This window comes from Xiphias gladius, chromosome 2 (assembly GCF_016859285.1).
Source record: "Xiphias gladius isolate SHS-SW01 ecotype Sanya breed wild chromosome 2, ASM1685928v1, whole genome shotgun sequence".
Taxonomy (NCBI): domain Eukaryota; kingdom Metazoa; phylum Chordata; class Actinopteri; order Istiophoriformes; family Xiphiidae; genus Xiphias; species Xiphias gladius.
Window position 1 is genome coordinate 6556401 of NC_053401.1, and position 468216 is coordinate 7024616.

The 468216-nt window shown below is 41.4% G+C and overlaps 37 protein-coding genes and 5 non-coding genes across 77 annotated transcripts; 29 read left to right on the top strand and 13 right to left on the bottom strand.

Annotated features, from left to right (window-relative positions):
* The first annotated feature begins 1558 nt into the window (after window positions 1-1558).
* kmt2e (lysine (K)-specific methyltransferase 2E) lies at window positions 1559-31684 on the top strand. Of its 6 annotated transcripts, none has more exons than XM_040144020.1 (25): window positions 1559-1929; window positions 10972-11156; window positions 15586-15700; window positions 16664-16893; window positions 17086-17225; window positions 17773-17954; window positions 18063-18101; window positions 18205-18405; window positions 18600-18730; window positions 18964-19081; window positions 19230-19339; window positions 19479-19731; window positions 20798-20896; window positions 23040-23111; window positions 23713-23898; window positions 24213-24539; window positions 24788-25087; window positions 25453-25603; window positions 25801-26027; window positions 26120-26176; window positions 26529-27074; window positions 28009-28286; window positions 28519-28598; window positions 28702-28781; window positions 29385-31684. In XM_040144020.1, the coding sequence occupies exons 2-25, from the start codon at window positions 11086-11088 to the stop codon at window positions 30432-30434; spliced, it is 5043 nt and encodes a 1680-aa protein (XP_039999954.1). In that variant the 5' UTR covers window positions 1559-1929; window positions 10972-11085; the 3' UTR covers window positions 30435-31684. The 6 variants fall into 6 exon arrangements, with proteins under 6 accessions (XP_039999954.1, XP_039999963.1, XP_039999972.1 ...); XM_040144029.1 differs by having other exon boundaries at window positions 15589-15700; XM_040144038.1 differs by lacking the exon at window positions 23040-23111.
* Window positions 31685-36138: 4454 nt separating this feature from the next.
* lhfpl3 (LHFPL tetraspan subfamily member 3) lies at window positions 36139-75045 on the bottom strand. The gene is made up of 4 exons (XM_040149616.1): window positions 74610-75045; window positions 40177-40407; window positions 38018-38073; window positions 36139-36487 (listed from the first exon to the last, which is right to left on the bottom strand). The coding sequence occupies exons 1-3, from the start codon at window positions 75043-75045 to the stop codon at window positions 38051-38053; spliced, it is 690 nt and encodes a 229-aa protein (XP_040005550.1). The 3' UTR covers window positions 36139-36487; window positions 38018-38050.
* Window positions 75046-76468: 1423 nt separating this feature from the next.
* On the top strand, window positions 76469-87871 carry orc5 (origin recognition complex, subunit 5). Its single transcript, XM_040147655.1, has 15 exons — window positions 76469-76547; window positions 76794-76975; window positions 78912-79004; window positions 80542-80727; window positions 81099-81173; window positions 82398-82509; window positions 82818-82948; window positions 83089-83137; window positions 84683-84773; window positions 84924-84979; window positions 85255-85367; window positions 85691-85738; window positions 85831-85941; window positions 87350-87462; window positions 87581-87871. The coding sequence occupies exons 2-15, from the start codon at window positions 76862-76864 to the stop codon at window positions 87624-87626; spliced, it is 1338 nt and encodes a 445-aa protein (XP_040003589.1). The 5' UTR covers window positions 76469-76547; window positions 76794-76861; the 3' UTR covers window positions 87627-87871.
* A 2251-nt stretch (window positions 87872-90122) lies between these two features.
* On the bottom strand, window positions 90123-92872 carry guca1a (guanylate cyclase activator 1A). Its single transcript, XM_040149128.1, has 4 exons — window positions 92675-92872; window positions 91271-91420; window positions 91089-91182; window positions 90123-90250 (listed from the first exon to the last, which is right to left on the bottom strand). The coding sequence occupies exons 1-4, from the start codon at window positions 92870-92872 to the stop codon at window positions 90123-90125; spliced, it is 570 nt and encodes a 189-aa protein (XP_040005062.1).
* Window positions 92873-96081: 3209 nt separating this feature from the next.
* golgb1 (golgin B1) lies at window positions 96082-115325 on the top strand. Of its 4 annotated transcripts, none has more exons than XM_040141656.1 (20): window positions 96082-96189; window positions 97143-97221; window positions 97930-98121; window positions 98314-98427; window positions 98629-98796; window positions 98904-99026; window positions 99672-99785; window positions 100032-100734; window positions 100826-100902; window positions 102038-102098; window positions 103368-108465; window positions 108572-108983; window positions 109099-109332; window positions 109407-110243; window positions 110413-110606; window positions 110722-110881; window positions 111403-111503; window positions 111594-111665; window positions 112459-112549; window positions 112661-112798. In XM_040141656.1, the coding sequence occupies exons 2-20, from the start codon at window positions 97153-97155 to the stop codon at window positions 112796-112798; spliced, it is 8958 nt and encodes a 2985-aa protein (XP_039997590.1). In that variant the 5' UTR covers window positions 96082-96189; window positions 97143-97152. The 4 variants fall into 4 exon arrangements, with proteins under 4 accessions (XP_039997590.1, XP_039997618.1, XP_039997600.1 ...); XM_040141684.1 differs by having other exon boundaries at window positions 98632-98796; XM_040141666.1 differs by lacking the exon at window positions 96082-96189 and adding an exon at window positions 96592-96704.
* Window positions 115326-115728: 403 nt separating this feature from the next.
* hcls1 (hematopoietic cell-specific Lyn substrate 1) lies at window positions 115729-124645 on the top strand. Its single transcript, XM_040144076.1, has 16 exons — window positions 115729-116360; window positions 117207-117290; window positions 117402-117475; window positions 119363-119486; window positions 119645-119755; window positions 120230-120284; window positions 120398-120508; window positions 120596-120706; window positions 120797-120907; window positions 120992-121047; window positions 122008-122077; window positions 122218-122366; window positions 122460-122609; window positions 123069-123225; window positions 123303-123371; window positions 123464-124645. Exons 2-16 carry the CDS (start codon window positions 117207-117209, stop codon window positions 123598-123600), a joined length of 1569 nt encoding a protein of 522 aa, XP_040000010.1. The 5' UTR covers window positions 115729-116360; the 3' UTR covers window positions 123601-124645.
* On the bottom strand, window positions 124375-126531 carry llph (LLP homolog, long-term synaptic facilitation factor). Its single transcript, XM_040144113.1, has 3 exons — window positions 126401-126531; window positions 125242-125470; window positions 124375-124866 (listed from the first exon to the last, which is right to left on the bottom strand). Exons 2-3 carry the CDS (start codon window positions 125456-125458, stop codon window positions 124706-124708), a joined length of 378 nt encoding a protein of 125 aa, XP_040000047.1. The 5' UTR covers window positions 125459-125470; window positions 126401-126531; the 3' UTR covers window positions 124375-124705.
* A 271-nt stretch (window positions 126532-126802) lies between these two features.
* On the top strand, window positions 126803-128693 carry pex26 (peroxisomal biogenesis factor 26). Its single transcript, XM_040144103.1, has 5 exons — window positions 126803-126924; window positions 127010-127150; window positions 127893-128218; window positions 128320-128460; window positions 128567-128693. The coding sequence occupies exons 1-5, from the start codon at window positions 126803-126805 to the stop codon at window positions 128677-128679; spliced, it is 843 nt and encodes a 280-aa protein (XP_040000037.1). The 3' UTR covers window positions 128680-128693.
* Window positions 128694-128738: 45 nt separating this feature from the next.
* Window positions 128739-136216, top strand: usp18 (ubiquitin specific peptidase 18). The gene is made up of 10 exons (XM_040144089.1): window positions 128739-130130; window positions 130868-130964; window positions 131236-131378; window positions 131465-131544; window positions 131629-131763; window positions 132424-132519; window positions 132590-132751; window positions 132823-132954; window positions 133199-133242; window positions 134759-136216. Exons 1-10 carry the CDS (start codon window positions 130073-130075, stop codon window positions 134829-134831), a joined length of 1020 nt encoding a protein of 339 aa, XP_040000023.1. The 5' UTR covers window positions 128739-130072; the 3' UTR covers window positions 134832-136216.
* Window positions 136217-161727: 25511 nt separating this feature from the next.
* On the top strand, window positions 161728-174963 carry LOC120802400 (G1/S-specific cyclin-D2-like). Its single transcript, XM_040150167.1, has 5 exons — window positions 161728-161968; window positions 162925-163140; window positions 165938-166097; window positions 168971-169119; window positions 171948-174963. Exons 1-5 carry the CDS (start codon window positions 161774-161776, stop codon window positions 172110-172112), a joined length of 885 nt encoding a protein of 294 aa, XP_040006101.1. The 5' UTR covers window positions 161728-161773; the 3' UTR covers window positions 172113-174963.
* Window positions 174964-176247: 1284 nt separating this feature from the next.
* tigarb (TP53 induced glycolysis regulatory phosphatase b) lies at window positions 176248-181360 on the top strand. 4 transcript variants are annotated; one of them, XM_040150877.1, is made up of 6 exons: window positions 176248-176385; window positions 176678-176715; window positions 177667-177788; window positions 179306-179383; window positions 179492-179602; window positions 180449-181360. In XM_040150877.1, the coding sequence occupies exons 1-6, from the start codon at window positions 176282-176284 to the stop codon at window positions 180878-180880; spliced, it is 885 nt and encodes a 294-aa protein (XP_040006811.1). In that variant the 5' UTR covers window positions 176248-176281; the 3' UTR covers window positions 180881-181360. The 4 variants fall into 4 exon arrangements, with proteins under 4 accessions (XP_040006811.1, XP_040006830.1, XP_040006839.1 ...); XM_040150896.1 differs by having other exon boundaries at window positions 176249-176385; window positions 180476-181360; XM_040150905.1 differs by having other exon boundaries at window positions 176279-176385; window positions 179239-179383.
* Window positions 181361-185191: 3831 nt separating this feature from the next.
* fgf23 (fibroblast growth factor 23) lies at window positions 185192-187024 on the bottom strand. Its single transcript, XM_040150916.1, has 3 exons — window positions 186790-187024; window positions 186592-186695; window positions 185192-185812 (listed from the first exon to the last, which is right to left on the bottom strand). The coding sequence occupies exons 1-3, from the start codon at window positions 187022-187024 to the stop codon at window positions 185342-185344; spliced, it is 810 nt and encodes a 269-aa protein (XP_040006850.1). The 3' UTR covers window positions 185192-185341.
* A 4959-nt stretch (window positions 187025-191983) lies between these two features.
* LOC120802778 (fibroblast growth factor 6-like) lies at window positions 191984-195602 on the bottom strand. The gene is made up of 3 exons (XM_040150929.1): window positions 195260-195602; window positions 194650-194753; window positions 191984-192160 (listed from the first exon to the last, which is right to left on the bottom strand). Exons 1-3 carry the CDS (start codon window positions 195600-195602, stop codon window positions 191984-191986), a joined length of 624 nt encoding a protein of 207 aa, XP_040006863.1.
* Window positions 195603-215598: 19996 nt separating this feature from the next.
* Window positions 215599-220113, top strand: rad51ap1 (RAD51 associated protein 1). 5 transcript variants are annotated; one of them, XM_040147854.1, is made up of 9 exons: window positions 215599-215954; window positions 216055-216101; window positions 216936-217071; window positions 217323-217429; window positions 217515-217604; window positions 218588-218743; window positions 218816-218995; window positions 219092-219232; window positions 219342-220113. In XM_040147854.1, exons 1-9 carry the CDS (start codon window positions 215938-215940, stop codon window positions 219467-219469), a joined length of 1002 nt encoding a protein of 333 aa, XP_040003788.1. In that variant the 5' UTR covers window positions 215599-215937; the 3' UTR covers window positions 219470-220113. The 5 variants fall into 5 exon arrangements, with proteins under 5 accessions (XP_040003788.1, XP_040003797.1, XP_040003808.1 ...); XM_040147863.1 differs by having other exon boundaries at window positions 219095-219232; XM_040147874.1 differs by having other exon boundaries at window positions 218588-218713; window positions 218810-218995.
* Window positions 220114-223038: 2925 nt separating this feature from the next.
* On the top strand, window positions 223039-230618 carry LOC120804297 (probable polypeptide N-acetylgalactosaminyltransferase 8). 3 transcript variants are annotated; one of them, XM_040153670.1, is made up of 12 exons: window positions 223039-223141; window positions 223346-223650; window positions 223943-224186; window positions 225277-225443; window positions 225847-226030; window positions 226138-226335; window positions 227584-227698; window positions 228172-228357; window positions 228451-228588; window positions 229487-229582; window positions 229881-230048; window positions 230142-230618. In XM_040153670.1, the coding sequence occupies exons 2-12, from the start codon at window positions 223440-223442 to the stop codon at window positions 230286-230288; spliced, it is 1854 nt and encodes a 617-aa protein (XP_040009604.1). In that variant the 5' UTR covers window positions 223039-223141; window positions 223346-223439; the 3' UTR covers window positions 230289-230618. The 3 variants fall into 3 exon arrangements, with proteins under 3 accessions (XP_040009604.1, XP_040009612.1, XP_040009622.1); XM_040153678.1 differs by lacking the exon at window positions 223039-223141 and adding an exon at window positions 223174-223273 and having other exon boundaries at window positions 223426-223650; XM_040153688.1 differs by lacking the exon at window positions 223039-223141 and adding an exon at window positions 223261-223273 and having other exon boundaries at window positions 223536-223650.
* A 24-nt stretch (window positions 230619-230642) lies between these two features.
* Window positions 230643-236815, bottom strand: ada2b (adenosine deaminase 2b). Its single transcript, XM_040153701.1, has 9 exons — window positions 236515-236815; window positions 235321-235540; window positions 235015-235225; window positions 234709-234836; window positions 233291-233381; window positions 233059-233167; window positions 232775-232932; window positions 232478-232680; window positions 230643-231024 (listed from the first exon to the last, which is right to left on the bottom strand). Exons 1-9 carry the CDS (start codon window positions 236813-236815, stop codon window positions 230937-230939), a joined length of 1509 nt encoding a protein of 502 aa, XP_040009635.1. The 3' UTR covers window positions 230643-230936.
* A 727-nt stretch (window positions 236816-237542) lies between these two features.
* On the bottom strand, window positions 237543-246780 carry atp6v1e1b (ATPase H+ transporting V1 subunit E1b). The gene is made up of 10 exons (XM_040151653.1): window positions 246668-246780; window positions 246477-246539; window positions 245035-245100; window positions 242669-242778; window positions 242385-242451; window positions 242174-242263; window positions 241132-241200; window positions 240754-240848; window positions 240537-240624; window positions 237543-238299 (listed from the first exon to the last, which is right to left on the bottom strand). The coding sequence occupies exons 2-10, from the start codon at window positions 246507-246509 to the stop codon at window positions 238237-238239; spliced, it is 681 nt and encodes a 226-aa protein (XP_040007587.1). The 5' UTR covers window positions 246510-246539; window positions 246668-246780; the 3' UTR covers window positions 237543-238236.
* Window positions 246781-248352: 1572 nt separating this feature from the next.
* On the top strand, window positions 248353-254315 carry LOC120804280 (bcl-2-like protein 13). Of its 2 annotated transcripts, none has more exons than XM_040153646.1 (2): window positions 248353-248525; window positions 253091-254315. In XM_040153646.1, the coding sequence occupies exons 1-2, from the start codon at window positions 248412-248414 to the stop codon at window positions 253997-253999; spliced, it is 1023 nt and encodes a 340-aa protein (XP_040009580.1). In that variant the 5' UTR covers window positions 248353-248411; the 3' UTR covers window positions 254000-254315. The 2 variants fall into 2 exon arrangements, with proteins under 2 accessions (XP_040009580.1, XP_040009570.1); XM_040153636.1 differs by having other exon boundaries at window positions 248355-248525; window positions 253088-254315.
* A 5384-nt stretch (window positions 254316-259699) lies between these two features.
* spic (Spi-C transcription factor (Spi-1/PU.1 related)) lies at window positions 259700-261187 on the top strand. Its single transcript, XM_040151429.1, has 5 exons — window positions 259700-259744; window positions 259920-260007; window positions 260275-260396; window positions 260498-260603; window positions 260706-261187. Exons 1-5 carry the CDS (start codon window positions 259706-259708, stop codon window positions 261185-261187), a joined length of 837 nt encoding a protein of 278 aa, XP_040007363.1. The 5' UTR covers window positions 259700-259705.
* A 1275-nt stretch (window positions 261188-262462) lies between these two features.
* Window positions 262463-264185, top strand: spi2 (Spi-2 proto-oncogene). The gene is made up of 5 exons (XM_040152737.1): window positions 262463-262552; window positions 262924-263008; window positions 263087-263181; window positions 263345-263498; window positions 263869-264185. The coding sequence occupies exons 1-5, from the start codon at window positions 262463-262465 to the stop codon at window positions 264183-264185; spliced, it is 741 nt and encodes a 246-aa protein (XP_040008671.1).
* Window positions 264186-267828: 3643 nt separating this feature from the next.
* mybpc1 (myosin binding protein C1) lies at window positions 267829-300038 on the top strand. Its single transcript, XM_040147177.1, has 35 exons — window positions 267829-267850; window positions 272631-272657; window positions 274619-274690; window positions 276107-276322; window positions 277380-277427; window positions 280003-280044; window positions 280639-280680; window positions 281502-281612; window positions 282223-282371; window positions 282457-282574; window positions 282676-282724; window positions 283462-283518; window positions 284445-284453; window positions 286302-286468; window positions 286597-286729; window positions 288539-288547; window positions 288896-289020; window positions 289137-289242; window positions 289839-290005; window positions 290197-290362; window positions 290441-290547; window positions 290637-290773; window positions 291213-291372; window positions 291466-291570; window positions 291658-291846; window positions 292430-292564; window positions 293851-294018; window positions 294185-294273; window positions 294353-294548; window positions 294737-294876; window positions 294981-295140; window positions 295673-295809; window positions 296570-296756; window positions 298150-298188; window positions 299945-300038. The coding sequence occupies exons 1-34, from the start codon at window positions 267829-267831 to the stop codon at window positions 298167-298169; spliced, it is 3765 nt and encodes a 1254-aa protein (XP_040003111.1). The 3' UTR covers window positions 298170-298188; window positions 299945-300038.
* A 1433-nt stretch (window positions 300039-301471) lies between these two features.
* chpt1 (choline phosphotransferase 1) lies at window positions 301472-308193 on the top strand. Its single transcript, XM_040145314.1, has 8 exons — window positions 301472-301984; window positions 304283-304430; window positions 304618-304759; window positions 304855-304939; window positions 305439-305570; window positions 305682-305840; window positions 305973-306098; window positions 307751-308193. Exons 1-8 carry the CDS (start codon window positions 301745-301747, stop codon window positions 307865-307867), a joined length of 1149 nt encoding a protein of 382 aa, XP_040001248.1. The 5' UTR covers window positions 301472-301744; the 3' UTR covers window positions 307868-308193.
* Window positions 308194-309540: 1347 nt separating this feature from the next.
* Window positions 309541-330550, bottom strand: gnptab (N-acetylglucosamine-1-phosphate transferase subunits alpha and beta). The gene is made up of 21 exons (XM_040145304.1): window positions 330282-330550; window positions 329527-329612; window positions 328993-329112; window positions 328434-328484; window positions 326906-327108; window positions 324856-324920; window positions 324527-324661; window positions 318125-318286; window positions 317735-317914; window positions 317130-317300; window positions 316888-317011; window positions 316590-316805; window positions 315072-316150; window positions 314784-314983; window positions 314475-314694; window positions 314231-314344; window positions 314029-314114; window positions 313830-313928; window positions 313546-313713; window positions 312658-312748; window positions 309541-311423 (listed from the first exon to the last, which is right to left on the bottom strand). Exons 1-21 carry the CDS (start codon window positions 330441-330443, stop codon window positions 311352-311354), a joined length of 3804 nt encoding a protein of 1267 aa, XP_040001238.1. The 5' UTR covers window positions 330444-330550; the 3' UTR covers window positions 309541-311351.
* Window positions 330551-333320: 2770 nt separating this feature from the next.
* Window positions 333321-336041, top strand: dram1 (DNA-damage regulated autophagy modulator 1). Of its 4 annotated transcripts, none has more exons than XM_040142414.1 (7): window positions 333321-333650; window positions 334074-334141; window positions 334447-334589; window positions 334713-334997; window positions 335279-335350; window positions 335745-335837; window positions 335930-336041. In XM_040142414.1, the coding sequence occupies exons 1-7, from the start codon at window positions 333520-333522 to the stop codon at window positions 335972-335974; spliced, it is 837 nt and encodes a 278-aa protein (XP_039998348.1). In that variant the 5' UTR covers window positions 333321-333519; the 3' UTR covers window positions 335975-336041. The 4 variants fall into 4 exon arrangements, with proteins under 4 accessions (XP_039998348.1, XP_039998359.1, XP_039998357.1 ...); XM_040142425.1 differs by having other exon boundaries at window positions 334713-334890; window positions 335292-335350; XM_040142423.1 differs by lacking the exon at window positions 335279-335350.
* Window positions 336042-338239: 2198 nt separating this feature from the next.
* washc3 (WASH complex subunit 3) lies at window positions 338240-342674 on the bottom strand. Its single transcript, XM_040142443.1, has 7 exons — window positions 342418-342674; window positions 341066-341164; window positions 340887-340952; window positions 340643-340780; window positions 339816-339932; window positions 339669-339733; window positions 338240-339554 (listed from the first exon to the last, which is right to left on the bottom strand). Exons 1-7 carry the CDS (start codon window positions 342466-342468, stop codon window positions 339455-339457), a joined length of 636 nt encoding a protein of 211 aa, XP_039998377.1. The 5' UTR covers window positions 342469-342674; the 3' UTR covers window positions 338240-339454.
* LOC120798234 (zinc finger protein 180-like) lies at window positions 340783-348790 on the top strand. 3 transcript variants are annotated; one of them, XM_040142393.1, is made up of 11 exons: window positions 341812-341886; window positions 341975-342006; window positions 343467-343522; window positions 344043-344245; window positions 344334-344435; window positions 344536-344631; window positions 344709-344819; window positions 344918-345035; window positions 345718-346510; window positions 346628-346686; window positions 346781-348789. In XM_040142393.1, exons 3-11 carry the CDS (start codon window positions 343489-343491, stop codon window positions 348289-348291), a joined length of 3027 nt encoding a protein of 1008 aa, XP_039998327.1. In that variant the 5' UTR covers window positions 341812-341886; window positions 341975-342006; window positions 343467-343488; the 3' UTR covers window positions 348292-348789. The 3 variants fall into 3 exon arrangements, with proteins under 3 accessions (XP_039998319.1, XP_039998327.1, XP_039998335.1); XM_040142401.1 differs by having other exon boundaries at window positions 341975-342001; XM_040142385.1 differs by lacking the exons at window positions 341812-341886; window positions 341975-342006 and adding an exon at window positions 340783-340811 and having other exon boundaries at window positions 346781-348790.
* A 3008-nt stretch (window positions 348791-351798) lies between these two features.
* Window positions 351799-352889, top strand: LOC120797174 (tetraspanin-7-like). The gene has a single exon (XM_040140552.1). The coding sequence runs from the start codon at window positions 351801-351803 to the stop codon at window positions 352887-352889; it is 1089 nt and encodes a 362-aa protein (XP_039996486.1). The 5' UTR covers window positions 351799-351800.
* A 4129-nt stretch (window positions 352890-357018) lies between these two features.
* def6c (DEF6 guanine nucleotide exchange factor c) lies at window positions 357019-365972 on the top strand. 3 transcript variants are annotated; one of them, XM_040145589.1, is made up of 12 exons: window positions 357019-357190; window positions 359210-359350; window positions 361090-361272; window positions 361712-361942; window positions 362033-362179; window positions 362352-362460; window positions 362733-362953; window positions 363086-363193; window positions 363467-363633; window positions 364472-364676; window positions 364777-364867; window positions 365461-365972. In XM_040145589.1, exons 1-12 carry the CDS (start codon window positions 357095-357097, stop codon window positions 365670-365672), a joined length of 1911 nt encoding a protein of 636 aa, XP_040001523.1. In that variant the 5' UTR covers window positions 357019-357094; the 3' UTR covers window positions 365673-365972. The 3 variants fall into 3 exon arrangements, with proteins under 3 accessions (XP_040001523.1, XP_040001518.1, XP_040001533.1); XM_040145584.1 differs by having other exon boundaries at window positions 361712-362179; XM_040145599.1 differs by lacking the exons at window positions 357019-357190; window positions 359210-359350 and adding an exon at window positions 359976-360056 and having other exon boundaries at window positions 361712-362179.
* A 484-nt stretch (window positions 365973-366456) lies between these two features.
* mcat (malonyl CoA:ACP acyltransferase (mitochondrial)) lies at window positions 366457-370037 on the top strand. Its single transcript, XM_040145611.1, has 5 exons — window positions 366457-367105; window positions 368194-368281; window positions 368409-368626; window positions 368786-368923; window positions 369576-370037. The coding sequence occupies exons 1-5, from the start codon at window positions 366656-366658 to the stop codon at window positions 369846-369848; spliced, it is 1167 nt and encodes a 388-aa protein (XP_040001545.1). The 5' UTR covers window positions 366457-366655; the 3' UTR covers window positions 369849-370037.
* Window positions 370038-370039: 2 nt separating this feature from the next.
* Window positions 370040-373970, bottom strand: bik (BCL2 interacting killer). The gene is made up of 6 exons (XM_040145625.1): window positions 373878-373970; window positions 373761-373789; window positions 372538-372641; window positions 372113-372265; window positions 371918-372020; window positions 370040-370721 (listed from the first exon to the last, which is right to left on the bottom strand). Exons 3-6 carry the CDS (start codon window positions 372630-372632, stop codon window positions 370605-370607), a joined length of 468 nt encoding a protein of 155 aa, XP_040001559.1. The 5' UTR covers window positions 372633-372641; window positions 373761-373789; window positions 373878-373970; the 3' UTR covers window positions 370040-370604.
* A 1535-nt stretch (window positions 373971-375505) lies between these two features.
* ttll1 (tubulin tyrosine ligase-like family, member 1) lies at window positions 375506-385286 on the top strand. Its single transcript, XM_040153599.1, has 10 exons — window positions 375506-375773; window positions 375939-376062; window positions 376966-377174; window positions 377331-377511; window positions 377902-378039; window positions 378289-378397; window positions 378539-378682; window positions 379425-379511; window positions 380598-380761; window positions 384196-385286. Exons 2-10 carry the CDS (start codon window positions 375950-375952, stop codon window positions 384323-384325), a joined length of 1275 nt encoding a protein of 424 aa, XP_040009533.1. The 5' UTR covers window positions 375506-375773; window positions 375939-375949; the 3' UTR covers window positions 384326-385286.
* On the top strand, window positions 380858-380944 carry trnay-gua. The gene is given in 2 exon segments: window positions 380858-380894; window positions 380909-380944. It is a non-coding gene; the product is annotated as a tRNA-Tyr (tRNA).
* Window positions 381260-381346, top strand: trnay-gua. Its single transcript is given in 2 exon segments — window positions 381260-381296; window positions 381311-381346. It is a non-coding gene; the product is annotated as a tRNA-Tyr (tRNA).
* trnay-gua lies at window positions 381794-381881 on the top strand. Its single transcript is given in 2 exon segments — window positions 381794-381830; window positions 381846-381881. It is a non-coding gene; the product is annotated as a tRNA-Tyr (tRNA).
* Window positions 383214-383300, bottom strand: trnay-gua. Its single transcript is given in 2 exon segments — window positions 383214-383249; window positions 383264-383300. It is a non-coding gene; the product is annotated as a tRNA-Tyr (tRNA).
* On the bottom strand, window positions 383926-384013 carry trnay-gua. Its single transcript is given in 2 exon segments — window positions 383926-383961; window positions 383977-384013. It is a non-coding gene; the product is annotated as a tRNA-Tyr (tRNA).
* A 3135-nt stretch (window positions 385287-388421) lies between the features above and the next one.
* On the top strand, window positions 388422-409819 carry pacsin2 (protein kinase C and casein kinase substrate in neurons 2). 6 transcript variants are annotated; one of them, XM_040144173.1, is made up of 12 exons: window positions 388422-388569; window positions 396822-396913; window positions 397017-397173; window positions 397395-397630; window positions 399614-399766; window positions 399982-400157; window positions 400263-400383; window positions 401294-401341; window positions 402549-402679; window positions 405838-405972; window positions 407023-407204; window positions 407318-409819. In XM_040144173.1, exons 2-12 carry the CDS (start codon window positions 396857-396859, stop codon window positions 407428-407430), a joined length of 1509 nt encoding a protein of 502 aa, XP_040000107.1. In that variant the 5' UTR covers window positions 388422-388569; window positions 396822-396856; the 3' UTR covers window positions 407431-409819. The 6 variants fall into 6 exon arrangements, with proteins under 6 accessions (XP_040000107.1, XP_040000141.1, XP_040000133.1 ...); XM_040144189.1 differs by lacking the exon at window positions 388422-388569 and adding an exon at window positions 389787-389809; XM_040144179.1 differs by lacking the exon at window positions 388422-388569 and adding an exon at window positions 391693-392846.
* Window positions 409820-410179: 360 nt separating this feature from the next.
* arfgap3 (ADP-ribosylation factor GTPase activating protein 3) lies at window positions 410180-418639 on the top strand. 2 transcript variants are annotated; one of them, XR_005709202.1, is made up of 17 exons: window positions 410180-410355; window positions 411041-411159; window positions 411778-411850; window positions 411983-412114; window positions 412248-412328; window positions 412443-412539; window positions 412661-412720; window positions 412832-412878; window positions 413012-413163; window positions 413423-413554; window positions 413653-413778; window positions 413896-414048; window positions 414656-414782; window positions 415597-415684; window positions 415859-415983; window positions 416084-416582; window positions 416767-418639. XR_005709202.1 is itself a non-coding variant. In XM_040149669.1 (16 exons), exons 1-16 carry the CDS (start codon window positions 410287-410289, stop codon window positions 416099-416101), a joined length of 1599 nt encoding a protein of 532 aa, XP_040005603.1. In that variant the 5' UTR covers window positions 410180-410286; the 3' UTR covers window positions 416102-418639. The 2 variants fall into 2 exon arrangements, 1 of the variants encoding a protein (XP_040005603.1); XM_040149669.1 differs by having other exon boundaries at window positions 416084-418639.
* Window positions 418640-419645: 1006 nt separating this feature from the next.
* On the top strand, window positions 419646-422926 carry LOC120803813 (inhibitor of nuclear factor kappa-B kinase-interacting protein-like; the record flags this gene model as incomplete). Its single annotated transcript, XM_040152751.1, has 3 exons — window positions 419646-419692; window positions 419800-419917; window positions 421165-422926. Coding segments are annotated over 3 exons (1077 nt in total), but the record flags the coding sequence as incomplete, so codon positions are not given.
* On the top strand, window positions 422914-424637 carry LOC120803819 (inhibitor of nuclear factor kappa-B kinase-interacting protein-like). The gene is made up of 3 exons (XM_040152765.1): window positions 422914-422919; window positions 423003-423224; window positions 424071-424637. Exons 1-3 carry the CDS (start codon window positions 422914-422916, stop codon window positions 424635-424637), a joined length of 795 nt encoding a protein of 264 aa, XP_040008699.1.
* Window positions 424638-426322: 1685 nt separating this feature from the next.
* ckap4 (cytoskeleton associated protein 4) lies at window positions 426323-430169 on the bottom strand. Its single transcript, XM_040141154.1, has 2 exons — window positions 429676-430169; window positions 426323-427889 (listed from the first exon to the last, which is right to left on the bottom strand). The coding sequence occupies exons 1-2, from the start codon at window positions 429991-429993 to the stop codon at window positions 426672-426674; spliced, it is 1536 nt and encodes a 511-aa protein (XP_039997088.1). The 5' UTR covers window positions 429994-430169; the 3' UTR covers window positions 426323-426671.
* Window positions 430170-432104: 1935 nt separating this feature from the next.
* Window positions 432105-466048, top strand: uhrf1bp1l (UHRF1 binding protein 1-like). Of its 5 annotated transcripts, XM_040143981.1 has the most exons (24): window positions 432105-432565; window positions 442648-442810; window positions 445156-445194; window positions 447020-447111; window positions 448130-448319; window positions 448433-448573; window positions 449199-449366; window positions 450151-450331; window positions 450483-450566; window positions 450918-451079; window positions 451538-451653; window positions 451782-451923; window positions 452493-452686; window positions 452792-453538; window positions 454141-454841; window positions 455969-456052; window positions 456771-456919; window positions 457292-457449; window positions 457739-457889; window positions 459331-459372; window positions 462257-462516; window positions 462950-463058; window positions 463232-463389; window positions 463968-465174. In XM_040143981.1, exons 1-24 carry the CDS (start codon window positions 432522-432524, stop codon window positions 464094-464096), a joined length of 4404 nt encoding a protein of 1467 aa, XP_039999915.1. In that variant the 5' UTR covers window positions 432105-432521; the 3' UTR covers window positions 464097-465174. The 5 variants fall into 5 exon arrangements, with proteins under 5 accessions (XP_039999915.1, XP_039999907.1, XP_039999922.1 ...); XM_040143973.1 differs by lacking the exons at window positions 459331-459372; window positions 463968-465174 and adding an exon at window positions 465704-466048; XM_040143988.1 differs by lacking the exon at window positions 455969-456052.
* Window positions 466049-468216: the final 2168 nt, after the last annotated feature.

Below are 468216 nucleotides of genomic sequence, written 5' to 3' on the forward strand. Positions count from 1 at the left end.
TCGGCCCGATTTTTTCACCTCCGTCCTCCCCCAAGTTTATTTCAAACAACCTTGCTGCCCGTGCGCCAGCAGTTGCAGCGGTCCCGTACGAGTGCGCATGCGCGGGGGGATGCGGTTCAGGGTGGGGGGAGGGTCAATAGATGGAAACGATGAGAACATCCTCTCTACATATGATGTCAAAGGGATTTCTGCAGGCATATTTCTGGAGCGAGGACAGTCGCCACAACAATAAAGCTGTCGGGAAAATAAAATAATAGATTTTTTTCCCCCCCTTTTTTATTCCCCCAGTGTCAAACACGTCCTACGTTCAGCGACACTGTTTCAAATAAATCAAAAGGGCTGTACATTGCAACCACCACAGGCGATAAATAACCGGCATAAAACAGACACTCCACAATATAAATTATGCTTTACATTAGTTTTAAAATGCGTTTTTTTTTTTTTTAATCTCGTAACCTGAGCGTGAGTCTTCAATTAACATTTTTGTGGCGTTAATTTGTTTACCCCCCCCCCTTCATTCTGATGCTTGCGCTTGAGATTTTGGCTTCAAGTCCAGTGTGAACCGTACATTTTCAGTGTGTATGATTTCTTCAATGGTGTCAAACCCCCTTTCGGATATCTGCGGTTATGGTCTGTTTTCTTTGTCCAAGACTTAATCTTACTGGTCAGTGTTTCCTAGGCTATCCCTGCCCAACATCAGTTCAATATACAAAACGCTGCTCTTGTGTAAGGGGTTACATAACAATTTAGTTGCCTCCTACTGCGATGGGTAACGGATTTAGGTGCTCCTTTTCAGCCGTGTCTTTGGTAAAATAAAGAATTTTGGTTCAAACTAGCCAATTTTAGTTTTTTTTAAATTTAGGTGAGTGTCAGGTGCATTCTTATGTCAGTATTAATAAGCAATCTGGGCTGGCCTACTCAGGCAGACTTTTCATGTGTCCAATTTGTGGCAGAAGGTCTATATTTAGTTAATCAAAAGTATTGTAGAGGTTAAGTTTAATATAAACTGGCTACGTGGGTCCGCGTTGAGACGGAATACACATCAAGAGGGTGAGACTGCATCCCACCCCCATTCACCCTGAGAGGATGAAGAGGAAACAGAGGGGGAAACAACAGTTAGTTTAAACAAAAACCTTCTGATTAAAAAAAACAAAAACGTTCCCACAGCTGACTTCACTTTCATAAGATGATCATCAAGGTTGCACGGGCATTAGTGTGTGGGCTATGGATTGCACATTTGCTGCGATTCAGTTTGTTCGTCAATAAAAATCCTAAAGAAAATAACTTGAACCTGCGGTATTATGCCTTCGGCGCGTTGAATTATCACGTGTAAAATAATTAACGCACTAAAATCATTTTTCCCCCTCCTACTAATTATCCATTTTTCGGGAATGTCTCAATAGTTAAATCCAGAGGGTCACCGACAGAAATAGCGAAGACTTCAGGGATCGCAGTCACGAACGCGCATGTAAGCACGGCCACGGCGCCCCTGTGAAATCGGGCATGTAGCCCCGCAGTGTGTGGAGGCGGAGCTCGGGTTTAGTGATGGGGAGAGAGGGGGGCTCGTGGGGAGGAGGCGGAGTCTCGGTAGTCCTGGCAGGGCCGCCATTTTTGCAAAGGGAAAAGAGACTGGTCTGAGGGGATCTAATTTCTAAAAGTCGCCTTAGACTAAGGCACAGTTTTAACGGTTTCGAGTAGATTTCTACTCTAAATTTGGGTCCCCGCGTAGAACAAGAGGCAAAGGATTTTTCACAGGAAAGGACTCTTTAGAGGACACGTTTGAATACAAACATTTTAAAGCTTTGCTAGGGATCCGCAGTGTGTGGACAGAAGTATTGTTTTGGTTGTGGAAGCTGTGTGGAAAGCGACGGGGGTCTCACCCAGGTCCCCTTATTCGCTATTTAGATCTTCCAGAGTGGACATAAAACGGTAAGGAAACTGCATTAAGTTTTACTTGTAGAGTGAGCACAAATCCGACCTGGAAGGCTATTGTTGGCTTTAGTTAGCTGGCTAGGCGCATCATGCTGATGCTGGCTAACGTAGTTGTAGTATCAGCTGAGTTTAGCTTGCTAGCTAGTTGATCAACACCGTTAGTTCAGGATCTTTAGATGCTAAGTGCCTTATCGTTCACATGTACCTTAATCAAAAATTGACAACGGCTAACTAGATGACGTAAGTTTCTAATGTGAGTGTCAAGTTGGAAAGTGTAACGCAAAGAGACCACTTAGTAGCTAGCGCATGCTACTAGCTCAAATTAGCTTGACACAGACCGAACAGGGCTCTGACTTTTCGTTATAGTGTGGCAATACACGAGACGTCATACAAAGTTATCGGGTGAATATTGGTTTTAAGATTGTAGTGATCAATTTGCCACGTAATTTAAGCAGCATTTACGCTAATTACACATTAACGTTATTGGTAACGTAAAACGAAAACGTTGCAATTAGATTAATGTCTGTCCCATAGCCTAACGTCTAACATTTTCGCTAGAGCAGAGCTAGTCAACAACACTTAACATTACCAGCAGTGAACTTGTCCTCAAAAGTACGACATATAAATATTATTCGCACGTTGACTGACTATAACTAGAGCCAGAAGGAGACTCACTTGATGTTTAGTTTGACACAGTGACACTGCGGGCAATATTGCGCACGGTTTCGTCCGTTTTAGTGTAAATAATGTGACCACCTAAAATAACATTACCCGCTTTATTTCCAACTAGTCAATTTAATGTACATTAGCTAAGAGCCCTGCAACTGCAGCTGTTAACAAACGCACCAGTTCTTTTTGTAATGTTATGTTACCTGGATACTGTGTTAACACTGTAACCCAGTATGGAAACCGTAAATTTAGCATTAGTTACAAACTTGAATTTTTCGTTGTGGCTACCATTCTGCTCACCCAGAGCATGGGAAATTATTTCCGTTCAGCAAAATCTATACAATGCCACTGTTCAAAGCCAGAGAACAATGAGCTTTTACATGCATGTACAGATATATGAAGGTGTTAAGACTATCATGTCCAAGTCTACTCAACGCAAGACCAGCTGTTAAAATAACTTAAATGCTTAGCTACATTGCGCAGTAATCTCATAGTCTGTTGAGCTTTTATAGAATCGCAGCTATGGCAAGATGGATAAATAATAGATCCAATGTAAAGCTGCTGCTGCTGTTTTTTATATTCGCACTTATAGGTACGTTTCGCGATCACTTAATTTAGATTCAGGGTGTATTGGGTTCAAATGCTGCAAGCGTGGGGGAGGGGATGTTCCATTTGGGCATCTCGCCTCAGTCATACAATTTGTAACTCCATCTCGATTGGCAACTCTAGCCATGCTGAACTACATTGTCGCAATTGGTTGTTTTACCTGACCTGAAACAAATTACCATATGAATGTGCAATCGGCTTTGGTTTGCCCCGAGGAGTTCTCTCAACGCTGATGCTGTCGCTCTTTCCTGTCTGTGACGAGCCAAGCATTAATCCACTTCTTTCGTGTCGATGCTAGCTTACTCTGCTAACTTTAACCCTCTACGCATTATACCGTTAGCTTCTGTTGGTTACCGTTAGCTTTGTACGTACTTTCACGGTTATGTTGGTATTTATTCACGTCCTAAAATTGATACAGCCTCCGAGTGTCACTGTTACACGTTGCTGCAAAAGTCAGATTTAAGGCGCTTCGTGCTTCGGTTGTTTCACTGCTCCGAATACCATTAACATCTAGCCTGCTACATGTCGAGAGGCCATTGCTGGCCATAATTGCTAGCCGATTAGCTTACTGGCTCTGCTTTCGACGAATTCACAAAAAAACCCTAATGATAACAACACAGAGACTGTACCGACAGAGTGATACTTAGGGTAGGGTGTATGAAAGAGGCGATTGAATGCATTCTTGGGGATTTTCTTCCCATGGCGAGGCTCCCCTGGCTACACGATTGTCTCGCCGTCCTGAGAAAAGCGCTATGAAAATGGCGACAGCACCAGGGAGTTGTGGTAACATAATAGCAACGTTGTACCCTCCACACCCCTATCGGCAGGACTGACTGCAGCGCCGACATACTCACCGGGAAGCAACTACACAACACATGATTTTTATTTTAGTTGAGGTTTGGCATAATAGTAACGTTAAACAATCTAAACCATGCCACAGTAATACAGCGCATTTTGGTTTGTCATAGTGACAATCACTGTTGCTCTTATGCCTATTCCCAAAACGAATAACAAAGTAGCCCTGTAACGTGCGTCACGGCTTATGCTATTGCTTGTGTTTCGTGTTGTAATGTTGGATTTTGGGACATGAGGATTATTGTCAGAAAAAAATCTGATAATAATTACGTGCTATTGGGGAAAAAAAAACATTTAAGAGCCCGTTGGTATACTTTTTTGACAGCATGAAGCAAGTTTCGTTAAGGCACACAAACACAACTATTTATCAAAATAAATCTACGGAAGACTTACTCTTTAGCCACATATCATCTGCCTGGAATCATCTGTGCTAAGTTAACAGTATTATGTTGTTTGTCCCCCACTCCCATGGTTTGCCTTTTCTCTTTACTGTGTTTCTGTTAATCCCCTCTAGTGTGATAGAAAGACCGTCAGTGTTTTATTGAAAACGCTGGGGGGTTATGAGTAGGTTATTTATCAGTGATAATAATTAGTCATTTGAATTTAAGTATCAGTTAAATAAGATAGTTTGATGCTTGTGAGTGTGTATTTGAACACATTCAAATACACAAACCAGCTGGATATTTAATTTGCTTCACTTCGAGACTTGAATCACATATTAGATAACCCAGCTTTTGCGCTTAATGTTCATGGCAAATCAGTTTTATTAGACCCATAAAATCCTAGGGATATCTCAGTCGGTCTTTTGATCTGGTATTTATATTTTTCAAGGTAATATAATAGCCCACAGCACAACAGAACTTCTAATCACATACTCGTAAAAGAAACGTCACCCGGACCACACCAGTTCCTAATCGTCTAGACTTTCTCAGCTTAATCTCATATAATAGGATATGATTAAAACTGAAAGTTTATTAATACTGTAGCCCTTGAATGTACCCCACGCGGGCTCAACTTTACCAATTCGGTTGAGCCAGTTGGTCATTGGTCCCCTTAAGATGTATTCTAACTATAGTGGTGTTTATGATTAACACATTAAAAAATGAAAATCTGAAGGGTGTCCGGGTCAATGGTAGTTCCCAGTATAGCGCATTAACCCCATGAGCTTTCACAAAGTCCTGTGATAGTGTGGCACAACTGTCCTTTCCTCTACATCACCCCATGGGACAAACTTTGGCACTTTGTAGAACCCAAATGCCTGTTCATGACTATTGCCAAGAAGCATTTTTCTTTTCTTTTCCTCCTGATAATTTTTTTTTGTCAGTTGAGTGAAAAAAGAACATTTTCGAAGTTTCTGAAGCACACTGAAGCATTAGGTGCATATACCAAGGCTTCCCTAGTAAGCTTACATTACAGACCAGCAGCGATATATTAATAGCTGTATTAAAGGTGCTTGTTTGAGTAAAGCATATGGCGGTAGCAAGAGTAAAACATGACACAGGCCTTCAAACTCCTGCCTACCACGTGAAGTAAGGAGGCAAAAGAGGGTCAGATTCAAGACTTAGTGATGCTTTTTGATATGAATCTCACAAAGCACCTGAATGGTCTGTTTAGCTTCTGTCGGTTGAGGGTAAGGATCTTCGTAATGAATTTTGGCTGCCTGTGGATATGGTTCACATAATAGTAAGAGGCAAAGGGTCTTACAACTAGATGAATAATAGGGCCCTACTGTGCTTAATCGGTCTCTGCTACATAATACACAAAATCCCCAGCCATCGTGTTCTTCCTTGTAAAGGAGCAGAGGCCTCTGCCCTGATACCCTTTTTTTTTTCTTTTTTTTTTTCTTCTGTCTACATGATAATGGAGTTGACAGTGTTAAATACCTGACTGGCTGTATGTGTGCCTGGTTGCCTTGTGCAGCAAAGTGTGTGTTTGCTTGCTATGTTGACAGAGATGGTGACGGGAGGTGAGTCGCCACTCCCCCTCTGCCACAGGGACAGAGCACTCTGGTAATCAGGAGGGAGACATGACACTCTCAGATGACACACCTTTCCTCTCACCCTAACCCCTAGACAGACTCTCAAACATATATGATCAAAAAGCCTTTCAGTAGAGAGAGTAACACAATAAAGAGTTCAAAGCATAGGGTTTATTGGTGTATTAACATACTGATATGGCAGATGAAGGCCAGAGACTCTCCACTTTCTCTTTGACACTCTTCCTGTAAGAGCTACTTATGTTTTTGTGCTCTTCCCTGTCTCCAGACAATAAACTCTCATCTGTGAAACAGTAGCACTTCTTTGTAGGTGAAGTGTGAGTCTCTGTAGATACACACCTCACCTTGAGGTTGGAGGGTAAGCTGTGTGGCTGTGGTCTGGTCTCCTGTGATCTCAGTTGTGTGGTACCCAGACCCTGAGAGACCCAAAGACAAAGCTGCCTGGCTCTGGGGCACAACACAGTCACATGGCATCCCTGCTGGGATGAGAAGCCAGGGCTCAGGTGACCTGTTTTTGTGCTGCTAGCTGGGCCGTAACAGATCCTTCTCTAAACTAGCAAGCTGCCTCCCCGACAGGTGGCTGTAGGGCTGGGGCTGCAGCCTTACTACACCTCCCTTACCTTCATCCTGTTGCTGTGTCTGTTACAATAGGATTCATGGGTAGCAGCACAAGGCAGGATAGGCTGAATAAAGAGGGGATGTGCCATTGATGTTGGTGATGTAACGGCACTGCGGTCCAGGCGTGAAATTGATCATCAAACACTGCTGTAATGGGACCTGAGTAGCTCTTACTGTTTTGCCCTGTAGATGCTGAGTAGCCTCTCCCCATTTTCTCCGCTCACAAATGGACTCATGCATAGCTCACATTTTCGGTAACTGCACATTGCATTCCCCTAATGCTGCGATTAGCTGCCAACTGCATATGTGGCTGCTTGTCACTCTCTGTTACTCAGGACTGGTCTTTAAGTCCAGTGGACAAAATCACATCAGCCTTAACAAGCACAGTCACACAGATAAATATGCAGTGTGAAGTGAAATGGTTACTTTGGTGTAATGTACACCTGTTTAATCTACAAATGTTTAAAAGAACTCACCCTTGACCACATATTGCCTGGCTGGGATACTCTGCAAGGAGAGGCGAGCGGGAGAGATTGTGCCCCAGGGGTTCTCCTTGAACAGACATTACTCAGACTACAGGAGGGTTGCCCCAGCTTTGCTGCCAGACCCCGTTCCTACTGACTTTAACTCACTCACTTCCAGGATGTTTCGAACTGAGCACAGAGGATATTGTTTTGATTTTCATACTAAGTTCTTTTGCCTGTGATTATTTGTCTTGCATCTTATCACATAATACAATTTTTATAACACGGCAACCATTTAAAAGGTCTTAAAGCAGCAAAACAGCCCCAGGTGACAAGTACCAAGCCTGTTGTGACATGCTCTTAAATGACAGTTCCATGCCCAGGTTGAACTGAACATGTAACATAACCATGAAGACACTGTATATTTTCTTACTCTGGCTCTCCATAAGCCTGCTGCACTGCTAGCACTCAATCTTTATTGTTTACTAGTAGCTAGTAAAGGGACATGAACACTTTTAAGTGGGCTGGCATTTACAGTCCGATAAAGTATTGGTTTGCACACGCGACAACTCATTTCCTATTGTGGACACACAAATTGCTTGTGTGGATGCACACATCCATATCCCCCGCTGTATTGATGTATGACTTCACCTTCAGTGCTTGAGTCCACAGGGAGCGCTGGCAGCCATGGGCACACTGATTTATGAAGTACAGGGCAGATGCAATGTGTCCTACTGTGGGCATCATGAAAAAGAAGGCCAGGCCTACATTCCATCTGGGTCATACTTCCTGTGTTTATGACTGTATTTGTATGAGTTAGTTTTATCCATTTGTTTATGAGCTGAGTCATTGCAGCCGGCAATGAGGATGGTGTGAAGTCACATCAGCTTGACGGTGGGATTCAGTTGGAATCCCTCATTTTCTCTTGCTCCTCCTACTTATTGAAAAACATAATCTGCTGAGACTTGGCTGCAAAAACAAGAATGAAAACACTGTTACACATAGAGCAGTGGTAATAAACTGAGGAGTGAGGGGAGCTGTTGTCTGTGGCGGCATGGTTTGAGTGTGATGGTGTGGGTTTTCCCTCACTGACTTCAGTGCGGTTCTGTTAAAAGGATAGTTATTCCCCACACAATGACGTGACTGTGTTCCCTCGCTGAGGGAGGGAAGGAGGAGAAAGGAGAGACTGGGTTACGCTATGTGCTCCACTCCGCCACCCAGAGTCCACCCAGGTCTAGGCTGTGTAGCGTCACTATCAGACAGACCCCATGTACACCTCCCCCACCTCACTGCCCTCTGAAATGGAGGGGCTGTTGATGATTTCTAAAGCTCCCCACAGTGCAAGGAAATCTGTTCAGAGAGCACATGAAAGGTGAACAGTTTTAGAGGAAAGAGACATGCTGCAAACCTTAACCACTTCCATCCTGTGGCCCATTTTTAGTATTATCCCCTTTCGTTACATGTCTTCCTATGCCTATGTCCCTCTTCTACTCACCCTCCCATGTGCATGTTCCCTATTTTCCCCACCCCTTGCTCCTCTCATATGTTTCCATAACAGCGAAGGATTTGGCCAAAGGTGGCTTTAAATGGTCTTCCCAACCTCCCTGTTATTAGGAACTATGTCTGCGACACTCCCCTTCCCCTCAGCTCTGCGTTACTGTCTCAGGTTTATTTAGGAAGTGCACAGAGGAGGGAGAGAAATCCGGCTGGGCGGGGTGACTGGGCACAGGAAGGGGGGTTGTGTTTTTTCTTTTTTCCTTTCTTTGGCTGCGTTTCTCCAGGGTGATGGACAGCTCTTCTAGAGGAAGTAGGAGGAGCAGGCAGAGGCAGTCACAGCACAGCACAGCTCAGATTTAGTCAGGAATGCTGGTGTACTGTACTTGTTTTTCTTTTTTCCAGTCGCCTTTTGTCAGTCTTGACTGTGGCTGGCTGCAGCACAGTGCAAGTATGGTTGCACACTGCTCTGAGAACCTCCCTATAGACGAGTGTTTCACAAGTGTTTATGTGTGAACGGGAGCTTGTGTGTGCATTCCTTAGTAGTGACAGCAGGATTCCCTGGATGAAGTGGAGACAAAACTAGTGGAGAAGGGAATGGACAGACTGCTTTGGAGGGCAGCTATTTACCAGTGCTAAAACATACTGGGCCTCTCAGATAATACAGAGGAGGGGGGAGTTTGTCATTTCAATGTTTTTGGCAAACTGCCCTATCCTCGTTGAAAGAGAGTGTTCTGGTTACATCAGCTTCCATCATGAAATGCCTCTGTCTGTGATATATTCATGCTGTTTAAACCAGTCAGTGCGCACAGAATCAAACGAGAATTTGGAAAATGATCCCATCAGTAGCCCTGGCTGACACACAAACTCATAGGGGTCTTCTTCCTCCTATTAATTAGGCCTGGAGCTGACAGCTGTCATGTCTGTGAGCCTCTCACCAGTCCTGCTGGCTCAAATAGTGCAATTAGAATTACTAACTGAAATTACTGTAATGGCTGTTTTTAAATTTTGAAGAAATCGAATGGTACCTCATGTTACTATGAGTTTCCTTGACAGAAGCAGTGCAGTCAGGGTTCACAGCTGGTAATGAATGACATCTGTCCTGGAGAAAGACAGTATGTGTATGAAGACATTTGTGTGAGTGCTTCAGAGGAAATGCTTAGGCCAGAAGTGGCTGATACCTCATAGGCATGCAGAGACAGGTCTTGGTGTGATGGTGTTCCGTTGCTTGTAAAAATTGTGAGAAATATGCCTCTACTTGATACATTACATATCCCTGCTTTGCAACCCCTCTCCTCTACACCCTGAGCCGAGATCTGAGCCTTTGTTTGGCCCCAGTGTGCATGAGCAGGCGGAGGTGTGACCTCCAGCCTATTTTGTCTCGGCATCTGTCCCTCCCACTAATCCCGCTTATCAACAGAGCTCTCTGTATCAGGGGCAGCCACACTGACATATGCTCTCGTCTGGATTCACATCGGACACAAATACATGTCTTAATATTCCCATCAATAATATTTCCAGGGTATAATTTATTAATCCAACCAACCCCTACTTGGGGACCAAAAGGGCATTAAATTCATCGCCTGGCACCCAATGTAATCACTCATTGACGACTTGATCTTACAGCAGCTTTGTCCTCATGCACTGCTAGAAATGCTAACGGTAGAGATGACAAAAACATAAGCTTTCTAGATGCGAAAATACGGTGACGTACAATTACATTGTGAAAAATTTAGTGCATCTTTTCCCAGGATGAGAGTGCGTGTGAGTGCTTAGAATAGAGCAGTCCTCTTCAGGCGAAGGGAGAAAAATGGCCTCTGTGTGTTTTGTTCGGTGTACGTTTTCCTGCCTCCTTTCATGGCGGCTGGCTGCTCTGTGTTCTCTTGCTCCCCTTTGTGGGAGCTTTCTTACAGTGCAGCCCTCTGCATTCCTGACAGATCATGTGTAGAGGTCGCTTTAGCGCAGTTCACAGCAGCAGCTCAGGCTTCACCTTACAATATCGTATCCTCTTGCTTTTCATCAGTTAAAACCTCAGTGTTGTCAGAGGGGAAATTCCTGTCAAAACCTTCCCTGTCAAACACTCGGTCTGAAAGTATGAATCATGCCTTTAGGTTTACTGGAAATACCCCATTTTCACTATGATTTGTAATTTCTGGTTTGCTAGATACTGCAACCTTGAAAGTGCTTTGTTCTTGGAATGAATCAATTGACACATTGTTGAGGTGATCATCACCTTATGCTAGCAATGATGCTGTTAAACAATTCTAACTGATTTTCTTTGTTCTCTCCCACAATTGTCTGTCTACTTTTTCCTCTAATCTCCTACTACATGTTCAGGCCTTGTGGATGCACTTAGATGTCTGCAATGACTGCTGTGGCTGGCATGCCTCAGTGTTTTGGACTCCCATTCTCTGGACTCAGTAGGACAAGAACTGATCAGCAGAGAACGTCATGAGCATAGTCATCCCAGTAGGGGTGGACACAGCAGACACCTCATACCTGGACATGGCTGCGGGCTCAGAGTGAGTAACACTGACAAAAATACCAAGGCTTCACTGTTCACACCTTTTATGCCTCCTCACTTCCTCATTTCCTCCCTTCATTCATTTTTATGTATAATCTTTTGCCTTTGGCCTTGCTAAGACTTGATTCTCAGTTTCACTCTTCTTTTTTCTCTCTCATCTCTCCTAAAACCTTTCACCTTCTCCTTGCCCCTGTTCTCATCTCTCACCCCTGTTTGGTTTTGTTCACATGCACTTGACACTCTTATTTGATGTATTAGGATTTTCCCTGTACCCCTCTCCTTTTTATTAGTCCCAACATGCCCTTTATAGTGACTGAAGCAGCTCTATCATCTTATTCTTTTCTGTACGGCTTGTTTTCAATTATCTCTCTTTACATAGATCTCCTCTCCAACGCTTACGAAGTTAACGTCAATGGGAAAGGAATTTACAGTCCAAGGAAGCAGGGCCCCCCAAGGGTCTGCTCTAATGGACAGTTTTGTCTTGCCATTGATTATACATGTACTCAGCTATTGCCCATCACGTAGACATTCTCACTGTTGAGCTAACTACATATGCTCATATCAAACTGGCTATAAGCCCAGAATGTAGATAAATGTGTGCAGTTTATAAGACTAACTGTGTCAAGTATAAAGAATCAACATGATTTTCCTTGATCCTTTTGTAATTTTCTAGCTTGATGTTTGCACATGTATACACTGCCTTCAGTCAGTGAAGCAGCAATGGTGCATGGAACCATGGCAACAAACCTCCTATTGCCCCTCCTCTCTGTTTCCTATAGTCTTCTCAAGGACATTGCTGTGGCTTTTTCTGGTCAAATAAATGAAGCTAGAGGTTCTCGTATGACTAAAGAATAACACACGTCATCAACTTATGGAGGGGCTCCTGTCTTTTTAAAAGAGGGAGAGCCCTCCCCTCTGCCTTCATCAGAGCTGTTGCTGTTACAGCTTGTGTTGCCATGGTATCTGCACCTTGCTCCCCTCCTTCCCCTCTGCACTGCGCAGGGCCTGTTGCCATGGTCACTGGCCTGAGTGACAGGTGGTCCTCACATAGATATGGCATCTTTAATGGTCCCACCGCGTCCCCCTACCCCCCTCCTCCTCTCCAAAGAGCTCTGCTGCTACTGGGGGTAGCAGTAAGCCCCTTGCCTTGACTCTCACTCCCTCTTTGTCCGTCCACGCTCTGTGTCCGATCGCCTTCTGCAGATTTATTCAAAAGCAGATAACGAGCTTGAAAGGGGCTTCCACCTGCTGCTACGCAGGTCCTATCCAGACCAGAGGGACAGAGCTGCACTCGCACATAAACACACACACACACACACACACACACACACACACACACACACACACACAGCTCTTTGGAGTATTGTGAGTGCACCAGCCGAGTCTGGAATAGCGGGGCTGGCTACTCACCAGAGAAACAGCGTCACGTCCTTTCCACATCCCCCTGAAGTCTGCAGCAGCGTGACCAGCTGTTGGCTAATGCAGTGTGTGTGTCCACAGTGACACACAGAGCCTAGCGTGCGCGCTCACGCTGACAGAATACGTAGTGTTGCCATGGCAGCGGGCGAGAGCTCTTTGGGAGTGAAGGCGTTGCCTCTGGCTGTTCAGTGCTGCTCTTTTTCTCTCCTGCTGTTGATCTCTCCGTTCTCAATGCTCATCCACTCTGCCTGTTCACCCCCTCTCAGCAGGTGGTTGCATTTTAAATGACAATGTTCCTTGCTTAAATACCTAACATTTATGAGCTATAAATAGTACATACTTAGATACCACCTTAATTTAAACTTCATGTTCCAATAATTGCTTTTTCATTTCGCAGTCTTTCTCTACCTCATCATCTTCTTGTGTGTCTGACGCAGGCCATAGTTGTTTGTGTTGGAGCATGATCATGACTGTATGTCTGCAACCCTCCCACTTACGTGTACTCTGACTCTCTAGTCCCTCCTTTCCACTTCACAGGAGTGGAGACGTGAATGATACAAACCCTCCAGCTATGCACACATACATTCAGATCTGCTTCCTTCCTTCCCGCTTAACAGTCTGGATTATTTGTCTGTCTTCTGTCTTTGACTGTCACTGCCTCTGTGTTGTTTCTCCTTTCTGTCTCTGTCTCTCTCACTGATTCACTGGTAGGTCAAACGGAGAGTGGAAATGCCCAATTCCAATGAATTCTCTTTAACCTATAAAAAAAATTCCTCCTTTGGCCACTGAATGATACATGCCTGGGCCACAGCATAAATCTCTATATTATAAAGTGTAGACTTTGGTCTGGTTAATGATTAATTGAAGAAAGTTATTGAGCATACTGCCAACTCTCTCAAGAATGATTTTTAAATTTTCCCTCCACTTTTTAAGTCAGGCTCTTTCTGCACACTTAAACATATAGAAAAATGTGTCTGTGTGGCAGTTAATCTGTTGTGTACACACACACAAAAACACACACACACCTTATCCTGGGTCCGCCTCCAGACCTCATGCATGCACTTACGTTTTCACTTGCTTGAGCGGCAGTACACACAGGAAGTCTTGCACAGTGCTCTTACAGCATGCAACAAGAGCAAAAGGGCTGAGAAGGGCTCCCCGCAGGTAGCGTATCACCACTTAACCTCGGGACTTACTTAAAAAGAGTTGAGTTTAGATGAGGGAGGGAGGGAGGGAGGGAGGAAGGGAGGGAGGAAGGAAGGAAGGAAGGAAAAGGTGAGACAGAGGGAGTAATGTGCTATTTAAAATTTCAGTAATGTCATTAATACTTGCTCCAGCTACTTCGTTAATATCTATATCTCCAAATGAGGTTCGGTCTTTTCTCTGTACTTTGTTTCTGAAAAAGTGTTTCAAAATATGTCACTTATGGAGTCACAGTGTAAGCAAAGCTGAACAGTGTTGCATAGACAGAAATGCTGCATGGCCTGTTCAGAGTCCCTACAGTCTTTTAGTCTTTTGTACCTATCTTACTCAGTATACCTGAGAGGCTGTCCAGTTTGCTTAGTGAGCTTTTCTCCCAATGTTTTTTTTGCTTTTGTTCTCAGAAACTTGCTGGCAGTAGCCCTCATGGAGTTAGTTGGCATAAGTTGTACTTTTTTTTTTTGGTTTTATGTCTATAAAGTGTCTAGAGATAGAGCAGAGAAGGAAACAAGCTCATCAGCTGTCACATACACTCTTTGATGGTTTTGTTCATCTCTGACCTTGGAGCAATTTTCTAGACAAGACTGTGAAAAGAGGAGGATCAAGTGATGTTTTCGCATGATTGAACCATTAAGACATGGATATCTGACTATCGCGTGAATAGCTACCGCACTTTACCTTAAACTCTCTCCCTTTATCTCAAATGCATCTTGCTTGTCTTGTAGCGTTCAGTTTCTCCTCACATTTTCACCTCTTCCTTTTTTCGTCCCTGTTCATACCTGATTATCTTGTCTAGTACCATCCGTTTTGCCAGTTCCACTTCCCTCTTTCTCTAGAGCCTCCCCCTCAGCAACTGAAGAATAGACTAATCGTGTCATAAGTGTGGGTTGGTCTCAAACCGACAAACGGGCACTCTCCCCAGCTGCAATGTGATTCTGGGGAAAGTGGATTTACTGGTTTGGTATTAATAAACTTAAAAAAAAGATTGTGTGTTTGTTGTTTTGTGTGTATGAGAGGTAGCACATGTTTCTGATGATTGTCTGCAGCATTTCTCATCCGTAGGCTCTACTTGGGCAGCCCACCCAGGTAGATAAACTCACTCTGTTTCAACTTAAGTAAATCTTATATAAGAACACCTTATTTAACTTTTTCAAACAAATTTTTGACCACACACCTGTCTGAGTTGCGTGTGTTGCAGTAACTGATTCGGGACTAGAGGCTCCTCTGTGTGCAGCTGCCTAACTAGGGTCTACCGACTACCAGTCTGCCTGCATGTGAGGCGTTTATGGGACATCTGTAAATTGTAGCTGCAGAAAATAACCTGAGTGACATTCTCCCCCTCTTAAGTGCATGAGTCTCTGCATGCACATCGACCACACACCACAGCAGAGACACCGCTACAAGTAATTTCTCAACCTGTGGGAAACACTTGTCTCCCTTGTAGATATTTGGTTCAGGAGTAAAAACGTAATTTATTTTGACTTTTATTTCTGTTATTTTTTTTTTTCTAGCTCTCAGGCCTGAGTTGTCAGGCTAGGGTTTTACTGGATTTGCAGTAGCAGTTCTACTACCCCGGCCCAGCGACAAAGTGACTATCATTGCCATAGTATACCTCCACACTCCTTCTCTGGCCACTATACTTTTGTGTCACCGGCAGTAGCTACCCTGCTTCCCTGCTAAGCCCTCATGATGCACACACACTTCCTCACACTGTTGGAGGGGAACAATGCATGAGTTACTCTGTGTAACCTTGTTATCTGTTTTTCAGTATACAGTAATGTGTGTTCTTTGTTTGTGCTGTTGCCCAGCAGACCAGAATCGGTGGAGGCCAGCCCTGTGGTGGTGGAAAAGTCCAGCTACCCACACCAGATCTACAGCAGCAGTTCACACCATTCCCACAGTTACATTGGCCTGCCTTACGCTGTGAGTACACACACTCTGTTTCTTCTCACTCTCTAACAAATAATCGACATACCTTAACCCCCCCCGCTTCTGTTAATCATTGTGTGGCATGACTGGTTACCCTTTAGGCTGAAATAGAACATTGACCTGGACTATCTTCCTCAATCCTTTTTTTGTGGGTTTTTTTTTTTTTTTTTTCTAAATAGCTATTTTTAGACATTTTATGCCTTTATTTGATAGTGATAGTGGAGAGAGACAAGAAATGTGGGGAAAGAGAGTAGAGGAATGACATGAAGCTAACAGTCCGGCCAGCCGGGAATCAAACCAGGTACTTACTGCTCAGGGCATTTTCACCAATGTGGTATGCCACTGAACCCCTCAGCTATCGGGTCACACCTCTTTATCTTCTGTTATAGGAAAGTAGAACTGCATTAATCAGCAACTATTATTGTAATCATCATTTACTTCATTGTGTAAGCAAACATGCCAAACATTTTATGGGTCCAGCTTCTCAAATGTGAGAATTTGTTGCTTTTCCTTGTCTTACACTATAGTAAATTAAAATAATTATGGTCTTTGGATTGTTTGATTGTGAAAAAAATTAAATGAAATCAACTTTGGCTCTAGGAAATCGTGATGGATATTTTTTTAATACCGTTTTCTGTATAGACCAAACAATCAATTTAAAAAAAAAATGAAAATTATCTGCAAATTAGTCGATAATGAAAACAATCGTTAGTTGCAGTCCTGTGGGGAAATTGTTGTCCTTTCCCATATGCTTTATTTTATTTTTATCACCTGAGAATCAGTATTTAAATTACTTTGATGACCTCTCCTAGTTTTAAGTTTTATTCTTTTGATCATTATCCTCACAAATGGGAACATACTACACTTTTTGGTGATTTTTGCTTTGTGAATTATCACTCTACTAAAGTGTCATTTACATACACAACATCACCCTCATATCTTTCTTCCCTTCATCAGGACCATAACTATGGGGCGCGGCCCCCACCTACGCCGCCGGCCTCCCCTCCCCCCTCCATGTTGATTCGACAAGGAGAGGGAGGGTTGTTTGTTCCAGGGGGCCAGGACGAAGCATCCAGGGGCACCACGCTCAGCACCTCAGAAGATGGCAGCTACGGGGCTGACATCACCCGCTGCATCTGTGGCTTCACCCACGATGATGGCTACATGATCTGCTGTGACAAGTGCAGGTAAAGAGCCCAGTTGACAAAAGTAGTCACATGCCTTGACAAGTGTTTGCCTGTTTTTTTTTTTTTTTGATGATAATTAGTTGATGACTCAGACCTCTGTTCCTCCTGAGACTCATACTTGTTAGTAACATTGATGCAACTTCAAACAATGACTTAACCGTTTATTAAAAACATTTGCTATGATTTTCTCAGTGCCTGGCAGCATATAGACTGCATGGGCATCGACAGGCAGAACATTCCTGAGACCTACCTGTGTGAACGGTGCCAACCACGGCACCTGGATAGAGAGAGGGCCATCCTGCTGCAGACCAGGAAGCGAGAATGTTTGTCTGGTAAGCAAGACGACATAGACATATATGCCAGCCCTGGTCTCGGTAAAGAGTGTTTCAGACCCTCATGGTTTAAGAAGTCCAAACAAATTTATATCAACAAACTAAGTTGGTCAAACTACAGATAGCATGTATGCTGCCAAATACTACCAATGTTTGAGAGCTGCATTCCCCGGTGCAAGTTATGAGGTGTTAGAAGTTTTCTGTGAGAGGTTTTACTTAGATCTTTCAGTTCTGCTTTTACCAGTTTCCTTGCTGCAGTAAATGGCCAGCTTGTTAGTGAACAGACCAGGTTGTAGGCTGTGTCAGGGTACACCCTCCTCCAACTGCAGGCGTAGCCAGATTTTGTTCAGCCTGAGCCCGGGACACACTGACACCTGCTGGGCAAGTTGTAAACTGTCTTTCTAATCTGTGCTTTAACATGCCTTATTGTAATTTGGCTAGCTCCCTTTTTTTTTTTTGCCTGTATCAGCTGTAACTTTTCATAGCCTTGTATGTCACTTTCTTTGTTCTGTACTCCTTCCTAATCAGTACTTGTTTGCTTACTCAGATGGGGACACCAGTGCTACAGAGAGTGGAGATGAGGTGCCGCTAGAGCTGTACTCCACCTTCCAACACACACCTACCACCATCACCCTGACTACTGGGCGCCTTGGCAATAAACAGGCCGATAAAAAACGTAAAAAGAGTGGTGAAAAGGAGCCTCCAGCATCCTCTGCCCGCGCTAAGAAGGTCCGCTTTGACTCTTTAATTAATAATGGTACCACTAAGGGCACATTATATATTATATGCTTGAACTTCAATTAACATTAAAGTCTGAATTTCTTTATTCTATGACAGGCCTTCCGAGAGGGGTCCAGAAAGTCCTCCAGAGTAAAGGTAAATTCACACAAGCAGCACACAACAACTGTCTACAATGTCCTGTTGTAGTCCTTTGTCAAAACATGAGACATATGTACCAACAACTGTACTGTTATTTCAGGGTGCAGCTCCAGAGCAGGAGCCAACAGAGCACCCGTCTCTTTGGGAGAACAAGATCAAGACGTGGATGGAGCGTTATGAGGAGGCCAGCAGCAATCAGTACAGTGAGGACGTCCAGGTCCTGTTGCGTGTTAAAGAGCAAGGCGACGGCAAGAGCCTGGCCTACAACACGCATCCAGCCTCTTTCAAGCCACCTGTTGAGGTATAACCATGCGTGTATAGTCTGTACTGTATCTCAACTAAATGATGATGTCCAAACAGAGCCACCCTTTCAACCTCTAGTCCCAAAAGTATTCCGCCAGTCTATAAAACTAACATTCTCTTTGGATCATAGTGTAATTAAATATGTGGCAGATCAAGAGTCTGTACTCATTTCTGGCCGTCTCTCCCTTCCAGAGTCAAGTTCAGAAAAACAAGAAGATTCTAAAGGCGGTGCGAGACTTGGCCCCAGACTCCCTTATCATTGAGTACAGGGGAAAGTTCATGCTTCGACAGCAGTTCGAGGCCAATGGATACTTCTTCAAGAGGTCAGGATGCTAGCCACTAGTCATAAGGATTTCTCCTTGGATTTGTTTCCTATGAATTCAAATCGAATACTGCTGCATTTTTTTCATGCTGGTCAAACGAATAAACCAATATTAAGGCCTTTGGGAAAATTGTGATTGGCAGCTATGCTGTGTAGTTCATTACAGTGTGGTGTTTTTATGTGAATTATTACCTTTACCGCTCATGCATTAACCTCACTTATTTCCCTTTTTAGGCCATACCCATTTGTCTTATTTTATTCTAAATTTGACGGACTGGAGATGTGCGTGGACGCTCGCAGCTTTGGCAATGAAGCGCGCTTCATCCGTCGCTCCTGCACCCCCAATTCTGAAGTGAGGAGACGTTCTGAAAATTGAATGTTACCTGAATTTGACTGTTTTTCAATAACTTAAACATAGCTCTAATGCATATTTATGCCGTGTAACCTTCTTTGTTTATCATCCATTAGTTTCTACTAACGTTTTGCCAAACCTCCCTCAGGTGCGGCACGTCATTGAAGATGGCATGCTGCATTTATACATTTACTCATTGAGGCCTATCACCAAGGGCACAGAGATCACCATTGGCTTTGATTTTGACTATGGCAGCTGGTGAGTTATAAGGAGTAAACTGGGCATGTAGCCTGTAGAGTCACTGTAGTATGTCATGATCATTTTGTCTTCTAACTTCATACTTTGCTTTATCTTCCTCCTTTTCTTTTTCTTTCTCTTCTTCTCTTAATATGTGTAGTAAATACAAGGTGGATTGTGCGTGTGTAAGGGGGAACCAGGAGTGCCCAGTGCTCAAGCACAACCTAGAGCCCACAGAGAACCTGGGCTCTGGGGGCCGGCGCCGAGGGAGTCGCAAGGACAAGGAGACAGTCCGGGATGATCAGGGTCAGAACCAGAACATGGGTTTGGACGGCGAGGGGAAGGGCAAGAGTGTAGGCGATGGCAAACAGAGAAAACTTTCTCCTCTCCGCCTCTCCATCTCAAACAACCAGGCAAGATCACACTTTTATGATCGTTACACTAGATGCATCCAATCTCACCCTCTTTAACACTTTACTGCTCATATGTTTCATGGTTAGACTTTGTTTTTTATTTAAATACATTCACCCTTGTCGTCCATGCATGCAGTTTTGTTTTACATGTGTGAAATGGTCTGTGCATGTATTTTCCATTGTTTGTCTTTACTATACATCCTCTTCAGTTCCCTCTTTTTCCCATTATCCCTTTATGCATTCACTTTTTTTCCCTCCCGATAAATGATTTTGAAGACATTCAAATTTTACTGCACCAGACCCTTTTGTGCCACTTGTCTGGCAGTGATGTGTTGCAGTGTATTACTCTTTTGTGCAGATGTTTAACACAATCAGAGAACATCGTGTCTCTTGGATGTGTTAACTGCAACAGAATTTTTCAGTATCATCTGTCATCTGTTCCAAAATAGCAATTTTAACTTGCCATGACCAAGCCAAATTATTATAAGCAGGGTTAATTTAGAAGTTTGAATTCGGAGAAATCTTGTTTCTTTCAAAGTGTTGTTGGAAATGTGGTGTTTGATCATTTAGAAACCAGTCCATTGTGTCACAGGGCTTAATAGCTTGATCTAAGACTGGTTTAGACATCAAGAAATGTACGTCTTTTGCAGAGATGTGTCACAGCTGTATGGGAAGGGAAGATTAAATGTCCCAGGAAAGGATCTTAAATACATAAAAGGCAACGCTATAACAACCATACGCTCACTCCCAACACAGGGCTCAATATGTCAGCTGCCACAACGTCCATTCTGTAAGAGGGTCCTATTTTAAACCATCATTTCTAAACAGGCCACTGCGTGTAACCAAAGACAAGTTTGGAGCAGGTGTGTTTTGTCCACAGGCTGACCACTAAAGAAAAGGCAGAGTTACCCCCCCCCCGTATCTTTTCAGATTACTCCCCCCTGCCCCTCCCTCTCTCCCTCACCTCCCCTCTCCTCCACTCTTACCCATCTCCCTCTAGTCTGTAGTCAGACTGAATGATCAGTTATGATAAAGCGCCATACCCCGCTCTCCCCTCCTCTTACAGGATCCTGAGTTATATGAGGATCTAGAAGACAAAACCTCCGTTAGCAATGAAGTAGAGATGGAGTCAGAGGAGCAGATTGCAGAGAGGAGGAGGAAGATGGTAAGTGTGCCAAGCTAGGGGCTACAGCTTTTTTTTGCCATACAGCCATCCAGCAGAAAGAGCAAAAATAAAAATGTCCCCTGTTGCTCTGGGCGTGGACTTAACTATTTGTCTGCTAAGGGGGCTGTGGCTTGGATAGGAGCAGCTGTCTTCTACGTGTCTTCCTTAAACCTACCCTCCTCTTCATCACTCATCTACCGCTAGCACTCCCACCATTGTTAATGCCCCTGTTGCTTATTTGCTCAGTAATTTTTTTTCCTTGCTAATTTAGTTCTGACTTCCCTCTTCTTTCCTCTCACAATACTGAGGCTTTGTGCTTGTGTGTCATTACACAGTGACATTTATTTTCCTCATTTTTTTTTTTTTTTTTTTTTTTTTAAACATATGGGGAAATAAATAGGCCTCCAGTGCCACATGCTCGATTACACCACCATCTCCTGTCAGTGGGAACAAAACCACAATATTGTGTCATCATACATCCTGAAACTATCCCTCAGTGTGCATTACAGTTTGAGTTTAGCTCTCCACTCACCCTCAGTGCAGCCGCGAGTTTGAAATGGCCTATTACTGGTTCATTCACTTTCTCCCTGCCAAACAGCCTTATGTCCCTGAGCGATGTGATCAAACACCCACAGCCGAGCATGGTGCCCTATACTGACAAACACCTACAGACACACTCTCGAAATTACCCTGCAGTCAGCTCCATTTCACACGGTGAGCCCAAGGTGTAAAGTGCTGACTCATCTTTGGCCAACATACAGTTCCTCTAATGGCCAGTGAGGGATTGATAGTTGAAGGGAGGGAGGGGGATGCAGGGAGAGAGAGAGAGGAGGGGCTGCAGAGGATAAGGCCTTGTTGCCAGGGCCATATTGTCTTTGGGAGATCCAATAAGGTGTCTTCTATGGAATGTGGCCCAGGAGAGAGCTCCGCTGCTGGAGCAAAGAAGCATGCATTCACACACTGACAATCACAAGCATAGTAGATGCATGTGGGTGTTGTAAATCCATGCCACAACAAGGTGCGGGGGAGATAACATCAGTGTGTGTTGGCATGAAATTTTGCCTACTTAAACAGAAGCGCCTATTGGTTGAAAAGGCATATCCTAGCCGTTTGTGTAATTCCCCCTAACTGAATGTTTGGCTGTGTAGGCAATATTTTGGTTTACTAGTAGCATTTTTTGTTTAGTAATGGTTCAAATCTTTGTCCTGCTCTTACCTGGCTGGGAGACAAATTTCCCCTTGGGGACAATAAAGTGAAAGCTGAAGTTTTTTTTTTTGTAGGTGTATGGTTAAGAAGCTTGTATCGTAATAAACAAACTTACAGTGGTTATTATATGGCAGATGTGACCAGGAAACCTTTTGAGAATATATCCCTGTCCCAATTTAAGCCATCTTTAGACCATGCCCCAATTCTTTTTAACTTTCTTGCATGTCACATTGTGCAAGATTGTGGGCAAGATTTTATCTGTAAGACTAATCTGTATCCAATTATACGATATCAACTTGTCGTGTGTCCGATTGTGTGGTGAATCATTGCGCTACAATATAAATAGAAAAACAAAAACAAACTTGGCCATAGTTCTTTATGAGTCCCACAAACCTCCATAGTTTTGGTTTGTGTATTTGTGTGAATGTTTCACAGTGTGATCTAGCACCACTGTTTCGCATTGACGACCAAACATTTCATCATGTTCTCTCAGGACTGTCAACTTTCGTCTCAGACAGCCCAAAATTGCGCAGTTTAAAGGGGCTTCACGAAGCTTGTATTGCGATATAAACGCTGAGGGGTTATTTTAAGGATGGAAGCCTTTGAAGCGATATGGCATGTGTGAACTACAAAGGTGTAAAAACATCAGCTATTTGAGAAATACCCCTAACCTAGATGTCACTAGGAATAAGTTACCTCAATATTTGACAGTTTTGTCCTGTCACATTATGGTGTCATTAGGCATTCTTGAAGTAGCTCAGTAGTTGCCAGTGTCCTTTTATAGCAGGATATTACGTCCAACCTGCCCAACACCTGCAGTACCTGACATACCACCAGAAAGTTAGTCACTAGTCCAGATCTGTCCAGTGTTTGTGAAGCCTTGTTTAGGGGGGACATGTCTCTTCTAAACTGGGCTGTCTCTTTATTGAACATTCAGGCCAACCCAGCGGAGCAGTCCCATCTCCCTGTCGGGGCGGCTTCCAGCTGGAAGGGACTGAAACACAAGGAGGTAAACTTGACCCATACATAGCCAACCCCACTTCACCCATATACCAGCCTCCCCAACCCTAAATCTGAGAGGTGACTGACTTACAAGCGTACTAACTGTCCCGTCTTTACAGACACCAGTCTTCAGCCTGACCTATGCAGAAATACGTGTGTTGTCTCAGTATGTTTCGTGGTATGAATTTACTTTCAAACGGGTGTTCTGACCGAAGGTCGAGCTCTTTGATTTCGGTGGAGGTAGCCATGATTTCCATAAATGGAGCTGGGGAAAATTTGTGGCACAAATATACAAACAGGAACACTTTAGACATGATAAAGTACAACCTCTTGGTGGCCCAGTCACTTTTTGACACAACCACACATTTTCCTGCCGCTTCTGTCTGACCTTCTCTCCTTTTTTGTTTCTCTTATTGTGAAAGCGAGCGGTCACTTTGTCACTTGTCTTTGCACTCAGTTAGAAAGGCTTTCTCTGTGCAGCACACATTAACATGTTGTATCGCTACCTCTGGGGCGCTGTGGTTGAGTAGTACTCCATGGGCTAACGCTTGTGCTCCCTCTTCCTCCCCTTCCTCTTTTCTCCCAACCCCGTAACTAACCCTCTCCAGACACGAGAAGAGAGGAAGATGGAGGCTATCCTGCAAGCCTTTGCCCGCATGGAGAAGAGAGAGAAACGCAGGGAGCAGGCCCTGGAGCGAATCGGTAGTGTCAAGTCAGAGGTTGGGGGCCGCAGCGACATCAAGGAAGAGCCTCCAGCCACACCTGAGACAGCAGATTCCCCAGCTGTCATACAGGTGAGAGCACGGAGACACAAAAACCCTCTTGTGTGGTTGAAGCCGGGTCCCATTTTCAAAGTAGCTTGTGTTCTTCTAACCTTGGCTAAACTATGTATTCTTCCATGAATTGTTTATTTAATCAGACATTAAAAAAAAACATTGCATATGATTGACAACTGGCCAGATCAACAAAAATCAATGATCAGATTTTGATGAAATTAATTTACTTGCACTTTCAAACACAATTTGTGATTAGTAGGCAGAGGGACATGGGGCATGTTTAGCATTGCATTGTATTAATAAATATAAATATGCGACTATCTCTCTCATAGCCACTTCTGGAGGTGAAAGAGGAGCCAGGACTAAAGCCGGCAAAGGTCAAAGGCTCGAGAAACAGGAAAAGTTTCTCGAGAAACCGCACGCACATTGGCCAACAGCGCCGGCGAGCTCGCACCATCAGCGCTTGTTCTGACTTGCCCCCAGGCTCTCCAGCTGAGTCTGTGGAACCCCTGACCAATGAAGCCCCTGAAGGAGAAACCCCCAGCGCACCAGAACCGGAGGCCATCTCTTCCCAAGCACCAGACACCAGCCCTCCGCACAGCAGCTCACCTGCACCTGACAGAAACCGCACCGGGAGCAAGAACTTCAAAACTAAAAAGGTACAGTTATTGCTGCATGGGCAACAGCAACGTCACCATTACTGAGCAATTTTGTGGTTGTTGGACACCTATACTTGACTGTTTGGTATTTGTTTTGGGCTTAGTCTTATTTTATGGGTTTATAACCTTATTTTTTAAAATTGAGCTACTTGTAAACAAGGAGATTATTAATAGATCATTTATTTTGTCAAGTATACACATGTGATTGTCAGACAATTTGCTAAATCTTCTCAAACTCTTTTCAACAGCACTTTGTCAGTGAATGGGTGGGAGAGAAGCAGCAGGACCGTATTGCAGTGCGAACCCCAGAGCCGGCCCCAGAGAGACCACTGAGAATAAGCAGTGACCCTGAGGTGCTCGCCACACAGCTGAACGCTCTACCAGGTATGGCCTGCTCGCCGCAGGTTTACAGCACGCCCAAACACTACGTCCGCTTCTCGTCCCCATTCCTGGCGAACCGCAGCCCCACCACTCCTGGAGTCCCCACAGGAAGACGGCGATCCAGGGAACTGCCAGAAACGCCACCAACCACGGGCTCCTGCAAGAAGGTACGGAGTCCTGCTTTAGAAATGTTCCTATTTGGCTTTGAAACTCATAGAAAAATGTACATCTAGCCAGTTTTGGAAAGCCATGTGGATCAGAATTTGAAAAGATACATTTCTCCTTATTTTAACACTGCCTTAGAATTTCTTTCCACCGTGCTGTATATTCTTGTTTAGCTTTGTCTTTATGACTGGATCAGTCATTTCTTAAGTTTTCCAGTGTGCTAATCTCATTTGGTCGCCTGTAAAGTTGCCAATTGTAATGAAGAAAGAGCGACCAGTATCAAGAAGAGGGATAGGGCCTCCAGTATTTGGCTGCTGTTTTGTTGACATTTCTACTTGAGTTACTAAACCTCTTCTCTTTCTCACAGCGATGGTTGAAGCAGGCTCTAGAGGAGGAGGGCTCCACGAGCCCAGCCAGACGACCGAGCTTCTTCATGCCCAGTGAGGGCCCTCTCAGCCCCTCCATTAATGGAGACTCTGATAGTCCTCTACCCTACAATGGCACCTGCTCGCTACCTGGTAGGTCTTTTGTGAGAACTTCATAGCCAGCTCTAGGTCTGGTGCCACAAAATGAAACACATTTCAAACCAAAGACTGTAGCATTAATTTAATCAAAATTAGAAATGCAAAAATTGGAGATAAAATAGCAAGTCTTACAAAAGTCAGTATGCAAAAAGCACTTGGATAAAAACTCATTAAAAACAAACTTCTTTCAGAGTTGCCCACACCTTTGAAAAAGCGGCGGTTGAGTCCGTTAGATGCCTGTATGTCCGAGAGCTCGACACCCTACGGCTCTCCTTGTGCCACGCCCACCAGGGCAGACCAATCGGAGACACCTGCAACACCTGTCTTATTGGCTACCCCACCACGTCCCAGAACAGAGGAGTCAAGTACAGAGCCCTTGCCCAGCACCCCAACACAGACACTTAGTGCCCCTCAGGAGGTAAAGCTGTCTATATGAAAAAAAATCCCATGAACGTTGCAGCTGTGTGTACATGTGAACAGGAATGTTTAAGTGTGTTTTTGGTTTCACAGAGTGAATCTTCACTGGAGAGCTCACCAGAGGTCAGCCGGAAACCCAGTGTGCAAGAGGTGAGTAGCGTACACAGCAGGAAACATCGTTAAAAAAGAATTAGTGTTCAGTGAGTATTGGACACATTTGATCATGCTTGCAACTTGATTTGTATTTCTCATTTTCAGTTCATCAGTGGAGATAATAATTTGTGCTCCGTCTCATGATATGTTTAAATTTTGCAAATGACTGTTCTAGTCAATGTATTGAATTTGAGAAATTTGAAATTTCAGAAGTAGGTTAAATTTGGTTCTTTTGTCATGTGGACTGATTGTTAAGAGGGCAGTGACCTTACCCCCTGATCTTATTTTGGAGACATTGTAGGGTTTTACATGCATTTCCTTCATTAAGACTCCGTCCCTTCTTTCCTAGGCCGATCGCCCACCTTCGTTGGTCTCCTCTCCATGCATCAGGGCCCACAGCTCAGATGGACTCCCGACAGAAGCCAAGGTGTCTGTCCCAGAGAGTCCACAGCCTCCACCTGCGGAGTCTGTGGACTGCGGAGATGACAGGGCCGATGGTGGGGTTGTAGAAGGCAGTGTTGAGGCTTCCTCGTCTGCAGAAACATGTGCTTCCTCTTTTCCTGGCTGGATAAAAAGCCCAGATAGAGGCCCGACTGGACCAGCTGGCCTGAACTTCTCCCCAGTCAACTCAAACTTAAGGGACCTCACCCCCTCACACACCCTAGAGCCTCTGGCAGCTCCCTTCAGGTCTGAGGCTGCAGCTGGGACTGCAGCAGGGCCCACAGCAGGCACGGGGTCATTGGTTGGCTCTCAGGCACCCTTCAGCGAAGGCCAGGGGCAGCTCTTTTACACCTGCTCTGAGGAGGGAAGTTCACTCGGGTTCTCACGCTCACTGAACGGGGATGCCACCGGCGAGGTAGGAGGGTCAGCTCAGAACCCTCCACAGAAGAAAAAGGTAAATTTGCAGAGGCACTATAAATAACTTGTTGAAATGCCTTTCACTGCCATCATTTTTGAGCATTGCATATATATGTGTGTGTGTGTGTGTGTGTGTACGTATGTATGCATGTATCTGTATATGTACATATATGTATAAATGTGTATATGGAATTATTATTAATATTTTATGGTTGGCATTGTGAAAAATGGTCTGTGTAACTGTAAATAGTAGGATGATGCATCAAAGTAAAGTGTATATATCAAGATAGGATTATAAAAATAAGATAAAAGTTGAATCTCAGTTGCATTATTTGGCTTGCTAAATAGAAGAAAAAATTGGGATAAAAGTGAATTATATGCTGTGTACAAGAGCTGCAACGATTAGTTGATTAATCATCTGTTGATCAAAAGAAACTTAATCAGTAACTTTTTTTCTTGGTTGCATAAAAATTGAAGTCATTTTCTAAACAAAGATACTAAATGATGAAGTTAACGGGCTGTATACTTTGTCATATGTGTTAGTAAATTTAATAATATCAAACAATTTGAAGACGTGTAGAGTTTGAAGAGATAACAGGAAAATTCTACTTTTTTCCTGACGTTTCCTGACATTTCATAAACTTCACTACAATGTAAACAAAATTTCCGTGAGGGGAGAATCAATATGTGAGATGAATGAGAAAATGTTACAATCTTATTACACCACATAAAGTTATGTTCAGTAAATATGCCCGCTCTCATTAACAAGTGTACAGAAGCATCATTGTCCAGGCTTATGTTCTCTATCACATACTCTCTTGGCAATGTCGATTAGAAGACGATCTCGAGAGATGCATTGACTCACACTTATACTGCCCTTTATGTCGATTGTCCAAATGCTGCCCTCTAGGGGTTTGACGTAAGACTTGCCTTCTGTCCATAAATGACATCAAGTTTCTGCATCTTCCCAGGTTTCCCTGCTAGAATACAGGAAACGCCAACGAGAAGCTCGTCGCAGCGGCTCCAAGACGGAGTGCAGCTCTCCTGTTTCCACCGTGCCGCCTCTGACCGTGGACGCCTTCCCTGTTGCCCTAGAGACCACCAGTGAGCCTCCTCTACCCCCTACTCCCGCAGCTCTCTGCAACACCGCCATCGCCCCCACCACCACCACTATAAAGGACCCCCAAACAAATGAGGAGGCGGAGTCTGGTGGAGAGAAAGGAGAGAGGGAAGGAGGAGAAGGGCAGTGGTATGTGCTCTCAAAAGTACATTGAGTTTATGTCACATTAAGGACCATATATATTATCAAGTTGTTATCCAGGCCTATGTAATCTTTTTATATATACATTATTTGAGCGCTTTTGTTGAAGGAGAATACCTCTTTATACATCTAACTTATCTAGTTTATAGTAGTATATCCTGTATACTTAATGCGTCCCTACTGGAAATAAGATTGTAATGGTCCCGATATTTCCCTTCAGGACGTCGTCGACTTCTGTAGAGCAGGCCCGAGAACGGAGCTACCACAGAGCTCTGCTGCTCAGCAAAGATAAAGACACAGGTGTGAATAATGACACTGATTCCGACTCACCTGCATGAAGGGGTTTTTCCAGGCTTCCGTCATTCTTCCTTCTTTGTTATATTGTACTGTACTTTTCTTCTAGATGGTGAGACAGAGGGTGGCGATACACCTTCACTGAGAGATTGTCCTTCGCCAAGTCTTCAAAAGACCCCGACCCACACGGTGAGTATTCATTAGCCCCTGGCTTGTTGTTTGTTTAAAATTTATTTATGTACCAAAAGTTTGTTGTATTAGTGTTCCCTCCAGAACAAAAAAAAAAAATGAGGTAAAAAAAAAAAAGAAATTTCTGAATGCAACTTAACATTTTCAAATTATTTGTCCAACATCCAAAGATATCCAGTTTCCTATCATAGGAGACAAAGAAAAACAATCAAATATTTACATTTAAAAGAATGGAATCAGCGAATTCTTGGTGTTTTTTGCTTAAAAAATGAAGATTAGTCAGTTATCAAAAAAAGTTGCTGGTGTAATTTTCTGTGCTCAACTAAAAATGTCAACTCTAACTGCCTCTCATTTGTTTTGTTATTGTCTTTTATCTTTTTTATTGGTTGAAATAATGTTCTGTTTCTTGTGTCAAATTGTCTTAATATTTAATATTGATATTATACTTCATATTTGTAGTCATATTATGTGTCAGTCATCTGTTAAGCACTAACCTGCATGAAATTTGCTTTACAAACAACATTTTATTGATCGACATGATGGAGATCTGACTCATCTCAGCTGGTTATCAACAAGCGTCTGACTTTGCCTCTCTCCTCTCAGCCCTGCTCTCCCGGTCCTCTCGCCCAGCCTCCCGGTCGGTCAGCGAAGGAGGAAGACGGCGATGGTCAATCTCGGACGCCAAATCCAACAAGCCAGCCGCCGAGCAAGCCTGCAGGACTTAAGCCGGCTCCTCTGACCCCCACCAAGCTACATGCCACCCAATTGCCCTCCTCTCCGGTCCACTACCCTGGATCCTCACTCCTCCACTCTCCCAAGCCTCAGCCTCAGGGCTCGCCCTACCGCAGCCAGAGGGCACTGTTCTCTGCTCAGCCTCAAAACCAGCCGCAGCCCCAGGCTCAGACTGGCCCTGCTCCTTTCACCCAGTATAATTCACAGAGTGCTCCACCACCACCACCTCCTCCTCCACCAGCACCATCGACCTCCACAGCATATTTTCCCAGCCAGAGCCCCTCACCTGCTGGACCCTTCCCTGGGTTTAAACCTGCTGTCACGTCCCAATACCCTCCTGGTTCTCAGCCCCTGATGCAGACTCTTCCCCACAGCGTGCACTATCAGAGCTCAGCTGCTCCACCGCCGCCACCTCCTCCACCTCCGCACCCAATGCCTGGCCCCACCCTGCTGCACGTCAACCTGCAGCCTCCTCCCATCCAACAGCACCAGCTCATAATGACCACCGCCCCTCCTCCACCTCCTCCCCCACAGGGCCAGACCTCCCAACAGCAGCAGCAGCAGCAGCCTCCTAACGGCAGCACGCTGCTGTCACTCACCCCTCCTCCGCCGCCTCCACCTCCTCCCCCGGCACCATCAACCAACCCCCCGTTGCAGCCCCACCACTTTCAGAACTTAGGGGGGTTTCAGCCGGCATTGCTACACCCAGGCACCACTGCCAACCCTTCATTGCCCCAGTCTACGTACCCTCCACCCCTTCAGCAGACCGGACTGCCTCCACCTCCTCCTCCTCCTCCCCAACAGAGTCAACAAGGCCAGGCCCAGGCTGCCGCCTCCCAGATGCCTTCTGGGACTCGTGGAGCTCCTGCGTCATCGACGCCCTTCCACAACTCGGGGTACCTGAGCACAGGGTGGCACTGACCGCCCTCTCTGCTGTCGGCCCCCAGCAGCCCCTGAGAACTCAGCCTGAGAGGGGCATGTACAATAATCTGTAGATATGTTTTCTATGTACCTGAACACATGGCCAGTGGAAAAACAGCTGATTGCTGGGTAAAAGGGTACTTTTTAGGAAAAAAAACAACAAGGACAGAAAATTTTAGAAAAAGGACAGTGAAATAATCTTCACGACAAACTGTATAAAAATGAAGATGGACGATCTCCCCGGTGCTCATAGCCCTCTCTCTCTGGCCTCTTTTTGTTTTTATATATCCTTCCTGTGATAGAGAGGAAAAACTCTCTGTTCTGTGTCTTGTTTGGACTCCCGTTGTAAGACCCCGCACTTTGTTTATCAATGGACATTCCAGCCTATACCCCCCCTTTCCTCCTCCTCTTCCTCCTTTGTCAGTTATTCCTTTTACTTCCTCTTCTCTCTCGTCTGTTGTCGGCTCTCTACACCATTTATTTGTTTTAATCTAGTGGCTCATTATAGCAAAGAGAAAGCTTTTTGTATAGAGAAAAAAAACACAATTATTTTTTTTATTCCTCTGTCTAACAACAAATATCTGTTCACCGCTGCAGATTCAGAAAAGACCCATTTCTGGGAGCCTGCCTCACCGCCCTGGGAGGCTGCACTCGTGTGCGTGTGTGTTTGTGTGTGCGTGCGTGCGTGTGTGTGTGCGCGTGTGTATGTGTGTGTGACAGTGTATGAAGGTGTATGGCTGCTTAGAAGAGGAAAGTTTGTGTGTGTGTGTGTGTGTGTGTGTGTGTGTGAGAGAGAGAGTGTGTAACGAGTGCTTGTAGTCTTCTGAGGTAGACAGAAAGGTCTCGCCACAGGTAGGACATTAGCGGTTTATTTTTGAATATCAATGGTTATTTGTAGAAAGTGTAATTTAATGTATAGGTGTTTACTCCGGCTTTCACCAGGAACAGGTTGTAAATATTTGCTTCTTTTCTTTTCTATGCTTGTACAATTCGCTCCCATCCCATTTTGAATTATGGTTGTAAATATGAACGCTCTTCTTGGCAAAGCTGAATGTTTCTGTGACTGTAGCATTATTTTTATTTTATTTTTTCCCCCTCTGGACTCTTCAACTTTGTCTTTTTTATTATTTGTGTGTGTGAGTGTATGTTTGTGTGGAGGGGAGAGACTCACAGACACTGCACTGGTTGGCTATTTTCATGGTTCATTATAATAAATCACTGTAATGACAGTTTTATACCACTTGTGGTGACATGTGTCTCTGGGAAAATTTGTGCTTTTGTCTCCACTGCCAGCTTCTTTGACAAATAACCACTCGGCTTTCTGCCTTCAGGAGAGAAGACAGGAAACATCCAAGGCAAAAAGCTTGTTCAGGGCTGAATCTGTGGTCACAGCAAATTTGTCGTAGTAATCCAAACTACTCTTGTTTAATCTTTAGGACAGATGCACACGTCCATCCATAAATCCATAAAACAATAATCTGTGCAAAAAAAAAAGCCGAAAAATACCAGCACACTGCTATCTCCCAGTTGTTTTTGCTCACGGACATGACAGTACGAGGACGGAAGACCATTTGTGGTCGAAATGTTACGTCCATGTAGAATATTAGAAGAATTTGGAACGGGATCCCAGTCTGCAGATATTTCTTTCAGCATTTCTAGTTGTTATCTTCCCGAATTAATTGTAACGATCACCTTTTGGAAAGTTGGTTAATTGCATAAATAAATAGGGCAAGGATACATCAAAGTAAAGGGCATATAAACACGAACAGGAAAGAATAGGAGGAAGAATTTTAATTACATTGATGACGGTTGATACTGGAAAAACCTGAATTAGAAATATGTGAGGTACTCCAACGGTGTACATAACACAGTCAAGGTCGGAGCTTCAAATAACCACATTAAATCACCAACATTTGTCGGTTTCTGCTTCTCGGTTAAGAGGATTGTCTGATATTCTTTGTTTCATATCATTGCAAACTAAATATTTTTTTGGTTTTCAACTGTTGGTCAGACAAAAAAAAAAAATAAAAATTTGAAGACCAATAGAGTAATCAATAAAAAAAAAAAAAAAAAAATTTAGCCCCCACGTGTATATGACATTAGCATGTGACTCATTAGACACATGAGTCGCATTAGACATGTGACTCTAGGGATGGCAGTTTCTGGCAGGGAGCTAAATAATAACTTCAGCACACATTTACTCAGCTCACAGTACAGTTAAGAATGATGAAAGCTGCGCCTAGTCTGACAACATAGAGGTGAGCTTGATCGACTGAGTCCGTAATGTCCTAAAATGGCCGCCCTAAAGAGGAGACAGCGTGTACGGTGTGATTTAGGAGACAACGTGGCCTTTCCTCAGGCTAAACTCCTCTGCTTGACTAGTGGTTCTGATCTAAGAATAGCAAAGTCGTCTGTTCCTCCATCCAGTTTGTGTGTAATGAGTGTTACAGCCTCACGAGGCCACTAGAAGGGCTTTAAACTCTTAGCCCACTGAAAACAAAATTACTGCTCGATAACTCGTAACCTCATCCAACAAAGATACTATAACATAATTTGTCCTGTTACAGGTGTAAAGCCCCCTGTGGGCCCCCGGGATTCATGTGATTCACGCCCTTGATCCAGGAAGCCCGTGTGCATTTCCACCTTGGCCGGCGCTGGTGAATCCACTGGGTCCTTGGTGATTATGATGCCACTCCTGCCCTTCACTGTGTTTTTATAACAAGGACAGGCATCGCAACCAACGCTCACCATGTCAAGTATTTCTCTCATTTGTCAAGAGTTGCTCTGCCTCCAGGCTGCTCTTGAATTATTTTCCAAAACAGAATAATTAGGGGGCACATTTTCCTAGTAAGTTTAAAGTCTGAGTCGTGAACAGTTCGACAGAAGCAGCACATTGCTAAGAAAATCTGGGGTTTGCTACTTTTTTTATTACCACTCACATGATGTATTGCAGTGTGAAACGTACATATTTCCTTTCATTCCTATTTGCTCATCTGGACAGATCCATACAGAAAAGGTTCAACATTTTTGTTTTCGTCTGGTCTGGAGTTAGGAACAAAAAAAAAATACTACCTAGACCTTTGGGATCAGGATTGTGACTTGATGATAGAGCAGGAAGGTACAAAGAGTTCTTGTTATCTTTTCAGAGTAATGTTGTGTGTTTTAACTTGGTGCGACAAACACTCAGGACTCCTTCAGCTGAAACGTGGTAACGCCTAAAGTTAGAGATAGTGTCAAGAGGAGGCACGTTCACAAGGATAAAGTTGCTGTGTGACCCTCAAATCTATCCTACTTTATTTTAAAAGGAATAGTTAAACAGTTTGTGAAATACACATTAGCTTCCTGGTGGTGATATAGATTAAAAGCTTGATACAACTCTCTTATCTGTTCTTTATATCATTACACCTAATTTTGTCACCCATCAGATTTTGTTACTTGTTTGGCAATTTCAGCTTAATTGCCGCTGAAGTATTTTTTTTTTTTTTTTTTAATCATAATTTGTTGGATACTTTATTTTTGATAGCTGTTACCAAACAATTTGCCACCATACTATTCAGTTAGGGTCACAAGTTTCAGTAGCTGCGATTTAGGTGTAGGTTCTCTGATACTCTCATTGAATATCTGAATAGGGTCACAATTTTTTTTGTGAACAGCCATCAAAATGTGTGACTGTCTGTAAATACTATGGAGCGACCATTTTGCCAGTAGGCCTACCCATCAAAATAATGTATACTATAATGTGTACTATAATGTGACAGTCTCTGCACCAAGTTAAATTTAAGACTTTTTAATACCACACTAAATGCAATTTAATATGGTCACACTGACCAAAGTATGAAATGTATCCATGAAACCATTTGGGATGATATGGCCTATCAAGCAAGTGCACGAATTTATTGACATATCGCATTTGTTGCTATGTCCCAGCGGTATGTAATAATGATTCATCATAATGTAATTAATTAATAATTAAACAGGACCAGGACCTTTGATAAGCAGCAGAAAGTGGAAGGAAGGATTAACCACTTAGAAAATAACCTATTTATTTGAGGCCCACATATGAATTTTTACGTAACATCAGAGGTCTGGAGCAATGATATTGAACATTTTCCAGATAGTTTTGGCTAAAATCACATACAAAAACATTTCGTAAGCAGCGTTGCTGCCCACAGCAGGGTAGAGGAAATGTTTAAGACATTTGTGAATCAAATTCAAGACGTTTTAATACGTTTAACGACCCTTTTTTTTTTTTTTTTTGAGGAAGATGAAGTCAATGCTTTTGTATTCTTGTCAAGATCGGTAGATTTCCTGCCGTGTGATATCAAGGTCAAAGAATCCGATGGGTTACCGAATAGCTAACACCTGTTAGCTTAGATTAGCACAAAGACCAGAGAGCCTAGCACCCGCCACCAGCCCTGAAACTCACTAATTAACGAGTTATGTCTCGTTTGGTTAAACCGCAGAAAAAAACCGAAGTGTAAAAACGACACTTCGCCATTTTACGGGTGATTATTGGCTTGACTATTTCTCGTACACAACAAGTAGCAACTTGGCTAAATTCTGGTTGCCTGGCAACTGCTCAGCCAAGTCGTAGCCCGACACGTAAGAGGGCTTAACGGTCGTTTTTACACTTTTCCTTTTTTGTTTTTGTAGTGGTTAAACAAACTAGATATGTTAATTTATGAGCGTTAGAGCTGTCGGTATGTGTATTTATTTATTTGTTTGTTTCTTTGTAATTTGACAAAGTCAAGGTTAGCTGTTCCCTGCCTTTTTGATAGTTTAGGATAAGCTAACCGGCCTATAGTTAACTTATTTAACTGACATAAATAGGAGTGATTTCTTCCCATCTAGCTAATTAATTCTGCCAGGAAGCAAATGAGGGAGCTTACGAAAATGTCAAGTTTTTGCTTTTAAGGGGTCGATTTATTTTGTATTAACAGTTTCAGTGTAAGTGAGACTCAACTCTTTATGTTTGTTGTTAGTCTTTTAGCTATGAGACGGTGAAAAATGATAGAAAACAAAAAGATGCAACAGTACAGGAGTGAGACCTTTTCAGCCACATGTCCAGTTTAGCTTTTCTTATGCCCTTTTAGTAGTCCACAATACTGTCAGATTACAAGATAGGGTATGGCACACAATAATGATGGACCAATTTCAAAATGTACATTTCAAAGTCAAGACAAAGTACAGGGACATAATCAACATAGCTGTACACAGATTATAGACTTGATACAATTGATGTTTTCTCCTATTTAGTGCACTTTTATTTTTACTTTTTTTGCAAAGTTATCACCGGCAAAACCTCTAATTACTACCGCTTGATTCTATCACATCAAACATTAAATGATAACAAAACATTACTGTTCTTTAAGTTGTTTTTTTTTTTGTTGTTTTTTTTTTTTAATCCAGCCTAGAAATTGTCTTTGCTGACACCACTGTCCTTTTTAAATGGAAGGTCAAACAATGTTAAAGCCAGACTCCAGGGAGTTTGTTGACTTGATAAGAGCAAGTTAAGTCCGTTAAGTCCTTATTTGTGTCGGTCAAAGTCTGGCTAATTTGGTTTGATTTAATTCAATTTGAGCGGCTGCCACTCCATGGTGTTTGTCCAGCGAGTGTCCTGTAGGTGATTTACCACATGAAGAGTCTTTCTGATATTTTTTATTTATTTTTATTTTTTTTCACTCTTCCCACCCCTAGCTGAACCTGTGCACTGGCAGCCTTCCCCACATCCACATGGAGAACATTTCAGTTGGAACAGCTTGGGCAGGATGATGCAGTCACATACCAACACAGGTAAGCTCAGAGAAAGTCTTTTTGAGAATTCATCCTGCAAAAATAAGCAGTTTAAGATGACTGAGAAGGCTATTTTACAGGGGGAGCTTTCAGCGGGGACATCCTGGTCCCCTCCACAAGGTTGTGTGGCCTCTTCCAGACCACCTCCTCTTCCTCTTCCCTTTTGATCTGTTCACACATCAGCTCTGCATCCCAGCCACAAGCTGGACCAGGAGAGGGGAGCTGGATCCTGAAGTAACATCATGTCTAGGCAGCAAAACCTGCAGGCGATAAGGAAAATAATGTAGAATCTCCATGAATTAATGTAGTTAAGAATTGTGGAACAGTTATTCCCCCTGGGCTGCACTTCATCTAATTGACCAAGCGTAGTAAATACCCTGGAACATCTTTGCTTTCCATTTTTTTTCATTCTTTTAATGTTTTTTATGCTGTTCATTTAAAAATTTCTCTAGAAAGTTAAGAGTAGGTGGGAGCCCCGTGGAGCATTTATTATACAAATAAACTCAAGCTTTCAAAAACAATCGCACTCTTGCAGAAAATGTTGGCTCTCAGATGTCTCTCTGTTCTTTTCATCAGTAGATACAGATTCATTAATACAGCATCGGCTAAATCAACTAAGCTACATTAACCTATTCATATTCACATATGGAAAGCAATTATTACGCATTATTGTACTGTTAGTTATTTTAAATATCTATTAATTAACAAGTTGATACCTGTAAAATAGTAAAGTTAAACATAAAAATTGACAAGAAATTACACGATGATAATTATCTGATAATTATGATTACTACTGTTTTAATAATATAATTTTGATTGTATTTATTATTACTGATTGCTTCAGGAACATTTTCCAGTAAATTTGTTTGTTTTTGCCCTCGGGAAGGAATTTAAAATAAGTGTCGGTCAAACTAATGCTGTGCAACCAACTTTTGTTCAAACGCGTGTAACTTTATTTTAAAAGATGGTAGCGATCCCAAAGTTTCCAGAGTTATCAAAAACTTTAGCAGTTTACATTCCCAGACAAATTGAACATGACTGGGTTTTCAAGGCTGATTCTGACATTTTGCTTTTTACTCAACATATCTACCCTTTTCATTTTCTAGCAAAAAATAATAAATTTCAATTACATAGGAGAGGGAATTAGTATGTCTCCACCAGGTTCATATTCCTGGGAGAGTGGAGAATGGGTTGTAATAGCATTGAAATCATCATATAACAACATAAATATGACTGAGATATAATTGAACAGTCATACAGTATGGAATTAAATGATGTTTTTTCAACCTTAAATCTACTTAAGGGGAAATAAAATGGTAAAACTAGATGTCAATGGGGTTTAAATGGGCTGAAGAACTTAAAGGTCATCATTGTTATAACTTGTGGTGATGGTAGCACTAGTACTATCAAACAATGAAAAGCAGCTACTGTGGGCAATTACTGGCAACTACAGGATGGTGGCACATTGAATTTCACTACATTTCCTGAGATTCCCCTTAAGTCAATTGCTTTAAAGGCTCCATCATTAGGTGAACTGACTTAGAGTGAGTGGAAAATGAAGTCTGACTCAGTAATGTTAGTTACACAGAAGTATCATTGTTTTTTAATGGTTAAACTCTTAACAACTAGGATTTTTTTTTTTCCAAACTTTAACTTTGATTGTCGCTCAATTTACGAAGAGGATAACATTTGTTGTAATGTGAAAAAAAAACAAACAAACTGTGATTAATGGTAACATCAAATTAAAGATAAAGATCGATGTCGGTGATTTCGCACCTTTGCAGCCTTACCTGTGTGTGTGACTGCTTTACTCATAGCAGAAGTTATATGGCATTATTACCGCTCTCTGTGGGGGGAAAAACAGAGAATCCAGTTCAGTATGGATAAAGTAGCTTTCACATTTATAACCAGCAGGTGGCAGTGTTACATAAAACTAACAGTTCTCTCCTCTAGAGCGACTACAGCTGCAGAATTAAAACACCCCTCTGATGTTTTTTGGGGGGGGGGTTTTGTTGCTGTTTTTTTTTTAAAACCTGGACAGGTTTCACTATCCATCCTCTTGAGTGACAAGATAAGAAAAACATCGCATTTAAACTTCAACTGCTGTTTGATGAATCCCGCATTTTCACTTTCGGCCTTATATTTCATGTACATCCGCCTCTTGTTCTCTCTCCTCCTCATCCTCGGCTCATTATCCGTCTCTCTCGTCCCCTCTGTCTTGTCCCCCCTCTCCGGTCTCTCGGTTGATAATGGCTTCTTCCTCCCAGTCGCTCTGCTTATACGTGCTAACAGGCGACTGTGTCCTGGCTGATACACTGGCTGTGATTCATTTAGACAGGCTGGCAGCAAGCTGTGTAAACAGCCATTAGTAATTCATGACTCAGTCCAGCATCCCCAGACTTCAATTAACCCTTGCTGTTGGTGCATTCTTCCCCTCAGTCCCCCATCATTCTCTCTCTTCTCTCATTGCATTTTATCTCCGTCCTCCTTCATCTGTATTCTCCCAGCCCTTCCTGCCTCTTCGCTGTTTAAATCATTCTCTTTGGGTCCGAGTGCAGTTGTCATCTCGTCCAGTCAAAAAAAAGAAAAAAAAGAAAAATCTCATTGGTAACAGAAGCAAGCGAAAGCAGCCGAACAGGTGGTGTATAACATCCATCTTATGTATGCAAATGAATAACTTGCGCATGTGAAATTATGCAAGGAAAAAAGGGTTGTTTTTAATTTCAAGCTGCTGGTGGGATGTGCGGTATGGCAGCAGGAATCCGATGGTGTCTTTGATGTGTACTGTCTCATTATTGTATTGAGCTTGAATGGAAAAGCCAATTAAGCGCCACAGTGTGGAATAAAATCAAGGCAGGACCAGCTCCATATTCAAACACAGAGCAGACACGTGGACCAGCGTTCCGATTGATCTGCTAATAGATTTATTGGCACTTGGTTTTATTTTGTTTTGAAAATAGCCTGTATCTCCTTTCAGGTGTAATAGCACTGCAGCTTTTATTTATTTATTTATTTTTGTGTACCAAACTGTCGGTGTTAAATAACCTCCACAAATGACCACGAATTGGGTTCGGAAAAGCAATAAACTGATATTACTCTTTTGGTGTTTCTATATTGAAACAGCAACGTATCTGGTGAAGAATGTGTTATGACTGGTCGAGGACTTGCCTGATTTTACTTCAGATTTAAGAGCTGAAAAGATTAAGGTGGGTAATCAGTTAGTCCGGTGTGTTTTTAGATGGCTGAAGACGTAAAATTCTCCAGTATTTCACAGAGATAGGCGAAAAGTCAGAAAAAATAAACATAATTTATGCAGCAGTAATATGTTATTACTGCCTATTTCCTACACTCCCTCAGATTGATGTCAATCAAAAGGAAATTCATCCACAACAATTTTGATAATTGATTCACTGCTTTGTGTAGTTTTATCGTAATTTCTCAGTAATTTTTCGATTGTCTCTCGGCTCCCTGTGGACACTTGAATGTAAGGATTTGCAGCGTTTGCCAATCATAACCTCTTTGGGGGTTTTGACCGCTGTTCCAGCAAAAAACAGTGGTCAGTAGTAGTCCCACCTCTGCTACACTGCATGGGCAAAATTACGTAGACACCTTAACATCATACCCATATGTGAATGTAATATCTTGTTCCAAAAATGCAAGGGAATGTTGATTTTTAAACTTGGCAGCAGGCATTTGATCCCACTCAGGGAAGGTCAAGTTGGGAAAAGCATTTCTTTAGGGATTTGGCCTTGTGAACGGGGTCATTGTCATGCTGAAAGAGAAAAGGACCTTCCCCAAACTGTCTCCTTAAAGTTGGAAGCACACTATTGTCTAAAATACCATCGAATGCTCTAGTTTTAAGATTTCTTTGGTTCATATATAATATGGCCCCCTAGCTACGACCATGACAAACAGCCCCAGACTAAAAGTGGACGTGTGCTTTTCTTACTGTCTCCCAGCAGCTCCTCAGACATCAGACTGTCCTGGCGGTTTCCCAGGACAAAGGCCAGGAAAGAGAGGATGAGCGCGTCCATGATGCCCATGATGGCCAGGATGTAGGCCCAACGCACCGAGCAGGCGCCCAGCGTGTACTTGTCCGTCTGCTCGCCACACATCCGCTTCACCTCGTCGCTGTCCCAGCCGTCTGGGTAGATCATGCAACCGAGGATCAGACACGTACCTGGATCAGGAGGAGAGAAAAAAATAGGTTAGTGTCTGTAGGGGGCTCATTTGGCTACCGAGGGAGGACCTCGTGTTGGAATTGGGACACTGTGTAAACCTAAAAGCACATCACTGTTTATAAAAGGTGCACAAGATATGAAGTGTACAGTGCTCAGTGTAATAACATTATGCAGGGAGGTGGTGGAGTTTCAGTTATAGTTTAAGCCCGAAGTATAGTTAATAGAATGCAAATTAATCGAGGAGCCAAAAAATTTAAAATTAGTTACCAGTTTTATTGTTGTGGCTGTAATACATTACATTATTTAAATTACAATAAATTAATTATTGCAGTTTGATTCATGGTGATTCAGGTTATGGTTTACCCCATGTCACTGGGTGCAAATAGACACATGAAAGGATATAGACTGTACTAATGCTCTCTCTATTTACCCCATAGAGTACCTCAGCAGTTGCTAGGGGGGTACGTGGAAATTACTAAACTATACTCAACTAACTCAATTTAAAATAAAAATTGGGGTTTGATTTAAAAAAATATATATATATTTGTGTTAAGGAGGAAAACAGACCGCCGAACAGGATTTCAAATTGGAGTCATGCTAGCCACTTAGCAAGTGAGCAGAAAAGTTGAAACAGTGAAAAGTAATGAATAAACTGTTGAAACAGTTAGCTAAAAGTTATGGATAAATGATTGAAATTTTCAGCTGCCGCTCCAAGTTGTAGTAGTATGGGTGCGACCTATATATTGACAGTTAATTTGTATTAAAAATGATTGTAACATTATCCACTCATACAAATAACAGAAGAAAATACCACCCTGTTTATAATCCATAACATATTTGGAACATGACAGTGTGACAATATGAGCTTATCTGACACAGCTGTGGGGATATGTCAGACTAAAAGGGCTGGGAACCACTGCTCTATGAGAGCAAGAAGAAAAGATAGGGTAGATATTAGAGCTTTCAGAAAAGAGAGAGAGAGAAAAAGGACAGGAGGTGACAGGAGTACAGAGACAGGACAGAGAGGTGAAGACGACGGCAGAAAGACAGAATATGTTACCACATGTCACCGTACCATGTGGTGAGTCGCGCTGCCTTCATTAGCCGTCTGCTACGTGGCTGACAATGACAGACTGGGCTGCCAGAGAACAGAGTCATCTAACAACACTTCTGCTGCCAGTGGGGAGCTGTTGTCACATTCACACACTCGCCCACACTCACACACGGTCAGTCGAGGCAATCAAATCATCTGTGGTTCTGAGAGGTCTGTATTTATTTGTTGACAGTGTTCCTAAGTCGGATTGTAAGAGGTTTTGTGTGTCAGTGCTTTTGTTGTTTTTCTGCCTTTGTGCCGGCCAATTTGAGTTTTAGATAATGAGAGTGAAGATGTTTTTGAAAAGGGAGGATGCATTGGATATTTGACAGTTGAGGCTTAGGATCAATGATAAAGTTAGGTTTTGGCTAAGCTTAAAGGGGCACTCCACCAATTTTACACATGATATCTGATATCTGTAGCTTTGAAGGGAGCTTTCCAAAGTCTGAGAAAATAACCCTGACGACAAATTTGTAACAGAAAGCCTGCACGGAGTCTGAAAGAAGTGACCATTCACCCACCAGGGAGGGTTTATGGGAATTGTAGGATCCATGATTTGGGGACACTTTTTTTAATTTTGGGATCAGTCCCTCGCTTGACCCATGCGAGGGACTGATGTGATGACTGACGACTTTGATGTGCTTTAAAAACATGGAGTCTTGAATCCGAATATTTAACTCAGTGTAAACATCATATAGCTTCAATAAAGAGTAGGAACAAGCTTACACATAATATATTGTAGGCTTATATGATATAGCCAGACAGTGTGAACTATGAGGATTTTAACAATGTTAAAACTAGGGAAATTGGGAAAATTGTATGTTAAGTGGTTAATATGGTAATTAATTTATGATCATTTTATTGTATCATTGTGTAGTGTATTTTAAAGGCCAATCTAGGGATTGATTTTGGTTATACACTCACCGAGCACTTTATGAAGAACACCTGTGCACCTGAATATTCGTGCGGTTATCCAATCATCCAATCATGCGGCAGCAATGCAATCCATAAAATCACGCAGATACAGGTCATGATCTTCAGTTAATATTCACATCAAACAACAGAACGGAGAAAAAATGCGTTCGCATCGACTTTGACTGTGGCACGGTTGTTGGTGCCTGAGGGGCTGGTTTGAGTAATTCTGAAACTGACACCAGCGGCACGACCTCAGACTTTGCTAATTTAATTTTGTACCCTGAAAAAGTGCCAAATGTTGAAATGGCTTGGGTCAGGCAGGGAATACAGGTTTGTGGTCTCAATTAAATTATCGACACGTCATCTGTGTAAAGAGTAATTTTATACTCCCTCTCCCCACCGAGAACACCAGATATTAGAGCGTGCTGCCTTATTGCCTGGGCCAGTGGCTCAATAGCAACATCGAAGAGCAACGGGGTAAGCGGGTCGCCCTGTCTGTTCCCACGGTGAAGGGGGAAAGTTGATAAATCTCATCCCATTAGCCAGAACTGCTGCCGTTGGAGTATTGTAAAGAACCCTGACCCAACTGACAAAGTTATCGCCCAGGTCAAATTTCTCCAGAAATTTCTTTGGTTGTTTGTCAAACAAATAAGACCACTTGAGCCGGTCAAATGCCTTCTCTGCAAAACGTTGTGCACACCTCTCCACCATCACGTGACTCCCTTTGTGGTCTTTCTGCATCTATTTTTAAACGTTTCATGTCTCTTTGTGATTGTTTTACATTTCATTATGGTAATTTTGTCCCAAGTCAAACTTGTTTTGTGTCTCTGTGTGGTCATTTTGTGTGACTTTGTACTCCTTTTGCATCTCTTTGTACTTGTTCAGCATCCATATTTACTTGTTTTGTGTGTCTTTGTGGTGATTTTGTGTCTCTTTGTATTAATTTGTTCCCGGTATGCTCATTCAATACAAGCGTGAGTGTGCGTGTGTGTGTGTGTTTGTGTGCGTGTGTGTGTATCAGGTTAGCACACTAATGTGAGCTGCCAGCGACTAAGCAGATGGATAATTTCCGGAAATGTCAAAGACTCGTGGCCCTCCCTCCCTTCCCCTCCCATTCAGTTTGTCATCTTACCCTCCTCTCCCTTTTGCTCTCTTTGTGGCCACTATAATAACACAAAATAGAGAGGGTGCTACAGTAGTGAGGCAGAGACTTTTGCATACAGTCTATGATAGATCAACAGGGACATCAAAGTCTCGCTGAACAGGAAGAAGAGGGCTTTCATGGCAGAGTACACTGACGATGCCAGGACAGAAATCCATAATGAGCTGAGGAAGGCTAAACACTGTTATGAGAACAGGATTGAGGGGAAGTTGCAGCAGAACAATCTGACAGAGATGTGGGGGGAGTGAGGAGCCTTACTGGCATGAAAATGTCAAAGGGAGCAGTAGAGGGGACAAAGAGACACGCTGAAGAGTTACACCAGTTTTTCAATAGGTTTGACTCACCAACACCCAACTTCTCTAATGTCCCTGACTCACACATTGGCTACCTCCTCCTCCGCATGCCTCCCTTTTGGTACCACAAGAGTGAGGCATGGCAGTCACTGCCCGTCTCCTCTCCCTGTCTCCCCACCACCCATCCCTCGCCTTACCAACTGTCCCTCCTGTTCCCATTCCCCCTCTCCCCTCTGTCCCTCTCCCCTGACCCGTATCCCCCCTCCTCATCTCCCTATCTGCCCATTGCCCGCACCCAATCGGATATCCTCAACGTCCCCAGTCCAGGGGACAATCCCATACCCCACAATATTCCCAACCATCCCAGTCACCACAAACAGCCAGGTGAGACAGCAGATCAGCGATCTGACAAGATCCACCTGAGGGTGCTTAAGGTATGTGTGGATCAACTGGCTCAAAACGGTGCCCAAGATCTGGAATATCTTGGGCACCTTTTGCACCTCCAGCTGCAAAGTACCCTTGCTCTCAACGACTTCAGGCCCATGGCCTTAACGTCACGTGTCATAAAGACCCTTAAGGGCTGGTTCTACAGAACCTTAGGCCCCTGGTATGTGACAGCTTGGACCCACTGCAGTTTGTGTACCAGGCTGACATCGTTGTGGAGGATGCCGTCATCTACCTGCTTCACAGAGCTTGCACACACCTGGAGAAGCCATAAAGCACTGTGAAAATAATCTTCTTTGACTTTTCCAGTGCTTTGAAAAACGCCTGGCCACTCCAGCTCACTGAGAAGCTTTCTGTTATGCAGGTGGAGCAGGACCTAGTGGCCTGGTCCATGTTCAGCCACAGACCCATCCAGCCACGTGCCTCAAAGCGCTTAGGGGTCTCTTTCGTGAGATCAGGAATCAGACTCCACAACGCCACAGCACCCGGTACCTCCTTCCTCCAGTGACTAAGACTCACAACCACACAACACTCTCAGGTAAATGGTCAGCACCACAGATATTGGACAACACAAGAGCATTGCACATGTACAATGTGGCTCTCAGACTTTTGGACCCCACTGCACATACACACGTCTATAGCATTTTATTTTATTTTTACTTATTTCGAATGCACAGATACTTATTGAAATTTCTTTCTCTGATGTTAACTACATCCCCTTGTGCTGCTGAGTCAAATTGAATTTCCCCTGTGGGGGATCAATAAAGGCACATCTTATCTTATCTTGAGACAGAGGATGAGCAGACATGACATGGGTGTCTGGGCTCCCAGCTGTGCCCTCCCTCCCCTCTCATGTCTGTTTTTCCCTTAGTCATGAGATAAATCCTTCTCACAAATTGTACCAATAACAGTGGCAACAACCTACTGTAATAACAACCAGTATTGATGTAAAAGCGTTCTAATCCATATCCTGCGCCTACATTTCCCAGGAGGCAGCGAGTCTATTGATTTTCCGGCTGCCTTCCTGGGTTTGGAGATCAATTTTCGCAGAACAAAAGAAAAAAAAAAACAATTTAAAACAGCTGCAGACTGTTGTAAATACATTTCTTTATATTATTTTTATTAGACGCAACGTGTACCCTGTTCAATATGTATTTTTTTGACTCAGTGCTGTCTTTTGTTGCACAATGGAGAAAAAGTGCTCATCAGGCATGTATTTTTTATTTGTTATCCTCTATTTTTTCATCTGTTTTTGACACAGCTTTGATCCTTTTTTGTCAAATACTAACTTACAATAGTTTCATGTCATAATTTGAGTTCTTGACTCTTCTGATCTTTAGGAAATGGTTTTTCTTGAACACAAAACCCAACTTTAACCATGTCTTCCACGGCATATTAGTGTTGATTTCCTTTTTATTCATATTAGAGGATTTGGTACTGTGCACACACTCCTCTTCTGTGTAAACAACCTGCTCCTGCAGGCTTTTCAGCTGTAATATTAATAGAATGAGCTGAACTGCACGCCATCCTATTGGCAAATCTTAAATCTCCCGCAGAGTTTGAGTTGGAGAGAAATACAGGAGATCAAAGAGGCACTGGTTTGTCTTTGACTCTCATCTGAAAGCCTCAAGATGTCCAGTTCTGTGCTGAGGTGGTTCAGGCTTCAGCTTCCAGTAGTTGCAGGTTTGATGCCACAGAAGCCCAAATATGCAGTGCTCACCCTTTGCATAAAAGTATGAAAGAAATGTAATGTAAATCCAACTTATTCTCACTGACTGATCTCATTATCATCCTAACAGCTGCTATCTTCAATACCGAAACGATTCCTGCAAAAACACTTTTTTTTCCCCTGTTTTCAAAAAAGTACTGACTCTAATCTTTTAGCTTCAGCGGACATGTAATTTCTTTCCTTTTTTTCTTTCTTTTTCTTTTTTGCTGTTATCTGAAAAGCTGAAAAAGCTCAAACAAAAATCATTTCTATCCCCAAGACTGTCTCTAAAGTAGGCTCAGGACGATCTTTTATCTTTTGCAAAATTGTTTTGTTCATAGGCCTGAACAGAAATGTCGTATAGCTACTAACAATCGTACAAATGGCATGCAGCTATAGTATAGCATGCAGTAACAACAGGGGTAAGCCTGCAGGATCAGCCTCTTCATCTCCCGATAAATAAATTCCCCTCATCTCAACATTCCTTCAGCCTCATCTGCTACAGAGGGAAAGCAGCAGCCTGCACACAATCCCTTCCATAAATAATAAAAGATATTATGAAACCCTCAGACGAGGAATCCTGTCAGCTCATTTTGAGTCTTCAAATGAGTGATGCTTTCAAATCGCACAACCTAAAATATCAGGCCTACATTTAAATAGGCAGGAAACAGCGGCGTGATCCAAGTTTGTAACTTTCAACGCTTCAAATGATTTAAGTCGACTGAAAAATCGAGCACACCGGCTGTTCAGAAATGTTTAAAACAGGCCGCTTAAGAGAAGGCTTCATTCAGGATGGTAGTACTCTTAACTCTGGAGGAGGTGGGTAGTAATGAGCTAAAGTTCACTGTGGACTCCTGAGAGCCACTCCCCACCGCAGAGGGAGGAGGAGGGCAATTAGTGAGCAGTGCTCTATCTCACCCTCTCATCTTTGGTAACTTGGGAGGCTTTATGCCGTGCACATTTCTTTCTTTGGTCAAGTCAGTGTTGAGGAGTGGAAATATTCTTGATTCCTAGGCAGTCATGGATTGGTTTGGTTTTGTTATTTTTTCATTAATAATTTTATGCTCTACTGTTTTTTGTTTTGTTTTTGTTTTGTGCTTTTTTTGCTTATAACAACTGAAATAAAGCTAAATTAAAGCACAAAAGCATGTTGAAATGGTTAGTGGATTCATTGATTAGTTCAGTGACACAATTTCGATAGTCGATTCGTCCTATAAAGAGTAATTTAATAGACTAGAAAGTAGTTGTTAACAGCCGGTTAAAAATCTGCTCTGTTACACCTGTAAACACACCCAGCAGTGATGTCACAGTTTACAACACACCCTGGTGCGAAGTTGCTCTTTAAACAATTTTATCATGTATAAATACCAACTAGTTTCTGGTTCAAGCTTCTCAAATCTGGGGATTTGCAGATTTATCTTTGTTTTAAATCTTTAATATAAAACGTAAATTTAATATCTTTGGTTTTTGGACTGTTTTTCCTTATGGTATTTTCAGACATTTTTAAGACAAATCAATTAAAAACCGAGTTTCCTCTGTAAAGAAAACTCATCAGAATGTGTAGTGAACAAGTAGCTCAGGTTTTAATGCTGTGGCCGATCGCTGTAGTGGCTTTAATTTTCTCTAGTGCACTTTTATTTCCTTTATTTAATTTGGCTCATTTCATTATTGCACTTGAAACTGAACTTCTATTTTCTATCATTTGTCTGTTTTAGTGTAATTTTATTCTATTTTGACTGACTTAATTTCCCTCTTTATACTATGTTAAAATGTTGTAATGCTTTTCTTTGCCTTATTTAAAGCCCTTAGAGAATCGCCTCTGTGTTCGAAAGCTGCTACACAAATAAATTTGACTTTACTTTCTCAAAATGCTGTTTTAGGAAGCCCTCCCAGTCTGCACAATTGCAATACTGTGTGTTTACGTTTGGATGTGAATGTGTGTGCTACTGGTGCCAGGTTGTTGGAGGTTTGGATCTTTTGTCTCCCATGGGTGCTTACTCATCATAGTCCTCCTGGCTTTACACATCCATAGCTGTGCTGAGGGAACTGATTAAGGAGGTAGGATGGTAGTAGCTCCACTCACTATATGATATCCTATGTCATTAAATAATCTTATTATTTATTGATACTCAAAGGGAATATATATATATAAATATATGTGTATGTGTGTGTGTGTATGTGTGTGTGTATGTATGTATGTGTATGTGTGTGTGAATGTGTGTGTGTGTGTGTGTGTGTGTATGAATGTGAATGTTTGTGTATGTGTATGTATATGTGTATGTATATGTGTATGTATGTATATGTGTATATATGTGTATATATATATATATATATATATATATATATATATGTGTATATATATGTGTGTGTGTGTGTGTGTGTGTGTGTGTGTGTGTGTGTGTGTGTGTATGTATATGTATGTATGTATATATAAAATGGAAAAATACACACACATATGCTCAGATAAGCTGAATACACTTCCTCTCTCTTTGAAGGTTTCCCAGCTGACAGCTGTTGGCAGCGACCCCAGGGACAATCAGAAGAGGAGGTCTCGTAATCTAGACTTCTCTGTCCAATCTCCACATTCTAATTTTCACACACACACACACACACACACACACACACAAAACAAGCCACTCACTATGGCGCATCTCACAGGCCCAGCTGTAGCTGTCTACTTTGTGCGATTCATGTTCCTTTAAATGTCACGGTTATTGAGAGAGTGTGGGTGCATGTGCAGGTGTGTTGGTGCTTGTTTTTGTGTGTATGTGCAAGTGTGGGTGGAGGGCTGGAGATACAGAGAGTGAAGCAGAGAGCTCATACTGTATGCACTGTGCATCAGCATCAAGGTGGACCATGGCAAATTATATTAATGGGAGTTAACTGGGGCAGAAACTGGCAGATGCAAGAAGGTATGAGGACAAAATACCTCCTCCCCTCTCTCTCTCCTCCCCCCTGCCCTGATCCCTTCTGCTCCACAGAGGACTGAGTGAGCATGTGTTTGTGTGTGTTTGTGTGTGAGCTGAAAGATAAAGCAGGGGAAAGGGAGAATGATTTGCAACACGAATCCTGCCGCATACCATCCTCATTAACACCTCTTGTATCAGGTCCACTGATTCACAGGGTTTGTCTGTGCTATCGACCGCTGGCACAGCAGATTAATGGGCTGTTGTGAAGTCGCAGCACTTCCAGGTTTTTATGTTTCACAGAGTCACACGTTGCATGATACATAAGATTTGAGAAAATTTCAAAATTAATATGGAATGGCATATTAATTGGCAGTTTCTTCTGTATTATATTTAAACAGCCAATGTGTATACCTTGTAGACATGACTTTTTTTACATTTATGTAGAGTAATCTCAGCTATGTAGCATGTATGTTAGCAGGATGATGCCCCAACACCGATGAATCCAGTATACAGACAACATAAACCACAAAAGTTTGAGTTCGTGACAGAACACTCAGCCCGTGAAAACCTACATTGTCAAGGATTTTTATGAAGATTGGCACGAGCAACTTGCTTCACTCGGCGCTTCATTCAACAAAGCGGGAGATGAAAGCATATGAGTTCTCGCATTACATAGGGATGGTACCAATGCCATGTGTGGAAAATGGGTTTGGCTATAGACGGACAATGAAAATTGTGCTATATAGTTACAGGGAAAACATCATCCATCCCTGTATGAGGACACATTACGTAAAGCACTGGAGCAAAAACACAACAATCAACAAAATTTATACACACAGAAATTTAATGAATTAAAAAATACATATTTATTTATTTAAATAACTTTCATAAAAAGAGAATGATATATAACTTTAATTTCTTAGGAACTTTGCTGGAAAGAACAATTACCAAATCACAGCGTCATTTCCAGGAAACGTCGTAGGAAAATAACAAGCAGATCATCAATGAAAAACATGAGAGCATCAACTTTCAACCTGAACTTTATAAGCAAAAGTGGACAAGAAGAAGTGCCCAGAAAAATGAATAATTGAACACACGCAACTGGGAAAACTCCACCTGCTGCTGATACGACCGAAAGCTTGAGAACCGACACTAAATGGACCATGGACAGTTGACGTTTCATTCGTAGTGTATGGCCCTATAATGAATGTACCAATCCATCAACAACACTGGCTATCGCTGCACGCAACGCACAGATACGAAGACGGGGAAAACAAGTAAGAGAGCATAAACAGATGCAGAAATATCGAATAACAAAATGTAACCGACATCACTTTAGCAAGGAGTTAAACTTCCCTGTTAACAGTGTAATCCTCACAGAGCTGTCCATCCACCGTGGTGCTGAAATCGTAACCAGTACATGTGGTGTGGTGGCTGTTTTCAGCTGCTGTCAGCTGTTTTCAGCCTCAGCAGTTCCCTGTGATTTAGACACTGACTGGGGTCACTCTGGGCCGGCCTTGTATGCGTGCCTTCCGCACAGGCCGAAACAGAAGACTGTTTGCAAATGACCTCTTTTCTTTCCCTCTTCACCCCCTATAACAACCAATGCCATGTTGCCGTTGTCACCGTGGATGAGGGGAGGAGAGGTGAGCGACATAAAGCAGAGGTGAAGAGAGTGAGGAGAAGAGGGGGAGAAAGAAAGAATAAAGGCAAGGGGACAGGAAATAAGGAACAAATAGTAGAAGGGAGGAGTGGTCAATGTATTCAGCTCAGGCTTAAAATAACGTCAGTGGCTGTGTGGTGTTTGTTTGTTTGTCTGGACGTGTAGCATGACAGGAGAACAATGAGGATGAGATTATTAGAAACATTGGATATCAGGAAAGAATCTGAAGGTCGGATATTAAAATGAGAAGACATGTATGTAGTATGTGTGCGTGCGTGCGTCATTCATGTGTCTAATTCAGGTGTGGACTGCAACGACAAGGCAGAGGCGAGAGCGGGAGTGAGCACTGGAGGAATGAGGCAGGAACAAGGGTTACAAGATTGGAATCCCAATGCACCTCGTTTGGGACATGGAGGGAATGAAAGTGACTGTTTAAAAATGCAGCGCCAGACAGACCACGCTCCCCCATCAGAGGATGGCACACAGACAGAGAAACCACACTTCAGAGACATATGGCAGACTCACTTTAGTCAAGCCAGGGCAAAAAAAACAAAACAAAAAAGCAAAAAGATGGTTAATCCACTCTTTATTTTACTTGCTAGGATACCCTTGACCATTGGGCCGTCCTGTGTCAAAAACAAGGTAGTTTGGGGATCGTCCCATGAGAAGAGAGTGCTATAAAATTGATTGAGGATCAGATTTACAATCTAATCATCTCTGAGAAGAGGGGAGCGCCGCACTCAGGTCTGTTTTCAGAGCAGGCCAAACACAAGTCTTAGTGTATTATTAGTGCTTTATCATTTCTCAAAGGAAAAACCGCTGACATTGGTTCAAGGTTATACACACTTTTATTTACACCTAATGTAATAGCAGAAACTCAGCAGATGTTAAGGGACAGCTCCCCAGCAAGAAGAAGACATGGGGATAAACAAAAGAATGAGAGACAAAAATGAGAAAGAGAAACAGCGTTGTTGTTGTTGTTGTTGTAGTATTGCAGTGTAGCGCTAATTAGACCTGGGATTATGAGAATGATAAGGAAAAATAAAAGATTAGACTCCCATTTCATTCTAACATAATCCCATTTAGCTGCTAAACTCACACACTTGGGCAACCGAGACCAGGATAAGTTCTGCTTTATTGTTCATATTTTTAAATGTGTTTTTCAAATAAAGGCTCTCACGTTTGACGTTACAAGAGAGAGGGCTTTCAGGATGGGGGCTAACTAACAAGTCTGGCAAACCTAACGTTATTGTGAACAGACCCAAATCCAATGAAGAGCCGCAAACGGTCAGTCAAACTGTATCGCAGCATCCAAGAGCAGCTTCCACACGGTGGGAAGATATTGCTCAGTGGAAGTGCTGTTGTGATACAGAGCCCATTCTAGACTTAAGCCGTAACTCTGCAAAGTATAATATGCTCCCTTAATAGTGTAGGTATTAAGTTCAGTTAGCCGGACATGCTAACCTATGAAGTTGTGTTTATTGCAGTGGCTGTTTTATCCATTTCTTACACTTTAGCTGTTGTGCTTTCAGTTTTAGAAAAAGGCTCAAAAATAAAAAAGACACCATCCTACAAACTCTTCAAATTAGAGCAGAGTAAAAAAAAAAAAAGAGTAGCATTGCTCTTACTACACCCCTAATGCACACCACCTCAACATGTGGAGAAGCCCAAAGCTTGACAGACCTGCCCTGCCTGCCTGCCTGGTTTCTTATGCGAAGCCATGACTGGACAGTTGCTGTTTAGAGGAGGGCAGACGGTGCTACTCCTTCACAGGAAATGTCAAATAATGTTAGTTAATGTAATGACAATGCCTCAAAGCCTCATAAGGTGATGACGGGAGAACAAAGCTTGCCCAAATTTGATGCTCACGAGTGTGTAAACAAATCAGGACTATTTTAAGATACCTCCGGGGGCTCTTTTTAAAACCCCTCGGCAAGGCAGCACCGCAGAAACGCATCTTTTCTTCTTTTAGTGATAATCTGCGTAAAAAGTTATTATGATAATCCTCCTGGGCGGAGGTATTGTTTTCCCTTCTCCAGATGCTTCCTCTCATACATGAGGCCCCCTGCTGCTTTACAGTACACGGGAGACATTTTCAGAAGTTGAATCCAAACACTGATTGTGCCTCTGATTTTGTTGCCCCTCTTGTTTGAAGTCAGTCCTACTTGGAACAGTCTTCTTCTTCTTCTGAGTTTCCAAACGAGCGTTAATCAAAGATTTCTACGGAGCACGAAACATGTTCGGGAGTGAGACGGAGTGAGAGGTCGCTCTCTACATCGAGGATCCAATCAGCACTTGGATGAGGGAGATGCTGCATCGCCATGGAGACGGGGCTGCCTGCTGTTGCTGCTCTAAGATATGTGGGTTTGTACGGATGAGTACGAGTGTCAAGGCTGCACCAACACCTCAGTGGCGTGGTGTTAAGGTGACAAAAAAAAAGCCTCTTGTTTTCTCCCTCCACCCTCTTCCTCTTTCATCTCTTCTGATGAATAAAGCCCTGCCATATGTCCCAACCCTGCGGAGCCGTCTGCCCGCTCATATGAGCAACATATCCTCACACATGAAGCAGATTTTGTTCTCTGTGAGTACAGGAGGACCCCGTTCTCCCCCCCACAAACCTATCAGAGCGGGAAGAGAGAGGGTGAGTTAAAACAAGTGTTCCCATTAATTAACAGCTTCCCCCGGTGAACCTGAGGAGTAGATCTGCCAAACAGGATCCACGCTGCATCCCAGACGGAAGGAAAGACATGTCGTGGGCCTTGTATGCTCGCTGTCAGTAAAGCCAAAATCCCCCTACAGTGAGAGTGTTTGCGTAGCTCAATATTGTGGCGGGAATGTGAGGTGAGAGGCCAGGAATAAAAGAGCAGCAACACATTTTGTTTACTCAGTTGGAAGGCGAGGAAAAGCCCAGATGGTCAGACTTGATTTATTTACAACCTTCGACCCAGTGAGTGTTGCATTCCTGATAATCCCAGGTACTGTATGTTACAAGTTTGATCAATCGTTGCTTCATCTAAGTGCTCTGTTTTCTCTTTGCTTCCTCAGATGTGGTGACAGTGTTCTTGAAGTGGTAGAGAAGTTTGGCAGTTCTTTTGAATCTTTAACAGTTGTCCTTATTTTCTCTCCAAAACCGTCTGCCTTTGAAGTCGGCCGAGGGGATTGCTCCACTCCGTTTCAGTAACTTCTAATGTTTCTCTGATCTGTGGTGATGGCAGAGAGTACATGTTCTCCTCTTTTTTTCTTCAAGCCCTCCCCTCCTCTTCTCCGTGTCCCCCTCTCTTTCTGCAGCACCGAGCACTAATGACTGATGATGTGAGGGGAGAAAATCCACCTGGCATGAAAAGAGAAATGCAAGCTGGTACGAATGGGGACAACGGAGGCTCTTAAACAATGCTGTCTCACCGATGGGTCAGTCAGTACAAGCTTGTGTTGACCGAGCAAGCTCACCACAAGGTCCATTTAGTAGAAGTTCTGGCTCTTCAAGCTATCGTTGTTTGTTCAACACCACGGAACTTTATTTTAACGTGTAGTGCAGATCCCAAAGTTTCCAAAGATGCCAAATACGTCAGGCAGTATTTGGGAAAAATGTGCTTAAAATTATGCAGAGCACATATAGAATATTTCCATTTGATGGACTGGTAAAACCATAAAAATCATGGATTGTGTCGGAAATCACTCTCTATCCATTTAACAATGCACTATAATCACCTTTTGCTATTTTATTTGAGTGAAATTTATCCACTGCATAGTGCCCTGAAAAAATCCTGCACTGGGATAAAAAAGTGGAGTCCATGGAAATGCAGTTTGTGTTGCATTTTATAGAGGCAAAAATTGCTGTTGCGTGACTCAGTGCTGACGCAAGGGGATTAATAAGTGTCCGAAATCTTAATATACTGCTCACTAGAAAGTATTTAGTGTCTAATATATAGAGAGTAGTGAATGAGTGAACGAGGGAGTGTTTTCAGACACAGCTACAGAGTCATGTTTGGGCTTGACAATTCATTCTCAACCTTGGAAACAGCAGGAGGATGTCATATAGTTGAAAGCTGCAGAACAAGCGAGTAAATGGACCCTGTCAACTGTAGTTTCCATGTATGTAATTTAAGTCCAATATTCAGTCTCCTTTTAGCTCTGTTTTTGGTCTCCACCAACTCCCGGCTCGTAAGTTGCTAAATGCTGCACTATGTTCGGTGAAGAGTGGGTTTTCAGAGCTTTTTCACTGAAACCAGCTGCCTCCTGTGGCCAAATCTACACTGATGAGAATGAACCAAAAACAGGAAACTTGTAGGCCATAGGACCAAAAGAGGGAGCTGAAAGATACTAAAATGCTCTGTAGAGCTGAGAGGAACTGCAGAGTTAGGTGATAATTGCCTGTGGGTTTCACACTCCATGTAGTCCCTTGATCCATTTTTAATAGAAAAATGTTGATTATAGCAGCTTTAAAGTTGCTCAAGGAGACATAAAAGGGGAAAATGGTTGTTAAGCTTCTGGAAATGTTGTCACTCCTGCACTGGTGTGAGAAGTAAAATCCTCATTTATGCTTCACAGCTGCATGGATGCTTCCCTGACCTGCGTCTTCGACCTGAAGAAAGCGGTTGGATCAGCCAAATCTGAGGACTTGAATCGCTGCTCGTTTCCATGGAGACACCCTGAACCACAACGGGGTGCATCAATTCCCAGAGTGCATCCTCTCCGTCTGCAGCTCCTGAAGAGCCCTGCCGATCCGGAGCAGCTCGCCTTGGCGATCTCTCGGAGAGGAACGATAGGATGCTCCCGGCGGCGGTAGCAGCAGCAGCCGTTTCCATGGCAACCGGCAAGCTCAGAGGGAGGAGGAGCATTAAGGGGCGGCTGAGGTGGCCGCGAACATCACCGAAACAACACACGTCCCCTCTCTATCTCCACACACACTACGCTCGCCTGTGTTCTCTGATCCGTGACCTTTGGCCAAAAATGGTGTCTGTTAACAAACACACCGCAGAGCAGAAGCACCTGTTAACCCACAAACACTCACAGACACACACACACTCACACCTGAGAAAACACTTCACTCAGAGCCTATAAGAGCCTCCTCTGAGTGCAGCGAGGAGTATTGTTCCTCTGCTATTTCCCAGGTGTAATCATAAGTTAGTCCACTGGGATGCAAGCACCCCCACAGATCACACTTCTTAACTCCCCCCACTAAGTTTATCAAACAACAGCCCTCGCTGCGCCGCTAGACGAGCTCTGAAGCCGTTTGATGTCCTCTTCAAGCTCAAACCTCATTTGTATTCTACTTATAGCCCCAGTTTTCACTAAGCTTTCTTTGATTCACTACCCCCGCCAACATGTTTTTCCAATGTTAACATTGTTAGTCATGTTTTCGCACACAGCATGGTGCACCTCCTCACTTGCAGCTCAATACCACTGTTATACTCGTTGATGGATGATCAGTGTAATTAGGCGTTTTTCTCAGGAAAAAAAAAAACAAAACAGCGGGGGTAGACTCCTTGTGGCTTTGCAAACGAAGGCCTGAATGGATTTCGGTTCAGTCGGTCCCATTCAGTCTCTGTGTGCAAGAGGTAATTTCAGCAGGAAAACATCAGGTAGACATTTACGACTCAGTAACAGCTGTCATGTTTCCATTCAGCCAACAGAAGGAAGCACTTAAATCTTCCACAGAGGCCACAGACAGTCCAGCAGAGTAATATTTTCTGGATGTCATGTCTGTATGATTGCTAAAAGGCTGCAGTCATCAAACATCTTCCTCATCCGATATGAGGTTATTGATGGATGAGAGGACGGGATGTGGAAATGAAATGGCCTGCTGAGAAAGCTATTTGTGGAGTAGCAGATCTAATGGATCGGAGTTTTGTTTTGGCTCTTTGGGGAGGAAATGTGTTTGCACTCTAGAACTGCAGAGATGACCAGAACAAGGGATTTGTAGGGCATAAATGGGGAAGACAGAGACAGCAAAGAGAGAAAGTATCATATAGAGATTGAACGCTGGGATGAAAAAGCAGTGTAGAAAGTAGACTAAATCCATGTCAAGTGCAAAGTTTTATCCAAGCGTTCCTCTGGAAATTTAGAGTGTTGGTGAGAATGGCAGAGGGGTGTGGTACAGTAACATCCAGCAGCACTGAGATAGAAAAGTGTGCTGACGGTATACCACTCTTGTTCTAGCACGTGTCGATTCTTAGCTGTACGTCACTGTTGTTTTTTTGTTTTTTTTTGTATGTTATTCATGTACGCTACTGTTTATTACGACATGCTGCTGCTGAGTGCAACTAAACAGCTTGTCATCCCTGTTTAACTGGCAGAATCCACCTTTTACCACCTTTAGTTGTTAGCTGAAGCCTTAATAATCAGTATATGAACATTTAATAAATGGCTTATAGCAAATGATGCTGTAGTTTTAAGCAGATATCAGTGTTTTATAATGTATTTGTCAAAACTTTAACTACTGTGACCATCAATAAGTACAGGCTCATGTATAAACAGAAGAATGAATGATAAAATAATTGTAACAGTACAGTTTTAATTCTATAAAATATGTTGTGGTCGGAGATATTACAAACACGACAAGCACTGTACATTAATAAATACTTTAAAATGTCCTTATATTTGAATACAATTGTATTATAGTCTGTTTAAAAACTATTCATTAGATTTTTATATACTGCTTTTAAATGCTAAATAAGGGAGTTAAAATAAAGTGTTGCCGAATCGACATATGCAACTAGAACAACAGTGGTATTTCAGCCACTTTTCCATCCCGGCATCACTTATAATGTCTGCTAAAATGGGAAAGTTATGACTTCCTACCGTCATCAGAAAAGAGAGTTTACGGCAGTTTTTTAGACTTGAAAATTGGGCAGTGAGGTGCAACCTCCACCGAAGTGTATTTGCTATAAATCAAGGAGCACCGAGCATCATTCACCCCCAAACAATGACAGCCAGGTGTCATAACAGGCCTCTCAGAGAGTCTGATATATGAGGAGGACTTGAGCCTGTGCGTCAGTCTCCTCGACACCAGCAGTAACCAACACCGATCATTTATTAACTCAAACACTCGCACACTGAAATGAACATCAGTCAAACGTGCACGCACGGACACACACAGGCTCATCCGAGGCAGATAGTTCCAAACGGGTCATCATGTCCTTGTCCTGCTGCCTCACTCAGGAGGAGGAGAATAAATTAACCCGACTGTCTTCTCCATCCCGGCCTACTGATCAAGAAGATAAACCCCTGATGGGAAATCTATAAAGCCTGCCCCTCCTCGGGGCTCGCAGACATGCGAAAGCTAATGGCAGGGGAAGAGACGTGTTGACAACAGTTAGGCTACGGCTACAAAGTCTAATGGATCAAACAGAAGCTTGATATAGCTGCTGTCTGCTGGTCATTCATTTGTTTAAAAAAAAAAAAAAAAAAAAGAAGGCTCCAGTGTCAAGTGTGGAGGAGAAGAATCCTTTTTTATCCTCAGAAGTTTCTTTTGCACACTTAGTAACACACAAAGGAAAATAAAACACAAGACAGAAAGCAAAAACAACAGCATAGTGTTGACAGGATTGTCCCTTTTTCAAATGGAATAAAATGCCTGTTATTGTTGTTTCCCCCCCAGACACATTAGAAATTGGCTGACAATTCTTAGGTTCAATTTATATATATTCATATCCAACTTTGGTGCATTTATTCAAAGAGTATTATTCATACAAAACTTTTTGTTTTTTAGATGGTGATAGACTAAAAAGCTTCCATCTTGGAAATGCCATGCATGTCATCTTTCAAATTGAGTTTTGCAAACTATTTTTCCTGCCAACATGAAAATAGCTGAGAACAGCCCACAGACATGCTGGTGAATTCAAATGCAGTCAACAAAAATATGAATAATTTGAAAGGAATATATATTTTACGGAGTGTGCTCGTGCATAACCGTCTCTTGTTTGGTGGATTAACTGGATTAACCGGATTACCTGGTGAGCCCCGGGATGTCAAAGACCCACAGAGTGAGAAATATACAGTTGAATCAACTTTTCAGCATCTTGCCAAAATGAGTTTTTATAAAGTTGTTAAAAAATATCTTTGTTCACATTTCTAAGGACAACATAAGGTTCTGTCAAACTGCGAAATGTATTTGTTTCAGTGAACTGCGGATGGGTTACAGAACGGGTCTGCTGGGCCCAGTCCGGGAGTCCAAGGGGGCAGAGGTCCCTTAAATTAGAGGCTCTGTTTAAAGTGACTGTCAACAATGAGATCAAAAGATCTCAAAAGTTGTGAAAAAAAATCGAGTTATTTTTGCTCTATGACAGTGCAATCCATTAACAAAATAAACAAAAATTGGAGGCCTTATCTCGTAATTGTGAATAACTATCTCATTTCATAATGATGAGATCCTGATTTCGTCATTTCTTTTCCTCCACAGCCTGCAAACCCAAATGGGGTTGTTATTAATGGCATACAACTGATCTGTCAAGCATAAGTAAACACTTTTTTAACCATTAATAAAGCCATTAATTACAGTTTATAAAGCCTTTACAATTAGGTGCCTTATCAGAAAAAGCTTATGATTGGTCTTAAAGAACATGTGCATTGTGTGTGGTACTGGGGAAGTGGCAGAGTTACGTAATAAGTTCCCCGATTTGAGGGTTCTGGTAGGATCAGAGTTCACAATCTTGATAGTTTGGGGGGGGGGCATCTTTTTTCCAAGCCCCTGAGCAACACAGAACAGCTATTTAAGTAGGTTTGACTTCAGTATAGTTCTGCTTTAAGAAAATAAAACCTGCATCACAGGCATCCCTTCATGGCTCCCCTGTAACATTTTGTATAGTGGTCTATGGTCTAAGGACAAAGGCAGCCGGACTTCATCTTCAGCATACGCCGGAGTTTACGCGCAGTTGCTGACAGAAAACGACTGGGAGCGTTGGGGTGGGCTTGGGGCCTCTGCCCAGGGGCCCATGTAGTAGCTAGGTAGAGCTTCTCAATAGTACGCTCTTATGGTGTAATTGCCTGATATGGTGTCCTCTGTGTTGTCTTTTTCCCCATCATAGTAAAAGCGTTCATATAAACATGATGTCTTGTTGTTAATACGCCGCATCCCCACATTTTTTTTTTTTGGCAAAACACGGTACCCTCTCATCGCCCTCAGGGCTGAGATTAATTGTGTGGAGTAACTCTCTCTCTCCCCCTCTGTCTCTCTCTTTGCCCTCAGGTCCTAATTAAGAGAAAATTCAACATGCTTCATCTCGTAATTATGAAGCCGGGGAGAGAGGAGCTTGCTCTGGACCCAGTATAAATACAAACAGATTGAAGAGGAGGAGGGGGAGCCGGAGGGTCTGGGCAGGACCTGAAGTTGTTGTAAGTCGGGTGTTTTTCGCTGCAGGTTTGCAGGTTTGTGTTCATTTTGTGACTGTGTGTGATTCCATAAAAAGCATGCGGCATTCTAGAGTCACAGAGAATCTGAGACTGAGCGAATCAGAGACCTGACCCGACCCACTCCGAAGCTTTCATTCATGTCTCAGAGTGTAACGTCTAATTCACAAACAAGTGGTTATGTTTGGCATTTATAATTTATTTTGAAAAGACTCAAATGGCCACTGCGGGGAGAGACAATGACGGGAAGAGCAGCATTTAATCCGCAAGGTCGTTCGCATTGGCGGCGACGTTCCGAACATCTCAGCTGTTAACTGCGCGCTCAGATTGAACAACCCGAGGGATCAGGAAGCAACAAAGTCGCTCGACAGTCAATTTGGCGTACTGTTGGTTCGGCTTGTCACATCCCATCTGAAAGAGGCGAGCCTCAAATCTCAGGCTTTGTTTTCCGGCTCTGACGGGACACTTTTGTGGAGGTCCCCAGTCCTCTGAGGTTCTGAGGAGTCGTCGATGAGCTGTTGGTCGACGCTGAGAAGGTGGTGACCGGCTGAGGATTAAGTTGGTGACAGTTGTATGTAGGTCTCTAAGCTCGCAGGGATGAGCGGTAGAGGCCGGGGCAGCAAGGCAAGGCTGCAATCAGCCTTTCTACTCCGCCCCTCCCCCGCCATTCTGGTTACACTAATTAGGTTCCTCCTGGAGAGACGGGATAATCAAATCTTAACGAGGCGTGGAAGACTTCAGTGCCGCGCTTGACATGCCAGTCTCCACCAACAGAGGGGCTGAACCTTTGTCGACTCCCAGAGGTCCCTGTAGGATTTGTACATGATGCAGCCGCACAAAAAGCCTCTGAAACCCATTTCCCACCAGACCTGTTATCCAGGATGAACACTGTGAGGGCGACATGGTCCACCCTGATGAAATGCACTGATAAACATCAGCGCTGAGACCCAGCAAATCTTCTCTTCTTGCTATAATTGGCATTATTTTTGTTTTCTTGAATTTACTGTCAAAGATCAGGAGGAGAACAATGGTCTGAAATATTGTTTACTGATGAAAACGTTACTGAACCCCTGAACTGACCCGGTCGAAAACGTCATCCTTTGTAGTTCATGTTCTGTGGAAAAATCCTGTCAAAGTCAAATGCTTGCCGTCTCATTCTGAAATAAATGAATTAATCCTTATTCTCCTTGACTTAACACTTCTACATACTGTGTCCTACAACCTGGATTACCGATTTTTTTTTTTTTTCCTTGAGTATGTTTACTCCAAATGGTGCGTCTCTTTACAGGCCTGACAAACATGTTTGCTCCCATTTATTTAGCCAATAGAGCTACATGCTAAAAACTAAGGATGCACCCATCCAACATTTTCTCTCCTGGCACAGATTCCGATACCTTAACTCGGGGCATCTGCCAATCCTATATAAGTGCTCTCCCTTTTTTTTTTTTTCCCAAAAACGTGTTTACCTCACAGCGTGAAACCCATCAGGTTGATTTCTCTGTAAGGTATCACAGGGCCAGAGATTCGACGCAACACTGTTCCCATTTCAGTGCCGCTATTTGGCAGCCCTGATAGGACCCTGGGGAATGGAGGCTTTCCCGTTCAAATCCTGCAACATGGTCTGACTGGGAGGTTTTCAGCATTTGCTTAATAAGAGGAATAAATCAGGAAACGAGTCTAGCTGTGATTGACCGAGTGGAGTTAGTCCAAAACTGTCTGAACGGTGGGATGGATGGATCGGATGGAAAACACAAATCTGAATTTAGCCACTCAATCAAAATTACATTTTTGCAATGTCCCAGTGAAACATTTTTGAGGATACGGTTCCTGTTTATATATATATATAGCAACAAACGATGATTTGAGTTTTCAACTACATCAACTCTCAAAATTAAATCCACCATCATGATAGCCTTTGCTATGCAGAACAGACTGACATCCACAACTATGAAGAATAAGTGTCTTAGTGTTATTCTGGAGCTTCCCACAAGACTTTAAGGGCAGCAGGAAAAACAGAGGGGCAGAGTACTTTACTCTCCTGTGGGACAATCTTATGCTCTTCCAGATTATCACTCTCCCCTGCTGGGGGATTTGTCACTGATCCCTCGTGCTGTAGGGAGCAGGCAAGCTATTTAGTGACGCTCCCTTAGGGACACATAATACAGTAGGATAATACAACAGCAGATTGGGAACATTTTCTTTGCAGAGAGGGAAATAACACAACATTGACGGCGGCTGCTCGCATCAGCGATGCTCCCACTCAACCATTCTCTTGTCTTTCATACACACAAACTCTTTTGCTCCGCGCTGTTCAACAGCACACCGGGGGATGTCAAACTCAGAGCTGCCAATCACTCCTCTTCCTCTCCTCGTGCCATTCAGCGCTCTCATTTCCTAACAAATCTCCTGCTGTTTGCTCTCCTGCTGTTAGCCCTCCTGCTGCTCAATAACTAGCTCCTGATTAGAGGTGTTATTAAACCCTATAACTTCATCACATGCACGTCGTTCAGCGGCTCCTGGAAAGATCTCGTTATCTCCCCATCAGCTCTGCTAACGGCTCTATCTGTCTGGCAGCTGGACACTTTCCCATCATCATCCCACCAATTTAAAGGCCCGCACAGCTCTTGAAAATGCCAACAGATAAAGCCTCCTTCTTGCAAACGCAGCAGAAATCAAGTCAATGGGCAGTCTCCAGGAGAGAACCGTCACTCTTTAGGAATTGTGCTTCTTCATGCAAGCTAATGTGGTTTGAGGTTTGACAGTTTTTAATAACAGCAATGCTGAAGAATTGCCCTCAGCAATCCCAGAAAAAACATGAACATAAACTCACTTCCTTAAAGTTGGTTTAATGATTGGGTAATGGAGCCTGAGAGGTCTCTAATGCCGGTCCCCATAAAGCAACTGTCGATAACCTGTGCGACGAAAGTGCGATTTAGCGTTAAGTTGGGGATTCAAAACAACTAGAAGGCAATCAGGGAGCGCATACTCTCGCAAATGCTACACGATCTGCATCTGGATCTGCATTAAAGTTTGCACAGTGATAGGCAATCATTTTAGGAGACTGGCTGAAAACTGCCTGTGAATATTAAAGCTTTTTACGAAGGTGATTTTTTTTCTTTTCTTTTTTTTTTTTGCCAAATTTGAGGGGAATCTGACACGCAGCCACTGAGTTATGATCATTTAAATTTATCAAGTTGCTGCAACGGCAACAAATAGGTCACAGAAATTTGGCTGCCAATTGTAGAAAAACTGTATGGAAGGACAAAAAAACAAACAAACCCAGGTTTAACCAAATAGTTAATCGACCAACTTCAGTTAAGATTGGATGAAATGTGTAGGAGGAGTGAGAAAAAAACAGTTTAGGAAATGACCTACACTGATACATTCTTGAACCAGAAAACTGGATTCATAAGTCCAAGCATCATAGTCCAGGAGTTATGAATCAAAACTGGTTACACTTTATTTTACGATGCGTGATTTCATTTAATTATTTTGAATTATTGACAGGAAGTTTCCTGGAAAGAAATATGTAAGTTGGTACTATTTGTAGGAAAAATAGGGAATGTCCTTTAAAAAAAATGCTCCATTTAAATCCAAGTAAATATAATTATTATCCTCATTATTATTGTCAACTTTTTGCTCCATACATGCTGAACTATATGCTCGAATGGAGACAAATTTGACCATTTTTGAATGTGCACCTGATCTGCTGTGAGCTGACAAGAAGACCAATTTAACAAAGTCTCTATTTTCCCAGTAATTAGTACCAAATGTCACAGTTCATTTCGGAAAGTACTGGGAAATTGAGGGAACGCAAACTTAGGCATCACGGAAAAGCCAAAGTGTTTTGTACGCAGTCGCGCGGGGGCACAGTTAAGCTCGGTTCACAGCCTGTCTCAGCACCAAATTTCATTAAAATCTTTTAAACTATCTTTGACCTATTGCGCAAACAGACAAACAAGTAGTACCAAGAACATAACCTCCTTGGCGAAGGTAATAAAGTAGCTTAATCCCACATCTCAGTCAAACAACATCAGTGTTTTCATGCTTATAAAAAATTGGCCTCGAGCTATTATATCAGTTTGTGTTCGTGCATGACAGCAAAGACCCCTATCGATGCAGTTCATTTCTTTGCAATTTAACCTGAAACTAGGAGTATCCATTTTGTGGGGCATAATTACAGTCTCAGAGCCTTTTGAAGAAGGAGGACATTTGGATGTAATTTTCATCTGGTTGGCAGCCCTGAAAAACTCTTGTACTTCTCCCCATCTCACATAATCTCGATCTCTCTGCTCATTCCTCGTCCTAACAGCTCTGAAATCAAAACTGCCAGTCACACTTAAGGCTCTAAATACCTTGCGATTCCCCAATCAGACACGCGGACCCCCGCTTTACCTCAAACGGGCTCCGGCCGCTGCTGCAGCCTCGCCTGTCCATTGCGCCTCGGCTAATTTTTAAAGACAAACTCGTCAGCACCTCGGGATGACATGTTATTCATCAACAAGCTGCAGTAACTGGCTGAAAAATAATGTGACCTTGACAATGTCAGCGCAACGTTTTTCTGTTCTTGCTTGTATGTTGCTGTTGTTTACTTTATATTTATCATGTGTTTTATGTGTTCTTGTGATTATTTATCTCATTGTCTTTATCTGTTTTTGAGCCATGTGTGGCTCTCGTGATGGTAGTGTCGATCTAAGGGTTGGTTGGTCTGCAATTTTGGTCCAGACTGAAATATCTTAACACCTAGCGGATGGATTGCCATGCAATTTTGTGCAGAAATTCATGGCTTCCAGAGGGTAACCCCTACAAACTTTGGTGATCCTCTGACTTTTCCTCGAGCGCTTCTAACCGGTCAAATTTTTCCCAATTAAATGTTTCACTCAATTTTATTGAGTGAAACATTTAACTACTAGATGCATTTGTGCAAAATTTTGTACACATATTATGGTCTTCCGATGATGTATCCTTATGACAAAATACCTGCGAAACAGAGGACATTCCCAATAGCCTCAGCCGTCTTTGTTTGTAGTGTTAATTAGAAAATGTTGGCATGCTAGCACGGGAAATTAAGATAGGGAACATAGCAACATTATACCTGGTAAACGGTACTATGTTAGCATTGTCGGTGTGAGCATGTCAGCAGGCTAACATTAGCGTTTAAGTCAAAGCACCACTGTGCATATACTGCCACCGTCTCCGCTTGGCTGTGAACTCATCACTAGGAATAAGCTCAGTGGGAGGTTTATGGTAGAAAAGCAAAACAAAAAAGCAACAACAAGAAAAGCTGTCAAATGTACATGTTTCACCTGTAATAGTCCTTGTGTTCAGCACTTCACAGAAGTTGGGAAAGGCAGATATGACGACGCGCAGTCTTGCCCCGAGTGCAGCACCATGGGCACGATGTTCAATCTCACCTCTCCACCAGACCAAAAAACCCATAAAACACTTTGCCCTACGTGACACCTGTAGGTCGCCCCACCTCAGTGTTCAGATTTATTCACAGGCTGACAGCTCTATTAAGTGGATCGCTGATCATCTGGGTGGTAGAATTCAAAGGACACATTTCAAGCATTATTTGGTTTTATGCACTTGATTTCGCGAAGCTCTATATTTTTTTACGTCTGTGTTTCAAGGGGCATTTAGTGTGATTTTTTTTTTTTTGGTAAATTCATGCCAGTGTCAGTCTTGGAAACAGAAGATTTGTAGCTTTTTCTGGAGCTTTTGGTTAGATTACACGATCTTCCTCAGCAGATGGAGTAGAATCGTAGATGTTAAAAGTTTCCATTTTTTTTCTGAGCACTTTAGGGACTTTTTGTCCATCTTAACTTAGAGGTTGAGACTGAAAGTTTTGTCCATCTTAAGTTAGAGGTTGAGACTGAAAGTTTTGTCCATCTTAACTTAGAGGCTGAGACTGAAAGTTAATTTTTGACCTTGGAAAATACCAAAAGGACAGAGTTACCCTGGAGTTTGTCAAAGATATTGACCACTGGAATGTCTCGACAAAACGGTAGGAGTGTAGCGATGACCAGCACCACAAGGTGTTTCACCAGCTAAAAAGCTTCATTTGTGAGCCGCCAAAAAGCACAATAATGAATTGGCTTCATGATTATATTATTGTTGTTCTGTGAGCTATTGGATCATGGCTGTATTTAGTGCAATCCTGTTTTGAAATGTGACTCGTCTCTGTCAGAATATGGTGCACATTTTGTCAAAGGGACGCCGGAGGCAGTGAAAGTGACTGTGTTGTGACAAATAAACAGTTACTGTCCCTTTAAAATCCTCATCAGCCAAAGGAGGTGATCCACTTTCTTAATCCTCAGACTCAGATGAAGTCTGCAGTTGAGATCTCTGTGATTTCCAGCTGGCTTGGCTGGTTTCTAATTTGGATGATTCACACTGTGTTGCCATTTCTCTTTTTATTTCGCTTCGGTAGCGTGTCTTTGACTCAGTGTAAAATGCCAGTCCAACCGCTGTGACCTCTCAGAGCTTAAAAAAGTTTTTCCTTTGCAAGTGGCTCCTACAGGGCAGGCAGCCGGGTGAGGGGGGGGGGGTCCACTTTACCGAATGGAGAGAGGAAGTAAAGGAAGAGGGCAGAGCAGAGGCAGGCTTCATCTAGACACCTTCAGGTGAACGCAGACGTTTGTTCATCTAATGGCTTCTTCACTCTGTGTGTGTATCTGTGTGTGGTCAATGCTACCGCTTTGTCTCATGTGTGATCATGTTACATCACCGTAAAGCCTCTTAGACTCTTCCGGTCCCTCATTATATGTGTGACAGGATAAGGACTGGGCTGATGTCATTAGCTCTCGGCTCTAAATCCAGACCATCTCACCTCACATCAGTGTACACAGATCTCATATTGCTGCCGCCTCTTTTGAAAATTAGAGATGCTTTGATCAAGGGCCAGTTAGTGCCAGCAGCTTGTTTTTATTTATTTATTTAATGTTTATTTTTTATAAGTACATAGCATGGACCAGTGCCACATAATAAAACATTAACAGCTTTTATAGCATCAGACTTAGGAGTTAGTCAGTGATTTTGGTGCCTTTTTCTTTTTTGTGTGTGAATATATCTCATGTGAAATCCTTTTTACATGTGAAAAATTCACATGTGGACACACATGGTTGGACATTTTCCCAGGCGCTAAATTTACACGATTCTGTATAGGCACGTGTGATTATCAGAGATTTCGCGTGTCAAACGTAAAATTACTGACCGTGGAAACAGCAGTTGAGAAATAAAAATAATCCCACCTCGAGGTCTTTTTTTAGTAGCTCTCTAGTTCTGGAGCTTTCGATCACGTCACATAATCTTCATCGGCGGGTGAAGTTTCCATTGCCGTCATGGAATTGTAGATTTTTCCAATGACTTTAAGGAAATCTCATTCTTGACATTGAGATTGTTTTCTCAACCGTTTCCTAGGTCAATAGCGGACTTTGAACCCTCAGAGTTTAAGCAAATATGGATTCAAGACTCAGCAGTTCTATATAGTATTTGTCACATGCTCATACAACATGTGCAGTGAAATGGAATAAGGCTGTTTTTTTTAAAAAAAGGCTAGTGAGCAATAAATAATAATAATTGGAATAAAGTAATAGATTAAAAATAAAAACTAGAGAGGATAAAAAGATTTTTTTTAAAGTATGTAATGTGAGTATTAAGATGCTATTGTGTATGTTGGCCTGGAGAATTTCCACCTGCTGAGGAAGATCATGTGATATGATCAAAAGCTCCGGAAAGCTACAAATTGGACCTCATGTTGAGATAGTTTTTCTCAACATTTCAAATGTGATTTAATCACCTGTCACTGCATATAATTCATACTGTATATTACACAGGTACATGCGGTTTTTGTACTTTTAAGGTGTAATATTTCACATGAGCTTTATTGTAAAGGAAATTCTCTGCAGTTTTTGTCATCTTATCTATAGAATCTCATTAACTGTGGGCAAATTATCTAATTAAATTGGAGCATTTTCTGCACATAAACAAATGACTGGGGGGGAGGGGTGTTAAGATTAGAAAATGATACTGTTAGCGAGTTGACATAGCTTCTTATTGCGTCAGTATGTGGACAGAAATAACACAAGCGGTATTTCAATATGAAGATTTCGGCTTTCAAACATTCCCTGGATCGGCTCTCCTCATCTGGCCTTCTCCGCCGCAGACGCAGCCTGATAAGTGCCTCGCTGTATCTTTCCCTCTCCCTTCCAAGACACAATGTGACGGTGATAAGCAGCACGTCCCCGTTCCACTTGACATCTTTCTGGAGAGGTGTAAAATTGAATATCACACAACACACTGAGCATTTGTATAATAATATCAGTGCAGTGAGTCAGGCGCTTTATCAAACTGTGTTATCATGCATCAAGCATAAGGCAACCAGCTTTTGTGTTCTCTGTCTGTCACTCTCATGGCGAACAATAACACATAACCAAATTAAAATACATGAAGTCAAAAAGGCAATAAACTGGAAGCTGTCCGCTGTTGGAGCACTGATTCCTGTTATTCTAGAAAGAAACGTTCGGATCAATAAACCTCTAGCTACCAAATGGACCTTTCATTGTTGGCTCCGAACGCCGGGCCCCTCTCTAGAGGACCACTTAGTCGGCAGCGAGCGCCGTGAGGAAAGCCACTTACTGAACAGGGGGCTGCTGGTCAGACAACCAGGAAATGGATTGCGTGCTTGAAACGCGTCAGCAGCACTTTCACTAACCCACCTCCTGATTCTGTGGATTTCTGTGGATCTACAGGCACAGAGAATGGGCAGCTGCTGATGCCGTGGCGGCCTTCATGTGCACGTTTGTGTGTCTGTGAGATCCAGATGGCCATCAGAGCTCTGGAGGCTATCCAGGTTATCGAGCACCGATGTGCAGCCTCACGTCAGAGCCTGTCTGCCTGCTGCGCCACACTGAGCACGCTCACCTCATCCCCTTTTCACTGACAGTGACACTTTCTAATCAGGCACTCTTTTAGGGTTTAAAAGTTGTAACTAATGGATTTATTAATGGAAAATGAATCACTTCTTACTGCTTCATATATAAATTATAAGCCATTAATAACCTTATAACTAATTAGGTTGCGAGAAATCCATTTGTCGTTACTATTTGTTGTTTATCCTCCTCCAGTGTGGTTTTTACAAGCTCTTTAATTCCTCAGAAAAAACTAAGAAATTATGAAGTGAGAAGCCACAAGTGTAACAAATCTAAGATCAAAGAAGAAACACAAACAACATAAAGTCTCTTAGAGGAGTGTTGGGCCAACACAACCATCCAGAAAAGCTTGGCATGGATTCACCAAGCCACTGGAGGGATGAAACACAATTTTTTTCTAAAAGATATTCTGCGGACGTATCACTGTATACATTTGCAAGTGTGTCTGGAGAGTTACGAAACTTTATCTCAGTCTCTAACTGTGTGGTCTGATTTGTGAACACGTAAAGGAATCTGCAAGTGTGTATTCGAATACTACGTATATATAATATATGTACTCAAAAAGCTGAATGTAAATGGCCTTTCATTGTGAGTGAAAACTGTAATATTAAGCTTCAAGCAAGGGGAGGGCAGATAATTCTTCATTTCTACCTGAGGTATGCCTCTCAGTTGGCTGTGTTTTTGCATGCGAACTTTGCTGCACTGCTGCCCGTGCCTGGGATCTGCGAATGTGCGTGGCGTTCTGGTTGTATGGCCATAATATTGCAGCGGCAATACCGCCCACAAAATCCACCACTAGCTGGGTGGAGCTCTGGAGACTGCGAAGGGCCGTAACATACGACACAGCGGTCATTCAATGTCGTAATCATTGATAAACCCCGCCTTAAATACACTTTGTTAGCTGTGACCTTTTTGACCTCTGCAGTGGTTCCCAGCCTGCGGCCGGGACGATCACTAAGGATCACAAGGTAACTTGAATGTGATTAACAGGACAAGAAACCAGTTAAAAAAACAAACACATTTCTGCAAAACCAAATTATGTTTTTTCAGACTTTACGCTAATGGTTTTCTCATTTCTCTCCTGATTTCCTTTCATCTCTTCAGCTTCTAAAGATTACCGAGAGAAAAACTCTCTTTTTGGTTGGATTGATCACAACCAGTGGACATGCTGTATGCGACCAGTGACGAAGGGGTAACAATTAGATATTGCTTTGTTTGAAGGGGTCACAAGCAGAGAGGCAAAGACACAGCTCTTTCATTACGATGATCCTCATTATTCTCTGCTATTTTCCTAAAATATCTTCTCTAGTAGACGCCAAACATCCCCTGGTTGGAGCAGAGCCTGTGAGTTATATGTGCTGCCTTTGATATCACATCACAGCAGCTCCATACCACCTGAAATCACATCTAAAAGGGAGGATTTTTTTTTTTTTTTTTTTTTAAACAATCACACAGACTACTAAGACAGAGCAAGCGCCTCGATTTTCGCCATTTAACTTGCCTAGAAAAATCCTTTAATGGCCAATTTCAAAGTGGCTCCAGTGCATCAGTGACTGAGACAGAGGAGGAGTGATACTGAATGAGGCTGCGAGTGAAAGAAGCACTATGATGATCAAAAAAAAATAGGGGATTCAAAATTTTACTCGTGTAAAAACCCGCACATTTTAGCAGCAAAAAGTACATAGAGTATCAAAGAGAAATGGCCCCTGTAACTGTTAGTTTACTGTATATGATATTATTATATTGTTGATCCCGATGCATCAGTGTGTGAGCAGCATTTAACTGTTGTAGCTGGTCAAGGTGGAGCTACTTTGACCTACTACATGTACAGTAGGTTTAGTTTAATCAAAGAGGGGAAATGTCTCTTTGGTGGACCTGCTGACAACTCGTCGACTTCTGAAATGTGACAAGGGGCTGAGGGGTGACAAGCCAAAAAAGGGTGGGAGCCGCTGGTTGTATTTTAGTGTGTAAGTTTATCATGTGTAGAGCTGCGACGATTGATCGACTAACTGATGAGCGACTGACTGAAAATTAATCAAAAGTTCAATATTTCCCTCTGAGATGTAGTGAAATAGAAGTAGTACGTAGCATAAAGTTCCTCAGATGTGTCCTTACGTACAGTACTTGAGTCAATGTGCTTAGTTGCTTTCCACTGCTGCTAACCGCATTCCCAAAAACCGCCGGGGACGACTGTATCAACTGTGACGGTTTTTCAAAATCTGAGGTTCGTTTTTCACCTGACCGTGTGGCAAACTCTCACATCTGCTCCCTCGGCATGGCGGGAAAACTCAACATGTGACTCAGAGGAATAAGAAGCAGCTCTGAAAAAAAACTGTAAAGACGCAAATTTCCAGACCCTCTTGCTCATCGTCGTGCTCTCTCTCCAAGACAATCCACCTTGAGCGGCGAGGGTTTGAGACAGTGCAATTAAATGGGAACATAGTGTAAAGATTGGGCCCAATAGCTGGCCAGTTACTCTGCTCACCTCTATATCTAATCATCGTTTATTGCATCAAGCCATTAGATGGCTGCCATTTATTGTCCGAACTGGTGGTCAGCAGACTTTCGGGACACAGCCGCTACGTACTTCTGTAGGCAGCTGCACTCTCCATGAATGTGATTGTCATTGGTTTTGACATTTAATTCCCATTTGAGAACAAGGACTATTTTGCAGCAGGCATCATGGAGATGCATAGCATGACGCCGGGAGATCATTTATAAGCAAAAAATTTGATTTATATGATGGTTCTGAGCCAGAGACTGTGCTCAAAACCCTTTTTTGTCAATCATTATTTATCATGTCTTTCTCAGTTGAGGCGTTAATTGGTGTGATGCCACTCATTTTCTCGCAGAAATGAAAGGAAAATCTCATGTTTTACAGCTCCTTCATTTAAATACTTGCCCTGTTGTCTCTGTTAACCATGCCTATTTTTCCTCTCTTGTTAAAAAAATCCACAACTCTAACCAATAACCGTTGAGCCAAGGTCATGTGAATGACACAGGGATTGATAGCATCTATGCTCCTCCATTTTTGATCAGTTTAGGTCCATTCACCTTGGACCTCATTGTGGTTTATCATTTATACAAATGATCTTCCCTGAGCTTCAGCTAGTTCAAATCCGAATATGTTTGCAGACAAAACAGTCGCAGCAAGAGCAGACTCATAAATTTGGGCCCACGAATATCAAAAGACTTCAAAGAGTAACTCGCTCTCGAATCTCCAACCAAACTGTCAGCGGTTGAGTTGCATTGTGGGAAATGTAGGCGGCAGGTTTTGACCCAAGGAGAGGCAAAATCTCTGGTTCTGCCAGGTCGATTTTGGTACTTTTTGTTAAAACTGTCCATGCTGAGTCCGACAGCGTTATAGGAGTAAAGTGTTAAATTAGTGGAGTACTCTTTTAAAGTGATTATCAAATGGGTGGAAAACAACAAATTGGTGGTAAGTGCAAACACCAGCAAAAGAGAGAGTGACAGTATGCGCAACGAGCTTGCAAATGTTCAAATTGAAAAGGTCACAAAGGTCAAATCACTGGGAGTCAAAATATGAATTAGTCTGACATGGACAGCTCATATTACTGACCTTTCCAAAAAGATGATGAAAATGTGTTGGACAAATTGCAAGCCTCATATCGAAAGATACTTTCAACGTTGCATCTCATTGTGCATAATCTATAGTTGCGTCAGTTATTGCTCTGCAGTGTGGGGCGTTGCAGCACAGGGAGATGTGAATAGACGGGCGACTGCATTAGAGAGGGCACCGAGAAAGTGCGTGACTTAAAGTCTGCGAAAACGTGAGACAGGATGCAACTGCACGATTTGGGGAAAAATTCCAAAGTTTACAAAGCCGACAAGCAGAAGTGTTATTAGTGTGAGATAAACATAAATTCCAAAAAAGAAATAAAGGGTAAAAATCATCAAACTGAAAGAAAAAGCATTTATTGAACATTATAATTGATGGATTGTAGACTGTAAGTTCTTATTGTGGCTGTGAGCATACTTTGTGTTATTGCACTGCCATGAGTGCAGTAGCATAGGTAATGCGCAGGTGTCTATATGAAGTGTTTATCTGCATATACTGTGTACACTGTAGAGCTACGTATGATTATGTACAGCTGAGTATATCTGTGTGTGCCGGTACCTGTAGTCATGTGTTTATTTGATGCACATGTGTGAGTGTGCTATATACTATTCTGAAAATGTGTTATTTCGATTTTTATATGGACTCTCAGGAGAGTAATATAGAACTAAATAAACAAATTAAAAAATAATATATATATAAATTATAATTTAAGAAATTTTGAAATATTCTGGTTTCTTGTCAAAATTAAGTGGTTTGTAATGAGAGTGGTGAGGGGTGTGTTGGTGGGGGGACACGTGACCCCCCCCCCCCCAGTTTTTCTAAAATCCAGGATAGGGCCCTGTCTCCGCTGCTCTGTGAGTTCCAATCTACCAAAAAATAAAAATATACAGGGAAGAAAATGTTGTCATTTTCTCTCGTGTACTGACATAGTTGGTTGAGATACAAAGCTGAGCTGCACCGGTTATTTGAAAATCTAATTTTGGAAGCGGATCAAGATCCGCGCACATGCAGGAAGATTCTCTGTCTGCTTCAGAGACAATCTTGAAAATTTGACTGAAAATAATTAAAGGCGGAGAGGAGCTGTTCAGTCAACACTACATGTCTCCGGCTCCTTTGATTCTTGTTCCTCATCTTCCGTACAGGAGTTTTTCTTTTCGTTTAATGTGCATGGTGGGTTTAAAAATGTTAGAGAAAACCCCTCAGTAAGGGAAACAGAACTATTTGCACATTTCCATTTTCTGCTCCTATCAAAGGCAAGTGCACCACCGAGGACTTACCCGTTCTCATGGTTTATTGGAGAGTTTAATCGACCTTTCGGGCGATATCAACAGAATAGAGTTTACCGTGGTTTTTTTTTCTAGCTGATATATGACGAAAATCAGGACGTACTTTAGAATAGGATGCATAAGAAATAAGAATAAAAATAAGAGAAGTTATGAAAATAAGAGATTCAGAGGGAAAAACATGCATCAATTTATGTATTTCTGCAAATTTCATTGATTTTTTTTTGTTGTTGTTCATATTGATGAATGCTGATAATGATCCCCATCTGGAGGAAGTTTGCCTGTTTCCTTCACAGTCTGGTTCTGAGGATTTAACGAACCTCCAGGTGGATAACACCTCAAAGTCCACTCCTGGCCTCCAGTATCATCAAAGCCCCCCCCCCCCCCCCACCCAGCAAAAGATGGATTGTAAAAATGCTTGTGTCTTATTCATCAGCACAGTATATACACTTTTTTTTTTCTTTACTGTTTCGACTTAAGGTCTCACTTTCTCCAAAGCTGTGGTCACTCCACCTAGACTACACACAGTTACGTAATGTTTTATAAGGGCTTTAGCAACCAGAGACTTGCAGTGAACTGGGGTTTCAAAGGACAACATTTTGTAAAATGAGGCTCTGTGTCTGGGGGACATTTGGATTTTTAGGGTGAAACCGCGGTAAATCTGTGCATTGTGACTCTGGTCAGCTGCTTTCATACCAAACTACATGAGGTGGGGGAGATGGAGGTGAAAACCTGCGACTTGGGACAGTTTCTAGGGAGCTGTACGCTGCTTACACTAATCTGAGCTCTGCGCGATCTCACTGGAGCTCCCCAGACCACTTCGACAAGCACCGAACTTGTGAGCTTCCACCTGCAGTCGGAGTCTCCTACCTGCAGCCAGCTGCATCCAGCCGCAGATCTTGTACACGGTGCCGGTGCTGCAGAAGAAGAAGAGCGCGAAGCAGCCGATGCAGGTGAGGACCAGCACCATGGACATGCCGATGAAGAAGGAGGCGGCCTTGAACGCACCGGACGGGATGGTGCTGAACTCGGTGAAGCTGCCCTGGCAGGTCAAGTCCCGGGACAGCCCGTTCCCGATGCAGTAGTGGAAGAGACCGAAGTAGCCCGCCTGCGGGGTGTCCACGCCGTCTCCGATCCAGTACGGCTGGATGAAGCACACCACGTTGACGATGGCGAAGAGGATGGTGAAGATGGCCCACAGGACGCCGATGGCGCGGGAGTTGCGCACGTAGTTGGTCTGGTAGATTTTGGCAGCCTCGGATGCGGGGAGCATGGTGGTGGTCGTGCTGGGGGCCCCGGGGACCATCCTCTGGTCTGTGTGTGTGTGTGTGTGTGTGTGTGTTTGTGTGTGGGGGGGGTCTGCTCGGTCCTCAGGATCAATTAACCTGTGCTCACTCAAGTAACATCTGCCGCATCTGATCCGTAAAAGGCACAGTCGCAGCGCTCAGCCTGCAGAACTTCTCCCCGTCGCCGTCTTCGGATTTGAGATTCCTGCCTCTGTTCAGTCACAGTCGTAGCCTCGGCATCACTGCACTCCCGCATCCATGGCGAGGACGGGTTTGGTTTTCCTCTCCGCCTTGTGTTTTCCAGCGATTTTCACTCATCGCCCTGCCACGAACCATGAAAGAAAAGAAAACGCAACCCGCGCTCCGGAGAGACCAGCTTCAGGCATCATCCACCCAGAAGCCCGTGGATTTATCCCACATTTGTCCTCATGTTTATTCAGAAACGCCTCTACCCGAGTCGTGCCAAAGCCAGGGGGCCGTGATTCCGACGGAGCGGTTTCGGCTCCGCGAACCAGTGCGCGAGAGATCTCGCCGAGGTTTGGTCCGTCCCCCGCTCGACGGCGACAGACCAGCGACCGCGGCTGAGCTCCTATTGAGTTAGAGTTGGAGGACGAGCCTTGGATATTACAGGGCCGGCCCACATCTCCTAATCCCAGTCTGACGTAGCAAACGTTACGGTAAGGCGCGAAATCTCGGACACTTTGTTTAAAAAAACAAAAAACAAAAAAAACGGACCTTAATATATTGGTCGTATATTTACCCAACAGCCTAATTGCATACTTTATGAACTAATGCCTGCTACAGTAATAACAATAATAACGCAAAATTAATTACCAGAAACGAACACACGCAATTACCGGCACCGGTTGAACTGACCCAACTCTACCTGTGTCTATTACCAGTCAGACCGTTGTAGAGCAGTTCATCATCTGGCCTATAGCTTCCGCAAAGACACCAATGTATTTTCTATTCTGCCGACCCGAATTGACTTCTGCACCAGTTTTTTTTATTTTGTTTTTAGGATAATACTAAAGCAACACATCGTAGTTTATCATTACTGGGCTGATTCCGTTTTGTAATAATAGTAATAACGTGTGTTGTTATATTGGTTAGATTATTTAACAAATTTAAAAAAAAAGAGAAAAATCTCACCACAAGGTCCGTTGAGCCTGTTTTAGGGCTGTTTTGGAGCTTTTGATCGTATCACGTGTTCTTCCTCAACAGACGTAGCTGTCACGGAATTACAATATATATATAATATGTTAAAAAAAATAAGTTTTAAAAAGTACCTCAGTATATTGGTAGCATTTGGCATCGTAGAGGGCAAGATTAAATCAAAATGTAACAGGAAAGGCAGTAAAATTTTTACCTTTAAGTCCAAAATTTCCCTTTAGCTCAGAAAAGAGTGTAAAAACTACATTACCAATAATCCAGTGGCGAGTCGTGATTGGCTGATAATGGAAGCTCGTCGTTTGACGTAACCAGAAGGCGCGCGCGAAACTACCGTGACTTCCCGTCGAAGGTGTGCTTGTGTTTTCTAACTTTAGCGTAGTTTTTCTCACTGTTTTAAGTTTGTTACACATTTTATTTTCCGGCGTGGGTATTTCCACAGGACTCTGTCGCACTCACAGTAAATAGTTTCCGACAGTGTCACATTTTTGACTGAATACCGCAGTTCGTCGCCTCCTGCTCCCGTTAAGACTCGCCGTAACCGGACACTAAGCTAACGTTGGTTTTGTTTTTTGTTTTTTTGTTTTGTTTAATTCAGCCGCATGTCACCGACCTCTCCACGGTGTAATAATCCACGACGTCGCTGTTGGTGGTGCGAACGGCAGGATGGCAGCGCTGTCGCAGCATCCCGGATACGAGGAGGAGAGGCTGCAGAGGGTCGCAGAGCAGCTGCCCTGCAGGGAGGTCCAGGCTGGGGTGCTGCTGTCGCTGATGGGACAGGTATATTCAACCCGTTTTATTTTTATATTCGGTCTCAACTCCTGTGCCCATGGGAACAGTTTAGAGAATAGAATTTACAGGGTAAATCTGCAGATCTTGAAAAGTCTAAACAAAAACAAAAAAAACATAGACATAAACCAAACAACAAGAAAAACGTTGATATATAATTTACTAAGGTCTTAGATATTTTTATAGACTGCTATAAGTACTAATGTTTCTGTAAGTGTTTTTAACAAAAATGTCAGGAAAATCTCCAGTCCCATTGCCCCAGGCCATCCATCCATCCATCTGATTTATGCTGCTTATCCAGGTCCACGTAATTTTTAATGATTAATTAATGCAACTGATTAGGAATTATTGTGATATGCAGCTGACACAGTGTGACAAGAATGTGATAATAAATATCAGTAATTTCATGCACTTGGTCAATAATTCTTTGGCCATACCATCCCTCCTGGTTTTCGTGAATATCTTTCATACTTTGGTTGGTATGATGGTGAAACAGGTGTTAAGCAACATATCGAAATAATAACAAAGTCTGAAGTTTAACTTGGTGAACCCTTCAGAAACCATTGAGCCTGGTGTTTTAAATCAAAGGAATAAAAGGTAACGCTATGTATCCTGTGTCTCTTTAGGTGTCCAAAAGGTTCAAGTACTACATACTTAATAATTGTCGTTTTAACAGTAATATTAATGACAATAACATTTGTTTTTTTATTGCACTTTGCATACACACAATGGAGCTCAAATTGCTTTAATCAAATTGTATAAAAACATCAGAGCTGCAATGAGGAGTTAATTGATTAGTCAATCAGCAAAAGTTAATTGGCAGCTATTTTGATAATCAATCAATTGTATTAGTCCATTTTCAAGCAAAAATTCCAAACATTCGCTGGTTAAAGCTTCTCAAATGTGATAATTCTCCACTTTTCCTTGTCGTATCTGATTGTAAATGGAATGTTTTGGGGTTTTGGACTGTTGGTTGAATAAAACAAGCAATTTAAATTGTGCTTTGGGAAATTATAATTGGTCATTTTTCATGTTTTTCTGACCTTTTAGAAGAAAAATTAATCATGAAAATAATCTGCAGCTTTATAATTAGTTATAATTAAATTAATTGTTAGTTCCAGCCCTAAAAAAAAAACCCATTAAAAGGTTTAGATAAAGAGGTGGCAAACAAACGTTTTAAGCACAAAAAAAGAGGGTAGAATAATAAAAATGATAATAAAATCAAGTAAAAAATGTGATAATTTATTGAACATGAAAACTATCTATTTATTCTTTCACTGGTACTTAAACATACCTTACTACAGATGAAAAATATACACATAAAATAAAGTATAACAATTTTATACAGCAAAAGATAGTTACGTCTTCAAGTTACACATTAGATCTTTAACTAACATTTCAGTTTACTAAAATTATATTTCTTCGTGTTCAGTATTGTAAGTCAACAGATAAACAGTAATTCGTGTTGCAGCAAACTTATAATCAGTTTCATTTGTCCAGTTTGGATTAGGGTCTTAGTTGACTGCGAAATATTTAATTAATTTTTAATGTTCTTTTCGTGAGAATGAATTGTGTGTCATTAGATCTGTGGTGTCAGAATAATATGAATTAATAAGCTTGGGTTTTGTAAGCACTAGAGCTGCTTCCGCATTCATCTCAAGAGAAACAGTTATAGCCTAATGGAGATTTTTCAATTAAATCAACGAATCATTTTTTTTTTAAGGACATTAAGACACTAGTCGCCAATTATAAGAATGTCTTTAGTCAAACACATTAGCATCACAATTCATTACTGCCAACAACAGCGTGGTTGATGTTAGTTAGGATCACAGCAAAAGGGAGAACTTGTTTTATTTAGATTGTTATTGATCGTAATGAAATATTAAATTTATACTGAGTAAAAAGATGCTGAATTTTGTTCCTACAGCCGCAGCAGTACAGCTACCCTTCAGTCTTCATCTATGGCCATCGGGCTTCAGGGAAGAGCCATGTGATGCACGTTTTGCTGAAGGAACTCGAGGTGAGAGAGAAACATCTGCAGTCAGATTCAGGGACCTCCAAGGGCTCCTTAAATGCCGTTTTTATGTGTGTATGTACACGTTAGGGTGGGTCCGATATCGTTATCAAGGTGAGAAATGATTTCAGTTTCTCCACTGTTATCTCTTGTACTTACACTGCAGTGTAGCAAGGGACAAACCATTAATCAGGCTTGTGTCAGTGTTTAACATGAAAGAGTTTGACTCACTGAATTGTTTAAGCTTATATTAACCTTAAACAGATGCTGGCACTTCAGTCATAAAAGAGCTTTCGTCATCAGACGTCTGAAAGAGTGCTTAGTCATCGAAAATATTACTTTATTACTGAAAGAAAAGGGTTCTTGGCAACACGATTCCTTTTAATGCATTTTATTGTGGCAGTGTATTTTAGAGAAATCTCATTTCTACATGCACACAAAGCTTTCTGTGCTTTGTGGGCTTATGTTTCCCTTCTTGATTTAAAATTTATGAATAGAATACTAGGTGTCGGATTTTAGAAAAAAAAATAACTTTTTGCTATTTTACTGCAAATGTTTTTATATGAATTAAATATAAAGAGCAAGGTTTTCCAGATTCTTAGTGATGCTTCCCATCCTTTGTACCCACACTTGAGTTTTTACCCTCATGGAGATGAGCAAGTCTTTCTTGCCTAACATCACAAATAACTAGCCCTTCTTTTTTATTTTTGTTGTTATATTACTTTTTAAAGATCATATTGATACTGTGTTCCTGCTTTTTGTCCTCATCAGTTTTCATCATCAATTGTCATGTATTATATTCAAAACCATGTGGGGAAGACAGCTTTTTACAATGTGTACAATAAAGTTCCTACCTAAGTAACTAGGGCCGCAACTAACAATTATTTTCATTATTGATTAATCTGCAGATTCTTTTCTAGATTAATCGTTTCATCTGTAAAATGTCAAAAATAATGAATAAAAGCCGCTCAGTTTCCGAGATATCAAAGTGACATCTTCAAAATGCTTGTTTTGCCCAACAAACAGTCCAGGACCCAGAGATATTGAGTTCACTATCATATCAGATATAAAAAAGCAGCAAATCAGTTTAAAAGTGAAAAAAAAAAGTTGGCACACCATCAAAACAAAAAATACCTGTAGAATTTCATATTTTATTAGAATAATAGCAAATAAGCAGCAAATCCTTTCATTTGAGAAGTTTGAGCCAGAAAAATGTTTGGAATTTTTGCTTTAAAAAGACTGAAACCATTAATCGATATAAAAAATAGTTGCAGGTAATGTGTTTTTTGATCCACTGATCAACGAATCCACTAACTGTTGCAGCTGTAAAAACTAACTTAAATTTGGTGCTCAGTTAACATCACATTAGTTGTATTAGGTGACACCAAATCAGAGCATAGGAGAGTTGTAACAAGAACTAATTTTTTAAATAATTAATTAATTAATTTATTATTGCTCAAAGCAAAAGACCGAACCATCACAATATGCAGACGTGTATTATCTCAACAGATGTTAAACTGGTTATTCCTCCTCCTCTCTGCAGCTGCCTCACGCCACAGTCAGCTGTGTCGAATGCGTTTCCGTTGCGTTGCTGTTTGAACAAGTGCTGCTGTCCTTCTTTGGCTGCGAGGCCGCCTCGCTGCTCCCCCGCAGTCCCTCGCTGTCTGACTTTGTACGCATCTACAGACAGCAGTGCTCCCAGTCTCCTGCCAAGCAGACGCGATACATTGTGAGTGCAGTGCACTTTACACTCGAGCAGAAAATCACTCCTCACTTGGCACACCAAAATAGCCTAATCAATGGCACGTCAAATTGTTTATTCTTTGAATGTGTAACTTAAATGTTTGTATGATAATATGATTAGTAGTGATAGCATATGCAAATACGTGCTAAACAAAGCTCCAGATGCATTAGGCTGGAGGAAATAAGTGTGATTTTCAGCCAGCCAGGGGTGGGTTTAATCTAGTTTTTTGGCTCTATCATTATGTACATTTTAAAGTGAGCTTACTGCAGAAGACACAGTAAAATGCAAAACACACATTCACAACTTCTGTTTTATTAAGTATAAATGTAACTCAAACGTACACACACTCTTTTCAGGTAATGGAAAAAGCCGAGCTTCTGAGAGACACGGATGCAAACCTCCTCCCCGCTCTCCTGCGTCTCCAGGAATTGGTGAGGAAGTGCAGCAAAGTCTTTGTGTTATCTATCAAGTGAGCCACTTTATTGTCGTTGCACTGTGTGGATGATGAAGAGGGACTGGAGGAGCTTCTTTTGCAATGAATGACCTTGAGCTGAGTGTGGGGAGCTCTTTCATAGTGCTGTTAGGAAGGAAGGGTGGCAACCACTCACTGCATTTTAATTAAACACAGCAAGAGTAAAAAAAAAAAGCTTAGGTGATCATTTGTGCTGAAAGCTGACTGTTCTCTGGTGGAATGTGGGTGTTAAGATGAATCTGTCTTTTTAATGTCAGTGCTACCACAGAGGATTTGGAAGTGATAATTAGGATTTAAGGTTGGGCTATATTTTTTTTTATAGTGGCATAAAGGAACAAGCAGAGGTTAGAGTATGTGTTCGCTGTTTGTAAGTGTGTTACTAACGTGCACAGATCACAGTGATCTGATCTGAATTAAACTTTTTGACCTTTATATAGTGAGGAAAAGAACTCCCAAACTGGTTTAGCCTGCCAAACTTTGATCTTATATGATTGGGACGGTTTTGCTGCGTCTACACATATGTCACTGTGGACTATGGGAAAAATCTTGATGGGTCATTTATATGCATAACTATCTTGTTAATTATTGTCTGGACTATTAGCTTGGTAATAAATTGAGTAAATTGTATATTGTGATAAAGATAGGCAGAAAACAGTCATAAAAAAGCTCCGGTTTCAGGCTACACCTGTTTGATCATTGCTGCTGTACATGTACTCTATACTATGTATATACTATATATGTATATATGTATATTTTTGGTAAAATCACAAGTCATCACAAGTCCCCAGAGTGCAATGTGGTGCTGCCAAATTTCTTGTTCTGTACAAAAAACTGTCCGCAACAATATTCTATTTAAATTGATATAAAACAGAGATAAACACCAAATCCTCACACTTGAAGAGCTGAAATCAATGTTTGGCATTTTTGCTTGACATAAATGATAAATCAGCTATCAAATTGTTGCAGGTTCGTTTTCTGTCGGTCGACTTATCAGTTGAGCACTAAATATAATACGCAAAACATCACACGGAAATAAATGAATAAAACACATAAATTCCAGGAGTTAGCAGTGCCTGTAACCATGGAAAGACTCATCGACCTGTAAACGGTAGAAGTGAGTATACTTGTTGTACAGAACCACTATCGTATGGCATATGTGTAACTACGTACATCTGTTCTTCAGGTTGAGGACAACATTACCGTCATCCTGCTCAGTGAAATCGCCTGGGACAAATTCAGACCAAACACGGGCTGTTTCGAGCCACTTCTGCTCCATTTCCCCGACTACAGTAAAGGTATTACCGTCCTCACACGCGCTACATCAGCCGGCGTCGCGAATAACTCTCACCGCACTGGATAGTGATGACACTCACTTGGCAGATGCAGTGTGAGATGTGAGATTTGTACCTGTGATTATGTTCTAACACTTTAGGCAGCGAATGTGGAGGAATATTGCATTATCAAACAGCACTGTATAAATTCAGCACTTGGCGGGAGTGAATCATCGAACTTGATATGTGAGAATCTCTAGCTGGTTTTGGAGAGATGTAACTTTGTACAATATCTCTGTATAATAATCTATGTGTGCATCCATTATTCATAGGTGAGCTGCAGCAGATCTTGTCCCAGGACAGACATCCTTCATATTCAGCTGAGTTTTACTCGTCCTACATCAACATCCTGCTGGGAGTCTTTTACTCGGTCTGTCGGGACCTCAGAGAGCTACGCCACCTGGTCAGACACACGGATACACACACACACACATTCATAAGTCAGTGAAGATTTTTCACCTTTTGATTTTCTCTCAGCCTTGCATCATTGATTTCTCTCTCTGTTTTTTTTTTTTTTTTTTTTTTTTTTTCCTTTTGGACTAGGCTGCCCTCAACTTTTCAAAGTTCTGTGAGCCTTTGGCAGAAGGAAAAGGTAATACATAAAGGGGTGCATTCATTCATCTGACAGCTGAGCAGTATTTAGAAATATCTTATGTTACCTTCTTATTTGTTTTAAGAGGGATCTTTCTTTCTATATTCTTAAAGCTGCATTTAATTGATATTTTTAATTTAAAAAAAATTTTTTTTTGCCTACTTGAGGGAAGAAGAACAAGCTGTAAAGACAATGTAGGAGCTCAGTCTGTTACTGTAAGATACTAAGGTGTCTAAGCCAGAAGTGACCTGACTGACACGCTTAACTTTAGTTTGATGTTATTATACACTGCCATTTGCTGTGTGTTGCGTTCAGTAAAGAATCTGCAGACTGTTCTTTGGTTGCAGCGTAACAGTCCCTTTTTATGAATTCCATCGTGCATAAATGTGAATAAAGACCTTTTTTCCAGTTTCTATCGATAAACCAAACACACTACTTACAGCACGGCAAACAAACCTTTAGTGCCACAGCGTCAAGAACCCTTTACCCTTCCAGGGTAAAAACACCTGACGACAACAGTGACTTCCCTACCTATATACGTGAGCCCTAGCACAGCAACACCAAATGTACAGACAATAAATAACAATTAAATATTGGCTCATATTTGGCTCCTACACAGAACATTGACAGATTATTACCCGATTAAGTTGTTAAGATGAACTTGTTAGAAAACATTTACCTGTTTACACCATTATCACTCAGTTGTAGATATGTTTGTGTCCACCTGAGAAATGCAAAGCCAGGCTTATGGTCGACGCAGATACGTACTGTATAGGTTTTGATTTATGTAAATTTGTAAATGTTAACTTACAATTTGTAAAATTGTAAATGAACTAAAACAAAACCAAAAAAAAGCTGACCATTATAAAGTTCGAAAAGATAGATGTTACAGCAGGACTGCATAAGATTGTACAGGTGTACCTAATAAGGTGGCCACTGTGTGTACATTCACCACAGGAACTTTGTTTGCATTCTTTCAGTCACTTTGTGATACGAGGTCGATCACAGTTGTTGTGTTATCTCAAAAGTCGTACATGCAGCATAACCCCTAAGCACATGAAGCTTGAGTCCAAAAACCACTGTTCTTAAGCTCTAATTTGGTCCACTCTTGGTCTGGTGTGGCTCTTTAGCCGCTAGACACCCGGCTTTCTTCACCAGCTAGCTGCTAGATTTATCAGTGTTCCGTTTGGTGCTGGGCAGGTACTGTGTACAGTTTGAAAATAGGTGGCTGCTGTGGCTGGAAATGAGGTTTATGAGACCAGAGTTTGCAGGCCATAAACAAACAAATGAGGCTAAAAGAGGCAAAAAAGCTCCATAGAAATCACTGTGGAGTCGATTGATTATTCTCTGTGGGTTCTTCACTTCCACACTGCACAGTCATTTGATCTGTTGTTGATATAAAAATATTGATTTTATAATTTTCCAGTTGTTTTTCCTGTGCCTTTATGATTACGTCCCTTCTGTTGATAATGTAAGTGAACTTTGTCTCATCACATGCTATCACGGTGGCTTTTTCAATAACGCGGCTTTATTTTATGTGTTTAGTGAAAGAGACTGACACACACAAGCTGTGGAGAAACATAGAGCCTCATTTGAAAAAAGCCATGCAGACAGTTTATCTTCGAGAAGTGTCCAGGTTTGTCAAATCAGACTATGTCAATCTTGGTCTAATGTCTTATTCTTGTAATTTGCCTTTCATGCTGTCCTCTAGGCCAAAAACATGTCATTGTTGTTCCTGTGGCTCCTTATCATCATTGTGCGTTTTTTCTCTCGTCTCTCTGTTCAGTCTTCAGTGGGAGCAGATGCAGCAAATGGAAGAGAAGGAATCGGGTGCCTTGAGAGGTACCAACACACACTGAGCGCTGTTTCACTTGATGACGTAATATGACTGCAGAGCAGATGTTAAACTGTAAGACAAGTGATAGGGCGCAGTGACACTGTGGATTCATGCTGAAATTGTGATATTTTTTCCCGTGCAGTTGATAACTTGTAATAGCGAATCAATCCATCGCCCCAAAAATAATACATTAACATCTAATATTGGGTTGCAATGAACATGATGAATTAATTTTGTACAGCATATCTGACTGATTGCACTTATTGCCCTCCTTGCAAAGGTTTATCTGCTCACACTCATGTTGAACTGCCTTATTACTCCAAGTTCCTTTTGATTGCTGCCTACTTGGCATCCTACAACCCTGCCCGCACAGACAAACGCTTTTTCCTCAAGGTAGGCAATTTATATTTTTATATATTTTGTTATATATATTTGGTGAAAAGCTCCCCACGGACTCTTAGTCCGCCAGGGGGCCTCTGTAATTTTGTCTTTAAAGATTTTACACCAGAGAATCTTCTGTTGAAATTATGCCTCTGTGGGTTTTTTGTGGGGTTTTTCGTTTTCCAAATTTGAGGGTCTGAGGATAGAAAATGTCGTATATTGTACAGATTGAAGAACCCTTTTCGGCAAATCTGTAATTATATGCTATATGAATAAAAATTGACTTGATTCATATGAATTAAAGTGTTCGATGGCTGTCTGTTTCCTCCCAACAGCACCACGGTAAAATAAGAAAAACAAACTTCTTGAAGAAAAACGAAAAGGTGATCATCTTTACATACTACTGCCTTTGTTCTTTGTTCATTTCACATCACAAGTCTCACATATAATTTAATATAATGTCAATATCTTCCAGACTAGCAACCACCTTCTGGGGCCCAAGCCTTTCCCTCTGGACCGCCTGCTCGCCATTTTCTACAGCGTGGTGGACAGCAGAGTCGCCCCCAGTGCCAGCATATTCTCCCAGGTAAGAGTCCAATGGGCAGCTGCAGTCACATTTAGTCACTTCACATTTGAATTTTTGCATGACTTGCACCATATTTCACTGAGCATTCAGCACATGTTGCACAGATTCAGTTGAGATTAACCCAGGACAGGGCGTTTATCTGTTGATGGTGGGGGTGGACTGTAACAGTTGTGGGCATATAGCATCCTGTGAGCCAAATTCAGCTCTTCAGCAGAGGTATTTGGCCCCTGACAAGTTTTTAACAGGGTTTTTCTTAAATCTGCTCTAGATAACAACATTAATCCAGGGATAATTTAAATTACAATGAATTTGAGCTTGTAACATCTAATACTCATGGCGCTGATATACTTACCAGATGAATAACACAGATAGATAATATAATATACTTTATTTAAATATTTAAAATGACAAACAGTTTTAATTCCTCAGCTTTAGCTTGTTTGTGTCTCACAAACACGAATAGTGGCAGTTTAACAGAATTGTTGTACTGGACATTTTTTTAAGTTGACGACAACAACAGCTGCAATTTCATTCAAACATCAGCTCCATCTCTGTTCTCGTGGTTCAACATATATTCATGCATACAATAGTTTTTTACCAAACAATTATTAACATTAGCATTTGTAATATTAGTTCTCACTTACTAATCAGAAAAATGACGTCGACCCTCAAAAAGTTATAAATGCATTTTATATTTTATTTATAAATAAATTGAACGAAATAAACAAACATATTCAGAACAGATATATATCTATATATATATATATATATTCCATTGCTGACCCCTGCAGCATAGTGTTCTTGTAAAATATAGGACACATTAACATATACTTAGAGTATGTGTCCCCGGAACACTTAAATGGTCCACTGTTGCCATTATACTGAATTAAACTAAGCTCTGTAGTGGTTGAATTTCACCCTTCATTTAGTCCTGTAGTGGCTGTAATCTTTCTCCATGATTGTGACTCCCACTATTAGCTACAGGAAGCCTCATGCTTCTGCAAAATTTCCAACAGAATATAGAAAATCATTTCATTTCATGCTTTTACTCCATTTACCAGATAAGCAAATGTAAGAGAATATGCACTATATAATAAGAGGATTTTAAATGATAATTTTTCCCATTTCTAGGTGCACATGTACTATTTTATGTTCAATCAAGCCTCATGATCACAGTGTCTCAGATGAGAGAGTTTTCTAGCCATATGGTCATGAGTTTTGGGATCCGTGGCCAAATGCCGATCTATTTATGGCCCTGAGCATGAAATGGTTTTAGAAAATTAGGCTTAACCCGTATCTGTGCAACTGGCTGTCATCATTTACTGCCTCTGCATCAAAGTGTGGGAAAGCTGTGTTTAAAGAAGTGGAACAGAGAGTCATTTTTGGTTTTTCTCTATTCTCCGTTTAGATCTCCTCTCTGGTGACCTTACAGCTGTTGACTCAGGTCAGCCATGATGACCAGCTCGATGCCCCAAAGTACAAATGTGCTGTTTCTATGGACTTCATCTGTGCCATATCCAGGTGTGTGTTCATGTTTGTTAATACGCATGATTGAGACCGACTGAATTTTTCAAGGGAACTGACCTTTTAGATTTTTTTTTTTCCACTGAGAATGTGCCTGGTGTGATTTATCTTCCAGGACGGTGAACTTTGATATTGTCAAGTATCTGTATGACTTCCTGTGAGCGTGAAGGGAGTAAAGGAGAGATGACGCATTGTGACAGTAAGACAAAAGGGGGATTTCTCTGTATACTAACACACTTCAGGAGAAGCATTTGGCAGAAATATGTGGAGAAAAACTAATCCAATAATGCCGCTGCCCCCTTGTGGCTGAGAAATTAGCTTTTCCTGTAGAGTCTCTGTGCCTCATACCATGTTAAATATTTGCATTTGTAAAAAAAATAAATGCCATATTGGCAAGTTGACTTTATCTTGGTTTAGTTTTGTTAAAAAAACTTCATGTTTATAGGAAATATCCTACAAGAGTCTTACTGTCGTAAAGAGTTATTTTATTATAATACAAAAAGCATCCAGTATATACTGTATAGCAGTGGGATTAATGCAAATATTCACAGTTCATGATGCTTCGAAGAAATGCAAAAAAGATTATGGTGTAGCTGTATTATTTTTGCCTGACATAGAGTGACCCTGGCACCATGCAGGTGATTCATTGTCCTTGCTCAAAGGAGTTTTTTTTTTTTTTTTTCTTTCTCTGTGATGTGCTTTTACCCCATTGTATGAAGGCACTGAAATCAAATGATACTGTAACTATAATGGAAGAAATTCACTTTAAAAAAAAGTCTGGTCCTTAATTTGGGCTCCAGTTCACTCATCGTCCTCATTTAACCTTTAAACAGTAAACCAGACCAGTGGTTCCCAACCTTTTGGGCTTGTGAATGCTTAAAACATACCACTGTCAATCGTGACCCACTGTAACCAGTCTTCGTCTTCTTTCTCTTCCATTTCTATTCTTTCTTTCAAATTTCTCAATTTTTTCCTATTTCTTTCATTTACTCATTTTTAAAAGGCATGAAATGCCTAAAATTGTCTAGTAATTTTTCCCCCCTGCTTTCAATCCCATTAATCTTGTGATTCCTCAGATTTAACTTGCGACCCTGAGGTTGAGAACCACTGAACTGGAAAAATCTTTAAAGCAACGTCTCATCCTAAATAGAGACGATGATATTCACCCTTAAAATTTTCATTTGATTTGCTGTTGATCAATCCAGTCCAGCATAATTTGAGCTTCTGCACAGGGTGTATGTGAAAATAAAGAACGGCCTTTCGGTGATGGCAGTTTTTGTAGGAAGCCGTCTCTTTGTCAGTGGTCGGGACCCCTAAGAGGGTCTCAAGATGAATATTAGAGGTCACAAAATTATTAAGAAGTTGGGAAAGAAGAACCAAAACTTTTCTCTGCTCTGTAAAATTCTATTTATTTTGCAAAACATTTATCTTTGCTTTTTGTCTTATAAGACACCAGATAGCTTAACTTCCTCATGCCTCTAAAAATTATTCAAATTAAACTACCTGAGAAGGTGAAAATCACTGTCCTTTAGGTGATCACAGCTCATAGAAGTATGTAACATTTGATAATGAGTCTTGAGTTGACTTCTTATCATTTTAAGCGGTCAGAAGCCTGGTTGGGAACCACTGCTCTATGTCTTAAGTTAACAATTCCCTCTAACTTGGACATGTCCTACATTAGTTCCTCCTGCTGCTGCTGCTGCTGCTGTTGTTGTTCCTGTGAATCCTAGAGGTATTCAGATTTGAAATGTATGTCTTTACATTTGCCGAGGGATGGTAAGGTGCATCAGGCTGGACTATAGCTTATTGTATGTTTTGTAGAAACTCAAATACCTGCAAAACTGATCCAGTACATTTAACAGAAACATTACACAGATGATTTTAAGGGTTCATTTTTATTGTACAAATAAGCAAAAGCTGGAAAAAAAAAAACCCACATTCTGCAGCCTTCCAACTTAAGGCACCAGTACAGCGTAGCCAACAAACATAACAATTTCTATATCTGTATTTACGCTGAATAGGAAGCCAAAGAAACACCCACGCACCGATGTTACAAAACCACAAGCCAGTAGTTTGCCTTTTGCTTCCTCTTCAATTATTTCAAACATTAAAAAAAGGTTAAAACATAAAAAGGTAAACATTTGAGAATTGTATTTGGACGTTAGTAAATCTCTCCAGAAACTTTCACCTGTTCCTATATTACAGCCATTGACTTAATCAGATTAGTCTGGATGTGAAGCACACTACAGAGTCATAGCTTCCTTCTGTAAACCCCACAGGTAAGAACAGGTAAATAGAGATTTGAGTAATCTGATGCAGAGGGACTCAGACCCCGGGAAAGGAGGGGGAAAAAAAGGTTTGGAAAGCATAGTTGAATGCATGTTATTGCCACTCTGCTAGCTCCCTCTTTTATCCCTCGGGGTATCTGAGGGTAAGTGGGCCGTCTGAGAGATCATCCCTCATGCCAGCGTGGCCTTGGAAAAGCTCAGCATCATTAAACAAGGACAACGACTGGTCTGCAAAGGTTGACTGAGTCATCCAGATGCTTTTAAAGTGCATGTGTGCTACTCTTATAGAGATTAAAAATAAGAAATGTCAGTGTTATGATTACACGGGCATCATATTAAACTGGCTGAGGTACTGGGACTGGACAGATTCTAAACGCTGTGCCTCCTGTTGTGGATCATGGCCACAATGTGGGTGAGGTCCAGACTTTTCATCATCACCTCCATGAAATCATCGTCGCTGCGAGCACCGGCCACAAACTCCTCCAAGGAAAGCTCGCCTGTTGGAGGAGACAAAGATTGTATTTACACTTATAAAAGAATTAAATTTACAGCTGCATTTATTCATTTAACACGTTCTCCCCCTCCTCATCTAACAATGAGGGTGCAGGATGTGTAAGCAACGGTGAACAATTGTCCATAATTACGTTTTATTGTAAAGCAACCTCTAGTGGCGGTACAAATTCAGATGAGAGCAAAAGAAGAAGCCTGGTGACGTCATTGTAGAGCCACAAAATCTGCATACAGATGAGGTCGGGTCGGATGGATGGGTTGACAAAACCTGGGTCTCTAACCGTTTGTTTCCGCCATGTGAACCATGTCTTCATCATGATCACGAAGGTCCTCTAACCCTAACAAAGGTCTTTCAACCCAGACCCCAAACCTAACCAAGTCATTTTTGTGTCCGAGACGAGCTGAACCTTTAGTATAGCATTGTCACATCATTCATTTAGGTTGGAGGACTTGTTTGATTTTGGACACAGCAACAGTGACAAGTTAGGTAGTGAGATTTATCAGACTTCAGGGCAGCTCCCTCTGAAGCCAGAACTGCTTTTCACAACTTTTTCACATATGTAGTAGTACCCCCCCAAGAACTGTAAAAAGACTTTGATGTGTAAAATCGGTGGAGTTCCCTGTTAAGTGTTTTGCATCTTTTGTAAAAGGTTTATGGATTTTTTTTATTGTGTTAAGTAGCCACCTACAGTTTATATTCTGTCTGTTGTGTTTCTTGGCTCAGAGGCAGCACGGGGGCAGATACTGTAAATATCTAAACACCGTCTACCCACGATCGATTTCTTCCTAAATCTCTGTCTCCATACAGTGCCAGAACACACTCACCATCGCCGTTTATATCAATCCTGTCAAACACACGGTTGGTGAACTCCTCAGCGCTTGTTTCCTGACTTTCATTCCCATTGATTGCACGAATGGCCTAAAGGGAAAGGGATCAAATCAGTATGCCACGTTCAGGCCAAGACTTGCAAGGGAATGCAGTGTGGAAGCTGCACAATATGCTGTACCTTTATGATGTTGAGGAGCTCGTGTCTGTCAATGCAGCCGTTTCCATCCACGTCGTAAAGTTTGAAATACCAGCGCAGCTTGTGCTCCATCTTTCCTCGCATCACCAGGCTCAGAGCTGCCACATACTCCATGAAGTCTATGTAGCCGTCCTGCGGAGACAAGCAGGGAGATGAGATTTGTACGCTCTTGTTCCTTGTCAGAACAGTATCAACCATGAATAAATTGTTATTCACGACCATCTATTTATTATTAAGACCATTTTCAGGCTTTGAAAGTGATAAATCAGTCAACCAAAGCTCCGTCCTTCAGTTGAAAGAGATCCTCCTCATCGCAACTCCACAAGCTATCTGTGTGAAATGAAGCATGCCAGGGCAGAGGATTATCTCTAGGGTCTGGCTGTGTCTGAACACGGGCAACGATCTTAGCCTCAAAGCATTGTCTCATAGATAATCTCACAGTTTAAATCATGCATACAGATTACCATGGCCTTTTGTGAGCTGAGCAGGAGACTAAATATAGACACGCAGCTTCTCAGAGGGACACCCTGCGATGACCCTGTCACGCGCTCAGGGAGGCTCTTAGTAAACCTAAGTGATCCGAGGGCCAAAACGGGATGCAAGCCCATCCTGGGAAGTCACCGCACTGCTAGAGCGCTTGTGTGTGTACATATACACTTCAGTGAACGTCTGTCCCTGAACGATACAGATGCTCTTCAATTTGGGCATCATGTCAAAGAGATATATAGATATTTTCTGCTCTTGTCTCAATTTTAAATGTAGCCTTAAACACTCCAAAAATCATGCAGCAGGCCATCTTATTCTGGTGTTGTAATCCATTTTAGTGCTGAAACCATGCGTCAATTAATCAATTACTAGATGACGGAAAATAAAGAGCTAAATTTTGATCAGCAATTAATCGTTTCAGCCACTTTTCTGGCAAAAAGACCCAAAATGTGCAGCACCTCAAATGTGATGATTCGAGACACTTTCTAGTACTTTAAGTAACGTCATTAGTAGGTAAAGAGCTGAAGTACTAGGTAAGCATCTGAAATTAGTTATGGGACGCTTTAGTTTTAGAGGGTGATGTAAACAATTTGAAGATGACAATACTTCTAAGAAAAAAAACCGCCAAGTAACAAAATCCCACATTCATTTTCTTACCTTTAAACATGACATACTTCAACTAAGGAAGAAATATGTGTTCTTCTCAAATGGATCGACCTAGTGTACAAGTGTCCCTCTCTCTTTAAAAGTCGAGACACAGACATGACACAAACTAGCAATCCCAAAAGAACCAGCACACCCTGACACCTTTTTTAAAAAAAAAAAAAAAATCACTCCCCACAGTCAAAGTGTAGGCCCTTTTGAATTTAACTTTGTAGTTAAAAAAAAGCATCATCTCACCTTGTTCATGTCGAACGTGCGGAACATCTGCTCTATGTAGGCGTTGGCCTCTGGATCCAGGCCTCGCAGCCCGAAGAACTGCTTGAACTCATGCAGGGTGAGCTGACCTGAGGGGCACTCGGTCATGAACTTCTTGTACCAGAGGTGCATCTCCACCGCCTGCAGGTCGTCCACAGTGCTTCCTGTTGAGTTACCCATCCCTGCAGACAAGTTATCTGGAACCCTTGGCGGCTGGCGCACAAACCTCTCACCCCAGCTGGTCTACCGTGAAGCGGAGGTGATCCCTCTTCACGGTCACACAACGTTGGGACTTAGGGTGAGAGCAGCCGCCGGCGCGGGCCTTTTGTAGATGACTGCGTTCGGGGGTTGTGGTGATCCACGCCCCTCTGTGTCCTCCTTGGGCCTAGTCACCGGCTGTAATCCAGGCAAACATGCAGATGATCGTCTTAATCATCCCAGTTAAGGGCAGGTTGACACTTCCACCTCTGTCCATGTTTATCCTGAGATGTGCTGACAAGCACAATACAGCTTTCATCCGTCACCTGGAGACACGGGATATCCAGCACAGTCATGTATCTGAACCGATGGGATACACCTCGCTCAGCAAGTGCACTGAAATATGAGTGGTGCAGCTTTAATGCTGTTAGCGAAGACTAAGCACAGTACAAAACGCACAAACCTAAGTCTGTGACTCCCTCCACTACACGCTTAAAGGACAGGTTCACAGCTTTTCAAATCTGCCGTAACACAATAGTCAGTGTCCATGTGTACGTTGAAACTGGTTTTGCTTGATCTAATCATTCCTCCTGCTCATACAGGCCATAAAAAAAAAAAAAAATCCCCTCCTAATGCACTTTCGAAGTAAGTCATGGGGGACAACATCCACAGTCCTCATTCAAACGTTTATCTGAAGCTAATATAAGGCTTAAGCCAGACATATTAGACGAGCCAAGTGCGCGTCTTTGTAAGGCTGCGGCCTTTTTAGTACAAAGTTCTCTCTTTTTGGTTAGTGACTCTCTGCTGCAGCTCAACACTGTCCATGGAAACACAAAGAGAGACTTTGTAAGATAAAACCCTCATATTGACTTCAGATAACACATTTTTTGGACATATTGAAGACTGGATTTTGTCCTCCATTACTTACATTGAATATGCATAAGTAGTGCCTTAATTGTTTTAATATTGCATGTTTTATTTTTGTTATCTGTTGTCTTTTGCAGTCTTGTGTGCTTTTAATTTTACACTCCACTATACATCCTGTGGTGTATGTCTGTGATTAACAGGTGTTTATATGATTATTCAGAAGAAGTTGATGGACAGAAAATTAATCTACAACAATTTTGATACTCAATTTCATAAGTTTAGGTAATTTTGTAGAAAAAAAAAAGCCCCAAAATTCAGTGTCCAAGTTTTCAAATTTGATTATTTACTAGCGTTTGTCTTAATTCCTTTTGGGTCCTGATATTTGACTCTGGGAAATTGTTCATTATTTTCAATGCTGTCTGACAAAACCAATGATTCAAGGAAAAAACTAGAATAAAAAAGTACAACACAGTTTGGTAGAGATCTTTATTTAGATACTACAGTCTGAATCCAAGGAGGCAAGAGCCATGGCTGATTAGTACAATAACTGAACAAACATTACAGTTTGACTTAGTAAAATTAATATCAAAACGCGGCAGAAAGCCATTTGATCTCATTGTGAATGCCATAAAATAACACGACAGCTACGTCAAAGTGATTTTGTATGAAGTTAAATCTCACTTCTTAAACATGACTCCTTTGTTACAACAATTTTGTAATATACTTGAAAGTGTAAGTGTATTTGTCCTATTCAGCAGCTATTGTTGCAGTTAATGTCAAGAGTGCATTGTTACAATTTACTAATCAATTATCAGTAATAAAAAATAATACAGATATATACTGTATATGTCAGTGCTTTAACTGCATTCTAAATGCACTAAATTAAAGTATATGCATTAATACAAAATAAAAATAAAAACTTTAGTAAATGCAGTTGTGGGTCACTTTAAAGCAACATTTCACTTTTCATAGTGTCATTTCTCACGTTGATAATATTTTTTACGTCAGATACTAGTTGCCTCTGTAATACATTCAGCGGGAGTGCTTACGTTTCTTTCTGGCTATAAAAATCTCAAAACCACGGTAAAAGTTTCAGACTAACAAAGAAAAACGGCAGAAAGCACTGCTCTTGCCAGTTCGGTAGCTCATCATTAATTCGTGTCGGAAGAGGAACTGGTCATTTTATGCCAAAAAAAACAACAGATATTACAGTGAAATGAAATATTGTGCATGCTTCACAGGCACATACGTTTAAAAATCAAAACAAAACAAAAAAACATTTGGCTGTTGATGTTATGATGTATTCTTCATTTAGTGTTAAATTAAAAATTTTATCCTAACCTTGCTTTAGTGCAATAATGTAGTTCTAAAAAAAGGCATATAGTATGCTTCCATCATGTTTCACTCTAGTTTGCATTACCCTGTGACACATTTGCATATATCAGCGGGTACAAAGGATGCATGGCAGCATATGGGCTTGTCTAACAAATAGCCTGACATGTAGTTTCCAACATTTTGGAAGAGCATTTCCTGACGATAACAAAACCTAGATTGAACAAATTATGTAGCAACACGTACAAATATAACACCCGTAAGACTATGTAACAAATAGCTATATTCTAAGATCTTACAAAAGTAAAAAGCGATAATATTTCAGACTTCAGTAAGGCCTCATTTTTCGTTCTTCATCAAGTATCACTTTCGCTTCATATACAGTTTCCAAAGGTTAACCCCTTCAGCTTCAGTCTCTGCTGTTCACTGCTGCCTTTTATTGGCTTTTTGCCAATATAGCACTGTCACTAAAAGTCATGATAAACATGAAGTCACTGTGGCTCCATACCAGAGCTCGGGCAGAGCTCTCTGGCCCCACCGGCGACAATCTTCCTCTTCCCCCAGTGCAGGTGTCTGTAGATGGAGTCAAACGCTGACACCGTGTAGCGTGCAAACAGGCTGGTCCACTTCACCGCATCCACCATCCACTGCACAGTGCGCCCCACGAAGGCCACAAACACTGTGGTGTAGTGGGCAAGCAGCAGTAGACTCCTCCCGAGCTGCTTGCCATGGTTGATGAGCAGGTTGACTCTTTGGTCATGTCTTACCATCGTTATATTTTCTTCTGTGTTGTTCCAGATGGTGTAGGGTCAAATTATGTGGGTTTTGTTTTTTTGTTGTTTTTTTTTTTTTTTTTTTGCTCAAGGGCTCATTTTTCTTTTTAAAAATGTGTATATTTATGCAGATGCTCCCCAGGAAGGAGTACTCACTTGGACATTTGCAGGCAGTCCCTTACATACGCAGATCCCGGCTGTCCAATCAGTGCAGAGGAAGTTTTGTTTCCGGGAATGTTTGGTGATGTGGCTATGCTCAGAAATCCATCCGAGGAAAAATATCAAATAAAAACCAGACACTTTTACCTGGGAAGCGCTGTCGCACAGGTGAGTTAAAGGCAATTTCTTTTAAAAAAAAATACACAGCTCGCAGGGCTGCACCTCAGAGCTGTCATGCACTGGGCAGAAAAAGTCAGCGGACCAGGTATTAAAGAAGAGGTCCTATTTACGAGTTATCGACCATTAGCCAGCTAAGCTAACTAAACCGTGGAAACTACAGTCAGAGTAAACAGCGAATGGTTTCGCTAGGCATCCTGTTCACGCCACCGTTTCTTTATCTTCAGATGTGTCTGCTGTGCTTTGAAGATATAGGTGTCCCGTTGCTCTTAAAGTTTGCCGTCCAATTTCGCGTTAGCTAGGTATAATTTTTGCTCTTCACAGATCGAGTGACGCAGCCGCAGTGGAGTGTCCGGCAGATCCGGAAAGACTCGGTTCTGTTCGGCTCGGCTCGGAGAAAATAGGCTAAGGGGGTTTGGCAATGTGTTGCTTTTGCGTTTTGCCCATGGCCCTTCTGTTGATCAACTTATCGATTAATTGACTAATCGCCTAAGCTGTGGTAATTGGTAAAGCCATTAAAAAGGTCCATATAACTGACAAAATCTCAACACAAGCTCCTTTTTAGCAGCTGTTCTTGAGCATCAAATCATCACACGATCTTCCTCAGCAGATGTAGTGCACCCAGTTATCATGAAATTGTAGATGTTCAAATTTCCATTTTTCTGAGCACTTTAAGGACTTCTCGCTCATGTTGGCGTAAAAGTTGAGACTGAAAGGTCATTGTTGACTTTGGAAATCTCAGTCCAGTCTCAGATCAAATCAAATTTCAAATCCCAGCCTCTGCAATTTCATGTCAACTGGGAAAAGGAGAGCGGCATCTATACCAAACAGAATAGGGCTTGTGCAGGTGCAGCAAGGGAATGGTTTATATGTTAGAAATTTTTACATGTTAGTCCGTGCTGAAGCCTCAAACTTTGTTTTTGTTTTTTTTCCCCCACTCACAGTGCCACATTTATGTTAAGCCGCCTGGCCACAGTCCTCCAGGAACTCTCTGGAGAGGAGGGCCCAGATGGAGACCCGCAGGTGAGAGGCCAACACATAAATTATAACGCATTAAAAAGAAGAGTATTGCCAACTGTGCCCCCGGCTTTTAAATAAGTATGTGCAGACTGTATGTCTGGCCAATTTGAAAGCCTGTCGAGCCCTTTATCCTCTAGTTGGGGCAATCATTCAACAAAAACAAGTGGGTGAGGGTAGAAAATGTCTGCTTGTCTTTCATCTTTTGAAATGAAGACAAGATGAGTTCTTATAGTCATCCTATCAGAACAGAAACATTTTATGCAAGGTTTACTAGTATTTTATGCAAGATATTGAAGATATGCATAGCCAATAGCTCCAAGAGCCAATAAATGTTTTGACTCCAGAGTGTCTGCATTTTCAAGAAAACCTTTGTCTCTCTCCGAATTTAACTCCAGCGATTTAGTATGATACTGACATTAAGTTGGATTGCTCAAAAGAGAATTAATGGTCAAAATGAAAGCAGCAGAGGCCAAAATATCCTTACTTTTACTCCCACAAATCTGTCTCTTTACCCCCAGTTTTTAATGCAGGCTTTCTGTCAGAAAATTTGAAGTGTCAGGGCCAAGGTAAAAATAACCCTGATGGACTTGTTAGGCTAATTTTCTCATTCTTTACCAATTTCCTCCAGAGATACAGCTGTTTTTAAAGGCTGAGCAGGACTAACCATGATGAATAAACTGACCTTTTGTATTCAAAATGAATTTTGAATAGGGTATGCTGGTGCCACAGCTCCCTGCCAATGAGGGCCAGGCTCCAACGGAGTCTGAGGTACCTGAGGAGGCCATGGAGAGGCTGGCCCACCTGGAACAACTGGTGGTCCACCTGAAGGAGCTTATCCGAGACAAAGACACTCAGCTTGTCCAAAAGGACACCGAGCTGGCCAACAAAGATGTGCAGCTCAAGGTGAATAATCGTCTGTGTGTGTGTGTGTGTCTGTGTGTCTGTGTGTGTGTGTGTGTGTGTGTGTGTGTGTGTGTGTGTGTGTGTGTGTCATCGTTTGCTGTCAACATTTTCCTCCAACAATCAGTTCACCACAGTGTATTCTTTATGCCAACATTGTTTTGTTTTGTCTGTTTTTTTGCTTCGTATCCACAGAATGAAAAGGAAGAAGCCGAGGCTCGATTCACCAAACTCAAACTGCAGGCCAAAGCTAAGATGGCTACACTAAACAAACAGATAACTGATTTGAAAGGATCAGGAGGAAGCACAGTGAGTTTAATGAGGAAAGAAATTGTGTTGTGCTTGTAGGATTATTACAAATCACGCTCCAGTTGCCTTTTAAGAAAAAAAAAAGATTTTATACAGAATAAGATATGTTACACGTTAACCAGAAACTAACGATAAAAATCAGGCCCTTCAGTTTTTATCTGACTTCTGACTTATCTGACAGAACATCTGTTTTGTCTACAGCAGAGCCCAGACAGCTCTTTCACAGAAGCTGGTGCTGCAGTCGAGGAGAAGCTCCAAGAACTGAAGAACAAGCTGAGCGAGGAGGAGGCCAACGGCATGGAGCTTAAACAACGACTCCAGGCCACCGAACAGCTTCTTAAAGAGAAGGAATCTGCCCATGCTGAGCAGGTGACTTAGCTGGAATTCCATGTTGTCTTACTCTGTTAAGATTGAATGACTTAAAATGTCCCGAGAAAGGATCTGTCTGGATGATTTGGTGTATTTTTTGTTTTCAGTTGCATAAGCTGCAGGCTGTGGTCTGTGAGAAGGATGTGCGTTTCCAGGAACAGATCCAAAAACATGAAGAAGAGCTGATGAGGGTCACAACGCAGTCTCAGAATGACGGCGAGCTACAGCAGGTACAAGATCCAGTCGTTTTTCAATATAATCTAACTATAATTTATTTGTGGTTTATTAATTTATAGTCCACCCATTTAGACTCTACTCTGAATATTTGACCTTTTATTTTTTTTTTCTCTTTCTGTTCATTGTAGGGCTGTAGGGCTTAAATGATTAATGTATTAAGTAAATTGTTGCTAAATAATTTTCTTTCAGTCGTTTGAGCTCTCGTTGATTGTTTGAAAGAGTACAGCCACATCAAATCATGAAAAGAAGGACTCTAATTATGGAGAAAATATGTTTTAGTCTTTTAATAATAACAATTTAATGTCATTATCCTGTCAGGTGAAATGAATTTATATGGGCCAAAACCACTAATATACCCCAGAGGGCTACGCTCCCTCTATCCTTAGACCATCGATTTGCAAACTAAACACTTTATTTTGAAAAGGATTTAGGCTAAAAACAGGAAATACCCATTCTTTAATTAAATTTGAATGACTGGCAAACAACTGGAATTTGTCTCAGTTCATCTCCAGTGGACAAACACAAAAATGTTTCAATTAATCAAGCAGCGGAAGAGTGGACAACTGCCACACTTCAGACGAACAGTACATTCCTAGACTTATACACTTGTGGATTCTTTGTGATCTCATCTTTCCAAGGCCCTGCATGCAGCCCAGAGGCGTTGTGAAGAGCTCGAGGAGTCCTTGAAATCTCGCTCCCAAGTGCTGGAAATGCTGCAGCAGGAAGTGAGCAGTGCTGATCAGCAAAAACAGGTACAGATCCTGTTGGATTAGCTGCTTTTTGTGCACCTTCTTATCCAAGGTTATTATAGAGATTGTTCCTCATATGTCATAAGTTTTACAGATGCTTTACTTGGAATGAATACTCAAAAACACTTCAAACAAGACACACCCTAGATCTCGATGGCATGTCATTATCATGGATTGTTTGACTGAGACACACAAAACACACCCACTCATATCCTCTTTCTAACTCTCTGTCTCACCCTCTTTCTTTAGATCTTGACTGCTCAGTTCCGGCAGATGGAGCAGGAGCTGGCTGAGGTCGTGAAGCTGAGGGAGGAGGAGAGGCAGCAGTGGGCCGAACAGGCCGGCAAGGCAGATGTAGAGCTTGCAGCCCTCCGAACCAGCCTGGAGGCTCTGGAAAGAGAGAGAACGGAGGTGGCGAGGCAAGAGAGTGAGCTGGTCTCCCTGAGAGAGGCTGAGCATGTTAGTCAGGAGGCTCTGGAGAAGGAGAAGATGGAAGTTGCCAAACTGGAGAGAGAGCTGGCTCTCATGAAACAGGCTGAGCTCGCAGCCGTTCAAACGAGCCATGATGCTTCAGAGAGAGACAGAGCAGAAATAGCTCGGCTTGAAAGTGAACTTGCATCTATGAGAGAGACAGCAGTTCGTGCCAGCCAGGACGCCTTAGAGAAGGAGAAGTCAGAAGTTGATAAACTAGAAGGAGAGCTGGCTTCACTTAAAGAGGAGCAGAAAGATGCCCAGAAGAAGAGTGAGATCTTGGCTGAAGTTTGGAGACATTTACAAGCTCTGGCTCTAGATGATGTACAAGCAGCAGAGGAAAACCCCGTCCCTGTTGACCTTTCCCTGTTTCTGGACACTGTACAGTCGATTGACACCCAAATCACAAGGCTGAAAGACAAACAGAGTGATAGCGAGGAACATTCTGCAGAGCTCACCCACACCATGGAAACCCTTCAGGGTAAGAGCATTTATCTGGTTGTTTGTGGGATTCAGTGTATTAATGTCAAACCAAGGTACGGATATTTTTAATGTGATCTTCTGATTTTCAGAACAACTTGACAGAAAAACCACAGAACAGAATGAGGCCACTGCCAAGATACAGCAGTTGGAGCAGCAAATTGTAACGGTCAGTATTACAGCCACATTTATACCTGGTAGTAACACGTGATCTATGGCAGGATACTTTATCTGGATTATCTGTTTGTCTTGCCTTTACGCTATTTTATTGCTCTTTGTCCTCACAGTGTGGGACGTCTGACCGACAGGCCTTTGCATTTATACCTGGTGTTAAAGAGCTTTCTCGTGATCCTCATTCTGCCTGCATTTTAATCAGATTTGAATATCACAAATTAACTGGGCTGGCCAATCCGATCACAATCTGATCACCGTGCTCACTGCATGCATTTATTCCTTGCATTAACATGCAATTTGCCTCAACCAGATATAATGTCCAGACACAGATTTTACATTAATGCCAGGTGTAAGTGAGGTCTTCAACACAGAGTATTAAAGAACACAGAAGTAATTTTTGGTAGTTATTACTTGCTTAACACTAGATGTAAGCAGCTTGTTTCCGCTGAGATATGAACTTCAAAAGGCAGCTCCATGATACCCTACAAGCTTTACCATCTCTACAAAGCTTAAACTTAAACTGTACTGAGTTCCTGTTATACTGTGTCTCTGTTTATATGATGAAAAGGTGTTAAAGTGGAAGATGTGGGACTGGAATCTTAGTATAAGCTGAGGTATTGGGAGTAAAAGTAGTTCTAAATAATCAATCTTCAAAGACAGACAGGTGTTCCATTTGTACTTTTCCCTGTACATTTAAAACACAATTTGCAGAAGCACCTTTTATTTTTAGAGCAGGGCAGTCTGAATGGTCTTATAAACTGCACCCAGTCCAGGGTCACAGCTTGTGTCTGGACAGGTGATCTCCATCTCAGACAGGACAGAAGCAGGGTCATACAGTAGACAGACAATGCTTTTTAACTCATTGTGAGGACGCGAGTCTAATCCCTTCTGCGCTGATCCACTGGTATGACCGACTGTCTGAGCCGACCTTCACCTCACAGTACAGCCTTATACTGTATGCTGCTGATATAGATTTAATTTGAAAGAGCAATCATAGAGGCCGCATGGACCTTTTTTTAAAAACCGTTGTTTCACTCCTTCTTACTCAGGATTTTTCTCTAGTAAATCACAACAACTTTCAGTCCGGCCTGTTTTCAAAAGATAGTCACAGTTTTGTCTCTTTCTTTCAGTTGTCTGAAAGAGATGATGCGACTGAACCGTCAGCACAGGATTCATCTGAAGCTGAAAAAGGTATAAAAATCTTTCCAAAAATAAAATTCACACATTATATGGAGACAGTATCTAACATAATGGTCAAGATCAGTATGCTCACACATACAATAAATCCTTTTTATGCAGCTCCAGACAAACAAATATAGAGCTATTATGCACAAGGCTCATATGTGTAGAAATAGGGACAAAATCGATCAATTGTCATTTTTCTACATTTTTCTACCAAAAATGCCAGACATTTATTTGTTCCAGCTTCTCAAATGTAAGGATTTTCTGATTTCGTCAGTCTTTCTATTATTGTAAAATTAATCATTTGGGGTTTTGGACTGATGGTCAGACAACACCATACATTGAAGATGCCATCTTGGCATGGTATGACAGGCATTTTTCACTATTTTCAGACAATTTATAGGTTGGATGAGTAATCAGTTTCAGCAAGCATTTGAGAAAGTGATCGGCAGATTAATCTATAATGAAAATAATCGTTATCTGCAGCCCTGTGATGCCTTACTATAAATTAAGCTACTCGGCAGTATAAAGTAGTTAAAATTAGCCCCACCTTGCCAGCTACACCATCTAGGTGATCCTTATACACTGATACATCAATAATTATAATCCAGTCATATGAGAGAGATATATATATATATATATATATATATATATATATATATATATATATATATATATATATATTAAATGGGCAAATCTGTGTAAAGAGTATTTTTTGTACTTTTATTTTTATTTAATACCTTTACTTGTAACTTGAGTATTTTTACATTGTTGTATTGCTGCTTTTACTTAAGAAAAAGATATGAGTACTTCTGCCACTGGTTTGAGGTCATAAAATGTCAATAAATTAGAGATTAAAAAAAAATTGTGGATTGTGGAAATTGTGTCCTTGTGACCCTTATTGTAATTATTTAACAATATAATGAAAGTAAAATGAGAATGTGTCTATTTAAATCGTGAAATTCACATTTGAAGGATAGAAATTTTCTTAATCTCTTTAGAATCAATCTGGGTTCTGTAAAGGTGTCGATGTTGTTGGTCTTTTAATTAATTTTAGAGGAAAGGTATACAGAGTCATTCATCAGGATACCATAGGTGATATTCTTGTTTATCTTACTGTATCTTTCCTACATTACAGTAGTTTTAAAATAATTAGCTTTCCAAGATAATAAAAATAGGCAATTCTGTTTCCAGGAGTGATTTTGCCTGGTTAAGTACTGATTTTCTGCTCGGGAGCCTAGTCTGACTGTATTTTTCTAATTACTTTGTCTTCCACAGCACACATACTGGCATTGGAGCAGCAGCTATTAGAAAAAGACAATCAGCTGGTTGCTTTGCGAGAATCCCTCAGACTGGCTACAGACCACAGCTCCAGTGAGGTCGCATCAATTGAAACAAACAATCAGACTCCAGATAAGGATCACGATGCCTGTACGGCCACCCATGACAGTTCTTTAGCTCTTCCTAACCTAATGGAGGATACACAAGAAGAAGAGACCACCTTAGTGGCTGAGGATACCTCTGTCCTCTCCAGTTCTGCTGATAATGAGAGCAGCCCAGAGCTTATTGGACACCAGTCTGAGTCCCCAGAAGAATCCAAAGGGACCTCCTCAGACGAGATGGTCGCCAGTAGTGATTCAGAAGTGGCCCACAGCAGCTGGACCCTCTTGGAAGCTGTGAATCAAGATGGAGGCCAGGAGTGGCCCTCCACCCTGCAGGACTTTGGCCAGCTGCAGCTGCAGTCGTGGGAGACGACGAGCATGGAGCAGGAAACCTCCACAGTTCAAGTTGAGTCCTCCTCTGTCATCATCCGAGAGACAGTTCAGGTTCATCTAACACAGCAGAGTTCTTCCTCCACAGATGCTAACGTGCCCTCTGGACCGTTCTTTGCTCAGGCTTTGGCCGAGGAACTCCAGAAGAGGTACAGTGAGCTTTTGGCTGAGCTGCAGAGGCTCAGAGAGACAGCTACAGAGTCACAAGAGAAAATCAAGAGTCTGGAAGATGAAACACAGTCCCTTACTGCTGCAAAAGAAGAGGCAGAGTCCCAGAGCAACTTCTTTGCAGAGGAGCTTAAGTTAGCCAGAATGGAGTTGGACAAGGTTTCCCAGCAAAGTAGCTCAGTGGTGGAGAAACACAGTGTTGAAATGAACCTTATAGAAGAACAGATAAATACTTTGAATGCTGAAAGTAAAGCCAAGGAACAGAAGATCCAGAGCCTGCAGAGCGACTTGGAAACAACCCACCAAGCTCTCTCTGAGCAGGAGGGTCAGGCCAGGATGTTGAGTGCTCAGCTGGAGGACAGAGAACTTCTGTCCTCTGAGCTTGAAAGGAGGCTGCAAGATATGGAAAACAGCATGTTGGAATATTCCCAGACTTCAGATCTAAACAATGAGTCTTTGTCAATGAAGGACTCAGAGATCAATGAGCTACAGCTTCATCTCAGTCAGAAAGAGCATGAAATGATGGAGCTCAATGACAGTATGTCTGCTAAACTCCTTCAAGTAGAAGAAGAGAAGTTCCAGATAGACAGTGAACTCAATAAACTGAAGGAGCAGATAGTGGAACTTCAGAAAGTGAGAGATGAGGAACGGCAAGCACGTTGTGAAGACTCAACTGCTCATGTAGACGATGAACTTGGTAGTTTACGACAGGAGAAGGAAAGTCTGGAAACCCGACTAACAAATACAAAGAAGAAGTTGCAGGCTGCACTTGTGCAACGCAAAGAGCTCATGAAGAAGGTTGCTGATTTTGAGGTAGAAGAAAAAAAAAGGAAAGAGCGAGATGAATTAGCAAAGGGAGAAACTCCTGCCGATATTCCAGAGGTAGAAAAAACTAGTGGACATGAGATTCAAGAAATGGAGGCTGAACTCCTGGAGCTCAAGCAAGCTTTAAGATCCAAAGAAGAGACAGTTGAAGTTCTTGAGCAGAAAATTAGCGAACAGGATCAAGTCATTGCTGAGACGCTTGCCCTGAATAGAAAGCTAAATGAAGAAGCTGAAAATACTCAGCAGGCATCAGACATTTCTTCTGAAACAACTGTGTTACAATCCCAAGTGGCCACTCTTGAAGCAGAGTGTGAAACGCTTCAGAAGAAAGTTCAGGAGGCTCAAGAATCTCGCAAAGAAACCATCCGCAAAGCGAAAGAGAAAGACAGACACCACCGTGAACAACTGAAGCAGCAGAAAGAAGAATTCAGTAAGCTGATGGAACGTTTTGAGGTGCAGAGTGGAGAGAGAGAGGTCCTTCTTACTAAACTGAGAGAATTAGAAGAAAAAGTGAGCCCTGAGAGAGAGGACCTGCCTCAACAAGAGACCAAACAACTAGCTGAAAATTTGGAGAAGAAAGCAGCAGGTGATTGGGTCCAGGAGGACTGGGTGGATTTTTCCACATCTGCCCCTGATTCATCCCAGCCACAAACTAGTGATCTAGTTCAGCATCCTGCAGAGTCATCTGACGCCCACTCTGACCAAATGGAGGAATCTCTGAAAGCTCTCAGAGAAAAGATCCAGACTGTGGGGATGGCTAACACAGAGCTAGAGAAGCAGTTGCAGGAAACTCAGGCCAGTCTGTCACTGAAGGATGCTGAATTACTGGATTTGGGCAAAGAGCTACAAGCACTAAGAGAAAAGGAAAAACAGATTGATGCACTCTCAGAGGAAATTAATGATCTTAGAGTAAAGTATCGCCAAGCTGAATCTTATGCAGAAACACTAAAAGCAGAGATGGAAGCTGCAGCCAAAGCAGCATCTGCTGATTCCACATCCTCCATTGTAACTCTTCAGGCTGAAGTGGAAGACTTCAAGCAGTTTCTCGACAACAAGAACCAGGAGATAATGGCGCTCAGTCAGCAGCTTAGTGAGCAGAACTCTCTCATACACTCAATGCAGGATACGGTGTCTCAGAAGGATCAACTAATCACTTCTTTACAGGAAGAATTAAAAGTTGAGCAGGAAAAAACACAGAGGTTAGAGGTTGAAGCACCACAGAGGCAAGAGGAAGAAAAAGACAGTGAGGCAAAGATTCAGCAGCTTCAACGAAAACTTCAGGCTGCTCTGATCTCCCGCAAAGAGGCCCTCAAAGACAACAAAACCCAGAAGGAGAAACTAGCTTCAACTGAGAAGCTCATTGCTGAGTTGCAGCAGAAAATGGAGTCAGCAGAAGATGAGCTGGAGAAGCTAAGAGGAGAAAGACTTAGACTGATTGATGAGGTTGATCGAACGTTACTGGAGAATCAAAGCCTCGGATCATCCTGTGAGAGCCTCAAACTGGCCATGGAAGGCATACTGAATGAGAAAGATGCTTGTAAGAGAGAAGTGGATTTGGCAAGAGAGGAGGCTGCTAGGGCAAGCAGAGAATGGGAAGAAAAGGCTCAAGGCATGAAGGACGAGTACGAGACTTTGCTCAAGTCCTATGAAAATGTGAGTGACGAGGCAGAGCGGGTGAGACGAGTCCTGGAAGCTGCCAGACAGGAGAGACAGGAGTTATTAGCTAGGGTGAGGACACATGAAGCTGCAAGGCAAGAAGCTGAGAGGCAGGCAGAGGACGCACAGAAAGAGGTGGATTTGGTGAAAGACAAAATGAGGAAATTTGCCAAAACAAAACAGCAGAAAATACTGGAGTTAGAGGAGGAGAATGAGAGACTCAGAGAGATGCAGGAAAAGCCCGTAATAAAACGAGAGGACAAGACTCTCAAAACTGAGGTTGAAAGACTTCAAGAAGAGCTGGGGGCTTTGAAAGCTGAGCTGGATGCTACAGCTGCAGAGAGAGACTCTTTAGGGCAGCAGATTGAAGAACTAAGGGAGCAACTTGCCCAAATGGGAGACAAAGAGGACAATGAAATACAAGTGACTCCAGTTAGCTCTGCAGCTGTTGTAGAAGAGGTTGTCACTGCCCAGAAATTAGACATAATCATGACCAAACCAGAGCCTATTGAGAGTCAATATGTAGACCAAGAAAAACCCTTAACGCCAGAAGAGACTCCAGACAACCAAATAGTTGCAGTGTCTGCACCAGAAACACATTTGCAGCCTAAAGATGAGAAAGAAAACGAAGAAATGACTGAAAGAGCTCAAACTTTATTAGAGGATAAAATGAAGGAGATGGACGCAGCTGTTAACAAAGAGAGGGGACTGTGGCAGGAACGGGAGGCTGAACTCAAAGCTGAACTGGCGTCTCTTGAGCAAGACCTCCAGGAAAGTAAAGAGAGGCTGAGTCTTGTGGCCTCTCTTGAGAAGGGCCTACAAGAGAGCAAGGAGAGAGAGAAGAGCCTGATTGAAGAGGGTTCGAAGAGGGAAACTCAGTTCAAAGAACTACTCAGAAGCCTTGAAACTGAGAAGGATAACCTGGAGGAGCGTTTGATGAACCAGTTGGCCCAACTCAACGGGAGTATCGCCGGTTACCAGCAAGAGACAGCAGATAACCGGGAACACCTGGCTGAACATAAGCGGGAGGTGGAGAGGTTGGAGAGGGAGCGAGCTGAACTCGAAGCCGAGGCTCAGAGCGAGAGGGACCGGGCATCCAGACTGGAAGAGGACATGAGGCAAGCCCAGAGAGAGAGAGCTGAAGCTGAAGCAGAGTCTGGTAAGCAGAGGGAGCTGGAGCAACAGCTGAGATCTGCTCAGAGGGTCAGAGAAGGCAGCCAGAGCAGAGCACGTCAGCTGGAAGAACTGTTGAGGGAGAAGCAGCTGGAGGTCCGACAGCTGCAGAAGGACAGCATCCAGTACCAGGAGAGGATCAGTGAGCTGGGGAGGGAAGCTAAGGCACTGCAGCTAGGCCATGACGAGCTCAACAACAAACTACAACAATCCCAGCAGGAGACTTCCAAAACTCTAGAGGACCTGAAAAGGATTGAGGCAGAGTTGTCTAGCTGTAAATCTCAACTGGATGAGGTCCAGAAACTGTTAGGCGAGAGCTTAGCTGCAAAAACAACTTTAGAACAGAGCGCCCAGCAGAAAGAGGCCTTGATGAAAACTGAGGCAGAGCAAACCCTGGACTCTGTGAGATTCAGGCTGGGAGCTGAACTGAAGGAGATGGAGCTGAGACTGGAGGAGGCCTATAGAGAACGGGAAAAGGAAGAGGAGGCCACCCTGGAGGCCAGAGAGATGGCAGAGGCTGCTGAGAGACGAGCCCAGGAGATGCAAACCCGTCTAGACGAGTCTCTGGCCAGGTTAGCTGCCTTCTCACGTTGCATGTCCTCACTGCAAGATGACCGGGACAGAGTTTTGGACGAGACCCGACAGTGGGAGACTCGTTTTAATGATGCTCTGCAGGGTAAGGAGGCTGAAGTCCGGGAGGCTGAAACACGGGCAAAGGAACTGGGAGAACAGCTTCAGAAAGAAACTGCACTGAAAGAGGAGCTTCAGCTTTCGGTCGACAGGTAAAAACCTTCTCTGTGCATTTGTCTTATTTCCCTGTTTCCTTGTAATTATTGATTATCTTCAACGTTTTCGCTCCAAACTCACAAGATTGTTTGTTTCCTCCAGACTAGAGATAGCAGACAAAGACCGGCAGGTGAGACTGGAAGAAGAGGAAAAGAAAGTCACAGAGAGCCAAGCTGTCCTTGAGGAGGAGAGGAGCAAGCTTCAACAAACCCTAGCTGAGCTGCAGTCTGCACAAAATGAAGTCCGTGCACTGACAGATGAGCTGGAGGGTCTCCGTCACAGAATCCAGGCTCTGGAAGAGGCTGTAGGTCGGCTGCAGGGTGAAGTTGACCAGGCCAGGACTGAGCTGAAAGAGAGGGAGGCAGAAGAGAGGCGCCTGTGTCTGAACATGGAGCAACTGGAGACAGACCTGAGGTCCTCTAAGGCCTTGACAGAGAGTCTGCAGACTGAGTTAAATGAGAAGGAAAGGAGAGAAGTGGAAATGCTAGGGGAGAAGGAGCAAGCTGTTACTCAGGTATTAACATTTATTCATTTATAGTACATATTATATATTGTTTTGCCCTTTCACTGATGTTTAATAAGAGAGCAAATAGCAGCTTTCTCACCATTATGCGTGTTTTATTTCCCAGGCTGCTGACGAGGCTAGAAAGGAGGCTGACAGCCGGGCACAAGAAGCTGAGAAGGAGCTGGAGCAGAGAAGAGGTGAAGTGCGGGATCTGGAAGAAAAACTGCGAAAGACAGAGGAAGAGAGCAACAACCGAAAAGCCAGACTGGACTCTTTCATGAACGCCATGGGCTCCTTGCAGGATGACAGAGACCGAGTCCTTAACACGTACAAACAGCTAGAGGAGAAACACCTGCAGGTAATGGCCGTAACAGCTTTGTTGCTCTTTTTTTTTTTTTAAATGGCCAATATAATATTTGTATTGTGTCCCAGGTGATGATGGAGAAGGATGGTCTGATTCAAGAGGCAGCAGGGGAGAACAACAGCCTGAAGGAAGAGCTGCGCTCTCTGCTGGTCCAGAGAGACGACCTGTATGCTGAAAAGGCCAAGCTGTCTGCTCAGCTTCATGGCTATCGTGATGAACTAAACCATGTCCTGAGCATGAAAGACTCCCAACACAAACAGCTTCTGGCATCTCAGAGAGAACGAATCACCTCTCTGGAGAGGGAACGTGAGGAATTGGAAAGTCAGTTAAAGAGTGTTAGCAGAGCCAAAGAGACAGAAGTAGAAGTAGGGAGAGTGGAGACTGAGATTCTTAGTCAGGCTGCTGATAGTAGGACAGTATCACAGGTGATAGATGCTCCTGGTGCAGAGGTAGAGAAGCTTAGAGAGCAGCTACAGGCAGCAAGAGAGCAAGTGGAGGCTTTAGAGGACAGCTTATTAAGGGAGAGACAAGAGCAGGACAGTAAGAGTAAAGAGCTAGCTGAGCTGCGATGGGAGGGAGGTGTGATGCGGACAGAGTCTGAGAGCGCTCAGGAGAGGGTGGCAGAGCTGGCCCGAGACCTGCTGGCCATCGAGCAGAAGCTGCTAGAGGAGAAAGAAGTGACGACACAGCTGAGAGCAGAGAACCAGTCATTTGCTAAAGCCATGGCCTCCCTCCAGGACAGCAGGGACCAGGCAGTAAACAAGACCCAGGAACTGAGCGTGAAGCTGGAAGAAATGAGCAAGGCAGGTGGCCCTGCAGCACACAGCAGCCCCGGAGGCTCCACTGGAGAAGTGTGGGGCCTGAAGAACGCGCTACAAGCCCTTCAAAATGACAGGGAGAGACTGGTGAGTGACGCGTCTGACAATAAATATAAATGCTTTAGTCATAAACACAGATATTACGAAAAAAAACTCTTTGAAAAAACTCTGAATAAACTATAAATAGAAACATGTTTTATGGATTTTCATAGACATCTATTTCAACATATCATTTGTCTGTTCTTTTTGTGTGCAGCTGGAGCAGCTTCAAACACAGACTTCTGAGCTCAAGAAGCAGCAGTCGGAGCTAGCTCGGCTAGGTGCAGGAGAGCTAATTAAAGTCAGCCAGGAGCTGTTCGAGGAGAAGAAGAAGAACGGAGACATGCTGGGTGTCATAACGCAGATGGAGAATGTGGTGGAAATGGGCAAGCATGAAATAGAGACACTCAGGTAAAACAGAGTTAAGGAATTTTTGTCATTCTAGTCTGGTTTCAACAAAGCAAAATGACAAAAGGAGCCTTTTACTTATTGCCTGCGAATTAGAGTGTCTTGTGTTTTGTTTTAGGCTGGAACGCATTGACTGGATGGCTCAAGCAGAGCAGCTGAAGCAGCAGACCCTCGCCACACTCTCAGAGAGGGACCAACAACTGCGACAACTCACCGCCATGCTGGAGGAAGCTCGCACTCATAAGCCCAAACTTCAGCAGGAACATTATCAGAGAGAGGTAGGGGCATAGACATTCACTTAGGCTGCTTCTGACTGCTTTAAATAAATTAAATAATAATAGTGCTTTTTCCTTAGCTTGTTATCCCTTAAAATGAGCCCTTGTCACAGGTTATGGACACGAGCTGTGAGCAGCTCAGGCAAAGAGGGATTTCTCTTTCTCAGATATTTAAATTTGAAGGATTTTTAGAGGCCTCAAGATGTAAAAAGTATCCAGTATTTTGCAAAAAATCTTTGCTTGACAGCTTTTTTTTCTTTACTTATCCCTTTAATTATCCCTTTAAATTTACTCCTTAGTTACTTGGGATCCACTGCTTTCAGTATTTGTCATAATTCTGCTTACAGTTTCAGATCATATCACACATTTGGTATAAACGATTGTATCTTAAGTGGTAGATGTATTTTAGTTTGACAACTTTGGCTTGCTGACGGCATGATAAAAACTATAAAATCAGCAAGACACAGGATAAGAATGCTGCATTCAGTGTGAATTATCTCTACAATGTCATAATCTTCCCACAGGGCACAGAGAAATTGGACAGTCCTCCTGGAGCCCCACAAGAGCGAAGCAGCCTGCTAGACAGCCACACCTACATAGCTGAGGTCAAAGAGTTACAGCGGAGGTATAGTATGGATCACACATTAGCAGGGTTTTGAAACAGGCAGGATGTGGCTCACAGATATTTACTTATTTTATACCTTGTCTATATCAGGCTAGATGAAGAGACCCAGCAGAGGGTGGCTGCTGAGGAACAGCTAATGGCCACACAGGACCGACTCAAACGGTATGAAATATGACACGAGATAAGGGAGATAAAACTTTGTTAATCACACGCAGGAAATATCAGAGCTGCTATAAACAGTATTTTTTTATATTAACAATAGATTAAATGACTGTGTAATGTGAAAGTGGCTGCTCGTACTGACAAAACACATCGTTTTATGACCTGACTAAGGAGTTTTTTGTGAGCAATACACAGCTAGAAGGAGTGTGAATAATGGACTTAGTTTTGTCTGCTGGACACACACACACACAAAACACCAAATGAATCCTGATGTTGTTCCCTGTCTGCTTGGAAGTGGACATAAATAAATAAGCAAGTTTGCCACAACGACTTTAAAAGATGATATGTCAGTGATTTGTTAACAGCTTGTAACGTAATACAACTAGAATTGCACTGTATACATCGAGTATATAGCATGTATAACAAAAACCATGAAAAATAAAAGTGGTGTGATATACTCCATGAATACACAACATACATGGAAAGACCACAAGTGATGACTTTAGATCCCAGTTAGTTTATATTCCACGTTGTATCATGTTGCTCTTCCGCATTTTAATGTTATAGAATGTGACATTGACTACCAAATTGACCTTGATTAAATGTTCCAAATGTATAATGTTGACACTAATAATCATAATTGTGAAAAACAGCTGGCAAACAGTGCTGTCACATGCTCTCTTTTGAGTTTTTCTGTATCCAGAATTCATCTAGTCCCTTTTCAGCTTTGAGCAATTTGTGTAATCAGCAAAATATGACAGCTAACATCTGTTGTTGTTATTATTATCATCAGTCACAGCCAGGCTAAATGGCACAATGCACAAGAACGGGATCACTCAGAGACCGCTGTTTTTATCGAGCCGCCAGAAGGAGCTGTCACACGAGTAAGGTTTCACTAATGTCCTAAACCACCTAATTTGTCTCCTTAATAGCTGTAATAATAAAGACTTATGAGCTGAATGTTTCCTCTAACCTTGTGTTTTCTACTCTCGCAGATTCGAAGAGGTGGCCCAGGTGTGATGCGGATGCTCCGAGTGGCCTTCTGCTCTCGCCAACGCACCCCTCTGCTGTTCAGCCTCTATCTGCTCACTGTGCATGTCCTGCTCCTGCTGTGCCTGGGCGGATACCTCTGAAACCAGCTCCCTTTAACAAAGATAAGAGACAGAGATAGCGATAGGGAGAGAGACAGAGAGAGAGAGAGGAGGAGAAAGAAAATGGAAATGTGACACAGACAGAACCCAAGTCATCGATATGTTTTCTATTGCTACATGTAATAAATCACAGGGTGTGAAATCTGGTCTACACACACACACATTGCACTTTACAGGACTTAAACCTTTAGCCAAAGTAAATACATTTATGTAGGGAGCTGTTGTCATTGATTTTAATCATTTTGATCTTGTATGACTAAGTGTGTATGACAGGTTTTTCCAAGCAGAGAGGACATAAGGGACAAAGTTTTAATTTTCCTCTCTTCCTTTTTCCTGCGGTTTATGGGAAAATAAAGTCGATTCATAATCGGGCATTTTGGCATATGGTGCTCTCCATGTGCCTGTAGATTTGGATATAAAAGGGTTACTTTACGTTAAAGTAAAAGTTGGACATTTTGGGGAAAGGTCCAAAATGAAAGCGTTACTGATCGATTAGACTGATACCTCTATCTGTCTGTTAAATATAAGGCTTGCTTACTTAGCTTAGCTTAGTACAAAGATTGGAAACAGGGGCAAATGGTTAGGCTGGCTCCGTCAAACAGTAGCAAAATCCACCCAAAGGCACCTCTGAATCTCACTAATTAGCAGTTAATGTCTCATTTGTGTAAACCGTACTGTACCTAAGTACAATTTTGAGGTACATGTACTTTACTTGAGTATTTCTGTTTTATGTTACTTTATACTTTTACTTCACTACATTTCAGAGCTAAATATTGTGCTTTTTACTCCATTACATTTATCTTACAGTTGTCACTTCAAGTTTTCATTAGTTGTTAGAGAGATTTCCCCTCTAAACTTCTCCGATGGTTTCATTTAAAAAAAAAAAAAATCTACAACAGTAAAATTAGACACAGTTACACATTGATGCATCAGTATTAACAATATAATAATGTTATATGGAATCAGAAATCAGTCACAGGAGAGTACCTTTACATTGGATCCTCTCAGTACATTTTGGTGAAAATACCTTTTGAATGGAGAACATTTACTTGTAATGGAGTATTTCCATAGTGTGATATTGGTACTTTTACTTAGGTAATAAAAAGCTGAGTGCTTCTTCCACTAGTGTTTCCCCATTTCCAGTCTTGGTGCTAAGCTAACCGGCTGCTACCTGTAGCCTTATACTTAACAAATATGAGAGTGGTATGGATCTTTTCATCCAACTCTGGCCGGAGGGTGAACAAGTGCAGAATTTCCCAAAATGTTTGAACTTTTCTTTTAAGGTGGCTTGAGGTTCGGGACGTGCTGTTATAGTCCAGTCTCTTCCTGTTCTACTCATTTCATGCACAAAAATGGAGCACAGTGCAATTTCTGCTCTTACACATTCCTGTTGTGTTTTCCTTCCCATTTACTTTCCTCATACGTATGTACACACATGTATTATCTATTTCAGCTGGATGTGGGTCTTCCTCCTTCATATCCAATAAGATTCCATGTCTACGCTTCTGTTGCACAGATTTAGATTTTACCGTTTGCTCTGTAGCTTTTATGGCAGATGAAGTTGCCCTAAGGTGCAATGTTACCACAGTTTGGATTCATTCCAGAGGAGGAAAACTGCTGTTTTATAATGATATCCATCCTGTTATAGACTACTCTGATGTAGCATAATTTATTGATCCTCATTTCTCTTTTCAATCACTCATTGTTGGTATAACGACTACTCTGTACCCACCTTCTTTCTTAATTAACGTTCTTCACATCTTACACGCCATACTTAAGGTGTATATAACTTTTAAAAGGGCTGTATAGAAAAAATTAAATGTAATTAAAGTGTTAGTGGTTTAGATCGGGGACTGATCTTGTCAAGCATTAATTATTTGCTCATTTATGTGTCTAGAAAAAATCTGACAGTGGGACTTTTTTTTTTTTTTTTTTTAAATTTGCATTAGGATTTTTGTTTACCGTTTGTTTGGGCTCGGTTAATTTCAATTTCAACTCCGTAAATGAAAATACTTTTTTCCTCTTTTCTGTAAAATACTTAAGAATAAATGGGTTATTGTTACTCACTGATTTTTGCATTTTAAACAAACATTCATGAATGGCAAGCCCTGTTCATCTGACCATGTTCCCAGCCATGCTTGTAATGTTGAGAGCTTTTGGTCATCACAACTTCTAAAAAGTTCATGTGAAGCTCAGGTTCATACCAGTCAAGGGAAATGATGACTTACTGTAACATTTTGAAATGCACACAATTAAATGAAGGTCTTTAAAACAGTAGAATGCTTCTCTCTCTGGGAGACAGAATTATATAAACGCACTGTTATTGCTGCGACACTCAAATCACTACCACATTTAAGACTTTGAATAAAAGGATATTTTTAAGTTTAAGTAAAGTCTGGGTGGAAGCTGTTTGCTTGAAGTCTAGATTAGACTTTGATGTGTAAATTTTAGGTTTTTGCTTTGTCTTGAGCAGGTTAGATAACATAAGAAAAAAATAGGTTTTGCAGCAATAATAATTCGTAGCACAGGGCTAAAAATAAAACGTGTAAGTTGTTTCTGTCTCTGTTTAAAGTCAAGGTTGTGAACTTTTTGCCAGTCACAGTGCAGTAGTGAACATGGAAGTGAAAATATTAAATATTACGCTCGGCGAATGGCTACACGAAGCTGTATGTTTACCAAAAAAAAACAGATTCAGCTGGAGATGCTGCATATTTCAGACTTTCGTGCAGGATGTGACGTTTTGTGGAGGGACATGACTCACGTTAAAAACTGACATGCGTCTGAACCCACTAGAATCAGGTCTCGTCAATATTTTTAGTTATGTGTCCAAATCATTTGACAGACTTTTTGAGCCTTGTTCACATCTGAATGTTAACAAAAAAAAGCCTATTTTAAAATGCTTTCCTTACAACGACACAGACTAAATTTTCGACTATGAATTTCTTGTTTAGTCATCACGGTTCTGGACCCCGAGTGCTCTCAGATCTTTCCCAGGTTTTTCGTATTACTGTCGGTCATCGTGTTGAAGCTGTGTGAGTCTGCCCCCAAGTGTTGCAACTACACTGCAACTGGCCAAATCACAGCCTTTTTCTTCATTTTAAGTTCTGCTCATTAAAAAAACAAAACAACTTTTAAGTAGGGAAACTGTAACTACAAATGACAGCCCATAAAAGTCAGTGTGTTTTTTTATCTAAAGTAGTAGTAGCAGCTCCTGTAGCCTCTCCTGGGTGCCTATTCTTGGAATTTCCCGAGAGCGCTTGAATGCAGCATTTCTTTCTTTTTAAATGTCTCTTCTTTTTTACGTCTTTAAATACATTTTTAATACTACGGCAATGGCAACGCCGTTACCAGTCATGAGTAACATCATGGCGCAGACAGGGACGACAATTGCTTTACTATTTACATCAACGCGCGTTCACGCGAGCCGGATGCTCGTCCACTTGGCGCCCATCAAAGTGCAACAGCGTCTGTGGAAAAACTTCAAGAGCACTTTGTGGTTGTAATATCGACCCGAACACGAATAAACTGCGCTGACAAGTGAAAGGTAACGTCGTCGTTGTTGTTGTTGTTGTTGTTTTTTCTTCAAACGAACCCACTGGCAGGTCTTTATGTGCTTTTTTTATTTGTTAAATTTTCACTCTTACTGAAGAAGTAGGTCTAGTGAGACGGAGTCCAACCTGTTAGTGTACTGTTAACCGTTAGTGCCAAATTACCGAAATTGTATGCACAGACGCAACAGACTTGGATAACATCAAAAATGCTGAAATAATACATTAAGTCTGGTAGGGCTAACATTAGATAGCTTTTGTAACTTAATGTGCACCTGCACTGTATGTCCAGTATTAACAATATTATGTCCAATATTACCACTGCTACATTTACTAGCATACAACTACCGCCTATGCTAGAAAAATGTGATAAAACAGAAAATAATAGTAAAAAATAAAGTGACAATAAATAGCCTAGCATAAATCCTCAATATATGCTAAGCCGCCCTCAAGGTGTAATGTTATTTTCAGTATGCTACATAGGATTTTAAGCATATAAGATAATATAATTATTTCAAATACTCTGTCGTTACGATACTGTTTCTTTGGAGTTTTAGTGTGGTTTTTACAACATGAGGCCCTAAAGTTAGTTTCATTAAGGGGAAATGAAGCTTCATGTTGAAAATATCTTAACTTCCTTTTTGGGACTTCAGCAAATGGTGGTCAGAGATTGTGGTTGTGCTGTAGTTTTTTTCAGTCATCATAATAAATAGTCTATGCCTACAGTATGACAGTTTTGCATACATGCAGGTATGAGCACGTTAACAGGCCATTGATCACTCTAAATTTACTGTCTTTAATGTGGCCATCTTATGTGGCTTATATGGTTTTATTTCCCCCAGATGTGGAAGTCAGTCGTGGGCCACAATGTGAACATGAAGGTGGCTGCAGAGGGGGACGACTGGGAGACAGACCCTGACTTTGAGGTACTTTGGGGAAAATGTTTGTTTGGTGCAAAAAAAAAAAAAAAACCCTGACTCAACCTTCCTCCTGTTTGGATTTCATGGGTCATTTTCAGTCTGTACTTTGTGCTTCAGAATGACGTTTCAGAGCAGGAGCAGCGGTGGGGAGCCAAGACCATCGAGGGCTCGGGACGTAAAGAACACATCAGGTGAGAAGATGCTGAACCTGTCGCTGGAAATAAATTACTGCGTTGCAGATGGAGAGAAATGCAGGTCAGAGTGGGTGCGTCGTAGCAACAGGAAGAGGAAGTGAGAGCAGAGCACAGGCTGTCAGGCAGCTAGTGTCTCCTAATATGGGTAATATATGATAATGAAACTTTGACAGTGAGATTTAAACCACTGCTGACATTGTGACACCATAAATTCAGGCAGTAGTGCTGAATTTAAGAAAAAGGTATTGTTCACTCATTCTGGTTCCACTTTCTAATAAGTCAGCCTTTACAAAGTTTAACTAAGGGCGTTATTCACACTTAATAACTTGTTTACTAATGCTTTATGCATTGGTTAAAAGCCATTAATAAGAAGAACTCTTGGTGGCTCTTAATGATGCTCATTATACCTAGTAAAATAAAAGTCTACATACAGAGAGAGGATATAGAGGATGATACTGTTATTTGTGTGTTGAGAGTTAAAAAAATCTAGTGATAAATAGATAGTGATAAATCAGCCAATAGCAATTTTTTTGTAACATAAACTCATAACATAAAACGATCTTGATATAGATCCCTCAGAGTTGTTTTTTTTTTAAACTATGCCGACCAAGATAAATGCAGAGCAGGACATTTTACAGTGTAAAAACACACTTGTTAGTGCTCTCTGGTGGAAAAACTGTAAAGGTGACACTGTTTGTAAACTAGTTCAAACCAATTTTGGCATTTCTGTTCTGCAATTTCTTGTTACTTATTGGCCAACATGTACACTGATAAATCTTTGATAAGCTAATATCTAGCGCTTTATCGGTCTCGCTGTACTATGCATACACATGAATGAAACCGCGGGGTACCGGTTACTGTGTTGTAAATTATAAGAAAGGAGAAAAGTTGTACAGAAAGTTACATCTCTGATGCACCATGACAATATTGACAAATAATAACTTGTGGCAAAAAATAAAAAAAGCCAAAATAGCAAACATTGTTGGATTAAGATTCTAAAACAGACAATTTGCTGTTTTTTTCTGTTTTGTAACATTTTATATTGAGTGTGATTAGATTTTAGACTGTTGGTCAGAAAAACAAGGCACTTGGAGGCTGACCTTGAATCGGCTTTGGGAAGCTACGATAGTTTTTTTTTTTTTTTTTTTTTGCAGTTTTTATGTGATTTTTATAGATAATCAGTTAATTGAAAAAACAGCAAAAGATTACTTAATGATGAGGATAATCATTAGCAGCATCTTCACTTATACTATGAGTAATTCAGCTCGATACTGGAACTACTACTAGATATTACTACCTGGGATGACAATTCACAGACTCAGTTTTGACATCTCTTTGAGTACTTCACGCATCTCTTCTAATTGCTCGAGATGAATATTTTTCATACATTGTTAGTGAGAAATTCCGTTAATGAATGCAGCTATGTGAACATTTACCCCCAAAATTTTACTTAATAATCCTGATAAAGCTTCAAATTCAAAGAGTACTGTATGAATGTCTGAATAACTGACTGCCATGCTTGCTTCACCATATTGTCAGTCATCATTGTTAGTCATTGGAATGCATAATTAACTCTGCTGAAGAGATATAGATAAGTGATACATAGTATTTACCTAGTATGTACCTAGTATGAAAAAAAAGCAGGCTTATGACCCAGCTGTCTCTTCTGCCTTTGTATGTCTTTATTTTCATTTTTTCAAATCAGGATCAGCAACTATGTTTAAATGTTCACACTTTCACTTATTCTGTCCTTTAAAGTAAGAGTACTTGCAGTAATACTGATGAATAGTCCAAGTTTCTAAGGACAAATATCACTATCAGCATGTGCACTGGTGTGGACTTCTGTGCGATGCCAGTATGTTTGACCCCTGTATGACCTGCCAGTGTTGCAGAGCTCAGAAGCAAGGTGGCTGTGGAGCATGAGCAGGTGAAGGAGAAAGAGCACATTCCCAAAGCATCCTACGGATATGGAGGGAAGTTTGGAGTGGAGAAGGACCGAATGGACAAGGTTAACAAACCGTACTTTCTGACAATCAAAATATGGTGATATGCTCCTCTTATGTCCTGCTAGATTTGATCTATTTTTTACTTTATTCTGCATCCACTGCTTATATAAACCATATGCTGTGGGTTGAAATTGCTCACGAATGTGTCTCTTCTATCCAGGTGGCTGTGGGTCACAACTACGTGGCACAGGTCGAGCAGCACTCTTCCCAGAAAGATGCGGCACGAGGGTTTGGCGGGAAATTTGGTATTCAGAAAGACCGTGTGGATAAGGTTAGAAGACAAGTGGGCTCTTTTGCACACTCTTAGTCCTTAAAGCAGTTGGTGAAATTTAGAGATATGACAAAAACAAAACAAAAAAGAGAGCACACCACACCTATTTCATCATCTTTGCATTGACTCTCTGTCTCTTTTAGAATCTATTTTAAAATTTTATCACTTGCCTACAAAGCTCTGAATGATTTAGTACTGCTTCGTCCTCTATAGTCTGTCTTACATCATCACACACTACAGCATTAATATACAGTTAAAACAAGTAAGTATAGAAAAAAATCTTAAAATGTATAATTCTGCCCTGTTCATTTGTATTTTACTGTTTGCCACCTTATGATTTATTTTTCTAAATCTTTAATGCAATATGATGTAAAGTATTTTGAGCTGCATTTTATTTATGAAAGGTGCTATAGAGATTAAGATTATTATTATCTATCATTGCTATTAAATGCAATCTCTGTGTTATCTGTGCAGTCTGCCATGGGCTTTGAATACAAAGGGGAAGTGCAGCAACATGCATCTCAGAAAGGTAGGTCAACTGTCTAGATTCTAATATACAGTATTCTCCATTTAGAAGTTGTTACTTAAAAGAAGGTTGGATCTCTCATTCAAGATTTTCCTGACAATCCTTTATGGCTGTAGATTATTCTAAGGGGTTTGGAGGAAAGTACGGGGTGGAGAAGGAAAAAGTCGACAAGGCCGCTTTGGGGTACGACTACAAAAGTGAGACAGAGAAGCACCAGTCGCAAAAAGGTGAGTTTAAGCTGTGGCACTTGTCAGTTTTGACACAATGTGCTTGAAATTTGCTTTATTTTTGCTTTTGCATCTTATTTTCACCAGACTATGCTAAGGGATTTGGAGGAAGGTACGGGGTGGAGACAGAGAAAGTGGACAAAGCAGCTTTGGGGTACGACTATAAAGGAGAAACTGAGAAGCATCAGTCACAAAAAGGCGAGTTTTAGTTGTAGCACTTATATGTTTTGGCACCTTTTTGCCTCACATCTAACTGCTTTATTCTGTTCTCTTATCCATTTTCATCAGATTATTCAAAAGGATTCGGAGGGAAGTTTGGCGTTGAGAAGGAGAAAGTAGATAAAGCAGCCTTGGGCTATGATTATAAGGGTGAGACGGAGAAACATCAGTCACAAAAAGGTGAGACAACACTCACATATGTATAATAATAAAATATCAGAGGACTTATAGTGCATTTGACTGAACAAATTTTTTTCTGTGTAGATTATTCAGCAGGTTTTGGTGGTCGCTATGGAGTGCAGAAAGATCGCATGGATAAGGTCAGTATTAGGGCTGCAGCTACTCATTATTTTCATTATTGATCAATCTGCAAGGGTTAATTGATTAGTTATTCTGTAAACGGTAATTAAACAGCAGGAAATTTCCATTACAATTTCCTAGAGCCCAATTTTAAATTGGGAAAATTGGAAGAGGGCTCTGATTCAAATAATAAATAAACTTACTGGCAGGAATGCTGATATTACATTAATGACAAAGCTAAATTACATAATATTGACATTAATTTTGATTGTTGATTGATTTTACATAGAAAAGGACGCAATTTTATTCTTAAGTTAGTACCTCGTTTTTTGGTAGTGTGTGGTAGTTTTGGAAAAATCTTTATTTTACAGAATTTTTATGACGTTTCTAGCCTCTTTTAGTGACCTTACCTTGTAAACCTGAAATTTGAGCCATTAAGTAATATAAGGATTTACATTTTCAATTGTAAGAATAATATTGATATATACATTGGATTTGTGATAAAATATTTGCGTAAAGAAGTTGTTTCCGTGGCTTGGCAGACGTTTCAGTCAGGCTTATATCTCGTACGATTGCTTAACCTTATCTGGCCCTGTGTAGGACCAACTTAGGGCCAGCTGTGTATTATAATGGGCTAAGATAAGGCTGTTAATGGCCCATACGTGTTCCTGCTCTAGCAACCAAAGCCCACCAATGGGGCCATTTTTCTTTGTTGTGTCTATGAGTGGCCAAGTGAAAGTGGACTGTGTGGGCGCTCACTGTCGGCCAGACTAAATTTGCTGTATAGGATAATACAAAAACAGAGACAAGGAGCATGTCTTTCTATTTAAAAAACGACTAATAGATTATACTAATTGTTTTAATTATATCTGCCATTTGATTTACCAACTAATTGACTAGTCATTTCAGCTCTAATTGGATGGAAAGACTGAAAAAAAAGTGAATAATTGACTTTTCTAAATGAGTACATCTTCCTCTAGAGTGCAGCCGGCTTCTCAGAAATGGACTCCCCTACCTCTGCTTATGAAAAAACACAACCGTTTGAGGCCTGTATGTTCATTTTTTTCCCTCTAATCAACCCCATTAAATCCACAAGTGTTGAATTGTTTCTATGTTCAAACAATTGTAAACAGGGCGAGGGTCACTGCTAATGCAATGTATACATATTAATGTCTATCTCTTTTATGTAGCAAGTGCAGGTGCAGGAAAACTGAAGGCACGTTTTGAGAGCATGGCCAAGGCTTCAGACGAAGAAAACAGGAAGAAAGTAGAAGAAGAGAGAGCGAGGAGACAGGCCAGAGAGAAGAGAGAGCGAGAGGAGGCCAAACGCAGACAGCAGGTAAAAACATGCACTTGAGATGTAAAGAGGGAAAAACTAACTAATAGTCAATTTGCATATCAATGATTCTGTGTTTCGGTGTGTTTCCTGTAGGAACAGAGCAGCAGAGAGGAGGAAGTTTGTCCACCCCCTGTTCCAGATGAAGATCCAGAGTATGACATGCCACCACCAGAAATACACCACCACATGCCAGAGATCCAAGAAACACCAGAGCCAGACCCAGAGCCAGAGCCAGAGCCAGAAGTAAGATACTCTGATTCAATCAAACATAGGTGTAACAAATAATAGATTAATTTTATTCATGTTTAAAGGATAACGCTTGTGATATGCTATATTTTTCTTATCGTCATCAAATGTGTTAGTCCATCTCTCAATTCTTTTTGACTTCACTCCCTTACCTGTCGCACTGACCCCCAAGCCCATTGCTGCTGACTGAAGACATAAATCTTAAGGTTCAAACATTTTTTGTTAATAATCAAAAAGCTAAAGGATGTCATACAGAACCCATCTTATGTCTCAATCCAGATGGTTAGAAGAGAGAGAGGATTCTAGAAAAAGGTTCAGAAAAACAGATACTTAGCTCTGACTCACATGTAATGGTAATACACGAGAGCCACAAACTGGGACTGGGACTTATTCTGAAGTCTTATGTCATTTCCAGGATTTGAGATCATGATATCAAACATTCTGTGATGTTTCCAGGATGAACCTGAGTATGAAGAACCCCCGGCCCTGCCTCCACGCTCAGATGATTTCCTCGAACCGGATGCCCCCCTGCTACCTGACAGGTCAGCAGAGGTGGAGGAGGATGAAGCAGAGTATGAGGAACTTGCTGAACCACCTGCTCCTCCGCTGACAGGTCTGTGTCAGAGTCAGCTGCAGGTAAAAGTCGTTTTCACATACGAAACACCTGTTAATTTCAGTTTTCTTTTACAGGTGAGGAATACGACTACGAAGACCTGACGTGTGGCCAGGAGGCAGTAGCAATTTACGACTATCAGGGAGGTATGACACTTCTTCAAAACTTCGTATTTTCACATTCACACATTTCATTTCCACACTTGCAAGGACAAATCCTATGGTGTCCTTTCCAACAGAGGCGGATGATGAGATCTCCTTCAACCCAGATGACGTGATCACCAACATAGAGATGATCGATGAAGGCTGGTGGAAGGGACAGTGTCACGGACGCATTGGTCTGTTCCCGGCTGCTTACGTTCAGCTGATGCAGTGAGCGACAAGCTCACGCAGTTGTTTCAAGCTTCACTTAAACAATCCCAGGTTTCTTAGGTTGTTCAATAGAGGGAATTTAGCACTCTATAGAGATAATAAATCACAGCAAACCTGTGCCAAAAAGGTTTCCAATCAGCTGATTTCAATCCTTACTGTAAATCTCGCTTAGGGTCTGCGGCAGTGAGTTTATTGGGGTAGTATGACCACCAAATCTATTTTAATGGCAAGAAAATACATCTTGTGTCTGCAATAAACTCATTGGAGTCAATAAATTATTCTATAGGCAGGATTCTTTGTGTTGTTTGTATGGCAACATCCTTTATTACTATCTATTATCATTATCACCTTTCACTGGAATTGAATGTAATTGTGATCATATGTGACTCGAAACAAAGTTTGGTTAAAACTGGGGGGGGGGTGGTTATACACGTGAGAAGCATTTTATCTACAACACGGCTGATTCAATAATGATTTTGCGTATCCGTTCTACATCATGGTATATGCAGCAAAATTGGAAAAATATTCCACATTAATTTAGAGATTCTGATGAGAGAGATAAGACGAAATGAGGGGAAAAATGGGGGATATGCAACAAATATCCCCAGTCTCCCCCGAAGCTGAGCCACGAGGCCAGTAATACTAATTTTAAACATATTGCCCAGTCTTAAATGTTAGAAAAAAAAAAATATATATATATTATATATATATATAGTGAACAATGCAAGCCATGAATCTGAGAATAATTTTTTATCAGAATATGAAAAGATGTAAATTGTAGTAGAGAATATATGACAATCACCTGCAGTGCTATGATGTATTAAGACAAGCTAAAGGCAGACGTATTTTGCACAAGTCTGATTTTCTTAAACTTGTCCTAACATTAAGATGCAGCTGCCGTTCCATACGAACCAACATGTTCCTTCGGTGACATACTTTACAATAACATGCTCTGTGGCACAACCATGAGTCGTGTAATCCACTGCACTGAATGAGATCCAACAGTAGAAAGTGGCAGTTATCATGTATAAATAAATACATGAAATGATCCTGTGTTTCTGCGTCAAAAGTCTTTAAAGCAAAGCGAAGGTCTTTTTGTTTCCTCTGGTTCACCAGGCGATACCCTTCTTCTTGCCCTGGCTGCCTTTCTTTGCCATCCGTTTGCCTTTCAGTTTCTTGGCCTGCCGCTGGCTCATCCACACAGGGTACTGTCCATTATCATCCAACAGGGTTTTCTTGTTGCGCTTGACCTCCATGTCCATCTTCCCATCTGTAACACAAAAGGAAAAGATTTGCTAAATAGAAGAGGTTTTGATTAATAGGCCCTTGCTCCAAAACGGTAATATCATTTACTTACAATCATACTGTTAGAGGCAGTCCCTGTCAAATGGACCAACAGAAGTAGCGGTACAGATGGCTGTCAAATGCTGCGTTGTTTGATGTAAGTAACTGTGCTCTTTTAACTATTTGGAGCTTTGTGTGTCAGCTTCTCAAGAAGCCAAGAATAATACAAAATGTTAACCCAGTCTGGCAATCTGTCCCTAAAAGGCAGATCTACAGAAATCAGTGGGGGGGGGATCACCTTTTATTACAGACCCTATAAAAAGCCACAGCTTTAGCATGTTGTGCTCAAGCAGTCACTCACCGTGACCCTCTACCTCTGCCATTTCAACATCCGTCTGCTTCTTGATCTTGTCAGCAGGCACCACAGTGGCGATATCCTGCACGTCAGTCATGGCAGCTTCTCCTTTCTTATCCAGATTCAGGGCTTGTTTCAGACGCGCCAGCTCCTTGGGGGCATTTTTCTTCCTCTTCTCTGCGCGCATCTTCCGCTTCCATTTGCTTCGCAGGCTTTTTGCCATTTTTAGGAGCTTCTGTAAGAAACAACACGTCAGTCATGACGTTAGAACTTTATATAGACAGTAAAGTTATTTGTGCATGGCTTAAGGTAAAAGGTAGAGGCAGCTCTCTAGGGCTCTACGCTTAATTTACTTTCTTCATTAAGATAAATGACATTCATGTGAGATATTTAAAATGCCAGTTCACTGGATCCCTAACACTCAAGAAGTATGGGCAGATTATGCTTTCTTTAATACTCTCCCTCACTTTGTCTTTGATGATAATACCCTCAACATGATATTCCTGAGAGACCAGAAAAACGCCTGTAAGAAAAAAAAAATCGACATTTCATTTCTATTTATAAGGCTAACGCATGATATTCATTATTAGCTGGCTAAGCTTCAAGCAGTCTTTTGGCAAGGTATTCTTAAAAAAAACAAACGGAGAAGTTGGGAACCAATCACGCTGATGTTTCAGTTGTTGTTCTAGAGTAGAATGATGTGGGAAAATATGTCTCACAGGACATATACAGTAATCAAGTGACTGTCCAAACAGTCCAAGTTTCACAAACCAGGTTTAATTCACCGTTATTGCTTAACAGGGATAACTCTGAACACAAAATAGTTTAGTAGTAGTTACTTCATTTAAAAGAATGATCCTGCTCACGATTTACTTGACGTATTTGTCCGCATATCAAACGGAATATAAGGTTAACGTTACACATTGTCATTAATTTGTAGTAACGTGGCATGACTAGATATTGGTTAGCTACAGCCACTACAACAATTGGAGTTCATTTATACCGCAGCAAGCTGAGTTAAGTTTGCTAGCTAGTTAGCTATCCAGGCTTCTACTGTAGAACACTTCGCAACAAAACATACACTTTAAAGCTAATGTTAGCTCATTCGACGTGCTAAACTATGTTAGCACTATGCCATCATGTAAAATCAGTGAGTGTCACTTACGCTGCGAAAACGTAGTTTAATTTAGGGTTTTTAGATTTCCAGACACACTGCGGCGTACACGTGTTTACAAGATGAGGAAAAAAACGCGCATGACGCGTTATGGAAGAAGCTGCGACATGATTGGCCACTTCAGTTACTATGAAGACCACGACGTCTGATTGGGTAGCAGTCTCAATCGCGGAAGCTCGGGGGATCTCGGGTTGTAAACAAAACGTTAACAAGAATATAATGTACAACTGAACCCTCCTCAGGGGTTCATTTGGCTCCCAGCTATAAACTAAGGCGCTAATCGTGAAGCTGCATCTCTTGGCGTTGTAAAAAGTTAGTTGTATCGGCCTTTTTTCTCTTAAATTAGTAGCGGCTCGGTCTGCAGCCCTCCGCTCTCTTCTGCTTCTCACACAAATGTTCAGCATGTTGGAATCGGCTGCAGAGCAAATGATGGTCCACAAAGATTTCCAGGCAGCCTTTGACACATGCGACAGAGGTCTGCAGAGTCTCGCCAGCACGGAGTCGGAGGACAACAGGTGAAAGTCTTAGGCTCGCACCTTGGATGCTCCCTGCGGCCCGGGCGTCAGTATAACTGTAAGTTTCCGTGTTTTGTCTCCTCAGGTGTGGAGAGTTCAAAGCTGGTTTCTGCATCTTGGGGATTCAAGCCCTGGCTGAGCTGAATCAGTGGCAAGGTGTCCTCTCCTGGGTCCTTCAGCAGTACGAGCACCAGGAGAAAATACCAGCAAAAATAATACAGATGTGGTGAGTGGAGCTCAAACAGTAGGTCCATTTATCCATCCGTTCAACGAAAAAGGCTTTAACAACAAACTTGTGTAACCAATTGATTGTTGAAGTGAGTTATCAAGCAAAAATTGACCCTGTTAAAGTGATGTTTAACTGAGTGTCTTTATCAATGCAAATTGAGTATCTTTAGATTTTAGACCATTGGACAGGCAAAACAAGTAATTTAAAGATGTCACCTTGATGAGTTTTCACTTTTTTTCTGCTGTTTTATTTACTAAACAGGTAATGGATTAAATGAAAAACTATTCAAAAGTTGCATAGATTGTAAAAAAAAAAAAAACATTAGTGGCATTTCTAAGTAAGGAATCTGAGGAAAGGTCTGACAAGACAGGCCAACAACCAGTACATACTGCAGATATTTGGATTATTTATTTGTTTTCCATGTCTTATTCTTGAATTTCATTTATTAAACAAAGAATAAAACTGAATTACAATTTATAAAATTAAAGGAAGGGTGGTGTCTTCAGTTTTCTTTTTCTTTAATCTGACTAACAGTCCAAAACCGAAAGATACTGAATTTACTGTCATATATGACAAGAAAAGCAGACAATAAATTTTTGCTTTAAAAATGACTGAAAAAATTAACAACCACCAAAAGAAGTTGCCAATTATTTTTTTGTTGATGGACTCATCGCTTAACTGACTAATCATTTTAGCTCTAAAATACATATTGAATTGACTCTCTCTCTCATATTGGCAGCATACTTCTTTACTCTAAGGTGGGTGAGCCTGCTGTGATGCAGGACGCAGCCAGAGTTTGGTTACACTGCCCGTCCAACAGCAGAGTATCAGGGTTCGGGACAGTCGCAGAGCTGTACTTGCTGCACATCCTCGTGCCTCTCGGACACACGGAGGAGGCCCGGGCGTTGATCGTCGGCGAGGTCGGATGCAGTGCGTTCACGGGAGACCAGAGACAGACAGCGCTGGATGTTGTCGTAGAAAAAGAGCGACAGAATCGAGAACCGCCTCTAAATCCCGGTTGCAGCCCAAGCTCTGCGATCTCTGCACATACTGTCTCAACTAAAGGTCACAAATTGTAGTTCAGTTCCTGATTAGATGCATTTTACTAAATCATATAAGTACAAGTGAACGCAGACCTATTTTCTGAGTGTATTTGTGTCCTGCAGGTGCTGTAATCCATAAACTTGGAGCCATGCTCCGTTTTTTATACAGAAAACTATTGGTGACCAGCTCTGGCTCATTCCCTCTCCAGAGAATCTTTCTGACAGCTGTCCTTCTCTACATGCTCTTTGCTCGAATGGATCCAGGTTGGACAAAATGCTATTTGTATCTCACTTCCATCACCAGGCTTGGTTAAGTATAAAACCTTTGAGTAGGAATTAATTGGTGTTTCTTCCTGTTCTTTTCCCGCAGCTCTCCCGTCTTCATTCATGTGGATTTCCAAACTTCTTGAACTGCTTAAACAGATGTGGGGTGCCATGTTTACACCGTACTCTCAGGGTCTCACTCAGAGCAAAGGATTATAAAAGACTGAAAACCAGTTTACATTTCGTCCATTGTTTCGATTTTTTTTTGTTGTTTTTTTTTTTTTTTTTTGCTTGTAAGAGAACATGGCTACAAGTGTCATCATACCTGTGAAAATCATCACTTTTATTAACAAACAAACAAGAACATTGCCAGCAATAATTGTTCTTTTTTGAGTTAGAAACCACAGACCTTCGATGCCATCAAGATGCTCCACAGACTGTGAGAGGGTGATCTTGCGCCTGTGTTTTTTCAGTGCACATCACTAAGCTTTTCTCATAAATGCACCTCAGGTCCTCAGCAACACATCCTTAAGGTTGCAGGACCAGATTTTGCATCTTAAGGCAACACCCACTTCATCATCATAATAACTTTATTTAACCGGGAAAATGATTGACTGAGATTTCACAGGAGTGTCTTGGCCAAGACAGCCACAACTCCTACTTCACATATAACACAGACTGATAACAATGTAGCAAAGGAATAATTAAGGATAAACAAATCCAATGTGATGAGATGGTTAATGCAAGAGAGGTAAAATAATGTCAGTTGATATACCATTACAAGGAACAACGCAAATACATGCAATGAATATATGAAAATTTCAAGTTAATTTAGTGTTTTATGGTTTTTGAGAGTTATTCTTAAAGGACTGTAGTCAACAATTGAAAAAGGTAAATGGGAAAACTTTCATCAGCTTTTCATTTAGCCGTTTGACACTAAAATGTATTCATTGAATTGGCATACATACCAAATGTGGAGATCTCCATATGTGCAGGCTCAATTTGTGCATGTATTTCCAATGCAGCCATACATTTTAAGATACTATACAAACATCATGACAAAAATTGAAATGATATCAGTCATTATAGTGTAAAAATGGTTGATTGAAAAAAAATCTAGTTTAACCAGAATAATGGTGGTATGACAACAGAACAGCTATTTAGATTTAACAGTATAAAGTTTTAACTGCATTTTAACAACAGTTGAGATGAGGAACCTGAACTTGAAAAACACAATTTAATAGCCTTTAGACACAGTAGGTCTTATTGATATTACCATTTGAAATGAAATAAATTGAGTAAATGTTACAAAAGGCTGATGAAGCCGAATGTTATTTACCGTTAGTTTTGTGTTAGTATTACTGGGGTTTTTTTAGTTATTATTATTATTATTCATATTCTGCGCATGGCAACTTTTTTAAGTTTCGATTCCAGCAAAGCGAAGCGACGCCGCGAACCGAAACCTGTAAAACGAAAGCGATCCGGTGAAGCTGCCGATGCGAGGCCAACGCGACCAGGCGACTTCTGTGAAATCCACCAAAACGCTGGACGCCTGTCCTCACACTAAACTGAAGCTGGTCGCCGGACGCAGTGAGGAGTGACTTCTGCCCTTATGGCTGCAGGGATCTCTGGGCTCCTTTCCAAGTGCCGCGCAAGGGACCTCCGATGGGGTAAACGGACTGTACTCAGCTTGATTTAAATGTTACCAGATATATAAATATATATATATATATAGAGAGAGAGAGACACCCGTACAGTGTAACACAATAGCCCTGCTTTGCACTGCATACTCCTGTATTGGAACTTTGAAATGTGTTTTTGACACCGTGTCAAAGAGGTATCAATTCAATTATTATTATTATAGGTGACTTAAGTGTATTTAACTGTAGCCTGTGCAGGGTTGGTCTCAAGAGGGATGGAGAGTTAAACTAATACTCACCTTTTAGATATTATTTCATTTGGGGAATCAGAGAAAAAATTGTTTAACTTATTTTGCTGTCTGACATTCTTTAGAGACCAGGTGTACCTGGTCCCCAACGGGTAATAACACGTTATAACATTTACATCCGGATTAAGATCTTCATGCTCCCCTGAGTGTTTAATCTCAAAGAACCCAAACCTGTAACTTGTGGTTTTTTGACCCATGGTCTAATAATACATTTAACAGAATTATTTTTTCCCATCACAGCCAGTAAACCCGTCATGTGTGTACCATTGACACAGAGACCAAACTAGGCTACTGACTGATGTGTGTGCATTAAACCTGGCGCTCATCCACTGGCATTCTGGGCCTTCTAGGTGGACACCTGATGGTGGCTAGACCCAGCCATGGATAACGCTTGGTTCAAGGTACCACAGACAGAAGATAAAAAGTGTTATTTAAACTTTTTTCAATGGTCTGTACCAGGAATAAGAGGCCTCACCAACTACCATCTGTCCTGCTGTGTCAACACTGTACTGCAGACCCTCTCTGCTACCTGGGAAGTAGGAGACCTGCTAGAAAGGTAAGAAAATTGATATATTCCTGACCTATAAGGCAGTAATACCTCAACAACAAAGTGGTCAACAATGCTTTTAATGTGTAAAAAGAAAAAAAAGTGGATATTGTATGTTACTTCCCACATTTACGTTGAGAGAATAATATGAAACCTTGGCCTCATGAAACCCTGTAGAATATTTCAAAAATGCACAGGTGTCAATCTGAAACCAAGGCTGCTTTTCTTAGGGGTTAAAAAAAAAAAAAAAAGAATAATGATGGTTTATAAATTGCAAAAGGTGGGAAGCCGCAGGTGTGAGAGCAGGCAGCCATAATGTCCCTCTACAGTTAAAGAGAGTTCTTGCAGCCATGAGGAGCGACCTTCTTGAGCATGTTCCCCATCAAGACTTCCTCCACTGTCTGGACAGAAACTGCGTTCGACGTAAGTACCACAGACTTACAAAGTCAATGTCTCATACTGGTGTTGTGTATTTCACAACTCGTGACAATGAAAATGTTGTTTTGCAGTTAGTAGGCAGCACGATGCGGATGAGGTGTTCCTCACCATCCTGAACCTCATGCAACAGCAGATGGATGACAAAGCACTGGTTGGTTTTGTAATCATTTGTACTCTTTATTTTTCATCTGTAATTGCATCGTCTATATTTGCTTGGCTTTGTTTTCTCTGGCAGGCCCTTGAAATCCAGAATCTGTACAAGATTTCCGTGGAGACGCACCTGCAGTGTTTAGAGTGCTCCTCTGTCCAGACTCAGACCAGCTACCTCCTCAGCCTGCATCTACATATAAAGGAAGATCACAACTCTCTGGTGCAGTTTTTTTTTCTGTGAATAGTTTTAAACGACATTTTTGCCAAAAATTAGATAAGAAGATTGATACCACGGTCATGTCTGTAGGCTAAATATGATGCTACAGACAGCAGCCAGTTAGCTTAGTTTAGACTGTAAGGTAACAAAATCGCCCCACCAGCACCTCTAGCGTTCACTCATTAAAATGTATCTCGGTTGTTTAATCCATACAAAAACAAAAGTGTAAAAAAAAAAAAAAAAAAACAATTTGTGGTTATATGGGGACAGGACTCACAAAGTCACTCCTTCCAGTCCAAAAATCGTCCTGCACATATCCCACTGCAAAACCACTACTTATTTTTACACTTTTTTTTTTTCTTTCAGATTAAACACACGAGATATAACATGTTTAACTGTGGACTTTTAGAGGTGCTGGCAGGTGTTTTTTTTTTTTTTTTTTTTAACCTATTGACAGAGCCAGGCTAGCCAATTCCGGTATTGATGCTAAGCTAAGCTAGCCTGCCGTTTGCTGCCATTACAAAAGTTACCTTACAGATGTGAGAGTGATCTCAATGTTTTAATCTAACTAAGCACAAAAACTTTTTTCCCAGAATGTCAAAATATTAGTCTAAATTTTCCTGGATTACAATGTACAAGTATTTCTAACATGAATCTTTTCAGGAAGGCTGCATATCCTCCTTCTTGGAGGACCAGGAGCTAAGGGGCATAAATTGCTGCTTTTGTGCACAATGTGGAATCAAGACTCCATCTAAACAGGTGAGGCTTGTTTTAAATGCCACCCAAAAATATTAAGTAACACAACTTAGTCATTTCATTTCTCTTTCAGGGTTTCAAACTGCTCTCTTTGCCTCGTATCTTGTGCGTGCACCTGAAACGGTTTCGAAATATCCGTGGTGACACCCGAAAGCTTGATTGCATGGTTACCTTTCCAGAAACCTTTGACTTCTCTGGGATTGTTAAAGATGCATTCTCCACAGACTTTGTCCAGGTACTTGTATTTCGTATCTAGTATCTTGATATTGTATTTTTTGCCTTCTAAAAGTTTATTTGTTCTTCCAGGATGAGTGCAAGTACACTTTGTATGCAGTGGCAGTGCACTCCGGTTATGCAATGTGTGGGCATTATAGTGCCTACGTTCGTCACAGGGTGAACCAGCACTGGTACTATGCAGATGACAGCCACATACAGCAGGTTTGTCCAATAAGACAGTATTTTTCTCACTTTAATGCAATTTATTTTTGGCTTTTCTACTTGCTGAAGACAATAAATTTTCTGAAAAATAATCTGAATTCATGTCTTAAGTTTGCTACCTAAACCTCTATGGTCGACAGTGGAATATAGCTTTTACTCTTACTTGTTTGATGATTTTTGTATTACTCTAATCACATGTTATGCAAATTTGTGATTAATTTTGGCTTTTCATTCCAACACACAGGCCTCCTGGAAAGAAGTCCAGAAAACATATGGAAAATGTTACAAGTAAATTGCTCAACATCAATTTATATGTCTGCTCTGTCTTGAATAGGCTCTTTTGATAACAGTGAAAGAGAAAGTTATGGAGTCCTCTTAACGGAGTAGTTCAACTTCCTGGGAAATGTACTTTTTCACTCTCTTGCTGAAGGTTAGGGTTAGATTGATACCACTCAGGTATCTGTACGCTAAACATGAAGTTACTACCCCAGCCAATTATCCCTAATTTATCATAAAGACTGGAAACAGGGAAACAGCTAGCCCTGGCTCTTTCCAAAGGTGACAAAATCATCTACCAGCACCTCTAAAGCTCACTAATTAACATGTTATATTTCAAAGTGCAAAAAAGATACATTTTTACACTCCAGTGTTTGTATAGATTAAACAAACAAAACAAACATAGGTCTTTATGATATTTTATGGGAGCTAAACTAGCTAATATGGGTATTTCTTCCTTCTACCTGGTTTACTTTCACTGTGGAATGCCTCAGGGCTCTATTCTGGTTCACCAATTATTTCACAACTACATGCTCCTATTTGGTCACAGTTTATAGATCTAATGTTACATTGATTATATTTCTAGTCTTTCTTACAGGTGATCTGGAAACATCAAAAATTACAATTTTCACAATTTTTTTTCTCAATCTTCAGCCTAATGATGACAAATTTGAAATTGTCACCACTTAAAATAGTTCTCTAATTAAACAAAAACTTAGGTGAGGTGGCAGTCTACACTGAAGCAGCTACCGGAAATTTGATTCTGCTCTTAGAACTTTGACATTTTAGGAATTACACTTGCTTTATTGCCAAAAGTTAGGTGAGAAGTTTGATACCACTCTCATATCTGTCCATTCAAATGGAAGCTGGAGACATGTAGCTTATCTTATTTTAGGATTAAACAAACAAGATATAATGTGTTAATTAGTGAGCTTTAGAGGTGGTGGTGGTAGGGAAGTTCTTTTTTAACCTTAGACATAGCCTGGCTAGGCGTTTCCATCTTTAGGCGTTTCCGTATTTATGCTAAGCTAAGCTAACCCTCTCCTGGCTCCAGCTTCATATTTACCACACAGACTTAAGAGTTATATCAGTATTTTTCATCTATTGCCCTCCAGCTGAATTTTGGAGTTAAATTTAAGATTTTTATTAATAACATTCATAGCCCTAAATGCTTGACTTCCGTTGATATCATGGAGCTTTTATCTTCCTACTTACGCAAACAGCCTTGGATCTTAAGACAAAGCCTTATTGTCTGTGCCCCAGTGAAGATTAAAGACCAAAGGTGACTGTGTTTTGCAATGAGGCCTGTCATACGTTTGAACTTTTAAACGAGGAAATCCATCTTGTCTGTCTTGTTGTCTGTCTCTCAGCAACAAACAGCTTTTTGCCTAACACCTGGTAGTTACATTTTCCCTCTTTATGACTGTTTATTGTATTGAAATGTATTAATACGTTTCTTTTATCCTTCTCCTGTCCCTACTCCAAGAGGCATAACTTTGTTTGGTACATTTCTGTCTTATTTTTACAGAAACACGGCATACATGTTAATGTACAGAAGAGGTTCAAAGGAGGAGGGACAACAACCTGATTTATCTGGCTGAGCGTATGGATGAATGAATTTAATGAATGAATTAATTAATCTGGGGACAAGGTGCAATACAGGATCAACATGGAAACCATAAGAATTTAAGGAATTTAAACACTTGTTTTCTTGAAATATTTTATTGCAATTTTTGATTTTATTGTTCATGGGGAAAGGTTTTATATGTAATTTTTTTTCTGACCTCATTGAGTTCATAGAGATTTAGTATGTATACTTTACAGCAGCACAGTAATTTCTGCCCAACAACAGTAGGTGGCATTCAAGACTCAAAACACTGAAGGGTTTTCCACTCTCAGACCACACACAATGTGACAGGCTCAGTGATACTGGGGGGTTGGTTTGAGGAGAATGCTTAGCTTGGATATTCACTGTTAGGGGGGAAATACCTGCAATGGGACTCAGTGTTCATTTTCCTGACACTGCTGTATAATATATGAGTCACTCATGAAGAACAATGAAGTCATTTTTTTCTCATTTGGACTGCCAAAAACGTCAACAACAAAAAAATAATTCTTTCATCATCTCACTTTGAGCCAACACCTGCACATCTCCCACCACCTGAGCTCAGAATGTATTCACTTGTGTTCTGAATGTATTTGTTTTTAGAATGCATTGAGGAGACCATCTTACAATGAAAGGAGGTTAAATGTTGCAGTTGTAGCCACAGAGCTTGAGTGCTCAGTATAGGCTGTCAGCAGAGTCTCTAAAGTTCCCACTCACTTGGCCAAGAGTCGGGGGACCGTGTGAAATGGTGCCTATTTGCTGCAGAGCTCTGACAGAATGGAACATGTCTGCACAGTGCCACAGGCAGCAGGCCTCATGCTTAGTCATCTCGCTACCATGAGGCACAGGCGCAGCTTTCTGCATAGGGGTATCTTCCGTGTACATTCAGACCAAAGACTAGGGCAAGATATTTGCATTATGTGTCTAGACTTGAGTCACTGTCACAGATATAATAGGTGTTTTGCCTTGGATTTGTGAAATGAGATTGAATCTTTTCCTCTGACTAGTGCAAGTTAGAAGGTGACAATGGAAAAAGTCATAATAATAAAGACTTAACATATACTGAGAGGAAATTTGCATTTTTTTTTTACATAATAACAAATGTTAACAACATTGGGTACTTGGATGGATTTACAAGCCATATTGTTCATTGATATTGTCTGTTACCAGTCATGAAGGTACGCAGATAATTCACTTAAAGCAGCTATAATGAAATTTTTTTTTTATTAATGCATCAAATGACTACGTGTAATGTGAAAGGGGTGGCTCTTAGTGATAAACCCACAGAGAATAATCATCCAACTCTGCAGTGCCCTTCAACTCTACAAAGATTTTTAGCATCTTACAGCTCATAGTTTTGGTTTTCTGGTTTCTTCTTTATTGTTTTGATTCGCTCCTACTGCCCTTATAGCTTTGTTTTTTTGGCCACAGCAGGCAGCTGTTTTTAGTTTAGAAATTTAAAAAATTTATCACAATATTATCTGTCCAGTACCAAACTGAAGACAAACTTAGCAATAAACGTTAGCTAGTGGTCAAAGTGTAGCATTTAACAGCTAATGAGCCAGATATTTCCCTCAGGAATTGGTAGAGACCAAAAACAGAGCTAAAAGGAAGAGTAAGAATAGAATAGGATAATGGACTTAAATTCGCCAAGTAGCAAGAAATACTCTAAATTAATGCTAACATTGATCTGTTCACTTTGTAAATAAGCAAATGTTTGCTTACATAAAAGATAAAAGGTGAAAATATATAAGTGCTGCGTTCACAGCTTGATTCTACTGCCCTCAAGTAGCCAAAAAAATCGGTTACTGCAGGTTTCAGTAGTACAGAAGTACAGAAATATTAGTATCCAAAGATACTTAAAGTATCATAATACAGAATAGCCTGATTCAGAGTGTTATTATACTGTATATCACATTACTGGATCAATACTATTGATCCATTAATGCGTAAGCACAATTAATGCTATAACTGGTCGAGGTGGAGCTAATCATTTTGTGTATGGTTTGGTAGTTTAATATATAAAACGCGTCATGTTTTTTTGCTGATTATCTAAATCTGCAAACTAAATATTAACTTAAGCTGTCAGGTACATGTATTGGAGTAAAAAGTACAATATAACAAAAACTCAAGTAAAGTAAGTGCCTTAGTAATGCGCATAAGTTCAGTTAATGTGCTTAGTTACTTTTCACCGTCTTATATCCCCAATGCATCCCCAATAACCAGATAGATTTTCCTGATTGTGAATTTTAGAAGAAACATTAGAATCTGAATAAAATATGATATCGCCTCCAGAGAACTGATTATTCTCTTTGCAGGGTTTTGATTACTAGTTCATGTTGTATGACTATGTGTCAAGTAGATGTTAGACAAGCATCTCTCCATGACATAGGCAGCACACCCCAAGGCCGCATGTATAAAGTCTGACTGAACGTCTTAGTTTCTTTTCAAGCACGTGTCACACTTGCATGAGGTCTTTGTCTCTATTTTTGAGGTTGAGCTATGCCCCCCCCACCCACCACCCCCCGAGGTTACACAGACACTTTATGGCAGATCATATTCTCTGAAATTAAGTTTTAGATCTTTAGACTGGTGAGGTGTTAGCCAGTAAGCTAAGGAGAAATAATGTTGTATTGTTTTAAATTCATCCAGCATTGATACTGCTTGACACAATAAATCAGTAAAACCACAACTGAAGTAGGTATCTGCTGTAAATACAGCCCTAGTAGGCACATAGGCTATAGCAGCAGGGATGGTATTCCTCTGGCTTTGCAGTGTGGCAACACTTAAACTGTTTTCTTTGGAGAATATTTCAAGGTTCATTAATGCTTTTTAGTCATTGTTGATGTGTGTTTACCAGTTACTAGGTGAGCACACCAGTGTGATGCGTCGAGGAGAAAATGGAATTTGGCTATTTGAGAACCACTCTTAAATTTTCCCTTTTTTGTGTGGTGGATTTCACAGGCTTAGATAAATGCCTGTGCCTGACTTGAATTTTTTCAAATGCAACACACAGCAAACCAGTATTCCAGCCCTCTGTCTATTTAATGATGTTCAGCAATAATAATGTCATTTCATGTCATTTGTCAAAGAATAACCCTCATGTTGTTCACACAAAAGCAGAGAGCACTAAGAAAGCAGTGAAGTTGAACTGTGAACCGGCTGGCAAACTGTGTCTCAGATACAAAGATTGTAATCATGGATTTATTATTATTGTATGCCTTTTTAGCCATGCTAGCAGCTTGGCTCTATGGCAATGTCAGTCTGCCGTTTGGAACAACACCAGGCTGAAATTACTCGGCAGCTATTGGATGGATTCCCATGAACTTTTGTACATTCATGGTCATCAGAGGATGAATTCCTAATGTCTCTGTTGAACCTCTGGCTTTTCGCCTAGCGTCGTTGTGGTTGGTATTTTTGACTTTTAGTGAAATATCTCAACAGCTTTTGGATGGAATCCCATAAAATTTGGTACAGACTTTCATGCCCCATCATCAAATGTTAGCATGCTGAGATGGTGGTTATGATAAACATTGTACCTGCTAAACATCAACATACTAGCAATGTCATTGTGAGCATGTTGTCATGGTGATGTTAGCATTTAGCCAGAACCACTCACAGAGCAGCTAGCATTGCTGTAGATTCCTAGTTTTATTTTTACAAAGAAATATTTGCCACTAAATGTACGTAATAACAATAATAATAAAAAAAAAAAAAAGCACATTTGGATAATTTTAATGGCATGGAGAGAATATCTACCGCCAAATGTCTTCTTTCAGCTATGTTGTGCATTTTAACTCTGGTTTAAGAAAAAAGCTCCATCTACTCTATTTATATCGAAATCAAGGTAACAATAGGGAGTGAGACATGCAATATAATTTATGGCTGTTTTCCCCTTATACTCCATAATTACACAGTAAGGTTGTTACCACCATTTTCCCCAGACTTCAGTTTTGTATCACAGTACTGTACCCTGTAGTATTTACCAAAATAATAATTTAATTATCCTTTACTCTAAAGTGCTCAATTAACATTTAAGTACCAATCGGAACCACTAAGTATTTTATTGGTACCTGATTTATGCAACAAAATTGCATTGTGAATCACAGGGTGAATAGTAAAGTATGAAGTGTCAATATAATAAATTACATTACAATTTAATCTATTTAAACACATGATTAAAAAGATATTTAATCCACATCAAATTGCATGATTTCCATCTGAGTCAAAGGCTGAGATAGCAGCCACTGCTACTCTGCTAAGCTAAAGTTGCTAAGCTTTTGCAGGAGTTTAGTTAGGTTTTTTTTTTTCCGTCATCTAGTTGCTGCCCCATTAATTATGTGAAATAAAAATTACCGACATGTCAGTTCATCAAACTGGATATTTTCAAATTTCAGAGAACAGCTTGGGAAAAATAAATAAGTAAATTTAGTTTTAGTTTTAGGTAAGGGTAGCTGTAGTTATCTCACCAGCTGACTTGTACTGATAACTCATTACACAGCCAGTTACTGTACTATTAGCTCTGTTTTGTACTTAATACAAATAGTACATTCTGTTTTCATGGAAATTATACATTTCTATGGCATAATGATTTTTATGTGAAAAAATGGACATCAAAAAGATGCGCGGCTTAACTCAATTTTGACTTAAGTTCATGTGTTTTTGTTTGTAGGGCAGTGTTTCAGCTGTTTCATTCCGAATTTAAAAGTTTCATCCTCTGGTTTGATTCCTGTTTGCGGCTGCCTCTACACATTTGTCCTTTTACTGCTCAGAACAAAGATTGTGAATGGTGGCTGGACATGTCTTGTAAACTTGCAGGTATACTCCCCTATGAGATGGCTATGTTAAGCAAGATGTTTCTCCCATAATGTCAAAACCGAGACTCTTTAACATGCCCTGTCCTGATTGCCCTTCGTCTGCTCTAATCCTATATAACCTAATCTAACAGCGAAATCTCATGGGTGCTTCAGGGGTGGCAGACAGCTCACACAGCTATCCTTTGGTTACATAATGAGGTTTCAAACAGGAAATGATTCTCTTTCGCTTTCTGTCCTGGTGACCATGGGGAAGTCTGCTTTTGTAAATAGCAAACAAAGACTTAAAGCAAATTTCTGCTGCATGACTTAGATTTTCCTCTCATATTAAAAAAAAATGGGTAAATAAGATAAATGAGCAGAGAACTAAAAATGTATCTGCATATTTCTCTCTAATAAAAAACCTGCGTCCTACTAATAAATGGAAACAATTTCTCTTTCTTTCTTTCTTTTTCTTTCTTTCTTTCTTTCTTTCTTTCTTTCTTTCTTTCTTTTTTTCTGTCTGTCCTTTGATTTTCTCAACAACCGCTCGTCTGATCGACTTCAAACTTGACGGGTGTATTGCTGAGGACCCAAGGAAGTGCAGTGTTGACTGTGAAGTTGTTTTTACCAGCCGTCCTCAAGAACATCAAAAATACAACTATAAAACAAATCTATATAAACCCTACGCAACCAGGGGGGTTCTATGACTTCACAACTGTGAAATTAATAGAGTGCTGCAGGGATGATGTATTTTTGTATGACAACCCAAAAGTTAGCATCCCCGTGGTTCCCTTGACAAAAAGCCAATTGGATTTTTCCACTGGCTTTTGGATTGTTGGAGAAAATAAGCTCTGTGACAAACAAAAGCTTATTATATTTACGTGTTTTGTTCAGCAAGATAATCTTCACAAATGAACACCACTTTTATGATTTTTGAAGCCTAAATACAACTGCCCAAAGTAAAAAAACTAATGTTAGGCTATAAACGAATTACATCATGGTCGTATAACTGCAACGTCCCCACCACTAAACTTCCAACTTGTAATTTGATTTAGCTCGCCTACCTCTTCTACAAAAGTCTTTCCTCTTAGAAAAGTTTAATAGTTTGCAAGAGCGCAAGTATAAACACAAGAAGGCTGTAAAGGCGGACTGGTGAGTAGATTGGTTTTCGTGTTCGGTGTGATGACGTTTAATGTCCCTGACAACCTCTGTAGTCTCATTGAGCCACTTGGTAGCAACAGCTTTTTTTAAGACATGTAAAATCTTGAAAAAATCCCAAGTGGGGTATGTACTGACGCAATTATTGTCATAGCTTAAAATGTGAAAATGTCTTTTGCTTGTGGCATCTAACAAAAAAAAAAAAAAAAAATCGATTCAAAAACCCATTGACTTTCCCAAAGGAAATGTAACTAATTTCAGGGCTTAGGACTCATTCCTGAAGCACTCAATAGAACCCATTACCCCCATCAAGCTGTTTTTTTGTAACAATGCCACACACCAACAGGCACATTTTGAATGGGCAAAAACATAGTCACTAGTAATTCAAATGACCTTAATCCAAAAGTAAACTCTAACTATAGCCATGTAGAAATGTGTTTCAATTATCTGCTTTGATTTATGACCTGTTACCTCCAGTTTCAAAATGGTAGCTCATGTGGCTCATATTAAGGTCATGGCGGTGAATTCTGGTAAGTATCTCTTAGTTTTAAGTGTTAACACGTACATTGGTCCGTGAATATACTGCAGTGATTTCAGTGGAATTTGTAGAATGAGCGGTCGTGTCGAGGAAGAAGCCTTATCTTTCCCCAGTGAGTTCATAAAATTTCCTCTCAGGAGGGATAAGGTGAGTCTGGTCAACACAAAGTTTCCCTCCCTTTCACGTGTTCAGTTGTCCTCCCGAGATTCTTGGCAGCCTGACTCTAATAAATAGAACATCTGCTGAGTTTTCTAGGAAAAGGGATGTTGAACAGTCAAACTGCTATAAGTGAACAGAAAAGACAAAGGGCAGCTCAAATTTAGGTGAAATGAGGTTGGGGTTGATTTGCTTTCATTTTGGTTGACTCAAAATGGCCAGTGACAGTTATTTTCCAGGTAATTTATATTTACTATAAATTGGACTTCCAACCAAGAGGAGTTGGCAGCAGGTTGCAAATACTGGTTCTCACAGGAGGGGAGCGATCGCCCCTTGGCAATTGTGGTCATCACATGTAGTATCGCCTCAGTGTGATCTGATGCTCCACCCTTGTCTTCATAGTTCTGTCGTTACCCTTCAGTTAGCGCCTTATCTCAGCTCCTTATCGTAAGACACGGGATCCAGGGAAGATCAGCCGTCGTCTCAGAAGCCAGGCTGCTCCGGTTACAGGTGAAATGGCTTTACTGGCGGGCCCATGTAACTGTCTGTCAGTTTGTGAGCGTCCTGCCTCAAAGCGAGCTCCTGCTCTGACATGTACACCACCATGTTTGTGTGCCTCCACACTGGTCCTACCAGTATTAAAGTCTTGTTATTTATGGTATGATATTTTTTCATTTTTATTTTGCAGTGCTTTGCCTCAGTTGCAGAATGTCATTCGAAAACCTAGCAAAAATAAACCCTTGTGACTTTTTGAGGTAAGCTCATCTAAACATTATAAGCTCGTATCATAATAAATCCTCATCTTCACGTGGCATTCCTCAAATTAAAATTCTCCTTCCCCGGTCTCTCAGTATACAGGAATGAATGGAATTGCACCTTGAGGGTAACTGCTGCCTTACCTTTCCAGCTCTCAGCCAGTGATAAGCTCACAACAACCTGTTAACGGCTGCAGACACACATTTCAGCTGCGCTTGTGTGCTTGTGTATGCATGCCAATCAGTTGCTACATCAGTGCTCCAGTTAATGATTTGTACAGTAGGAGAAAAACTTGTGACAACGAGAGAGCTCATATCGAAACTGGCTTACACACAAAAAAAAAAAAAAGACGTTTCTTTTCACTTCTTTTTGGTGCACCTTGCCATGTTTCAGAGACCTGACTCAGGTTTCACTAGCTCTGTAACATGGGCTGGGCACACTGAGAAGTGAGCTATCTATTGTCAAACCTCTTTGACCTGCTCTCTCCTTCAGCGTCTCCTATTTCCGCACAAAGACTCTCTAATGCCAGGTAGCTGGTGCTGGCATTCCTGTTGCATTCCACCATGGGGAAGTTGCTGGGATCAGGATGAAAAATGCCTGAAACAAAGGCCTACTCTCATTCACAGGGTTTAGGGTTCTGTGGGAAAGTCCAGGCTGGACAGAGGTTGGATGGCAGAGGAATGCAAAGCAGGGCATAGCTCACACAGTCTCTATGACACAGACCCAAAGACACATTGACAAGGTGGGGGTCTTCTTACAGAGAGGAGGCAGCCCCCCATGAAAGACGATGATAGGACTCTGGATAACTGAAGTACATCCTTCACTTGTCATGTTTACAGACAGGTCATCCATTCTGCAGACATGATGGGTAGAGCTTTGATTGGATGTCTGGGTGGAAGCTCTGATCCATATCCCCTCAAACCACTCATTTCTGGCATTATTTGCCTCTATTTGATAGTGACAATAGAGAGAGATGACACGGTACAAAGCAGTGGTTCCCAACCTTTTTGGCTTGTGGACCCTTAAAGCAAAAGTCTGACTTATTGCTTTCTGGCAAAGAGTTAGATGAGTAAGGTGATAGCACTCTCATATGTGTCTGTTAAATATGAGGCTACAGCAAGGTGCCCGTTAGCTTAGCTTAGCACAAAGGATAGAGGCCTGCTAGCCTGGCTCTGTCCAAACGTAACAAAATTGCCAGCGGTGGATGTCCCATTTCCCAAGATGTCCGATTATTCCTTAAAATGAAGCCTAATTCTGACCCTCATGACAAAAGTGTGAGCAGGAAATTTTTTTCTTTTCATATTGGTTGATTTGCAGGATTACAGAGCACTAAATAGGTAAATATGCAGTATTTAACAAACAAAAAAAACATTGTCCCTTTGATCATTTAGCGACCCCTCAGATTTTTTGGGGACCCTTTTTGGATGTCGTTTTCTGACCTCCAGGGCGGGAATTACTGCAATAAAGGCCCACAGCTGATGACATGTGCAACCACGGTCAGTGTCTTAAACCTCTACACTTTCAGCTGAAAATAAATGACAGCTTTTCTTACTGTTCATTAATCATGAATTATTACACCAATAATTTTTTCATTTGTAAAGGTATGAAGTCCATTCCTTCACTGCCTCATGCTGAGGTTAAGTGCCTGACCTTGCTTCACCCTCCCTCCCCTGAGCCATATCTGAACCACGGCTTGTGAAGATTTAGAGAGGAATTTACTGTCAAAACTTTTCACTCTCCCACAACAAATACCAACAGATATTCTTGATAATGTATCTTCAGCTATGGGGAAGAGAAAGGCAGTCAGGTGAGTGTAAGCTACTTTTAAATGACGGTTGAGACTCCTGCAGGCCAGATCTTTCATATTTCAGTGGGACTGAATGATCAAAGACTACAGGGTAATAATTTTTAGCCTCGCAAGTGGTATGGACTCTATAGTTGGCAATGTTCGTCATTCCAATCTGTGGTCCAGAACTGAAATATCTCAACAACTATGTTGATGTATTTTCTCGAAATTTTGTGCAGATATTAATGCTGCCAAGAGGACGAATCCTAGTGACTCTGGTGATCTTCTGACTTCTCCTCAAACCACCACCATGAGGCTTACGTTTGTGGTTTGGTCTCAACAACTATTGGATAAATTGCCATGAAAGTTGGTACACATTCAGTAAAGCTACAGTGTATCTCTGTGCACACACAGCAACAACAATGCTAACCTCAGTGATTTACATTACACGTAGCCACCGATCACAACAAAGCAGTTTGCTTTACCTGTAAACAGTGTCCCTATCTGTACGCAAGGGAATGTTGACAGTTGTTGATGCGGTTTTCCTCAAAGGTTTTTGTACAGATACAGATGGATTATTTTTCACATGGTGACAAAAACGGCCGAGCACACCTAACCAGTTAAAGCTGCCATTTGTTTATACTCTGAGCTGTGGCCTACTATCAGCTCAGGCTTTTTATCATCTCCAGAGTCTATACGTAGAGTGTGGTTGGTGGGGCGTTGGAGATGGACTATGTGGGGAAATGAGAGGAGATCTGTTGCAGCCCACAGGCCCCCTCAGATTCTCTGATGTGGCTTCAAGACTTCCTAGGAAATGCAACGCCTTCTGGGATCGTACTGATCTAGTCTCCCTAGAGTTTTTCAGTTGTGTGTTTGATAGTGAATGGGTGCATGGGCCTGCATCTTTGCGGATCTCAGTGTTTTTTTCCGCCACTCTCAGTGTTGGTAAACTCTCTCCTTTGCAGATGCTGACTGCAGCTTTTCAAGGAATGAGCGAGTGTGGCTGCGAACGAAAGGGCACAACAACTACATCATACAGGTGACTTATCTTACGGGTGGTGCATGTTGATACTACATTTAAGGTTTTGCCTCTGAAAACTTGCTGCAGCCACACATCTGTGAAATGTACAGGTCTTAATACACAATGACATTCCCACTGTTTTCTCATGGGCTGTTATCAGTCTTATTCAAACAAGGTGCTCTGGCTCGTGAGATAAACGGTGAGCTATTATCTTTGCTATCTCCAGTCTGTTGTGCTCCTAACAGGCTGTGATGCATTAGAGACCACTTTAATGGATAATAAATAAGTTAAGATGAAGAAAAATGTTAATGTTCGCAGATATTCAATACCATTTTGATTTTTTTTAATTCTTTCCTGCTTTTCGTTAAGTGAATAGGGCTGCTGAGAGGCCAGGCCCCTCTCATCTGCAGCCTGTTATGGCAGAGCGGGGAGGATGACATCATATTGGTCTAAGAGTGGCGGCTGGTAATTGGCCCACTCTCCTCCTCCAGCGGCACGGGCCAAACAGAACACACAAGTGGAGCCAGGCAATACAAGTCAGATGCACTGGGTTTTTCCAAAGTGGCTAGTGGGGCCTCAGTGGAGACTGAGAGCCAAGAGGCCTCGAAGAGGGGTGCACAGATCCAACTGTAAATGTCAGAAATGAATGAAGGGCCTCAACTCAAAATGAAATATGATATAATGCGCCCCAGGCCAGCCTGTTTGATCTGCTGTACAGTCCATTGCTGTAGTTGTCTGGATAACTGTGCCTATTCTCCATGATATGACATTGCAAAAGCATTTTCATGTGGAAGTTTTTCGAGGGCCAACGTCTGTGAGCTCCCAGCCCACACAAAGTTCCATTACAGAGAGACTGAAGTGCTGCACCTCTGGGTCGTAGAGCAGCAACAGCCAGTGATTGTTTGTAATATTAAAATCAATGTACAATTTCTCAGTTCTGAAGATATTCACGTGCCTCGCAATGCTGACGCATTACTGATTACAGATGACATAAAGCTCCACAAGCTTTATTTTAAAATTCCTCACATGTGAATAATGGCCAGAGGATGATACATCTGGAATTTAGATTAAACCTCTGCAGGTTCAGATGTGTGTCTTGTAGACTAAAATCCCATCAGCAAGACAATAACACGCAAAAACAACTACTCCCATTACTTTTTAATTAGCTATTTGATGTGTCAACTTGAGTAAGCCTAATTGGTTGCAGTGGATCTGTGAACGAAACCTGGTTTTACCCTGTGGCCAGTCTCACACACAGCATATTGGCCCGGCAAGGATGTTGGATACCTGTGTTCTAATAAAGCACAGTCGTTATCTTTTATAGAGGCTGCTCAGTCATGCCACCATGTTTCATGCTATGTGGTCGTTGTACAAAAAATCTGAGGTGTGCTGATCTCCTGATTGCATAGGTGGAGGTTTAAATAGACCTCCCTGTTATCATCTAAGAGCACAGTTGTGAGAACACGTTTGGTTTCTAAAGCCTGTGTGGGAAAACATGCTTTCTCGCTGTGTCAAAACAGGGTGCAGTGCTTAGCGTGTTACCACGCGCCCATTCGCCTGTCTGTTGGCCATTGTTGTTTCTCCACATCAGTGACAGATAAAAGTTGTGAACGGAAGGTCCCACTGAACCTGTAGGTGGTGAGAACATCAAAGTTCTAGCAGGGCAGAGATGCAACTCTGCGTCCATGGGCCGAAACGACTGACTGAGCAAAAACTGTCAGAGGAGCTGTACTGCTTTCGCCAGAATGATTCTTTGAATGCTTTCACTCTCAGTGCTCTGTCAGGTACTGCACTGGGCTGTGAACTTGCGCACTGCAATGAGCCGGCATAGGTGTTGTTACCATGGTGAATACAATATTTGTTGTGTGTTTAATCGATTTCTAGAAGCGCTTTAGTATCTTGTGGCCTGAAAGAGAAGTTGCAGATTGCTGATGCATGCAACAAAAGTCATGAGTCACTGTCGCTATTCTCTGCAGTAAAGCCCCCTTTTCTATTTATTTCTTTAGAAAATTGGCAGAACATCTTACAAGATGTGTTTGAAGTCACAGTAAGTGTGTTTCCCTCCGCCTGTTTTTAGGCACATTTTTGATTTTTCAAATTTAATTTTTCAGTTTCTTTTTTTTCACTCGGCTAAGGTAGAAAAGTTGGTGTCTCAATAAAGGCAAGCATGTACATGATGAAGAGATTTTACTGCTCCTCAAATTAATACGACACAAACAGAAATGCCATATTTCCATGTGATTTTCACCATGGTTTTCCATCGTTTGAGGTTTGACTGCCGCGCTTGTAATTACAGTGGCATGAAAAATTTGGGCACCCCTGGTCACAATTTCTGTTACTTTGAATAGTTAAGAGGGTAGAAGATGAACTGATCTCCAAAAGGCATAAAGTTAAAAATGAAACATTCCTTTCAACATTTTAAGCAAGATTAGTGTATGAGATTTTTGTTTTGTAGAAGTTTAGAGTGGGAAAAAAAGGAAAGGAGCACCATACAAAAGTTCGGGCACTCCAAGACATTTGAGCTCTCAGATAACATTTACCAAGGTCTCAGATGCAGACATTCATCAAAAGAACAACTCTCCAAATGTTAAGCATGGGGGAGGATCAATCATGCTTTAGGCTTTTGTTGCAGCCAGTCGCATGGGGGACATTTCACTGGTAGAGGGAAGAATGGATTCAATTAAATATCAGCAAATTCTGGAAGCAAACATCACAACGTCTGTTAAAAAGCTTAGGATGATACGAGGATCAATTCTACAGCAGGATAATGATCCTAAACATACCTCAAAATCCACAATGGACCACCTCAAGAGGCGCAAGCTGAAGGTTTTGCCATGGCCCGCACAGATCCCCGAAACAAGAACTGAAAGACTCTCAGCTGCTACAAAAAGTGTTTACACGCTGTGATAGTTGCCAAAGGAGATGTTACTAGGTACTGACCATGCAGGGTGCCCAAACTTTTGTTTTTCAGGCCCTTTTCCCTTTTTGTTATTTTGAAATTGTAAAAGATAGAAATAAAGATATAATCTTGCTTAAAATATTAAGGAAATGTATCATCTTTAACTTCATGAAATTTTATTCACCTTTTATTCACCTAATGGTTTAATGGCACCCAAGTAAAGAATTAGAGCCACCAGCTGTTTATCTCAGCGAGCCAACTCCTAATAGCTGCATAACAGTGGTGGATTGAAACATTTATCTGCATTCACTTCTGCCGATTTTCTGGAAATTTGCTCAAAATTTGCACAATATTTGGATGGAAAACTGATTATTGAAACAGCAGGTGGAGCGTCTTTACCTTCATACAGCACTAATTGATTTCTGAAGTCGAAAACTCAACATCAACATATTACACCCTTCTTAAGTTGTAGGGGTGAGCACGTTCGCAAACAGTTGTTTATTTACACATCCCTCTGGTCTCCATCCTCCAACTCCTGGGGGGATATATCTTTGTCTGACTGTTGTTTGATGCTGAGCTGATAGCGTACAGTGGGTTTATTGAAGCTTTTTTTTCTAAATAAGCACTGCCAGCTGCAGGTTGAGACTGATCCTAAACAGTAAAATTGCAGGCTATAAAACCAAAACAATGAGCTGAAAGATCCTAAAGCTGTCTATAGGGCTGAGAGGGAATTGCATAGTTTTGTGATAATTCTCTGTGGGCTCATCATTGTGAGTGACCATTTTTTCACATTACATGTAGTCATTTGATCCATTGCTAAAATAAAAAAGTAGATTAAAGAAAATATAGATTTATTGAGATGTATTTCTGAGTGTAATGGAACAAATCAGTGGGGTAACTTTTTGAGAGGGATTTCAATAAAATCCTTCAGATTTGACTGGCTTGCTGAAAAGTGGGTGTGCAAAGCAGAGCTGTAGACGACTATAACTGGTTTCCACCCACATCTCACTTACCTTGTGGAATCAGGAGGAGGAGGATCGGGGAGGAATGAATAAATTATTTTTCTACTAAAATGATTTTTTGACATAGATTTGGCATACAACAAAAGATAACCGGGACACAAACGTATTTCTTATTTTACTGTCTTTAAATTCCTTAAGTGTATTGTTGATAAGCCTCTCAGCCCTAGACAGAAGCTCTGGTTTTGTTCGTGTGAAATTATAATAATGACTTTGCCTTTTCACTTCCTATCATAAGTCATTTTAGGACAAAAAGCTCATTTTGAATCAGCAGGTGTCTGTGTAAACTCCACTCAAACTCCACTCTAAGAGCTGGTCAAAGCTTGAACTTCAGAATAAAAACTTCCCCTGTAGCCTATCTTTAATTTTTTGTTGCTGCTGATGCACATTTCCCAGTACATCCTCTCTGTCTCTCAGCTGGTGAGCTAGCTGTCGAGGCAGAAACTGCACCGGAGGGAGGAAATGATTATAGCATAAGGGAATGTGTTATCACTTTTTCCCTCTTGTGCATACTCTCTCAACCAGCTGAATGTCATATATTCGTGGGTCTTATCTGTAAGATGAGAAAGAAGCACATTTCACAACTTGGATGAGAATGACACGTGTCTTCTGCATTTTTTAGATTTGAACGCTTCTGTGTGTCAAGTCAAGACGATTAGACCGGACTGGTCGTGTCCAATGAAATATCAAATGTCACGTAGGCTTATGTGTGGCTGCACAAGGGAGAAGTCTATATCATGTTTCCCATCCATCAAAAGCTGCACTCTGGAGGAAGCAGACCCAGCTGTTGTTGGCCATTGATACCTTTGTTGTTCCACTCTGTTGAACTGTAATATTCTGCAGTTGCAACCCTCAGCTGCTAGCTCTTCACCAGCCTCTTACTTCACTTCATATTCTGTCTGTCTGTCTTAAAAAAAAAAAAAAAAATCCTGCCTCATTCTTTCTCTCACAGCAAAGTTTGCACTTGAACCTGACTGGTTGACTTCTGGTCATCAACCTACAGTACTGTATGTGTCCGTCTCAGAAATATCCACTGACTAGCACAGGTATAATGCACTTACAGGTAACTTCAGAAACAGTGCAGTTGAGAAAGAGTCTTAACCAAACGGTGCAACAGATATATAAGTTGTAAAACCTTAATTTTCTGTATTTTTATTAATTATTGTCACAGACTGTACAGACAACTTAAAAAAAAAACCCATTTCACTTCATGTTTGATCTATCTAGAGAACACAATGGAAACGCAGTATCTACAAACAAAATTTAGTTGTTTCTTTTTTGGCTGTCTACTCCATTTGGAATAATAAGCTACTTTAATAAATCAGTCTATAAATGAAAACATTTAAATATGTCATTTAAAGGCATCTTAACCAAATCATATCACGTATATTTCACTTAAGCCAGAGGCTGCCGGGACACAAATTATTACTACTCACCAACTAGCCTTAACAAGCGAGAGTGCATGCACTGTAGTTTGGTTTTTACATGCTGTTTTTCTTATGTTTTTTTTTTTCCCTAGAAATTACACAATTACTATGGCATAGTAATTTTTACATGATAAGGTAAGATCTCAAATAGTGAGATTCTGGTCTTAACTCAGTTTTGATGTAATGTTTTTTAAGTTTTGTAGGGCAGGGAAGTTGTGATGTGGGAATTACGTCCACCATCACTTTATTTGCATTAGCCACAGATTGAACTCAGGAAACAGAATGCAAATATATATAGTTCCCTTCACATCTGAGAACACATATCAGTTTGACAGCCGTAACTGCAAAGGGTGGAGAGAGCAGCCGCACCTTGTAAGCCCTGGCAACTTTTCATGTCTAGCAAACAGCCACATGTGTCAAACTTCTCCTCCCACGCAGCACATTTCACACATTCCTAAAGAATGTTTGCTTTTTTACCAGGTCAAGAGAATGAATCCAGTGCTGCATTGTGTGTCTCAGCGGCTTTGAGCAGCTTTTGGAGATCATTCTGTAACACTATTTCATCTTGTGCAATTCATTCTTTGCCCAGTCATCAGTTTTTCTGCAGTCCGATTGAAAGTCTTGCTTCTCCCAGTGAGTATTTATGTCTTCATGGGCTAACCATAAAGACAGCCTCCCTGTGCTTTCATTTCCTCAGTGACAGCAGGAACCCTGACCAAGGGCTTGAGCTCTGGCCATGGCTCCAACCATAACATATGCCTCACTACTTCCTGTTATCAATGATTACATAAAGTTCGGAAACAAAGACATCCTAGGTTGTCAGGGAAGCATCCAGCCCTCCCCCGATTTCCATGAGAATGGAATAATTGCCAGTTTTATAGTGAAACTGATAAGCGCAGTTTTTGCACGATATCAGACTCCATTAAAAGATGTTATTGGATATACTGTACTGATGTACTCTGTGAGGCTGTACGTTGGCACAGCAGTACTTTGAGCCAACATGCTAATATTGACAATGCTAACATGCTGATGTTAAGCAAGTATAATACCGCAGTATTAGACAATAGACAATTTGACCTGATGTTGATGCTACATGAAAGGTCAGGGAACCAAAGTTTATACAATTCATCCTTTGAGGACCATAAATGCCTGTTCCAAATTTTGTGCCAATCCGTCGCGTAGACTTCAACATAGTTTAATTAACTGATTGTGTAAAACCTTTGACCTGTTGGTGGCACTGGAGCAAAAGTCAGAAGATCACAAAAGTCATTAGAATTCATCCTCTAGAGACGATGAATATATGTATTAAATTTTACAGAGAGTCATCCCATTGTTAATGAGATATTTCATTCTGGACCAAAGTGCTGGACTGAGCAACCGACAGCTCTGACCAGAACATGTAGCAGCTGTGTTTGCATATAGGTAATTTACAGCACAAGCTGTTACAGGTATCTAAAGAAGGTCTGATGTGATGACTAGCAGGCATATTTTTGTTTGCATACAATATGTAGGCCACTGCAATGAGTTGTGGTGTTGTGAGAATGCTGAGGCTGCAGAGTGACATAGCTGGAACTTCAGCAGGGCTCCCCAGGGATGAGGCCTCGGTCCTGGGAAGCAGTGGCCAACAGGATCATCGCAGCTGCAGGCTGTAGCAGCACTGTGAACCTCCTTCTTTCCCAGCGTGGGCTGGCCCGTGGCTGACATTTGAACAACTATCAGAATAAGCCCTGATCCTCCCAGACTTTCGGTGGGAAGAATTGATGAGGAAAAAGTTTTCTCCTTGGCAGTAACTATTATTAACACTGCTGACAGATTTCTAAAGAAGACAGTCCTTGTGGGAATGTTCATTTGGATCAAATGTAATATTTCCAGCAGGGTGAAATGATTTGTGTGTGTGTGTAGCATGTCATATCATGATCAGTCTTATCCAACTCTCATAGCTCAGGGGGCTCTTAGCTTGGTAACAAAGCCCTGGTATCTGGTTCTGCAAGCTTGTTATTTGATTAAGACTAATCTCCGGGTTTTGATTTCAACAGGCTTTGTTTGGGGTGGAAGTACTTTTTGCTCTCTTAATGTGTCTAAACTAAAGCTCAGCCTGTTAAACTGGATTTTTAGCCCTCTGAGCCGAAGCGGGCTGCACCCAAGGTAAAGTGTAAAGTGTAAAAGACATGGGAAAACGCTAACCAAACTGTTTTGCAATGAGAGAAAAATTCCATTTATTACAGAAATAGTTTAACATTGTGGCAAAAAATGCTTATTCCCTTGCTTTCTGAGAGTTAGACTAGCATATCGATACCACTCTCTTGTCTATAAATATTTAGCTAGAGCTAGCAGCCAGTTAACTTAGCTTAGCAACAAAACTGAAAACGGAGAAACAGCCAACCTGGGTCTGTAAAAGGCAACAAAATCACCTCCCAGTGTCTTTTCAGTTGCCGGCAAGTGCTCCCATGTTTGGATTAAACAAATAAGATTTAGAATTGTTAATAAGTGAGCTTTTAAGATGCTGATAGGCTTTGGACATAACTAGGCTAGCTTTTCCCCCTGATTCCAGTCTTTACACTAGGCTAAGCTAAGCTAACTGTCTCCTTGCTGCAGCTTCATATTTATATTCATACAGACATTAGAGTGGTATCAATCTTTTCATCTAACAGCTAAAAGGTGAATAAGTGTATTTCCCAAAATGTCAAACTATTCCTTTAACTGTGTGATAACGCAGATTTAATCTTTATGTCAGAGGATAGAGCAATTACTGTGTTGTGTCTCATATTCTTGAACTTGAGTGAGAGATTAGATGATTTCAGTAATGTTGCCCAGTATGTGAAATCCCTTGGCATGGTCGGAATCAGGAACGCCCTGGTGGATACAGACAAGCTAATGGTCTGGGCACCACCAGGCAGGTTGGCCCCTCTGCTCCCCTGGACGTCCACTGGACCCTACGACCCATTACAGGATCAAAGCCAGACTGGATGTCAGGGGACAGGAGGAGAATGATGTTTTCATCCAGCCCTGACCACACCATAACCATGCTAACTCATATCAGAGCATTTCCTGCAGATAGGCTTGGTATGCCCCTGTTTGTCTCATTTTTTTAAATTCTTGGGTTCTCTGGAATGCCATATTACACAATATACAAGGGTAATGTTGGATTTCGCCATCGCCTGAAGTGTGATGCCGTGGTAAACTCAATGGAGGCCAGAGAAAGACTAAACAATTGTCTTGTGGTTAAAGTGACATGGTCGTTTCTGGACCATATCATGCTATATAGGCTTTCTTCTTGCATTCACACACTCTTCCATTGTCTTATTTGTATAATTGGATAAATGTAGTCTGTTTTGCAATGCCATAGCTGGCTATGAGGGCTAGAATGTTTTCAATTTTAAGACAAAGTCATTACAACAAGAGTTACCTCACAGAAACAATATTTCCCACTCCCACTTAGATCTATTAAACTGACAATACTTATCAGTCTGCATCAATGTGTTTGGTCTGGCTGCAGTTCACAGCCTGTTTCTCTCTCTGCAGTACACGAGGACCATTGTTGTGGCAGGCTCCAGCTCACATACTGATAACAGGTTGATTTCCATCCTTCTGTCTGAATGCATGAAACGTTTTGGGGCGGAATAGGGGCCTTTCGGAGTCTCCCTGCTGAATTAAATCAAGCAATGAGACCAATGAGGTGAATTAGGGCTGGAGCTGACTCAGCCTTACAGAGGCCTCTTTATGCCGCAGACGAAGTCAAGGGGGCCCAGGGTTAGCATGCATCACACACAGGAAAACACCAGGCAGCTCCCAGACAGTACAGGCCCCAGCAGTCCGACCCTGAAACCCTCCCCGCTCACCGTTTATAAGGAGCATATTGCCTCACTAGAGCCACTTTCAAAGAGCTTTGGTTCACATTGCGAGGCCCCCCATTTCCTCTTCTCTCTCAGGAGGGAAATGTAAGTGTGCAGGAGTGGAAATGTTACAGAGTTGAAGGGAAGTGAATGGACGAAGAAAGCAATGTTATTTGTGGAACAGCGAGGCCCATTGGTTTAAAATAAACTCACACAAAATGACTTACTGGAAACTGCTCAGTCCTCTTCTGCTGATTAATGCCTCGTTTTTCAATGAGCACAGACAGTGTTTGAGAGAAGGACAGAGAGGGAAAGACTAACTTTTGTTTGATCCAAGGTCATTGAGTGGCCAGCTGCAAGGCCCTCTATCTACCCCTGGGATCTGTCTTCCTATTGGACATCCTGTCCCTGATGAATTGTCACTCTTCTCATTAAAGATCACACAGAGGAAGCCAGCCACTGCCAGGACACACCCACTGGTCTTCGCTGGCCAATCGGGTGGCTCCAGTTGTCAAGCATCCTTCGCACTCAGAAAACCACAGCTGCCGCAGGAGCTCCTCCGCTGGAATTTTTGTTTGTGTCCTTCCTTCCTTAATCTCTGACCACACACACTTGTTCACTTGTGACAGGCAGCCGATGCCTCTTGGCCGTGGCCCAGTTACCCCCCTCGTCTTCTGCGCCGCCCTGAGACATCTGTGTATTGTGAAGCAAATGCGGGGAACTGGGGGGACCTCAGCGTCGACTGCTGGAAAAGAACAAGGGGGCCCCCACTGCAGATTTATATAACAGTCAGAAATCTAGCTTTATGCTCACATGAAGAACATCAGACTTTCTTTTGCAGACGCATGCCGGGCTCTCATACCGTGAACATGGACATTACATGCATGTTCTGCTCTTCTACAGTCTGGCATGCAGTGAGGGATAGGACAGACATAAATCTCATCTTATCCAGATATCCAAGTGACTGCTTCTAGACATGAAGTTTCTTCACTGTGAAATGGAGAGGATGTGATCTCACCCACTTAAAATCCAACCTATGTCGCTTGCCGCTTATGACTTAATCCAGGCTTCCCCTTTGTGTTAAGTTTTCCTCCCCAGCCCCCACACATAGAAAAAAATAGAGTTTTAATAGCGTTTAGGGCAGGGAATTTGATCTATACACAACCGATCTGATCCTTCTAATATTGCAAATTTAGGACATTTCTTGCATTCCTGAAGGGAAAGTTAGACATTATGGGACATACACTTATTCGCTTTCTGGCTGTGAATTACATGAGAAGATTGACCCCAATCTTGTATTTGTTCGTTATATATAAGTTTACAGTTTGCAGTGGTTTAGCTAAATTCATAAGGACATAGCATAAGCATAAGGACTGGAAACAAGAGGAAACAGCTAGCCTACCTCTGTCTAACGGTTACGAAATCCTCCTACCAGGAATTGTAAAGATCACCAATTAACACGTTGTAATTAATTTGTTTAATCCATACAAAAACCTAAGTGTAAAAATGACAAATTATAGTTTTATGGGGGGCCTATGTGCATGGGAGCAATTGCCAGCAGTTGCCAAGAAATAGTCTGGCATATAACCCCCTTCAAAACGGCACATTGACGTTTTTACAGTTTGGTTTTTGCACAGATTAAACAAACCAAAGATAATGTGTTAATTTCGGAGTTTTAGGAGTGCTGGTCACTGGATCTTGTTACCTTGAGTCTAGCTGTTTCCCACTATTTCCAGTCTTTGTGCTAAGCTAAGCTAACTGGCTGCTGGCTGCAGCCTTATATTTATCAAACAGATTTTAGGGTGGTATTGATCTTCTCATCTAACTCTCGCCGGAAGAGGGATAGGCATGTGTCCTAAAATGCAAGCTATCACTTTAAAGGATTCTTTACAGCAGCCTTGAGCATTTTGGAGTACAGGCCTAAATTCCTTGTTCTGGCACCTAATAGAACCCCTTTTGTTTAAAAATGTACCCTCTTCCTCTCCCCTCCTCTGTCTGCTAATACTCCTGAGTGTATGTTGGAGAATAGGGCAATGTTCTCGGAGGCTCTGGTAGTAATGAAGGATGCAAGCTGCCGGACGTCAGACTTGTATACAGACTAAATGGAAGGGGGGGGGGGGGGTTCAGCAGTGACCGAGGCCCAAACTGTAGAAAAGAAACCTTGTGTTCATGACCGAGACAGCTAAAGACCAGGCCCGGATGTTGCTATCTGTCCCGTCATTGTCTCCTCAATGTTGGCATTTGAGTTTGAATGATGGCTTTCAGTTTAGCCAAAACATTCCTAGGACACTGTGTGGGAAACACCCTCTTTTCCTGTGCTGATCTGATGGCGCTCCATTTGTTTTCTAATCTTGCTGCGTAGTTAAGTGCAAATTAGCCGGTTTCACCGCAGGGCCTCCAATCACATCTTAAGAATTGATGGTGGGAGTTACTCAAGCACTAAGGAAGTGGGATTTACACATCCAAAAAATATAATTATGAGATGCTGGGTAAAGAAAACCACAGAAACAGTTGGGAGTAGCCAACTGCTCCAAATAGTTATTTCTCCTATCCTTCACATGATTTGTTGAACCTCTCCTGGAAAGCACCTTCTTTCCCACTTTTCCACTCAGCCACTCTGCAGTGAGTGGTAGTGACAGGATAGCTTTGATGTGTGACACTCGCGATAGAGGCGTGCTCCACGTTGCTGATAGCATGACCAGAATAGCATGTGAAAGAACAAGAGCATACAACTACCCACTAGCATTTATTTTGCCTACTTTTCGTGTTTGGGAACGGCTGTGTAGTCCACATCCAGTGGGGTGAAATTACTTGATGTGAAGGCATATATGTATGCCGTTTTATCTACTCTACTGGCGGAGCTACACCAGCTATCACTCAACACTGGGTTCACCACTGTTCACACCACAGCATTCCAGCCATAGCATCCTCTTCTCTACTGTCAGTAAACCCAAACAGCCAGCTTGACTCGGAGCACATGGGCAACCTGTAATCAAGCTTGGCCCTGAAACTGGCATGTAAATGTAAATCCTGTGTTTATATCTGTGAGAGGCCTCCATCATGGAGCAACTTACTTGATTTAGCACAGGAAATACATAAGAGGATGTTAAGCTTTAAACCAATCTCTAGGATTAAAGATCTTCACTTTCAACCTCCACCTCTACTCTCTTTCTCTTTCTTTGTCTCTTTCTCTTGATCTGTGGCAGTCTGCCCATCTCCGGGCCCCTGTGCTCTGGTGGGTTCAGTGGACTGGTATGCAGCAGGAATCTTTGGATCAAGGTGATTTCACGCTCCTCCACGTTTTCCCAGGGCTTTGGCCGCTCTCTGTTACCTCTGTGCAGCCCGGAGTGTGTGATAGTGGCTGACATGTGTTATCATAGGACACATGCACAAACAGCAGCAACAGGGTAAGGCTGCTTTATCTGTCTAACACCTCTGTTTCCCTCAAGTGTCAGTGCTTTGAATGTCTGGTATGGTAGGCTTCTTTGGACAGAATCACTGACCCAGGGATTTGTCAGCCTCTCCATGCACAGACAAGGGGATAACCCTCTGACATGAAATCTCAATTCTAAGATGAATCCTCTCAAACATACACCCCCTCCTTTGAAGTAGAACTAATCTTGCTAACCTTGACATTCCCTCAGAGACAGTTCCCACTCTCACTTCACAGTCTGCTCTCATAATAGCTCCACAGTGCTCTTTTATTTTTCTCAGTGTAACATCATATCTCATTCAGCTCTTTGGTGGCAACTGTGAAAAGGGGAAGTTTGTGAAGTAGTTCCAGTGAGAAGTAGTTGAGTTCAACTACTGTCATTCAGCTGCTCCAACTGCAAATATGCTTACACATGATCGGAAGCAGCAAATTTAGATGCATGAAAAGATTTTTTGTGCATGTTTTGATCCCACTGATAAAGAATTTAGTTCTTACTGTTGCATAGAGAGCCACACGGAACTGAAATGGCCTTCACGGATCAAAAGTGATAGGGAGTTGACAACTTCATAACTTCCTTTTTTATTATAATCATAGCTTTTTATAGATTAGATCCTGTCTTAGAAGGACAAAATAACAAACACTTTTTGGAAGCACTCTCTGCAGATTTGCAGGTCCATCCTCATACTTTCATCCTTTGGCAAGCCACCATGCCAAAGGACTTCCTTTACGGAAAACTTTACTCTGGAAAGGGATCAACATGCCGTCCACACCCTTCGCCATAAGGATGTCTGTATCATCAAACTGTGTCACATGGATTTGAGCTCATGTGGCAGGACTATGACCTGATTAAAAACACCAGTGGTTTCTGAGAGACTGAGTGTAAACAAGGGCTATCACACATTATTAGATAGCGAACCTATAGTCATAGTTAGAATGAGGAAAATCTACAAACGAGCTGCAATTGTGTACCAAGAGTCTACAGCCACACTAGCAACTCTGTGAGACTTCGGAACAGTGGTGCTTTGAGCTAAATGCTAATATTAGCATGCTAACATGCTCAAAATTACAATGCTAACATGTTTAGCATTGTCATTTTGTAGCAGGTGATGTTTACCATGTTCACCATCTTAGTGTACTGTGTGAACATGACAACATTCGCTATTTAGCACTAAACAGCTGAGAGTGATGGGAATGTCATTAGTTTTGCAGGTTATAAACCAAAGTATTGGAAAAATTTAAATTTTGATTTGATGAAGGTGCTAGATGAAAAGTCAGAGGATCAACAAAGTCATTGCAATTAGTCCTCTCGGCAGCATGGATATCTTCACTTAATTTCATATCAACCTATCAAATAGCTGTCAAAATATCACTAAAAAACTAAAATGTTACCTTCATGGTCGCGCAAGAGGAAAGGTCAGGAGGTCACCAAAGTCTGTGGGCTTCATCCTCTGACTATGACTATGAATATCTGAACCAATTTTCATTGCAAACCATCCAACAGTTGTTAAGATATCCACCGTGGACCGAATTGGTGGACCAACTGACCAACAGATCTAGAGCCATGCTGCTAGCATGAAAAAAAATGTCACAAATCAGTGCAGAGAAATTTTTATAATGTCATAGATTCCCCAATGAAAATAGTTTTACAAATAAATGGAAGCAGAGACTCACAAAGAGTAGACTATATAATAGCTTCACATTTGTGGGTGATTAGCCTACTAATCAGAATAGAGTCTAGCTAGCTGGGAGATAACTCAATAAGCTAGTAGGCTAGCTTTCCAGCTGAATTCAAACATTGTAATTGACATTTTAATTGATAACTTTTGCCTCTGTCTGTCAGCTATTGACTCATGATAAGGCTAGTTTATGTAAGTCTTGTGAAAAACTGTTCGTATTTCTGGTGTTCAAACTGGCTAAAAGGTTAATAAGAATAAGGCTGAATTTATAACAGAGGTTTGAAGAAATAAAAGGCATCTACTGTTATGAATCAGTTGAACAAGAATTGAGACATTTGTTTATAATTGAGGTTTCATTTTTCAATTAAATGTAAAAGATATTAATCTATTAACTAAAATCGAGTAATATATAACCTTGATTCAGAGGCTACCCTGCAAACTGGCAGCCGATAACTAAAGGACAGAGAACTGTATGTCTGGAAGCTGCAAGCTTTTACTAATTCTTGTCATGCCTGCTTTTAATAATCTTTATGCACAGTTAGCCACAGCCTGCTAGCCTTATGAGGGAGACTATTTATCAGCAGCTCTGTCAGCTCTCCTGTCCTCATTTTATAGCACTGTCCTCGCGTGTGTCGGGCCAGCTGGGTTGCAGATATTAAGGTCTAATAGCAGACAGTGCTATTTGTACCATAAACTGCATATTATAATGTAAACAGCCTATGATTTGTTCAGTAGTGCAGTAATATGATTTTCTTCCAGTTTTCTATACAGCAACATGTTGATATTCATTCAGATGCTCTCTTCAAGTAAGATAATATAAAAAATATTTTCAGCAGTTTCCTATACATGAGCTTTGCTATTTCTGCTATAACTATCATCCACATATACTGTTCTAAACATCTGAAAATAGATAGATCTTTCAGTAGACCTGGCGCACAAAAAGGTATGTATTTATTTACAACTGGAGACATATAATAAATAAAATATCTATCTAATTTATTTACAAATTGTGAGATTTGGGTTTTCTTTTAGGTGGTCCTAGAATTTAAACATCTTGTCTACAACTGATGATAAGAGCAATGCATTATTGGCAAACTGCAATTTATTGGTATTCATGTATGATTACTATTGTTAATATTGTTTCTACTTGTTTTTTTCTAGCATCTATCAGTAGCAATTTATATATTCATGTTTCATGCTTCGACTAACATGTTTCTGTCACTACAAAGAATTGTTAGTCCTTTTTTTCTCTTTTTGTGTTTCTATGTTAAGTTTTTTTTCATAATTCCCCGGCTCCTTCATTTTTCATTGTTTGGATCTAATTTTAGTTGTCACTGTCTTATTTCCTTTTTTGGTAAGATCTGTTCATAAGCCAATGTGTTGGTTTGACTTTAACCAGAACTATCACATTTTTTTTTGTTTTGTTTTTGTTTTGTTTTTTAAATCACACATTATTTTCATCACTAAAGAACTTTATGGTACTTGTGCAAATAAAATAAAAGTCGGAGTAACTTAATCAATTAAACATGTCGCATAGTTGTCATATGTTTATTTAATCTATCTTTTGTGATGATGATGATAATTATAATGTTGCTGCTACACCCAATACATATAATATTTATTATACAGTATACAGTATTATACTAATATTTACTAGTTTCTATTTTTATTTCTATTCTTATTATTATTTTATATACTAAGAAGTATTTATTTTTTACTTTTTATCTTTTCTTAAGTCTGTCCCTGTACAGCTGCAACACCTGAATTCCCCCTCTGCGTATTATTAATATTGTCATCATCATCATCATTATTATTACTACTACTAATAATAATATTAGTAGTAATAATAATAATAATAATAATAATAATAATAATAATGTTGTTGTTTTGTTGTTATTGTTGTTGTCGTTGTTTTATATTTATATTTACATAGTCTATTTCATGCAGACTGATCTAAAGGCTCCATAAAAGTGGGTTGTCGTCTAAACCAGTTGTTAAACCAGATGAGACCTACGTCATGGTCGGTGTGTCTGCCTCTTTAAAAGTATTGTAAGGAAGTAGAGATGTTAAATAGAAGCAGATAGAGGCAGAAAAACAAGGCAGGAAGCCAAGCAAACAGTTGCTAGCAGAGCAGCAGTCGAAAGGGTAGGGTTTATTCCTCTGCGGCTTTTATTTTGAACGCTGTACCGGATGTTCTGTTTCTCGGTGTGGCCGGTTGGACACAGAGCAGCGCAGAGGAAGAAGTAAACCGAGAGGCAGCAGGACTGGAGCAAACCCAGCAGTCTCGGCTTCATGCTTCGTCCTGGGCACTTCTCCTCCTCCTGTCCGCTGTCGACAATATTGTGACATTATTTATTTTATTTTTTTTAAAATTTTAATTATTTAGTAAAAAAAAAAAAAAAAAAAAAAAGAAGTGGGGGGGAAGAAGGGGGCCGAGTCATGGAGCTTTACTGCCTGGAGTCGGACATAACCGTGAAAGCCCAGCCTGACCCAAACATCCTCTATGATGACAGAGTGTTGCAAAGCTTATTAACAATTGAGGACAGGTTTTTACCTCAGTGCTCATACTTCCAGCGGGTCCAGAAGGACATTCAGCCTTATATGAGACGAATGGTTGCAGGCTGGATGCACGAGGTTTGTGGGCATTTCATGCATTGATGCTTTAGCTAATGAGTTTTTTTTTTTTTTCTTCTCTTTCTTTTTTTGTTTTTTTTTGTTTTTTCTCGCATGTTGACACACATCCTCAAGCTAATCTTGGCTCATAAACTGGGTATTTTAGTTCATGGAGAGTTGTCATGGATGCTAACCTATTTGACAATTGAAAAACAATGACTCACCAAAGGCGTAGGAGAGTCGGAAATTCCACCACGAAGAAAATTCAGCTTCAAAGAAATAGCCTCGCTAGATATTTACATTGGTTCACAGCTACAAAGTTGGTTCTTTTTGCCAATTAGCTAGCTCGGGCGACAGGGGGGGAGTTGGGTTTAATTAACATAATCGAAAAGGCGACCCTTCCCCATCCCTGTAATTATTATTAATTTTTAAAAGTGAGCACAGCTCAAGGAAGGGCAGGCAACGTGAATGCAAAACCACTTTCATTTTTAAAGATAAAACCCCTTCATGTCAGCAGACGCTCCTTTTTTGAAGCTTGACCGTCGGGAACGATTTAAACACAACTTGGGGACATTTTGCACCCGTCGTTAAGCTCCCAGATGATTTATTTTGATTTTTAAACGTTTTTTAAAGACGGCGAGCCCCGACAAGGAAGAGGAGGCGAGGGGGGGGGGGGGGTGTTGCTGAACGACTTCCTATTGAACTAATTTGTTTCTGCCTTGTCCTGACTTTGCAGCTTATGACTGACTAGAGAGACGTTGAAATTAGTGATTTTAAACCTTCAAACCCAAAGACAACACTAGCATGGAAAAATCACAGTCCTATAAGCAAAACCCACCCCCACCTTTAACTGCTCCTCTGTCTTAAAGCATATATAAATAATCTGGTTTTCTTCTGGATTTTTCCTTTCATAAATACAACCTAATATTTGTTTGTTTGTTTGTTTGTTTTTTGGTTATATTTCTATTTCTGTCTAGGTTTGTGAAGAGGAGAAGAGTAACGAAGATGTCTTCCCTTTAGCCATTAATTATTTGGACAGATTTTTAGCAGTGATGCCCACTAGAAAGAGCTATTTGCAGCTTCTGGGAGCCGTGTGCATGTTCCTGGCCTCCAAGTTAAAGGACAGCAGGCCGCTATCAGCAGAAAAACTTTGCATGTACACAGACAACTCCATCACACCACGGGAACTGCTGGTAAGAACTGGACTTTCAAAAGACCCATTCATTCATTCGCTCATGGGAACATAAAAATGCAGTGTCACATTTTGCGATGATTTTATAATGCTAATAGCTTAATTTGTTTCACAGGAAATATCCCATTTTCCCCATAAGTGGAGCTGTGCACAATACGGCCACATCCTTTCTCTGGATCCATGTGGACTGGAGAGGCGTGTGATGCCATCTAGTGCCAGTTATGCAGCATAGAATTTGGATTAATCATAAAATGTTTGGACTTGCATTAAGGGGATGGCTGCAACTCACTATTATTTTCATTATCGTTTTTTTTTCTGAATTACTCCATCAATCATTTGTTCTACAAAATGTCTATAAAATTATGAAGAATGTCCATCTCAAGTTCCTGAAAGCCCAAGGTGACGTCTTCAAAATTGCTTGTTTTGCTCAAACAAACAGCCTGGAACCCAGTGATATGAAGTTGGCAAACCAGTCTCCACTTGAGGTCCACATACAAGCTAGTTCTGGAGCTTTCTACCATATAACACATTCCTCATCAGCAGATTGAGTTTGCTGTTTCATGTTCAAACTTTCCTTGATTCTGAGATATTCCACGTACTATTACAAAGCAAAAACATAGTTGATTGACAGAAAAATCAATCGTTTCACTCATTTTTCTAGCAAAAATGGCAAAATTCTCAGGTTTCAGGTTCTCAGATGTGAAGATTTTCTGCTTTTCTGCATATCCTGTGATAGTAAACTGAATATCTCTGGGTTTTGGACTGTTGGTCGGACAGAACAAGGAGTTTGGATGTTTTCTGACGTTCTATAGACCAAACGATAAATTGAGAAAATAATTGTTAGTTGCAGCCCCAAATAAAAGCAGCAAATCCTCCCAGTTGATAAGTTGAGACGACGTAATGTTCATCGTTTATGCTTAAAAATGACTTAACCAATTATTCTCATTTCAAAATAGCTGCAGACTAAATTTCTGTCCGTCCGCTACTTGATAAGCTCTTGACCATATGCCGGTTTTAAGGTTAGACCTGCTCCTTATTTCAACCAAACAGCTCCACATGCTCTCTATACGTCCTCCTGTGATGCCTGCAGCTGTTGAGGGAAATGACATTCATCCCATGTGATGCTCCATATTGTTGTAAGATTCCAGATTCCTGAATATCCTCACAGGATGCACAGAGGACGCAGTGAGAGCCAGTGAAAGATGTTGCAGCTCTTCCTTGTAATGAACACTCGGCTGCTGCTTCAGCTGGAAGAAAGAAACTTGAGAGGGTGGAGGGGTGGTTGTGTGTGTGTGTGTGTCGGGGCAGCTGGCCAGGAAGTGAGCGCACCGACAGCGAACCTCTGCCCCGCTCATCTCACAGTCAACAATCTCCTTAGGGGCTAAATGGGTTAAATGCAAGCATGTGTGTGGCAGGTCATGTACTGAAACCCATGTAAATGTAGCTGACTTTTCAGATGACAGCAAAGGTTTTGGTGGCGATGGGGGGGGGGACTTTCCCTGCGGGCATTGGGGTGTTGGCGCTTACTACGTTTGCTTTTTAGGTGACACATCTCCGTAAAGGAAGTGAGAATCTGTCATGTTTTTAAAAAAGAATCTGTCACATCGAGCCCAGTTCAAGCAGCATTAGCTGCTCCTACTCCTCGTTTTGACTTCCAGTTGACATCTGGCTTACTGATATAAAGACGGTGGACAATTTAATAGAAACACCTGTCAGTTTAACCCAATGCAGTTCAACAGCACCACAAACTGAAGCCTCCAAAATGACCATTCAGTGGAATCAGTGCATCTCTGAAACGGTTTCAACAGAGACTGAACATCGTAACCTTCATGAAGGAAGGATTTATTGCAGAACTGTTGTAACAGACTGCATTAGATTTACCTGGGGGTTCCTAATAAACTGGCAACTCAGTGCACATGTTAACGTAAAGAAAATGCAAGCCTAAATCTTCCAGTAATGTAAAAATGCTGTCATCTCATACAGGGTTCCTCATTGGTAACACAGTGCATCTGGACTCATATATTTATAATGATATAATGCGTCGGACGTAACAGTTTCATACTAATGAAGTGACAATAGAGGACTTGACTGGGGACACCACTTCCTACTAGTCGTCTTAATTCTTTAATTGGGGACCAAGACGAGAAATGTTAGGAAATGCTGCAAACTGCAGAACTTTACAGACCCACTCTGAAGCTTCACTGCAGTAATATGGAATTTAATATTGAAATGGGTAACAGGGCATGCTTGAAATAGTGTATGGAAATTTGTGATTCTGTAACCCCGTTTTTAAAAAATCCATTACGTCGTTATACTTGTGAAGGTTTAGAAAGATTTAGAAACGTGTTGGCTGGTTTTGAAGACTGACTCAACACGCAGGAAATTAAATCCTTAAATGTGTAAACCTTTTTTGCTGGTGCAAAGACTGTATGAAGAGTCAGCTCTGTGCTGCGGCCTGTGCAGTGCAAACTCATGGTAGCTGTTCCAGGCTTGTGACAGGAAGGAAGGGGCTAGCTGTCTCATTGGCAGGGCCTCTTAAGCAGGGCAAAGCTTGTCACATGCCGGCGATATGAACACAAAGGATGCGAGGAATGAGAAAGGCATGCAGATAATAAGATACAGCGAAGAGAGATAAAGTGAAGAAATGTTACTCCTCTTACAGAGCTGTTTCCTCTGGGAATAGGGATGGACTGTGATCTTTTTTCATGCTCAGTGGCACCGTGCCATTTAACCCTCTGAATGAGTAGATTTTGCCAAGAAAATGTATTTGAACAGGTCATCTATTCTGTGTCTTTTAGGACTGGGAACTGGTGGTGCTGGGGAAATTGAAGTGGAACATGGCCTCAGTCATTCCCAATGATTTTATAGAGCACATCATACGCAGGCTGCCCCTTCCCAAAGACAAAGTGGCGATGGTCCGCAAACACACACTGACATTCATCGCCCTCTGTGCCACAGGTAACACAGCTGCATATCATTTCATGTGCCTCATGTGCTTGCTCACTCACACATTCACTTCGCTGCCTTGTTATTCCCACATCCACCAGAATATTCCCACACACACAAACATTCTCCCATCATGAGTCATCTGTGACCTCTTTCTTCTCTCAGCATACTCCTCTGGCTGCCTTATCCACTTTCTAGTCTCTCCACAGCCTGTCGTAGGGGTTTTTCTCAACAGCGAAGCAGCTGCAAAAAGCTGCTTAAAGTGGTCATTTCCACGTTTCTCTGCTAAGTGCCTGAGAAAAATCCTATCAGTGCTGTGTTTAGATTAGCCACGTACATGGTAATGGTGGTGATTTTATCATACTGCAACTTGTACTCCAGCGGAAGCACAAACTTTGCTGCTTGACTCAGGTACATCTGAAATTCTGCGCTGCTCTGCCTGTATTGATTGTTGACAGAGAAGCTTCCAGGTTTAGAAAGTCAGGAAAGTGATCCAGTGATCTTCCTTCCTCCTCCCATCCTGGCCTCATGTCCAGAATAAACTCTGGAGGCTCTGGAGAAGCACAAACTCAGATGTCCCCTTAGGCCTCTTCCTAGGTGAATTTTCATGGCATTCCTTTGTCTATACTAGGAATCCCTCTAATATTTTCATATCCTGGACAGAAACAGTACTGCAGGATCACCTAATACACATAATATACAGCACTCCTCTGTCACAAGGCTGTGTTTCATCTGCTGCTTCCTTTCAGCTAATTCAATGAAGGAAATAAAACAAAGGAGGTCACTTTAGTGCAATGAAATTCCTTAGAAACGGCAGTGCAGTCAGATCTGGCCAATAAGCACTTGTTTACTAGAGCTAGAGCTAGTTATTGGAACCATAGGCTCCTTCAATGACTTTCATGCCCCGTTTAGCACAGTTTTAGTGTCACACGTTTTTTTTATATTTGGGTGTGTTTCAGTGGTCGCCCCAGCTATTCATAAGCAGCTAGTTATATCCAAGCACAAAGCAGCCACAGTGGAAAAAAAGGAGGCCTGCTGTGGTTCTGCAGTAATGTAAATGTTTGGAGTTTTATATGGAGTTGAGATGTTATTCTTATGATGGAGGAGCTCCTCCTATGGACAGCTGGTCCCTGGAGGAGAAGATGGGCGTAGTGAAGCAGGCTGCTCTCCAGGGTTTAATCAAAGCTATCAGGCCACCAGGACCGGTTTGCAGTGGGCTACGGCTACGTGCTGGGTTGGACTAGTGCAACAATTAACATCTTTGAATGCCAATTCCCTGCCTTTTGAGATCAGTGTTTGTTATGTTCATGTGCTGAGACCGGAAGAAGCCTTTGTGTTGTAATTGTGGAAAAACCACCAGGGGCTGTTTTCACAAAACATGTTAACGCTAAAAGTAGCTCCTGACTGGCCGGGGTTAGGAGAGACTCCTAAAAATAAGGGGTTCATCAGTTCTAAGTTTCTGCTCTAAGAGTAATTCACAAAGCAGTTTAGCACTCAAAGTTGCTCTGAGTCTGAGAGACTGGTAGAGGTAGTCCGGAGTCAATTAGACCTACTCACAATCATTGAGCTGCTGAAGGAAATATTGCTTCTCACATCAGTTTTGGAGAAAATTCAACAATAATCAAAACTTTTGAAAGCCTATTTTGGTGGTGAGCAAGTTATTAAACAGTATTCCAACCATTTTAGCAGTGTGCGCCTACAGCGTTTTCAGACTCACGATGGACAGTTCAAACAAAAAGTATCAAGCTGATGCAGCAGAAACAGAGATCATTTTAATCACACCCATTCTTCTTCCTCGTCAAAACCACATACCCACAATGCAACTCGACCACCGACAGTTTGTTTGTCACCTATCTATCATTATATCTACCAATCTAGCGCTCTGTGTGTGTGTGTACGTGTGTTTACGTGTGTTTGTATATATATGTGTGTGTGTATATATGTGTGTACACGTGTGTGTACGTGTGTGTGTGTGTGTGTGTATATATATGTGCGTATGCGTGTGTGTGTATATGTGTGTGTGTGTGTGTGTGTGTGTGTATATATATGTGTGTGTGTGTGTGTGTGTTCCTCACCCTCCTTTTTAGTGATATTGATTTCATTTCATATTCACTGCCAAGGATCGGTCAGCTGTTAACCATTCACTGTAGACATAGAGTTCATGAAACATTATATCATCCATAGCAACGAGGCCAATCACACCCCTTCTCTTAGCTCAAGGGTCTCTCAGTTCTACTGTAAAAATTTCTCTCAGCAGCTTTGTGTAAAGATTTTAGGAGGAAACTCTTAGTGATCTTAAAGGGCCCTTTAGGAGGACTCCTAGTGGTCAGATGAGATACTTTGTGAATACAACCACAGGGTTTCCCATAAAATGAAAATAACTGTCAAGGTGAGAGCTGAAATCATGAGCTGTTCAAAGCAGCTTCAGCTCACTACATGTGTTGATGTTGCCTGTTGTTCTCTCCATGGCTGCTTCCTCTTCTGCCTCCTCCATCCAGGCCTGTTGTCGCTTAAGTCTTTTAGACTTGGGTATAGACTGGAGGGAGTTGTTCCTGGAACTCATTTGTCAGCGAGTAGGAGGCTTCCTACTCTGCTTTTCTAATCAGGGCTGTAGTTTCTATGAAGGAAGCGGCGCAGGTTTCACAGAGCAGCCATGTGTGTTGAAATTTAGACTGTGGGAAAGTCAGGTTCAGCTGTAGAGCATATGTATTGGGTATGATTCAGATGTTTGCACCTCTCGTGCATCTCTCATACTTCCTTTCGGCTGATTTAAGTGTTGCAGCGCTTTGTGTCACGATTACAAATGTGATTTCCATATGCCACTATGGCCTAAATCTACTGCTTGACTAATTGCACATTAATACTCTTTGCTTCTTCCTCACCAGATGACCGCCTTGCCATGAACCCTCCTTCCATGATTGCCTCGGGCAGCATGGGAGCTGCTGTCTGTGGCCTCCAGCTGGACCACACTGACCAGAGGCTGAGTCGAGACAACCTGACAGACCTGCTGGCCAAGATCACCAACACAGAGGTGGTGAGTACCACGGTGAAGGAGATTTATACCTGTGAGAAGCAATTACTCAATAGTTTTAGTGCTACACAACAATGCGTTGTTAATAATAATCATTGCAACATCTCACGACAGCAGCATAAAGGCCCTTTAGTAAACAACAGTGATGACTTCAGTAGTGGCAGATTGAAGCTATTTACTTTTCATGGAGAGAGAGGGAGAGCAAGCTTTTTGGCTCTTGGCTGGGGAGCCAGACTGCTGCTATAAAGAGCAGCGGCAGAGGGAATGTCTTCTTAAAACTCAGAGCCCACATTCTTGTGGTAGGACACATGCAATTTCTTTGCTTGGCTCCCAGTTTAGCTGTGTGCCCCTCCTGGTGGAGGAATATGTTCGTAATGAAGTGAAGTGGCGTCTTTTCCGGTAAAGACCAGTGAAGAAACAAAGTTATCGCAGCTCTCCTCATACCTGTACACTTTTGGACATTTTTGGAGGATTATTAATGTATGAACACTCATTAACTTTAGTGGAATGGCTGAGTTATACTGTAGTCATACACTGTGGGGTGGAACTGAACTTTAAAAACGTGGGCTTGAATGCATTACGGCGTATAACTCACACACGGTGAGTTATATACGGTCATCATAATGAGCTTATGTACGTTTGATCATTGTGCAGTACTGAGTATTCTGAAATTTCTATTGAGTTTGTACTGTATACTGCGCAGGTGCTGTAATATAAATACAATGGAAATGAAAGGGTCTCCGTAGACCATGATACACTATATATATTCTCATAACAATTCATGAACTATAAATCATCATAAAGTCATCATAATGGGAGAATGTACAGTTTATCAGTGTGCAGTATTGGGCATTTTGAAGTTTGAATGGAGTTTGTATTGTATACAAGTGCCGTGCTATAAACACAATTACAGTGAACAGGCCTCCATAGACTTCAGTGTGTTATGTAAGCCATAAATTGCACACTCCATCTAAATGAGTTTATGTATATTTGATCAGTGTGCAATACCGAGCCCTTCAAAATTTGAATGGAGCTTGTGCCGTATACAGGTGCTGTGTTATAAATACAGTGGGAGTGAAAGGTCCTCCATAGACTTTAATGTGTTCTATAAGCTATAAACTGTATATGCCATCATAATAAGCTCTAATACAGCTTGTCAGTGCAATAGTAAGCATTTTGAAATATGATTTGATGTTTGTACTATATACAGGTTGTGTGTTATAAATACAATAAGAGTAACTTGAACCACAATCACACTAGTTTAAAAAATATCACATATACCATATTTATCCCAGTGTGGGATTTCGTTGTCGCAGTATCTTGTGACACCAGAGGACCAGTTCAGAAGCCTATAAATCGAAAAAGGCCGCAGTCATTGGGCCAAAACGACAACAGGGTTGCCTCTTGGCTTGTGGTCACGTTGCCATGGCGACGAGTGCCCCGCAACCCAGCCGTCACAACAGGCGCCCCGACTGCAGCCCATCGGGTTCCAATTATCCGTACATTTCAAAGGAATGCTGGTCTCTTTGCGGGCCTCGGTGAATTCTTGAAGACTGCTGCAGCCGGCCCAGTGAGGCAGACCTCCCACATCTTCAAGTCTTCAACGCAGACCTGCAGAGGAGACAGAGACAGAGACAGAGACACGATCCCCTTTCACAAGAGAACTTGTCCAAAAACATCCGGTCCCACTGTCCTATATTCTCCATACCCAAACTCTGAGGGTCAGGGTGCAGTAGGTCAAAGCCATTTCCTCTAGGCCTCCACATGGGACTGACCGTACTGTAAACCGCGGGGGAGTCCAGGGTTGCATATCTGCCTATCTGTTCCGGGATAGACCACAGAGCTCTTTTAGGACCTTCCAATCCCTCCCCCCTTGTCCCCTCGCTCATACCTCAGACATGCGCAGGTTTCGTGTCACAGAGGAGCCGTGTGCCAACGTGTAGCTCGCTGCTGTGTCGTTGGTATCGGAGTGTACTGGTACCCATTGTTCTGGTCATGATGCAGACAGGACCACCTACAGCAAAAAACATAATTCCCTGCTGGTATGCAATGCATGTGACCAAAGCTGTTAGACAACTTTTACGTCAGATCTGCGCACAGGTGGACAAATTTAGCTCTCCGGAGTCCGTCTCTTCATCATTGAATAGACTGAGAATGTTTTATTTATAGTAACGTAGCTTTATTTGTGTGTCATGTAGAGACAAGCTGAGAAAACCTGCTGAAAAGTGTTGATGCGGGGCTTCACACAGCATCTCATTCATGTCCATGGACCATAACAGTTTTTTAAAAAGACATTTAAAACTTTGAGTTATTAATATTTTCTGTAATTTACAGGCATATATAGACTTTAAACGAAAAAGGCAGAAAAACGAGTTGGGATAAAATCATTTTACATGTGGACTGACTGTATTCTAGTTTTATTTCTTACATTTTTTTCTGCAGTAATTGTGTGTATAAATAGTAAAAACCTATTTTACACCCTTGAAGTGTTCTATAATAATATTTTGAGTGATTATCACTTTTTTATTGGTTCCTGTTTCATTTTTTCTTCTTTTTTGGCAGTATCCTGGCAGCTCTACGCTTATAGCAGTCAAACTTATAGTTGAGTTTGCGTTGAGAAAAAAAAAAGGATACCTTGCATGTGGAGTAAGGACAGTTTAAAAGATGCTAAACAAAGACAAAAATGAATGCATACAAAGTTTGCAAAAATTCTCCACAGGGTTTTCTTGGTTGGTGTGTAAATGGCGGGCCTCTCTTAAAAGCATTCACACACTAGCAGAGGTGTAATGGAAGTGTGCATGCGTAACAATGTCTGACCCTTTCTGTTCCAGGATTGTCTGAGGGCGTGCCAGGAACAAATCGAGCGTGTGCTAGCCACCAGCCTGCAGCAGGGCCAGCAGTACCGGCAGGATACCAGGGTCAGAGCAGGCAACAAAGCGAGGGAGCAGCAAGACCAGTCCAGCACCCCCACAGATGTACGTGATGTCAACTTATGAACTCCCGTCGCAACCTGACTCGCACACCACCCATGCCTGTCTACCAATGAACTAACCGGAGCGATCGAGGGGGCATGAGATGCCAGTATCTACGTCAAGTCACTGCATGAGCGATGGTGTGACAATCTATGAACTTTTAGAAATTAAGAAATTTCTAGTTTTTCTCTTTTTTGCCCCATTCATACCTGGCTGGCTGTACTTTCACCTTTTGTACAGGCCACATTTAATCAAACAAGCTATTTAAAAAAAAAAAAGGTAAATTCTTGAAAACTTGATAGTGCCTTAGGTTTCCCAGAATGGAAACCTGAATATATTTTCATACTTGAAAAAAAAAAAATAGCATAATTATATGAAATATACATATTTCTTTTGATGCAACCTAGCAAAAATAAATATGATAAATAATGTATATTTAGCTAGCATTAGTTATGTTAATCTTTATCATCTTTAGCAAACAGTTATCAATTCACAGTTTTATCGGGGGTTTTTCCTCATCTGAAAATCCATGTAGTAGTGATTGAAATGCTGATAATACAGTACATGGCATTTAAACAAAGCTGATATCCAGCCAGAGGAGCGCTACTGTAGCTGGCTGCTCTCTCTATCTATCATACTGTGTGCACCTGTAGCACTGCTTACTATTTATGCTGAAAAGTGCTGGCCAGGAGTGGGCTGGGCCTGCTCACCGAAGAAGGACATGAGGGGGGGTTTGAGCAGTGGCTAATGTCTGAAAGGTTAAGGCAGAAGACAAGGTCAGTTATTAAGGTCTTGATTTCCCTGCTGAATCCACAGACTAGTACAGTATGTTAACAGGACTGTGTGTACATGTATATGATTTCAGCGAGGCTACATTTAAATGTTCCGATTTTGGTGTCGCTCCTACGCGTTAGAGAGCAGTTACAAGTGTTTAGTAGTTAGTTTAGAGGGGGTTTTAGCCTGAGTCAGGTAGTAGTGATGTCATGTTACTTGTGAAAAAGGAGATTTGGCAAGTTTTTACTGGTTTGAGGGGAAACGAATGAAGAATGAAGGGGTTCTTGTAAGGTTTTTGGGAAAAGATAAGCATGTGGAAAGTTGGGGAAAAAAACGCAAGAAGTCTGGATTGATGAATGATAGCGAAACAACGAGGAAGTTTACTTAAGCTATATGATGTTTCTGCAGTTACACAATACTTGAGTGACACACAGAAGGAGGAGAAATCCCTGATGATGTCCACGGGATCAGTTTGGGTGTGCCGCAGTTTCTCCTGTTATCAATTATACCTTTTAACTTTTTGGAGAGAGGGCGACTTATAACAATATTGATGCACTTTTAAAAACACACTCCTTAAGATTGGTAAGGGGGATGGTGGTTGAGGAGAGTTCAGTGGGTTGTTAGGGTCAATTATGTTCTTATTTTAGTTTTTCTTTAAGTTATTTTTTTTTTTTTTTTTTTTTCTGGGCTGGATTCCCATGGGGTAACGCACGTTGTCTTGAAAGCTACGCCTCGACAGGTGAGGAGACGTAGGATAATCGGTGTTATAGTATAATAGTATAGAAACTACGGAAAGCCAAGTCACATGTAGACTTAGATTTTTTTTTTTTTTTTTTTTTGGTTCAAAGCGTTTATTTACTTGAAATTTGTTCATTCATAGCCAAAACCTTCCAATAGTTTTTTTTTTTTTTCAAAGAGTTACACACAAACTGTGTCCAAAATATTCTTGTTAATGTTTTGCTCTTTTTATGTAAACTGCTCTCTGAACTGAAATTTTAAAACTGCCATTTTTGTGACTTCTCTCCAGTTATGGACATGGGTAGGAAGGGGTTTACATAGTGTGAAAGCTTGTATATAACCAATTTCCCCAAGAGCAGAAATGCCACAAATCCTCATTACGTTTTAGAAAGAAATAGTTTCTAAATTATATACATGCATGTTGTGCAAAAGCCAAATGTTTTTTTTCCTAAAAATGTGCTTTAAAAAAGACAAAATGTTTATGCATTTAAAGGTTTTGTGTGTAATTTGTAAGACATAATTCCAAAGTGAGAAAAATAGATTATACACATGATTCTCTTGCTGCTATGAAGCTTTTCCTTTCTAGTCTTACACAAAGATGCCTTATTGTGATTCACTTGTGTGCTGCTATATTATGAATTTTGTATACGTAACAAGTCTTCTTTGCTTTTCTGTTGTATATGTACTGGAGGGAACGTAACACAGTTTGGTGCGGGACTGGAAGTACTTGTGTTTGCCGATCTTTTTGATTAGCATGTTTTATTCTTTTATTGTTTCATTTGTATCTTTATATTCTATCATATTCTTGCTGCTTCTTTGTAATGTTTGTGTACCTCAGGTTAATTTGGACGGATAGAGCGAGAGCCCATCTCATCATTACCTCATCACATTTCACATCACACACGTCGTTTTCACTCTGAATTTGTTGGACGGGTTTCACTTTTTTTTCTGTCTGGATGAGAGGAAGTATGGTGCTTCTTCTCTTTAAATAAAAAAAAAAAAATTTCAACCGCCAGATTCCACTGAGCAGTTAAAAGTGCCTATACTTTAAAATAGGTCGTTTCATACATCTGGTGCTAAGTCAAAAACAGCGTATACCGTATGTTATACATGTATCAGAAAGACAAAAAAAAAGGTATATTTTTTTCCTACTTGGAGTTTCATTGGCATGTTTTGATCAGTTCATTGGAATAAAGTGGAATATTGTTTAGTTTTGAGGTACCCATTTAGTCAAAGTTTAAACCACGTGAATGTTTTAGCGTTGTTCAGTGTGGTTGTTATTCCAAACTCCTCTCCCACTGTCCCCATGTGCAACCACACAGTGTACCTCAACAATTTCTCCTCAATAAATTGGCTAAAATCATGTGACTTGTTTGTTTGTTTTCTTCCTTACAGGGTTTGGTCTCTGCAGATTTAATAATTCTGTTAGATTGGATTGTTTACCTCCCTGTTGCCACCAGAGGGCGACGAAACCCCTGAAAACATTTTCTATTTATTACTTTTAGAAACAGAAATATCCAGCTTGAGAAAGACAAAAAAAAGCAGTAGATGGCTAGAAATAATAATAAAAAAAACAAAAAAGGCATATAAAGCCAGGGGTCATTGGTTCTTGTTTTATCTGTTTGAACATAAATCTTGTAAATATCCACACTGAACATTATAAACATGCTTTACAGAATAATTGTGCAGTATCTTAAATGATAGTTCTTTGATTTTACTAATTAGATATCTATTAAATTTGTACAAATTCTAAATACTTTCAGATATGAGTGAAACTTTTGACAACTGAACATACTTAACCTTACTGCCACTATTTGAAATATTACATCCCCTTTTTATTACAAATGATTTAGAACGAGCCAATAATCAACATGTGATTGTAAACGTTTCTCTAATTTGTCCACGTAAATTAACAGGTATAGTATGTCTACAGACACTTAGATATGCAGATCTTTAATTTACTTGCCAGATAAATACGTTTTTTTTTTTTTTGCATTGTATATAGTATAAAGTTCTTATTAATCATTCAGGATATAATTTAAGTTTGTCATTTAATGTGTGAAAAAATGTTAAAATGAAAGAACTTATTCTAGACCTTGTTGATAAAAGTGACAAAACGGACAAAAACATAATCCAAAATGTATGTGTACATCAGAAATAATAATCGAGTTACTTTGTCCCTAAGGGGAAACAAAAATGCAATAACATGAACACATTGTATGAATACAAAATGGAAATTGACAAAAAACGAGTAACCGAGTTAAAATAATTTAAAAATAAGGTTAATTATAAATTAAAAATATATCGTTAATCATGATGATGATAATAATAATAATAGTTAAGTTCAAGTCAACTCAATAGAAGATACAACGAAGTAAAAATTAAAATAAATAAATTATTAACAAAATATAGAGATATACTTCACTAAAACATAAAGTTTTCACATATACTTCTTTGATTTTCATGTAATAAAATTTAATTTTGAATTGAGGGAAAAGTGGTTTCTCATTTGATGATCTGCAACATTAATAACAAAATCAGGATATTGATGAATATATAATTAAAGTTTAGCGATATATAATAATAATCATCCTCATCACCATCATCTTACTCTTAGTATTTGACATTAGTGTTAGTATTACTTTCTTTACGCAGCCCTGCAAAGCGATTTGATTTGCGTCATGACGCAAGGGGCCACGTCGTATCATCGCGGACGAACCAACCGGGAAGTGTCTCGGGAACCGCTGCTGAGGATGTTTACATTTAGCTTAACGCTCGTACGACAGTAAGTGATTGTTTACCGCTTTCATTTCCCCTCTATACGTTCAGGGCAGTTGACCAGGAAGGACCTGGTAACGTTAGTGTATTTGACATCGGCTGTGTGTGCTGCCAGTCGTCAGAGAAGCATGGCGGCCGAACCCGAACCTGAGGCTGAACGGAAACAGGACTCGACTATCTTCAGGCGTGGACGGCGTCTGCCGGTCTCCTTAGTTTAGAACGACTACTTTGTTGTCCCCGGTAAAAACAGATTCACACCTTTTAAACTAATTCAATGCCATTGCTATGTTTTCCCACAGTGGGGAAACACGGTACAACAGGGAAAAGCTGCTGCAAGGTACGTTCACTTCGGAACATTTCCTCTAAACTCGGAAAGCTGCACCTCAGCATGAATTCAGCTGCACAGGCCTCGATTAAAAAAATGTGTGTTAGAGCATTGAAACATTCTCACATTGTTACACTTTAAAGGCAAACATTGTACTTTCTGATCCACTATATTTATTTCACAGCTGAAGTTGTTAGTTACTTTTCAAATCAATATTTAACACACACACACACACACGCACACACACGCACACACACGCACACACACACACACACACACACACACACAAAACATATGATACACTTCTAAAATACAGCACATTGTTGCAGATTAAACCAGTGGTTCACGACCTTTTTGGCTTGTGCCCCCTTATATTAAAAAAAAACAAAAAAAACAAACCAAAACATTCATCTTCAGCGGATCATTTAAATAAATGTCCGAGGCCAAAGAGGATTTATCTTGTGACCCTTTGGAGGGGCTCGGCCTGTAGGTTGGACGCCACTTGACTAAACTAAACTAACTGTGTATAAAGTAGTTCAAAGTGGCTCCAACTTACAGCAGTAGAATACAGCCTGCACATTGATGCATTAGTATTAACAATCTAATAACGTGATACGTGGTATATATCAGTTCACTCGGGACATTCTGCCAAATGAGTACTTCTACTTTTGATACTGTAGGTACATTATTTTATGACAATACTTCCGCAGTTCTTCTTAAATAGGATTTTGAATCCAGGACTTTTACTTGTAATTGTTTTCGATTGTTGTATTGATACTTATACTTAAGTAAAGAATCCGAGTACTTCTTCCACCACTTCCACCGCTTTGCTGCAGTTTTCACGTTGAGGTGTAGTTTTTTTTTTTTTTTCTACGTTGATCTGTGCAACTTGCTCTACAGTCCACTCTACAGATACCGTATCCTGACCGCGCAGACTGAAAACACCACCCTCTGTGCTTCTAGGTCAAGGCGTGGACACTCCCCTGTCAGAGACGGGTGCGCAGCAGGGCGAAGCAGCGGGACGATACCTCAAAGACATCACGTTCAACCGCGTGTTTGCCAGTAACTTACAACGGGCTGTGCAGGTAAGACAGACCCGTACAATTTTTGACTCTGGGCAGTGTAGTCGGGGTATTGGGGGGGGAAAAATGACCGTGACAGAAGCAGCTGACAACTGGGCCATAGCAAGTACCATCTGGATGTCACAAATATTAGGAGACAGTGAAAGAAAAATCACTGCCCTCCTGCCACTGGTTTAACAGATGCTTTGTTCTGTGTCTGTGTAGTGCTGTTGGTATTTTAAAGAATAAAACTCGTCATACTCTATAAAAGTATTACACAAGTAACAATCAATTGTTTTCTTCTAATAAAGTATTACCTGTGTATCTAGAGCCCGATATGTCCTTTTCCTCTGTGCCCTAGAGCTCCATTGTTGTCCAAAAAAGAACTGTGGAAAAACTCAACAATGAGACACACGGTTACACTGGGTGACACACACCTCAATTTGTTTATGACTTAGTTTCGTCCCGCAGCTGGAAAGGCTCACTACGCTCACTTTCAGCAATGTCTGCTGGAAAACTACGGCTCCCGGCTGCTATTCTCTTAAACCTCGTGTCCCCAGTTATGAGATTTCACTTCAGTTTAAGAATTGCACGGTCGGGGTAAAACAAACAAAAAAAAAAGAATAAAACAGCCTCAAATCTGGATGAACGGAAGACAGCACTGAGTCTTAATTAGTCCAGCTTGATCCAGTCATTTATCTGATTTACATTCGTATTTACTGACATCTCAGCATAAAGTGTTTATTTCTACACCACCGTTGTGCGCCAGCCTTACATCAGTGACTTTTTTTTTTTTTTTTTTTTTTAGTAAAATGATTCCAGACCTGCTAAACGTCCTCCAGCAACACCTCACTCATTTTTTCCTTTTTTAATGAAGAATCACAATCTTAACAAAACCCTCGTGTGATCATTTGCCTCTATAGCCCTCTGTCATTATGCAGTGATACTAGCAGTACAGGTTAGCGGCGCTCAGGGCCGGTTTCCGTCATCAGTACATTTGTTGCATCAGTGACAAAGGATTTTGTCAACATCAACCAACAATTAGTTTATAGGTGGTGCTGAGCACCGAGATACAAAGGAAGCTCTGTGATCGGACCTGAGCAGAATGACGGTTGCTTTTACTTAAACTGGAACCACAACATTTTATTTTGGAGGTTTCTCAGCACGCCCCAGTGTCACGGTTGGAGCTTCAAAATCTCCACATTTGTCTATAAATAGGAGGTAAAGGTGTGTCGCTTGGCTCTTCCTTAGTTGTAAAAAAGAACAAATGCTAAAGTTTTCCATCAGGAACAATTATTTCGGTCAAACCCATAAAATGTCATTGTTGTTTTCTCCTGCTTGTGAAGAAAAAGTGAGAAACAGGATGCATGTGAATGAGTTCCAGATATGAAATAGTTGTGTGAACGCTCATGTCTCTGTGCGCTTTGACTCACCGATGCTGACAATGAATTCATGATATTTCAATTTTTCCCTGGCAGATTCTTTCGTCACTTATAAATACATCGAGTCAAGTAATTTCCAGATTACATTTCCTCCCGCAGACAGCTGAAATAATTGTGAGGAACAACACTCACTGTTCTGGCATGGAGATGGTTTTGGAGCCATTACTCAGAGAGAGGGTAAGCTCTGTTGGCTTTGTACTACGTCCGCATATCGCAGCATTACATGTAGCCGTAGTCGGAGTTTCCTGTCTGAGCTCTCAAAACGCGGTTTTGTCGTCCGTGCAGGGTTTCGGCGTCGCTGAGGGGCGTCCCAAAGAGGATCTGAAGAACATGGCCAACGCTGCCGGCCAGTCGTGTGGTGACTACACGCCGCCAGGAGGAGAGACTTTAGACCAGGTGAGTCAGACAAAGTCGGGATTCGTCATTTGGATACTCATTTAGTCGCTGTCTGAAAGCTGAAAACAGACGCTTGGAACCTCAAGCTCGGCAGCGCCATGCAGTGTTCATTTTGGGACACTGCATTTGAAAACTCAGTTTCTGGATGGATAAGCCTCAATGTAGTAACTTTTTTTTTTATTCCTGTTTGATAGCAATCATTTATCTTCAAAATGTCAACTTTTCATCACATAAGAAAAACGGCCTCGTGTTAAGCTTTGTGACAGTGTATATTTTAGGAAATTCAATGGATTTTTAGAGTCTTATATCAGCTTCAAAGGAGCAATTAGCCTCAGTTTATGTGAAGGTTATAAAATCACCAAATGTGGAGGTACGTGGTTTTCAGTGGACGCCGACAATGAGTGTTTGCTAATGCCGCTGTTCTAAACGCCGACAATTGTCTCACTAAAAACGGTTGTTTTTCTACAAAATGACAGAAAAGAGCTACAAATATCCTTTTTAGAATTTTTCAGACCTTTTCAAATGTCTCGTTATGTTCAGTGAACAGTTCAAAACCCAAAGGTATTCAATTTGCAATGGGAGACGGTGAAGAAAAGCAGCAAATCCTCTCTGGACCAGCTGCAACCAGCAAACTTTGAGCACTTTTGCTTGGGAGAATAAGAGTTGCAGATTAATCAGTTAATCATTTCCGCTCCAATTTCCTCATATATAGTCTGTACAACGACAAAAAAATATAAAGAAAAACCTTAGCTGACAGAAAACAGTTTTTTGACTCCCTGCCATTTGCTGATAGTCGCCGCGGGGTCTCGAACCTGCTGGGGTTGAGGAATCTCTTTGATCTCTCAGCTCTGGATCATGTCACCTTGCTTCCAGGTGAAGCTGCGATTCAAAAAATTCCTCAAAGTCCTTTTCAAGCAAATGTTGGAGGAACGGGGCTCGTCAGGGCCGGATGCCCCCGCGGGAGCATCAGCAGCTGCCTCGGCCATCGCTCCTGGTTCTTCGGCCGACGACGGTCTGCGGGGACTGTCGGTCCACGCTCTGGTCGTGAGCCACGGCGCCTACATCCGCGTGGCCGTCAGGCACCTTGTAGAGGACCTGAAGTGCTCTCTGCCTCCAGGGGTGAAGATGTCCCAGCTGTCTGCACCCTGCCCGAACACCGGCATCAGCCGCTTCGTTCTCACTCTGAGCCGGTCCGAGTCCGGCCCCGTCCTCTCCGCTGCCCGATGTGTTTTCACCAACAGAAAGGACCACCTGGAAAACCTCACAGCTGCCGAATAGTGTAGAGGAAAATAAAAAAAAAGCGTAGGTTTTGTGTGTGCAGTATCTCTACTGTCCGTGCAGATACAAAGTATATCTGACGTGTAATGAAACAGTTGTGAACACTAAAGGGAAATAAGGGGAAAAGACCTCAGAGTTACCACAGGTAACTGAATACAACAATGCACAGGGTAAATGATGTTTTCTTAATAATCAGTAGTGTGTTACTGTGGATCAGTAGTCGATAATTGTGCAGTACTGTATTATCAAACGATTTCATCATCCTTCCAACTATAGGCCAGTAAGGACTCACGTGTCATACTCCATATTTAATATGATATATTTTATTGCCTCTTTTCTCATGTGATACCAAAGTCACACCATTTATTTTATTATTGAACCCTGTCAGCGTGTGTGGCATTTTTCAAGTTGATGCGTCTCCTGTGTTGCAATTGTGGAGCTGCTCATTTTACCTGTGCAATATAAGATGACAACACTGAATCTTTGTTGAGTTTCTGTTTAACATAAAAGTTTAATGCATACGTGTACATTACGGAGAGGTTGCACATATCTAAAGATGCTGTGAAACAACATTTGTGAAATCGGGTGACGCGTTCGGGTGCTAAATATTCATAGGTGGTTCAGGCTTCTTTATTGTTTTTGCTTTGTTTTGTTTTTTTTAGAGTCACTTTTTTCATCTCTACTGAACGCCTGAGCCATGCAGCCCACCGTGGCCTCAATACTTCAAACACAGTGGGATCTATTTATGTTAATGCCTCGAAAATAAAATCGATCTCCCATTGAATACAAAGGTACTTTTACTATTCTGATGCATAAGAAAATATAACAGGAAATGGGAGGAAGAGTACCTCTTTCTAAATCACTCATTCGTGGTATTTAAACTTTTGGAGAAAGATTGTGTTTTATTCTGTTTATTGCCACATACTTGAAGGTATAGCTACAGAAGTTTATAGATTGACATCCAACAAACTCTTATACGGTAATCACTGGTTGAATGAAACCTAAGTACAGTTTTGAAGTACTTGTACTTAGCTTAAGTATTTCATTTTTTTTTCTACTACTTTACACTTTATGCTGCACTACATTTACTTAAGAAATATTGTACTTTTTACTCCACTGCCTTTTATTTGACAGCCATAGTGACTACTTTACAGGTTACAGATTTTACAACTTCATAAAATATGATGCATCATTATAAACTACCCACCGGTATAGAAAGTAGGCAAAGTTAGCTCCACCTTGACCAGCGACGACATAAAAATTATAATATCATATATAGCAATGTCTCTCTTAAAGGGGGCCATAATGAGGACTTTTACTTCTGATACCTTAAGTACATCTTTTGCACTTTTAGTTAAGTAAGGTTTGGAAAGCGGGACTTTTAACCGTTATGGAGTATCATTAAACCGTGGTATTACTACTTTTACTTAAGTAAAACTTACTTAAGAATACTTCCAGTAGTCGGGTAAAAGCAGCACGCACGATCTGATGAAAGGCTCTCGGGGTGTAATGGAGACAAACGGAGGTGTAGTTGCTCCTATTGATAGGCATCACCCTCAGAGAGCGGCAATTCAGTTTCTCACTGGTAGTAACGCGTCTCAGAATGTAATTTTCATGTCACAAGTTTGCTAATATTAAGGCCGTTAGTTTGACTTGTCGGGAAAATTCCAACAGCAGGGCTGGATTACCAAACGGGCAAAGTGGGCAACTGCCTAAGGGCCCAAAAGACTCAGGTTTACTGCATATCTCTTGGGTCCGTATAATCTTGATTAATTGCATATTTGCACGACTGAAGTCAGTCCTCCATCCTCTATCTTGTAGCTTGGTCTTATAGAGGGATTCTGTGTCAAAATCTGGAGTCAAGACCGTGAATGTTTTAGTTTATATTGCGGCTGTTTGGTATAAAATTTGTGGTATTGAAACCGCTTCCATCCTTTCTGTGTCAGGTAATGACACAGCAAACCTCAGGCAAGGCGGGCAAGGTCCTTTCATGACATTTTAATTGTTTAGTCTATAAAATGACGGAAAACAGTGGGAAAAGGCCCAGCATAAATCCCGAAGCTCAAAATAAGATATTGACTTTGTTTTTATTGTCAGTTCAACAGTCAAAAATGGAAAACTAGGGAAACTTACCCCACTTTCACATTTAAGAAGCTGGTACCGATGAATGTTTTACACATGTGCTTAAAATAAAAGGACTCGAACGATTAATCAGTTATAATTGTCGCCAGTTCATTTTATGTCAGTCGACCTAATCATTTCTGCTCTAAGTACTGATTGGTTTCTGGGTGCCAGGGGAAATAAGGAAGCTGCCCTGACCCTATGTCTGGCAGAGGCTAGACGGTTAGATTGATGCCATGTCTCATCCAGCACCTCATCTAAAATTCACAGATCAACACGTTGTATATATTATTTCATATGTTAAAAAAAAAAAAAGAAGAGTAAAAATGATCATTTGTCCTGTTTCACAGGGGTTCTGTGCTGTTGTTGTATTCTGTGACCGGACCGTTTCCTGGCTGGGAGCAGTATAAATTCAACTGCGACAGTGGAAATGTCGAACTATTCCGTTAACAGGTCGAAAGTTAATGGACGACAATGGCCAATTGAACAGTTAGGGAAAGTAAAACGGGCATTAAAGTGTATTTTTAGGTGACATGACTCGGCTGGAGCTCATGTACCTGTTTGCTAATTAAGCGGCGGAGATGTGAAAGTGCAGGATATTTAGCCTGCTTACACATTCATGACTTCCTTTCACATAGTACATGATGTCTTTACCAAAGGAAACAGCACACAGGATGTTAAAAGCACCAAAGTTTAAAAATCCACAAGCACATAGGCCTAGGTCTGCATAAAAATAACACACACCTTTTGACCACTGTTTCTTGAGTTTTCTATGAGTTTATTTTGTTCCAAATTCAAGCAACAATCCATCCACGACTCCTACTCATACATTCAAAAACAAACCATGATTTCTTATATGTACATTTAAATGTAAAGCATCCGTATAAATACCATAAATAACACTAAAGGAATGGTTTTAAATAAATAAATACTCTTTGGGACTGGTTTTGTGTTTGCTGGTGGTGCCCAGCACCTGTAAAATCACATACCAAGAGTTTAGATTTGATATCAAGATCACTGCTCTGTAAAGGTTGTTTTACCCTGTAGTTATATTCCTTCAAGTCATGAATTATAGGTTGTATTATTGTTGGCAGTAAAAACAAACAAACAAACAAAAAAACCCAAAATAAAAATCCTAATACATAAACATTACTACAACAGATGCTGTAAGTGATGGCAGTGATTTGTAGTTTTTGGAATTGCTGTTTTAGGTTCAAAATCTAACAATAAGCTAACTTTAAATCTTCTACGTCCAACTCAGTAAACTTAGGACTTTAAAAATATAGGAAAAATGTAATCTTAACTCTACTAAATGCACCTCTTAAGTATATTCATGCATATATTTTTTGTTTTAAATCATGCCTGACTAGTTTCAGATCAGTAGACAGGGCCTTCAGTCTTCCAGAGGTAGGCTAAGTCAGGCGTCTGTCTCCAGATAACATCAGTGTCTCTTTGAAAATGTGGGTTTCTCAGACCAGCTGTAAAAACCTCAATGAGAAGAGACCACGAAAAAACAAAAACAAAAAAACAAAACAAAAGACAACGTAGGCATGCTGATTTCTCCCGCGTGTTGGGATTATTAATTTCTGGGGTGTTTTTTTTTTTTCTCTCAGATTTCGCCTTCTTCCCCAGAAACTGTGAGTAAGCAAAGGTACCCTGATGAGTCGTGTGGCTCTTCAGGGAAAAACCAAGCAGCGGTCGTGAATAATTCAAATTATACTGTCATTTCTCCCTGGAACTATAGCTCTGTGCAAGAGCATGCCAACTACTTAGAAGGGATGGGGATGGGAAATGGATTTGGATCATTCATCTTGGCATTTAGACAACTAATATTTCCTCTTTCAGTAACTTGTGAGTAATTGTTTCTGGGGGAAAAGTAATCACATCTCATCTAACTAAATACCCTCCGTTTACCACCAGACCTGCATGGGAACGTACAAAATATTCATCGGCGATGAGTAAAATCCAGGTAAAACACGAATCCCTTGTTGATTTTTAACTTATTCAATCCGTGATCTCAGAGCAGGAGATTGTTAAATTGACAGAAACAGAAGAGTTACAGGTGGATTTGAGCTTTCAGACAATATGAATTGTGCAAAAAGGGGCTGCAAGTCAAGTCTAATGTGTTTGTACATTCAGTGTAGAAACGCACTGCTTTTCTGAATGAGTGATGGCAGGAAATACATTATAGTTAAGACAGTGTGGAAAAGAAGGAACAACCTGAAGTCGGATGTTTTATGCGTTTTCATGTCTCATATGATCATAAACTACAAGGTTAAACTTGGACTCGCTTAAAGGAGCGCCCACACCTTGCAACACCCATGACGGCCACCAGTAGAGTCACCCCATGGTCCCGGAGCTCTGGGGGCTGGCCGGGTTGGACGAGTGCACGTTCCAAGGATCGTGGGTGGACGGAGCCAGCGGCGTCTCCCGGGACACGTTGCGCGCGTCGTCCCCGGCCTCCGCCTCCGCCTCCAGCTCCACCTCCACCTCCACCTCCAGGTCGGCGTCGTCCTCCGGCACGGCCCGGGAGTCCGAGCCCACCTCTGTCTGACCCAGGTAGACGTTGTGCGGGTCGGAGGGATCCACCACCTGGTTCCTCTTCTCCCTGTGCAGCAGGAGGCGCTCCAGCGGCACCGTGTTCTTCTTGGGCAGGAAGAGGGAGGTCTGCGGCAGGTTCTGACCCGCCGAGAACACCTGCCGGGAGCCCTCCAGGTTGAACAGGATACCGGTCCGGATGGAGTAGTACACGTCCCGGTTGTTCTCCAGAAGCTTGTGGTTGAAGAGACAGTCGTCTTTGAGGCAGATGGGCTGAGAGAGAGAGAGAGAAGGAGAGGGAGAAAATTAAACTACAGTATGAAAATATCCTATTTTTTCAGGTTTGTCGGTTTTAGCAAACGTTTGTTTCTATCAAAATACAATAATAATCAGCTACAAAGAGGCCACTGCACTGAATATAACCAACTCCAGACTAAATAGGCTTAGGACGATAAAAAGGCGTTTCATTCTCTTTCAGACATTAGGACTGAATCCGGCCATAATCTCATTTTCCCACTTGTTGGGCTTTAAATCTAATAACATGATTTTGCAAAGAAAAACGAAAATCCGCAAAAAAAAAAACCCCAAACAAACCACAAGAGTGTTGCACATAAAAGTGGTAAGAAAAATAAGTGGGGTTGAGATATCTCCCTTACATTTCTGGTGCAAATCAGTTCTCATTCCCTATATATCAGTGATTTTCCTTATTGTCTTGTTTTTGTACATTGTCACAGAGGTGAAGAGTAAAATAACTGCGCCACTGTGTTAGCGGTTTGTTCATTTGATGTCAACGAACCCGTAATAAAAAGGGAATCGCGTGAATTAATCAATATTTAAACACCTATAGTTGCGGTACATTTTTGTGCGTTAAAGTACAGACGTTAATAGCTGCGGTGCGTAAAAGGAATACCCATAGAAAATGATGTTATCTCGATGCGTAAAACCTCACAAGGGCGCCAAGTTAGAGGTGCTAGAACTGAAAAGTTTCAGCGTAGAGGGTCGGTTGAATGAATAGTAACAATCACTCGACCTGAGAGTGAGTATTGGCTTACAGAGCTGAACGGGTTGCCCTCCAGATCCATACACAGGTAACGGCTGCTTTTGACGCCGAGGATGGCGATGCGCTCCCTCGTTTCAGCTTTCAGTAAAATCACACCTGCGGCGGAAGAAAACGGTGGTGTTAAACAGACCTTCATAATACCACGCACTGCAGTAAGTAAACTGAAAACAACAACCGTAGCACCGCTTACTATATGAACTCCTGACTGTAGTTTTGCGCACGGTGCCATCCAGTCTGATCTCCAAGTAGAAGTTGTTGAGGTCTGTGGAGGTCTGCAGGTGAACGTATCTCCTCGGGTTCCCCCAGTTAGATCCGACCAGCGGGGATGGATTCGGGGCCGTTTCCCCGAGGGGAAATCCCTGCAGGACAGCGAGCAGGAGCGCCAGCACAGCGTCCCTCATCCCCGGTCTCCCGTTGACGTCCATTCTGGAGCAAAACCGGCGGTTTCCACTGCGAGCTGCTGGAGGTTGTCAGATGTTCTGTTGTCCCAAAGTTTGGAGACGGTTCCTATTTAAAGCCCCCCGAGTGCCACTCCTGCTCACATCCTTTGGGGAAAAAAAAAAAAAAAAAAAAAGAAGAAACTCGCCCCCAAAGCAGATGTGCGGGTTTGCTGCAGCGGAAGGGCCACTTCCACCTCTGTCTGTTTATCCCGATGCTCCCCGTCAGTCAACAGGAGCCTTATTTTTGGTTACACGTCTTGGCTCGTCCACCTTAAGACATCAGACTGTGTCCTAATGGTCCAAAGTCCACCAGTTCTGGGGTTTTTTTTGTTCGGAATGGAAAAATAGTGTGTCGGGCAATATAGAGCACCCGAGTGTGAAGCTGTAGAAGGATCTGTTAATCAAACCAGGACTGAAATATGTTGTCGTTTTAGTTGCGTATGAGCTAAACGGCCGTTTCCAGTTTTTTTGCAAACCTCAGGAATTCTTCATTAAGGAATTTTCAACATATAAAATATTTTAAACTTCAGTTGAACCGCAGTGGACTGGCCGTGCAGTCATAGTTTGGAGTTGCTCCATTGGCTCTCTTTTACGCACCTGCCCAACTCAACATTTCCACTCTTTCCCCAGTAGGGGGAGCCACCCCCCCGCTCAGTGTAGTTTTCACTGACTTCCTGGAAAGTTACCGTGCATCAGTCCGGGCAGAAGCCTACTTTGGGATGCTGGAGTTTCAGCGTGGGACACGTGAAACTGCGTACCATTACAAACCATAACGCCTGTGGAGGGTTGACATTTCAACAGCCGCTCTTGGAACTGAAATGTGTTTTTTTTGTTTGTTTTTTTTCCCTCCGGGGAGTTAAAGTCACATCCGACTTCCAGCTGTAGGAAATCGAGATCGTTTTAGTGCAGTTGAATATTCAACAATAGCAAAGCAGACGTAGAAAATGTGACACATAAACCACACTAAATACCAGTGGTGGAAAGTAACTGAGTACATTTACTCTAGTCCCGTATTTAAGTACAATTCTGAGGTACTTGTACTTCACTTTAGTATTTCTATATCTTGCTGCTTAAACATTTTACTCTACTCAGAGGGAAATATTGTACTTTTGACTTCACTACATGCATTTTCCAGCTATAGTTAGTTTTCATGTTTTGATTTTACATAGAGGCACTTATGCATTGTAGCATCAGTATTAATGTAATCATGTCAGTTATAGTAATATATCACTCACAAGGGCCTGCACGAGTGCTTTTACTTTTCATACTTTAAGTTCGTTTTGTTGATAATACTTCTGTTCTTTACGTTTTTGAATGCAAAACATTCACTTGTAAAGGAGTATTTTTATTTATTATTGTTGTAATGGTACTTTTACTTAGTAAAGGATCTGAGTACTTCTTCCATCACTGCTAAATTCACAGTTACATCAGAGTTTATCTAATACTACATAGAGAATTGCACTTAACCCGCAACCAGTTAAAAAAAACAAACCTTTATTGGTATCTCAGGAATACAGTAGACTGCTGTGCACAGCACATACGTACAAAAATAAAAGGAAAAAACTTTAATATTCTTACTTAGCATTGTCTGTTTTCAGAAACAAGTAACTGGAGTTTGTTTCTTCTTAATTTACAGTCATCAGCAAACCAAAACTAAGGCAGAAGGTGAGGTATATGAGAACAGAGATGAGAGGAATAGAGTGGAGGCTCACTCCCTTTCAGAGCAGGAGTTTTAAAAAAAATACATGTAGCACACACCCCTAATCAAGCTTGGGGCCCAGGCATGCTAATAGTACATTAAACATTATTTAAAAAAGATATTCCTCACCTTTTAATTAATTCAAATTTGATCTATAATAAACTGGAAAAAAAAAAAAAAAACAACAGATCAATCTGGATAAAATTTTTTGGTCAAAGCTGAAGGGTTAGCTTTTTGTTTTAGACACAAACTTTCACTCTTTTAGGGATCAAGCTGAATTTTTGACAGAGAAACGTGAGAGAACTCCCTTCTTTACGCTAGATTATAAATCAAGATGTCGTTAATAAGGTGCTACTGGAGACATCAGACATCTTGTCTGTGAGGTGGGGTAAGAAGCGCTCATCGCTGTGCATGCACAGTTTACTCCACACCTTCCTCAGCTGAAAATGCTGAACATTTACTCCCAACAAGAAATGTAAATCAGTGGTACTACATGCAGCCTCATCTACAACAGCAACAAGTCATTTTAGTTTTTTAAAACTTGAGGGAAATTTGCTCTTCATCGTGGTAGCCTCAGAACTCATGGAGAAAAAAAAATGTCCTCAGAACAAGAAGGGAAAGAGATTTATCTGTGGGAAGAATACTGAAATGAATCGATCTGTGTGTCACAGACAACAGTTGAGCAGCGGTTGATACTGTGTCAGTATGTGGTGAGAGGTGTTTGGGGTCGGGGCAGTGCCCGGTGGCAGCAGCAGCATCAGCAGCAGCTGCAGCAGCAGAGGGCACGTCCTGAGGATGGCCCGGGGAGCGGTCCTGCAGGATTGGAGTGCAGCAGGAGAGGTGAGGCTCTGTGTGACTCTGCTCTCTGCCTGCTCCTCGCACAACTGCATTAACTCTGCAGATGTCCCCTCCCCAGAAATATCCCAACACAAGTACTTGGAAAAGAGAGGGGACAGCATGTTGTAGAGCTGAGGTGGGGCTCAAAATTGAGGGAGGGAAGTAGGGTTTTTTTTCAGAAATATTGTAGATTGTGAAGCAGGGAACTATACGGAACTATAAGAGCTGTGTTTTTCTACCAGTCAGTTGGAGATCAACTCTGGAGCTATCAATTCACTACATCATATTGTGTTTAAGCATTAAATAAAGTTGGTTTATGCACTTCAAGTTCCTATTTCATGGAAACAGTGCGACCTATATAGCCGGCTACCCCTGCCACTGGGGCTGGGGCCAAGACTGGTCTATGACTCTGACCTTGAACTAAAAAAGGCTGAAAGGAGAGGAGGAAGCTCCTGGGTTACAGCTGGAATCCCAAGGTCCCTGCCTGCAGCGGGTGAGTGGTGGTGGTTTTGGGGGGGGTGTACGGGACGAGTAGAGGTGGGTGGCGGATGGTGGTTGGGGTAATGGAGCTCAGAAGGTGGGGGGTGCTCAGGTATGTGGGAGGCTGCCTGTCATCCTGGCAGATCCACATTCCTGCAGGGGGTCTGACGAACAACAAAGACAGCGGGTCGGCTCCCTCGCATACGTCTTTCCTGGATTTAAATAGTCCTGCTTCCTTTCTTAACACAACAACGGATGGAGGCTGATGGTGGAGCAAGCTTCAGTTTTTTTCCCCCCAAGTAAACAGCTGCAGCAACTACACGGGAAGATGCACGCCATAAGATTCTGAGAAAATACGAGGCAAAAAAAACATTTTGATACTGGTCCACATACCAACAGTAAGTCTGCAAAGCAAGGCACATCTTTAGCTTTGTAAACAAACTGTTACTATGTTTACCTTCTACATTACTATATATGGAAAAAGATTCTGTAATTTACTAACTTTCTGGCTTTCTATGCCGATGTTTTATTCCTAAAATGTTTAAATTAAGCTAAAAATCAACAGGAATTATGACATTGAGCTAAAAAATCTTACAGGGTGCATTCAGTCCACCAACTGCACTGTCCTTTAGTCCTTTAGTGGTTGACTCATCAGTAATTGCATTAGAAACTATCTGCCTCCAGCTCCCAACACCTTGCTGCCACTGCAGTGCTGCTGCAGAGCTCACAGACAAGCAGGGGAAATGGCCCAGAGCACACGCATACTCCAGCAAACACACAACGATAAAGTAAAAGCAAGACACATATGGGGAACGATTCTTACCAAGACATTTAGGCACCATCATTGATGGTTCACTGTGCAACCTGAACTCTTTTTGCCTCGTCCTGGCAACTGCGACAAAGCAGCGTAAAAAGCTCCTGAATTCTACTTTTAAGTTTGCAACTATTTACATCGTTTTTCATTGGTTTCATGGACAAAAGACATCATTTCAAAAGCAGCTAAAGCTTTGCGATTCAAAAACAGCAACCCACTATACTGTAGGAGCTCTGTCCAAGACAATGTGCAGGTACATTTCTACTGTGCGCTCTATCTGCTCAGTTGACTCTTGTGCAGATGCAAGCCAGGTCCGTACAAAAAATTTCTCCATGCTCGGATAGATAATATTCCACCCTGTTCATTTGCTGGCGATGCCACACAGTTAAACTTATGGCCTCGGGCCAGTCTCTATGGCTGACCGCTCTCTGGTCTCGACCACAGGTTGTATATTACTTAATCGATCTAATTACAGAAAAGAAAATAAACCAGAGATACCCCCCCCCCCTCCGAGGCCCTCTCAGGAGTGTCAGCCCTATTTCTGACTCCAGCGGGTGTCTCTTACATGCAAGTTTAAGGGGGCCGCAAGTGGGAACACCAAGGCACCTTTAAATCGTGCAGCAAAGGTAGTGCATTTAAGTTTCCCCCACTGCCAGACATCGTTGATCGAGCAGGGAGCCATCAAGCGCTCAAAAGGTTTGAAAGAAATGACAAACTTAGCAGATATTTGAGCAGAAGTCCATGCATCCCTTAAACTAGTAATGTGGTTCTTTGAGGTAATAAAAAGTATTCATTTCACTCTTTTAAAAGCACAGGATATAGCTCATCCTCCATCTCAAAAAAGGAAGTGACACATAGTTCAGTTACAGCAAGCACCAAGATAAAGTGAGACAGGCAAAGGCTTCAACTCTCCCCGTCCATAAAAACAATAAGCAGCACAGTATGGCATACATATACAAAGATAGCTATCCAAATATACATATATATATATAAACAGAATAAATATTTGTGTTTTCTTATGCAGTCCATTGGTGTGTATATCATGACTATGCATTTCTGTATTACCTGGAAGAACATCCACATGTGCAAATTACTGAGTTATTGCCAGTTTCTCTCATAGCCGCGGGAGGAAATGTGTGACAGTCATGGCGGTGGTGGCCTTGTTGCCTCTCTTTACACGGCCATGCTTGCTGAGGGCGATATAGAACCCCTTGTAAACAAAAGACTCATAGGCGTTGTAGTTATTGGGCAGCAAAGTCTCCTTGAACTTGCACTCATCCACGAAGACTCTCTAAAAAAAAAAAAAGCCAAATAAATAAATTAAATGAATTAAATAAAAAATAAAAGAGAGAGCAGCATGGAGTCAGTAAATCTCCTGACAGACACAGGACGAACATCACAACATATGCATGGTCTCCATGTGACCTTTACTTTGGCAAACGGCCTGCTTAGAAAGCTCTGAGGGAAACTGGAGGAGGTGGCATGTTGTTGCAAAAGAAATGGCCTTTTGAAATGCAGATACCAGCCTCACTGCTTTTACTGCTGAACTCATAAAAAATCCCAGAATAAATTAAAATATTAACACTAATCCAAAGGGGAAATGCAACTGAATAACCAGTTATTAAATGCTAAGCAATACATAGAGCAGTAGGGCAGAGAGAAACATTATGGTTGAGACTGAACATCAAAATACACTTTTATTACCAAAGTAAAAGTACTTGTTACACAGCATGGCCCATTTCAGAGTAACTGGATTATAACTGTGGGTGCATTCATGTGTAAGCATTACTTTAATGTTGCAGCTGGTGGAAGTGGGGCTAATTATATACTGCTGGGTAGCTTATTCTATAATAATACACAATTTATTAGTTGAATATATTTTGTATTAATATCTCGAATCGGCAAATTAACTAAAGACGTCAGATAAGTGCGGAGTCAAAAGTACAATATTTGCCTGCTAAATATAGTGGAGTACAAGTATAAAGTAGCATAAAACAGAATTACTCAGGTGCAAGTACCTCTAAATGGTAACTATGTATAGAACTTGAGTAAATGTACTTAGTTATTTTCCACCACTGGTCCTGATGCAATACCCGAGTCTTGCTGTCATAATATCTTTAATAAAAATATATTTTTCAGTTTGACAAAAGGAGACAAATTTCTCAGATTCTGAATGCTAACTGAACAGCCGTACAAGAGCTAAATTAAAAAAAAAAAAGGTCTAAAGGTTGCAGAAGTATGATTTAAAATAGAAACCGACTTTTTCAAAGGATATGTAAAAGAGAGTATGAGTCTGAGAAAGCTTTTCTGTGCTTCACAGTTTTATACTCGGTGCTACTAAACAAAATCTAAAATTAAAATCTCAAGATTTCAGGGGAATTCCTTCTTTGCTTTATTGTCCTCACCAAGAGCTTCAATATTGGTCTCCTTATGATGAAACTAAATAAAATCATCCTGGAGGCTCATTGCAAACCAACAGGACGGTTATTAACCATTTACTACTATATCATGCACTGTACACACTGTATACTGTATGTAGAGTGTATATGCTGTATATATACATATGAACACTACATTTAATATTAAACAGATACACTGGGTTGAAGATTTAAAGTTTCACAGGAATCATGTTTTACTTTATAAAATACCTATTTGTTTTTCTATGATACAGAAACCACTGAAAAATGAGATGGTAAAACTAAAAACATAAAAGGAGCCTCTGTGTTATTTGTTGTAGATGGTCCCTCAAAATACATGAATATCACTCAGACACTTTCCTTTTATTTGGAATCTAAGACATTGACAGTAAGTCACGCTGTAAATGACCTACTTTTTTAAGGCTTTTATAGGCAATGTTTTTCCTCTCATTGGTTTTAAATGATGATTTGGTCCCTTATTGTTTGACTGTTACCCACATGTAGCAGCCATAGTAGATTCATGTTGACTGTAGGGCAAGGATTGTTATCTGTTTTGATTAACATGGCGAGGAATAAATGAAATATGTAAATTTACAGAATCCAATGGTGGAAAGTAACTAAATACATTTACTCAAGTACCGTACGTAAGTCCAATTTTGAAGTACTGGTACTTTGAGTATTTCCATTTTATGCTACTTTGTATTTCTATTTCACTACATCTAAGGGGGAAATGCTGTACTTTTTACCGCACTCCATTTCTGACACAGCTTTTTCAATTTTCATCAAAATTAAATGATCAGTTCATAAAATATGATACACTGCTAAAGTACCCAGACACCATATACAGTATATAAATTAGGTAAATGTTTCTGCCCCTTGACCAGCGCAACAGTAACAATAATCAAGTAATGTATATTAATAAACGCCAACAGGGGCCATTCCTCTGCATAATGACTACCTTAACTTTCCTTACTTACATTACTTTTTGTTGATAACACTTACACACTTTTACTTAATTCTGAATGCAGGGCCTTTACTTGTAATGGAGTACTTTTACAGTGCGGTATTGACACACAGAAGAAGATTTTTGGCATTGATGCATTCTCTAACTGGGACTGCTCGGACCCCACCGTGAACCCCCCCCCCAACCCCCCCATCATCAGAGCGTATTAATAACACAACAGTGCTCATAAACCCGTGGATGCAGCAGATACATGAAGTCATCTTACACCGAGCAGGATGTGTGTGTGTGTGTGTGTGTGTGTGTGTGTGTGTGTGTGTGTGTGTGTGTGTGTGTGTGTGTGTGTGTGTGTGAGAGAGAGAGAGAGAGAGAGAGAGACTCTGGAGTTGCGAACAGACGTACCGTTCCGTACAACCTTCCTCTGCTGTTCATTGCGACAAACAGCTCACTCCTCACTCCGAACAAGCTGATCACTCCTCGGTCCACGGTGGAGATCTCTATCAGACCTAAACAAAACACGGGGTTAGGAAAGCAAAGACGGTGTCACACTGCGCCTGGGGACTAAGTCGAGTTAACTGGCCTATGCAGCAGTGATGGGTGTAACCTTGCAGGTGCACTGCGACTGGATGATGCTGTCTCTGCTCAGTTAGCCCTTTGGAATCATCACCTCTGCATTTTAGACATTATGATGCCGTGTCAGTGTAGTTTACAGCGTGCTGAGTGGGATCTGTGCGTGTGTGTGTGCGCCCTGCTGCAGCGGGACGCAGGGTAAAAATAAGTTAGCGTCTAAACTGGGTCCAAGCATTCATGTCATGTTTTTGGCTTGGGGGGATATTTCGCACTGCACGGACGCAAGGCCCAGTACACAGTTTTTGCTTTCGGAAACTTTCAACCACGCTGACACCTCTTCCTAAATATCGTGCAAGATAAGTCAGGCGCTCTAACTTTTACACGGCCTGCACATCGGGTTACACTCTTTTCTGGGTCCAGTACTTTCTCGGATGCAACTCACTGTATTGGTTCTCATTGTGTGCACCGCTTATCCTGCCATCCGGGAGCACCTGCAGGTGAAACCCAATGCCCACGTTGCAGTACAGTCGCCGCACTCTTTTGATGCCCTGCAAATAGTCACTCTCCCAGTTCAGCTCCGATTTCCCCCCAGTTATACCCAGATAGGAGCGGGAGAAGAGGGTCTCCCACTTCTTCTCCAGTAAAGTCGCATTAGTCCTGCTCGGAATCGGATAGGATGAAACGATCCCCCAGAGAGAAGTCCACAGTACAATAACTGCTGGCAGCGTCCAGTGCGTCCTGGCCCCGCTGGACATACTGTATAAGCACCCTTGCGCAATGGCCATCCAGTTTACCTTTGGGGCACGTGGTCAAAGTTACCTGCCCTGAAAACGCAACTCTTCTTATTTTCTGTCCTTTGGCATGATGGTGGTAAAGGCTTATTTCGGGATCAAGGCAGATCAAGGCCCCATAGCCCGAGATCTGAGCAGGAGGAGAGGGACAGAGCGCGTCGGAGCTTGAATTGGTGCCGGTGGCGATGATCATCTTTCGCCGCTCCGAGCCTCTGTACAGGCAACGCTGGCCGTGGAGGGGACACCACTCACCGCAAAACCAGCTCACCTTGCCCCCCGACTCTCACATCCTAAAATGACATCACTGTGACTTCACCGCTGCACCCCCCCATCAAAAGTAGGGGATGGGAGGAGGAGAGTTAGAGGACCCCAGAAGCAGCAGCAGTTCTGATAGGAATGATGGGGGGTGCTGCACCTTCACATCAGCTTCAAATAAGCCAGACCGAATAAGAAAAAGCGTTTCCTGTTGTGTATTTCAAAATAAAGCGCTTATCGGCGTGACTGGGTTTCAACTCTTGGAGTGAGTCCCCTGCATGGCCTCGTCTCCCTACAACCTCCAAACTCAATTGGATAAACTGCCAATTTAAGAAAAAACAAAAGCTGAATGAACACTCCCTATTCGAGGCAAAAGGGGGAATGGAATGGTTTGATGAGTGTGAAAATGATCTAAATCATATACTACAGCCTCCTCAATAAGGAGTACTCAGCCAACTGAACACCCATAGGAGCTTTTGGACCAAAATTTCAGCCAAAGCAAAACACTAACTGAGGGAATATCTTAAGGAGAAATCTCCAGTCGAGTTACACAGAGTAAAATCCATGCCAAGGAACAGTAAAGCTGTTCTGGCAGCTTACTAACTCCGTATTTAGACATTTCATCCTGTAAATTTTTTTTTTTTTAAAAGTGGCATGATACAAATGCATTTAGCTGAAATAATGAGGCCATAAAAATAAGAACACTGACTGACGTGCCTGCAAGCTCCACTTAAATTGTAATAATAATAATAATAATACTGATAAAATAGACTTAAATGGTTCAGATAAAACACATAGACAAGCAATGGAGAGCACACACCTTGTCTTAACAGACATTAACAAATTAAATAAATAAAAAAATAAATGTCTTGATTGTGTATGAAGGTTTAGAAAAAGAGAATACAAAACTTACAGCAAATTTAAAAAAAAAGAACGATATTCGACGGCAAAGTCAACAAATCTTTACCTGGATATATTTTGGATCCATGCCGAGAAGCAATTAAGCTCTTCTGGAGGTTTACTAAAACCTTACTAATACACTTTAAATAGTATTTTCCTTCATGTATCAACTCCAGCATCTGTACATACAGTGCAACAATTGGAAAAAAATGAACACATTTAGCTAAACTACAGGTCATAAAAACAGGACCAGTGGTTCTTCTTCCCTGAAATTATTTTTAAGAGCTACATGTAAATTATAATGATAAAGACAAAGTTCAGATTGATAAATAAATAGATAGATATTGTAGATATGATGCTTGTTTTGTAAAGTGTGGTCCAAGCTAGAGCTGAAATGTTCAATCAATTAATCAGTTAATTGCTCAAATTAATATGTATTAATAGTTAATTTTTTTGATATTTGAGAAATCCTAGGAGTACTTTTTCAACAAAAAAATGCCAAATATTTGCAGATTCTAGCTTCACAAATCTGAGGATCTGTTGCTTTTCAATATTTTATATCATTTTTAAATTGAATCTCTTTGATTTTTGGACTGTTTGTCGAAAAAAGTAGGACATCTGAAAAAAATCTCCTTACCCTTTCAGCACGTGATGGGCAATTTATAAATATTTTTTGACATTTGATGGGCTGAAATATTAAATGAAGAAATAATTGACGGATTAATAATGAATAAAAATAACTGTTAGCTGCAGCCCTGGGTAGATAGAGAATCTCAAAGAAACTGAGGGTTCCAAGTCCCAAATATTTTCTGCTTTTATTTTGAAGGTAAACTAACCTATTTTTCCGATCTTCCTCTTGCTAATTGTGGCTGACCTGACACAGCTCTTTCTCACATGGGAGACCTGCAAGAGGGGAGGGTGTGTGTGTGTGTGTGTGTGTGTGTGTGTGTGTGTGTGTGTGTGTGTGTGTGTGTGTGTGTGTGTGTGTGTGTGTTTGACTTTCATTGGCGTTGAGCAATCATGGGATGGATGGATGGATACTGTGTCCAGAAACCAAATCGGGATGTTGGTCATATGTCCTGGCAGCCTGCTGCCTTATTTAGAAGGAAGGTGTAAAAACAGTCTCAGCCAGTCACAGGAGAGCAAATGGCAATCCTGTCTGACACTTCCTTAGCTGTTTGTTCAGGAAGTTTACACAACCAAATATTTTGCCTGGTCAGATTGCGCGTTACTATTATTAAGTAACACACCTTGCAACTAACCGAAAAAATGTAACCTGCGTGAATCAAATAAATGGCATTGTTTTGGGTAATCCACTGAGTTCAGGTCCAGAAAGGAAGCAGTAAAGGAAATGTGGAAAAAGACCTGCAGTTGATCATCAAAATAAGGCACAAGTCAACATTTTACTCTAGAAAAATTAGATTTATGCTTTATTGTGCCTTAAAAGGCTATTTCCCAAATTAATCAAAAAAGGTTGACATGACTTATTCTGTGCTATATAGATTTATATTTGCATATTTCCTAGCAACACTTAATTTAAGTCCCCCAATTTAGTATCTATAAATATTCTATAAACATTTAATAAATGGTTTATAACACACTAATGTAGTTGTAAGCAGATACAAGTGTTTATTTGTGTATTTGTTAACAACAGATAATGAATGACAATATAGTAAAACACAATTGTAATAATATAAAATATATCTTCACAGGTTGACAAATGCTTGACATTAATAAACACCTAAAAATATCCATATAGTCATGTGCAAGTACATTATGTTGTGTTATAAATCATTTATTTAATCTTTGTATATAAGTGTATCTTTGCTTATAAGTGCTAAACAGGGCATCTGAAATAAAGTGTTATTTCTATTTCCCTTACAAATGTTTTGTGTTAGTCTAAAATGTGGATAAAAATGTTGAGCAAATAAATATAACCTCACCCTCCTTTACATCCCTGTTTGCATCCCATTCTGCAGGGTGCTGGTAGGAGAGACAGGCTCGGGGGAATTCCCAGCACGTCACAGAACACCAGGCTCTGGGGCCCCAAGGTGCTCTCGGCTGCCAGGGAGCCTCAGACCCACCTTAGCAACCGGAGAGGGTTTGCTGCCGGTAAACAGCAGTGGCAAGACAACCCCATAATGGAAAACAACAAACAAACAAAACATTTCATGTATATCCTCTAACGCAGAGATACATCGCAGTATTGCCAAAGATAACTGGACAGTCATTCAAAATGCATTTTATGTGGCAAACACATATTCTAATGTACTTACAGATACACTGTATGTCTTGAACTTCACTGCAGTGAAAAATATATTTCTTTAGTTAACATGTTTATACTAAATGTAATATAGAAAATATTTCTGGGCAATCATTGGGGCTGGACACTGTGGTTGAAATCAATATCAGGATATTTTTTCTGTTACATATGTAACTAGTAAATATTATACCAGTCAAAACACCTCATATATGTCAAACATAACCTTCAACAATGGTGGAAAACAACAACGTATATTTACTCAATTACTGCACTTACGTACACTTTCAATGTACCTGTATTTTACCTGAGTATTTTCATATGGGCTACTTTATATTTCTACTCGGCTACATTTACTTTTTTATTTATCTGACAGCCATAGTTACTTTGCAGATAAAGATTTTACTTACAAAACATATCAGTTTATAAAATATGACACATTGCTTTACATTAACTACCCATCAATATATCAAATTGTTAATAATTAGCTCCACCTCAACCTGCATTAACCCGCTGTAACATTAAAATGCTACTTACACATTAATTCATCGATATTAACAGTTCATTTAAATGATATACAGGGGCCATTTTCTGTGTAAGGAGTTCTTTTATATGGACATTTTGTTTCAGACATACTTTGTTTTGGAGAGAATACTTGATATGTAGGAACTTTACTTACAATGGATTTATACCGTTGTGCTGCTATTTTTACTCAAGCAGAGAATCTGTATAATTCTTCCATCACTGGCCATCAGTAATTCCAGTGTGCTTGGAGTCATTGTTTTGGGCAACAGAAATTTGCTTGATAATAACAAAATGATCTTATCACTGGGATACAATTCTAATGAAAGATCATTAAATGATAATACTGAATTACTGCCCTCTCCTATCAATCATAATTTGCACAAACTGAAAATAGGTCAGAGGAAACCAATCAAAGGCAGACTGTAGCAACATCCAGAATAAATGTATAATATGATTCAAATCCAGGTTTTAATTATACATGCTACTCTTCTTCATAGCATCATTCCTCTGAAACTGAAGCAATGAAATGAGGGAGAAAATCTGGACCAGACTGAATAGTAAATTAATGAGACAGCCTCTTGATTTGCTGTGTAAGCACATGGCTATGCAAACCAAGGCAGCCAATAGCCTGATCAGCCAAAACTCCCGGGTTATTGACAGAGTGAAACTTAGATCAATTTAGAGGGGGCACTGTTAATGACACGCCACTGAGCTTTTCAGATTAATTCAACTAATACTCTTATATTGGTGTGATGCTGAGGCTCCTCTTAGGAATAACACCTTTCTGCAGTGCAAACATCTGAAACAAAATGCACTTGAGACAGTAGTGCATAACATGTATACTCGTGATTTGCCTGCTTTTATACAGAGAGACAAGAAATAAGCACCCCTCCACCCCTTGAATTTTAACAAAGCTCTTAACTTGTTATGGTTTATGCCACTAAGATGAGAGAAGGGCTGCAGCCAAAAATTATTTTCATTAGCAATTAATTTGCCAATTATTTTCCTGATTTTGGCCCATAAAATCAAATAAAACAGTGAAATGTCCATCACAAATTCCTAGAGACCAAAACCCATAGATATTGAATTTATTCTAATTTAAGATAAGGGAAAGCAGCAAATTATCACATTTTATGTAATGACAAAGCTGAATTTTAGAAACTTCTGCAAATTTATTAAAAAAGAAAAACTAAATCATCATATTGACATAAGTATCCAGACCCTTTGCCATGACACTAGAAATGTAGCTCAGGTGCCTGCCATTTCTCTTGATCATATTTGAGTTGTTTCTACACCTTGATTGTCCACCAGTGGTACATTCAACTGATTGGACATGATTTGGAAAGGCACTAACCTGTCTATACGTATCTCACAACTGACAATGTATATCAGAGCAAAAACCACGCCATGAGGTTGAAGGAACTGCCTGCAGAGTTCAGAGCCTGGATTGTGTCGAGACACAAATCAGGGGAAGGCTACAAAAAACTTCCTGCTGCATTGAAGGTTCCTAAGAGCACAGTGGCCTCCATAATTCTTCAATGGAAGAAGTTTGGAACAACCAGGACTCTTCCTAGTGCTGACCACCTGGTCGAATTGAGCAATCAGGGGGAGAAAGGCCTTGCTAAAAGAGGTGACCGAGAACCTGATGGTAGCTCTGGCTGAGCTTCAGAGATCCTGTGTGGAGATGGGAGAAACTTCCAGAAGGGCAACCATCACTGCAGCACTCCGTTGATCTGGGCTTTATAGCTGAGGGACCAGACAGAAGCCTCTCCTCAGTGAAAGACACATGAAAGCCCACTTAGAGTTTGCAAAAAAGCACCTAAAGGACTCTCAGTCTGTGAGAAACAAGATTCTCTGGTGCACAAGTTCTGATGAAACCAAGATTGAACTGGTAGGCCTCAGTTCTAAGCATCATGTCTGAAGGAAGCCGGCACCGCTCATCACCTGCTCAATACCATCCCAACGGGGAAGCATGGCGGTGGCAGCATCATGCTGATAACTCTGGGAATGTCCTTGAGTGGCCCAGCCAGAGCCCAGACTTGAACCCAATTGAAGATCTCTGTAGAGACCTGAAAATGGCTGTCCAACGACAGTCCCCATCCTACCTGACAGAGCTCGAAAGGATCTGCAGAAAATCCCCAAATCCAGATGTGTGAAGCTTGTTGCATCATACCCAAGATGACTTGAGGCTGCAATCGCTGTCAAATGTGCTTCAACTTAGTACTGAGTAAAGGGTCTGAATACTTATGTCAATGTAATATCTCAGTTTTTCCTCTTTAATAAAATTGCAAAAAATTCTAAAATTCTGCTTTCACTTTGTCATTAGGGGGTATTGACTGTAGCTTAATGGGGGGAAAAATTAATTTTAAACAATTTTAGCATAAGGCTGCAACATAACAAAATGTGAAAAAAGTGAAGGGGTCTGAATACTTTCTGAAAGCACTTTATGTAAACTGAATAACCCCTACAACTGCTACAAGAGAACAGAGGGAGGTAGATGGAAACTTGCCCACATAACAAAGCAAATTGATTTTGCCTATAGACTCACCTCGACTGAATATATTGGAGCTAAAGTAGACGACACAGAAACCAGGGACTACAGCAAGAGCAAAATGTCTGCAGTTTACTATTGTCAAGTCAGCTGTCTTTGTTGCAATTATAGGATCTGGTTAGTGCACACACCCACACACACACACATCAATCAGAAAATGCTCCAGAGGGAACAGCCATACAAACAGCTTTTGTGCATATTACGAAAGTGTAAGTAACTGGATACAGGAGGATGCAAAGCTCTTTCAATTACTGTTTTATTAACGTGGGGTTTAAAAGACGATATTGAAACAACAGCTGGGGGGACCCAGAGACGGAGAGGGGATTTCTCTGGCATGACATCAGAATCACTGGCATAGATGGGGAATAATACTCAGTCCAACTGTGTATGTACAGACAACACACCAAGGCTGCACAGTCCTTCACATGAAGAGACAGGATAATAGTTTTAAGATCACAGCAGTTTATAGAAAATTTATATTATTATTCATAAGCAATATTTACACAGATAAATAGTTTTATATGATAAAACAAGGCTAAGTCTCTGTAGCCATGCTAGTAGCTCTGTGAGGCTGTACACCAGTGCTTTGAGCTAAATGCTAAAATCAGCATGCTAACATGCTAACATGCTGATGATTAACAGGTTCACAATCTTAGTTCCGTGTGTTAGCAACATTTACTAATTAGCACTAAACACAAAGTACAGCTGAGGCTGATGGGAATGTCATCAAAAAAAATAGTCAAAGAATGCCAAATAATCTCTGATTCAAGCCTCCCAGATAAGAGGATTTCCTGCTTGCCTTTGTCATATATCATTGAAAACAAAATATTTTTGGGTACTTGTACTTTTGTTCAACTAAAACAAGACGTCTGAAGATAGATTAATTGATAATGAAAATAATTGTTTATTGTATCCCTAAACCAAAGTATTGGGCAAATTAAAATGTTGGTCTGATCATGGCGCTACATGAAAAATCAGATCACCTAAGTTGGTACAGTTCATCCTGAGGGGAACCTGTATGTCTGTACCCAATTTCATGGCAATCCATCAAATAGTTTTGACAATTTTTTACACAAAACCTTATGGTGTCAGGGGGTCACCAGTCATTAGGTTTTATCCTCTGGGAAACATTAATGTCTGTGTAAAACTTTTTGCATATCCCTGTAGCAGATTTTGAGATATTTCACACCATAAGTGAATATTTTGACCTGTTGGTGCCACTACAGAAAAAGTCAGAGGTTCACCAAAGTCAGTAGGATTTGTCTTCTTGGGACCATGACTGTTTATACCAAATTTCATGGCAATCCATCTGACAGTTGTTGAGATATTTCACAGACTCCAACTCTACCCTAATGCACCTTACTTCACAGACAGACATCATAACTCATTCCAACCCTCAAACTACTTAACAGTTATGAGATCATTTTCTCAAGTAAAAAACTTTGCATTATTGAGCTGATAGCTCTGATGTGGTGTATTATAAAAAATTGAATTTCAATCCAAGGGATCAGGGGCTTGTAAAATAGTAAAGGTACCACCCTGAAACGAGCTTGGGGTTGAGATTTTTGCTGAACTAGCTTATGTATAATTCAACAGCCAAAAACTGCACTGGGTTATGCTCTTTTCTCTGCTGCTTTGTAAATTTGTGAAAAGCAGCAAATCCACTTGGAACCTGATACTAACAGACATTCACTGTTAGTAAAACATATGCAATAGCTGAACTGTATAAGAAATTTGCTCTGCTTCTTTCACTATTATTTTGTTAAGCTTTGACGTGCACTGGGAAGACAAAGTGCAGGCTGTCAGAAGGGAGTGTTGCCAGTAAAAATATCTTTTCAAGGGTACAGCTTGTGCACCTTGCAGAGAAAGATGTGTCTGCTGCTAAATTGGGCGTAGAGTGACTAAGGGGAAAAGAAGCAAGGCAGAGGTGACTTTTACGCTGGTTACAAATCCAACCAATGACACAGCAATTTTTATGTGTATTTCAGGAAGATATATATTTGAAAACATAAAGACCCATCTGTAATCAGATTGTTTGGCTGACTATCAGTAATGCATTAAGTATAACATCTAAGGCAGTTACAGTGAAAAAAAAATTGGTGTTTCTGACTATTCTGATTGTAATATAATAGACACATTATTGTAAATCGAGATTTCAGACACTTTTGAATCACCATTTTGCATCATCACAGACAGGTGTAGCACAGCACAACATTTTAAGGAGTTCTCGTTCTTGTTGAGTTGAGATTGCAACTTCATTGTGAACATAAGATTCTCTGAAAAACAGAAATCCGAACATCTGAAATTCCATGACAATTGTGCCATCTTCATCTGCTAATGAAGATCATTTGATATGATCAAAGGCTCCAGAACAGCTACTAATGGACCTTGTGGTGAAATTGTCCTGCCAACTGCTGGTCAAGAATGAACATTCAATCTTGACAAACTTAAGCACAAAGGCAACCTTTCCAACATCCTGTTCTGGTGCTAGGCCAAACTTTACCAACAAATAATATGCAAATAATAAGAACAAAGTCCTATCAGATGTTACCCACAACTATTTTTTTAGTGATCCGCCTGATCAGGGACCAAAACAATGTCATTTGACTAAATAAATTGCTTAAGGGAGCAGCAAAGAAGATCTGTGAGGCCTACTTTTCATTATTCAAATCACACCATGAAAGCAGAACAAAACATAATGGAAAAAGGCTTGGGCTTTGCATTGGAACAAGTGGTAAAGGCCACAGATGACATGCTCTCTGAATGATGTATTTTCCCTCACATCATGACCACTGATCTCCCTTTAAGTTTAGTAATCACATTCTCATCCCATGAGAACTGAAAGATGCGTAAATGTCGGCTCAACAAGATGTGATCAAACAGTTTCGTGAACATAAAATGGCAGCCTGTGTTACCCTGAAGAGTATGAGCTCAGCAGGACTGTCCATTAATGAAACCCTTAGCATGAGGTCCTAAAAACTGGCTGTCAGGACCCATTGTACTGCCAATTTTACAGAGCAGTTAATTGCATTTATCTGTTTATCTATCATCCAAACACCAGGGACTGGATTTACGGCCCATTGCTCCAAGATACATGAAGACCATTAATGTAATAGCACCTGCTAACAAATAACAAAGCAAAACAAAATATATCAAATGTAATTCTGTGTACAAGTAGAGCAAAAACTGATGAGATATTTATAAATGTGATAAATTATTAGACACAGACTCAGTTTTAAGGGAACTGTCTTCCTGAAAGATCCAATGAAATAATTTTCTTAGATGTATTCCAAATAAACTAGCAAATTTGTGTTGTTTTTTTCCCTCTGATGTACCAAATACAAGAAATTGGCTGAGGTTTGGTCAGTGCCACATCCTCACCATAACCAGCTGCTCCTTCGAGGCAAGAACTGGCAGACTTACTTGAGGCCATGAGGAAAGCTCTGTTTACGTGGCTGTCATGCTAAAAAGTCAGACAGTTTGGTTAATGGCTGTAGGAAGAGATAGAGATCAGGGGAGGTGTCAGCTGCTGAGTCGGCAGCCGACTCCCCTGGCTCCTCTTCCCTCTCTCCCAGGAACCCAACACCGAGCCAGGCCACCAGGACCGGGCAGGAGAATGTGAGGAATTCTCTCAACACATTTGTTCACTGCTTTGCACGTTCTCACTCTTATGGGATGTAAAGAGTGTGGCCAGCCCTGAGGATGGGACCACCTTGCTCCACAGGGAATGAGCGCAAGGGTGGGCAAGAGGCGGCAATGAGCGGAGGATCAAGGCAATTTGGCTGATGGGCAGAGGAGAGCGTCAGGAATGGCTCACTGCTGTGAGAGTGAGTCATCCTGGACAGAGCTGCTGTAATTCTGCCAGCACAACAAAGATCAGATCATTTATTTTTGTCACGGCCCCTGCTGGATGAAATCTAAACCCACAAGGAGTTGATCAAAGGTTTTGGGATGCTGCCTGTCCTGGAGAGCAACTAATAACAAATGACATTCAAGAATGATCGAGAAGAATGAGTGGCAAGTTTTAAACAGAGTCATCGACAAACTCTAAGACACCTTGTAAAGCCTTAAGTGATACTTGGAAGCAAAGTGATTCAAAAGATGCAGACACTATGATTACACGAAATTTCAGTTGACATAACTATAGTATAACTATAGCACTATTAGTATCATAGAAGGAAACAGATGTGCCCTTCTTCACTGAATTTCAGTTGGGTGCTCTGCCTAAAAGACAGAGCTGCAATGTGCTTGTGTCAGTTTGATTTTCACCCAATGGACTGATGAAGGCTTTATGAAAATGACCGAAATGCATCAGCAGTTTTGTCAGTCGATTAGTTTGAAGTACAAATTCACCAAAATGATCAAGACATTAGGTCATCCTTTTGATAACTTTTAATTTACCGCTGGCGTGCCGCTTTGTTTCTGAATTTGTTTTGGGTAAACAAACGTATGTTAATGTCTTTGCAACACTGAAAAGATCTGGTAGCCCAAAGCTGGTTGCAAGTGGCAGAACAAGTGTACAAAAAACAGTCTTTACTGGGTCAAAAGGCAGCAGTCTACGCATGAGCCTATGGTCTTCAGAACAGGTAAAAGCTGTCAAATGAGAATAAAGTCTGAAACACCACAGATGACCTGGCAGAGAGTGACTGATACCTAATTGAAAAAAAGGAGGGGCTATGTGACGAGCTGAGGTGGGAAACTCAGTCGTGATGGCTGGTGGGCACGTGTGGAATTACAGGAGAAGCCAGTATACAGAGATTAATGAGAACATAAATCATCATGTTAACTCATATTGTCTTGTCAGAGAATTTCAGAAATTCAGTAAATTTCAGCAACTTATACTTGGGGCATGGGGTCCGGGGAGCAGGAGACAGCAGGCCCTAATGGATCTTATTGGCCATTAATTTATTCCTTTGTTCAGTTTCACAGGTTGTATTTCACAGACTACAGTGGCCATTTAATTTATTTATAAAAAATTATATGACATTTGGCAGTGCTTGACAACAAATGTCCAATTTAACATTTGCTGAACATGATTGTGGTCTCAAAATATTTAGGGAACAAAGCAAAACCAAACTTAAGCAACTCTAATCATTTTATTCAGAGACAATGCAAAGCCTCTGCTTTTATCACATATGATGCACTGTAGCAATGTCCAGCACATATATCCTGTATCTGTATTGTCCTCACACAACAGGAGAATGGTTGACAGTTCCTTGGACTTCAAATTCATGCATTCATGGATTAGATTATTGGATTAGGGTGATGATTAGTTTAAAGCCTGTCTGATCATGCCTCCACTGTCAGTGCTCTAATGAACACAAAGCTGTGTCTAGCGGCAGCATAGCATTGCTGTTACCAGGGGATTGATCTCAGCATTGTTACTGAAACATGGAATGATGACTGAAAACTACCAAAAACTACCAGAAAAAGCCCACTTTGAACTGGGAATTTCATTTTTAATGTAGAAAAGGACTCTAGCTGCACATCAATGGAGTTCCCATCCTTCTCGCTCTTACATGTGGACATCGCCCTCTGGTGTCAAACAGATGTTAAGATATTCAGTGCCTGTCCGGGATAATAACTCACTGCATTGCACCATTGGGACACTGGCATGCCATGTGGTTTGACTGGGGTCAGTGTCACTTTACTTTGAATAAAACTTGTGAGAAGAACATTTTAGGTTAAGAATTCTCTGCATAACATATACACTAAAATATTATTAACTGAATGTTTACAAAAGCACATTAGCTTCATCAGATGCATAATGTGCTGTCCAAGTGCTCAGCTAAACATTGTAAAGAAAACTGTGTCATCCCCTGCATTGCAGGTAGTGGCTCTCAGTGGAATATCAAAATAAAATAGAATAAAGTCAGGACATTATTTGATGACTAATGGTCGTGGTAATGGATGACTATTGATTATAGTGAGTTTCTTCCGTTGTGTTTGGCTCACTGACTAATCACTTCTCGGTAATTTTACAGTGAAAAGTTGTGAGTATTTTTTACTAACTGAGAAAGAATACTTGTTCATTGAGCAGTATGACTGTGAGGAAACTAGAGCCCCTGGCATTGCCACAGTATGTGTACTGAGTACCTGCTGCTGTCAAAAGTATGTGGACAGTTATTGGTTATTAAAGATGGCTGTTTGTTTTGCACAGCACAAGGGAGCAGTGTACTTAATGGAAAATGCACAACAGAGAATCTGATCCAGCTGATCTGTCAACAAAAGAGGCAGCAGTGAGTGCAGTGCATCCCAGGCATGGCGAGACATAAGTCACTGTGGTCTCATGTGCTTGTGTCCTTTTCCCTGTGACCTCCCTGTTAAAAGGTCACCCTAATGAGACTGCTCCCCGGGTGCCCTTCAAGTGCCACGCTGGAGTGCAGGAAACAATGCTGCCTTACAGATGCTATTTTGAATGGTGTCACAGTGTAAAACTGGCAGTGCTGAATTATTGCCGGCCCTTTGATGCTGTTTATATCCCTGCCGTCTTGTCAACACATATAATCATACTGCAGATTCCTGCTCCAGGGCCTGATATTGCAAATAACGCTGTCCAAAAACACAAGCAGTAACGTCTTGTCATGATGATTCAGCACATAAGTATTTGTAAAAGCCTCAATTTTTTTTCATTGACTTTTGCACTACTCTAGTACTACCTTTATGTAGTTTATGTGTTACTGTTTTGCTCTAGCCCAGTAGTATTTAAACTGGGGTCAGGACACACAAGCAGTAAATTTGAGGGGGTCACCAGATGATTGAAAAAGCACTCCACTGATTTACCTTGTACTCCTATAACATTGTCAGAATCAACATAGACAGTTTTTAAAAAAGCCTCAAAATCGATGCAGCAGAGCCATTGTCTTTTTGTATTTCACACATTCTTCCTCCTTGTCAAAACCTTTTGCTTCATACAAATGACACAAATCCAAGAAGAAAACGCAAAGTCACACTAATGCTGCTTTCATGTCCTAACAAAATTATCATAATTATCAGTTTCCAAATGGTAAATAGCGTTCATGTCAACATCCAAATCGTAATAACAAGAGGAAAACGGGAAAACTGAAAGCTCCAATATGCCCGACTTGGCACTTGATAACATGGACGTCTCACATCAGCCAAAAGCCATCTTTCAGTGTTATTATTGTAATTAAACCCAGATTTAATAGATATGGTGTATATTATGAGCACACACTATTTTAATTCTCCCACTACCTACTCTTCATCCACATGACCATCTTGATCCCATATGAAGTGAATGCAGCATAAGCTGTGATGTGGGGTCACATTCATTTTAAGGGGTCACAAGCCAATAAGGTTGAGAACCACTGCTCTAGCCTACTTTAAATACCTTTAACTCTAGAAGACCAAAACTCCCTTTGACTGCCTGTAACCTGCAAGACATCAAACAATCAAAACATATGCAAACAGTCATATGCATAAGTGAAATCAATTTTTGTATTACTGTGTGTTATGTTGGTCTTCCATAAAAGCACTTGTGCAGTCACAAGCCCACACTTCCTAAAATCTCTTTGTGATTGTTCCTCTCTGGCCTTGCAATTAGCTTCGTGGCTGCCGCGTGTGTACTCCAAAAAAAAAAATGTCCGCGAAAGCATGCACTTAAGAAGACGAGGTCTCAGAAAACAAACTCCGGAAGCCACTGATTGACAGATCTGTCTGCCCCCTCTGGTTCCCTGGCTAAAGCCGTGGCTGCTGTGGCTGTGCTGTGGTTGCCACTGGTCCATGCCTGAAGACATCTGATGCAAGGCCATTTCTAGGTTACAATAACAACACCACACTGACACAATTACAATGCCGGATATCCGAAACACTTAGGAGCTCATCAAGCCATATTTAGTTTTTAGGCTTGTAAATAACTGCTGGCCCCCACCAATTAATTTTTTCTTTTACAGAGTATTTTGCCCCCATGAAGAGCTAAAAATACTTATAGCTTGCAGCTTAAAATCACACAGTTTATGAGTAGCAAAATAGAACAAAAATCCTCCACAGCAGTCTTGTATCTTATTTGTGCACGACAATTTTCTGCAACTTACCTAAAATATCTGAATAGTAAAGAAGCAATCTATTTTTTCTTTACCCTGCGTGGAATGTAAATAACAACACTGCAGTCTCTGCCTGCGGAACAACCATACAAGGACAACGGCGCTGGACCGAGAGAGCCCCACACAAACTACCACTCTGAGATGCTGTACAGTACATAATGATGGCATTCACATCAGTGGTTGAGGGGGAAAACTGCCTCCTGACCACTTCCAACTAACAAACTCAAATTAAGACCACTGATGACCTCACGACTGCCAACTACGCTAGTAAATCCAGCTGGATGTCTAATTCCAAAACAGTCTGGTAACACTGCGTGCCGGTGCCATGGATAGAAATCACAGTTATGCATTTGTTAAACATCTCAGCCTATTAAAAGCTTTCACAGTTTGATAATTTGAAGTAACAAGGCTAATTAAATATTTCGCATATACGGTCTATGGTAACACCCAACAGTTGTTTTAAATTGTATTTCAGTGCCTTTTTGTTGCTTATCTCTTAAGTTTCATGACAGTTGTGAGTGAAACCTCTACCTTACATTATAATATCGAGCACTTTCCAAAACCCATGTTATAAAGTGTTTCACACAAGGCAGCAAATAAACACGGTATAAAAGTTATTCAAATGGGAAAATTTAAGGTGACAAAAGAATTTAACCAAAAGTCAAAGATCTCTAATGTTCACAGTAATGACCAGTTAAATGACCATGAGCTATAGAAACAGATAGATAAAATGGTTTCCCTGAAGAGAAAACACTTTATCATTTAAGAGCAACATTTTTTAGTTAAATGTCATGCATTTCTAATGAGGTTGAATGATTAGGAAAAAAAAGTTGTGTTTTAGGAAGGGAGCCTTTTTTTTGAGACAGATTTAATTTGTAGAGCTTGGAAGAGGAGACTGAGTCCTTTGTTTGCAATGTGATGTTATGGATTTCAAAATATTATACTTGAGCACCTTAAATGCTACCTGTAATTATTTTTCCTTAATGTGTACCCACTGTTCTGTGTATGTAAACTGTGATTGTTGTGAAATTGTGTGTGTTTTGTCCATGCTCATTATGCATTTATTTTCCTGTGCACAGGTCTTTCTTGAAAAAGAGATTTTGATCCCAATTTACTACCCCTTTAAATAAAGGATTAAATAAATATGAAAGAAGTTATGTTCTTGTCTGACACACGTTTCACCACTGCAACAGTATTTCTGGAGTCCATGTGGGCTGGGCACGTGTATGTGCACGACACAATAAGTAATACAACTAGCTGACTAACTTGAACCAATTTCAGTAATATAAGAGTTAAGAAATAAAGAAACAATTGAAGTAAAATCCATAAAAAACTTAGAATGAGCTCTCCGATAAAAGCATGTTTTAAGAAGTGATTTAAAAGATGACATTACAGACCAACAGCGTCTCATTATTTTCTTACTATAATAATTTCAGGCTTAGGTATTTAATTTTTATTAAGCTTCTTTGAACCAACAATACTCTGAGAATCATTCACTGGTACAACACTGAGGACAAATGTACATGAACCAAATGCACAATATGCACATTTGGTTAAAGGTTTGGGTACATTTATCATCATATACCTAAATATTTTTAACTCAGGACAATTTTCAGTACTTAACCTTTACTAGCATCACAATCTGGGAGGGTATTTCTACTTTTAGTTTCATGAAGAATATATGTACTACATTCTGTCCTCCACAAGTGGGTCACGTGACTTTGTTTGGGAACATACAGTATAAAAGTGGAGGCAGTGCAATTTTCATCCCAGCAACATAAATCTAAATCATTTCCTGTAGTTAAAAAGAGATGTATATATTGAAAAGTGCCAGATAAATGAGACTGTCATCTCATGATTGCCTTAAATGTAGTGAAGGTAGGTTTATGATTAATCAGGTGGTTAAAAAGTCACCTGTTGTTACATATAAACATCTATATGTGTGAATGGAAGCGTGATGTTGTGACCGCAGTGTTTGCATGACTGGATCTGATATTTTGGTCATGGCTGTAGGCAGCGCTGGAGGAGTTTAGGAATGTGTGACCACAAGGCCCGTTGGCCCCACAGCTGCAAGTCTTCCTCCCTTGTCTGGGTACGAAGACACGGACCATCACATCCCTGAACGTCTCCTCCAGGTCCACTTTGTGACAAACCGCAGCCGACAGCCGCCCACTCACAAACAGGAAAATGACAACCCTCGAGACGACTGTTACTCTCTTAGAAGTGCAGTAAAAATGGAGCGATTTCCCTTTCACTGCACTTCAGAGGGGGCCGTGATTGCTTCCGCCCTGAGTGTGGGCGTCTGGGCGGCTGAGGACATGTCAGGTTCATGTCAATCAGCAGGTCAGACTCTTTTACCTCTCTGATCTGAGGGCCTGACGCTTTAGACTCCTACTGCCATCTGCTGGACTGCTGGCTGCATGGCTGAACTCACTATGGCCTGCAACTGGAGGAAAGTTAACATTTCATTGATATTTTATTATTCTATCTGTTCAGTCCATTTAAAATATTAATGATAACATGATGTTTAATCAATCCGCCAAAATTGGCCAGAGCAATGTATTTCCAAATGCACATGAGACTGATTTTTAAATATATTTTTGACACGACAGTCGATAGACATTCTTAATCTGCTATTTTGACCCCTCAATATACTGTATAGTTTGAATAATGAAAATGCATTATTTTTCTTTTTAAAACATCAGAATCTCCAAACATACAGTACTTTTAAGTAATGATGTTTATTTTTTCAGTCTTGGCCCCCGCACACCTACATGTTAGCTCGTGCAAACTTAGTTTTGGCAGCCTGGTGATATAGGTGTGGGATAAATAACTAATTCAGACTCTCATTGGCAAGCAGTGTCTCAAAATATCCCCTTTTTTTACTGGCAGGAGAGAATATTTACTCGGAAGAACAGAGAGCACAGAGACACTGGGTGGCAGATAACATTTTGTTGTCCTCACCATTAATTTACTGAAATAATTTCTGTGATAAAGTAATGTTAGTTTCATACATGAAATTAACGTTAACCATGTATTTAAAGTCGAGCTTAACTGCTACTAAAATTTTGAGGCTGATACTGATATTGATCTTTAAGAACTGAAAAAAAATCTATAAGCAATGTATCAGCAGTTTCTTTTTAAATAAATGAATAACATAAACATTTGACCTTAAATTTGGTTATTAAAGAATTGTGACCAAGAAATGCATTGAGTGTGACATTCTACAGATGAAAAATAAACTTGTGTGTACTCTCTGCTGGACAAATTGTGTATTGAAGACACTAATATTGATGCTAATATTGGTTGACATTATCGGTCGGACGCTAATGTAAAGTAAGCTGTGGTCAGGTCAGTGCTTCAGAATATGCTGCTGAATGTCTAAAAAGGCAGTTTTTGTCGTGTTTTGCTTCAGGCATACTACAAAAACAAGGATTCAGCTGCTACACAGATATTGTTCAAATTTCTAGATCTAAAACTATTAATCAGTTAGTCAACAGAAAATTGATCAGCAACAATTGTGATTATAAATCAAACATTTCATTTTTAGACACAAATTTTCAGGTTTCAGGCAAATACAAATCTTTCTGCTTTGTGATGGGCATTTTTCAACATTCTGATACATTTTATACACCAAACTATTAAATGATTAATCAATAAATTATTGAGTAGATAAAGTAATATCTAATAAAGTTTATTCATATTGCACTAAGCAAATTCAGTGATTACAAAGTGCTTTAGAGGTGAAATAATTAGTCGATTAATAGATTAGTAGATTGACAGAAAAATAATTGGTAACTATTTTGATTATCGATTAATCATTTCAGTCATTTTTCAAGCAAAAATAGTGCAAAAAATCCCAAATATTTGCAGGATTCAGACTCTAAAAAGACAAGATTTGCCCATTCTTCACCATACATAATTGTAAACATTGATTTGGGGTTTTTTTGGACTTCTGACATTTGAGAACGTCACCATCAGATCAGTCAAATTCTTCTTACAATTTTTTGTTGTTCGATCGTTAAAATAATTGTTAGTCTCACCCTAGAGAACTCTACAAAGGGGAGACATAAAGCAATAAAATAATTCAAGTGAAAGCTGTGAAAATTTAAGATATAACATTTAGTAATAAAATAATTTCAAGATTAACAGATAATGAAAATAACCATTATCATTAGTTGCAGTCCTTCAGCTTTCACTAAGGTGATTTTTCGTATTTTGTAGGGATTTTTAATTGTACTTGTGGTGTAGCAGTCATGGCAATTGATTGTTGTTCTATGCCACAAATTTAATTTAAACCGGTTAGTTGTTAGTGGGTGAATTAACAAAGTGGTTCACTATCTTTAATACTGGCATTCCGGTCTGTTATAATACGTGTTGGCAGAAATACTCAGAACTAATACTTAAGGAGAAACAGCAATAACTCAGTGCAGAAATACTGTGTCACAAATAGAAGTCATGCATTCAAATGTTTGCTTAAGTGGAAGTACATAAGTAATAGCATTTAAATATACTTCAAGTACTAAAATTAAAAGTACTTGTTGGACCATTTTAGAATAATATATATTGTATTAATTGATTATGATTATTCATGTATTATGTAAGCATTATTTTAATGTTGCAGCTTGAAAAGTTGGAGTTAATTTTAACTACTTTACATGTTGTTGGGTAGCTTTATAATATATATATTTCTTTTTTAATCATCTAAATCTGCAAAGTAGCTATCTAGTACTTGTAAAATAAATGTAGTGGAGTTACAAGTACAATACTTCCCTTTTGAAATGTAATGGAGTAGACTATAAAGTAGCATTAAATGGAATTACTCAAGCACTTCAAAACTATACTTAAGTACATTACTTGAGTAAATGTACTTACTTTTCCACCACTGGTTATAATCTCCCCGTCATTGTCACTTATATTTATATTAAAATTCCCTTTATCTGTATGGGATTTATTGATGATTCCTTTTAGGCTTATACTTATAGTGAGTTTATTCACCTCTGGGTCCCAATCCCAAATTTTACCTAGGGCCTCAAAAAGTGGCGGGCTGGCCCTGGTGGGCCTATTCACAGCCACAACATGGCAACATTTATGATATTAACGATATTATTATTAACACAAAATAACTATTAAGCCCCAATATACCTACATATATACACACAAATTACCTTCAGAGAGTAACGTTTGTCTCGAAATTTCAAAATCTCACTCTAAAGGCATTTTAGACGTAATTCGGCAAGCTACACCAAGGTATTTTACAGAAGCAGATTCGACACATTAGCTTTTTCAATACCTGTTGTTTAACTGTCCCTTTTGAAAATACGACAATTTAACCATTTTCTGTGCCAGTCTTAGTACGTGTTTTTTTTAGGAGAGCTACAAAGATAATATAGGACTTTTTTCTTTTCAAACGAATCAGCTGCCGGTATTCGTCAAATCGGTCAACAAAACGTCACTTCTCCTCGGTTAAGGCGGGCTGCTCGAAAGCACGGGAGAGGGGTTTCTGTTGACTTTTGTGCAACAAAAATAATAATACAGTGGTTTAACGTGTTTTTTTCGCTATAATAGATCTATTTTACTTGCTGAATAATCGGCCGCATGTTTGCTTTTAAAACTATCGACGATTAAAGCTAGGTTAACGTCTCCAGCTAGCAAACACAAGCTTCTGTTTTCACTGGAGACATTCGTGTTGATGTGGCAGCTAATGTAACGTTAATGTGGTTATTGTTGGCTGGCTAAAAAACGTTATCACTTCTTTAATTAAAAAAAAAAAGTATGGACCGACCATCGAGGTTTGTAAACCTTTTGTTTCAGTCCTAATTCATGGTGCCAGTATGCCTACTGTCGTCTCTTGAATGCTAACACGTTTTTTTTTTAATTGTTGACACGCAGGAAGACAAAGACTGTTAATTATTGTGAAACCAAAGACTTTGATGATGGTGAGTTAAATTACACAGCCCCTTTTAATCTACGAGCGCTACAAATAACAGCCCAGACTATAGAAATACAGTTGTATAGCATTTCTGTGTGCTGGAATAACCCTGTTCTCCCATAGCATTTCACTGAAGTGTTGTCATACATCACAGCTGAGTACTATGAATATCTGGTGTAGATACTTTATACTTAAATGTGCCTGCCATTCAATGTGTTGGTGTTAATGTTTCACTAAAAACATTCCCGAGCTGACTAGGCCTTGGTTTGATCTTTAAAGTCTGACACACATAATTCTTTCATGCATACAAACTTAGCCTAACCATCTGAATTTGTAGCCAAAGCTTCTTTCCCTCAATACCTGTCCACTTAAAAACAGACAGCCATCACCTAAAATACATATGTTATTACTTGTTAACCTCTCCAATGTCGTGTGGACCCTTCAAGGATTCACACATGCCATTTGTAAGTAGGAAGCAAAAGTGCTGTAAGAACAGAAAGACTAAGAAGACGTAACCAACGTATGTTTTAACATTTTAGCACAGTTGACAGCTCCGTGCTAATGAGTGGGTCAGCATACTTAAGCTGGATCATTCACATTAGGCTGTAATATCAGCTGTTCTATGCACAGTCAGCACATTTCGGCCACCATGTGGCCAGATTCACTGTAACCAGTCTGAACTGCTTATTAGAGACAGGAGAAATTTAAGCATTTTATTTAAAGTGGTGCCAGTAATTATAGCTCATTTTCAGGGGACTCGAGATTCCCATAGATAGGAAGTGGTTAGTGCTCTCGCCACTAACATACAGTATCTCCATGTTCTGTCTTCATGTTGTGACAGATGAGGATTTTGCCTGTGTGAAGGCTCCACCCAGCAAAAAGGCCAGGGAAGATGTGAAACAGGAGCACAATAAATCATCAAGCAAATCCTCCAGTCAAGAGACCGACTCACAGTCCACACTGAGCCAGAATAGCAGGTGGGTCACAAATGAATGTGACACAGTACACCATGTATACAATAAAATGATTAAGATGATGATGATCTGCATCAGCTCAGAATGTGAGAACTGTATATGAGTTTTACAACCTTGTAAGGTAAAGAATCATATTCCAAAGAGACATAGTATTGTGAAAGATTGATAGTCCCGTATCAATTTTGGCAGATTTCCTGATGGATTTTCATAGTATGCCTTTAACTTTTCATTTGTTTTTTTTTTCCTCTCCATAGGGGACCGTTGGATCAGAAGTTGTATGAACGAGATCTAGACGCAGCCATTACGCTTTCCTTGCTCAATAATGCCGAGCGGATAAAGGACCAGTCACCCGCCAGTAAAGGTATGCTGTGTCTTTTAAAGGTTGAGATTTAATTGTATGCTATTAAGGTGTTTACAGCAAAGATATTTCTGTTAAATTTCTCTAGGAGTCCTCAAGCTTCAACTTCGAGTAAATGAAAACACAGATCCCTCTTCACTGCACCTGTCGAACTGCAGTGTGGATGGTGCAGTTTTGGGTAAATTCCCCTTATTTTTGTCCACTTTACACCTTCCCTCTTGTATTACACATTAGAGGGTGACACAGGAATGGATTTTCACTATTGTCCCATCCCAGCCCACATACATATTCTGACCTGTCCCAATCCCATGACAGAATTTTAAGAGGAAAAAAAATTCTGTTGGGATTGGGACGGGATGGGCAACGCAATGAAGAGGTGATTTTGAGCTGCATTTCGCCACCACCTGCTTTACAAGTGTATCTCTGAAGGCCACTTGTCCCTGAGTCAGTGGTGTAATTGATAACTACTTTACACGTCTTGACAAACGGCGTACAGAGTTTTAACATCGCCACTCCTGACTCTTAGGAACTTTTTTTAAAACTTTAGACTTGCCCGAAAGCTCAGTCAGCGTGATACATGGATCATTGTTCTTTATTCTGCGTTGCAACGCTGTCGTCCCCCAATCTGACTCCGACTCTATGTTGTCATTGGCTTTTTTTTTTTCTTCTTTTTTCTTTTTTCTGTGCCTGCACTATTCATCATCAGTCCATACATGTCATTCATTGGTCAGGTGGTGGCCTGCAACCAACCAGCAACCAGCCACCAGAGCAGACAGGAGAGAATAAACGGAATAAAGACAACAGAATGACTAGCATTATGTTAAAAATAAAGAAAATAATGTTTACTCATATTAGAACTGCATATTTATATTTAAACTATTGTTGTGATGATTCCCACCTTGCCTGCTCCTGTTCACTTTTTCCTGTCTCATCCCTGTCATGTGATGAATAGTGAAATTGACTCCCATGCCGTGGGAATCCCACACAAATCCCATGACCCATAGGATTCCCAAAAAATGTCACCCTCTATTACACATATAAGTTCCTCATACTTGCCAAATACATCATCATCGTCATCCATCATACTTGAACCTAAAATGATTGATAAGCATAGAAAAGATATGAAAGGTTTCTGACGGTGTTAGAATTTGTTTTCTTCAGGCCTGGATGAAATCACATCCGAGAAAGGGTTACCTGCCCCATCCAGACAGAGAAAAGCTGCCACTGAGGAGCAGAGGAAAAAGCTGAAGGAAGAAGATGAGGAATATCAACCCAAACTGACACCAGGTTATAACTTTTTCATCCCTCCAGGAGAAGGTGGTTTCTGTTTTTCTGACTATTTTTTTTTTTTTTGTGTCACTAAAATAACAATGCCATTTCCAGATTCAGAAAGCGATGAAGATTTCAGTGAAGCGGAGGAGAGAGAAGATGAGGAATTCACTGTGAAGAAAGTCAGGAAGACTAAAAAGAAGGAGAAAGTCACCAGGAATGAGAAGACCAAATCGCCTCCCGCCTCTAAAAAAGAAAAGCAACCGTCAAAGACATCAAAGTCTAAATCACAGGCAGAAGGTGGGTTCTTAAGATTCAAAGAAAATTCAGCCTTTTGCCGTAATTGTAATTATAGATGGTCCAGATGATTATTAGCACAACTTCTTTGTTTCACAGCAGCTTCCACACCAATGAGAACCCCCCCAACAGCCAAACCTGCACCCAAAAGACCTGCTTCATCCTCCACAGTTACTACATCTAAACCTGCAGTATCTCTGAGTCCAGCAGGGGGCAGAATACCCAAGTGGACCCCACCAGGTGCAGAATGAGTGAACAACAGCTATGATACTTAAATATAAACCTTCAGAGGCATTTACTGTATGTGGCACTAAATTGAGCTCTAAAGTTAGTACTTTTTCCTTCCCAGGCCAAATTGGTAAAAGCCCTACCTTGTCCCAGAATCCAGCAGTGAAGTCTCCAGGTCAGGGTCTGCGGCTCGGACTGTCTCGTCTTGTCAGAGTCAAACCTCTTCACCCCAGTGTTGCAAGTCACTGACTGAACTGTTCACCTGTCCATGTCTGTGTCAGTGTCTGTCGCCAATTCTTGTTTTCCTTTTAGCTTTATCACGTCTTTGAAAAAGTTGCTTGTATATACTCATTTCTGTTTTTCTTGATTTTTGCTACAATACATATGACCTGATTTCCAGCAGGGTATATTTTCACATGACTCTTTCAGCTTTGGTCACACACGCTACCCCTTGATCTATCATTTTTGCCCTAAGTGAAAAGGTCAGGGAACAGTGATAGGGTGTTTTCGTGGCTGACTTCAGTGACATAAGTCACGTTTGTCTTACCGTCATCAGATTTCTTTGGTCTTCCCCATGTGAGTTCAAGTCTCAGATTCAGGAAAATACTGTTGTTGGTGTTTGTGTTATGTGGAAAAGTGTGAATTGTCCCTTTCTTTTTTTTCATTGTTCTTGGTCTTATTTAACTCATCTTTCTACCATTCAAAAATTAATTTTCCAATTTTTTCCAATTGTATATTGTGTATATAAAATAAAATTTAAGGCAGATTAATTTTTTTTAAGCTATGCCTACACACCAGGAAGTATAACATACATTTTAAAATGAGTACGAGCTGCTGATGAGACAGATGACATTATCTTACAGTAATAGTGAGGTAATATAATAAATGGAATTTGCTACTATACTGTGTTGGCTTGCTTAACTTTTCAGTCTGCTGCAATTTGTCTCATACACGTGTTTCTCATTCACAGATAACAGATTGGTTCAGGAATAGTCCGTAATGTAAGGCTGCATTTGAGTGAAGTCTCCAGGTAACAAAATCTAAAAGCAAAAGCTCCCTTTTTAAAAAAAATGTTTTTAACACTTTGTTTTTGTACAGATTTTAAAAAATGAGATGATATGTGCTGATTAGTGCAATTTACAGGTACTGGTAAGGGCGTTTTGTTACTGATGGACAGAGCCAAGTTAGCTGTTTTCCAGTCTTTATGCTAAACTAAGCTAACTGTCTCCTGGCTGTGGCTGTGAGCAGTAGCAGTAAAAGTGAAGAAATGTAAGGTCTACTTTAATCTTTGCTTTTATCCGTATGATAACTACAGGCACTTAAATCATTAGTCTGTAATCCAAAATATAATATCAGCCCAGATCCCCTATTGTTAGTGTTTGATAGGGTCATTTCAGTATATTTTTTTTTTACCACATATAGTGGCCCTTGGTGGCTTTTTCACATATATTATTTTAGACAGAAATGGGAACAATGGAAACTCTATCTTACATCTGAACACACAAAGCAGGAAGAAACCTCCAAAAACCAGCACGCAGGGCTCCTCACTTAACCTAATCTGCTTTAATGTTCACCAGTTTGCCTACGAACACAATACTGTCCTTGTAGTGGATTGATCAAGTTAAAGGAGGGGTTTCTGGGTTATGTTTGCTTAAGTCAGAACAGGTTTGAATTGCAGGAATTTACAGGAATTCTTTATTACGTGAATTCAGGAAATAATTCTGGACGCAATATTATGCAGGACAATGACACATAGTGTTCCACAAAGCAAATAAATGGGTTTCTAAACCTTTAATCTTGCCTGGAAAAATAAATGATCTATTAATGTTTATTTTTAAGTGTCTGTTTCTACTGAGAAAACAGACAGCTGGATTATGTCCCTGTACCAACAGCTGGTAAATAGGGGATACAATTATATGGGTGAAAAACAAACATTGTCTTAAGGTAGCTTTTCAGAAGGCTCCCGACGGCTTTAGTTCTCTATTTAATTTAGGCTTATCATGAACAACATGGACTCTCATCCAAATATTTGCAACAACGAAAGAAAAGAATGCCTTGACATGCGAGGATTAAAATATAAAATTAAATACAATTAAACAAACTACAAATGGTATGTAACAAAAAAGGTTTTTTGAATAAAACTGAAGCTTGACACAGGACAAAAAACACTAAAAGTTAATGTAACAACTGCTGTAAACCTGCCACGTTACAGACTTCAGGGAAATGCAGATTTAATTACAGTAGATATTAATCATTAATCATCATACAATAACAACATAACACAACTCGGCAGAGCCCAAGGAGACATAATCATATTTCTTGTGTTGTACGACCAAAAGTCCAAAAGCAAAACATACTCAACTTAGAATAATATAAAACACAGAAAAGCAGCAAATGATTGTACTGGGGAAAGTTTGGTTTTATCGATTATCGAACCAGTTGCTGATTATTATTATTATTATTATTATTATAGTTGACTAATTATTTCAGGTCCACATCAAACCATTCAGTGACTCCTAGCACCTGCACTTCTGATGGTATATGATATAATGAGATATAAACTAAACCAAACTGCATGCATTTAGAATGATACCATTTGAATATGGTACGCAGGAGTGTGTTAGAGAGCTTGTGTGTCCAGTTCAGATGTGGGGCTGTATTTATCACTGCTAAAAGAAAAATTGTGGACTTAAGTGAAAGATAAAAAGTACAAGTCCTTTGCTTTACCCCTACAAACAAACTCAAGAATAAAAACTATTTCTCAAACATCTTTTGACCTGAATATGCTCTTAAATGCCAGAGAGCACCAGAGTAGATCCTTGATGACTGCACAACTCTCTCTTCTGTCCGATAATAACAAGAATAATTTTATTTGCATTCATCAAGTATCTTCTTTGTCTAATTTCTCCTTATTATATGATTTCTCTGACATACCACCAGCAGAAAGCCAGCCAGTTTCCTATTATTTCATCCCTATTTACACACTGTATTTATCCATCATAAGTATTAAACTGTACCGTAACTGGCTATTCCTCCTCTGAGCATACATGTGATCAATCATTTGCAAAAGCCATTTAAAATGGACCTTTACACTTGGCTGTAAGTGGGAGGCAGTCACTTGATAAACTATTGCACACACTCAGCGAAGAACTTTTTTACTCTTAAGTTTGTACTTCTGTAGTGTAATTCTTTGATAATATGGGTGTCAGTTTGGAAGATGAAAACCTGATATGTCCAGCGTCTTAATGATATAAAACATGTTGTTTTTTTCCCCCCTTTTTTGCTTTATTCTGAGAATCATGCAATATTTTGTTTGGTGAGGAAAAAAACAGAAAGTAAATATCCGAAGGACTGAGATGGCTGTTCACGTATTAAATATTTAAATTAGCCAGTTTGGTTGGAGAGAGCCCAAGAGATTGAGATGAAAAGCCCTTAAGGCAGGTTTTATTGCTATTCTGTGGGAACTGTGATTCAAACATTTCTCATAAATACACTATTTGAAAATACATAGAAGATGTTGAAACTTTTTTTTGTTGTTGGAAGATGCATGTTATACTTTATATTTTTTATGTTTATGTCAGAGGGGTGAAATGACACAGAAATTAGACTTAACTAACCTTCTAGCTACTCGGGTTTTTTCATTATTTGCATGTATTTGCTTCCTGTAGCAGGGAGATAAAGCCATACAAGGATACAAAGAAAACAAGATATGGATTAGACAAAGCCCGTGAAATTTTTCTTTATTGACACAAAAATCAAGTTTGCAGCATGATCAAACCAAAAAACTAGATTTGTCAGACATGCTGTAAGAAGAAAGGCTGAATAATGCTGTAGTAATGCCTAAAGTAGTGTTGTGCCTGACCTGTTTTCCAGTCCTGTTCCTGTTACCTGAAGAGCACTGCTGATTTTCTATCCTCCCAGGTAACTACAGTTAATGATACACACCTTGCATCCCAGGTACCACACAACGAAGGGAAAACAGAGTAAAAAACCAGGACTGAGAACTGCACTTCTAGCACACCTCTGAATATGGTGTGGACTTCAGGATATCAGGTAACAGGAATCTGTAACCGTGTGTGTGTGTGTGTGTGTGTGTGCGTGTGTGTGTGTGTGTGTGGGGTGTAGGGAGGAGAGAGAGAGTAGAGAGAGCACCTGAGATAAAAGGTAGAGGATTATTGTCTCCACCTTTTTTCTGTCGGTGTGAGGCATCACTCAACATATGCACAGAAGCACCAGGATGAGATCTGGCTGGATTAAAGGAGTACTTATAGCCTTTGTCAGTGCTTCGTCCTTGTTATACCTGGGCTCCATTAAGAGGGAGGTCCATACCCATACGGAGAGACTCCAGAGGGCCCACCAGAATGACTCCATCAGAGGCCAGGGAATGCTCAAGAGGATGGACAAGATGGAAGCAGACATCAACACTCTACGTGAGTCAAAGTCAAAATTTCTTTTTTTAAAAAAAAAAGTAGTATAAAATGTAGTAAACTGGATTTTTAAAATAAAAACAATCTGGTTCAATTTGACAGGCTGGTTAAACGGTTGATTGAGGTGCATCTACTAAAGATCACACCAGTGCAATGAAAACTAACCAGTATTTGTTAATTAAATAAAGAGCAATTCATGTATTTACATTTCTGGGAGGAGTACTGTTTGGTTTAGCCACATGTTATTGACTTTACAGGAAAGATAAAAAATAATCCTACCATATCTTGCCCACAGTCAATCTGATGAATAAACTTGAAAAGAAGGAACTGGTGGCACAGAAGAAGGAAGAGGTGAAAAAGGAGAGGAAGGTAGTGAGGAAGAGGTTCCCAAACTCGGCTCTGTTCATGAAGTGGGGTGATGAGCTGTCAGAGGAGGAGCAGAAGGAGGCGGAGAAGTTGTTTCAGAGATACGGCTACAATGCCTACCTCAGTGACAGACTCCCCCTCAACAGAGAGATCCAAGACACCAGACCCCACAGGTGATTATAACTTCCTCATTTGAAGGAACCAATAAAGCGCTGATAAAACCACACTTTGCTCACCTTGTTCAAACACAAGCTTAGTTCATGGTGATTCATGATGCCTGTTTAGTATTAAACCCAGGTCAGGCACAAATTTTATTACTTCTTATTATATTATAAATCTGTTCAGAATGTATCCTTTGATGTGTCTTTGCTCTAAATAAATCAATTTCTGAGAAACACGAATTCAGCTTTTTTTTTAGAAACACTGAATTTGGCACAAATATTCTCTTAAATTTCTTTGATGTGGCGCAATATACGAAAAGAAAAAGATTAAATTTTACTCTTTTCAGAGAGCATAAAGCAAGAGGGTACACTTCATTTTACACTGAATGAATGTGAAGTTAGAACTTAAAATGTAGGCATTTACTTTTTATAATTAAATTACAAAAATTATATTTAGAAATGCCTATATTCGTTTAAGAAATTAAATCAATGTGTATCAATCTGCACACCAGATTGAATGTGAAAGTTGATAGTCCTTTTTTTTTTTTTGTCACTTAGAGCTGAACTGATTGGTCAGTTAGTTGATTAGTTGATAATCAGAAAATTGACCATTAATTAAATTCATAATCATAAGCAAAAATACAAAAAATTAACCGATCGGGGCTTTTCAAATGGGAATATTTGCTACCTATTGGTCTTTATGATAGTAAACTGAATATCTCTGGGTTTTGGAGACGTTAACTTAAAAAATTGTGATGGGTATTTTTCACTATTTTGACATTTTATAGACGATAGGTTTTAGTTTTATATAAAAATAGGCCCTGACTAAGATATATAGCTTTACAAATTTATTAGTAAACACTGGAAAATGCATCACAGAACATAAGAGAAAATAAAACAGTTAAAAATGAATAAATAAATAAAGTGGAGTGTTCCTAAATTCCCTTTCTGAGTGTACCTCTGATATTTCTTTTGTTTCTTATGGCCATTACTGAAATAAGCACTACAGGGTACAACTTGAATTTAAAAAAAAAAAAAAACAACAATCTTATTCGAATAATTTTTCTGGATACAAAAATTAACACTGTGTTGCCACTCACAGGTGTGCTGAGAGGAAGTACCCAGAGGATTTGCCTACCATCAGCGTTGTGTTAATCTACCTGGATGAAGCTCTTTCTGTCATCAAAAGGGCCATCCGCAGCATCATAGACAAGACACCAGCTCGGCTGCTGAAAGAAATCATACTGGTGGACGATCACAGTAGTAACGGTAGATCGACCTGCTCGACAAAATTCCCGTTTCTAGCTCTCAGTTTATTGTCAGGCCATGGGAGACTATCCTGGGATGTACAAAGTCATATGCGAGCCTTTTAAAAGGGGTTTTCCTCTGCAACATTTTCACTCTTGCAAACAATGTCCCATTCACTCTGGGTAATACACAGACCTTACTGTAAAATAACTTCACTGGAGCTACATTCTACTGAAGAAATAGTCCCTATAACAATTTAAAATTTTTTATTTTGAGTCAACCAACCCTAAAGGCTGGGCATTTTGTGATTCAGCAATGAGAGGTTGGTTGGTTAATTGATATGGCCAAGTGATTTCTAGAGATACAACTCAATCTACCGCTACATTACCAAAACCATTCACGACTTAAAATTTACTTTCTGCAGAGGATTTAATGGAGAAACTGGATGAATACATCACGTTGATCCACGAGGAGTGTCCAGGCCTGGTGAAGAAAGTCAAGCACTCTCAGCAGCTCGGCCTCACGCAGGCCAGACTCTCAGGATGGAAGGTTGCTGTAGGGGACGTGGTGGCCATCTTGGACGCTCACATCGAAGTCCATGTGCAATGGTTGGTTCAAGTTCTGAGCGACGCGAGTTGCTCTGTTTTTCTGTTGCTGTGATGGTAAACCTGTCATTACACATTTATGTCAAGCTAAGCTGTCACTATGTGTCCAGGGCGGAGCCATTGTTAGCCCGCATTAAAGAGGACCGCACCATAGTACTAACGCCGGTGTTTGACAAAGTCAATTTTGATGACTTGACGCTGATTCCCTACGTACCTGCGGCTGATGCCTTCGACTGGGCTCTGTGGTGCATGTATGAAAGCTTCAGACCTGAGTGGTACACTTTAAAGGACGAGTCACAACCTGGCAAGTAAGTTCCAGTTTAAAGGGGTCGGTTACCCCAAATTAAAAAAAAAAAAAAAAATCCTCCTAAGAGTTAGATAAGAAGATCAATACCACTTACGTCCAGTGGTGGAAGAACTATTGAATATTGGGAAGTAGCAATCTCACAGTATAAAAATACTCCATTACAAGTAAACTTATTAAAAATTTTACTTAAGTAAAAGTACATAAGTCTATAAAATCAAAAGTAAAAGTACTCATTCTACAAAATGTCACCATGAAGAGTGTTACATTTATTATTTATATTGTTTTTAATTTTTAATTTTTGATGCATTAACGTAAGCAGCATTTACATATTTTGAAAGTGGAGCTAACTCTTAAAAATTGTACACACTGTTAAACGGTTTAATCTAACAATTTATCATATTTTTCTGTCGATGAACATACATCTATCTACAGTTAGGTACGTAAGTATTTGGACAGTGACATAATTTTCGTAATTTGGCCTCTGTATGCCACCACGTTGGATTTGAAATGAAGTCATCAAGATGTGTTTGGAGTGTAATTGTATAGTGTAAGTGAGTATTGCATTAACCGTTTTTAGACATATTCCCTCAATTTCAGAGATTCAAAACTAATTGGACAACCAGACATAATTATAAATAGGATTATTTTTCATTCTTGGATGAAAATCTTGTTCCAGACCATTTTCAGACTCATTATGTTTAAATTTGACTGCTTTTAGGTGGACAAAATGAATGTCCTGGCAGCATGGATAGGGCTTTTAAACCGATCTTCATGTTGGAAAATGAAGTGGCAACGTTTACTTTACAGGTCCATAATTTCATGGTAACTGAATCCCTCCGTAGTTTCCTGGAAACAAGTATGTAATAAGGTGCTAATTACAGGAAAATTAGAGTCAGTTACTGTAGGTAGAGTTTAGTACGTTTAGTTACAAGTAGTTGTTGACTTCCAGTACTCCATTAAGATAAAACTAGCAGAAAATGTAAATGAACAGCTAAAAGATTGAAACAAAGATGGACTCATGGCCTCAGTAAATCCTGGCTATGGCCCCAGTGACCAAATCCTCAGATGTCTTTAAACCATCAGCAAATAAAAACTGATTATCTGCATGGCTAGATAAGTTAAGACCGTTTGTGTATGTGTGTGTGACCTTTTAACTACTCTTAATCAGTCTAACATCTAAAATGTGTTGACAATTCGGGAAGTGTCCAGTGGTTTAATTCAGTGCAAATTCGTCATATTCTGTCATCAGGAGTCCGTCCATCATGGGGATCCTTGTAGCTGACCGCAAGTTCTTTGGAGAGATCGGAAGCCTTGACGGTGGAATGAAAATATATGGTGGTGAAAATGTGGAGCTTGGCATCCGGGTAAAAATTTTCCCAACTAAAATACTGTAATTCACAGTCCAAAAAACAGGCGTCATCTTTGGAAACTGTATCAATTTTGCCGTAGATGTGGAATGGCTGCTCTGTTTTTAGGTCCTGGTCCTTTCTGTGTAGCTGTAACATACAAGGTAGCTTCGCTATCTTAAATACCAAGTGTGACTCTCAGTTTATCTGTTTTGGTGATTTGTCCAGGATTTTGCCTTCCCTTCGTCTTAATGTATGCTGGGAAAGGCTCAGGACGTAGACCTGAAAATTTGGCCGTGTTTATTTGACCATTAAAGTCCAGCGTGCATGTTACTTTGGACTCCTGTCTAAACAGACAATGCACTGTGCAGCACGCTGCCTTGCGCAATGTTAATTTTTACTTGAAATAAGTATATTGCAAACAGTATGTGCATTAAATGCCCTTTGAATCCGCTTTCTAAATATATGACCTAAGAGATGTTTTTTTGCAGGTGTGGCTTTGTGGAGGAAGCATAGAGGTTATACCTTGCTCGAAAATTGCCCACATCGAACGAGCAAAGAAGCCGTACCTCCCGGACCTGAGTGTGATGGTGAAGCGTAATGCACTGAGGGTGGCGGAGGTATGGTTGGATGAATATAAATATAATGTCAACATTGCCTGGAACCTTCCCCTAGAGGTAAGGGGTGACACCTTATTGCGCACATAAGTTCTAACTTTTATCATCTAAATACACAAATTAGGCTTTTGTAAAAACACTTCTTTCCCACAGAATCATGGGATAGACATTGGGGATGTGACGGAGAGGAAGAAGCTGAGAGAGAGGCTGAACTGTAAGCCCTTTAAGTGGTATCTGGATAATGTGTACCCCATGCTGGACCCCCTACATGACATCATCAGCTATGGAGCCGTGAGTCTAAAACATTAGGTTGATTAGTTGTCATTTATTAGATTTAAGCCACTTTTCATTTTCAAACTGTTTTTCTTCGAAGACTCTGAATCATCCAAGTCATAGGATCCCTAATAGCATGTGAGCTGTATTTTGTTTTTATGGGGTTTTTTTTAAACTTGTTTTTATTCAGGGTAGGTTTTCTGACAATATAGCGTTTGTGCATGAACACTGTATTGGAGGAACTCCCTGATCACAACTGCCCAGTTAAACCAGTCTTGATATACTGGCCACAGAGCAGCTTCAGTCCAAAAAAATATTTCCCATTGCTCTTATTTGAACAAGTCCCCACTGTGCAACTTTGGACCGTCTGAGACGAAATCTTTGGTCGTCAATCGCAAACGAAAATTGGGACGGTGCCACTATGACCCATGTCTGCAAAACCAACCAATCAGAATACAACACGGAAAGTCATGTGTAATTGCCATTTTTGAGTAAGGTTTAGGAAAAAACAAAAAATAAACACTTTTCCCTAGCCACAACTGGGTCCAAATTCTCCTCCTCTTATGTGGTTTTTCAATACGTAGAAATATCAGCACTGTGGCCAATTACTAGTGTTTTTGCTGCATATTTAAAACAAAAGAAGGGCGCAGATGGATGACACGAGCTGATGACATGCCTCCCCTGTCATCTTTTTTTTTTTCTTCTTCTTCTTCTTCTTCTATTTATATGGTAGTGCTACCAAAAAAAAAAAAAAAAAAAAAAAAGTGCCTTATTGTCTTTAAGTGCATTCTTGGCTGGAGCCTCAGAAGTTAGAACTCTAGATGATTATATTGTACACAGTATGTTACGTATGTTGTGCCATTATTTCTCACGGATGCTATAAAGGGTAACTTTCTGTCTCTAATTCTGTTGTCAGCTGATAAGTGACCTGAAGCAAGATCTCTGTATTGACCAAGGCCCAATGCCTGGGAACACGCCGATTGTTTATGCATGCCACTACTACTCACCTCAGGTATAGCAGAGATTTACTCCATGCACACCAGGGCTGTCTCTTTTTCAAAAAGTGAAGTTTGAACCAATTAGATATCCTTGTATATAAATCTTGCAATCTTATTGGTGCTTGCTATCTTAAAGGCGATCGCCTTTTTAAACTATGAACGGACTGATGCACTGTAAATTTTAAATTTGTGAAAAAAATTTCCCTACCTTTGAACGAATTTTCAGATTTTCAGAATAAAAAGTGACAGCCCTATAGCGCACGTAGACTGTGATTTTATTTGTTTGAAGATAATTTGTGTTCTTTGGTGTAGCATTGTTATTATCGCTCCAATGGAGAACTCTACATTGGTGGAATCAAATCTCACAAGTACAACAACAACCGCTGCCTGGTGGATGTCGGCACTGGACTCTACCCGGGGCTGTATGACTGCAAAGTGGCCCAGCAGAAAAAGTTCCACATGCTGTGGGATTTTAAACAGGTGAATATTTCAGTTTTAAAATATAAATCTAAAACCAAAGAGTTGGGTCTGTCTGGAGAAAAAGAAAGTGACAATAAAACGTTTTATACCCAGGATGGACCTATCCAGAACAGAGAAACAAAGAGATGTCTGGAAGTTGCGATGGGGGAAGACGGCTATTACAAACTTGTTGCTCAGCAGTGCACTGGTCAGAGCTGGAAAATACAAAATCTCGTCAAAGACCGCCTGAAGACAAGATAATAGATGAGCCAATGTTTGAAAAAAAAAAAACAAACAAAACAAACCAAAAAAAAAAAAAAACCCCATCTCATGTCAGAAAAAGATCTACAATAACTGCTTCTCTTTGGGGTGAGTTTACATTTTGCCCTGGACGACTTGTATCCACAAGAGTCCCAAGGTGCAAGAGCAAAGTTGTGAACTGGATCACAAAGAAGTGATCATTTTTATTTAATTCTTGTTTCTGCATCACATGTTATCGACAAATGTAACGTTGACACAATGTGAGCTACCACTGAGTAGTGATTTTTTTTTATTTTTTATTTTTTGAATACAAAAATACTATTACAGTTTTTGTTTGAAATTCCTGACAAAAAAAAAAAAGCTATAGACTATTCTGTATACTGTTGCACTAAACTATGTTGAGGACAGTGAATGATTTTCTCTGAAATTGAGAGTTTGACGTAATCTACAGTACCTGCCTTCCTATGTCACACCAGAACATCCTCCCAAAAGACCCCAGGGTATGTGACACCTCTCATCGGCCTTATGATTAGTTCCAACAGATTTGCGATGACTTTGAATTGTTTGTTAATGATCCGTTAATATTTCGGGTTACTGCTAAACTAAAGCAAACATTCAAGTAAAACAGGATCCATCGTGATTTGGCTCTCAGGAATGATCAGCTATGAAAGCATCCCATTTGTTCTCCCACATGACGTGCCCAGTGTCCTTCAGGTGAGCGGGTAGCGAGCTGTACCTGCGGGCAGAAGCAAGTTTTAATGTGACTGAACTCATCAAAAACTGTAATGATGCGCTGTTATAGGAAAGCTTCATTGTGGTCTTTGTAACGTCCAAGTTTTTACACCATAAACTAGAAAGCACATATTCTTTACTGCGATCAAAATCTACGGAGTCATTTATTGAAAAGGACTTTGCAAGCACTGATTGTAAACAATTGGTGTCAGCATCACGTTTCAAAATGAATTGTGGTGAGTCCTGCGGGGCTCTCCCAAGAACGGATGTATGGCATTTCTTTTGATTAGTGAAATGTGTTGGAATTAAGTCAGAATTTTCAGATTTCAGAGGGTCACTGAATACATCATCAGGAAGAGGGTTTTAAATGCCCTTCACTACACTATATTACATTCATTTGGCTTTTTCCAAACCCATGTACATTTTTGGTAGATACGCATTGGGAGCAAAGTCTTACTGCAGGCCCCTTTGGCAAGTGGACAGGGGGGAGCTGGGGGTCAAACCACCAACTTCAGCCACCACTAAATTACACTACACAATGATATTAACAAAAACAATGATTGTGACCTTATTCTTTGTGATCTGTGACCTTTTTTTTTTTTTTTTTTTCATACTGTAGAAATTAGGTTAGTATGGTAATATTCTTTATTTTTGTTATTATCAACAAATCCCACAAACAGACCAAAAACCAACGGAAGTGTTAGTCCACCTCTAAGTGCTTCCCACTTTCCTAACCTGTCTGTGGCTCTCAGCCCCACAGCACTCCTGCTGAAGACGTAAATCTTTGAGAACATGGCCGTGAGTGTATACTTTCATTTATAAAAAGCAGCTAAATCATTTCCTAAATCAACTGGCCGTTGTAGTTTTTACCAAAATTTTACACATACAGGAGTAAGTAGTGCATTTGCTGGCGACTGTTTTTAGTGGCGGATTAATACACATTTGGGCCAGCGGGACATCGTGTGTGTGTGTGTGTGTGTGTGTGTGTGTGTGTGTGTGTGTGTGTGTGTGTGTGTGTGTGTGTGTGTGTGTGTGTGTGTGTGTGTGTGTGTGTGTGTGTGTGTGTGTGTGTGTGTGTGTGAGTGTGTGTGTGTGTGTGTGTGTGTGTGACATTCGGTCAAAAACAGCGTGCGTGTTCATGGTAATGAAGGAACATGTCAGTTAGTGCAACAGTGTGACGCAGAGGTGTGTTTTTAATGTCAATTCAGTGATGTTTTTGGTTTTTCATGGGCTTTGTTGACAGTAAGTAAAATATGAAATATCACCACACTTCTCTATTTATATCTAATGTCCTTGTATAAAGGTAGAAATCGATGCTTAGTAAAAACCAAAAGGTGATTGTAGTTAACATGTTAAAAGATAAAAACAGTATTTAAACTGCACGCTCAAGTCTGCATTAGCGGCTGATGTACAATCAAAGACAGAAGTGAGAGAAATAAAAATCGGTTGATTCTGACCTGATAGAGTTGACAGCCAGTTCTTTCAGAGTACCCAGGTTCGCTTTCAATCCCCCGATGCCCACGAAGGCTTGATAGAAGTCGTAGGAGAGGCCTGTGGTACCGAACAGAGACGGGTCATCCGAGCTGATCACCATCGGGTGGCCCTCAGACATCAGCACAGTGGCAGGGTGGTTCCTGAGGTCTGCTACCAGCTTCAGCACCTGGAGGTCGGATGTCAAATACACAACGGCACTCGGTATACGAAGGCGGGCACACATTTTCTTTTCCGTCGTGCCGAACGATAGGTTGTCTGACCTGGTTTGAGATCGGGCACAGCTCCACAGCCACGTTCCTCTTCCTAGAAAACTCTTTGGCAAGTGGATGGTGTGCCAAAGCATAGCCGTGCCCAATGCGCACGGTGTTGAACAAAAGGGCATCAAGAATATTTTGATCTACATCGGTGCCTTCATCATCTACAAACACAAATACACACACACACACACACACACACACAGTGGAATCAAGGTATATTTAAAATATTTTGAAAACTTTTGTTTTGTAATTTATAATAACGTACTTCACTCTTTTGATCCACCCACCTGTCTCTCCTGCATGGAAGAAGTACGGTAGCGTGACACCCTGTTCGGCTGGCAGAGAGAGTGCCTCCCTGAAGTACCAAAGAGTCCTCCCGCTGTCCTCCCTTCCAACCTGCAAACCATATAGTGTTTTCTGAAGGTGAGCCAAATATAAACTTCACAACCAACAGGAGAACTGATTTCCTTTTGGCCAAATGGGCAAATGGCCAAATGACCGAGGCAAGTCCCTCCCTACCATGTCGAATCCTGCAACAACGTCTGGGAAGTCCTTCTGCAGCTGAATGGCCTCTTTTACGGCTGCTTTGACCTCAGATACACTCAGAGCCCTGAAGAAACAGCGGCGAAGATAGTAGACACAGACGTGAGTGCTCTATTAGACAAGATAAAATCAGCCCGTCTCACGTGAAGCTTCAGCAGTACATAATGTCTCCTCTACTCTGGTGAATGTTTAGGATGTTTACGGCTGTTTGTGCTTTGCCTTGAAATTTAAAAGGTGAGAGAATGATAACAGCTGGTGCATCGGTTGAAAAAACAGTGAGGTGGCAAACTGTCAAACATCGTGACAAGAAGTGCAAAAGAGAGAAAAACACAATGGCGAACAACAGTACTCAAAAGCAGACACTCACCAAAACCGACAAATTAGCGGGGAAACACTGGATACATAATTACATAAAGTGGCCTTCCAGCGATTTAGTCTTGCACCTCCCTAAAGTTACGAGAGGCAGGGTCGCATTTGTGTGATACTTTACAATTCTCATTCAGACACGCACTCACACACTGATGGCAGCGCGCCACCGCGCAAGGCGCCCAACCAACTGGGGTTCAGTGTCTTGCTCAAAGGCAAATTCGACATGCCCTCCAGCTGAGCCACTGCTGAACCCAAATTTTAAAAAAAAGAAAATTGCAAAACTCAAAGCATCAAAAAAAAAAAACAACCACTTACACTTACACTTTCCAGAATAAAACAAAAATGTGTTTTGTCTGTGCTCTCTAGACTTGACAAAGCTCCTCCAGAGCCACAGAAGACATTATACAGCTCTTTTCACATGCTGGGTTGTACGAAATTGGTGCAGTGTACTTTTAACAACTGTAATAATTAAACAGTTGTTTTCATTTCCAGGAGAATAGGAAATTAAATGAGTGAAAACATATTAAATTAGGATTAAGGAATTATTTTTTTTTTCTTCCAAGAATGGGCTACAGTGACCCTCGCATTAGTAACACATTGTCCCCACTTTGGTTTACATGTATGTTCAAGTAATTCAAAACCCAGCCAGTACTATAAGTACTGTGTTGAGAGACATACTGTACATCAGTCACAGGGGCCATTGTACTGCATAATGAGCACTTTTACTTTTCATACTTACGGTACTTTTTGCTGATAACACTTGCAGGATTTTGAACGTAGCGCTTTTACTTGTAATTGAGTATTTTTAGATTGTTGTATTTTTGTCATGTAAATGAGTACTTGTGTATCAAAATCAGCAGAAATTTGTCCTGCTGAACTCAAAAAACTATTCAATTTGTACAGGGATTGCCAAACTTTTGTGCATCATTGTAATTTAAAGAATGGGGTAGAATTTGTAAAAGCCTTAACCTCTTTTTTCCACTTTTTAAAAAAAATAAAAAATAAAATCTTACTAATATATTTACCTGTGGACAGAAATGATGATGCGAGCCCCAAGAAAGTCTGGATGAGCTGCTGTAAATTTCTCTGTCACTTCTTTAAACGTTTTCAGAGTCCAGACCTTATCATGAATGGTTCCGTCCAGCTCATACGTCTGTAACACAGGAAAGCTGTGATTAGGTCTGACGACACAACACAATTGATATGCTGTCACAGCCCAAAAATGCGGGGAAAAAAAAATGCAGTATCAGGAGTAGCAGATCAACCGCTACTCCTGATACTTCTACTGTGGCTCTTTAAGCTCAGGTGTGAACAAACAAGCAAACACAAACCCTTGAGAGACCACTCCTAAGTTCCAGATACATGACGTTGTCTTGGTGAAGCTCCTCCAGGCCCTTGTAGAAGTAGTCCCTCAGCACAGGAGCATGGGTAATTAGCCCTGCAGCTGCAATGAAGGCTTTCTCAAACTTTTCCCACACAACATCCTGGTTTGGGTACTCCCTGTCTGGATCCTCGGTGAAAAGAGTGAGGTGCTGCATTAAACTGAAAAACACCCAAAAAAAACCAACAATCTGGGTTAAGTTCTCCCGTTACATCTGGACTTGGACTTTGTAACGGAAGGTGACACTTTATTCAACCTGCTATCGAAGCCCGTAGGGTCTCCGATCTTGGCTCTCAAAGTCTCAAGCAGCTGCCAGTAGAAGCAGTCCCATCGCGGGAAAGGCTGCCGGTCGGAGAACAAGAAGCGGACCGAGTTGTCCCATGTGAAACAGATGTAGCAGTGAGGCCTGTAGGTGACGTTTTTCACCAGCCACTCGACGCTGACCAGCGACGAGCTGTGGACGTGCAGGGCCGCACCTGTCAACACAACAGCAATATGACCTCGAGCGGAGACTCCTCGTGCCGAGCCCCCACGCTGACTTAAAAAGGAAGATCACTGCTACTGTTGATGGATTATGAAACAATGGGCCCCCGAGCACAGACATGTGAAAGGCCCCACACCCTTCCTAAACTGGAGCAGGACTACACAGCCCACTCGTCTGCCACCGTTTTGCGACACTGTAGCCAATCTGTCTATCTGTAGCCATTTTGCATCTATTTCGTGTAACTGTACCTATATAGTGTCTTTATAGTCATTTGCATAACTTTCTGGTTATCTTGTCTGTTTGTAATCATTTTGCATCAATTTGTGGTCATTTTGTGTGGTTTCACACACAATCATTTGCGACAATGTTTGTCATCGTTGTGCACCTTTTCTCAGTACTTTTGCATCCCTTAACAGTTTTGTCCCTCTTTGTAGTCACCTCATCTCTTTTTAGTTGTTTTACATTTCTTTGTAGTCATTCGGTGTTCATTTTTGTCTTTTTTTTTGTTGCATTTTTCAGTGGTAAACCAGAACGCTCTGGTGCTGTTGTTGGTTATAAAAAAAAAAATTTAAAAAAATAAAAAAACTGCAGTTGAACTTCAGCATTTGGTTCATGCTGGAGGAGACAGATTGTCTGACTCCTCCCCGAAGCCTCTTGCCACAACAGATCCACATTAACACGCCTCTGCACAGATACTATTCTAAATACTACAGCACAATATACAACATTAACATTACTGGAATCCATTTAAGAAAGCCTGGTTCTATTTTCTTAAAGCGAAACCAACTGAAACTGCTTTGCTAATTTTACTGTATTTTAAAACCTTGTTAATTTAGCCCCAGTAAGATGTGCAGCTGTAATATGAAGGAAAATCTTTAAAAAACACAAAATCAAGTATTGGATTGGATTTGGTTCGGGCCCCCTTTTCTGCGCCCCGTAGACCTGCATCCATGGCTGCAGCATCACCTTTAGGCATCTTCTGCAGCAGTTTGAAGATGGAACTCCTCTGAATGAGAGGCTTTGCTTTGAAGAAGTGGATGGCGGGTGGGAACAGGGCAGCGGACATCTCCTGCTCCTTTAAGTGATGGAGGTAGGCGCCCAGCTTCTGCTCGGCTGCCGTCAGCGTCACCCGGCCGCCGGTCTGTCTGGACGCCTCCTCGCGCATCAGCAGGTCCCTCTGGGCAGGATCGGGCATCCCATCGGTCACCCTCACAATCCACAGAAGGGGCAAATAAGTGACCACGGCCCGGCAGATTGGGATCACCATGTCCGTGTGCGCCACAGGATGGTGCTGTCCTCCCCCTAGAACATGGTCACACAGCCTCCGCAGTGCGCAGGGTTTCTGGGAAGAAAGAAACACTGTGTCAGACGCGAACTAATGACATCGCCGGAGAGGTCGGTGTAGCTTTTGCCGGGTAGCTGGTAAATAAATTTGACAAACTTGGTTTTTTTTTTTTAGGTAATCAACAGGACAACACGTGCGCTCAGCTCGCAAAGTCCACTCACTAGCTGGACCACGACTGCTTTGCTTTCTGAATCAAGTACCCAAGAGAGAAGTGGAGGAAAAAGACAAACAATCCCAAGATCATTAATGGAAACTTTAACGAGGGGGAGAAAAACTTACAGGCAAATCTCGCCGCTTTAAAAATCTTAAAAATACTCACAAGTAAGACGGAGCTCCTGGTGTCCTGCGTCTCAGCTCAGCCGTCTGCCAAAAGGCTCCGCTTCTCTTCCACAAGGAGCTCCACTATCAGTCCCGCATGTCAGCGAAATACTCAGAGCAAGTGAATCATTGGGGCAATTTTGTCTGACAAACACCATGTGATAAACTAATGAATGAAGCATGAATGGCCAGTGTTGCAGCATAAATGTACGTCACTCAGCAGTGAGGAGACAGTCCAATTTAAAAAAAGGGGCAGAGAAGTGGTACTAATGATTTATATTTTATTATGTTTTACATTTCCACAATATAACATTTTCAGTTTGAGACACAATCAAAAAAGAAAAGAAAAGAAAAAAAAAAAGAGAACAAAAAACGAAACAACAACCACACATACATATAATTTAATCTGGAAACCTCATATACATACAGTGCATCCTCTGGAATGATATCACCCACTCCTTTAATTCATGATAACATACAGTCGATGTAACACCAATAAATTAACTCTGTAAGGTCATGTATGGTCTTCAGTTTTGTTACTAGGATACTATTTTCTGTTTCCCCCCTCTGTGATTGCTTGTGGCAGACACCCATTAGCCACACAATGCCCCATGCAAATTAAAATGTGGGGTAGAGGTTAATGAAACTGGGAAAGCTGTGACACAGATGCTGTGTGTGTCACGAAGACTGATCCAATTCAGAGGACAACGTGTTAAAACATCCAGCCGGCCACCCGATCCCGTCATCCCCGACCAATCAGTGTAAACCGAGACCCTCGAAGGGGAGCAGCAGAGTAAACCAGTCACTACAACTGTGCGGCACCCACGATGCACATCTGTAAAGTTGAGTTGCAGCGTCTATCATGTCCCTTAATGCACAGAAAAAAAATACAGCAATACATCACACAACAACAACGCGTCTCTTTTGCACCGGAAATTTCGCTTCACAGACAGAGGAATGACGTCTTTCATATGACAACATAAAAAAAAAATTAAAGGAGTTTCTCTCTAATACAGCAGAGCCACTCAGTCCATAAACTTGCGGTTTGGGTTGGCACCAAAGAGAGCCACTCGGATTTCAGGCATCATCTGCAAAACACAGAAACGAGGTTTATAAGCAGGGCTGTGACCGACGATTATTTTCATCATCGATTAATCTGCCGATTCATTTCTGGATTAACCGTTTGGTCTATAAAGAATTAGACAAGTAAAATGTCGGGTGGAATGAAAAGTGCCCCTCATAGTTTCCTAGAACCCCGAGGTGACATATTGAAGTTGTTAGTTTTTGTGTGACCAACAGTCCAAAACCCAAAGATATTCAGTTTACTCGCACATAAGATAAAGAAAAGCAGCAAATACTCACATTGGAGAAGCTGCAACTAGCGAACGTTTGGTGTTTTTTCTTGGAAAAGGCTTAAAAGATTATTTCAATTATCAAAATCGTTGACCATTATTTCTCTGTCAATGTTTCAGTTCTATTTATTTAAAACACAAAAGTGCAGAATTAAGTGAAAAGTCATTAATACAAAAATTTTGCAGGGGAATGGATTATTCAACCAATAGTAATTTTTATCAATTTATTTGACCTTTGATAACAAGGAAAGTCTTGTGTAGATAAAAAAAAATTATTTCGTTTTCAAGATTGCCCTTAAGCAGATAGGCAGCGATAATGAAGTAGCACCGAGTTACATCAAAAAACAGAAAACACAAAATATGTCACAAGACTACAATTTAGAAAAATGTGGCCGTAAACGTAAATAAATGAAATGGCTGGTACGAATCATAAAATATCATGTCCTCACAACAAGCTAAAAAAAAAAATAAATAAATAAAAAACTTCAAAAATAATTATTGCTAGTTATCGTAGCTTCTTTATTACTGTTTTTTTTAAACTTATATTATATTTATATTGTATATACAATTTATATAAAGTTTATATTGTTACTTATTTGTTTATGGTTTTTTTTTAACGACGAGAACTCGGCACAATTGTAAAGGAGGGCTCGCGTCCCCCGATGCGGATCGTCCGAGCGTAAACAAAGGGCTATATATATATATAAATAAAACCAATTTAAAAGTTCCAAACAATATATTAATGAGACAACACATATAACATTAATCGCATCAGTCATTCCATCTTGTGACAAGTGATGTCACATACCTCACATGGAAAGAACTAATCTCATTTTATCAAAGGCCTGTTTGTTAGATTCGAACTCCTTATTTAAAAAGGTCATTCAGTTATTCAATTAGGATTATTTATTTGACCTTTTAACAAGGAAAGCCCCATTATGAGAAGAAAAAAAAAAAAGCACGCACAAAATATGTCACAAGATCAGAATTAAACAAAATATGACTGAAAAATTATTAATAAAACAGCCGTCATAAATGAGATCACAATCCCAGTGGTAAGAAAGAGAAAGCATAAAAGCAGTTTAAAACCCAGTCAAAAAAAAAAGAAAAAGACCAATCTAAAACCTATCAAACTACAAATGAATGAGACTAACCCGTTTATATTGAGAGATACCTGAGAATATCCATCTCGTCATTTAATCACCATAGGTGTACAGCGTATGTGCAGGAATGTGACTTCATTTGGTTCCTGCTTTATATTTAATCCTCTACCATGTCTTAAGTCGCTACCTTCGATTCGAGTGTATTAACTTGTTACACTGTCCGCAGGCCGTTGCGTGTTCACATTAAGGAAAAAGAGGGAACTGCCAATGTATGTGATGTCAACTGTTTCAAGTGTCTTTATTCTCTCAGTGGAAAAAAAAAAAAAAAATTAAATGGTCAATACAATATTCTTCTATCTTAGCTGGAAGTAAGTAGTTTATTCATGTCGCGTGTTCCGAGATCAGACATCACAAAGTGCTTCTCAATAAAAGACAAAAGAAAGATGGAAAATAGAGACAATTTAAAGATAATGAATAAAATACTGACGTCCCTTTCAGCTCCTCACATGGAAGCGTAAAGGTGCGGGTAATGTGAAAACTACACCAGTCTTATTTTTGTCAAATGCTAGTTTCTTAATAGCTGCACTAAAAAGGGAAGTTTTATTTTTTTATTCTTTTCTGACTTTTAAAGAGAGCATGAACAGAACATTCAACATCAACACCACAGGAAGATCAAGACCTTTTTACATAGGAGAAGAAAAAAAGGTGGGGATTACAAGTAGATAAATAAAAGATACATACGCAGTGGGAGACTAAAAAGTACACTGGAAGGTGTGTTTTATGAGGCACACTTAAACCAAGTCTGGTCTCGAGGATGAAAAAGGGGGATTCAAGCTGAGATCACTAATACGAGCTATTTCTATTCCTCACCTGCTGAGCCATGAGGTCCAGTCTGCTCTCCAGGGTGTTGGACACCTTGATCTTCCCATCGCCATTATAGATCTCAACCCCTCCAGAACTGCAAGGGGGAAAAACATCGGAACAAGAGACATCGAAATTTTTAAAAAAACTGACAATTTTTTCTTCAGGAGTAATTTTTTTTAAGTCGGCGAGGTTTGATCTATGTTTCAGACGCGATGGTGCTCACATGTCTGGGGAGAGGAAGTTTTCCTGGTCGATGCGGACCTCCAGGTTGTTCTTCACAGCTGCTTTGTATATGGGAATATTCCTCTGGATGGACGCCTGAAAGACGAGAGTCACAAGGCAGTTTGAATTCACGCTTCGACAAGCTACCTCTATCGGTTCAGTCAGCAGAATCCACCCTCTACTGTCTTTTAAAAAAGAAAAAGAAAAAAAAAAAAAAAAAAAAAAGTGCACGGTACCTCTTCTGAGACTCGCATGCTCTTCTCACACATGAGAGAGAATCCAGTTCTGTTACATGCACCTTGCAACACAGCTTTGTTACATTTCAACTTGATGGCCTCGCCTCCTTCGTATGTGCCGGTCGGGTGAATAATTGACTCACCTGTACGAAATGCACGTCCTGTTTACGGCAGCGAATGGTCACTCTGGGCTCCAGGAGCTGATAGAATCCCTGATGCGAAAGAGTGCGAAACAGGTCATCAAAGCTCAGTGTTTAAACGACAGCACAGCCTCCTCGTGGGCACATACACTCGGTTCCCGGTTCATTAGGTACACCGTGCTAAAACTAACGCAGTCAAACCAACAGCCCTGCAATAAATCCTCACTTCACGAAGGCTATACGGTCCGGTTTTCGTTGAAACTGTTTCAGAGAGGTGCGGCTCCAGCTTCATGGGTTGGAGGATGTAGTTTGTTTAGTAGCGCTGCATATTGCCATCAGAATGGTGAGGAAAAAGGGAAGTAACGAAGGGAGTTCATCCTACTGCAGGATAATGACCCAAAGCCGTAGAAGAAAAGAACAAGACGGTGGAGTCACATGACGGAGGACCAGCACGGTCTCCAGACTTACACCCCACGGAGCTGGTCTGGGATGAACTGGACAGAGAGCGAAAGCAAAGCAAACTACAAGTGCAACACATTTGTGGGAACCGCTGCACCAGCGTTGGGACGAAGTTTCCGAACAATATTTCATTTCTGGATGAGTCAAAAATTTAGGATTTAAGATTCCATCATTCCTTTTTTTTTTTTTTTTTTTAAAAACGCATCTTTATCATTTATTTGTTCCATGCTTTAATTTCAGAAACACTGAAGACATTACACATTGTAAATTTCAGCGACAACTGGGATAATTGAGGTGTTCTAAAACTTTTGACCGGTGGCGTATCTGGTGCCCTCGCAGATGCGAAAGGGGTGAAACATAATATTAGAAATACCTCCCTGTATAATGCCAAACAATTCAACTCCCTGCAGCCGACTCAAAACCTCTCGGACGCAGTTTCGACGAATACGGAACGTCATAACCTTCGTGAAGGTAGGATCTATCGCCAGACTGTTGCGTTAGACTACTGTAAAACACAGAAGCAAATTGTACCTAATATACAGCATACACTCAGTCACCAGCTTATTAGCTGAGAGTACAAACGAACCTGTAAGACCAATCCGTCCAACAGAGCTGGATACCTGGCCGGGTCTTTTGCGACCTGGCCGAGCCGCTGGCGGGCCTCATTCAGCATTTCCTGAGGTTTGCAAATAGACACAGCGCTTCTATTATTTACTCGGAAGTCCGTAAAAGGCACAGTCTCTCTTACGTGCATTAAATATGGCGGTATGTCGACAGGATGATGTACAGCGGCTCACCGAAATCATATCATCGCGGGCCTTCAGTACCTTCAGTCGGGCCTGGTTCATCAGGTTAGACATTTGACTGTTATGTAGACAAATAAAACACACATTGGGTCTGTTTAGATTTCTAAGTGGGATGTGTTTGTTCATGCGGAAATCCTGCAGACTATTTGAAGCAGGTCACAAAGGAGTCACTGTAGGACTAAATAAAATTAGTACAGCTATTTCTTTGTGCTTAAAAAGGCCGAATTGAGGAAGGGAGGATTTGATGTGTCCTGTGATGTCTGGCCATGACTCACATTTTCTTCTGCTGCTCGATCTGCTTCTCTTTCTTCTCGTAGTACTCCATGATCTTCAGCCTCTGAGTTTGGACCAGACGGCCCTTCTCAATGTTGAACTCTTCTTCCGCCTGCAGGAGGAGAGACACTCTAGGCACTTAGAGGGGTCACTATAATTAAAGGTCGTTTTTAAATAGTTTAATTTGGAATATCTAAGACACATTTTTCATAAGACTTGGAGGGAGAATGCATCCTGAAACTGTGTCGTGTCACTGAAAATATTAGCACTGATTGGCCTGATTGTAGTGTTAAGAAATGTCAACTTCTGAACGTCCTGTTAATCTACAAATATGTCACAATTCCAACTATGTTTACAAATGTTTACACTCAATTATTTTCATCATCGATTCATCCGTAGAATATTTTTACAGTTAACTGGTCTGTAACATGCCAGAAAAAACGGAAAAAATGCCCACAATTTCCCAGAGCCCAAAGCAACATCGTCAAAGTGCTTATTTTGTCTGACTAACAGCCCAAAACCCTAAAAATATTAAATATACAAAGACAAATGAAAGAAAAGCAGAAACTTCTCATATTTGAGATGCTGGAACCAGCAAATTTTGGCATTTCTTGCTTGATAAATGACTTACACAATTAGTCAATTATCAAAACTGTTGCTGAGTAATCAATTAATCAAGTAACTGTTTTAGCCCTATAAATACAACTGATTGATGCCAGAATTTAAGTTTATATTACAAAAAAAAAAAAAAAAAAATTAATATTTCAGAATCTTCTGACAAAACTTGAAAGTAGAACATACTGTATTTGTCTCTGTGTTTAAACATCTAAAATGACACATTTATAACAATTAACTTTTATTTATACAGCACTTTTTCAAAATTCAACTTAGAATGTGCTTCACAAAAGAAAATTAAACTCAAGAAATTATAAAATGTAACTTAAAATCTAATCAAACAGATTAGATTTCATAATAAAAACTGACGAAACCCATTCCAGTTCTATGAGACAAAAGAACGTAACTCATTACTTCGTGCTATAACTAAAAATGATTATTTTCTTTAAACTCAAATATCAAATAAATATATAAAAGGCGCCACTACTGGTAGAGCCGGTAGAAAATCTATATGACTCCACACAACGATCTCGTTTTGTTGTCAGGTTTCGTGCGGTTCTGCGTCCTATTCCCCTCGAGCTTCATCAATTAAGTTGAACTGTATGCGACACACTCACTGCGCTTGTAGGTTAATTTCTACAGGCAGAGGTCGAGTGTCAGGTGCAAGGTAATTGCCTGAAATGTCAAAGGGCTCAGACTCTGTGAAATGTGCCAACAGGGGCCATTCGTATCGGCACCTGCTTTGTTTATGGCGCCCCCTAGTGGCGTCACCCGGACACTGCGAGTCTCTTTGGTGGCGAGAGCTGATGGGTTTTGTTGACATATATGCATGTGACGGTTTTCTTTAATGTGGAATAGTGTGTATGTAACAATTTGTGCTGCCGTGAACTGCGTTGTGTTTTGCTTATGCCTATACTGCATATTTTGGTGCTCCGGTCTCTCTGGGAAAACACGTCTCGATGACATTACCCTTTAAACTAAATAAATAACTACGATTTGGCACCGTGTACTGGGACTCACTACACTGCCTCGTCCGATGGGGACGCTACGATAAATTTCAAACCTTGAAAGGCCATAACTTCTACACATACAGGGTTTCTTATTATGAATATATTTACTAATATATGAAAGAAATATGTTTCATATATCAGTTTTTATACTTAACAGTATGAAACTATTAATATTATATTTTTATATTATATTATTGTTATTACTATACATCATATTGTTAATCTGGTTCAGAAGAACGTATTTTATTGTAACTATTTTTTTTACAGTTAAAATGACAAATAACCTCAGACTCTAAGCATTTTGACACTGTGCACAGGTACCGACTACGCTGCCTGGTCTGACGGGGGCGCTACAATGCAAACTTCAAACTTTGAAAGGACAGAGCTGCTACATTACAGGCCTGATTTCATCTGAAACCCGGTGCAAAGATACATGTCGATGACGACTCTCCTCTGCCTGCACCTATACTGAAGAATACGTTTTATTTGCTTTTTGTTACTTTTTTTTTTCTTTTTTTCCCCAAACATTCGAAACTGATTACTCAAGAGGATCTGGTGGCCTCAGGGTTTAAGGCGCTGACCATGAATTTGAAGGTCCCCAGTCCAAGTTGGTGGCTGGCGACTGGTTGACTCACTCATAAAGGCAAAAGAAATGTCTAAAAACTCATCAACAAAACCCCACGGAGGATCCATTCTAAGCTCGGTCTACAGCACCGGGTGCTGATGTGAGCACGTGTTTATACCTTTGCATCAATTTCTTCTGCCTTCTCGTTGGCCTCCTGCTCAATGAAGGCCATCATGTGCTTGATCTGTGGACAGGACAAGAAACACAAACAACAAACGGGTTTTAAGGTTGCCTTAAAAATATTACGTTTTGATTCCAGCACAGCAGGTTTTCTCAGGTTTTGGCCCTTGTGTTTGCCGCTCCTGTATCACTGATACATTCAAGTCACAGCGCAAAACCTCTGGTTTTCTGAAACACTAATAGACAGCGATCTTTAAAAAACCCATTAGATCATTAAACAAGGTTTACTGTTGATCTGAAGGTATTTCCAGAATCCTCAAAGACTATTCTAACAATCTGGAGGAAAAAAAATATTCTGGACGTTGCACAACATCAAAGATTCTGAGACCACTTCCCAAGTTGTGACTTTACTTCCCTATCCACGCAGCTGTAAATTACATATGCCCTTGCTCTTTTCGTAAAGCACGTGCAAAATGTGAACACGGTAAAAATCTAAAATATTCATAAATATATATACTGTATGACTGAGAGTAAAGTTTTTCAGTTTTGGTTCACGTTGTACAAACTGAGCGAGGCCTGTCTTTGCCTGAGTGAGGAAAAAAGGCAGGACTGGACAAAAAGGTTAAAAATCTCTCTTTATTGAGCAACATACAGAATATTTTCCTCATCCAGAGGATTCGGAGAATTCTGGAAATACTTCCAGAACAGCAGTAAGTTTTGTTTAAACGACCCTTGAAGGTCTTCCAGAGATTGCAGCAGTTTTACCCTTCGGAAATCTGGATGCCTCGCTCTGTCACTGAGAGGAATACATGAGCAAACACCGCCTGATGTCAGCTTCCTCATAATGAGAAGAAGCGTTTTGTTGCCCCGCTGCGAAGTGCGTCTCTGCTGCCGGTTTCTGTCACTATGGCGAGGAATGTTTTCTGTCAGCCCGGGTGTTGAAAACCCCACAGCAAGCAGAGCCGACTCCGGTAGCTTTACATTACCCCCCCCCCCCCCGTGAAGCTTATTTTTCAGCGTTTGCCGAGACTCCCCAGTGCCTGAGTGTCCAAGTTCCCCATCAGGGCCCTGGCATGTGTTCATCATGTGATCATTCGGAAATACGACCCTCTACATCTCAGCTACGACTGCCACACAACACTGGCTACAAAATGGCTGCCCTATTTTGCTATAACTAACATTCTTACGTACAAAAAAAAAAGAAAACCTCAGTCAAATATGGTTTAATAGCTGATGTTTGTGTGTTCATTCAGTGCCAACCCACTGCAGCTCTCTCAATGTCATCCTCCTCGACACACACCTTTCAGGTTAAAGTCACAAGGCGAGTGGACACACTTCTCAGTCTTGCGGTGGGACAAAAAGGGCAGTGTATAATGTCATTTCAACGGCGGCTTTAGACGAGCGGTCGATTCGGCTCTGAAGGTGAAAGCGGCTCGTTACCTGCTTCTGTACGTCGGCATCGCTGAGCGCCATGGTCGCAGCTGTCAAAGATCCGCCCGGGCCCTGCCACGGAGAGAGACAGAAAGAGAAACGCTGAGGTTTACACACGAGCGAGAGACGAAGGAGGCCGTCGTTGACGAACGGGAGCTTTAAAATCCCGCAGTGGGAGCTTTACGCCGATGTTTATTTACCGGAGAGAAACAGTGGAGGAGGGTTTGAATTAATCGCCGCAGTGGTGACTCGTAAAGATGTCTACGGAGGATCAGCTGATTTTTTGCGATGTCACATGATGTTTACTTCCGGCGAGCAGCCAATCAGATACGAGAACAAGAGACGCGTTTACCTTAATGTAAAAGAGGAAAAATATTATTTTTTCATTCGATTATTTCTTTTTTAGTTATTTACTTTACAATTTCTAATCTTTATATTAAAACACCACATATGTTCTAATATACATTTAAATTTTTAAAATAATGTTTTTTTAACCTCAAATGATCATTTCATTGCCTGTTTTAATTTACAGTTGCATTTGCTTTTGCTTTTATGATTTGTTTTTTTCTTTTCCCTCTAAAACACGAATTCTATACAAAATTTCTTATTAAGAATATACTTGCTAATATATCAAATAAAAGTTAGCTTGTATCAGTTTATCATACAAAATCTGTTGCTGTATTTTGAGTTTGTGATTTTTTTTCAATAAAGAAGAAAACATTATTTTAAATTTTACAACCTAAAACACAAATAAACTTGAGATACTTTAGAGACTAGCTTAGAAATATTTAACTTTTACAAAATAAAACTGTATAACTGTTAACTAGGCCTAGAAATGTTCTGTAGGGAAGCAGTGGCATTGCTACCCAGTGATTTTCCACTGATTTTATAGCTATTGTAGATGAGTTTATAGAACTTATAACTATTATTTTCAAATATTTTGTGATATGAATGTATTAGTGCAAGATGCTGTTATCAAGTACTTGAACACAAGTGTGAGATTTTGGTCAAACCTCGAGAAAATTACTGTAATTGAACCTTAATTTTAGAATATTTCGTAACAGACCAAGTATCATTATTATATTTGCTTGACATTACAAAAATATATTCCAATAAGAATTACAAATTTACAGAGAGAACACAGAGCAAAGGAGACAAAGGACAAAAGAAAAAATAGATAAAAAACTAGAAATCATATGATCAACCAGAGCAGATTATAAAAAAATACAAAAGCGGGTAAACGGGTAAAGATATGTTTTAAGTCAATTCTTAAAAACCAAAACTGAATGGAAAAATGTATGGCAGGAAAAAGGGAATTTCATGGTTTTTCAGGTATTGATGAATCATTATTTTTGCACATGAAATGTGTATATGTGGACAATATGCATGTTGGTACTGTGCAATTGTACTGTAAAAGAGCCTCCTGTCATAGTTTCCAGTCCTGTAATGCGTCTTGCCAGCAGAGGGAACTAGAAGTTGGAAAGTTCAGCTTTAGAAATAGCTCTTCTCCCTGTCTGACTGAGCATTTTCCACTCCCTGTCACTGGATCACGCTGTGCACCGTTTGTTAATCTGCTGTTTGGACAGTGAACGTAAAACTCCACAGTCTATTTACCTGAATGAAACACTCACCCACTGACCTCTGTTGACCTTTCAGAGACTGTGAACACAGAGGTTAAAGTCTGATTAAAGATTCAAGACTTAAGCTGTCAGTTTTTTCACTATTTATTTACATTATTCATGTTTTTTTTTCAGACTGTGGACAGAATGCAGAGTCATCACTGACTCCTCTCCAGCCAACTGTTATGTCATGGATTTGAGGGGAGGTGGGGTGGTTGAGAGAGAGAGAAAGAGAGAGAGAGAGAGAGAGAGAGACAGACAGAGAGAGAGAGAGACTTTTGCACAGCTTGTCCACCTTGTTATTCCCCTGCCAGCTCCAGCATGCATGTCTGCCTCTCTGTTATTTTGTGGCTTCGCGTCTGAATGCACGTCTCACTCTGATTTCCAGCATCTGCTTCTCGTCCAGCAACTCATTCAGCACCACACCGAGAGGACACAGGTACGCTAGGATGTTGTTTTTCTTTTGTTATTCAAATTGCATAAGTCTTAGCAAAGCTTGAAATCACAAGAGAGTCTGAAGAAGATTGCACATTGCCGCAAGAATCAAGAATATGATTTGGTTTTGCGGCCTTTGTGTGCCATGTTTTCTTAAGAGTGTATCATCTGTAAACAAGTCAGACTTAGAGAGGTCATTAAGGGTCACTCTGATGTAGTGAAGGGCAAAATCTCCCGTTTCACAAGACAGCGAAACAGGCACGATAAGCTGGTTTGTCTCATCGACAAATTTCCCGCTCTGGCACTGAAAGCTGACCTTCTGGTGTCTGATATCATTCTAGCACATTCATTCATAGCACAGAAAGAGTGCCCTGAATTCCGCTGATCATTTACTATATCATGAGTCTGTTATCTCTGGGACTGGATCAATGGGAATCCAATTACTCAAGTAGGCCAGTAAGTAAAGGAGGATCACAGAGTAGAAAAGGTTGATTGGTTTGTGAGCAGGCAGGGACACAGATGACTGTGCGCGCGCGCGTGTGTGTATATGTGTGTGTGTGTGTGTGTGTGTGTGTGTGTGTGTGTGTGTGTGTGTGTGTTTGTGTGTGTGTGTGTGTGTGTAATGTATGTGTGTGTGTGTGTGTGTGTGTGTGTGTGTGTGAAGGGTTTAAAATGTTTATGGCAGAACTGTCAGTGGGACTGAAGTCTGCGGAGGCCTCCACAGACACAACATGGCACCTAGTCGGTCATTAAATCAGTGACGTCTGGGAGACATCTGTTTCTGTAAAATGCTGGAGTGATACAACAGTAAGGATTTTAGCATCCAATCATGGGAAAAAATGAAAAAAATAATATAATCCTACTTCCTAGAAGGAAGCACAAAACTTTGAAGGAACCTAAAGTTTTTCCGGTTCGGTTGTTATGTTCTTTTTTCCCTTGCACATATACTGTGTGGTATACAGTAATACTGTGAAGAGGTGAGTCGTTCTGTGCATTGATTCCCATAAAATTCACTGAGGCGTGACCTTAACTACCCTAGTTACAAATCTATCCATCAATTATCTATTATCCATCTGGGTTTTAATTCATACAAACAATGGGATAGGAAGGTATAACAATTCAAACCATAAAAAAAAATTTACAATGAAAATTGATTGAACTTAATTAAATTAAATTATATATGCTAAATTAAGTAAATATACTCAAATTAAATTTATTAATTTAAATTTAATCGATTAAATTACTTAAAATTTACTCAATTAAATTAAATTGAGTTAAATTAATTAAATTATAAGTACTCAAATTATATTATTATACACTAATAATGGGTCTGTCATTTCTTTTGGCTGAAGAATAAAATGGCAGACACAAAAGGGAAACGCAAAAACAACACCACAATAATTTTTCTAAATGTAAAACATATTGTAGCACGTCTGACTGTCGTGTCAGACGTGCCGACCATTCGGCCCCAGGTAACACTGTTGTACACAACACTTCCAGGCTACCGTCTTCAGAATAATAATTTATCCAATTCATTTCTGTAAAGGTCTCATCTCCACTTCAATTGGGAAATGCCCATTTTAGTCTATAGAACGATTCCCCTCATATCAAAGGACATTCGTCTTTATTATGTCAAAACATAGTTCAAAAAACTTTCACGATACAGAAACATTTTGGGAAGGTGAAGGATGTGAAGTTGGATATTACATAGTTTTTCTGTTTTAACTACTTTTATTTTGAAGTCTACATCCAAAAACAATTGTACTGTCTTGGAAAATGATATAAAATATGTTTAGGGGTTATTCAGGAAAAACTGACTTAATTATTATTAATAGGACGTTTTCAAATGTAACTATGGAAATAAATACATAAATAAAATGACCATGAAACATAAATTTAAGGAAGAAATTACAAATGACAGATGTAAATAAATACTGACTGTAAATATCCAGTTTTCAAAAATGGATTCATTTTATTTTATTTAGCTAGTATAATATATATATAGTGTTTATAATAAGTTGTAAACAAGAGAAAAATAGATTTAACAGATCCTAATGCTTAATGAAACACAAACTTGATCATTAATAACCAGGCGATTTAGCTCCAAAAATGCAGCTCTGCATAGTGGAAATGTTTATTCAAGGACTAATAAGCCTTTTATTGATTTTGTCCAGCTGTTAGTCTCAGAGTCAGAAGGTTGCAATGAACAGAAAGTACCGAGCTGCTGAATAACTGGCAGGAACAAGGTTTGCTTTCCCCCTGTGAGGCAACACAGTGTTTCAGTCGTGGAATGCACTTGCACGAGAGTGCAGGGTTGTAAATCAGTAAAAGTAAAAGTAGTGAAAATCTGTACTCCTTAATTCCCCCAAATTCTTATATTTTGAAAACATACTTTATAAACAGTACTATAGGAACAATTCACACATTATGTTTAATGTGGATGCAGGAGTTCTGTTGAGATTGCATTGAGGTAGGAACCAATTCATAAAGTGTTGCTTAAAAATAAAGGCTTAGGTGAATTGGTTCGGGCAAAGTTAAGGAATTAAGGAAAGAAATTCAAATCCACAACTTCCGATACATGTGTTTGCAGTCCAGACACAATCTAGACCAGTGGTCCCCAACATGTTTGGCTTGTGACCCTTTAAATTAATCCAATTTTCACTCAAGTCCTCATCAAAAGATACACATTTTTGAGCTGTGAGAACTTCAAGCAAAAGCGGATTATTTACCTGAGTTATTATTGGCCTGAAGAGGTAATACTTTTTATTTTTGTTAAACATCTCGACCCCTCAGATTCATCTTGCGACCCCCCCTTGGTGGTTCCTGTCTCCCAAATTGGGAACCACTCATCTAGATGTTCAGTTTATATCATCTGTCTTTACTGATGGGTGAAAATTTCATGGACCAAGTCTTAGCAAGCTACAACCATCTGATTTCTTGCAGACATGCAGACATGTATCACCAGTTCTTAAGATTATTTTAGGCATTTTACCTGTTTTTTTTTTTAATAATAATGGTATGGGGAAAGAAAGAGAGAGGGGTGTGACATCCAAGAAAAAGCCCCACGTGCCCCACCCACTAGGCCATCAGGACGCTCCTTTGTAAACACAAATTCTTCAGTAAAATCAGCTTTCCTTTTGCAAAATAGCAGTCACATCACCTCTTACAGCAGCTACTATCTATCACTAATTACCACTATTTGTTTTGCTCACAGTAAGCAGCACCACGTCTTAGATTTTGGATTCACAACTTAATTTAAGGTTGAGTGTAAATGTACCGTAAAAGATATTCAAGCAACGGGGAGGCTGTTAAGGGATTTGTACTCATTAAGAAACATGATCTGAAACCAGAGAAAACACAGACAGGCAACATGTTGTGAGCGTGATACAACATTAGACAGTGAAGAGCGAGTCCTGAGAATATCTATTCTGGGGCTGGCATGGGGTTGGATACTTTCTGCAATTCAAAGCTGAGACGTGGCACAAGAGGGTGAAGAAGGTCACCTTGAGATAGATAGGCACTTTTGAGTTGAATTCATGCAAACAGCCATTTATACAGTGGCATTCTTCATATCACAAACTGTTTATTTAGAAATCGGGATTGCTTACTGTTGAAATTATACGATAATGTCTCAGTTTTGGTAAAACAGCTGCTGGAATTTTGAAGTTTCAGACCTAATGAACAATATGTCACTTCCTTTTTTATGTCCCTACTCTCACGTCATGTGAAATCACTGAAATAGCTTCCACTGTTGGGTGACAGATGGACACGCATATAGCGGCTAAACATAGTAAGATATGCAGGTCGAGGCTATAGATAGCCACAGCCGGGATAATACAGAGAAGCCGGGGAACAACTTTTTCCAGTCACAGTGTCACTGCGAACACAGACGAGTAAAAAATAGTTGATAAGCAGGGGAGCATGTGTCTATATCCTTATTGGCTGCCATGTGCAGAATTCTTCAAATGATTCTAATGGCAACACCACGGTGCACCAAGGTCGGCTAATTTTCACAATCACATTTTCAATACTCACATAGTGGCTTTAAATTTATACCAGACGTAATTGTGATTTAAAAAAGAAAAAAAAAAAGTAAATTAAAAAAACATTGTGAAGTGTGTAACTTAACTTATCCAGACGTGCTGATGTCAAGTCCCATGAGTCAAGTCCAAACTGAATCTGGTGGCTTCAGTCTTTATTTGATCATCAAAACAGGCTTGGAACTCGACTTTGACTGTAAAGCAATAGTTAGGTATTTAGGTAAATACGCTTTCTTCTTTTTTTGCTTTTTTGCCAACAGTTAGATGAGATCCATACCAATCTCATATCATCGATTAAATATGCAGCTACAGCCCGCAGCTGGTAATCTTAGCTCGCCAGACTGGAAACAGAGGGAACCTATAATTGTACTTACTCAAGTACAATTACTTGAGCAATTGTACTTACCAAGTAACAAGTACTTGAGTTAATGTACTAAGTTACATTCCAGTACTGTAGGACTTAATAGCCAAGAGTTGAGTCTTACTTGTGAGTTTGTCCCACCTCTGAACTGTTCTGTCCCTGCAGCAGCAAGTCGTCATTCTGGAGGGAAAGGACCCAGTCGAGTCCAGCAGGGGGGATGGAGAGGGCGGGGAGGCCAGTCCCTTCAGCCCAAACCCTGCTGCCTCTCTGCCTCTGACCCAGGCAGAGAGCGCCAGGCCCTGGCAGAGTGAGAGCCTGCTGGCAGAGTCCTGGTCCACAATGGGTGACGTGGACCCCGAGGACACCAAGAGCCTCGACAGCAGTGACGGGGCAGTTCTTGCCGGAGAGGAGAACCACTCCTCCAACTCTGACATGGTCCACCTGGAGCGAGAGGAGGTCGAGATGCTTGAGGAGGCAGAGAAGGAGGCCGCGGAGGAGGAGAGGTCAAGGAGAACAGAGGAAGAGGAGGAAGAAGATGAGGAGCTGCAGACGAGTGTGTTGAGTGTTTTAGGTGGGGAAAGGGAGCTGGTGGAGCTCAGGGAGGAGGAGCAGCAGGACCTCAAGGCCCCAGAAACTGAAGAGCTCCTGGTGTCAGCAGAGGAACCTTACGTGGAGAAGAAGCCCGCAGAGTTCAAGCAAGTGGTTCCCCCGATGGCCCTGCCTCCTCTGCCTATCGTCAAGCTTGATCCCCCCTCCACGACGTCCACCCCGGTCCCTTCAACCACAACCGCTGAAGCTGAGGAGCTTTATTCCATTCAGGGGCTCTACCCTCCGTCTATCCTTACACCGATGGCAGCAGAGCCCCCAGTGGAGAGTCTCGAGCAACCAAAATTCTCACAGATCCCTCTCTCAGATGTGGAGGAACATTCAGTTAAAGAGTCTCAAGCAGCGCCAGAAAAGCAGGAGCTGCAGACTACCAAACCTCTCAGCTCCACAGAGCTGCTGTGGGGGGGTGCTGCTTTAGTAGCTGTTGTTGGAGTAGTGGCATATGGTGCCGTGGCCTACTGCAGAAAGTAGAAAAACCCTCTCCCTCAACTCTGAATTACCCTTTCAACACAGGTCTTTTCTGTTTTTAAATCTATTCCAAGTGAATTATTTCACTTCACTCTCTGAATTCTGGATTTTACTCTCTGACACTCTTTGTATTATAGTTATTAACAGACACATTAATTTGAATTTCAGATTTGTTTTGTGCTACCTCAGCTCACAGCCGAGCTCATGGCCTTTGTTTTTTCTGAATTCAATAGATCTCTGAGGAAATTAAGCCAGTAAAGTGTAAATCGAGAATGTAAAATCATGTAAGGTACAATTTTAAAGAATCCTGAAACTTGAACTTGTTTTCTTGACGTTTCTTTGTCTGATGGTGTCTCTCATTACTTCACCAGAAATAGACATGAAGGATGAAAGTGGACATCAATTCCTCTTCTACCTTTGTCATGTTACTGTAGACTTTACCAAACCACTGCTACGATATTCAACCAAAAGATAACTTTGGTAACTTCCCGGGACTTGTAGGATGCCATTTTAAAAAAGAAAGTGAAATGAAAATCACCTCATCACGCACATTTCACACTGCGTGCAATGTTGCATGTTGCATTGCTTCGGCAAAAAGGTTGAACCTGGCTCAACTTTTGCCGCAGTGCGATGCAGGATCATCTGGCAAGACGATGCACTGGCCTATCAAGTCCACACAAGCACATGTTCCTGATCACGTTGAGAGTTGTAAAATCCTGTCTCACTGTATTATAAACCTCCGTGCAGTCCGATAAGCTTTCACTCTGGTAATCGCAGCAGCCTTGTCTCATGGGTAGCTGAAGCAACTCGCCCTCACCAATGCAGCCTTTTGCACTGGTTTAACACAGGTTGGTTGAACCCGCTTAATGGGTCCAGACCCTCCAGCTTGAGAACCCCTTAGCTAGATACCCACATTTGTGCCTGAGCAGGACACTAAACTACCTCCAGCTCCAGTGATATGAGCCCTGACCTTTGATCAGCCTGTGTCAGGAGAGCAAGGGATTCTGATACAAACACACACACACACAAAATAAATTGGAAAAAGTGTGTTGTTAAATGTAAGTTTTGCTTCTCAGTGGTTTACATTGAGCTGTACAGTAAATATACAGAGAGCTGACTGTTCTGCTCAGGGCAGGAGTTTGGAAGATGCCACGTGTTCGGTGTGATGCTCCATCCTGCCGTCTGCTGGTCAGTCAGCACTATAACGTTCATTTAACAAACAAGCCGTGAGACCAAAATTAACCTGAGGACAACAGGACGTCCTGTTCATATGAAAAATGTTTAACCAGAAGGACTCAAAGGACAGAGATTGTCGGTGTCATCAAAAGTTGGATACGTTTTTAGTCACACACCTATGAAATAATAGATAAATCATCCATGACCACCAGACACTTTACATAATAATCAATTAAGTTACTTCTGTTAGGTTGGTAGAATAGGTATAATTTTATCGATGAGAAATCTTATAGTGCACTAAGATTTAGAAATGGGACCTGCTGGATTACCAAGAAAGACAAAATAATCGGAAAGTTAACTGTGCCTTCTGAAAAACATGTATGCAATTTTTTAAAGAATAATGAGCTTTGCTGAGATGATAAAAACCCGAATAAATGGTTTTTGAAAATATATTTTAAAAGAAAATAAATATATGTGCGTTGCAGCAGAAAGACAGTGTCTGAACTAACTACTGTATGTCCATCTTGTTTTTTTCCAACACGATCTCATAGATGATGGGTATAACGCTGCGGCCACACCAGCATTCAGCCTGATAGGCTTTGACACTTCTTGATTTTCACCAAGTGCCAGTAAATAAAGGAGAACAATGGGGCTGACTGTGCTGCTTTTTCCACATCGGTGGCAACAAACACGCAGCTATTGAATTGAGAAGGGGAAGGAAAGTTGTTTGTTTGGAAAGATAAAGCTGCAGCATGTCAACTCTGCCAGAAAATATACTGTACCACCTTCACAGATAAATATGAATGTCTTTCTGTGTCTCTCTTTCCTCACCAACCCCTTAACGCTCAACGCACCCACCTAAACACCCCTAACCACATATTTGATATGGGTTTGCTGACACCCTCAACATTATAATATCCAGATAACAGCAACAGATACATTATACCAAAGCAAAGGGTAATGTAATGTTGGCTATTTCATGTCAAAATTTGTTCAAATGATTCTTTAATTGGGTCAAATATTCACTAAATGTAGCAAAAGTGTATAAAATGTAACAATATCAGAGACGTGACACTTTGATTTAATTAAAATGAGATATTACAACTTATTATTATACTTATCCATGCAAGTGCAACTGTATGCACCAAATGCACGCACAATAAAAAGGAGAAAAAATAAGACGCACTGTAAACCACAAAGCATAAAAACTCTGTGGAAATGGTAATAAATATGTTAACAAATGGATATTAATATCTAAAAAGAAATCCAACAAGCACACGAGTAATGAAGCCGTACAAAAAGAAAAGGCCAATGAAGAGCTGAGATTTGAGCAGATGAGTTGCAGAGGAGATAAATGATTTACAGTAAAGATTAAGATTCTTACATGTCTTGCTACGGATTTGGTTGCATTCACGTTTTATTATCTTTTCAACATATTCTTAACGTCTTCAAACACGGTATCGTCTTGGGACACTTTCAAGGTAAGAGAATGTGTCGTCTGTTTGCTTAAATGAATTTAATTGGGGTAATCTGTCAGATAAGAATGAAAGTGAATTGCTCATAATAGGAACTGTACAGACAGACACACGGCACATTAGCATTATAGGCTTAAACTCTGATACATTTAAAAAACAATGTGGTCATTGTGTGTGTTTTTATCTGTTTATGGAACACACCAGAATAGAATAGAATGGAACACAACAGGATAGAGTAGAGCAGAATAAAATAGAACATAATAAACACTAGAATAGAATAAAAGACAACATAATAAACACTAGAATAGAATAGAAAGGAATAGACCAGAATCGAACATAACAGGATCGAGCAGAACAGAATAGAATAGAAGACAACAAAATAAACATAGGGTAGAACAGAATAGACAAGAATGAAACAAAACACGACACCAGAGAATAGAATAGAATAGAATAGAATAGAATAGAACAGGATAGAGCAGAACAGAATAGAATAGAAGAAAACATAATAAACACTAGAACAGAATAGAATAGAATAGAACAGAATAGAACATAACAGGATAGAACACAGCATAACATAATACAATAGAATAGTATAGAATAGAACATAACAGGACAGACCAGAACAGAATAGAATAGAAGACAACAAAATAAACATAGGGTAGAACAGAATAGACTAGAATGAAACAAAACACAGCACAAGAGAATAGAATAGAATAGAATAGAACATAACAGGATAGAGCAGAACAGAATAGAATAGAAGAAAACATAATAAACCCTAGAACAGAATAGAATAGAATAGCGTGAACTCAATAGGCAGTACAACAATCATGAAGAAAAACCACCCCACGTTACTCCCCTGTTGCAAATGAGTTCAGTAAGTGATCTCTTTAGATCAAATTGTGATTAAAAACCTCTTGTGAATAATGACACAATACCAATGAATTTATAATAGAACACATACAACAACTGAAAACAACCTTGTTCAGACCCAAAAAACCAACTTAATGGAGCAAACCCCCTCATCCCACACAGAGCCGACACCAGTACACAGCTGTCAGGCTTCAGCTGCAGGCCGACAAGTTGTGGTCTTTAATTTATGAAGTTTCACCCTGAATGGAAAGAGGGAAAGACGGAGTGGGAGAAAGGACCAGGTTTGTGGTTCTTTGTTTTTATCAGTGTTCTGCACAGGCAGGAAACACACAAACACACACACACGCACACACACGTGCGCACACGCACACGCACGCACACACGTGCATATTTGCATGCTTACAGACACTCCTTCCTCCCCCTCTCTCTCTCTCTCTCTCACACACACACACACACACACACACACAATTGTAATTTACCGTGAAAATTTGTTTTCTTTACTGTTTTTTGATGGGGAAAAAAAAAACGAGAAATCATTTTAATGAGTGACAGTCAAACAACGTAATGAGCCAAATTCAAACCACATCAAAATGAAGTCATCTGACTGAACCTGCAACCTGACAGTGTAACTTTTGTCACAGCTATAATCTGTGCGTCTGCATTTCTTTGTTTCTGTCATGTCTCAGAATTTAGGCCTGACTGCCGCCCAACTTTAACCGGGCTGAAAGGGGAACTCCAGGAGCAAGTCAGTTGATATTTAAAACTGCACGCCTGAGATAAATGAACTTCTCAAAAAGCCTGTTTTTATTTGAACAGGGGGGTTGGCTTTGTGGGGAAAAAGCGCACGCTGAGCTTAACAGTGATCACCACATTATTAACCATTAACCTTTACAATCTCATTCATCTGAAACTCTGTTTAAGGCCTTCGCATCAATTGGAAAAAAATAATTGTCACATCTTTTATTTTAACTTGGCTTCAGCTCCGCAGTCCGCCCTTATACGCCTGTGGAGTGCAGAATGCTGCGCTTGGTTTCCGTAACACGAGAATCTAATGACACCCTATTATGAAAAGAATCTAATAAAGGCATAAAATCATTTAACTGTGGCTGTAAAAAAAAAAAAAAAAAAAAACAACGATTAAACCGCAGCTGATGCTTGTTTAATTTCCAGAGCAACTTTTAAAGACAGTAGAATAAACGCATCTTAAAATCCAAGCAAACACAAGTGAAAAAATTTGTGGGGCAAATTCCAGAAAAATAGATATAACAAACATCTCTGTAACTCTTAAATGAGTACGAGTGATTGAAAAGTGTCATGAAGAAACAAGAGAGGAAAGGAGAGGAGGAACAAAGTTTTGTTGTTTGCAAAACGTGAGAGGGTTTATGTTGCTATGTGAAGAACGCAAATGTTGCATTTTGATTTCAAATTAATATTTTTAACAGTTTTCAGTCAGTCCTTAGCAATTTAATGGTCAAATTGCAGAATAAAAAATTAAAAGGAAAATTGTATAATTATACCTTTTTAATATTTATAATCAAACCAACTAGATATACTTTTTTTAACTGAAAGAGTATTTTAATTAAAGTGGAATATAAAGTAAAGATTAATATGTTTTTGTTACCAGTGACAAATGATTAATGCCCCCATTGATTTAAGTTAGTGGTTACCCACTGTTTGTGGTTTCTATAAGAGCCCAGCCACTGGCTCACTTTGCATGCAAATATTCATTAGCACAGTTTTCTTTATTGCCAGAAAACAAAGGACCACAGACCAGTAATTCCATAGGCTTAAGTTTTAACCTGCAGAAAAGTGAATTACTGAACAGCACCGATTACGGATGTGTGTTGGTTACATATCTCGCCTGGTATGCAAATACCAAGGTCAGACTGAGAATTGGTGTAATTCCTGGGTTGAGTGTGCAATAAAAGAGGGTTTTTGTTGTTTGCAGATTGTGATCTCCACTACGAGAGCGATTGTGATGCTCAGATGTCTGATTCGCACCCCCAAAAAAGAAGAAGTGTACGGCTACAGCACATCGTGACGTTAACACATTTAAATTGACCGGCCTCTCCAACTATTCATGGGGCTGAATGCTAAACAGGTACGGGAGGTTGGCAGCACATATATATACCTGTTCAAATGCTGTACACCTGCACTGGTGTAGCTGCTTTCACCTATTAGGACAGAAATGGCCTCAACTGAGGGTAACACTCAGACATACAAGATGGTGAGTTGTAAGGGTGCTACTTTTGATTTGCGTTCACAGCTATCCGGAAGACGAAAATGAACCTTTTAGTCCCCTAAATGTTCATAGCTTCGTGTTCTTTATTATCATTATTGTTATATTCAAGGTTTTTTTGTGTGATATAAAGGTTTCTTTGCCTTGTGTCCGCCTATTCTAGATGTCCTTGGACAACGACATCAACCAGCACTTCCAGGATGCAATCGATGTGATTCAACAGCATTCAAGTAATTCATATTATGATGCAGGTACAGCAAAAAATCTCTCAAAAACTTTGCACAACTCACTGCATGACAATAAGCATAGAACTTATAAATTATAACTTATTTCATTTATTCTATTTTTATTGATTTTCCGTTGACAATTTTGGGCTTAAAAATCTACAACTGTTCCCTGTTTTATAATATAAAGAAAGCAATTTTGATTGAGAGAATCACTTTAATTAATTTATTTAAATTTGATCTGCATAGAAGGAAAACTGATGTTTGAATTCGTCACATTTTTTTTCTTCTCAGAGTGTATGCATTATGAAACTCTGGGTACTCAGCACCCATCCCTGCAGTGTCAGATCGCGTGCTGCCTCATCACACACCCAGCTGATGTACCAGCACCTTTATATGACTGGAATGACATGGCTGTAAGTAGTGCACAGACAGCAAAAAGAGCTATGTCTGCATCGGTGATTCAGGGATGCACAAACACTGAGAGCCTTTTTGATTAGAAATATCTGTCTTACAGCAGCAGTCCTGGCCTCAGGTCATTCCTGATGTCCCCTTGGGTCACTCAGTGCCAAACGATTCCCCTCAATTCTACTCCATCTTACCACCACAGAGGAACAGCAAAGGTAATCAACATAAATTAGCAATTACCTCGGAGTTCCGAGAGGATTTAAAAAAAATTTTTTTATTCTGTAGGTAGTAAAACAAGTTCAATTCAATCTCCTCAGGTCGTAAGAAGCTCAGACTCTATGAATACCTCCACGAAGCTCTGAATGACCCCAGCATGGGCGACTCCATCCAGTGGACGGACAGCGGCAGCGGCACCTTCCACTTCATCTCCAAGAACAAGGAGAAGCTGGCTGAGTGCTGGGGCCAGCGCAAGGGCAACCGCAAGACCATGACTTATCAGAAGATGGCACGAGCCCTGAGAAACTACAGCCGCACCGGTGAGATCATCAAAGTGCGCCGCAAACTCACCTACCAGTTCAACCCAGACATCCTGAACAGGCTCGGCTCTGCGCAGGCGTCCCTGCAGCTGCCCTGCCACCCTGCACAGGAGGAGGTCCACACCCAGCAGCGAAACCAGGCTGAACAGAACTACTTCAGCTCCGCAGCGGCGGACTGGCAGAGCTGGTACGGACACTACCAGCGGCAGGAGGACTACGACCTGGCCTCCAGCTTCACCTCACACAGCACAACCAAACTCTGAGCCGGAGGATGGGAAGAAATGCTTTTAAAGTTTGAAAAGGTTCTCACAGACTTCAGTTTTTCTACTCTCAAACTGTCTGTGTCCATATTTAGTCCCCGCACGTTATTACATGTTATAGTGGGACTATTTACATCATGAAGTGTTCACATGACTTCAGTCAAAAGTGTTTAAATACTCTTTTGTTTCGGCATTTTGTGTTCCATATGGAGGAGTATTACTGTAAATTAATTTGCAAATACTTAAAATATGAGTCAGGAAATTCTATAAGTGAATCTTTCTTTTTTTCTTTTCTTTCTTTATCTGTTTTCTTCCCCAGATTTAAATTCAAAACTGCATCACTCACAAATGACACGATTCTGATCAGTTTAATTAGGCGTCTTTAGGAGACGACACACATTGTATTTTTCTTGCAACGGATGCCAGCACCGTTTACACGTTTTAGTATTGTGTAGGTTTAAATACAGTGGCTCACAGTACACTATAAAATGGCATCCATAAATCGGGAAAAAAAAAAAAAAACTGATTGAAAAAGGATTTACTGAGCAGGCTTCAATCACTAAGACAAATATAAATGTGTGTTTTCCTCTGCAGGTGTCTTTTTTGAACAGTCAAAACTACTTGCAATAAAAAAAAAAAAATCAATATCATACACATTTCTTAGTTCTTATACATCTAACTGTAGCTACATTCTCTAATCCAGAGGATTCCCAATAAATTTACAAATTGTTCAAACACAGGATGTTCAAAAACGTTTCACCGGCAATCATGACACACTGTGTGGACTATATTTTTGTTAAGGTTTTGAAAGAGGTAATAATGATTATATTTTATCATAATAATAATTAATACGTCATTTAACTTTACCCATGGCTCCTGTTGTTACAGCAGCAACCAGTGATAAGCATCCTACCTACATAAATATTGATAATTTTCTTGATAAAAGTATTAAGGAAATATTATGTTTGTATATATATTATATTTATTGTGAAGTTATATCATAATTCTTTTTTTAGTTAACTTTTTCTTTTTCTTCATAATTTGTTTGAATCTTTTAATATGACCAATAAATATAACTGTGTACCCTCACATGTGCTTGGTTTTACTGACTTGATAAAAACAGGTTTCTGCTGCCCTCTCATCCTTCGTCCAAAAAGAAAACACTGGCATCAACATTCGAAAATATAAAGACTGTGTTGAAAGATTTGGCACTTTGTGAAATATTACAACAGGCACACTACACACTATGAAATTAAGACACATCCTGAGAGGAAAAATATGGCAGCAAGTGTGTTTTTCCTGAAAAGAGCGCTTTGTGTAGGGGCTGCCTCCAGGCCAGGTCTTATCTGGTTCAGCGGGGAGGATGTGGTCAGTGCTGGGAGGCTTTGTTGATGGGTTGACTGGTGCTGATGTTGGGGCTTTGTGGGATGGTGGTCATTGTTCCTGTGAGCCCAGGGTAGAAAACGTCTGGTGGTATGCAGAGAGCCGGCTCCTGTGGGGGGTATAATAAGAGTCTGGGCACTTGCGTGTTTCAAAGTCAGTTTTGTGAAATTCTCCCAAACTGCAAGGACTCCAGCGCATTAGAATCAACCTCATCTCTGATGGTAAAAATTCAGACTCGCTGCAAGGATGACGTTAAAATTTCCTAAGATGTATCTTTAAGGGTAAAAAAAAAAAGAAAAAGGAAATCGATGCAGTATTCAAGGATTGATTTTTTTTTTATTATTTATCTTTATCAGAATTCTTTCCAGGACACTCAATCTGATTTGGAGGTGATCTTGGAGTTCCTGGAGGATTACTACAGACAAAACACTGGAGAAAATGGTAAGAGGGGAGGCTCGGAAGTTAGATTCTAATACCTAAAGACTCCGACATCTTTGAGCGAGTTTTTGCCTTTCCCAGGGGACAAGGTGTACTGCGCTGCGGGTGTGGATGAGAGGAGTGCACCTGTGGATGGAGCCTCATGTGAGCAGTGCTGGACCTGCTGTGAGCCACCTGTAAGCACTGAAATGTTTGATTTCATCCTTTTTTTCAATATGAGACACTCTTATACTACTGTACTACTAGTATGTGTAGAAAACTACTAAATTGCGGCCAAGGCTGTTCAGTACTTTTTTCTGTTGATCCTCTTTCATTTTCTCCGTCACTTCCTTCATCAAGGTCATCAGGCCCGTACCTCAGCCCTTCCTGGTACACGACGCCCCCCCAGTCCTCAGCGACAAAACAAAAGCAACATTATCTGAGAATGGGTCACTGCCAGACTTTGTATCAACAAGACAATCAACCAAACACCAGGCCACAGCAACGGGGAGTGGTGAGTTCTCCTTTTTTGGTTAATAGATACTGTTATTGGCCTATTTGCTAGTAACCTGAGGGAAACAATACCAGGAAAGCAAATAAGAGACCTTCCCCTTACCGTAAAAATAATTGAGCTGTGCATGGCCTAGCGCTGTAGCTGTTTTTACATATCTATCAGATAAACGCAATGTTTACAGCTTTAGACTCTCCACTTAATGGCATCCCATCAGTGAAGAGATCTTCGGGGAATTGAGGAAACTTGTGACTGTAACCACCAATAACTGCTCTAGTGTGGCCCTGCAGCTGTGATATTCCATAAATCTCTCTTTCAATCCCTGTAAAGTCTTCATCGTACACACCACTCACTGTTTTCTCAACGGCTGCAGGTAGAAAGGTGCGACTCTTTCACTTTCTCTTTGAGATGCTGGAGGATCCAAACATGGCCCACTGTGTGTCCTGGGTGCCAGCAGACGCTGGCGTTTTCCGTTTTTCCTCCAGGAACAAGGACCAGGTGGCGGCACTCTGGGGGAAGAGAAAGGGCAACAAGAGGCCCATGACTTACCAGAAGATGTCCCGGGCCCTCAGGAACTACGCCAGGTCCGGAGAAATCTTCAAGGTGAAGAAGAAGCTCACCTACCAGTTCAGCCGAGACACCCTGATGTTACTGCAGAAGTGTCACCGAGGAGATGTTAATGTAAACTAAATTTTGTGTAGCTCATATCATCTCATATAAAACTCTAAATGTGCTCTTTTTACCTGTTTTTAACATCTAGGAGGCTCAACTTTAATTTCCAACATTTTCCATTATTGGTGTGACAAATCACACAGTAATCATGACAGCTTCTGGTGTAAATAATACAAAAGAAATAAAGAAAAGATATTTTACTTTTACAGTTTAATGTAGTGTTATTAGAGTTGGTGAAAAATAATAATAAAACCCTCAGTGAATCTGCTATGTTACTGACTGATGTGAAATCATATCAAGATTTTAGCTTTTAGTTGACAGTAGATGTACCTAACCTTTTAGCTTGTAAGTCCTTTAAAATATGAGGGGAAAAAAAGGGGGGCCAGGAGATTGGAATTGAAAAACACATAATGAAAAAGCTTTTGAAAAAATTTAAATTCTCTCTTTACAAACTTTAATCCACTTAAAGTCTGTTGGTTCTGGTCTATGGAGGCAGCTAAAGTGAAGTCCATGAGTATTTAGACAGTGACACATTCACTAAACTACATGTGTAATGTACTGCTGTGTGTAGTTCTGCATTATGTCCTATTTGTTTAGTTTGTTTAGTGCTGTTCTGTCATTGCATGTATCCTTTAGTTTTGACCTCACCTGCCAAGGAATCCAATCAAATGGTAATATTTATGTTATATTAAAAATTTTACAAGGTCCCAATCAGAATAAAAAGTAAACCCTCAAATTGAAGATGCAAATTAGTACTTTGTCCTCACAGTCATTGTATCATTTCAGGAACCAATTAATGTGCTGTAGTACAGAGCAAGAGAAAACATGTTGATGTCCAAATGTTGACTTTTGTAAGTGGTTCAAGAGTTTTTAATATTAATTCAAATTTTTATTGAGTTTTCACGACTTAAAGCAGTATTATGTGGGAGGAGTACAAAAATAACATACTGAAAAAATAATACTGAAAAAATCATATATATATATATATATATATATATATATTCGATAAACTCATGTTAAAACAAATAGGTTCAGCCATGGGCATTGTTTATTTTGGGCATAACTTTGGACAGGTGCAGAACAGATGTAGCCCTACATGCAGTGGTTTATAGTACCTCTTGAGTTGTTGACAAGCGTGTATGTGCATGTGTGTTTTCCTTTATGTAATAGTTTTTGATGGCTGTTAGAAACCAGAGGGTGTCAGTGTAGTCCATGTCAGTGCCTCGGGTGCCTTTTTTTTTTTTTTTTTTTTCTGTGGGGCCTTACCTCATGGCTAAATCGCCTCTGTGATGTGAACTCTCGGCTGTCCCAGGCAATACCAAATGGTTTTGTGCTCTTTGTAGCGGACCCACATGATACTTCCCTAAGCCTAGTATTTACTGCTGGAGCCCACTCTAAGTTATAAATGGGCTAACTGAGCTGTAGGTGTCTGTTACCAAGAAAGGCCACATACTTCAAGCTGACTTTTGAAAACAGTCTTTTATAGGAAAGAGTACATTCTCAATTAAAGGCTTCCACATGACACGGCATGCATCAGTCCGCAGTATAGAATTTATTTTGTAGTAACAGTGACTCATGTCAAGGATCTTCATGTATGCCGTGATTGAGTGAGCAATGATGCGAAATTTCTGACAGCAGAAATAAGCTGTTCCTGCTCACAGACAGTATCCATGGCCCCAAAATAGAGCGTTGCCTTGCCTTGACTCTACTGTTGGGTTGTCTGAGGATTTAATTGTGCATGTTTTAAGTGAACGTCCCAGCTGAGATTATTAATGCGCTCAAGGGGTTATCATAATGTTAGGTTCTCTAAACGAGCGTTAGTAGTATACACGTTAAGAAGCTTCAGTGAGTTGGTTAAAGAAACACTTGTTGTTGCTTGTAAATCCAGCAGCTTTTGGTCTTGTTGATTAATCTTTACGACCTTATTAGAAGGCACGCTTGATTTATCGCTGGAGTTGAATGTGCTAAAAAGATTAATTAGGCCCAAAGTAGACACTTCAATGACATAAATCATAACGAAACTGTCTTTTCATGTCCGATACACATGTCAAATGTCAAGGTTTATGATAGCTTTCTAAGTATAGGCCATATAACCACCGCCCAGGCATCTCCCCAGGATTTCTTTGCCAAGTCGGAAAGCCTGCTGTTCTTGGACAGCATACCCCCTGGATTAAACTGATATCTCGCATCTGGCATTGCTGCATGTCATCTCAGACTTTTCTTTATAATAAATCCAAAGATTCTCTGAATATGTTGTATATCATCTGAGCATAACAGGGGTTTGTCGGAGAGTATTACATCAGCCGCAAACCTGTGACAATGACACCTTTTCCTTTTAATATCCCAGTCTCCTCCCTCTTCACCTACTTCTTTAGTCCAATAAGGATAATCACCTCCAATGCCCCATCGGCAGCCCTGGAAGTAATCTGGTAGTACTGATAGCAAATCTAGTCTTAGTTAAAACAGCTCACTTTGACTGATTTCACATCAAATACATAGCCATAACAATACTGGCATTTTGTGTAATTTGTGCAAAAGCTGAAATCTGCGGAACTTGTAATATTTTTTTAAAAATGTAGTATTGCTCCAAATAATGACATAAATTTACTGTATATTGTACTGGGTAGCACGTTCCTTTGATTACCATGAACATGACCCCTGTAGTTTATTTTGAGTCGGTGCCACACACACACTGTCCGGCAGCTTTAAGTACTTGCTAGTACACCAAATCTGCAGCCACAAATAGTCCCCCAACAAATTATTTACTTATGTTTGAGTAACATTGGCTAAAAACTACAGTCCGTAGTTGTTTAGGGAAAATATTTAGCCTTTTTTAAAAATCAGACTGTATGTTAACAACTCATTATTTAAAATTAACGTCTTCGGTAGATGCTAATGAACTTTGCTTAGCATTCAGACCATTAGCCAACTCTGAAAAGTTATCTTGGCAGCAACTATTTTATCTTCTGGTGTGACAATTTTGAGGTAACTAGTAGAAATATGTCATAAAAGTTACAAAGTAATCCAACTGGAATGTGTGCTTGCATCCATATAATTCAGCATCACAGTGCCTTTCCAGACGACGTTGTGTTGCGACAAAAGCTGGGCAACATGCTGAGTTTTTTGGAACATAAAAACTCACTGATCGCATTCTTGGTTTGGTCACAGAATATTGCCTTACCCTTTGAGTAAAAATGAAGAAGCAGTTTTAAAGCCATGGTCTAGTAAAATGAATGATGTCAACTTCACATTTACTTGCTGTTGCTCCTCTTTTAAAAAGCTGGCACAGCAGCTAGTGGGTAGGGGACAGTGATGCTACAGTAGGTGTAAGACAGCGCTCCACTCTCAATTACAGAGGAGGAGCATGCCACCTTCCTATATAAGGCCTGAAGCCTGTCCGTCCTGGATCTGTCACTGGTCCTCTCTCCTCCCCCACTGAGATTTCCAAACCGTATCCCTTTGCCCTCCTCATCTCCCATCACTTTGGTCTGAGGGATCCCAGAGGTTTTTCCTGCCACTGTCCTATCATCACATCTCTCCCTCCTGGACTGAGAGGTCTCACACGCCTCACTTGGCCTCCCATAGAGTCACTCTTCCCTGAAGGTATCTACCTACCTGCACCTTTTGACTCCTTGACGCTTTTCTTGGGACGCGGCTCAAGATGCCAGAGCCCACAAAGAAAGGTAGGGCTGTTGACAGCGAGGATGGGACTAGCATGTTGCCTGTAGCAGTAACATTAAAGCATGTAACAGCCACATAAAAATGATAAGAGATCCAGAACAGACCTACTGTGTTGCATGTTTTAACTGATTGTCAGGCAAAAATTCAGAGCTTTAATGACCGTAAACACATTTTTATGATTGGCTCACTGAAATGTAACACGTTTTTATTACATACATTTGCGTGTTCATTGTCCTTGATCAAGGCGAGCAGTCAGTTGGTATTTGCTGCAGGGAGCTCCATCACTTTATAACTCGCCTGCCAGCTTGTTCATAGGAATCCTCAAAGTGACTTTGGCAGTGGTATTGTATTACTGATGCATGCGTGATTCTACCATCCTGGGGACAAGAGAAGACTTGAGGTTTATGAACAGATACTAATGTTGCTGGGGGCCGGCACACTGGATTGTTCTGGGCGATGCAGCTGGAGAAAGACATGATGATGAAGCACAGCGGAGGAATCTTGATGAGTGTCGAGCCGGGCACAAGCAAAGGGCTATGAAAGATGATGCAATTTGGATGAACTGAGCGAGAGTTGGGCCATAAGAGGATAAATAATACCCTGAATGTAGTTGCCTTCCTGATGACTGAATGGAGGAATGGCCAATTTGGAGCCCTGAGACCTGACATCCAGCTACAATTTAAGTCCATATTCAACTACAAACAGCATTGGAACCCATCCCCTGTCCCACCCTGTCGTCCTCCGCACCATAACGCCACTCATCTGCCTGATCATGTCCATCAACATTCCCTTTTAATCCAGTCTGTCTGTCATTACGATATGATATTACTCCCACCCTCCCCATTAGCTCTGCTCTTTGGGGGTCTGCCGATGACCCAGGCACGCCCATGCAGAGGATATGGAACACTTTGCTTGGATCTTGGAAGCCTTCCTGATGAGAGCTGATACAAGTTTTTAATAAACCCGTTATCCTCCAAAGGACCGTTGATCTGCCCGTAGCAGTTCCTCACGTCAGTCTTGATTTTCACATAGACAAGAACACATATCTTTGCACACACCATATCTATTTCTTGTCTGCCCATCCTGGAATAAAGATCCCTCTTTTGTTACTTTGGGGGAGTTTTTTCTTAGCCTGACCAAGGGTCTCTAGTTGGGTCATTCATGGTCAAGGAAGTGTGGGATTTTGTGACAGAGGAGCCCGAGCCAGAGGAAACCAACTTTGCCTCTAACATTATGTATCTTTGTACTGTTGATTGTGTACAGTGTCGTTGCCCCCACAGTGTTCATCAACTGCCATAAACATCTCTGATCCCCTCAGAGACAAAGCTGGTGAGAAATAGAGTCAACAGATTCCAGTCTGTTGCAAACACTACCCATAAATAGCTGCATAGCCCCGAGCAAAAGAGAAATGAGAGCAGAAAAGTATTGTTCTTTAAATGAGTTTGAACAGCTGAAGAGGAGAAGGCCAGAGCTGTTGTTTTAGACACCCCACTCTCAAGCCTTTAAAAAGTCCGAACCAGAGATGACCGACTGGCTGAGTCGCCCGCAGATCTCTTGGGACCAGGATTCTTGTCCCTGGAATAGTTCAGAATGAGTGCACTTTTAATCCCCATCCCTTGTTCCCTGCCATCTCCCTCTACTGCCACCTAATCCCTCCTCCTCTCCTTTACCACACGCCAAAACAGACATCTCCCTGCCACCCTCCATTAAGGATGGATCACTTAGAGGTCAGCCTCCTCTCCATCAAATCTCTGACCCTGTGCCCAAAGGCCTTACAGTACTGTCCCTGCTGCAACTTAGTTTTGGGTTTCAGTCATGGTGAACCCCATGTCTTCACCTCATGAGATTTACTGTCACTAAGATCCATCACTCTCCCTGGGCTCTGTCCTCTGACAATGTTGCTTTGTGTTACTGAATACAACCTCATATATCAAACCTGTGGTAAAATACAGGGGGAAGGCCTGTCAACAGCTAATTGCCACACAAGTACAGCTTTCAACCTGAATACAAACACTTAAAGTGTCATAAATATTCCACATTATAATCATCATCCAACCAGAATTACAATAAACAAGGATTCAAAGTAAAATACAGAACTATAACGAGGGCAAACACACTATCATTAATGTAAACTCATGTTTATTAAACAAATAAAGGTCGATATTAGAAAAAATGAAGCCGCCGGCAGTTTGGCTCCTGTTGGAGCCTGTGTGAGCCTCCCTGTCTGCACGCCAGCAGGAGCAACAGCTGAAAATACCTGCAGCCCTGTCAGCTGCACTGGGAGTCCTCAGAGGTAAAACAAAACCTTTCTCAACTCTCATTATCTCAGTGGTGATGAGACAGAGAGCGAGCAAGACTCGTTCTCGGGTGCATGATGTGACCCTGCAGGATTGTGGCCCAGTGGCCAGCGACACATTGTTTCGAAGTGAGGTGGGAGTGCAGCTAATTTTGAAAAGGAATGCTCAGGGGGAATCATTACAAATGGAGGGATATTGTAGACTACGAAGCAAAGGGAGAAAATGGCTGGTAAAAATGGTGCATAGTCAATGGACATACAAGGAGTTAGGGTTGCAGTATTCATAGACTGGCTGCAAACTCTTAATGAAGGAAAAAAATGTTTTTCTAAAGTCAAAGGCGCTAAAAGAAGGGCCTCAAGTCTCAGAGTATTGGCTGTGTTATGTAAAAGGATTTCGAGCTTGGTGTTTTTTCATATAGTCAGGCAGGAACTACATAGAGAAAGTGGGACACTGGGTTTGAGTACTGATGTTTTGTTTCTCTCTCTCTGAAATGGGGCTGTTACTCTCAGGAAACAGACACTGTTTAGTGCCCCCCCCTGTATTTCCCCCTTTTGTTTCAGCTACTAAAGGGCAGCTGTTCCTAAATCCCTGTGTAATGAACTTTCTCCGTGTATTTGTCCGTGTTTAATTAACAGCCTCATCGTAGCCCTCTTGTTCGCGTTCCCCACTAAATTTAAAATGTAATAAAATTGACGTTTAGAAGTGGGGAGACTACTACATACATTTTCAAGGGAATTACACAAAGAGTCATAAGCCCAAAGGCATTCCTGAAGAATTCAGCCTGACATGTGATGGCAACAGAGCTGTCAACGCTCGTCAGTGCAAATATGAATTACTCATCCCTATACCCACTTCTTTTTTCCCATTACTTTTCTTTCCACACGTGCTAAATTCCAAATTGATGATAAGTTGAACTATTGACACTGGATGACTGATCTGATTTAGTGATGGCACCCTGCCACTACATTAGGAACATGTACTGTACATGATCATGTTCTCCCACAGCATCAGCTGTTTCAGCCCAAGCTCCAAACTGACATATGTTCACCATATGGTCAGACTTAAACAAGGGAGGCCGCTGTTTGTTTTCCTACAGTCAGTCAACGCTGGTTTCTTTTAACCATGACCACCAGTGTTCCCTAACCCTAAAGGCCCTGAACACCTTTAGAAACTGATAATACCTGTGCAGGTGCGCAAGGTCTTTACCCAAGTGGTTGTTTTATCCTAAACCATGATCTTTTCCAGACCTTAACCAAGTTGTTTTTGTGCCTGAACCTAACCAAACCTTTGTCCTGGCAGTGTCAGATCAGACAACATTTTTATTTTTGTAACAGTGATTTGGAAGTGTTTTGGAAGGCACTGAAGAATGATGTTGTCCTGCTGATAGAGGCGTCAGATCAGAAAATGTACAAACATTATGCATAAATATTATTACTTATTATATTCCCCACAGTAATTGTGTTTGCACTTCATTTACATGCACTGCATTTACTTTGTGATATAGAGCCAAAGTGGGAAGCTTTGCCTTGTCTCATTACTGAGGAGGAAACTGGCATACAATCACTATATTTGCATTCTTTTATTCGCTGTGATAGAGACTGACGATCACAGTGAGCAGAAGCAATGGAGATGTCTTTGTTAGATGTGTATTACTGAAAAGGACAGGATTACTAATCGTTTCTTCAACTTGCTTAATAATGTGTTCATTATCAGCAACTTCCACCGGCTTGGGAATTAGAAAAATTAAAGCCGACCCCACATCGTATTTCTGTAGCTGCTGTAGCCTGGACGTGTGGTCACATTTTTGAGGAGGTACAATCCAGCTACAGCGGCTGCATGTGTAGGGTCCGAGGCTATTCTGTAACCCCCTCAACTAGAAATTCCCCTTCCTCTTGTACTTTTGAACCAATCTGAGCAAGGACAATAAAAGCACAGGTTGCCCTAGATGTTGCATGACTTGTCTGAAGCTCCCATGTGTACTAGACAACCTGAAATGGCTCTATGCTCCACTAACCCACTAATAACAGTTTTTTTTTTTTTTTATAACCCTGTCATTGCATGCCATGGGCTGTATGGGTACTTTGATCTGCTGAGGCCCTGCTTTGAGTCCTGTTACATGTTTTGAATGTTGTATCAGAACATGTTTCTGTTGCTGCCCCCACCCCCACCCGCCCCACCCCACCTTCGCCCCCATCATTAGTTTCATATGTCTAGACAAAAGGCAGAGGGCAAACAAATGGTGTGTCATGTGGGTCTCCATCATAATCAGTTAAGACTACATGCTGTCTACGCATGAGGACCCAGTCATCCACAACAGGGATGATATGGCTTGTTGATGAATGGTTATCAATAAAATGGGTCAATTTGTGCAAATGGAAGGACATTTTCGAGTGATCATGCTGATTGCATTAGAGCCATACTACAAGAGAACTGAGATCTTGATGTCCTCTTTGACACTGATGTCTTTTGTTTTTTCCTCCTTTAGATGAGACACCAAATAGCCAGCCAGAAGGTAAGTTGATGGCAATAGACATGTAATCTCCCCGTCACCTCACAGTCTAGCAGGTTATAGCTGCACAATGTATGTACTTGAGCACACATAAAATCAGAAATATTTTTCCTTAAAATTATGACTAGTTTTACAAGTTAAATAAGGACAAAGTGAGTGAACCAAGTCATATACTTTCAATAGAGAATACCTGTGTCCAAGTGTACACATCAAAGACCAACCGTTGTTTGCACTAAGAGGCATAGGCCCGGGGCAAAGCCGAACACATCTTGACATGTAACATGTCGATCACAGCCCCGAAGTTGGTGTGAATGTGCAAACACAGCCGCATAGGAGCGTCAATACGGAGCCAATAGTCGGCAGTATGGATGTGCTGCTGGGCTCCAGAGTGATCTGTGGCGACGACCATGCTATCAGCATCTCTCACATTCTTCTCGCCGGCCAGCTGATCCCTCTCTGTTGATTCAGCTGACGCCCCTGCCTTCCCATGTGAGCAAGGTGCTGGCATGCAACTGGCTTTTTGCCGGCGCCAGGCTTTGACCTTGGAGCTGCAGCATCTTGAGGCTCCAACGTGGTGGTGGTGGTGGGGGGGGTGCTCAGCTTTTTAGGGTCGAACTAGATGTTCCTGGGAAAACTTGTGTTAGTTAAGATTGCTATTCAGATCTTAATGGTATCTTGGAATAGTTGTGCACTTCCTCGTGATCTCCAGTGTCATAACCAGTGTTGGGCAAGTAACTAGAAAAATATCATCAATTATTCATTACATATTACTTACTGAAAAAGTGATTTACTTCAGGATAGAAAGTAATTCGTTTCATTACTCTTACATGACTGGCATTACTCAGCCAACAAAGGTCAAAGGGGCTTTTAAACAACTCAAATGTCGATACCGACACATCATATACTTTAACACATGTAGGAATGGAAAGGATTGAAGGTATTTAAAGTACTGTCGTATGGATGGTGAAGCTTTCACTTACTGTTGTACATAAAGTACATTTGAAGGGTGATTTTACCACTTAACAAAAAAAGTGAAGTGACTACACAGTTGGTGAACAAGCTGACCCTGCAAAATGTCTAGGTAATGGAGAATTACGGGCGTTAGTAATTTTGATGCAATTACTGAATTTAAAATTGTAGTCCCTTATACAACACTTTACCGAAAAAGGTAATCACATTCCTGTAATGAGTATTTGCCCATTACTGGTCATAACATGTGGAGCAAAAGACAAGTGAACAGAAACAGGATAAAGCTGGAGTATTATATACATCTATATAAAATATATGCAGTGGTAACTTGCATTTCAAGAAACATTTTCATTGCAATCCCTCTCGTTGCCAATGCAAGCACGCCGTACTTCAAAGTGAGAGAATCTAACACAATTACTATGTGTAATAGTAATATAATAATATATAATACAAAAGTGAATGCACAATAATGCCTGACAAAGCATGACACTTCCAGCTCGTGTTGCGCTGGTGCTACAACAATCAACAGGTACCACCACAACAACTTGACGGAAGGACAAAGTATGGTTCAGCCTTAAGTCTTGATAGAATGCAGTGTGTTTATTAATGTGCATATCAACGATGAATATCAATAGCAAACCTCTAATCTTGACGTATTAACAGCACATTTTGTACATTTTCCAGCAGGAACATAGTCAACGATTCATTACAGTCTATGATAGGCTTTTCCTGTGTGTGTCATGTGTGTGTATCAACTGTGAGGATACATACTCTGAAAAAAGTATGTCATACTGTGATAAAGTGAATGCCTACATGCAGGCAGGTGGGTGGATGTAGATGTGCGTGATAGTACACGTCTTTGTGTTTCTATGTCTATTTGTGTGTGATTCTGTGTGTTTGAGTGCGAGACTGAGAGAGAGGCATTGCAGATGCTGAAGCTTTGTGCTTATTAAAAGCAGCTGTTCCATCCCCCACTATATTTGTCACATGCTCAGAAAGTGTTGCCCCAGACAGTAACGGTGTCCTGCCCCTACCTGAGATTTCTCTGGAGGTTTCTCCACCCCCAGGTGGGTAACCCTGATGCCCCCTTCACTTGCCCCAGAATGTTTCATTCTTTTGCACATCACACTCACATCACGTGTTTGTTTGGTGTGTGCCATCACAATTTTTTATCCATTTAATTCACTCTGAGAGGCCTGAAACTGCACTTTTCTTGTGGAGGTATGATTGTTCAATACACCGTATGTTCACACAAAAAGTTGATTAGGCTATTAGGTAATTAGCTTTAAGTGAGCCACCCCACTTACTGTGCACATATCCACATGCCCGCACTGCTCTACATGTACTTGCCTTGGTTCGTGGTGCTGTCCCTAACCAATGCCTTGGCTGCTGGTGTATTTGTGTGACTGTGTGACACATTGAGTCATCACACAGGAGGTATGCAGTGGAGGGAATGCAGAAGTTGGGTTTTACTGACTCTGTTAACCTCAGTCGAAAGCCAATATGCTAATATGGAGCACCAAAATTGCTAAAAATAAGTAAAAGGTTTAGAGCAGAAATAATCAGTCAATTATTCTACTATTGAATTGAAGTAAGATTAATCAGAGATGATTTTGATTATGGATTAATCTTCTTTTTAAGATGAATTGCTAAAACTTCTCTCATTTGATCTTATAATTTGAATATTAACAAATGTATTGGTTTTCCTAGTCTTCTATGATTATAAATTAAATATAGTTATAGTTTTTAGTTTTGCACGGTTGATTGTTGAACAAGAAAAGCCTTGGGATCTAGAAGCTTGTGATGGGCTTTTTTTGACATTCTATAGACAAAATTATTAATCAGTATATCAAGAAAATAATTTAGGTTATCGGATGAGTCAATAAAGAACATCAATTAAAACATTTTTTTAAAGGTGTTCTCTCTTTCTTTTTACCAACCAAGGAAGTTAAAGTAAAAGTATAAAGCTTTATGTATTTAGTTGCACTGTCCATTTTAACTATTTAACTAATTATTTTATTTATTGATATATTCAGGTACATTTGTAACTTAGATTATTTTATAACCTTTTTCTGGATTTTGTCAGTTTTGGCTTCCTTATTCTAAATTTAACGGTGCATGCAATTGGGACATTTTATACGTTCTGTGCAAGTCAGTAAATCCTCGCCTCCTTGATCACTTTACAGTATAAATATGCTATGACCAGATAGATAATCCATTGGCATAGCCCATCACAACACAACCACCATGGCATACAACATTTTTGCTTCAATAATTTATTTTTACAGTATTTTGGACGTTTATTGACTTTGTTGATTTTGATTATCTGATTTTGGATGTCAAATTTCAGCTTTTGAGGATTGTGCCTATCTGGTCAATAGCTATTTATACCCACCTCATTTCAGCAAGCATTGTCTTGCAAGGCTGCCAGTGTTTGTGCTCGATGCTTGCTGCTCCAGCCTGGCGCTTTGTCTGCTGTACAGAGGCGGTAGCAGAGGGGAAAGAGCCAGTAGAGACTGATGGGAAGAAACCAGAGCCCCCGGAGCCTGAGCCATTACAGGCTGTGGTGGCTCAGGAGCCGAGTCCCACTGAGAATGGCTCAAACCAACCACAGCTTAGTGGGGATGGGGTGAAAGAGAAAGCAGAGTGCACTAACTCTGCTGTAAAGGAAGAGGGCCCTTGCTCCACCCCCCCACCGGGTAAGTATTCCCCTTAAATATGAATCAGTCCCACGTCTCTCCTAGTCAAAGTGCGTGTTTGCCCACTACATGGCTAAGCAGTTTGGCAAAACCCGCCTTTTTTATCTTACATAGATAAAAAAACAAAACAACCTAGAGTTACTTTCAGTTGAAAGCTAATAGATTACCTTTACTTTCCTGCTAAAAATGCTATGGACTTCGTTCTCACTGACTGGAGCCATGCATTGATTTATAATTTGCTTTTAAAACAATGCTCTCATTCGAATTTGGCTCTAACAGCTTGCAGACTTTAAAGAGATACAAAGTTATTCTTGCACCTGAGGACTTCATGGTGCAGTGGCACAGTAATAACTGATGCAGTGTCTAAAATTTCAGATTTCTAAGGAAATAAAGACTAATATAGACTAATAAACAAAGACTAATAGATGAAGTACTGGTTAAATCCTGAAATGGCAAACTGAAGGTGATGCAGTTTGTGTGCAAGGTGAGTCATCAAACTCAATTCATTATTCTATAATCCAGAAACATGAATGTGTTGACAAGAGAGTCAGCTGGTTTTCCTCTATCAGTTTTGTTTGCACAGTGGCTTCAGCTGTATTGATCTTCATGGTGTACAGCCAGAGAAAACACAGCTCATGAAAAAGCAGATTCTTTGAAGTTACACGTGATTCAAGCTTTCTGTTTCATTTTCAACTTTTTATGATGCACCAGTGTGTGTGCACGCACTGCAGCTTGTGCTTTTGTTACGGCTGCTTGAGAAGCTCACGGCAATGAGTACAACGAGCACAAAGCTTTTCACACAGTTACGATCATACAGTTTCACCTCTCAGACATACAGTAGTTATGTTTTTACAGGGCACAAGCCAAATTGTCAGTGGATATTTTGGTCTCATTCGTCCTGTCCAAGAGCTGCATGTCATGATCCATTCAAAGTCTTGTCTCGCATGTGATCGATGGCCTTGTTGGCCTGCCCGTCTTGTGTCTTGCTCACCTCCAAGTGATGGACTTGGAGCTTTTTGATAGGCGGGTCTATTTGTCAATGACACCTTTATTGCAGATGATGGTGATGATGCAGCCACTACCCCATCCCCAACAACCCAAGCAGGTTGGTACCCATAACAACCCTTACTACTTCCTAATTTATTCTTCTTCACCTTACTCTTTGAGGACGATTGCAATGGCGCACTTAGGATAAGTTAGGCTCCCATCAACGCCCATCAACCTAGGAGTGCTTTGAAAATTTTGAGGGGAACGCCAAAGGACTCTACAGTTGAATCACAAGTTACCGGTATTTTTTGTATGTTAGTCGGTCAGTTATATCGTGGGGTTATATTTTTGTCCCAGTAGTGGCAGGGGATTAAAAAAAGGAGGTTTGTGGCCAGTGTTTTGGTCTTCAACAGCTGAAATGGTACACATATTTATCCGTACGGATGTTCATGTCAAATTTGTAAATATTCTGATGTTTGTCGGTGCGCTGACATACATCAGAATATATTGAGTAAATGTGTGATTTCCACATGGAAAATGCCACAGATTAAGTCCTACAAGCACATCAACCTTTATTTATTTATCCAAAATGAAGGTATAGATGTGTCAATGATATTTCACATTTATATATGACACATACATGGATGCTCTTTTGCTTATATGCATATTAATACAAATGCACATTATTGGTTAATATTTTTGATATTTGCAATATCTTGTGTATCTATTATAAGTAAATGCCATTGAATTCCAGCTTTTGTTTGTTTTCTGTGGCCCAAAAAAGTCTGATAGGAGTGAAAATTCAAACATTTTATGAATCCCCTCCAACTCCAGCCTCCAGAATTATAATATGAATTTCAAATCAGTGAAATTTGTTTTGATCTCTAGCTACTGTAAGAGAACAGATCAAGCTTACAAAATGTCTCAAATTGTTGTGGGCCATGAGAGGAGCATTGAGGGGTATTCCTTTTTATGCTGATACACTTTATTTATTTATTTGCTTTTGCAAAATACTCTGACATTTGGGAAATATGCTTACTTGCTTTCTTAACATCATTATCAGTTTCATCTCTGTGTGTTCAAGACTAGCTCAGTGACGCACAGTGCTAACCTAGCTTAAACACTGGAAACAGAAGCAGGAGAAACAGCTTGCCTCTGTCAAGAGGAAAAGAAAATACGCCTTCCAACATCTTTAAAACTATCTTACTCAAATGTTTATAAGTCATACATTGAGAAGAATTTGTACATAAGACAGAGTTGTGAAAAGGCACCTTTGATGGAGCTAGGCTAACATAACTTTGCCTGTGCAGTTAGTCTTTACCCCAAGTTAAGCTAAATAGTGCGGCACCACTGAATGTACAGAGATGGAATCGTATCATTATATTTCTCTTCCCTTCTAAATCTTGGTAAGTCAGCAAATAATTAAATTTACCAATATGTCAGAGAATTCTTAATTATATTGCTTATATTTTAAGTTCAGTTTCTTATTTATATGCCACCGTTTGGGACTGTCTCAGACACAATACTCGATGCTTCCCATTAAAAAGTTTAAAAAAACGGCTGCGTGGGAAAGTAAACCAGAAATACAGTACACTTGCCAAACCAACTTGTTCCTTGAAGCCTCTTGTCTTGTAAAACCAAAATATATGCTTCATCAGAACAAACTTTCGATAAAACATGTATTACTCTTTTGTGTGGCTTGTTTGGAGTTTGCTTAGCATATTCTAAGACAAATCAGGATCTATAGCACTTGCCAATAGAAACTGAAGCCTCAGATTTTAACAAAGTTAAACAGTGAATACTTTGGTGGAATCAGGAAAAAGTACACATCCCATGCAATTTACAAGCATTGGCAGCGTGGGGACTTTTTTAGTTGTAATCTCTGCTATCTAAAATTTTTTTACAGTGTTCACACCTCTCTAGATATGTCTGAGTTAAGTGTGTCCCACGGATGTATTACAAGAACTGGATACTGTAATCAAAGATAGCACCCACTCACTTCAATGAAAACTTCTCTCTTGGGGAATAAGCCTGAAAAAAAAAGTTTTCTAGGTTTCGGCTTTATTTCCAAGTTGTGGGGCCCACTGCACATGCACATTAGTGTTTCCCCTGCTGGCCCCTCTCGCACGTTCCCGCTCGTCATATGGGCAATAGATTTGGATGTCACGAAAATTAAACTCACTTTTCTAGGTTCTTTGAAAGTTTTACAAATATAAAACCACTATTGATTAAAAAGTGTTGATAGAAAAAGTAAAAAGGGACTGAACAATTTTATACAATGGTCCTCCCTAGACCAGCAAGCTACTTGACATACAGTTGAGATAGGCTCTGTTGTAAAGCTGTATTTTTATTTATTAGTCCATTTTCTCCTCTTTATGGCGCACCAAGCCAGAATGGGTGCATTACTTCCCCTGCACTCGTAAACTTGCTTCAAGTCACGAAAATTAAATTTATGCTCTACTGTAAGTGGTTTCACAGACTACGGTTTTACATGAGAAAAGGCTTCAAGGATGAGGGTTAAATGAAACTAAAATGAAAAAGACGGGCGCGTGGCCACTTCCCTAAGCTTGTGAATGGAAAGCATCCAGCAGATAATCGCACCCACCCTGATGTAGACACAACATTCATCAGACCATCTAAAGTAGCTGAGTTTATCCTGATTAATTTCAATGATAACTGTGCTTTCTTCACAGAGGATGCCAATTCACTCAAGAAACTCTCAGTTGAGCTGCCTAGTAAGATCCCTCTGTTAAATCCTACCACCATTTTAGTACCAACCAAACCAGTAGCTCACTCTAAATCAGAATGACCCACTGTCTGAACATAGGAAACATGTGAGAGACATGTTTATTTTTAGATGTTTTTGTGTGTCTGGAAGTTAGCTTTTCAACAGACGGAAGTGAAGATGCTCCAAATTTCCTTGCTAACACATTAATATACACCAGTTAAAGGACTGATGCTGTTTTTTTTTTTTTTCTCCTTTTAATTTTAATTTCAGGGTGTTACATGATCATGTGTTTTTGTTTTCTGCGCACATAAATCGGCATTTATGTGAATACATCTGGAATTCTGATCAATATTATCTAGGTTTTGCACTTTCAATCGGCAATCAGCATTCAATCAATATTGAAAATATAGTCTGAAAGCTAAAAAAAAAAGCATAGAATAGATTTTTTTGTTAGACTTTTGATTCAGAATTCCTCTGGCCATTGCTTGCAAGTCTTTAATTGCTTGTTGCTTTTATTTTTTATGAGTGTGTGCTTGCTTCAGTGGACTTTACAGTACTATTCTTCACAATATGCTGTAAATTTCTCTCTGTCTTTGTTTAGATGATAGCGTCCCTGTGCCAGCCATGGGGAGAAAAGACTCAGGTAATAAAGTGGCAGTCAAAAAAAGACTCTTATAGTGATTATGTTCATTTTTTTCATACGCTCCAAGAGGAATTTAGACTGATATAAAGAAAATCGCTTTCTTTTTTCCTACATAGCTGGTAAAGTCAAACCTCGCTCAGTAGCTTTCCAGGTTCATTTCTCTGAAGGCTATGTTGTGCAATATGAAAAAGACTTTTTTTTCCTTGCCCCAACTCCTGTCCTCCTCGCCACATGTAGGGCATGATGGAGCTTTTGGAAAATCAAATCGACTTAAAAATTAGCAGGCAGCATTTGATAGACAAAATTTTGTCTGTGGTGATATTGCATAAGACGTGAAGACCAACCCAGACAACGGTAACGACATCCACGAGATCTGGATAACAACTACAACAGTGTGATTCATCCACATTCAGACCTCCAGGATCGCACAGAAGAGTGGAGCATCAGGAAAATAAAGATTTTGGAAACACAACGAGTATTCATTATAAATAATATTTTGCTGAACAATTCCCTTAAACATGGTCTGTAATAGAAATTAGGCACCCTTTCTGTGTTTCATATTGTCCGTTTCATGCTTTCCATGTTGCAAAGAGCTTAAATTCTGCTGCTGTATGAGGTGTGATTGTTGAAAGTGAGAAAATGTCTTAAAGTGTGCGTCTTTTAGTCTCTCTGTCTCTTTTTGTATCTCCACTCTGGTAAGACTAAAACTTTCAGGTGAAACGTGAAAGGTGGGTATATGAATTCCTAACTGTGTTATTCTTACACAGTGGCAATGGAGATCTGTGTGTCATGTACAGTATGTGTTTCTCCTAACTGACCAGTGTGGTCTCTGGGAGAGGGCCAGGCCCCAGAGGAACTGGAAAAGCCCGTTGACACCCCACCACTATCCATCCTGCTGATAGAGAAACCTCAAAGTGGCACCGTCCCTGTGGGTGAGTGACAGCACAGCAAATAGGTCTTAACAAGGAAATTCAAAGGGAAAATAGAGAGGAAATTTCACACATTAATATGATTGTCATAGGGTAGTGGACAGCCAGAATATCTGCTGTATTCATTCTTCTTCTGAAAAGCCTTCGATTAGCCTAAGCAGCCTTTTTAACTCTTGCTGACCATAGCCATTGTTTTGACAATTAATGTTATGTGTAATATAATGTATTAATGTTACATACTAAAATTTAGTACAACAGTAGTAGCAGAAGTAGAGAAGCCATTTAGTCAGCAAACTGATTCAGTTGTGTCCGTTACGAAGCAATATTTACAGTTTGCAAACATTAGCCACCGTGAGCTACTGGTCAGGAAAGACCAAGTAAGACTGTAGCAGCAAAACCCCTGAGTGTACTAAACTGAGGAACAGTGCGTTTTAGGGCTTATGAATTTAACTTTTCATCCGCAAGAGGAATATGGTATTTCGCCTTTCAGAATTTACACAGTCTAGCTTTAAGACATCTTCCAAGGTGAAAATAGTCTCAGTGTCATGTGCAATGTGACTGTTATTGTGACTTTAATGATTGATAGGTCATATTCTACTTTCTGTGTCCAAAGGTGGAGACATCACCTTTGTTGCCAAGGTGGAGGCCAAAGATCTCCTCCGCAAACCCACTATCAAGTGGTTCAAAGGAAAATGGATGGATCTGGCCAGCAAAACAGGGAAGCACTTACAGCTGAAAGAGACCTTTGACCGATTCACCAAGGTACTGTACAGCAAGGAGCTTGTGTGCACCACATTACATGTAAAAGGTGCTACTATGCCAATTCCTATGTATCACCCCCTGGCAGATCCACACTTTTGAGATGAACATCATCAAAGCCAAAGAGAACTATGCTGGGAGTTACAGGTGCGAGGTCACCTACAAGGACAAGTTTGACAGCTGTTCCTTTGACTTGGAAGTTAAAGGTTTGTCAGAGCAACAAAGTCCATTATATTCATCTTCACATATATGGGAAAAATAGCACAAAATGCAGACTAGCATATGTATTGTTACTGTCTTGCAGAAGCTGGACAGGGCTCACAGCATGTTGATATTCGATCAGCTTTCAAAAGAAGGTAAAAAAAAAAGGACGTGATGCAACTCCAAGGCATGTAGTTATATTCAGGAGGAGTCAACAGCGACCATTTTGAATTCAACAGTATTTCTTTTCGTATTTCATTTCATCTCTTTTCCTTTTTTTCTCTTCAAATAAACAAACTCTTTCAGTGAATAGGATCTCTAACAAATTATCTATACTCATAAATACTCTTGAAACATCAAGAAAAGAGAAAGTGCTGTTCCACGAGGCACAACTGTGAACATTTCACCTTCAAGTAATATTACTGTATCACATATAAGTGTGACAAGATGGTTGTAATAATGTCATTAACCTTTCTTAAAGGTAATTACAAATCAACCACCTGGCTCGATGTGTAATTAAAGGCCAACTCTTGCATTTTAAATCTCCCATCAAACAATGTGTCTGAAAAGCAATGCAAAGCATCCCGGTTTCATTGCATTATCACAATGTTGCTGCTCAGTAATGTTGCCTCAACATTGCCTCAACATTGTGGCAATATTGCCTGGGACAGCTCTTGATTTGTCTTACACAAACCACCTTATTTCAAGCTTTTATCCAGAAAAGGCATTAAAAGGGGATTTTGTGTAAGCGCCAATCGTGTTAGCTGGGAGCTAACGCATCGATTGACGTCAGAGTCTTTGCTTTGTGTTGCTCTTTTAGCATTGTTTTCTAGTGCCTGTACCTGTTTCATCTCTGATTAAATTTTTATTAATCTCTCCTTGTTAACAACAGCAGTGAAGGACAAGAAGATGCAGGGGAGCTTGACTTTAGTGGTCTCCTTAAACATAGGTGAGAATCACATCCCAACCCTGAGTGGATTTTGTCCTTTTCAGTATTTTTAAGCCCATTTTTGGATGTGCTTCTTTTATCTTTCTTTCAAATCTTTTGTAAATTTGGTTTTTATTAGGCAACTGTATGAGTGGCAAGTACATGTCTACATTTGATACATTATGCTATACCAGGGGTTTTCAAAGTCTGACACTGTGGGCCCCCCCTCAGATAAAATCGAGACAAGCTGCAGTTTTGTCATGCTCATTATTGTTCTTTGTCTTACTTTGATTAGAGGGAAAAATCACACTTGTTTACATTTTGGCAAACTTGCGTCATTAGAAGTATGGCAAATTAACTATCACCAGTTCCTGTTTTGTAGCTATCACTGGATTACTTTGAAGCTAAAGAAAACTTATAAACGAGATGAGTTTCAGACAAGTTCCGGAGTTGTAAGGAGAGTCTTTTTCTATGATTTGCAAGCCGATTCATGGATGTTAATTCGCGATGGGCATAGGAGATGATGATATCCTCAGAAAGTGGAGGTCACAATGAATCTAAAAATAAGTGCATAGTATCTGAGTAGTCAGATTTTACAGAGTTATGACCCTGAGAAGGAGTCCTAATTCTGCCGCAAATTTTCAGAAATTGCGCACTAAAAGTTTGAAAGTACCATAATTTCCTTTCAGCTCATGCAGTATCTTTGCAACTCCCACTGCACCCCCCTAAAAAACTCTCCCCCTGGGTGGCGTGCCTCACAGTTTGAAAACCTCTGTGCTATACCAAAGCTGCTGCGGTGGCTCAAAAGAAACACCATAATTCATATTTGAGATGATACAGTGCAGCGTTGCAGTGTCAGAAAAAATAGACCTTGGCAGTGACACTGTTCACTGGCGAAATTATACATTTATTTTGGGCTTGTCTCTTCTTCTCCCCTACATATTCAGAAATCAAAGGTTAGTAGAGAGAAAACCATAGGTTTTAAAACGATTAGACCTTACTGCGGGTGAGTACTGTAATCCTGTAGAGTCCCCAGCATGACATGTAGCTTTATTGATTTGGACGCGCAAGAGTGTTGGCCTACTGTAGTACGGTAACACTTCATTTGAAGGCAGCATTCCTAACTGCTCTGTCAGCAATCAGTAATGATGGAAACGGGCTTTGCATCATAAACACTCTGAGGTGACTGCTCTGCATCAAGCCACAAAGTCAAGCACCACCTTTTTGAGGCAAAGGGCGCCATTTTGGATCATTAATGATGTGCTACTGGGCCAAGGAGAAATGATGCTGTAAAATAGTGTTATCGCTACATTGTCGTTTTATTTCAATTTAGAAATATAAGACAAATACCACCATGTTTATTTTGGCCTTCTTCATAATTGCCTGAAAATAAACAGATGAGAAATACAGCAAAGAATGGAATAATACTTTATGCTATTCACCTCCAACCTTTCAGACATTTGGGAAAATGTCTATGAAAGAAAGGACTGACTGAATGTTCTTTATATGAACTAATGGATACATTCATGTCCAGGACATCTCCTCTAACATCTCCACTAACATCTCCTATAGACATACTCATCATCTAACAGTGTCAGAGCATCTCTGAAGTGATCACTCAAACCAACAACAAACAAAGGGATGGGCCAGTTCACAAGAGCAATAGGAAAGACATCAAAGTCTTCATTAAAAAATCTTTGCTGCAGGTTTCCCCTAAACCCCTGCATGCTGCATATCACGTTATTACACAAAAAAGTCAACCATAACCGTGTATTGAACGACACATTTACAAGAACGAAATCTCTCCTTCATTGATCTGCGTCTGCTCCTGTGTGCCAGATATGGCCAAAGGCACAGGGTGGATAGATACTCAATTAAGTTGACCTAACTTTGACAAACAAGGCAGTCATGGCAATGAAAAGGCAAAGACAATTTAAAATCAACATTTTGACACTAATATTAACTTTTATAATGAAAAAGCACAAGCCAACCTTGAATTGTTAGGCATTTATTTGCAAAGCAATGTTCTTACACACCAACAGGGCCTTAACTAGTACTGAAGACGCTAAGGTCGTGTCAACTGTACTCTTCCCTGGGAATTTGAGGCCTTTGGCAACCAGGCTTCATCTATATATATTTACTGCAAGCCTTTGCATTCAGTGTTGCTAAATGCAAAAGTGTTGCATCATCAGTCATCAAACTGTCTTTTCAAGAGGCTGGTTAGATCAGTGTCATTGTTTAACAAAAAAAATGTCTTGAATTATTTTAACCCAGCTGTCAAGTAGTTCTGCACTAATTTATGAATCACTTCATTGATCACCATCCATACTGATTTTTCTTAAATAGGGGTTATCTTGAACTCTTAGGAGGAAATCCTAGGCGACAGAAATCCATTCAAAAAACATGCAGAAACAATTAACCCGCAACAACTTCTAAACAAATTAGTCAACACTTCTGTGTTTTGTATTAACAGTGCTGTTACCCTGTCACCGTTAACATATGACTCCAAAGCCTGTGTTAACACACAGGTAGACAGCTCACCACGCCCATCCCTTTGTGTGACATGTCCTGAGGAACGCTCTGCAGGGCAATAGAATAACATTATAATAGGAAAATATTATTCCAGTTTTAGATAACGTTAGTAAAGCTTTGTGTCTCTGAGACCCAAATGGAAAGCTCCTAGCTTTGCCAGTGCTTCTAAGCCCCTTATCCTAGAGATTAATGAGTAGCTCCTCAGGACACGTTGCAAACACCAGCCTGTGACTCCTGCCCTCACATTGTCCCTTCATATACGGCACCACTAGGGAGCCAAAACAGCAGGATGACACTCCAGAGGTGGATGTGTGGGAGATCCTGAAGAAGGCCCGGCCAGACGAGTATGAAAAGATTGCCTTTATGTATGGCATCACAGATCTGAGGGGTCTGCTTCGGAGGATGAAGAAGATCCCAAAAGAGGAGAAGAAAAGTGAAGGTAAATAAATCAGTGTTTACGTTGAAGCAGAACTCAACAGTAGGAAAATCGATCTCGTTGTTAATCTCAAAAGGAATACGCCGACTTTTAATGACCTTTTTTGTAACCTTAATTTTTTCTTTTCAAAGCTTTTGCAAAGAAGCTGGAACCAGGTTACCAGGTGGACAAAGGTGGAAAGATCCGTTTAGTGGTCGATCTGGCTGACCCCACTGTTGAACTGAAGTGGTACAAGAACGGACAGGAGATCAGGCCCACTCCCAAGTATGCAATGATCTTCTATTCTGTGTGTCTTCTATGTCTTCTCCCTTTCAACACTGCACAAATGAAAGTCATTTCATAAAAAAAATGCCTTTCATTTGTGGGCGACATATTTCTTTACCGCTTTTCTGGTATTATGTGTTTTCATTTTGTTACAACTCAATGGTTCACATGTTTTATTCCACACACAGAATATTCAGTCTTTGTCCTAATTTACTTAAGCTCACAGGCATATCACATGTGTGAGGCCTACATTCTTACAAATACCCCAACAGAAATATATTGGAACTTAATAGTGGCTTGGTAAGACCTGGTAAGGTTTCTCGTGTAACCTTATATCACCTTCAACTTCACTGTCTTCATTCCACTGCACTGTGAACCATTGCCAGCTGATGCCCAGTGAACAAATAACATTCTCTCGACTCTAATGTGGCTCTAATCAGTTTCCACACAGTCTCACGCACACACACATTAGGATGATTATGAATTCACTGGGCTGTATACAATAATTGGCCTCAGAGCTACATTTGGTTGTAAATGCAGTGTATGATGTCAATTGTTGCCATTAACTGTTGTATATGTCCTCCTCTATGCAGGAAAAAGGTGGTACCTCCTTCACAGGTCTTTAACCAAATCGGGCTTTGGAACAGATTTAAAAAATGCCAAAATCACATAGTAAATGTTGATAAGGATCACGTACTTAACAACAACAATCCTCTTATTATGTAGGTGTCATGATTTTTTTTTTCAAATCTTCAGTTGCTGAAAGGATGTGAGTAATTCAAAGTATCTTTTTTAGTGCCGTTCGTATGTATTGATTAAACGTGAAGGATAAAAGTGAAGACTCAGGAGTCATAATACAATACAAAGTGAGCAGCAACAACAAAAAAATTTGAATTCTTGAATAGCAGTATGACAAATCTTCAAGTTAAGATTGTTTTGTCAAAGAAAAATACTTATATATTCCTGTAAGAAGGTAGATATTTTTAAAAATGCTAAAAGTAATATTGATCTCTCTCTCACGCTCTCATCAGTTTTGTTTTAGCAAAAATGCTCTGATAAACCCCCGGTACAAACACCAAATGGCAGACAGACAGAGTTTAGCAACTAGCTGGTGAACATAGTGGAACATTTAGCAGCTACACAGCCAGATATTTCCCTCAGGAGTTGGTGGAGACCAAAACAGAGCTAAACGGAGAGCAAATATTGTGGCCAAACAACACTCCAAATGGATGCTAACATCTGTGGGAAGTTTAAATAAGACACTGTTTACCCTATCAATTTAAAAGCTGGTGATGTGTCATAGTCTAAAAAATAAGGAAAAATGTTTTATCTCGTAAGAGGGTAGCATATCAATCTTTGCTTATAAAGCTAATACCAGTTCCAACTATAGTAATACCTAATTGAGAGACAATGATTCAGCATTTAAAAGTGGTTGTTTGTATAATCCAGAATAGAATAGGTACTAGGATTACAGATTTATAATCTAAAACGGTAACCTGACACACGTTAACTCAAAGTTCTGTTCAAAGCCGTGCAAAGTTAAAGCCATCTGGGAGGTTATTGCTGTTTTCTGGCTTTGGTCTCCTGGGGCATTTTCTCCAGGGCTCCCTGTTCGGAAGACCTCACTATAAAACACTGTCTGTTTCTCTCTTTTGATCCTCTTCTTTGTTGTAACACTATTGTTGACTGCATACTGTACCCCTCCAGGCATGATGTCTCTCTGTCTTTGTCTGTCTGTCTATCTGTCTGTATTATCATGGTGCTCCTTCCTGTCTGTGGCCGCATTCTGGCTCCACTGCTGACCCTTAGTCAAAGGAAGTAAGTCCATCCATACAGTCAGTTTTCATTTCTCCATGTCACAGTTTTGGTGTAACCCTGCATCCTTTGTCTAGTCTGATTTCTTGGTTTGTACAGTGTATTTGGTGCATGTTGACTGAACAATGACAATTCAATTTTATACACAATATTGTATTGTCATTTTAAGAATAACCTTTGGTTTCTGTAGCCAACAACTTTTGTGATAACTTTACCCTTCTTTCCCTTAATATCTTGGAATAATATCCATTCCTATGTTAGGACTACTATATATTAGCTAGTATATTGCTTTATACGTTCCCACAGTTTCTTTAGGTGACCATTGATGTAACTAATGGACTTCCTGTTTAGGTATATTTTTGAGCATAAGGGCACGCAAAGGATTATGGTTATCAACAACTGCTCCATGAATGATGATGCAGCCTATTCTGTAGCTGCAGGAGACGAGAAGTGCTCCACAGAGCTGTTTGTCAAAGGTATCTCGATTAAATGTTAAGATTTTTGAAACTTAATAATTAAAGATGTCTGAAAAGTCGTACAAAACTAGCTAATCAATCTGACTTCAGTTTCTTCTTCCTCCCTTGTCTTACAGAGTTGCCAGTTAAGGTAGTTAAAGGTCTGGAGCCTGTGAAGACTACAGTGAATGAGAGGATTGAGCTGGAGTGCGAGGTGTCAGAGGAAGGTGCTCAAGTCAAATGGTAAGACTATAAAAAAATACTCCCAATCATTATATGTTATAATGTTTGGGGGTATCTCTCAGCCTTTGCAATGCGTTTCATATTTTACATCGCCATGTATGTCTGTACCTGACAAAGAGCTGACTTGGGTTCAAAAAGTTGTCTTTTTTCTAATGTGATAAAATAAAAAATTTAAAGGGAGAATCCAGTGGTGTTGTGAGTCGTTAAGAGGCAGAAATCACAATTCCTAATTTGAGGTACACCAGCTCTAACAATGACACCAAGTTGAGATAAAAGCTGCAAATTCAAAGCTCAAAAGTTTATTTAGAAAGAAATTTGTTATTTGGTTTTAATTTGGTATTAGTATTTTACCCAGTAGAGTATAATAGGGTAACACCGGTCAACAGAATATGCTAAAATGTAAAATTTATCAACAGGCAAGCATACTATCCAGCCTATAGGTGGGGGCAGTTTTTCAGGGAAATTCCTCCAGAAATCAATAACAACTTAATAACGTAAATTAAACTCTTTTAGCTCCTGTAAGTTGTTTGCTGCTCATTTACCCATGAAGTGTGTGTATATGTATTGAGTATTTATGATGCTCCTTCCTCCTTCAGGATGAAGAATGGTGTTGAAGTTCCAACAGGAGTGCGCTCCAGATACCGAGTTAAGAGTGAAGGAACCAAACATTTCTTGGTGATCGATGACGCCTCCAGAGAGGACACTGGGACATACTCCATCATGGCCTCTGGCGGAACATCTGAGGCTCACGTACAGGTTGATTGTATGTAGCATCTCTTGCTTTTTTTTAAATATATAAAGTATATATATATATATATATATATATATATATATATATATATATATATATATATATATATATTTATTTATTTTTTTTCAATAGTTGCTTGCTTTTCAAAGAAATTGGTACTAATATTGTGCACTCGTCTGTTTTACCTCTGTGCTTTTGTTTAGTGAAACCACTGAAGATCTATCAGGACCTGCAGGATATGACAGTAACGCTGGGTCAACCCATCAAACTGCACTGTGAGATCTACCCAGGCAACGTGCCAGGGCGTTGGTACAGGAATGGACAGCTGATCCAGCCCAGTGACCACATTAACATCATACACAGAAATAAGTATGTCCTCTCTGTTAAACTCAGTCAATCAAAAAAAGTTTCAAACAGCTGATAAGCAACGTCATTTTGGTTTTTCAGGGTCCACCGACTTGAAATTGGGACCAGCTCTCTTCACGATGCAGGAGATTACACTTTTGTACCTGAGGGATATTCACAAAGCCTCTCTGCCAAAATTCACATCATTGGTACACAAACTATTATTCACTGGATTGGAGTTTTTTAAATCTTTCTATAGGTTTTCTCTGTTTCCATGATCTGATTTCATTTTTTCCAGACCCTCCAAAGGTGCACTTGGACAGCTTGAACTTCCCAGATAACACTGTGACAATTGTGGCAGGAAACAAACTTCGCTTGGAGATCCCCATCAGCGGAGAACCATCACCCAGGGTGGTTTGGATGAAGGGAGAAAGGGTGAGCTTCAGTCTTTTTAGTCTCACACTCTTCTCAAAGATAGGCCTAGTGTTATTGTTACTCTTTTCTTTTCTTTTTTTTTAAACTGTCAACAAATCCCAGCAAAAGAACAAATCCAAAGTACATCACGACTTCCCTATCCTATCTCTAGCACTCAGGCCCAAGCCCATTTGTTCTTACTGAATATACGGTCAGAAATATATAGTTTCATTTTTAGGATTAGATAATTTCCTAAACAGGTGGGAACTGTACGTCTTATCAAACTTCACTCCAACAGTAGTAAATAGTGAATTTGTATTCGACTATTTTTCAGCAGTGGATTAATATCCATTTGGAGCCTAATGCTTTAAAATGTCATCAGTTAGTCACCAAGCCTTCTATTTTATTTAATTTTAAAGGCACAGAATATATGTAATTGTGTCGGTTTCTTTTGTCTCAGGTCATTCTTGAGTCAGGCCACCGTGTCCGAGCTGAAACATACGGTGACCAGACCAGCCTGACAATTGAAGTCACAGAGAGGGAGGACACGGGGAACTACAAGATAGTCCTGCAGAATGAGGCTGGTGAGGCAACAGCCAGCATCAAAATCAAGGTTGTAGGTAAGAGATCACAAAACACTTGAATCAAAAGATGACAGACAGGATTGTAAATTTGTTTCTTGAATCCTTAATAAAAGCTTGCATTGTCTATAGACATTCCTGACCCTCCAGAGGCTCCAATGGTCCCAGTGGTGGGTGGTGACTGGTGCTCTATGACATGGGAACCACCAAAATATGACGGGAGTTCACCAATATTAGGTAAACATTGCATCTTATTTGCTACCACAGTATAAATGTGTTTGTTGGTTTTAAATGTTTCAAATGCTTTCTGAATGTCCTTTAAAGGTTACTTCATTGAGAGAAAAAAGAAACAGAGCTCCAGATGGATGAGGCTGAACTTTGACCTGATCAAAGAAACAACATTTGAACCCAAGAAGATGATTGAAGGAGTGCCTTATGAAGTGCGGATCTTTGCAGTCAATGCTATTGGCGTGTCCAAGCCCAGTGAACCATCTAAAGCCTTTACTCCCCTTGGTGAGTAGCCCAAATGGCTCCACTTAGCAGTCCAAACACTGGTCTTTGAGCAGTTACTGTCAATAATCTGTCCAGGAAAGTATTACGCCCTTACATAAGGCTTCAGTTTATATAACAACCGTCTCGTAATAATGGGTGAAATTTTGAACGTGTGGGCCTATGATTGTGCATGTGCGATCTGCCCTTGGCATCCCGGCAACGCAGCTGTTCCTCCCCATACCCCACCATCCCAAGCATTCTGACTGTGACCTCCACTGGACATGGAGGAGCTTTAGAGGATATTAAATATGTCTTTATAATGGCTGCCAAATCATCTGCGGATTAGAGGTTTAGGAGATCAGGTCTGTCAGAGGGTTCAATAGGAGTTAAGTATGGTTCAGAATACAGGAATAGATGGCAAGAACAAGGACTAATGAGACCTGACAGGGAGATTGATAACATACCAGCCATAGACAGAGGCGCCTTGCTCATGTGCAGATAACTTACCAAAATGGATGTTTTCCGACCTTTTTCATGTCCAGTGTTGGAAATCAAATGAATAGCTATGACTCTACTGATACCTGAAACTTCCATCTCCTCTCAGCTGTGACCAGTGAGCCCACTATGCTGGTTGTGGATGACGTTACCGACAGCACAGTGACTGTAAAATGGCGCCCTCCTGAAACCATCGGAGCTGCTGGTCTGGATGGATACTTAGTGGAGTACTGCATAGAAGGAAGTGAGTCAACCTCAAATCTACTAAAGGCCCCTTCAGACTGTATGATTTGAGGCTGCCCCAGACAGTAACACCAATGACAAAGCTCTTTCACTTGTGACCACTTGTACTCACATTTTGTACGACGTTTCAGTCCCCAGAGCTTCATCAGGTACAACTCACACAGACAAACAGAGGGCACCAGCAGGACTTCCCAGCATCTATGTAAATTAATCAAGTCACTGACTTTTTCTAATTGTTAATTAATTAATCCATTAATTGTTAATTATTAACAAGAATAATGTTTACAAATGTCAAAGCATAGACTAATAACATAGATACATTATCTATTATTTGACAGAATACTTTCACAGCATCACAGAAAAATGTCAAATGATTAACCAGAAAGGTACAATCATACAGTGGAAAATAACAAGTGTATTGCATTTTACTACTATATTGTTATTATGATTATATTATTATACATACTTGTATATTACATTGTCCTACTAAAAAAATCAAACATGGCAAAGTTGAAAAGTATTATGAAAATATTTACTATTTGAATAGGTTGAGACCGGCCATTATTTTCTCCAAAAACATTGCGGAAAAAAAAGAAAATCAAAAATAGAACCTAATATGAGAAAGCTCTGTGTGGCAATATCAGACTGATAAGATGATGATAAGGTCCATCTTATCAGCCAGGTGAGGCCGTCCCAGGTGAAAGCTGACAATAATGAGAGAAACATGGTGAAGTCTTTGGATGTCACTGAAAACGCTTGTACTAGAATGCACTGAGAGACAAGTTCATCAACAACCAATTTAGAGCTTTGGTGACCAAATACAGCCTGTGTTGAAATTTGGACAGTGTCAGATATTTAGTACCTAATTCTCACAATGCGACCGCTACTACAAACCTTTTCTACAAACTAAGCAAATATGGCATACGGCATGAAATGACACAGAATACTCTTGCCACTTTGTAAATATACACATAACTACCAAATTGTTGCGTAAATGTTAAGGAGGCATTGGTATATCTGTTGTAAACACCAGTTAAATTAATTTAGAAAATTGCATTGCTGTAGATGGATGACACAAGTTTTAAAATTTACATTGTAGCCCTACAAATCACCAGACAGTGTGACATCCAATAAACCTGTGAGATCCTTGTCTTCACACAGTGTATAGGGACCTTATGTTTTCTGCACACATGTCATAACCCAGAGGTAGACATGAATCAGAAAATTAATTCAGTGCTGCTACCAAATTGTTTTTTTTAACTTCACTGTTTTTTTTTTTCCCTACAGCTAATGATTGGGTAATATCCAATAAGGAGCTGACAGAGAAAACCAGGTACACCATCACTGGGCTGAGCCCAGGATGTAAAATCTTAGTTCGAGTCAAGGCCATCAATGCTGCTGGATCGAGTGCTCCAAGGACCCTTCAGCACTCTGTCCTGGTGAAAGAGGTTGTTGGTGAGCTCTGAGAAGTTTATAATGTATTGTATGTTCCACTGCAACATGCCATGGAAGTTGGATATTTTGGATGAAAAGGTTAAATTGAACATCAATTATGACATGAAAAAAACCCCATCTGGAATCATTCCCCAACAACACACGTTCTGGTCTATCTCTTCCTCAGAGCCACCCAAGATCCGCGTCCCTCGACACTTGAAGCAGACATACACTCGTAGAGTTGGAGAAACAGTCAACCTTGTGGTGCCATTTATGGTAAATCTCCCAGTTCCATTGATGTTATGCATGTCTGAGAAGAATACTAAACTCATGCCGCTCTGTGTGATATCTGTAGGGCAAACCCAGGCCAAAGGTCATATGGCTGAAGGAGGGTAAGCCCATAGAGCCTTCCCATGTCAGCATCCGTAACTCAGAATGCGACAGCATCATCTTCATCCGTAAAGCAGAACGCAGCCACTCTGGGAAGTATGAGATGACAGTGGAGGTTGAAAACCATGTGGACACAGCTATTATTGACATACAAATCGTAGGTGAGCAAATGGATCATGCTCTTAAACAAAATTATTATTAAAGCACCATTATTTTAACTTCTGATAGTACTTCAGAATCTAATAATATTAATCTATGTTCATAACATTGTCTCTAACAGTGTTTATCTGGAATTTTTCCATTTTTCAAGACCAAACTTGCAGCTCAGTATCTTTTCACTTTTTATTAGACCTACCTGGACCTCCCCAGTGTGTGACAATTGAAGATGTATGGGGAGGAAATGTGGCTCTGATCTGGACTCCCCCGAAAGATAATGGCAATGCCCCAATAACAGGCTATACCATTCAAAAAGCAGACAAGAAGACAATGGTAGAAGATGAATTCATACTATATTGAAGTTGCACGAGAAACATGCTATATATACAGTATGTCTCTGCAGAATTTTCATCACATGCTTTACCTCTGCTCTTCAGGAGTGGTACACATGCATTGAGCACTACCATCGCAGCTGCATCACCATCACAGAGCTAGTGGTTGGGAATGAGTACTTCTTCAGGATCTTCTCAGAGAATATGTGTGGCCTGAGCGAAAATGCCACCCAAACCAAACAAAGTGCCCTCATCGTCAAAGAAGGTACCACTGACTGTGATATTGGCCAGTGAAAGTGTGTGAGTTTGGCTGTATGAAGGGGTGGGATATGTGAAAAAAATTGTTCTTGCCTGTTAAAATGGTTACTATGATTGCATATAAAGGTTGTGTTTTGACCTGTAGGAGCCAAACCTCAGATGTTACCTGACTTTAAAAACTAGTCATTTCTGATGAGGGAAAATGCTTCCAAAGTGAAAACTCTGGAACAAGTCACACTGATCTCCCATGTCGAAGATGTTAAGGAAGCTGTTGCTTAATTTGCCTACTTCTGTTTTCACAGCTGTTGTCTGAAAGGTACTGTCAGTGATGTTTTCCACCCTAAAGTGAGCCCATCTCACTTTCCAATCTAACAGGGGTCGGGCTATGACTGACAGGCCCTTACACCTTGGTGTTTCAGTTTCAGCCGATGATAAATAAAGAACATTGTCTTTCCCTCATCACATAGGGAATTCCCCACATGATACCGCTCAGCGCCAGTATCATGCACAACCCCATTCCTTTACCCTTCCCCCCACAGGCTTGCAGATGAAAATGCCCGAGTACAGCGACCACGACTTCAAGGAGGCGCCAAAGTTCACACAGCCGCTGATCAACACTTTTGCCATTGCTGGCTACAATGCTACTCTTAATTGTAGTGTCCGTGCCAATCCAAGGGTAGGTGGGAGGACAGCAGGTAAAAATGGTGCATTTATAGTCCGCACATAATACTCAGGTAAATATACAATTTGATCTTGTTGTAGTATAGCACCTATTCTCTACCTGGTGTGCCAAAACAAAAAAATCTGAAGACAGTATTATATCAAATTTAAAAGGATGGGTCCAGTTAATTGAAACTTGGATCTAATTTTTACAATTTTGGCAATAATAATAATATTGTACTCACCAAGTTAACTACTGAGTTCGGGAAACATTACTAAAAAATAAGAGTTTTTAAAAACCTGCCGGTTAGTAAAAACCTATTAGACATAGAAAATGAATGAATGGAATAACCAATAAACCATCTCACCTTTTCATGTGGTGAGTGTGATAGTTATGTTGATGTAGTGGTTTAAGGATAGTGGCAGCAGCATACAGGATAGCTCCATAATCCAGTGTAGTTCACTGGATTTTCTATAATGTTTTTTCTTCTGTTTTGAAAGGAGAAACAATCTCTGTTCAGGTACAAGAATCCAGGTTGAATCTTTAAATTGTAGTGATGCTGCTGGGTTCTCTGGTCTCAGCAATTACTTGGGTGAGAAAAAGTTATCAAAAAATGATGGACAAAACTGCAAAAACAAGATCCAAGAAAAATCATTTAAGATTAAATGGAATCTAGTATTAAAACTGAAGGGTTATACAGTATCAGGACACTTTCTCCAATCTGTCTGCTGAATTAACATCATCATGCCGCTGACGTTTCTCTGTCTGCCCGCAGCCCAAAGTGATCTGGATGAAGAATAAGATAGCCATCCTCGACGACCCACGCTACCGCATGTTTAGCAACCAGGGAGTATGTACTCTGGAGATCAGGAAGCCCAGCCCCTATGACGGTGGTTTGTACACCTGCAAGGCCATCAATGACTTGGGAGAGGCCCAAGTGGACTGCAAGCTGGAGGTCAAAGGTCAGTGTGGAGCAGGAGGCCAATCATGTTTGCCTCCCTGGGTCTATGTCTGAGTCTGGTTTCCCAAAGTTGTTCTTGTTTTCTTTCTCCATTTTTTTCCTGCTGTTTATTAGCCATGTCTTTGCTGAAATTTTAAAGCGTGTCTTCCTTTTGAGGATCTTCTCCCTATTCGTCTGCATATAAAAGACAAACCAGTGAATCATTTACAAATACAATTACAATCTGTAAAGAGTGTAGAAAGTCAAAGGCGACTTTGGGAAACCTACTCCACCAGGGTACCATATAGCTTGAACTGTGTGTTACAGTCTACAAAATGGCTGACCGTATAGGCGGTGGATATGTAAGTATCTGGATTGGGTTGCACCAGCTATTCATAAATTCACTTTTGAGGTTTTGTGTAGCCGTTCCTAAGTTCTTAGTGACTAATAGCTAGTTTCAAACTGGTGATTTACTTAGTCGGTTTGCACCATTAAAACTGAATTTTGACTTAGCTAGAGTTAGGACGTTAGAAATGTGTAAATCAGTTGCTAGGAAACATCTGTAACTCTGTCCAATCAAAACCAATCAACTATGTAAACAGAAAGTTTAGTATGGCATCAGGAACTGTAACATAACAACCAAAAATAACAGCTTTATTAGGCCTAACGATATATTAAACTTAAGTGCCAATTACAAGTACATGTATGCATGACTATTTTTTACTTTTTATGACTTGAACTATTTTTGATAATTCATATGTTCAGACATGAAGAAATATGTGTGCCAGAGTTTGTAGCATTCATACAGTTTAAAATTAATGGAAAATATCCAATGATGCTGACCCAGCTAATGTTATTTGGTCATTTAGACATATGTTATTAGCATAACATTTTGTAATTTGAGGTATATTGTGTTTTTATCATTTGTCAGCTCAGATTTTTTAAACATATTCCATATTTCTTTTACACTTCACTCTAAATGGGTCATATTTTAGCAAGCTAATGTAAGCTTTGTCAGTTAGATCAATTAGCTATACCACTGTTACACCTGGCAGTTACTGGTTGCAAATAATCTTTATGTAGGAACTAACTTTTGTGATTCAACCTGTTTTAATTTAATGATATGTAAATCTCTACCTGTAACTTTAAACTTGGAAGGGTTTAAATTTATGTACATCTGGTGCAACGGGATCCAGGACACCATTTTAAAAATGGATACAAATAATGATATAATATTAATCTGTTCACGTGTGTGTGCAGTGTACATAATATCTGGTGACACTTCTCCATCACCACAACCACCACAACTCCTCATATAAAAGAGTTCAGTAATACCTCAACAGTATTCCCTGGTGCACACATATAACTCCATGTAAACATTTTGTTAACCCCTCTTCTCTTCTTTCTCCCCCCAGTCCAAACTCAAGAATTGTGAATGTATGTTCACATACAAGGTAAGCTTTCATATGGTTTTGGCATATGAAGCTTATGTCATTCATTATGCATCTTTCAGCCAGCCTTCTTAACCTTGCTTTTCTCAGTCGGTGGGACAGTAGCAGCTTTTTCTTCCCCAAGAAAACAGGACCCGCAGAAAGGACATGTGAAACTGAGCTTTAATAAAACAGGATTGGCATGACAGCTTTTGCTGAATGATTCCCTGAGATCCCCTTAGCTGGCTGATTTTACCAAGCCTGTTTTTAATATTTAAATTGAAATTGTGTGAATTTCAAGTCTGCCTCTCATGTAACTTGAGCCAGAGAAAAGGTGAGTAAAAAGAGTACAAAGGTTTGCAAAAATGTGTAACCTTTGCCAAGAAATCCAGAGCAGCATCTGTTGGAACATGAAACTGAGTTTTATGCCATTTAGATATGTCTTTTTCTCTCAGATGCTGATGAATGAAATCACACAGGATCAAATGAAGCGAAGAATCACTGGGTGTTTTCCAATTTGTGATTGGAACTGCCTGATTAGTGAAGACAGCACGTTTCCCCATTGGAAGCTTTTGCTTGTTGCAGATGACTGGAGGCATTATTCATTAATCTGGATTTTTGCACAGACCTTTACATGCATTGTATTTCAGTGGAATCAGCTATGACTTTTCTCCTAGTTCTGCAAGGCTGAGCAGACTTAAGCTTTGTCCCACTTCCCTACTACACACTAATTGTAAACAGGTTTTTATTATATTGTAATAAATATAAAGTAGAATTTCAAAAAAAAGTCTATACACTAGAAAGAAAACGCTTTATTTTTTGAGTGTGCTGTTGATGCACACTATTGTTCTACAATGCACTGCACTGGAAAATATCAGAACAACAAACAGCTTTGAGAAGACCCCGGGAAAAAAACAGACATACAAACAAAAAAACCAACTATTAAATCATTGAAAAAATACAAAAAAATTTTGTTGTTGGTTTGGAAGTTTGATTGGCACTGACATTCTGAAGTCATAGCTGAAATGATGCACCAGCACATGTATTGAATTGTTCATTTTTGTCTGTTTGGATGGCAATGTCGGACGGTCAGTCGGATCACCACTTTGGTCCAGGCTGAATTATCTCAGCAACGGCTGGATGGATTGCCATGAAATTTGGTACAAACATTCGTGGTCCTCAGGGGATGAACCCTGATGACTCTGGTGACCCCCCGATATTCCATCCAGCGCAACCAGCAGATCAAATTTTTCACCTATCCAGTGAAATATCTGAATATCTACCAGATGGATGCGTCCTTGGTTCCTAGACAAATGAATCGTAAGGACTTTGGTGATCCTCTGACTTTTCCTCAAGCGCCACCATAAGGTTGGCAATTCTGGTTTTGAGTTAAATGCTCAAATTCAGCCTCAGCTGTAATATGTGTTCAGCACTAATTAGCATACCATCATTTAAAGTTGAGATGACGAACATGGGAAGCATATACGTATTCTTAGACAAATATTATATAGTATGGAATTGGGACACTGATTTAGAAACTGAGTGTGCACTGTGTACATGAACTATCCTGACTACCTTTTTTTGTCTCTTTTCACTCCTCATCCAGCGTTGTGAACAGCTGGCCTCTCTCCTTTGTATTGTTTGTTTTGCTTGATCAGCCTGTTGCTCTTCAGCCTGTTGCTCTTCTTCTTCCTCTCCCTCCTCTTTCTGTTCTCCCTTCTTCACATCTGCCTCTGTGCCTCCCAACAATATCATAAGAGTTTTTCCTCTTCCCCCCCAGGAGGGTTCACCTTCTACGAACTCATGCAACGCGGAGTGCCCCTGAACCTGATTGACAAGTACATGACCGAGGCGAAGATTGTCGAGCAGGAGAAGTAAAATCAGACAGAGTGCAATGAGACACTTTAGTTTTGCAGACATCTGCCGCCACTAGTGATCTTCTTCTCTCACCTACTGAGGTCAGCGGCCTGAAAGCGGATGGAGGGATGGTGGAGGGATGGTGAGACGGATGGAAGGGTGTGGGCGAGGGTGTACTGGTCTGTGGTGTGGCATGCTGTGTTCAGGTTTGGTTATGCTAGTTACCATAGAAAAAAAAGCCAGTTCACTCCTTTGTCACCATCTTTTGTTTGAAAGACCGTGTCAGCTCAGATGCATGTCGGCAGTGTTTTGGTTCTAGCTTTGACAAATTCATGAAGTGTGTAAAAAACATATACAAAACAAATATAGCACAAACAGTGACACAGACCTACAGTATTTACATGCTATTTTTTGTTGGGAGTGCTTGTTGAAGGTGATAATTTATTTTTGGGGTCTGAAAGAAGGGAAAAGGGAATGTATAAACAAAAGTCTGGTGTTCGTGCGGCGTTGCAGAACTTCTCTGTGGCAAGAAAAATGAAAATAGACTTGAGTAATGTCAGATAAATGGATGTGTTGACCCTCCCTCCGCAGATAATTCACAATATTTGTTCATTTCACTCTGTGTAGTTTATTTATGTCTAATAGAAAATGTAGAGGTTTAAACACAGTCCATATTTTGCATGATACATTATGATTTTTGAATTCATTTTGGACTTGAGGCTTGATCGAAGCTCAGTCATGTGTGCATGCCTTTACCTTTGTAATTATGACCCATGGATTACAATAGATAGTAAATTAAAAAATTATACTGTTTCCTCTTGCGAGTTCTCTTTTTGTGTGGATCTGCCTTATCTGTTTCAAAAACCAATGATATCGTCAAAGACTCATTCTTGGGAAAAGTATTCTGACGAGTTTATCATGAAGAAAAAGGGTGTACCGAAACACGGACTTCTAGTAATTGGTTTCCAACTAGCTATTATTAATGTCAAGAATTAGTCTCTCCACCCCATTATGTCCTTCCAACTACATTGGACTAGCAAAGAATATTAGAATAATAGAATAACGAGATCCTGATCTCGTAATTGTGACAAAACTATCTCATAATTATGAGATAATGTAGACTAATGGGACAGGAATCGGACCGCTTCAGAACTTGCCTGAGAACTGTGATGTTTTTTAAGACTTCATCAGTATCAAAGTAATTCAGTCGCAGCTGTCAATTAGTCTAATGGTGCAGAGCGGGAAGAACTGTTCATAGATAATTCGGTGTCAACTTTTTTCCAAAAATGTAAACAAATATAGGCTTAAAAAAAAGGGGCTCAAGTTGTAGTCCACAGTGTAACTCACTGAAATCATGGGTTAGGGTTACTCGAGACCTGAGCATTTTTGAAAAACACGTTCGTAAATATATTCTGCTTATGGTTTATCAAATCCTGTCTGTCGCGTTCGAGGTTTTCCTTCAAACCTCCCGGCACACGGTCACGTTATTCCCTTTCCGGACCCTCGCTTCCTGCCGAGACGTTCCTCGACCGGGAACGTAGAGAGTATCGACAGCTCATGGTTCCGCCGCGGAAATGGCCTCGTCTGGTCGCCTAGCTATAAATGACAAATGAGCTGCTATCTGCTGGAGTCGACCGAGAGAAGATAGCCCTGTCTGGGTCACCGCCCGGGCGTACTCGGGAGTCTGTTAAGGTAACCTGAGGAGTGACGAGGCAGAAAAACGATGCCGCATTTCCTATGGCCAGAGCCGCTGTCGCCCGCACAACTAAAGCGGCTGGAGGAGCATAAATACAGCGCCTCCGGCCGGTCCCTCTTCGAGCCACCGTGTCAGATCTACTGGAACTGGCTCGTCCAGCAAATTCCGACATGGATCGCACCAAACACGCTGACTATTGTAGGACTGCTGGTCAATATCCTCACAACGGTGGTGCTTGTGTATTATTGTCCCACAGCAACAGAGGAGGTGAGTAAAGCGACCTTTGCTAAAGTTCCCACACGGAGACTATCCCCAATTAGGTGCCCTTCCCCGGTATGCAAAGAAAGCGAATCCTCCGTTCAGAAATCGCATAAATTAATGTTACGTGATCACCTGCGACCTTCAGATGCTCCAGAAGACATGGTTTAAGATTTGTTCTGAATAAACAGAGTCTACTTGTTAATTCGGCATAAATTAGAGTCTACAGCCACTCATATTTTAATGTTATTCAAATCCCCACTTCATCAGTGCGGCCGCGCTTCCCGCTAACGCCCTCAGCGGGTGTAGTAAGGCGCAGGGCGGTTTCGACACCGCGTCCCGTACGGGAGGACGGTGTTAGGGGTCAGACGTGTCTGTCGTGTGCTTATCAGCGCACATTCCCGGAAAGTTGACAGCCCCGGCGTGTTATTGTCGTCGTCGTCTAGCCGGGCTCATGTGATGCGGTGCTGTTGACGGCAGAACACAGCGGCTTGAACCAAAAAAAAAAAATGTTTGTCGCTTTCGCCCAGGTCACCATTGCAGGGGAGGCTAACTGTCCCCAGCCATGCTGTGGAGTTAGGAGAGTTAGCGGGGGAACCGGCTGCTTACACAGCCGTGAGACTCAAACTTGGACCAAACATAGCTGTTCAGGCGACTGGGCCGATGCGAAGTTGCTCCCGGTCCAGTCCCTGATGTAGTCTCAGCTACAGATGCCAAAAAGCTTCTAGGATAGGACCTAGGACACGGAGCCAGACCTCGAAACGCACAGCCGAGCTAACGGTCGACCGTTGACCCACTGAACTCTTCTCCAGGTTCACTGCAGAGCAGCGGCCTCAGCAGAAAACACATAGGTGTGTGTGTGTGTGTGTGTGTGTGTGTGTGTGTTTGTGTGTGTGTGTGTTTTATCAGATTTACACCTTTGTCCAGCCTTAACTATGAGAGCCTTGCAGCTCAGTCCACAGCCCATGCAGCATGCGGTTACTGTCAGATTCCACATGTGCAAAGGGATCTCGGTTTCCTCCACCATTATTCGCTAGTGACTGAGGCCAGTCAGGCCAATGTCCGCCCTTACTCTCATGGACTCTAAAGGTATGAAAGTCCAATGCCTGTGCAAACACACAGACGTTATAGGGGAATTCATATGAACCCACGGCCACAGTCCAGAGTTTCCCCTAAAGTGACCTCTGCGGTGACCCTGAACAACCGGACTCTGTTCCCCGCCAGTCCACGAGCGAGCAGGACGCGGACTCCGATGAAAGCAGCGGGGTCTCCGGCTAATTCGAACAGCATGGGACTCTTGACCTCTCTGCGAAAAACAGACTTGCTCCGTCTCTCTCACCAACATACACACATGCTCTGCACACTCACGTTGTCGTGGGAAAACGCACCGTGTCTGGCCAGCCCCAGTGTCCAGATGGTTGGTAACCTCCATCCTAGTTAGCACCGGAACCAAAAAAACCACTCCTGCCAGCTGGAATCACTCCTTCTCCGTACTTATGGTACAGACACAGATACATATGGAGTGTGTGGATGGTAAAACAGTAAAATACAATTTGCTGACACATGATTTAAATCCCAGATCACAGACTACTGATTACTGACATACAGTATCAGTGGATTAAACAGATGGGTTACTACTAATAAGATGCTGTTATATTGTAAGTAATGAGGTGCTGATTTAAAATTATTACTTCTGCAATCCCCCTTGCAAGTAGGGCCTGACCCGTCTTGTTTCATAATCAATTTTTGAAACTTATACTTACAAACCTTTTTGACTTCTCGACGCCCATTACTCCTTCGGCCAGCCCCACCAACCTCTCATACATATCTCTATGTATGAATAAATAAATTATCCAAAAAAAATCCTTTTTAAAAAGTGGTAAAATACAGATAAACAAGTTAGTAAGCAAGCAAACAAAAAACAAATACATGAGAAAAAAGGAAAAGTATGGTATCTGGTGAATACCTATGGTAGTAAAATGATAAAGTCCAGTACTCAAATGATGAAGGTGTGACTGATTTCCGTTGTCTCTCAATAATTCTGCTTCCGGTCAGCGCAGTGAAATGGCACATCTGCTCCTTTTTCCCTGAGGGATAAATGGTTTCATCCAAAAAAGTGTATTCATTTTTATTGTTGGTCTTTATTTCGGGTAAGCTGGCCGACATCAAAACCTGGAGGAAAACAGGTTTAGGAAAACCTGTATGTAATATATTACGACGAGGCTCAGGTTTTTTTTTCCTTCTTCTGTGATCAGGGTTCCCCTAAACAAAGTCTCGCTCTTTCTGCCCTTCCCCTTCACCCCTCAGGCTCCATCTTGGGCCTTCATCCTGAGTGCTCTCGGCCTGTTCATCTACCAGTCTCTGGACGCTATTGACGGGAAACAGGCCCGGAGGACAAACAGCAGCTCAGCACTCGGGGAGCTCTTTGACCACGGCTGCGATGCTGTCTCCACAGGTGCTGTATTCCTATCCTTTATATTCTTCTGTTTAATTTTATTATTGGACTATTAAAATCAGTGCATTAGTCGAGCAAAGAGAAGCTCTGTTATTTCACTAACACGATATTCACAATTGGATTGACTTTCATGTCTTTTTCTGTTTGTTGGTCTGTTTTTTCTCTTTCGGTTTCTGTCTCCCTGCAGTGTTTGTTGCTGTTGGAACATGCATCTCGTGCGGAATCGGATGGTACTCAAACTGGATGTTCTTCTGTGGTTTCATTGGGATGTTCATGTTCTTCTGCGCCCACTGGCAGACCTACGTGTCCGGGACTCTCCGCTTTGGCCTGTAAGTCGCATGTTCGGTAACGTTAGATGCGTGTGTTCTCCATCTTTGTTTTTTGTTTTTGTTTTTTTCACTCTTCCTTGTTATTTTCTGCACAGGGTTGACGTCACAGAGGTGCAAGTCGCCATCATGTCCATGTATTTGATGTCGGCTTTCGGAGGCGTGAGCGTTTGGCAAAGCACGGTAACCGAGAAGAAAATATATTGTACAGTCACATGTACACGTCTGCAAATACTGAGCACATGCAGGAACACTTTCATTTCACCTTGAGTGTATAGTAAGAGATTCTTCTCCATTCGTTTTTACACTAATCGTATCTGAATCAATTCCTAGTTTTTAGTCGTCCTTCTAGCCTTTTAAATAGAATTTGTGTTTTACTTTTGCTCTGTGCTGCCTTTGGAGGCTTGACTTAACATCACATGAGAGAAGTGAGAAGGTAAATATGGGTAGCTAACGCCATGGCAACAGGTCATCTATTGGACATGATCAGGCTCAAAAAGCTGATGATGTCAACTGCATTTTTGAAATTTTTTTTAATTTAATTAATTGATTTATTTTTTTTGCTTTGCCCTCCCATCACGCTCGGCATGCCTGCAGCTTTTCCTATAAGCACCTGTCTTCTATCTATAAAGAGAATGCCTTTGTGTCTTCACCTTAATTTGACCTCCGTGTGTTTCCGTAGTTGCCCGTCATTGGACTGAAGCTGTACAGCTTCCCCATCGTGGGCATCATCGGGGGGGCCCTCTACTCCTGCTACAACTACTTCTACGTCATTTTGAATGGAGGTGTTGGCAAAAACGGCTCCACCGTGGCTGTGAGTCGACACACACATATCCACACTCCCCGGGAAGTCTGGAGATAGATGTGTTGCCTGAACTTACATAGCAGATAATATACGTAACTAATAAACAGTCCTGCTGTGTAGGACACCAGCGTGCTGAGTCCTGGTTTGCACATCGGCCTCATCCTCACCCTGGCCTTCATCATTTTCAAGAAGTCGTCCAGCCACCTGTTTGAGCACCACCCCTGTCTCTACCTGCTCACCTTTGGCATGGTCATCTCCAAGATCTCCAACAAACTGGTGGTACGTTGGATATATTTTTATCACCCTTGAACCCATTTTTTTTTTTTGGCTTGAAATGTCTGAGTAATATTTCATCATGTAATTCAATTGATGTCATTATTGTTTTTATTTGTTTTTGTGCCTCTTCTGTAGATAGCGCACATGACCAAGAGTGAGTTGAACCTCCCGGACACAGCCTTCATAGGCCCCGGCCTCCTCTTCCTCAACCAGTACTTCAACAGCTTCATAGACGAGCACATAGTCCTCTGGATCGCCATGGTCAGTATTGGATAAACTCACGGTAGCATTGAGTTTCTTCTTTTTTTTAAAGGGGTACTCCAAAATTTTGGAAGGTTGGAGAAGCAAATTTAAAGAAGGAAAAAAAAAAAATGAGGTCGAAATTGGAGGAGGTGCTGGCTTATAGTCCCAAATGTGAGCCAAGCTTCAAAAGCGCAGGGTCCTACATTTCCCACAATGCAACTTACCTTTGTCAGATGTTAAAAAGCTCCTCCAGAACCCCAGAAAACATTGTGCAACTGTTTTCTTCACAGGCTGAGTAGAACTGTTCCTAACAAGTAAACTGGACCTAATGCCTCGTGTGCCCCTTTAAATAATTAGTCACATTTGCAGCCTTGACCACTAATATGCACTCAACATGTACAAAGTGCAACCAGCTCACTGAGAGACTGTGAACAGTATGTACAGTAGCTCAGTGGTATATAATCAGTCACTTCTATTGGATTATTATCAGTAAAAACTAACTAATTATTAATTAATACCCTCTAGTCTTTTCCATGCACGCCTGGTTCAATTAAGTTGACCCAGGCGTGCATGGAAAGTAGAGCTGCAGCAAACATCTGCAGCACAGGTGCGCCTTGACGACTAACCCAAAAAACGCAGCCCACTGTAAGTTCCACATAAGCACAGTGGTTCAGTCCTGCCACTGACACGCTCGTTTTCACTTTAGTCATCTAATCAGAGACTGAGTAGACCTGTAGCTCAAGGTCCAGTGCACATTTCCTTTTAGACTGATGAGATGGCTCGAGATAAACCTTCCTTTGCCACCGCTAGGACGTGTTGACTGGCCTGTCTTTGCGGCCCTGTTTACGACTCTGCTACAATAAAATTACTTTAACCCTGTACCTGCTTTAGAGGCATTTTCTTTCCATCTCAAGCGTAAATTCCACTCCGCTTAATCACAAGAATACCTGAACATGATTGTGGAATGTAGAATCTGTTGCTGCAACCAAATCAAGAAGGGGAAAAAAGCCAACGTCACACAACTTTGTCTGTACCACTCGCAGCCTTAAATCGATTTCTGTGAGGTCCGGAGTAATTAAATGTTATATATTAGCACATGTGTGCGTGGTACACAGGGGTTATGCGTGGGAGAGTGCCACTAATTAAAACCGGCGGCTCTCTGCTGTAGGAGGAGCGGGACCGAGCGCTGCTGCTTGGGCAAGCGAGGTGTGTAGTGAGAATAGGCCCTTTTCTTCACGGCAGACATTTTCGACTTGCCGTAGCAGGAAAAGCGCAGGTGTTACTAATAACTTCACCGGTGGGTCTGTCGTATTCAAGCGCCCCGGTGAGCCAGCAGGACCCAGTAGCTGAAGCAGCTAAAGGAAAATCTGCCGTCATATATGTTATTAGTCACACCCGTGCTTTTCCTACTGCAACAAGTCAAAATGTATGCCAACAGCATTATTATTATTAGTATTATTAAACTAAGTGAATAAGAGTCCCTGCACACCCACACAGGTGTTTTCAGTTCCTCTGGCTCATTAGACCTCTGCTGAGGTTGGGTGGGGCTAAGTTGGGTATTATTGTACATGCAGTCACCAAAAAGAATAATGAAGTTGTAAGTGGAGACAGCTGTCAATCCAGCCTGTTCTGATATATTTTTTTTCCCTCTACATCTTCTTTTCCTTTAGGTCTTCTCTCTTCTGGATCTAACACGCTACTGTACGGGTGTGTGCCTCCAGATAGCCTCCCACCTGCGCATCCAAGTCTTCAGCATCACGCCGCCGAGCAACACCCACCACGACTGACGGCTTGCCCGGCGGGAGGAGGCGGGGGGAGACGCGGACCTCTCCCCGCTTCTGAAAGCAGACAAGGACCACGACGACGAGGAGAGACCCTCGACCCTGAGCCGCTGCAGCCTTGACAAAGTCACAACCTCTGATTGAAAACTGCCTCTCCTACCAGATGGAAAAATAACACCAAATCGACACTACAAACCAAAATAGAAAAAGTTTGAAAAGCAGGGATATATTGAATTGAAAATTGGCTGGAACCAGAGTTTCCCTTGAATTCATTTTAATTTAAACATAATTGCATGTTGTCAGAAAATAAAGTATAGATTTTTACATTAAAAGGACGCTTTTTACACTTCCTTATTCAAGTTATAAACCAAAATATTTTTGTTTTGTTTTTTTCAGCGGGTACTTTATAACGTGGGCAAATATCAAAGCGTTTCCATCTGCTTTAAATATAAAGATATTGTGCAAATTAGGGTTGTCCTATATTTATGAAAACATAAATACATGACAATCCTAACTGTTCAATATGGTAAATCTCTTTTTGATATATGCCCAAACTGCATGGAGTACCTGTTGAAATGTTTCCTCATTTTTGTTTTTATTTGGTAAATGTGACACGATCTGAAATGAATGAGAGCTTGAAAATAGAGATTCAAATTTAAAAAAAACAACCTCGAAAACCTCAAATAATTTCCAATGAAGTTTGCAATGTGGACTGGCAGGTTGTCAACGAGCTGCGTGAAGGGGTAACAGTCTGTGTTAATGCTGAAAAGGGTGACTGATTTTCTACTGGGCTCGCCTCACAAACACCTCTCCAATTTTCTAATGTTTTATCCCCCGTTACTCATCTCATCCCGCAGTCCTGGAAAATTAGAAAAAAAGACACCTCACCTCCGGCCTGTAGTGCTGGCAGCGGATGAAGCGTTACCACTCGACTTGTTCTGCTTTCTCTGTTCTTCTCCCTAAAGGGCTAATAGTTAATTATATGTGATTGTACAGAATTCAACTGAAGACGCCTTAAATATTCTTGTTGTAATTACTGTTTAACTTGTGCATATTTAAAGCAGCGTTGTACTTTTTTTTTTTTTTCTCCACTGAAATATCATACCAAGCAAACAGTAGTAATAATACAATGCTACTGGAAGGTGTGTTTTTTTTTTTTTTTTTTTTTTTAACCGTTCACTCACTAAGTTTCTTCACTTATACCAATGTAAATTATGTATAGGTGAGTGATTCATTTGGTTCTTGAGGATTTGTTGGGTTATCAGTAATTTTGTAATGACTGAATATTACTGAACAGTTGACTCATTATTCAGGTTCTTTGGGATCAAAAGGGATATTTCTTTGGTGCTGGTAAACTATTTAAAAGGTAAAATATAAAATAAAGTAAAAATTTTGATTTTATTTGGAAAAATGTAATTATCTTCCTCTCATATTCTGCTTCTGCCGGATTATTGACATTATACAGGGGCCTGTCCTAAAAAGATTGATTTTGAATTAGTTACGGTGGACTTTGGAACTATGCACTGTTCAATAATACAGTTAAACACCTTTGTACTAACAGATGAGTCGAAACGATTGTAATAAAAAAAATATTTTTCATGTGTTTTGTGAAATTTACTCAGATTCTTTACATATGTAAAAGTGTCAAGACCACAGTGTAAAAATACACACTCAGTATCGTTCTGCACTCAGTATTTTGCATAAGTAAAAGAACAGAAGAACCAGCAAAATCTACATAAAATATCAAAAGTAAAAGTACTTGTTCTGCACAAGAATGGCCCCTGTGAGTGCTATATTAGTACATACTACAGTATAACTATGTACTATGCTACATCGACACATCACACATACATGACAAAAACGAAACCAAGATGACTGAACCAAATCACATTTATTTCCGTCAGAGGAACCCATGAGCCTATGTAGTCTGAGGAAATCCCATTTCCAAAAATGTTACACGTCGTCTCGCCTACCTCTCCGGTTGACATCACGCTGAACGTCATGTGACTTTGAGGCCGCAGCAGAATGCCGACGGCATCTAGGCGTCAGTCCCGTGTCAGTTTGAAATTATAATAAAGAACTTTGTAAAACTGATATTCGGAGGAAAATAGCTTGAACAGGTGACAGGCATTTTATGAGGCGGTGACAGTCAAATCAGATGCATCAGCCACTTGGCTCACTGTCACAACATTACAATCAAAATAAGTTATAGAACATGCTGAGGGGGTCTGAATTTCAGACAGCAGCGATCCTGTCGAGTCCCACGGGGACACACATACAGGTGGCCATGAAAGCTGTAGTATCACTTACATGTAGCTCCGACAATCAAGTTCATTTGTACCGCGGTAAGAATGATAATCGTTTTCATCTACGTCCTATTCATTCTCATTGTAAATCACGAGGTTAGGGTGTGATGTGCATGGGCCAACATTTTTAAGAAGACATTTTTAAAAAAAACAAAACAAAAAGTGTTCAAACAAGCAGGAATGAACAATGAAGGCACTTCAAGTTTTCATGTTTTTTTAAAGACAATGGACGAAGACAGCAGCCAACACTTAAATGAATTATTCCTATTCATCCTACTTTTTGCTCCATTACTTTAAAATGAAGCCATAGGGGTAAAAACCAAACACAACCAGGGTTGTGAGTTTTTTTTAACAGTTTTTTTTTTTCATCTGCTGACTATTTTTTCAATTAATCATTTTGTCTATAAAATTGTGAAAAATGCCCAAGGTGACATCTCCAAATGTCTTGTTTTTTTTCGACCAACTGTCTGTAACCTAAAGACACTCAAGTTATGATGCTATAACAGAGAAAAGCGGGAAAATACTAGCATTTAAGCATTTAAGAAGTACCAGCAAATGTTTGGCATTTTTACCTGAAAAGTGTAAACGATTAATCAATTTTCGAGATAGCTGCAGATTATTTTTCTGTCAATCGATTGACTACTCATTTCAGCTCGAAACACAACAGTTTGTGAATTTTATGGTAAAACACACACATACGCACACGCACACAACACACATACGCACACACACACACACATGTATATATGAAACAGACAATGAGTCCTGACCTGCTGCTATCAAGTGTTTCACACTTTAACACCACATCAATCAATGACACAGGGAGGACAGGACATGAGAAGGGTGGTACAGTGTGTAGGGAGTGTTTGATGTTTGCTAGTGTGTTGTCTGAAAGTCTCGGATGCCTCCAGTGGAGGAAAAGAGGATGTACGGCCTTCTTCTTTCTGGCTGTTATTCCCTTCACCGGCCAGCCCCATCCATCATCTTCTGAAAAATGTTTCATCGCCATCTCACAAGTCTCTATTATCGGTCCGTGCTGATGCAACACAAACGCCGAGGACCTTTAGATGCCTGTTTCCTCCCAGTCCCCTGGTCTAGTTCCTGTCCTGTTACCCTCTACTGAGCAGGAGAGGAGGGGCGGAGGTTGAAGTGCAGAAAGGAGAAGAGAGGGAAGTCGTCCTCTATCACACCCGCTCAGGGTTGCCGTCCCTGTTCACTCTGCGTCTGGGGAACAGCTTTCGCTTCAGCAGAATCAGCTGCAGGGGAGAGAGGAAATGGCATAGTTAGAAATTACATGCCATCTAAAACCGAGACCAAAAAAAAAAAAATAATAATAAAAAAAAAAAGCCTTGAGCTGTCTGTCAGCGAGAGGGTGACTTAGTAACTGCACTCTGGCAGAGATTTAGATGAGAGGCTTGATACCATGAAGCTTCAGCCAGCAGCCGGTTAGCTTAACTTAATAGCTACCGCTGCTCTGTCAAACGGTAAAAAAAAAGAAGCCGACCAGCACTAAAGCTCACTAATTAACACAGTATACCTTATTTGTTTATTCTGAACATAAACCGAAAATGAAAACTTGCCATTTTGCAGCGTATTATGGGCCAGATGATTTATTAACTGCGACCAGTTCCTTGCCATAATCAAGCCCTGGTCACCCAGAAGGAATTCAAACATTTGGTAACCCAAGAAATCCAAGATAATCTTAGGGTGGCAGCCACCTCCTTCTGAGGAGTGAGGTCACCTTTGATCTCTCTATTCTAAACTGTTCTAAATCTTAATGTCTTGGACAGTGGAACAGCCCGGCCCCTCTTGTGCCAAAAAAACATCAAAAGCCTTATTCTGTGTGGTGACAGAAACAGTGTACAAGCCTGACACATTCCTTACTGGGAAGACTGGTCCCACAGGCTGCTGTGGGGGGAAATTCTCCTTAGGTCACTGCAACTATTAACCTTTCTTTCGGTTCACTGAGGCGAAACTGGAAACCTTTGGATTCTGTGCCTCACAAGAGCTCAATGTCAAACCTGGGTCGAGCAGTTCCTGCCATTTGTTTTAATCCTTTTCCAGTACCAAACTGGAAGAATTTGCCAGGAAAGTTATGCAAGACCACTATCCTGATTCTAAAATGATTTGCTATAATGTTCTTTGGACACTCTTACAGCCGGAAATCCCACTCATCAGGCAAAAAAGAAGGTTAAAGTAAATACAAGGGCTGTCCAGTCCGAGTCAACAAGACAAAACAAGTCTCGCCTTTCACAGAGGACTGCTAAGGGTCTTTCATTTCTGTAGAGTCAGGTCCTGGCTCAGCGGGACATACTAGCACGACACACGAGACGGACGCACCTCTCGGGGGAATCTCGGTAGCGCAGGCCTGAATCATAGCTCGAGCGTGAATCATGGAAAACCAGAGTGTGCGTGTGTGAGCGAAAGTCCCGTGTGCCTTTTTCTGAATGTGGTGGTAAACCGCGTGCGGTCCGAGGTGGACACACTAACCTGTTCGGCAAAGAAGGACATGACGGTGAAGACCACAAGCGTCACGAGGACACAGTGCGTCCAGAACTTCAGCTTGTCCCGATACACCCGCCTGGGAAAAGACACATTTCAGTTAGTTTTAAATAAAGAAACAGACCTCGTCCTTTGTTGCCCCATTCAACACCAATAGGTACAGAAACAGACATGACATGTATGTTTCCTGATTGGGTGACAAACGTCAGAGGCGGCACATCTCACAGGAAGATAGACTAGTTGTGATCTGATGTAACAAGGAGGAAGTATGCAGTATGCAGAGGGCAGCAGGGCAACAGGGTGACAAGGTGACATCACCCAACACCATCCGCCTGTCACTTTACAAACCGAGATACAGAGGGAGAGGTGGAGAGGCAGCGGAGGAGACGAGCGGCTCAGCTGTGTGATGATCGTGCAAGTATCCTACAGCTAGCGACTGATCTGAAGCGGCTTGGTCTAACTTTTAAAGTCTCTATGCGAGGCCCCTGAACACAGGAGCAGGATCGCTGATAAAGACCCTTTAGGGCCCCCGAGGGACTCCCACGGCTCCAAGCTGGCAACACTCAGTCCCATGCAGTGACAGTCACAAACTCTTAACTTAGGCCAACTGGGGAAAACGGGAGCTTGATAAATTACAGACACACGTGCAACAAGGACCCTGGTACAGTTCTAGCGTTCTTTTATTGACAAAGCTTACACGCTGATGTTTAGAAGGTATAATGTTTATCATGTTCCCCATCTTAGTTTAGAATGTTATCATACAAACATTTGCTAATTAGCACTAACACAAATCACAGCTGAGTCTTGATGGGAATGTCCTCCGTTCTGACCCATGTTTACAACCAGTCAAAATTGTCTCTACACCTTATAACATACCATTCCTGGAGCTCCTCCATATGCAGGAACCTGTTGCGATACTCTCTGGGCAGCTCAAACTGGGACGGAAGCGGGAACATGGACTCATAGAAGTCTCTGAGCACAGCTTTCACTGTGGGAGCGTCCTTGTGGCTGTGGTCGATGTTATCATTCAGACAGATGAACTTCCTGTTGGGGATTGGTCAAAATACGGACGTTAGTATGGTTTAACAAAAAATACGGCAAAGATGTAAAGTTTGGTTGCCCCACAGAGGGAAAAGTGATCTTTCAAGAGTCCTCCTCACCTCGGATTCTTCCTAATGTCATCTAACTGGCCGACCACATGCGACACGTTGGTTCGCACCATCTTGAAAGCTATGTCCTCCTCTCCCATGATCTCGAACCTGTCCAACAAAAGACCTGTTAGCAGCAGAATCAATAGAACCAAACAGGGAGAATGTCTGAATTTTTGTCGGACTATATTAATAGTACTTCAAGACGCACTTGTACTTATTCTGGTCTTTGAAGGCTTTGAGGATGCGCTCTGTGATTGGCTTGCAGTGGAGGACAAGGCCTTTTGTAACAGGAGGCTATAGGTGGAAAATATACGGAATCTCAGCCAAATAATTCAGCTAATGCAGTGAAATTTGTGGTTTTTCTGTTTTCCCAACCCAGTACTTTTACAGTACGTTTAAGTGTGGCTCACCATGCTGGGGTCATAGTAGGTCTCCTGAGTGGGGTTCACCAAGTGGAGCTGGGTCAGGTTAGTCGGGAGAGTCTTGGAGCAGTTTATCAACATCTGCTCCAGGCCTGTCAGATCCTACAAGATGCAACAATGACAAAAATACACAAATGTACTTCAAAACAGCGAGAATTATTGTAGACTATTATCTGTCATGTCTCAAAGCCTCATGTTAGTGAGAGTACATGTTTTCACAGCCAGGACTGACCTGAAGGCTGAGGGGCAGCTCGTGGATCCTTGTGGCGAGAGTTCGAATCTCTCGGTCCGAAAGAACGCCCGAATGGTCGGTGTCGATCTCATCAAACACCTCAGAGACGTTGAGCTGCTGCTGAGCGCTCATCAGGAAGTAGAAATACGAAAAGGCAAACTGCATGTCTTCTGAGTGACGTACACGGTGGGCTGACGTCGTGTCAAACTCCTCTGGGAATCTGAATGAAAGAGCACAGATCAATTTAAGGTGTTGCCACTTCAGGAATACCTAAAAATCTGTTCAGAGACATAACGCGATATATCTCACGTGTCCTGCAGCTCCTGCATGATGAGTCGGTCAATCATGTGAGGCATATGTGCGGGGACTTTGCGGGATGTGAAGCCAAACTGACTGTTGAGCAGCTTGTTGACGTAGCGAAGGGAGTCAGCAAAAGTGTCCCGCAGCCTTCGGCCGGTGGCGCCACCATCGGTCTCATACTTCAGCTCTTTCTGGAGACGTTCCTCTTCCTATAGAGTCAACACAAAGGACATGATATCTGAAGCAATTAAAATGCATGAATATAGGTAAACAGTCAAAGTTGTGGGCTCTACTTACCTCAAGCAGTTCCTGAAAGTACTTCCTCCTCTCCCATGGCAGAAAACCTCTGTCTGAAGAGGTGAAGTGTTGGAGTCTCCTCCCAACTGGAGCTCCTCCTGCAGCGTTGGCCGGCTCTGCCTGACTCTCAGTGCTTCTGAATTTGGAAATGCTGTTTAGCAGTTTGGAAGTCATAGGCCTCTCAATGGCAGTATTCAGAGGATAAGGTCCAGGTGTTTCAAATTCTTTCTTATGCTTATCATCAATATGGACTGGGATGAGAGGAGTGACCGGTGTTTCTTGCACAGCCGCATCTTTCCTGGACATTTCTTCTTTTGAGTTTTGATTTTTCTGAATCATATTTCCACCTTTCTCTGCCATGGGTGGTTTTAACTCTGGGTGCTCTCCCTCCAAGTCTTTATAGGGCTTCCCCTGGACCTTGGCTGCACCCTCATTAGCTGCCTGTAAAGGGATGACCTGCTGCTTTTTAGCCAGTGCGCTGTAAGGTTTGAGAAGTTCGGCCTTTGTGAGATTATAACCCTTCAAAGTAATGTCGCCAGTCAGAAGCTTCTCCTCCAGCTTCTGCAGCTCACTGCGTACAGCGGCTGGTAAGAGTGACACATTCAGCGAAGGAACCTCTATGACAACCTGAGGTTCACCAGGCTGCCTCTTCTGGATCTTAGGACCACGTTTGTCTTCAGGAACATCTGAGAAAGGGAACACTGGCTCGGGAGTCGGGGTCGGCTTTGGCTCTTTGCCGGTGTCTTTGCTTGCAGTCCTGGACACGTTAGCCTGAGGAACCTCACGGGTGTCGACGGCTACGCTGAAGCTCATTGTGAACTCCGTGTCGTCTTCTCTTTGGAAAGTGAGGTTGTACTGGATCTGGGTGGCGTTGTGGCCGGGATAAAGAAGCAAGTGAATGGTCTTCCATTTGTTGGCAACGGAGGTGTGACGAACCACCGGGTCGTCGCTGACGTGGGCCTCGGAGACTCTGCGAGCAAGTCTTTTGAAGCTGAAATATGGCCTGACCTCCCCCAGGGGGAGGGTGTAGAGGCTCTCGTTCCTGAGCAGGGTCACACGGTGTAGCTCGCCAAAGTGCTCTACAGACATCACAAATACATGATAAAAGATGAGGTGATATTCTAGATTTTTGTTATTAGCAACAAATTCCATGAAAAAGTAGTGGAGTACATAGTGTATTTGTTGTGAACTATTTTCAGCTGTGGATTAATTAACTATTTACAGTAGCAGGACAGTGTAAATGGGATTGAGCCAAAACAAATGTTTTTAATGGATCTCTATGAAACAGTAGGATAGTAGGATATATCACACTTTGGCTACACAGACAATACTTGTTAGTAGGATCAATTCATTGTTCCTTTTCCTCTTTTCCTGGAATTTGTTGACAATAACACAAGTACAGAATATCACCAGATTTATCCTTTAATCTGACATGTGCCAAAGGTCAGATTAAGTTGGTGTAACAAAGCATATGTGAAAAGAAAAAATCTTCATAGTATATATTTGCTTTAAATTCACCTTGGCCACAGTCGCCCACATCAAAGCCACACGAAAGTACATTGCAGGCTTGGTCGCAGAACTTGTCTGCCAACCAGGAGTTGGCACAGCCTTGATTACAGTAGGTCGTCCCCCCAAGACCTGCCATACCACCTGCAAACTGCCACACCTGTCCACCGGCTCCTCCGTGCCGGCCAACACCAACCCCTGCAGCAAAACGACTGTTCCCGGCTGCACCTGTCAGAGAGAGGGAATAACATATTAGACATGCATTCCAAAAACAAGCGTATTTATACAGACACGACGGTGTCCTTCTTACCCAGGCAGTCTCCTCCATCCCAGTCACACGCAGAGTTGTTGCAAGCTTTGTCACAGTACCCATCTTTGATCCAGGATCCTGGGCAGCCCTCAGCACAGTTGGGAACAGGCCAGGTGAGATACACCTGCAGAGAAGTTAGAAAAGACAAGACTGAAGGTCAGTTTGCAGTATCCAACCATCAAACTGTAGCAGATATTTCAGACTGAACCTCACTGTGAGCACTTTTCATGTTGTGTTCACACCTTCTGTCCTTTCGAGTGGCTGTAGAAGTCGTCCGGCCAGACGTCCTTGCCAAACATCACGTCATCATTTAGGTAAATGAACTTCTGGGAGAGACCTGGGATGCGGTGGATGTGGGTCTCTATAGCCGGGGAGCTGAAGGTGGGAAGGTGGCTGTGGTTCAGGAAGATGTCCTATAAGTGAAAGAAACACATTTTAGATACTGTAAAATAATATTCTAAACAAATCATTACCAAACCATACATGGCATATTTGAGTACGTGTCTCAAAGCGATGCTTAATTCATTGGTTTATTTCACTGTGAACAAAACAGCAATAAATGTGATCCAGTAGTATAAGAATTACAATTTTAAGTACTTAATTCAAAGCTCATTACTAGAAACACAAATGTAAATTTTACAAATATTAACATATTTAATAAATCAACAAATACTTTCCAGTACAACAAAGTACACAAGTATTAGTTAAGTCATTGTCTTGGAACCTTTAACTTGCTTTTTAAGCTTAATACATGACATAAGATGAGGGGTCAGTAAAAACAGGCTGACAGTCCAACACTAGTACAAAGTGCAGTATAGTGTGGGAGAAGTCGAGCCTTAAATTTTACCTGATGTGTGACAACAGTAACTCTGGGGTTATCTAGGTTGAGCCAGGAGGGAATCTGCCCATTAGTGACGACGAAGATGTGTCGCACCCAGGGAGCGTGTCTCTCCACTGAGCGCAGCGAATAGCGGAGCTCCTCGTTGTCCTCGAATCTGCTGGCTGAAACATCTTCATCCTGTTTGGACTGAGGAGGAAAAACAGAAAAGAAGGAACTGAGCAATAAATGCTTAAGACTGTGTCTCCATCTCTGGGGGATATTACTGCTCATAAACAGCTAACAGGGCCTTAGCCCTACCAACATATCCTGGCTGTTCTAAAAATCAATAAACATGGCCTTCATTACTTAAATATGCGTATTTTAATACATGTAAGAGACAGGAAGAACAAGTTGTACCTGTGAGATGGCGGTGAGGTCCCAGAACAAGTAGCCGGGGCTGATGGTTAGCTCTTTCCCATCCAGGGTCAGGTTCTTTTTAGCCTGCTGCGTCAGATCAGAGAAGTCCTGCGGGGTTTTCAGGTGGAGCAGGGCGATGCTTGCCTCAGAGTACAACTCAAACTGAGGGACAAATAAACAGATCAACAGTGAGGTGTTAATTGCCTGAACGAGTACTCCAGTGATTGTGAAACGCATTTTGCATTTTCATAAAGTTGGATGCAGTCTTCGTCTAGTAACCTCACTGTTAACATGTAAAATCTGTAGTGTTCCCCCTTTCAGTAAAAAAAACAAACAAAAAAATCATCACATGCACAGTGGGAAAACCCTAAATAGCAATTTCTCAGCGTTGAAGTCACATGCTCAGCTACAGGGTTTAGCCACAGGGCCAGGGCTGTGGCAGAGGCCTTGAGCCTATCCTCAGGACGGGAGGATTTCTGAACGCTGGAGATGAGTGGAAATGAAATTTGACAAGACTTAAAGTGATTTGGGCTCAAAACCACACAGGGTGATCTCTGACCCTTCAGCTATAGAAGTCAAATCAAAGCAGCTATGATGCTCGTGCTCAGGCATCTGCTGGCTGATGTAGCCTTGAGAGTGCGTGCGCATGTGTGTGTGTGTGTGTGTTTAAAGAGGTGAGAGTTCGGAAAATTGTGTGATGTCATCTTCTCCATGGACGTGGCCTCTCTGTCTGCCCTCAGCGGAGCTATGTGAGGCATCGGAGGACTCTGTGTTGGTGTGTGTGCGTGCGTGTATGTGTATTTGATGCAGGAGAATTACCCCTGGCCTTGCCTGTTTTAAACCATCTGCCCCCCCCCCAAAAAAAAAAAAAAAAAAACTTCTAAGCTTCCCAGGAAAAGATTCATCATCCAACACTGAATCCAAACATCTCATGTGATCTCGTACTCTGCCTAGACTCTTCAGTTTTTCTCTGCTCCTGTTTTAAGGTGAGGAGAATCACTGAGACTTATGAACAAGGCAATAATTAAGACTGAAATTATTTTATAAGCCCTTAGAAAAGGTGTTGATTAATTGACAATTTTTAAATCAATTTATCATTTAAGTAATTTATCAAAGAAAAATGCCAAACTTTCTCTGGTTCCAGCTTCTCAGATGAGAGGATTTTCTCTGCTTCTCTTTGTTTTATATCATTGCAAACTGATTATCTTTTGGTTAAGGACAAATCTTGCAATATGAAGATATTACCTGGAACTCTGGTAAACTGAGATGTGTATTTTTCACAATTTTCTGACTTTTACGGTCTAAATCAGTGACCTCAAACTACCGGCTCCGGGTCCAGATTTGGCCCGCCAGACAATGTCGTAAGCCAGTGATTCAGATGACCACTCTTTCCAACTGTGTTGAGCAGAAAAGCATCACAGAATGCACAACACGTCGACCTGTGAGCCAGAGCCGCTACGACAGTAGAGGACCACGTCGGGTTACACTCCTGTCAGCCAAGAACAGAAATTTGAGGCTGTAGTGGGAACAGGCTCATCAAAAACTGGAAAAAACGTAGCCTGGTCCGATGAATCTGAATTTCTGCTGAGGTACACAAACGGTCCGGTCAGAATTTCGCATCAACAGCATGAATCCATGGACCCAACCTGCCTTGTGTCAACAGTCCAGGCTGGTGGTGGTGGTGTAATGCTGTGGGGAAGTTTTCTTGGTTCACTTTGGGCCCCTTAATACTAATCAATCATGGTTTAAATGCCACAGCCTGCGTGAGTATTGTTGCTGACCACGTGCATCCCAATTTACCATCTTGTAATGGATACTTCCAGCATGATAATGCTCCATGTCACAGAGCAAAAGGCGTCAAACCGGTTTTGTGAACATGGCAGTGAGTTCAGTGTACTTCAGTGGCCTCCCCAGTCACCAGACCGGAATCCAGTAGAACACCTTTGGGATGTGGTAGAACGGGAGATTGGCAGCGTGAATGTGCAGCTGACAAACCTGCAGAAATGATGTGACGCAGTCATGTCAACGTGGACCAGAGTCGCAAAAGGAAAGTTTCCAACACCTTGTGGAACCCAGGCCATGAAGAACCGAGGCTGTTTTCAGAGCAAAGACCCAGTATCACTACGGTGTTCCTAATAAAGTGCTCGCTGAGTGTATGTCACTTTGAAAGAAGAAAAAAAACACATCCTTCCACTTACAAGTGAAAAAATAGAATTCATAAGCAATAAAACACAGCATTGCACAATTCAGTAATTTCAGCGGTTTCGCTGTTACAGTTCTACTGGGTAATATCAGCAAACGTCAGGCAAATTTTGCTATATACCACACACTGCCGAGTCAGTTTACAGACTTGATGATTCTCCACTTGTGCTACTGTCACAGCAGGTTTTTGCATTAGGCATTATTCCATAATTAAGACTTGTTACTGTCTTGTTTTAACATTTGTCTACATAAACACCTTAGCTGTAAATCAACAGGACTCCGATTTACCACGCCGCACTCGACACCTGACACCGACATGTTTCCAACGCTGGAGGAGAGCCGTCGATTTTTTTTTGGCATTAAATGTGACTACTTTTTGTGTCTTCTGGATAAAAGAAAATTCCCATCGGCAAGAAAAACTGGTTGGTAGCATATATAATGGAGTTGAAACCTAATGTTGAAAAAAGAAAAAAAAACGGAGGACTCATCAGCCAACTGTCATGTCCTCCAGGCAGTGGCCACAGTTATTCCTCACCACGGTATTAACATGTCCCATGTGTATTTTACTCTCAACACATTATAAACTGTGATCACTGTGGCTTGTATGAGATTGCAGGGGGGGAAAAATGTAATTAGTCTAGAAGAAAATTGACACTGGGTAAACTAATTAACTCAGAGGTGAGTGATCTTTTCAAGCAGATGGATTGAGATGTGGTGGCAGGCAGCGCAGAGGGCGGCTGCGCCATCCTGCATCATCCACTGAATCAAGAGGTCAGGCCTGAAGCCCTAAGCTACGCCTGTCCAGCTCTTTAAAGAATATACCAAATATTATCAATATGAAAGCATGACATAGGTTTTTCCTGGCTTATAAACTTTTTTTTTTTTTTAGCAGTGTAGGCTTGGGGAGTAAAGACTGCTCCTTAAACCAAGTCAACAAGCTAAAAATTTTAAAAAGATACAGTACTTGCTGTGTAGTTTATCGTCTTGCAAAGTTTTAATATTGGTCTGAGTCTTGAAATAAGCCTCAAGACATCTAGTTTATTTTATTCTGGGATGCGAGTTTGACAAAAACAACATGCAATCCAGTCTTGTCAACTCTGAAGAATATACTGAATCAGCCTGGTTCTACGCATTTGAATCAGAGAGAGAGTCTCAGGTTTGTTCAGCGATTCAAATGAAATGAATCAGATAAATGAAACAAAATGACAATTCAGCCTGATGATAAGGCAAATGTTGACGATCCTAATAAGACAAACCAGGAAAGTTACTCTGACACAGGTTTAATGCAAATCATCCTTGACTAGATTCTTTATCTTTGATTAAAAATAAAATGTAATCATCCTGAAATATCACGCCATGGCTTTCTTGAATTGCATCTTTGGCAGGGCAAGGAAGGAGAGTAAACAGCGTCCTTGTGCAACAAAAGTAAGGGTGCTGAGACACTTTTACAGGCAAGTTGAAAGGAAATGATACAGCTGGAATTATTTCAGAGGAAGACATCATCTTTGGATAGCGGGACTCCTGATGGGCCTCTTTTTGTATTTTCTGACATTTTATGGACTAAATGATTAACCAGTTAATTAAGAATTAAGAAATAATTAGCAAATTAACTGATAATGAAAATAATCCCTACTTGCAGCCTTTTTTAAACATGTCATTATGCCAAATGCACAGTTTTCATAGCTCATTTCATTTCCACCCTGCACATATTGAATGAGCACGTGACAAATAAGAGCTCTGAATCTTGAATTTTCCGTCATGCGGGAGCGTGCCGCCGCGTTGACAGGCGCAGGCTACTCAAACTCATAAAAATACACGCTAATGCAAAACCCATCAGCATGCTTCTACACAAACACCGGGCGCAGGACTCGACAGCCGACAGCACTGGCACATGATCGGGGCCTGTGGGGCAGCTTTCATCACCATAGCGCTCAGTCTAACACCAGCTATAAATACCGACTGTCTCTCACTGCTGAATCTCTCCCTCCACTAATGCACATCATCCCTCTTTCACAGAACTGTCCCAGCAACACAAGGAGAAACCTTGAAATCCAAACTGTGCATTGTGTGTTGGCACGTGTAGCTAGAATCCCTTCCAGTGCCAAACACACACGCGCGCACGCGCACACACACACACACACACACACTTTCCATCCTCTTTCCTGGAGTCTTTGTGGCTTCAAATGTCCCAGTATCATCTCTACTCGCACCAAACGCCCTCCATTTTAATCCTGCAAAACCCCTTGTTCTACTTATGACGTATCAAAACTGGTCTCCAAACAGGTATAGCCAGGTATAAACAAATATGTATGAGATGGCGGGGTGTGTCCACGAGTGCAGGGAAGGTCAGTAAAATCCCGGTGACCTTTCAGCGTGCTGGCTGGCGCCACGCCACTCCAAACAGTTGGTCTAATGTTAACCCCCGCACCGCCAGCTAAGGTTACAGCCCGAATACCGCTGGTTATTATAACATGGCCTACCAGGCTGCACAGCAGCAAAAAAACCTGGAGACAAATGCAGGGGACGGTGGGACGACTGAGTTCGGTGATGATATGTAGGTTAAATGTTGTTAACCTACATGTCATCGCATATAAAGTTACAGCGCTTTTGACTCCCCTGAGGGGCGTAGTAGCTGCCTGTTCATGGATAAACGTTGTCTACGAAAGCAGAACGTATCACCGCATCCAAAGATTGTTGGAAGAAAGTGGTATATTGTGTTTCATGTATCGTTGATTATGATCTTTATTTGTACTTACTGGGTATGTTCTCTGGTATGTATGCTACTTAAGGAGTAAGGGGAAAAAAGATGATACATTTTTGACAAATCAATGTCAACTCAAGGTTCACTTATTTGCTTGTTACGTTGCTTTGGATCATATCACACAGACTTCATCAGCAGAGGGAGTTTGCTCAATTGTGGGCATTAACATATTCCATTATTGCACATTTTGCTTCCTTCCTCTTAAATTTCTATTTATATTTAAAGCTCTTTGCATACATTTACTTTATTTTTATTTTTTTTTAGATTTTACATTGCTTCCCAAACTTTTAACTGTCATCTCCACTTTTGGAAGCTGAAAAAATTCAGGAACCATTACGTTATTGTGTTATCAGTTACATCTGTGTTTGACAAAGAGACCCACCCTTACTTTGAGAACCTCTGGGCTATTACACACACAAAAAACTGAATTGGATTCACTGTATTTATATTTATATATACACAATAATACTGTTATACTATGCTGTAAATACAGTACAGTGTACTGTACAACACCTTTGTTCTGCGATCAATACACACAAAGGCTGTTACGAAAGATGTTATCTAATTCATCACCTATTAATTCTCATCAGCCACGTGATTATTTTATCGGAAGACGGGGCGAGCAGTTGACTCATGCTCGTCCCACGTCTGCTGGTGCGACGGGGTCACTCAGCTGCGGCCTTCACCGTTTTGTTTTCTTTGATTATTTCGGCCTAATCCGCGCTCGTTAGTGGCATTCCTCCCTCTCAAAATATACAGCAGAGTTCTGATTAGAGAAAATTATTAGACACACAAGCCGCCAGCCGCCGAGCTAAACAGAGGCTCTTTATCCACACCACAACATAACTGTTTAAAATAGAAAAAGACCGTATTTAGCAGGACAGTGCAAGCTCCTCTCCATGGAGGATTAGACATTTGTGATTAGGTCTGTCTTAGATTACGATCCTATGATGTATAAAAGGATCAAAAGCTGAATCTGTGAAAAACAAAATAATATATCGGGTAATAACGATGTACAAACATCCTTCAGCCCTGTGGTAGGATACTGCAAGAGTGACCTCTGGTGGGAAAGTCAGTGAAGTTAAAGTTGCCTTTCACCTCGTCACTGGGATGACACAACTTCCAAAAAAAAAAAAAAAAAAAGTATGGAAATAAAGCACATTCTCTGCATCAAGTAAGTAATAAAATTTATAAAAGAAAGCCAAAAGCAATGAGTGTTGACTGTACATTGACTATGTGTGCAACTCCGCCACCTGCTGTTTCAAAAAAACTAAAATTACATACTTCTGCATGAAAAATAGTGGCTGAATCTTTCTGCCTTTTTCTGCTTATTCACAACAAATTTCCTCAGCATCACACCACCACCAGCAACTGTTTCAACCAGGAGACAAGTTTTGATTCTAGTTGCTGACAAAGTCCAGTAATTCAGACCATTTTACCTGCTTGATCTTGTTGGTTATGACGGAGGGCATCTTCACTCTCAGCTGCTCCGTCTCCTTGAAGGATGCCGGGAAGCCGCTCAGATAGGCCAGAGCCTGCATGCGGATCAGGCCTGGAGCCTCTTTATCTGTCGTCTGCAAAACGCACAACGCGGAAGTACACTTAAATGTTCCATACAAACACCTTTTGATGTTTAATCAGCTTCATGCTTTGACCATAAATACGACTGAGGGCTGTGTAATTTTCAAAAAGGACGGGAGGACTTGCTGAGGTTATATGTGAAATCACACGCATTTTCAAACAGTTAATATAATAGTTATGAACTCACCAGGTAACATCTGGACACAGAGAACTTCTGATCTTCTCTAGACACATCTGTATAGGCTTTATCAGCTGTAAAAACCAATTAATAAACAGTGAAACAAGAGCAACAGAATGTTAATATACCTTTATGTATACAGATATCTAAAACACACACATGCAAACGTGTATAGAGGGAATACAGTGAAGTTTAAAGAGTCACACTTGTGATTGCAGACTTTCTGGTGTCACCAACCAGACTGGCGAGTTCAAATGTGGGTCGACTACAGGGATGAGTACTACTTTGTTAAAACCTGACATCACAGTGCCTCTGAACAAGACACTGAACAATTATCGGGTGCGGCGGATCATGTGAGCAGTTGCGACACCCAGCTGTGAACGATTATCAATGTATAAACTCGCACAACTGCTCGAAATCAATACTGGTCAACTTGCCTGCTTCAATATATATAGAGAACCGTGACCGCAAATAACTATTTCCATAATAAGCCTGAGCTCCACCTATGCATCGTCCTTAGATTAGACACATTTTCTTCTTTGTTAGGTTAGAAAAAATGATGAGATGGTCATCTGCCAGTTTTAAGACTTTTTTTTTTTTTTTTTTTTTAAACATACACTGATTGATTGGTGTATTTATTTATTTATTTATGATATATAAATCGCAGACGAGAATGATACTTGATAGCTGCAGGTATACGAGAGACATACACAAAACAAAAAGCAGTCAAAAAAGGGAGTTGGCGGGGGGTGGGGGGTGGGGGTGTCAGGGATGGAGGCACCATCAGCCCGATCCCACCACGAAGGCTGAGAATGCAGAGCGACACCCTTTACATGAAAACAGCAAACACAAATCATGGGATGGCTCACACACACACACTGATAAATGAACTTTTCCTACCATCCTAGAATGAAAAACTCCCATGACATATTCTGTGTTTATAGTTGACCTATCTGACTTATTTCTTTTGTCTTTTGTGTACTACTCTACATGTGTGTATATATCTATATATATATATATTAGATATATACTTTAAATATCTGCTATGTAACTGTGACTTTTTATTTCTCTTTTTGGGGATAAAATCTTTCTGTCAGTCTTCTTCTCTTTTGTCTGTTCTGTTTTATATCTAGTTCAAAAACTATTCTCTGTTTAGAAATTCAATATATAAATATAAAAATGGAAAAAAAAAGATTACAGGACTCTAATAAGAGGCGACTGAGCCAGAAAAGGAGCGTCACATTAATTCATCCTCACTCCATCGACTGAGGTTATGTAAGCAATCGACTGAGCAAACATCAGATGCCTTACAGTCACCAGTTATATTCAGACAAGTCAGTTACGACTTGATCTTTATAAACTGGCAGCCGACTCCAGGAAGAGCGACAGGGAAAAATATTTCTATGCATCCTCTTCTAGAGTGGGTGTCTAGCAGCATGTCACGTCAACCAAACTGCAGTATATCACTGGGTTATAAAGTCTTTAAACGGAAAAGAAACCCACGTGATGTGTCTTGAAAAAGAGCCATTTAGTACTGTGCCTGCACAATGTCCCACAGACGTGACACAAAGTTCCCATTCAGAGATAATGTCTGTGTGTTACGTTTGATGCCTTGAATGTTGCTGGACATGAAATACAGAAGCTCTTGTTTTGGTGATCTAAATTGGCTAGAAAAGGTCAACTGGGCACAGATCTCGCCTATCATGAATGTACTGGTCATTTCATCCAATCCCAGCTCTCAGTTTCACTCTACTTATCATCTTCACGCTGCTATTACAGATGGTGCAGTATTCTCCCATTCCCACCAAAATGCTGTCATTTTCTGGTTACTCATTAATCGTTCTTCCAGTAACATTTTTTGCATTGTAAATAACTTTTCATATTTCAGTGACAATGAGCCTGCTGGGTTCAGTTATAACACCGCCAGTGTTTTTTCCATTGCTCTCCCTGCAGAATCTCTCACTCGCATGCTGCCGCCAATTTTTGTCCTCCTTTGTTTCTAAAGGCGGTCTGATGTCACTTTGCGCGAGCGTCTCTGAATTCGTTTGTGTATTTTTACCGTCGGCCTGCGAATGGAAGACGACCACAGAGACGGCGGTGGACGGGTGGAAGGGCTTGTTCATCAGCAGCAGCTCTTTGGCAGCAGAGAAGGAGGGCGAGAGCAGGGGCAGCTCTTTGAGTGTAACGTTGGCTGGCAGAGCGGGGTCCAGGGCCAGCATGGGTGCTATAATGCAGTGGGACAGCAGGCATTCTGGCTTAAGACTGAAAAAAAATTGGAAAGGGGGAAAAAAAAAAAACTTTAATTGTACACCTTGTACTCTTATTCAGATGACCACGCCTGCAAACATTTTTGGTTTTGCACTTAAAAATACACACATACATACATATAAAATCACATTTATGTAGGTATTTTTACATGCCCAACCACAAAGTTACTGGGAGAGGTCATCTAAATAAGGCATATGCATGAAATTATTCAAGTTCACACGTTCAGCAAACAGCTTCCTTTGCGGAAATGTTGCATCGAGCCCGTCTTTGTGCCACCACTTAAAACAAGAAGACGTGAGAGGGCCTGTTTACTAGCTCAACATTTTGGTGGCCAGCAACAGGAAACACCTTCGCTGAAGTCAGATCTCACTTTGTGGTTCAACATGTTGTGTGAGCTCGAAGTTTTAAGTCATTTCAGTCAGTGCAAAACGCAAAAGGACTTTTTCGAATCACTAGCCATTTCTTTCAAGCCACTACGTACAGTTGTTTTACAAAAAAAAAATAAAAATAAATTTTAAAAAATTAAAAAAATAAATAAATAAACAATAAAGGCCAGCCACTGCACTATATTGAGATGTGCTTCTAATGTTTTGCCCACCCAATTTACAAACACGGGGGGGATATTAAAAGCACATTTCAACATATTGCAGTCCAGTAAAACGCAACAACTCACTACAACCTCCGTAATAAACATGTGGCATAAATAGATTTAAACACCTTTCGGTAAAAAAATCTGAAAACAAACAGAAATCGGAACATTATAAGCGTCGCAAATGTAGATTATGTGGCGGAGCTGTTGCGCTGGATTATATTAGATTGCATTGATGTACCTAATGAAGTGGCCAGGACGTGAATTTACAATGAGATGATACAGATTTACCATTTACACGTGCTATTTCCTCCATCTCTCTTCTGTATTAAGCTTTTGATTCTGTATGGCTGTTAAATAGTATTATCTTGTACTGACGGGGGATTTGGTGCCATCGGGGGCATAAATTGGGTGGACAAAATAACGGAAACACCTCAGTGTAACCGCAATACAATTCAACAGCACCGCCGACTGCAGCGGTTGAATCAACACCTCTCTGGAAAAGTTTAAACAAAAAATGAAATTTATAACCTGCATGAAGGTAGGATTTATTGCAGAGCTGTTGTATTTAGATTGCATTAGTTTTAGCTAGGTAGTGTAAATATATCAAAACTGCAATACAAAACTTCATATTCCATCATAGAGGGTTTTATCCATATCACCCACCCCCTTCTGAAGTATTTGTTTTACTATGAGGACCATCACACACCCAACACATCTTCAGACTCACCTGTCTTTTGGCACTTCCGTGGTCTCACTTGCATTTTTCCCCAGGCGTTCCCTATGTGCAACAGACCAGTGAATTCGTATTATTTTCATCATACACTACCTTGAATAACAACACTGTACAGCCCCGCATTGCTAAAGGAGGTCATCAGAAGCAGAGTAACTGCTCCATTTTAACACTTTTTTTTTTTTTTTTTACGCTAACTGCTGAAAGAAGGGAAGTTCAGACACTACTGAAACATAGGAAGTTTCTCCTCAGAGTTACTCTAACCTTTGATCCTTCTTCCTCTGGGGCAATGTCTGAACAAGCCGATCAGAGTGAAAATGATAATGCTACAACTCAAGCCTGTAAGCTAATCCTGACTGTATTCAGGTGGAAAACTGAAAGCCACCAGAGTGTGTTTGCACCCTATTGTTTCATATACTAAAGCACAACACTTTCTGCAGTAAAATAAAAGGCTTATATTTAACCGTAGGCATAGGTTACAGCCTAAATTCCTTCTACATAACCATCAAACTTCACTTCACCATTGCACAAGCACAGACTGTGGAGCCGCAACTACCTCAGAGCTCTCTGTTCCTCCTCCAGTTGCTCTTTAACCGCCTTCAGTTCCTTCAGCAGAGCCGTGTCTGTGCCATTCACCCATGTGTACACCACATCAATAGGCATGGGCAGACAGAGCCTGCGAAGAGAAAACACTCATATCACTCAGACAGTGCTCAAACGGCAAAGCTGTGACCCCGTTTCCCTCCCCAGTGCACATTTTCCTCTGGCGAGTCTGAATTAGTTTTTTTTGTTCATGCATGGCTACACCTTGTCCAGCTCTTTCAGATTTCTCTCAAGGGATGGGTACGTACAGTCTTGTGTGGCACGCATTAAGGTTTTTGCAGAAAGTGGGCTCAGGGTCTGCACAGTTTTTTTTTTACACTAAAAATTGTGAATATGATAAGATTTCTTTCCTCTGCACCCCGCCCAAGAGGATTTTTGCGCTTCTTATTGTAACTACAGCAATAAAAAAGTAGTCAGCATCATATTTGACTAAATAAGGCAGTGACACAATGGTGAATTTCATTAGTAAACGCTGCATTTTTCTCACCTGCTTTGGAAGGACTTTCCACCCACATTGTCTCTGTAGGAGTCAAACAGCACATGATACTGGTCTCGACTCCACTCTACCACCACCTGTATGGAGAGAAGAAGACTTTACTTGACACAATCCTCTTGGACATGTAGCTCTCATGTTGCTGCTTCCCAAATACGACCTGAAGCCAAGGCCAGACCAAGACCAGATCACATTCAAAACAGGGTGGCTTCCTTGTCCCTTTACTATCTGCAGAGGCACTTACCTTGGACAATATGATTTTCTGAATGTTTTTTGGGAAATTTGAAACTGCTTTTCAATTTGACAAATATCCAAATAGCACAAGAAGAACTTAGTATAACAAAATCTGAACTTCTTTAAAAGCTTTGCGTGATATTTACAAATCTTCCTAAACAAAAATGTTTAACTTACAACGTGGACGACTGGATTTTACATTTTACCTAAAATGTAGCACGATTGTGTGTTTTATTATGATGCCGAATTTGCATGAGTACCCTAAAGATTCGTGCAACGTCTCAATAAAAGGTCTACAAGACATGTTAGTTCAACTGACAGGTTGATTACTTTAAACAGTGGTTTTTTTCGAGTGGAACCTGGGCAGTCGGTGCCGGCATACAACAGAACGAGGCTCAGCCCGAGCTACCAGACGCTTGACTGAAAACAGTTAGCGAGAAAAGGACGTTAGCTAAGCCAAAGACATGACTGGTTGCCAGTAAGTGACGGGAGTTAAGAGAACAGAAGAAAGTCACCTCTCCGAACTGAAAGGCGGAAACTATCATGAGGACTATCCCCCCAAAGCAGAGGTAGAGCCCGTAGCGATGGGACAGACAGGTGTACGTCTGCCGCTGTACGAGCTTGAGCACCGAGTTCACGACTACCATGGTTCTCCGTGGCGAAGCATAGCGCTGCATTCATTCAAAAACAAAAACAAAAACGCAGGTAAACGCGCTAAACAACGAAGGTAAACATCACAGGCGACACGGATCTGTCAGCTGACCGCCAGCCAGACTGCACGACACATGACAACCGACCATACATTTCACGCTTCCTCGGCGGCGGTGACGCTGCAGTCGCCCCCGGCGCTCGTTGTCGCCCCCTGCCGGGACGGAGCCGGGGTCCGTGGCGGCTCCGCGGTCCCATGGCATTGGCCCTTGCACTGAGCGCGGGGCCTGCCGGGGAGCCCCAGTTCAATGGGGCCAAAGGAGTCGAGACTGCCCCGTGTTAGAGCCTGTTTAAAAGGGAATAACTGATTTCTATCGGCCACTTGGGGGCCGGTAAAAATAAAAAAAATAATAGTTGCACATTTCCCAAACTGTTCTTTAAACAGTATTTAGCTTCTCTAGGTTAATTTAGTCCAGATTTGACAAGTCTGAGTATAGTGGATTTTGATCTAGACCAGGTCCAATGTAGTCGGGATGTCGCCCTCTGTGTTTTTTTTGTTTTCACAAATAGAGAATAGGTTTCACAAAGCTGAACCTGTGTTTTGAACAGTCACTGGAGTGCGCCTGTTAATCATGTTCAGTTCTGACAAGTGTAAATGTAGAGCTTTTTAAGTTAGACCTGGTCCGTTGTTGTCTGAAGGGGAGACAGCGCAGTCTGAAATCGACTTTTGCTGGCTTTCATAAACACAACAAAGCTCTGACAAATCCGAACGTGGGTTTTAAAAAGCATTAGGGGGTTTTAAAAAGGGTGTCACTTTTCACAGCCGCGCGTGTCCGGCTGTGGTAGCTGCTAACTTTGCTGTCTGCTGTTTGGTGTAGGGCAGTTAGTATACAGTGGTTTTATTAGTGCTTTATTACAGCTGTTACATTGGGGGAAAAAAACCTGCCTGCAGTGGCCGGAAGTGAGCTTGAGGAGAGCAGTGGGACTAGACCAAAATAAGCAATTGTGGGCAGTCAAACTAAAACCAGGAACCGAAAGATGCCGAAACGCTTCGTAGAGCTGAGGGAAGCTACAGTGTTGGCCGATCATTTTCAGTAGGTTCGCCGCCATGAGAAGCCCTTTTCATATTCCACTTAGTCATTTGTGCTTTTGCTGATTTAAAGTGTCACTTAGTGCAACTTTAACACTCGTTTTTACAAAGTAAAAGGGCAAAACGTCTGAACAAGCCCAAAGGAGTAGTCTTAAACATTCACTTTAAGGCTCAGTGTTGACACGGTGAACATAAAGTATATTGACGCAGTGCAAAATATGGGTGCTTTAAATCAGCTGACGGAGACAATCTACAACTGAGGCAGAAATACAGCTGATCAGTGCTAGTCTTTGACACACCAAATCATCAGGGAGAAAAAAATAAAAAAAATTAAAAAAAGTACTCACATGAAATGAATCCTAAACTCAAGGTTCACTTACTTAGCTGCTACGGAAGCTTTCCATTGTATCTCACTGCCGACTTTGAGAGGAACTTGCTCAGGTGTTGTCACGTGACCAAAACATGGTCTCACCTCCGTCATCCAGGGAGGCTGCAGTTTTTACTTCTTCTTAAATTCAGCCTAAAATTCAATGTAATTGGATTTAAAATTATTTAAAATGATCAAAATTAGTATTATTTTAAATTCAGTGTAATTTAATTTAGTAAATATAATTCAATTTAATTCATCTAAATCTATTTACTCTTAATTTATTAATATCATTTAATCAATTGATTTAACTCAAATTGATTTGAGTAAATTTAATGTAATTTAATTTTGAGTAAATTCAATTTTTTTTATGCTGTGATTTGACAGGGACAGTGAAGACAGACAGGAAGTGTTGGGAAATGGTCCAGCCAGTAAATATAATTTAGTAACTATAGGAAATATGTCTGTCCCACTTTGACAGACAGTGTAGGAGTTGTTAGTCCACGCACCATCCTCACTTGATCATTCGGTATAAAATAATTTCCCCCCTAGATGCCAGGGAGGGGATTTGGTCATGTGGAGTTTTTTTTTCTAAGCTCCTCCCCACAAAGTGTGCAAAGTCTGGGTCCTCTGGGAGCACCACGACCACCGCGTCCCTGGCTGACACTAGGGAACGTTTCGGGGGGGGGGGGTTGACATGTGGGAACGCTGGCCACCCGATCCGAGAGCACGCGGACTGTCAGGGTTTAAAGGAACTGACCCTCACATTTTGACATTTAGTGGTCGGGTGTTCCCAGGTGCAGACCAAAGTCGAGGGGAAAGGTCCTCGGATGTCAGCCTGGCAACAAGGACCGGAGCGACCCGAACCCGGAACCCTGCAACAACCGGACCGGGCAGACCTGGTGTTGTTTGAAAGGCCTCATTAAGGAATAGGTTCCTTTAAAATCTCAGGCCCCCAGCGGCTTCCTGGACAGAGCAGTCACACGGACAGACACACGCGCACACACACACACAAACCACTCTCCAACTATATTACTTTAACCTGTTATACTTAAAGTGCGTTTTTCTGACAAGTGCTGTTTTCCAGTGCAGCGGACCTTTAAATGTACTCGCACTTCTGCACTGCGGTGTCGCGGCCCCGGCGACAGATCTGAACGCTTCCCCTCGCTGCCGGTCATTGCCGGTACTGCCACGTTCAAAGTGCGTAGGAATTCAACGGAAGATGTTTTACTTTGGCCTGTGAGTGCGGGAGCCAAGCAAATACAGAGAGATAAAGAGAGGAAGGAAGGGAGCTGCATAAAAACGGGTGGTTTTATTTGAGTAGGACGGCCCACAAGGAGTGTGTGTGTGTGTGTGTGGGGGGGGGGGTTTACTGTACACTGTATATCAGCTTATTGGCAGAGGCCAAGTTCATTCTTGTTCACACACCACGATGTGACTGTCGGTAACAGAACCTCCCCGGACTTCTCAGAAAGACCCGCAGACTCGGCCGTCCCCCCGTCCCGTCCCCGTCCCCCCCCCCTCCCGGACCAGCATCAGACCTGGATCTTCTCTCCGTGTACCCTGGCCCCCCGTCCTACGCGTGGAAGCGTCTTCTGAAAGTTCCGCGTAAAACAACAAACTCCCCCCCCCCCTCCCCCTGGCTGAGATGTTCTGGTTCACGCAAGGGCTGTGCTCTCTGCCAGTGTTTCTGGTCATCTGGTCCTCCAGCACTTTCATCATTTCCTACCTGATTGCGATTTTCAGACACGACGTCGATGTCCTATTTCCATACATCAGGTAAGCTTGGCACACGCGTACGGCTTGTTTTTGACCGCGGGCGCAAGAGCCAGTTAACCTCCGGTCTTTAACCATGTTTGGAGCTATATAAACACACACACACACACCTGTCGATGTTTTTCGTGTTCGTGAGGTGGTTTCTGAGAGCCAGGCGAGCGCCGTGCTCGGGACCCTAGTTTAGTTTCGTTTTCCTGCGCGTAAACTTGGCCGGTACCCAAACGACAGCTGCGCGAACACAGCTGTCGTTTAGGAGGCCCTCGCCTTTTCACTTCCCCCTTCTAGATTAGACATTTCCGACAAAATAGATGGGCTGCCAACACACACAGAGAGAGAGAGAGGGGGCCCCAAACGACGGAAAGTTGTGATTCACTGTGAGTTGTAAAGTGAGGGCTGAAAGGCTCAAATCTCTTCTCCCTTTTTCAGCGACACGGGCGCGAACCCCCCAGAGAGCTGCATTTTTGGCCTGATGACATTCATTTCTTCAGGGGCAGGTATTTTTATTTTTTTCCCCCATCCCTTTAAGTATGAACTTCAGCAGTGTCAACTCCTTGCAAGCTGACTGTTTTTTTTTTTTTTTATTTTTTTATTTTTTTTGGTTTTTTTTGGTTTTTTCTTAAGCAACCTTGTGTTTTCTCAAGGGAGGAACCAGGCTTTCCAAAGATGTTAGTCACATTTCCCCTTTTTTCAAGAAAATGAAAGCAGACTTTGTGGCATAGGATGCAGGCAGAATGTGTGTGTGTGTTTTTTTTAGGAAGTTCACAAGATGTGTTTAATGCTCAATTTGACCTTTGCACAGGAATAGCCACCATATATGCCAGATACAAGTTTGTGGAGAAGCTGAGTGAAGAAACGAGGGTGGTGAGCCCACGTCTCAACAAAGCCGCCCTGGTGCTCGGGGTGGTCTCCTGCTTGAGCATGTGTATAGTCGCCACTTTCCAGGTATGCCTTGCCACGTAAGTCCCCGTTTTCCAACCCAAGTCACTCACGGGGCTGCAGTGTGATGCGGTGTTTAACGGCGCGTTTTGTTTTTTTTGTTTTTTTTTCTGCTTCCCCTACTCGCAGGAAACAACGGTGACAGAAGTCCACGACCTGGGGGCTCTGCTGTTCTTTGTCTCCGGTGTCTTGTACATCGTCGTCCAGTCGGTGGTGTCGTACCACGCCTACCCGTATGGATCCTCGGCGGGCGTGTGTCGCGCGCGCTTGGGCATCGCCGTCGTCGCCGCCTTGGCGTTTTTCCCCAGTATCCTACCAAAAAAAAAAGAAAAAAAGAGAAAAGTCGAGATGCTTTGGTTTCTGCTCTGTGAACATGCACGACGCGCATTTAACCAGGATGCTACACTTGGGTCCGTAAGTATCTGGACAGGGACGCACTTTTTTTTTTTTTGCTTCTGCGCGCCACCGGCATGGATTTGAAAATGAAGGCACCCGGGGGCGTGATTGAAGTGCAGACTCTCGGCTTTTATTCAGGGGGGGGTTCCTCCCATATTGAAATCGCTTTTTGGGGAATTAAAGCCAGGGACTGTGTATAAATATATATTTTTTAAAAATGGCCGTAAATTCCTAGACGGCTAAATGGACCTAACTGTGCATCCCTCACACGACCGGTGTCAAATTGCCATTTTCCTCAGCGGATGATTCCAGCTGTCGTCTGCGCGTTTTTCGTGCATCAAACCAGGCTGCACAGAGACAGGGAGGACCAGGTAAGCCGCGGTGTTGTCAAGTACGCCACGGGCACCGGTTTGGAGCCGAGGCGATTAGTTCGACTGTTTTTGATTGTCAACTAACGGTTTGTCATTTTTCAGGCAAAGATGTCAAACATTCCCCCCGACCCACTTTCTTTACTGTGAGAATGAGCTGTTATGTTTTGTTTTGTCTTATGTGATAGCAACCAGATTTCTTTTCTGTGGGCTTTGGACTGAGATTTTTAGGGGAATTGAGACGGGTTCAAACAATCGATCAGTTCATCTAACTGTCAGAATAACCGGTAACAACGGGGATTGTCGCTTGTAGCCCCCTCGTCCTTTCACACCCGCAGTCACAGTGCCGAATCCTGCCTGACTGCAGCCCCTCTGTCTCTGCCCCCCCCCTCGACAGGACTACCCTTTCCACGTGGCCAGCGCCGTATGCGAGTGGGTCGTGGCCTTCAGCTTCGTCTGCTTCTTCCTCACATACATCGATGATTTCAAAGTGAGTGTCAGAGGCCGATGGGCGGAGCGTCGGGATTCTCCCTTTTTATTCCCCGGAAGAGATTCTTATTCCTCTCCCTCTCCCCCCTACAGATGTTTACCTTGCGAGTGAAGACCGAGTTCGAGGAGCTGTCTTGATGCCCGGCTCCCAGCCGAACTTTGAACACCGGTATCTTCAGTGGGCTGCATTTAGTTTTGGCGAGGGTTTTTTTTTTTTTTTGTGCTCATATGTTTTCACACACAAGGCTTTTGTAACATCGTGCGTTATGTTTCCACCCGACTGAATTTGTTTAGCAGAGCAGGTACTTTGTAGATCATTTATAGATTTGTGCAACCGGCAGTCCGTCGGGTCTGACATTGTAAAGAAGTAAAACTGACCGCAGCCTGCATCTTTTACACTTTGTACACAATCCCATGTCTTTTCAACAAGTGTACTTATTGCCGTCCGCCACTCTGCACTTTGCACTCTCGGCTGTCGCCGCACACCAGCGCTGTCACGAGCCGTCGTCGGACGTCTGACCGCGGAAGAGGAAGAAGTTCCATCACACGGCGGAACGCGTGATTGCCGCCCGCGTGGGTTCAATCGCGCGTCAGCCGCCCGAGCCGATGGCGCGGGACTAAGACGTTGTGAGGGGAAAATGGCGAAGCACGCAGGTGCTCGTCCTATGCGCACCAGAAAACTGTCTGAAATATTACTACAAATAGGATTATTATCCAGATGCTGCCAGTTCCTTAACAGAATGTGTTGTTTTTGTTTTCCCAGTTCAGAGTTTCTGTTGAGGTACCAGCTGTGTACTCCTCGCGCTGAATGGCACCGCGTGATCGTTTCCTATGTGGCCCCACAGTGCAGCTATTGATGCCGTTTTTGCGATGTCTCCCCGGGCCGCGATCAGCATCGTGCGATGGGAATTAGGCTACTTAGGGAATTTGATCAGCCCCACGGCCGGATTCAATCCCCATGATAAACAGTAATCGAAGCCGATGAGGATTAAAGAGGTTTGTTCCGTGCGCTTTTTCCCCTCAGCCTCGGCGTTGTGGCTCCAAACTTTTTTCTTTTTGTGTCTTGGGTCCGAACAAACCAAATGTCTTCGTGTGACCCCTCGTCACAGGTTAACGTAGACAAGAGTCTTAAGCATTTCAACCCAAGAGCGACTTTTTCCCTCTCAAATTGTTTAATTTGGAGGATTTTCAGAGGCCAAAAGGGGCAAAGTATCCAGAATTTTCCACACATAAAATACAATAATTTGAGAAAAGTCTGAAAAATGCAACTATTTTGTGTAACAGAAATATATTTGTATGTATATTTGTATTATGTATTTCTATGTATGATTTGTTTCTAATCTCTTAACCCCCTCAGATTTTATTGTGCTATCAAGCCCCCAGTCGGCAACCAATGCCTGAACATACTGCCAGTACTGTAGCTGTTGTTTTGCACTCACACAAGAAAAACTAAGGGCAGGACAGACGACGTGAGGCCCTCTGAGACCAATTTTTGTGATTATTGACTTGACTTGACTTGATAACAGGGGAAGAAAATCAAACTCTGAAAGTGGTCAGAAGTGTTGGCTGTTGGTATTGGCCAAGATACTCCACTCAAACCTGAGTTTTCGGCAGATAGACAGTATATCAGCAGCCAGGGTTTAGGGCCCTGTTTAGATCCTGCCTAAATATGGTGACTGAACGTTCTCCATGGACGGGATGAACACACAGTATTCTAACGAAAGAAGTCCTGTACTGTAATGTGTTAAGGTGACAGAATGGAGGTCACATGAATACAGATTAGTCACTTTTTCACTACAGATACTGTATTTTTACAAGGGAAATGTTAGTTTTTGGGGTTTTTTTTTTTTACTCAATCACTTCCGTATATTTGCTTGTGACATTATGTATTGCACAGATGATGCTGTCCCTGCTGAGTTGAATAATAAAGATTCACTTTTTCAAGCAAACTGTGTGAGTGTTTGTTACAGGCAAAATCACAGATCCAACAATTGTTGTTCTTGAAAAACGTGCTTTCCCGACGTCTCCATACTCACTTTTTCAAAGTCACTATATTGTTATATCCATTCATAGAAATCTTATCAAAGACAATACATTTATTTTGTGCTAAAACGTTCTTGGCTCTGTTTCTACATCTCCAAGCATGTACACACAAGTTCTGATCCATGTAACGATAAAGACTCAAACACAAAAATAGCCCGTAGTTAACCTTTTGTTTTGACGAATGGCGTTCATCACTGAGATACCTCTTGGCAGAAGTTTGTTCACTCTTCATTTTATCAGAGGTGAGTGCGCAATATACTGTTATTCCTGGGCAAACATTAAAAATCTACAAGATTAAGAGGCATGTCGATTGGAAAAATGTTAGCTATGGAAGTACATAAAGCAGAGCCAGGCAAAGCATTTCTATTCATCGTTTATTGATTTTTATATCATAAATCCAAGACACATACAGCTGCTTTGGAAAGTACTCAGATTTCATTCTCGAATCTTTAATCTCGTGCAAAAGTTTCTAGTTACTGTTTGTAGATTAATGGCCATAAACTAATATTAATCCATTTAAAACTAAATCTATGGTACAATAAAGTGCAAATACTGAAGGGGTCTGAATACTTTCCAAAGCCACTAATTTTGTCTAAATCAACCATGTTACAGCAACAGTGGCTTTACACTGAATCTACTGAAGTTGTCTCTCTTCTGACGTGGTCACTTCAGTAAGAAAATTCTAATCTTCTATGCAATAGTAAACAAGGTGAAACACTGGAAACGCATATTATTCTTCCACTAGCAGCTTGTTTACCAAACCCGGTAATAAGAGATAAGTTGTGTTACTTTTGTTTTGTGCATTTCTCATATGTGAAAACAGAAAAGCCACTGCTTTTGCCCACGGCAGCTCTGCTTTGAAATGTAGAGAAACGGGCACTTCGTCCAGGACGCCGGCTAAAAATGCTCACGTGACTTTGCGTTATTTTGCAGTCCATTGCGATTGACGCCAAACAGGCCGTTGAGGCGACGGGATATACAGGGCACTGATGCTGGAACAAGATTGTTGTGATATTTTTCCTGCCTGGCCTCAACACACAGATTCACAAAGCACGTTTTAAATCATCCAAAGTATCCGACATATATTTTTTTTCCAAATTTACCGGGACCCTGTAACAAACAGAGACAGAACTACCAAGTGATCTCTTAAAGGTATTAGACTGTGATGGTTAATGTCAATACCACAGAAGACCTACAACTACTACTTGATAGGTTTCGTAGAAAGATTACTTGCTACCGTCACGTTGCGAGTACTACATCTTACATAATCAACAGAGGAAATTGTTTCCTCCTTTTGAAACGAATAATCATTTATCAAAAATGCTTATGATATATCAAACTCATGGAGATCGGATTGACCGACAAGAGAAGCATTTCAGCTCATTTGGACTGAAATTACAATCACTCTGGTTAGATTTTCTGTTGCAGGCACCTACACCTGCACCTTCTGGCTGGCGCTCCTTTACAGGCACGCTGCGAACGTGTCCTCTCCTGCGTACGGCCCTAAGGAAGCTCAGACAGCGATGGACGGCCTTTGCAGGAAGCTTTTCTGGCGCGGAGGACACAGGAGAGATGTCAGTCACTGAAAGACGATTCGCTGTCGGAGCTGGTGGCGGCTACATCTTGATCCTCTGAGCTCCTCGCTCCTCCGTCAGGAACCGGGGCATCCGGTGTGCTATAATCAGCCGGGAGGGAATCATTATTGGTCAGTTTGATGAAACCTCGCAGCACAAATTCAACACAAATGCAGAGACATTAATACGTGTTAATTTAGCAGTGTAACACTCACTCAAGCAAGTTGGGATCCAAACCCTCTAGGACCATTTTATTCTTAATGGCCATAACCGGAACACCCTGTCAAAGAGCAAACATCTATTAAGATATAAACATTATTTTTACGCCAAGAGTACATGAGCAGGGGTAATTGTAGACTCACCACTTGAACCATTTTCAGATATCGGGCATAACGTGGGTCCTTGGCCACTGTCATGACGTTCTCTGCGGCTGCTTCTGCTTTCGGCGTGGGTGCAGCTTCTGGTGCGGTCGGAGCAGGCTACAGCATGGGGCAGTGTGAAGCAACAATTGGTTTAGACGGAACTAGATATATCAGGGGTGCTACCCTGTTTAAATTTTTCTGGTAGGTTTTCTACTTCCAGAGTCTGTGAAAATCTCCAGATGTGTTTATCTGACGCTGGAGTGTATTATACGGATCATTAATGAACTACACCTACTGCTTTAAATGTAATTGTGTTTCTCCTCTTTTAGAACACTTTTGAAAGTTTTTGCCAAATTTCATTGCTAAATCTGAACGGCTAGCAGCTGACTGTCTTAGCTGAGCATATAATTTGGAAACAGCTAGCCTGGTTCATTCTAAAAGGTCAAAACTACAACTACCAGAAACCCTAAAACTCACCACGCCGCACACTGTATCTCGTTTATTTTATCTGTGCACACACAGAAATGTTGTGGTTTTTACATGGAGTTATGTGCTGAAACTATTTCTCTCTGGCTGCGCACTGACTTCCTTGAGACCCATCGTCACTGTGAGGTTACCAAGTTGAGTGTGGATTAAATGAACCGGTTTTAACGTGTTAATTAGCTTCAGGTGATGGAAGGCTGGTTTTTTTGGGCTTTGGCCAGAACCAGGCTAGCCAGATAGCAAGATTGTGAAAAAAAAATCATCTTGGCTTTTGGCTGCTCTGCAGTTCAGTAGGGCTGAAAAACACTATATCTGTTCATTTGTGTGCATGTCTGTACATCTACCTCTGGGGGTGGCAGAGTCTCTCTTGGTGGACCGCCGGTTTGGCTCTGACTGGCAGTTGTTGGACCATTAGCCTCTGTGGTTTGCTGCTGATTCATTCCATCTATTGTGACCTCCTCCAGTCCGGGAATGGAGGACAGCTGCTCAGGGCACAACAATGTTCCATATAAGGTGAGTGTATGGACATGATATGTACATGAAGTCATAAACTGCAGACAGAATGATGGGAGAGGCTCAAGAACTCACCTTGGCTTCCAAAATGCACAGAGTGGTTTCGATCTGCTGTATGCGAAGAGATATGTTTGCAAGTTTCTGTGGGGAAAGACGTTTGACAGTTCAGGGTGTGATCCAAGTGTGACAGAAACTGCTGCTGTGACCTAAACAACAAGGCAGGAAGCAAGAGCAGGAAGCTTTTCAGCACAAACCTCTTCACAGACTGTGGAGAAGCGGTTTAGGAACCGCACCGTGTGGACAACAAACTGATTGAGATAGGCCACGATCCTTCTCTGCTGAATGGCAGGAACCTGGAGGAAACACAGACACATTTATTTAAGTCACAGTATTAAGTACTAGAGGGGCAACCCAGAGTGTGCTGTACTAAGGGAAGGAACCAACTCACACCATCTCGATAAAGCAATTTCTCACCCCACTCCCACCACAGCCAAATGGGAGGGGAAAAAAAGGATGTATTCATTCAATCAGCGTAAAAATATTTTGATATCATTAATTATTTCTAAACATTTTAGAATGAAACCAGTTGTTTAAATGGTGCTATGGATACATAAAATTATGCTAAATGCAAGATATCTCAACCATATAGGTGTTAAAGACAGTACTCTTACTTTTGGGTATCTACAGCTTGTCTATCTTTGCAATTAGAATACAGATAATTCTTATTTTGTTAAAATTTATCGTGTAGTTTGGTCTGGAGTGTTTAGTGCCTGAGGGACACTGTAGGAAGCTGGCATCAACCAGACCTTTATTTTATCGTGATCATCTGACAAATATTAACCCCAGGGGCATCTGTGTATTTGTGAAATGTGCATTTTCAGTTTACAGTGACAGTATTTTACTGTAATTAACCCACCCCACCCCCAAACACAGCAGAAATTCCCAATCGGGTCACAGAATCTGATTGGTGTCAACATTTGGTGTTAACACCGGATTTGCAGAATACTGCAGGAAACACGTCTCTACTGCTACAGTCCGGTAAACTAGGGCTGGAACGATTGGTCCAAATCGATTAGTCGATCGACAGAGCTGACAACTATTTTGAAAAATCGGTGAAACACTTGAGTCAAGCAAAGATGTTGAAGAAATTAAAAAAAAGTGAAAAATTCTCTTGTGTCGGCTTCTCAAATGTGAGGTTTGTCTGCTTTTGTTGGTCTAATGTTATTGTAAACTGGACATCTTTTGGTTTTGGACATCTGAAGACGTGACCTTAGTTAGTTAGCAGCCATACAGTAAACTAAACACGTCCATCTTGTTTTAAAGTGTTCACTGTGTATGCATACGCGGAAAGGAAGGGAATTCCTTTGAAAACTACAGAACTGTATGGAGAAACTTGAGGCGTAACATCAGCGCCATGTTGACAGCTCAAAACTGTCCAATGTGCCGACGACAGTCAACTAATCGTTTGCTTTCGTTTAGGCCAAACGATTTTGGCAATCTGTTGTCATCGCGGCAGCCGTCTCGTACTTCTGCCTCGACCCGTTTTTCTTCACGCTTCCCCAGTGGGCAATTTCCACCGTTGGCGTTAGCTAGCGAACACACGAACCTTGGTGAGATCAACTCCAGACCCCACAATTGGCAGCCCGTCCTCGTCCATGTTCGATTTCTAACTCCTGCGTCAGATTAAATTGCAGTTTCTGTTTCACTTGCGAGAGTTTTCTCAGCTGGAAAAATGGCCAGAAGTCGCTACATCACATTAAAAAAATAAAAACAACCACAAAAAAACATTTTCTATATGAAACGATTCATGTGACTCTGGGCTTGCGTGATCGCGTCGTGACGTCGCCCGCAGCTTCCGCAAGAATAAAAGCCGACGGGATTTGTCGTTTGACTTTTATTTTGAAGTCTGTGGAAAAACAACAACATCCGCTACTATGTTTGTGTTTGTTCACTATAAACACAAACAGTCTGGGACGTACACTGTAAAACACCATCTAGGAATTTAATCTTTTCTCATCAACTTAATGTAAATATGTAAGTTTTGCTCATTTCAAGTTATTTCAACCGAGAATGTCTAGTTTTAATCTAATGTGTAGTTTAATTTCAGACAACTTTAGAACTTAAGTGGGAATAAGCACCAACACAACGGATGATGACAACTTCTATATGATACATTTGATCACAATTATGAGCGAGTCTCTAAAACCTTTTTTCTGCTCTATAAGTAACTAAAAAAAATACTTATTATCGCTTACAGTGCAAACAGATGTTGAAACCTAAAGTATATTAAAGTACCCTTGTTTAAATAACTATAAATGTCCTGTTAATTTATGGACTTAACTACATACTTTTTTCTGTATCCATAAAATGTTTTAATGTTTAACATGAAAGTTAATTCTTTACCTTGATAATAGTAGTTTAACAAAGCAATAGTTCACATACTATTCCATGTAGGTGAACTGTATAATAGCAAAACTGACAAAATTTGAGGGGGGGGGGGCATTATATGTTAAAAGCAGTCACAGCTCAGTTGTCAGATTTTTATTTTGAAAAGAGGAAACACAGGACAAGACTTGAGGGAACGGGCGCTTGCGTGCTAACAGCGCATGTTAGCCACGAAAGCAAACAACATAATTTTACGTTTATTTTTCAAAGCTACAGGGGTCGTATTGCACTAATGGAGGCTCTTGGTACAACGGACAAAATAAACGGTATGTATACTGACATTCTGCTCCCGCTGTAATTCAAAGCAGGCCATGTTTATGTTAGTCAGAAGGTTAGCGGGGCCCGTCTATTTAGAGGAATCATGACTTGTAGAAGGCGTCAAACTAGTGCAGGTGCATTAAAAAATTATATCATTATATTCAGACTTTAATTAAGATTGTCAGGTATTACAGTTCATTGTTCTGAGATCCAAAGCAAAGCCGCAGATACTATGCCAGGTTGCAAATTTAAAACTCCCATTAAATAGGTTTGCCCAGCAATTATACTGGTTCATAGGCTTATGGCTTGTAGTTTTCATCAGATTCATCAGTAATGTGCCCTTGCTTTGATTTAGCAAATTGTTGCCTCTATTATATTTATACTGTGAAAGAGCTCATTTAAGATAGACCTCAAAAATGGTTTAAATTAAATTAGTGTTGTTAAGCTTGTCTACAGGTTCTCTTTGAATTAAAGGCTCATTGCTGCCCTCCAGAGTCCATCCCCTAACATCACATATTTATGGTTCAGACCCAGGCCCGCCTCTTTCATCTCTTCGCCTCCTGGTGCCCCCATTGCAACTTCTCTCTGCCGCTATGTGGCAGCTGGCAAAGCAGAGGGATGTGATGAATTATGAGAAGCTCCAGGAGTTCGTGGTCATGGTGACAGAGGCAGTGCCCGGACTGATCAACCACAGACAGAGAGCCCAGCTCATTCTGGGTCTAAGAGCAAGGGTGAGCAGAACCTGCAGTCCGGGTCACATTCAAATATGTTGATTTGTCCTCTATTAACTAACTAATTAAATTTTATTTCATATTACAGCTTATTCTGGAGCTATGCAAAGGCTCAGCACGAGGCTCTGTTGATTCTCAAGTGATCCAGAGCTATTTGGACAGACTCCCAATAACCTCTGCAAACACAGATGTAAGTACATTGAGGGGATACCTCTTTTTGAAAACAGGTTAAAAACCAAATAATGATGTGATAGGGCCTCTTTTAATGACATGAATTCAATCTGTGGCAGTACAGGGATGCAGAGGTGAAAACAACAGAGTCCACGTTCATTGCACTTGTTCAGAGCCTGCTGAAAGACCCAGTAGAGAGAGCATACTTCTTCCAGGTCAGACAGATTTTAATAGTTTGTTTCTTAGCATAAATATATGCTAAAATGAACTGACGTTTAATTATCTCTTGTAGGAGGTATTCCCAGTGGAATATGGGCCGCAATATGATGCAGCTCTACATGTGCTACTGTGGGAGTTGCTCTCAAAACTGGAAAAGCTGCTGCCCGTACCAGACCTTAAACAGGTATTCAGTCAGTCCCGCCAGATATTTCAGGTTATTTTAACCTCTACAAAACGTGCCATTTTACCAGGAACTTAAGGGCAGCTGTGCTGTGATTACAGACGGCAGCCTGGCTCGGCTCTGCTCCTTCTGTTTTGAAGGAGTGTCTTCAGTCCTCACCTGAAGAGCTGAGCTTGGTCTTCGAACACTACAGGACTGCGGGGCTACTGAAAATGCCATGTAAGTAGAGCTGAATTGATTAGTTGAAAGACGGAAAATAAACTGGCACCATTTTATTTATAACTAATAAATCATTGAACTCACTTATTAAGAAACAGTCTTTGGTGAAACGAGTTCACAGCTGCACACTGATTCCAAATCAAGAACATTTCGATCCCAGTCGGATCTTTGTCAGGTCAAAATGAGTTCTGAATATAACATAAGATATTTAATATGGAAGTACAATCTTCAGTGTCATTACTCCCTTCGTCAGTGCTGTGCTTAGTAGTTTTGTACCGATATGTAATGTGCGTATCGTCATTGTGATTTTCAGGTGAATGATCCAACGCTGAGCCTCAAAATTCTAAGATCGGTCGTTGCAACTGTGCCCTTTCTCATCGTAACCGCTGTGGTTACTTGTAACATATGTCAAAATTTTATTTTATACCCGGTTGCTTGTTTTGGTCCATAATTATTTGAGTTTTAAAAAAATAACCAGTTCAAGGATGCCATCTGAGCTTTAAAAAAATTGTAACTGGTGTTTTTTAAAAACTATCAGTTAATCAGTAATTAAAAGTAATGGTTACTTACAGCCATATGTTTAAGTGTCTTAAGGTGTTGTGTCATTGTTTCTGTACAGTGCCTTGAAAGTATAGTTTTTTGCAACCATCAGCGGAAACAGTGACTGGTTATCTTTTTGCAGATGGCCCTTCATCCACCATTGGCAGCTGCATCATGTCTGCTTTATCCATTCCTCCCTCGCAAAAGACAAACATCTCCGTTGGACTGGAATCGATCCATAACTATGCTAATGTATTAAACCCTGTGACTTTTGTCGGAGCGGACCAGTACAGTGTTGTGGCCGTCTACACTGAGGTGGAAGTTGGATCATCTGAAGTGGAAGAGGAAATGATTGAGTCGGCTGAAGTTCAGGTTCACACAGATTTCTATGAAGAAGAGATTGTGGCTGTAAGCGCAGATAATGTTGGTGGTGAGGAGTCTGCCAGCTTGAGATCAGAAGAAACAAGTGAAACTGTGGACGTTGCAAAAGCGCTGGAGACCCTTACAAAAACCTTTGCACTAAGGAAGGAGAGCCTCGGCCAAGACATGCTGACAGGAAAGGCTAATGATTCATCCCTAAATGAGGAGCTTGCGTCAGGAAACGCTACAGATGAACGAAACGCTAATGAACGATGTGAAACAGGTGACCAGACCGATGATAAAATAGAAACAATGAAGGATGATTTCCACCCCAGAGGCATAGAGAGCAGTGTTAACTCTTCTTGTAAAGAACCGAAGGATGACTATGACTCCGACCCTGGCCACGCAGAAATGACAGATGTCTCCAGTGAAGCTCCTGTTTCTGAAGCACAGCAGTCTGCCTGCTCAGCTAACATCCGCAGATCCTCTCGTCTACAAATGAAGACCTCACCTAGTTGTCAGGAGATGTGTAAATTCAGGAGATCATCAAAGGAAACTACAGAGGAACCAAAAATGTACAAAAACCATTTCTATTCTAATACATTTAATTGCTTCACCTTTTGAGATAGAATTTTTAAAAACATAATTACGAATTTTACGAATTTAACGACTTTTTTTTTTCATTTCACCAGGAGCAAAGCTGACGCATCAGTTGCCCCCTCTGTGATAGCAATTAAAGGAATCGATAAAGGTAATACGTTGACAAGAAGAGGAGAACCTTCTTGGAGCTTTTCAAGTAAAATCCACATATTTTACTCAAACCAGCGTCTTTATTTTGTTTGCAGGGGATTCTGATGAAATGACCTCCATCATCTTCACCTGCTCACAGTGCCCCTTCCACAGCTCAGATGAAAACAGCCCCCCTCACTTCCACATGCAGAGTGTTCGAACAGAAGTATACAGGACTCTCTCCGGGGCCAAATTTACACCATCTCCCTCCAGCACTGATGAAATATTTACATCCATTAAACTTTTCCCCAGAGGAAACGCAGAGCGGAGCGGAGCGGAATCGCCTGACAATCAAAGCAGCGTGAATGTTTCCCAGTCCCATGTCAGACAGAAGGCCCTCACATGTGAAACGTGTGGTAAGACGTTCACCCGTACGTCAGACGTCAGGAGACACCAGCTCACTCACACCGGAGAGAGACCTTTTCATTGCTCACAGTGTGACCGAACCTTCCAGCACTCATGGGATCTGGCAAAGCACGAGAGCAAACATCACGGCGTGGCCATCTCTTTCTCCTGCCAGCTGTGCGGAAGCTCCTTCGCCAACCTCCGCGCATTAACCGTCCACCACAAGAAGTCTCACTCCCAGGAGAGCCAGCTCCCTCAGATTTGCTCCATCTGCAGCCAGAGTTTTGCGACTTCCTCTGAGCTGCTCGAGCACAGGAAGTCCCATGTCACCAGTAAACGCTACATCTGCCAGCAGTGCGGCGAGGGCTTCGACTCCCTGCTTGCACGCTCCCAGCATCGGCAGATGCATCAGGTAAAGCATAAGTTTAAGTGTCCACATTGTGAGAAGACGTACACCCGAAGGTCTGATGTGAAGAGGCATCTGTCCACACACACTGGGGAGCGCCCTTACCAGTGTAACCAGTGCAGCAAACGGTTCTCGCTCCACTTTATGCTCATGAAACACCTACGTGTTCACACAGGCGAGCGGCCTTTCCAGTGCTCGCACTGCCCAAAGAGGTTCACACTGGTGTCTGTGCTGGCCAGACACGAGAGGATGCACACCGGGGAGAAACCTTTCCTCTGCTCCCAGTGTGGGAAGGGTTTTTTGTCTCAGGGAGAGCTTTCAAAACACCACAGGTCACACGTGGACGACAAACCCTACTCCTGCCCTCAGTGCGACAAATGTTTCAAGAGCAAGAAAACCCAGCAGGAACACATCATCTCCCACACTGGGGCCCGCCCATACCCCTGCAGCTACTGCGGGAAGGGCTTCACCAAACCATACGCACTGACCAGACACAACCTCATTCACACAGGAGAGAGGCCGTTCCCCTGCGGACACTGTGAAAAGTCTTTTCTCACCCTCAGCGAGGCTCAGCTACACCAGCGAATTCACACGGGGGAGAAGCCGTATCCCTGCAACATCTGTGAACTCAAATTTAAGAGCTCGTCTGAGCTGGCGCGACACAGACGCAGCCACTCAGGGCTGAAGCCGCTGAAGCCGTACTGTGAGCAGTGCATGAAAACATTCGCGTCCAAGGTCAAGCTGAAGAAACACATGGAGACACACAAGGAGGGAAGATCAGCGCAGTCTGTGGACTCCATACAGCCTAAGGAATGAAAAATCTGAATAAATAATAGAGACTATGTGGAATTGTGAAAAACAATGTGTATTATTTCAGGATGTTTGAGTTTATGTGTTTAGCCTTATCAAATTGTATAAGTTGTAATTAGGAGATAATATATTTTCTGCAGATCAGGAGAGAAACCTTTGTCCACAGCTACAGTTTGGTACTACTGCATCCTTCAACCTTTTGAGGAAATTATTCTGAAAAAGTAATCTTTAAAATTGTTAAAGACAAATCAAATAGTTTGTTTTAAATGGAAATCACAGGTGCAAAAAAAAAAAAAAAAAGTTCATCAAATAGATTTTTCACTCATAATACTGTCCGTTTCTTTTTGCTCGCTATCACTGTAATATTGCGCGGCAATGGTATGCAGCGACGGTTTCAGGTTTAAATCAAAACACGGGCACCTTCATGGGCTAGTATAAATCGAAAGTGTACTTAAGGATGAGTAAGGGAATGGATTCACCCTTAAATTCAAGGCACACTGCTTCTTTAAAGTAGAAAAAAATAAAAAGCCTTTATTATCATGACTGCATGATTTAAAAACAAGATCAGGGCGTATCAGTCATCTTCCTCTGGTTCAAACAATCACGCACACAGACAAGAGGATCCCGTAAGCACATGAATCAGTCGCTGGCTTCCTCTTTACACCTGGAATCACTCAGTGAATGAACACTGTCATTGATCATACTGGGAAAATATAGCTACACATCATCTGAAACGGTACGCATTTAACACAAGTTAAATGATTCCTACCAAGAAAAGAAAAGGGTCATTAAACACTCCCGAAAAGATAAGAGCAAAACATATGAATAGATAATAGAAAAAATAAAAAGGATAGGGAAGAAGAACAAGGGGTTAATTATTCTCATCTGTTTTATTTAAATTATACTCTGGCATTCATCTTACAAGTCCAAATAGTCCTTACGTTTCATGATTTGATATCTGTATTATTGAGATTATGTGGAAGTTTTAAAACAAAAGTCAACAGGTTTACAGGAGACAGGGCACTGGTGATAGGGAATAAATTCAAGTGGTAGGCCATAAAACCTAAATCTGTGTAATATAATCCAGTGTTTCCTTACCTGGTGACCACATGCGGGGTCACAAGACGATTAACAGGACCTGGAAAAGCAGAAAAACGTTTATGGTGAGCAAAGTTTTTGATTGTGCAAATGAACATTCGAAGCGACTCCGTGAGCTGATGATTCAGAGCAAAGATTAACTATAAACACCATAAACATAACCTCATTTCCTCTACAGACCTTCGGCTGTCGGTGGTAAACTCCCTCTGTCTTCCTCCCGGCTCGCTGTTGCATGCCTCATATGCTGGAGAACAAGACGCTTAAATCGGCCCGTGTAACATGGAAAACACCTGAGAAATCAACATATAAGTCATTGTGGTCAGCCAGGTGTAATCTTTCTGTTTTTCTGACCCAGGAAAAATATATTTAACTTTTTTCTGCAGCCCCCTCCAAAAAACTAGATTGCAGTTCTGTCACAGCCTTGCTCTGCCCCCACCAATCTATCTGGGTATTCCCCTCTCTGCCATCATGTCGCTATTATGGTTGCCCTTATAGAAAAGAGCCATTTTGAATGTGTGTAATTAATTGTGAGGCTTTAATTAGCTCCGACTGGCAGGGGGTGGGTTTTATGGGAGGGAAGCAGATGCCAAGCAGGAACCACCAGGATAAAACCAGCTGCATCGTATAACAGGGGGCCCTGGATGTGCCGTCTAACGGGAGCTTTGCAGTGGTTTTAGATTGGCTTTCCATTTTTAGCATGGTTTATGTTTTCTAAATGTATTTGCAGTTGTTAGAACACTGCTAGTTCCGAATCCAAAATATAGTGAGCACTATGTGGAACAAAAATGATGAATATCAGCGCAGTGATATAATATGAACAGAGCAGTGATGTAATACAATAGTAAGAATTTATTTTTAAAGTTAAATGAGGCCAAAATCCGTGTTACATACAAGATAAACATCACAGGCATACTAACAAACACAAATGTGTAAATCTGTAAATGTGGGTCCTCTTTCTAATAAGGCATACTTTATAAAGGATTCATGACTTATAACTAATTGCTTTATAAATGTTAATAAATCAACCAATAATAAGAACAGATTTTGAGTTGCCAGGTTGTGAAAAATCCCTTTGGCTGTTGTTTATCCTTTCTATTAGGTAATAACGTATTTATTAATGTTGGTAATCCATTAATAAATGCTCATGGGTTTCTCAGTTGCCATTAAGAGCGAAGTTTTAAATATTCATACGTTTTTAATAAACGGTTGTAAGTTCATCAATTGATTCTGGTCCAGATTCTCCACAGAATCTTTTTCAGAAGATAAGTGGTCAAATAGTCCATTGGAGTGCTATGGGTGGGTTATCTAAAAGATAAAGCATAGTGCCATGCTGTAGGACGGATAAAGATGAGCCAAAAGTTAAAAAAAAAAAAATTCAGCCCACGAGTCTATATTGTGTTAATTTAAATCAGTCTGACCTTCAGCTTCATCTAAATGCAGTAATTAATGCTTTTGTGGTTGAATTTGTAAGATGCCTGCACTGTAGACTAACCTGTTTTCATAAAATGGTTCACAAAAGGAAAAAAAAACAAGTTGAACTGTATGTTAGAATTCTCATATTGTTGCGTAGGCAGTTATTAAAATGTGCATTCACTGTGCAGCCATGATTTTTCGATGACTGAGGATGTGACTTTATGTCCTACAAAATGTATGTTTTGCATGTCTTTATAAAGTAAAGAAATATGACGTGTCCATACTTTAAAAATATCTTTTTGTTGAACTGATTTTTAAATATGTGGCACATATGAAATAATTTATTTTCACATCCAACTGTGACGCTATAAGCACCGGTTTCAATCTGTCATGACCTTGACTGACATCGATCTACAGAAAATATGAAGACTAACAGCCTGTGTTTTTATTTGTCATTATATCATAAAGGTTAAACACAGAGAAAGCTGTTATATTTTACAAATATATCACATAGGTTTTATAGAAAATTCCACGAATAGACCCAAATTAAACCCAAATGGATGTCTCCTCCACACCGAGAGAGGGTGTACATGGCTGGATCCTCAGTCCATTCCACTGCAATCACCTCTCGCCTTGACCAGAGCGAGGGGCAGCAGTGAGCGAGCAGATGCCTTGATGGGACTATCAGCAGAGGAATTTGGAGAGCCGCGGCTGGTAACCATGCAGGTGGAAAGAACACCCGAAATAGACAGATAAATAGGGTGGAAACAAGGGGGCTGTGGATGGAGATAACGGCACGATGCAACAGCCATCAGCAAGATTTACGGTCCAGTCGGCGTTGGTTGTGTTAGTGGTGGATTAATAACCAGTCGTAAAGAGGTGGGAGGGAGATTGTGTGTTGCAGGAGGACGAGAGTGAAGGCACTGATAGAGGAAAGAAGAGAGGTTGGGAGTGCGTAAAAGAGAGAGAGAGAGAGGGGAGTAGATAAAGCCGGCGCCGGGATCATGAGCTCTGCACTGCCGTATGATTCGCTGTCAGCTCGGCTGAGCCCCAGCAGACGAGCTTTGGACTGGGAGCGCGAGCAGCTAGCCGTGCGAAGACTGTCTTCTCCACGGGGTCTCGACCTGCTCACTCCTCCTCCTCTTCCTCGTCGACCCTCTGCCATCCCTGGCTACCTGCTATCACCGTACCAAGAGCAGGAGGAGCAGCTCCACCAGCAGCAGCAGCGACTATCCCTGTCCGTGTGCTCAGAGGCCTCCCTGGCGCCCCCTGCACCTCCACCTGCGGGTGCTGCCCCACCCTGCTGCCGCCCTGTGGGAGTCATGCACCTCCTGCGCCTGGGTCTCCTGGCTTTCAGCTGCCTCTTCTGGGCAGCCGGCTTGGCCCTCTTCACACTCGGTGTGTGGGCTCAGATTTCACTGGCGGACTACATGCTGTTGTCTGCCAATCGCTACCCAAACGCCCCACTCATCCTTCTGTCCACAGGTGCCGCCGTCACCACCTGGGGCTTCCTGGGTTGTCTGGGGGTAGCTGCAAACCTGCCCTGCGTGCTAAGAGCTTATGGGTTCTTTCAGCTTGCCGCACTTATAGCCGGTCTGGCAGCTGGACTCTCAGGCCTCTTCTACCGTGAAGATATTGCTGGAGGATTTCGCAGCGGCTTACAGCGAGCGGTGGCCGGCTACACAGAGGACGAAGGCCGTGCCGACGCTCTAGACAGCCTGCAGAGGGCCCTGGAGTGTTGTGGAGCTGAGGGTTGGCGTGACTGGCTCACTTCAGATTGGGCTATCCAACATATGACCTTCCTGGCCACTGAGAACGGCACCTCGGTGTCCCTGCCGGACAGCTGCTGTGTGAGGCGCAAGGGTTGCAAGAATCGACCTCTTCTGTCAGACGATAGTGAGGGAGTAGCTGCTGCAGGAATCCATCCACACGGCTGCTTCCGCAAAGTCTTCAGTTTGGTCAACGACAATGTCTTCCACATTGCTGCCACTGTGTTGGGATTAGCCTTCACCCAGATCGGAGGCATTGCCCTGGCTTGTCTGCTGGCCAACAAACTAGCACCAAGACAACATCGTCGTGTAGTGGCACACTGATGCTCAATTTTAAACCAAGGACTGGCCAAATTGTAGATGATTAGGATTGGTAATGAACAATTCCCTCAAACAGTAATAGAGTTGCAAAGTTGGGGGAGTTTTTGGGGCATCCTGGGTTCCACAAGTTGAAGTCCCCTGTTAAATGAGTGTCAGTCAATTGCCAGGTGGTGCAGTCCAGAGGTTTGGATGGTGCATGGTCAAATTATCAACACAACAACCACTTTAGAAAATATCTGGTTCACTGATAATACTTCAAAGGTAAATGCCCATGTACATACAGACTCGATGACAGAAGTCAACCGCAACTCCTGAGGGAAATTTTGGTAAGAAACATCAAATTACAGAGCTTTTAATTCTGTTGCAAGCATCACTAATGGAGAGCTGAGGCTTTTTGGAAACCTGATAATATATTTAGCAGCTTAAATCAATTTCACATGTGCTTTCGGGGTCAACTTTGGATGCAACTAGAGCATTGAGGTTTGTTCCTGACTGAAACGACAAAGCGCTCTGAATTTTCTTTCGTTCTGATTAGTTCTGATTTGCTTCTTTGACTGGCTCCTTGTCCACAGCAACAGCAACAGTCAAACTGATGAAAACAAATTTTTTTCTCAGAAACTATGCTTAAATAATTAAAACTGATGGTCATAGCATAAATCTTTAGTATCGTTATATTATCCAAAAGAAGTATTTCTATGTTGAGAAACCTTAAGGATATCATTTAAAGAAAATGGGAATTTAGTAGTAATATACTTCTGAAAACGTTTGCCTGACTCTTTTCTGCACAATTTAAAAAAATACATATTGGATTCAATGTTAGGGTAGAAGAGATGCAATTAAATCTTCTGTCCATTTGATGCAGTCATACCTCGAAACGAGATAGTCTGAGATCACGTATTCGTGCAGCCAGATTGGGAAGCAGAGTCTTAATCTCAAAGATTATACAGTAGTACAAAACGATGCTTTATCCTGAAATGTTTAAACAATGGCATGAATTGATATGCTTCATTATGTCGAATGTGTAAAAACACAATTATTTAGAGTTGGACTGCTCTCATATTGGATTTTTCCCCAAGTTACCTCATATAGTAGATCTCACCACTGAATGAACAGGAATGTTCACCAGCAGATTCCCACTTTAAATGATTCAGTCTGGCTTTGTTCAGCGGATGTTTGTATCTACATCATTTAGTTTTTCCATCACAAAGACTACACTATGCGAGAATGGTGCTTCGGAAAAGAGCTTAATACTGTCCGTGATATTTTGTGCCACTTATACTGTACACCTGACAAGCTGTTGTAATGTTTACTGTGCTTTGGTAAGAGATTTGGTGACTTTGTGAGCGTTTTAAAACAGCATCTCCCAGGTGTCACTGTTTTGCTAGAGTTTGTATGTTCTGAAGCACAAGCTTATCTTACAACATTGAATTTTATGAATAACATTGGCATGAGCCAGCTGTTGTGACGCCCAATACTAGCAAGAAACAGTTGGTAGACGTCTGGACCAGATCAGCAATTCTTCATGCATTCCTTCGACATTAAACTAAAGTCAACTTAAAGAACGTGTTCAACATTTTGGGAATGTGCCTGTTCGATTTCTCGTCAAGAGTTGAATGATTGGTATCATTCTCATGTCGCTACGCTAAATGTGAAGCTAAAGCCAACAGCCTGTTAGCTAAGCGTAGTTTATCTTAGCGTAAAAACTGAGCACAGGGAGATACACTTCTTGTGTGTTTGTTTGGTTTTTTTTTTTAAAGAAGTGTCAGTAGGTTGATTTTTGTAATCATTGGATGGAGCCAAACTAGCTGCTTCCAGTGTTTTTGCTAAGCTAAGCTAACAATCCCTGGGCTGTAGCTTCACGTTTAGCATACAAAAATCTACCTCTTGGCAAAAAAGCAAATAAGTATATTTCCCAAATGTTAAACTACTCCTTTGAAAAATGTGAAAGGTTTTTTTTTTCCTCTCAACTTGTTAGTGCACATGTTTTTAAGATTACTGTAAGCGCTGGAATCCATTAGCCTCCCTTCTAGCCTCATCATCATACATCTCACCTTTCCTATTCAGGAGAGGCCATTTTATCGCTCTTGTAATTGTAATTCAGCTATATGTACCACACTCAATAATGTATAATCCATTCTAATAGTTACCAACAGTGCAAACGAGCATGACTGAAACTGTAAACTATGTGTCAATAATATAGAAGAAATATTTGCCTTATTACAGGTTTTGATAGCCTATTGATTTGACACTGGGGATGGAGATGTCGAGGTCTGCTGCCTTTGAGTTTATTGGTATAAATGGCACCAGGATTCTTGTAATGGTGATATGGTGTAATAGGTATAAAACAAAACAACACGCAGCAAAGCGAGGTAAAGGCATATCTTAAGTATATATATGTACTGTATATAATAAACATTGTGTGAATTGCTGAAATCGTGTGAAGATCAATTTTTAATGCGAGTTTCTGTCCTCCTAAAGGTGGGGGGGAAAAGTGAAGAATTTATCCCTCAATTTGACAGGTGGCTGGTGTCAAACCGCCATTTGCATTTTAAAGACCTTCAGAAATGTGTCTGGGTCTGGGTTTTACGAGGAGAGGCCGTGCTGGCAGTGTGCCCGGGGGAGCCGAATCCCCAGCGCCGGGAGCGATCAATCCTCGCGGGAGACCTCCGGCCGGGCGGCGGCGAGTTACGGCCGGCTGGATGACATCTCGCCTCCGCCACCTGGGACGACGGAGGACGGACGTGCCCTTGACGGGCGACAACGTCGGCGGACGCGCGATGGAACACAGCAGCCTGACACCGCATTGATTATTTTTACGGAGCGGAGAGTCAGAAAAAAAAAAAAAAAAAAAATTACATCCCGTGCTCGAATTGGATGATATGGAGCAGCTTTACATCCATTCATCACAAAGTTTACATTGAAAGCTACAGAAGTCAGTTTTAGAGAAAGGCGGGTTTTGGGCCGGGGCCCCTAAATACCGACTGCCGTTCTCATGACCTAATTATGGTATCGATTAGCCCACATTATGCTCCAACAAGGCGTGCGGACGCTTTCTGTCTGATTACACTGTCCTCGTTTAACCTATTGGGCTTGAGGTTTGCCTCATCCCAACGGGCGGTTTCGCCACACAAAAGATAAGCTCTGAGATATATCCAGAAAAAACACCTCGACTCAAGAACACCACAAGGGGCTTTTTATTATTATTATTTATTTTTTTTAATGTTGCTCACAATACTTCTGAAGACTGCCCAATACGTAGGACTGGTAGTGGAGAAAAATCACCAGGAATGACACCGAATGGCGTCAAAGTGGTGCAGATTATTATTATATGACCCGCACTGGCCCCAAAACGCCGCCCAGAGAGGTAGAAGTGAAGAGAATGTATAACAACTAGAGATATTTATTTACTTAATGATTAGAGATATTAAGGATGCGTTCAGTACAGGTTGCCACGTGTGCAGTAACCTACATTGCGCAGCCAAATATAGGTATCTCAAGCTTAAAAACACACGCAATTCATAAAGAAATCATTCAGGCAGTGTGTGTTGAATAATTTCAAATCCCTAGATATATATTGAACCCGTCTTCCCAGTTTGCAGGCTGTATTTCCCACACTGGCTACATGAGAATAGACTGGGTTGTTTTAAATGTGAAAAGGGCTGCGCGCCGTCGTGTCCAGGTGCTTTTAAGATTTTTAAAGCTCCTAAGATAAATATGGCTTGAGGCGCTCCACACAAATGGGTGTGTCCCTAAGCCCTCTGCAAGCCTCCCGAGTCTGATAACAACGCGGATCCCGGTCATTTGGTTCCGCGGCAGGAGTGCCGAAATCCGCCCTGCCCCTGTCCGGATCAGTGTCTCAGACCCTGGGAAAAATGTAGCTCGGAGTTTGTCGGGAGTTTCGCCTGTCGGTCTACGTCTCTGTGCACTTTATTCAAGGTTTATTCGACTGTGTAAAATACGAGAGAAGCATTTATTGCTGAGGAGCCTATGGGGCTCCAGGCTTTATCTCTACTCTCCGCCTCTTTAAATCTGCCCTACATCTGACTCACTTTGGTCCTTTGCAGTTTGCACAGCAGTCTGGGCTCTGGCCCATATTCTATTTGGCAGCAACCCCCCCACCCCCCACCACAGCCACCGCTCGCCCGTCGCCGCGTAAAAGGCGCTGCGCTTGGAAATGTAGTTGTTTTGCGCACAACGGGGTCTCCGCGATGGACCTAAAGTCCGAGCTCCTCAAGTCCATCTGGTACGCGTTCACATCGCTGGACGTGGAGAAGTGCGGGAAAGTGTCCAAATCGCAGTTAAAGGTAAGCAGGAAAAGTCAGTGGTCATTTTAAGAGCAGGAAACCGAGTCCCAGGGGCGTCCGCTGGACGGCGGAGACACAGCTGCTTGTTCCCTTTAAATACTTACTGCCCCGCTGAAACCCACCGGAGCTCATCAGCCTCTACGGCTGTCTTTATATGCTGTAAAGTACTTTTTTTTGTGCTATGTCAACCGACGTTGTAATCTAACAGTTGAGACACAAACGCTCTACGGGCTCACACAGAAGTCCAAATATTTGTATACCCGGCTCAGATTGCAGGTGAGGTGTTGAGTCCATGTTTCAGCTCGGAGCTCAAAGTCCAACTTTTCTCTGTGAGAGACATAACACCACCACCACTGTCAGGGTTTTTTTTGTTGTTGTTTTGTTTCGTTTCGTTTTTTAATAAATCAAAGGCAAGACAGACAACGACGACAACAGGCGGACACCTTATTTTGCAATCTCTCCCCCTCAGCGAGTGTTACTCCTGTCTGTCATGTCGCTTTCTGTCCAGTTCCTACATGCCTGACGGAGCCCCCGCGGGAGAAGAATCCAGGGAAATGTCAGAAAGCTGTCCTGACATGCTTAGTCACTGAGGACCAGCTGTCTGTACTTGCGTGTGTGTGTTTGCGGATATATGAAGAAATACATAGTGCACAGAAGACTCAGACTATGTGCTGACCTTTATACGTTTAAAGTGAGATCACACCTTCTATATACAAAGCGTTCAGGACGTATTCAGACTTGCTTCACTTTTTTCCTTTTAAAATAGTTTACATTCAAATTGACATAAGTATTCAGACCCTTTACTCAATACTTTGTTGAAGCACCTTTTGGCAGCCTCACGTCTTCTTGGGTATGACGCAAACAAGCTTTGCACCTCTGGATTTTGGGGATTTTCTGCCATTCTTCTCTGCAGATCTCTGTCAGGTCGGATGGGGACCGTCGGTGGGCAGACATTTTCAGGTCTCTCCGCAGATGCTGATTGGGTTCAAGTCAGGGCTCCTGCTGGGCTACTCAGGGACATTCCCAGAGTTGTCCCTAAGCCACTCCTGTGTTGTCTTGGCTGTGTCTCCTCCAGACATGATGCTTAGAACTGAGCTCAACCAGTTCAATCTTGGTTTCATCAGAGCTTGTGCACCAGAGAATCTTGTTTCTCACAGACTGAGAGTCCTTTAGGTGCTTTTTTGCAAACTCCAAGTGGGCTTTCATGTGTCTTTCACTGAGGAGAGGCTTCTGTCTGGTCCCTCAGCTATAAAGCCCAGATCAACGGAGTGCTGCAGTGATGGTTGCCCTTCTGGAAGTTCCTCCCATCTCCACACAGGATCTCTGAAGCTCAGCCAGAGCTACCATCATGTTCTCGGTCATCTCTTTTAGCAAGGCCTTCCTCTCCCTGATTGCTCAATTCGACCAGGTGGTCAGCACTAGGAAGAGTCCTGGTTGTTCCAAACTTCTTCCATTGAAGAATTATGGAGGCCACTGTGCTCTTAGGAACCTTCAATGCAGCAGGACGATTTTTGTAGCCTTCCCCAGACCTGTGCCTCAACATAATCCAGTCTTTGAGCTCTGCAGGCAGTTCCTTCAACCTCATGGCGTGGTTTCTTGCTCTGATATACATTGTCAGTTGTGAGATAAATATAGACAGGTTAGTGCCTTTCCAAATCATGTCCAATCAGTTGAATTTACCACTGGTGGACAATCAAGGTGTAGAAACAACTCAAAGATGATCAAGAGAAATGGCAGGCACCTGAGTTAAATGTAAAGTTTCATAGCAAAAGGTCTGGATAAAAGTTTTAATAGATTTGAAAAAATTCTAAAATTCTGCTTTTGCTTTCTCATTATGGGGTATTGAGTGTAGATTAATGGGGGGAAAAATGAATTTAAATGATTTTAGCATAAGGCTGTGACATTAAACGTGAAAAAATGAAGTTTTCTGACTATTTTCTGAAAGCACTTTATGTATGTATATATGTATATAGATAGATAGATATTTCTATATACTATATGTCTGCGTTTCTTCTTCAGGTGCTTTCCCACAACCTTTACACAGTACTGCACATCCCGCACGACCCCGTGGCTCTGGAGGAGCACTTCCAGGACGACGATGACGGGCCGGTGTCTAATCATGGCTACATGCCCTACCTCAACAAATATATACTGGACAAGGTACTGTGGCCGTTAAATTACCTCTAAGTACACATTTTGTCTGCAGCAGTTACTCGATGCATTTTACTAGTCTATATGTTTTCAATTTGTGGCAGAAAATGCCAGTAAATGGCCCATATCTTTATCTTTATCAACCAATGACAAATATCAGTTCTATTTTCAGAAAACTACAGTGTTCAAGAAGTTACTCAAAACTAACAATTTGAATGCTGCTTTTAATATTTGATTTTATATCCTGTAGTACTTTTTGCCTGAATTGTATTTGAGTTTTCTTGGTTATTTTATATTATTTGTCTTATAAAGAATCTTTGACTATTTTAAAAAACTTCTCTATAAATTATAAAAATCTAATTATTATGATTGGTAACACTTTTCTTTTAAGTCTCCCTATTTAGCATTTACAAGCAGTATATAAAAATTAAATAAATTTATAAATGGGTCATAAAATACTATAACGTAGTTATGAGAGGGTATTATTATTGTTATTATTATTATTATTATCATTATTGGTATTATTATTAAATGCGCATTTGGGGGGAAAGACACTGTTTTTGAGAGTTCATATAACAACAAGACCAATGATAAATCAACAGATACAAACTTTTCATTTCACTTTTTCATCAAGGATCCCTCCAATCTGGTTATTAAAGAGGTTGTGATGAAGATACGGTGTATGCACTGAAGAAGGACATTTTACAGTTGAACCGTAAACTTTTAATTTTAATAACAAAAATAATAGTTACAGTAAAAATAACAGTAAGAGTAACTTAAGAAAAAACACTGAAGTGCAAACTTCACTGCAAGTCACATATGTATCCCCTAAGTTATAGTAATAACTAGGAACACAAATAGAAAAAGTATACAAAAAAAAGGAAAATAAGGGTTAACATATATGTGAACGTTGATATATCTGTGATAATCAAATATCTGATATTGGTCTTGATGAGGCATATTAAAGTAAAAAGACCAAAACCAATGATGTATCATATTCCTCCCTTCCAAAGTGCTCCAATGTCTATACTGACTATAAACAACACATAAATACGCTGCTTTGTTAGACTGGCTAACATGTTTCTTCATTACCATGAACACAGCCACTGTCAATCCCTATGAGTCAGTCACACCTACAGAGTCCTGCTGCTGTAAATAAGTGTCAGTCAATCCACTGCTGAAAATAGTCCCCAACAAATGGACTGTTTTCTCCATTTGCTAAAGCCGTTTTAGCAAAGTATTTAGCTTTTTGAAAAACTGAAAAAGTATATTTTTGTGACCAGTTATTACAGATTTACATCTTCAGGACTAAGGTGTTATTGGTTTTGGTCTTTTTATGGGAGTTAACAATAACAAAATTGCCTTAAGTTCCTCTCTCCTCCTCCAACATACCCTACCTTGACATGACACGAAAACACTCTTAAGATGTATGCGCCTTGTATCTCTCACTCATTGGTGTTTGAGCTTTATTGGGTTGATCTTGACAGGAACGTTTGGAAATTTAGTTCCAAAAACATTTCTCAGAAGCAGAGCTTCTTATGGAGGCAGAAATCATCTTAATGGTCAAAGATAAAACTTATTGGGTGGAACAGCTTTCCGTGAATCAGGGTTTTGTTTTACGGGAAAGAAATAATCTCTGTGGTTGAGTGACCCACTGTTACACCCGTTCTGTGTATTATTCAAAGTGAAGTTTTAATCCAGTTTCATTAAAGTTTCAGCCATTACGGGTCTTCTTCTTGTCTTCTCAGGTGAAAGAGGGGATGTTTGACAAGGAGAGGTTTGACGACCTGTGCTGGATGATGACCATGAAGAAGAACTACAAGGGGGTTCCACAGGGGTCGCTGCTATCAGAGAGGGACTGTTTCAAGCTCTTCTGTTTATTCAACCTCCTGTCTGAGGACCACTACCCGCTGGTGATGATACCAGAGGAGGTAAATTGATGAGAGAGGAGATATTAATGCGTTAAAGGTGTGTTGTGTTGAGCCGTTTTCGCTGCGATCTGCTAATTTGCTAGAAAGAAAAATATAGCTCCCATTTACACTCAGCTTGTGTCCCAACAAAGTCAGACCATTTTACATTTTTTCACAGCAGTGCAAGTAGGTTAGTTAATGAGGCTCTTCCTTCCTGCACTTCCTCCATAATGCTTTTGGTTTCCTGTCGACAGAGACGAAAATAAACTGCTTTTGTACTATCAGCATTGTAGCTTTCCTCTGTAAAGGTATATTACAGAAATATGCTGATAAAATATGTCAGCATACTATCTGTATCATCTGATATCAGTAACGACGCTGCAGCCCTTGTATAAGTTTGACCGTCAGTATTTGTCTTACTTAAAATACTTAAAACGTTCCAACATCTGAACGGTTTCAGGTGGAGTATCTCCTCAAGAAAATCTCCACAGCGATGAGTGAGGAGTGGGATGGGAAGCCCTTGGAGGACTTAATATCCCAGGATGCCACAGTGCAGGAGGAGGGTATGTCTGTATGGACATTCCTGAAGCACGTGGGTGCAGGCCAACTGCTGAGGGTCACCAGTGCCGAGGCCTTCAGCCTGGCGTTGGACGAGGTCTTTCTGGAGATGTATCACAGTGTCCTGAAGAGGGTGAGTGTTTCATGTGTTTATTCCTGCTTTTTTTCCCCCAGCGCAGTTCACCCGCCCTCTTGTCACTTTCATCCCGACCACTGCTTTCAGGGTTACATGTGGAAAAAGGGGCACTTGCGTAGGAACTGGACTGAGCGTTGGTTTGTGCTGAAGCCCTCCTCCATGGCGTACTACGTCAGCGAGGACCTGAAAGACAGGAGAGGAGAAATCCAGCTGGATAAAAGCTGCGTCATAGAGGTTGGTGAGGAAATGTAACGTGAACTCTGCATGTTTAAATCTTTGGTAGGTGGAAAAGCACTGTGCGTTAGACATGTTCACCCAAAGTCCTTATCATTAATCAACCATCAACTTAACTAACTTACTAAGATGCGTCGTATCGGGCTGTGGCTGTCTCTTCTTTCTGCTCTAGCCCCTTCCAGACAGGGAGGGGAAGCGTTGCCTGTTCTGTGTGAAAACGCACACTAAAGCCTATGAGATGAGTGCGTCTGACCAGCGACAGAAGGTGGAGTGGACTCAAGGTGTGTTGGTGTGTACAAGTGGAAACACAAGGACGAAATCACAAATTTACTACATTGATTTATAATGCGTGCGGTCACTTCCGTGTCGTGCTTGTCAATGTCAAACATTTGTTGGTTCCAGCCCCTCAAACGTGAGGATTTGGAGCTTGTCCAGCTTGGGGTTTTGGAAATGATGGATGTTTTCCACTACTCAAACCAACTTACTTTCCCTTAGAATTTACATTGAGATCTGTGTGTGTGTGTGTGTGTGTGTGTGTGTGTTACCTCTCCAGCCATCCAGACAGCCCTCCGTCTCCAGTCCGAGGGCAAGTCCTCCCTTCACCACGAACTCAAACTCAAGAGACGGGTCCAGCGGGAACACAGCCACCGGGAGCGCAGCCAGAGCGCCCGCAGCAGCTGCAGCAGCCAATCGGACGACTCGAATATCCAAGAGGCGGAGAAGATGGAGAAAGAGAAAGAGAGACAGGATCTCGACATTGAAAGCATCATCCAGGTAAGAGAGGAAGGGATCCTTGGAGGGACAATTATGTAATCACAATATTCAAGCTCACTCTTAACCTTGCTGGCAATAATGAAACAATAACACACGTGTTAGCATTATGTACTATATGTCTGTGTTTTGCAGCATGCGCGGGAATTGGAAACCCGACGAAGGGAGGCAGAGGAGAGAGAAAGGAGGAAACAGAGGGAAGTGCAGATGGAGCTGGAGAGACAGTTGAAAGAGGCTGAGATGGTAAGAAAACGTTTGCCAGGTGACAACATTAATTTACATTCCCTCTGAAATGGGATTTAGAGTCCATCTCGTTGACTTTGATCACTGAAAACAGCAGGAAAACATTGGCATTATAAAATTCAGCTTTAACCTTTAGTAAGTGGTGGATGAATGGTTACGACATGCCTGGAAAAGGTGATTCAGGAATAGGTCGATTCTATCCACTTAAATGGTGTCGGTGTGTGTGTGTGTGTGTGTGTGTGTGTGTGTGTGTGTGTGTGTGTGTGAGCCCAGTTGAGAGACAGCATGCAGGCAGAGATGCAGGAGAAGGAAAGGGAGGCTGAGCAACAGAAGAAGAGGATCCAGGGGTTGGAGCTGACGCAGCGGAAACTAGAGGGCGCTCTCAACATGGAGATCCAGGCTCGGCTGGAGGAGGAGAGGGCCAGACAGGAGCTGGAGAAGTAAGGAAACATGCACACCCTCTGTGTTCCCCTCTATACGCTAAACTTTAAGTAATTCAGTGTCTGTAACTGGGGGCCTTCACTCAGACCAAACGGAGACTACTGGGCCCAATGCAATATGTTAAAAGTTAAATAGCAATTTATTTTGTAACTCTTTTTTTTTTTATTAGTCTTTGCCTTACTTGTATTTAGTGGAAAAATAATGCCCTGAGATTTGGAACTACAGTTCCCTTACTGCTCTGGGGGATGTGAACAGGACCTATAAGGTTGCTGTTAGCCATGAGCTACAACTTCTTTTGGCCTATATTTGTTTACAGACAACCATCAGTGCATTACTTTGATATTGAAGGAAACTTAAAAACGTGATGACTCTTAGCCGAGTTCTGGATCTATAAGCAGCATCTTTTTTCTTCTGTGATTTCTAAGCGGATTTATGGAAGTTTTTTTGCAGCGGGTATTGCAGATAAAGACATAATCGTAAGCATGAGTCGCGCTGAATGTAAAAATATGTGTATCATATCTGCGTGTTTAGATTTGACGGAGCTGGGACACGAGAAGGACTATGAGGTTTGACGCAATCGGGCACTGAGGGTTTTGAATTATCTTAATTGCCTCCATTAGCTGTGGGTCACAGCTGCTGGTGCAGCCGCTAACTGTGCTGGTCAATGGGTCATATCAGCGACCAAATTACATCCGACTAACTTCCCATTGTTTCTAGAACACAAGCATGCACGTGTCCCAGTCACCTCACATGGCATCTTTGCCTCATGTCTCTGAACCAAACCAAACTACACGGAGATTTTCAGTAACTTGATTTCTGCCCTTACTTCTTTTCCAGGTTGCTGCAGGCTGAGGAGGAGAAGAAGAAGCAGTGCCAGCTCCTGCAGGAGCAGCAGAGGGCCTTGCAGAGCCTCAGTCCCATATTGGAGGTCTCGGACGGCCGGATATTGTCTGACGAGAGTACCCCCTCCGCCCTCCACTCAGCCTCTCAGGAGCTCCAGGATCTGCAGGCATCTCGAAAGCGGAGCCACCAGCGCCTGGAGGTGAGAAGGAGGCAGTGTGTTTGGATCAGCTCAGTGTGCAGCATGTTTAACAAGGTCAAAACACTCACAAGAAGCCACCACTTTTATCCCCTCACTCCAGGAGGTCCAGGAGAAGCTGAGGAATGCCAGCCAACACGTACGGCACTGGAACGTCCAGCTGAACCGCCTGATGACGCCCATCACTCCTGGAGGTGCAGTATGCTTTTTTTCTGCTCTGATCTGAGGGCTACTAGTAAAAAAATAAAAAGATAATTGGACTTCCATGAGAAATTAGAAGTATAACACATATTAGAACGTTAAAACAATGAGGAGGTTCTGGTATCACCATTTTTCATTTGATTTTGAAACATTTTAAAGTTAATAATGTTTTCTTCTCTCTGAAAGTAAAGTATAGACAAAAAAACATGATGCAATTTATTTTAATCTTTAGATTCATCTTCTGACTGTAAGAGTTAATCATTTTCCACAGTAAAACGATGTCGCTGAGTTTGGACTTTCACTACATTTCTGTCTGTGATGACTTTGTAGCTACAGAAATGAAACGAGAGTAGTAGAAACACAGAGTGCACACTTGTGCATTGTCCTCTAAATTTGTTATTTTAATAATGGAAAATGTGTAGAGTCTTTAATTGATCATCTGGATCCCGGTCTTCTTAAAAAAAGGACAGTGTGTGCCAGACTTGTTTTCTTTAAATAACTACAGTGGTACATTAGAAAGTAGTGAAAATGCTCAAAAAGATGACAACAATAATTTGTTTAATTAATTTTGTTTTTTTCTGTGTAGAGCGTTTGGAACATCGCCTATCATCAAAGCAAACGTGTCCCAAAAAGGAAGGGGCGCTGGCAAGTAACGAATTCATCTCTAAATTCAAGATGCGGGCCGATCAGAACAGCCAGATACCGGAGGACCACCGGGGACTGGCGGAGCAGATGGAGGCCGCCCACCTGTCAGACAGATCGGACGAATCACAGGGAAAACCCAACGGACAAATGTGACGACCGTGTTGATGGATAGGGAGGGGGGCATGTTTTTCAAATGTACGAGTTCAGAAATGATGAAAGAAATTCTACATCTGTGTGAGATCGAGAGTGGAGAGTGGAAGGAGGAACGTTATTTGCAGTAATACATAGAAAACCTGCAAAAGGCATTGTATTATATTTATATTCAGAATTGCACACTAAGATGGAGAACAATGATGACAAGCACAATGTGATGCAGGATTAAATGAAATCATATTTGACTAAGATCAACCGAGAGATTCACAGTTTTGTACAATAAAGTTTATTGGTGAACAATGAAACTATTTCATTTTGTAATATCTGTCATTTCCCCGGCCGAGCCATTTGAACCGCTACAACATCTCTCTCCACAACTGCCTCTGTAAATGCTAGACTTCCTGAGGCTGGCTATCTCTTCTCTTGCAAGTTTTTTTTGCTATGATCTGAGGATTGAAACCACAGGAAGTTATGTAAGTAATAAATGTGGACAAGGAAAAAGCTTAAAACTGAATACAACATCGCACTAGTATTAATCCACTAATCATTGCGGCTCTAAATAAATAATAATAATGATAATAATAATAATAATAATACAAGGGGTTTGTTTAAACTCTCATGTTTTTGAGGTTGTTTTTTCTTAAGTCTTGGAATATGAAAAAAAAAAAAAACAGAGATAGTCGTTATGGAGTTGATTTAGTTCATTTACGTTTCTTTATCAGTAAAATCATGACATAATCTGACCTGACTGTAGCGCTGAAGCGCACAAAGAGCCGAAATAGAAACGACCCGGAAAGAAAATAACCTCCTTCTACCTACGTCAAAACAACATGGCGGCTCCCGGGACTGTGTCGTGTTGGTTGTAGGAAGGCGGCCTGTTAGGAACCAAGTCGAGTTTTTAGCTAATTAAAAATTCAAATGTATCCAGGCAGATAATGGGTTTGTTCTAACCCGTGAAGACACCATCGGGTGAGCAGCACACCATGTTGGCATCAGGGGTTGTCAGCATGACAGCAGGCTCCAGAGGGAAGGTCAGGTCTCTGGTCTCTCTGACCAGGAGACTGTCCGCCGGCCAGCGCGGCTGCCCGGATACAACTCACCGCCCTCCGCCCGAAACCTCCGCTCGCCTCCCGGACAGCGAGCCGGCCCCGGCGGAGGAACGGGGCAGGAGAGCCCGAAAGGACCCCAGCGGCTGCTCCGTGTTCCTCTTCCCCGGGCAGGGCAGCCAGTTTGTGGGCATGGCTAGAGGGCTTTTAAAGTACCCCAACGTTAAAGACATGTTTACGGTTGCCCAGAAGATCCTCGGGTACGACCTGCTGTCTCTGTGCCTGGAGGGACCCGAGGAGGAGCTGATGAAGACGGTCCACTGTCAGCCGGCGGTGTTTGTCACCTCCCTGGCTGCGGTGGAGAGGCTCAACCGCGAAAACCCGAAGGTAGCCGTCAGATAACGATTAGTCGACTAACCTGCAGTCGATTGATAGGGAATTGTCAACTACTATTCTAACTGATTAAGCGTTTTAAGTGATTTTTTCAGTTCAAGTGAAGTGACACCATGGCTTGTGGAAACTTGTCTGATGAGTGCATTAGGGCCGCAACTAAGGATTATTTTCATTATCGATTAATCTGCCGTTTTTTTTAAATTAATCATGTCTATAAAATGTCAGAAAATAGTTAAAAAAAAAAAAAAAAGCCTGTTATTATTTCCCATACCATGGTGGCATCTTTAAATATCATGTTTTGTCCGTCCAATTGTCCAAATGCCAAAGACATTCACTTGTACTACTAATGTGTGGCAAAAAAAAGCATCAAATCCACACATTTGAGAAGCTAGAAACCAAAAATATTTGACATTTCTGCTTGAAAATTGATTAATCGTTTTAGTCTATTTAACAGAATAGTTGCCAATTAACTGATTAACTGACTAATCATTACAGCTCAGGGTACATGATAAACTGTGATGGGTATTTTCACTTTTGGATGAAGTTTTGTAAACCTAATAATTAATCGACGTGGAATGCCTATGAAAATAATCTTAACCCTATAATTATTAATAATAACGTGATATTCAGTGGTGAAAGAAGTATTTCAGTGTTTTACTTAAGTAGCAATACCGCAATATAAAAACACTCCATTGCAACCAAAATTCTTGCATTTAAAATCTTACTGAAGTCAAAGTACAGCAGTATCAGCAGCAAAATGTAGTCAAGTATCAGAAGTACGCTTTGTATTTCTCATTTTTTCCGACCGACAGTCTTAAACCTAAAGATGTTCAATTTACAATGATACAAAACCAAAAAAAAGCAGCAACTTGTAACATTTCGGAATCTGGAACCAGATCTCATTTGTCATTTTTTGCTTGATATATTACGTAAATGATCAACTGATGGTCAAAATTGTTTTTGATTAATCTTCTGACATTCGATTGAGAGACTTAGTTGTTTCACCATTAATACATTAGAACATTATTACTGAGGCGTCATCTTCTTTTTCTTTGCCAATTTCTTTATACGTCTGTCCACAGGCCATTGAGACGTGTGTTGCCGCTGCAGGTTTCAGCGTCGGAGAATTTGCTGCGCTGGTCTTTTCTGGTGCCATGAACTTTGCAGAGGGTAAACATGACAGATTTCCTGTCTCGTGCAGGACAAAGCTGTAGCTCGGTTAACGACGCTGGCAACAAATCAGCATAGGCACCAGTGTTGGCGAGTGTGCCACGTTCACCCTTGCTGTGTCTTCTAGCTCTGTATGCGGTGAAGGTGCGCGCGGAGGCCATGCAGAGAGCATCAGAGCTGGTTCCCAGTGGGATGCTGTCGGTCATCGGTCGACGTCAGGCTCAGTATAAATATGCTTGTCTGCAAGCTAAAGAGCACTGCAAGAGCCTGGGGATCGAGGAGCCGGTGTGCTCTGTGGCCAACTATCTGTTCCCTGACGGCAGGGTCATCGCAGGGCACCAGCAGGTATGGAGTAATACAGCGGTACAAGTAATACAGCTGTTACCACCAGTTGCATGTGTAGGCGGGACAGGTAGGGGTATGTGCTTTGAGTCTCGGGTGTCGGAGCTGCTCTGGGCTCCTCTCGTGATCTCCCTTTTAAGCAGAGGTGCGTTTTCTTCCCAGGCTCTGGACTTCCTCCGCCGGAACTCCAGACGCCTCGAGTTCACGAGGACCAAGCCTGTCCCAGTAAGCGGAGCTTTTCACACTGAGCTGATGGCGTCGGCTACCGAACCCCTCAGAGAGGTTCTCAGACAGGTGGAGGTCAGTCACACCGTTCCTGAGCCACGTATGCCCTTCGTGGTGTTATTTATTTATTTATTATTTGTTTTTCGTTTTTTTTTGTCCTCTCCACGAAGGATCACAAGATGATGTTAAAGGGTCATGAGAGGATTCTCAGGGCAGGAAATAGGAAAAGTATATCTATTGTGCTTCACAAAGTTATATTTATTTATCAGATCATTCTCTGATCGTTGCTTTCTTCTTGTGAAATACTGTAAAATATTTGTGAAATACTCAGGCCTGTAAAAAATATTCAAATGAAAAGGTCTAAGAAGGAACAATTGCCATTTGATTTAACTGCACACAACTCATAGACGTACACCCTGTGATGAGGTGTCACAAGAGGACTAACGAAGGTTAGAAAACACTGCTTTAATCGATGATAAAAAAATAATCATTCGTTGCAACCCTAAAACAAACTCATTTAATCATTAACCTACCATTTTGTATTTTGGGAGGGGAAAAAATTATACTCACTGCCCCTTTCAATATTGATTCATTTCATCCACATGTCACATAATCATTTCTGACTCAACCTGCAGCCATTATGTTCAGCCACAACTCTTGGAAAAGTTGCACACCTCAGCTGCCTTAGTGCTTATCCCCTCACGCCCAGATTTTCCCTTCCGCTCAGGTGCGGCGTCCCGAGATCAACGTGTACTCCAACGTCGACGGCAAGCGCTACATGAATGAGAGCCACGTGCGCCGACACCTGGTGAAGCAGCTGGTGGCGCCTGTGAAGTGGGAGCAGACCCTGCACGAGATCTACGAGAGGACGCAGGGAGAGAGGTTCCCTCACACCTACGAGGTTGGCCCGGGTAAGCAGCTGGGTGCCACGCTGCAGAAGTGCAACATGAAGGCCTTCAAAACATACACAGATGTGCAAGTCACCGCTTATGAGGACTGATAACGCAGAGGCGTGGGCTCGGTGAATTAAAAACAACCGAGCAGGAGGAGGAAAAACAGGCCTCAGTGCTTATTTTATCTCAGCCATCCCGACCAGCAAGACCAGTAAAACCTGCAAGCTCCTGTGGTTGCTTCTTAAGGTCTTGTTTGTGTATAACTGTGTAATTAAATAAATGCTTCTTTTTTTTTTAATTATTATTAATGAGACTGCAACACGTTGTCATCATTAATTTTATTTGCATTGTGTGAAAAGCAGTTTCAAATCTGCAACAGAAAGTCCAGCTCCCTTCATTTTCTATTAAGCCACGCTAAATATCGTCTGTAAAAAAAACAAAAAAAAAACGGTTTGGCCTCTTAAACCAGTAAGAAACAAATCTGGGTACAAAACACTGCAGGCCAGCAACAGTCCAGTCATGGAAACATGCTTTTGACATTGATGCAACTGTGAGCCCAACAGGTCGCTGCCACAATACGCTGGCCAACGCCTTGGGCAGTGCTGTAAAACTGATTTGAACAATATCCACATGCCCCGACAAGTTTTACGGAATATTTTTTACTTGTGTTTTTCAGCTATGTTGCGCAACACGTTGGTCCACAGTCATCAGTGTCGACTTCAATACCGCTCATTAAATTAGTATAAAAAGAGAAGTCAGGGTAAACAGCGGAAACAAATCAGTTAGCAATAATTGTCACGCATTTGCAAACATTCTTGGTCAATTATTCAGTATATCGGCCGAAAAGACCTGCTTATGGCCCTTCAGGCTTTCCACTCCATCCACAGTGCACCGAAGAGGGTCACTGCAGCCACCAGTGCCACAGTCACAGGGGTCCCTCTGGGCCAGCCAGTGCAGGTCATCGGTTTAAAATTGGACACCTGTGAAATGAGGCGTCATGAGTCACACCTGAACTGCTCCGAATATTTAGCTACTTTGGGGCAAAAAAAATTTGCAAAAGGTAAATACATATGGAATTGAGTTGTTATGTGTCTCAGTTTGGCGCAACGGGACATTTTGCTCACAGAAAAGGAATTTTTTTTTGCATGCGTATGAATCATGCCGTCCAATCGTAGCTTAGCAACTATATAACTGAGGTCTGTCAAGCTTTGGATCTCTCCACATGCTGAAACAGGGTGCATGGGGCTCTATTGAGAGCGATAATCGGCATCTGAAGCATTTGGAGGGTTCTGCGTTTTTCTTTTCAGCCTTTCAAAAAAAGGCAAAAACACAGGAGCAAAAGTGTAAGGAATTAAAGTAAACAATAAAGTAAGGATTAAACGGCGCGTTTATCTGCTCTGATGTAAACTGCAAACATTAGCATGTCTGGCTATCTTCCTACCTCCAGTAGTAACCCAACTTTACATCCAAGGAGAAGGGCCGTATTAGATCCCTGTATTGTTTTGTGGGCTTACAGGTTACGCTAGAAAAATACCTGTCAGTGGATGCACTGTCGCATCCACTGTGTGGGACCTAAGATGCCACTATATCAGAGGTTAGAGTAACGTTGACAGCTCTGTCCTGCTCTTTATTGGTTTGGGGATGTTTACGTGTCCCCAACTCCAGCCAAACTTATGTTAGATGGCATTAATCACAATCATCAGTTAGTCCTCCTCTTCAAATCCTGTCAAATCTTTTCAAAATACAAACATAAATATAAGACTAATCACTATTGCTAGTCTTCTAGTCTGGGAACAGCTGGTCAGGATGCCGACGTTTTGCCTGGGACATAGTGTTACAGCATTAGTTTCATGGTTGTACTACGACAACTGGATCCCAGACTTCGAGATAACGCCCATTCACTAAAAAAGGAATCGCTCGCCGAGCACAAACACCGAAGAAGGTGTCCCAGCTTCCGCGTCGTGCCGTCCACTGCGTGCACGTGTGCGTTTCTTCAGCAGACGCATAGATTTTACATTGGGGTGACTTGACTTTCAAATCCCTTTTACTAGGCTTCGACATCCACCTACTTTAAACTTCATTACGTGACAGGCGTAGCAACGGTAAGTAAGGGGGGCAGGGCTTGGCGAAAGGTCGGTGGAGACGCATATATGATGCCATAGAAAACGGGTGTTACCCAGGCTGTCCAAGCCTCAGCTCTGAGGATCGCAGTGCTGGCTTTCCAGGCCTTCGCTGCAGCGGAGAGACCCTGGAAGCCCCAGAACTGGGCGTGGATGTCCCTGGGACAGAACAACAACCAGGTTACACCCAGTCACATAAAGATCTGATGAGTGGAATAACACGAAAAAGGGGACTTTTTTTTTTTTTTTACCGATAGATGGTCCTGGTCAGTGCCTGAGCAGGTCTCAGCATGTGTAGAGGAGCTGGTAGCCAGTTTGGCTGTCTGCTGGTCCATTCCCAGTCCAGCTGGTCTCCAATTACAGCCAGCTGGTGGGCTAAAGCACGCGCAGTCCTGTCATTGATTCTGAATCAGGAAAACGCAGAGATTTGGTTCAGTTACTGATGGATCTGTCACACTGCGGGGGCAAAATGTTATCGGAAAAAAGCGAATTATTTCTTAATATTCATCAAGCAAATAAAAAAAAACAAAGACAGGTGATTGTCCAAACAAAAGCCTTTTTTAGTGTTTGTTTTCGGTACAACTGATCTCGCATGGGCTGCTGCACGAAGCTCAGCCTGTCTGAACAGTGTGTTGTGAACAGTCACACCAGTGTGGGGACGGGCCCCTCGCTGTACCTGAGGTTACCGTCATACGGGTTGCCAGCGTCCGCCTCGCCAGGTCCAGCCCGGAGAGAGACGACACGACTCGGCTGTCTTGTTTGTTCCACCATCCTTGTTTTCTGAGGAGAGGGCCATCATTATGCAAACGACTCATATTAGAATACGTGAGAGAAAAGCGCCTAGAACTTTATTAGCCGAGCGGGACGGATAATGGCTCCGCGGCTCGCCAGTGCCTCTGTGCCATCCTGGCTTGGCTCCCAGTGTTCATAAGGAGGCTGTGTAAATACTGGGTCATGTTACCGGGATAGGTGGTGGCTGTGTTACTGGGGAGAAAATCCAGGTTGATAAAACAGGCTCTCCTAGGTTTGAAGAGGTGACATCATCCGTTGGATAAAGTCCAACGGTTGTAGTCCACTTACTACCGTGTACTGCAACAAAAGTGTGCTTCAGTTCCCAAGTGGACATGATGTTTAGGACTAGTTCATGCAAGAAGCTGTACATCTAACCCGTCTTTCATCACTATACGGGTACAAATGACTTATTTTCTGTTTTCGCCCAGAGAGCGAGGCCTTCGCAGGTTTGTGGCCTCCTGCACACACCTGTCCTGAGACCAGTTCCTGTTGTGCCCGCAGTCCTGTGCCTGAATGCAAATGCTCCCATTTCCATAACTCAAATCAAGCAAACTGCCTTTTTATCCTCGCCAAAAATAAATGAAGCATCGCTGGCTCCAAAGAACCTACTTATGGGCATTAAGGTTTTGTGTGTTTCCAAATCTGGATGAACCCTGAGGAAATCCTTTTGCGTTTAAGCCAATTTAAAAAAAAAAAGAAAAACATAACATCAAAAATATAGCCATGGATGTGGGAACCTTAATAGTATAATCGTAATCAGGGCCGCAAAACAACACCCTGAGGACGGTTTTTGAGTATAAATAATGTCATAGCCTGTAGTGGTTTTGTCATATTATCACGACAAAAAAAAAAAAAAAAAAAAGGTGAAATCGTCCCTCTCGGCCAAAGCAAACAAAGGTCGTTTCGAAGTTCATGCAAATTTGGATCCCACGGTGAGCCAGAAAAGGACCGAATTCATTCAAAAATCACGAGCTACATTTTTCTAATTAACCCGTCGACCGCGTCGTGTGGGAACAGCACCGTGTCAGATATTAATCGCATGTGAGTGCTTCCCGCCCTGACGGTAAACAGCCTGGGGGGCACAATATGAAAGAAAGCAAACCCTACCTTTTGTGAAGATTGACGTGGACGCCGCCCTGTAATAAATATAGAGACATTGTAATTTAAATAGCGCCGGGAATAATAAAATAACGAAATATTCCCGAGGTGTTTTCCTGTACTTACAGCAGCGTCCTTTAATATTCAGGTAACTGCCGCAAATGTGATTGGCCACGCCTTTTTTTACCTGCTGCTGCCGAGAGCGGCCGCTAGGGGGCGACGGGCTCACGGGACAGATGTGGTAACAGAAGGAACAGTGTAGTTTTTTGCTTTATAAAATTCATTTATCTTTCTGAATACACGGTTCTATATATATTTTTTATTTTTTATATTTGAGTAGCTGACGACTGCATAGTCCATTTTGTCTGCTTGGAAAATATCATATGCATAAATCAAGGAATAATTTCAGACTTTTTTCAATGTATGTGGAAAGTTTTATGCATTATTTAATATGAATTTGAATTTTTTCCTCTGAAGTCTGGTGCATGTTGATCGACACTGGCCTTGGCGGAGGTACTTTATTCTTTCATATATTACAATAATAGTGCAATTGCATTGGTTATGTCAGCCTTATTGTATATATGACACAAGTTCCAATAAATTAAAAAAGGCCTTGTGCATGATACTAATTTTGCTTCATTTGGAGGGTTTGTATTAGACCTACATTTACAGAGTGTATTACAAACAACAACACTCATATGGAAGAAGTCAACTTGTTGACCTGTTTCTCCAACAGATGTTTTATGTTTCCACCCTCTTTCATGTAGCTAGCCTGAAGTTTAACAACATATATTACTGAATTTAATCATATCCATGAAAATAAAGGATGGTGAAAACATCATTTGTATTTGGAAGAAAAAAAAAATGCAGTAAAAATAAAAAGTGTACCAAATAGGAGGTTGATGTGTAAATGTACTAAGGTTTTACAAGGTATTTAGTAAACAGTGTATCTTGTGTGTATCCTTTTGCTAAAATGTGCTGTTCAGTATGTCAAGAAATGATTTTTTTCCCAACGTGTATGCAGTGGTTTTGGTTTTTGTTTGTTTGCTTTATAGTACAAAATTCGTAGGTAAGAAAGTAAAAATTTGTAAGGCATAGGTCGTAGATTCATTCCCCGCATACACTCATGCTCAATGTTATTTAAGACAGAAAAAGAAGACAAAGAAAAAGAAAAGTTAACTAAGAGTGATGGTCCTATTCAAGCAGCATAAACAATGCCAGTAAAGAAAAAAAAGTTTTTATTGCATTTCTGTCCTTCATACACTGAAGAGATTTTGCAGGCATCTCCTCCTTCGGGGCTTAACCTGTAAATATTTGCATCGATGAATAAAATGTGTACGGAACAAAGTCAAACGATTCACCAGGAAATCCAAGTGTTCCCTGTTTATACAGTATATACTCCGTCTTTAACAGGCGTCACATGGAGGCAATTCGCTCGTAATGTGGGAAGTTTAAAACCCCGCAGACTTCCCAACACTGACCCCTGCCGGTACACTGCGGTAACGACACCCTGCATTGACATCACTGCGTCCTCCGTTGCTAGGTTATTTTCCCGGAAGGGCCAGGCCGCACAGCGGTATCGTTTATTGGTTTTTGACACATTTTTTTTTAAATACGGTTTTTCCTCAAAATTAAATAAATTAAATCGCATAGTGAAGTAATCGCACATATGTATTTATATTTTTTATATATGGGATTTATAACAAAGACTTTTATTGTGAAGAGTAGTTTGATCGTGGCAGGCTTTTCGTCACTGTCCGGCTTCACGACGCCTGGATCAATAGATGTGGCTTTTTAGCAGTACAAAAAAAACAAAAAAACAAAAAGGCTAGCATGGGAGCTACGGTTTGTTAACGGTGATGTTAACGAACGTCCCTGCCGCTGTGCGTGGCTGTGAGTTCAGCTAACGATTGCATCACTGGCCGCAGTCCGGGGAAGGGATTCAGCAGCCCTGCTAACGACTGAAGCCCAGCCCGGCTAGCGTACGCTGATGACTCTCAGTTTCCTCGCATCGGTCTGCAGGTAGGTGGACCACACAGAGAGACCGCAGAGGCGAGGCGAAATGCTCCGGTGCACAGTGACAGCATGCATTTCCCCCTCCCTCCCCTCCCTCCCTGTCTGCTTGGTTTTCTGCTTGGTTTTCTGCTTTTCCCACCCGTCTACCTGTTGTATTGTGCTCCACCCTAGTGGGAGGCACCATGGCCGGTAAGGTGAAGTGGGTGACAGACATTGAAAAATCAGTGCTCATCAACAACTTTGAGAAAAGGGAATGGATTCCAGTCACAGAAAACGAGGACTGGAATTTCTACTGGTAGGTTTTCCATCTACATTACACCTGAATCTTTACTGGATCTTTAGTCCTTGGACACTATTCCATGCAAGCAACATATATATATATATGTATATGTATATGGTGCAAGAAGTGGTCAGATTCTTTGCTTATATAAAAGTACCAGTATCACAACGTAAAAGTAATCCATATATGTAAAGGCCCTGCATTCAAGATCCTTCCTACAAATCGGCAAAATGTACCTGAAGTATCAAAAGTACAAGAACTTGTTTTGCAGAAAAAATGGCCCCAGTCACCGGTATATAATTACATGTTACATTATTAGGTTATTAATATGGATGCGAGGTGAGCAGGTACCAGTTTCAACTACTTCATATAGTATAGAGTGAGGTAGTTTAGTCCAGGGGTCCCCAACCTAGGATTCAGGCCACTCCCAAAGTGTCAAAAGATAAATCTGAAGGGTCGTGAGATGATTAATGGAAGAGGACAAAAAAAAGGAAGTTTTGCTACACAGATTTGTATTCATTTTTTTGGACATTTCTCCAACCTTCCCATGAAATATTGGATTCTTTGACCTTTTTTACGCCCTGCTTTTTAGTAAGGAGACACAAGTCAAAAAAGGTTGGAAACCACTGGCTGTCAGGTAAATGTAGTGGAGTAAAAAGTGCAATATAAAGTGTACCTCTGAAATGCGGTGAAGGAGAAGTATAAAGTAGCACAAAATGGAAATATTCTGGTAAAGCGCAAGTACGTCAATGTTGTGCTTAAATGCAGTGCCTCGGTCAAAGTACTAACATAACTTTCCACCACTGCAAAAACGATGCACGATGATCCTGTTTATGCCCAGTAATGAGTTATAGTTATATCACCAAGCTTATTTTTTGAGTTTCCAGAGTTGTCAGGTTTATTTGTACCCACATGCAGGATGAGCATCCAGACCATCAGGAATGTGTTCAGCGTGGACACCGGCTACCGCCTGTCAGATGAGCAGATGGTTAACCACTTCCCCAACCACTATGAGCTGACCAGGAAGGACCTGATGATCAAGAACATCAAACGCTACCGCAAGGAGCTGGAGAAGGAAGGCAGCCCGCTGGCAGAGAAGGACGAGAACGGAAAATACATTTATCTAGGTATCTATTAGAGCACTACGGGGAGGGATGAGTGTAAAAATGCACGCATATTTGTCTGCCTCCCTTCTTTTTTCCGCTCATAGACACACATCTCAGTCATATGTGACAAAGTTGATTACGTTTTACCTTTTTTTTTTTCCCCCGTGCTCCGCGCAGATTTTGTCCCTGTGACGTTCATGCTCCCGGCCGACTACAATTTGTTCGTGGAGGAGTTTCGTAAGAATCCGTCCAGCACCTGGATCATGAAGCCCTGTGGGAAGGCCCAGGGCAAAGGAATCTTCCTCATCAACAAACTGTCCCAGATCAAAAAGTGGTCCAGAGACAGCCGCACCTCCACGTGAGTTAACAGAGGCGTCTTTGTAACGCCCAGACACGTCCACAGCCAGTGAAACCCTCATGTGAGGTCGCGCTGTGCGTAGATTTCTTTTTTTCTCTTTCTATCGTACAGAAAAACAAACCAAAAAACACCTTTTGTAGCTCTATTCTCAACTTGTTTGGTCCGGTGGTCTTGCCAGAGTCAATTGGTTAATCATTACATACCCAAAATGAGTTGGAAGCCAAATGCTTTGAAGTTATATGCACATTAAAACCTACACAATCCACTCATTAAGCATTTGATTTCCAGGCGAACAGCCAAAACCGGTAATGCTCGTTCCTGTGAAGCATCAGCGTGGTCGGCGGTTGGGATTTTTTCCTGATGCTTGGTGTCCTGCTTTTTTGCCCCCAGGTTTGTAGCAGCCTCTAGTGGTAAGGAAGCGTACGTCATCTCCCTGTACATTGACAATCCTCTGCTGATAGGAGGGAAGAAGTTCGACCTGCGCCTCTACGTCTTGGTGACCACCTATCGGCCTCTGAAGTGCTACATGTAAGCGAGGGCCACCGGCGTTATTCAATAATATGAAATAGTGTCTGCGTATTATAGCAGGCGGCAGCTTTGCCCTGGAATTCGGCTGGAGTTGAACCATCGCCAAGTTTTGTCACCAATCATTCGCTAGGGAAAGGTTTTGGTAATTTATTAGTAATAGCAGTGTGTTAGAAGATTGTAGAAATCTTTTTCGCAGCCAGTACGACTGTCACTGATGTTATTGAGCTCTCTCTGGTGTTTAACGCTCAGGTACAAGCTGGGCTTCTGTCGGTTCTGCACAGTGAAGTACACCCCCAGCACTAGTGAACTGGATAACATGTTTGTTCACCTCACTAACGTGGCCATCCAAAAACATGGGGTAGGTGTATACCACGTCTGCTATGGCTACTAGTGGCTGCATAGTGTGCACAGAATATTTCGTGTGGCGGGAAAAGAAGCACAGCCATTGCCGTTAGAATGCCGTGCACCTAGCTAGACTGTGTGCCTTTCTTTAATGCAGGATGACTACAACCACGTTCATGGAGGCAAGTGGACGGTCAGTAACCTCCGTTTGTACCTAGAGAGCACCAGAGGAAAGGAGGTGACCAGCCGACTGTTTGACCAGATCCACTGGATTGTGGTGCAGTCCCTGAAGGCCGTGGCTGTAAGTAGACACGATTATCGAGTTCCTTCTTTCACTCCAGAGCCCATACGTGTCCAACATGTCAGCTCGAAACAGGGGTGTTAAAATTACAACTCTGTGACATGTACATCTCCACGCACTCAACCCTGCATTCGTGAGAATTGGCTCTTACTGGCAACGGTGAAGGGAGCACTGAGACTGTACTTACAGCGTCAAAAATCAAAGTGAGGCCAAGCTATTCACGTACGTAAAATGGCCCCCAGTGATGCAAGAAGTACTCACATCCTCTACTTTAGTAAAAGTGTCAATACCACAGTGTAGAAATACTCTACCAGTAAAAGCCCTAGCTAGACATATACATAACGTACCAAAAGTAACCACACGTGTTGAAGCCTCCAGTGGTTGTGTTTGACTTTTTCTTCCCTTTTGGGATGCTGTTTTTAGCGCGGGGCCTTTAATGATCGCAGCAGGCTAACGCTTTTAAACAGACAGCTGCTCAACTACCTCAATGTCCTTTTGTTTTTGGCACAACGGTGCCCTCAACTTATTGCACACTTCCCTTTTCTACTAAGTGATCCGATCCACTTCCCCTCTGAGGCCTCTATACCCAGGCTCCTTTTTTTATTGTAATAGTTAAGTCCGCCGGTTTATTTTTATCTGGCTGAATCCCTCTCTGACTCATTAAAAAGTTCACAACATATCCCAATCACTGATAGGTCGATTCCTCCTCCTAACGTGGCCCTGTCTCTCTCATTTCTCCCAGCCTGTGATGAACAACGACAAGCACTGCTTTGAATGTTACGGGTATGACATCATTATCGATGACAAGCTGAAGCCGTGGCTTATCGAGGTGAGTAATTTCACAGGAGTTGCTATGTACACACACGCCTACAAACTCCCAAAAAAAAGGTTTAACTGAACTAAAAATGAACCTCTGCTGTACACAAAGAAACCCCCATGTTTTTCTTTGGCTAGTTCCTGAACACAGCAGCTACATATTTTACGAAGCCCGGAGATACTCAACATGCTTGCACAGTGACTCAACGTACCTTTCCTTTGGTTGTTGAGCAACTTTGAATGCCCCTGAGGTTGATCTTTTCTGTGTGTGTGTGCCCCTCCCTATTAAAATGCATGCTGAAGGCATTTCTTTAAACCATTCAGCGTATTATTCCAGGTGAAAAAACCCAGCTGGATATACAGGGGAAACTGGCACAGGCTAATTTGCTGGCTGGTCTTTTTACCCTAAAAATGGGACGCCTGTGTCATCGTTGTGTAGTGTTTCTTTTATGATCCGAATATTGTAGCTGTCATCCCTTCCCGTGCCCGTTTTCGACAGCCGTACAATGGGTTGCTGGGTTTCCAGGCTAGGTCCCAACTATTTCTGCTCACAGACACCAATCTGATCTATTTTGGTCGACATCAAGTTGGTTGTGGGGCATAAGCGCTCCTCAGTGACAGACCGATCAGGCGTGTGCCACTATTCTAGTCATGATTCCTAATGAATAGAAAGTTTCGGTCTGACCTTACAGTAGTTATGAAAGTATTTATGCCCTTAGCCGAGTCTTTTTGTTTGTATAATCTACTCAAAGAGGCAAGTGTGTGTGTTTTGATATCAGAATAATTGCTTCATCTCTCTTTGGACACCCATGTATGTTTTCCAGTGTGTATCTAGTGTTCTTCTTTGAATCTATGTTTATGAGCCCAGTTGTTATAGCACAAGAGCGGCTACATTTTCTGCCTGAAAAGGGCGTCTATATGGGGGCGGGGGGAGATTAAACAATGTGCCCATGCCTTGGATTCTACAGTACATTATTAAGCTCAGCGCGGAACCTGTGAAAATAATTAGTTTATTACAAACCGGATCCCCATGTGGTTTGATGCAAAACACATTCTCTTCAAATGCAAAGGCCATTTTCTGTATCTCTGTGCTCCTCAGGTCAATGCCTCTCCCTCGCTGACCTCCAGCACGGCCAACGACCGCATCCTGAAGTACAACCTCATCAACGACACCCTCAACATTGTCACGCCCAACGGGGACATCCCGGACTGCCGCTGGAATCGCAGCCCACCCCGAGAGGCTCTGGGCAACTATCAAGTTCTGTGAGTGAAACTGAAATCTACCACCCACACGAGTTCGTGTTTGCCTTTTACAGTTACCGAGGTCATGTAGTTCGCTGTCCCGTGTGTTTAACAGGCCCTTCGATAGCTCAGTTGGTAGAGCGGAGGACTGTAGTGGTTATACCAGGCATCCTTAGGTCGCTGGTTCAAATCCGGCTCGAAGGAATGACTCATTTTTTATTTTTGTTTTGTTTCTGTTGTCTGTACAAGTTCATGCTAAACTGTGACTAATTAACTCGGAGTGACTCAGCCGAGTCCTTGTTTTCATTGTGAAAACCTTATCATGATGGAATTTGTTAGGTTGTGAGAGTAGCTGACACATACAGTCCCACAGATCCTCTTAATTCCCAAATATAAACTCTCAAGCTGATTCAGTTACAAAAAATCATTTGTGTCCCTGGAATACAGACAAACAGTGCTATGAGCTTATCTTCTCCAGTTATGCAAAGGATCGCATGCTTTATGCTCAGGCCCTTGTCGCCTTCGATAGCTCAGTTGGTAGAGCGGAGGACTGTAGTGGTTACACCAGATATCCTTAGGTCGCTGGTTCAAATCCGGCTCGAAGGACTGACCTTTCACTGTCCGCTACTAATGAAATATTGGTGTTAGACCATGCTGGAGGCATGCATTTACTTGGAGACATAAATACATACACACACAAGGGACTTTTTCAGCACATGGTAATCAGCAAAATGACGATGAGACGATTTTAGTCAAACAGGTGATACAGTATTTGGAAGTGATATGTCACTGATAACTGAACTTAAATGCAGAGAACCTTTAGACAAAAAAGGAAAAAAAAGAGATGGAAGTTACAGTTAGAGCTCTAGTTATTGAAGTTTGTTACAATATGTGGTCGGGCTTAACAGTAGCCACGATTCAAACTCAGCAGCACTGCTCACACTGTACCATGACGCAGCGCAATCCACCGCTTTGTGCAACCTGGAAAGTTGCCCCTGCCAGGAACTGAATAGTGGGGAATTTTTCGATTTGTGCCTCTGAGTGTGATGTATTCCTTCGATAGCTCAGTTGGTAGAGCGGAGGACTGTAGTGGACTATGCCAGGCATCCTTAGGTCGCTGGTTCAAATCCGGCTCGAAGGAGTGACTTTTAACTGAGCGACTCCATGGCACGTCATATACAAGTAGTAAAGATTATGTGCTGTACACATCATTGCATGTGGTTCAACATACAGTGGCCGGAAAACAGCAAAGACCAATCATACTCTACTCTTTCTAACTAAGCTATAAACGTCTAACTGGGACTAGTTAACGTGGAAAAACTGTATGTGGGTGTCTGAGTAGTTCTATGTTGTAATATATTTTGTTAGGTTACAACTGTAGGCTGGTTAACACAGTAGGTAAAATTGGTCGTACTAGTGAATTTTGACTGACTTCCAAAGTGCACTTCGTAGAGTGGAGGACGGTAGCGGCTATACCAGTCCTCCTTCGGTCACTGGTTCAAATTGAGCTTGAAGGAGACGCTTTTAAATGAAGGATGGGGGGTGAAGAGCACAAAACCAAAAACGATAGCTGCTAATGATGGAACAACATCATTAGCAGCTATCGTCGGTTTATTTTGGCTCAGTTGAAGCAGAAGGGGTCTGTCACGGCAGTGGCAGAGGTCCAAGACTCACTGCGTAAATCCAGTTTGGAAAAGCAGCATCTGTTAAGACAAACTGTTCAACAACTGCTTGGCACCAGGGGATGTCGTTCAGTCGTTCAGTCTTTTAAAAGTTGGTTTTCTGATACTATCCTCAGTAGGAAAACATTTTTATACTGTTTTACTTTCAGCTCGTTGGTCCAACATACTGATAAACACATTGGTGATGTCAGGAACACGTACTGAATTCTACTCCCGCCGTCACCGTTCCCCCACCTAAAATATTTCTTCCACGTGTTCGGGGGAAGTCGCCTCTTATGAAAGTCCATTTGGTTATACTGTCTTGCTGTAGTTGTTATCCTAACCTTGTTTGTGGCTGCTGTAACATGAGCTGCATTCAAAACAAAAAGGAAAAAAAAAAAAGTCGCCACTTTATTCAACAAATTATAATTTTGAAAAATAAACACATACTGCATTTACCTGTTTTTTTATCAGCATCTGTTGTAATATAACGTAACAAATAATATCTTAACAAAGATATCAATTCAATCCCATACTTTTACTGTCATTGTACAAGTTACCAGTACAAAGTAATTAAGTATATAAGTATAATATAATAGTGTACTTAAGTATAATAGAATGACATGAAGCTTATTTTCCCAAAATGTGCTCCATGAAACTGTAGCCAAATGAGGAAAGTACCTACATTTAGGCGAGAGACTGCCGATCCAGAGTAGGGCCCCTTAGCCACTCTCGAAAATGTTCGAGCACCTAGCCCCCAACGTCATCTCCCGAGACACATTCTGGTTCCGCAGCACACAGTCAAAAGCCACTCCTTCGAGCCGGATTTGAACCAGCGACCTAAGGATGCCCGGTGCAGCCACTACAGTCTTCCGCTCTACCAACTGAGCTATCGAAGGGGCGTGGGGCTCTGAAGAACCCATGACGGCCCGGTCACACTTACACCCATCGTGAACGCAATAGTGAGGGTACTACTCTCTCCCCCCCCTCAGCTCTGACTCTCTACACTACTCCAAGAGCCAATATAATTTGGCTACATTTCAAAGGAGCGGCTTGTGTGCAACATTAAGGGTATGTTATGATTGTGCTTGTGGATGATGAACAGCAGGTAAATACAGTATGTTTTTAATCAATCTTTTATTTGTATTATTTCTTCCTTGCTGATAGTAAACACATATTGATATGGAGGAGGACTGTAGTTTGTCCAGATGTTGGGGCCATAGGAAAAGTCAGGAGGTCAAACTTATTAAACTTCATCTTTTGGTGACTGTGAATGAATGTAACGAATTTCACAGTAACCCATGTAATAGTAGTCGAGATATTTCAAGAAAGTCAACCCCATGGTGGCGCTAGAGGAACAGGAAGAGGATCATCTAAGTCAGCGGGAGACCATGATTTTCTGTACAAAATCTCACCGTAATGCATCCAATAGCTGTTGAGATATTTCTGTCTGGACCAAAGTGGAGCACCGACTGTCATCGCCATCCCTAGAGCCACGCTGCTAGCAAGGCTAAAAAACACCACTCCTTCGAGCCGGATTTGAACCAGCGACCTAAGGATGCCTGGCATAGTCCACTACAGTCCTCCGCTCTACCAACTGAGCTATCGAAGGGACGTGTAGCCCTGGTGCAGAGCACCTGGTGCAATTCAGGCAGGGGTCTTTTGACCGCAGGATTCTGAATTGTTCTGAGGCTACTGTGCGCTCAGTGCTTACCAGAGGGGGTACTGTTTGAGTGAGGCACCTTGCTGTTCTATATTACTCCACTGACCCTAACTCCCTCTCGGTGTCACCAGGTACGACGAGGAGCAGGCGCAGAGTGAGAATGCCGAGCGCGACCTGCGGAGCCGCTCGGGTCACTCGGTGGGGTCAAAGGGCGCCAAGGGGAGCGCGGGCATGCGCCCCGCTGCTGCCACCTGGAAGTGAGGTGATATTGCTGACTCTAAATGATCTCCTGTGCAATATTACAAGGTCCACCAGTGGGGCAAGGGGGATTTAAAAAAAGGGCCGTCCAGACTTTTTTTAGCCCAACTATCCAATGGAGGACTGCTCTCTCTCTCTCTCTCTCTCTCTCTCTCTCTCTCTCTCTCTCTCTCTCTCCACATTTCACTGACTGAGGCACAGGGGGCAATAACCCTACTGCCGAAGGGGAGAGAAATCAACGATGGGGTAATATTTGGAGAGTTTAAAGGCCAGAGTTTGTGGCCGTTTGTATGAACGTGTAAACGAAAACGTGGAGGTTATGTGGGTATGAGGGTCAAGTCCGGGGGTATGGAGAAAAAAAGAGTGAGAGAAAAGAGATCTAACAAATAAAATAGGTATAAAGATATGATTTATGGATGGACAGTTGATAGATAGAATTAGCAGAATTAAATGTATAACAACCCCAAAAATAGAAATGAATAATGATTTTTATATGTTCATGATCAGTATGTTTATGCAGGGCGGGGGTTCATTAAAGTTGATTCTATTCAGTGCTGAACCCTGTTGCACTTTTTCACTTTATTTACTTCACTGGTATCCCGTGTTGCATTTTGAGTTGGACTGCTGACGTCATATCTGCTGCACATGTTCAAATCTAACTTAAAATAATATTCCTGCAGCTTTCCCGCAGCTACTGACATGTTGAACCGCTGATGATGAATAAACACCCACATTTTAAATTCACTAATGGAGGGCTGAACAGTGTGGGCAAAAAAAGGAAACAAAAAAACATTGTGACATTTCATTTTCCTCTGGGTAAGTTGCAGTATTTTATGTTGCATACTCACCGTGAACATTAAGCATTTAACTTCTGTTGAATTTATAACTAAAGCACAGATTACAGAGATTCTGCATAAGATAGGGCAGTTGTTGACTTTGATTAACACTTTGCTTAAAAAAAAAAAAAAAAAAAAAAAAACTTCCCTCTAAAAGAAAGGGGCTAATTCTGTGAACTGGTGAGAGAAAAATGGTTAAAGATTCAAGAGAAAACAAAATGCTTTCACCAAATTGTGATAAAACAAAGCTAAATTACATTATTAATCAGATGGACTTGACTCTTTGCCTTTAACCTTGGTATTAAAAATTAGAAATGGGCTGGTTTTGATTTTCTGTCCAGCATTAAAATGGTTCACATAATGTATTTTGTCTTATTACATGACCTCCTTTTTGAATATTACAAATGCAAATGGAACGATGTTGATGCTGAAACGGTATCGTTCAGCCCTACTCCGATGTATAAACTCATTTGGGGACTTGTGGAATTAAATGCTACTTTTGTACGAATAGTGTTTGTTGATTTTGCCTTGAAATAACAAACAGAAGAAAAATACTCTACTGATTATGTAACAGGCATCTTTGTTTGCTCTTTGTCAGTTTTTGTTCTTTATAAAATTCCATTTCATGCTATGCTAACATGATTGAGTTGGGGTTTTTCATTTCTTGTCACTTCGCCGTAGTGAGGGCCCCCATAGCCTTTGATGAATCTAATCTGTCTGGAGTGTAGATTAATCAGAGGTAAGTCCTTCAAAAGGAGAAATGACCTCTACTCCTGTTTTCTTGCTGTTACTGCGGCAGTCAAGTAGGTCTCCTTTCCTTGACCTCGAGCGTTTGACACCGCCTCACCCTCGCCACCTTGTTGTTTCCTCCTCCGGTCCCGCAGCTGGTTACTACATGTAGGATAGCAGCTGGACAAGGCAAGTAAGTCATACACGTGTTGATCTGTGATCTCCAACCAAATTCCTCAAAAACATCTGATCTGTACTAGTTATTGTTGGGCAGTGAGACTTTACACGACCTCCTGTGCCAGAGAGCAAATTTACTGAGAGATGAAGTGAATTCTGAGGTGTATCCAGCGGATGTCAAATAAGGGCCTGGGTTGAAATGAAATGGTTCCCACTGCTGGTTTTCTTTGTTGTTGTGATAAACTCTGCAGCTTGTGTCGGATCCACGACATAAAGAGCTTCTCGGTTTTTAGCTTTGAAGTAGTGACATTTCTCTGTGCGACAAACTCATCATTTCAGTTCATTTAGATTTTTGTCTCCCTTTCAATAAAATACCCATATTGGTGCTGTTCCTGACAATTTTTTTACATTTTAAAACAGGGTTAGGTGGAGAAATGTGGGTGAACTGGCCCTTTAAGACCTCGCCGCAGTTTGTTTATTGACAGCGCTTTCGAAGTGTTTAAGTCTCATTTACAAAACAGAACCTTTTTCTAAGCTGTGGACAGTTCTCACGTCCTCTCAGACTGCAAGTGATGAAGCAAAAAATAGCAATTTGAATATGCTACTGTACATCTACGAGTATACATTAAACAACTCTGCATTAAATATGCCTCTGTTCAGATTACAGAATTAGTGAATGGCTTCTGCATGAGTAAAGAAAGTGTTTATATTTGCAGTGGAAGGAGTTAATTAAGAGGAACATAAGACGGCTTAACTTACTATTTCTTGCCTTTGAGTCTTTTTTCTTTATCACTCTCTCAGACATTGAATTTGTGTTTGCATGCTGTCATCTTCATATATTTGTGCATGGGGAAACATGCTATCTTACAACAACGGTTGAGTTTGCACCTTAACATGTGCCACGATTGCTCTGTTTTATATGACCTGTGACATCAAATAAACTCTGAGCTTATGAACATGGTTGCCATAGAGTGGTATTTTTTAAACCTCTACCAAGACTACATTATCAAGTGGGCAAAGCGGGGCAAGGACCCCTGTGACTCCTTCATCATAACATCAAATCACTATATCAAAATCTAGTTTTAAAACCTTTATTTTCTAGTTGATATTGTCCTTACATGGTGCACATTCTTATTTGCGTTTCAATAAAAACAACATGTAGCAAACTCTCAGCAGACAGCGCTGGGTCTGTAACTGAAATATAATGGTCTGCTGTGTGCACATCATGGGTATTTGAGGGTGATGGGGTACATACACAGTGCACACAGCGCATAGGGAACAAAGGGCCCCAAAGAAGCAAGAAATCATCCGAATTCACCCTCTGATGATGAATGCATACTTTTAGGGAGTTTAAGAGAAATCCAACTAATTCTCATCTTACTGAAGACCCCTCGAAGCCTCTCTAGGGCCCCCTTGAGGTCCTCAGACCTCCGGTTGGGAACCATTCAAGGTGCCTCTGGATGAAGGGACCCAAAAAAAAAAAAAAAAGTTTTCAAGGGATGTGACGTCAGACAGGCGCGCCTCTCCATAGTTTGCATGAAGCTAAAACGTCCTAGACAGCGCCAGAACGGAAATGTGGTTATGTCAAAATAAAGGTTTTGACAGGCTTTCGTGTTTGGTACGAGTTTGATGTTATATTTAGGTAACATAATCTATATTCAGTGATGGTTCAGTTGCGTTAAGTTACATTTAAGTAATGACTTTGTTACACTGTCTTTCTACTCTCACATATTTTTCTGGTATTTATTGTTACTTATGTATGTACCTTGCAGTGGTAGAAGAAAAACACAGATCCTATCTTTATGTAAAACTGGCCATGCGACAATGTAGAAATAATTCAAGAACAAGATACCAGTAAAAGCCTTGCATTCAAAATCTTATGTATGTAAAAGTACAGACATATTTTTAGCATAATTTACATAAAATAACAGAAATAGGAATAACCATTCTGCCGCAGAATGGTTATTACTGATTCATAAACGTGTAAGAAACATTTGAATGGAAAAGGCATATGCCTATTATCAACATATGAGAGCATTATATGTTTAATTTGTTTGTCTTATATCTGTACCTATGCCACATTATTTATAAAGTACTTTTGTTTTGTATTTAAAATCTCAGTTTGCAATGTAACTAGTAACTGTAAAAAGGACAGTATCTACCTCTGAAATGTAGTGAAGTAGAAGTGTTAAGTTAAGCAGAAAATAAAAATTCTCAATTTAATTCCAAATACCTCAATATTGTACTTATAGTACTTACTCTACTTTACTTTCCACCCTTGGTACTTTGTATTACATAACAAAATGCAACCTCCCTCGCCTTTGGTCTTATTTTGAAAATCTCGGCCGGATGTGCATTGCCGTACCGTGGTGTCAGTCAGTCGATCGATGGTGCCGCTGCTGAGCAGAGAAAAAAAACGGGCGAAAAGATTTGTAAATTGGCACCAAGAATAGAATTAATTCTTCAGTTAAACATAAACCCTCAAGAGGAATAAACCGGTTTCAGGTAAGTTTAAAGTGAGACTTTTATATTGTTCATTTTAACTTTTTACTTTAGGGCCAGTGGCTAACATTAGAGCTAGGGGGGCTAACGTTAAAGTTAAGTTACTTCCCGGTGGGAGAAGGTGGATACTGTATTGGTTATCAAAACTTCAAATGGTTTAATTAAATGAAAGCTACAACAATGGCTGTGCGTGAGGCGTTTCACATGTGTAATAAGATCTTAAACTGAAGTTTAACTAGTTCACCATTGACTGTATCTGTAGACACGGTTGGAGTAACTTGGGTATTTCAGAGTATTAGAAGTCCAAAGACTTAAGCTAGCACCGTTAGGTCGTAGTTTAGAAAATGCCACTGTAATTAATGTCCGACTTAACGTTGTTAGGAACCGGGCTACTTCATGCAAGTTCCCTCAAGACGTTTCACCCCAGCTGTCTAAGTCTTCGCCGGGAGACACTAGTGTTTCACTGCCCGGAGTGATAAAGGGCGGGGCGGGTTTCGCAAGTAAAGATAACGTCCTGGTTCGTGTCACATCATCCTGCATGTTGTGCTCACAACATGAAATATTTTATTGTTTTTCTGTTTAGAGAGCTGGTTCGGTTTCTGCTGCAACGTCGTGGCTGGCCACGCTCCGCGCTCCGTCCTGTCACTGTTGTTAAATTTGCGCAGTACTAGCGAGCGGCCAAGTTTCATTCCCGACGCTCGTAGCGGTCATTTAAACCCAAGTTAAATTTACAGAAAGAAACTGTGAGCTGCCCCATTAGACCCCGGCCGTTGGTAGCTGCAGTATTTTTTTTTTTTTTTTTTTTTTCCCTTTCACAGTAAGATCCTTGTCAGAACGAGGTAATTAATGACGTGAAGCAGGGAAAAGAGAACCTTGGCCTGTCCCCGGAGGATGACAAGAGAGCCAATATTCATGGTACTGTAATGGATCAGTGGAAGTTACCAGTCACCACAGTCATGCTTAGTGACACTGGGGTGGGTGTGTGTGTGTGTGTGTGTGTGTGTGTGTGTGTGGGTTGTTTATATCTATGTAGTTTGTGTTTGTAGAATGAGTAGTGTTGTAAGGATAAAGCAGCAGATGAGACGCTCTGTATAAAAGTGTGTGTGTGTGTGTGTGTGTGTGTGTGTGTGTGGGGGGGGGGGGGTTGCTCAGTCACAGAACCAAGTTAAACTTAGAATGGATATTCCAATTTAGGATGAAGCTGTTGTCCAGCAGGATTAATCATGTCATTCCTGCTGCCGCGGTGAGTCCCGTGGGTATGTTTGAACATGAACTACCTCCACCAAAGCTAGAATCCAAGGTTATGAGAAAGGGGGAAAGAATGATTATGACACGCCAATAAATTAATCACAGATCTGACTGCCCAAAATTGCTAAATGTGCTGTCCTAGCTGAAACATTCAGTCGATTTTTTTTTTTGATCAGTTGATTGATGGGAAATTAAACTGCAGTTATTTTGATAATTGATTGAACATTAAAGTAATTTCTTTAAACATAAATGACAAATAGTGACTGGTTTCCACAGCTCAAATGTAAGTATATTTTCTTAGTTTTCAGTGATGATAAACTGAATATCTTCAGGTTTTGGACTTGGTCAGGTAAAACAAGCAATATGAATAAGTAAACTTGGGCTTTTTGGAAACTGTAATGGGCTTTTTTCCTCTATTTATAGACCAAATCTTAATCGATTTAAAGCTGAAAAAATTATTCAGGTGACAGAAAATTATTCAGATACAGTTTTGATCCTCACTTAATTGTTTGGATTCACTTTTAGACAAAAATGCCAAACATTTGTTGGTGCCAGCTTCCTTAAATAGAGAATTTTCTGCTTCTCAGTTTTATGTTATTGTAAATTGAATATCTTTCGGTTTTGGGACTTTTCTGTTTTTTCTCGGTTTAATATTATTGTTGAATTAATATATTTATATATATATTTTTTTAGACTATTGCTTGGATAAAACAAGGCATTTAAATATGTCACCTTGGGCTCAATGAAATTATAATTGGCACTTTTCTGACATTTTATAGCTTAAGTGTTCAATAAAGAAAATAATCTAAACAGCTGTTAGTTGCATCTCTTATTCACAGGCCCTCTGGTTATTGCAAATACTGTAAAGAATCTTCAGAAAGTTTCAAATGCCTAATTCAAAAGTAACATTCTTCTATGATTTCTGTCTTTGTGAGAGGATTATTAATGTGTACAGAATGTGCTCAGCTTTAAAGGTCAAAGGGTTAGCTGATGAACTGTGTTCACTGCACTTTCCTGAAAAGTCTGCACCTTTAAATGCATCACGTGAGACGCTGCTCTGTCTGCAGGACAGGGGCTTCCACAGGAAAAACTGCAGAATTCGCCTATCAGTGACATAAGGATCTCCCCTTCCCTGTCATGTAATACTGAATTTCCCTCCATTATGTTCCTCTCCATGCTGCTGGCGTGTCCAGTGGAAAATGCCTGAAAGTGTGGAACAAATGCCATTGTTTTTCCCTGACCATGGAGCAAAGAGTTTTTGAGCAGGCGGACTGGTCAGTTATGCCGAGACTACAGCTGACCTTGTGTTAATGGACTAACAGTTTCATTGTCTTGTGTTTTGGAGCCTCTTAACTGTAGTATGAAGCTCTGTCAGTGATCTCTATAAAGGCTGTATAGGTGGGAGTCTACATTTAAAGGGCCATATTCCTGTAAGATCAGCAGTCCTGTGCAGCTGTTGAGCTCACATGAAGACAGAGGGCAGAGGTCATTGACTGACAGGGAAATAAAATCAAGGTCATGACCTGCGATGGCCATGGAAACTTCTGACCTTCAAGCTTGTGTGCTACAAGAGAAAAAGAAGCAAAGGAATGATTGTATTTTTTTCTCTCATAGCCCAGTTGGGATTTAGCAATGTCCTGCTGTGGAACTGCAATATTGAAGGGATAGATCAGCTCAGCTGCAACCCCCCCCCCCCATATATAATGCTGATGTTTATTGCAACAAAAGAAGGTAATGGAAACAGACAAAAAAATCACCCGTGGTCAGATACGCAATTTTCATGTGATTAAAACATTAAGACTTCAGCCTTGTAGAGCGCAAACATAGAGATTGTTTTCATTGAAACAGCTAGAAAGAAAGGGACATGTATATAAAACTCAGCAAACAAAGTCATGTTTTCATTTAGACAAAACATGTAAGCTGTGGATTCTTGCTTACATTGACAATCAGGCAGACAAGACTGGGAGGTCTCAATATTCAGCAGGAAACAAAATATGACACGGCAGCCCTCAGGATAACTCCACTTACTGCACATATTTTCCGTCTGCAGCAGTTACTGATTCTGAATTGTTCAGATTGTGTGACATTAACGCGGCTGTCCTTGCTATACACACTCTAATAAGAGTTTGGTTTAAAGTTTAAAAACCTTACTCTCACAGATCTAACAAATATAATCCTCCCTATGGGGTCAAATGTGCTTTAAAAAAAGGTGATTTATGAAGTCTGTACAGTCTGTGATAGCTCGGGCTGGTCTCCTGGTGCACTGATTATATTTTTCACCCACCAACATAAACACACACAGCTTTAGGGCAGGCATGCATGTGCCTGTCAACTGTGTAAGTGCCCATCTCTTTGGTCTGTGTATGCTGTTGTTTCCTGCTCCTCAGCTCCATTCATGACACTGTTTCTGTGTGACAACCCCCAACGCACTCTGAGAAACTTAAACATGAGATGAATAGGTAGTTTGCTGATTGATTTTGTTGGAAACAATATGCTCTTGTACACAAATATGTATTTGTCCTGCCATCTGTCCAACATTTTGCATAGCCCGTCTCTTCCTTTAGTCCTGTTTTCTCCATCTATCTCAACTTCTTCCCTCCCTCCCCCGGTTGTAAAGGTCACTTGGATCTCGTGTCTGTTGCTTAGACGTGACTCAGGATTGGCGTTCATGTGCTTTTAATAACACACATGGTCATCTTTATCTTTTGCTGTCTCACTCTCTGAGTTGGTCCCTGGTCTGAGCCCTTGATCTGGTCGCTGGTTGCATACAGCTGCTGCTCTCTGAATCCCAATTCACAAATCAACAAACTATTGATAATTGTTAACCCTCCTTCTACGTCAAAACAGGAAAGTCAGGCTCATCTGTGCAAGTTGGGATACAAATTTGTTTTTGTGTGAAATGGGTTAGAGGAGAAATGACAGTGTGGGAACTTGCCCAACTTGCCAAGGTTCAGTTTAGGCATGGCAGCACTGAGGAATGCATTTGTTCACTTCTATCTTGAGACTGTTGTCATCAGCCAAATTCCAGCATGGTCAGTACATTTACTTCTCAGTCGTTAGTAGATATCATTGTTGTGGTTGATTACATAACCTCTAAGCCTGTAATCTAAGAACCCCTATTTAGCCAGGTTTCTGCACCCTTGATGAAATTATGCATTTGTTGCCAAGAAAGACCCGTCTGATGAATTTAGTTGTCACATCATATTTAGATGACAGTAACACAATGTCAAATAGTCGTTTATCCATCTCACATTGTCACTCCTAAGTGTTTTTTGCTTGTGCCTAGCAGCACACATTGTTGAATTTTCCAGTGCCCTCCTGCAGGGTGACAAAATGAGTGGACTTCAGACCTCAGCTTAGTCAACAGCATTGTTTACAGTTCTGGGTCAAGCCTTGTTCAGTTGTTTAACGCTGCCCCCCCCCCCCATGTCCTACGGAGCCAAGGGTGTGCAGACGTTTGTTCCTGTTTGCTACGGATTACATCAGATGTGGGAAAAAGCTTTTGTGATGAAGGAATTCCCTATATATTGTTGTTGTTAAAGATTTTTTTGGCAATGCAAAGTAATTTTCCATTCATCTTTTTACTTGTTTTAATTTAAAATCAAGTCATTAGAACCACTTGATTAGAGAACCATTTTTAAGTCTTAGGACAAGACACCTACCTTGATACAGAGCTGGATGATGTATCAGTATATTATTATGGTAAAGAAAACATCTGGAATTTCATGATATTGCTTGTCTTAAGATTGATTCTATAAATCTCAGCCCTGGTATCTTCTTTTTTGTGTGTCTAAAGAGGAACATGTACTTTACTAAAGTTGTGACTGTTGTACACATACAGTATGTCGTGCTGCTGTGGTCATGTTGTAAGTGGAAGTTTCTCCACAGCAGCGTTTGCTGTCAGAACACTTGTTGCCATGTTTAGAGTAGATATTTGTGGCTTGTTCCATGTGTCCCTCTATTGTGCTGCAGTAGTGATTGGTGAATGAAGAATATAGACAGCTGGTAGGGAAAAGGCAGAGGGGGAATGATGACAACACCTGTTTGGATCATGAAGATCTTCATCCTCATATATGAGCTTTCATCGCTTTTTGTGGACATGGTTTTTTTTTTCTTAGACCCACATTTCTTTGGCAGAACCAGACAATGATTAAACACATTCTCACCAGTGATCACTGTTACTGCCTTTCTCTTAGAGTATAAGGCAATCCACACAGCTCATTAATATACATATTAATATTATTATTATTATTATTATTAATCTTTATACTTGTTGGGGCTTGAGGCAACAGAAGACTCTGGACTTTATACACATATAGAGTACTAATTCTGTTTTGTGTCTGTGTGTGTATGGCCAAAGCTTCTGGATTCAAAATGATTTCTAATCTGATACACAAATGCAAGCTTGGTTAGCCTATAACATATGTCCAAGTAGAGCTCGAAGATGTATTAACATTATAGAAATACACTGTATTATAATAATTCAAATAGTAATACAGATAATATTTTAATATATTATATAGCTTAATAATAATAGGACTGCAGCTAACAATCTGCAAATTATTTTCTGTAATAATCACTTAAAATAAAAAAAAAAATTTGGGTCCAACACGGTTTTTCAGAGCCTCAACAGTGGCACCAGAAGCAAATCAGTACATGTGAACAGCAGCAACCAGTAAAATTTTAGCATTTTTGTTTGAAAAAAGACTGAAAGAGTCAAGTGATCATCGTATTATTGATTAATCTACTAATTGTTTTAAATTTAAATTGAATATTACAAGAGGCCTAATGTCATAGTATTGACTGATTGGTCAGTTTTTGTTTAAATAATATTGTGATATAGCCTAAATGTTATATTTTCTGTTTTTGAAGGGTATACAATTACAATTAAGTGATAAAATGTTACGAGCTCATTAACCTGTTCCCTGCCTGACCATTACTTCCAGATTATGTTTTTTCCCTCAGATATCATGTTATTCATCTCTTGTGTCGATTAAATATTTAATTTAATGCACCTGTCTTATAAAAATGATCATCTCATTAACAATATGAAGCTATTGAGTCAAAAATATTGTGTTATTATTGTAGTATATTGATGCATACTAGATGCTCTTCACACTGATTTTTGTGTCGGTTATCAAGGCTGTCATTCATGAGGAATTTGAGTAAAATTAAACCCCTGGTTTTCCCTAGAAATATTGACCGATAACATCTATTGGTGCGTTTGTGGCTCTGTGCGTGTGTGTGTGTGTGTGTGTGTGTGTGTTTAGCTATGTGACTGGCCTGATTGTGAACTACAAACACAGTTAAAGGAGAATTGTTCTTTTGCCTCCTCGGCCTTTGGTGACCACAATACTACCCTCTGTCCAAGTCCTGCGCTGGACGGCACGGGCCACTGACCATTTACCAACACGCACACACACAAACACACATACACAGAGCAACAACTCTCATACTCTCCCTGTCTCACTAAACTGAAAGAGGCCCTGTTCACATTTGTGACCATAATGAATCTTGTGTGATCTGATCACAAGCGGACAGGTCCTAATTAGGGGGTGGGAATTTAGTTTTTTTATATTTATATTATTATATTTATATATTATTTATTCGGTTAAAAGTAAAATTTTATTTGCGGTAAATTTTATTTCCCAACATGACGCTATAAAGGCTCTTTTAATATTGCCAGGAATAAAAATCTGCAGGGTAAACACTGAATCCTTTTTTAAATTTGATTATTATTAATTATTTTATTATTCACTCTGATGCTAGGTGTTAACTGCAGTTTGTTTAAGATGGATGTAAAAACAATCTGAATACCTTAGGTTACAAGAGATACTAGGCCTGAACACTGCAGAGAGAGGAGAAGAGGCTGAAGGGGAAGGGAGGAGAGGAATGAGAAAATGGGCAGAGAGGAAGAGGATGGAGGACAGGAATGAATATGGGATGAATAAAGAGAGACTGTTTGGGGGGCTGTTGAGTTTGAAATGATGGACGTGAGGACAGAAGAGGGAGAGAGGAGAGCAACAGAGGACTGTCTGTCGAACCAGTCTGAAGGAAACGGAAGCTGCCCACTTGGTGCTTCTTGACAGTTTCTTTTTCTTTCTTGTTGTCAGAATGACACACACACACACACACACACACACACACACACACACACACACACACACACACACACACACACACACACACACACACACACACACACACACACACACACAGTTCAGTTGAGACTCTGTGTGCTGCCAGCAATCACTGTGGTTTGACTTTGTCATGTATTGAGGGTGGTGAGATAGAAATGGATGAAAACACCCACGTGCTGCCTAGATTATCAAACCAGATCTCTTCCTCTCTTTGTATCACCCTTATGAACTATTTCTTTTCTTACTTACAGAATTCACCCTTTTATCTTTGTCTGATCTATAGTTGTAGTCTCTGAGGAATGCTGTTCTGACCACATGATGAATGATGATTGGCTTGATGTTGTCCTTCAGCTATTGGTTTGACTACACGTAGAGAAAGCAAGTGTTCGACAGTGTGTAACAGACTGATGAAAAGATGTGTTTCCCTTCCTGTTTCTGTCCATTTTTAATACCTTAACTCTTGAATTACAACATAGAGCTACAGCTAAGGCTTTACAATTTACTTTCTTTTTTTCAATATTCGAATCATGTAAAATAGAGAAAAATATGCCAATGATTGTATTCTGTAAAGTATTTTGCAGTGTTTTGGTATTTTTACTTCATTACTGAATATAGCAATTATTAGATTATCAATATTAAATAATATTTAATATGGAAATGATAGTTTATTATGTTTTTTCTGTCAGTTAATTTATTAATTAATCCACAACTTGTTTTATTAACACTTTTCCAACATATTTTGCTCAAGAAATAATTGACTATAGATGCAAATGTTCAACGCAGTTGTGTGTTTTTGACTCAGTGGAGAGTTTGTGTTGATCACATTCAGTTATGATGACACTCTAAATGCGTTTTGTGTTTTTCCAGGCCCTACACACTGAGTGTAACTTAGGGCAGCAGCAATGTCTGGCTCCTATGATGACTCCATGATTGATGTCTCCAGTGATAGCTTCTGGGAGGTGAGACTCTCAGAGCAGTTGTAATTCCTTTGCACTTCCACCATTTCCCGGGTATTTTCTACTTCCTTTTCTTACCTCTCTGTCTCTTTTTGCTATTTCTCAGGTTGGTAGCTACAAGCGTACTGTGAAACGGGTAGACGATGGCAATCGGCTCTGTAATGATCTGATGAACTGTCTCCATGAGCGGGCCCGTATTGAAAAGTCGTACGCACAGCAGCTCACAGAATGGGGCAAGCGCTGGCGGCAACTCATAGAGAAAGGTACTTATATTAAAAAAAAACCCCACTTGCTTTACATTTATTTCTATATAACAGTTTTAATTTCCAGAATCAGTACTTTTGTAGTATTGACAAAAACATAACATGAATTATGCATGTGTAGGGACAATGCATAACAATGTGCAAATGCAAAATTAAAAAAATATAATTAATGCATTGACATCAATGGGAAAACACTGACAGGTGAATAACTCTTGCCCCAGGTCCTCAGTATGGTACATTGGAGCGGGCATGGTCTGCTCTGTGCACAGAGGCGGAGAAGGTGAGCGAGCTCCACATGGAGGTGAAAGCAGCACTAATGGGAGAAGACTACGAGAAGCTGAAGAACTGGCAGAGAGACTCCTACCACAAACAGATGATCGGCGGCTTTAAAGAGACTAAAGAGGCTGAGGATGGCTTCCGCAAAGCTCAGAAACCTTGGGCCAAGAAACTCAAAGAGGTGTGAATTTCAGGCTTCTAATGAACTCATAGGACACTGAAATAGTAAAATGTGTAGTTTAGTAGTAGCATGTGGGCTGTAATTTTCCATCATCGTGTTTCAAATATAAAAATCTAAGAAGTTAACAGAAGCAAGTCAATTTTCAACTCACTGATTACAGCCATGAACATAAGTTTTTACCCTTCATTTCACATGATTACATATTACTGACTCACCATTGTTTCTTTTCTCTCCATGACGACCTACTCACTAAACAACAAAGGAGCAAAGGAAAAATTGTAACTTCTTGGTGCTGATTTTGAATGAGCAGTTATTGCCGAACACCAGTCACAGTGTGCAAACGTAGCAGCCAGTTATCCTGTCCGTCTTTGATTGTCAGTAGAAGGGAAGGAAACACTGACGGCTTGTAGGGGGACTGGCACCTCTTAGTTCAAAATAAGGTCAATGAATTTCCTACAACTGCTTTCATTTTAGCAGCCTGTTTATGTGGCAGAAGTCCCATTCCTCTGTTTCTTTGCGTGCTCTTATATGCACGTGCTTGCAAATATTTGTGTGTTCAAAGTCACATTTTGCAACCTTCAGGCTCCTTTCCCCATTTCCTGTGTGTGTGATGTCACCGGGGGGGGGGGTGACATCCTGGCCTTGTCATTAATGCAGGGACAGAAAAATACAGTTTTGTTGCCATAGAGATTTATTGATCGACTAGACAGACAAGGGCGAGTGGTGGAGGGCAGAGAGGAAATGAGGCTAATTAACTGGTCTAGAAAATGAGTAGCTGACTTGGGTGACGTCGGTAGAATGTCAATAATAAACACATGCATGCAGAACTGGATACGGAATGCGTTTTTAGTGGACTGACATGTTGTTTTGCGCTCACACACATAGAGTAATATGTAACTGCCTATTATATCAAATTGAAGAGAAGGACAGGCTGTTGTCCTTGTATTCTTAGTGTCCTCTCCTTATGTCCACATTGTTTGTTCAGTAGGGACATGGCTGTTCTGGCCTTGGCCCAAGTTACACTGGGCACTGCCCGAGACACTCCTCAAATAGAAACCAGGTTGGATGAAGTTGCTTCCGCAATTCCTATCTGTTGGGGTTTAAATGTATTAACAAAGTAATACAGGATTGGCTGATTCCTCTTATCATAAATTCATCACATTCAAAACGTAACAGACATCAGTGTTGACATGTTGCCTCCCACACGTGTTGGTTACTGTATATGAAGTATCTTCCAGGTTATTCATTCATTCCAACATCCATGTATCTGGGGCCTAAAATTAGGACATGTTTCAGAGTAGGAAATTGGTTGTAATTATCCAAGAAATAAAAAAAAACTAAATAAAAAAGTTTTTAGGCACATGAGTCAACATGTGCTGTCAACAATGAAAGAATAACAACCAAATTTCCTCAAAGAGTTCCTTCAAAATGGAATAGAGGAAGCAACATACATGCACATTTTGTATATATTTAGGAAGATGATGATATATTTAACATAGTTAACAACAATGCAACAGTGGAGTTGTTAAAGGTTATTTGATGGATAAAAATAAAAATACATTTTGAGATGGACTTTGTCCAGTTGTCCAAGACAAAATGGTCCTGCAGCTTTATACTTAAATTCTTCAATCGAACATTGGAAAACAGACTTTAATTGCTTAATTGTTTCCACCTCCACACTCTGAAATACTGTCAAAGCAAGAGACCTAAATCAGCATAGTCTACTTATTGGTTGGCTGAATGCATGGGCTTTTAAAAAACATAGACACAAATATACATTAGGTGGAAAATACTGATCAACGTCAAAGGGCATTAGCTCTTAACGTAAACAGATAAATTACTGGTTTACGGAAAAAGATCTTTGTAGTCATTTTTAGACCTAATCAGTTTTGCGCAATAGATCCTTTAGTCTTTCCATGAAGGGCTGGTGCTTTTTTCTGTATATTAGTTGACTGTTGAGGTAACGATGAATGGAATCCACAGGTGGAGACGATGAAGAAATCTTATCATTCTGCCTGCAAAGAGGAGAAGCTTGCAGCCAGCAGGGAGACCAACAGCAAACTAGAGAGCAACAACGCCGAAGCCCAGAAGAAGCTCCAGGAAAAGGTGGAGAAGTGTCAGCAGGAGGCGCAGAAGGTAGGGCGTCCAGTACAGAGGGGTGGGGCGCGGTAGTACAATTCTCTCTTTTTTTTTTTTCTTTTTTTTTTTCCATTCCTGATAATGTATGAGTGTTTTAGAACAAGATCAATTTCTAGGTTTGTACTTTATCCATATCTATCTGTATTATGAGAATACAAATTCATGATTTTTAATGTATTTTAATAGTTATCTCATTCTTTCTTTTCTTCCAGACTAGGGAACGCTATGAGAAATCCCTTGAAGAGCTCGACAAATTGACTCCTCAGTACATGGAGAACATGGAACAGGTGTTCGAGCAGTGGCAGCAGTTTGAAGACAAACGCATCCGCTTTTTCCGAGAGCTTCTGCTGGAGGTCAAACAGCACATTGACCTCTCAGCCAATCACAGGTCAGACATATGGTAGTGTTAAAAAAAAAAAAAAAAACGTCATGCCAAAGATTTATTTCATTACTCAGAAAATAATGTATTTCCTATACTGTATCGTCACCATAGATTCCAGACAATCTACCACACGCTGGAAGACACGATCTCTGCTACTGACGCTGAGGAGGACCTGAAATGGTTCCGGTCCAATCACGGCCCCGGCATGCCAATGAACTGGCCCCAGTTTGAGGTAGTACAGCCTAGATTTCCTCTGATGAAAGAGTATAAAAAAGAGAAGGAAGGCTTTATATTTGAAGGGGAAGAATGAAGAAGGATCATCTAGAGGGTCTCTCAAGAGGTTTTCCCAATATGTTTTCTCGTCATAGATCCATAAACAGACACATCAGGTCACGATCCCTAAATTTACTTTTTCGAAGGAACTCTTAAGGGAGGATTGTTGTTGTTGTTGTTCAAAGGCTGCACTGCCTTAACTTTTTGCATGTACATTTAGCCCAAGCAGGAGTTATAGCCTTGTGTCATTTTTGTCACTGAAGTGTGCTGTTTGGCAGAAGGGGTGATGAAATCTATCCTCAGCTCTCAGAGTGGCAGTGAGAAGGATGTAGTTCATGTCATATTCTCAACAGGATGTGAAATAAGAAAGAGGAACGGAAGGCGAAAGAAAAGCTAAATGCGCTTGCTATGTTTTCTTGCAGGTGCAACTGTTTCATTGGGGTGCCTTCTTCCACTTCTATCACTATAGGAGGTTTTTATTTCTTTGTACTGCTTGGTTTGTGGAGGAATTTTTTTTTTTTTTTTTTTTTTTTTTAATAGCGGATTAAATCTTCTCTGTGGCAAAATACACAGAGACATAACCTGTCAGACAGCTTCAACGATCTAGACATCCACAAGGAAGTGATAGACTGAATTCCAAAAACAACATAGCATGCTCATATCTTATTACTTCTGCAAGCCACTGGCTGTTTTGTCCATGTAGCTGTTTAAAGAAGCTGAAGTAATCCCTGAACTAAATGGCTGGTTTAGGTCATGCTACATTCACAAACTAACATTTCTGCAGCTTATAGTGTACAGCTTTAGGATTAGACTTTGTTGCTTGCATTAACCCTGTTCTACACCTGCTTCCCTTTCCCCATGTCTGACAGAATTTGGACTGGTCCCAGCCTCGCTCCTTTAAGAGAAGGTCCATTGTAGTGAGTTCTGCATGGGAGGGCTGTTCTGTCACAGCAGCCATGGGAGGAGATCCTTTTTTAACACTTTACACTCTCACTCCTGACTGCTTCTATTTGTGTGTGTTTGAGGTGGTTGTGTTTTTATCTTGTATTCAAGTTTCAAGGACGTATAATGAGACAAAAATACACGTAGTGCACACAAGCACCACTATCTCAGGCGTAGTACTGTTTGTTCATGAAAATGTCTGACATTTCCACCTCTGTTCGCTTTTCCTGTAAACTAAGGGAGGTTCACAGCTTCTCCTGGACATCAGAATTCCTAGTATTACGCTATACCACTATTAACAAAGCTCGGACTCTCTGTTCTTACAAACCTTTGAACTCTGACCCCTCAGTGGCCGTCCTCGATTGTTATTTCTGTGCATGTTAACCCTGCAGTATGTCACATGATGCTACCACAGCTCAGCAGTTTCACAAAGTCTCAGAGGTCATCAGCCAGACCGCAACACCTTTGATCTTTAAAGGTTTGAGAGGCGTGATAAATCAGAGGGGTCAGACAAGCACTTCGGAAAGCCTGGAGGTCACACTTACTATCAAAATATATTATTTATAATTTAAGAGGGGCATTACATCTGCTGTCTGAATTATGGAAAATTATTTGAGACAGTCTAGCTCCAACACAAGATTGAAATCATGCTGCCATGTTGTGATAGATACTGGTGATTTCTAAACCATCAAATAAGTTTATAAAAACCAAATTAATCAATGTTAATGTAAGTCTAGTTCACTTGTATAAAAGTACAGGAATGAAACCAGTCGTGTCTGGAAATGACACTTTGACAGTGTTGCGGTCAGAGACACATCTATTTTGTTCCACTCTCCCTGGTTAGTCTCTGGTGGAGGGGAAATTCCTTGGTGTTGTGTTTCTTTCAACAGGTGATGGATACTCTACATGGTTGTATCTCTAATTTTATCAGGCTTACACTGTACTCTATAAACGCACGTGCATGTACAGTTTCAAAATCCAGAGTCGGTGTCACAGCCTGAGAAATGTTTCACTGTATGTCGGACTGTGTTGAAGTGTGTGTACGTTGCTGTGCACATTCCTGTTAGATGTTCCCCCACTACTAGCTTTGAAGGCATGTTTTTGAACCGAATTAAACCACTCAGTTGACACAGTCATACGTGCAATATCTTACTGTAATGTGTATCTGTGTGTGTCTACCAGGACTGGTCCATAGACCTGAACCGAACCCTCAGCAGACGAGAAAAGAAGAAGCCGTCAGAGGGCGTCACACTGACCGGCATCAGTCAAACTGGATCAGACCAGCCAGTTCAGCCTGCCAAGAGCAGCAGCAGGTAGATACCTGACTACTTACCGACTCTTGACTTTTTCTGTCTCTTAACAAACACAGAGGAAACTGAGCATCTGTTCTTAATGCGCACACACTCACAAAAATGCTCATACACACTCTGTCCTCCCAATCCAAAGTTCCCAAATCGGAGATAATCCGCAGCACACAGCGTCTTCCTCTTAAGGAATGCTTGTAAAACGTACAAGGGAAGTTCCGGGAGTGACGTCTAGTTGCACGACCGTTTCCATAGCAGCAGTAAACATTTTGTTACAGCTTGTTGGGAAAGAAGTCATCCCCAAGAGACTGTAGTGTGCTGGTACATAGTTGAAAGGGTGCCAAAAGTAATGTGGAAATATTACTCATACACACCGTGACCTTTATAGCATTAATGTTGGTACTGGAAAGTACAAAGAAGCGTGGAGTAGTGTTGTTTAAGTCAGTAATACCCACAGTAAGTCAAACTTAAGATATTTATATTTTATATATAAAATATTTTTATAATTGAACAACCAAGCAGCATAATGGACTTAATTTGTTTCTCAGTCCTTCAAAGCAAAGAGAAACAGTTATAATTCACTGCCATGTTTGAGATTTAAGCAAAATGATAACAACAAAAGCCTGTTTGTCTTCCAATATTGGTTTGAAATGCAGGGTTTATGGTAATTGATTTAACCTTCAAATGATCTAATTACATATAATGGAACAAAATGTCTCTACATCGTTTCGAGCCACTTGATGTTTGATTGGCAATTTTTAAATAACATGATGTAATCTTTCTAGGCCGAGATAAGATAAGATAACTTATTTGTCCCTGCAGGGAAATTTTCCTTTGGTTTTGTGGCGAAAGACATAACAGTGGTTGATGGAAACGCGAACAAACAGCTGATTCACATAAAAACATTTCATGCACCAATCATAATGGTAAAAAAAACACATCATACAGTCATGACATTGAGATAAATCTTTAAAGTCGTGAGCTCCTGTGTGTGTCATATTTGTTGTGATATATTTAATAGGTGTTAAGTGCAGTTGGCTGTAACTTTCCTGGCCTGTGTCTGAGCAGTTTGTGAAAAACACTTGACCTTAACTCCTCGCATTCCTTCGTAGCTTGGCAATGAGGTTTCCTTAATTTGATGTTCTAACACCTGCTGCCTGTGTGTATGCAGAAATCACGAGAGAGGAGTGTATATAGGAGTCAGCAAAGGGAATGTCAGGAATGGAAAGCATTTAACCTCTGAACTTGAGAATGTTGAGTGTTGTGCCGCTCCCCCAACCAGCATTTAAACAGCACATCGTTTTCCTGTTATTTCTTGCATCTTTGGGCGTGAAAAATGTGCGTATGTGCATGGTGGCGGAAAGGGTAAAAGTGAAGCAATTTGGATTCTGACTCTGATTTCACAGTAAAGGTTGATGATTTATCTTGACTGTAGTTTCAGTAGTTTGTTTTTGGCATCAGAAAGCCAGCCCTCATTCTTATCAACTTATCTTTGCCCTTTATGGGTTTTTCCCTCATTTGAAGCCTGATGCTCGAATGAACAAGGTTTTAACAGCCACAGGATAAGACAGTAATACAGCTCTTTGAATACTTGGGTTTTAGGAATAAGGTCAAGTTTGTTTGTTGACTGAGAGAAACTAAAGTTACATTGTGCCACAGTCCTACGAGAGCAGTGTTTGGTATAAATACTCCTCAGGCTCAACTCAGGGAGCATGGTATGACTATTCAAACAAAGGCTTTCACATTGCTCAGCTTCACACTCTCAAGGGCCAACTGATAGCTACTGCGGTTCAGGGTCCAATAACTCTGTAAACGGGGAGTAGAAACCCTGTGTTTCCTCTGATACAGGTCTAGTGCAAATTTTATCCCTTGACGTGGAAAGTTACAATGGTAGGAAGCAAACTGCCCTTGTGACTTTTTCAGAAAGATTTCGCACCTACAGAGCCGACAAAGTGTTTGATGTGTCACTCAGGAGGTGTCTTCTGATGTTTTTTCTAACTTTGTATTTATTATAAAGTGCAAGGGCTGGCGGAAACATTCAAGTGCAAAACAAGGTAGACTGTTGTCTTGGTGTCTTTTTATATCTGTGTTTAGTCTAAAACAGCTGTCTCATTCACTGATTGTTATACCTTGTTGATGCCAATCATTCTTATTATTACTTAGAAGTAAAATAATTACTGGCTCATCGATTTTTCACAATTAACCATTAACTAATTCCCGCCCCATCATTACTTACTGTTGCTGAGCCTGTCAAGCTTTCTTTTCTTGCATATCACATATTCAGTTTACACTGATGGCGCTGGGAGATTTAACATAAAAAATCTTAGTAATTTTTAAAATAATGGGTCCTTGCTTTCAGACAGAGGCAGACAATAGCAGGGTTCTCATTTCTAAGAGGCGATCGTCGATTTTGCCGACTCAAAAGACAACTGTCGCTGGCAGATTTTTTCAGCTGTAGTACCTAACAATTTTTGCTTACATTAGTTCCATTAGATGGTTGAAAACTTTGTCTCCGTCTGAATTTTTCATGTTTGTAAAAGGCTCTTAAATGTGTACTTTGCTACACGTATACTGTTGCGCTAAGAGACTGAGGCGAAAGTCCCCGGCAAGAAGTCACGGCCCAATCTGTGTAGAAGACGTAGAAATAAAGTGCAGTAATTTATTCATATTGCACAGTTCATTCCATTCAGTGTGTTTCACATAAAAACATGTGTATGCTGTGTATGTGTGTTTGTGTGTCTGTCTGCGTGTGTGTATATATGTAAATATGTATGTATATATGTATTAATGTGTGTGTCTATATATCTATATCTATCTATCTATATATCTATATCTATATCTATTTATATATATAGATAGATAGAGAGATAGAGATATAGATAGAGATATAGAAATATATATTTATATATATATATATGTAAATAAAAGGGTTAAAGGAACATTTCAGCTCGTGTGGTACGTCAGCATTTCATATATATATCTGTTGCATCACCGTGTATCCTTGTTATAATAGGTCAGAATACCAAAGAGAGCAGTTGCAGTTAAAAATGCTTCTTTGGCATCATCTTTGCCCCGCTTTGTCCACAGGTCATGTATGTCACAAGTGTGTATTTATATGTGTGTGTTCATGTCAAGAACCAATCTCTCACTGTGTCCCATGTTGTCAGTCTGACTGTGCCTACTAAAACAGAGGCAGTGGGCTCAAACCCCTTTGAAGATGACGACGATGAGGAAGAAGAAGTGGCCATGGAGCAGGAGACCACAGTCAACCACATCAGTGTGAATAAAGAGGAAATAAAAACGTTGGTGAACAGGAGAAATCTTTCCGCCCACCTGCAACCTGTCCGCCTTTTCCTTTTCTATCTTTGCTCCATGGATCGCTGTCCATTCTTCGTTTCCTACAATTACTTAATCTTAGTTACTTCGCTCCCGTCTTCCTTGTATCCCTCTCTCCTCGTGCAGGTAGCAGGTTGTTATGTTGCTCTGCATGGTTACTGGAATGGCATTGCACACAAAGCCAAAGTGTGTCCGTCCTTCACTTCTAACAGTGCCATGTCTTGCAGAACATTACATGTGATGCGTATGGGGGCGCATGCCTCCGCTGTGGGACCTCCAATATGTTTTATGTCTTACAGTCAGATCTGAATATTGACACACTCATTCATGTATATAGACTGGTTGTTTATGTCAGTTTTCTCACAGTTGCCAGACAATTAACCGGCTATATAACATCAAAAGAAAGTAAATCAAGTAAAATAAGAATTGAGGAAGTAAGCCAGTGTCAACAGTAGATTTGCAGCTGTGAACAGGTCTGACTGTAAGTCATTTCTGTGTGCTGGTGTGCATTTACTGTCTGTCAAAGCCGAGTTCTCGCTGGTGTTTAGGTGGCTCCCTCTGTTGACCGTTCATGTTAAACTCCAATCATGCATTCACAAACATGATTTGTCTTGCTTGTTACTGTATTTTTTTCCTGTGCCTTTTGACATGTTTTTTTTTTTTTCATTGCCTTACCTTAGCACCGTGTGCACTTTCACTTTGAGCTCTTGATCTTAAAGTTGCATCAAAGCCTTGTTGCAACAAAAGCATGTTTTCCAGTCATTTCATCTGAACTGAACTGTAGTTTGTTTTCAGGATAAATCACAAAGCTGTCTGTGGATTTGAAGAAGCATTTTGGCTTTTTGTATGTTTTGACTGTACTTTAATTGGTGTTATATTTATTTTTCTTGCTTTGCTTACATTAAACTTTTGTTCCTGCTTACGCCTGGCATGCTGGATTGTCCGGTCGAAGTATGAGGCCCTGATATATACATGGAAAAACCATTTCTAAGGGGCTGGTTTGTCTGTCTATCCAGTGCAAGCACTATGGAGAAGACTCCAGACTGGTCAGATGAAGACACAGGTGGTAACCCATTCTCCGCCAATGGTGATGGGAATCCATTTGAGGACGAGCCAGCTTCTCCAGTCGTATCTGTGCCTGTCAGAGCGCTCTACGACTATGAAGGACAAGAGCAGGATGAGTTGAGCTTCAAAGCAGGTATGTGGCAGGAATGGAGTGAAAGACCGAAAGAAAAGTCAGAGACTACAAAACCCAGCACTTTTCTAGAATACAAGTATTCCCTATTTATCCATGTCTTTTTGCTTTTTCAGGGGATGAATTTACCAAAATTGGCGAGGAAGATGATCAGGGTTGGTGCAAAGGCCGGCTCAAGGACGGACAAACAGGCCTCTATCCTGCTAACTATGTGGAAGTCATTCAGTAATGAATTATCACAGACGAAATAAATGTGAAGAAAGAAGAAAGTGGTTTGTGGAGAAATTACAGCGCGACTGGAAAAAGAGAAGGCTCAGCCTTATTTTCAACCCTTTTCTTGCTGGACTGGAGTGGGAGAAGGACAGAGAGGAGAGGTTGCAGATCTTAAAAGAACCACTTGAGATATTGTTGCTTTGACCCTCATAGAAACTAAGTACAAGTGGATATTAACCACAAGCTTCCAGATGATTCCAGACAAGGAAGATCACAGAGAAAAATTGCTGTCAGTGTAAAATATGTTACTTAGAATCCCATTTATGCTGTTACAAAAATAATAGGTATTCAAGTATATATATTAGATAAGACTCAATGAACTTTATGTGTGAATTTATATATTGTTTAAACGAAACACTGGGATGACAGTCTGACAAATTGTCTTGCAATGTTAGCCATGCAGCCTTAGTATGCAAGTCACTATGGATTCATTAAGGGAGATGACCCTTTTTATAACCATTACTAACCATTTCTGCCTGTTAGAGTCCAGTCCATAAATGTTTAATAAACACGTGATCTTTTGGACAAACAAGCCCCTTATATTGAGATTATTTTTGTCAGATTTAACTTGATTTTAAACTTGTGCTTACATTGTTCTGTCATTCCTTTCAGGGTTTTGTTTTTCCATGCAGTTCTTAAACTGTCCTGGGTATTTTATAAGGAATGATAAAGACCAGTAGAGCCTTATCCTGGCATGGTCTTCATTTAGCTCACAGTGGGTAGGTTTCCTCTAGTCACTGCAATTGAATGTATATTCACTGATTGTACTTGTCCACCTGTTGATTGTTCACTTTTTGCTGTTGTTGGGATTTTTTGCAACCACTTACCTAGTTACACCTTGAACTACTATCCTCAAGCATTTCACACAAATATCTCTCCTTTCTGTTGCCCGCTTTAATACTATATGGGTTTTTTCATGCAACACTGAAAAGATTTTCACAAAAGTTTATCTCACTTGAATCTCCCGTGTTTTTAGTTCTCTCACTTCTTGTCAGATATAAAGTTATGGGAGAATATTTTAATGTTTGTATTTTGAAAATTTAATACAAGTTATAGCAATAAAATCAAAGCATAGTATGGTATTGCATACATGCATGTAAATAGCCTGGATTAAACATATAAGAACAAAGAATAAAGATCAGATGATATGTAGTTGGAAATTGATGATTTTTAATTTATGATGCCACAAGTGCTTTTGTTCTACTCATGTTAGAATGCTGTGACCGAGAATCAGTTTGTACATTAATTGAATGTTTAATGGAAAAATATCCCTTGAATTTGTTATTTTGTTATATTTGTAAATATGATTCTTTTTCCCCTTCATAGAAGGCCATACTCGCTGAGTTAATCGATAAATACTATGTGAATAATTGTTGATTTGTTATTAGAAGCTATGACACGAATGGATATACCTGATTTCATAACCTTAATACATGTTTTGATCATCAAGTATTTTGTCAGCTCGTATTTTTGCAGAGCTCAACTGCAGGCTTTTCACTTGTGCAAGCTCTAAATTCATTAATGGCCTAATGTATCAATGAAATCACTGAAAAATGCTATTTGATGCCTTTAACTGCAGCACAAGAGGAAAACGACTTTTGTTCTTCAATAATAGTGAGAAAGGAGATGTTTTGCCATGTTTTCAGGGCATGCTGTCGTCAAAACACAGCAACCGCTGTACTTGCACAGTAAGGTTTGTAAATGTTGTCCCACAACATAATAAATGAATTTATTGGAAAAAATATTTTATATTTGTATTGAGTACTGATATTTCTTTTGTTTAACTCTTCTTTTTACTTGTCAAGACCTTTACTGGATCTAAAATGAGCTTAAATTTGTGTATGTGTGTGAGTGTGAGTGAATATCCTTAAAAGGTTTTGATTATTGCTAACTACAGTACTTAACGTCAGTAATTCAGTTGTACAGTTCTCTTGGTTGCAGGGTGTTCTGTTGAATTAAATGTCGGTGTGGCAAATCTATACTACAGTTGTTTTAAATTTCAGATGGTTGAATTTTCTGTAACGTCATACTCTCTATTCCACACATTTTTATCTGATGGTTGTCAGTACCTTGCAGATAAACATTAGCATAAAAAGCATACATGTTGAAGTTAAAAAATATTTTATTTTGTTTTATATTTGCTCAAAATTGAACACGTACATAGAAAAGTAGTAGAGCGCCCGATGTAACGGTTTAACAGTTTTTGAAGAGGGATCAGTCATGCACTCATGAATGATCTCGTGCTTGTTCCAATGTACTTTTATTGTATAATTGTTTGTGTTATGTATGTATTTTCTCGTTGAGTTTGATGTATTTTAAAGGTCCATCTAGGGACGGGCATTGCAAATGAGCGGTAAAAATAATCATTAAAATAAAATTTGAAAAAAAGAGAGTAAATATTGAAACAAACATTCAAATAACAATAATTGTATTTGAAGTGATAGAAATTAGATGTAATCCTACATATTGACGCATATGTTGAGATTAAACTCTCACACAGCAATTAAATCTATATGAAACGTATGTAAATATTTGGCTAATCCTCAGCACAAAGTATTTTTAAAATTCTTATCTAAAGGATCTAAATACTCTTCCCCCATTGTTTACAGTCACTACAAATGTAGATGTGAACTACATTACCCAGACGCACTTGCTACAATAACATAAACATGGGTCGTTTTTCACCAATCGGGTGCAGACCATGATGTTCTCCCACTGACGTGTCGCACTCGCTTGTTGAGGAAAACCACAGCGCTGTCTTTCATGCTAACGCTACTTCTGTGTCCAGCAGGTATTACCCACCGGCAGAACGATGTCAGAGCCCAGCAAACAGGACATTTCTTCAATCTTTAAGCGACTGCGCGCCATTCCCACGAATAAGGTGAGGGTTTTGCCAACGGCCGACGGTCTGCCTCTCCTCAAGGGAGTCAGCTGAACTGAATACCTGACACGTCGCACTTTGAGAAACGCCGAGGCTAGCTTCAGCCTGCCCGCTTAAATGAACAACTATCCGATAAACGTCCTGTTGAGAACGGGTCGGGTTGATCGAAGCTGTCAGTTGTGCCCCGCTAACACTTTTGCTGGAGTTATAAGCTGTGAGAAAACTTGAGAACTGTAACCTGACGCAACATTAGCCGAGTGATTGACAGCCCAGCTAGCTACATTTTGAGAGTTGACATTAGCCTTTTTTTTTTTTTTTTTTTTTTTTCTGCTTTAAGCTTCATTAAGGTCTTTGGTCCAGTAGTAAAAATGTAAGACAACAGTGCAGACACCCCGAATGATAATCACAAAGGAATTGTGCCTACTGCTGTACGAGTAACAGTTCATTTCCTTGCGAAATCGAACCCAGCTCACTAACAGCTGTTTGAATCAGCAGCTAACTTCTGGTCGCTACGGTCACACAGTTGTCGTTGTGAACACCCTTCACATAGTCTGCTTCCACGTCTCTCTTTATTGATTTTTTTTTTTTAAACTCGTGGTCTTGAATTAGGAGTGAGTTAGAAACCTAGACATTAAAATGCCAGTTTCCGTGTTTAAATGTGTCCTCTTTGCCGTCTCTCCCCTAGGCTTGCTTCGACTGTGCAGCTAAAAACCCCAGCTGGGCCAGCATCACCTATGGTGTATTCCTATGTATAGACTGTTCGGGGACTCACAGGTCTCTGGGAGTGCACCTGAGCTTTATCAGGTAAGTCGGGACTTATTAATAAAGCGCAAAAAACAAAACTTCACAATAAAAACACCAAATAGCAATCATGCAGAATAGAAACAAACACTTTTTTTCTTTTTTTTTTCTGAGAAATTTAAAATGTAGGTGGATTATCTAGTAGCGAGAGGTAAACTCTTCCAAAGGTTAGGGGCAAACAAAACAAAAGTGCAGTCTTTCTTCATCTTAGTCCGAACTCAGTGAACATCTAGCAGAGACTTAGCCCGACCTGAGTGAATACTACTGTGGGGGAGCCTCACAGGAGTAATGTGCTTTGTCTTTCACAAAAGATGGGCTACGGCATTTGGAACCATCTGCAAACGAACTGCATCATTTTGGCTGAAGCATTAATGTAATGAATGACAATAATGTAGTTATGAAGACACAAAACCAGGTTTGATTTCTCAGCACTTTTCAAAAGACAGCGTTTGTCTGATATTTTAATGTTTCTCAATCGGAAAAAACGTGACTGTGCTTCCTGTGTCTCCCAATGTGAATAGAAATAGATATGAATAGAAAAGAGTGAAATGGAACCTGAGTTGTAGTTTGTCCCTGTCAAATCACTAATTCTTCAAACCCTAACCAAGTTATGTTACACAGGTCTACTGAGCTGGATTTTAATTGGTCTTGGTTCCAGCTGAGATGTATGCAAGTGGGAGGCAATGCCACTGCGGTGAGTACTTGAGGGCAAAATATCAGCACATTTGTCAACAGACTGTAATCCCGGCATTACCGGACACGCTCATGATTTAACTTGATGACTCCTGTTTGCTTTTTTGTGTGCGCGTTGGCCGTCCTGCGGCAGATTGCTTATTTCAGTCAACATGGGTGCACATCCAGTGCTGCCAATACCAAGTACAACAGCCGAGCTGCTCAGCTGTACAGAGAGAAGATAAAGAATTTAGCCACGCAGGCCACCAGACGCCATGGCACTGAGGTAAAAAAAAAAAAGATAAAGGAGTGAAAGAAAGCTGGAGCTGTGATAAAATTGATTTAAAAAAACAAAAACAAACAAAAAACGTATCTGAGTGCACAGATAGTTAAATCAGTTTTACTGTCCTTCTCCACAGTTGTGGCTTGAAAGTCAGGTTCCTCTCTCTCCAACGTCACCAGAGGACAAACAGGTGGATTTCTTCAGTCTGCTTTCACAGGTAAAAGCGGTGTGGTTGCCTTGACTAGGTGTCATTTTTTTAAAAAAATTTTTTATCCACATATCCGCTCGTTGGATTAGTCACTTCGCCACGTGTGTTCTGTTTAACGCCCAGGACGTTCCTGAAAATTTGAACATGGCCAAAATGAGTCTCAGCTCCTCCACATCAGAGAGGTGCTCAATGACCCCAGAAAAAGAAGAAGACAAAAACGGTAAGCACTGTTTCTCCTGAACAACGTAACAAAAAGAAAGATCTCAAACTGCCAGTAGTTGTACTTATCCCAGCGCCATTTACGTGGTTCCTCACATATACAGTACATTGAACCTTTTCAGGTAATCTGGAGGAGGGTCCAAGCGTGGAAATGCTGAGTGTTTCTCCCAAAGCAAATCCAGGTTGGTTTATGTTCTTCAAATTTAGGCTTCTCCCATTTACTTAAGGGTCTTATTTTTGTATCTTAATTATTGTGTAGGAGATGTAACTTTACTTCCTTTCAATCTTTCCAGAGCCGTCCTCTTTTCTCAAGAAGAAGCCAGCCGCTGCCAAGAAAACAGTATGTGCAAAGAAATATTTTGAAAGTAGACTCATTGTATTACTGCACATTTGTGATTTGACAGAACTTCTGAATACAGATGTACGCGGACTGTGCGTTCAGAGTCTGTTCTAAAAATGCGTCCGCTTTGCAGTTGGCCTCTAAGAAGGGTGGTCTGGGCGCTCAGAAGGTTAGCAGCCAAAGTTTTTCAGAGCTGGAGAAGAAGGCTCAGGCTGCCGACAAGCTGAGAGAGAGAGAAGAGAGCGGTGCGAGTGCCAAGAAGAATATTCATCCTGAGGAATCTATGTGCGTGTCTTGACTTTATTTTTTTTGTGTGTTTTTACCCTCCTATGTGGTCACTTTTCTGTGGATATCCATTTATCTAATAGAGTGAGAGTATTTTTTGCACCCTCCATTAAAGCAGCAAAACCCTAGTCATTATATGACCCAGCAGATACTTTTGGATCTCCTGTTTTTTGTTTTGTTTTGTTTTTAACTGCTGCACTACCCTTCTCTTTTTTTTTCTTTTCATTTTTAAACTCATCTGCCTTCTTCCTCCTCTTAGCGCTCCATCCCTACGACTGGCCTATAAAGATCTTGAGCAGCAGCGAAAAATAGGGGAGCAGAATCTGAAGGGATTAGAGGGGAATAAGAAGGAGCAAGCTGAGAGACTGGGCATGGGTTTAGGCATCAGGAGGTATGGTGATGAAGAGACAAATACTTGTGATCCTGTAACTGACTAAAGACTCTTCTTCTAGCTCATATGATCGCTCTGTATCTGCTTTTTCTCTGTAGTGGTGTGTCTCACTCTGTGACATCGGACATGCACATCATTCAGCAGGAGAATCCACTGGGAGCAAAGACCAACAAAGGACGGCGGTTCACTGAGGAAGATGACGATGACGGGTCCTTCAGTTCTAGGTCAGATGAGGACAGAAGATCTGCCTGTTCTCAAGCTGTTGATGATGACAGCTCAACTTCATATGTTGATTTATTTTTTTTTTGCCAGACATTAATCTGAACTCGTTCTTTCTGTAGGACCCTGTCCCGGTTTGAGGATCAAACAGAACCGTCTGATAACTTCTCTTCACGGTGGGGAGATGGAGGCGATGGAAGAGGCTGGATAAAGGAGAGCAAGAAACCAGAGCCAGACTTCTACTTGTCATCCACTATATCTTCACTTGACGACAGGTAGGAGACAGTGCGTTATGTACTTCTGTAAATCCAACTGATCTTACTTTAACTGAGCTCTCCCTTGACTTGACACCACCAAGACTTCTGCATAGCCTACTGTTGCTGCCTGATACACTAGAGACTCAAGGTTTTTGCACTGTTACATTCACCACCAGGCAATTTTAAGTTATCATTGATCCACTTTCCTTGGAATCCTACTGTCATCACGTGATCATTTTTGTCATTTTTTGGGTTTTGTTTTCTAAATTCTGTGGTCTATTGATTCAGAGCAAATTTTAAATAAAAACTAACAAAAAAGGCTTTGATTTAAGTGTTATAATGTGGCAGGAAGAAAAACATGTTTGCTTTTGAGATACCACATGTCAAGTTAATTGCAGGTTTGTTATTGAATTATGGCTGAAATAAAGAATAGACGTAATGAAATGTTTAGCGCATACTGTATCTCCCTCGTGTATGTAGTGTATGTTAAAGGGTAAACTTGAGGACTGATGAGAGACTTTTTTTAATGTGATCGAGGTGTGTTTTGAGAATATTGGTTAATGTCTAAATTGTTCAGATTATAATGTCATTATCGCTTCAAGCTATGATCATTATCTGTTATTAGGCCCGCAGCCCGGAGGAAACCAGAAGCAGTACCAGTGTCAGACACGGGAGAAGCTCGGAAAAAGTTTGGAGATGATGTCAAAGCAATCTCCTCTGACATGTACTTTGGAAAACAAGACAATTCTGAGGTACAACCTTTCAGCATATTATGTATACAGTATATTGTGTTGTGCAAGATTAGAGTGGACTTGCATACTGCATGTTTTTTTTTTTTTTTTGGTCAGCATATCATTAGTACTCTAATTTTTTTGACATACACTAATCACGGATTGAGCCAATGCTAAGATTGATTTTTGAAAAGTACTCTAGACTGTCGGCAGTTGTTAATGTCAGAGGTCTTCACCCGTCCAAAATGTTGGACCGGGTCAAAATGAGTAGCAGTGTAATAACAATAATAATAATAATAATAATGTCCCGAATCATTGAAACTACTTTTTACAAAAAATAATTTCTTTATATGAATGAAAAACTAATGCCTCAATGACTTATTGAAAGTTATATTTTCAGCTTCATAACACATTCTGTAGACAACTGCTGTAAAAAAAAAAAAAAAAAAAAGATATGTAAAAGAGATTCAAAATATCTTTGAATCAGTCATTTAATAGCATACATTTTTCACATAGGCGATTGGTTCCCTAAAATATATTATTCCGCTGTGTGTACGACATACCACTTGAACAGAACTGGTATCCATTCATATCCAATCAGGTATCATATATATTGACATAAAGACCCAAGACCTGTGGCAGTAAGACGAGACCCGACCCAATTAGACCGAGTATAACTTTAATGCTCGGCTCTTAGTTTCTTCGTTCCTCAGAACCGAGTGAACCCTGTGAAGACCTCTGGTTGGCATTATGAGCATGAGCTAAGCTTGAATGTTGCCAGAAAGAAACTACTGTTGGAAACATTTAAAACATTGTCTCTATTTCTGTTCTTTAGTACGAGGCCAAAACAAGACTGGAAAGATTTGCCGGGAGTGCCTCTATAAGTTCGGCAGACCTGTTTGATGATCCAAAGAAACAGACTGGTAAGAGACCACTGCACCATCACTTACTTCACAAAAAACAGCTTAGACTATGATTGATTTACCATTTAAATGTACGTTATTTATAAATAGAAATGCATGTATGTGTAATTACCTAAAGGAAAAAATATATTAATCCGTGTTCATGGATGTTTTGTCTTCGTCTTGTGTGAACAGCGAGTTCGTACCGCCTGAGCAGCGTGCTTCCCAACGCTCCTGACATGTCGCAGCTAAGGCTGGGAGTGCGCTCAGTCGCAGGAAAACTCTCTGTCATGGCCAGCGGCGTAGTTAGCTCGATTCAGGTCGGTCAGAAATGCGGCGCTTGAATCGAGATCATATGAACATCTTGTCTGACAAACACAAATTCAAGTTCTAAAGATGTGTATCATTTTCTTTTTCCAGGATCACTACAGTTCCTGAGTCATGGTGTGTCTCCTCCTGGTGTCAGTGTCTGTAGTCGTCCTCTGATTACCAGAGTTAGTTCCCTCTCTACCCATTTCGTTACCTTGGGAGAAAGGGAAAAAGATCAGTCAGTGCCCTGAGCAAATCTGCTCTGTGACGCATCGAAGTTTACCCCCCAATTTATCCTGTATACAGCTACATCTAGTTTTTTATTAGGTAATGTATATACAACAGTTGTTAAAATCAAGATGACTGAAGAACAATACTTGTTCCTCTGCAGGCATCTTGAAGGGAGATCTCTGTGTGTAATACAAACGTGAAGAATATTTAGTTTCGCAGTATATTATTTAGTTTTGCTTTGCAGTCCTGAGGTTAAAATAATTAGGAAGAACGTATGTAGCAGTCTGAGAAGGTTTCTGTTGTTATGAAGGAGGGATTCGCTCTTTGTTTCCTTTTTAGTTAATGAGGTCAAAACCTAAGCAGCAGAGACAATTCAGTTGTAAGTACTTAATTGGTTAAAACACACACTCACTCATCACATGCACTTTGTAGTGTCATCTTGTATGTTTTTCTTTTTTTTTCTTTTTTTTTTTTTCTTTTTAAAAAAAAAGTCTTGCACATTCCCACAGGTTTGAAAGTGTCCTTTCCGTCCCCAAAGTGCACTTATGTTTGCTCTTCCACAGACAGGACCAAAAGCTGATAACGAGGCCTTGGGGGACCAGATTTATATTTCTTAATTGAATATAATATCAGTTATGTAAATGGATATTGGTCTAATTAGTACATAAGCTTCATTATCCTGCAAGTAGCTACGTTTTTTTTCTTGTCGTTTGTGTAGGTCATGCATCTGTAGTACAAAAAGAGAAGATGACATGGAGCCTAAGCAGCTACAAAAGCTATTAAAACTATGAAAGGAATAGTTTGATGGTTGGGGGAACGCGCTCATTTGCTTTTTTGCCGAAAATTAGATAAGAAGATCGATACCGCTCTTGTATGTGTGCGTTTAGAGGTGAGCATTAGAGGGGTTGGTAGTGGGAGTTAGTTACCTTTTGACAGAGCCAGGCTATCTGTTTTCCCCTCGTGTCTCCAATCTTTATGCAAAGTTATGCTAAGTGACTGCTGGCTCTAGCTCCATGTTTAACGGACAGATACGAGAGTGGTATCAATCTTCTCGTCTGACTCTCGGCAAGAAAACAAACAAGTCTATTTTCCAAAATGTCGAACGATTCTTTTTGGGAAAAAACCACAAAAAAAAAAACCAAAAAAAAAAAAAACACTCAAAACAAAGTCTTTTTTTTCCTTTTTCAATCCAGTTGTTTTTAATTAGACACTTTAAAGAATTTGTAATCAAGAATAAGGTCAACAATGTAATATAAATAGATTTATTGAATTTGGAGTTTTACTTTCGATGATGTTTGGTTTGAATTTTGTTAAAAACTGTGTTTAGACATCTGTGGTGAATTCCTAGGTTTTCCCCTTCGGTATATTATTTAATGGCTCACACTTAGAGTCTTGAAGGACTCATTTTTGTAGCTTTCTCGCCCAAATGTAGAGCAGCACATGTCCACTTAAAATAATGAATGTAAACAAACCCTTTAAAGCCTTCAAATCTTTTTTTTTGTTTTTTGTTTTGTTTTGTTGCTGCAACATATTGCCAAGGTCCATGTGATATATTTAATTACGTCAGATATAACAGAGGCAGTGATGAGCCACAAATAGAACAACAGGCGGTGATACAGTGTGATTTTTGGATTTGACATTTAAAAGCAATAGAAAAGCAGCTCGATATCCGTCTATGGCTTTGGTCTTGCAAAACTACAGCTTGTGCTTTAGCATTTATCTAAAGTTTGCTTATGGGTTAAGGGACTAGTGTTTTTGAAGTCCAGATTGGGAACGGGATTATTACATTACTGAGCAATTTCTGTACTGTTTATGTTTCTCAGGAGTTTGATTTGACGTGTTAAATATGAAACTATTAAAGAGTTATACATCCCACAAAGACCAAATATTTGTTAACTCCATCACTTTATGCCTTACTCCAAAGATCTAAATCACACGTCCTGAAATTGCAATATTGTGGCGTCATCTAGTTACCTTTTTGCACATAATTTGTTAGAAAATGCACGTGGCAGCTTTTGCTTGAATGTACTGTATTGCAGTGGAACCTTTGCCTCTAAATCGACGATGCGTCCGCGTTAAATTTACGTTTTGTTGATCTTTGTAAGATTGTTTGTGTCTTCTGCTGTGATGAATGTTGATAAATGTTACATAAGAGTAGCAGCTTGTGTAATTTTGCATGGCCCTCGTAGTTATGAGAACAGAACCCTACACATCCTGAATACAAGATAGCAAACGGTCGCTGTGGACCATTCATTCAAATGATAATGGGATTACAGAACTGCTTAATAATAACTGTATAGTAGGCTCGGAACTGCTGCATACAGTGTTGTACAGGGCTTTGAATATCCGTTTATAGAAAGCTATTGATAATCAAATTTTGACAAGTTTTGACACTCAAAATGTAAGATTTTTTGGAAACATGCTGAATAAATGACTTGTGCCTAAACTCCTCTGCCTCTTGATTATTTGTCTAAATATCAAGCCTGCGCTGCACAGAAATAACTTTTCGTCCTCTGTCACTGTATAATATTTCAGTTATTTTCCTTTAGTGTATGAAATGCCGGAAAATGGTGAAAAAACGCCCATCACAATTTCCAAGTTTCAAGTTTTAATGATTCCAAAACCCAAAAATATACAATTTACAATTGTATACAATGTAAGAAAAGCAGCAAATCTTCACACTTGAGAAGCTAAAACCACAGAAAGTATGAGATGTTCCTGCGAGATTTAAATAAATAATGAATATACAATCAAAACTCTTTTGCAAATTAATTTTCTGTCCACCTACTAATCAATGAATCGATTAATTGTTATGGCTGTACTTCCAGACATCATCACGGTAAATTCAGGACAAGTGCTGGCAGCCGCCTACGTGGCTGGCTGAGGCGTTTGGGGTGCTCCCTTGCGCTGTCGGAACTATGACGATCACAACTGGAGCTCGATTGAACGCGTTGAATTTAAAATGAATAAATACGACTGAAAATCGTACCTTTGCCTGAGACCGCTTCGTCGCTTAAGGTGGAAGATAAAACATTCGTTCGGTGGCTGTTCGTGTTACAGTTACACTCGTGGTGTGTCTAAATAAGCTACTCCAGCTGTTAGTCTGCGCATTTACGAGCTTTCAAAGGGCACTTGAAGGCTTCATTTTTTCCAGGGACCAGGGTAAGCAGGCACGTTAGCAGCGTTTAAACCCAGACGTAAATGAAACTTTTTCACTTTAGCATCCTACATTATGAACTTATCTGTAAAACAAGTGTCTAATTTTACTCTAAATTATAACAAATAGCTGTTAGACGGTTTTTTTTTCTTCTTGTTTCCCCCCCGCTCGGCCTGTTGAATTCCTTCACAGTAAAAGACCCAAACAGTGCACGCCAGTGTGCTAAAATGCCTACGGAGGTAAAGCAGAGGAGGAAGACTCAGGCCCAGAAGCAAAGGCTGCCAAAGTCTGATTTGCTTATTGTCGCTTGCGGCGTGCGGAGCCCTGAGTTGGTATGTAAACAGTTTAGTGCTCATCTTAGAAATGGCCATTTTTGTAGTGCGTATCTCTCCTTTAAAGTGTTTCTCTCTCTCTCTCTCTCTCTCTCTCTCGGTTTCAGGGTGGTGCTGCAACAGAACGAGCGGTTCTCCCAAATCGAGGAGAAGTACAAATCTCTACACGGGAAGACTTCGGGTCTGTTCGACATGGAGGAAGAAGTTCTCAGAGTTTCTAGAAAGGTACGTCGGATTCACAGCGGGAGCGGGCCTTGAACTGCACTTAAGGGGGGGGGGTTTAAAGGGTCAATTCATCCAAATTACAAACAAAACAAATAAAACATACTTTCTTTCTCACCCCCTTGTGGGAGCCATGCAGACAAATTTGGTTTTATATGCCCAGGTTTGGAGGCAGAAGTCTCCACCTGAACACAATGAAGATGAATGGAATTTCAATTGTGGGGCTTACGGTATTATAAAAATAAATGAAAGTTTTCACAGCAACTACTTTCTACAGAAGAAATGGTCCCTATATGAACTTTGAATTAACTGTTGGTTCTGTGGATTATTCAGCGTAACAAGGGACACGCTTTCTGGGAAGAGATGTTGCTTTTGACTTTTAAAATGCCGGTTTTTGGTTCTTTGTGAAATCTCAGACACAGATGTTTTCAAACCTGGTCAAATCAAACCCAAACTATCTGCACGGCTAAATACGACTTTCATGTAATTTGGGTGACATGATGAAGTTTGTGTAACAACATAAGAGTCTTTACTTTGTTTTAATTTTTGACTATAAAGTTAGAATTACAAGTTCACAGTTACACTCGGAAAGTTATAATCACTTTTAATATGGTTTCGTGAGAAGGGAACGAGTGCAGTGAGTAAATTACCTGCTCCCAACCTGGGGGTTGAAACCCCCCCATTGGGTCACTAGAGAAATCTGAGAGGTCATCAGATGATTCACGAGGTTAGGGAAGAACAAAAAACTACGGATACTGTATTTGTTGCCGAACAAAATTTATTTCTTTAGTTGAGTTTTTCTGTATATTTCGTTTTCTTGTGTAATTCTGCATAGTTTTACCTATTTAGTCCCAAAAAAAAAAAAGATTCAGATTGAATAATCTGGGTGGGGAAAAAACCAACCCTCACCGCTCATAAACATATGCATGACGTTGGGGTTCGCAGGCAGACACTCGTTGTAAGGGGTCGCAAGTGTAAGCGGTTGGGAACCACTGCCTTACAATGTATGTACACACATTTGGCATGCCTACATTTTGTTGAAAATGTAAGGAAAACTACTTTAATCTGAGCACAAATTGTTTTTACTTGCATCCTTCTTTATTCGTATTTGTTCACTCTTTCAATACATTATTCTATCTTTTACAGTCCCTTTCTGTGTGCATGAGCTTTGCTGTATGTAATATATATAAATACTGAGGACCATAGAGCTTCCACACAAACAGCCCTCCTGTTTTGTGTTGCGGCCGCAGCTTGCCGCCTCTGAGGATGACCTACGGCAGGCGCTCTCCACCGTCTCCTTGGCAACAGGACTCCAGCAGGACATCTCCACCCTCCACGCCGCCGTCATGGCGATGCAGGCCGACGAGAGCTCCGCCTCCCGTGACCTGCAGATGGTCAACGCCCACTTCCTCAATGTGACGGAGACGTGGCAGGAGCGTCTGGCGGCCATCACCTCCGACCTGGCTGCCCTCAAGGCCGAGTCACGGGAAGCTCACGCCGGAGCCACCGACCGGGTGAACGAGGCAGAGCGGAGGGCCCGGTCGCTGGCAGAGAAGCTGGAGGAGCTTGAGGACAGCACGAAGAGGAACGCCCGAGCTCTGGAGCGCGCAGAGGAGGACGACACCAAACGAGCGCAGGATCAGCTGGACTGGAACACCAAGCAGATCCACAAGCTGGAGGAGCAATACAACAGCCTGACCAAGAGGGAGACTGAACTCAGCTCCCAGCTCCGGGAGCACATTCCCAGGGCACAGGAGTGTGAAGAGTACCTGCCGCAGGTGGAGGAGGCGGTGCGCGGCATCCTGAGGCTCGGCGGGGATCTGAGCGGGGCGGAGAAGAGGCTGGAGGAGTTGACATTGCAGGTGTTTGGGACTGAGGACAGCATGCTGAAAGCGCTGAACGAAATCCTCGACATGAGACAGGAGCTGGACACCATGCAGGCTCAAAACAGCATCCTGAAGATGAAGAATGAGCTGTCTGTGGTTAAAGAGGCGGTCCGTGAACTCACCATGGTGTTAAGGGAAAATAGGGGTGACAGCCAAAAGGACCCAGACACTCTGGAAGAAGGAGAAGGATGGAAAGAGGAAGAGGAGGAGGAGGAGTGGGAAAAAGATGACCAGGATGAAGCAAATCAACCTCTTCATGATGGACTCACTGAATGATGTCATTGTTTTTATTTCGCTAGGGAAAAGGAGCGGCCCTGTTTTACTGTTTGTTGTAAAAGGCTTTTAAAGTTCAGTATTAATTTTTTGTAAAATGTGCAGCTCAGTTTATTTTCAGAAAATTGTGACTGTCATTGTGTCAAAGTAACCTAATTTCAACATGAATTCAGGCATACGTGCACTGATATACACAGGTACAATCAGAAATATGTTTTAGTGGTTTGGTTCATGCAGAATGACGCATTTAGGTTTCCACAGCACTGATACAACACATTACGATATCTTTGACAGTCTTTCTGGATGTAACTATATTGGCGGTGAAACAATCAGTTGATTGACAGAAAAATAACTTAAAAAAATAACTTAATTAATCGTTTCAATAACTTTCTAAGCACAATTGCCAAATATTTACTATTTCCAGGTATTGATTTGTGGATTAGCTGTTTCCCTTTGTCTTATTTGATAGTAACTGAATATTTTTAGGGGTTTGAAATGTTTGACTGTTCAGGGAAAAACAAGCAACTTGATCACATTATTATCTCGTGCGTTTGGAAATTTTGATGAGAATGTGTCTTAGTTTTTTACATTAGATTTGGAGCAGAAATAGATTTTGTAGATGTATAATAAATCTTTATATTTATGTTGACTGTTACATTTCCATCTGATTTTAGTTTCACCTGTTTAAAGAGTGGCAGTTTTTCATCACTTGGCTTATTTAATAAAACCACATTTTTTGTGTAAGGGTCTTATTTGTGCAAATTTGTTCTCTTAACTGTGATTTTACTTTGATTTTGATTCTTCTCCTTACTACATAAAAAGGAAAACATCCCTGAGATAATGTCAGTGAATAATGATAATGTACAATCGCTTTAAATAACTTCCACCTCCTCCATCTATCCCTCCGTGTACCGCATGTCCTGTTTCAGTGTGAGAGTGTCCAGCTGATGCTGGAGGGTCTCGAGGGCCAGCGGGGGACTTTGCAGCCGAAGCTGGAGGGTTTGGAGCAAGACGTCGGCCGGCTGAAGGAGTGGGCCCTCGGGCTGACGGAGAAACGAGCGCAGCTGCAGACCAGCCTGAGCGCACTGAGAGACGCTGTGGGACAGATTGAGGAACGCACCTCGGCCATCACTAAGGACGTTGGCAACAAGGTACGTTGGATTTTTGTTGCTGGTATGGAACTTTTAAAAAATGTTTTAGTGAAAAAGAGAGGAGAGTCACTGGAAAAACGATTGGTGTAGTTCTTTTGTCTTTTTTTTCCAGTGCCACCTGTGATTCCAGATGTGGGAACAAAACAGGAGCAAAAAAATTACAGCTGCAGCTAACAAACAGTTTCCATCATCAATTAATCGGTTATTTTTCTTGATTAATAGTTTTGTCCAGAAGAGGTTGGAAAATTGTTGAAAAATGCCTGTTAGAATTTCTTAGCGTCCAAGGGGACATCTTCACATGATCCAAAGATATTTAGTTTACTATCACAAAACACACAGAAAAGCTTCAAATCCTTACATTTGAGAAGCAGCAACCAGCAAGCACTTGTACTGAAATGGTCAAGATAGTTGCCGATTAATTTTCTGTTGACTGTCTAATCATTGTAGTTTGACTAAAAATGTAACTTTTCAAAAGCTTGATGTGTTTTGTATTCCTGGCACAAATACATCAGATGCGAAAACTGTACTTCCAAGTAGTAGTGACGAATAAATGAGGAATTTGAGCTTTCTCGTCTTTCTGAACATCATTAACTGTTTGCTGCTGCTCAGGAGAATGATATTTAAATTACTACCTTTAGGGAGTGTGGAAGAGACCCCACTTAATGTCAGGATTTAATCAGCACTAATATATTAAATCCAGGGGGATTCATTTAGCAGGGATAAAAAACACTTTTTTTCCGTAAACACACTTTGATACAGAGAGAAATTTAAAAAAAATAGAAACTTTTGCTTGATGCTGTTTCAAATGGGTTTCTCAGTCTCTGCATTCCTGTATTCCCCCTCTAGGTGGCGTCAGTGAGGACAGATGTGCGCAGAATGGGCGGCCTGCAGTCGGAGCTGGAGCCTTTGCTCACTCAGGTCGAGGAGCTGGAAGGCAAGACCACTCAGGTGGAGCGCAGCATGGTCAAACGCATCGGGGATTTGCTGGCCAGCAGCGTCGACCGAGTCTCCAATCTCCGGGCTGCGTCCGAACGCAACGCGCAGGCCATAGAGCAGCTCCGCAGGCGCATCCCTGAACTCATCGCTGCTGACAATCGGATCTCTGAGCATTTGAGGGAGCTAGAGAGCGGCAGAGCTCGCCTGATAAGAACAGTAACCTTTGCCAGTGACCTTAAACCAAAGGTGGCTTCTCTTAAGAGGGACTTTGGGGCGTTTGAGCCTCAGCTGGCAGATCTGACCCTGCGGATAGGAAGACTCGCAGAAGATCTGACCAAAAGAGAGCAGGAGATTGCCGAGCTTAGACAGACACTAACCAATCTAACTGCAGTGGGGGGAGATTTAAATGTTACAACTAAACAGGTTAGTGAAATAGCTGATATATCTGATATTGTAGAGATGCACCAGGCAACATGAGCCACACTCTCACAACCTCATATAAGTGGAGACTGATTTGGTCGCTTTTTTCGGCTTTCGCTCAGTATTACATTCGGTCAACTGTCCTACTGCTGTTTAGAGGTTTACTGAAATAAACATGAAACTTTGTTTACCAAACTCTGACATAATCTAGCCCTTTAGGAAACATGGTTGTGAACAATCCGGTAGCGATTCTGTCAACATTTCTTAAAGCTACCACATGTTTGCTTGTGTCTGGGTGACCTTGTGACAAAGATTGTTTCCTTTGTTGGCTCTGCTCAGCTATATTACCATTACAAGTGTGTTGCTTTACTGGTGTGAACTGATCCTAACAACACATTTTAATCAGATTGCACAGAATATTATTTATTTTCATGGGTTTTGTTTGAGTTTTACATTTGTGTAGGAAACAGTTGTGTAGTAAAATTGGGATTTAGGGGCTCTGTTAATGTGGAGGAATTGTAGAAAAATTGAATATTTTGGCATTGCCATAGTCATTTTTGAAGGTATTCAGTAGGGGCATGAAATAATGGCTGAAAGGAATGGTTCGGCATTTTGGGAAAAATTTTTATCGGCTTTCTTGCCCAAAGTTATAGATACCACTCAAAGGTTTGTACAGTAAAGATGAAGCTATAGCGAGCAGACTGGAAAAAGAGGGAAACAGCTATCGCTGTTACTGGGTTATAGCTACAGTTACTGGTCCTGGCCAAGAGAAAGTCTTTATGATTTATGCTAAGCTAATTGGCTGGTGGCTTCAGCTTCACATTTAGCATACAGGCTTGACAGTGGCGTCAATCTTCTCGTGTTGACCTCGGCAAGAAAGCAAATAAGCATAAGGCTCAACACAGTAATTCTAGTTGCCTCTGACTTGAATCTCCACGAGTTCTTGTTGTAACATCCCAATTTTCTCTTTGGGTACATTTAAACCACATGACACGTAATGGTTTTCACCCTGGACAAAAGCTCCTCGAAATTCCAGTTTGTTACAAGAACTATTTACCGTGAGTATTTTCCTCGCCTCTGCTGGGACCTCTACATTGCTTTAAGAGTTCATTAGCTTCCAAACACCCTCGAGCAAAAACAGATAACTTTGAAGTGCTCTGCGGAGGCGGCCATAAAACCGCAGCCTCAGCTGTTGCTCAAGGAAGCACATTACTGCAGAACACCTGGAAGAGAGTCAGAACGAAACATCCACGGAGGAAACACTATCTGTCATTTGTCCCCTAGTGTTTGCAGATTAAAGAGCCCGGCACATGGCATTCAGTCATTATAAGGTGGATAATCACCTGCTTGACTCCAAATGTGTATAATGTCTTGCCACAGATTAGAGATAATGTGGTGCTGCTTAATAAATTGAGTTTTCATCAGTGAAATCGGAATTATTTGCTTTCTTAGAAAAATATGTCTTGAATGATTGAATTCCTGTATGGCTTTTAAAGATGATTTTTTTTTCCAGGTATATCGCGCCTATCATTAGGTGTACATTTTCGTTCCCACCCACACAATCAACATATCACCCGTGATGGGTGGGAACGGTAAAGGCAGCTAAACCCAAAGCAACAAATCATAGTTTTACCGAGAAGTTCACACCAAGAAATAATATCTCAGCGCTTTGGGTCAACAAGAGGTTTTTATTCTTGTAAAAAAAAAAACAAAAAAAAAAACAACAACATGTATTGAGTAAACAAAGGAGTGCTCAACAAGAGCTTATAATGGCATTTGGAGTTTCAAAAAAACAGCCTCGGCATTGGAAATTTAAAGTCTAACAGAACAATTAAAAACATCAGAAAATAAAACTACAGTGCAGAATGGGTGTGGCTTTGAATTCACAGATCAGCAGTCCAGCTCTGGCCCTCTCTCCTCACCTAACCCAATTTTCCTCGCTTTTCTACTAGTGTGTGTGTGCATCATCAAGATTTGAGTAATAATTATTCATAAAATTAGAAGTTGGTTATGGTCACCCGTTTGGATTCATTACTGTCCCTGTTGTTGGATGATTTGGAATCCCGATGTCACATTGCTAGCTGAAGGTCCCTACTCGTCCATCTTGCCAGGAGCTCTGGATAAGCCGGCGAGTGTATCTGTGGTCTCCTGCAGAGCTTGCTGAAGAGCAGAAATAGCCCGATCGTGGCCTTCGAGCTTGGCTTCTTTGTCTTCCAACCCAGCCACCAAGCTCTCCAGCTGCTCGTGCTTCATGTGGCTGCCGCTGCTGCTGCTGTCCTCCAGCGCAGCGAGCCTCCCCTCCAGGTCCTCAAACTGCCGGGCCAGATTGGAGTCCTTCGAAGCTAGCTCGTTCTGGGCACCATCCAGAGTGGCCATGTTGGACTGGAGCGCCTCCAGGCTGCTTTTCAGTGCCTCCAGCTCCAGCTCCAAGCCGGTTTGGGCTTTTTCCACAGCCTGCCCCTGTGCAGCCAGAGTGCTTTCATGGGTGTCATACTTTGCAAGTAGCGATTCCACTTTGGAGGTAATTTCTGACATTGATGCAGAGAATAAATCTCCACTCTCCTCTGATGCTTTAACTCTAGCTTCAAGATCATCAGACCTTTTCTGGGCCTGGGCAGCTGCTGCATCCACCTGCCTCTCCACATTACGAACAGCATCAGTGGCCTGCTCCACTCCGCTCTCCACTGTTAGTGTTTTGTCATTCAGAGCCTGAACTCCAGCCTCTGCTTCAGATAGTGACTGCCGCAGATTCCCAACGGTCTCTTGCACCATCGACCTCACTGTTTCAACTTCTTCAGACAGCGAGGCTACCTCCCGGTTGCGAGTCTGGAGCTCTTCCCTCACAGCACTTATCTGCTCCGCGAGTGAATTACCTGTAGAATCAGCCGCCTGTTTGGCAGTTTTGATTTCGGCTACAGCGTCGACAATGGCAGAGAGCTCCTGCTTGATGAGCGCAGGGTCTTCCATGTCACCCAGACGGGCTTTGAGATCAGCCAGCTGGCGCTGCGCCTCGCCCTGAGCTTCGGTGAACTCTGCCATGTTGGCTCTGATGGACTGACTCACTTCAGCCAGGCGTTCCTCCACAGTCCTCTCCAGAGAAGAGAAGTCCCTCTCACGAGCCTCCTTTACCTCATTGATGCCCTCTGAGAGGTCCCTGAGTAGATCGTTCTGGAGGTTCTGAAGGGCCTCCTCCACCCTCCTTGTCTCCACTTCTCCCCTCTTCATCCGGCTGATGGCCCCCTCCAGCTCCACCCGTGTGATGCCCAGCGACGACTCCAGTCCGTCCACGACACTCCTCAGAGACTCCACCTGTGCAACGAGACAGGAGAACATACAGCATTAGTGCGCATGTCCATCCACTTTAACACCTATACAGCACTTTATCAAACACTTGGGTTACTGTTCATAGGATGAGACAAAAAGCGCTTTTTTCAGTTTTGTGATGTGCACTTTCAGAATACCCACTGGGTTTTTATTTAGCTAGGAGAGTCCCTAGTCCCTGTAGGAGAGTTTTCTCAACCCAAAGGAATCAGAAAAAATAAAAAATTACCATATTTGGAGATACATGGTTTTTACTGGACAGCTACAAAATTTTACCCATCTCATTTTATTTTATTATCATGCTATGGTCATTTTAGAGTTCGTAACAAAAGTCCAACCAAACTTCGACTGTGTAGTTTGACAAAATATTTTATAACTCGAGTAAGTGGACCCCCTTACTCGCCTTTTCCTGGGCTTTCAGTGGCATCTTACAGTCTTCATCAGCAAATTGAGTTGTCCCCAGTTGTAATGGTGTTGGCTCAGTCTACTGAGATACATCCATTTGCCGATGAAGACCACGCAACTTGGTTAAAAGCTCTGGAAAATACTAGCAAGTGGAGCATGAGTTAAGATTATATTGTTAAGCAACTATTCCTAAGGTCAAAAATAAATGTGTGTGCTCATCTCAGTTTTTGTTATTTGCCTTTGAATTTTCAAATATTATATTTAGTGGGGATGTTAATGTGGTTTTTTTTGCATATTAAAAATGTAGGTTTTGCATATTCGGTTAATGTAATATTTGAAAGTTTAGGGGTAAAATACAACATGTACATGAGTGTCCAGGTTCATTTTTGGCCTTAGTCAACTAAATAGTGAATTTAGTTAGTGTTTTCTGTATTTGAAAAGACTACTGTTGTACCACTGTGGAGAACAAAAACCTTTTGAGTTGTGCCTGTGCAGGATTGTGCGTAATGGAAATGAATCTGCTTGATAAGTAAATGTAACACATAGTATTCAAAGGTTTTAAATTCATACAGGCAAGGAAATAGATGAAAAAAATGTGTTGTTTTTTTTTAATGTGGCTGAACACATCGGTTAATATTCACGATGCATGTCAGGTTTACTATTATAAGAACTACCTCAGAAGTGAGAAGTAAACGAGCAGAGACAACTTGTCGCACCTTCGCATTTGCGCAGGTAGAGTCGAGTCATGGCCTCACCGGAGTCCGGGAGTAAAAGAGGGGGGGGGCTCAGAATGAATGGAGGAGGAGGAGGAGGAGAGAGGCGCCCAGCGGGTGCTTCTAACGGGCACGTAATAACACTGGACGGGGAAATTCGCCAGTCCCTCTCGGTCCCGTGAGACAGATAGGTTATCGGCCGAGTCGCGCACTTCACGAGCAGGGAGGGTGTCCCCCTCCCCCCCCTGCTTGAAACCGACGTGACCGACCGGCGTCAACTAATTCCGTTTTCGGCCCCATTCGCAGCTCGACAATCGGTAACAGTTTACAATCTGCTGTCCCCAAACAAACGGGGAATGCTGTAGAGATGATCCGGGTTTTTTTTTCTTCCAACAACTATGAAAATAGGCGTTGCAGAGGTAGGTAACCATATCCATCACCCAACCCAACCCAACCCCCCCCAGCTGTACATAAAGTACAAGTACATGCACAGTTGTGTGATTGCATACGAAGTTATGTCTAACAACAGAAATCAGTGCCATGCACCTCCCGTCTAGTTTCTATTTCATTTGGAGAGTCCTGAAGGTGGCCCGGGGACGCTAAAACGGGATTCGGCGTCCGTGCCCATTGATTGTTCCGCATCACTTTCCACCTACCTGTTGAACGACGCGCTCCATTTTGCTGCCCAGCTCTGCGCTCTGCTGCGCGCTCTCCTCGTGCTTGGCGCCGGTCTGCCGGATTTCTTCCACCGCCCGCTGTAGGTAAAAGGCAGCGAAGCCCGCGGCGCCTACTAAGGCCACATAGAACACTGTGGTCACAACAAGTCCGAGGCAGCTCCGAGACCGGGGCCCCTGGGGCCCGGAGCCACTCACCCCATTACTCGCACTCTTCTGGCTTTTCTTCGACGCGTCGTCTTGGCTGGACGCCGCGCTCTTCTCGCCGGAGCTGGTCTTATTTCGGTTTCTCGCGGTCATTGTCAGTAGCGGATCGCTGAGATATGGGTCTGTCTGTCTCTCTCACTCTGTGTGTGTGCGTGTGTGTTTGTGTGTGCGTGCGTGTGTGTGTGTGTGTGTGTGTATGAGAGTACGATGTGAGCGCCGCTGGGTTTTTTTTGCAGTCGTGGATGGAGAGTGCTTCCAGCCCAGGCCCACTAACGGGACCAGCAGCGTATCAGTGAGCGCGTCGTGTCTTTCCACGGGGCTTTTTGCGTTGAGGTATGCGGATGGGGGCTGTCCCATGATCAACTCCCTGCATAGGTCCAGTGTAATGACATAGGACACCAGGAAACACCGAATGATATCCACTGCTCCAACACATTGGTGATTCTATTCTTTTTTTTTATTTTTTATTTTTAAACCAGAAACCAAATCATCCATAATCATTTCATTATCCACCTTATGACAAGCGTGAAGTTTATGCGGAAGCTTCATCCGGTGCATAAGCAGGGATGGTTCCCCCAATAGTGTTGTTTTTTTTTTTTTTTGGCAACTTCAGCGAGTTTTCGAAGTGTTCCCCGGGGTTCATATCACAAGAAGCATGAGATTAATCTCGCAATTCACGTAACTTGAAGCGAGAAAAAGATGTCACCACGATCTAGTGAAAGGGGGGGAAAAGATGCACCGTCCTGGGACAAAACGTTGTCCCAGAGGTCTGTCAATTGCCCTTTTATTGACATAAAATCATCTCATATACAGTTGCTGCTGCCGTGGCACACGTCCACGGAGGCCGCCGCGACTCCCCAACACCCCGGACTGACGCAAAAACTTTCGGCGGGCGGTTCAACCGCGAGGCAGGGGCGGCGCGGGGGAGGGGCTCGCTCCTCCTTTCATACGTGGCAGCAGCGGGCTGCTGTTACATCCCACGAACGCGAGTCCCCGCACGAGGGATGCGGCGGGGCACCGCCGGCTCAAGAAGCCCAGCAGCTCGCGTGGCCGCGGGCAGAGACAGACGGTCCAAAGTCCGCGTCGGACTGCGATTCCCTCCGTCGTAAAGGTGAATGAGTCATGTGTTATGACCCTAAACGTCTGTTTGCAAGGGAGGGAGCAAGACAGTATATCCATGAAAAAAAATCACGACTATTGCAATAATATTCCCCATTAATGTTACTTTATGGTTCTCGGCAGCATTGGCCTTACCCTCCTTTACGTGTCATGACCGGTTGTATTGTTTTGCAACATCTGTGCAGGCCGACATCCCCGTGCGCATTTTTACTCTCGACATCTGCCCCCCCTTTTCTGGGTTGACTATGCCCGGGCCAAGTCCCTCCGGCTCATGCCACCAGAAAACGGCGAAAGAAGCAGTGCGTGTTTGCGTCCTCGGCTCGAACACTAGGTGTCACTGAGAGGGCGTTTTATGGTGAGGTCAGACCCCCCCCCCCCCCGTAGCCAAGACCACGATGCAGTAAATAAATGTAAAACGGTTGTAGTTGTGACAGTTGTTAATAGTAGAGTTACCATTGTTACCGGCTATTGTGCTCTTAGAATCCCCCTTGAGATCAACCCCTGCTGAGTGTGAAGGTATTAAAAAAAAAAAAAAAAAAAAAAAAAACTTTATTCACAAAACCATGTTTACCCCTGGAAAATATCAACAAGAGATTTTTTGCTCGAGGTAGTCCATGCATAATAACAATAAAAAAAAAAAACCCCAATAAAAAATACAGACTTAATTCTAAATAATTACAAATCGAATTAGTCACACGAGACTTTAGTTTCCTCAGCTTCGGCGTTCATGCAGTATTTCAATGTGTCCAGGTAAAAGTTAAGGTAAAACATGAAGACAGTCGAGTTGGGTTTGATGTTTTTTGTTTTTTGCAAATTTGCTGGAGTTTATACGGAATAAGGTTAGTAACACACATTAATTGGCGGACGTTTAAATACCAGAGAATGCAGAATTCACTTTGGGTTGAGTATCTAGTTTTCTATGAAAACGTCAAATCAAGTCAGTTCGTTAAGGTCATACCAACAGGTTTGACAAACGAAAGCTTTTTTTTTATCGGTAATAACTATGTTTTTTCCGAGTACACCAGCATTCAAATGATTCCAGCATCCGTTAATACGAATACCTATCTTAAGCCCCCGCTGCCATCTTCGAGTGAGGGGGTTTTCCTGGCAGACAGCGAACGCAGCATGACGCCCCTCCTGGACGCCGTGACAACAGACGCTGGTCTCGCAACGCGTCGTCCAGGTGTTCGGTGTGTGGTATTGCGGAGATCCGGGCGGTTTTGGAGCTTTACATCTGCATGAAATGGCCTAACGCGATGTGCTTTGTCTCCGAGCCCGGCTGTGACTCGGACGTCTGAAATGTCGCCTCGCCGCTCCCCGCTGCCTCGTTCGTCTCCCGGAGAATGAAGCGGGAGCACCGTTAAAAAATGAAGACCGACACGGGCATCAGAATTTGAGCTGAGTGTTTATACCTCGAGTGACAACTGCTAGCGTGTGGGCAAGACAGCTAGCCTGACGTCTCAGAAACCCGGCGGCGGCTCGCGTATCGGATTTGCGAGGCCATGGCCGGGCTCATCAAGAAGCAGATCCTCAAGCATCTGTCCAGGTCAGTGCTGAGGAGTGGTTAGCGTTAACAGACAGGCAGCGGAGAGAAAAGGGCGACGGAGGGATTCCGCTCGCTAGCTAACCCTCAACAGAATGATACTTTAACTTTTCAAGCGAAAAACAAGTGTATTTTTCGCTGGGGGTGGGTGAAAACGTTTCGTCCTCGGGGCTGGCGAGTTAGCCCGCCAACCTGGTGTCTGTCAGCCCCGTCAGTCGCGTTTGCAGTGGATATAACCCTCACTGACCTGAGACGTAGCTACTCCGCTAACCCGCTAGCATCGGGGTAAGCTAGCGTCACTGAACGGTAAATCCCTCGACACTTGCTTTGGCAGGTTGAACCAGTCGAGTGGTTGAGTCAGGTTGTTGTAAACGTTAATCCCAGCCTGCCCATAAAGGCAAAGGCCTAGGGTTAGGGTTAGGGTTAGATAATAATCAAATCCTTTGCAGTATAAATCACGTAGCAGTTAGATAACTAGACCCTAATATGACAGCAGTAATACGATGAACTGGGGAATCGGGGAAGGGTTTGCACAGGCTTGCGCAAGGGCGATTCATCGGGGTGCAGGATTGTTAAACTTGCTTAGCCGGGCTTTTTCGTCACAATCCACGTGAACCCTGAACACCCTGAACACCCTGACACCACAAGATCGTGTAGACCGGGGCGGTTACTCTACCGCCGTCATAATTCAACACATCCGACATCATTTTATGTCACTGTCACGCACTCTTTTATGCCCCTAGAGATAAATGAAGGTAATATGGGTTCAGGATCTGTTTAATGGCACTACCACTTGCTGTGTCAGGCTATACATGGACACACACACACACACACACACACACACACACACACACACACACACTGTGTGTGTGTGTGTGTATATGCATATGTATATGTATATATATATATACATATAAGCACACACACACATTTTAATGTACTGCATTCAGCTCTGTCGGCTTTACATGCATTATTTAGTCTTTTCCACTGCCCCTCAAGGGACTTTGAATGGACCGCCTCCTTGTTTTGTTCCAGGGGGAGAGCCTGAAACATGCAGCACCATTTGCCTCCCATGTATTAAATTGCTAATAGCCTATAACAGAGCACATTTACACCTTGAACTGTGTCCAAAGAGTAGAGTCTATTTGTTTATAATGATGGTGGCACTTTGGTAAACACGAAGGTGGACCAAGTTTACATGTACATGCAATTTGCAGGGCACAGTCTTTGAAAAGCTCTTCAGTATGCAGGTGGACTGGTTTGTGCTCTTGACAGGAAAGAGCACTAAGGTCATTATGCTTGGTAACAAGAGTCTTTTGTGTTGACTGAATTGTGACTTAATTGTCAGTCACTGGTTAATACCTTTTATTGTTTTTTGGTATTGTGTTGTCCGTCTTACTCATTACACAGTACCACAGCCAAGATTTGCATTGACTGCAGCACAGAGCCTATGGGTGGCATGTCCTTCATTGTCCTAGTTCTCTTAAGTTGTGTGTGTTGAGGCAACGTATAAGCGTTTCGGAACATGACTCTGCAAGGCCTGGGCAGCATTAGCATCAACACTGACAAGAAATGACTAGAGGAGTAGTGATGTCATCTGTCTTTGGGCCTGCCATCTGATCTGCTTTGTTCTGGCCTGATTGGTCTGGCACCGAGTTGAAGCTGACGGTTGTCCAATCCTGCGCCATTTGGTGTAGTGATGTCATGGTAAAAGTGCTTTGTGTCAGAAGCAGCGTCACCTTATATACTCTGTATGAGTACAGCTACAGTAGACTACGGTTATTATGTATGTCTAAATGATACTGGCTAGATTTTGTGTGCTCAGTTGCGGCATCATGCTGCTTCATCGGGATCAGCCAGGAATAGATTGTACTTCTCGCTAGCTTATACATACACACTGTAGGTGTGCTTACACAGCTACAGGCTATGTTGTGGGTGTCAACATGTCAGCTCAGCCTCCATGCTTAACTGTTGCATAGGACACACCGTCTGTCTGATACTGTCTGTGACCAGGACGAGCTTGTCTCACCGAGGTGGCACCACATCTTTACGGTTCACTGACTCAGAAGTCGGCAGTGGCTGTTCCTCCTCTGGCCAAGACAAGTGCACCGAGGCATGCATGACATATTCATCTAGACCGGCACTCAGTAGAGTGCATACCTCCGCTTAGGCAAAAAATGCCCTATCTTGCAATGTTAAGGAAAGTGAGGAAGGAATTCGTGGGTCCACCCCTTTGACTGGATCAACACCAAGATTTAATGGGTTCCTCCCTGGCCCAAGACCCGTCCCTCCACCAAGTTTGGTGCAGATAAACACAGCAATACGCAAACAAACAGACACAACCTCCTTGGCGGCGATAACTAGAAGAGACGGCCTTTTTGTACAGTGTGAGCTCTTAGAATAAACCTTGTGTGTGCAAGGATGAGTTTGTGAATAGTATGTGTCCTGGCCGAATTGTTGGCATGCATATGTCCTGTGTTTTTCTAATGTGAGAGTGTTTTGTTGAAGTGTGTTAAAAGCGGGTCGAGCTTAGGCAGCCCCTGGGGGTGGGTTGACGACAAGGTGTGTGTGTGTGTGTGTGTGTGTGTGTGTGTGTCTGCATTACACACAAGTTTAGATCATCGACAAGACTGCGACCCAGAGCCAGACAGCGCAATATCCTATTACACACACTGACACACTCAGATACAGATGGATGGAGAAATAGCTCTGCACAGTTAGACAAGCTCGGTCACATTCTCTTTACTTTGCTCTCCCCGAGGAGAATTTTTCTCATGTCTCCACGTGAATGTGAAAGGTCAGACTCAGCTACAGAGCAGGGACGTGGAGCTGGTAGATATCCTGACACAGGATCTTAATTACAGGTGTTCCAATTGAAGAATGAGAGTTATACTTTGTGTGAATGACTGGTCTAATAACAGAGAAAATGCTCTTTCCCTTCCTCACTTCCTTCCTTCATGCAGTCTTTCCATTGTTTCCGTCTGCCTTTCCAAGTTTCGTTTGCAAGCTTTCAAGGGTATGTTATCCCCTCTTATGATTTACTCCTCTTAACATGGGCTGATATGTAAATAAGTCCACAGATTGACAATTTTATCAAATGTTGTTTTTACAGACCATTATTCAGTTTGTTTGTAGTGATCTACCTCATGTCAAAAGGTGAAATGATCAACAAAAAATTAACCAGAAACCTTTTGGCAAAAAAAAAATGCCCCAAAAAAACCCAGAGATTGAAATCTGAATATATGCAGGTTTTCCTTGTTGTCTTTTGGGGTTTTGGATGATTTGTTGGAGAAAACAAGCAATTTGAATATGGTAACATGGGCTTTGGGAAAATTTTCTTTCCTTTTCTTTCCTTTCCTTTTGTTTCCTTTCCTTTCCTTTCCTTCTCACAGCATCATGACTACAGAGTAAATTGCAGCTTATTACTGTCACAAGACCACAGGACTCTTGCTAATTATAGGCAGCATAATTCACATCCTGAGTCACACGGGACCGTAGAAAGTTTGACCAGTTTGAGAGAGAGAGTTGCTTGATGTGAATAGGGCAAAGCTGTTGATAGAAAAACTGAAACAGAATGGGCCCCTTAGAATGAAAAGATTATCACTTCCCCATCTAATGGAAAGAGTTCTTGGCCCGGAAGATTAGGCTTATAGAGAGGCTGGTATGTGAGGGTTATTTTGGGGTTAAGTCGGGACGTTGTAGGGGAGTTGACACGATGGCTTCAGTCCGGCATATTCCTCTTAACCTCTCTCTTTTTTAGGGCTTAATTGTGAACGTTTAGGATCCAGTTTTCCATCCTGTCAGTGTTGCTTTTAGCATTTTATATGATTTAATAAAGATGACGCATGGGTTTTTGAAAATCGTAGCACCACCAACTGGATCCCGGATTTTATCCTTTAAATTTTCAATCAGTGAAAAGAGGAGACCGTTTAGTTTAGGGAACAATTTTTAGCCCTTCGTCAGCTAAGATTGAGCATAAGGGATTGTAACCCAGTAGATTGAATGTGCTATCCAGTGTGTTCAAGTATAACAAGTCCCTTCTTTTCATCAGTGGAGGTTTAGTGCCTATTGCTGCGTGAGAGATAGGTCCATTGCTGCTGTGTGTATTTGTCATCATGACCCTTGACTTTTTCCATCCTGCAGTAGCTGTGTGATGATGCACTATGGTGATGAACTCCACTATTCCCAGTGTTAGTGCTCGCTGCTGGTGGGAAGTCTATTATGGCATGAGTCATGACTCTGGCGCCCTGCTGTGGGTGTCCACTTGTTTGTGCGTGTGTTTGTGCGTGTGTGTGTGCGTGTGTGTGTGTGAGTGAGAGCAACATTTGGACAGGGTCCCTCCAGGCCTTGGCACCCTCTGCTGCTGTGTAACTGGGGTCTTGGATTGTTTTCTCCTTCACGCTAACCTTTTCGCCGTCTCCTCAGGGTCATAAATATTCCAGGACTCTCGGGCCTGTGCTGCCAATACAAACTTCACTTCACTTCAATTTGACAGCTTCCCTGCATGTATTTAAATTTTAGTCCCTGTTGACGTGTGTGGAGGTGTTTTGTGGGAGTTTGTGCATGTAGGCTAGAAAGTAAATCCAGTAATCCTCCTCGATGATAACATTGAGGTGACGCAGTCTTTTTAACAAGTGCTCTGTTTGGGCTGCACAATTTATTTTTGTCTTCGATTCAACATATGTTTTCACGACAATCAATATCGCAAAGAGCTGCAATATCAGAGCAGTGGGGATTCAGAAAGCAGAAAACTTGAGTCAGCAAAAGAAAATACCTTTTTCATGAACATACCAGACATGCTTGTGCTTTTTCTTAATTTAATATCTGCTGTTATCATTGCCAGAAATACAGTATATTACATAAGAAGATAACATTCACTCAAATTATTTCAACTCTACACATTACAGTTTTTTTTACTGGCATATCTATTGGTCGTATCACAACTTCAGAATCTCATGCCGCCTAGTCATCTAAAAATAAAAATAGAAAGACGTGCCAATAAAGACGCCTGTGCTGTATTATACACAACATTAAAACCCAACAGGTAAGCAGAGACAGTCTGGTGCAACAGAGCGTCGCTTCTGCCTCTAATGTCGTTAATGGTTCATTTTATCTATCTGTAATAAAGCTTGGCTTATTAGAGCAGGCTTTTTAATAAAAGGCTGATTCCTAAAACTATAATTTCATGTTAATATTAAAAGATGGTAGACAACAGCAACTAATAATCAGGAAAAGGCTCATGAATGTGGACTCATGTAATTTTTAAGCGGTTGTTATAAGGTTTTTATTAGATTTTCCAACACGCCCACACTGTAGGCAGTCAGGCTCCAAACGCTGCAGAGCTACTGTCCTCTAAAAGGAGTGCAGGCATGGAATAGATAACATATCATCTCTGACAAGCTGAAAAGAAAAAAAAAGGTTGATATCAGCAATATTAGATTACATTTGATGAAGTTGCTCCATATAAACTAGTAGAAAGACTTGTTTTAAAATGAAGTCGTTTGACGACATCCATGTTAAACAAATGAACTGAGGTTTTTACAGCTTTTAGAAACAATTTAATGTGATTTCATGTAATTTACTGGATTGTGTTAGTGTGCCACATTTACCACTGGTATCTAGTAAGCTTAAGTTGGCGTTTTTGTAGGTTTTGCCTCCTGGTCTTTAACTGAATAAAGTGCCTTGATGTCCATTCAGGAATACTGACTTTATTGAAAGGGGCAGTCGGACTGTTCCTGCAGACTCATTACAGTCTGCTGTTGACACTGAATGGGCTAGTGAAGGATTTAGAGGCCCATTTAAATGTCACATTCTCCATTTTTGTTGTTGAGCCAAGTTTGCTGCTTGGTCAAATGAGCACTGGCAGGAGAGAATGTGGTAACATCCCAGATCCCCTCTTTTTTTCTGGTAAGCCACATTCCCGATTCCCAAGAGAGTGCCCCGAGGATGCTCCCCCTCTTTCTTTCTTTTTTTAAATCTTTTTTTTCTGTCTTTCTCTTTCCGTCTGTCTGTTTCTCTTTATTTCTTTCTCCCTTTATGTTGCCACAGTCCTGGTTGCTAAAACAAGCTGGATTGTCTGAGTCACTCTGGCCATCTTCCCTCAGGCTCCTCTCTTTCTGGCACTGATGTCATCAGGCTGCACCACGAATGCACCGTCAGAGATCAGGAAAAAGCTGGTAGTCTCTAACTTTCCACTTGCAGACATCAGTATAAAGTGTGGCGGACTAACGTCTGCTCTTACTGTGTTGTGGATAAAGGGGAAAAAGCTGCAATATCAGCCTACTGTGGTAGACATTTTTAAGTTGATTATGGCAAAATTGAACTCAAAAAGTATTTAAAAGGAAAAACAGGCTTGAGCAACAACAAAACAGTGCTATTATTTATTTAATCATTTTTAATTTATAGTGATCCATCTACCTACACGATTTCTCCCTCAAAAAATAAGCCAGTGCACGAGTAACAGGTTAAAATGAACTTTTACAGAGAGGAATATGGGCATGTTTTTTACTGTTGAGTGGTTAATTTTGTCTTTGACAGGCAGGCAGACCCGTCTCAAGCCAGTAGTTCGTTCTAATCTCTTTATGGGCCTGGATTTAGTCCGGTGAGCCCGGCCCTGCTGACTGGAAGGATGGCTGAAGTCTATAAGAGGAGCGATAAAAGGAAAAGATGACAGTGTGTGAACGTAATACCCTCCGTCTCTTGCTGTTGTTCTCAGTAATGAGTAGGATCTCTGTCTGTGTAACTTAGCTTATTTAGCCTTAGTAGCCTTGATATTGTACAGCTGATCGACACATTATTTTTTGATTACAGTATTGCTTTATTTCTGACTTTGGGAGAAGAGGAGAGGAAGCAAGAGGTTCCCCAGGGGTGGCTGAGAAGCCGGATAAGGAGCGAGAGAGGGAGCGAAGTCAGCTGGCTAGCTGGCTGATACTTGATCAGCAGCAGCAGGAATGAATATTTCACTGGTCACAAGGCTGACACACTCCAGCAACAACACCCATCCGAGGGGACAGACTAACTGCATGTCTGTGTCTGAGTGTATGGCCGTGTTAGCACATGTGCACATAATATTATTTGTGTTTAGTCAGTGAGAGAGTGTGTTGTGTGACTTGTTCTTTTGTTCCGCTGTGCTGAGTCTGAGTTTATGTGTGCCGCTACCGCTGAATAATTTACGGGGATGTTGAATCAAGGAAGAATGTAACACTGCCAGGAGAAGGTGTTGAGTGGAAAAGAAGCAGGAATTTGACAGACTCAGTGATTAAAAACATGGGCAGCTGAGTCACCAAGCTCGGTTCATTGGACAAAGTTTCTTTCACACTGCAGATACTGACTCTCTGTGCACCCTGCTTTGTCTCCTGATGCCCTTCCCTCAGTGAAGCCTCAGACAAGTAACTGGATAGTCTCCCGAAGACTGTCCAGTTACTGAGTGGCTCTGTAATCATACATCACCACTTTTTGATAGCTGATAATGCAAATGGTCTTCTTGGTGCACCTGCGACTTTATTGCAGTAACAGCATTTGTTATTAGGGACCGAGCCAACTGGTTCTGGTGCCGATTACTCACCTTATTTAGCTGATCAGATATCGCCCATAACGTAATCAAGCCACATACATTTCAGTTTCTTAGGTAGTGTCTTTTATAAAATTCAGTGTTTTCACTATCAGGCACGACATAATTTAGTCGCCGTATGCCGCCAACTCAGTTTTTAGGGCCATAGCAATCCCTGGTCTCTTCGTACCTTACATAACAATTATTCTAGTTAATTCTACATGGTGAGTTATACAAATTTTAAATTTGGGAGCTGAGAACAATGCTATCAGATTTGTACTCTGTACCTGTAGATGCCCTGAGTTTAGGTACTGGAATCAGTATGAGGAGGGGTAATTCCTGCATCCCTAACTGAAGTCCTGTTGAATGTGTGTCAGATATCTCGGTGGTGATGGTTGTATGCACTTACTATGATGTGAGTGCTGTTTTTTTTCACTGAATCTTATTTTTTACTGTGTTATATTATTTTGTTTTAGGGGTTTTAGGTATTGAACGTCAGTGCTTTTTGATACCAGCCAAAATGCGAGCCTGTCACCAAGTATCAATCCGTCAAGTACTCAAAAGATGGCGTTGAATGCTTTGTCAGCTTCTTAGTCTCTTCTACTAATTCCTCGATCAGGGATGTATCCCAAAAAAGTGGGTTGAATGAAAACTCTTTGAGTTTGCTAACCCTGAGTTGAGGGAACCCCTGAGTTTCCTCTTCCAGAAACGGAGATCACTCTGAGTCAGTTACTGTGGTAACTTACTCTGTGAACCTAACCTGCTGGCTGGCAGGTTTTCTTCAACAAACCCTCAGTTTTCTCTCTGTTTCCTCCTGCTGAGAAATCCTGAAGCAGCCGTCAGACACGCCGCTTAATTTCCTCATTCATATAGTCGATATCAAAGTGCATACATGGGAGCACATTCATTTGCAGAAGACTAAAATCCCAGTTGGATGTTTACTTTACTGATATCTCCTATTTACTTATATTTACTTTATGTGATATTTCAGAGGTAGGATGATTGTAATGCAGCAGATAAGACTTTCAACATTCATCACAGTGTACATTAGCAGGGCAGTAGGATACTAATGCCCCAGGCTGTTGTCTAGATGTCATGGCCTTGATAATCAGGTCACAGTGTCAGTAATGTGTGTTAGTTGTGAAACTGAGCTTTGATCTAGCCCTATTTAGGCACATACTGTAAGTGTGTGAGAGATCTAATAGGCAACAAGATTAAGCCTACCTGACCTGTGTGTGTGTGTTTTTTTTTTTTTTTTTTTTTTTAAAGGGAGTGAGTGTTTTTTAACACTATCGTTTTAAATCTAGCGCTACTTTAGTACTTAAGCTATCAGATATAATTACTTTGCTGCGTTGTTGGTTGAAAACCAAACCACCAAACCCACTGGCAGTGTCGCTGGAGTTCAGACGTGAATACGTACGGTGTTCTTGACCTCTCTACGTCACATAGTTGAGGCTGTGTGGCTCTTTACAGCTGGAGAATGTGAAATCAATACAATCCACGTTTTAAGAGATTCCAATAGACTGGTCTGTGGAGATGCACAGGTCAATACACCATTTGGTATCTGACCAATCTGCTAAATATTAACCAAGAATCAGACTGTGAATGGGTGCAGTAAACACTCCGGTCATGGACACTGAGTTTATGACTTCAAGTCTGTTTGCACTAGCTAAAGAGCAAATAGACTAAACACACAGAATCATTGCATATATACACAGCGTGTCCACATAAGTTTACCCAAGGCACTGAGATTAGAAATATAAATATTGGCTTCTGCCTTTTAATTTAATAGTTTAGAGTTTAGTTTTGGTACTTCATTCCCTGAGGAGTACACCTTGTCACACACACATTCTGCCTAGCATGAATGTCACAAACAGCAAATCTGTGCGGCAACGTATAATGTAGTGTCAAACCAAGGACTTAACCTCATCTCTTACTGTATCAGACTGTTTGTTCTCTTTCTTTCTGCCTTAAAATCCACTATATTGCAGCTCAGGAGCTGTTTTCATTATGAAAACCTCAAACACTCTGTACCCTGATCCTCTCTCCCCCAGGTCATCAGATTAAGCTGTAACTCTGGAAACAAATCAAACGAGTGCAGTTAACAAAGCCTCAATGAACACACAAACATATTTTACTGAACTTTGGTTTGAGCTTAATGGATTATTTATTTCCATTCTGGTATCTGAGTTAATTGTCCTATAGTATGACTTCAATTGCCTAAATGATGGGCATATTTGTGAGTGTACTGTTAGAAAGAAGTGGGCTTTGTTCTTAAATATAATTTATTCTGAAACCAATGGCTTTGGCTTGGTAGAAAATTACTATGGAGAAACATTTTGCCCGATAACTTCTTTTAAAAACACGCACTTGAAAACGTGATGTGTGTGTTGCATTGGAAGGGCACCCCTCTATCCTCATCCATCACACCAAAAGCCAGTTGGGGTTTATTTGGCCGGCCACTCGCTTTGCCAATAACCTGTTTGTATAAATATTTCTCAGGCTCAAAGCTGCACTTCTCATTTGTGTCCCGTAGGTTTGCTAAGAACCTGTCGCCGGACAAGATCAACCTCAGCACGCTGAAGGGGGAGGGCCAGCTCACCAACCTGGAACTGGATGAGGAGGTTCTTCAGAGCCTGCTGGACCTGCCCACCTGGCTGGCCATCAACCGTGTGGAATGCAATAAGGCCGCCATCCGGGTGAGGGAAACAGTCATATATTGAATTTGTGCAATTTAAAGGAATAGTTTGACATTTTGGGAAAAACAACTTTTTGCTTTCTGGTGGAGACTTAGATCAGAAAATCAATCCAACTCCCCTGCTTTACTGTAAATATGAAGCTACAGCCAGCAGCGGCTAGGTTATCTTAGAATAAAGCTTTTGAAACAGGGGAGATAGCTAGTTACAGGAAGTTATATCTTGTTTGTTTTTAATACAAACAAAAACTGAAATGCAAAAACAACAGGTGGTTATGTGTCTGACTATTTCTCAACCAGGCAGAGTAACTTCCTGGAGTCTCCACTGGTTTCCTTACAACTGCTCCGATCCAAGAAATAGTCGAGCACGTAAAACGGCAAATTGTTGCTTTTACACTTCGATTTTTGTTAAAAAATTAAACATGATATCACATATTAATTAGTGAAGGGCTGGTGGGCGGATATTTTTAACGTCAGACAGAGCCAGGCTAGCTTTTTTCCCCCATGTTTGCAGTCTTCACGCTAAGAAAAGCTCACTGACTATTGGATGTAACTTTATATTTAACAGACAGATATTTGAATGGAATCAATCTTCTCATATAACTCTTTGACAGAAAACAAATAAGCGTATTTCCCAAAATGTCAAACTTTTGCTTTAAAGCTTTATTGCTTGAAGGTGTAAGCTCACTAAATCAGACTTTGTCAATTTCCTTATTGCTATTGTTGAAACTAAAGTACAGAGATAAGATGTATTTGCTGACTCACATATAATTTGCATACAAAACTGATTCATATGGCTTGATTTCAGGCCTAAAGCAAATAAAACCTAGAAAACAATATAATAACTGTCCTCTTTTTATGCACAGACAGACACAATAATCAGGATGTAATGTAGGTGTAGACACACCTGTTAACAACCATGTTGTACCAAAACCCAATGACTCTTTGCACTACGCACACTGTTCGCTGGAGCTGTCTGATGCCCCCGGTGTGGTCATGGTCATAAGCCAAGTGCCATGTGTAAGAGCGGATTCTGACACGCCCTGGAAACAGTGAATGGAGCTGCATAATTTCCATCATAACTGGACTTTTTTTCAGACCAAGGTCCACTTTCCACCTCTCCTTTTCCTCCTCCAACTCATTACTTTCTCTTTGGCCTCAGAGTGTTCATTCCTTAGCTCTTAACCTAATTTCTCAACATCTGTCTTCATGTTCCAGTCCCCCTTTCAGTGGTTATTACGTCAATGCTAGTCTGAATAACATAAAAAAACATTCTACAACTATTTTTGCCATCCTGTTATTTGTTCGTGATTTCTGCATATGTCCTTGTGTGCCATCTTTCTCAACTTATTTGCTTTGTCACTGACAGTGTGTGTAATTCTAATGCAGTATTGCAGCTATAATACCCACGTCATTTACAGTAAGTGTGCATAGAGTGTCAGATTTCCCAGTAAAGAGTGGAGCTGGTGAATTGAAACCCGCAGTACTGCCTGTCTCCATCTTGATGGTTATTTCAGTGTTTACAGTTAAACTGCTAAAAAAAAAGAAAGAAGAGAGAACAGAGATGTGTATCTCACTTCCTCACTTGTTACATCCCCAACTAATCTCTGTGTTCCGTAAACAGAGGAGCTCATACCAACACTCTCACCTCTTCATGTTAAAGACTGTCACACACAAATTAACAGTAAATAAAAGTTGCTTTATCGATTGACCTTGTTGGATAAAGTTTACAAAATCAGCTCTGTAGCAGCAGGTGATGCTCTCGCAGTCATACACACACTCATAAATGCATACACTGAAGTGAACTGCAATAAATGCTTCTGGTGTGATGAATCAGAGTGACGGACATGAGCTGACACCCCCTTCTGGCTCCTGATAGTATTTCTGCATGTGAATGAAATGTGTCTTATTCAATTAGAGGTACACATCCGAAGAACTTTCTCACTAATTGATTCATTCACGTCTCGAAGAACGTGTTGCTCAGTGGGAAAAACTGCAAGTGAGCATGAGCATTTAATCTCTTTTGCTATATAATTTGACACAGACTTGAATCTAGAGGCTGCGTGTTGGGGATTAATGGAGCTCTGGAGCTCCAAGAACTGCCAGTCATTCTAGACACATTGATTTTTCTTTTCCTTCCTCCATCTATGAGCTACCTTTCCTGCCGTTTTGACTTGATCTAATTTTGTGCGGCACTGTTGTGTTTAATTTGACTGTCTGTCCCACTGACTGGTAATTCAGTAAAAATGTTGGGAGGACCAAAAAGCCAAAGGCTTTTTGTAGGGATCAACAAGCTAAGCTTTTCGATGAGGCTGAAAAGCTGAGCCAGTGTTCTCTTCTCATTCACAGATACCATGGACAAAGTTGAAGACTCACCCAATCTCTTTGGTAAGTTTCACCTACTACACCTGTTGCCCACATAATTAAAACAGGTCATTAGTAAGTTTTTGTTTCGACATTTTTTTTGTCATTTAAGTCACTGAATCTTCAAAATGTCCGTTTACAAATAGGTATAACAATTTAACAGAAAAATTCAAACTGATTTTTGTTTTACAAGGTAACAGCACAGATTAACCACCAATGCTCCTGCATAATTTCCTTATTGTCCATTAAATGTTAAATGATGCAGTTTATCACAAGGTGAAGAGCAGGAGACCACTGAAGGTGTTGTAGTAATAGCCGTCGTCCTAGAGCACCCGGTTTGCGTACAGCTTCACAAACAGGCCTCCTGCTGCACCACAGCCGCATTGTCTAGGCTGTCGTCACCCACAGTGTCCCAGGCAGAAACCACCCCCTGGCTGTTTCTTCGGCAGCGACGCAGCGTAGTTGGGCTGTCAGGAGTTGTTGTTGTACATGGTGTAGCTGAAGTAGTACATCCCCCCCGGGCCATGGTGGCGAAGACGCTAGTGGCAGGATGGTAGCCGCTGCCGAAGTTCTGAGCTTCCACCCACTGAGCGGTTAATGCCACCTTTGACACACTTGAGGTTGTGACGTATACGAGTGCATTCAGCTGCTTGTCCTGAGCGTTGTTTTCTCTTTCATTGCTCCTCCACCTGGTTATTTAGGATTACAAGTTGCTTTCGAACGGCCATTTTCTGCATCATTGCGCCGAGATTTGCTCAAGCGTGCTTTGTGTCTGCGTCATGGCTGCCAGCTTCTCCCTTATGGCAGCCACCTTGCTGAGCAGGGCGCAGGTGTCAGGTTGACAGACCGCCAGGCTGGTCCCAGCCCCCAGGTGTCTGTAATCCCAGCACACAGGCTGCTGGAAACCAACAACAATACAACGGAACATGTGCTCCATTTTCAAACACTTGTCTCAATAAAATGTAGTGTGTGTGAGTCCTTATATATACTTCCAGTACCTGGTTTGTCGCAACAGTTCTGGCACGCTGTTTTGATTAATATATTATAACAACAATACATCAGGGGAACAGAAACTTATCACAGCACTATTTATGAAAAATTTACCAGGATTATCAGGACCACACTGTATACAAGCATTGTGTTAAAAGGTGGAACAATAACAATTTCAGTGATCTGCTCTTAGTCACTATACTGAAGACAATGGTGTCACACCTCCAACGATAGCAAGGCTTTGGAAATATTATACAACAGAATCAAAAGGAGAGCCTATATTCTTTAGGGGAGGCTACTGCATGAAGGTGGTACAGCGACGAAAGGCTTGTTGTTGGTGTAATTCATGGGGTTTCAAGGATTTCTTTTATCTTGGTAGACATGCTATCACTTGTGTGTAAGTCAACGGTATGTAGGCAGCTCCCACATCTCCATCCTCCATCCATTTTCCGCTGTCACAGTGGCAACGGGCCGAACAAGCTGCAACAGCCTTCCTTCCACTCATGTTGACTAGTTGAAGTATACGGCCAATGCTTTTGCAGTCTAACATTGAAATTGGTTGTCTGACACACTTATCTTACAATGAGAAAAACAGTAGAAAAATAAAATGATGTTTTGCAAAATAAATGACTTAAAGCCAGAACAGGATAATGTAGGTTGTTGGAAATGGCCTCAGCAATCTGACAATATACCTGTGAATAATCATATAAAAGAGAAGAAAAACATGCGTTGTGAGGGTGATGATAAAGATACATGTATATATCAGCCAACAACAGAATCAAAACATAAGAATATAGTTTATTGCAGGCATTGTTTATTTTGCTCCATATCCAAGCCTATGACTTGCTTACTGTTACAGACCCTGGATAAAGTGGTGATGGAGATGAGTACCTGTGATGAGCCCCGTCCCCCGAATGGCCCGTCTCCCATAGCAACAGCATCAGGACAAAGGTGAGCGCTGTGATTGTTTTTGTTTTGGGTTTTTATTGTATTTCATATAACTCCATTGTTTGCTTCTTTAAGGCTCCTCAGTGAAGAGCCTTTTTCTTTAAACAGGTTTGATACATTACACCATTTTCTGGTTAACATATGGACAAATTCTAATTTAATAATCAGTGACATTTAGTATCGTGATTTAGGTTTCTTATGTCACCCTTTTACTCTACTGTGTTATCGTTAATTACGATAACGGACGGGTTTTAAATACTAAATTCAGTGTACAGTACTGTCTGACTTACTGTTAGCAAGTTTATTTAGGCAGCAGAATGACATGTAAAGTAAGACACACAGATGTTTGACTGGAAAGAAAACAAAAACAGGTGGTGCTCATCAAGTAAATAGGTGCCAAAGCTCTCAGGTTCACCGTTAATATAAAAGGAGATTATTGTGTTTCATGTGTCAAAAAACTCCTTAGGTAGTGTTTAGGCAATGTTTAACTTGTGCAGATAAAAGTGCAAATTTTGTTTTTAATTTTGTATTGCAAATTCCTTTGTTTGTGACTACTTTTGTCCCAATACACTTCGGTCAAAATATACGGTGGTGTAAATAGTATTTAGTACTCTGTATTTTAGTTGTTCATACTTCATTGGAAATGGTAAACATTCATAATGTGTAGGGAATTCTAGATTTTCAATTTTTAAGTTTCTCGCTTTTCTGCCGTGACACTTTTTATGTATTTGAGCAATAAAGTTCATCTGAAAAAATGTGCCTGGAAAACATAAGGTTTATGTTCTAGATAATCTTGGGAGCATGATTTTATTTTCTGCCTCAAAAGGGAGACATTACTAAAGAATCTGAATCACCACTGACTTGTAATTCTAGTGAAAAGAAATATGTTGATAAGCCATTCCTTGCTTACAACACAGACTAGTAATAATGTATTGCAGCTGCCTTTTGATAAGCACTTCTTATCAGCTTATTTACCTTAGCCTCTCTCCACCCATGTCCCACCTGCCTGTCTTGCTTACAGTGAATATGGCTTTGCTGAAAAGGTGGTAGAGGGGATGTCCCTGTCCATCAACTCCATAGTGATCAGGATCAGTGCCAAGGCCTTCAACGCCTCCTTTGAGCTATCCCAGCTGCAGGTCTACAGTGTCAACACCAGCTGGAGCATCAGTGACCTGCGATTCACCCGCATCCAGGACCCTCAGAGGGGAGAGGTCAGTATATTTTTATATTTGAGTAAAGACTCCTTGGTTGTTGTCTAAATGGTCAAATTTAATATCGTATGTTTCCTTCTTTTCTAATTCACCATCCTGCCTGTTTGTTCCAGATCCTGACATTTAAGGAGATAAGCTGGCAGATGATCCGTATTGAGGCCGATGCTATCCAGAGTGCCGAGCACGAGATGTTGAGCGCCCCCATCCGCCTCATCACCAACCAGTCCAAGATAAGAGTCACTCTCAAGAGACGGGTCAGAAACAAACACAGATCCTTTGAGCAGATTCAGACATTTTCACTTGATGAGATTTGATAGACCAGACATGAAACCCAAGCTGCTCCAAGCAGCATCCTCTGGTGTACTGTGAACAATAATCCCTCTGTTTTGCCTCACAGGCTGCAGGGTCAGCAGCATCCCTTCATCGCACAACTAGTGTTTATTTAAACAAAAAAGATTGCTAATATCTATGTTGAATATTTAACATATTGCGGTATCAAGTGCACAAAAGGCATTTGTGTGAGGTCTGTGAAAGTAACTAGCCCCGTTTGTTTCTTTAGGCTTTAATAAAGAACGGATAAAGAAAGCATTTATTATTTGGACAAAAACTCATTGTCTCCCAGAAATGGTGTCAGTGCAGTTACAGTTCAGATTTTAAAAAGGATGTTCTGTTTGTGATTTACCTGTGTGCTTCAAGTGTACGTTTGTAGCTTTTTTTCAGTACAGCTCCAGTAAATTTGGTTTATCCCTACTGGTAATAAACAAAGACCTCACACACTAAGAGAATTTCCCTACAAGTGTAAAGTGACATTAATGGGCGCTCTCAAGCTACTTCCACCCGCATAACGCATGTTACTACCAACGGTTCTGCCTGACGCAGATCAAGGACTGTAACGTGGTGGCCTCCAAGCTGATTCTGATCCTGGACGACCTGCTGTGGGTGCTGACCGACTCCCAGCTCAAAGCCATGGTGCAGTATGCCAAGTCCCTCAGCGAGGCCATGGAGAAGTCAGCCGAGCAGAGGAAGAGCATGGCCACAGAGGACCAGGTACACACAGACGGCAAAATATGACTGATTCACGCACAGAGATATCTACAAACACACTGATGTCATCCACATATAGAGGAAAAATTTCACATTTTCATGAGTTCTTTCTCACTCTGTATACTATATACTTTCCTTCCCTCTTTCTTTGTCCCTCCCGTTTCCCCATTTTTTACAATGCCGCCCCCGTTCATGTCCTAATTCAACCCTGTGTGGATGAGCCATGTCATGGTCTGATAGTTTGTCCTCGTGTCCATGGAAATCATCTCTGCCCCCCTCTGTATAACTCCCCTGATGCCATATGGCAGCTGTCTGCCGACACCATTTTTGTCTCTCACTGTTGCTGTCACTGCCTTTCAGTCTGTGTCCTATTTTCTTGCCATTCAAACACATACATACATTCATCGCTTACACAAATTCACACCAATCCATGTCCCAGCTGATTTACTGTACAGTACTCTGTTTTCTGTAATTTTGTCTGACACGCCATCTGCTGGATGGATTGAGTACTGCATGAATCAGCTGTTTATTTGAAACTGAAAGCCTCTTTGACAGGCTGTTAACTCTGTGTAGGCCAACAAATGGGGGGAAAAAAGCAAAAAAAACAAAAAAACAACTTAATATCAAACCATCACCAGCAACAATATGACAAGACAAAATACCACAACATGAAAAACACAAAGATCGCTATTGTGAGCATCAGCAATACCAAAGCATCAGCACCAAAAGCAGAAACACTAATCATAGTATTTGCACTGTTTTGTGTGTGCGCATCTGTGTTCACCAGGTGTCGTCAGCGCCGCCCACAGCCCAGCAGGTGCGGACCCAGCAGGCGTCCACAGCCGCTGACCAGAGTGCAACGATGGCCAAGCTGTTCAGCGCCTACGATGTTTGTGAGACGTCCCACCACCTCCAGATCACACATCTCGACCTGCACATCTGTGACGACATCCATGCTAAGGACAAAGGTGCCATATACACAGATTTACATGTACTGTACATTGCAGTGTACATTTATTCACATGCACGTACATATGGTTAGTGCAGCACACTGTTTTTTGGCAGTTCACTAAAAAGCTTTGACTTGACTCTTTTTCTGACCCTCCTTCCACTGTGCAGTGATCAACAAGAGGATAACAGGTGGAGCCATGCAGCTTTCCTTCAGCTCCATCACTCTGGATTACTACCCGTTCCACAGAGCAGGTATGAATCCTGCGATTAGGGCCAGTACCCTCTCACCACGAAGTCACTGAAACGTATTTAATTCTGTGCAATCTCTGCTTCATCCTCATTCCAAACTCACCAGAATCCCGTTTCATTGCTGTTGTGTCATATCCAAGAGCAGCTAGGTTTGCTTCTCACAGTTTCCACTATGCAGACTTCAAGTAAATCAAGATCATTTTTCCCACACCTAATTTTAATTTTAAAGAGTGTGGGCTTATTTTTACCCTTTGTGTCTGACTGTACCCTTGGTCGTTCTCGACTTCTGTCTCTCATCACTCCCATGGAGTTCCAACTACCTGTACACATTCTCCCACTCTCCACCGGCCCCAGGTGAAAGTTGTGCCCACTGGATGCACTACAGCGAAGCCACCAAGACCAGGGAGGGCTGGGCGCGGAACCTTCTCGATGAGTTCAAGTCCAACGTGGAGATGTTAAAGACTACAGTTCGTGACCAGCAAGGCCCGGCCCCTGCACATGGCTCCCCACAGCATGGTAAACAAACACGCTTGGTCATATCGTAAACATGATTAGGTATAACTCAACTTGTTCTGGGTGTGCGTTTTTGTTGTATCTCCTGGTGCAAATGCAGCACCACACCAGCATTTCAGTCATCCCTGTGGGTTTTCTGTCCTCCAGTGTCCCTTAGGGACGATGTGTATGGCCCTCTAGGAGGTCAGGAGAGAACAGGAGGAGGAATAGGGCTTAGGGAGGCAGATGGAGGACTCCTAGAGAGGAGCCCACACACACAGCCTCCAGCCCAGTGTTGCTGGTGCCTAGAGCCAGGTACCGTGGTGTGTGTGCGCACAGCTAGGTGCGGTGATACACACCTATTTCAAGGCACAGAGGTTTTCTTTTGGAGAACTGAGGGGTCGCTCTGTTTATCTCCTCCTTTGTTGTTCTTTTTTCATTTTTGTGCCTCTCTACCCTTCCATCACTCTCTTTCTCTTCAGGTAAGATAAGCACGTCCTCCAGCAGTTCCTTCAGTCCTCCTCCCCCTCAAACCCCCAAGACGCAGCTCATGTCCAGCTCCTTTGTTCTCAGGATGGCTGACTTCAGCATCTACCAGGTCACTACAGACAAACACTGTCAGACAAACCTTCTTATATGCAATCACTGAGACTAATACATCTTCTTTACTAACTTTGAGTTATAGCATTTATGTCTCTTTTTTTTGTTTGTGTGTGTGTGTTGCAGGTATCAACAGCAGACCAGCGTCGATCCAGCCCCAAAACCATGATCTCCTGTAATAAAAAGACCTTGTACCTTCCACCAGAGATGCCAGCCATCCATGTCGAGTTCACAGAGTACTACTTCCCTGATGGAAAAGACTACCCCAGTATGACTTCTGTGTTTAAACACTCAAGCTATTGTAATCTCAAGAAAGTAGTATCTCATTTTAGAAACGTGAAATTTTATTAGTAGGTAGTAGTATTGGTAGTAGTAGGTGCATTAGCTGAGTAAGTAGCTGTTTTTCTACACTGCCCACTGTTTTGGCAGTGACTCTCTTTTGGATCTATTCAGCACATTCACTCAGCTGTGGGGAAGTCATCGACTGCTGTGTGGCTGAGAGGACTTTGATTTTTTGAATTGCATCCAGCGCTCTGGATGAGGGATCACCCAGTTAATTCATATTAAGGGTTTCTCACAGATTCACTTCATTAGGAAACATTATACGAACAGTTAGAGGTTTTTTTTCTGACAAATGAATCTGTGGTCAAGACGATATTTTTTTTTTTTTGCCAGGAAAGTAGAAAAAAGCATTATTCTTCACTGTCTGTCCTCTCTGTGATTTTTTTTTATTTTTAAATATTATTTTTTAATATCTTACCTCGTCCCTCCGTATGCCTGATGAATAAGTAATGCCATATCTCTTCCGTCTTTGCCCTCCTCCTCGTGCTCCTCCAGTCCCGTGTCCCAACCTCTATGCCCAGCTGAATGCCCTGCAGCTGGTACTGGACCCTCGCAGCCTGGTGTGGCTCAACCTTTTCGCCCTCGACCTAAGGCAGAGTCTGGAGCAGTTCATGGAGATCTACAAGCTCAATGACTCGCAGAAACCTGATGAGCATGTTGACATCAAGATTGACGGCCTCATGCTCAAGGTAAAGAGGACTGCAAACACATGACCTTTCTTCAGGTTAAGAGTGTGGAATGTACTTTCTCCTATTTATACCTATTTCTTCTACTACTACTCTACTCTCCATCAGCTGGTGATTCCCACTGATCGAGAGACCTCCTGCCCTCCCGATCTGCCTCGTTCCATCTCGATACAGACTTCAGAAATGGTGGCCACTAACACCCGGCACCCTGCCAACTGCACCCGCTCGCACCTTGAGGCCCTGCTTCAGGCCTTCGAACAGGAGCCCTTCTTCTCTTCATCTTTCTCCTCATTCCCTCGTACCTCCTCCTCTTTACCCCTCCTCCATCCCGTCTTCCAGCGTCACGCTCACGAACAAGACACCAAGCTCCATGACATCTACCGGGGCCTGGTGGTGCCGACGATGGGCGCAAACGCCCTCAAGATGCTGGCCGCCACAGACTTTTGGGCGCTGCACTTTGCCCAATTCTGGGTGGACTACGAAGGCACCCGTGGAGGAAAAGGGCGGCCGCAGCCCTTTGTGGACTCCTTCCCTCTCACTGTGTGGGCGTGTCAGCCAACAAAGCTCGTCCAGCACCAGGAGAGGCTTAGAAGTGCTGCTGGATCACGTCTGTCCAGAAGTACATCAGGAGAGGCTGTTACACGTCTGCAGAGGAAACGCTTACTAAAGGAGTATTACAGTACTGATGGTGCGCCAACAGCATCTCATAGCAATGATGCTTCCCTGCCACCCAGCAATGGACTCCATAAACCCCTCTCATTGGACAGTCTGCCTTCCTCCTCCTCTTTATCATCATCAAGTAAAGACGCAGATGTGCATGTTCTGGTGCACGTGCAGAAGCATTTAAGTGCTCAGGTATGGTTTTCATTCTAATTTTTTTTTCAGACATGCAGAAGAGATGAAACTATAAATAGAAATATAAATAGAAAGAAACTTTACATGGACATTAATTTTCATAAGTTCTGGGTCTGGGTTTTAAAACACAACAAAGGGTTGATCAACATCTCTCTTTTTATTTGTCTTATATCTACGATTTTACATTTACCAGTTATCACTCCTTCACTCCTTGCGAAGGAGTGATGCAGTTCCAGGTTGATAGAATACCCACATTTGCTAAGCTCTGAGGTTAACAGATCTCTTATTGAATATTTCTTTTCTTGCTGTTTTCTTTTTTTATTAGTGAAATGAATGAGAAAATTAATTGATTTGCTCAAAGGACAAAATAATTATACAATTATATTGTCAAGTAAATACGCCCTCTACAAGCTGGTGTTTGCACTGACTGGCACTACAAATGCTGGGAGCTGAATATCAATGGATTTAATACTGGGATCATTGGAACCACCGCTGTACACACAGTGATTAGTGTAGATCAGTTTATTCTTGCCATATTCTATTAATTCAGAAGCTTGATTCACTATGTCATTAGAAAATCACTTTGTTGTGTGTGTGTGCAGGTTAGCCACCGGCAGTATGTGTTTCTGATGCATCTTCAGCGGAGCATCAAAGCCCTGCAGCAGACACTTCAGCAGGACCTGGAAGAGATGGGCTCCAAAAGGGAACGCAAGGATCCCAGCCAGTGTCCTGCAGACCACCACCCCTTCACCGTCTGCCTGGGCTTCCTGCTGAAAAGCTCAGAGGTGTCCATGCTCCTGAAGCCCATCCCCCAGCCTGAAGGTTCGGGATCTCCTCTGGTGTCCGAGCTGTCACCCTCAGAGAGCCGAGGAACTCTGGAGCCTGGGAGTGATGCAGGAGAGGGGGCGGAGAAGGGGGAGAAGGGGAATGAAGGGTCTGGGTCTGAAGGAGGAGCAGCCAAAGGGTCGTGCATTGTAGACCAGCTGTTATGTGGTGAAGGCCCCGAGGGTGGAGCCACGCAGGGTCCTGGCCCCCTCGTCCACACCTCCACCTCAACTTCACGTCCCGACTCAAATCATAAAGCCTTGCTTGAGGAGAGGACTTCAGCTAAGAACCCTGGGAGGTGGACTTCAGATGAAGGGGGCGAGGCGGTGGTGGACGGGTTGGCTGTGGGTGACGAAATGGGAGCTGGACTAGACTCTAAAACCCAGACAAGTGACCCTCTGTCTGACCCACTCAGCAGCAAAGACTTGAGTGACAAAGACAAGGCTGCAGCTGCTAGGATGCCTCAGTCAATATCCAGGTATTCAGCTTGTCACACAAAAATGCCGTCAGTTTTCACCACAGGGTCCTTACCATTGAGAAAAGCCCTGTGCTGAATTGATATAACACTGTCAGACTGAATCACTTAAGAGAACTCACTAAATTGAATTGAAATATGTTTAGGGCTGAACGCAAGGCCATCAACAGTTTTAGGCATTTAAGTTGTTATAATTAGCATACGTCAAACTCTACATTGGTCACAGTATCCAAACAGTTCAATCTTTACCTACAAGAAAAGGTAAAGATTGTATTAGTTTCAGCACTTTTCTACTTTTTATTAGTTGCTTGATAGAAAACTATTTTACAGCAATTTTAATGATTGATGAACCATTTATCATGGAAAAAATGCTAAATATTTGCATCAGTGTAGCTGAATTTAATCAATTTTAATCAGTTTTAATCTATTTTGGAGTAAACAATTTGAAGATGTCATCCGGCAATAAGGCTACAACTTAATTATTGATTAACTGTCAAACTGATAATTCTAAGAGCCCAAAGTAATGTCTTTAAATCGACAAACATTAATTATTAATTATTATTCGCTCTATTAAGGGAATATTATTAATTTTTTGATTGACAAATCAATTAATTACCTGATTTTTTCAGCCCCACTTGGCATTTTTCACTATTTCTGACATTTTATAGTCACCAATTAATCTCTTTATTAAAACAATCATCAGATCGATAATTAAAGTAATCTTTACTTGGAGCCCTTAAAAGATCACATCTCAACCAACTGAGCATGTGTTACAGTGTTTAGATTTTTCAGGGCCCCCCCCCCTCAGACTCACTGTGGTTAACCAACGTGATGATTACCTAATGAATGATCTTTCTCTCTCTATTCCCGAACACAAGAGCTGTGTGTTGAACCCCCTCATGAGAGTGTTTGTCAGTGTGAGTGTTCAGTCTTCCGACTTTACGTGTCTCTGACGTTGTGAGTGTTGGCTGCTCTCAAGCCGCCATGTTTTTCCGTGTGTATTTTCTCATCTACTGTCTGTCAGCACTGTACATGTATATTTTGTCATTTCTTAACTCATTCACTTCCCTTTCTGCCTCTTGACCGTCGCTTTGATCCATGCGAGGTGTGTGTGTTTTCTCTCTACCAAGGAAAGGAAGTTTGTCTGTGGTTTCTGATCTCCTCAGCTCCTCAAACTCCAGCAGATCCACCTCCCTTTATTCCATGTCCAACATGTAAGGCACTGGATCTGTGACTAGCTGTACTAATGACTGTGTGTACGGATGTGTGTGTACTGTATGTGTATGTGGGTCCTTCTTGTGATCCTTAGATGAGTAAAAATCAGTGCAAATGCATCTATGTGAATCTCCAGAGGGCATGCATTTGCATGTGTGCATGACACGCTGGTATGTGTCTGTGTGTCTAGTCCTTTTTTTCTGTTTGGTGTCTACCTGTTGACTCGTGGTGAAGGTAGAGATGGAGCTGTAACAGTTCTTTTTTTTCAGCCTTGTGTTCTCAGTCTTTTGGGAGCTACTTTGATTCTGTTCATCGTGATTTTTCTTTAGATCGTTTCTGGCACTTGGGAGGATAGCACGCTCGGTTCTTCCCTGACCTTAAACAACACCGCACAAAGGAATTGAGCGATATTTAATTCATGTCTTGTTGAGTGAGCTCGGTCAGCTCTCTGAGAGTGCAGTGGTATCAGCTCAGTGTCAGCATAAGAACAAAATTCCTGTCAGATGTGGTGTGGTAAAAGCAGCGGCCCTGTTTTTCTCTTTTTCTTTTCTTGTCTCTTTAAATTAATCGGGCTGTGTCTTTCAGTCAGTAATTTAAAATCAATAGCATGCATAGACAGTAATTCTCAAGCAGATATGTAAGAAAAAGCTCACACACATTCCTCTCATGACTTCATGCTTGTGTGTGTGTGTGTGTGTGTGTGTGTGTGTGTTGTAGTGGTCGTTTGATGCGGGATCGCTCCCAGTCCAGTTTCTCAGTGTCCTATAAGAACATGAAGAAGAGTCCGTCCCTGCAGTCCCTGGACAACATCTCCATTGACAGCTACTTGATGGAGGATGGAGACACGTACAGCCTGCTGGAGAGAGGTGGAGCGAAAACACCCGCACACACACACACACACACACACACACACACAAATATTGTGTGTCCTGATTTATCAAGGGGTTGAGTGACTAAGTGTCTCCACAAGCTCCTGTTTCAGGTCTGTATTTAACTTGACTTCTGACTTCCATGTGTAGAGGATGATGCAAAAGAAAACGTCTCTACAGGGAACAAGAAATTATCATTACTGTATATGTGCTTGCAGGCAGCTGTTTTGACCAGAGGGTGGCGGCATTGTGCTTCTAGGGTAGTGGTGTATAAGCATGTATTGATAAAGCAAGACAGTATGTAAAAGGCAGTGTCAAATATGTGTACTTGTTTGTGTGAGTCGCATTTTTTTATGTCTTCATGTATAGATGACGTGTCCATCACAGGCTTCAAGGATGCCATCAGTGAACAGAGCGCCACAGAGAGCGCCACCGAGGCTGCAACAGGTCCGGAGCAGGAGGGAGGTGTGTCCCCCGACACTGTCAGCGCGACATCCCAGAGCATCGACGAGCCCGCCAAAGATATAGTAAGATACGACAACCTTTTGAAAGGTCTACAGAAGTATGAAAAAATACAGAAAAAGGATTCCAGTAGACATAAAATGGAAACTACACATTTAAATTGCTGTGGATCCAGTGTCCTCTGACATACTGTGATGATAACCTAATAAATTGCTATAGTTGCCAATCAGAAATTTAAATCCACCGAGGGAACTAAGATCAGAAAATGTGTGATGTATCCAGAATGCGTAAATTGCCGATTACGTTGACTATAATTTTCCCGATTTTGTTTTTGTGTGTGCGCTTCTCCTCCAGGTATCGGTGCTCGTGCTGAAGGTGCAGTCGGTGTGTGTGGGCATGGAGGTGGTGGGCGAGAGCACGGCCGTGGCTCTGGAGGTGGGCCAGGTCACACCCAGCCAGCTGGGCAACGTCAGCCTCAGACAGTACCTCAGCAACCGCAGCCTGGGTAAGAGGAAGTCTACATACATACCCTGACCCCCCCCCCCCCCACAAAAGAGGAGTGCAAATAGGCGTAAAGACTTTCTTGCAATAGTAGATGACGGAATGAGAGAAAAGCTGATGGAAAAGTCTCTTGCAATTTGTTTAAATTCATCCACAACACAAATAACAAGCAGAGAATCTTCCACCAAAGAAGTAAAGATGGCGCCAGGAAGGCGAGGCTGAGTGAAGTAGCAACATCCCCCATACAGTCTTAGTTTTATGAAGCTCCCGCAGAAACAACTCCAGTGTCACGAAAATTGTCTCCTCCGTGGTCTGATTTGTTTGCAGTATTTATATTAAGGTTTTCAAGTTTTCATATCAGGATTTTTTTCTTATTTTTTGTAGTTTTTACCGTTCTTACTGACCTGCTGATATTTTCAAATATGTGCTAGTATTTTGCTATTCGTAAACAGACAAAATACTGGAGCTAAGAACAAGCCGGTTCTATTGTAAATTGTTAGCCTGTTGATTACATAAAACAAACCAGCCAAAATAAACTCTCATCGAATGCCGAAGATGAAAGTGAAGGAACATTTGTTGAGATTTAAGCACACAAGTAGGCCAGCTACCAAACAAGAAAGAATAACAGGGGGATGACTGCACTGTGTTTGTTTGTGGATTTAGATTAAACCCAGCCACATCACCCACCCACTTTTCTTTTTTTTAGTTTACTTTTAGATGATCTGTTGTGGCATTTTGTCTTATTTTGACAGTAGAGAGTGAGCGGAAACATGAGGACAGAGAGAGGAAGGACATGTGACAGAGGTCCCGGCACAGACTCAAAGCTCGGTTGTCGGGTCTTGAACCGCCAGGATGCTCCATAACTGACCCCTCTTGTCACTGTATTTTGCGTGTTGACATTTTAACACACACACACACACACACACACACACACACACACACACACAGACACAGACAACCGGAGTGACCAGCGGCAATATCAGGATATCCCTGTTTAACCAACAACAGACACCAACGGAAAATGTTTGACAATCAGATGGTTGCTCATGCGAAAATGCCAGGCTTTTGATGGTTTCAGGCTCTTAGATTAAAGAAGTAAGTGTTTACATCATAGAAAAAAAATGGAATGTTTTTTGGTTTTGGACTGTTTTGATGGACAAAACAAGACATTTTTTGACATCACATTGGGCTGTAGGATATCGTGATTGGCATTTTTCATTGTTTTCTGATGTTTTATAGACCAAAGGATTCATCGATTAATTGAGATAATGAAAATAATTGTTGGTGGCATCCCTAGTCTGCATCCCCTAATCTCCTAAAATAGGTTAACCATTATTCCTTGTGAACAGACACACACACACACACACACACACACACACACATATTTCACACTAACGCAGCCACCCCCTCCTCCTTTGTATTTACCTTGCCGTAACTCCCCACAGGTATGGTGTGTTCAGTACCAATACCTGCTCAGTGCAGCCAAGGTAACTGCTGTGTGTTAATTCACCATCTGCAACTTAACATGCATGCTTGCCCCGGTGCGTCTGCCTCCGCCTGTGCGTGTGCGTGCGTGTTTTCTCCCAGTTTGTCTCCTGTCAGATCACATTTTCCAGACTCGGGATGTTTGCTCGACGGCATGCACCGCAGATGCACATGAGATTCAGTGTGTTGCAATGCAAGTGGCCGCATGAAAGCGTGTGTTTCTGTCTCATTTTCCAGCGGCAGGGGGTGTCTGCGTGACACTGAGATCTCTTTCTCTCGGTGCGTGCGTGTGTGAGAGTGTGGCACTTAACAGAGGGTAAATTTGACAGTAATGGAGTGAGTGGTCCCATTATTTGCAACATTAGGCCAACAACCTTTAAGTGTGTGTGTGTGTCAGCCAGATTCAAATGAACTGCAACCATTTGTGCATACTATTTTAACCCCCAACCTTCCTGTTCTCCTCTCTGCCTAATTTGCCATCTTTCTGTCACCCCCTTGTTCTCCCCACCTTCCTCATCTCTCCACTGCAGCAGACTTTGCAGTTTCAGCCCAGTGATTCAGGCAATGAGAGAAATGCCCGCTTTACCCCTCGCTACCTCTCCTCCTCCTCCTCCTCCTCCTCCTCCTATCTCACAAGAGCAATCCCTCCTCCTCCCCCGTTTCTTTTCTCTTTTCCTCCACCTTTCCTCCTGACTTTTCCCTCCAGCTCCTACTCCATCTTCCTACTAATCCTCTGTAATTTAACCCCCTTCCCCTCCATATTTCCTTCCCTTCATCTCTCTCCCTCTCTAGGCTATCTTTTCTCTCCCCTCCCTGTCTTATCACAGTCACTCAGTTCTTGACTGCTGGCTCCCTCCCTTTCTTCTTCTTTCTCTCACCTCACCCACCTCTTTTTTTTCTTTTTTTCTTTCTCTCTCTCCATTTGCCTCAACCCTAGCTGCCCAGGATTGAGAGAGAATATGCCATTTTTATCTGAGAAAAGCTGACAGGATTGTGTGTATGTGTGTGTCTTTCTGAATGTTTTTGCTCTGTGGCATTAACCCTCTCCTGACTTTCCTTCAGAGAGCATATTAAAGGGATGTGACACACTTCTCACTGTCATAATGAAAAGATTTTTTGTTTAAGTGGCCATGTTCATGCCTTGCTGAGTCTTTTTTATCACAATTCACGGTGTCTCTCATCTGTTAAAAACTTACGCCTGTAACTGTGTGCTTGCCAGCTAAATTACTATTTGTGTATAAAGTGGTAAAGATTATGTGAAAGGAGGGTTTAAATTACCTTCCTCTGGGTTTAACATCTCTCAGCCTCGGCTTTCATCACTTCATGTTTGCACTCTTTCTCTCTCTCCTCAATTTTTCCACTTTTCTGCCCCTTCTCTTAATAAACAGGAATTGAATCATCACAGTTTGTGTTACTGAGAGTCGAATTCAGTTCGTTCAGGGCTGGAACACTTTTCTGTACTAGTACACGGTCATGTCTTTCACAAATTTTGGCACCTCAGATCTTACTTTTGTGGAGCGACTAATTCATAAAAGGAAGATTTGATGGTTAAATCTTCACTCGGAATCCTCAAATCAGAGGTGGGAGTTTCCACCAAACCCTCTAATCCCTAGTCCTTAGAAATAATTAAACACCACTGCAGCGAAGAACCCGTGGGATTGTACAAAACCTCAGTCTTCTTCAGTCCACCTTTTTTCCTAATTCCTTCCTGCTTCTCTTTTTCCAGCTCACTTTGCTTTTTCTTTGTTTCCAACTTTGTCTCCCACTCCTCTTTCTGATATTGTGCTCCCTCTGTCTTTTTCTTCATCCTACCTCTTATTTCAACCCTGTTTAAATATGGCCTTAACATGCACCCTTTTTTTTTTAAATTTCTTTTTATTAGAGTGAGCAAATTTAAATAAATTCAAACTGTAAATTCACTCGATGTGTCCTGACGATGACCTATAAGATATTTGTATTTTGACATATTTTGCGGCATCCCTCAAGGCGATTGGAAGCGCAATTTAAAGTCACAGTGAAATGGCAGTTTGAGCGTCTTTAGCTTTCCGTAATGAGACGTGTTTCAAAGTAAAACAGAATAGTCTGGCGGGGGTCCAGATACAGGACTAATTTGATCGAACCCTTCAAATATCATTGGACCACTCAAAAGAGTGTGCGGTATAGAAAACAAGGAGCGCTGTTGGAGACCGTTGGCCTCCGCCCACACCTCCCTTACCGTTAGCTCATGAGGCTAACTGTTGGATCAGGAGGAGGAGGACGAAGGAGACTGGAAAATTAGACCTCATCACTCTCACTTTTTGAAGTGTCTGTTTTCACCAAATAACGTCAGTGAACTGTGGCTCTATACACATCCTCAAGTGCAGATGAGTCATCAGAAATATGTCAAAGCTAAGGGAAGAGATTAAAATAGAACAGTAATTGTTTTTTCGGCCAATATTGATATCAATATTTAGGAGTTTAAAAAAGCCAATAATAATAATATACTGGCCAAAGTAGTTTTTTACTATAGACAAAGAACCTTTATATGGATCCCTTAGATTTGTTGTGACCAAGAAAAGTACCAAGTGGAACATTTTACAGGAGAGAAACAAACTTGTTAGCGCTCTCTGGTGGAAAAACTGTGTAATGGTGACACTTTGGCTGAATAACTTCCAACCACTTTTGGCATTTATGTACAGCAGTTACTTACCGGCCGGCAAATACACCAATGCAGTATATCTGCAATAAGATAACATCAGCGGATACATTTGCCCTGCCGATTTGTGGGTGTATTTTAATGTCAGGTGCAAATGTCTTTCAGCTGAAGCATCTCTACATAAACATCCTCAGACGCGACACTGAAGCTGTAGCTAAAGCTAACAGCAGCCTCTGTATCCTCCTCCACAGCCGGTGCGGAGATCAGCTCCGCGTCCCTCGGGGGCTTCCACAGTCCGGAGGTGCGGGCTCGCCTCGAGAGCGGGCCCTGTGCCGCCGCCCACTCTCCGCTGGCTGAGCGCAACGGCTTCCTGCAGCTGCGTCTCCACGGATACCAAGCAAGCTTCCTGATGTCCACGCTGCGTAACCTGGCCCACTTTCTGGAGGACGACTCTGCGCCGCAGGTGCTGCCAATGGAGATCAGTGTCATGAACACGCATGTAAACTTAAAGGTGAGGGTCTATGATGTTTTCGGTCCTCTATGGTTCTGTTATTCCAGATCCCTGTATTCAGACTTTGGAAGCTTGGATTTTTCTTTTACCCGGAGGCTATTGTTGCAGAACTCTACCCGCAACATTTCAGGAGTACACTTGTCCTATTTTTTCCAGTCGTGTTGCAGTAATTGGCCCCATAACTCACTGCATTACAGCCAATAAGCTTCTGTAACCAAGTTAAATACTTTGAACCATGGCCTAATTGGAATTTGGATTTGAACCGAATGTTTAATGACATAGAAAGGCCTTTCTGCCTTCTCTCTTGGGTTCCATCATGGGTGAGTAGATTTGCGGTGGAACTGATGTGGATCTCTTTTTTTTTTTTTTCCCTCTCTTCACACACATGAAAACTTACTACTCCTGCACTCAACGTTTACTTCACGTCTTTCAGGATGACGGTCCCCGAGACAATGCCTCCGACTCCGAGCCCTCGCCGATCACCTTACAAGTGGACAGTCTCATCATACACAGAAGAGACGACGGGTCTTTCTCTATAGGAGGTGACAGACACACACACACACGCACATTTTCTTATCTGCCAGATATTTCCACCTCCACCTTCAGTGCTGATTCACAGCAGTTGCATAACGTGTCCTGTTAAACGCTTTTAAGTCCACGCTCGGTACTTCCACACCTCCAAATTCCCCTCTGTTGTCTCTTCCCCCCTCCTAAGTGGACGGAGCAGCGGAGGCCAAACGCAGGAAAGAGGGCGAATTGACTGACAACTCTCTGACTCCGGTCGCTGAGGCTGCGGGCGGCATCGGCGGCATACCGAAGGCCACGCAGACCCAAGCCCCGCCCCCCAGCCCTCTTCCATCAACCAGAGAAAAGGTGAGATGCACTACGAAGGCATATTGTGGGGGTATGTGAGAGTAAAAGGCATACAGGCACAAAACCTCACCCACCACAACAGCAGATTAATCTAGACGGTAAAGATTTTAGCGAAATGCATGTGTAGCCAATCGAATCCTGTTTTTTTTTTTTTTTTTCTTCCTACAAAAATAAACCGCCGACCAAGAAAGACCTTTTTTGTGCGAGTGATCAATCTGGAGGGTGATATCAAAAGATGTAGTGCCAAATTTTGGTTTTGCTGAGCTATTCCAGTTCCTCGTTTGGCTTTCTTTCACAGTGGGAGTGATATTCACCAATTTATGCAGAATACAAGTATTACATTTTCAGATGGAACACTGAGAGTGAAGAGTTACATAATGCTGTTTTAAGACCTGCAAGTCCTACAATCAGCAAAACACAGGGCTATGAAACTCTGCTTTCTAGCACGGTGTTCGGTTAACCTTAAAAATTTCCAGTAATTGGATCTCGTGACGAGATTTTCCCATCCAGCTCGACTTACCACGAGCAGCCACACGCTGACTCCTCACTGTGGCCCTCCGTTGTCGCTGGTTTTCCAGATGCTGATGGAGGAGAACGAATGTCTGAAGGTGGAGCTGTCCCGCGCCAAGATGGCGCTGGCCGAGGCTCAGATGGAGAAGGACTCGCTGCTCCACCGCATGAAGAACCTCCGAGTCAACGCCAGCTAGGCCCGGCTCCCTCTTCACACCCATCCAGTCATTCAGCCCCCACTGGTCTCCAGTGATAAAGACCGACACTGATGGGCAGCAGCGAGCGAGGGTCCGCAAAATAATTCAAGGCAACGTCAGCAAGTACAGAAAAAGGGATTTCTCACTACAGTGACTCCCTTTTACGTTCTTATTTGTCGATTGAGCCACCGTGTGACTTTAGACTTCAAAATAATTCCCTCATAGAGCAATGCAGAGTCTGGGCGAAGGCTCAAAAATACACGATTTTACACGCTTGTTGTCCGTTTTACGTTCTCCGCTTTGGACTCCGGAGCCTTGATACATTCGGAGAGCGCTGAAAAAGGGAGGAATGACATTTAGTGGGACTATGTAAGTGTGTGTGCGAAAGAAAAGAGGATGAGGATCTATATCAGTGGTTGTGCCTACAGAAAAACCCCTCCCACACTTCTGTTGCGTAAGTTGAAACAAAAACAAACAAAAAAAAAAAATCACAGCTAATGTTCATTCAGTCCTGTAGGTATGGAGGCGTGCTGAATGTCATATCTTCAGAGGAATGTCTCGAAAACTGACTTATTTTGCACTGCACTGAAATTAGACTTATAATTTAGTGCTTTCATATTCGGAGGAGATGAGACAAACATGTTCTTCCTCGTCCTCAGAGTGTGTACAGTGTATATTGTATAAGAATGTGAACACATAACTATTTTCTACGGAACTTTGAATGGTTACGCTTTGTTTCAGTTGAATGTGTATGTGTGTGCGTGGGTATGTGTGTGTGTGTGTGTGTGTGTGTGTCTCTCGGCCAGAACAAGCATTTCATTACAAGTAAGGGGATGAATTTCTATCTGTCAGTTCCACGGCTTTGTCAGCAAAATGCCCCACACTCGTCTGCGCGCCCCCCCCTTCCTATTTTTCTATGTGTAAATAGCTACTTAACATGTGCAGCACTTTTAAAACTGCGGCACTGTAAATACAACAACCAGGACTGTGAGAGAGCAAGAGTTGAGCCGACAAGTGGAGAGAGCATTTTCGCAAAGTAACTCATGTGTCCTCCCATCTAAAAAAAAAAAAAAAACAATAGAGGAGGAAATAAAGCCACATTGAAGCTGCCTGATTTCGCGTGTGTGTGTGTGTGTGCGTGTGTGTGTGTGTCTTTATGTAAATTTCTAATATTTCATGTGTAATTTTTTTTTTTTCCTGGACAAGCGTCGACCGTATCTGCTGCTGTTCATGCTTCACAGGCACAGCACAAAAGACTCTAAAAGGACAGTTTGTCAGCCCGAGGTCTCAAACCTCTGCTCTCGCACTCGACAGTAACAGGAGATTTGGTGCATCCAACAGTCTACATATGCAACTGTCGTAACCTGTGCTTTTGTCAGGCCCGGTTCATTTCAGTTTCTATCTTTAAAAAAGTGGTTCTTTTTCCTACAAATGAAACACAACTAGTTCTCCGCACAAACGTGGTATTAGGACTTGAAAGGTTGGAGGGAGGATTGTAACACGATATGATTGTATGTGAAGACTTTTGTTTGGTGGAGAGGGAAAAATGTTCTTTTTCACCTTTTTTTTTTTTTTTTTTCTTCCTTCCCCCCCTACATTCATCACAGCCCTCCTCCTTCTCCCCTTTCTGGGAAACTCCACCCTCTAAAAACCTGAGGAGGAAGAAAAAGACACAAGAAATAATAAGTTGTATTTTGTCTGTCAAAGCTGCTGAAATACTGATTAAAAATAAAAGAGTATCCAATTTAAAAGTTTCAACTATACAAGTTTTTGCTGTTTCTTTTTTCCTCTCTATCAAATATAACATGTCCTGTATAGTGTTGGGTACTGAAGCTCAAAACGGTGTTTGGTACCAACTACAGCTGCTGCAACAATTAGTTGATTAATCGATTCGTCAAAATAATAGTAAGGTGCAGCCCTGGTAACAAAACAAATTTATCAAAAACTGCCAAGAACCTGCCATTGAGTGCTTTGCTCAGATTTTTTATATATATATATATATATATATATATATATATATATAAATAAATATTATTATTATTTTTTTTTAATTTAAATCGCATTTTTCCACAAATTTAGATTATTTTATTTTTGTCTTTGTTTGCTGCACGTAGCAGCAGATTTAAGTTTTGGGTTTTAAAGACAAAGTTGGTACGTGGCAGCAAGTAGATCTTTTATATCATTTCAGGGTTACCATGAGTAGACAACACTACAAAATACGATGTCGAAAAAATATAAAAACATAAGGAGCACATTCAAAAGTCTAAGACCCAGTGAAGACTAACGGGTGCTCTGCTGATTTTATATACTCTTAATTCCAAAAAAGGAAATCCCAAGTGACAGTTTTAGCCACGCGGATGAACACAGCCCTCGTCTCACCACCTTAGAATGTTTATATCGTTTGAAGATGAATTATTAAACCTATCAAAGTTAGCATTTTCATGAATTTTCAGGACATCTATGTGTGTGTTTCCTGCTTCGAATCTGCTAAAAGTGCAGAGATTAAGTTCCCACACGTCCAAAAGCTTAAGCAAGACCAGATTAGCTAACGCACACGTCTCCCATTCTGTGCGTATGTAAACTAAAACCTTCCAGATGTCCTGCTTAAAACATGTCGCGCAAGTTCATTTTGTGCAGCACTTCTTAATGAATACGAAACAATGTTACGGTTTGTCCTGCGCTAACTTTACATAAACGTCCAGCCCCCTTTTGTGAGCCCAAATGGGCTGCGCTGAACCACTACAGGAGAGTGTTTGGACTTTGTGCACATAAATGGTCATGACATTTTATGGCTGGAGTAGTGCAGTGAGTCGAGAAGAGGAGGGCATTAAGTGTTCGAGTGTGTGTGTGTGTGTGTGAGAGAGAGAGAGAGAGAGAGAGAGAGAAGTTCTGCTCTGCTGCTGTTAATATGAAAGCCCGTTTACGTACTGAAGCTTAATGTTTCTGTGATGGTGGCTATGTCACATTGCATGACATACGCTTATGTAAGCAAAGCTGTGTGTGTGTGTGTGTCTGTCTGTGTGTTTGCGTGCAGGACAGTAGAGGGGGAATATGGGAGGGTACGCCAGCACCATGTACAGCTGGATTGTGGGAAATCTGATGAAAGAGAGAAGCATCAGGTTGCGTGTTGGCTCGGCAGAGAAGAAAATACTGCTTTGGGCTCTGGGAAATTGTTACGGGCATTTTTCTCCTTTATCTATATATTTGTGGACTGAAAGATTTCTGTAATATGTAATAAAGAGATTAATCAATAATAGTCTCGGCCCTAACTCCCACCCTACCAGCTTATCCCTCCAGGAGGAGGTGTAGGCTTGTGCATATGCCCACATCTCACTCTGATAAGCATCATATAATCGCTACCATGTAGGACTGGTGATGCTGCCTTCAAGTGCTCATAGTACTGTTGCATTTCTCAGCGAACAAAGTGGTATCTCTTCTGGAAACTTGAGTCACATTCGTCCCATATCTGAGCAGGATTCTGTTACTTGGCTCCTCAAGTGACCTGATTTTGGTACGAGGCAGCACCTTAATCCAGATACCACCGCAGCTCGAAGCGAGAGCGGCAACCAAACGCAACCAGAGAAGCGTGGGACGCAAGGGGACACATTTCAGTTTTTGATAAACCATTAAAAATGTAAATTTAGTGCCGAAACAACGGGCTGGTTTTTCACAGCAGGGATCCTGGCTTGTCACAGTAGGAAAGGCGCTGATAATATTAACACGGCTTTTGTCCCGTTCAAATGTCTCAGTAAGTCGTGGGAGTGTGACGGTGAGCCGACGTGCACGAGACCAGGACCCCGAAAATGAGGCAGCTACGTGGAATCAACACATTCGTGCGTGTTATCATTTACACCCGTGCTTTTCCTGCTGTGACATGTCAAAATGTCCTCTTTGTAAAAAAAAAAAAAAAAAAAAAAAGAAAAGGCCTGTCAGACACAGTCTGTACACATGTATACAGTCGTGACAACATCAGTTTGGACAAACCCTCAAAAAAGAGGGTTTTCTGCTTCACTCTTTCTATTATTTATAGATTTATTTATTATAAGTTAAATATATATGAGAGATTTTACTGTTTAAACCAACATCTCTGAGCCCTTTACGATATGGAAATCAAAAACCT

Bases quoted from the DNA above. Each gene is read 5' to 3' on its own strand.
- kmt2e (XM_040144020.1), top strand. From the start codon at position 11,086: ATGAGCATAGTCATCCCAGTAGGGGTGGACACAGCAGACACCTCATAC. The intron at 25,088-25,452 runs GTACGGAGTCCT...TCTTTCTCACAG, and splicing joins CCACGGGCTCCTGCAAGAAG to CGATGGTTGAAGCAGGCTCT. The intron at 26,028-26,119 runs GTAAAGCTGTCT...TTGGTTTCACAG, and splicing joins CACTTAGTGCCCCTCAGGAG to AGTGAATCTTCACTGGAGAG.
- lhfpl3 (XM_040149616.1), bottom strand. From the start codon at position 75,045: ATGGTCCCCGGGGCCCCCAGCACGACCACCACCATGCTCCCCGCATCC. The intron at 40,408-74,609 runs GTAGGAGACTCC...CTCCTGATCCAG, and splicing joins CTGGATGCAGCTGGCTGCAG to GTACGTGTCTGATCCTCGGT. The intron at 38,074-40,176 runs GTAAGAAAAGCA...TTCCCCCCACAG, and splicing joins TGAGGAGCTGCTGGGAGACA to AGAGCGGTAATAATGCCATA.
- orc5 (XM_040147655.1), top strand. From the start codon at position 76,862: ATGGCAGCGCTGTCGCAGCATCCCGGATACGAGGAGGAGAGGCTGCAG. The intron at 85,942-87,349 runs GTAAGAGTCCAA...TTCTCCGTTTAG, and splicing joins GTGCCAGCATATTCTCCCAG to ATCTCCTCTCTGGTGACCTT. The intron at 87,463-87,580 runs GTGTGTGTTCAT...TTTATCTTCCAG, and splicing joins TTCATCTGTGCCATATCCAG to GACGGTGAACTTTGATATTG.
- guca1a (XM_040149128.1), bottom strand. From the start codon at position 92,872: ATGGGTAACTCAACAGGAAGCACTGTGGACGACCTGCAGGCGGTGGAG. The intron at 91,421-92,674 runs GTGAGATGATGC...TTGTCTCCGCAG, and splicing joins GCACGTTCGACATGAACAAG to GACGGCTACATAGACTTCAT. The intron at 90,251-91,088 runs GTGAGTGTGTTC...CTCCTCCAACAG, and splicing joins GATTGATATAAACGGCGATG to GCGAGCTTTCCTTGGAGGAG.
- golgb1 (XM_040141656.1), top strand. From the start codon at position 97,153: ATGTTAAGCCGCCTGGCCACAGTCCTCCAGGAACTCTCTGGAGAGGAG. The intron at 98,428-98,628 runs GTGAGTTTAATG...TTTTGTCTACAG, and splicing joins AAGGATCAGGAGGAAGCACA to CAGAGCCCAGACAGCTCTTT. The intron at 102,099-103,367 runs GTATAAAAATCT...TGTCTTCCACAG, and splicing joins TTCATCTGAAGCTGAAAAAG to CACACATACTGGCATTGGAG.
- hcls1 (XM_040144076.1), top strand. From the start codon at position 117,207: ATGTGGAAGTCAGTCGTGGGCCACAATGTGAACATGAAGGTGGCTGCA. The intron at 121,048-122,007 runs GTCAGTATTAGG...ATCTTCCTCTAG, and splicing joins AGAAAGATCGCATGGATAAG to AGTGCAGCCGGCTTCTCAGA. The intron at 122,078-122,217 runs GTATGTTCATTT...TCTTTTATGTAG, and splicing joins AACACAACCGTTTGAGGCCT to CAAGTGCAGGTGCAGGAAAA.
- llph (XM_040144113.1), bottom strand. From the start codon at position 125,458: ATGGCAAAAAGCCTGCGAAGCAAATGGAAGCGGAAGATGCGCGCAGAG. The intron at 124,867-125,241 runs GTGAGTGACTGC...TTTGTGTTACAG, and splicing joins GGCAGAGGTAGAGGGTCACG to ATGGGAAGATGGACATGGAG.
- pex26 (XM_040144103.1), top strand. From the start codon at position 126,803: ATGTTCAGCATGTTGGAATCGGCTGCAGAGCAAATGATGGTCCACAAA. The intron at 127,151-127,892 runs GTGAGTGGAGCT...TCATATTGGCAG, and splicing joins GCAAAAATAATACAGATGTG to CATACTTCTTTACTCTAAGG. The intron at 128,461-128,566 runs GTTGGACAAAAT...CTTTTCCCGCAG, and splicing joins CTTTGCTCGAATGGATCCAG to CTCTCCCGTCTTCATTCATG.
- usp18 (XM_040144089.1), top strand. From the start codon at position 130,073: ATGGCTGCAGGGATCTCTGGGCTCCTTTCCAAGTGCCGCGCAAGGGAC. The intron at 132,520-132,589 runs GTGAGGCTTGTT...TTTCTCTTTCAG, and splicing joins TCAAGACTCCATCTAAACAG to GGTTTCAAACTGCTCTCTTT. The intron at 133,243-134,758 runs GTAAATTGCTCA...TTATTTTTACAG, and splicing joins ACATATGGAAAATGTTACAA to AAACACGGCATACATGTTAA.
- LOC120802400 (XM_040150167.1), top strand. From the start codon at position 161,774: ATGGAGCTTTACTGCCTGGAGTCGGACATAACCGTGAAAGCCCAGCCT. The intron at 163,141-165,937 runs GTAAGAACTGGA...TGTGTCTTTTAG, and splicing joins TCACACCACGGGAACTGCTG to GACTGGGAACTGGTGGTGCT. The intron at 169,120-171,947 runs GTGAGTACCACG...TTTCTGTTCCAG, and splicing joins AGATCACCAACACAGAGGTG to GATTGTCTGAGGGCGTGCCA.
- tigarb (XM_040150877.1), top strand. From the start codon at position 176,282: ATGACGCAAGGGGCCACGTCGTATCATCGCGGACGAACCAACCGGGAA. The intron at 176,386-176,677 runs GTAAGTGATTGT...GTTTTCCCACAG, and splicing joins AGCTTAACGCTCGTACGACA to TGGGGAAACACGGTACAACA. The intron at 177,789-179,305 runs GTAAGACAGACC...TTCCTCCCGCAG, and splicing joins ACTTACAACGGGCTGTGCAG to ACAGCTGAAATAATTGTGAG.
- fgf23 (XM_040150916.1), bottom strand. From the start codon at position 187,024: ATGGACGTCAACGGGAGACCGGGGATGAGGGACGCTGTGCTGGCGCTC. The intron at 186,696-186,789 runs GTAAGCGGTGCT...CTTCCGCCGCAG, and splicing joins TACAGTCAGGAGTTCATATA to GTGTGATTTTACTGAAAGCT. The intron at 185,813-186,591 runs GTAAGCCAATAC...TCTCTCTCTCAG, and splicing joins AGGGCAACCCGTTCAGCTCT to CCCATCTGCCTCAAAGACGA.
- LOC120802778 (XM_040150929.1), bottom strand. From the start codon at position 195,602: ATGGCCATTGCGCAAGGGTGCTTATACAGTATGTCCAGCGGGGCCAGG. The intron at 194,754-195,259 runs GTGAGTTGCATC...TGTTTTGTTTAG, and splicing joins ACACAATGAGAACCAATACA to GTCTGATAGAGATCTCCACC. The intron at 192,161-194,649 runs GTACGTCTGTTC...TTTTTTTTTTAG, and splicing joins GAGGAAGGTTGTACGGAACG to AGAGTCTTCGTGGATGAGTG.
- rad51ap1 (XM_040147854.1), top strand. The intron at 217,430-217,514 runs GTATGCTGTGTC...AAATTTCTCTAG, and splicing joins CCAGTCACCCGCCAGTAAAG to GAGTCCTCAAGCTTCAACTT. The intron at 219,233-219,341 runs GTGCAGAATGAG...TTTCCTTCCCAG, and splicing joins ACCCAAGTGGACCCCACCAG to GCCAAATTGGTAAAAGCCCT.
- LOC120804297 (XM_040153670.1), top strand. From the start codon at position 223,440: ATGCACAGAAGCACCAGGATGAGATCTGGCTGGATTAAAGGAGTACTT. The intron at 223,651-223,942 runs GTGAGTCAAAGT...TCTTGCCCACAG, and splicing joins AGCAGACATCAACACTCTAC to TCAATCTGATGAATAAACTT. The intron at 228,589-229,486 runs GTGAGTCTAAAA...TTCTGTTGTCAG, and splicing joins ACATCATCAGCTATGGAGCC to CTGATAAGTGACCTGAAGCA.
- ada2b (XM_040153701.1), bottom strand. From the start codon at position 236,815: ATGGTGATCCCAATCTGCCGGGCCGTGGTCACTTATTTGCCCCTTCTG. The intron at 234,837-235,014 runs GTTTGTGTTTGC...CCTGTGTTACAG, and splicing joins TTAGGAGTGGTCTCTCAAGG to ACGTATGAGCTGGACGGAAC. The intron at 232,933-233,058 runs GTGGGTGGATCA...TTGTGTTTGTAG, and splicing joins CTTCCATGCAGGAGAGACAG to ATGATGAAGGCACCGATGTA.
- atp6v1e1b (XM_040151653.1), bottom strand. From the start codon at position 246,509: ATGGCGCTCAGCGATGCCGACGTACAGAAGCAG. The intron at 242,264-242,384 runs GTGAGCCGCTGT...TGCAAACCTCAG, and splicing joins CCCGCGATGATATGATTTCG to GAAATGCTGAATGAGGCCCG. The intron at 241,201-242,173 runs GTTCGTTTGTAC...CTTTCGCATCAG, and splicing joins TGGACGGATTGGTCTTACAG to GGATTCTATCAGCTCCTGGA.
- LOC120804280 (XM_040153636.1), top strand. From the start codon at position 248,412: ATGTCTGCCTCTCTGTTATTTTGTGGCTTCGCGTCTGAATGCACGTCT. The intron at 248,526-253,087 runs GTACGCTAGGAT...CTGTCCCTGCAG, and splicing joins ACCACACCGAGAGGACACAG to CAGCAAGTCGTCATTCTGGA.
- spic (XM_040151429.1), top strand. From the start codon at position 259,706: ATGGCCTCAACTGAGGGTAACACTCAGACATACAAGATG. The intron at 260,397-260,497 runs GTAAGTAGTGCA...TCTGTCTTACAG, and splicing joins ATGACTGGAATGACATGGCT to CAGCAGTCCTGGCCTCAGGT. The intron at 260,604-260,705 runs GTAATCAACATA...CAATCTCCTCAG, and splicing joins ACCACAGAGGAACAGCAAAG to GTCGTAAGAAGCTCAGACTC.
- spi2 (XM_040152737.1), top strand. From the start codon at position 262,463: ATGGCAGCAAGTGTGTTTTTCCTGAAAAGAGCGCTTTGTGTAGGGGCT. The intron at 263,009-263,086 runs GTAAGAGGGGAG...TGCCTTTCCCAG, and splicing joins ACAAAACACTGGAGAAAATG to GGGACAAGGTGTACTGCGCT. The intron at 263,499-263,868 runs GTGAGTTCTCCT...CAACGGCTGCAG, and splicing joins GGCCACAGCAACGGGGAGTG to GTAGAAAGGTGCGACTCTTT.
- mybpc1 (XM_040147177.1), top strand. From the start codon at position 267,829: ATGCCAGAGCCCACAAAGAAAG. The intron at 282,372-282,456 runs GTACTGTACAGC...ACCCCCTGGCAG, and splicing joins CCTTTGACCGATTCACCAAG to ATCCACACTTTTGAGATGAA. The intron at 296,757-298,149 runs GTCAGTGTGGAG...TTCTCCCCCCAG, and splicing joins CTGCAAGCTGGAGGTCAAAG to TCCAAACTCAAGAATTGTGA.
- chpt1 (XM_040145314.1), top strand. From the start codon at position 301,745: ATGCCGCATTTCCTATGGCCAGAGCCGCTGTCGCCCGCACAACTAAAG. The intron at 304,760-304,854 runs GTAAGTCGCATG...TTTTCTGCACAG, and splicing joins GGGACTCTCCGCTTTGGCCT to GGTTGACGTCACAGAGGTGC. The intron at 305,841-305,972 runs GTACGTTGGATA...CCTCTTCTGTAG, and splicing joins AGATCTCCAACAAACTGGTG to ATAGCGCACATGACCAAGAG.
- gnptab (XM_040145304.1), bottom strand. From the start codon at position 330,443: ATGCAGCGCTATGCTTCGCCACGGAGAACCATGGTAGTCGTGAACTCG. The intron at 324,662-324,855 runs GTGAGTTCATAA...TGCGTTTTGCAG, and splicing joins CTGTGTCCAGATGTTACCTG to ACGACAGATAAAGAGGCTCC. The intron at 318,287-324,526 runs GTAAAATGGTCT...TTTGTCCCTCAG, and splicing joins TAACCAACAAGATCAAGCAG to TTTGAGTTGTACTCTGAGGC.
- dram1 (XM_040142414.1), top strand. From the start codon at position 333,520: ATGTTCTGGTTCACGCAAGGGCTGTGCTCTCTGCCAGTGTTTCTGGTC. The intron at 334,590-334,712 runs GTATGCCTTGCC...CCCTACTCGCAG, and splicing joins GTATAGTCGCCACTTTCCAG to GAAACAACGGTGACAGAAGT. The intron at 334,998-335,278 runs GTAAGTATCTGG...CATTTTCCTCAG, and splicing joins AGGATGCTACACTTGGGTCC to CGGATGATTCCAGCTGTCGT.
- LOC120798234 (XM_040142385.1), top strand. The intron at 344,632-344,708 runs GTCAGACAGATT...TATCTCTTGTAG, and splicing joins AGAGAGCATACTTCTTCCAG to GAGGTATTCCCAGTGGAATA. The intron at 346,687-346,780 runs GTAATACGTTGA...TTTTGTTTGCAG, and splicing joins AATTAAAGGAATCGATAAAG to GGGATTCTGATGAAATGACC.
- washc3 (XM_040142443.1), bottom strand. From the start codon at position 342,468: ATGGACGAGGACGGGCTGCCAATTGTGGGGTCTGGAGTTGATCTCACC. The intron at 340,781-340,886 runs GTGAGTTCTTGA...TGCCCTGAGCAG, and splicing joins TGTGCATTTTGGAAGCCAAG to CTGTCCTCCATTCCCGGACT. The intron at 339,734-339,815 runs GTGAGTCTACAA...GCTCTTTGACAG, and splicing joins ATCTGAAAATGGTTCAAGTG to GGTGTTCCGGTTATGGCCAT.
- LOC120797174 (XM_040140552.1), top strand. From the start codon at position 351,801: ATGAGCTCTGCACTGCCGTATGATTCGCTGTCAGCTCGGCTGAGCCCC.
- def6c (XM_040145584.1), top strand. From the start codon at position 357,095: ATGGACCTAAAGTCCGAGCTCCTCAAGTCCATCTGGTACGCGTTCACA. The intron at 361,273-361,711 runs GTAAATTGATGA...GAACGGTTTCAG, and splicing joins TGGTGATGATACCAGAGGAG to GTGGAGTATCTCCTCAAGAA. The intron at 362,180-362,351 runs GTTGGTGAGGAA...TTTCTGCTCTAG, and splicing joins ATAAAAGCTGCGTCATAGAG to CCCCTTCCAGACAGGGAGGG.
- mcat (XM_040145611.1), top strand. From the start codon at position 366,656: ATGTTGGCATCAGGGGTTGTCAGCATGACAGCAGGCTCCAGAGGGAAG. The intron at 368,282-368,408 runs GTAAACATGACA...TGTGTCTTCTAG, and splicing joins TGCCATGAACTTTGCAGAGG to CTCTGTATGCGGTGAAGGTG. The intron at 368,627-368,785 runs GTATGGAGTAAT...TTTTCTTCCCAG, and splicing joins TCATCGCAGGGCACCAGCAG to GCTCTGGACTTCCTCCGCCG.
- bik (XM_040145625.1), bottom strand. From the start codon at position 372,632: ATGGTGGAACAAACAAGACAGCCGAGTCGTGTCGTCTCTCTCCGGGCT. The intron at 372,021-372,112 runs GTAAAAAAAAAA...GTTCTGTCCCAG, and splicing joins CTGACCAGGACCATCTATCG to GGACATCCACGCCCAGTTCT. The intron at 370,722-371,917 runs GTAACACCCGTT...CTCATTTCACAG, and splicing joins CTGAGGCTTGGACAGCCTGG to GTGTCCAATTTTAAACCGAT.
- ttll1 (XM_040153599.1), top strand. From the start codon at position 375,950: ATGGCCGGTAAGGTGAAGTGGGTGACAGACATTGAAAAATCAGTGCTC. The intron at 378,040-378,288 runs GTAAGCGAGGGC...TTTAACGCTCAG, and splicing joins CGGCCTCTGAAGTGCTACAT to GTACAAGCTGGGCTTCTGTC. The intron at 380,762-384,195 runs GTGAGTGAAACT...CGGTGTCACCAG, and splicing joins CTGGGCAACTATCAAGTTCT to GTACGACGAGGAGCAGGCGC.
- pacsin2 (XM_040144173.1), top strand. From the start codon at position 396,857: ATGTCTGGCTCCTATGATGACTCCATGATTGATGTCTCCAGTGATAGC. The intron at 396,914-397,016 runs GTGAGACTCTCA...GCTATTTCTCAG, and splicing joins CCAGTGATAGCTTCTGGGAG to GTTGGTAGCTACAAGCGTAC. The intron at 399,767-399,981 runs GTAGGGCGTCCA...CTTTTCTTCCAG, and splicing joins GTCAGCAGGAGGCGCAGAAG to ACTAGGGAACGCTATGAGAA.
- arfgap3 (XM_040149669.1), top strand. From the start codon at position 410,287: ATGTCAGAGCCCAGCAAACAGGACATTTCTTCAATCTTTAAGCGACTG. The intron at 410,356-411,040 runs GTGAGGGTTTTG...TCTCTCCCCTAG, and splicing joins GCGCCATTCCCACGAATAAG to GCTTGCTTCGACTGTGCAGC. The intron at 414,049-414,655 runs GTAGGAGACAGT...ATCTGTTATTAG, and splicing joins ATATCTTCACTTGACGACAG to GCCCGCAGCCCGGAGGAAAC.
- LOC120803819 (XM_040152765.1), top strand. The intron at 423,225-424,070 runs GTACGTTGGATT...TTCCCCCTCTAG, and splicing joins CTAAGGACGTTGGCAACAAG to GTGGCGTCAGTGAGGACAGA.
- ckap4 (XM_040141154.1), bottom strand. From the start codon at position 429,993: ATGACCGCGAGAAACCGAAATAAGACCAGCTCCGGCGAGAAGAGCGCG. The intron at 427,890-429,675 runs GTAGGTGGAAAG...CTCGTTGCACAG, and splicing joins TGGAGCGCGTCGTTCAACAG to GTGGAGTCTCTGAGGAGTGT.
- uhrf1bp1l (XM_040143973.1), top strand. From the start codon at position 432,522: ATGGCCGGGCTCATCAAGAAGCAGATCCTCAAGCATCTGTCCAG. The intron at 451,080-451,537 runs GTAAACAAACAC...CTTTCTCTTCAG, and splicing joins ACATGGCTCCCCACAGCATG to GTAAGATAAGCACGTCCTCC. The intron at 463,059-463,231 runs GTGACAGACACA...CCCCCTCCTAAG, and splicing joins CGGGTCTTTCTCTATAGGAG to TGGACGGAGCAGCGGAGGCC.